General features: G+C 43.9%; 5 protein-coding genes, 5 long non-coding RNA genes, 2 other non-coding genes and 1 pseudogene across 28 annotated transcripts; 5 read left to right on the top strand and 8 right to left on the bottom strand.

Moving 5' to 3' along the window:
- Positions 1-93,702: 93,702 nt before the first annotated feature.
- LOC109492956 lies at positions 93,703-98,483 on the bottom strand. The gene is made up of 4 exons (XR_002146970.3): positions 97,961-98,483; positions 97,316-97,792; positions 97,097-97,189; positions 93,703-95,720 (listed from the first exon to the last, which is right to left on the bottom strand). It is a non-coding gene; the product is annotated as an uncharacterized LOC109492956 (long non-coding RNA).
- Positions 98,484-129,458: 30,975 nt separating this feature from the next.
- On the top strand, positions 129,459-129,565 carry LOC111557144. The gene has a single exon (XR_002737003.1). It is a non-coding gene; the product is annotated as a U6 spliceosomal RNA (small nuclear RNA).
- A 9,460-nt stretch (positions 129,566-139,025) lies between these two features.
- On the bottom strand, positions 139,026-232,758 carry PTEN (phosphatase and tensin homolog). 5 transcript variants are annotated; one of them, XM_019814225.3, is made up of 8 exons: positions 232,175-232,758; positions 206,301-206,385; positions 170,429-170,472; positions 168,121-168,359; positions 153,169-153,310; positions 148,176-148,342; positions 145,219-145,443; positions 139,026-142,536 (listed from the first exon to the last, which is right to left on the bottom strand). In XM_019814225.3, exons 1-8 carry the CDS (start codon positions 232,251-232,253, stop codon positions 142,351-142,353), a joined length of 1,167 nt encoding a protein of 388 aa, XP_019669784.1. In that variant the 5' UTR covers positions 232,254-232,758; the 3' UTR covers positions 139,026-142,350. The 5 variants fall into 5 exon arrangements, with proteins under 5 accessions (XP_019669784.1, XP_044895809.1, XP_019669785.1 ...); XM_045039874.1 differs by lacking the exon at positions 232,175-232,758 and adding an exon at positions 176,288-176,332 and having other exon boundaries at positions 206,301-206,403; XM_019814226.3 differs by lacking the exons at positions 206,301-206,385; positions 232,175-232,758 and adding exons at positions 176,288-176,332; positions 178,883-178,957.
- Positions 179,007-188,466, bottom strand: LOC123380735. The gene is made up of 3 exons (XR_006586840.1): positions 188,296-188,466; positions 181,517-181,599; positions 179,007-179,042 (listed from the first exon to the last, which is right to left on the bottom strand). It is a non-coding gene; the product is annotated as an uncharacterized LOC123380735 (long non-coding RNA).
- A 1,482-nt stretch (positions 232,759-234,240) lies between the features above and the next one.
- KLLN (killin, p53 regulated DNA replication inhibitor) lies at positions 234,241-238,110 on the top strand. Its single transcript, XM_045041014.1, is given in 3 exon segments — positions 234,241-234,297; positions 234,340-234,572; positions 234,574-238,110. Coding segments are annotated over 3 exon segments (459 nt in total). The 3' UTR covers positions 234,743-238,110.
- Positions 238,111-238,465: 355 nt separating this feature from the next.
- LOC109492954 lies at positions 238,466-248,052 on the bottom strand. Its single transcript, XR_002146968.3, has 2 exons — positions 247,399-248,052; positions 238,466-244,900 (listed from the first exon to the last, which is right to left on the bottom strand). It is a non-coding gene; the product is annotated as an uncharacterized LOC109492954 (long non-coding RNA).
- A 613-nt stretch (positions 248,053-248,665) lies between these two features.
- Positions 248,666-250,083, bottom strand: LOC109492955. The gene is made up of 2 exons (XR_002146969.3): positions 249,673-250,083; positions 248,666-249,129 (listed from the first exon to the last, which is right to left on the bottom strand). It is a non-coding gene; the product is annotated as an uncharacterized LOC109492955 (long non-coding RNA).
- Positions 250,084-250,121: 38 nt separating this feature from the next.
- On the top strand, positions 250,122-327,405 carry ATAD1 (ATPase family AAA domain containing 1). 6 transcript variants are annotated; one of them, XM_045039878.1, is made up of 10 exons: positions 250,122-250,256; positions 274,514-274,685; positions 288,053-288,151; positions 290,322-290,442; positions 295,530-295,730; positions 303,439-303,545; positions 311,943-312,032; positions 314,834-314,884; positions 324,029-324,162; positions 325,994-327,405. In XM_045039878.1, the coding sequence occupies exons 2-10, from the start codon at positions 274,524-274,526 to the stop codon at positions 326,112-326,114; spliced, it is 1,086 nt and encodes a 361-aa protein (XP_044895813.1). In that variant the 5' UTR covers positions 250,122-250,256; positions 274,514-274,523; the 3' UTR covers positions 326,115-327,405. The 6 variants fall into 6 exon arrangements, with proteins under 6 accessions (XP_044895813.1, XP_044895812.1, XP_044895814.1 ...); XM_045039877.1 differs by lacking the exon at positions 250,122-250,256 and adding an exon at positions 270,774-270,910; XM_003993862.6 differs by lacking the exon at positions 250,122-250,256 and adding an exon at positions 272,589-273,677.
- Positions 259,482-270,743, bottom strand: LOC109492818. Of its 6 annotated transcripts, XR_006586838.1 has the most exons (6): positions 270,604-270,743; positions 270,027-270,150; positions 266,042-266,137; positions 265,535-265,592; positions 265,154-265,194; positions 259,482-260,488 (listed from the first exon to the last, which is right to left on the bottom strand). It is a non-coding gene; the product is annotated as an uncharacterized LOC109492818 (long non-coding RNA). The 6 variants fall into 6 exon arrangements; XR_006586837.1 differs by lacking the exon at positions 259,482-260,488 and having other exon boundaries at positions 264,881-265,194; positions 269,911-270,150; XR_006586839.1 differs by lacking the exon at positions 259,482-260,488 and having other exon boundaries at positions 264,881-265,194; positions 266,042-266,134; positions 269,911-270,150.
- LOC111557215 lies at positions 312,636-312,798 on the top strand (annotated as a pseudogene).
- An 8,453-nt stretch (positions 327,406-335,858) lies between the features above and the next one.
- PAPSS2 (3'-phosphoadenosine 5'-phosphosulfate synthase 2) lies at positions 335,859-407,724 on the bottom strand. Of its 3 annotated transcripts, XM_023240330.2 has the most exons (14): positions 407,285-407,724; positions 384,691-384,849; positions 366,717-366,834; positions 364,691-364,926; positions 363,832-363,970; positions 362,888-363,006; positions 362,639-362,752; positions 360,665-360,776; positions 355,810-355,824; positions 351,458-351,663; positions 341,904-342,039; positions 339,822-340,090; positions 338,249-338,478; positions 335,859-337,760 (listed from the first exon to the last, which is right to left on the bottom strand). In XM_023240330.2, the coding sequence occupies exons 2-14, from the start codon at positions 384,712-384,714 to the stop codon at positions 337,619-337,621; spliced, it is 1,860 nt and encodes a 619-aa protein (XP_023096098.2). In that variant the 5' UTR covers positions 384,715-384,849; positions 407,285-407,724; the 3' UTR covers positions 335,859-337,618. The 3 variants fall into 3 exon arrangements, with proteins under 3 accessions (XP_023096098.2, XP_023096097.1, XP_023096099.1); XM_023240329.2 differs by lacking the exon at positions 384,691-384,849 and having other exon boundaries at positions 407,285-407,723; XM_023240331.2 differs by lacking the exons at positions 355,810-355,824; positions 384,691-384,849 and having other exon boundaries at positions 407,285-407,719.
- Positions 346,498-346,619, top strand: LOC123381054. The gene has a single exon (XR_006587551.1). It is a non-coding gene; the product is annotated as a U6atac minor spliceosomal RNA (small nuclear RNA).
- A 78,221-nt stretch (positions 407,725-485,945) lies between the features above and the next one.
- On the bottom strand, positions 485,946-535,249 carry MINPP1 (multiple inositol-polyphosphate phosphatase 1). Its single transcript, XM_023240327.2, has 5 exons — positions 534,477-535,249; positions 530,791-530,988; positions 525,146-525,243; positions 517,939-518,072; positions 485,946-488,967 (listed from the first exon to the last, which is right to left on the bottom strand). The coding sequence occupies exons 1-5, from the start codon at positions 535,111-535,113 to the stop codon at positions 488,571-488,573; spliced, it is 1,464 nt and encodes a 487-aa protein (XP_023096095.1). The 5' UTR covers positions 535,114-535,249; the 3' UTR covers positions 485,946-488,570.
- Between the last annotated feature and the right edge of the window lie 1,008 nt (positions 535,250-536,257).

The following is a 536,257-nucleotide window of genomic DNA, read 5'->3' as shown; positions in this document are numbered from 1 at the left end:
AGCTATGACAGAATGACCCCTCCTCACTCCCCACCCCTCTTCCACCATTACCCTCCCAAAACAAAGCTGGCTGAAGCTCTTCCCTCCAGATATTTCTTTTCCAAAACAACCCTGAGACTCGAATACGATCACCATATGGAGAAGGACATCATAATGGCGATGAAGAACCATAATGAAAGGAGAGTTTCAGTTGCATCGATCTAATCGTACCATCAGCAAGCGCTGTGCAACTACTTTTGTGACCAGCTCACACATCAGGAAGGGCTTGTTTCCTCCTGAAAAATGACAGTATTTATCAGATGAATATGTCCACCAAGACGGAGTGCAAGAGTCAAATGCTAAAGGTGATGTCTGAAAGGTGATAGATGTTCACATGAAAATAAACCTGCTGACCCTTGTCAACAGAAGACACTAACCGAAGTATCTTGTGAGTCTCTTTCGCTGAGCGAAGAATTGACCAAAGTTTATTTTCAACAAAACAGTGGACCTGGATCTCCTACCGGGACCACCTGAAACATTTCCTCAGTTTCAACTACTTGGTCTCTGAATGCCCTATTGTTACTGTTTTCGTCACAAAAGAGTCATGCATAATTCATCCCCCTCCCCGACCCATTCCCCAAGTCCGTGAGTCACTGGCCTGTCTGTAACCCCATACGGAAACCTGAACGTTGCCTTTTTCTTCCTCTGCTTCTAAAGGGCTTCCACTTGACCATGCATGATCACATATGCCATCACAACCACACTGCACACGTATGATCTAAGCAGCACAAGAGAGTCCCCTTAATTCCACAGTTGTTTGGGATGGAATTCTAGGAGTTGGTCCATTGAAAGCCATGAAAGCTCCATGTGGAAACAGGTGTGGAAACTGGAACTTCCTCAGAAAGAAATCACAGAATCACAAGATGCCCAAGCTGGAAGTAACTCCCAGAAACCACAAAACCAGCTACCTCACTCAATGATGGGGGACGATTCTCTAAAACCCAGGGAAGACGTTTGAAATGCCCAAGTCCCAGTGACAGGGAAGACGAGCCATCCTGGGACTCGCCTCCTGATGTTCACACTATTGCCCTTTCTACTCCTCTGTGCCACCTCCCCCTTCAGCATTCCTCTTTCCAAATCCCTCAGCCTTCTGAACATTCCAGCCTGGCATGGGTGGCCTCAGGCATTGCTGACACGTTAAGCCGACAGTTCAGACAACCTTCAGGAAGGGTTTACTAATGAAACCTCCTTTCCCATGCAAGGACTACACCATCTCTTGTTACTTTCCCACCAGTAAATCCATGTGGACTTTATCAGGACTCTCACAAAGCTGCTTACCCGGGGCCTTATAGATACTGAATGAAGTAATCAGGGGCAGAGTAGGGCCTAGATTCTGGCCTCCTGACTCCCTGTACAGCATACTTTGGACTTGAAAGTCCCCTATGCCCCAGTGTTCCTGCAGACAGATCTCAGAGAGGAAACGATGGTTTCCAGCATTCAAGTCTCAAACCATTTTTAAACCCACATGCTATAAAATACCCCATCCTCCATGACGAACACCAGCCGGGGCAATCTCTTTCAGCCGGAACCCTCCTGGAACCAACTTCTCTTGCTAAAGACAAACACGAATCCAACAGAAGTAACAGCTCTGCTGTTAGAATAATATGTTGTTACTTTAGGGCCCCACAAAATAAGAGGTAATTCTCTTTTTATGTGCTATAGTAGCAAGGATGTTTAAATGTCATCTTTATTTTGACAGTATTTCAGAGGAAGGCAGGAATGCCACATTCCATTTAGATAGTCTTTTAGTTTACCAAAGACCAGGGCCTTTCCCTGTTGGATTCTCTTGATGGACAAAAGCCTCCAAAATGGCAGGGTGGGACAAGGGTGAGGGGAAGAAAAATATGTACATTTTTTAAAAACCATGGGTCTCATGAGAAAAAACAAACAAACAATTAATTCTGACATAAAACTGGAGGGTCAGGAACTTGGCAAAGTTGCATCAACAGCACTAGTGATTTAAGCTTGGTTTTAGCTTATTTGACCCATAGTCCTGAGACTTCCCTTCTCCAAAGACTCCGCTCCCTGACTAATAGTCTCAAATGCTATGTGGTTTGCTCACTTTTTTGATAAGTCATGCCTAAGATATGATGACCATTTCAATTCTTAGGTAGTTTAGCAGGCAGATTTAGACAAATGGTATGCACAGAAAGAAGGCCCTTCACCAAAAAATCAGTAAATAAATAACGAAACGAGAAAATGAATAACTGAGCGTGCTCTATCTTGGGCTGGGGAAGAGTGTCAGCTGACACAACCCGTTTCGCAAGCACGGGTTGGTGGAGCCAACTCAGAGTTGGAAGGTGCTCAAGCCCTTTGCTAGTCATTCCTGGAAATAACTCAGGGAAGAAATAACATAAGTAAAATGTCCGCTGCACAGTTAACCAGAAGGGAGAGCAGGATGGGGGTTAATGCATGGGAAAATAGGTTGCCCCCTGCCTTGTTGACTAAAATAGGGGAAGGGTTGTGGGCAAAAGTTGGGAATGAAACCCTCCACATCCAACAACTGAGCTGAGCTGCTTTGAACAGTATCAGTCTGATGACGGATACAGCCGTTATCAACAATAAGCACGCAATGTACGTAAAAACGTAGAAATACTTTCAGTGAAATATTAGAAAATTTACAACAGGCTTGTCTTCCCCTGTTTAGGTTGTTAGAACAAAACAGCAAGGACTGGCGAGCTTATGTCCTCCCATGGTGGAAGGGGCTGGGATCTCTCTGGAGCCTCCTCTCTAAGGCTTTTCATGAAGGCTCTACCCTCACTGGTTTGAGCATGTCCCAAAGACCCCACCTCCTAATAGCACCCCATCAGGCACTAGGATTCCAACATATGAATTCGGGGGAGGACACAAATATTTGGACCATAGCAAGTATGGATATTTCAAGTATAATAATTGGAAAATATGCCACTGTCCAGCTTCAAAGACTTCACTGGCTTCCAAATGGGTTTCAGCACAGTCTCCTTGATATGATCATTGGGTTCTTCTTTGTCTGGTCTCTACCTACACCTCCAAGCTTAACTCACCCCATTCCCTAACTGCCCTGGCTCTGAGTATTTAGAGACCTTCAGAAATTGTCCAAACATGTCACCTTTCAGTAACCAACGGAGGCATCACCTCTTTGAGATCACTTCAAGACCTTCCTTGCAACCAGGCTCCCTGCCTCAGCATTTCAACCACCCCAAGAAGACCGAGAGCTCCTTTTGAGCTGAGATCTTGTCTACTTTACTCATGGCACCTGGCTCAGTGGATGTGCTTTGGATGGATGGATTGAAAACAGAAGGATCGGGGTGCCTGAGTGGCTCCGTCAATTAAGCGTCCAACTCTTGGTTTTGGCTCAGGTCATGATCTCACTAGTCAAGAGATTGAGCCCCACATCGAACTCTGTGCTGACAGCCCAGAGCCTGCTTGGGAATCTCTCTCCCTCTCTCTCTGCACCTCCCCCTTGTGCCATCTCTGTCTTTCTCAAAATAAATAAATAAGCTTTTTAAAAAATGTCTTTAATATTGTGGAGAGTTTGTGGTGGTAACAGGCTTCTGGAGATATAGTTATTTGAAGTGTAAAAAAAATTGATTTTTAGTATTTCACAGAGTTTTTAGTATTTCACCACAATCAATTCTAGAACTTTCTCATCAGCACAAAAACAGACCCGAAACCAGTTAGCTATCAGCCAGCCACAATACCCCCATATTTCCCCAGCCATAGGCAACCACTAATCTACTCTCTCTGTCTATAGATTTACCTGATCTGGCCCCTTCATGTAAATGAAATCATATCATATTTGTTCCTTTGTATTCACTTTCTTTCAATTAGCATGATGTTTTCAAGGTTCATCCATCTTGTAGCGGGTATCAGTGCCTTGTTCTTTTTTATGGCTGAATGAATGATACCCTGCTCTACGGATATACCGTAGTTTGTTCATCATTCGTCAGCTCGTGGACATTTGGGCTGTTTTGAATAACGCTGCTGTGAACATCCATGTACAAGCTCTTGTATGGACGTAATATTTTCATTTCTTTTGGGATACGCCTAAGAGTGGAATCTCTGGGTCACATGGTAACTCTATGTTTAACTTTCTGAGTTGTTGCAAGGTTGTTTTCCAAAGTGGCTACACTGCTTTCCATCCCACAAGCAGTGTATGAGTGTTCCAATTCCTTCACAACCTTGCCAACACTTACTATTTTCGGGCTTTGGGATTGTGGCCATCCTAGCGGGTAGTAAATGTACTGTGGTTTCGATTTGCATTTCCCTGATGACCAGCGACAGCGAGCATCTTTTTGTCTGCTTATTGGCCATTCGTCTATCGACATTGTTTTTAAATCGTTTTTTTTTTTTAATTCGGAAGAATGTTTAGAATGAGAAACAGAAATAGTCTCTTTCTCACGAATACGAAATGCAGAGGAGATCACACTGAGCCTGTGGTAATAACCACTAAAGGAGAAAATTACAGAAAAGTGCCTTAATGACCCACAGGAGAAAAAAGAGTTCACGAGCCTGCTTTTGGGGATGAGTGTGGGCTTCAGCCCCGGAGTCGGATGACAAGGCTCCAGTCCTGATTCTGAGTAGTTACGGGGCTTCTTTAACTCCTGGTTTCCACGTCTGTAATATGGGATACTAACAAGGCCTATATTGTAGGGTTGGTATGATCATTAAATAAATGGCACCCACATCAAGCACGCAGCACGGCCCCAGTAAGAACCCAATAAATGCTCAGTGTAGCTTAATTAAAATAATCAGGTATATTTTTAAACTCCAGGACTTCCAGAAGACTTGATTATGCAAATGTGCACTGAGACTCTCAAAGAAGAAAGAATTTGTTTCCCAGATAGACCACGGAACCCTTTTCTCAGAGGTCATGGGGCAGGGCCCATGGTCCAGGGCACGTTTTGGAAACCGCTAACCTACCCCCTCCCTCGCTCTTGTCAGACAGGGACCCGGGCCCCCAAAGAATGGGCCCAGGACATTCAGCGACGTAACAGGAACAAGTCAAGCTAACACACTGCTGAAGGAAATATGGTCTATTCTCCCACTTTGGCAAATAGACTTTCATAACGACCCGGAAGGTCAAGTTCAAAACTTGGGGAGAAGGGGGCCCCTGGGCCGAGGCCACACCACATCCCCTCCCAGCCTGGGCTCCATCCCACACTGTGGCGACCCTTGTTCACATGTACGGAGACCCCTGTGGCCGCACAGGTCCGGGCTTCATCCACAGCCCCCCACCGCGGTAGTCCCTCCCCAGGATCCCTCGGAGCTCAGAGCCCAGGAGTGTGATACCAACAGCAGGATGGTTTCTCAGCAAGTCAGCCCCAGAGGAGAAGCCTGTGTGTCTGGATAGGAATTAGAGTTCCAGGCGCCTGATGCGTGGAGGGGCGTGGGCTCCGCATGGTAGTCCCTGAGCCCTACAGAATCTTCGCCCTGCAGGGACAGGTGTGGGGAAGGGAGCTGTTAGCACAGACCTCTAAAGGTGGGGCCCAGGGTGCGGGCACTCAGCTGGCTCTACCCCTCTGAAGGCCAGCAGGATTGCCGCAGGGAAAAATGCCTGAAAAGCCACGCCTGACAAATGAGCCTGCGTCTGTCTGTCGCTCCTCGGACAACAAATAGGCTTTTTAACCAAAGCAGGCCTCCAGTCCTGCCCTGGGGATGATTATGCCAGAGATTCAAGAGCTCCAGGAAGACTCCGCGTGACCCATGCAGGCACACCAAGGTGACCTGGGGAGCCCTTTTCCAGCCCTCCCCTACCCCCACTTGGTGAATTAGAGAGGATCCGTAAAAGCTGGAAGGAGACTCAAGGCTCACATTATCTCTGGATGGTTTGCTACATGTAAATAATAAGAACTTTACGGTAGCAAGCAGATTGTACATTATCGTTAGTATCATTTCAGCCTGCTTTATGGCTCCTCAGCTAGTTGGAAACATATTTTTAGTTCTAATATCAAAACCTGTCAGAATTTGTTTTGCTAAAGCGAACAGAACGATACAGGTCAGATCAATTATTATGAAAAATTCAATTACGAAAGTGCCATATGTGGGGCCATAAAAAGGACAGCCGCGGCACATATGGCTGAAAAGCAGCGATGGCACCGTGTCCCTGCACGTGAATGACAACCTCCCGCCCTTCCGTCCTTGTCACAGTGGCCGTACTGGAAGGGGAAGTCCCCTCACCCACCTCTGGCCAGCCCGTGCTCCCCTGTGCCTCCCAGAACACCCATCCTCCTGTCATCCCAACCCAGGGGACCTGGAAACCAATTTAATTGTGTTTGTCTGCCGAGGACTTAGGTGACAGGACTTCCAGTACCCCCAAGGGCACTGAGACTTTTAAACAGGAGACAAAGAAACTGGTTAGACAATTAAATAGAAGCGCCCAAGTTTGATTGGATGTCCTACCCCTCACCTGGTGCGTGAGTCAGGGGTAAAGAACACCAGCTCGGGGACCAAACTGGCTGGAGTTAGGTCCCTACTCTACTGTTCTCTCTCTTCATGTGCCAGTGAGCAATTCATTCAGTCCCTCTAAGCCCCGGTTTTCTCATCTGTAAAATGGGGTAATAATGTCATCTCCTTTGCGTACCTGTTGGAAACACTAAATGAGACGATGCCTGTCTAAGTAGCTCGGGTAGTGCCTGGTCAACACTTAAAGACTCGATCCACACCCGTTGTTATGTTTACGTCCTTGAGAGGCGACGGGTTTGGTGGCGAAGTATACGATTTAAGTCAGGAAATCTGGATCTGCCTCTCGCTCTCCAACTTTGGGTTAGTCAGTTCACCTCTCTGGACCTCCATTGCCTCATCGATAAACTGGGGACAATCATATCTACCTGGCCGAGTTGTTCCGGGCTCTAGTGACCTACTGCATGGGGAACGTGTTTGCAAACTATTACGCACGACGCAATCATAACCGAACGTTGTGATCGTCTCCAAGCTAGCCCTGAGGCTCTGGGAACACTGGGCAAGTGCCATCTACGTGAGTTTGTCCGGAATACGGTCCAGGCGCTTGGGTGACACCTAAGAGCTGCCTAGGAGTCTCATGACGCAGAGCAGAAATGAGGCACAGAAATGTGGGAGCCTGAACTGCAAAGAGTCTGAGATGTATGGCACAGCCATGTTCAGAAAGGAATGGCTTGACTAATTGTACTTACCGGTGTAGTATCTTTCAAATAGACTGGGTACACATATACATATATATATATATATATTTTTTTTAATCCCCCAAATTGATATGTGATAACACAACTTCCTTTCAGGCCTACAGTCCACAATGGCTTTGTCCTTTGACACCATAACCCAAGAGATCTACATCAGTATGGGGTTGCCCAGACACGCCATAATGGCGGCCCATCTTGGGCTGGCCAGACCTTGCCTTGGTGTTTTGCTGATGGAGGCAGCCAGGGATCTGACCGCTTGGCTCCCATCATGGAATTTTTCAACCTTCTGGTCCGCAGCTCTTGGCTAGCAATTACGCTCTGCAAGCCCTTCTACCCTGGTCGTCGTCCAAGGCAAAGCGAGGCTTCCTTCTTGGACTCTCGGGCCCAGGGTGTGTTCCACGTTCTTATCCTGAATCTCCGGCTCCACGCAGGCCTCGGGGACACACAACCAGGAGAAGGGACAGCGAGAGGAGCTCTGGAGAAAAAACGAAAGGAAGGAGGAGGAAGCAAGCCTGCCCCTGCCCCTGCTTTGCCCCTTCAGGTGAAGGAAGGGAAGGGCCACGTCAAGGTTGCACCAGAATGAGCCCTCTGGGGAGGAAGCGGGTCGGGTGGGGGAGAAGCCGAGGCTTGCAGGCTCCGGGAGCCCCCAGCCCAGCGGGCAGGGACAGCCATGGAGAAGGGGACTCCTGGTAGTGACCCCGGCTGGCCTGGGGGCCCTGGACCCCCTCCTCGTCCCCTGCTCTGCTCTCTACCCCGGCTTCCTCTCAGCTGGGGTTAGAGAAAAAAACCACAATTAACACAAAAAAACCCCTCACGTGTGTCATTTCAACATTTCGTTCGCTTGGGGGTGAGGGGAAGTGGTGGCTACAGCTAAGCAGGCACATCCTCCCCTCCCAGCCTCCTGCTGCGCTCAGCTGCCCTCCCTCGGCCCTCCTTTCTTCCCCGCCTCCCCCCTGCAGCCTGCCTGCCTTTCTCCCCTCAGTCCTTGTCTTCCTGCTGCCTTTCCCCTTCCCCCTCTAGGAACCCTCACACCAGCCCCACCCCCACCCTCCTACCCCTGCTCCCCTCCCCTCCCCTCCTCTCTGCTTCCCCATTCCTCCTGATCTCCCCCCTCTCTCCCCCTTCCCTTGTTCCACCCTCCCGCTTACTCCCTTCCCCTCTACTCTCTCTCTCTCTCCCCTCCACCTCCCCTCTGACCCCCCTCTCCCCTCCTCCTTCCCTCGGCTCTCCCTCCCCCCTCCACCTCCTCCCCTCTGCCCTTCTTCCCCCCTCCAACCCCCTCTGTTCTCCCTCCTCCTCTTCCCCTCAGCTCCCCTCCCTCTCAGTTCCATCAGCGTCCCTCCTGCTCTTCCAGTCTACTTTCCCTGTCCCCAGCCCATCTCCTCAAGATGTCCTAACGGAGACTTTCTGATTTCTCTTTTTCTGGATTCTAGGACTTTAAAGGTAGTGTAAAATTGCACACACAGCTGTCAGAAGGCCTTGATGCTGGCGGGGAAAGAATAAGAAAGAAGGGACCATGGCTCAACTTTAAACAAGGAGAAGAAGTATAAGGATAGAACGATTTTTATTGGGAATTTGTCTAAGAATACAGACTACTTCTCACATTTCTTTGTAGCTTCCACAGAGCCTGGCTTTGTGCCTAACCCACAAAAAATACCAAATAAATATTTGCTGACTACGTGAATAAATGAATGGATGAAAACTGAAGCAAAATGCGGTTTCATTTCATTTGAGCGCGCGGCCACCGCGTCAGCTGGGTCAGAGAGCAGAGGGGCGCGTCTTCCCGGAATCTCGGGACCTCGGAAATCCTCCAGCGGAGGTACTGTGTTCATTCACAATTAGCATAAGCATCATTAGAATGTAAACCCCGCTGCTAGGGTTTGCCCTCTTCAAGGCGCCAATATTTTCCTTATTTACGTTACTAATTTTCTTGGCACACCCTCTTTTACGAACACAGGGAGAGTCCTAATCCACAGGTTCTGCCCACCACGCGGGCCATGTCTGCAGATGCCCGTGGCAACGCCGGATTATTTAACCCATCCCGTTTCGTCCAGCTGGTCCATCTGCTGGATTCATGGAACTCAACCTTCCGACAAATATTTGTCTCCTCCGTTTTTTGCCCGAGCCTCTGTGCTGAGTACTTTACACGGACTGTCTCGTGTAATCCGTACAACGCTCTGAAGAAGGCACTGGTGTTATCCCAACTTTGCGGACGAGGAATCTGAGGCCCGGGTTGATCGAGTAGATTCACCAGCCACCCCCGTTCACCTGTCTCGGGGGTAGCTCCCAGGACATGGAACTCCCAGCTCTCCTAACCAGGACAGTCCCAGGCCAGCTGCCCCAATTTTCTCGGGACTGGGAAATTTCCTGGGCGTGGAAAACTGGGGCGGTCCCACGCCACCTGACGAGTCGGTCTCCCTACCCCAGTCACGCAGCTGGTAAGCCCCAGAGTGAGTTTCGTGGCTCCCCACTTCTTCCCACCCTGCTTTGTCCGGCCAACCTCCAATCCCACATTTTGGCTCCTTCTCAGATGTCACAGTCACCTCGCGCTCCAAGCACCACCCCCCCCCCCAAGAATTCTCTCTTCCCCTAAAACCAACTATGGTACCTCCATGCCCATGGAGTGCATCCCCAAAGCACCCTGAGAGTCACTTCCAAATCTCCAGAGCCCTTCCCTTCCTGGTGCTCCCTTCGACCACCACTCTGGTTCCAGATCTTCAGCCTGAAACTCCCGGAGCCCAGAGGTTTCTCTGCCTCCAAGTGGTCACCCGGCACACCACCCTAAGGTGTATTCTCTAGAACACAGGCCTGAAAGAGAATACATGGCATGACCTTGCATCTGGCAAGCCACACAGCCGAGGCAAAGAGGATGAAAGGGCCGAGCTCAGTCTAGTGAGTTCTGGGCTCGGAATCCTGCAGCTGCAGAGAAGGGGCCACCGAGCTCGCACCTTCTATACCTCTCTGATTTCCTCCTCATTCCTAGGTTCTCTGCGTACTTGCCAAAGCACCATCCCTTGAGAAGGCCTGAGTGGACATTTCTCCAAGGAAGACATCCGGATGGCCAACAGACACATGAAAAGATGCTCGGCCTCACTCATCATCAGGGAAATGCAAGGCCATACCACGATGAGACACCACCTCACGTCTGTCAGCATGGCTAAAATCAACAGCACAGGAAACAACAGGTGTTGGCGAGGATGTGGAGAGAAAGGAATCCTGTGCACTGTTGGTGGGAGTGCAAACTGGTGCAGCCACTCTGGAAAACAGTATGGAGGTTCCTCAAAACATTACAAATAGGGTCACCCTATGATCCGGCATTTGCCCTACTGGGTATTTACCCAAAGAAAATAAAACACTAATTTGAAAAGATATACGCACCCCTGTGTTTATTTGGAGCATTACTTACAATAATCAAGGTATGGAAGCAACTCAAGGGTCCATCAATAGATAAATGAATAAAGAAGATGTGATATATACATATACGTATACGTATAATCATGAACCGTGAGATCATGACCTGAGCCCAAGTTGGATGCTTAACTGACTGAGCCAGCCAGGTGCCCCGAGATCTCATTCTTTTTAATGGTTCAGTAATATTCCATTGTATGTCTGTCTGCATATCTCTGTCTCTCTCTGTCTCTGTCTCTCTCTCTGTCTATATATATATATATATATATATATATATATATATATATAGTACTCAACCATTAAAAAGAATGAGATCTTGGAGCGCCTGGGTGGGTCAGTCGGTTGAGTGTCTGACTTCGGCTCAGGTCATGAATCTCACGGTTTGTGAGTTTGAGCCCCGTATCGGGCTCTTTGCTGTCAATTCAGAGCCTGGAGCCTGCTACAGATTCTGTGTCTTCCTCTCTCTGCCCTCCCCCGCTCGTGCTCTGTCTCTCTCTGTCTCAAAAAATGAATAAACGTTAAAAAAGAAGTTAAAAAAAAAAAAGAATGAGATCTTCGGGCGCCTGAGTGGCTTGGTCAGTTAAGCATCCAACTTCGGCTCAGGTCGTGATCTCACGGTTTGTGAGTTTGAGCCCCACATCAGGCTCTGTGCTGTCAGCACAGAGCCCATTTCGAATCCTCTGTCCCCTTCTCTCTATCTGCCCCTCGCCCCACCAAAAAATAAAAACAAACACACAGAAAAGAAGACTTTAAAAAGAATGGGCTCTTACCATTTGCAACACCATGGATAAATCTAGAGAGTATTGTGCTAATCGAAACAAGTCAGAGAAGGATCATTGTCATAGGATATCACTTACATGTGGTATCTAAAAAAAAAAAAATGAGTAAACAAACAAACACAAAAGCAAAACCAGACCCATAGATACAGAGATGGTTGCCAAAGGGGGCAGGGTGGAAGGTCAGGGAAAAATGGGTGAAGGGAAGTGGGGGGTCCGGGCTTCCTACTACAGCAGGAATAAGTCACAGAAAAGAAAGGTACAGCTCAGGGAATACAGCCAGCGGTGTCATAATCATTGTGTGGTGACAGACAGCGCTTACCCTTGTGCTGAGCATAGGCCAATGCAGGGCTGTCCCATCACTACGTTGTACACCTGCAACTGTGTACAATGTGACTTGTGACAACCGTAATTCAATTAAAAAAGAAATAAGCAGGTTCCTGGGTGGCTCAGTCGGTTAAGCGTCTGACTCTCTGATTTCTGCTCGGGTCCTATCTCGCGGTTTGTGACTTTGAGCCCCATGGCGGGCTCTGTGCTAACAGTTCAGAGCCTCAGAGCCTGTGCTGACAACTCAGATTTGCTTTGGATTCTGTGTCTCTCTCTCTCTGCCCCCACCCCGCTCATGCTCTGTCTCTCTCTCTCAAAAATAAACATTAAAACAAAAAAAAAAATTTTTTTTTTTAAGAAAAAAGCTCTGCCCCTCGCCTCTCTTGTGCTCCCCTGGGCCACAGAGCAAGTCCAAACTCTAAGACAGCCCAGCCTTCCCGCCCTGCCTGCGAACGCACCACAAACCCGCTGGGCTGGTCCTCGCAGATGTCCGATGGCCTCCACATTTGCCCCTCTGTTCTGTCTGCCCCCCTCCGGCCGCCTCCATCACTGGGGCTTCTGCCGAGCACCTGCTGTGGGCGGAGCCTCAGGCAAGGGCATCCATACAGGAGGAAGACACAGCCCCCAAAATGAGTGGCTTTCACCCCGGCTGATGCTCCACTACCCCTCGTCCCCTCCTCCAGACCGCTTTTCCTCATGACTTTCCAGAACCTAAACTGCTTGCACGATGACTTTCGGCACTTAACTTGTCGAGCTCGTTTTCTCTGGGTCTCGGTTTCCCAATAAGACTGTGGCAGGACCAGAAGGCCTCTCGTCCCGGCACCCACAGCACATCTGGCCTTGCTCGTGACGCCTCCCCGGGGCCCCCCGCCGAAGCACACACCACCTCAAATACTGAACCACAGCTCAGATTTTTAAAGTTCAATAGCTAAAGAGAACAAGCAATTGACTCACTTTTCCTCGGTTCAAAGAGCTACGGGTTCCCTAGCACAGGCCCGACATCCCTTACGGGGGCCCGTCCCGGAGTCAGGGAGGTCCAAGGGGACCCCTGCTTCCTCCCCAAACTGAACAGTGGACCATAAATCACCTATCCTTGATGTGTGACCTCGAGCAAGTTCATTGCTTCACCGCTCTGGGCTTGGAATCCCGCAGCGGCAGAGAAGGGGCCGCTTCTCACAGGTTCTCCAAAGGCCGCTGAGCTCGCCCCTTCTATGCCTCTCTGATTTCCTTCTCATTCCTGGATTCTCCGCACAGCACCGTCCGCTCAGGAGACAACGAAGGCCCTGCCAGTGTGAAAAGTGGAAAGATTGTCTCGTTCGTCTTTGTATTAAGTCCCCGGCTGAGAGAAGCTCGTGGAAACGGCTATTTCACCCGAGATGAAAAACCACACCCTGTAAAAAATAAAAGGGGGGGTGCGAACCGGGTCTCAGGGGCTCCCAGCTCTCCTATGGAGATAAAGCTACTCCAGAAACTTCAACAGTTTGATGTCAGCCGCTCTGAGGGATCCCTGAGCCAGTTACCATCTCAGAGTGAGACGAAGTCACGGGCGGGCCTCTGAGGAGCCAGCACCAGCTTTGCTCCTTTGTGGGGTCCTCCTCTGGGGGACACACGGGCCGTGAGGTTCCCACTGGCCTCCCCTTGGAGAGCTCCCTTGCAAAGACGAGGAAACCCCAACCGCCTTCCAAGGAGAAAGGCTCTTAATTCACAGGAAACCCTCTGGATCTGCTGAGCCCTTGCCGGGTGTGGATGGGCGAAGGGTAGGGCCACAGGCCGGGGCAGAGTCGAACTGCTTGTGAACCCATCTCAAGACTTGGAACGGGTGGACAGAAACCAAAAAGGGAAGGAGGAGAGAAAAGAGAGGTGGGCGGAGGAAGGGCCAGCAAACCGGGTGAGTCTAGGGCTCTACCTGGGTGGAGTGGCCAGGAAAACATGTGCATTTGGCCGCAAAGGGGTGCGGATGTGCCTCCAAGCGCTGGCCACGGCCAGGGAAACTGACCGCGAGGTTTGATCCGATGGGGTATGAAGTTCTCTTGATGGTTCGATGCTTTTACGTCGGCTATCTGGAAATGTCTAAACACCGTGACGCCTCCGAGGTGGAAGATGACTTTGCCCTATAAATACAGCCCCTGTTCAAGCCATTAAAGAGCGTGTGGACAAACCGAACCGAGAAAGGGAGAGAGCAGGGTCGGATGGCGGAAAGAACCAGATTCCTGGCAACTGAAACACAGTCCTGTAGGAACATGGAGGGTGGCCATGAAAACGGACCCTTCCCTAGATGGTCAGCAGGAAGGACACAGAAGGAATGACGAGGAGCCCAGTGCGACCTCCCACAGACCCTTCTGGGCAGTAAATCTTCTCTCTTTCTGGGGTTTATGCTTTCCATTCCATCCATGTCTTTCCACATACTGACCGCCAAAGACAAGCCAGGCACTGTGTTTGAGGCAGAGATGAAACGGACAGACAGGGCCCTGCTCTCTTAGACAGAACACAGACAACGAACAAGGGGAGAAGCACGTGAATGAGTGAGATGGTCTTAGATGCCATTAAATAGCCCATGAGCAAAAGAAAACAAAGGAATGGGATACAGAATGACCTGATTCAGGGACTGCCTGAGAGGGAGGGGTCCAGAAAGGCCTTTCTGAGAGAAGCTTATCTGAACCGAGACAGGGGCAGTGAGGAGGACTCAGCTGGAGAGGGTGCTGGAGAGAGACACCCTGAGCAGAGAGAGGACGTGCAAAGGCCCTGGGGAGGGCAGTAGGGCTGGTGGAGGGCTGGGGTTGGAGAAGCAGGTCGGGATGAGGGCAGGGGTGGACAGGAAGGGCCCGCAGGCTCCTGAAGGCCTCAGTGAGGAAGACCAAAGTGGGCAGCCGCCTGGTACATCGTGGTGGACTGGAGACTTTCCCCTGAGCTGGGGGGGGCCATTTCTCCCAGAACAGAACCCTTGGGGAGCTCGGCCCCCAGAGAGGCAGCTCCAGGAGCCGTGCTTCCAGAGAAGGGCCAGCAGGTGGCTCTCTGAGAAGATGGCCCTCGCTTTCTGCCACCATGGCTGACGCCTTTCCTGTTCTAAGGTAGGAGCACTTTTTCCCACTGAGCAAAAAGCTCCTTTCGCAAACATCCACTTTGCTGGGCTTTGTTTTTAACAAAAGGAGCCCACAGCACCCAGTACAACGGGGCTGTCCAGGTGACCCACTGTCTTGCATACTGATGGGCTCCCAGAGGCAGCGCCCCCACCCCCAGCCAGCTGGCCGCTCGGAGCTCCATTCCCAAGCTCCCACTTTTTCAAAGCCCTGTGCTCAACCCGACTGGCTTGGTCGCCCTCCTTCCCAGACGGACAATCCTGGGGAGAAAGTAACGCCAGGCCACAGGCTCAACTCCGGCTCTCCACAGAGCCGTCTTGCCCAGGAAATAATGGCTTCGAGGCGCTTACAGCCCCGGGCGGTGCATACAAGCAGGAGGAACAGAATGAGAGAGGCAGGCACCTGTTTGCTGCTTTGACCGAGATTTCCTCGCAATGGTACGTTTGCTTGTGTGTGTGTGTGTGTGTTTAAAGAAAGGCAAGGATTGCTCCAGACCTCTTAACAGCACTGGCCACAGTTGTTCGGTGTGAAAGGAGGGGCTTCAGGGACTGGCACGCATCAGGAAGCAGAAGGCTACAGGACTTGTCAGGGAGTCCGTGGAATCCATCCAGGCGCCACAGGTCATGATTCAGCAGTTCATTTTGACAGCTTCCACTGGGGCAAATACAAGGTAGACATGACGTTGTATCTGCCTGAGCCCCCCTCCAAAAAAACAAAAAACAAAAAAAGAAACCACATCCAGGAAGGGGGCTGGGTTGATTGCTTTCAGCACTGAGGGGGAAGAGAGGCTTGCCATGCTAAGTCCCTCTTTTCCCAAAGGGCCACGGATGTCCTTTCTCCAACGTCGGGGAGGATGAAGCAGGACAGGGAGCCCACAAACTGTCGTTGAAGACATGTTCCGCCTGCCCCTGCTTTGCTGGCAACGTGCGGTGTTTGGACAAGATTGTCACAGTGTTGAGTTGGAGAGCCACCACTGGCCGAGTCTTCCTCTGGCTTTGCTCTGGCCGCATCTCTCTCCAGACCCAACCTTTCAAATGGCTCCCAGCTGCCTCCACGTTCAGCCGAAAGCCACCGGCCTGGACGTTAGGCCCTTCTTAGCTTGAACTGGCCTGTTCCCCTGGAACGCCTCCCTGGATCTCTTCACACCCGACAGCATCCACCATCACTGGTTTCCAGAGCATCTGAACTCCCAGCCCCTCCCACCCTGATCACTGAGTGACTGAATTTGAATTAAATATTTGTTTAGTGTCACCACAGCTAGACTGTTGGGCTCTGCATGGGGAGGGACAGGGTCTTTTCATTGAAGCACTCAAAGGAGCGCTTTTAAATTTAAATTTATTTATACTGGGGCACCTGGGTGGCTCAGTGGGTTAAGCCCCACTCAACTTTGGCTCAGGTCCGACTTCAACTCAGGTCATGAATCTCACGATTCATGGGTTCGAGCCCCACGTCGGGTTCTGTGCTGACAGCTCAGAGCCTGGAGCCCGCTGAATTCTGTGTTTGTCTTTCTCTCTCTCTGCCCCTTCCCCACTCGTGCTCTGTCTCTCAGAAATGAATACACCTTGACAAGATTTTTTGATACATAAATAAATGTGTCTCGCTCAATGGCTGACTGACTTGAGGTTCTGCAGGGATGATCCATGCCCTGATTTCTCTGGACACACACCTGTGTTCTGCCCACATCTGCCACTCCCTGAGTGGCCTTTACTTTCCTATCTCTGTGACTTTGTTCATGTGATGCCTTCTTCTTGGAGTGTGGATATCCTTTCCATCCCGCTGCAGGACAATCGGAAGTACAGAAGGCAGGAGGGTAGTTCTTTTACTGAGATGCAGTTTCACACACTATAAAATTCACTTGTGATTTTTCCTATAGTCACAAGGTTGTGCGGCCGTCAGCACTAACTCCAGAACACCTCCATCACCCCCAAATAAACCCCCTACCCATCAGCCACCATTCCCTACTCCTCTTCTCCCCCCGCTCCGGGTGATCACCGATGCGCCCGTTTGTCTCCGTGCGTGCGCCCGTTCTAGATATTTCATTCACGCAGAATCATACATGTGGCCTTTCGTGTCTAGCTTCTTCGTTTAGCATAAGGTCGTCAAGGCCCATTCATACTGTAGCAGGTGTCACTCCGTTCTTCTTCACGGCTGAATCATATGTCATGAGACGGAGGTCCCCCTTTTTATTTCTTCCTTCATCAGTTCATTTGGATTCTTTCCATGTTTGGGCTCTTATGAATAATGCTGCCAGGAATATTTGTGTACAAGCTTTCGGGTGAACATCTGTTTTCAGTTCTCATGTGTATACACTTACAGGAGGAACTGTCGGGTCATGTGGTAACTCTACATTTAACCTTTTAAAGAATCACTGAACTGTTTTCCAAAATGGCTGTACGATTTAACATGCCCACCTACAATGGATGAGGATTCCAATTTCTTTACGTGCTTGCCAACACATGCATGTTATTGTCTGTTGTTGTTGTTGTTGTTGTAATCACCATTCTAGTGAATATGAAGTGATACCTCATTGTGCTTTGATTTGCAATCCCCTGACGACTAATGATGCCGAGAATTTTTCCAGGTTCATTCTATATTTTATTTACAGAAATGTTTATTCAAATCTTCTGCCATGTTTAATTGGGTTATTTGGGGCGCCTGGGTGGCTCAGTCAGTTGAGCGACCAACTTCGGCTCAGGTCATGATCTCGCGGTTTGTGAGTTTGGGCCCCGCGTCAGGCTCTGTGCGGACAGCTCGGAGCCCGGAGCCTTCTTTGGATTCTGTGTCCCCCTCTCTCTCTGCCCCTCCCCCACTCATGCTCTTTCTCTGTCTCAGAAATAAACATAAAAAAATTTTAATTGGGTTATTTGTCTTTCTGTCATCCAATTGTAAGAACTCTTTATATATGCTGGATAGTAGCCCTTCATTACATACTTGATTTGCAAATATTTTCTACCATTCCATGGGTTGTCTTTTTGCTGTCTTGATAATGTCCTTGAAACATAAAACTTAAAGTTTGACAAAATCCAGTTCACTCTTTGTTTTTTTATGCTTTATGTGCCACATCTAGGAGACCATTGCCTAATCCAAGGTCACAAAGATCTACATCTTAGAAAGTGTTTTTTAAGACTTTCATCGTTTTAGTTTTTATATGTACATATCTAACCAATTTTAGTTTTATTTTGTTTTTTTAAATTTTCTTTGTTTAATCAATTTTGAGTTAACTTTGTATATGGCGTGAGGTAGGGATCCAGATTCATTCTTTCACATGTGGTTATCCAGTTTCTCAGGACCATGTGCTAAAAAGATTATTCTTTCCCTATTGAACTGTCTTGGCAAGAAGAAATATTTCTGAGACAACCCTAATGGAAGAGTCTGACACAGAAAAGATGACCACCACACAATATGAGCTACATCTGTCAGGGGTGCAGAGATTGGCTGGGTGTTTTCACTCAGTACATATTATGTAAAACTTCCAGGAACACCATCTCGGGTCACCTCTTTCTATATATAGCAACGATTCTTAACCTTGTTTAAGGCAAATAAGCCAAGGAAATTGTGGGCTTTATTATTATTATGATTATTATTATTATTAGAGAGAGAGTGTGTGTGTGTGTGTGCAAGTGGGGGAGGGAGTCAGAGGGAGAGAGAGACAGAGAGAGAGACAGAGAGAGAATTTTTTTTTTCAACGTTTATTTATTTATTTATTTATTTATTTATTTTTTTGGGACAGAGAGAGACAGAGCATGAACGGGGGCAGAGAGAGGGAGACACAGAATCGGAAACAGGCTCCAGGCTCTGAGCCATCAGCCCAGAGCCTGACGCGGGGCTCGAACTCATGGACCACGAGATCGTGACCTGGCTGAAGTCGGACGCTTAACCGACTGCGCCACCCAGGCGCCCCAGAGAGAGAATTTTAAGCAGTCTCCGTGCTCAGCATGGAGCCCAACACAGGGCTTGATCCCACAACCCTGGGATCATGACCTGAGCTGAAATCAAGATTCAGACGCTCAAACTGAGCCTCTTAGGTGCCCCTAAAACTGTGGACTCTTTCACACACATAATGTTCTGCTCAAAATGCTCAGAGATTCACAGACATCTCCCCACCCAAGAAGCCCTTCCACAGACCCCAGGCTAAGAGTCCCTGATCTACTCTCTCTCCCATAGGGTTCATACACAACTGAGACTCCAAGCAACAGCCCCCACAGTGTTGTTTTTTATTTGTCTGTGTGTAGCTCTAGTCTCTCCTTTGAACTGCACATTTCCACTGAATCCCTAGATGTGTGTCCCTACTTCCTGGGCATCTCAAATTCAGCACATCAACTCGTCACGGTGCCTCCCCCAACCCAGCTCACACCCCAACTTCCTTTTCTCTGGTCACAGCACTGTTCTGCTCATCACCCAGGCTCAAATCTCAAAATTATCTTCACTTCTTCTTTCCCTCACCACCCCTCCCCCACCAAACAATCAATCTTCAGTTTACATAATTGTTCTTTCATCCTGACCAACCATCAATACCCTGCCTGGTCCAAGTTCTTATTCGGAGACCCAGCTGGATACAGTAGATGTCTGTGGCCTTGCGTGCTTCTTGCCATCAGATCCTACACTTTCTAATTTGTCACACACCAGATCTATCTGCTGAGAGAACAGTTCTGAACTTCTCACTCTGTGGTTTGAAAACGCTCGGTGGCTTGTCACGGTCCTCCAAACTCAGTACAAACCCACTTGGTCGGGAATTCAAGACTCTCCACTCTCTGGTTCCAACCAAACATCTGGCCTCATCTCCCAAACCCCTCCCCGCAAAGCAGACTCTCTGTTCCAGTCACAAGTGTCACCACCGACCTTCTCTGCCCCTCGTCTCCACTCACCACCCTGACACCATCGTTAGTGAGCTAACCCTGCTGAGCCTTCAAGCCGAGCCCAGTTGAGGCCATCCCGGGAGGCCTTGCTAATTGCCCCCACTTTCCATCTCTGTGTTACTGTACTTACTTGACGTGACATTTACTCTCACGGTGCCTCTTAGCACATAGCATGGTGTCATGGACAAAACAGTCCCTTAATGATACCGGCCATACTCGGCAGTGATTCTCATACAGGAATGGGAATTAGAATCGCTTGGGGACCTTTTTCAAAGTACGCCACCTGAAACCCAGACTTCTACGTTTTGAAAAGGAATCATCCACTGATGATTCTGAAGTATATCGCAGATTAAGAACTCCTTGTCAAAGTCACAAAACTGGCCGCTAATAACAGTGGCTAAAATATACTAAACATTTACTATGTGCCAGGCACTGTGTAGGCACTGATCTCTTTTAATCCTCACAAAAACCCTGTGAGGTGAGCAGCGTTATTTCCCCTTCCTTCAGATGAGGAAACCAAGAATTAAAGAAACCAAATCATTTGCCTACAGTGGGCCATTTATGAGTAAATGAATTAGATGAAATAAAGCTCCCTGAAGGATGTTTAACAATCCATTTAAGGGCACCTGGGGTGGGTGGGGGCTCAGCTGGTTAAGTGTCCACCTCTTGGTTTTGGCTCAGGTCATGATCTCACAGTTTTATGAGTTCAAGCCCCATGTCGGGCTCTGCACTCACAGTGAAGAGCCTGCTTGGGATTCCCTATCTCCCTCTCTCTCTGCCCTTCCCCGACTCACACTGTCTCTGTCTCTCTCAAAATAAATAAATAAACTAAAAAAAAAAAATCCATTTGAGGAATTTAACCGTGATATTTCAGGAAAATCTATCTATGTCCAGATTTAGTAACTTTGAGTCAATTTCTCTTTTTCCCTAGCTCTGTGACCTTGGGCAAATTACTTGCCCTCTCCAAGCTTGTGTTTCTTCTTCCTTAGAATGAACATAATATATACTTACTGTTGTTGGAAGGATTAAATGAGGTAAATCATGTCAAGTACTGAGTGCCCACACAGAGTAAGCGCTCGGGGGGGTATCTATAATTACCACTGTAATTACTTTTGTTCAAAAGTATGCCTCAAACTGAGACGGCCCTTAGCTCTCGTCAACAATGATGGGCTGAGTCACACAAGAGCTTACCTAAGACACCCTGGGAATGGCTCTCAGTCTCCAGGGTGCCAGAATTAATAAATGGATTTTTACTCAGGCCCTTCCAGGTGTGAGGTTCCGGAATGCAGAGCTACACAGGTAGGGTCTCTGCCCTCGACGTCGACGTGATTTACAACTTCGATGACTGAGATCTGGACCACCCCGCTCACAGCCGAGTGTGTCGCTGGCCTGGGGGCCCGTGAGTGTTTGACGAACTGCCTGTGTTAGGATTTTTCAGCCTGAGTTTAGCGGTAGCCCGTTTTTACAACATGAGGTTTTCCTCCCAGACGGCAAAGGTGTGGAGGATATGGAGGCCGCTTGGGGCTTGGTCATTTCTACCGCTGTCTGCAAGCTTACCGTTCCCAAACTTGCCTTTGACGTGAACCAAACGCAGTCTAGTTCTGCTTTCTTTCCTGCCCAGCAGCACCTCGGGACGGGGAAGGGGGCTGGTTCTCGATTACCGTGACGTGTTCTTCTGCAGCAAGGACATCGACGCATGAACTGTCTCTGCTATGGCAGCCTGCATCGGACAGCCGGTGCTCTCTTCATTGAGTGCCGGCGTCTACACGGCCTGTCTGGACCCGCAGCGTTCTCCCACCCGCACGCGGTGAGGCCGGACTACTGCCGTCAGTTCCCAGATGGAGAAATGGGCCTCAGAGAGTCTGTCCAACTCTCTGGGAACTTGCCCCAGATCCCACAGCTGAGGGGCCACGCTGACCGGGAACTTCTGGGGGAGGCTAGACAGCAGGGGTGGGGAAGGGACACCTTCTGCCTTTCTTTCTTCTCTCCACCTCTCGCCTGGGATTCAGACACTAGGGTTACAGGCTGGGTAGCTAGCTAGTCACTTTGAACTTGGAAGTTCTGCAAAAAAAGGATGGAAGAGCAGAAAAACGAAAGCAGCTGGGCCACTGACGTCTTCTTACAACAGCAGACCAGCTCCGGATAGCCTACCTTTGGCTTTGGCTTTTCTTTTCGTGCGTTTAAGATACTATACTTAGGTCTCTGCGTCCTGTAGCTATAAGCTATTCCTAGCCGTTAAACAGCATCATCTACAATTGCACAAAACTGGCTGCGATCACCAGTAGAGGCATGGGTTAGCGAATGATGTCACATCGCTGTAATTGTGCCCGGAGTCACTGTCTCTTCACTCCTGAGAGACACCTGCACTCCCCTCTCCCACATAAGCCATTCAAATGACAATTATAAAGAGCAGGGATGCAAATCCCAGGCCCGTGACATACCTAACGGCATATGTGCTATGATTAGAATCATACAGAATATCCGTACATGAAGGAATAGATCAAAATCCAATATACAAAAATAATAATAGAAATTGAAGGTTGGTTTTTTTTAATCCTATTTTCGGAACTGTTCTTAATACTGTTACTTCATCCTTTACGTTCAAGGATTAAAGAGTTTTTTTAATTTTTTTTTTTACGTTTATTTTTTTTATTACGTTTATTTTTTATTACGTTATTTTACGTTATTTTTATTATGTTTTTTACGTTTATTTATTTTTGGGACAGAGAGAGACAGAGCATGAACGGGGGAGGGGCAGAGAGAGAGGGAGACACAGAATCGGAAACAGGCTCCAGGCTCTGAGCAGTCAGCACAGAGCCCGACGCGGGGCTTGAACCCACGGACCGCAAGATCGTGACCTGGCTGAAGTCGGACGCTTAACCGACTGCGCCACCCAGGCGCCCCTAAAGAGTTTTTTAAATGCCAGGCTTTCCAAGTCATCACCTTTGTTATTCTGTTACTACCAAACATTCATTTTCGCACGGGGGACAGTAAGAACACATGGTATTGTGTGCACAAGGCCTTTCTCCCTATGACGGTGAGTAGTTTAGCAATAGGAGGAATTCGAATCCGAATTGAGTCACATCCGCAAAACAAAACCTGAGAAGCAAGGGCATGTCCTTGGATTTGGTGAACTCCTGCGGTTATCTGGCTGAGCAGGCAGCCGTAGGCCGTACCCTTTGAGCAGTGAGGTGACACCACAGGAGTGGACCCCCCAGCCTGCAGACCCCCTCCACCTTCAATCGGGGGTGTGCGAGAAACAGGGCTGGTTTCCCAGGCCTGTTCTTTCCTCTCAATTTCTCACTTCCCTTTGGGACAAAGGCCCACAGAGGACAATTCAAGGCTCTGTGGACCCACTCTCTCTCTTTTTTTGATGGCATTTCTTTTTTTTTTTAATTTTTTAATGTTTATTTGTTTGTGAGAGACAGAGAGAGAGCTAACAAAGTGAAGGAGGGGCAGAGAGAAAGGGAGAGGGGATCCCAAGCAGGCTCTGTGCTCAGCACAGAGCCTGACGTGGGGCTCAAACTCATGAACCACGAGATCATGACCTGAGCTGAAATCAAGAGTCGGATGCTCAGCCAGCAGAGCCCCCCAGGTGCCCCAGTCGGGGCTCTTAAAGCTAGCCAACTAGCCAAGGTCACACTGCAAAACCAGGCGAAGGCAGCTCTTTTCCTCCAGAGCCCGTGGTCCTTCCATTACGCCTGTACTAGTGTCCCCAGCAAAAGCCAGGGACACTGGAAAATTTCAGTGTATCTTCCAGTTTAGGTGACTAACTTCATTTAGGTAAGGAAATACACTGCGCTTCGGTGAAAGGAAGAAAGCCACTTAGCCAGAGGAAACAGCACAGCTCAGGGGTTTGTACACTTACCTCTGGGACCCAAATACCAGACTGGAGTTCAGGCCCTGCCACTGTGTGGCCTTGGGAAAGTCTCAACCTCTCTGTGCCTTAGGCTTTCCATCTGTAAAACGGGGTGAGATCATTACTCCCTGTAGAGCCATTTGGAGGCTTGCATGAGACGTTAGCGGGAACGCAGATTGAAAACCACCCTCTGCAGAAGACTAATTCTTCTCGAGAGATACTGAAGGCGGCAGGTGGAAACAGCACGAGGAACGAGGTGGATTCTGGGCAAAAAGTTTGGGGGGGGTGGCAGTTCTTCTAGTCCCAAGTATTTACAATGCCCTGTGATAAGTCCAAAGCCTACATTACAGGACTAGGATTTACTTCCTTTAGCCCTATTCCTGCTCCAAACATATTCGAGTCCAGTAAGCATTCACGCTTTGGGGACTGGCACTCAGCAACCCCTCCCTTCCCACAAACCCAGTAGAACAGCCGGGGTGGGGGGGGGGTGGTGTTTCTTGAGAAAGCTCGGATCCTGCTGTGTCTTTTTGCTCAGTGTTTCCAAAGCGTCGAGTGGATTTTTCCGTCGGTAACTTGCACGTCGTTCCCACGATTACATTTTCAAGTTGATGAGTAATATTTAGAAGTAGAAGGCTTTCCACTTCTAGTTCCTCTCCCTGTTCTGTGTGATGTGGGCAAGTTAATTAACCTGTCTGGGTTTCTACCAGATGGAGAATCATGCATAAGACGGGTAATTGCTACAGCCTTTCAAATGTAGCCAATTGCCCTTTGCTAGAAATGTCATAGCCAGCCCATCCCCCCGCCCAACCCCGAAAAATCACGATAATTAGCAAACTGAACAGTGAGACATATTTACTCACAATTAGAAACCAAAAGACTGAATAAGTCAGTCTGCCTGCAGGGTCATCCCACCAGCCTGTGACTCTCTGAACTACAGCAGCTTAAGAGGGTTTCGCTGAAAACCAGGAGCCCGGACACCAAAATTGCATGTGACATGGGCACATAGGAAAAACGCCCATACCTGGAGGAGGATAGATTCCCTCCTTTACCGAGGACGAGGTGCTTAGGAGCACACAGCCAGGGGACCAATCAAGGTCTGAATCAGCCCTGACCCAGCTCAGGTGGATTTCATGGAGAAACAGAGAGATTTTCCCGACACAAAAGTGGGGTACTTCATTTTAGAATAAAAGACAGTTCTTAAAATTGAATCCATTTAGTGATGTGAAAACCTCACTACCTTGCTGTCACTTGTCTCGTTTCCTCATGCACCAGTGGAAATGCCGTCCCGCGCTGGCACTGGTCCAAGGAGTAGCCCTGGGAAAGGGCTGCGTTAGTGGTTCTTCCGTGTGACCCGGGGCAAACGACTCCGCTTCCCTGAGGTTCGGTCACCATCCAGGAGATGGAAATAGCGTGTGCGCGCCTGGCCCATCTCACGGGACTGTGGTCAAAGGAGACAGAGTAACACACACACACAACCGTTCTGGAAAAGGTGAAGAATAACGTATGTGTTCAGGGGTGTCATTCTTTCTGAACTTCACTTTCCCGCTTATGCCCAAACTCCCGGGATTAGATGATTTCACCGCAAAATCGTTCGTTTCGCAGACACAGAAAATGCCAGATGCTCACACATTTTCTCCATTAAGAAAATAAAACATGAATTGATAGTTGGCCACGGAGACCAGGAAGCTGGATCTGTACAATGAAGGAACGTCGCCCGGAAGTCACCCGGTACTGAGGGATATTTGCTTCGGCCCGTCCTGTGGTTCTGGGCAGGTTTCGTCTAGGCCAAGTCACATGCCTGGCCATCTTTGAAAGACTGTTTTTACCGGTTCCAGCAGAAACCTCGCAGGCTCAAGACTCAACACCTCCCGGACAACGTACTTTATTCAGCTCCGTATTCACACTGGGAACAGTGCCGGGAACAGAATTGGGCTCAGTGAAAGCAGACTGCGTGACTGAACCCAAGACCTGGGCCCTGGGGAAGCATTCTTCCGTTTAGTGCCTTAACGTTCTCTTCCACAAGCTGGGAGCAAATCTGCTGACTCCTAGGATGGTTAAGGAACATAAAAAGGTGCGGCCACTTTGGAAAAGCGGGTGGGCAGTTCTTGAAGAAGTGAGACATAGAATTACCCCGGATCCCAACAGTGCCGCTCCTAGATGTGGACCCCGACAGAGTTGAAAACATACATTCACACAAAAAAGGTGTGCACAGGCATTCGTAGCAGCATTGTTGACGATGACCGAAAAGGATAAACAACCCGACGGCCCGTCAGATGATGACAGAAAGAGCAAAACGTGGGATGTCCCCATTGCCTCCAAAGTAAAGAAATGCAGCCCGATTCATACTCCAACCTGGATGGATGAATCTCGACAGCTTTATGTGACGTGAGTGAAGCCAGACTCAACAGGCCACATGTGGTGTGATTTCCTTCCACGAAATGTCCAGAATGGTCAAATCCACAGAGAAAAGAAGTAGATTCGTGGTTGACAGTGGGTCAGAGGACGGGGATCAGAATGAACGATTCACGGGTGTGGGTTTCCCGGGAGCCTGGATGGTTCAGTCGGTTAAGCGTCTGACTCATGATTTCGTCTCGGGTCACCATCCCGTGGTTCGTGGGTTTGAGCCCCACGTTGGGCTTTGTGTCGACAGTGTGGAGCCTACTTGGGATTCTCTCTCTCTCTTCCCTCACCTGTTCACTCTCTCTCTCAAAAATGAAATAAACTTTAAAAAAAATTGGATATGGGTTTCTTCCTAGGGTGGTGGAAATGTTCTGGAATTAGATAGTGGTGATGATTGTATAACAGAGTAAATATACACTAAAAGCCACTGACATGCACACTTAAAAACTGTGGATTTTGTGTTACATGAATTATCTCAATGAAAAAAAAAATAATTGAAGTATATGAGGCTGTAAGACACAGGAACGTTAGGACGGGTTGGTGGAACTCTATTTGATTGAATCAGCCTTAAAAAAAAAAAAAAGTTAGTTCCCTAGTATGCCTCCTCATCTTTAAAAAGAGCCTTTTATTTAAATTTGTGTCCGTAAATTCACTTCTTCCACCTGGTAGATAACACACACTCAACAAATGCCCAATGAATGAATATGTATGAGAACCTCACATTCAATTTCCTAATAGACAAGATTTTTAAAAATACTTATAGCAGGAAAGCCTGGCGGACTTTGTTCCCCAGATCGTAAAGGATCCGTATAGTGGTCCAACTAAAAACTAAATAAGCATCAGCATCCTTGACGAGGGCGTCCTTGAATCTTCATAGCACGGGAGTGTTACTCCATGAACCATTTGCATCAGGAATCTCTAAACGTTGAGATGCCTTCGGTCATGTCAAGTGAAATCTTGAAACCTAAACGTTCTCAGAATAGAATTAATGGGATTTCCTTAAGGGTAAAGCCAATCTGTCCCTACAGCACACTTAGTTAGAGGACACAGTGACAAGCGGGCTGACTCTAGCCAGGAAGAGAAACTCCCAAAAGATTTGGCGTAATGGTATTGAAGGACGGAGTCTTGAGAAGCAGTTCCGACCGCCCATGAATTGTGTTTCTAACGAATATCTGAGCTGGGGCTGCTCGGGCCCTCCAGCATTTAGTAATCCAAATAAACCACATCCTGAATTTACAGAGGAGGAAATCAAGAACCAGGGACCCCAAGGGACCAGGCTGAGACCACCCTGCTGATGAGGGTCCGAGTGGAGCCTAGAACCCAGACTTTTTCATTTCTGGTTTTGTCCTTTCCTGCTCCTAGAAATCTATGCCTCACGCTGCTCTCAAACCACCTGGGACGTGCTGAAAAAACTTTGGAATTTCAATGTGGCGAAGGTGAACCGTAATGGGTTTCCTCCAGATTCACAAATTTTATAAATACCATAAATGAAGGTCTGGCCCCATTTCAGCAGGAAAAATATTTTCTGCTTGCCTATAGGCTCCTCACCCTGTCACTGATGTTTGGAACCGTTTGCAAAGTTACAATTCCTCCCATAAACTGAGCTATCCCCTTCAGGTGGGCAAATTCATCCCTGGACACACAACTCCAGTGAATGCTACCCATTCTTCGAGTTGGTGAGGGGGGGAGGAAAAAAGCCAGCTTGGACTTCAGACTTCGCCAAGAACAAGTCATATAATTTATAGCAGAACTAAGGAAGGTATAATCTGCAAATTGGCTGTGTATTTATTTTTCTAAGACATAAGTGAAGTGTTCTTGGGAGGTAACACCACATGGCAAAGTGTTCGCTCTTTTGGAGGCAGTGGGGGAAGAAAACAACTCAATGAGGAGAGCAGGGCAGGGGCCAGTGTGGAGGACAAGTGATTGGCTTTGCCTGCCCAACGCCCACGTTGCCTTCTTTTGATAAAAGTGCAACTGTTATCGAATTTTCCTCTGGAGAACACCGACCCCTCTCAGTCTGGGAAACTGGGACAAAAACTGAAATTTACCACCCCCTCCCCCAACGAGACTGACCAGAAAATTCCACCCCTGCCTCCAACTGTGATTGGCTCAGGGACGGCCAGGCGGGAAAAACAAGCCAGTGAGACCCTACCGCCAAACTCCCACTGAACATTCTGGGAAACGAAGCTCCGTTGAAACTTAAGACTCCCGCCATGAGAGCCACTAGAAGCTGCCATCCAGAGAGCCTAACTCCAGGTGAAGGCACACAGAGCCAGAGCAAGGTAGGCAAGAGGAGACCTCCGTGGACACCTGGATCCTGCCCTACCTGAAGCGAGAAATGTCTGGGCCTTAGTCACATCAGCCCTGTTTGCATACACGAGCTGCACTTTGGTTTCTGTTCTTTGCCGTGCAGACGGACGATGCCACGCGGTCGTTACACAGGCTCACAAAACACACCAGGGAAACGTGGATCCTGGTGCGGCCACTCTAGATATGAGACCTTAAGCAAGTTACATAAGCTAAGTTTCAGTTTGCCCATCTGCGAGATGGGGGCAACAGTGTCCACGGCTGGTAGCGACGATCGAGAATCTATCCAAGGCACATGTTACGGTTGCTGCCACGGTCAGTGCCCCACACATTTGAGCTCCAATTTCTTTAATGACCAAACTATAATCCAAAGCAAGACCTAATGCCTGCTCCTGCAAGAGTCAAGTTCCTATGGTATTATGTCATTTCTGCTAAGCTTCACGGGTATGTGAGGGAAACTTGGCGTTTCAATAGCTCATAGGAAGGAGGCCCGGGAGTCGATCTGAGTGGCAGAGTTACCATATTTTCTCACGTGTCTACACAGTTTGAAATGATACAGAAGAAAATGCTCATGGTACTATACTAAGAGATAAAGAAGGCTATACTATAGCCCGTGCCTTATTTGACAACTAGGCTCAAAGGGGAAAAAAGCAAAACCAAATCTTTAAAGCGATGCATGAAAACTCCTGGAGAAACTGCAATAAAAAGAAAGAATAGTGACTCTTGCCCGATAGATCTTCTCTCTTTCTATTTTTCTCTCTTTTCCAACTGCATTTCCATGAGCATTGACTATGCTTGTGTTTCGAAGGCTTTATCATCGGTACGTGCTATGGCCACATCATAAGTCTTCTAGAACGTGGGTTTAAGAACTGGGGAATCATGGGGCGCCTGACGGGCTCAGTCGGTAGAACATGTGACCCTTTTCTTTTCTTAATTTTTTTAAATGTTTTTATTTATTTTTGAGCCAGAGAGAGACAGAGCATGAGCAGGGGAGGGGCAGAGAGAGAGGGAGACACAGAACCCGAGCAGTCAGCACAGAGCCCGACGCGGGGCTCGAACTCACGAAGTGCGAGATCATGACCTGAGCCGAAGTCGGACGCTTAACCGACCGAGCCCCCCAGGCGCCCCTAGAACATGTGACTCTTGATCTTGGGGTTGTAAGTTCAAGCCTCAGGTTGGGTGTAGAGATTACCTAAAAATAAATAAGCAAAAATCTTTTTTTTTTTTAATTGGAGGATCACATTAGAGGTAATTAGAGGCATTCAAGGTGAAAGAGACAAGAGACCATTTTATCCACCTCTTCCATCTTGCAGAGGCAAAACCTTGCTTACTTCCACTGGTACCATGGAAATTACAACACGACCTTCCTTGTGATTCGGAAAACTCCCTGAGGGAGACGCTAGCGATTGGACCGCATCACCCAGCTTGATTCCCCAGGTCTCTCAAGGACCGCTTGTAGGTCACCTTCTCCAAACCTCTTTCCTTGGGCAGCAACGTGAAGAAGTCCTCCCAGCCTTCAGTTTCCATTTTGCTGATCTTTGCTTCCATTTTTGCCGTTGTTGATGATTCTCCAGGTGCGCCTACATCTTCTTTATTAGTCACTAAGTTCCTTGAAAGGGGATTTGTGTCCTTTTCATGTCTGTACCTGGAGCATGTGCCACCACGCTTCGGTACATAGTAACCACGTGACAGACGCCCTCTGAGAAACGGGCCGTCACTTTGTTTTCCGGCCGGTGGAACCATATCGGCGTAGTTTGGGAATGGGACCGAATGGCACAGACACGGGTGCCATCACCGCAAGGAAAAGGGCACTTCCTGGCCCCGTTGCAAGCGGGAGGGACCGTGTGATGGGTCTGGGCCCGAAGACCATAAGCAGAAGTGATGCGTGTCACCTCCGTGCCAGGGCAGCGAGGAGCCCTTGTGAGAACCCCTGTTTCAGCCTCCCTTGCCTCAGCCTCCCAGAAGCCACATGTTGAAGAAAAGGGAGCTTAAGAGGAAGTCGTCATCACACGGAAAGGAGGTACACCAGAGCCATTGGACTCACATCGGGCTTTGCGTGAGCCAGAGAGAGACGTCTTTGTCACATGAAGTCACCAAGACCTGGGGGTTAATTTGTTGCTGCGACGTAATTTAGCCCAACTAGATAATCACCAGACTAAAACGCAAACCTTGTCATGGGGGCTACTCATGGTCATCTATTCCTTATTCCTTACTAACAAAATCTTGGGCAGTGTGCCTAGCCGGAAAATCACGTTGCATTACCTTACCTTACATTATACTACGTATCACCTACAGGTGGCCAACAGGATTAGAAGTTGTTAACAGTTTTTCACGAAATCCTCCCTCTTAGTGCCTGATAAGAACTCAAACTTAATGACTGGCGCTCCAGCAGCCACCTTGGACCACGAGGAGTCCTTAACCCCAGAAGTCACTGACTGAGGGTGGCGAGAAGAAAGACAGAAGGAACCTGGTTCCCCAAGGACACTGTGGAGCCCTTACTGAGCAAAGGCTGCCCCGTCTTTGTGCTTTTATTTAAGAGAATTAAACCTTCATGTGTTTAAGCATGGTAGCTACATGTCTGCTCACAAACAAACGTAATCCTTGATGGCTACAGATCTCATACTAGATATACTCCAAAATGGTATCCCCGTGCCGAACAGTGAACAAGAGTGGCAAAGGGGCACCATCCAGCACCCAAGCCGAGCTGGAGGGGAGCAGTGTTTTATTCCACTCTGCTTTGATTTTCTGAGGAACCAAAGGGGAGGGGGGGAGGGGAATGTGACCTCTCATTAAACCGTTTCTAAAAACGCTTGTCTCACACGAGCAAATTCTGAAAACAACGGAACCAAAATCACATTTTCCCAACATAATCGTACATACCGGAACTGGGAAAACATGAGAGGGGTGAGGCTTTGTCAATGTTAAAAGTTAAAAAGAGCAGCACATGAGTATTTCAAGTCACATTTTAATTTTGTTAAAAATAAAAAGAGTATTTCACATGATTAAGAAGAATTTTAAATGGGAGGCATCCTTCAGGGAGCAGCTGAATTTTGAGGGACTAGGGGAATTAACACATGGGAGACCTTAAAAGCAGGTTCAACGACGCATTTTTTTTTATTATTCTTCTTAGTGCTAGTGATTCTCTTGGGGGTTCGTCTGCCTTTAATCGAGTTTCAGTATGAAGGTGTCTGCTATTACTTTAATAAGAACTGAGACAAAAATTACAACAGACTCCAAAGAAAAGACCCAATAATATTCAGGACCATCAAGAGCGTCTTTCTTTTCTGCACTTCTTTCTGAACCAAAATGTTCACTTCATCTCAGCAACACGTCTCTCAAAATTGGGATTCTGGGGGGCACCTGGGTGGCCCAGTCGGTTAAGTGCCCAACTTTGGCTCAGGTCGTAATCACGTGGTCTGTGGGTTCAAGCCCCGCGTCGGGCTCTGTGCTGGCAGCTCAGAGCCTGGAGTCTGCTTCGGATTCTGTGTCTCCCTCTCTCTGCCCCTCCCCCCACTCGTACTCTGTCTTTCCCTCTTTCTGAAAAAGAGAGAAAGAAAGAAAAAGAAAGAAAGAAGAAAGGAGAAAGAAGAAAGAAAGAAAGAAAGAAAGAAAGAAAGAAAGAAAGAAAGAAAAAAGAAAGAAGAAAGGAAGAAGAAAGAAAGAAAGAAAGAAAGAAAGAAAGAAAGAAAGAAAGAAGGAAGAAAGAGAAAAAATCTGGGGCACCTAGATGGCTCAGTTGGTTAATCATCTGACTCGATTTTGGCTCAGGTCATGATCTCATAGTTCATGAGTTCGAGCCCCACTTTGGGCTCTGCAACTGACAGTTCAGAGCCTGCTTGGGATTGTCTCTCTCTCCCTCTCTCTCTTCCCCCCCCCCCCCCAGCTCTCTCTCTCTCAAAATAAACTTTAAAAAAATTAAAAATTAAAAAAAAATTATTTGAAACCATGAAATTCTGCTCCTCTGGTCATGGGTGCAAATTCCCCTTTCTAAGGGACACGACTCATTTCTTCATGAGACTGGATGCTCCTTCTCCGCGGCCAGTGGGGAACCCAAAAGGGCAAGTGTTTCCAACATCAAGCGTTCCAGGCCACCTGAGCTAGCGAAAACTATAAACACAGGGCAACAAGCACGCCCCCAAAAGAAAAGGCTTCATTATCGGCCTTGAAATGTAACCGCTGGGAGTGCACACGTCCAGGGTGAAATTTCCCTGGGAGCCTTTCATCTGCCCGTTTTCCTAGAAAACACTGTAACGCGTGAGCCCTTTTACACGCTACCCTCTTGGTCATCCAGAGCTGGGCTCACGACCAAGCGGCAGTTAGTTTCAATCTTCTTTTACCGAATATGACAAAACATCTTTTCAACTGGAGCCATGTCGTTTCTAAAATAATCCCCATTTCAATACCAAGCTTTTCAAATGACAAAGGCTATAAGTCCCAGGATTCGTTTAAAAAAATTGGAAGGACTTGGGCGTCCTTAATGTTTGTTATCCCCAAGCCCGGATTGCCTAGAAATATTACAAGCCGAGAATAAAAACAGACAGGCCTGAGCTCCCCCGACTGTAGCTGCTTCCAGCCGTGAAAACTGGGGTAACTCGCTCCCCCCCGCTCCGCCCCCGCCCTTAGCCTGGGTTTCTTCGCCTCTGAAAGGGACGTGATGGTCCCAAACTCATGTGACCGCTCGGAGCTTTGAACAAGCAAAGCCTATAAAGCACTTAACTCCGTGCTCAGCCCACAGTAAACACCCAATGAACCTGAGCCGTAGCTGACGCAGCCCTCGGTTTCCTTAGCTGACAGAGAACTCTGGGAAGAGTCACTGGAGAACCAATCCAGAAGTCTGTGGAAGTGTTGCCAGATACAGACAGCCCCCCGGGCCCCTGCGGGGTTTGGCCATTCTGAGCAGCAACGCTTGGTCCACGTGGGCAAGCCAGGCACACGGCCTGCAGATCTGGGCTCTTTAAGGTCCGTCCGCAGGAATTTAAAACTGGCAGACTGACGCTGATTCTGAATGCATCCACCCTGCCGCCCAGAGTGGCTAAATCCTTTACGATAAACTGTTCCAGATTGCAACCTTTTATCCCCTACCAGACACGCGTAAAAATGAACCCGTGTGTGTGTGTGTGTGTGTGTGTGTGTGTGTTAAGTAGCACTTCCCAAAAGAACGTTGACTCTGGATGTTGGAAGACTCCAGGACGAGAGAAATCGTCCTGGAGAAGACGGGCTAGGGAAGCATTCCCTACAGAAAGACCACGGGACCAGGGTTCTGAGGGATGAATAGAAGTTAGGTAAGTGGATGACAGAGAACACGCCTTGGGCCGAGGGAAAGGTGGTAAAGCCGCAGAGGCGGTAATGAGTGGGTGGGGACAGCGGGCGGTGAAGAGAGCTGTGTAGAGCGATGCAGGGATGAGGTGGGAGGGGAGGCTGTGGCGGGATAAAGGGCGGGACACCACCCGGGAAGAGCGGGAGCCGCCGGGTCATATTCAGCTTTGTCTCTACAGGACCGAACCCGGCGCCGTGTGGCGCTCGGGCACTAGCTGGGAGTGAGTCCGTAGATCCGCAAAGGAAAGAAAGTGGCATTTCCAGAGGATTCATCTGGCTGGGGGCGTCGGAGGACAAGGAGTTGAGGCTGGCAGACCACGTGAAAGGATTGGAGGTTGGCTGCGTTTGTGGAAGGAAGGAGAATCCCAGGCGCTTGACGTTCGGGGCCTGGGTAATGGCTGAGCCGGCAGTGAGGACAATATCATAAGGAGCAAGGGTGAGGGCAGGGAGGTGAAAGGACAAGTCCAGTGCTGTGCGTTTAAGGTGCTGGGAAGGCAATCGTCCTGCCCTCATCTGGAGACCGACTAGGACGGATTTCGTACAGATGGAGTCCTCCTTGAGGAGACAGTTGTCGTCCCCGGGCTCTAAAACTTTTGCATTACTCTTTTTTGTTTTTCTTTAGATAACATTGTAAACTTCTGCTGAGCTCTTCGCCCGGTATATCCCGAAAAGCTGAGATTCAGAAAACAACGCGAATGATTTCCAGTCTGGTATCGCACTGCTCTCCTACGTGAAAGCTCTTCCCGGGGCTGTTTGTAGAGCCTGGCGCTCCAAACGCAGCCACGTGGGGATGGCCCGGGTGCGGGGCCCCGGCATCTGCATCCTCAGTTTGCTCCTGACGTCGCTCTGAGGCTCGCTGGAGCCTAAAAATCACTGGCGCGGGGGGGAGGAAGCCTCCCGACATCCTAGCTACATGCCTTTCAACCCACCCCCACGGAAGGCAACCCAGGATGAGCTCCTCGGTGCCGATCCCTGAGCAAGCCGCTTAATTTCCAAAGCATTTGTCTCTCCAGGATGTCCTGATCTAAAACAGGGGAATGACAGAAGCACTGTTGGGCGGGCTTCCTTTGATGATGTGCATTAATACACAGACAGAATGAGCTTTCTTGACTCTGGCGCTGTGGACAGTGGGCCCGGGAAGGGACTGTCCTGTGCAGTGGGACTCTTCTCTGCACCCCGGGCCTCTACCCACTCCCCACGGTGACAGCCAAAATGGCTCCAATATTGACAGATGTCTTCTGCAGGAGAAATCACCCCTCTGGATGAACAGTGCTGTCCCTTGAACATTTGCCAGAAGTCGTGCTGAATGCGATGTTCATTGGCTCCGTGAGCTCCCGGCAACTCAACGGGAGACGTGAAGAAAGTGGGGTTCAGAGGGGTAGATACCTCGCCTGAAGTCACTTGGCCAGCAAATCACAGAAAGGACCTCCAGTCGGGTTCGGCCTGACCCTTGCCCCAAGCTTTTTGGAGCTGGCACGTTGCCAGATGGCCACCATCTTGAGCGGTGGCCGTTGGGGAAACCGCCCTGGTCACGCCTCTCCCCACGGGTGAGAGAGAATTTGCAGTCGCCGGCACCCCAGTGCCCTAGCATCATGGGAATATACCGCCTCCTGCCCCGAATCCTGAAAGCCCGCCATCTGTGGGTTTCGCCCTACGCCACGAGTGGCCTAAACCTCGGTTGAACAGAAGTAACACCTCCCACTCACCTCACTGTCTGGGTTAAGGCCCTCCTCTGTGTATCCGTCTGTCATGGGCAGATCACCCCAGTGGTCCCTTTGTCTCCTTGTGAGTGCCCTCTCCTGGGACCATAGATTCCCACACCTGCTTCCATAATATAAACACGGACATAGGGGCGTGCCCTGTGGGCACCGTTTCTCGAATGAATGAACGACGAATGGGCTCTGTCCACTGACCCTCTGAAATGTACGCATCAGGGCTGGCCTCTGCTTCGCTCTTCTGTTCTATGAGCTCATGGAAGGGGCCGCGGGCTTCCAGGGACGTATCCACCTGGCTTATCTAAATCGGAGCCCTTCAGGCTGGCATTTCGGCTGAGATTATCTGAAGAACGACTGTCCGAGAGTGTGCTGAGAAGTCAGAACAAAAAGACAAGCAGTTTCAACTCCCAAACATGCCTTCCCCCGCTTGTTGACTACATTTCAATCTACCTCATCATTTACTGCGTCAGAGCTCTGGCCTTCATATCAGATGGACCTGAGTTCGAATCCCTGCCCCACCGCTCACTATGTTTTGGGGCAGCGCGTCTTACTGCTTTGAGCCTTGATCCCCTCATCTTTAAAATGGGGACCAAAATAACCATATCGTGGGCACTTGGGTGGCTCAGGTGGTTAAGCATCCGACTCTTGGTTTCAGCTCCGGTCATGATCTCATGGTTTCATGAGTTCGAGCCCCGCGTCCGGCTCCGGGCTGACGGTGTGGAGCCTGCTTGGGATCCTCTGTCTCCCTCTCTCTTCGCCCCTCCTCCACCCATGCTACCTCTGTCTCTCTCGAAATAAATAAATAAACTTCAAAAACATATATAACTACATCATAGGGTTTTTGTGACCTTCAAGTGCATCGAGGTACTAAAAACTCGGAACCGTGTCCCGCGTGCATGAGCACTGTTAGTAATAATCTGTGTGTTGTCTTTTATAATAAGAAAGAACTACGTAACTGCAGTAGGATGTTAAAGTAGAAATTTGGCCCAGCGAGGCACGTTCCAAAGGGACGCGCTAGATAAAATGCACGTAGGAAGAGTTCGAAAGAGTACAGGGGTTGTTATTCACTCCGTGGGCCGCCGGGTTCATTGCTATCATACGAACGTGCTACATGCACTTCACAGGATGCAAAGATAACCCGCTAATGACAGTTGGGCTGTGCAGACACTGGGTACAAGGGAGAAAAGGTAGGAGAAAGAGATTACAGACCCGCATTTCACACAGAGGCCGGCCAGCCAGTGAGAAAAAAGCGCAAGGTGTGATCCGTGACCCAGGACTTCCTGCCACGATGCTGACGCCACAATGCACGCCGCTTACAGCACCCAGGGTGTCCCCTTCCTCCCTGAAGTCCGGGCTCTCGGGCCCCACCTGGGGCCGACACGGGTACTTGGGGCCTTTTCTGCTCTGAGCCCCAGTCTTCCGAAAACCCAGGTAGGAAACGTCATGCGGCCCATTTCAGCTGTGAAATAGAAACTTTCAAAAGATACAGCTCATGCTTAACCGCACAGCTTGTGTCGTTTCATAATTCTCAACTTTCATAACCGCGTTTCCCGGGTGTAGCCCGCATGACGAAAGAGCCGTGCAATTTGCTCAACACGGTCAGAGGAGTCAACAAGGTGTTGAGATGCACTGGGTCGATTTTTGAAAACTCCGCCGGGCGACTTTGAAATCAGTTGAAGAATACGGGGAGGGGCTGCCTTTCATTTACTTGAAGTTTCGCTTGAATGTCCGCCCCGCACCGCGTCCCCAGGCCACCTCCTCTCTACGTGGGCCTTGGAGACCCCTCTCCTGTTTCCCGAGTCCTCCCTGGAGTCGCCTGACCACCTCCTGGGTCCCACCTCCCTTGTGTCTTCAATGAGACTATTTCCCCCACGGCCTGGAGAAACAGCTCAGGCCTCGTCTGTTCTAAAAACAAAACTAGAGACAAAACAAACCACAAGAGAACTCCCTCAGCCCCACTCTCCCTCAAGGACATCCTATTTCTCACCTTGTACCGCCTCCCAGGGCCTGGCGGACGCGCATCTGGGGCTCCATCAGAGCCACGCGTGAAAAGTCTTTCCTAGGCCCACATGTAACGGCGACGAATTTGTATTTCCCAGGTTCCCTCCGGGTGACCAGCACTCCCAGCCGGGCTGAAAAGTCTCTGGTCCACCACCCCCCGCCCCCCACCCCCCCCCCCACCACCCCCCCCGCATCCACATCATCACCGAAAACACCTGTCACGCTGACTCGCTCACTGCTGTTCTCTCGGGGTGACCGATGACTTCCGTCCGATGGCCCCCTCCGGTGCCTATTCTCAAGACTCCTTCTTGGCCTCTCTGTGGCAGCCAGGAAGGGGACAGGCTCCACTTTCGTGGCATCCCCTGCGGCCTTTTCTGCGGTGAGCCTTCTGGCGTTGCCGTAGCAGTGGGTCCGCCCCCTCCCGCCACCTCGTCACCCGTGGCCGCGAGCGTGACGCGGAGGGTGCTTTGCGGCGGCTCCAGGCTCGGAGACCTCACGCGGTCGGTCGTATCATCTTAATGAGCCTTGAAAGTGACTTCCCAGCACAGTGGTCCAGCTCCGACCGCCCGGTTGAACGGGACAGGCCCCTTGTTCTGTATTCCCATCTTTCACTTCAGCCGGTCGAGAGTCGACATTCGCCCCAGAGTCAGGCCCCTTCCGGAAATTCCCTCTTGAGTGGACGGCATCCTTTCTCCAATGATCTCTCCTCACGACCTTGAAGCGTCTCCTGCCTTCCCTCCCCTTTGCCCCACGTGTTCACGCTTTGGGATTCTTGTTTTGTAACTTACCAGCATGACCTCTTGCGCGGCCCCCTGCGCACCAGTCACCTCCTCTGCCTGACGCCACCCCCCCCCCCGCCCCCACCGGCTCATCTCCCTTGACGTCCCAAACCTTCTCGCTCTCTCGCAAAGTTTCAGGCCACGTCCGCTGGCCACCGTTCACCTTGATCTTCTGTGCTGTCCACGTCGCACTCGCCACTTGCTGCCCCGCCGTGCTAGTTTTCTCACACAGTCCGTCCCAACCGTTGTAGGGTGAGCGGTTTCTGAGAGCGAAGGCCCTGTTTCGCATCTCTTTAAATCTCCACGTTGTGCTATTCCTACGTTCAATAAGTATAACCGATCACGATGATAGAAACCAAAGCTTTTGCCGTCGCGGGAGCACGAATTATTTGCACCAAAGGTGAGAGGGACTGGCTAGAACAGCTCAATGGCTAGAACAGCTTCGGCGTCCCTATTGGCATAACATGCGTGAGGGCTTCTCTTATTCCAGGCCAGGGTGCCCAGCCGTCATGTCACAGCTCAGGAGGGGGGGACCCCGGTGTCAAGGCAGACACCCAACCCAGCTGTGTTGGCAAGCGCTGACTCCCGACGTGGCTTGTGGCCCAGCTCTCTTACTCACCTGTCTCTTGCGCTGAGGTGCCCACCCAGCCGGGCAGACCCTTCTTCCCTCTTCCATTTCCTGCCACCCCCCATCGGTGCAGGCAATTGAGAGCCAAGGGACTAGGTCCCCGCCATCAATTTAAAACGGGCCACCAAAGGCGAGGGGAAGGCACGGTTGTGACCCAAGTTGCCCCTGTGGGGGCCAGAAGAGTGAATGAGGGGCAGCTGCCAAACTTTGAGCATTGTCCCAACCACCGGAGGCCAGGGTCAACCGGTCCGACCACATCCAGCATGACAACAGTGCCTCCTATATGAAGAGGTCCCAGCACTCGCGGGAAGACGCCTAGAGCTGGCTTTCCAACAGGATGTGCTTGTGACCCCTCCCACTGCCTCATAACAGGCCCCTGCATGCAGGCAGAGGACCAAGCAAAGTGACTAGTTCGTACTAAGGCGGCTGTCTCAACCAGTGTGTCACAGACGATGCAATTGCTAATCCTCTTGGAAGCAGCAAACCAGTGCCCTTGGGCAGGAGTTTTGTAGCCATTATTATTTACACTTTTTCTGTATTTTGACTAACCTTTCTACAATGCATGCATTACCTATACAATTGCAAAGAAGAAGAATATGCAACATTATAATAATTCGGGGGAAAGCCTCTACACGTAGAATTCTTTTCAGCCCTTAGCATCAACTATCCTTGTCAAGGTAGGTGTTTACCTTTCGGCTTCGGAGATCTGTTTATGCCGGGCAACCGGGCGCCCCGGGTCTTTAAACATTCTTTAGCCACGCATGCTGAGGAGTGAGGTGTTGGGAAGCCAGGGCCACAAACTGCCCCCAGAGTTTTCCACCGCAGAGGTAGAAATGACTCGGGGCAACGGTGACCCCCCCCCCCAAGAGCGGGAAAGACGTTTCAGACAGACGGACTGCGCATGCTGGGCTCAGCCTGTCAACCTTAACATGTCACCTTGTGGATGTCTTGTGGAAACAGAGACTCTGTTTACCGCCCGTGTGGGGGTGCCTGTCTTTGAGCCCCTAATTTAGACAGTGCTTAGGAGAGAGGAGTCAAATGAGTCAGACAGATTTCTGGAGAACTCCCTAAGCATTTTCAAAGAATGAAGGCGACCTCTCTGCACCAACGTGGAAAGGTCCCCAAGACTCACTGAGCACAGTCTCTGCTGTCCTCTATACTGTTTTCAAGCCCAGCGATTAATAACAGAAACCCATGGGGGAGGGGAAGGGAAAAAAAAAAAGGTTAGAGTGGGAGAGAGCCAAAGCATAAGAGACTCTCAAAAACTGAGAACAAACTGAGGGTTGATGGGGGGTGGGGGGGGGGGGAGGGGAGGGGGGGTGATGGGTATTGAGGAGGGCACCTTTTGGGATGAGCACTGGGGGTTGTATGGAAACCAATTTGACAATAAATTTCATATATTGGGAAAAAAAAGACTCACTGAGCACAAATCGTTGTAAACAGTATGATCGCGTTTTCATAAGAGAACGAAACAATAAATGTGCATGCGTGTAAATGCACAGAAAAAGTCCATCCCAATAGGGATGATCTCTTTCTTGGAAAAAGAGGACTGGGGAGGAATACACGGATGTTTTCACTTTACACTATATGATTTTTTTACGAGAAGAATAAAATGATGGTTTACTTGCATACTTTCAAAAATTAAAACATTACTTAAAAGAACGTACGAGGTATCTCACCAAAGGTAAGAAACAAACAAGCTTCCTCTCTAGACCTGAAAATGGAGAAAAGAACTTGTGGGTAGGGAGAAAAAAAGGACTTCAGATAATTCACTGTCTTTACCAAATCCGCCAGCAAGGCCGTTTGGCTCTTCCTCAGAACACACGCAGGAGTCAACCGCTTCTGGCCACGTCCCTGCTCCCGGCTTGTCTGAGCTTCTGTGTCAGTCACATGCATGATCGCCGTGGCCTCCTGGCTGGTTCGTCCTCCTCCTGCACCTTGCGTTTGCACAATCTGCTTTCCACCCTGCTGGTCCTGAAAAATGCTGCTCCTCTGCTAGGATATCCCCAGCGGCTTTGCACGTCACGCAGGGAAAAAACCAAAGGTCTTACAGTGACTATAAGGCCCTGTGAGCCTCCAGTTATCTCTCCAACCCCTTCTCCTACTGCACGTAGCTCCAGCCACACTGGTCTCCTCGCTACTTGTCGAACGCTCTAGGCACCCTCCTGCCTCAGGACCTTTGCACTTGCTGATTTCTCTGCCTGAAACGCTCTCTCCCTAGACTTCTGCGTCATCTGTCCCCTCACCTCCTTCAGGTCTCTGCTCCAGGGCCATCCTCTGGGTGAGGCATCCCTGACGCTTCCCTCCCCTTTCCTGCCTTATTTTTGGCCACATTCAAACATACCATGTATGTTACATCTTATTTTGTTTATCGCCTGTCCCCTCCCACCAGAATATAAAAGCTGCATTTCCGGAGAGTTCTTTGCTGCTGCTGGCGGCCGTCGCTTATTTGCTTGTTTGGTTTTTGACCAGCTTGGTTGAGAGGTAATTGATTTGTAGCATCATGGAAGTTTAAGATGCGCAACCCGTTGACTTGATCCACTTACGTCTTACAAAATGATGACCACCAGCGGTATGAGCGAACGCCTCCACCCTGTCACATAGTTACCACTTCTTTTTCACGGGGAGAGCGCTTAAGATCTGCTCTCTTAATGGCTTCTTTGCTTTTTTTTTTTTTTAATTTTTTTTCAACGTTTATTTATTTTTGGGACAGAGAGAGACAGAGCATGAACGGGGGAGGGGCAGAGAGAGAGGGAGACACAGAATCGGAAACAGGCTCCAGGCTCTGAGCCATCAGCCCAGAGCCCGACGTGGGGCTCGAACTCACGGACCGTGAGATCGTGACCTGGCTGAAGTCGGACGCTTAACCGACTGCGCCACCCAGGCGCCCCATGGCTTCTTTGTTTTTAATCGGTTTAGATTTTTTGCTGTATCCCAGGGCCATTGCCCCGATCCACACCCGGCCCACACCAGGCGCTTAATAAAGTTTTGTGGGACGAATGAAATTCGAACAAGCCTCTTGATTTATGCCCTTAACTGTCGGATCCAGTTCGTTTCCTTTTGTGGGGTATGAGAGACCCCTCCCTCCCTCCAGGAGCAACGTTAGAAGTTAATGGATGGAAGGGCCTAGCACTCTGTGAGCCTGACGGGGAGGTGTTTTACAAGTGCACGCGGCATTTTCTGTGCTTGGGCCTTTCCTTCAGGTCCACCTGCTGTGCCTTAGTGCCCAGAACACGTATCTACCCTGTGTCAGGAAACACTGCCCACAAACACACGCCGGCAGAGGAAGGAGGCCGTGCCCGGGTGCGGGGACTGCAGGGCCCCTGCAAAGAAAGCTCCAGGAAGGGAGCCCGGCTCAAGCCAACAGAAGCAGATGGGCCGCAAGGAACATTTTGAGGGCGAGTCTATCCAGAGTTTCAGTAACTCTCAAATATCCAAACCGGATACTGAGCCCTTGGCTTGTCACAGCAGTGAGCAATGTCGTGGCTGCAAATGCAGACCGGTGCAGCCGCTCTGAGGAAGAGTGTGGAGGTTCCTCGCAAAGTTAAAAATAGAACTACCCTATGACCCAGCAAAAGCACTGCTGAGTGTTTATCCAAAGAATGCAAAAATACCGACGTACCCTGATATTTAGAGCAGCACTATCAACAGCAGCCAAAATACAGAGGGACCCCAAATGTCCGTCGATGGATGAGTGGATAAAGATGTGGTAGAGAAAGAGAGAGAGAGAGAGAGAGAGAGAGAATGGAGTATTACTCAGTGATCAAAAAGAATGAAATGTTGCCGCTGGCAATGTGGATGGAACTAGGGGGTATTATGCTAAGCGAAATCAGCCAGTCAGAGAAAGACAAATATCATACGGTTTCACTCATACGTGGAATTTAAGAAACACATCAGATGAACACAGGGGAAGGGAAGGAAAAATTAGGTGAAACAGAGAGGGAGGCAAACCATAAGAGACTCTTACGTGCGGAGCACAAACTGAGGGTTGCTGCAGGGGAGGTGGGCAGGGGGATGGGCTAGATGGGTGACGGGCGTCGAGGAGGGCACATGTTCTAATGAGCACTGGGTGTTGCACGTAAGTGCTGAGTCACTAAATTCTACTCCCGAAACCAAGGCTGCACTGTATGCTGACTAGAACTTAAATGAAAAATTTTTCAAAAAAGAAAAGAAGCAAGCAGGGTGAATTCTGCGTAAGCCCATGCATACTGTGCCCCATACGCTCGCCCGGCCTCTACTTACCGGGGTCGGTGTGGTGATGGGGACACGCCAGGGCTTCGAATACAGACACGTGTTCCAAACCTGCCTCTACCCTTCCCGTCGACGTCGCTCTGGACGTTGTAAAACTCCCTTTCCTTGTACTTCAGATGAATTGGGAACAGTCATATCCGTCTTTCAGGCAGGTTTTTCTTGCACGGATTAGAACCAGGGTATACATCTATTTTGTACACGTGCATATATATATTTGTGTGTAGATATGTTTATAACACTTATGTATACACATTTATTTGTTTATATGTAACTGGCAGGCCATGAGCCCTTCGTCAACCGTAGCTGTGGTCATCGTAATTAGCAGCGGTACCACTAATGACAATGGGACAGTACTGAGAATTAGCCCTGGAGGAACCGATTTAAGTCTGACCTGGAACACCCAGGGTTTTTTGTTGCTGTTGTTGGGTTTCTTGGTTGCGTTTTGTGTTGCTGTTTCGTTCTTTGGAGCCATCAGACCAGACGGCCTTTGTCCTCAGCATGTCTGTGGGTTGCTCGTTCCTCGGAGAGCCCGCGGGTCCACTTCCAGTGAACAGGACAATGACATGGGGGCGCCATTTTTGCTTCCACAATCCTTTCCACCTGGGGCTGAATGTATGCAGAAAATCCCAAGGAGGATCCGCGGCCACACGTCATCTGGTAAAAGCCAAATAGGAGACCCGAGTCTGAGCACATCGTTCTTCTTAAAACCTTTCGCTGGTCTTCCAGTTGTTCTCAGGGCAAAGATGGAGTCCCTTCTCCAGGCCTTCCGGGCCCTTCCGATCGGGCTTTTACTCATCTCTCCGTCCTTCCTGACTCACCACACCCCAGCCACCCTGACCTTCCGGCGCTTTCTCCAGCACATGGTCTCCTCTGCCAAGAACAGGCCCCCTCTCCCAGCTCTCCGCTGCGTAACCCCTTCCGGTCCCAACGGAAATGTCATTTTTATGGAGGAAGATTTACTGAACCTCCAGACTGGACTAGGTTCCCTAAGGATCTCATGGAGACCTCTGCCCCTCTTCATAGATATCAAATTATTATTAACTCATTATTTGTAAGATTCCGTTTAAGGGTCTACCGCTAGGAGACATTAGGTTTCACGAGGGCAGTGACCTCCTTGTCCTTTCTCATGGCTAAAGCAGTCCCGGGGCTTAGCGAGGCTAGGCACAGAAACTCGCTTCATAAATATTTGTTGAATGGATAAGTGGAGCCGTGGGCGGATCCAATGCTGTTTTAGTCTAGTGGCGCCCAGTTTGGATCTCTGCAAGGTCCCTCTGGGGAATGCGGGTCATTCTGAAAGACAGATGAACCATAAACAGTGCTGTGAATGGTAGAGGACAAATAATGTGTATTGATGGAGGCAAGGCCTTCCTATCACGCTCATAGGACTCATCAGCTCTCAGGCTATTCCATCAACAGACCGCACACACGCACACACGCACACACGCACGCACACACTGCCAGCGGTGGGGGTGGAGGGAGGGCTTCCGGAATCCCAGCCTCAAGGCTGCCCTCACCTGAGTGCCTAGCCCTGCCCTGCCCAATGTGGACAGTCACTGGCTGGCCACAGGTGCCTATCGAGCCCTTGAGATGTGGCCAGGGTGACCAAGGAGCTGATTTTTCGATGAGATTTCATTCCGTAGTTGACATTTAAATTTAAAAACCTGAACTCAGTTACTAGAAACAAATTTAAGTAGGTTTGGAACAACTCGGACGGGCGAACCTCCTTTTCCCAACTGTGAACTTTAGAAGTCTAAACGCAGAGTAAGTCTTGCTCAATAAAAACGTAGCGTTCCATTTGAGGCGTAACCTATCCCAAATTTCAAAGACAGCGCCCCAAAAAGGAAAATTTTCTCATTAGTAACTTTTACATCAATTGTGTACTGAAAAGCTATCTTAGAAACATTAGATCCAGTAAAGAGCATTACTAAGATGAACTTTGATTCTTTACCTCCAGACTGCCGCTTTAGAGAGAGAGAGAAGTGAGAGAACGTGCTCCTTTCAAACCAGAGCCCGTAGGTTTGAGACGGACATCACCATCACTGTGGCCAGTACTTGGAAGGAGGAGACAACGGAAGGGAGACTCTTCTTTCTCTACGTGGAAAAATCATCATATTGACACCTGAAATGGTAGACACCCGAGTCACAGGCGGGGATGTGAAGAGGGAGCACAATTTACCTTCCTGCACAGACAGCTGTAATGTTCCTTATTGCGCTATTTCCATCCACGAGAGAGCAGTACATTGTGCAGAGGCTTCTGTCACACGGGGCTGCCTGCCGTACCTGAAACGGAATGACGATTAGAGACCATAAATTTGTTCTTCCGAAGTACCTTCCCTCCGTAGATCTTGCAAGCCTTCACTGATGCTAAGTGAGTCTTTCACGATGGGCTACAAGGTCAAAAATCTCACCTCCTTTTGGCTGCTGAGAAAGAGTGTTGTGCCTAAGGTCACAGAGCCAAGCCACCACGCCCGGGCTGGCCAGGTGCACCTGTTGGTCTGTTCACTGGACTGTTACCCCCGGCGGCTTCTCGGCAGGTGCCAGTCGGTTGTTCCCAGTCCTCCCTGCTTCCCAGACTGCCAGCCTCCGCTACCCACTACCTAGACCGCAAGAGGAGTGATATTCTTCAGTAAGTGACAAAAATTAAAAGAAAATGGTTTTACCAGGTCCTTTTTCAATGGAGAGCACACGGCTTAAAAGCAAACGTCAGGCAGGTGACCTTTTACTGTGTCTTTGTACGTATGATTTGGAGGTTTGCTGTTCACAATGCGGTCCGCTGATCAGCGGCACTGACGTCACCTGGGACCTTGTTACAAATGCAGAATCTCAGGCCCGACTCCAGACCTACTGAGTCAGAACGGGCACTTGCACAACCTCCCCCAGGATTCACGTGCATGTTAGAGCCTGACAAGTGTCGTCTGTAGGACGTGAGTTATGTCCCAGCCTCCTCACTGTGAGCGATTGGAGGGACTCTACTGGCACTCCCCTGTGGATGTCTGTCCTCTCCTCTCTGTCTCTCTGGCACACACACACACACACACACACACACACACTTGTAAAACTTCTGCAGACTTGCTTCCTTGTAAGGCTCTCTGTTTCCCTCCCTGGTGACCCTGGTTTGTACATGGACAGGGGACTTGCGATGCTCATTCGTCTTCAGTCTAACTTGCTTCATACACATTTGTTGAGCGGATAAGAGGAGCCGTGGGCAGATACGCCACAGTGCTCCGTTCTGCCGTCGGTGGACCGGCAGAGTGGAGCAGACCCGGGGGCCTCCAGAGGCCAGGCAGGCAACCCAGCTGAGCCCAGAGAGCCTCGCTGGCTTCAGAGGAATCTGAATCTGTGTTCTTCCAGCGCACATCCGTTTGGTTTGCTTATCACACGCCATTGGAATAAAGCTTGCTTTCGCGGAGTAATACGCCATTCTCGTTTCTCCCGGAACATGGATTTACCTTTTGCCTTCCCACGTTTGATGGAAGTGGAAGGTGCAAGAAATGTTTCGTATTTCCCTGAACGCTCGTACGTAGCCAGACTGACCGCATAAACACAGCCACTGCTGGCTTCTCCGGGGAGCCAGAGCGGCTGTGCGCACACAGACGGTGTGCTGGTGGGAAGGGGGTGAGGGTCTCTGTTCCAGCCATTGTCTCCAGGCGGGAACTTGAGCCCATTTTACCGGATCCTCCCATTTCTCAAAGAGAAGCCGGAAATCTGGATTTTTATGTGAAATCTCCCATTTTTTAATGTTGGCAATTAATTCGATTTCTTTAAACATTGTGCGGGCCAAACAAAACATATCTGCGAGCCAAAGCCTACACCCTCTGGACTGTGGTTTTCCACGTCTCTTACAGCAAAGTCTCAAAAGAGAGCATGTTACTGGTTTCGTTCAGGGTAGCTGTCCACCCATGGTCCCACCCTTTCTAGTGCCCGATTCTGGGAGTTTTGAGGCGGGCACACAGTCACGTCATCGCCATCACAACCCACGCGGCTCCATCACACCCCAAATTTCCCACATGTCGCCTTTGAAGACACCCCAACCCCTAAACCCTGGCGACCACTGATCGGTTCTCTGTCCCCATAGGTATGCCTTTTTTCAGAGTGTCATCAAAATGGGATCGTCTAGTTTATAGCCTTTTGCGTCTGGCTTCTTTCACGTAACCTAACGCATCTGAGATTGAATCATGCAGCTCATGACCAAACAGACCAGCAGCTCATGTCTTTTTACTGCCCACTAACTCTCTGTCCTGTGGGGGAACCACAACGTGTTCCCCCCGTTTATCAAGTCAAGGACACTTGACGATTGTGAATGACAAAAGCCCCTACCACCAGTCACGCAGAGGCTTTAGTGAGCAAATAGTTTTAGTTTCTCTCGGACAAAACTACCTAGCGGGGCGCCTGGGTGGCTCAGTCGGTTAAGCAGCCGACTTCGGCTCAGGTCACGATCTCGCGGTCCGTGAGTTCGAGCCCCGCGTCACGCTCTGTGCTGACTGCTCAGAGCCTGGAGCCTGTTTCCGATTCTGTGTCTCCCTCTCTCTCTGACCCTCCCCCGTTCATGCTCTGTCTCTCTCTGTCTCAAAAATAAATAAACGTTAAAAAAAAAAAACTACCTAGGAATGGGATTTTTAGGTCTTATGGTAAGCATATGCTGAACTTACCGTGAAATTGCAAAACCGTTTTCCTTTTTTTTTTTTAATGTTTATTTTTTGAGAGAGAGACACACATGCACACAGAGATGAGTGGGGGAGGGACTGAGAGAGATAGAGACACAGAATCGGAAGCAGGCTCCGGGCTCCGAGCTGTCAGCACAGAGCCCGACGCGGGGCTCGAACCTGTGAACCACGAGATCGTGACCTGGGCCGAAGTCGGACGTTTAACCGACTGAGCCACCCAGGCGCCCTCCTCCCCCACCTTTAAAAAAATATTTATCTATTTTTGAGAGCGCACAAGCGGGGGAGAGGTAGAGAGAGGGGGCGGACAGAGGATCCAAAGCAGGCTCGGAGTGGTCCCCACAGAGCCCGATGCGGGGCTCGAACTCACGAACCGCAAGATCATGACCTGAGCTGAAGTCGGACGCTTAACCGACAGAGCCACCCAGGCGCCCCGCAAACCGTTTTCCAAAGTGGCTGAACCATTCGTCATTCCCAAGAGCAGTATTTGAGAGTTGTCGTTGCTCTGTATCCTCTCCAGCCCTCCCCCCTGGGTCAGCATTTTGTTTTTGTTTTGGCCCCTTCTGATAGGTGTGTGGTTACACACCCGTTTTTGACGAATTGTGCCACACACGTAGCTCTTCCTCGTCATCTGTGGCCTCAGCACAAACAACCGAATATTCTCTCTGCTGTAACGTCTTCTCCCTGCACGAATTGACCCATCCATCATCAGCACCCTCCCATGTGTCATAAGCTAAGTGACTTTTAATTCCACCAGACGCGAATCCCCCTGATGTGACTTAGGGCCATCCTGCTCCTGAGCCCCTGAGAGATCGTGGACAACGGCCAAGAAAAAAAAAAAAAGGCGACTTTGAATCGGTCTTTCACGGGTTAAAAGTCATAGCGACACCAAAGGCAAACATAAATGAAGTGGTCGGATTCGGGTTACATATTAACGGGGTTTGGTCGGACGGGAGCTGAGGCAGTTGCAGAAAACACCGCGTCCCTTATCACTGTCGGCAGCCCTCTGTACCTGCCCTGGACTTGACTGGATTCACAAGAGATCTTTTGAAAAGATGCAGGGAAGGGAAGCAGCCCACGTTTCCTGGCAGTAAATTTAAAAGGTTGCTCGAGCATTCCAGAGATTTTCACTCGACATTCCTCTGGCTGACACCTCCACGATCTGCCAGCCCTTAAAAATTGGTGTTTTGTACGTCTTATTCTCACAAGCATCTTGCAAGATACCCTCCTCCCTGCGGCCACGTCGGGCAGAGCCAGCTTTTTCCATTTTCTAAAACCGCGACAGCACCACGCTGCTTGATTCGTGCAGTAATAAACGAAGAGGCAAAGGTGTCCGTTTCTGATGGGTCCCCTCACCCCAACCCCCCTCAAGGGCACCAGAACTGAAAAATGTGAAGTTACGACAGTCTGGGATAGGAGGCCATGGGGGGGGTGAAATTGCTGTATTAGGACAATATCCTTCAGTGTTTCGGTAACTAAACCCTCTTAATGACATCCTAGGGAGACCAGCTTCATATTGAATTCTAGCCTCGATGTTTTGGGTCTGGGCCCAGAAAAATAACCCGCTCCCCAGAATCACTGAGAATTGATGGGGGTCGTCGGGCTGGTGAGTCAACTGTGGTTGAAACATAGGTGTGGAATGGTATATATGTGGCTCTCTTCGGACGCGAGGCCGTGTTTGGCTCAGGACGTCTAAAATAATGGGGCTGGCAAAGCAAGGAGACCAGGAAGATTCGGAGAACGAAGGCTTCTGAGGCATCGACGTCTACGGTAGGTCCCGCGCACTTTTGAAGATACAAGGAACTCTCAAATAAGCTGGGAGTTCAACGAAAGAGGGCACCCAAGGTGGAATGCTCGAGATTTGTGAGGATGAAGAGAAAACAAGTGTGCGGGAACAGCATCTCAAATCCAGGACAGAGGATATGGTTACAGCAGAGGAGCCACGAAGCAAGAGTTAAGCTGAAGGGGACAGTCGAGGTCACAGGGCCTCTTATCGTGACCGGAGACCAGAGCACCCGTCTTGGCGTGGTCGTTCCTCAGTCATATCCTGTGACAGGACAGCAAAGCCAGTGGTCAAGATTTGAGTGGATTGAGGAATCAAGGCCACAAGAGGAGCCCTGTTGTAGAACTGAGCCTGAATCCTGCGGTCATATTTTTTCAGAGTTTGATTATTGCCAACCTAACTTCACTAGGGGGACAAGAGGATTTACTGTACGAAGTGCAAGCACGTGGGGGCGCCTGGGTGGCTCCGTTGGTTAGGAGTCCCACTTTGGCTCAGGTCATGATCTCGCGGTCCGTGAGTTCGAGCCCCACGTCGGGCTCTGTGCTGAACAGCTCCGAGCCTGGAGCCTGCTTTAGCTTCTGTGTCTCCCTCTCTCTTCTCCTCCCCCACTCATGCTCTGTCTCTCTCACTCTCGAAAATGAATTAATGTTAAAAAAAAATTTTCTTTAAGTGCGAGCACGAGAAATGGACGGCAGATGCTTTGTCGGTGGGTTCTAACCTCTGCCCCACCAAGCCGTGAGATTCAGTGGAGACCCACACGGAAGAAAAGAGAGAGAGGGGGGCCAAACGTGTGGGTTCCTGAGATCCTTACCCTCGCGTCTACCGGGAAAAGCTCCGCTTGATCTGTTTCCAACGTTGAAGCCTCTGTCTAACGTTGCATCCTAAAAAAAAGTAGGTTCTGCTGATGAAAAAAGGCTGAAAAGCAATGTGCCAAGAGGCAGCGGTGCCGGCCGGGGCGGGATGTTGCGGGAGAAATGACAGAAATCGGACCGGGAGTCCCAGGCAGGGAGTCTTTGAAACAGAAGCACTAGAGATTTTTCTGAGCAAAGCCACACACTGAAAAGAGAAAGTAGTCCTCTCCCCGAGTTCCTTCATGTTAGGGGCTCACGTAATTTATTATCCTCATTGGAACACTTTTGCGAAGGAAGTGGGGTTCCCTGAAAATGTATGGGTGGATACTGAGGCCCCGTCAGCTCCGGCTGCCCTGGGTGAACCAGAATGCCAGGTCATCCGAATTAGCTGCTGGCCATGTTGACTCAGGCCCCAGTGGGAAAGATAGACCTATTTCTAAGGAGGTCATCAGTGTGAGTTGTTGTCACATCGAGTAAAGGAGACAGTTCCAGTAGGGAAGTTACCCAATGTACACAATTGGATTGACCCTACATATCGAGGCTGGCTTGCTTGCTTTTCCACTATACTGGGAGAAGAGAGAGAAAACCTTCCATCATATTAATCTCATTCCTTTACCTTATAGGCCCTCTCCTCTTCTGACACTGAAGGCAGAGAGAGTGGGTTACTGGAGTCTGTCCCACTGAAGTCACCAAAATGACCAGAAAACTTGGCTTGTGTGCCACGGCTCATGGACAGTGCCCAGGAGGAGATTTGGTGACATCTCCAGAGGCCACGAATGCTGCTCTGAATGTGAACCTGCGCGTCCGTGCCCCTCCTCTTCACCACCGTTGGCCACCCCCGTACCCCCAAAGCCGTTCAGATTCTGTTTGGTGATAGTTAACACGTCTAACCACTTCTCTGAAAGACCAACAAGAGGAAACCACCAGCGAGAGAGAAAGTCAGCGTGTTACAAGTTCTGGCCAACTCACACCTTGTGTTTGTTCACAGAGTCTGCCAGAAAGTTCCCTCCTGACAGCCTAATTTACAACTTTCCTTGAGCTGCCAAATCATCACCCAGCAGACTTCTCCTGTAACTCCTGCTCTGCTACCCGACTATGGCCTCCTCGCAGAGCATTAAACAAAAGCACTCAGACCCAGCACAAGGGTGACCCACATCAGGCACAAATAATCTACCTGTCACTCACCCACCACACTTGGCAATTGGCAACAATAACGTGGGCGGCCAAGTAATTACAGCAGAGAAGTTGGAAGACGAAATTTATGAGTCTCAATCTAAATGCTTGGCATGCTGTCTCACTAGAAAACTGAGCTCCTCACGGTCAAGAACGGAGAACTGTGAAAAGTGGGTAGATTAAGGGCTCTGAGCTACATATCGAGGGTCTCATCATTGTCAAAACAAATATTTTATTTAGCGTACATGTTTACACCTCCTGGCTCTCCAGCGGTTCCTGGATCTCTCCCTGAGGGATATGCAAACAGGGGAGGAATAATAAAAACCAACAAGCTACCAGCATCAGGACCGAACCCCGACGCAGATCACATTGCCAGCAAGACTTATGTGGTGACCATCTCCACGTGGTAGAAGTGGGCTTGACCTCTATCTGCTCCCTGCTGGCTTTCTATATTTTCCAAATTTTCTACTATAAACACATATGCCCTTGATAATCAGAAAAACACAAACGTCGATGGAAAAACGTCATGGAATCAGGATCCAAATGCAAGTCTGTCTGACGATGAAGCCAGAGTCCTTCCTCCTACTCCTCACTACTGCCTCTCACCCGTGTCCACCTTGGACACCCTTACGTATTTTATTCTTATTTAATAGACAAGTGAATAGAGCTGGATGTGTGCCAGGTACCTTTCTAAGACTCTTAAGTGTATTAACCTGCTGAAACCTCACACCATGCTGTGATGTGGGTACTTTCATATTCTCATTCTCCAGCTGAGAAAACGAAGGCACAGAAAGCTTAGGCAACTTGCCCAAGGCGGCACAGCTGCGAGCAGCAAAACTGGGATTCTTCTCCGGGCAGCCTGGCTCCAGAGTCCGTGCTCTCCATTGCTCGGTTAAGCTGCCTCCACCTTCTCCTACTCAAGGTAGATCCTCTCTGGTCTGCATATCCTTTTCCAGCCTGGCCAGGCCCCCACCACCCACGTTAGTGTCCAAGTCGGACCGTCAGGCCAAAGGAGCATCTTTATGAAGAAAGTGGCCGGGCGCCTGGGTGTCTCAGGGGACTGAGTGTCTGACTCTTGATTTCGGCTCAGGTTGTGATCTCACGGTCATGAGATTGAGCCCGGCGTCGGGCTCTGAGCTGAGTGTAGAGCCTGCTTGGGATTCTCTCTCTCCCTGTCTCTCTCTCTCCATCTGCCTATCTCTCTCAAAATAAACAAACATTAAAAAAGATAGAGAGAGGGAGAATGGCTCCAGCCTAGAAGCCTCGGATGGTCAGTGTCCATGACGACAAGGAATAGAAGATGTGAGGATCCCACTCCCTTAAAAAATAACCACAGAATCATTTTTCTCATCTCATCAAGCACACATTTACATTAAGGTCCTTGAAAATGTTTTTGCCTCCTTGGCTTGTCCCTGGTCTTCTCCTCCTCTTAGACTTTACCTCCTCAGCCAACCGCTCCCCCATCACACACACGTCATCGACATCTCCGTAAAGGGAGTTGTCCGTGCTGGGCCAGCCTGTTGACCTCTCTGGGCCCCCCATCTGCAAATTCAGAGGTTTGCATTGAGGGTCTCCGGTTAGGGTGCCACCTGGCATTTGTAGTTTGTAAGTTATGTTCGCGTCCATCACATCGTTTTATCCTCAACGACCCCGGACAATGGATGCAAAGGTATGCTGTCCTCAGTTTCCCAGGGAGGGCACTGATGGTTCTCTGTAGCAGAGAGAGAAACCCAGAAGTCCCAGTGAGAAGCCTGCAACTTCTTCCTCTTCATCCCCAACAGATCTAAGGGTCCTTTCAAGCTCGCGGTCTGTGCTTGTATGCCTGCCTCACGGGGCCCTGTCCCCATCGGGGCGTGCTGTCTGTACGTTGGAGCCAGCTGCTGCAGAATGCTGGCCACCTGGGACATTCGAGAGGCTCGCGTGCTACCTGAAGAATGCAGTGATGAAGTGCTCCCTTTAATCCTCACCTTCGTGGGTCTGGCACATCAGAGCCAGTCACTGAGAGCACGGAATCTGGTCCGGGTTTTCTGCAAGCCGCATCTGGCTGGCCTTTCCCCAGCCTGTTCCTTCCCTCCACAGCTGGTCGCCTGCCTGCCCAGGCGGGCATGTGGGGGCGGGCGGTGGGGGTGCCGAAGAATTTTCTGGATTCTGCATCGGCTCACCCTCTGGCTTCCATTTGTCTCTTTAGACAGATCTGACACGTTATTTACATGCGCGTCGTGCCATGGGTCTCAAACTTCCTTCCAGAAGATCCTTGCCTACGTAGCAGTGTTGTTGGCTGGAGGGAGGGGTAGGGAAGCTGGTATGATTCAGGGTGCATAGAAACCAGGTAAGCACAAAGGTTTATAACTCACACAGAGCTTGGGGCCAAAATGTGTACCCCGAGTAGCGTAAAGATGTACCCCACCTGCCTGAAACAGTCCTGATTGACACCTGCTCCCAGTTGTCATTTTTAATAGCAGCCTCTTTCACCGATCAAATGTTTCCTAGTTTGCACAATAAATGATATGCATACCCTGTCTATGATGTGACATCAAGGGCTGCCAAGTTATAGAATCTCCAAGCCAAAAAGCACGCTGAAGAGCTGTAGACTCAGGGACCCGTCCAGGGCTCAGAATCCCCTTCTGAAATATCGTGACAGAATTAAAGCACTATTGAGCAGTCCGTTCAGACCCACAGCTTCATAAAGGTTTTCAAGTCACTTCATACATAGGTGTCTGTTGTGTCTCCAAAGTTCACAGCACGGGAAGACCTCATCAACGTGGTCGGAAAGAAAGGTGCCCGAATAACTCGGTCACGGATGATGCAGGGACATTAGTAGAGAGAAGGAAGGCACCAGAATTTCTGAGTGCTCGTTGTGTGTCTTCCACCGTGCCAAGAGGTTTGCCCTCCAGTATACGCATGCGGGAAGCGATGCTGAGAAAGACACGTGGGAAGGCTAAGTAAACCACCCCGGATCCCAAGAGCCAGCATCGGCCGGGCTGGGACTCGAACCCCAGCACGTTGCCCCTGTTAGAGCCTGTGGCCGCCCCGTTGTGTCCTCTCCCCATCTCCTTTCTGCTCTGGTGCTCAAAGTGGCAAGAAAAAAGCGTGTGGCTGGCCCTCACCTCTTATGCCAGGCGGCCTGGCAATTCCCAAAGAACACACTCTCCAAAGAGGGGCTGAAGGGGCCCCTGGGCGGCTCAGTCAGTTAAGCATCTGACTTAGGCTCGGGTCGTGATCTCGCAGTTCGTGAGTTCGAGCCCCGCGTCGGGCTCTGTGCTGACAGCTCAGAGCCAGATTCCGTGTCTCCCTCTCTCTCTGCCCCTCCTCTGCTCACGCTCTGTCTGTCTGTCTCTCTCTCTCAAAAGTAAACATTAAGAAACAAAAAACACACAAAAAAAGAGAGGGAGACTGAAGAAATTCTGTTACAATCTACCCCCAGCTTACGAGTAAGTGTCCCCTTTCATCGCAGTGACGAAACAGTACTTAAGGGACCTGGTCCCCAGTGGTGAATGAGGTTACCCCATGGTCTTAGCGTTCTCTTTCCTTCTGAGGAAAAGGCAGGGGCTGAGAGAAAGGAGGCCATTTCGAGCTGCTCCTTGGCCCTAGAGTGTCACTGCCGTGGCCCCATTTCCTGCCTGAGCTATCACTTCAGACCAGCTGTCTTCTTCTGGAAGATACTCGAGGGGCCCTCAGGAGCTCCCGGGACTGGCGGGAGCGAGCCCCAAAAGGCCCGGGTCAAATGACGAAGCATTTCTCACGCCCTGTGTCCCGGGAGGCGCTTGCAGCCGGGGCAGGTGCGAGGCCAAAGCACCCTCGGGCCGCCTGCAGAGTTCACGGCTGCAGCCACAGATGATGGGAGACAGACAGCCCCCCCGGAAATAATGTCTGAGGGAACAGGAGGGGATTCGAGAGCGAACCGGCGCTCTTGACTTAAACTCAGACGTGGGTGCACCACCCATTGTGTGCTCGGGCCCCACACCGAGTCCACAGACAACGCAGCGTGCCTCCCCCACGGTGTTGAGCAAGACACGTTGGCTTCCGGCCGTGACCGAGCAGACCCCCCGCGGACCCTGCGTGTCTTATCTCCCGGTCCTGTGCGCGGAGGCGGTGCGGCCTGGTGGGAAAGGGCGGAGCGCTCAGAGACCTTGGTCATGCCCTTTAGCCCCACCTGGGTATCAGGTGCCACGTCCCAAAGTCAGACCTTGTACCGGCATATGGCGAAGACGCCTCGCGTCGTGTCGTAATGATTCGATGTGTGGCCATCACCTGAAACCCAGTATTTTCACGGAGTTTTACGGCTTACGGCAGGCTAGGTAAAAATAGGGAGTCAGGTTTTTTTCAGAAGTAAGCAAATAACAGGAGAGGTGGAACTGTGGCAAAGGCTGCGACAGCTGATTTAGAGAAGTGACGTCTTCAAGCCTGAGATAATGCGAGTGAAAATGAAAATGCGTGTGGTCCGTAGAGAGAGAAGAGGTTCTAATCACCCCTCAGTGGTGTTTCCTCCCTCGTGCACCCAAACAATGACAAATTAGGCACCCGTCTCTTTTTTAATGTTTACTTATTTATTTTTGAGGGACAGACAGAGAGAGAGAGAGAGAAAAAAAAACACGCGGGGGAAGGGCAAGAGAGGAGACGTAGAATCCAAAGCAGGCTCCAGGCTCTGAGCTGCCAGCACAGAGCCCGACACGGGGCTTGAACCCACCAACTGTGAAATGATAACCTGAGCCTAAGTCAGACGCTTAACCGACTGAGCCTCCCAGGAGCCCCCAGGCACCTGTCTTCTAACTCACATTGCTCCGACGGCACATGCCCTTTGCGTGTGATGCCGTGGGGAGCCTGGCAAAGGGTGAGACCTAGTGCCTGATCTGAAGAGAGGATAACTGAGGGGGGGGAGAGAAAAGACGAGCACAGAAATAACTATAAAATGGGATAAGCCCCAAAGAAGAGGGACAAAGTCCCCATAGAAGGTGCTCAAAGGATGGATAAGTCAGGCCAGCTTGGGGATGGGGGGGGGGGGGTTGGAGGGGTCAAGAAAGACTTCATGGAGATTTGAGATGGCGTTTCAGAAAAGCCAGAGAGACACGGCAGAATTTCAATGACAGAGAGGAAGGGACGGGGGAGGGGGACACGGGAGAGACATTCCAGAGAAGGACAAACACTTGAGCAATGGCAGAGGGACCAGGAAGTGGTGTGAGGGTAGAAAGTCCCTTCCGTGTGGCCGAGAAGTCGAATGGAAGTCTGGCAGAGTATCAGACGAGGCTAGGGTACGAGCAGCCTTGAAGAGCAGACTAGGGGTATTCTGCTTCATGGGGCGGGAACAGGGGGTGGGGGGGTTGGGGGGGGGGCGCCGGGTCTGCGCTGGAGGAGACGGAGCCTGGAAATGGGCCACGGGCACAGGTTCCTGCCACCCCATCCCCAGTGACTGTGATGGCCTCGGAGAAGTGTAACCGAAGCGTGGGTCGGAGGGGTCAACATGATGGCTTTGCAGACACTCTCTGGGACCTGGGAAGTGATGAAGGGGAGACATGAATGGGAAGATCCAAAGACCCCTGGACCACCAGACCCCCTCCTGTTCCTCTGGTGCACATTAGTAACACATTAATTCCATTATATTGTATATTACAATACAATTCTGCTACATCGTATTTCATTTTACTGTCACAAATATTGCAATCTACAATTACATTGATACATTCTAGAACTACATTATCCATGTGCATATACGTGTATGTATAGTGGATAAAACAAGTCATATAATATACAGTATCCATTACATAGAATGGACCATGGCCGTTTGATACATTTCGTCTTGAGTTTTCGCTCGGCTTACACCTGCATGTATGCATCCACAGATACCGAGTCACCCGGTTTCTCTTCCAAAATAAGGATCATCCCCTTGGTCTTCTGTTCCGTTCACTTTCCCCGGGTCTTTTCTTCTCTCTTCTTCTCTTAACGCTTCTCGGGGCCCCTAAGGCATTTTTATTTGTATTATGTCACTTATAAATGACATATTTATATGTTTGGCTTGGCCGACAGCATCAGGGTATATGTATGACACACGCACACAGATACAGATACAGAGATACAGACAGAGAATCTAAAGATATATATATCTATATATCTATAGAAAATGTGTGTGGTAAAAATAAATTATATTTTATAAATTATATATTTATATTTTTAACATGTATGTTATTTTTTATTTGAGAGAGAGGGTGTGTGCACACGTGAGCAGGGTAGAGGGACAGAGAGAGAGAGAGAGAGAGAGAGAATGTTAAACAGGCTCCATGCCCAACATGGAGCCTGAGCAGGGCTTGATCCCACCCACCCCCACCCCCCACCGGGATCACGATCCAAGCCAATATCAAGCCTCGGATGCTCAACCGACTGAGCCACCCAGGCGCCCTATGTTTAACATACATAGTTGAAACAAACTTTGCAGATGTGACTAAAGTGCCAGACCTTGAGAAGGGAAGATGATCCTGGATCATTAGGGTGGGCCCAACCCAGCCGCACGAACCCTTAGAAGTGGAGAGCCACTCTTTTTTTCCAGCTGGGGTCAGAGAGAGAGAGAGAGAGACTGACAACAACAGAGGGTCGTGAAGATGTGACGCTTGGAGAGGCTTTGGGGATGGAGAGGCTTTGGGGCAGCCTCCACGTTAGAGAAGGCGAGGGAGCCAAATCTCCGCCAGGTCCCCCGGAAGGAACTCAGCTAGAAGACACTCAAAAACTACGTCGCCTACCTCACCTACCTCATCCACGCCCTAGCTGCGTGGCTCACGGCCTGAGAAAGTTACTGCGACTCTCTGAGTCTCGTTGGCCTCCACGGAAATGGGGGTGATGCCTTGTCATGGAAGGTCAGGGGGCTCACTCAAGTGTCAGATCGATCACCCCTTGCTTCTCACGCGCAGGCCAGTGGGTAGGAAGTGTCGGTGTTTCTGCCCGAGCAGAACGCGTAACTTTACCGCACCGTGTCCCTTTTCTGCTCAACACCTTCCAGAGGCTCCCCTTCTTACTCACAGGGAGCTACAGACTTCCCCTGTTCTCAAGGCCCTCGTGACACTATCTGGCCCCATTTCCTCTCTGACTGTGTCACCCTCTACTCTCCCCGCCGCTGACTTTGTTCCAGTCACTCCGGCCGCCTTGCTGTTGCCGGGGCACAGAAGGCAGCTTCCAGCCTTGGGCATTTGCACCTGCTGTTTGCCTAAAATCCTCGTCCTTAGTATCCACACGGATTTCTCCCATAACCCCTTCAGGTCTTCACTGCAAATACTACCTTCCTTTTGAACCTTCCCTGAGAACCCAACTTACAACTGCAGCACCCCCAACCCAGCGCCCCTCACACCCTCTTCTGGGCTCCTCCGTAGTAATCGGGCCTTCTAACACGACACAAATTTTATCTGTTCTGTTTGCTTGGTTTTCTCCGTTGGAACGTAAGCTCCCATGAGGGCTCCTTTTAGAGGAGGCAATAGGTGGTCCATCAATACGTCTGAATGAATAAACAGCTATCTAATCAGGAAATAACTATCAGCATCATCTCCCACGAAAGACCTCTCCTTTCGGTTACAAATGGAAAAGGAAGCCAGAAGGATGGTTAATCAACTTGCCCTCGAATGAGGAAGCCGCAGCTAAGAGCAAGTCCTTGACTGATCTCGCTGAGCCCAGCCCTCCCAAGGGAGGTGTGGAAATGTGGTCCAGGGTCTCCGGCCCCGGCCCTGGTGTCCCAGACAGAGAGAGCTGGCCTTCCCATTTCCCCGTCCTTCCTGGTTTCGGCCTCTAAAAACCGGAAGGACGTTTTGTCTCAGGTTTTCGGCACTGCCAGGCCCAGGACGAAGCAGGAAGTGTGGAGGCGTGCGGAAATGGAGAGAGAAGAAGAATTAAGCTCACTGCATGTAGAGGGCTAAAAGACTTCCTCTGCAGCCGGTCACAGCACACGGGGCTCCACGTATCTTCACTGCGCGCAGCGAACGCGATTGTTGGCCCGCATTCCACAGCACGTTCTGTGCCCGGCAGAAGACGGATGGGCTGCGACTCGCGCCCGAGTGAGCTCACACTCCACGGTGGTGTACCATTGGAAAGACGAACTCAGCTCATCTTCTCCCTCCGCAGTGTCCATGCTGAGCGGACGGGAGGTTCAAGAAGGTCCCCAGGCGTGCCCGATCTCCGAGGAACTGTGTGCAGGGTTCATGGCAAGCTTTCGAATCGGGCCAACAGAGACCTCTTGGGCCAATGGACACTTCCTTAAGGAAGGAGTGTGTTTACTTCATTCCCCAGCACTTAGCCAGTGCCCGCTCCCCTCAACAAATCCTTGTTCCCTAAAATAACCACAGCCTCAGAGCCTCCATAAAATGGGATCATAACCTGTCTCATGAAGCCGGGCGATGAGGATATGCTATCAAGCCTCTAAGGTCTTACCCAGTGCCTGGCGCGTGATAAGCATCCGTGTAAATGAACTGTCCCTTTGGTCACTGGAGGTGATGTGATGGTGGAGGAGGTCTAGTTAGCTCTGGATACATTCTAGCCCGTCCCTAAATCCCTAGTTGTCCAATCCAGAAATTTGGACTAAGCATGGGCTTGATGAGTTGGACATCAGGGCGATCCACTTCTCTTAAAAAAGCCTTGTTCTGGGGCGCCTGGGTGGCTCAGTCGGTTAAGCGGCTGACTTCAGCCAGGTCACAATCTCGCGGTCCGTGAGTTCGAGCCCTGCATCAGGCTCTGGGCTGATGGCTCAGAGCCTGGAGCCTACTTCCGATTCTGTGTCTCCCTCTCTCTCTGACCCTCCCCTGTTCATGCTCTGTCTCTCTCTGTCTCAAAAATAAATAAACGTTAAAAATTTTTTTTTCAAAGAAAAGCCTTGTTCAACTGGAGCCAAGGCTCTGGAAGGGGAAGGATGCGTTTCTGTATCCCAGGCCTCCAGGGTGCCTGGTGGCAGAGGTGACACAGCAGGAGTGCACACGGCCCAGCCTGGTTCAAGGTCCCTCCCTCCCTGCGGCCAGGCACGGCCCCCGGAAGGGCACCAGGTTCCACTGTACCTGACAAATGGACGTATCAGAGCAAAGGCAGGCAATTGGAACATTTTCCCAGCCTTCCCTCTGTTAGGTTTTCAAAGCTGAAAACGAATAAAAATTAAAAAAGAAATGCTAAATGTCCCTCCCCTTAACTACACATCCGCATACGAGACCCAGCTAAACTACCCTTGAAGCGCACGTGCCCATCTCCTCAGCAGGTCCAAGGACCACCTGCCGATGTGCGGGGCTTCAGTAAAGACCTAAGACCTTTCTAGAAGCGAGATACGCTAGGATCCCCCGAAAGCTTGGGAGGTTCAGCTCGGAATCTGCTTGGCTAAGAGGGGTGGGTCTCACACCCGCAAGCTGAACCGTCCCTTTTTGGAAAAGCGCGCTCTTTCTCACACTTCTCACTACGATAATAACACAAAGGAGACCTCTTCCAGAAATAAAAGCAAAGGGGCTTGCTCAGCACCAACGATGCTTGCAAAAGAGGTCTGTGAAAATAAGATCTGAATCAGATAGGCAGCCGTGGGTGCGATAATCATTTCAGAAGTGCTTACTGACAGAGGTGGGCTTTCTTCAGCAATCGCAGGGGGAACTGGGGGATGTCTCTCAAAGAAACAGAAAACGCCATGACTCAAATGATTTCAAGTTGTTGTCGCCACCACTGGGTTTAGTCAGGCGTGTCGCCTTTTTCTTAGTGTAGACACTCAGCTTTCAATTAACCACTCTGATAAACAGCAGCGACTTGGTTAGGAATAGTAGTGGGCCCTCTTGATTTTTTTTTTTTTTTTTTTTTTTGGAAATGTGTTGGAGCAGACTCCTGAGTTCCGCTCCTTTAAGTCACCAGCTGTGCCCCACTGTCCTTCTGTGAAGCCCCCAGCGCTGTGGGGGAAGAGAGACGTTCCGGGAATAGCTGGAAGCACCAGTGTAAAATCTTCCCACAAGGCAGGCAGCTGAGGACCTACTGTGTGTTGCTCCGGATATGGGGGCGTGGTGGGGTGAATGAGGAAGAGGGTCCGAGCTCACAGACTGGAAGACGCGTGTCACAGGGCTCTACCTAAGCAGATACAGGCAGTGACATAGGATAAGCGTGGTAAGCAAAGCGGGGGGAGTGTGCACCCACTTCCTGGACGTGACAGTCAGCCCACATCTTTAAAGACGACTAGGAATCTGCCAGAGAAATGACGGAACAGCAGGCCAGATCCACATCTGGGACTTCGCTTTATTAAGAAAAACCGCTTCGGGGCGGCGGGGGCGGGGGTGGGGGCCCCCCCGGGGGGCTCAGTCGGTTGAGCCTCCCACTGTCTACCTCAGCTCAGGTCAGGATCTCCCGGTTTGTGGGACGGAGACCCCCGTCAGGCTCCGCGTTGGGCGTGCAGCCTGCTTGGGAGTCTCTCTCCCCCTCTCTCTCTTCCCCTCCCCTGCTTGCCCTCTCTCTCTCTCTCAAAAAAAAATTAATAATAATAATTAATTAACTAGGTTTTTAAAACTTAAAAAAAAAGCTGCCTGAGCCACACAGGAGGACCCACAGTTGCCTTCGAAAGGGTACAGCGCACCCCTCGTTCAGAGGTCTTTAAGTGATCCTTCTAGAGCAAGAGATAATTTTTCTCGGTTGTGTCTTACGTAAGCCTTCTGGTCAGCTACATCTGAGGCCATCGGTGGTACAGTGGGAGTCACAGAAAGGACGTGTGAACACCGCAGGAACTGTGGTCTACGCAAGCTGGCTCCAACCCTGCCCCCTACCTTAGGTTTGAAATTGAGAAACCCAGAGACGGCCACAGCCCTAGGCCGCTGTGTGCAAAAAATGGGAACTGTCACTCACCGGGTCCCTCCCCCTGTGTGTAACCAGAATCACCGGCCTCTATAGATTTGGGAACCGAAGCGGCTTGACCATTGTGCACGTAAGCCGTCTGCATTGGTCCAGAGGAGACCCAGTGAGCAACAATTCAATTTAGAGTTCACTGAACCCTCTGGTTTGGGAAGGAAATTGCTGGTAATCAATTGCAGCAAGCACACAGGCTCAGGGCCAGGAAGAGAAAAATCACTTTAATGGGCAAAGCAGATGTTGCTAAATTCATTGCAAAAGTGAGATGGGCGTAGAGCCAGGCCTTGCATGAGAGATGCTGATCTGTTCTTCCGAATGAAGAAAACAGAGACACTTCAAAAGGGGGGTTCTACAAGGGAAGCCAGAGGTCTGTGTCCCCGTTAGATTGAATGAAAGAAAATGCACTGGGGTGCTCAGGTCTCCCGTACCATTACGGGACTTCGAGCTGTTAACATCTCGTAAGGACTTTAAGCAAATCCAGAATACCGGCTAAAAACTGCCTGGGCGGTCTTTATTCTGTTCCAGGGCGACCACGTGCGTGGCGTGGAAAACTAGCACTTTAGCATCACCCCCGTTTCTTCCATCAAAGAGTTGGTATATGGCATGGGGCAAAGCTCTTAATCTCCCTCGGTCTCAGTTTTATCCGCTGTGAAATGGGCCTAATCTCGCTTACCACGCGAGAGCAGCTGTGCGGATTCGAGATAACGTCTGTAAAGAACAGTGGGGAAGCAACGTAAGCAACGGCGTGTTTTCCCAACCACGACGAGAGCGGTGCCACGGGGACGTGGGACAGCGGGCTCCTGATGGCATGGCGAGGTAGGGGGAGGCCGAGTTTCAGGTGAGGAATCAACCGGCTTAGCCACCGCCTCTCAGCGATGGATTACATCGAGGGCCAAGTGTTTCACGTGTATGTTTAGGCGGCTAAAATATTTCTCAAGCATGTACGAGTTTAGAGAGAGCAACATCAGGGCCCAGGAAGGGCACCTAGTGCACTCGGGATGTTCCTATGAAGTAGCTCCCGATGCAAGCCCTCAAGAGAAACGGTGGGGTCCGATTCCCCAACTCTGAGACGTTCCTTCCTTATCTAATTCCTACCCGTCCTTCCAGGGTCTTCGAAGGCGAGCCAGAGCCCCTCTCCGGAGCATCATCACAGATTCCCGAGGACCGCAGCATTTCTGCCTATTCGGACACTCTCCCAGTTTTTATCACCTGCCCTAAATCCTTCGTGGAACAAGATAGGTTTCATGTTAAACGTGTTCGTGGAAACCTTGAAATGCAACCTGCTCGATTGTTTGGCCCTGTCCTAGCAAATTGCCCTCCGTTGCTCTTTGCCTCGATCGCGTGGGTCTCTCCCGAATAGTGTGTAACTTCCTGAGGTTCGGAGATGGACCCTGAACCGGTTAAAATCTCCAAACCGGAAGGCAGAGGACGCCACTGCTCACCTCGCTCTGTGACCTTGAGCCGTTTCTCAGCCTTTGCGAGCCTGGGTTTCCTTGTGTGCGAGTTACAGTGCCTTCCCCCTCAGTCCCGTGCGAGGACTCACAAGATCAGTCCTGCCAAGTGCTTAGCGCTACCGTGTCGGTGGACTGGGAGCCGTGACTGTCCTAAAACATCTTCAGCCGGAACGCCAACCCGCACGCACGTCCCCCGACATCTCCAAACCTCAGGTTGTCCCCATAAAGCGGCCACTCTTCGGAAAGCCGCGCCCCGCTAACAGCGTGTTTGCAAGTGGCCGTCGGCTTTCGAACGTTCCCGAGAAGTTAGCAAAGGCGCCGAGGGACTTTGGCGGCGAATTTCTGGGGGCTGGTGCGGGGAGGATGTTTACCAGAGCACAAAGGCCAGGTCCTGAGCAGAGAACATTTTGGCCCAGATAGATCCCGGAGAAGGCATTTTTTTGCCAAGCGCAGTCTCCATTCCCAGGTCCTGAAGTCAGCGTTAGAAGCTAAACAAACCTTCCCGGGTTCACATGTGTTTACTTTTGGCAAAATGCAACTTCCCGTTTGAGAGGAAAGGGGCAGCAAAGCTTCCTATAGCCTCCTCGGACATAAGGTCTCTCCTCAAAACAACTGATACGTTACGCGTAAATGAATCAACCGGACACACTGAGAATCTCCCGTCCCCTCAAAACGTTCACGTTTGAAACGGGGAACACGCTCGACAAAACCAAAACAAATATTTTTTCAACTGCTGGCCCATGAGGATTGTTTAGGCCATTTCTTCTTCTGAGAGCAAGAAAAACAGACCTCAGGAGGGAGCCAAGTTACATGTGCTGTGTCAGAGAAGTCACTCCAACACGCTTGGGGGTTGAGATTTCTCTTACACAGAAAGTCAGAAAGTTTAAGTTCCCACAGCCACTCAAACCACATTCCCCAGCCTGGATACAGAACAACTCGGTCTTTCATTATATGACTCTGTCCCCAGCCACAGCCCGTAGGGCCCCGAATTCCCTTGGACGGTCCCATGCCCTGCACTTGGGGTTCGAAAACAGACTGACTGCTCTTCACAAATCTACCATCACCTTTTACAAGGACCCTAGAGAACGTCTCCTGCGTATGTGAGCGGGGGAGGGGAGGGGGGTGGCTTTCTGCGATTTTTATAGCATCTAGTGAAGTTAGCATAGACTTTGAGTTTGTTTCTAAGCCCAGAGCTCTCTACGTGTCTTGGGTCTTTTTGTCATGAAATATTAAATTTGTGGGGGCGCCTGGGTGGCTCAGTCGGTTGAGCGTCCAACTTGGGCTCAGGTCACGATCTCAACGTTCGTGGGTTCGAGCCCTGAGTCCAGCTCTGTGCTGACAGCTCGGAGACGGAAGCCTGCTTCGGATTCTGCATCTCCTTCTCTCTCTGTCCCTCCCCCTCTTGCTCTCTCTCTCTCTCTCTCTCTCAAAAATAAACATTAAAAAAATATTTTTATTATTAAATGTGTAAAGGATCTTAAATCATCTGGTCAACCGCCCCCTGTCCACCCGTATGCAGACACATAATAATAGAGATGAAAAACAGAGGTCTGGAGAAGTCTCCTCCCTAGGTTCCAAACTTCTTGCTCCTCTGGGCAAGAACCATTGAACTTATCCTTGTGTTCTCCAACATGGAACCACGAACACGGTAAGGGCTCAGGAAGAAAGTGTCAAATGAGCAAGTCAGAGAGCTGTGCTAAGTCTACAGAATCAGGAAGAGAACACGGGCATCCTGACTCTGGTCCTCCGTGCTCCCCACACCCCTACCTCTTGTGTAAGCTCCTTGAGGGCTGCGGAGGAAGTGACTTACAGTTCTTTTTGACCGGCCTTTCCCAAGCGCCGAACTTTGCAAGCACTCGGTAAGAATATTTTGAATGAGCGAAGGAAGTACTGACTGGTTCATAGAGGAAAGCAATTATGTGGCTGGGGTAGCTACGGAGGGTCCCCCTGGCTTGCAATGGTTCGACTGAGGATTTTTGGACTTTATGGGTGGTGTGAACACAAGACACATCCACTAGACGTGGCACTTTCAATTTTGAACTTGAATCTTTTCCAGAGCTGGCCGGACAATATGCAGCGTGGTCCTCTCCCGCGGTGGGGCCGCAGCCTCCAGGCAGCCCGCCGTCACGAGGGTCCACGACCAACACGCTGACGACCATCCCGCACCCGCACGGCCGTCCCGGTTCTCACCGCAGCACAGCTCTCCGTCGTTACGACGGGAGATATCACCTCCCCCCCACAATGCTGCCAGTTCTCTTCCTACCAACCAAGGCTAACCAAACCCATCAGTGACTTAAACCTTGGATGACAATGACTGTAACCTACCTCCCCGTCTCATCCACACCCTGCCTACCGAAGGGGACCTCTCCTAGCTTTTGGACTCAGAGAGATCTTTCGTAACTTTCACTACTTCACGCTCAGGGGCATGCCGTGGTCTCTGTGTGGCATATGCTTCGCTATCTCTGTGATCACCGTGACCACCCCCACCACGACAGCCACCAACCCCCACCACCGTGTCCGTTCCAAACCAACATCGCCACCACGAACAGCACTGCCCCTCCGTCACCTTTACCACCCAGTGACCATCATCTCGCCACTGTTCTCTCAAACTGGGAAAAAAAGTCGTCCTCCCCCCCCCCTTGGAGCCAGCTCAAATGGAACCCCCCACAGGCCTCCGGAGTTTGGAGCAAAGCCCCTCTCTGAGCTCCTACAGTTGCTCGTTCTCAACCGTGGAGCTGGAGTAGGGTTTCCAGCAGCTCGTGTCCTCTGCCGGACCCTGAATCCCTGACTGAAAGGAAATATTTAGAGTCTGAACACAAGTCACAGAGCAATAAGGGTCAAGAGGAAGGAAATGTGTGAGGACCGGTGACCCAGAGAGCAGAGTGGGGGTGTATCTGCCCAAGCAAAGACCAGAGGGTTTCAAGAGTTACCGACTTCGCCCCTCAGCAGAGCCTTAGTGTGGCTGCTTTTATGGCCTGCCTCTCCCACCTGTCCGGGTTTCTCACTTTCGTTCAACTATTCATTTAACAAAATCATGTCACCTGTCCAGGGGCACCTGGCTGGTTCAGTTGGTGGCGTGTGTGACTCTCGATCTCCGGCTTGTGGGTTCGAGCCCCACTTTGGGTGCAGAGATTACTTACAAATTAAAAATCAAGGGGTGCCTGGGTGGCGCAGTCGGTTAAGCGTCCGACTTCAGCCAGGTCACAATCTCGCGGTCCGTGAGTTCGAGCCCCGCATCGGGCTCTGGGTTGATGGCTCAGAGCCTGGAGCCTGTTTCCGATTCTGTGTCTCCCTCTCTCTCTGCCCCTCCCCCGTTCATGCTCTGTCTCTCTCTGTCCCAAAAATAAATAAACGTTGAAAAAAAAATTTTTTTTTAAACAAATTAAAAATCAATACATAAAATATAGAAAAACGGAGCACCCGTGTGGTACCAAGATGGCAGGGATGCTGGGGAGATAAACAATGAGACCGCTCTCACCCAGGAGTAGTTTGGGGGCAGAGTTTGGGGGCGGGATTGCACGGGAAGGGTGGTGTAGGGTCAAGGAAGCCTCCCAAAGGAAGTGAGGTTTAGACTGGGGTCCGACAGCCGGCTAAGGGCTGGCCAGGTAAGGAGAGACGAGTTCGTGATGCGGAAACCGATCTCTCTAGTTTTTTGAACACACTGAGCTTATTAGCATCCAGTCCCTGGAAATTTCCATTCCCGCTCTCTGGAATGCTGTGCTTCCCCATCTTTACGTGGATGGCTTCTCTTCATCTTGGACGTCACCTTCACAGAGAAACCTGCCATAACTACCCCACCCGGGGGATCCCCCTTCCAAACACTCTCTAGCACGGTGCTCCTCAAACACGAACATGTGTAGGAATCATGGGGATGGTGAGGGGGATCTGGTTAAAGTGCAGGCTCTGATTCGGGCGTCTCCTGAGATTCTGCATCGTAACAAGCTCATTGCCAATGATACGCCAGCGATATGATGCTGCTGACCCAGGGGCCATGCTACGGGCAGCTCTAGCTGCAACGTATCGTCATGTCTGCTTGTACTTCGTAGCCCTTAACACTGCAAATTCTCCTCGTGCGTTAACTTCTTCTATTTATTTATTTTCTCCTATCCACTAGGCCTCTAGCCTAGCTAGACATCAGCCCTCCATGACAGACCAGCGTGGGAAATCTTGAGTGTCAGCCAGTGTCATGAGGGTGGGTCAGCGTGAGCCAGGGGTCCACGGTTCCTGCCTCATTATTTACTCCCCCCCCCCCCAGCAGCCACCCTGGGCTCCTCTCAGTGCTGGGAACGCTCTGTCCTTTCCTGCTCTGTTTCCAGGGTAAGCCCTCGGTGTTTCCGGTCCCAGCTGCCCTCTCACCTGAACCTTGCCCCCGTGGAATTCTTGTACTCTATACCATCTTGCCTTTAGTCTGTCTGGCTTCTACTAGGCCCCATGGGCAACAGCTCTTGAAATCGTTCTTGAACAAGCTTCTCTCTGGCGAGATCACGTGTCTCATTCTGCTGCTGCCCAACGAGCCTTTCAGTCGGGGGTGGGGCACACTTTCCAGTTTCTCATTTTCCTTTTTTCTGGCCACCGTCTTCTTCCTCCCTGACCCCCGCGGGCACAGATCATCCCTTCCAAGCAGAGGAGCATCACCTCAAGGTCAAGTGCAGTGCTTGGACCGTAGAACTCCAGGGCACAGACAGGATCCTGGTCCCTGGAGACCGAAGGCTGGACCACAGAGGGAAGTCGGCCCCCACACAGGAAGAGCGATAACCTCCCAACGCAGGACACAGAGAGTGCACGTGGGGCCACACATAAGCGAGACGGGCTCAAAAAGTCCACTTTCCTCACCCCACACGGCTCTCTGGCTTCTCCTCACCAACTACGCCTTCTTGGTCCCTTCTACGGCAGTTCTCCCCCTCGCCCTAACTGCTGACGTGATCTGCGTCTAGCCTTGTTTCCTTCCACCTTTATCCTGTCCTGCTCTTAGAAATTCCAGCCCTGGGGCGCCTGGGTGGTGCAGTCGGTTAAGCGTCCGACTTCAGCCAGGTCACGATCTCGCGGTCCGTGAGTTCGAGCCCTGCGTCGGGCTCTGGGCTGATGGTTCAGAGCCTGGAGCCTGTTTCCGATTCTGTGTCTCCCTCTCTCTCTGCCCCTCCCCCGTTCATGCTCTGTCTCTCTCTGTCCCAAAAAATAAATAAACGTTGAAAAAAAAAATTTTTCAAAAAAAAAAAAAAGAAATCCCAGCCCTTCCCAAGACCTTAAATAGTATCTCTACGCTGTCAGCTGCCTGATTTCGGTCTTTATTCCAGATAGGAAGGATCCGTCAACAACAGGATCGTGTAATCAACTATTGGGTTAATATCACCACCTAGATGTCTCACGCTTAACATATGCAAGCCGTCGCAAGCATAACATATTGCAAACCGAAAGTTTTGGATTTCACCTGTCTGTCTCTGTCTGTCTGTTTCTCACTCACTCACTCACACACATACAAACACATACATGTATTGACACACACCACCCCCGTTTAAATTTCGCTCCTCACCCAGTTTTCCAATTACCTACTTGCTCAGGGCCACAAAAAAACCTCAAACTATCTGATGCTCCTTCCTTGCTTCCCCTACGTCCAACCTGAATCCGTTAGAATAACGCTTGGGAGGAGATAAACAGAACGTAACTTGCAATGATTTAACCACATGAGAGTCTGATTACGCTTCTCACAAATGAAGGCCAAAGAGAGGTAGTCCAGGGTACGGCGGAGGCTCCAGAATGTTATCAGAGATCTGTCTCCTAACTTTCTGTTTCCCGACGGGCCACTGTCCTCACACTTGCTGCCCCTTGTCCGCAAGACGGCTGCTCTACCCACACCAGTGTCTGCAGCCAGGGCAGGAAGGAGGGGAGTAGCAAAGGGAAAAAGATTACTTGACGGCTGAATATCCAGTAAAACCTTGGATTGCCAGTGACTTGTTCTGCGAATGTTCCGCAAGACAAGCAAACATTTCTAATAAATTGTAACTTTATAAACAAGCCGTGCCTTGCAATACGAGTCGTACGGGATGCCCAACGTCTCATGATCGGAGCTGAGCCAATGGTTTCTTGAAATTCGCCTTGATAGACGGGTGCTTTAGATGATAAGCCTGTTTCTGGAACGAATTATGCTCTCAAACCAAGGTTTTACTGGACTTTCTCTTAAAGAGCTTTGCAAGACTCCCTGACCAGCAACTCCCTCTGATGTCTTGTTGACTAGAACCGTATCGCATGGCCTCCCTTAGTTGCAACGGAAGCTGGAAAATACGGATTATTCTTTTAATTAGGTACATTGTCACCCCCCAAAACATTTCTATTATAGCAGTTATATAATTTACATTATGTAGCATTAAATTAGTGAGGAGCAAGGGGAGAGTGGATACTGGGAAATCAGTCTGAGGTATCTGCCACAAAACCCCTCAACAAGTCATTATTCCTACCTCCCAAGATATCACAAATTCCTCCCTTTCTCTGTCTGCACTGCCACCAGCACATGTCCCTCCTTTCTACAAGTCACTGCGAGAGCCGCTTAAGTGACTTTGATTCTCTGATTGCACGTCTCCGATTGTTTTCACACCACAGGCCGGAGTCCTCCTTTCAAAGCGTGTCTCACATCATGTAATTCTTCTGTTGACATAATTCTTGTGTCGCCCTCTTACCTGCCACTGCACGTAGACTACAACCCGGGCACCCATCTTAACCCACAGCCCCTGTATGATTTCACCCCTACTCGCCGCCTCTCCGGTTTCTTTGCATTGCACTGTTTACTCATCCACCCGTGCATTCGTTCCCGGAAATGGATTCATCGAGCACCTACTAGGTCGTAAGCACTGCTTTAGGCACTGGGGATAAAGGAGCAAACCAATGAGACAAAAGCGCCCTCCTTCGCGGAGCTCACACTCCAATGGAGGGAGACAAAATACCCAAAATAGGTGAGTGAGAGACTTAGGGTGTTGGGTGGTCATAGCCATTCACCCTACTCCAGCCTCACTAAATTCCTCCATCATTCTGGCTCTTCTCACTGAGGGGCTCATCTGCCCCAAATATTCTTTCCTCAGCAGCCCCACCGCCCTTCACTTGCATCCTGTGGTATCGGCTTGAAGGTCGCTTCTCCAAAGAAGCTTTCTCGGAACATCTGTTCTAAAATGGGACCACCTCGGTGTTCTCCTTTGTAGCACTTACCGTGCTTCGAAATTGGATGGATGGACAGATAATACATGAGTTCATACGTTTACTTGTCTCTCACACCGAAAATTCACTTCTGCAATTGCAGAGACCATGTCAACTTGATTCCAGCCCCAGGGCTTAGAACAGCCAGTGCCTGACACACGGAAGGCTTAATAAATATTTGTTGATGGATGAGTAAATCAGTGAATGAGTGAAGCGGATGGGACAGGGTCCTTTGAAAAGTAATATGAGTAGATGATAAGCAGAGAGAGAGAGGGAAAAAGTCTTTCTTAGAGGGAATGAAGTGGGCAAAGACAGAGAGGCAGAAATCGGGTTGGTCTGCAGGGCAGTTGGCAATTTGGGACCAGAATCTCCAAGAGGAGGGGCGCCTGGGCGGCTCAGGTTGGTTGAGCATATGACTCTTCTGTTTTTGTTTTTGTTTTTATTTTTGTAATGTTTATTCATTTTTGAGAGACAGAGAGAGCGAGACAGAAAGACAAAGTGTGAGCAGGGGAGGTGCAGAGAGAGAGGGAGACACAGAATCCGAAGCAGGCTCCAGGCTCTGAGCTGTCCGCATGGAGCCTGACACGGGGCTCGAACTCACGGACCGCGAGATCATGACCTGAGCCGAAGTCGGATGCTCAACCGACTGAGCCACCCAGACGCCCCGGCATATGACTCTTGATTTCGGCTCAGGTCATGATCCCAGGGTCATGGGGTCGAGCCCCACGTTGGGCTCCACGCTGAGCAAGGAGCCTCCCTCTGCCTCTCTCCTGTACTCTCTCTCTAAAATAAAAAATAATCATAATAATAAATATAAAAAAAAATTTTTAACGGAAAACAAGCACCCCTTCACAGACCAGCACCACATGTCCTTGGAACAACGTGCACACCCAACCCAAAGTCACCACAACAAGCCACCTGGAAATCCAAAGGCAAGATAAGTCCATGTGGAATTATCCCATGCTTGGCTTACAAATAGCTTCTTTCTTGCTACCAGCTTAATATATGTTTTATTTTAATTAATTTTTTAATTTAGTTATAAAAGTAATACATATGTATTCTAGAAAATCTGGAAGTCACAGAAAATGGAGTATCCGTCCTGTGAGCATGAAGACAGGCTTTCACCAACCAGGGAGCCCCTTCCTCGGGGCTCCGCACAGCGCACGGGAGGGGTGGCCGTGGCCGTGACTAAATCCAGGACAACCGCTGGAAGAATGCCCCCCCCCAGTCCCGATGAGTTCCTGCCGTGGGTGACACTGCAAATTGTCCTCTCCCCTGCACTCTTGGTTCCTCGCCAGTCAGAGAAGGAATTTTCTGATCAGCGGTTTTCAAAGTGTGTTCCCTAGAGTCTTGTGGAGTTTTCAGAAAGGCTGGTGGGGGAACGGGGAACGTCTCCAGGCAGTGGAGTTCCATAACTACCTGTGTCTCGTTTTGGATTTTGGCCTAGGTTCTGTACATTGGATTTTTTGGTTGTTGTTTTAGTTTGCCTTGCTTTTCCCAACAGATGGGGGCGGGGGGGGGGGGAACTAACACAAGATTGTCATTAATTTTTCCAAGTCCTCAATAAAGTTACTTCCAACTCTGACTTTTAACGAGGATTTGAATTCCTTTCTGGTAGAAAGCAGTACAGTCATGAACTAGGCACGATGGAATGTGTCTTTTCCTAGGGGTCTAGAGGAACTTCGAGCAGATTCTAAAGGCATCAAGGTGTCCTAAATAGAGTAGCTGCTATTGGCTTAGCTACAGCTGTATATGACCTCAGACAAAGCGTTTAACCTCCCCACGCTTCAGTCTTTTCATCCCAAAGAGAAGGATTGTATCACCTCTTGTACTGGATGCAGGGAAAAGAAAATCATATCGCGCACATAAAAATGCCCCGCACTCAACAAGGAACGTAGCCGGAGCTTACGTTCCCTGACTTCCTACTGTGTGCCAGGATCTGGCATACATTCCAACGTTCCACCTGCTCACACGCCTACGAGGCAGGCGCTTTTTAAGAAGCGTCTATTACTGTCCCCATTTTGCAGATGGGAAAGTGAAGTTCGATGAGATCAGGCAGCTCCCTTTTTGTAACTTCGTTCGCACAGATCTTTGGTTCATGAGACTAACTACAGCGCGCCTGTCTTGAGCGGTCGCGTGATGGGAGATCCTGTTACAAGGCTTTGGCCCATTTAATCCTTAGGTCAATCCAATGGGGCAAGCACTACTTTTACAGGCTGGGAAACTGAGTCACAGGGAGGCTGAGTGCTATGGCGCCTCTACTCTTTTTTCAGTCAACTGCTTAGAACTGGCTGTACTTTCTCGACCGGACATTAGAAGCCTGTACAATTCGTCGTCTAAATGATCTTCGCAAAAACAAGGAAGAGGAATTATCCTCTCAAATGCGAATTCCCAGGGCAGGGAGGGCGTTAACTCAAAACTTACAGCAGGACAGGGCAACCATCCCCCAGCCCCTCCCCTGCCGCTGCCGACATCCATTCAGCTACGGGTCCTTCGGTCTCACCTCCTGAAGACCTGAATATTTCTCAGGTGTAACCCTTCCCCTCCGTCCAGCCCGACTTCTCGTTTGGCCCATTTGGACTCTCCCACCCCGTGGCCCTGCTGCAAGCCCGGCCGCTCGTAGCCCCCCCTAAACCCGCCCACCACACTGAAACGGCTCCCCCACGACCCTCAGGAGAAAGTCAAGTCCGTACCCCCACGTTTGTCTCCAGCCCCATTTCCTAGCCTCGATCCCGCACCTCAACGCCAACCAGTCGCTCGCAGGACCTCTCCCCCACGTGGCTGCTTCCCACCTTCGCGTCTTTTCACGTGTTCGCTCTGCACAGAAACCTTTCCTGTCCTTCTGCACGTTTGCTCTTCCTTCCCCGCAGAGCCAGGCTGGCCCGTGCGCCTCTCCGCCAGGCAGCGAACCAAGGCTGCATCCTTGACACATGAAGCCGAACCTGTCCGCTTTTATGTCTGTCTACACCACCCCCCGACCCGCACTCGTACATTTCCCCAGGGCGGGAACCGCCGAGTTTTATCCCTCCCCGCATCCGTGACCCTTGTACAGTGTGTGACATAGAGGAAGCACGCGATAAATATCTGCTGAGGAATCAAACCAGTCAGGAAACTAGAGAGTATAGCGGGCGCTGTGCAAACTCGTTAGCATGTCATCGGGTGCACTTATCACTCAAAGTCTCCTGAGCTTGAATCCTGGCCTCAAGCAGCTCACCCCAACCATCTGTCCCTCTAAGCACTTTTTTTCTCGTGTTATCTTCCCGGTGGTCCTATGGGGTGCCGTTACTGTCCCCAGTTCACAGATGCAAACACCAAGAGAGATGAAACAGCCTTCCCAGGGTCGCGGACCTCCGAAGTGGGAGGGCTGTGGCTCGACTCTGCCCGCGGGGTCCCGTTGTGACCCAAGAGGCACAGGGCCGTAATGAGCGCCAAAAAGCTGGTGTCATAAACTCAAGGCAAGGGCTGCCAGGGCGGCCTACGTGGGGGCAAAAGTACGGGGTCGTATCCGTCTTGAAAAGAGAACCAAGGGGCGCCTGGGTGGCGCAGTCGGTTAAGCGTCCGACTTCAGCCAGGTCACGATCTCGCGGTCCGTGAGTTCGAGCCCCGAGTCGGGCTCTGGGCTGATGGCTCGGAGCCTGGAGCCTGTTTCCGATTCTGTGTCTCCCTCTCTCTCTCTGCCCCTCCCCCGTTCATGCTCTGTCTCTCTCTGTCCCAAAAATAAATAAATGTTAAAAAAAAAAAAAAGAAAAAAAAAAAAAAGAAAAGAGAACCAAGAGAGACCCGTAACCTGCACGGGTCGTCAGGGCAGGGCTCGTGTCCAGAAGAGAGAGTCACCGGGCTTACAGCTCTCCAAGCAGCTCTGTTCCTCCAAAATGAGCATCTGGTGCTATGGCCGCATCCACGTAAGCCACCGTTGGGCCGTGGACAGTGAAGTCAAGTGGAGTCCCACAGACCCAGATGTAAAGCTCAATTCCAGGGATGCCTGGGTGGCTCGGTCGGTTCAGCGTCCGACTTCGGCTCAGCTCACGATCTCACCGCGCGTGGGTTCGAGCCCCACGTCGGGCTCTGCACTGACAGCTCAGAGCCTGCTTGGGATTCCTTCCTTCTCTCTCTCTCTCTCTGACCCTCCCCTGCTGGCTCTCTCTCTCTGTCTCTCTCTCTCTCTCAAGATAAATAAATAAATAAGCATTTTTTTTAAAGTTTCAATTCCATTCACTTGAGCAGCAAATCCAGGACTTTGTCTAAGCCTCAGTATCCTCATCTGCAAACTAGAGACAATGACACTGACCCCGTTTTGAGGACTAAAGGAAATAATGTAAGTATCTAGTGATGGGTGTGACTCATAGAAAACAGTGCGAGCAGCTACTGTCGTTGTTGTGGAGCTGATTATGGCCACGCAGACACCGAATCAGGGACCGTCCTGGGAAGAGGGAGGTCACACTGTGCGCATGGGTGCTGGGCATCCATCCTCCCCTCTGGCAGCGGGGTCCCTAGTGACCTGGGAAGATACCCCTAGAGGATCTGGTGGACGATACCACCAGAGACAGCCGAGCGCACGTGCTCCGGGAGAGGCATGAATAAGCCGGCAGGACTCACGACACAGCCTGAGGAAAAGGCCCCCACAAGCGTCCGGTTTCGCGCGTCTCTTTATTTCCTTTTAAAAGTTAGTGGGTCAGCGGGGCGCCTGGGTGGCGCAGTCGGTTAAGCGTCCGACTTCAGCCAGGTCACGATCTCGCGGTCCGGGAGTTCGAGCCCCGCGTCGGGCTCTGGGCTGACGGCTCAGAGCCTGGAGCCTGTTTCCGATTCTGTGTCTCCCTCTCTCTCTGCCCCTCCCCCGTTCATGCTCTGTCTCTCTCTGTCCCAAAAATAAATAAAAAAACATTGAAAAAAAAAATTAAAAAAAAAAAAAATAAAAGTTAGTGGGTCAGAAATGCAAGGATGGGTCAGAAAAATGACGTCTTCCAGGTCTCCCCACCTCTGCCGGTCGCGGGTCAGAACATCCCGGAAGAATCGTTTTCCATCCGGCCCCCCGGGAAAGGGGATGTTTGGATGCCCTGAATTCTCATCACTGGTATTGACGTGATCAGCTGCTGGTAAACCCTGGTCTTGGCAAAGACTTCTTCTGCTAGCAAGGCATCGTAGGTGGCGGACTGGGGCGCTATTTGAAAGCCCCATTTGTGAGGGGCTACTCAAGACTCTCCTTGTGAAAATCCTGTGACTTAACCAGAGCGGGATTGGAAGCCATGAAACAACCAACAGGAAAGGGCTGAAGGAGACTGTTCAGCCGTCAACCTTTGGCGATGCTGGGAAGGGGCCCCACCACCTACAGCGCCCTCCGCACGTCGAACATAAGGGGTCCTCCTTCTCCTCTGCAACATCTCCTCCCTGCTTCCTATCTCACCCGCTCTACCTCTCCTGCTGTCCAAGTCCAGGGGCACCGGGATAATAGAAAAGCACATCCTCACGGGTAACTGCGCTCCCTTCACTCCCCTCCCACTAGATTTTGTAGGAGAAAATTCCTTTTGGTCCATTTAAGAACGCAACATCTGAGCATGTCAAGGAGTGTTTATACACCTCCTTGACTCAACCGTAACAATAATTTTTTAAAAGCTAATATTCCTTGAGTGTTTACTGTGTTCCAAGATCTGTGTTGAGAGCTTTTTACATATGTCGTTTTATTTCATCCTCAAGATAACCTCTGAGGGAGGTACAGGTATTACCCCTGTTTTATAACCAAGGAAACAGAACTTGAGAGGTAATAAATGACTCATCCAAAGTCACACAGCTAGTAAAAAGAAGTGGTTTTTAAACTCAAATGTGCTAAAATCTACAATAATACTCTTAACCTAGAACCTTCTACTCTACTCCAATGCACATTGTTTACTGACTGTGCTATTACAAAGCTACTCAAGGGACTCTGACATCAGATGATGTGACCGGAGCTGAGAGTCCCTCTATCTTTCTGAGATAGATGCAGAAAAATAAACTCTTTCCGGGTGGCCATTTCTCTTACGAAACCTGCCCCACCACTTAAAAAGTACAAGACGAGCATGGGCAGAACACTCGTGCAGACTGGCCTGGGTGGGGGCGTCTACGCTGATCTGTGTTCATTCTCTTCAGCCTGTCCTCTGCCTATGCATTGGTTACTGGGTTTAAGCCCAAGGCTGCTCCTTGAAGTCCTGTCAAGATGAAGAGTCACCAAACACAGGCACTTTCCTGGTACCACTTTTTAGATTTAGTTTGAGGGCTTCAGTCTATGCCTGGCACCACCATTTTAGAAATTTATGGCACCAAAACTTTCTCCTCTAGAAGGAAAAACACATCAGCGGGTTCTCCTCGGTTCAGAGTTGGCATGGGTCGGGGCACTGTCGATACATTATTTCATTTAATCTTTATGTCCACTCTGTGAGGTCTGTGCAGACAAGAGAGCTGAGATCGAGAGAAGTCACGTGACTGGTTCAGGGCCTCACAACTCGTTAGTAGCAAGATTTTGACTCAGGTGGTCTGACGCTTCTACTCTTTACTACCTCTTTATTCTATACCCAATGAGAAAATGAAGTGACCAAGACCCACATCTTCAATGCGGCACAAGGCCGCCATCTTCATCAAAGACCCATAGGCTCCCAGATGGATGCTATGTTCCAACCCATTCGAGTTAAGAATTTCCCTTGACGGTTGTGGTTCAGCTTTTACATGTTTTAAAGCCGTCCTTTGCTGGAAGAAGACCCCACAAACACCACCAAATAAGCGACGGTGGATATCCAAGATTAGCTACCGTGTGTATTTTTAGTTGACAGCTCCTCAATCTCCATGGTGGTGTCCTGGATTGCTCCCAGAAAGAGGGATCCTTTCCAAGACTGGATATGTGAGAAAGAAGTGGACAGAATAGAGAAACTGACATTGGAATACTGCAGTGTTTCCATGAAGGAATTCCCCCTCCCTCCAGCGTATCCCTAGAAATTGTGTTATTTTTCTGAATCCCAAATCCCAAGAAGGGTTGGTCAAGAAACTGAGCCAATGGGGGAAAGTATTATAATCACACTGAGAGAACTAAAGTTTGGCCATCAACAGAGAGCCACTACTGATTTAACGGAATCCACTGACATCAAGTAGGAATCAAGAGTGGCATAGCTATCAACACGAGCAGCCGGGGGTTAAGGCCAACATTTCAGGGAATCAGGATCAGCACAACTAGGAGGGGAACTGCCCCAACCCAGTTGATCTTGCTTGTAGCGGTTTCCATGTTTTGAGTGTGTGTTCACGGCCCCCTTTGCAGTCAATGCGGGGTCGTGTGGGGGAATAAACAGCAGTATTAATAGGGGTGCCTGGGTGGCTCAGTCGGTTGAGCGTCTGACCCTTGATTTCAGCTCAGGTCATGATCTCACAGTTCGTGGGTTCGAGCCCCACCTTGGGCTCTGCACTGACAGTGCGGAGCCTGCTTGGGATTCTCTTTCTCTCCCTCTGTCTCTGCCCTTCCCCTGCTTGCACACGCGCTCTCTCTCTCTCTCTCTCTCTCTCTCAAAATAAATAAACTTTTTAACAAATTTATGTACACATAGACTTATAAAAGATCCCATGAAACCAAAATATGCACCAAAATATAAACCATCTCAGAAGGAAAATGACTTCTTAAATTGTCAGTTTCGACATGATATTCTGCGTTATGCTGTTAACATTTCCTGTAGATCCAATCTTACATTATTCAAATACTGACCATTAATGTTTGCTGGCGTTTTCAAGCATTTGAATATTTGCTATAAACTACAGTTCCTTGCAAATACTCTAAACTTGATGTTACTTACGTATTAAGTGCATTTTCTTAGATAAACATCCTAATAAGAATATGAAACGTTGGAATATTTCAAGAATAACTTAGGACTTGGGGACTTCCTAAGAATTTCTGGGAGGTCTGATTTCTCACCCTTGAATCCCAGAAATTAAGATCTGTTGGAAATTTGGAAACACTAGGATTCTTTTTTTATTTTTTTTTTCATTTTTTTTTCAACGTTTATTTATTTTTGGGACAGAGAGAGACAGAGCATGAACAGGGGAGGGGCAGAGAGAGAGGGAGACACAGAATCGGAAACAAGCTCCAGGCTCTGAGCCATCAGCCCAGAGCCCGACGCGGGGCTCGAACTCCCGGACCGCGAGATCGTGACCTGGCTGAAGTCGGACGCTTAACCGACTGCGCCACCCAAGCGCCCCAAGGAAACACTAGGATTCTTAAATGAAATGGTTAGAGCTGGAAAGGTGGAGTGCCCTTGTGCACGCTCTAGAGCCTACTCTTTTTAGCTTTCGGGAGCCACAGCAGCAGCCCCCAACCCAAGTCATCCCACCAGCTGATTGCTAACATGTCACTGCTGCTGTGAGCTCTGGGACAAGAGACTCGGGATGAGCTATGAAGTGGGGGTGCTCACTGCAGTGCCCAGAACTCAGCCTGCTTTGGTTGAGGCAACGCCGCACTGCCCATATCATCCCTCGTAGGTTCTTGGTTGGCCCTTTGAGGACCCATAAAACCAAGAGGAAGCCAATCCTAAATCCAAAGGAAAGAACGAGCTCGATTTTCCAGAGACAACACGTGAAACTTAGACGACAATTTCCCCCCCGATTTGTAGAGAGGGGACCGAGGAGTCGGAGCCTGCCACGAGCTGTAAAATTGGAGACACAGACCCCAGAGAATATCCCACAGACGGTGAGCGCTGAAGGCTCCCTGAGAACTAGGTTGGACGCCAGTGAGTTCAGGACAACAGAGAAGCTGACACACCTCTTCTCCCTTATTTTTGTCCCTGCCACCTGTTTGTGGCCAACACTGAGCTCTAGAACACCTTGTCTTGGCCTCGTCCTCTGTATGGCCAGTGCCTGTCCTTTGAGAGAAGACACGCCTTTGAGAGGTAATTCTATCTGAATTTTCCTTATGCATCTGTTCACCTTGCCCCCCACTCACCGAGCTTGGCAGCCTACCCACTCACCTGTGTACCTGTATATAGAAGTAAATATATACATGTATTATATATACATGCATATATAGTATATACATACACACACATACATATATATAGTTAACATATATGCAATATGCAATAGACGTGAATATATATAAAGATAGGTAGATATTGCCAAAAAATGTTAAGTTCGAGGGCAGTAATTCATCGAGAAAAGTCCACTGTTGGAGTAGACTTCTGTCTGTGCCTGGACGTTCTATCCAGTTTCCTCCCGTACGAATGCACTGCAGAAACAGAGCTCTATCTGCCTGAAAGTTCTTCATGTAGCTGCTACTCCCCGAAATGGAACTGTTAAGAAGTAGGTTATCCGCGTGCAAGGATCTATGCCAATCCATTCTCCATGCATTCGGTGTGAGTGCGTGTGCTGCCAGAATGTGGTCTTGAGTTCATTTTATTAATAAATCCAAGCGTTTCTCCAGAAAAAGAGGCAGTGGTGGCACTTTTTTTAAGGAGCAAACAGCAGCCTTCACAAGACAATCCCCACCTGACCAGCCGGCGAGGACTCGGGTAAGCCCCAAACCCAAGAGTGACACTCAGAGTGACCTGGCATGGGGTGTTCAGGCAGAGGGATTTGGTCTTTATTCTGGGGAGAACGGAAAGCCCTTGCGAGGTTTGCATAACATGCCCAAGGCAATATTTTCGGAAGATAAATTTGCCTCTTGAATGGGACGATAGAGTCATCTGTCGGCCAGCAGTTGGCCCGTTACCAAAAGTACCTCTCTACAAACTAGTTTTACGTTTTTTAGCCGATTGGAGGGTACGGGGAAAGAGGCTACAATACGCTATTACATAAATTGCTAGGAAGTAGGAGACCTGATGGAAGCCAGAGACTCAGTGGCCGGATGGAAGAAGGGGCAAGTCCTCGTCCGCAAAATGAGAGTCACATTCCTCCCGCGTGAGACTGGGAGTCAAATGCTCGGCAAGGTGCCTACCGCACAAGGGTCAGACGGAGGGCCTCCGGAATGGGTCTTCCCAGAATCTCTTGAAATCCTCTCCGCAGGCAGCTCTTTATTGACCTTCAGAGGATCCCTCACTGTGCCGTTCTCCAGCTTGGCCAAGTTCCAATCGGGGGTAGAATCTGAGGAAGTCATTACGAAGGCTGAGGGTGTCGACCGGGGAAACAAATTAAGTGCTCCTGCCAGCTCAATGGCGATCCCCAGAAAATGTAAATTGGCTGGACACCCCTCGGGTTATGCAGGCGGCCCTTACAGATGCGAATCCACCCCGTGGGGGCCCCTTTCCAAACGGCATCGACCAACAAATAGCCTTGCTTAAATCCACCTTAAGAGAATTCTCCAGAAACGGCCATGCCCTGTGCTCTTCCAAGAACCGAGTTGGTCAGGATCGATTTGTTTCCTACTCGGTTCATCTTTTACCCCCGAACACATTCTCTTGGAGCAGTCTTCCTCTTTAGAAGTTCCTCTCTTGGGTTTTAGAGAACATTTTGGCTGGGACTCTTTCTAAAACTGAAGCCAAGTGCTGCCCCTCTCAGATGCAGTGATATTTCGCTCTGACCAGAGCTGACTATCACAGACGCATCCCAAACCACATAAGTTCTTACTGTTGAAACTGTCCTAAGCAGCTGTTAAAACATACCCTGAGATATCAAAGCCACTCTAATTAACTTCCTGCTTCTCTGGGACTTCAAAGTCTTTCAAAAAGTTTTAAATAGGGTTTTTATAGGGAATTTGACCTAATATTTAAAGAAAATTTTGCAAGCTTGCCCAAGAGACTCCAACTTCTTCCCTTTTCCGCCACCCACCCTCCCCTCCCTACTCTTGGAATTCCGGAACTATCGGGGAGAAGTGAGGAGAAGAATCTAAACCTTCCATAACCAAAAGGATGCGTCTCTAGGCACATCCAGGTCAGGCTTTCCCTGACCCTCCCTTCTCAACCTGGCAATCCTTTCCCATCCTTCAAGGCACAGCTCAAAGGCACCTTCTCTGGGAAGTGCCCCTCCCAGAGCCCACGCAATCTCCACACCTCTGCCAGGGCGTGACCGACCGGATGAACTGGAATGCATTCATTTGAGTGCCTGTCTCCCTGTGTCGACTGGGAGATCCACAGGGCAGGAGCTGTTCTGTATGAAGCTTCGTGCTCCCGAGGGGTTCTGCACATCCACAGTCAGGGCTCAACAGGTGTCTGATAACTGACTGAATCCCAACTCATTCTGGGCAAGATAGGGTTGCTTTTCAATGGATCCATTTCTCACTCATTTTGATCTCCCTCCCTTGGCTTTCTTCATAACAAAGTCATTGGACTTAGCGATCAGAACTCTAAGAAACAGTGTCATAAAAATAGCCAAAACTTAAAAATAAAACCAAAAAAGGGCTGGGGGGGGGGGTGCTGCATATCTTTCCAAGGCCCCTTTATTGGAGCATGCAATCAGCTCATCTCCTTGTTCCTATCGACATAAAGGCCCCCGACTTAGTGAAGTTACCTGTTGTCTTACAGATTTCTGTCTGGAAGAGAAGCAAATAGTTTCTGCCCAGTGGAACAGATAACCCCTAGGATTTACGGCCCATTGGACACTAACCGGTTTATATATAACTCAAATCCTATCCCTACCTTTCTTTATTAAATTGCCTGTAAACAGGGGCACCCGGGTGGCTCAGTCAGGCAAGCATCCGACTCTTGGTTTCGGCTCAGGTCATGATCTCGCAGTCCGTGGGATCAAGCCCCGTGTCAGGCTCTGTGCTGACAGCAGGGAGCCTGTTTGGGGCTCTGTCTCCCCCTCTCTGTGTCTGCACCTCCCCTGCTCACTTTCTGTCTCTCAAAACACGTAAGTAAATAAACTTTAAATAAATAAATAAATAAATTGCCTGGAAATATCCTCATTTCTTTGGTAGTTTTTGGACAGGTCATAACATGTTACTGGTTCCTTCATCAAACAGCGAGTGAAATAAACTCGTTGCCTGTGTTCCTGTTACATTTCTCTGAAAGTCAAAATTTCACCTTTCTGAAAATTATTTGTTAACTCAGTGCGTGAGCCGGAGTGACAGTATAAGAGCAAAAGTTCAGTGGGGCAAGTGGTGTGGAGAAGGCGAGAGCCCTGGGCTGGGAATCCAAGAACCTGGCTCTCTGAGGAGCTTCCTGAAACTTCTGCACAACAACCAGATGCGCGGTTTCCTTAAAGCACTTTGCACAAGTCTAAAGCCATGTCCCCCATGAGGCGCTGGTAAAGGAAGGCCAGCTTTCCCCTCAGGAAGCAGTGGTGGGGCAAGACCCGGGAGGAGACCAGAATGAACACAGACAGGAGGAGCTGCCGCCATTCCCCAGGCGAGGCCACCGTCACCTCCTGCGCGGACATCAGCCAGAGCCTTCTAAAGCTTCCGTCTTTCCTGTTGTCTCCAGCCGTTCACCTCATGGCGGCTGGTGTTCTGTCAAAACCGTAAGGGAGATCATCTCACGCCCCTGCTTCAAGCTCTCCAGTGGCTTCCCAGCACTGGCGAGGATAACACTTAAGCCCCTTTCCGGCCCTACGAGGTGCTCTGCGACCCAGCCCAACGGCTAACTCCCCAAGTTCACCTCAAGCCTTTCACCCCCTCACTCACTTTGCCCCGGCTCATCTCAGGCGTCAAAGTGAGCCTCTTCAGACGTGCTTAGCATTCTGACCTCAGGGCCTTTGCACTTGCTGTTTCTTCCGCCAGAAAAGCTCACCCCCACCCCCCTTTCTTCACGTGACTAGCTTCTTCCTTTGATTTTAACTTCAATCTCTCCCTCCCATGATGGTCATCCTTACCCATCCCTTCTAAAGGATGCCTGCCGTTTTTCTATCTCTCAGGACCCCCTTCTTTGCCTGCCCGGAACCTCCAGAATGTGACCGTAGGCGTGTGTTGTTCTCTCCCCGGCCCACCGCGAGCACTACATCGGCAGAGACTTGGGTTCGCCTGCGTGCCTGGCACAGACTGGGCGCTTGGGACGTGCATGTTGAATTAGTGAGTGTGAAGGCAGGAAATATCCAGCTGGCTCCGAGTAAAGGTTCCCCGCACCGTCTGCATGGACGTCTGACCCAGCGCGATGCCAGCTCCTCAATCTCGAGCGCATCTCGAAAGCCCGCAGCCAAGACGAAAACTCTGAGAGCCCGCAGACGGCATCTCAGAGCCTCCCACCGAGGATTCAACGTTACCCAGACCCACGGCCGCCTCTGCACCCGAGGCCTGGGCGTGAAGTGGATGATGGAAACACCAGCGGGAGTTCAAGCCCATTTCAACGGCGGGGCGGGGAGGGAAGGGCCCGGGCCACCCCGCTCGCTTCAGGGCATCGGCTAACTTGGGTCCCCTCTACCGGCGGGTCGGAGCCGGAGGGCACAGCTCTGCTTCCAGGGGCTTTCGGCTCCACGAGTTCTGTGATGGCTCTTCCCAGGCACGCCCGCCACTTCTGCAAAACGCCCCGGCCCCTTCAAGATTCTCCCATGAGCGCCTGGGCCCAGCCGCGCCTCCCGCGCCGAGATGTGTCCAAGGCCGGGTCCTAGTCCCCCAGGCGTTACTGCTCGACTAATGCTGGTCTGCCCTTCGGGTCCCTCGAAGCGAGGATGTCACACGGCGGCCAGCGGGGGCGTGGCAGCAAGAGCTGTTTCCTGGAAAGGTGTCTGGTGGAGGGAAGAGCCAGGAAGGGTTCAGTCTCCCCCCACCCCCGGGCGGCTGGCCCCTGGCAGACGGGCCTTGACCAGCCTCCACTGGAAGTCTTCCCCTGAAGTCCTCCCCCTGCAAGGCTCGTGGCCACCCGGAACACTGAGTCAGGGGTGCTACAGGGGCTGCCTTGCTCTGGGGGAGAAGCTGACCTTAGGATCTGAGATAGGTTTGGGACCCGCAAAGGACACCTGTCTCCGGCTGTTTTCCCTTTACAGGTGCAAAAGGCATTTTTCTCCTCTCCGGCCTGTCTGCCTGCAGTGCAAATCCAAGCTGCAGCCTTTACCGCCGGCACCCGCCCGTCCACGCCACCCCTGCCCAGCCCTCGCCCGTCCACGCCGCCCTGCCCAGCGCCCTCGCGTCCCAACCCGGGAATCGTCACCAAACGGCCCCTCTTAGCACTCCCAGAGGCTCCGGCTTCTCCCCCCGCAAAGCACCTTGAACTCTTAAAACTTCTTCAAACTCCGAAAACGTACACCCATGCTGCCGTGCTTTGTTCGATTTTTTTTCTCCCCTCGGAAATATTCTGGTGGCCAAAAATAGAACATTTTCCATTCTGAGGACCAAGCGGCATCCTTGGGAATTAAAGTAGTGCTTCATGCCTCTCCAGAAGATTCCTGCCAAGCACGCACACGCTTGCACACATAAGCCGCCTGCAAGTTCTAAGAAGCCGCTGTCTGTAGGTACAGGGGTGGTCAGGAGCCAAAAGCCCTCTGTTTTCTATCCAAGAACGTTACCCAAAAAGAGCACAAGGGCACCTCAAGAACGCTTTACGGGGAAAGGCCAACTGCGCCTAGTGCAGTGACTTTGAAAACGGCCCCATTGTCCACCCCTCCCCCCGCCCACCATCATCCCAGAATCCCTCCCAAGACTTACTCCTCTAAGAGTCCAAAGCTCCTCTCGGCACAAAGTTCATGGCCTTTATGCCATCGAGCCGCCGAGGGGTGTTCGCCGAAAGCTCTCTCTAAACCCGTTCCCGTGGCGGAACCAGAAATCCCACATTCGGGAAGACGTGTTCAAGCTTCAGCAGCGAACCAGACGGACTGGTCAAGTCAGACAAGGCTACAGTGTCAGAATACTGGCAACGCAGAACACGATGCTGCTGGCACAAGGCAGGGGGATGTTTTGTACATGCCCTTCTAGAAGTTTGTCACTCTCAGCGCTTCTGGATTCCTCTTTAACGGCACTTACGCGGCTACGACGCCTTCCGTGGTTTTGTGCTTGAACACGCAACCCTCCGCACACCCTCCGGCCGTGCCCCCAAACAGAGAGTGTGGGGTTAGCTGTGAGATCAGCGGGGCTGCGTTGTATACGTGCTGAGAAAAACGAGGAGTCCTTTAGAACAATGACCTGCTGCTCACACCCGAAGTAGCAAAGACCGGGAAGCCAATGTAGGGAGAGTGAAGGAGGGTGCCAAAAAGTGGGTGTGCTGGGGGGGGGGGGGGGCAGAAGCATGAGAATAAAAGAGGAAAGAGGAAGCAGGAGATGGGGAAGAATCAGAAGGTCAGGCATTAGTTGGTGGCGAGTGGAGGCCAACAGAAGCGGGTGGAAAGGTCCAGGATGGGCCCAGGACACACAAGCGGGGACAGGCAGAGAGGAGGGGGAACGGAGCAGGGCTGGGGGCAGTACTTCCTGGCGGCTAGAGGTCAGCCATTCACCAGCTAGGTCGCACTGAGATAGTGCACCGCTCTGAGCTTCCCTCGCGTCGTGTATTGGCGGAGATAACAGCATCTCTCGGAGGTGCGTGCGGATTTGAGGCGTCAATGGCTGGTGCTGAGGAACCGTCAACAAAGGCCAGGCATCTTCCCGACTGAATGGCAAACACTCTGCCTGATTCCATCAGAGAACATTCGCTTCTCAGCCGGACCTCCCCTGACATCACCCCCGAGTTCTTCTGGGACGCACAGAGGCACGACGGTCAGCTGTGAACCCAGCAAACGTGGGTGGCAGGAGAAGCTTCAGGGTCACAGCCCAGACGCTACTGAGTATCTGGAGCCCTGCGCGAGCCCTCCGCCTGCAAGGGGAAGGGGTTCCTAGCTGCCAGAGAGCCGCAATCATTCCCCGAAGCTTCATTAGCTCCCGTACTCAGCGAATAAGGCCATGCAACACGTTAAGCCTGCACGCACACCGAGAACCCCTCTAGCTTCTCTTGCTGGCCCCAGCATGGGCTCCGTCCACCCACCTCACCACTGCACACCTGCACCAGGGTAAGTGTTCAATATGGGTTCCTTCTGATCCTGCCCTTGTTTGTCTGTTCAGGCTACCCAGCCTGGATTTCTCTTTCCTTTTCCTTCCATCTAGCAAAATACGAGTCAGCCGTCAGGCCAAAGGCGGTGGGTTTTTGTGTCCGGGAGAGTGACTCCCCCCCCGCCTCGCTGCCCCTGGCATACACACAGTAAATACACATACCTTGCTGTGGGTTGAAGATTCCCTTACGGCTCTCAGAAGGAGCCAACATGGCCAACAGCTCGATTTTGGACTTCTAGCCCCTAAAACTACGAGACACTAAAACTGCCCCGTTCATGGTTCTTTGTCATGTCCTCTCCATCACAACACGTGAGCTCCTTGAGGTCAGGGACTGAGTCTTACTTGCCTTTGGGTGCTCAGGCCTCTTTAGGGATCTGGCTGGTAAAAGGATCTCTAAACTTGAAATTCTCATGAAGTAACGCTTTAAGAATTCGAAATCTAGAACACAGGCAGCCAGCTGTGGCTCACGGGTCAAATCCCGCCCACTCTACCTGTTTTGGTAAATAAAGTTTTATTGGAACACAGCCACACTCCATTCGTTCATGTTTCGTCTACGGCCAATTTCACGCTATAACCGCAGAGTTGAGTAGTTAGTTGTAGCAGAGATCGTATGGCCCACAAAACCTAAAGTATTTACTCTCTGGCCCTCTACCAAAAAAGTTTACTGACTCCCGGTCCAGAAGAAAAGAAACATAAATGAAGCGTAGGGATAGCATAAAATAAATGTTATAACAAGGCCCAGATCGTGCAGCATAGAGAAGGACGGGTTGAAACGAAGCCTTCATAGGGAAGGTGACATTTGAGAAGGGAGAGAGCTTTTACTCAGAAAAGACAAAATACCTCATTTATTCACTCTGCTGTGCCACCTGGACCGATCGTGTCTGCACTAATCCTTGCCTGGGGGTTAAGGGTCGCAGTCGGCTGGTTTGGGGGGAAGTAATGACAGGCTCTGTTCTCTGCACACTGGGCTTGATTCGTGAGAGGCGCACCCACGAGAAGGGGCCCCACCATGGACGCTACTGAGCAGTCTGGGTCAGAGGCAGCGATGTGGGATTCAACAATGAAGGTGGCTCCGGAAAAAAGTGCGAAATGAGTAAAGAAGATGGTTGCACATGCAACTCGGGGAGCTTCAGAGCTCCGTGACAGGCGAAGGAAGAGAAGAAGCCCCGAGGGACTTGAGGAGAGGCGAAACAGGAAGAAAGGAAGTCGTGTCCCCAAGTCCCAGGAAAGCGAGGGTTCAGCGGTGTCAAAGGCTGCCAGAGGCCAGGACGACCAATTCATCAGACTTGGCGACGAAGGGACCTTGTGGCGCGGTGACAGTCATGTTACCCGCTCGTCACAAATTATCCCTGCAACTAAACCATGAGGAAAAGCATACTTCAGTTGCTTGAGTTATTATTAAGAGGAAAAAGAAAGAAGGAGACGAGGACACAGACGGGAAAGAAGAAACAAGGAGAGGAGAAAAAACAGAAATTGACGATACCTGGGCTGAAATTAATGATTAATCCCTAAAAATTGAAATATTTTACTCTTTCTATATAGATTCTGTACAGAGGCCATCCTTTGTCTAAATTCAGCAGGACTGAAAATTACTAAGGGGCACGGGCTCCGTCACTGTAGACAGCCCAGCCCCCTAAACAACCCACATCCCCGCGCCCAGATACTAACGGCAGAGTAACAGGCAAGGAGACAAGGACAACTACACAGTAGTGGCCACCTGCCCAGCCAGGCAGTGCGAGTCGCTTCGCACGGATTACTCATTTGATCTCCACTAAACCCCTGCGGACTGACTATATAGTAACGTATCATCTGTATTTTTTTTTTCAGATGAGGGCCCTGAGACTCAGATAGCTCACACAATCTATAGTGAGAAAAAATAATAATAAATAAAGTATTAAGTTTAAATTAGAAGAAGAAAGAAAGAAAGAAGAAAGAAAGAAAGAAAGAAAGAAAGAAAGAAAGAAAGAAAGAAAGAGATGGAGGGAGGGAAGGAGGGAGGAAGGAAGGAAGGAAGGAAGGAAGGAGGAAAGAAAGAAAGAAAGAAAAGAAAGAAAGAAAGAAAGAAAGAAAGAAAAGAAAGAAAGAAAGAAAAAGAAAGAAAGAAAGAAAGATGGAGGGAAGGAAGGAAGGGAAAGAAAGAAAGAAAGAAAGAAAGAAAGAAAGAAAGAAAGAAAGAAAGAGAAAGAGAGAGGGAGGGAGGGAGGGAGGGAGGGAGGAAGAAAGAAAGAAAGAAAGAAAGAAAGAAAGAAAGAAAGAAAGAGATGGAGGGAGGGAAGGAGGAAGAAAGAAAAGAAAGAAAGAAAGAAAGAAAGAAAGAAAGAAAGAAAGAAAGAAAGAGAGAGAGGGAGGGAGGGAGGGAGGGAGGGAGGGAGGGAGGGAGGAAGAAAGAAAGAAAGAAAGAAAGAAAGAGATGGAGGGAGGGAAGGAGGGAGGAAGGAAGGAAGGAAGGAAGGAAGGAGGGAAGGAAGAGAAAGAAAGAAAGAAAGAAAGAAAGAAAGAAAGAAAGAAAGAAAGAAAGAAAGAAAGATGGAGGGAGGGAAGGAGGAAGAAAGAAAAGAAAGAAAGAAAGAAAGAAAGAAAGAAAGAAAGAAAGAAAGAAAGAAAGAGAAAGAGAGAGGGAGGGAGGGAGGGAGGGAGGGAGGGAGGGAGGAAGAAAGAAAGAAAGAAAGAAAGAAAGAAAGAAAGAGAAAGAGAGAGGGAGGGAGGGAGGGAGGGAGGGAGGGAGGGAGGGAGGGAGGAAGAAAGAAAGAAAGAAAGAAAAAGAAAAAGAAAGAAAGAAGAAAGGAAACTCACACAATCATTCGCCATCCCAGGTGGAAGAAAGCTCAGGGAACGTGTGGACCCGGAGGAAATGGAAGCCAGTATCTACTGAGCGCTTACTCTGGGGACGTATGTTACATACGTGAGCTCACCGAAGCCTCCCAGGAACCTAGGTGGAAGAGGAGGAGGTCAGGAAATGAACTTGGAGAGGTTTGATCCAGTGCCAAAGGGCAAAATATTGAGGGAAAAAACGTCTTGGTTTTCCAAAGAAATCCTTCAGAATTCGGCGGCAAACTAGATATTGAGGTATTTGAAGGTAGCATCAGCCTAAGTCACTGCTAAAATAATGCAAAATAACTCTGGTGACATCTTAGAAGGGTTCCTCTGACCACGAATGAAAGATAACAGCAACCCAGCTCCTGCACGGCCACCCCCAGAACAGGGAAATGCCCCTCCCCCAGCAGGGGGCTGCCCTGACTTCGTGCTCCTCCAGCTTGAAATCAGGTGGGGGCTAGATGACCCCAAAGGTTTTTGTTCCCAGCATGAAACGTTGGTGTTTCCAAGCACATGATAGAGTCCTGCTCGTAAAGGGTGGACAGTGCTTATTAAATAAGCAGTTCAACGGAGACTCAGAAAAAGACCCTGGCAAAGAATTTTTGGGAAACCTTTCCATTGTCAAAAACTACTCCCGCTGTTTCTAGAGGACGGTCTTCTCCGGGGTTTCCATTCACCTGCTTCACTCCCAGCGAGGGGTTGCGGGTTCACGTTCTCTCCCCGCCCTCATTCACGCATTCATTCCGCAAACGAAAAATTCTTCTTGGAAATGTAGGCGGCACAACGGAGTCAACCCTTACAAGATGATCCTGAAAAAGTGCGTGCTAAAACAAAAAGAAAACCTTCTGCTTAAGGACCACCGACGTTCAGGGGCGCCTGGGTGGCTCAGTCGGTTAAGCATGTGACTTTGGCTCAGGTCAGGATCTTGTGGCTCGTGGGTTTGAGACCCGTCGGGCTCTGTGCTGGCAGCTCGGAGCCTGGACCCTGCTGCGGATTCTGTGTCTCCCTCTCTCTGCCCCTCCCCAGCTCATGCTCTGTCCCTCACTCTCTCTGTGAAAAATAAACATTTTTTAAAAATTAAAAAAAAATTTTTTTAAAGAGCCACCGATGTTCACAATGCCTGATGGAAGACAAGGAAATAGAGGACTAGTCGTGCGTGTATCATGGTTCTAAGGATTGAGGGTTTTCGGGGTTGACTGTGCTGAAATAAACCCACTTCCTCTGCTAGCACAGTACTCACTGCTTCTGGAAAACCGTCTGGCAATTCTTATCATGAATTCTAAAATAAATCAAGCCCTTTGACCTCGGAATTTTCCTTCTAAGGATATGAACTTCAGGAAAGCAGGCTAAGCAGTACAGTGCATTGTTTGACCTCTGGATTTAGAGTGTCTGTATTTCACCAGCTGTGCAACTTTGCAAGGAGGACTCAACCTCTCTGGACCTTGGGTTCCTCGCCTGCAAAATGGGGATAACTGGCTCTGCGTCACGGAGGTGTGAAGACGACTGAGTTATTAAATGTAACATCTTTATTTATATACACCTTCTCGTTTATTTTTCATGAAAACTCCACACGGAAGGCAAGAAAAATATTAGCCTGATCCGGTCAGCAATAGGCAGTCAATTAAGTGTGGACTCTTTTCATTGTTACCGTGTCCATCGCTGAAACACAAATGTGGCCGTGGCAACATTGTCTCTTACGGGGAAAATGTGTTGAAAATAAGCTGTCCCACAATGAGAGAATGGTTACATAGACGATATTTCCACACAATCAAATAGGCATCTACTTAAAATGTTTTCAAAGAAAGGTTCACGAGATGGGGAAAATTCACCAAAGAACGTTCAGCAAAAAAAAGTGGGCTTGAAGTTGTATGTGATGTGGGGGGTGGGGGGGAATCCCAATGTGGATGCAATGTGGTAGATCATGTGTCTTCACCCAAGTCCCTCTCTGGAGCCCTGATCCCTCCCCGGCTGCTGGGACGTCACTGCTGATAGCTCACAGCTGCACCCCTCACTGGGAATTGTTCTGGGCCCCAGGAAGTAGACGCATCCAAAATTAGCCCCTCCGGGCAGGGGAGGGGGGGAGGGGGGGAGCAGTGACTTGCTGAGGCAGGGCCACAAAGGCCTGCCCACTTACCTTCCTTTGGAAGCATTCTGGAAGGCCAGGCCCGCTCAGCCCCGGCCAGTGGGAGCCACATTTGGAGCCAGAGTCTCCCTCTGCGAGCTTCTCCCTCCCTTTCGTCCAGGGGAGTCTCCCCAAGATACACTCCGCATGCAACTTTTATCTCGGACTCTGTTTCCAGGGAACCCAATCAGATATTATGAGGCAACATCTCTGAGAGACAAAGTTCCTGGGTTTCCCCAATTCCCTGGGATGCGTCTGTATTATTTTAAACGGATAAGATGGCACTGTTTTAAAAGAGGCAAGGTCCTCCCTGGAGTGTTAAAATTAATCAAGCCCAGGAATTTGCAATACATATATTTTATTCTTCTTCCTGATCTCAGACTTTTTTTTTTTAATGTTTATTTATTTTTGAGAGAGAGAGCCAGAGTGCAAGCAGGGGAGGGGCAGAGAGAGAGAGAGGGAGACACAGAATCCGAAGCAGGCTCCAGGCTCCGAGCTGTCAGCACAGAGCCCCATGTGGACCTCGAACTCACGAACTGCGAGATCATGACCTGAGCTGACTCAGACGCTTAACTGACTGAGCCACCCAGGCGCCCCTGATCTCATACTTTAAAAAAAAAAAAAAGTGACTATTTTATTTTAAATGATATCACTAGTAAGTAATGAGCCGAGGCTAAATGCTTCAGAGCATATACTTCCCCAACCTGGTGTCCCATGGGTGATGCTTCCGTCCCAAAGATGCTGCTGTGGCTTACAGCATAATTCTTTTCTCTTGGAGAACTGTCTCCATACACTCGGCTACCGACTAGTCGCACCAGAAAGTCACCCCGTGGCCTTACGACAGTTTTATTAGTCTTGTCCACCTGCTCACCAACCCCACGGTCCACTCAGATTTTATCCTGAATACCACTGAAAGGCTCCCAAGATCCAACTCTTCCTCGAAGGATGAAGCTTGTTCTTTTTTTGTTTTTCTTCATGGAGGATATTCACAAGACTCTGACAGCCGTTTTCAAGAGCGGAGGCCTGAAACCATCTTGAGTGATGATACATCTTTGGAATAAGTGCTCGGCCATCCACAGTGGCTCCTTGGAGGGGACAGTGCTTTTTATGGATCAGCGTTGGACGTTTGTTTAAAACGAAATCGGCCACATCACGTTCAGAGTCATTTTCACGTTCAGCGTGACGCTCCAGGTCTAATGCCGCAGGCTGCCTGTCAACATCTTTGGCTAAAAAATGATGACACTTTCGAAGTAACCGAGTCAGACTTTGTACGTGGAGGGACCGGACGTGACCTCCTATAGATAAATGCCAAACTGTTGTAAGGACGCAGCTTGTAGAAAACTCCCAGCCAAACAGTACGCGCTCCCCGCAGATAAGCGTTACTGTAACAACTGATAAATGGGCAGAGAAGACGCCACAGAGAGGGTAGGGAAATGGCTTGTTTTTAAGACGGCAGTCTTACAAGCGATCCCGATCCTGGGAGTCTATCTCAAGACAATAGTCAGAAACGGCGGGGCAACTTTCATGCACAAGGATGTCATCACAATGCTATCGTTTATTTATGACGAAGGGAATACGCTAAGTGCTCAACGCAAGGGAGATGGTTGCATAAACGGCCGCGTTGAACTAAGGGTTCTGAAGACTTGAGGATAATCAGGACACATACTCAGCCACAGTGTTGAACAAACGAAGCAGGGTATTCGCTTTTATGGCTGATGCAATGTCAGCTATATAAAAATACACAAAAGCTATGTAAGCACGAAGAACCAACTTGAGGAAGAACAAAATGTCACCAACCAGTGGATGTCTTAGCACAGTGAGGTGATGCATGATTTCCTTTCCTTCCTTCTACTTGGTCTCATGTTATGGATTCTCTATGATGGAACAAAGATTATAAACTTTATATGATAACAATTGAAGGAGGAGGAGGTGAAGGAAGAACATGGTTTTCCCTTCACCCTGGTTTCCAAGGTAATGAGAAACCATCTGAGGCATCGTAGTTGGAACGGGGCCCCAGGCTACTACAAAATAGGGTGGAAACCCGACAATGTGACAAATGGACCCACACAAACACATTAAAATAAAGGGGAAAGGGGAACCACGGTGAGAACCTGCATTGGGGTGATATTTTGAAAGGTGAGCCAATGTGATTTTCTTGTGTTTCTTTGTGCCAGATCTTTCTTCCATTTAGTCAGCTTTGTGCTCTGAAGCACTCGTCCAGACGGTAGGGGAACCACGAGTCTGTCCTTGGCTTGAGTTTTAGAACCCAAAGCCTCTGAGGAGCTGCAAAACTTGGGGAGGGGAGTAAGAGACAGGCTCTCTGGCCCTCCAGGTTAGAAGGCATTGCCCAGACCAGGAGGACAGGGCAGGCTGGAGAGGAGGCCAGGAGGGACCTCAACAGGGGGTCCTGCAGCACAGCCCCCTCCCCTCATCGTGCAGAGATGGAAGAGGAACAACCAGAAACCCCACACAGGCCGGAGGACACGCGTACCCCTTCCCCAGGTGGAGCCAGGGAGGCCACGAGATGCCAGAGTGGAAACATGGCGGGGTCTAGGTCTCCCCGTTCCAAAGAGATGGCAAAGGGAAGCTGGATCCTACATGCCTAAGAGCAGTGGGAAGAGTGAATTCCACCCAGGGTCCAAGAGGATGCCAACTGCCCTTCCTGCTCCAGAGAGCCCACCGAGGGGCCCAGGGCCTCACCAGCTCAGCGTCTTCGCTGCCAGGGAGGTGGACCCCAAGCCCACCTGAACTAGCAGAAAGATCCCCCCCACTCTGAAAGAGGCCTGAGATGAGAACAGGAAAAGGACCCAGCAGCGATCTGTGTGGCATCAGACACGGCCATCTCGGCGGCTGCCAGCCCAGAGAGAAACTCATGCCCAACAAACACAGTGTCCTCAGTCTAAATGGGAGCTGTGGGTAAGCCCCCAGGAATGCAGTGTAATCATGGGGAGGGGTGCTGCTGAACTGGCAGAAATTTAATTTCTAATACCCGAAGGAATGGGAACTCAAATGAGAAAGTAGCTATTTCATTGATACTCAGAAGCCATCGATTGTAAAATGCATCATTAATTTACGTACCACTAAGAAAGACGCCGATTAATCTATGAAACAATGCTTGCTCATCACTTAAAATCTGTATTTTACGCTTGCTGAAAAGGCTTTTCTAGACTTATTGGGTCAGAGGCGTTTATTATACATCACACTCACGCGTATACAAAAAAGAAAATAAATTCGTTAAGAAATTCCCGAAGTTATCTTCGCATTCAGAGTTTACGCATTCGGAATCAATGTTCATATTTTTCTGCACGGCGCTGTCCTCTGTATTGATGATGAAACGTTTCTTACAAGTGTCCCCACTATTGGCTGTAGGTTTTCTTCCGAGATGCTGCCATCGATTCTAAAAGGTCTGACGTGGGTGCTTGCTTGCTTGACGTGTGCAAACAGGCATTGCCTTTGTACACAACTCAGCAACAAAATGATCACAGTTTCAAACGCTTGTAGTAATCTACATCTATTACCGTGTATGAGGTTGTTTCTTTTCAGCGACCCACCCAACACAAATACCTGCTTCACTAATATCATATTTGCACCCCACTGCTCTGTTTCCAAACCTTTCTGTTGACGATAACTTTTCATCTCAAACCTGAAACTGGGGATGATCTTTTTGAAAACATTTCAAACAGCAACTAAACTCAACTTGGGTCCTACCAACAAGGCACAGACTTCAACAGAAGGGACGGTCATAGGAATGCCTGTGAACAAGTTCAGACATGCACGGGCCATTCCGTCCACCCTGCCACCCGGGAAATAGCGATTCAAAGATGCCATCAGTGAGAAGATCCTGATTTCTGCGACGCTAACCCACGAAAAGGCATGTATTGGAATTAATGAAGTATGACAACTTGAGTTAAAGAAATACTTAAAGGTGCATATCTTGCACGGTGGACTGGGTAAAATGAAGTTATGCCCATTACACAGGTTTAGCAATGGGAGATCCAAGGGTCCGTGAGCAGCCCGGCCACAGAGAAGGGTCCGATGCCCTTGGTCTAACGTGGCCTCACGATATCTGGCGGGAATTAGTTCAGCAGGAACAGCACCCCCGAGCTGCTGACATGAAAACGGAGGCTATATGGTTTCACAGAGGAAGTATCACAGCCATCCATCTTCCTGCCCCTTCAAATAATCCACTTTCAGCCCAGCCCTTGATCAGGTGGTGAGTCCTCCTGACAAAGAGCAGACCAGAACCTTCCCTTCATGGCCCGGCTATGGTACACTATACATTCGACACAAAACAAGCAAACACTGACAATGAACTGACAGATGAAGGGAAGAAAGGGAGTGTGTGGTTAACAGCTTGCAACTGACGTGGGTTTGGGTCCCCGAGCTGTAATATTTATTATCTTATGAGTCACTTAGCCTTTGAGAGACAGAAACTAGCTGCTCACCGACACCATTTCCTCTTTTTCCTGGGCATTTGCCAAGACCATGCATCCCAGCCCCCTTGCCTTTCGATGGGGTCATGGAATCGACACCTGGCCGATGGAATCTGAGCACAGGGAGGAAATAGACCACTTCTCGACTTGGAATCTAAACCCTTCTGCCTGATCCTCACATTCCCTCCCCTTTCTCTTATCAACTACCACCAGATTCACAGGGGCCAAAAGGAGGATTCTGATGCCCTACTGGCTTTCTATATGAAAGGAGCCTGAAGCCCCAAATAACTGTGTTCAGTAGATAACCTTGACCACCAGACTACATGGACGCCACAGTGGCAAAATATAAGTTACCCCGCTCTAGGTAATACACCTCTCATGCTGCAGCGTCCTCATCTACGGGGAAGGATAGATTAGTTACCTAGACCAGTCAGCCCTGTGCCCGCCATACAGGAAGTGCTACCTAAACAGCAGCCATGTTACCATTGTTGTTGGTCCTGTCATTCATTGCCCTTGTGGAGGCAAAGAACACAGATAGAGAATTCGAACAGGCAGGAGGCTTTTTGCAGCATAGAGGGAAGTAAAACTTCTATAAATATCAACTCGTACCGACTATATTTAAAGTGAAATTTGAGCAATCACATTTTCAGAGTCTGAGAATTATCTGTAACTAGTAATAAAGACCCCGAAACGGGATACCCGGGGGGCTCAGTCGGTCAAGCATCTGACTTCGGCTCAGGTCATGATCTCGTGGTTCGTGGGTTCGAGCCCCGCATCGGGCTCTGTGCTGACAGCTCGGCGCCTGGAGCCTGCTTCAGATTCTGTGTCTCCCTCTCTCTCTACCCTTCCCCGCCTCGTGGTCCTTCTGTCTGTCTCTCTCTCAAAACTAAAATAAACATTAAAAAAAAAGTCGCTTTACCCAGCTTTCTTTCTAGCTGTGCCTGCAATGTGTTCTCCTGACACCTGAGAGTTTCCCAGCCAATCTCTCAGTCTTTGGTTCGTTCATTGATTCATTAAAGAAACATTTACTGAGCACCTTCTACGCACCAGGCACTGTGTTCGCTTCTGGAGATACAGCAATTCCAAACCACACGCAGCCCCTGCTCTTCTCGCTCTTACAGCTCGGTATGAGAAGACAGACTAGAAACAGATAAACAAATCACATATGTAGAAAAAGTGTTCTAAAAGTGGGGGGAAAAATAAAATCATAGTGTCCTCTGACTAGGGAAGAACAAGAGGGACTCCAGAGATCAACCAAACACCCACCTGAGATGATAATTAAATCATTTGGTCTACACGTGCCTTCTCTCCTCAATAGACTGTAAATACCCTCGGAAGGGATTCCTGCAGCATTTGGCAATGTCCCCACACATAATAGGTGCTCATTAAATTCGTCGATAAGGCAGCTGGCTTTTGGTCTTCCAGACAGCGTCAGCCCGACCTGGGTTTTGACCTTGTCTTCTGCCCATCTACTGCTTTTCTTCCATCGGCAGCCCCCACTTCAAGGAGATGGCCATATTTTTCCATCATCTTATTCTTTTGTGAGATGCACACCGGTGGCCTTTCAGGCAGGACTGATCTTTGTGGTCTCCAGCAAGCTAGAGGATGTTTGGGAATAATCTTGGTAACAGCCATCTCGCGCGCGTCAGCCTCGGCGGGTGGCACAGAGATCCTGGGAAGGTTTACGGGATTGTCTCCTCTTTGGAAGATTTGTTCGTAGCTTAGTCGTTCTTTATCCACTCTCTTAAAATAAAAAAAAAAATTAAAAAAACACAACAGTCGGAGTCATTATTAAAAGGGAAAAATCAAACGGTAATAACACTCCAGAGACACCAGAAGTATTATGAAAAGGAAGTGTTTAAGTGGAAAATACTGAGCTTTGGAAATAAAACTGCAGGCATCTGAACTTACGTATGAAACCCAGGAAGGGATGTGAGAAATGGTGAGAAGGTCTTTTGCCATTGAGTCAGGTCTCTGGCAAATGATCCCTGATGAATCCACATTTGCTCTGGGATTTGAAACTTTCCATTCTCTTATATTTCATCAGCTGCTTTGAGTTACTTTTAAAGAAACACATTTTTAATGAGAAATTTTTGACAGAGAATGCAGTGCAGATGTAATTCTTTGGAACAATTATTTCCTTTGTTGATAGCTCTTTTTTTTTTTTTCCACAGCACCCACTTGGAATTACAAATAAAACAGTAATTAAAACTCTAAATTCACTCAAAATTATCATCCCATCGGTCACCTCCAGATATCCTTGAAATGTCATTCTGGAAAGAATGTCTTATTAAAGATGCAATGTGCTAAGACAGAGGGTTTATATTTTTCTGATTTGTAGTCATAAATCGATAGTATGTGGGAAATTTTTAACTGACTTGAAAATTATCACAATGAATTAAAAATCTAAGTCAAGAGACCCTAGGATAGCCGAACTGTCTTGGCGGGGGGGGGGGGGGGGGGGGGGGGGAACGGAGGCTAAGTTGGGTTTTGTTGGGTTTTATTTTTTTTACATTTCTATACAAATTGCAAGCACATTCAAGGATTTAGTGACATATATGTTATAGACCAACACACTTCCTCCAGTGCAGACATGAAACGCTTAGTCTAATTTAGCCATGATCTACGTGTATTTTTTCGAGTCTCCCCCTGAGACAGGGTGTGTTGAAATCTGATGGTAACTCATCGACTGAGTCTTTGAAGATTTTTAAAGTGATCCAAGAAGTGCCTCTCTCCCCCCATTCCTCCTCCTCTTCTCCATCCCCTCCCCCTCTGGCATTTCCCACTTTCCTAAAAGTCACCGTCCCTCTTCCACAACGCCATAAACAAGCAACTTCCAAGAGTAGCTCCGACTGCCTCAGTCCTTGGCCCAGGTAGGTCACTCATCTACCCTGGTCTTGTATCCAATCTCCTCCCTCCGGTCCTCACAAAGCCCGGCCCTCCCCGAAGGCTCTGATGAATCGCTCTCTTGTTCCTAAAACCGATGCCCACTCTGCCCACACAAGGAGCACTGCAGGATGTAGCCTCGGTTTACCTTCCTGTCCTTGGCTCTCTGTATAGACGGCAAGCTTGACCACCCCATGCTGTCCGCTGTGAGTCGTGCTACCGTCTCCACAGGGAGCATCTTTCCTCTCGTGTGGGCACGTCCATCCACATCCTGCCGGCCCATCAGTCCCCACAGGAGAAAAGCTGCCCAATGGGCAGCGGGCTCCACGGGAATCCTGGGCGTTCGGAAAATTCCCGGTGCTGATGTCCATCACAGAAAAGCCTTCTTTCCTCCACTAAGCTGAGATCAGAAAGGTTCTCCTGATGCGCTCACTCCCGACAATCAATTCTCACCTTTTGTTCTTTTGCTCTTTTGTTTCCAAAGAATGGGACTGGGGCTGGGTGGCCCAGTTGGTGGCTCAGATCATGATCACGTGCTGACTTCAAGCCCCACATGGGCTCTGTGCTGACAGCTCGGAGCCTGGAGCTGCTTCGGGTTCTGTATCCCTCCTCAACTCACTCCCTCTGCCTCTCTCTCAAAATAAATAAATAAACATTAAAAAAAAAAATGGGACTGAGAGCGAGTGGCACTGTCACTGTGGCAGTTCCAGGGGTGTGAGGGGACACGTAGGAGACCGGCTCCCCAGCCCCGCTGATAAATAACCATTCATGACTTGAGAGCACCGGACGAGCCCTCCTGGAACTAAAGGATGGTCTCCAGGCCTCCCGGGTTTGAGTGTGAAGAGGTCCAAGCCCTGCTGGCGAACTTGAAAGCCTCAAGCCCTGGACAGTCCCAGACATGCTAGTGTCGGACAGGGTTCCCGCGAGGTGGGCAGATTCGGAACAGCGGGGTGAGAGTAAAGGTCCCACTGCCTGTCGAAGGGGGTTCTCAAACTGTCAGCGTCCGGGGCCGGGTCTTTTGACTGCGAGGACCCACAGACTAGCACCTGCAGGTGGGCAACGCGAGAATCCACAGGAGTCACAGGGAACACGGGGACACGAAGCAAAACACACATGCGGACGCCTCCAAGAACCACAACTGGGAGACATCAGAACCTCAGTCTGTATTTCTCCGGACTTACCCACTCTGCTCAGCACATCTGCTCCTTTCGTCTCCTTTCGCCGTCCACTCACTGCCCGTTTCCTCGTAGTCTTTCCTCTCTCGTAATGTTACTTGTCCTTGGCTTTTCAAGACCTCTCTTGCCCCTCGTTGACCTGGGATCTTCGTGTCCATTTCCTGACTGGCTTGGTCTTTCAGCCCCAAATCTGTCTTGTTGAGAGAGCAGTGTGATTGACCCAAAAACACTTTGAACAAGGCCACTGAAGAGCCTAAGTTAGGTTCCCACTCAGCCTGTGACGTGTTAGCGCAACGGGACAATAGTAACGGGGACGGGTGACGTGGTGGCTGTGACCACGCGCTCTGAGAAACTTCACCTCTTAGCAGGGCTGTGATTGGAGCAGGCTCTGAGACCCTTCGCGGCTCCCCTGCTAAAGACGCTGGAGGTTTTGAGTGTGGCAGCCTAGGGTTCTATCAGAGTCTCCAGATCTGCCTCCACTGAGCATGTTTTTGGGGAGCAAGCACGATCTGAATCTTCTCTCACAGTTCGATAACCTAGCCTACCAGGCTCATCATTAGGGCCTTAACGTGTTTAGCTGTTGTCTTACCCTGTAGTTAAATACAAGAAAGGCCTTTAGAATCACACACTCAGTGGAAAGATGGCTCACCTTCCATGACTGAATTCTTAAAAAAAAAAATATATATATATATATATATATATTATATATATATTTTATTATATATATATATTTTATTATATATATATTATATATATATATATGTATATATATATATATATATATCCCCTACACATAATTCATTAGCTTGTATTAAGTTAGAAAGGTCCAGGATGTACCTTGAGGAAATAATTGTGAACATAGGAGATAATTGGGTACATTAGCCAAACAGCATTCACAAGAAAAGCATTTCCCCATGGCTGGTGGAAATCCTGAGGCTTAGTCCTAAGCGTTTAGCATTAAGGAAAATGGCCAAATATGAAGTATTTCAGAATCAAAACCACTACTCAGAAAACAAAATGGGAGGAGGGTAAGAAGTTACAGTAGAGAGTCTTCATTAGCTCGGCCCCGGCACCCACTCTGGGCATGTTGACCTGGCAAAGAGCACACCTGGGCTGCCTGTGCCCAGTCGTTTAGCTGGTAAAGAGCCAGAGTGATGGTTTTCGTCCTGTTCCCCCGTTGGTCTGTTCTCATCCATTGGCTATAACATGTGCCCGGTTCTGCAGGACCTTGTTCTCTTTGCCGTTGGGTGACACTTTTGGAGAGTGACTTCTTCCCATGACTGACAACTAACCAACCAACCAACAACAACAACCAGAAAATCAGACTCCCGTCCATCCATCTCGCCATCTTCAATGGCAGGGGACACCCTATCACCTGTCGCCCAGGGGCTCGTTTTCAGCCTGCTCTGCAAAGATGACAGGAGACAATGAAAGAAAACCAAGGACAAAAGGTTGACACTGACCTCCCTCAATTAGGAAATGCGTTTATTTCATGAAGTCAAAGGGGAAAAATTGACTTTCTGAATAAAGGTCAAAAGGAATTTGATAAAAATTCAACATCAATACCTATTTTTTAAAAATGGCTTAGTAATCTAGAAATAGAGGGAACAAAGAGACAGAACCCTAACAAGATAAAGAAGGTTTAGGGGTGCTTAGTCGAGCATTTGCCTCTTGCTTTTGGCTCAGGTCACTGTTTGTGAGTTCAAGTCCCGCCTAGAGCTCTGCAAAGATAGGGTGGAGCCTGCTTGGGATCCTCTCTCCCTTTCTCTCTGCCCCTTCCCTGCTTGTTTGCTTGTTCTTTCTCTCTCTCAAAATAAATAAATAAAGATTTTTTAAATGTCTATATAAAGCCAACAGCTAATATGATATGCATGGTGAAAAAGTGAGTCCTGTTAACATCAAAAATAAGATAAAGATGTCCTCTCTCACCATGTTTAACATAGTCTAGAATTTCTAGTCTCTGAAATAAGACAATGAAAAGAAAAGTGAGGAAAGGAGGTAAAATTGTTGTTTGTATGTGCTATCACCACTGTTTATCCAAAAAAAACCAAAGCAATTAATGAAAAACTATCAGTCTGAAAAAGAGAATTTAATAGGGCAGAAAGATACAAGGTAGACATAAATTTTTTTCTTAGGTATAGCAGCAATGGCATTGGAACTGGATCAAGGTGATAGATCAAAGAACACATATGACTGTCAAATTTTTAGTACAACAGGGATAAACCCAACAAGCAGTGGAAAATACAAGAAAGTCTCATCAGTGATTAGTTTTTTGGAAATAGAAACATACACAAGAGAAAAATAGTGTGAAGAGGAGAACAGATACAAGAACCTCAATTCAGATTGAAGAAATATGGAGAGCCAGAGGGGGATGTGGTTCAATCAGTATATAATTAAGAGTTCATAAGCAAATTTCACTTATGAACTGATACTGGGAGAGTATTTAAAAACTGAATCCAGCAGAATATTAAGAGAATAACATTATGGCCAAGTAGAATTTATTCTGTAGAGTATGTAGAATATATTCATATAATCCGCTACAATATAACAGATCAAAGGGAAAAATATATGAGTTTTAATAGACTTGAAAAGGCATTTGGTAAATTTCAATACCTATTCTAATTTAAAAAGGAAGAAACCTTAGAAAAGGAATAAAAGGAAATTTCCTTAACAAAGGTGCCATAGTCCCATAAGAAGAGACACAATTGGACAGTGAACATAGGAGGCTTAGGAGTTGGGAAAATGCAACTTAGAACAATAAAAATATAATTTTCCCCGTAAGATAAAAGAAATTTAAAAGGTTAATCATATGCCATGCCGGCAAACCTGTAAAGAAACCTTATTACTGGAAGCAAAATTTTTAAAAGTATGACAAAACCCTTTTGCAGAGCATTTTGCAAACGTGGGACTAGCATTTCCACAATTTGTGAAAACACAGGCGTGAAAGAGATGTTAATTGAAGTACTTTTTTTAAATCGTAGTACATCCCTTCAGGGAACTCAACGCCCACGTGATTCTCAAGCACACTGCTCTCTCCCAGTTGTCACTGCGGAAAATGCACAGAGTACATCCTCGGCCACAGGGTCACTTTTTGGGCCTCCATCACAGAGAGTCTAGGATCTAAGAGGCACAGAAAACAGAAAGAGCAGGGACTCACCACCCACCCCGCTGGCTGCCCGGTCTCAACAGCTGTTTAAATACTCCAAGGTCAGATCAGAGAGCTTGAGCCAACCAGGTGGCCTCCACATAAACATGACTGTGACCCATGGTCTCGTCAATCCTGCCTCCAGTGGATGGAGAAAAACTGGAAAGTGAAATGAAGATGTGCCTCATTTATTGAAATTCCCGGCTGTGGCTGCAACTCGGTTTAACAAGCATTAACCCAGACACGACATGGGTTCGGTGCTAGGGACACATGGATGAGTAAGACATAATTCGTGACCCCTAATCATTTAAATCTCAGTTGTGTTTTTGATTCCAGATACTTAGATATAATTGGAATTCCCGGGGCCAAAGCTAGTTACTCTAAACCAGTGGTTCTCAAAGTGAGGCCCTGGGACCAACACGGTCAGCTTGTCTGAGAACCTTGTCAGAGATGCAAATTCTCAGTCCCCACTCCAAACCCATCGAATCAGAACTGCTGGGGGGTGGAGTCTGAAATACACTTCAATTTGAGGACCGTTACTTTATATTAAGCACTAAGCAATGCCTAGATTATTTTCCTTGTGAAAATTTTGCTAAAGATCACCTGTGGATACCAAAGACACTGCTGTGTAATGTGCATATATGCTATTTCATTTTATAAGATGCTTGCACACCTTTTGTGTGGATGACTTCTGAAAACATACCAGTATCACAGAGCTAGTCTCTGCAGAATGTTCCTAGAGCAGACCCCCTCATGTACTGCTAGATCAATGCATAATTATTTATTGAGCTCCTATTATTTATCTGATACGTACATCATGATGCCATGAACCATTTCACGCATATAGACTTTTTTTTTTTCTGAATTAATTCCATGGGATAAATTTCCAGGCATGGGATAACCGTGTGGGGAAAAAAGAATAAGAACATCTTTATAGTTGTTGGGGCATGTTGTCATGCTGTTTTGCAAGTGGGTTTGCCCTCAAATGATGCCAGCTGTCCTGTGAGGGGTAAACTTCATCACCAACTTCCCCACACAGGACAAAATCATTCTATCTTTATGTGTTTAAAATGTTGCCTCAAGGCTGCTCAATTCTACTTTCTTTGTTGTCTAATGAGGTCGTAGATTTTTCCCATGTGTTTCTTTAATACTTGCATTGACTCTTGTATGACTCATCTGCGGATGATTTCTTGGCTATCAGAGATATCACTAAAAAATACCCACTCAAGAATTTCTTACTAGACTCTGGAAACAGTCATGTTTCAGGTTTGCTCTAAGTAAATGAGAGCTTGGAATTATCTATCAAAAAATAAAGAATACTTCATCTGGCCACTGGTAGAGTGGCTACTGAGGTATCTTTTTGAGTTTTTCCAGGGCTGCTTCTAGCGGATAAGGAGTATGTCTGTATGAATTAGAAAGAAAAAAAAAAAGAAGAAAAGAAAAAAGAAAAAAAGATGTCTCTTGCTGGAGTTTCAAACCCATGGCCCAGGGACGAGGCCTGATAAGCAGAGAGCTCCAGTCTTCATTTGCTCCCGAGCCCACGTGCCCCTACACAGTGAACAATCTGCTTGATCTTATCCTACTGCCCTGGGTTGGTCACTCCTGTTTTCTATAAAGAACTCCTGGTTTTCTGAAAACCAGAACAAAGCAGGAGGAATTCTGCTACTTCCCCACTTTTATGGCCTAAGTTTCTTGCATGATGGTTTCAGATTGGCGGTCAGCACCACCACTTCTGGTTGTCTTCTCAACCAGGATCAGGAAGGAAGGAAGGAAGGAAGGAAGGAAGGAAGGAAGGAAGGAAGGAAGGAAGGAAGGAAGGAAGGAAGGTAGGTTTGGTTTAGAAGGAAGCCCTGTGCCTAATGAAGCAAGTTGGACACTAAGAAGGATCCAGGAGTTGGAAGGCATCTCCTGCCATGGATCACGGAAGTAAGGGCTGAGTGTGCCCCAGTTTCTTATTAGTGAGGAAGTGGGGAGAGTATGCTGCTAAGGTCTTGGTGGTGTCTAAGACAATTCCCTGCAGGACTCCCTCTCCGTCAGCTTAGGTTGTTCAAAGAACTTTCTAGGTCTACCTCACCTTGTCCCTGACCATTGAACTCTTAATATCTCTCCTTGCTCTTCCAGATGTTGACACTCATTTGCACCATCAGCTTAACGTGCTCAGCCTTTCTTAGCTTACAAGAAAAATCCTTTGCTCTATGCAGCCCTTCCTCCATCCCTTGACAGCTGAACTTCTGAACAAATCAACACACAAATCTATACTCCCTCACCTCCATTCACCACTTAGCCTGTGGAGACAGGGGCCTCCACTCCAGCAAGCCCTTTAGAGCTGTTCTCACAAGCCTACCAGCTTAGCGCTTTCCTTGTCAAGCTCAGTGGACATTTTCCAGTCCTTTTTGCCATTGGCCTTGAGAATGTGTATGCTCCATACAGACAGAGCCCTGTCTGGTTTTCACGAACGTGTCCCAAGTGTATCCTAAAACAACAGTACCTGGTCCACAATAGGCTCTAAACAAATATTTGCTGAATTAAGTACTCTCTCCCGCTTCTCCTGCTTATCTGGACATTCTCTTTGAATGTCCTTTCACCTGAGGATTCTGCTTCAGCTTCTGAAAGACCAAATAACTAAATACCAACTTCATTGTCATTTCTGGCATCCCTGAACTTGTGCCCACCAATAATCATGTGATGGCACAGGTTTCCTTCATAGCTGATCGCATCACCGTAATACAGAAAGAGCATGTCATTCAGATTTATTGTTAATATCAAAATATTCACTTTCAGGGGCATCTGGGTGGCTCAGTTGGTAAGCGTCTGACTTCGGCTCAGGTCATGATCACACGGTTGGTGGGTTCAAGCCCCGTGTCGGGCTCTGTGCTGACAGCTCAGAGCCTGGAGCCCGCTTCAGATTCTGTGTCTCCCTCTCTCTCTGCCCCTCCCCAACTCGTGCTCTGTCTCTCTCTCCTTCAAAAATAAACATTAAAAAAATTTTTTTAATGTTTATAATGTTTTAAATACAATTTCAATTAATAATACAAGTCAAAATAGTAAAGATAACGTGTCACCATTTCAGGCTTTGTGAGACTAATTGGTAGGCTAGCATTCGTGAAAATAAATAAAATCACTTTTAAGAGCTATACTTCACGTGCAGTTGCTTAATCACATTAGGCCGTAAGTCTTTCAAGAAAAAGTCTTACTTGGGAACCCTTGCATGCCTTGTAAGGACAAATTAAAAGGACAATGACACCTTGACCGCCTCCAAGTTTCACAAGTAAAGCTTTCCAAAATCTGGACACTGCCGCCATCAGTTATCTTGGTGCACACACAAGACAGAATAGAAAGAAAGCAAAGAAAAAAGCATCAGAGAACAGTAGGGCTCCCCAGAATATCTGGTTCCTCTACTGGCCTCAACTGAAAGCGAACAACAATTCAGTATCGCAAATGTGCACACACTTGGCCAGAGTCCAGGAAGAGACGGCACCGAGGGCTGATGGCTTCTACTCTAGCACTCGAAGTGCTCCAATCTGACTGCTTGGTTTTTAAACAACAAAAGAGCAATAATTATTATAGTTAAAAATAATAATTCAAATGTATTCTTATATACCAGAATTTCATTCTGTTGTAGTGTACTGGTTTGGGCCAAGTACCGATCTTAACACTAGCAAAAGTATCTATTTGTAAGCTCTCTTTCTCTGATGACACTTTAAATATTGATGTCTCTGTGAGAAATACAGAGAGGATGAGACACGTTAAATAATACTGCAATCATCAAAAACTAGACTGTGGAACAAAACAAACTACCTCAACAAATAAATATAAAACCTTTAAAAAAAAAAAAAAAAGGATGAACCCACAGGTGGAGACCTAATGGTTATATTAACTAATTGCAATATATACACCTTAGTAGGAACATGACTCAAATAAACAAATAATATAATAAATAAATATATGTATATGTATGTACATTTATGGAGAAATATACAAAATAGGGAAATTTTAATACTGACCAGATATTGGATTCTATAAAAAAAAAATACTGTTAACTTTTCAGATACCTATTGAAATGCTTAATAATAAAATGGTACAATATTGAGAATTTCTTTCAGAACAATGTAGGCAAGGGGCCGTGAGGTGAGGGTATAGAGGAAATAAGACTGGTTGGGAGTGACAGGGTCACCAGCTTCCAAGATGACCCCAATGACCTCCACCTCTTAGTATTCATGCTCTTGTGTGATCATCTCCCACAGTGAACGGAGTTGACCTCTGTAGCCACAAGACACTGTGGAAGTGAAGGCGTCTGACTGCCGAGGATAGGTCACATACATCTTCTGCCTTGCTATCTCTAAAGGTGACTCACTTGGGGAGAAGCCAGCAGGCACATCATAAAGACCCTTGAATAAGACGTCCTGCCAATGGCTGGCACTAACTTGCCAAGCATGTGAGCGAATCACCTTGGAAGCAGATCTTCAAGCCCCAGTCAAGCTTCCTGATGACCACAGTTCCAGATCCACACAGCTGAGGCGTTCCTGGATTTATGACCCACCAAAATGGTATGCAATAGTAAATATTTACTGTGTTCAGTTGCTAAGTTTTGGAGTGATTTGTTCTATGCAATAGAAAGTTAATGAACATGAAATCGCTGAAGCATGATGATGGTTGTGCAGAGTTCATGACACCATTCTCTCAGTTTTATATGTTTGAAATTTCATGATCAAAATATTTGAAGACCAACAGTAGATAGATAGATAGATAGATAGATAGATAGATAGATAGATAGATGCTTCATCGAAGTCCATTATCTATCCTGTTCTCTACGCTCTACTTCTATGCTTAAATGAATCATTTCATACCTTCATAAGTTTATCGTCTCCCGAATGTCTAAATCCCAGACCTTCACTAAGTCAGATCCATACCCCTAACACCAAACATCCTGCTCCTCTTCTGGTTCCATCATGGAATGTTACCATCATCTGACCAGTCACCCAAGGCAGGAATCAGGAGCCATGCTGGACCGCTCTCCCCCAAGAAGCCAACCACTTTCCAGCACCTGTTTTTTCTGTCTTCTAAACAGCCATTTACTCCCTCTCCTCCTGCTTCTCGATCCTCACTTCTATGACCCCAGCTGAAACTTTCATTTACTTACACCAACATCTTATGTCACTAAGATTATGATTAGGGTAGCTGAGCTATGCTGATAGATTCATATACACAAGGGCTCACATTAAGAAATGTTTATTTCTGGCTTACATATGGTCCAGGGTATGTTTCCAGAGAGTAGGGAGGCCTGTGCTGATGGCAGCTCCAGCATCTTCCTGACTTGGTTTCCAAGGTCTCAACCCAGTCGGCCAGGAAGAGGAAAAGCATAAAGCCCGGCACAGGGTAGGTCCCAAAGGCCCCATCTCACCAAAATGAAGCACGATTCGCTTCTGCACACATTGCTTAGATTGGAATAAGGACACGCAGCCACACCTAATGGCAAGAGAGACAGAAATGTGGTCTAGTTGCGACTGGAGGCAGAAGCAGCACGTTTTGGAAAACAGCTGGTTCCCTGTGAAACATCTCTTATGTATTCATCCTTCACTCTGCCACCAGAGTGGTCCAACATGGAACTCAGATGATATTTGTTGAGTGAGCAAGAGAGTGATATCTAAAAAAGGATCTCCTCAAAATTTACCGAGGTCTCCCCATCAATTATAGGGTAAACATTGTCACTGCTCTACTTCTCGTTTCCTTCTTGGCATCATTTCACATCATTCTGTCCTTCTCACACTTATGTTCAACAAGATGGGACCATGTGCTCTCATAGGTCATGTCTCTACACACTTTATCTTCTCACTCTTCCACCTACAGAACTCCCACGCACCCTTCAAGAGTCAGGTCAAGAGTCGCTTCCTCTTGGAAGCCCTCGTGAATACCCCACCTCCACTTGCACCCAGGCAGAGTTGGAAGCTGACTCCCCCTTCAGCTCCTTAGCAGCTGGCACTGACCTCTTCCATGACTATCACTTTGTCTTGCTATTCTGTGCTGGCATACTTGTCTCTCCCACAGGAAATGAGGCGGCTAATGGGGAGAGCGGTGGGTGTGTCCTATCTACTCTCTTCCTATCAGTAATGGCGCATCAACCAGATAGACAGCTTTAGCTTTCTCCATTTCAAACTCCACTAGCAGCCAAAAATAAAACTCTACATGGAAAATATCAGAGAGGTCAATAAAAAGCTCCCTCCTCCTGTTGGGTAAATGGCACCATGACCATCCAATGGGGATTTCTGCATCTCCCCTCATGATGTACATTAAAATCGCCAAATCCTAGGGGCGCCTGGCTGGGCTCAGTCAGTTAAGCACCGTCTGACTTGGGCTTGGGCCATGATGTCACAGTTCGTGAGTTTGAGCCACAGTTCGGGCTCTGTGCTGACAGCTCGGAGCCTGGATGGAGCCTGCTTCGGATCCTGTGTCTCCCTCTCTCTCTGCCCCTCCCCTGCTCTCTCTCTCTCTCTCTCTCTCTCTCTCTCTCTCAAAAATAAACATTTAAAAAATCTCCAAATCCTATCCATTCAACGTTCTTGATGTCACTAGGTTCCCCTCCTCACTGCGTGCTCCTCCCTGGGGAGTCCTGCCTTCTCCCCACTCTCTCCTCCTTCTAATCGACCTCCGTGTCCTCAGTCTCCCCCTTACACCACATTTTCACACTGGTGCAGACCCCCGAGGGAACTCTCAATGACACTGTCCCCATCCTAGTGTCCTAGCCGCGGCCAGCTCCTCATCCTAAGTGTTAGGAGGTCCCCAACTCTTTCCAGCTTCATCCCCTGCACACCTGCCATCCACTGATGCTCTATCCCCAAAGAGCTGTTTGTGATTCCTCAACTCCAACATAAGCTTTGAGCCCTCCAAGTCTTTTCCCCTCTCTTTCAAAGCACCCTTCCTCCCCTACCCCCACCCTGACTTTTCCTACCATAGAACTATTCATTATGAAGCAGCTCAAACAATAGCTTCTTCTGATGGCATCTCAGCGCACAGAGGTCCGTGCAACCTGCTCTCGTAGGACTTAGCACAGACAGACTACATCACAGTACAGTCCTGGCTTACCCATCTCTCTCCTAGTGCTGTACTCTGTATTACAAGGAGCTTCTTCCTCCCTTTCCTCCAGTTCTGGATGGGTTTGGCCTGTGAAGACACCAGTGAAAGATTAGAAAGCTAGAAACCCAAAGGAGTCAGGATATCTCTCCCCTCCTCTCAGCTTTCTGTGATGCTCCTGGACACCCCACAACAACACCCCCCCCCCACTAGTTCCCCCCGGCCCTCTGCAGCCCTGGGGCCGAAGCAGTTGCCTGCTCTTACTATAACCCCTGGGTGGCCTTACCACCCACTTTGGCATCTCGGTTTCCCCCTCATCAGGTAACCAATTCCCTGTAGTAAATGCCCTCTGGTTTAAAACGTAGAGTGATTCTGTTTGGCTAAGGGGATCCTGTCTCAGATACACCATCTCTAAATCAAGATCGTCAAATACAGGAGGCATGGAGGCAACCAGTGCTTAATAAATGTTCATTTAAAGAATGAGTAGAGCCCTATTAAGCTCTATCTCAAGTTAGGCAACATAGGGAAAAAGGAGGAAGCGTATCTCTGGAGATGTGAGTGGCTCCCACGGGTAGGTGATCACATGAAACATTTCAATCAGGCCGAGAAAGAAGTGTTTCATGTAGGGGCCTCTACAGAAACAGGCAGAAAATTCTCCCAAACTGACCCTGACCCCTGGCCTTCTTCGCTAAGATCAACCAGTATTCCATTAAAAAGTTTCAGCCACAAAACGGGGCATTCTTTCCTTGTGATTCACATTACCCAGAAGCCTCTGGTTTCCCGGAATTTGTGTTAAGTAGTAGCTTTCAAAGATGATAATATTTGCCAACAATCCCTGGGGCACCACTTTACGTTTTCCTAAAACAAAAAGGGGATTATTTTGTCCGTCCTTCTCATTTCCACAGGCTTTTGCATATGGTAGCTCTTCCCCTCTGGCATTAAATAGCAATTTCTCCCATTAAATTACGAGAATGATGCTTCGCCTTTTAAACATCAGTTGTCAATTAAGGTTGACAAACAAGCTTCCTGACCTTCTCGTGAACATCTTACCCAGCATGTGGTTACTAATTTCTCACTCCTTTTGTGAAACACTGGTCACAGACAAGAAGGCAGAAATAAATAGGGGAGCGTTTTCACCAGCTTCCTAACATCACTGTCTCAGTTCTCTGTGCCTGCATGGTCATCCAAATGATGATCTTTGAAGATCTGTAGGCAAAAAAAATGATTAGATCATTGCGGATCTAATCAAATCGAACAACGCTCTGTTGACAACTTGTTATTTTTCTCCTCCTGCCTTTCTCCATCCTTCTTCGTAACGCAGGGGGTGTTTAATCACTCCCCCTGCTGCCCGTGGATTAGTACGTCCAGATTCTGGCCTTCCGGTAAGGTCCTGTTCAAACACCAACATCTCCTCCCTGAGATGCCCAGCATGCTATCCTCAGGGGAACTCCTCCTCCGCTATCTTAGGCTGCATTTGTGGACATGACGTTCGTGAGCTTCATGAGGGCAGACATGAGGTCTCTATGCCCCTGTGGCTCTTACGTAGTAAGTGCTCCACACATAGATACCGAATTAATTCTTCAAGATCCACACCCCTTTCTGTATATATGTTTATCCATATGTGTTCACATACTTCCTTTTTTTAATATTTTAATGTTTATTTTATTTATTTATTTATTTTTGAGAGAGAGAGAGAGAGAGAGAGAGATTGAGAGACAGAGTGCAAGCAGGGTGGGGGCAGAGAGAGAGAATGGAAGCAGGTTCCAGGCTCTGAACTGCCAGTACAGAGCCCAGCTCAGGGCTCAAACTCGTGAGCTGCGAGATCATGACCTGAGCCGAAGTCGGCCGCTTAACCAACCGAGCCGCCCAGGCACCCCTCACAAACTTTCTTTGGATAATTCAATATAGCAATCATCCAAAGCAAGCATCGTTATCCCCATTTTATAGAGGTGCAAACTGAGGGTCAGAGACAGTTCAGTAATCAGGTTACAGGCTGGTTGAGTTGCACTGAAATTCAAATGTGCCTGATTACTCAGGGCTTTTTTTGACTACAGCACAGTGTCTCTTATGACTTCAAGAGGCTTGGAGTTTTCTGCACTTTCCAAAATCAACAGCACAGCACTATAATCCTTCTAGGGTTAGCATTAATTTTAATATCCATATTCCTTTGGGATTGTTTCTCTTCCTGCTCTTTACCTCGTGGTATGTGATGCTTGGGAAAGCCTTCTGCCTGTGAAGACAGCCTGTGATCTAGTTTTGTCCTCCCTTGGTTTCCTTTTCCATAGAGAACGTATTCTTGGACTTCTCTCAATTCTTATGGTTTAATAAAGCTTTCCCCAAACACACTGAAGGTTTTGTTGTCTGTATGCACGTCTCGTCCTTCCTACTGGTCACCCTCCCTTACGATGGGCTGTGTCTTTACTAATAACATTTCACTTGAGTGTGAATTGACCGGCTTCCCCTTCACTTTTTTAATTATACAAGCAATACGAGTCCATTGTAGAAATGACAGAAAATTCATATAAATGAAAGGAAAATAGTAATAATTAGAAATCCCACCACTAGGGGCGCCTGGGTGGCTCAGTCGGTTGAGCATCGGACTTCGGCTCAGGTCATGATCTCACAGTTCATGGGTTCGAGCCCCGTGTCGGGCTCTGTGCTGTCAGCTCAGAGCCTGGAGCCTGTTTCCGATTCTGTGTCTCCCTCTCTCTCTGCCCCTCCCCCGTTCATGCTCTGTGTCTCTCTGTCTCAAAAATAAATAAACGTTAAAAAAAATAAAAAATAAATAAATATATTTGTATATATCTATACATATTTTTAAAATAAAATTATATTATGTGCATAAGTTATTTTTAATTTAAAACTTGTTATTTAGTGTTCCATGGACCTTAAAAAGAAGAACAAAATGTTTTATGTATTTAAAGAAATCTTATTGATTTATATTAAATTTATCTGTATAAATTTATCTATAATCATAAATCTTATTGATTTATATTAAATTTATCTATAATCATAGATATAATCATAGATCTCTTTGGTCAGGTAAAAATTCAAAGGAATGATGCTAGTGTTTCCTTCCTCTGTTGTTTTGATTCTTTTCTTCACACATTATAAATAGATTTCGTATTATGTATTTTGTTGTTCAGTACACATTACAGTAATTTTTTTTTAAATTTTTTTTTCAGCGTTTTTATTTATTTTTGGGACAGAGAGAGACAGAGCATGAACGGGGGAGGGGCAGAGAGAGAGGGAGACACAGAATCGGAAACAGGCTCCAGGCTCCGAGCCATCAGCCCAGAGCCTGACGCGGGGCTCAAACTCACGGACCGCAAGATCGTGACCTGTCTGAAGTCGGACGCTTAACCGACTGCGCCACCCAGGCGCCCACATTACAGTAATTTTATTGAAGTTTGTATGTCAACAATAAAACTGCAACCCTCCATCTTAGTTGTTTTTATAAGAACCTAAAAATTTTTTTATGTTAAAATTGGCCTAGGTGGATTGAGTCCCTACTGTGTACAAGACACAGAGGACACAGAAAGTCACCAACATACGTCCAGGTTGCTAGTCTTGTCGTTAATTCGTGCACGGGCGTATTTGGATCCATTGGCTCCATTTCCTCTCTCCCTCTCAGGACCGTCCGCCATCTGTCAACACCGCACTCTTTCTTGTCTCTCTATCACATGTCCGGCGTGCTCCTTCCAGTTCCCTTTCCCTCTGTGTTCTCAGAGCATCCTTTACCTGCCTTTCGCTGAACTGACTTTATTCTTGGCAGCGTTGACTCTGTTCCTCATGGCTTCCAATGCCGTCGGAATTTCTGTCCTGGTCTTACTGTCCCCCTGCATTTGAGTCTCCATTTCCCTTTGGTCCGCATTTTGCTGTCTCTCCGTAACATCTTTCTTCTCTTCTTCAGAGACTTCACAATTTGTTTAAGGGCCCCGAGAGAGAGCAAATGCTCCCTAAAATGTCATCGTCTTTCCTGAAATACACTCATCCTCTGTATCTGAATCGATGGCAATCCTGTTTGCAGCAGAATGTTTTGATAGGTCTTGTTTTTGTTTTGTTTTATTGCTGCTTGCTTATTTTTAAAATCATTCCTTTAATTGAAAAATATATTGAGGATCTCCACAGGGCAGGCACCGGAAGGATAATGTTGAAAGGGAAAAAAAAAAATCCTAGAACTAACTTCTAGTCTCATTCTCTGGTGTGAAAGACAGACTTTAAGCAAGTAAGAAAACAAATATGTATTAGGGCCAGGTATTAAAAAGAAGGGAGTCCTATGAGAGACCATACCCGGGGAAACTGCCTTAGATCAGGTGACCCTCTAAACCTCTTGGGAAGTGATATTTGAGATGAGATTTCATGGATGAAAATGAGCAATCCATATGAAGAGAGAGTGTAGGCGTGAACCAGGGAAAAAGAACAGCACGTGCAAATGCCCTGAGGCCAGAAACCCTCTTGCTTTTCTCTGCCCTGATCACTCTGCAGGAGTTGCAGTGAAAGAGGCGGGCAAAACCAGGCCACACCCAGGCTGGTACAAGCTTGGGTGTTCTTGGAGATGCTACGAGAATTCACTAGGATCTCCAAGGAAAGGAGTGCGTGATCTGACTGACGCTTTAAATCCGTTGTGGCTGCTGCTGGGAGGCATGGGGTGGAAAGCCAAGTAGCCGAAGCAGGAAGTCTGTTAGGCTGCAAAGTCAGTGATCCGAATAAGAAATTATAGTAGTTTAGAGTATGGCAAAAGGATTCAAGATATATTTTGGAATTGGAATTTTGGATTAAGTGAACTGGGGTTAAATGGGGGTGCAGAGAGGTTTGTTAAACAAAAGGAAGAGGGGGTGCCAGGGTGGTTCACTCGGTTGAGCGTCCAACTCTTGATTTTGGCTCAGGTCATGATCCCAGGGTCATGGGATTAAGCCTCAAGTCGGGCTATGCACTAAGCATGGAGCCTCCTTAAGATTCTCTGACTCTCTCTCTCCCCCTCCCCCTCTGCCCCTCTCCCCCACTCACACACATGCTTTCTCTCTAAAATAAAAACAAACAAACAAGAGGAAGAAATTGCCAGGCTTCAGGCTCAAGCAACCGGGTGGATGGCACCACTGTAATTGAGATGTGGAAGTCCTGCAGAAAAACAGCTTTAGCGCTGAGAATCAGGAGTTCAGTTTGAGACATGGTTAGTTTGTGATGCATTCGAAAAATAGACAAGATCAGGTCTTCACAGGGAAATCTTGGGTGAAATTAAAAGTCGGGGAGTCCTCAGGACACAGAAGGTATTTAACATCACATGGATGGATTAGAGAATCGTGGGTGGAGAGATAGAGAGAGATGAGTAGGTAGCCACACACGACAGCCTGAGGGACTCCCAAATTCAGACGTGTTGTAGGACAGAAAGAGGGAAGAGAAGAACCCACACACTAGAGTCACAGGGGCAAGGGAAGAAGGTGTTTGAAGAAGACAGAGTGGTTGACCTCTGTGTAAAATGGCAACGTAAAGATCCTTCTGCACACCTTTCCTCTTAGAAATCTGCACTGAACAAGAAAAATGAGAACAGAAACACAGATTCACAGATTCCAACCATAATGAATCCTGGAAATGTCTGTAGACCACAAAAATTCGAAGAACAGAAAAGATAGGGCGGGACGGTTAGCACCTGTCAGAGCAGTGAAATGTGCCACTTCAGTGTGTGCCACGAGAGGTACTGACGAGAACGAGGTCAAACCCTGAAAAGATGCCAGAAGCAGAGGCGTCTGGTGTTGTGCAGGTGCACGGGGAGCTTTGGGATTTGGGGTGTCTTGCTTGTCCATATGGATGGACACCTGATATGCGGAAAGACATCTCCACTAGAGGACAACCCATGAAGATCAATGGAATGTCTCGGGGAAAATCAATGAAATGGATAGGTTACAGGTGAATTTGACTCTGTGGAACATTATATTGAAAGGAAGGAGAAATATTAGCAAAAGTACAAGGTACAAGGAAATGGGCAAGTGAAATAAATCAGGCAATTACTAACTACAGGAAAAACAAAAGTCGTGTAAGAAGCAATCAGTATGCTGCTTGGCAAAGCAGAGGGCAGTGTTTATTTAGTCCAGTGATATGAATACTTCATAGTGATTTAACTAAAACCTGTGGTATAACCAGGAGGACTGGAAAAGCATCAGAATTGGTGTTTGGAGGACATGTGTGCTAAACAGCATCTACCAAAATAGGAGGTCAATATAAGCTCTAAAATGAAAAAATAAAGAGATTGTGTACTGACATACTTACAAACATGGAGGTAAATACCAGATCCAATATTTGCCCCCAAATAATGTACATGGACTCTCCTTGAGTCTCCTCACTGTTCCTGGGCACCCTTTAAACCTCCCCTTAAACATCAGCTGGAGGGCCGATGATATATGTTCTCATAACCATTTTAAAAGAAGTCTACAGAAGGCCGGAAAGAACTGAGGCCAAAGTCTGCCCCGGGTCACACTGGGGTGGGGTCATTTGTCTTTGTTGGTTGACTTCCATATTTCATTCCCTGTCATAGGAAGGCCATTTTCCACGTCAGTTTACTGTTTGGCTTGGTAGCTACTCTTGGTACATCCACTCATTTGGAATAGTGTCCCATCCTCTTGACGAGAAAGTAGGCATTCATGGCCCTCCTGCTTGGGAAAGTCCTTATCTGTCTCTATGTGAAACCCGACGTCACTGAGGCAATGGATCAGAGAAAATCCCCAACCTGCTTTTCATTGTTGTAAGCCGTGTGTCATATTCTTAATTTAGCCTTGTCTCCCACCCTACATCAGCCTCGATCAGTGACTTAAAGGGATGCTGATAGAACCTGAAGAATTTCCTTCCTCCTCTGTGACTTCCATCAGGTCCCACTGCACTGGACCTAATAGATATACCTTGAATTTCATGCAGTGTGGTTGGCATCATTCCCTGGTTTCCACACAAATTAGCCGGGGGCATTTTGTTTTTGTTCCTTTAATGTCTTTTGGTCATTTCCAATTCTGAGAAAAGTTTCAGAAACCTACACATAAGTTACCATCTTTGCCAAAAGTCTGTGGCAACAGGCACAGCTTCCTGATTCTCTGAAATGTGCTTCATTCATATCTGAATATTCTTGTAAAATGTGTTAAAAATAGACCTTTTCAAATCCACAACCTAAAAAGGACTTATGTTTTAATGTGTACGAGACCACACCACCTCATCCTGTACCGATTCAATTACACATTGTTAGCAAGGATGTTTAAAATCTAATGCAAATGAAAAGTGGTGTATTATTCAACCGCAAAAAGGAGTGAAGTATAACATGGATGAAACTGGAAAACAGTACGCTACGGGAAAGAAGCCAGACACAAAAGACCACATATTATATGAGTTCATTTCTATAAAATGTCCACTGCACATATCTATAGAGTCAGCAGATGTGTTAGGGGAAACGGGGTGACTCCTAATGGATACAGGTAATGGAAATGCTTTGGAATTAGGAAGTGGTGATGTTCGCACAACTTTAATAAATACATTAAAAACCACTTAAAGTGCATATTTTGAAAGTGTGTGGGGCACCTGGGTGCCTCAGTCGGTTAAGCGACTGCCTCTTGATTTCAGCTCAGGTCATGGTCTCACAGTCATGAGTTCGAGCCCCACATCAGGCTCTGCACTGGGCTTGGAGCCTGTTTGGGATTCTGTCTCTCTTTCTTCTGCTCCTCCCTCACTTGCACACATGTGCGCGCTCTCTCTCAAAAAAAAAAAGTGAATAAATAAATAAATAAAAATTAAAAATTGAAAAAATAAAAACAAAAAAGAAAGGGTAAATTTTATGGTATGTGAATTACATCCCAATAATTAAAAAAAAAAATTCTCATGCAATCTCAATGGGGCTTGAAACTTTCTGAAGAATTTCAAGCCATGGCATGCACAATTGAATACAAAAAAGAATCCATAGAACTACGGACAAAGTGCCATGCCCTAAAGCTTACCTAATCTGGGGTTTTGTGTACCAATAATGGAATCAAAAATATTATTAAATGGTACCCCCCAAAATTCTGAAATGGGTACCGTGTGCTACTATTTGTATAGAAAAGGGGAAAAGTGGGTACATAAGCCTTTTATATATGGATAAGATATCTTTAGGCAATACAGAAGAATTGGTAACAGTGTTACCTCCAAGGAAAACTGGCTAAGGAGCGAGTAACAAGGTGGCGAGATTTTTCACCATATCTTTATGCTGTATATACCATATACACTATGTGCTTTTCACCTCTGATTTTCAGCCATGTGAACGGAATAACCACTCAAAATAAATCAAAATTAAATTATTTTTGCCTGCTTACAGTTTAGGTCATATTTCCAGATTCAATTGCCCCTATAAGTGTGGATTTCTCTATTTCTCCTTTCAATGCCACTGGCTTTTGTTTCATATATTTGAAGCTCTGTTATTACATTTATACACATTTAAAGCAATTATGGCTTCTTGATGAATTGGCCTCTCTTACATTAAGAAATGCTCCTCTTTCCCTCTTTATCCTTCATAATAGTCCTTGTGTTTAAGTTTACATTGTGTTGTTTGCTTTGTATTTAAAAATCAGTTATCCAATTTGACAATCGTATTCTCTTTTACATTATTTAACACATGATAACAGTTATAGAAACTATTTTAAAATTATTTTCTTTCTTCCATTTTTTAATGTTTATTTATTTATTTTGAGAGAGAGAGAGAGAGAGAGAGAGAGAGAGACAGAGCATGAGCGAGGGAGAGGCAAAGACAGAGAGAGATAAGAGAATCCCAAGCAGGCTCTATGCTGTCAGTGCAGAGCCCGACTCAGGCTCAAACCCACGAAGTGTGAGATCATGACCTGTGCCAAAATCAAGAGTTGGATGCTTAACCAACCAAGCCACCCAGGCACCCCTTAGGATTATTTTCTATTAACTTTATTAACTATTATTGCTGGGCCTGGTTCTCTTGGTTGATTTTTTTTAATAGCCTTAAAAAATCTTTTTTTTCAGTTTTATTTTTCTGAGACAGACAGACAGAGCATGAGTGGGAGAGGGGCAGAGAGAGAGGGAGACAGAACCCAAAGCAGGCTATAGGCTCTGAGCTGTCAGCACAGAGCCCTTGCAGAGCTCGAGCCCACGAACTGTGACATCATAACCTGAGCCGAAGTCAGACGCTTAACCTACTGAGCCACCCAGGTGCCCCATAGTCTTTTTTTTTTTTTTAAGTAGTTCTAGGTTCACAGCAAAATTTAATGGAATGTGTTCCTACACCCGCTGCCTCAACAAATGCATAGTCTCCTCCACTCCTCCTAGGCCAGGGTGGAAATTTTGTTATACCCAATGAACCTACACTGATATGTCATTGTCATCCAAAGTCCACAGCTTAAATTAGAGATCACTCAGTGTGTTCACATTCTATGGGTTTTGACAAATGTGTAATGACATACAACTGTCGTTACAGCATCATACAAAATAGTTTCACTGCCCTAAAATTTTCTTTGCTTCACCCATCCATTCCTCCTTCCCCCTTAACTCCTGGCAACCACTGATCCTGTAACTGCCTCCATATTGTTCCTTTCCCAGAATGTCATATAATTGGAATATATAGCCTTTTCAGATTGGCTTCTTTCACTTAGTAATATATGTTTAAAGTTCTTCCAGGTCTTTTCAGGGTTGTATATTTCATTTCTTTTTAGCGTTGAATAATATTCTATCGTCTGATGGACCACAGTTTATTTACCCATTCACCTACTGAAGGACATCTTGGTTGCCTCCAAGTTTGGGCAATTATAAATAAAACTGCTATACACATTTGCGTGCAGGTTTCTGTGCGGATATAAGTCGTCAACTCCTTTGGGTAAATCCCAAGGAGCCCGATCACTAGATCATACGGTAAGACTATATTTAGCTTTGTAAAACACCACCCAACTGTCTTCCAAAGTGGCGGCACCATTTTGCATTCCCACCAGCAGTGCATGAGAGCTCCCACTGGTCTCCATCCTCACCAGCATTCCGTGCTCTCAGTGTTTTGGATTTTCCCCTCTGTAATAAGCGTGTGGGGGTATCTCACTGTGGTTTTAATTTGCAGTTCCTTGGAGACACAGAATGCGGAACAGCTTGTCCCCTGCCATCTGAGTATCTTGTTTGGTGAGGTGCCTACTTGGATCTCTTGCCACTTGTTTATTTATTTTTGTTCTTGTTCTCTAATTTTTTGTATGTTTCTGTATATTTTGAATAATAGTTCTTGATCCAATGTGACTTTTGCAAATATTTTCTCTCAGTGTGTGGCTCGATTTCCCATTCTCTTGACAGTGTTTTTCGCAGAGCAGAGGCTTTAGTTTGAATGACGTCCAGCTTATCAAATGTTTTTTTTTCGTGGATTGCGCTTTTGGTGTTGTATCTAAGAAGTTATCACCGCACCCAAGATCATCTAGATTTCTTCTTATGTTATTGTCCAAGAGTTTTACACTTTTACATTTTACATGTAGGTCTCTGAACTACTTTCAGTTAATTTTTGTGATGGGTGTGAGGTATGTATTTAGATTCAGTTTTTACACGTGGATGTCCAGTGTTTCAGCACCAGTTGTTGGAAAGACTATCTTGTGGTGCCTGGGTGGCTCAGTCGGTTAAGCATCCAACTCTTGGTTTTGGCTTAGGTCATGATCTCACGGTTCTTGAGTTTGAGCCCCACATCAGACTCTGTGCTGACAGTGTGGAGACTGCTTGGGATTCTGTCTGTCTGTCTCTCTCTCTCTCTCTCTCTCTCTCTCTCTCTCTCTCTCTGCCCCTCCCCTGTTTGCTGTCTATCTCTCTCTCTCAAATAAATAAAAATAAACCTAGGAAAAAAAAAGGATTTTTTCCATCATATTGCCTTTCTATCCTTGTCAAAGATCAGTTGATTATATTCACAGGGGTCTATTTCTGGGTTCTCTAATCCTGTTTTACTGATATATTTGTTTATTCTTCCGCCAAGAGTATACTGTCTTCATTGTTGCAAATTTATAGTGAGTCTTGAAGTGGGAGAGTGTCAGTCCTCTGATTTTGTTCTTTTCCTTCAATTTTGTGTTGGTTATTCTGGGTGTTTTGCTTCTCCACATATATTTTAGAATCATTTTGTCCATATCCACAAATTGAGATATTGATTAGGATTGCATTGACTAGGTAGACATGTTAACAAGATTGAGTCTCCTTATCTTTAAAAATGGAAAATTTCCCCAATAATGTAGTTCTTCTTTGATTTCCTTAGTCAAGTTTATAATGTTCCTTATACTGATCTTGTGACTATGTTTTTAAGATTTATATGTAAGTATTTCACTTTGGGGGTGGGTGTTGTTAATGTAAATTGTATTGTGTATTTACTTTAATTCCACTGGCTCATTGCTGGCATACAGGAAAGCGATTGGCTTTTTATATTAAACTTGTATCCTGCAAACTTGCTATAATCAGGTATTAGTTCCAGGAGGTTTTTGTTGATTCTTTTGGATTTTCTACATAGACAATCACGTCATCTGCAAACAAAGGCAGTTCTATTTCTTCCTTCCCAAACTCTATACCATTTATTTGTTTGTTTGTTTGTTTTTACCTTATTGTATTAGCTAGGACTTCCAGTATGATGTTGAAAACGAGGAGTGAGAGGGCTCATTCTTACCTTATCCCTGATCTTAGCAGGAAAGCTCCTAGTTTCTCACCAGTAGGGATGATGTCAGCTTTGTTTTTTTGTAGATGTTCTTTATCAAGTTGAAAATGTTCCCCTCTACTCCTAGTTTGCTGAGGCTTTTTATCATGAGTGGGTTATTGGTTGATTTTTCTCCTGGTTCTGGGTCATATCTCCCTGAGTTTTGTACACTGAATGTAATCAGACACCTGGACGTATACAGCAGAAGGGCTACTTGGCAAATAGCAAGTTGTCTAGGGTGATTGGAAAGTAGGATGTGGGAAGATGAAAATGGAAAGATAGAGCAGCCAGACCATGGACGTTTTTGTAGGCTACTCTAAGGATTGAAGAGTTTACCTGGAAGAAATACCCAAGCTTGTTTGTGTGCTAATGGGAACAATCCATCAAGTACAGTGGAAAAACTGCTGAACAAAGAGATGAGATGATTGAAAAAAAAAGTTTGTGACCACTAGAAGAGATAGCATTTGGGCCAATATGAAGAACTTGGTCTTTGAAATGAACTAAGTTTTCCCTTTCGTTGTAACCAAGAAAAGAATCCGAGAGCATGGGTACTGATTCTAGGAGGTTATTCGATTCTGTGGTAGCAATATGAGCACTAGCATGAAATTACTTAAATGCCGTCCATAAAATAGAAGTTTAGGTCATCAATCAAGGTTATGGAGGTCTGAAGAGTGAGAAGGTATGAAGTAGTCACCTTGGAGAATGAGAAAGTAAATTTGCCAGGAAAAAATAGGACTGCCGACTGGTGGGAATGTTTCGGTGGTGGCAGTCAATACACAGTGAAACCAGAAAGCACAGTTGTGTTCTACCCTTTGATGTTCAGCTGCCGACACATAGACAGATAGATTGGAATTTGCCAGGCACATGACTGAGAAAGAAAGTGTCAAAGAAATCAAGAATGTGCTACAAAAGAATGATTATAATGAAGAACCATGAAATGGGTATGAACATATGTAAGGATATAAGGGGAGAAATTAATAATAAAAAAAAGTGGGAGGGTCAATAGTGGTGGTCCAAGAAACAGTGAGTGCAAATATCGGAGTCATACAGGGTAGGAGGCTCAAAACCAGAGATTCGGGTGACTGACAATTAGAACTAACAGGATGATAATGGGAGCTGCTGGTCGAGGCAGAGGGCAGAAAACAACGGATAGAAGTGATTGGGTCCGGGAACTGTTGCATAGAAAACCTACCAGAAATCACGGCAGGATTAAGGGATGGGGGGAAACAGTAAGCAAGATACTGTAGTCCTCAGGGAGGAAGAGTAGATGACCAGGAAATTGCACCATGAAGGGGTTCGGATTGGAAAATCTAACGGTATAAACTTCAGAGGAGATGGACACGTGTGTGTGTGTGTGTGTGTGTGTGTGTGCATGCGTGCACACGTTCTTGTTTTTTGGTTTTCCGGACGAGAGAGGTAACAATGAGGAGCAAGATCCATCCCTATCCCATCATCCCACCCCTACAAAATCTTACAAAAGTAACGGAAAGGTAAAATCAGTTTCCACCTTACATACACACACAATAGAATATTACTCAGCAATGGAAAAGAATGAAATCTTGCCGTTTGCAACAACGTGGATGGAACTAGAGTGTATTATACTAAGTGAAATAAGTCAGAGAAAGACAAATATTATATGATTTCACTCATACGTGGGATTTAAGAAACAAAACAGATGAGGGGCGCCCGAGCAGCTCAGTCGGATAGGCATCCGACTCTTGATTTCAGCTCAGGTCATGATCTTGCACTTTGTGGGTTTGAGCCCCGTGTCAGGCTTCTCTGCTCCAAGCGGGGGAGCCTGCTTGAGATTCTCTCTCGGCCCCTCCCCCCATCTCAAGATAAATAAACATTAAAAAAAAGAAATGCAACAGATGAACATAGGGGAAGGGAAGGAATAAACAAGATAAAAACAGAGAGGGAGGCAAACCATAAGAGACTCTTAAATACAGAGAACAAACTGACGGGTGCTGGAGGGGAGGTGGGGGGGGATGGGCTAAATGGGTGATGGTCATTGAGGACAGCACTTGTTGGGATGAGCACTGGGTGTTGTATGTAAATAATGAATCACTGGGTTCTACTCCCGAAACCAATACTACACTGTATGTTAACTAACTTAAATTTAAAGAAGTGAGGTTTTTTTTAATAAAAAACATCACCTCCCATTAGAGAAGACTACAGGGGAAGCTGTGCCTTTGGGGTACAGCCAGCTATAAGCTGTGGAGTACTAATACCAGTGAGTATCATGAAATAGAAGAAATCATCAAGGAAGGCTGTTGGTATAGAAGAAAGGAAGAGGGAGAGGTTTTGAATCCTGGAGAACAGTGACATCAAAATCTTACCCCTAAGTTTTAAATATTATGTATGAAAATAACACGTGCATAATTTTAAATCTCAAACAATGCTCGAAAGTTTATCATAAACCAGATTCCTACCTTTGCCCCTCTCCATGACTACAGTCTCCAGAGACAATGTCTCAATTGGACCCTCACCTTTTCTTGTTAATCTGTCTCTACATATTGAACTCCACATCATAGTTCTACCTCTTTATTCATCGATATCAGGTGTTGGGTATTAGCTGGTGACTTCCTAATGATGGCGGAGAAAGACTTAGCTCTTGCACAACTCACCTCTCTACCCCACCACACCACCCAACCAACATCTCAGCGATTTTTGGTGAAATCATTAATCGGTGTTTACACTTTAATAATGTATAGTAATGCTTCTGAGGAAACTGATAGTCATTTGTAAGCATAGATCCTATCTTATTCAACATTTCATTTTTCCTGGAGTTGATAATTACCCCATGTTTTCATTTGCTTGACACTCTAACGTGCCTCTGACACTATGACATATTTTTTTTACAAAATTCTCCAGCATCTCTGTCACCTACCTACTGATAACTTTTTGCATGCACTCAAACACACTGGTTCCATTTTTTCCCTCCTGGAGACCTGAGTCCTCCCTGAGGACTCCACATTTCTGGTTCAATCTGGACTGGTTTTTCTCTAGGCCTGCTATGTAGCTTTTATTTTTAGGACTTCCCTTTGCTGCCCTCCCTCCCCTTTCCCAGATCCTGTGTCTTCCTGTTTCTTGGTTTACTTCTGCATTTTCATAGAACATATTCTCCCATACCTTGCCAGGAAAGTTGCATAGGAGATAAAGATTCTGAATCCCTAAATATCTGAAAATGTGTGTATTCCACTACTATACTTGATTGATAACTTGATGAGGTCTAAAATATTTCTAAATAGACATATTATTCTACATGTGATTCTTGAATGCATTTGTAACTAAATTAATATGGTAAATGTTATAAATAGGAAAATGAGTGAATGAGATGTGAGGAAGTTGAGACAAAGGGTAAATTTTTTTTTAACTTGATTTTAAAAAGACAGAGGAGAAGGGGATGGACAAAAAGGATGAAGGGAAGTGGGAGATACAGGCTTTCAGTTATGGAATGAATAAGTCATGAGAATAAAAGGCACAGCACAGGGACTCTAGCTAATGGTACTGTAATAGCGTTGTGTGGTGACAGATGGTAACCACACTTGTGGTGAACATAGCGTGATGTATAGAGATATCGAATCACCGGGTGCCTGGGTGACCCCATTGGTTAAGCCTCAGACTCTTGATTTTGGCTCAGGTCATGATCTCATGGTTTGTGGGATCGAGCCCCACCTCAGGGATGCCTGCTTGGGATTCTCTCCCTCTCTCACTGCTCCTCCCCTGCTCACGTGCTCCCCCTCTCTCTCTTTCTGTCTCTCAAAATAAATAAATAAATAAATAAATAAATAAATAAATAAATAAATAAATAAATAAAACAAGCTTTTTAAAAAAGAGATGTCAAATCACTATGTTATACACCTGAAGCTAATGTAACATTGTGTATCAACTATACTTCAATAAAAAATTAAAAATTGATAAAAAAAAAAAATAGAGAGAGGAGAGTGATACCTAAACAGAATGCAAGGTAGGGAAGGTTTTTTTCTTCCTTTGCAAAAAAAAAAAAAAAAAAAAAAAAAAAAAAAAAAAAAAGATTTAAGAATATTTAAAAGAATATTTAATAAACTCTTTAAGAAATGACCAAAGGAGATCGAAATGTCAAAAATAAGATGAAAAAGAGGTAATTCAATAAAAAATGGTCTAGGTCCTGGGGAAGAGAGGACTAAGGACACGGTAGAGAAGTCTGCCTTCAGCAAGAAGAAGAGTATTTTTCGTTTTGCATCTCAGGGAGGCAGATCGAAGGAGGGAGAGGGCTGGGTGATGATAGAAGGACAGAAGTTGGGAGTCTTTGGTTCTCCAGTAGAAGATCAGGCCAAGGTAGGTCTGAGGGAGAGAAGGGGGGAAGGTGGGAGGGACAGAATGGGCAGATGGAGAAGGTTTGGGGAAGGGGAGAGAGCTGGGTGGAGGGGAGGGAAGGAGCAGCGATTGCGGGTAGTCCTGGATTACAAAAATAATTGCTACTCATCACCCAGGCCTCCGCTGCAGAATCCTAAGGGTCAGATGGCAGGCACATGAGATCAACACTTGACAGGCAGGGGCGGGTCTGCATGGGAGGTGCAGGACTGGAGAGAGCGCGCCTCTGCTCTCTTTGCACCTAAGGGGTCCACTTCCCCCCAAGTGGACCTCCCACCAGGAGATGGGGAGATGGGGTGGTTAAGGGCCTCCCGGCAGGTCTGCTTCAGTGACGAGCCCTGTGGAGCCGTTTCAGAATCATGCTGCACAGGTGGTTAGGGGACACAAGGAAGTGAGAACACGCTTACCAACTTCACAGGCAAGGTGTTTTACAAAGGGTTTGTCGTTGTGTGTAGTTTTCTCTCGCAAGACGTGACTCACACAAGAGCACTGCAGAGTAAGTTTCGTAGCTCGCTGCATGTCCAGGGAAATCTAGTGCATGCTCTGAAAAGTTGCACCTGCGGACCCTGCATTTTACAGACCAAGACCTTGGGGCACCGAATGGATAGGTAAGGAAGGCCACAGAGCTAGAAAATGGTGGCAGTGAGCTGCTGCAAAGCCTGAGTCTTAAACCATCATCCATTTTACCTGAAATACCCACACACATTTTGTACGCTCTCACTCACTCAATTAGTACACACTGAACATTCTCTGCTTGAATCCGGGAATGGAGGAAAGTCCCCCATGTCCTATGTCAGGCATTCCTTTGGGCCGTTTCCCTCACCTACTACCACTGACAAATCCTGGGAGCAGAGCTGAAAGAACCTTAGCACTCACCCAAGTGCAGATGGAGAACCCAGTATAGCCCAGCTGCATAGCACACGCAGTCTTCTGTGAGGCTGTCTTCTCAAAACTGTGACCCGGGTTCTGCTTGCAAACCTCAAAAAGTAAAATTAAAAGTAAATTTATGTTCTTCTTCAAGTTACTGTTCTTTTGTTGGAAACTCTGTTAGCTAGAACAGCACTGTCTAAAAGAAATATAACGTGAGCCATCTATGTAATTTTAAGCTCTCTAGTAGCCAGGTATTTTTTAAAAATACCGATGAAATTAATTTAATAATACTTAACATAGCCCAATGCATCCAAAACTTATCTTTTGTAACATGAAATTAATATGAAAATTACTGATGGGATATTTTACATTCTATTTTTCATATGAAGTCTTCAAAATCTGGTGTGTAACTTACACTGAGAGCAAATCGCAATTTAGACTAGTCCTAGCTTGAGTGCTCAATAGCCATGTGAGGCTAGTGGCTTCAGTAATGGACCTCACGGAGATAGGAAGTTATCCACCGTGAGGCAAACTGGCATCTCCAAAATCCCATTTGTCAACTCTGGTTACGCTCCATGGCATAAGAGAGCACAACTCCATCCCTTTCAGAGGCCTTAACTTCTTTAATATGACAGATATCAAGCGTAGGTCTAGAATCGAAGTCACTTGCCCAAGGGCAGCCACTGAGTTGGTGGAAAACCAGGATGAACACATTTTCAAGTGTCCCGACTCCTAATGCTATGATCTTCCCATAATGCCATGCTACTTCCTCATATGTGCCCCTCAGAGCTGCCATTTTCCCAACACCACATTTTGCATATGGTAGGTATTCTATAAATTTTCTTTTATGAGAAATTATATTATGTATAATTTATGTTTGATCTTCTGATCAAAAGCAACATGTGCCATTTTGCACAAGCAGTACCCACACAAATTACTCTTCAACTGTCTTTATGTAGTTATTCAAATAGCTCAGTGTATATACCATGTGACACATTGTGTCACATGATCAGAAAGAAAAAACAATATTTGAGATGACCTCCTAGCCTTCACCGCATCTGGCAATCACAGAATTATTTTGTAATGTTAAGCTACCTGCTACGGAATATCCCATAGTCTTTTTCTGGGAATCAGAGTTACCCAGAATACATCCCTCTGGAGAGGCAAGGCAGTCTTTTCTCATTCTTACATGTCTGAACTCTCTCCCATTCCCCCACTGCTAGTGATTCTGAGACCTCGTCTTCAAGTTCCTTCAGCACCCTGAAAATTAATTTGTTTGGACCTTTAGACAAATGTTTTCTAACTTGCTTCTCCCCAATCTACGCTGTTATGCCAGTGACCCTCAAAGTGTGGCCTATGGCCCCAGTGGGATACCAAGACCCTTTTGGAAAAACAATTAACAGTACGTGTTTTCGGTGATAAAATTCAAGCTTTCAAGTACAAATAAATATTTTAAATAACTTGTTTCTGCTACTATGAACTTGATAGCTTCCCAGTATTTAAAGACTTTTCTGCTGAGCTCAAGATGATATTAGCATATGTGCTTTTCCCTTTTCACATTTACAATGAAATGTGTCCACATTTGGAAGATCTATACAAATCAGTGAGCCAATATGTTCCAAATAATCCATGCATGATGTTACAAAATTATACATGGGTAAAAGACCATTCAAAGAACAAGATAAAAGCAACAGGTTTGAATTAAACAGAGCACAAAAAGTTCGATGAGGTTTCCCAATCCCACACTGCAACAACCTTTTTAAAAATGACAACTTGAGTTTGATGATATCAGGTAAGAATACCTACAACTATCTGAAAAGGCTCTTAAAATACTTCTCCCTTTCTAACTACATATCTGTGTACAGAAGCTCTATTTTCTTTATATACTACAACCAAAACAACATATCACAACTGATTAAACGCAGAAGCATATGTGAAAATCCAGCTGTTTTCTATTAAGCCAAGTATTAATAGATACTTGGGGAAGAAATGTATTTTCTTTTTAAAGAAGCCATCCTCATCACCAAAGTTTTGTTTGGGAAAGCATAATTATCTTCATTAAAAAATGTTATTTATGTTAATACATACTGAGCTTATTGTTATTTTTAATTAATAAATATTTCTCAGGTAATAATGTCTCGGATTTAATTTCGAATAGAGTAAAATATCAGTAAGTATAAACCCACATAAACAAAAGCTCTTTGAGGTCCTCAAGAAATTTCAGGAGTTTAAAAGAATCCTGAGACTGTGCTCGCTTTGGCAACACATATACTAAAATTGGAAACGATACAGAAAGATTAGCATGGCCCCTGCACAAGGATGACACGCAAATTCGTGAAGCGTTCCATATTTTTAATAAACCCTCTTTGCGGCCAAAAAAGAAGAATCCTGAGACCAAAAAACGCGAGAACCACTGCTTTGACTACTATTCTACACTTTGCGGCTTGAAGGCTATGCCCTTTTAAAATAACCTGAGCGGCGCCTGGGTGGCTCAGTTGGTCAAGCATTCGACTCTTGGTTTCTGCTCAGGTCGTGATCTCGTGGTTCGTGGGATCAAGCCCTGCATCAGGCTCTGCGCTGACAGTGTGGAGCCTGCTTGGGATTCTCTCCCTCTCTCTTTGCCCCTCCCCTGCTCATGCTCGTTCTCTCTCACACACAAAATAAACTTAAAAAAACGAAACATGAAATTTCTCCTTTAGTTGCTATAGGAAGTAACATATGTAACACGTGGTTAGTGGCTTAGGCTTGGCGATCAGGCTGACCTGAACTTCAGTCCTGGCTCTGCCACTTACTAGTTTTTCTAGGCTAGTTTTTCTAGGTTACTGAACGTTTCTATACCTCGATTCCTCATGCATAAGTTGGATATAACTGTGCTTCCTATCTTATAAGAATTAAATGGCAACACTTGTTAAACTCTTAAATCCAGAATTATCACCAGCATTACAAGAATTTACGCTACCTCTTAAGAGCAATATGGTGCTAATGTAACAATGGGAGGTATTCTAAAGCCTTGAAATTCTCTTCCTTCAGCAGGAAGTCATTTTTCCAAACATAATATACCAGTTCAATCTTACTCCAAATTCACCTTAATGATTTCTCATAACAGATTCCTAAGTACTAACAGCATTTTTTTGTTGTTGTTCTAAAATTGAAAAGCATGTATTGTGCCTACAAGATAGGTCAATTTTCATACAGCATCACTATAATATCATCTATATTTAGGGAGAGGTCCTATTACAAAAGCTGAATCAAAGAGTTAACATGAGCAGGCGGGCCAATCAATTTCCCAGGCGCTGACTCTGATGAAGAGCTTGGCAATTACCTAGCGATGACACTCCTATGTTTCAAAACTGCTTTGACTGCAGGTACACAACTTAATGGAGCCGGTTAGGAAACTTTTCTTTGTCAATGCATGCATCACCTTGGACATTGTAAGTCGCAGAACATATGTGACATGTTTTCTACATAGTAAGCCTGTGTAAGACGCTGTAGTAGAAAATTTGCATAATCATTACAGTTGGGCCTATGATAATGCTAATTCCTTACTCAACGTAATTGACAAACAGCAGGAATTTCTTCGTATGTATCTCAGGAAGCCACAAGAATGTACTTGGATTAATATCGTATTGGGGCTCCCTGCTTTTACAGTCAGATACATTTTGCTTTTCAAAGCCTCATCCACCTTTAAGACTTTAAAGGCATCATTAAAGTTGGACACTTACTAATTTACTTTCAAGTTTGCTGACTCTTTCATTTCCATTTTTCTATTGCCCATCTAGTCGTTTTTAAGTTCAGATATTGTATCTTTTGCTATAGAATTTCCATGTGATTCTTTTTTACAATTTCTCTGCTGAGAACTTCTATCTTTCCGTTCAAGTGTGTTTATCTTCCATCTCATGGGCCATAATTATAACAGTTGCTTTTATGTCTGATAATTCTAACATCTGGTTTATCTCAAGGCTGGTATCTCTTGATTGACTTTTTCCTTGGAAATTGGTCACATTATCCTGGTCTTCCTACTTAAGCAATTTTGGATACTGGGCTGTGTCAACTCTGGGTCTTCCTAAAATTGTCTGAGAAATATTTTGTTTGTTTAAGCAGGCAATCAACCCACTTAGGCTCAGATTGCAAATCCTGTGTCACTTTCTACGAACAGTAGTTTTGATCTCATTTTCATTTCTTGTCGACTTTGCCAGAGTTCCTTGGGTCTGTCTTGTGCACACCAGCTCAGGAGTGAGCCCAGGACACGTGGAAAGTCATACACACAGTGAGAGAGGGTCCGCCTTTCCAGCTCTCCCCTCTTTAGGATTTTCCCATTCCCCCCACTCCATGCTCTTTGGCCAACAGGAGAGGCTTCTCCTGGCTCTTTGGACTGGCAGCTGGATTTCTTGCATAGAAAATCCACAGTAAACCTCCACTGCTGTGCATCTCCATAAGTGGGGCTGACCCCTGGCGCAAACCTGTAAGAGAAAAGAGAAAGAAAAAGAAAAAGGGAAGGGAAGCATCCTCACAGAGGCTGCTTTTCCAAGTTCTGAGTCTCCTTCACAATCCGTCTGAGTTCTTAGGTATTTGCTTTTTTGTGTGTGGTCCAGAAATGTTTAGTTGCTGTTCACAGAAGAAATGGGCTTGAGAGGAATCAGAAGCTTCCCCACCTACTTCTCCAAGTTTTGTCTTCCACGCCTCTCCATGTCCCTCTCCCTGTTCTAGCTTTTCTCTTCTTACAGCTTCCTCAACGGCCAGGTTTGTTCCCACAACAAGCCACTCTGCTTGCTTTGCCCTCTGCGTAAACTGTTTCCCAGTCTGAAATCTAAATGACCTGCTCTGACTCCACACCACCATAATTCCAACTAGATACCAGGCATGCGGCATATACAGATGCACCTGATAGATGGCTAGATGGCCTGCTTAACGGGAACCAATTGCTTTAAACAACAGTGTATTTGAAGTTCAGTTGAAAATAAGGTACAAGTTCATTCAACAGATTTAAGACCAAAACAGCAAACTTTGCTCTCATTCTGAGTCTTGATACAAACATATGGGCCAACACCTTACCATCTTACCTCCCAAGAACTTTGCAAGATTGAGTTGTTTCTCTGTCATGGCGCGAACAGCGGTTAAGTATTTCTCTTCTTTGTTCATCTTGCAGGACTTAAAACCTTGTACTCAAATTTGCTTTTCTTCTGTCAGTAACAAAGGATACAGGCATGACTCCATTACGATCGGTTGTTCACGCTTTTGTTTTTGGTTTGCTTTGTGAATTTGATTTTAGTTAAGAGGTGGTATCATAGTATGGTAAAAATTTGAACCTGGGTTCAAAGTCAGTTCCCTACTTACTAGCTGTGAGGCCTGGGCAGCTTGAACACTTTCAGTTTTTGTGCACAAGTTGGGATGAAACCACACACCTTGAAGGGTGGGTAAGGCATAGGAAACGTCTACTACAGTGTTGGGCACAAGAGACGGGCACCAAGTATTTTCCTACAAGTCCTCCAGTACTAAGAGTTAGCATGAGCTCCCCCCCAGGGCTCTTTTCTTCCCTTTTCCTCCCTTTCTTACCTCAGCTTCCTTTCTCTCTGCTCTGCTATTTTGGTCTCTAGGTAGGTGACTTATCACAGAACTCCTATGAATTTTAGACATGCATCTCCAGGTTATCTGAGAGAGCTGTGTTGAACTTTCTTGAGGAAGATTCAAGTGGCTTGAGATTTTCAAGTACCTCCTCGCAGGGATTTTACCTCAGTTGATCATGTTTATAGTGGTATTTTTGTTTTAACATTATTGGATTTTTTTGTTGTTGTTAATGGAAACAATGGCCTCAGTCTTCTCCAAGGACAACTCAACACATGAAATGGTGCCTGCTGAGTCTGGCAAACGGGAAATTTAATTTATGCCTACTCTTTTACCAAAGACTAAGAGTTATTTCCCCTTTCAAACATTCATTTGATGTACAGTACTAATAATTCTGAGAAGCCCATGCATTATTCATATGAATTGTGATGGCTATACGCAGTAAATAAGGATTAGCTAATTAATGACTTAAAGAACACTTACAGTTCCCTTGTTGAAGATAACCATGTAAAATGTTGAGCTGCCCTGCCAATGATATCTTCATGAAAATATTGAATAAAATGAAATAGTTTGCTAATTTTCACATCCACCCGTAAAACTTATATACATTGGTCTTCCTTACAGATAAGGATTGGAAAATTAGGAGATCTGTAATTTCAAAAACATGATTATAATTGAAAAGGGAAGCATAAACATGACTCTCATCTGTTATTTTTCCTAACTTACAGGTCACGATGTATCTCAGTATCAGTTGCTTGGACTACTTGAGCTCAGTTTCAATACATAAAAAGCATCGTCATACTTAGGGTATTTTTATAGACTATATTTTTGATAAGCTTCGTAATCTCTACAGGTCACATTTAATGGAGTATTATTAAATAGAAAAGCATAACTAAATCTTGCCCCAAGTCTCCGGTATTTCAAGTGGAGTAAAAATATGGCTAATTCGTTGCAAATTAAGTTTGAGGCTTATTTATCATTACTATTGGAATATTCTTCCAAATTCCAATGAGGTAGGTTTAAGAGACATGCCCAGTAAATAATGTTTAATCTTTAGGCCAAGACCAAAGGATGTACACAAATATTTCTTCTAAACTTACATGACCATTTTTCTCATGTTGGGGAAACCTATTCAGCTACCTTAAGTTTTTTCTAAAGCAAAATAAAATGTAAAACAAAAACAAAAACAAAAACAAAACAACTCATCAGAGTCAGAATAGAAACGAAATGCAAAATTTCCAAAGGAAAGTGTCTTTAAAATCACTTAGAATTGTATTTTAAATTAAGAAAAGAGGAAAAGCTAATAGATTACATTTTCTTTCAAAATTTCATGCCCCAGGTGCCTACCCGGACGGAAAGAAACCGATCAACAGCAAATACCGTAAGATGATGCTCCAATAAATAAAAAGTTGCAAGTCTCTATCTTATCAAATTAACTCAATTATACTATTTGCCCGTCATCATAAATTTAAATTTTGTGGATCTTGAAATGAGGTAGGGGAAGGAAGGGTTTCCTCCTTTGTGAAAAAAGTTTCTTTTACTATTTAGATATTGGTGTTTTTCAAAAAACTTTTGCTCGTGAGTTAAGAATTAAAGCATATAGCACTAGGCCATAAATTTCACCCCTTTTGTTTCTGAAGTAACTCAAAATTTATAGCTTGTTTCCCATTGATAAATCATAAATGGCATTTCCTTTCAGCTTTACAGAAATGTTTAAGGCCGTAAATTCTACTGAAAAGCGGTCATCAAGTATTTTTGAGACATATACAGATTTCACAAGAAAAAATTTAAAATGAACTAAACTCTGAGAATGAAGAGGAACCTATATTGTTTATATGGATTTTGCCAAACCAGTTTAGAAAACAGAATGATTTAGATTATTTTGGGTGTCATTCTCAAAAGTTACCCCTAGATAGATATACCAATAATGATCTTATAAAAACCCAGGAACTAATATAGAGTTGTAGGTGAGAATAAAATTTTATAAAGGATAATGGGGTGCATCTTGCTGTTTGATAGGATGGGAAAAAATTCTAATGCCACGGTTTCAGGGCTCTGTTGAGTCCTCACCTTCCCAGTGAGGGCTTTTCCAGACTGTCCTGTCACCACTGCAATCTCATCACTTCTGCAAACCCGAACCCACCCGCCGCTCCACAATCCCCCGGCCAGCCACCCGCATTGCCTTATAACTGGCCGAGTGCTCGCTGTTTATCACCTAGTATCCCTCGCTGGGATGTAAACCTCATGGGAACGGGGATCTGCCGTTTGCCCATTGGTCTCAGGTATCTAAAACAGTGCCTGGCAGGTGATCCATAACGACTGACCTGCAATTTAGTTTCTTTATTGCACCATGTTGTTGGTTTTAAGACATTGCCCTTTGTCTGGCTTAATTTTAAATCCCCCTTCCCCGCTTCCTTCTCTGACCCTTCCAAAGCATGTCAGAATATAATTAATTACGCTATGGCAACAAGTCGTCCCAGAATCTCGGTCTAACTTAGTATCGGTTTCTTGCTCATGCTAATGTCTAACACGTTTGATTTGAACAAGTTCTGCTCCGTAAAGTCACTCAAGACCCAGGCTGACAGAGCTGCACCATCTGAAATGTGTCCAGTCCCTGGTCACTGCCAGAGGGGAAGAAAGGAACCCAAGGAGTGTGCGAGGAACTTAATTTGTGATGCCTTTCCTCAGAAGTGTCACCTCACTTTCACCGTCTGTTCATTGGAACTGACTAGTTACCATGGCCCCAGCCAAGCTCAAGGGGGTCGAAGTCGAGGGGAGCATATGAGAGGCTTGGTGGTCATTACTGTATCACATGTAACTCCTATTTCACAGCACGGATCACATTTTATTTTAATAAAACATTATTTCCTCTCCTGGCGTGGAAACTCCTGAGGGCAAAAGAGGGTATGTCTGTTTTGATCACTAATATTTTCCAAACATCTTATAAAAGGAAGGGACTTGATAAATACTTGTTGAATAAAAAATTTAAAACCAAATATTCAAAATAATTAACTTTTTTAATTTTTTAAAGAAAAAAATACTCTCCATAGGAAAGCATTTGTTTTTATGTCCATCAGTAGCCAAATGGAACTTGATATAAACATTTCCAATACACCAACTTTGGTTCAACGCACAAGTTTGAAAATAACTCAATGCACACATCAGATGCTACTAACAAGTTCATTAATATCCAAGATTCATTCCTGTATGTCAAAGGTCATCCAAGGTAAACATTATTTTCATTACAATGAACTGTGAGATTCCAGTGAGAACGGTTTGCCTCAATCAAAGGATTTAGTCTCTGAACTTGGGAGTCTAGCATTCAAAAATTTAATTCACCCACCCACCCATCCACACTCGCATTTATAAACTTCCCATTAGGGCAATTTAATGACAGGAGAAAGTAAAAACTGAAAGGGCATTTGTAACCACTGGGTATCATTTGGACGACTGGATAGGGTGGGCAGAAAATACTAAAGGTGCACATAAATTAACGCCAATAAATGACAGGCTTCAGAAAGCCACACCTAAACATTTCCAGAATTTCACTAAACAGTTGACAACCTGAAACAGTAGAGCCGTGACTACAAGCCTTGCTCCATTCCAAACAAAACCTCTAACCATTTCAAGAACAGAGGAGAATCCACAGGCAACAAGACAGACATTATCTTTAATTAAAAATATATATATATAAATCCTTAACACTTCATTTAAAAATATGTGGCTGTATTTTAAAATCTGGTAACGCTCAAAGCTGGCAGCTGACCTCACTCATATATGTAAAAATGTTCTTGAAATATCAATATGTTGGTTTATACGTTACGTACTGCCCTGCAGCTAAATCTTTCTCACCAAAATTCTCAAATGACTATCAAAAAAAGAGCCGCATGTTCTAAGCCCCCAGGACACTAAAGACGGTAAGTTCCAGAACTAAAGGTGAACCATTCATGAAATACTATTTCTGAGATGCTGGGAACCACACTAGCACAGAGACTTAAAGACAATTGACAGACAAGCGGTAGCTTTTTCTTTTTTTTTTTTTTTTTTGCAGGTGTTAAACTAACTCACTGTACATTGAACTGTTTGGGAACTATAAAAACTGAAAAGCTCATCCTCTTTTCCAACCTAGGAGGGAAATTGAAAGGTAACAGCGAAGTGAACTACTCATATAGTGTCTCACATATTCCGCTTAACTATTTAACACATAATTCCAAAATGCAAATATTTAAAATGGCTTTTGAGGAGATGTATCTGCAATGTTAAGCTTGTCTATGCTAAATAAGTGTAACTATTTTATTTACCTAGACATGTATCATCCTGATGCCAACAGTATCTAAACATTCATAATTAAGCAACCGACTTGGAAAGGGCTCTCAGTAACTGCATATAATCTGCATCTGTAGCATTAGAAAGAATCAATTCACTGCTCATTTTCCGATGTAACTGAATACTGTAAGTCTACGTCAGAAATACTAACCTTATGGGCTTTGAGAGTATGCACAGTACAAATTTTATTATTGAAGAAAATATATATATGAATATGCAGGAAAAAATGTATAGTCACTGAAGAATCAATAATGGCCATGTCTCCACACGGGGGAACTAGGAGTGATTATTTTATTGTTGTTGCTATGGAAAAGTATTCTCAAAATAGCGAACTTAAGAACCAAAGGGTATTTATTACCACCAATGAAATTATCTGCCCTTTCCTGTCTTCTTCACATTACAAGCTTTTAAAGCCTGGGCCAACCAACGTGACTTTACCAAGTCTAGCTACCTACATTCTAATACATTTGTAAGGAGGAAGCCCTCTTGAAGGATGGAAAAATAGCAAGATCATGGTCATAAAGGAACAGACTTGCTCCAAAATTAACAACAACAACAACAACAACAACAACAACAAAGTGGAGAAGCAACTTAATCATTAGGCTTCCTACAGCAATCTACTTCTATAGAAAAACCAGCCCCTAACATTTCATCTTTCAAAGTTTAAAATACTGTCCTTACACCAGTTTAGACTGATTATACTGTTCCATTCACAAACCTCTCTCTCTGTGCTAGTCAACGGCACTCCGAATCAAAACTTCTACTTGCGTCGTTTAAGACTAAGTCTTAGATGTCTGGCTAGTTTGTCTGGCAGGAATAAAAGAACAAAAAGAGTTGGGACGTTAGCAGCAAATTCATCAGATTTAAGGGTTTGATTTTTTGTCTGCCTTTAGAAGCCTGCATGTTAAACACTGGTGATTTTTTAATTCTCAATGGAAATGGTGATGGCATTCACTTAACCAAACTAGCTCAAACTACACTGTAGTGAAAACATGCAATAAAAACAAAATTGCCATTAAATTCCTATTTTTCAGACATCACCAAGATCTTCTTATAAAACGCAGTCATTTAAAACCCCAGTATAGTTTTCGTCCATGCTTAATAGACCTAAAAGTAAAAAATAAACCTGTGTGCACACCCACACTTTTCATAGTTTAGATGATACATTATTCACGTTCATTTTTTTAAAAAGTCACGTGAGAAAATGTAAACTTGAAATCACATTAAATTCCGCTGTTACCTAAGTGGTCTGCTTTATTTTCAAAACATTGGTGCAAGCTACACTTTCACTTATTGTCTTGCTATGCTTTGTTGAAAGGATATGCCTTTGTCTTTAAACTCCGAAGAACATTAGAAATAACCAGATTAATTCAAGTACACAAAGTCTTCCAGGCTACTCTGGAATATCAACTTGTAAATGGCACAAGTCACAATGAGTAGATGAAGCTTCCCATATGTTGCCGGCAGTCTCTACAGAATCACAAAGAATGGAAAAGTCACAAAGCTGAAATCTGAAATCCATTTGGGGAAACTATCTTCAGACATCTGGCTTAGTAGAAAAAAAAAAAAAAGAAGGGAAGAGAAGAGAGAGAAAAGAAAAGAAAAGAAAAAGAAAAAGGGGGGGAAAAAGGCAGAACTTTTCAAGAATCCTGAACTTTTTCAGGATTAGAATGCTACTTAATGTGCTTGAAAGAATTTATGAAGTGCTAAGGCCCTAAAAAAAGTGCCTCTCTTAAACATGAGTAGACGGATACTCTACTCCCAAGCTGACAAAGTCCCATGTTTTTATAACTGCAGGCTTTGCAGGACAGCAAGGAAAAAGAAAACTTACAGAAAACTTAATCACATTTGGCTGCCCATCATTTAAAATTTCAATAAATTTGAGCGATTTAAGTTACACTCTCATTTAATAAAACACCCACACAATGACAAGAATGAGACTTTAATCAGTTTTAAGTGGAGTTTATAACACTAAGAGATAAAGGGTTGTTAACAAACACAATAACAAATGGACATCTGATTGGTATGAGGCATTATCCTGTACACATCGTATTTTTTTGTGTATCCTCAGTGCATAGCATTTACACACAGAGCCACTGCTGCACAGCACAAGAGTATCTGAAGAGGCTGAATCAGAGTGAGGCTGTTTAACAGACTGAAATTTTTTAGTATATATAATCGATATGAAAACAGATTGAACTTCTGAACTGGCAGGGTAGAAGGCAGCTGGGCCAGACACTGCAGTTCGAGCCCTCCGGTGCACAGTTCCACCCCTCCGTCCGCATGCACGACACATTGACAGTATTTAAAGGTAAACGAGGCACTTTGTGGCAACCACAGCCATCGTTATGAACATATTGCACAAATTTTCTAGAACTAAACATGTAACTTGTACCCTACTTTTACTTTTTAAAGCTGAAACATCTGATGCTGCCGGTAAACTCCACTTAAGTTTATAACCTGTGCCACAGCAAAGAATGGTGATGCTATTTCTTCAACTACGCCTTAATAATTATGGCAAAAAAAAAATGTTCAAGAGGAGCTACAGAGGACTTGTGATGGTACAGGGCCCAATTGTAAGCTTTCTTAAAAGTGATGCCTTCAAGTAACTTCAGACATGTAAGCGGCTGCACATCCAAAGAGTCTAAGTAAGAAAACATTCCAGAAACTCAAAGAGATTACCTACAGAATGCATTTCAGGCTAATTATGAATACTGTCATAAATAAAGTTTTAATTAGGACTCAAAAACCTTTCAGTCATAGCAATTCTTGTCAAATTCTATGGGGATGGTAACTGAAATAAAGGGGAGTAGTATGTATAATATATATTTATATATATAATATATATATATATAATGCCATTTTTCCATTTCCAATGACTACACCATAAAATGTAAGCAAGGCTTCTCAAAAACATTGAAACATTCAAAATCAAAACCCTCATTCAGACCTTCACATTCCAAAGGAAAGATAATAACAGTGCAAAAGCCCATTATAACGTCATTATTTATGACCTGGCCCTCCGTGTTACATATTGGAACAACACAAGTTATGTTTTAATATATACTGTGCCCAAAAGTGTAACAAATAACAGTATTAATAACTATCATCAAAACATGAATAGTTGATTTTCATTTTAGTCAACAATTTTCAGCTTTTACGAAAGAAAAGGTGGCATATAAATTTCAATGCTGAGATCTTAGCAACAGTTGTCTCTAACTTTACCAATTTAACTGGTGAGCAATCAGTTCTCTGTATATCAATGTTTCAATACAAATGTGTAAATCCTAAGAGCTTTGTTAAAAATTTAAAAATTTTTTATTTGTTGAATGAAACTGATGAGGTATGGAAAACATGTCAACATTATATATACCAAGAATATTTTTGATGAAGTTCTGCCTAATCTGTTCACCATCAAACTCTAAAAATGCTGCTCTAATAGGTCCTAATGCAATCTGTATTTGTAAATTAACTAGGGTCAGACCACAGCTAGTGAACAATTTCAGCACCAAGAAGTTATTGAAAATGAGATTTTACACCATTAAGAAATCAATTGGCTGGATATTTCAATGTTTCAAGGTCAGGGTAGAATTTGAAAGACACCAAATTTCGGGGGCGGGGGGACTTCTTTTTAATAACATCTTCACATTAGCTTTACAATAGTAGTTGTATTCTGCTTAAAATCATATGCAGTCTGGGCATATCAAATATATGATATTTAAGAAGTGAAATTGAAGCCCTAGTCCTAACTCTAGCACTATGAAGAAACGATTCAACACTGCACATTAAAAAAAAAAAAAAAAATCTATTCTTTCAATAAAAATCGATAAAAGCATTATGTGGGACAATTTCTACTGAAGAAGTAAATGCCTTATTATTTGTGCAGTGTTGAAAATTTACTGCAACTCTAATTTCCTTTTTAACACAAATAATGTCCTTTTAAATATAAACATTATATGTATTCAGTATTCAAGTAAAATTCCCTAACAGTTAATGACATTTAAAAAATGTGCAAAACTGCAAAACTCATTGTAATAGAATGTGTAAGGTCAAAAGGGTGGGACGGCTGACAGCTATCGGATTGAATAAGTGCATCATAAATCTTTAAAGAAAAAAAACGCTTACTGTAGAATCTCAAATTGAAATTTCCTGTGCAGCATTACAAAATATTTTATATTCAATGAGAAAAAAAGCAGCTTGCAGGCAGCACATGAAGCATCCACAGCAGGTATATGATTGAAAACTAATAACGTAAGTGTATGCAGTCGACTGATGTAGGTACTAATAGCATCTGACTTTTCGCACTGGCCTTGATTACACAGGAGATGGAGCGGTCACTACAAGTGAGAAAACATATTTAATAAGTCATTGTCAATTTTTAAAATGTTTCAAGCCCATTCTGTGTTGATAGCCTCCACATTTATATGGTTAAGTCATTGTTGCTGTGTTTCTTATCTATGACCACATTATTTTTATATCCCTTCATTTGTGGATTCTTAACAAGTTGTGGAAGGTTCATTCCTGTACCCCAATACAGATTCACTCCCTCTAGCTGCCTTTTCTAGCACCAATATGCTTAAAAAAAAAAAAAAATGCACAAAACAACAAGCAGTGACAGCGGCCAATTCCTCAAACGTCCAGATTAATAACTGTAGCATGCTAAAGAAAGGTGCGTGGAAATAGCTGGAGACGGCATACGGTCCAGAGTCCAGCGTGAAACCCATCCCTTTCTGAGCACTCCCTCCATCCCCGACCCGAACACATGCATGAGAATGTAGCGGAACCCTCGAGAAACTCCTCTTAGCCAACTGCAAACTTCTCTGTTGCCACAAGTGCAGAGGGGTAGGATGTGAACCTGTATGTCACAAAACTCTTTAGCCACTTCAGTTGGTGACAGAACACAAAATGAGAAATTCCTACGTATACACATCAGTCTGTCTCCACTTTTTATAAAACTGGAATAAAATGGGAAAGTGCCATCTTTATTTATCCTAATTGAATTTTAAATGTCCTTTTGACACAAAAAGGTATATACATGACACAGCTACACAACCTTTTTTCAACTGGACAACAAGTGTCAAAACCCTGTGGATGTATAGGGTAAAACAAGATTGGTCAGGAAAAGAGAATTGTTCCTATTAACTGGTAATCTGACACAATGTCCTATTGCCATTAAAAAAAAAAGGTCCAATTTCAGTTTATTCAAGTTTGTTTTCATGGTGTTTTATCCCTCTTGATAAAAAAAAAAAATTCAGACTTTTGTAATTTGTGTATGCTGATCTTCATCAAAAGGTTCATTCTCTGGATCAGAGTCAGTGGTGTCAGAATATCTATAATGATCAGGTTCATTGTCACTAACATCTGGTGTTACAGAAGTTGAACTGCTAGCCTCTGGATTTGATGGCTCCTCTACTGTTTTTGTGAAGTACAGCTTCACCTGGAGAAAAAAGAGAAGGTTTAAATGGAAAAATCCATAAATCTGACTAATCTTAAAAAATAGAGATCTTTACTAAGTAATTTAACAGATTTGTTTTTAAAAGCGCTACGACAAATATGATCTTTAAAAGGCAGCTGCCTTTTAAATGACCCTCTTCTTCAGATTCCCTCTATGTTCTTTCTTACAATACACTAAAAAGTTATACTGGAATGTTAAAACACTAGTCTTTAATAAGCATAAGCTGCAAGCACGGACTAAATAATTCTACAAAAGAAACGCACTGAGCCCGAAGTTCATCAAGTTCACAAAATGTATTTTCAATCTCGAAATTCAACGTACAAAGAGCTGAGTTCCGAAAGAACATTTCACTTACTACCTGTCTGAACCTCAATATGTTTTCTGATACAAATGATACTGAACAAATACAAATGCCATATCATAAAAATACTGATCAACAATGATGTATAGGATCCCATCAGCCCTAAAAACCTCCCATGAGGAGAGAACATCACACAGTGATCAGAACAGTGGACCAAGGGCCTTTTTACAGGCACAGCCGAGTTAACTGTCAAACAAGTCAACAAAGGCAGGTATTTCTGTTTTAAAGGCGAGGAAGCTAAGGCCCAGAAAGTTCAGGCAACTTGCTGAAGGCCACATATCTAGTAGGTGGTGGATGCGAGGCTTCGGGGAGATCTGGCAGGAAGCCCCTCGCTCATTCTCTTAAATCGGCAGCCCCTCCCCCATGGTGCAACAGTCTTCATCAATTCTTCTCTTCCACCCAAAATCCGTTCCATCAGTAACTCCTTTCAGTTCCACCTCCAAAATACCATCCGTCCCCACCCTGACAGCTTTTCATTGTGTCCCACAGCCACCACACTAGTCCAAGCAAGCACCGTCTCCACTGGATTAAGCCACAGCAACAGCTTCTCAACTCACCTCACAGCTCCGTTCTTGCCTCCTCTCCCTACTCTCCTCTCCAGTCTACATTTTGAAGGAGGGGACAGAATGAACTTTTAAAGACAAAATTCAGATGACATCCATCCTGTGCTGAAAACACACCAACGTCTTCACACGCAGACTCATGTGCTTTAGTCAAAATGACTCCTCCACTGCTCCTCAAAACTACCCAAATTATTCCTGTCTCAGGACTTTTGTAACTGTCTCTGTCCTTCTCTCTTTCCCTAGATATTTATATAGCTCACTCGTTTCATTTAAGGCCCTGATTAAATGTCACCTGCTTGTAGAGGACTTCTCTTAACTATCCACCTAAAAACACACACCAAATGATCTCCGCTTTATTTGTTCACAAGCACTTACCGTATTATGGTACTTGTTTACTGATAACTGAAATACTTTCTATACGTAATCGCAAATACATATTCTTGTGATATTAAAACAGAAAACAATAAAACTAGAGGACGTCACACTGTAAAAGCTAGTAATTAAGGAAAATACAGTGCTAGGTAAAAGACCATCATCAATGGAAACCCATGAATTCTAAAAGACACTTATAGACACTTAAATATAAGATCTAAAGCCACTTAAAAATGGATTTATTTTCACTTAAACATGTAGCCCCTTTATTTTTATTATTACTAGCAATATTCTTATACTTACAAGCTATAGTTAGGCTTGTTGTATACTACAAAAATGGAATGAGGCAAAACAAGGAAGAGAGAATTTTTTAAAAGAGAAAGGAGAAGGGTACGATGAAATAAAGGGGGGGGGGAGGATCAAGTAGAATAAGAAATAAGAAAGGAGAAAAAAAAGGGCAAACTAACCACTTGGAAATATTTATAGATCAGCTTTTCATAGAAAATTCTTATCTATAGACAGGAGCAGAAATACACACACACATCACATATAGATAAAAGTAAATGAAGCAAATACTTCCAAAATATGAGGAAGTGGACAGAGTTTTAGAATGGGATTAACACCAGAGCATGATGAGCAAAGGCCTTCCAGGGCACGAGAGACCGAAGCTAAGGCTACAACAGGAAGGCCGAGTGCGGGAAGGGCAGGGGAAAGGCGGAGGGTCGAGAGGTACAGGGAGAAAAAAAGAACCAAAAGGACTGGAGGCAGGAGAGCTTAGCCTGTGGAAGAACTGAAGACAGCCCAGAATGGGGGACTCTCGGGGAGCAGGGGGCATATGGCTAGTGCCGATGTAGGGAGGGAGGCCTGTGCTGAATTAGGTAGGTCCTTGTAGGTCCTATCAAAAAACCACAAGGTCTTTAAAAAGGAGGAACAGGAGTGACACAATCACATCTATTTTAAGATCACTCTGTGGAGTTGAGAATATATAGGAAGGGGACAAAGGTAGGAATTGTAAGAACATTCCCTAGAAGTCATTCCCAAATGACTGAGCTCCCTTCTACTTCTTTCTTCCCCCAGTCCTACTTCACATCCTGCTTAAACTTAACTCCCTTTCCCAACCCCTGCCTCAGATTTCACCAAACAACCACACAGAAAGGGTTAAGAAAAGAAAAAAAAACATACTTTTTTTTTCTTTACTCTGTGTGCATCCTTGTTAGAAACTCAAGTTACTGATATGTAAATATTGCTTCTAAATAGTACTTAATTTAAAACTTAGTCATGCCAAGTCCTTCACCAGCTATACACCTAAAATTAGACACACACATACATAGAGCCACCCAACAATTCCTCAAAATGTTTTTGACTGACCTTAAAATTTGGAGAAAAGTATCGGTTGGCCTTGTCTTTATTTGCTTTGTCGAGATCATTTTTTGTTAAAGTGAGTACTAGATATTCCTTGTCATTATCTGCACGCTCTATACTGCAAATACTATCAATTTCTTGATCACATAGACTTCCATTTTCTACTTTTTCTGAGGTTTCCTCTGGTCCTGGTATGAAGAATGTATTTACCCAAAAGTGAAACATTTTGTCCTTAAAAAAAAAAAAAAAAAAAAGACAGATTGTAAATTTTTTTAAAGAAGAAAATATATCCCCTATATTCAACATCTGCCCCAAGAAGTCAGTAACATAAGCCATGTGTCATTTGATATTTTGAATAAAGACAAACACACAAAACTTGGCAGTCTGGGTTATCTGCCACATCTAACTCACATAAGATTATTCTTTTGTTCAAATTTTAGACCAAAAATGGAACTCCACAAGTTCCAAAATAACTTACTTCTGTTTTAAAGCCTTAAGTAAAATATCACCTTTCTTGTCTAATGTTAGCTTTAAGAAATGTTTTGAGTTCATATGTATGTATGTATTTAAAAAAAAAATTGTAAGTGGATTTAATTTCCTCTGTCTCAACAAGTTATCTACTACGAACTTAATAAACGTTCCTGAAAGGTCAGCACAACTTCTCAAGATAGCAAGGCGGGTACATTTCTACTTCTGAAGCGATACAAACAAACATTAGGTGGCTCGTGCTCCTCACACGACAGTACGAGTGTACGTTTGGAGACTTTCACAATGTGGGGGAAGGAAGACCAGCAATTCTGACTTTTTTTATGTTATAAAATGCCTATTTTTTAAAAATCGCTTCTTACTTATAATATGAGGTCTTGTTAATCAAAAAACACACCAGAAGTTCATGACTTGAAGCCTTTCCTGACCAACACACAAAATGCTCTCTCTCTCCCCCCTCCTAATTACTGGAAGTTGGCCTGTACGGATCACCTGACAGTTAATGATGCGCAGCCTCCTTGTGGCATCTCATCTCATTTAAATTGCCGGTTAAATCCTTTATTCTAATTTATCTTCAAGTTCTGTTTATTTTCCCAGAAAGATGGTAAGACCTTTAAGTATCTTACATTTAAGTGTCTTTTTATCTTTTAACAGTACCTAGCAATGTCATATATAAGTCTTTTAAAAAATATTAATTGCAATTATCTTAGCAAAGTCATTGAATTAGTAACTATATACATATTTTACTTAGAGTCAGAAGAACATAAGCTAGTAATATTTAAATCTCCACAAGTGTGGATTCTGTATAGATAACTGATTACACTACAATGGTTTTTGTTTAAATCACAGCAACATTTCTAAAAGGTAGGGGAAATCACATAAAATGGAAATAAACATAAAGTAATCCCAGATACAGATGTATTACAAATAATGATCTAATCTTAAATTCTGCATGTATTAAAGTAATGTACAGACGATAACTGAAATAAGAACTTATACACTCCTAAAGGTATAGGGAACCAGTGATGCAGGTGCCTGTTTTCAAAAGAAAATATAAAACTTTATGTGTACCAGTCTTATAACAAACAGAAGGAAAAGAAATACTTACCTTAATTTTAAAACACTTGCTAATGCTTCCTGGATTATTGAAAAATAATTTTCCAAAGTTACTGAGATATATTTAACTTTCATTTATACAGAATAGGTAGGAAATGGGTTTCTGGCAGAAAAAAACCAGCTCAACGTTTTGTAGAGCTCTGTGGATTCCCAGCTATGTGGATTCTGGATATAGGAGACTGTATTTCTTTGGATAAGTCAAAGTAGAATTTAAAATTTTTGTAATAAATGAAACTTCCTCTTATTTTTTTTTTAAAGCTAAATATCAGGAAAACCAAATCAGTCCTATTACTGAGAATGTCTAAAGACTGGCAATACATTATCTAGCATGTTCCATGAGCAGTACCAACATGCAAAGGTAGTATTTTTGTCCACTACTACCCCAAAAGTTTGCACCTTAGGCACACTCACCTTAAATGTTCACTCAGTATTGTAAGCCAAGATAGTTTAAGAATGAGCTCTCGCATTCCCTAACTTAGCTCAGTAAGACGCAAACCTCACTAACTTCCTAAACCTGCATATTTAATAACACACTGTTTTCATTCTTTATTACTTCCTTTGCATATTAACAGATCTTCTATCTAAAATTCAAAATATTCGATAAACTTGAGGAAGTTAAATATAAAATGATCTGGTCTCAGGAAACATGAACCCTAATGGGGGGGAAATGGTTTGTGTCATTACACAAGACCATGAAACACATCTTTATTTATACACAAACACTAAATCTTCTACAAACTGATGGCCCCTTGCTAATTTCTTAGTGCCTGCTCATCCTTTCCAGAAGGATTATAACTGATTTAATGGGGTATACAATCTTTAATACTTTTACAAAATTTATCTGCATAACCCAACTTAAAGAATGTTCATCTCGGGGCGCCTGGGTGGCGCAGTCGGTTAAGCGTCCGACTTCAGCCAGGTCACGATCTCGCGGTAAATTCGAACCCCGCGTCGGGCTCTGGGCTGATGGCTCAGAGCCTGGAGCCTGTTTCCGATTCTGTGTCTCCCTCTCTCTCTGCCCCTCCCCCGTTCATGCTCTTGTCTCTCTGTGTCCCAAAAATAAATAAACGTTGAAAAAAAAAAATTAAAAAAAAAAAAAAAAGAGTATGTCATAAGGACTTTCCCTTCTAATAAGACTTTTTAACATCAGAATGGCTCATCGATGCTGTAGTACGCAAAGCGTGTGCAGATTCAACAGAAAACCAATTATAATTCATGAATGTCTGTCATAAAATATATCTTATAATCTGTCCTTACAAAATGATTTCTGCTTAACCAAATATTTTAAGCGAAAGATCTAAGGTCGCCGTCCGAGGTATGGTGAGTCCGGGTATTTTTCCCACTACGAGTAAAGTGCAAACCTTTTTTAGCATCTTGTTCTGTTTGTGGAAGAACTCTACTTTGATGTCACCACACACAGGCAGCGGCTGAGGGAACTCGAAGTACATGAACTTGTCTTCCCGTCGTGTGGGTCCCGAATTGGAGGAATAGATCTTCACCTTGAGCTGGCAGACCACAAACTGAGGATCTGCGTGGTGAGATACACATTAGCATCATTTCACAGGAAATGCCTTCAAGTGCCAGACTGCCAAAAACTGTTTCAATGATTACTATTAGCAATATACACAAAACAGTAATTCTGCATCTGTAACCCTGATCTAAGACAAATCAACGGGAAAAACTAAAGTCAAAAAACATAATCAGTCCAAAAGTTTCTCTAACTTGCACCTTCAACATAAGGTTCTACTCACTGTATGAAAACCAATCTGTTTTACAAACAGTAAGTCCCAACATTAGACTTCTGGCACTGCAGTTAACATCAAATTTTAACATTAAGTTCTAAAATACCTAACATAAACTAGATTGATAATTAAAATGCTACAATAATTTCCTGGCACATTCATATTTGCTGCAGTATTTTAAAGTCTCTACCATGTAACAAAACCCACCAAGTACAAACCGCTACATGTTCACAACAGGCATGAGACGTAATCTGTAACAAAGTTATACGAAATTCCACAAACGCAAGACTGAATATTTATAAACAAAACAAAACAAAACAAAACATTAATCATGATTTATTTTACCGATAGCTCACATTTTATTTCTTAAAGGTATATAAAGCCATCATCATGAGAAACAGGAAGAAAAGGATGTGAAATGTTCGCAAAGAAATACAACAGACTCAAGCACCAATTGAAGCACAAGCCCCCTCCCTCCAAACACACTGCATTTTCATCAGCACATATTTTGGCTTTGGCCCCTGTCTGTTTCAAAATAAAGGGAAGGACTACATGGTTTAGTGAGTAACCTTAGGAAGAAGAAGTGTGTGTTGAAGGAAATATGTCCAGACAATCAAGAAGTAAAATCCTAAGCCTGCAAAGAGTACTAGAAATTTTCGTGTATGTTCCATTCACACACACACACACACACACACACACACACACACACACACAGGCATAAAATACTCAGCACCAAAAGGCATCATCCTTAAAGATGAAAAAAGAAATATCACATTGTTTATGAATGTGGCCAACAACTGAGAACAAAGCAAAAAGCTTATCCAAGCTAGATGAATTTTCTGGTTTAATAAACATGTGCTGGCCCATCTATGCAATATCAAAAGCAGTATCAGCACTCACATAATAAATAGGTTTGATAACAGCATACTGGGCTTTTCTAATATGAATTTGTGAGGCACTTATCATGAGAAAAAGGGCACTCCAAAAAAGGGAAACATTCTACCAACAATCTGTCAATAATTTTCACTCCCTTGACTAAAGGTTCAAAGTACAATGAATGAGCCATTTTACAGGATTTTACCCGATTCCGAAATTTTCTAGCTTGAAGAAGCAAACAAAAAGGTACGATTTCAAAACTGTGATAAAAATCGGCCAGGATGAAAATGCCTTGTAATCTTATTAATTCAAACTCCTAATTCAGAACCTGATAATCCTGATTTTAGGACTTCAAACTGCATATTAACTGTATAAGCCAGATTTCAAGTGAACTACAACTAAAATGTGTATCTTCAGGAACCCCAGAAGAGTCAAATCAATTCATAAGCTAATTACAATTCAGTGTTACTTAGACTTTACCCCCAAAACTAAGATAAAGAGTTTTAACAAAATTAAGTGGAAAAGATTTTCTGAAATCACTAAAGAAAATAATTTTCCCTACATTGTGAATTTCCCATTTTAGGTATCTCACACCTAATCTATCAGAAGTCCAACAAGAGTATGGTTCTGCTGACTTCTAGACACAGTTCAGATATTTTTCCTTTGATGTGACTTGTGCTCTAAAGAAATGACAAGTCAGTGCCTGGTAAACAAAAATCAGAATTAAATTTTTTTGACATGTGCATACTGATAGAGTATTGACAGAAAAATCACAGTGATCATCTTGTTAACATTTTAACCCTTTTTGATGTTAAAAGTAGAATAGCTTTTCCTTTATTTAGAAAATATTAAGACAATTCTCAAATATGAAAAAGGCCGCTAACCCCTGACAGCTTTGCAGAAAATGTTCTATTTTCACAAGTTTTCTTTTCTTCACTGACTCCTTATCTCCTCTTGAGCCCAAACCTGCAACTCCACATCTCCATCCTCACCATCCCAGCCCCTCTGGGCCTCGCCATCCCAGCCCCGTGTGACCCTTTCGTAGAAGGCTGGTTAACTTCTAGCTCTGTTTCCTGATGCTCCCCAAAGTATCAGATAGACCCATACTTTCAAGCACTCACTATCTTCATGTAAACAGCTCACCTTCACCTGATTAAGACGGGGTTAAAACCCAAAACATTCATGTCTCCAAGTCTCCGTGATACTCCTTTTTTCTTTCATACCTTCTCTGTGTATTAATCACATGGCCAGAATCAAAACTGACAAAATATCCAGATATAAGTGGCAAAGCAAAAAGTACTCAAATCCTACTGGTCGCCTTAGCAAAGCACATCTGGCTTACGGCAAGTCACACAACTGGTTTCCCTTCCCCCATTTCCCCCCATCTCGCAGTCTCCACTTCCTACAAAGCCACACTTAAAACACAGCATACGCCTCCAGAATTGTCACTGATGCCACAGTATTTATCACCTCTAGTCTGATAACCCCATTCAAGGTCCTCTTATGGTCAGCCAGCCACGCATTCCAGTCCTCTTCTATTCTCTGTGTCTGCACTCCTGCCCAGCTCACTTCCTACTGGTATGCTTCAATGCAAGCTATTTCCTATTGCCTGTAATACTCCCTTCGGTTTTAATGCCAACCTAAACTGTATGCCTTCTCCAATGTTCAATGAGAATCCGGCTTCCTCCATGAAACTATTTGACAAGCCCCAAAACTTTTATTTTTCTGAGTATACCATTTATAACTTATACATATCATCTCCCATTCAATTATGTATTGCTTTTGTTTTAATACAGCTTCATTACATAGTATTAAATCACAGTGCATAAATGGAGAACTAGAAAACTGATACAGATTAAAAAGATGTCAGTAGTCAGTAATTTTAAAAGTTTAACTGTAATACTGAGAAGAGACCAAAAAAGAAAAGGCCACCACAATGTTTAAGTGGAAGCAGGCAGAGCACAACTGACAGATTTTTGCTAGAAGAGGTGAATGTGAAAAAATTACACTAGATAATAAGACTACTGAGCTGAATGTTCTCCTCCCCTTAGCAAATGTCCCTAATCTGTAATACCTTTCTTTGGGCTCTTAAACCTGATATCTACCCTACAGGAAGAGCAGGAGTTTTTCCTTCCTTCTTCCTGCTCCTCTATGAATTTAAGTCCCTATGTCAATTACCTCTGACAGTTCAGTGCCTTGCATTTAGAAGTTTTTATCAAAACATTATTATTGTTTTGATATAGCTGACTAATATAACAATGTTATATTAGTTTCAGGTGTACAACACAGTAACGCCACAACTCTACACGTTACGCTGTGCTCACTACAGGTGTGGGTACAATCTGTCACCATGTAACACTATTTCAGTGCCACTGACTATATTCCCTATGCTGTGCCTTTTATCAGCACTTTTAAAAATTGTACTGAGATGACAAAAGCATCAGTGAGGTCTCTCAGAAGGCTATAACATGTTATATTAATAAATCTGTGGTCGTGATGAAATTATCTAGTTCTAAGAATGTAGGAAAGATAAGATGAAGGTGATTACACCTAATTGAAAAGGATAAACACAACCAAGAAATTAATTTCCTAGGTACACATTAATTTAGGGATAGAATTTTTTAATTACGTAAATATTTTCAGAAGCGAAACTTAAAGCTAAAAACTAAAATCACTAACAAATTACAGAACCTCACTGAAATATTATTAGAGGTATTCGAAGAAATAATGTAGTGGGATCTTATCTACAAACTACAAAACTGCACTCTAAATAATAAATAAATAAAACGTATTTCTTAAACGTGACAACATGGCTAATCACTGCCAAGGCAGAGCTAATATGTTTCTGATAAAATTCTGATACAGGAAAAAGCAGCAGCAGTCTGATCTTTCACAGGGTTGGATGATACTTCCTTCTATGCGTTCTCTCTTGACTCACTGCTCTGGGTCTGAGTATGAAGGCTCCTACCAGGCTGGCTGAGAACTCCAGCCAAGAATAGCAGAGAAGCAGAACAGGACTGGGGTGACTGAGGAAGGCTTACAGAGGTTAGGGTAAGCCAGAGGTCAATGTGAGGCAGACATCACCGACATTATTCTAGTTAGTATGTATCTAGGAAGTTTTCAGATCTCAAAATATCTTCATTTTATTGATAAGCAAACACAAAGAAGGTAGATGGTGTGCCCGGGGTTACACAGTACAGCAATGACAGAGCTAGAATGGGAACTTGGGTCTAAATCCAGGTTTTCTCTTAATACTCCACATACTTTGACCCAACCCTATTCTCTCAATATACTTCAGCTTTTCACCATGTCTTACCATTTTTTTTTCTTTTTATTGTCCCAGTCACTATTACTATCACCATCTAGTCTTCCTAAGTATCAAGGAATCAGCCCCTGCCCCAACACCAATAAACCAACGAATCCCACTGCCACTCTGATGGTAGATCTCTAATGGGATAGGTTTTCCAGTTATCTGATCACAATTTAGGCTGCATTTGGTAGATGCAGCAAAGAATGTTTCTTTCATAAATACAATTTTGCTTCCAAGACATTACATTTATTGGCTTTCTTAGTCCAATGTGCTAAATTGAGCTACTTCATTAGTCTGGATAGTTCAGACATATATGCCCCTGCATAAATGTTAAGTGTTGTTTCTGTCTAGATTTTTATGTAAACTTCTACATATGTTCAGAAAAGTGTTCCAATACACGGAAGGATGAGAATTTAGAGCACTTACTGCAAGTTCCGCCACTGAACATTGGAATAGTTTCAAACATCATCTTGTGAAACAACAGTGCCACTGGTCTATAATCCAGATGATTCTTTAACAGGTAGCTATAATAATAAACATAGCGCCTCTGACTGGGAATAGTTACTCCCTGGTGGACAGGAAAAAAAAGAAAGAAAAGCCACATTCAAAAGAAAAATTCCATTATAGTTATTTCACTAAATTGTTATGGTTACATGGGTTGTGCCCACTGAAGAACATACACACATTAAAAATTTGACCTTAAATGATTAATATTTAAATCCACCCCAACAACACAGTAAATCAGAGCAACATCGGTACAAAGGAAAATACGAGAAGAACTTTTCTCCCTTAAAATCTAGTTATCACAATACCCTCATTTATTCAACGGTCACAGCAATTCCCCGGCCCAGGAACCCGATAAGCAAAGGCCACTGCAGCTGTGTCTTTACACACAGGGCCTCCCGTAAAAATGTATGGACTTTCATTAAACCCACAATTCCTCAAAAGCTTGGTTATTTTTCAGGCAAAAGTATATCAGAATCAGCAGCGTCCATGAAGGTACAGAGCCTTTAAGAGACAGAAACAGTAGCAGCAAAAAGTGATGGCCACAGACCCCAACGAATCCAGGAACATGGGGCTGGCATAAACGGAGACAAGAGTTCCACAAGAGAGGTTCCTCAAGATGTCCCCAAGCTGCACGTATCTCTTTGCGGAAGAAACCAGGGATAGACATAGTGTTTGAGAAAACTTAAGTATTACAAATGCTAAAAAGATATTTAATTCATGTGCTATTAAAAAAAAAACCACGTATCTAAAGAAAAAATCTAATGTGCGCAGCCATGCATTTATTAGTGATGCAGAATAAATGAGGTATTAGGGTACTTTTTTAAGGTTTCTTTTCCTATTACATGTGTGACTTCAGAAAAATCTTAAGCATTTTAACTTAGAAATAAAAGGCAAACAGTAACATTAAGCTGTCTGACAGTTAAAAGTGACTTGCAAAAAACTTAAAAGTATATTCAAGAGAAAAAAGAATGAGCAGTATTTTTAAGTTGTTATCTAAATTTCCTAATGTGTTAAGAACTCTGGACACAAATGCTTTCGATAAAGTACGTTTATGAGTTTAAAGACAGATACACAGACTAGCAGGTAAACAGGTATTCACTGTAGTATTCTCAGTAATTTTTAAAAGTTAGCATAAGTTCATTACAATTAAAAAATACATAAAATGTCAAAAATGGATAAAAGCCATTTCAAATCAGGACAAACGATTTAAGATTTTGGCTCCAGTGCAAAGACCATACAATCAGAAGACTTGGATTGAAAGCTGACAGTCAAAATACAAACTCTGATTTGTTTCCTTGGAAAAATGAAGACAGTTAATAAACGGCCTATCTTCTTCACAGGATTCTCACGAGGATTAAACACTACATGCAGTTACACAAAAGCATGCTAAACTGACAAAACGTTATGCAAATCCTAATTAGTGGTTTTAGAAATTCTATCTATATTTAAAGTACAATTTTAGAAGAAATGGAATTTTAGTCCTGTGTACAGTATTTTCTTAAAGAAATAGCGGTGAAATAGTATTACTGTGAAAAGCTGCTATAAAAATTAATGTTAAAATCATTGTTAAAGTTTACGAAGTGTTTAAACTTAAAATGGTTTATCACATTATTTAATGCTACTTTGGCAAACAACACACTTTACCAAGATAAAACACAGAATTGCAAAGCAGGTTGGGGGAAAATAGCAGACGGAAGACGGCTGGGCAGGAAGGAACCTTTTTTGAACCATGTGAATTTATGATCTAGTCTATAAATTAGATTTAAATCTACAAAATTCAATCAATGGAAGTCCATAAGAAGACCAAGTTGTCAAATTATTTGTTGGGGTTTAGTGGAATGACAGATGACCTCTTCCTCTTTATCTTCTTGGTATAAGTTTGTATGAATAATTTAAAGGCTTTCAAAGCTTTAATTTTTCTCAAGTAGCAAGTGATCGGTAGCATATCTATAATGCAGCTGTTTACATACAGAGTCAATCCTTACCCAAAGGGCTAGGCACATGTATAGAGAAAGAATGTATGAATGTGTTAGATGTCAACACTGCATTAATCCTTGTGTCTAAATATAAGCTGAACCAAATTACTGACACAATTCAAAGAAAAACACTGAAAAGCACAATTTAAATTTAATTAATGACTTTACCATCAAATTATGCATAACTAAGCTTCCGCAGCTTAACTTTGTAATTCCTACCTACCAGCACCTCCAATTCACTATATTCGGATTAGCAGACATAACAAAGTTGCAAGGCTCAAATATGTATGGACCCCAGGCCTCAATGTGTCCTCTCTCTTCTCATCTCTCATGGCCACGATGCACACTTACTAAAATTTAATTAATGGTACAATGAATCAAACTGTTATCTAGATTTTGAAATGAGTGAATGCAGCTTCTGTACTAAATTGACAATGCAAATTTATAACACTTGAAATATTGTATTTCCTGAATTCATATACTGAAAATAATGGCTTATGTGCATGTTTTACCTATAGCATTTTGAATATAAAGACTTCATATAAAATATCTCTTTTAAACTCTAAGAAATGAACATTTTTAGGCTCTTCAAAATTTGTTTTACACATATGAAAAGTGGGCTAACCTTTAAAGCTCCTGGAGATTAAAAAATACTACATGTTTTCAAAATGTCCACTTTTCGTTTAAATGAACCAAGAACATTTAAGCTTAAACTGGTCTATAACTATACCCTGAAAGTTATTTCCACCCTCTACCACTAATGACCCACTCTAAACGGGAAGAAAATTACTTATATTCTTAACCTTTTTATCCTCAAATATAACTTCTAAAACATTCTAATTTTAGCTATACTTAGCTTTCTTCAGATCTACTTAACACCACATTCCTGGCCGTCATCTCAAAAGGCAGCCCTCGATTCTCCGAACCCCTGACGCTCACAGACCAGGAGCAAGGGTTCAGGAGGAGGCCTGGTGTTCCTCCCACCGTTGTTCAGCCCACTTTCTACAGTCTTTCCTCGGTCTCCCTGACTCCCGATTTCCGTCATTCGATACCTCGTTCTTCTGCCATGCACGTATTAAACGCTCGACCACAGGGATTTCAGCACTCTGTCGAACCACCTCTCTTTCCATGCTGTCCCATACATCAGCCTCAATGAATTCAGCTCCTATTTCACTGGGGACCCTTAGGTCATCCAGTGTGGGCACTCACCAAATTCCCTTCTCCCATCTTAAAATTTCTTCACTCCTGATATTTTATACAAGTGTCTCTTCATGTTCACCTAGGTTCCATATTGGCAATCGCTCTATTAATTAACCCCTCTCTGGCATTTGCCTTTGCTCTGTTTCCTCCAAATAATCAGCTCAGGTAACCCTCATTCTTTATGCAAAACAAACAATTTAAAGACTGAAAATTCACACTTTCCCCAAATCCTGTATCTCTCTCAAATTGACATCCTCTTTCTCTATATAAACTCTGAAAAGAGGATGCCTGGGTGGCTCAGTCAGTCGAGCATCCGACTCTTGATTTCAGCTCAGGTCATGATCCCAGAGTCGTGAGATTGATCCCTGTGTCAGGCTCCACGCTGAGTGTCAAGCCTGCTTGAGATGCTTGCTCTCTCTCCCTATGCCCCTCTCCCCTGTTCATGTGCACGCTCTCCTGCTCTCTCTCTTAAAAAAACAAAAACAAAAAAAACAAAAAACAACTCCCAAAGGTAAGCCTCCACTCCTTACCTCATAGGAATCTGTTATTATGAGGCTGATTTCTTCATGGTCATTTCCTACTATTTTCTTTTCTTTTTTTTTTTTTTTTAATTTTTTTTTTCAACGTTTATTTATTTTTGGGACAGAGAGAGACAGAGCATGAACGGGGGAGGGGCAGAGAGAGAGGGAGACACAGAATCGGAAACAGGCTCCAGGCTCCGAGCCATCAGCCCAGAGCCCGACGCGGGGCTCGAACTCACGGACCGCGAGATCGTGACCTGGCTGAAGTCAGACGCTTAACCGACTGTGCCACCCAGGCGCCCCTCCTACTATTTTCTTAGTCCCATCTTGGATCACTTTTTGTCGCCATTTTGAAAATTCTCTGCCTGTCACAGGACCCAATCTCTAAAGGTTTTCTCCTATCCTTACTGGCTATCTTGTTTCTTCTTGTCCTTAAAGGTAGGCATACCTCAAAAATCTGATCTTAGAGAGCCCCTCTTTGTCAATCCTCTGTTATTTACAGTAGTTTAATGATGAATCTTAAACATTAACTCCAAAACCTGTGTCTCTCAATATGACTTCATTCCCAACTCCCAATCCAGAATCTCCACTACTTGGCTGGACATTTCTAGCCAAAAACTTTAGAAGCATTTAAAACACACCATACCCAAAAACCGAAGCTTTCATATTCTTCCAACCTCTTGTTATTTCTATTAACGATATTCACTATTTTCTCCAGCATCTGAACCCAAAACCTCTTCTAATACCACCACCACTATTGTTTATTGAACTCTTACCATGTTCTTTGCTTTGTTCTAAGTATTTTCATAAATATAATTTAGTACTCAGGAAGTGGGTATTATTGGTAACGCCATTCTATAGATGAGGTCAGGTCACACATCTTACAAGTAATGGCACTAAATTTCATCCTGGTGCTCCAACTCCAGAGTTTACACTCAACCACTGATACAATCCTGCCATCTTCTTCCTGCTAGACTAAAGCCAAGAATCTGAGAGACAGTAGTGATATACACAGGGTTATAGAAAAAAAAAAGTAAGGAAACCCCAGCAGTACAGGAAAGGTCCAGGCAGCAGAGTAAAGGCAGAGATTGGTAGGTGTATCAACCACCTGGCATATGCACACAATACACAAACACAAACACCCCCCCCCCACGCACACACACAGAGTACACACAAAATGAAAGGCAAACCGGAGGTTAAGTTCATTTAGAATATACATTTTAGATTCTTACGCATCTATTCAGATGCCAGAGTCCAGATTTTGACTGTGAAATACCTGTCCAAATGCCAGTTCCAATTTTCTGTGGCTATTCTGGTTCAGCCACCTTCTAAATTTTGCAATAGCCAACTGATTAGCAGCCTCTGATTTATCTATTCTCCAATCTATTTTTACACCACTCTGTGATTAATTTTACAAACTGTAAGATTAATCACACTGACAATTCAAAATGCTAAATGGTTTCCCAGCGCCTACCTAAATAAGAAAATTTATCACACATTGTAATTCCGTAACAACATAAAAAAATCTGGGAAGTTTTACATATTTTCTAACATCTAGACCAACTTAGATGGTATGATTATTTGATACTTCCAGGTTTGATAGCAGCCACCTGAAATGCAACTCAGATCAGGTACACCTTGAGGTCTCCTATACATTTAGATTCGTGGATGGCCTGTTTAAATTTTGTATTTCATCTTCAAGCAGTGACGTTCATTGAAAACTGCCGGCTTCCAATTGAAAATTGCAAATTCATTAGCACACACCTAGATATAATTTAGTTACCTGCACCTTGTGGTTTCATCACCTTTATCAAACTTAATTATAAGTTTTGTTTCCCCTCCCTCTCCTTTTTCCTTGAAAAGAGCTTTAAAAGAGATGTATTGATTTTACTGGCATTTTCATACAGTCAAGTGTTTGAGATCGTCAGCGCAAATGGTTTACTGTTTACTACCTCACAAATTTAGATTTCCATCTTTACTAATCCCTCTTTCCTACTTGTTATTATCTTAATAATCTTTAGTTGTATTTCTCCACTGACCCAAAGTTATTTAAAGTAACTGGTTTTAAATTTCCAAATGGTTGATTCAGTTAAACTTTGTAAAAACATCTCTAGCTCTGTTGAAGTATAATCAAGGAATGGGGTTTATATAATTCTACTTGGAGAGGAGATTTTCTTTGTAGTTGGCCTAATGAATTATTAATCTTTTGTAACTGTTGTGTGGATGACAAAAAAAGAAAAAAAGATACATTTTATGGGCTAATTCTTAATATATTACTCAAGTCATCTATAGCTCTTATTTTGTACCTTCTTGATCCTCAAGTAGATTAAAGATTCCTATTATCACTCCTTTACTGTCAATTTTTTCTTCATTTCTGCCAGCGTATGCTTACTACATTTGATGTTATGCTTAGCACGTAAGAGTTCATACCGCTCTGTCTTCACTGTGGAGCACTCCCTGTGTTAATACAAAATGACATACTTGATCTAGTTTTATACATCTTGTTGTAAATGCACTGATAATGATATTCTGTCATCTGCTTTTGAAATTTACATTTGCCTGCTGTATGTTTAATAGACCACTTATTTTTCTAACCTGAATTGTTTGACGTAAGCCCCTTGTATGTGATTAATCTCTTAAAAAACAGAAACTTAAAAGTATAGGTTATACACACCTTTCAAACCTAGAATACTGTCATAGTGCTTCCAGGTCAGAACACCACCTGGATACCAGAACACAAGATATGCAATGTTTTGCTCATATTCTGTGCATTGGGACCTTCAGATCATTTTCTCTAAGATGAATTCATAATACAGATTCCTCAGTTAAAAAAGTAATTTTAGGGGCGCCTGGGTGGCTCAGTCAGTTAAGCAGCTGACTTTGGCTCAGGTCATGATCTCGCGGTCCGTGAGTTTGAGCCCCGCGTCGGGCTCTGTGCTGACAGCTCAGAGCCTGGATCCTGTTTCAGATTCTGTGTCTCCCTCTCTCTGACCCTCCCCCATTCATGCTCTGTCTCTGTCTCAAAAATAAATAAACATTAAAAAAAAATTTTTTTAAGTAATTTTATACCCCAGTAAACGTTTCACTAGCACTTCTAAACTAAGAAATAATGTTGATGCTTTAAAATAATAGTGCTTGCTTGAAGCTTGAAAATCTGTTTCACAATGTTTCAACAAAGGAAGAAATCTAGCTCCTAGGAATGGCTATTATTACAATGATAACATATAACAGTAGTTACTGTACATTAAACCAAGTGCCAGACATTTTACATAGCTCCCTAACACTACCACAACTGTATAAGACAGACACTACCACCTCTGTTTCAAGGATAAGGAAACAATCCCAGTACACATAATTATCCTGCCCAAAACTAGGACCTGAACCTAAATGTGACTTTGATTCTAGAGCTTTACACTCCAGTGTCCTGGGTTTCATTAACAGTACACAAACTAACAAGGTAACGTGAAAGAGGTCACCACCTCTTAGAACACAGTTTTTCCCATCTATGAAGAATCGCCAAAGTTTAGAGTAGAACAGTGCTTCGTTCTGGGAAACTTGATTGTAAGTAATGTATTAAAAGTAGTGATGCATGAACCACAGAATCCTTGAAAATAATACGAAGCAGACAACTGATACTGTTCTCTCTGCACGGCATCCTTTCCCCTTTGGGAAGCTATCATTACCCCTACGGTTTCGGGGAAGTCAGGTGGACTGTCTTCTTCAGCTTTAGATAAATGTCCCAAGCGTCCGGCCAGAATGTTTGGTTCGGGGATGCATACCTGCCCTAATCCAGGTAAATCAGCAGCCAATCTAGGAATTTCTGCTCATATTATAGCTCTCTTCCCATTGTAGTTATTAAAGTAAACCTTGTTATTATTGCAGAGAGCCTGCCTAAAAATAAAGCATATACAGAGTAAAGGAGAGAGTTGAGAGAAAGAGAGATTCTGGACACCTGTTAAGCGTCTATGTCCAGGCCAGAGCTTTCATGGTAATATAATCCCATATAAATGTCTCCTTGGTTTAAGCTTTGTTAAGTTGGGCTTATGACAGGAAACTGAAAGCATGCTAATATAGCTTTTTTTTTTTTTAAGTTTCTATTTCTACTTTGGGGTTCAAAACAATAAAGAAGAATACTTTGCACAGAAGACAGTAATGTAGAAAGAATACTGTATTTGGGGTACCTGGGTGGCTCAGTTGGTTAAGCATCTTACTGTTGATTTTGGCTAGGTCACGATCTCACAGTTCATGAGATCGTGCCCCACATCAGGCTCTGTGCTGACAGCGCGAAGCGTGCTTGGGATTCTCGCTCTCCCTTGCTCTCTCACTCTCTGCCCCTCCCCCACCCGCATGTTTGTGTGCACTCTCTCTAAATAAACATTTTTTTAAGAAGAAAGAAAAAAAAGAATACTGGATTTGAGATTAGGAGGTATAGTTTTGAATCATTACACAGGCAGATGAAATGACCTAGGACAGACTGATTTCTACAGATCTACTTGATCATTTATATTACAATAGGTCTTAACTAAGTCATTGCTAGAGTTCTTCAGTGTATAAAGAGTTCATAATTTTATGAATATATAGACTGTATAACAGGCTTAAATATCATGCATAAAAGGAACACAGTTTAGCCCAGAAGAATTAATGTGTTAGAAAAAATAAGAATGTTACATTAGGAGTTTGTTTTGTTTTGTTTTACTGAAAATGAGGAGAATTGCAGTTTATTTTAAATGAGGAGAAAATGAGAAAATTTTATTAGGTTATCATATGGGGAAAGTTAGTAACTAATTAGAAAAAAAACTAACCTGATTATATGATGAGGACATAAAAAATTCAGTCCTCAGAGAAACTAGAAAACTTCCTCTTCTTGGGATCACTTAGAATAAAGTTAATATTTATTTATTATTTCTTGAGAGTTTAAGTCTTCATTACATAAGCTAATGAAGTCACATACAAAGATCATTAAAGGAACTTTATCTCTAATAACAGCTTTGAAAGCAACACAAAAAAGAACTCTGAAGCTCAACACAAAAAAGAACTCAACACAAAAAAGAACCTTTCCTAAGGTTTAATCCAAGCAAACAATGATCAATGCTTACTTTACCTGCCACCATTCTAGAAGCGGGGAAGGCAAGGGAGAGAGGAGTGGCAGAAATTCTGGGTACATCTGTCATATAACAAAAGTTTGCTTCTTTGATTTCCGAAATTTAGGGAATCTTTCCCAAATACATCCTTACCAGCATTAGCAGGACGCTTTAGCTCTTTACTCACAGTTTATAATACACACTGTGAGCTGACTCGGATTCAGATTCATAAGGGTAAGTGCGGGCTGGGAGGCACAGGACCAGATGGGGGCCAAGCCTGCAGATGCTCAGGTGAGCCGGGGGCGGGGGGGGGGGGGGGGGGGTTGGGGGAGGATCACTGGCAGCTTGTTTGAGCATAATCTGCCACATACTCCTAAAGCGACAGGGTCAAATATGCAGAGGAATGACCTTTAGGGAAGTGTAACCCAGTTGCCTTCTTACAAATTAGCCCATAAAAGAAGGACCCTTCTTTTCCCTCCAGCGGTTATCCTGTTCTCAGAAAACATTTTTCTTCAGAGGACGTTATCAGTTGTACTTTGACTTCTCTGCAACAGCCAAAGCCCGGAGTGTTATTTGGGCAGTACTAACACAGCGGCACATTTTATGGTCGCCTGGCACCCACCCACCGCTGTGCCATCGAATCTGCCCCAAGTCTGCTGAGAAAATGGCAAGATGGCCCCCGATTATTTTGGGAGTGTCTCTGCCAAGTCCACAAGTTCTTCACTAAAACATGACACCTGGCTCTTCTTTCTCCAAAACAAGGGAGAGTAGGAGTAGGGGGATGGAGGGAAGGGAGGGGGAAAAAGAGGAGGCGAAGGAGGGGGAAGGGGGGGAGAAAGAGGAGGAGGAGGAGAAACAATACGCTCGCCTGTACACGTCACCAGAACACAATTTTCTTCAGCTTCTTAATGCTTCTCTACAAGTGAAATTAAGGATATAAACAAAGTAACACTAAAGATAATGTTTTAATAAAAGTAATCCTATATAAACTGAAAAGCTGGTAACAAATATATGTACCTCTTGTAATAATGGATCACAATTTTAAAACTGCGCATCTACGGAGAGTTTGTCAAATCTCTCTTCACCTCTACAGAGAAAGAGAACTGACGCTATTAATCAGATCATGAGGACTAAAAGGAAATACTGCAAGAGGGCAAATTTTTAGCAGATGTTTCAAGAATAAAACCACTTTGGATAATCAAGTCTGTTTATTATAAGACACTTCCCCAGAAGAACCCCACGGCTGTATAACAATAGCTTTACCGTGTTCAGCTCAGCTCAGCTCATTTCTTACGATGAAATCATATTCATTAAAGGTTAAAAATATATTATTTCGCTAGGACTGCAACCAATAGGTAAGCATGTGATATATTATTGGAAAGTTTTTAGACAAATTTCAAAGATTTAAAGGCAGCTGGCAGCATTATATCTATAAGACCAACAACTTCAAGCTGCCTTTTTTCTACTTGAGCCAGGGGCCACTCAATGCCCAAACATCAGCAAAAATGGGTATGAACTGATGAGCCTTGTCAAAATAGGCCTATTTCAACAGCATTACATGACCTTTCAGGAGAGCTGGTTGCTGTACAAAGATTAATTCTGAACAGTCTCAAAATTCTTTTGCAGTTCTGGGACAGTAGAGAAAAAAAGTTCAACAATGGTTCAGGAGACTCAACTTTTACTCTGAATGCTATTATTGGTTTGTTTGTTTTTTTAATGTTTATTTATTTTTGAGAGAGAGAGAGAGAGAGAGTCAGAGCATGAGCAGGGGAAGGGCAGAGGGAGGGGGGGTGGGACACAGAATCCGAAGCAGGCTCCAGGATCCGAGGTGTCAGCACAGAGCCCGACGCGGGGCCCAAACTCACAAACCACGAGATCATGACCTGAGCCGAGGTCGGACGCTAACCAACTGAGCCACTCAGGCACCTCTATCATTAACTGTTTGAATCACCTTTAATCAAAGCACTTCATCGTTCTGGGAAATCAGTTTTATCATTTTTGAAATAGGAAAAAATCCTACCAAAAAAAATTCATAATCTTATGCCCACAATCTTTATCCCTTTAATCTAGCTTTCTAATGCTATTTCAACATAAGATGCAAATGGAACCATTCGTAAAATACAACTTCATCAACAGCATCTGCTCGTAAATTTTTTTTGCCTTTTTAAATATACACAGAAATAAAGGTAAGAGCACATTAGCATACTTCTTTAGACCCTGTGACTAATTCACCCAAAAAAGGTCTGTAAACATTAATTAATCATGAATAAGCACAACAGATCTTGATGATTTGACTCCAAGATGCTAAAAGTGATCAATTTTGGCTAAATTACTTAACTCTGAGTCTTGATATAATGTGACAGCCAAACATAACAATTTTACGGAGTACACAGAACTCCATCCTCTATTAGCCCGCTTCCTCCTCCTGGGGGAGATCCTAACCTCGAAGAGGATGAAGAAAGCAGTGTGCCCGTAGCGGTTCTGCTGATGATGTGGGGACTATCACATTCGAGGACATACCGCTTTTTATTTTCATAAGCACTTCTCTCGCGACCTCTTCACCCTGGCCCCTATTTCACAATAATATCCCACGGGCCTTGCCATTTTACCAAATCTCTACAGAGAAACAGAATTGAGAATATTTATCAGATTGTGAGGACTAAAATATCTTTCCAAAGACAAATTAAAACCTGTCCTTTTTGCTCATGAAGACTTCTCTTGGATCTAAGTTAAACTGTTTGAGTGTCCTTGGGTTATACTTTTATCCCAGAATATGATGGGACAGACTATCCCAAGTACTTCTTACGTGGCTGGTTCTCACCATCGGAAGCAGTTAGCCAAGTCTCCTGAAGAAGCCCTACATCAGACCAGGTACGTATGTGTATGTGTATGGGTGAGTGTGGAGAGGAGGGAGAGAAGCGGGAGGGAAAGAGACACTGGGTGAGAGCACCGCTTGATTAGGAAAGGCTAGACAGACTATTAGCGAAAAACCTGAAGTACTCCCACCTCAAAATCCCGATGGTTATGAATGTCAAACAAACAAGAAAGTCGCAGATGAACGTGGCAAAGGCAAATACTTTGGAAATGGTCAAACACGTTTGGAGCTCGCAACAGAAAATAATACCGTTGCAGTATCTCTAGTGACCAATTTTACCCACTCCAAAAAAACTGACCTCTTTTTCTAAAACTACGAAGCAGGGCATGAAAAGACTGGAAATACCACTTCCATTCAGTATAGGATGATGACACCTCCCTTTAGCCAGCTACTAGTTTTCATCAAATACACGCATGCTAACACAACCAAAGAATAATTTATTTTGGAATCCTCTTTGGAAACTTCAGGGGACATTAACATTTTCAAAATGAAGTTTCCTTGCCCCAAAAACACTGCTGAAGAAATCGCAGTGTTCCACAGACAGACAGTACCCCTTAATGCCTGGCAAGACATCTGGTTTCGTTGCTCTGGTAAAGACAGAGCTCTGCATGTCACCGTGACTCACCGCCCTGTTCACGGCTGTGCACTGGGGTGCAAGACTCTACCGTCAATCCTGAGAGAAATCTTATCTATTGTTGTGAAAGTGCTCTACTGGTCCATGAATGCCAAGCCTTGAATCACAGCCTGAGCAAGAGGATCTGTCATGAAAAATCTACTGTTGTGAAAATTGCCAAATTCAGGAGAGCCAAGACTTTCAATCAAGGGCTTCTCGAGAGGTTTTGTCAAGAAGTGGGAGCAATTATGAAATGCTTTGCTACATATAAACTCACTGGTTTCAGAAGACAGTCAAAAATTTTAACTGCTGTTAACTAGATAAAATACAAACTCATTTACACAGTCTAACTCTCCAACCTTAAAACTAAAATGTGAAGTCATAATCCTTTCCTTCCCTAACATAGCGTTATGCCAAGATCTTGCCAAAAATGATCTCATTAACTAAAGGCAAAGAAAATGAGGTAACACGAATTTATCTGGAGAGAATTCTTATTTTTTGACCCAAGCCTACTTTCATCTGAGAAAAGAATCTAACGGATTCCATCTACTCTCTCACTCTTTAGTGAGACAGGGTTTTAAGTAATTGTTTTCAACAAAAACAAAGTCAAAATTGATCGGATATCAGAGATCACATAAAAGTTGTCAGGCAGGGGCACCTGGGTGGCTCAGTCAGTTGGGCGTCCGACCTCAGCTCAGGTCATGATCTCACTCCTGGTGAGTTCAAGCCCCCCGTCGGGCTCTGTGCTGACAGCTCGGAGCTCAGAGCCTGGAGCCTGCTTCAGATTCTGCCTCTGTCTTTCTGCCCCTCCCCTGCTTGCTCTCTATACCACCCCCCCCCCCGACTTCAAAATATAAACATTAGGAAAAAAAATTGTTTTAAGTTGTCAAGTAAAAGATGATGACATAGTTTTAATGCATTATTTAAAATCTAAATAACAGCAGCCCTTTCATTAAAACTTACTATTGAACAGAATTAAGCCTTAGTTTTGTTTCATTTGTTACCACTTGATCTACTCATCATTCTCAAGTAGTGAGTGGTCACTGCTTTTTGCATTTAAAAAAGGGACATAATTCTTATGAAGACTCCTTTTCTTTTCCACGTTAAGAAAAATTTCAGTGCAATTAAAAACTATAAGCAAAATTTTATGTTCATGTATATCATGAACATTTTTAGGGAGAGACCATTTATAGCTTTCATCATATTTCTGGAAGGTATGTAACATAAACACTTACAGAGCCACTAGCTTAAATCTAGTGCTCTGGCTCCGTATTATACAGCTTTTCTATTTTCGTTTTAAATTCTTTTTACTGGACTTCTTTCCCACAACCAAAATGCCTACTGCTCATCAACCCTGTTCTCAACTCCTACCACTACTTCTGCAACTGTACTTTGACTTGACCTGTTTCTCTATGGTCTTCTTCCCATGCATTCTCTTTTTCCTGTGCTGCCCTGCACTTATTTGCTTCAGTGTAGAACAGTTTATTTCTACACTTTTCATCAGTAAAAGCAACAATTTCCCTCCAGATGAAAGAGTGAGCCGAAGTAAAGAGCGGCAGGCCCTCCGCCCTCCACTCCAAGACTCGGGCCACTGCTCTCATCCCAGGTATGTGCAACTTACAGAAGTGTAAGGCACTGCCGTAATCACATTCACCAAAACCAAGCACTAATATAAGATTCAAATTTGTAAACGAGGAGAGAAAACAGTACTCGGACATCCTCAGATGTAAATAAAAAGTCACAAAGACAAATAAAACAAGAAATGAGGAAGGAGAAAATAAACCAGCAATCAATGCAACTACCTGGCTAAAATGATGGAAATGATCACTTATGTCTCTGTTTGGAAGCTGAATTAAAAAGAAAGCAGCTTAAACTGGAAGAGAGCCTTCCTGATTGTAAACATTACTAAAACTAGAAAAAAATCTTCACATAAAGTTTGATGGAACGGGTTTTTCTCTCTCTCACTGGAGCATCTTGGATTTTTCCTTCTCAGAGACGCAGAACTGTACAAAATCTCTTTGTAAGAAATATAAACATATTTTATCACACTTGCCACCCAAAGAAATGAATCCCTTGAAAATCACTGTGAAAGCTCTCCCAAGAGTTTGTGTTTTCCTCTCAAACATACTACACAGATTAAGTGTGCCACTGATTTTCAACAGTCTTTAATCTTCTGAATAAGAGAAGAACCTTTGACTAATCTTAATCATAACTGTATTTATGAACATTCATATTAAAGAATGGTTTTCATGTACTGTAAAACTAGGTAATGGCATCCAAGTTATTATCCAAAGACACTTTCTTCTGAGGCAACGTTCAGAAGTATCAACTTACTTTTGATCAATGTACTGCTTTGTAAGGATTTTATCACACCAAATACCCAATACACTTACTAGCATGATATGATAATGCTTAGCATCAACAGAAAAACTGCAAGAATCCGTCATTTGCTCATACGACAGCTAAGGCAGTAACTGATTTCAGTGTTCAGAATAAAGAAACGAGGGCTACCAACCAACTTTTTAAAAACCTGTTTTCCAATAAATTCTCAGATCCAGGAAGAAGAAAGAAAGAACATCAAATATAACTTAATATAATGTATTACCTTTTTGTCTCTGGTCCTTACTTCCCCATAGAAATCTAGGGCCTCTTGTGCCTTTAAAAATTTGCCCCGATGCAATAAATATGCACAAATCATTACACCAGTTCGTCCCTTTCCAGCTTTACAGTGAATTGCTGCAACATGATTGTCATCTTCACTGAGCCATTGGTCAAGATCTTCACAAAAGGGTTTGATAAGTTCCAGCTGCGGTGGGTTATGGTCTTCAAAAGGATACTGTGCAACTGTGTAAAAAGATCACCTCAGAATGAGAAAAGAGGCCTTCCTGAATTGCTTCTTAAAAGTAGGTTAACTTCAGAAACGTTGCATATAAGCTTAACAGATGTTTAGAAGGAAAACTAAACTCCAGAGAAAAATACTCGTCTGATGGTTTTCCATTTTTGAACAGAATACAGTCTCTCATTAATTTTTAAACCTATGCACTAGACAGAGAGGCCGATTATTTCCCCCCATGACGAAGAGGAGACTGCTCTGGAGAGCAAGCACAAGTCACAACGTGTCAGAGGGAGAGGAGGACCCGGAATGTCACACAGGTTTCCTGTCAGGGCTCTCAATGCATTTTCTGACAAAACGAGTAATAACGCTTATACTATTACATCATCACAAATATACATTCCAAAGAAAGTATCAATTACCAATAAATCAACACTGGAAAGGACTGCAATTTGCAATGCATACAATAAAAATGCAAAGTGTGCTATTTAAAGATGGCCTTGCAGGGGCACCTGGGTGGCTCAGTCGGTTAGGCGACCGACTTCGGCTCAGGTCATGATCTCACGGTTCGTGGGTTCGAGCCCCACGTTGTACTCTGTTCTGTTCTGACAGCTCGGAGCCTGGAGGCTGTTTCAGATTCTGTGTCTCCCTCTCTCTCTGACCCTCCCCCACTCATGCTCTGTCTCTCTCTCTGTCTCAAAAATAAATAAACATTAAAAAAAATAATAAAATAAAGATGGCCTTGCGAATGTTAGTGTTGTACATACTACATGGGATTTTAAAAAAGGCATTTACAAAAGAAACTGAAAAAAAGCCGCTTATAAAAAGGTGTACAATTGTAGTAAAGTTTATCAAATGAAATTTCAGGTCTTTTCGTATGGGTTATAAAAACCCAAAATTTCTCTGTTCCCTATAGTCAGTCAGAGTTAAGAGTTCTTTTTTAACTTGCCTAGAAATAGGATTTTAAACACATCCCTATTAAATTCTGTCTTACTGGTCTCTGCCTCAGGTCCACTCGACTAAGATCCTTAAAAATCCTGATTGAATCCAGAGGATATAATGATCTCTGTGTCATCTAAATATGTGAAAAGTATGCCTTCTAATTTCAGTCAAGTCATTAATAATGTGGAACAGGATTTGATCAATTAAGTCCTCCCGTATGTCAGGTGAGCTCTTCTGGAAGACACGACTTCCATTACAAGGAGTCATCAGGACAGCTTTCACCTGGCCATCGGTCTGGCTGTACTATCATTCCATCTTCATCTTCCCAGTGGCACCCAAAAACATCTAGGAGAATCTGTTAAACATCTATTTAAAGCTAGATGAACCTTGACCAAAACACGCTTTGCCTAGTAAGCAGCAGCCTAAGTCATGAAAAAGGAAAAATTCTTCGTGAATATGTCCTGGCTTCACAGCCATTAGTGCTTCTGAATTCTCCAACCAGCTGTCTGAAAGTCCATTCTAGATTTTCAGAAGGGATCCCGGCGTCTACCTTCTCCTGACTATCACAGCAGGACCTGCCAAGCCTCTCCACTCTCCAGGTCTCTCGTGGCCCAAGGGGTTCCACAAACACAGAGGAAGCTCTATGTAGACTTGGAGACAGGATTCACTACACCTGGAGAAGAACTCACTTAAAGCAGCTCCCTGCTCTCATCTGTCAGGTTCCTCTTGTCCGTATTTGTCATATCTTTTCCCCCCTTTTAGGTTATGTTCAACAGAATTATTAAGTTGATCTGCTTTCTTCCTATAATCTATAATCTCTCACTATTACACCAAATGTCTCCAGCGGTAGGTCTACCCCTCTCTTTACTGTATTGTTAGTCTAGGGATTTCTCCAAATTCTTAGTCTACTCTGGGATTAGTCTTCCTACTAGTTAGTACCGGCAGGTTTATAGGATACTTGCTTCCCAAAACACAACAGCAAAATTAAATTTGTTTTGCAAATTTTTTAAGACCATCTTTAAGATAAATATTTATCTCACTTAATAATGAGATTATTCATCACTGCTATGACAGTAAGATTTAGTCTACTGGTTTTAAGTTATATAACATAATACATTACTCTGCAGTTAATACCTACCTCTGCAGTTAAATTTGGCGGTATCATAATGTCTTTCAGCACACCTAAAAGAAAAGTTTAAATGTGATCTAAAGTTATCTTTTACACTTGTGAAAAAAAATACAGTAGCAAACATTTTTCTGAACTTTTATAATGGACCACACATCATGCTGTTTTGTATTAACTATTTCTTTCAATCCTAGAAATTCTATGAAGTAGGTACTGATATTATCCCAATATTTTACAATTAAGGAAACCAAAGCTTAGAAATGTTAAGTGTATGCAATTATAGCTTATACACTTGCTTACAAAACATGTGATGCCACTAATATGCAACATTGCCAATTCAGCCGCATCTCTACCTTCAAATTTCCTGGATGGACATGCTAATGGAATCTATTTTTGATTTCACAAGTATATAGAAACAACTAACTAGTTTCAATATTATCCTTACCTCAGAGTTGCACATACATACTGTTCTCAAACTATTAGTTAAAAAGATAAATTTTTTAAATAGTAAAATTATAAGGGCAAAGAAAACGTAACGGAAGAAAGTGAATGATGCTAATCTACTAAAAAACAACAGTTAACTAAAAATTTTTTTAAGCCAGACCTTTCTCTCTTTAGAAAAGCCAAAGGTCATCTTTTTCAATAATCTCTCAGGTTACAAGTTTTAATTACAGTCTCAGAGTCATGAAGGAATAATAAGTAAAATAAATATAGAATAGTAAAATGTTGACCTAGCACTACTTAGAGCATGCTAAAGCTGTCTTTTTAACAGTAGTGACATGTTTATCATCAAGCACTGACTTACTTATGATTAACAGACTGTATTTATAAACCTTTAAGAGGCTCCAAAAGGGACCCTATACTTTAGTTTGTGGTCAGCAGCATCGTGGTAACTACAACAGCAGTTATAACCAAACCAAATTTTTTTTAAAAATCATATAAAACAAAAACTTAGCATTTTAAAACAAATAAGGGCCTATAATCCCTTAATCTCCAATTCCAAAACCCCCAAATTTGGAAACATCTAACACTTTCTGTTAAATATACAGCAAACTCAATTGTAGCAGAACCTGACCTGAGTTAATGATACTGTATGCCCTCTTTAATTAATGCCCTTGGAGTGAAGAGTCAAACACTTCATGTTATGTACTGCTCCAGGCATCATGTAATACAAAGTATCTGCTTTCATGGTACCCTTCTGCAAAACGAAAAATTCTGAATCCCAAAACACACTGGCCCCAAGAGTTTCAAATACGTGACTGCAGACATGTATCTTACATTTAAGAAATCCTATAAGTATCTGTATAGTTCCTCTAAACAGTTTTAAATCCAAATCCACATTAAAGTGAACTAATTATCAACAAATTAGAACCCAGTAGATTCTAATTCATCAGACCTGAAATAAATCAGCTTTCATACTACTGCTTAAAATAAAACTTTTCCCCTTTTTTGTATAATTTAGTATATTGAGTTTCGCTCAAAAAAATTATTTAGCTATGACATATGCACATATATGTATCCTTACTAAATAATTTCATACTCACTCATAAAAAACGTGACAGGTACGAGGAAGACTGACCAAGAAAAAAGTCACATTTTATACTTTCTTTAGTACAGGTTAAAGAAGAGGTCTGGTAAATAGTGAAGAATCCATAATGGAATATTTTATAAGGAATCATGCAAAGACAGGATTTAGGTGCAGGGACAAGAACAACCTAGGAAACAATTCTAAGAAGCTGGTCTCATGGCAGCACAACCTTAGTTCGCTAAAATTCCCGTGCTTTTTCAGGAGCTCAAATGTTTGGTTCAACAAACACTGCTGAAGAACTACCTTCATAAACTGATTCTCCAACGTTACCGTTAAGGGGAAGAAGTGGAAATAATGAGCTACTACATGTCTACCAGATGCGCACACCTTCCAAAGGAGTTTCCGAGTTTTTTAATTCATAGTCACAGCCATATAATCTCCAATTTATATATGAGAAAGCAAAGATTTAGAAGAGCATCGAAAAACTTGCCCCAAACCACAACGTGCAAATCAAAGATCCAGGACTTAAGCACAATACTTGTGATTACAAGTCAAACTCCTTCCAGCACTGTGCCATAGGAATCTTTATATTCTTATACATAAGAAAAAATAGAGAACGGTTTTAAAAACAAAAGCAGTAACACATTTTACTCAAAGTCAGCCTTCCTATAAAAGTGATATTTGGCACAAAAGATAGAACCAACAAAGAGTGATCATGAAAAAATGAAAAAGTCATGAAAATCTCTGCAGGTATGGACGAGGCGTATGTGAGAACATATACTGGGACTCGTAGTGATGAAAGTGATCTGCAGGAGGGTTGCTAGGGTAAGAATGAGGACTCTCTTCTTAATCACAACCTTCTCTAATAACTGCATGCACATCACACACGCACGCACACACACACATGAGGCTCCTCATAGCTTTTGTGTGTTATGTTAGTTGATAAGACAAGTTTCTCAACAAACCAAAATTGAAGATACATAAATGGAAAATGGGATTTGACTAAGACAAGTATTAGGTAAATCTGACCATTTATACTTTCTTATAATTAAAATTAAATTAAAAGATACCATTTTTTAAAAATCTTCACTTTATGTAGGCTTATATGAGACAAGAGAGATGAAGAACCTTAGTTTTTAATGAAGCAGTAGACAGAATGTGAAGAAAGAGATAAGATTACTAGGAAAAACTTCCAGAGAAGTGAGATTTGAAGAATCAGCTAGGCATGTAGATCTCTTCCGTAACTCTCTTCAACAAAGCTATCCCTGTTTTACAAAAGAAAACTTGAGATAATTAACAACAGCTAAAGATTTACCACAAAATGATGGAGAGCTGTATGTCAAACAGTGTACACAGTGAAATACAGCAACCTTTTTAAAAATTAGTATCCAGTGAACATTTAAGCTCCTCAAAGGCAAGAACTATATTATGCCTTCATTCCCTACCTGCCCCCTTCACCTCCTACACCCACCCACATACCTGCTATAATAGAGGAACATACAAGAATGAAATACACACACCTGCACAAAACAAACTAGTTTACTAAGTATCATTCTACCCAAATTTGATTAATGATACGAGGCAAAATTTTGTTCCTTCTTAAAATAACTTACTGAATGCTTGATAATATAGAGATATAAACAGGTACGATCATTTAAAAAGTCCACATTACAAACCGTTCTTCACCCACATGCCTTAATTGCCATAAAAAGTTGAATATGCCATTAATATACATATGTCTAGAGTAAATATTTTAAGATCTTTCCATTTATATATGTTCGCAAAAACATACATCACAAGTAATTAACATCCCCAAAATAAAAGAAATAAAAGAGAAACATCTGCTGCTAGCCAGACTCACTTACCCAGAGCCAGAAATACAAACAGGTAGAAAGAAGGTGTAGAATGAAAAGTGACATCAGAAATCACAACATGCTACAAGTTGGTAGTTCTAGAAACTTCTGAAGTAAGTGAAATTTGGGGAGATTAAAACAAACAAATGACGACAACAACAACAACAAACCAGAAAGGAAAATACTGGCATAAATAGTGGATGGTCTGCTACCATATGTACCTGTGTGACCTTGTTCAACTCACTTAACTTCTCTAGGCCTCAGATTCCCCATCTGTAAAATGAGAAGGTTGGACGAAATGATCTCTTTCAGGTACTTTCCAGTTCTGAAAAGTCTATGATTCCATTACACGGAGTGGGGAAGGGGAATTGAAATACATACACCAAAAGCTACTCTCCACTGATAACGAGAGTTCATTAACTGTGGGATCCAATGTTTAGAAATACAAAAACAAACAGGCAGCCAAGTCCCCAGACGAGCTCCTGAAAGCCACCTTTAACCAAAATAATGCCAAGTGATCCACAGTACTGACAGTGCAAGCCTAGGTCCTAAACTCTGGAAGCAGGAAGCCACTGAATACAGGAATGAAAAGAATTTCCTTCCCTTTCTTTGGATATAATGTTGAACTCAAATAAATTTTTGAAAAAGGCAGAATATGTCTTCGGTATCTTTCTCCCTTCCATCTGGAATTCTAAATGCCTTATCTTGAGAGTCTAAACCCGAAGTAACTCAGTGGACTGAAGCTTTTGACAGTTCTTGTCCTGTGTGTGTGTGTGTGTGTGTGTGTGTGTGTGTGTGTGTGTGTGTGTGTGTGTCTGTGTGCGCGCGCGCGCGCTTTTTTTTAAACTTAGCTTCTGAGTCTACTTATTCAAAAAATATAAAAAGCTTTGTGGTTTTTATTTTCCTACATGGAAACACTATGGCATCTGCAACAAGGCTTGTTACAGGAGGTTAATCAGTACAAGAGGAAAATATATGCACAGATCATTTGTAAGCTGGGGCCCACCAAAACTTAAGTCTCTACAGCACATTTACTTTCTTTCACCTTGTTATCTATTACTGCCACACCCGCCCCCCCCAACACCTGCCATAATCTGACCGTAATGGATTATCTGCCATATTCTAAACACTATTATGCCAACAAGGTCCTTATGTGCCCCTCTCTCTGCCTGCAATGCCATTTCCCTAACCTGAGGCCTGCAGGACAGGCCCCATGGATTCTTTCACCCCAGCCCAAACATGCCTTTCTTTATGAAAACTTTCCTATGGAGTACAATTACTATTTCCACTGTTGCCCACACAGCTCTCTTCTACACAACAGTCACCTCTTTTGTAATAGTTTGTCCACCTATCACATTAGACTATCAACTACCAGAGACTGAAACTCTATCTTATTCACCTCTGAACCACCACCCAGTTTTACAATGCCTAATGTGGCAAGCACTGCATAAACGTTTGCTTCTTTGTGAATCTGAGGAAATTAGTAAAAAGTTACAAAGAGAAACAATAATGGTGTCTACTTCACTCTCAGGTCTTCTGAGGTCTTATCAGAACAGAAAGATCACTAAACTAAAGATAGAAAAGCAAATCTCACAAGCTGACAAGGCAGACATCCTTTTTGGTGAAGATTTAAATGCCTATGGAAGGTAGAAAAGAATCTTGCTCTCACACTTGATTAACAAATTTTACAAAAATTGTGACAGTGAATTAGTAAACGTAACTTCAGATTAAAAATTTTTGTTGCAGAATTTACAGACATCACATAGGAAAAATAAAAACCAGGTAGGAAAATAACACATTTTATATGCCATTTTTAAAACGGTAGGAAATGGTCAATATTTTGGGAAGGAATAATAGTCTTCAAGGGCAAAAGTGATAAAATATTTTCTTCCCATTTTTTTGTTTTTTCCCTTTTTACATCCTTACTCACAAAGTCAAAAAGAAAAACAAAAGGTTAAAGAGAAGACGAGCTAGCTGTACAAAGTGGGCAATCCTTACATCCTGCCCGAGACAAGAGAAACCACCCAACTCAACAGTTGTAGGTAACTTATTTATGGTACCTACGAGCTAGAGATTACCCTAATAGCTGTTTCAATCAAATGACCTTAAAGACACAGAATAAACAAAATTACACCCACTCTGAAGCATCCCTCCATGGAAGATGTTATTAATGCTTTAACAGAAAAGCTCTGCTGTAAATTACGCTTCAGGTTACCGCATGGTTATTGGCTCAAAGATGGGCTGGATTCCAAGTCACTTTAAGCAGATCAAGTAATGTGAATGTGTGCCAACATTGTTTTGACCTCATCACTACACTTTCTGAGTGACCTAACAATGCTCTTAATCAGACATCTTGGACTAATTGTTTTAGGAACACAATTCTGTTAAAATATATCTTTAACTCTACCTGATTCTAACCAGGAAATAACTTTCACTTAATAGTTAATTTTAGATGATATTTGCAAGCATACAAATAAAAAACATACTTACAGATTGTATATCTTGTAATGGTTTTTATGCTTTGAATCCAAAAACCTTAAAACAAAACAAACAAACAAAAAGCCACCATTAACAAAAATAAGCTAACATTTGAAATTACATTTATACTATTGAGAATACCTAAAGGAGAGATTCCATTTTTCCTAATCTCAAATACCATTTAAGAAAAATAAATAAATAAATTCCAGTAAATATTCTCTTCATGGATTTCAACTGGTAATCAGGTTACTCGTAAATAATTATTACATTACACAGGTTTATACAATCTGAAGTAACGATAGAGCTTGTCACAGAATAAATACTGTCATAACCTGTCTCCAGTCTAGGATTAGGAGGTCAAAGCATTAAGAAATACGTCATTTAAAAGGCAGCATTAGCATTTAGCTCAAGTTCACCTAGCTCATGCAGATGTGCAAGAAATAGTCACATGCAATCAAGCAACCTGAAAAACAACCCTGAAAATTCAGCCATCACATTTTCTTTCAAACTAAAAACTTTTGATATTTGAAAGATACAAGTACTAACCAATAAGTCCATGCAAAGTTTTTAAAGTATGTTCACATATATATTCTCAGTTGACACTCACAAACATCTGAGAGAGAGAGAGCTCATTCACATTTCACAAATGAAGAAAGTAGATATCAAAGAAATTACACAACTTGCCCAAGGTTATACTGCTAGTAAGTCAAAGACTCCAGACCAAAGCCCTCTCCCTCCAGTTAAGAAACTGAACAACAATTACAGCCAACAAAAGCACTTACCACATTCATTTATCACATTGAAATACTTTATGCATATAAATTTGTTTACTCTTATAAGGTAGGTAACAGACGAGTTAGAAAAGTATAATGCTGAGGATGTTTCGGGATAAATAGAAAAGACAAATGGAAAACAAAAGAGGAGATTTAAAAAAATTTTAAAGCCCAAAAGTTTCAACATATGAATAGAAGTTCCAGAGAAAAGAAAACAAAAGGAGAAGAAATGCAAGATATAATTCAAGAAAAATACCCCAAACTGAAGGAGTCTCCAAAATGAAAGGATACAATGAGTATTCAGCAAAAATGATGAAAACAGACCCAAATAAAGGCATACATAGCTTAGTGAAATTTCTGAATACTGACAAGAAGAACCTAAGACCCTAGAAGCTGCCCAAGAGGAAACAGGTTTCATAAAAATAATCTGGAATCAGAATTACATCACCGTTTTTAATGGCAACACTAGCAGCTACAAAACAATTGCAGAAAACCTTCTGACTTTGAGGGAAAATTATTCCCAGCCTAGAATTCCATACCAAAAGAGACTATAAATCAAGCGTGAATATAGAATAAAGATATTTTTAAATAAGAGAAGTCTCAAGTAATTTTTCTGCCCACATAGTCTGTCTGTCTCAGGAAGTTACTAGAAGATACGTTCCACCAAAAGAAGGGTGGGAAACCATGAAAGATGACAATTCCAGGAACTGAAGAATCCAACTCATGAGAAGGGAAAAGAGAATTTCCAGAATGTTGGTGAAGAAAGTCTAGTTAACAACTAACCCAGATTAGGGTACATCAGAAGGCTCCTGAAGAAGGTAAAATTGACATAATGCCAAATATGCTTGAACATGTTGAGAGATTTACACAGTTCAGGGATAAGAACATAGAAACTAAAGTTGAAAGAGGGAGAGAGAGAGAATTAGAACTCCAGGGAAAACAAAATGTTCCAGAAAAAAAGTTATACTACTTAACTGTAAATGGTGTTTATCTAGTCATAATCACATAAAAACCAAAATTGATATAACCAAAATTACAATTTAACGAGCAAAAGAAGGGCTGAAAGTATGTGTGTGGTTGGGATGGAGGGGGAAAGAGTTCATAAACTTGGATGTGAAAAATCGTGTCACTCAGTAATACAAGCAGTACACAAGTAACTTTGTCACTAATTAAAATGATATATTTTTATGTCACACTACAGTTGTTGCAAATGTCAAAATATTATTATTTATAACCAACACTTAAAAATTAAGTCATTAGACTATAAGTAGATTTTACTTAGTGTGTTAACTATAATACATCAAGTATTAGGTTTTGAATATTTTCTGATTACAATCAAAACTAACATAATAATGGCTCTCTATTGACATTCCTATACCAACAAAACATTTTCTCATGGATTTAGTATGACAAGATGGGTTCCTCTTATTTCTGCAGAGTCAGGCCCTCATTCTCTAAACCACTCAACAGTTTCTAGACAAGGCTCTTTCCTTGCATGGCCAGTGCTTCATCGAGGGCTCAGGTCACTAGTATTTATTTTGAATGGTATGCTTTCCTGTGTTCATTCCTTGATACCCCTTCCTATCAATGTTACCTTTTATTTATTTAAGAGTATGGAGAGAACACGTATTATATACTTGAAACTGTGCTTATTTCCCTGGGATAAAATTATTTATGAACTATGGCTCCTGCCATCAAACTAATAATGGAGTAACTGAATCAATTAGAGTAAGGGTTACCTGTGAGAAACAGAAAAAAGGCGGGGGGGGGGGTGCGGAGGTGGAGTTCATAAACAAATATGCTACTGAATATATTAAATACACTATTTTCTCACATAAACTCCAGGATTAGCAGTCTACAGCTGGTAAGGTAGATGTTTCATAAAGGACTGGATAAAAGGATTTCATAAAAGGAATGTTCCATCATTTGTTTGGCCAATATGAGAGGCAGCTGCAAGATCCAAGATGGTGTGCCATATTTGTAGCAGTAACAGACTGGAGAAGAGAAAGAAGAACAGGTCCCTCCTTTAAGAAATCATCACTCAACTTAAAACAACAGATCTTAAGTTGTCACATTATCATATCTAGCCAAAGGGGGAGCTGGAATTACTACGGGCACTCTGGGAAAACATGTACACAGCAAACAAGCAAGTGTTCTACTAATGAAGGAGAAGAAAAAGATGATCACTGATTTTCTCTATGGCTGTTCTCTAATTTATCTCTAATCTTTATTTTCTACTGCAAACCAAAAACAAATGACCAACATAGCAGGCATATTCGTAATCCTAACTTAAAATCACTCTAAGAAGGGGTCCACAAGCAGAAGGAAACAAAAATAACTACTTTTTGGTTCTGGTGGTGGTTGTTAATAAACCTGTAGAACAATATTTGATTCTAATATTGCACATGTTCTTTTCTTTAAATATTTAAGGTGTGTGTCACTCTTTATGATACATCACTTTAACCTACTTCTTCAACTAATCAAGGAAGCACCGATTCTATGACGACTTCTACTGAACTTGAATACACTACAGAAAAAAGTGTTACGTCTCTTGTCTCTTGTTCCATCTTTATCTTCTCCATGCCTGTACCTTTCTCAGTTTGTACTTTTCCTTTAAACTGAGGCAACATTTACATACAGTGAAACAAACAGATCTTAGATGTACAATTCTACGAGTTTTGTAACAACCATCTCAATCAAGATATAGAATGCTTCCACCACCCCAGAAAATTCCCTCATGCCCATTTACAGTCAAACCCCAGCAAGCTCCCAGGCAGCTACTAGTACCACCGATTAATTTGTCCTTGTTCTTGAACATCATATAAATGTAATCACATGATACATAGTCTTTTGCAACTGGCTTCTTTCATCTAATCTAATGTTTTACAGATTGATTTATGTTACCTATATCGACAGTTCATTCCTTTCATTCTCAGTATGATTCCATTGTGTGACTACACCACCATTTATTTATTCATTCTCCTTTGATGGATATTTAGGACGTTTACAGTTTGGGGTTATTATGAGTAAGTACATAAACATTCTTGTGCAAGAACTTTGGGGACACATGCTTTTCGTTCCTCGCATAAATAAATAATAATTAGAAGTAGAGCTGCTGGGTCATAAGGTAGACAGGGTAGACAGGTGTATGTTTAACTTATAAACTACTAAACGGTTTTCCAAAACAGTTATACCATTTTACAATCCCATCTGCATTTTAAAAGAGTTCCAAAAAAAAAAAAAAAAAAAAAAAGGGGGCGCCTGGGTGGCGCAGTCGGTTAAGCGTCCGACTTCAGCCAGGTCACGATCTCGCGGTCCGTGAGTTCGAGCCCCGCGTCGGGCTCTGGGCTGATGGCTCAGAGCCTGGAGCCTGTTTCCGATTCTGTGTCTCCCTCTCTCTCTGCCCCTCACCTGTTCATGCTCTGTCTCTCTCTGTCCCAAAAATAAATAAACGTTGAAAAAATAAATAAATAAATAAATAAATAAAAAATAAAATAAAAGAGTTCCAGTTGCTCCAAAGTCTCATCAACATCTGGTGCTGTTTTAATCATGGTCTTTCTAATGTACATAAAATGGTATCTTACTGCGGTTTTAAATTTCCTTCTCCTCATGACTAGTGACTTTAAGCATGTTTTCATTCATTTATTAGCCTTTTTTATACCTTCTTCTTTAAAATGTCTCTTCAAATCATGGGCTCATTCTTCTCCCCCACCCCAATTGTATTAACTGGCTTTTTTATTTATTACTGGCTTTTATATATTCCGGGTAAAAAGTCTTTCGTCAGACACATGTACTGACATAAATATTTGCTCCTTGTCTATGACTTGCCTTTTCATTCCCTTAATAACGTGTTTTGACAATCAATGATTTTAAATTCTGATAAAATCCAATATATCAAAGTTTTCTTTTGTTCTTTTGTTTAGAACTTTGTGTCCTCTCTCTGAGAAATCGTTCCCTACCCCTAGAGTTCACAAAGATATTTCTCTATGCTTTCTTCCAGAAGCTTTTAACTTTTTCTCAGTTTGTATTTTAATTTGGTTGAAAATTTAGAAATTTAGATAAATGCTATGGACAACTGGGATAACCAAGACAAAAACAAATTATGTGAAGGACAGCGATTATAAAATTCAGAAAACAACAATTCATCACTATCTGCCTTATCTTTTCCTCCAAGGGTTTCTTCTGAGAGAAAATGAATAAGCAGGAAATGATCTGCAAATTACAGTTTTCTCACAGAAAGCCTGTAATGTAAATGTGAGCAGAGAAAAAGGTGTTCCGGAGGATTAACAATTTATTTTTAGTTCATCCTGGGTCTGGTCATTTTAACTTCTGAATCCAAGTACAGAAAGCAACACTATGTTAACAAGGACATGCACGTCCTATTGCCCAAATCCAGGGGGCAGGGTTCCCACGTGGCGGCTCCGCAGGCACATTCAAGAGGTGCCTAAAGGAAGGAAAGGGCACCTACCAAAACGGCCATAATGCTTAGCCAAAGTTCTCGGGGACAGACGTAGGTTTTCACTATTCGCGTCCAACACTTCTGCAACTATGCTGTTAAAACAGAAGCGTACACTACTTTCAAAAGAAGAGAAAAGTTGCCGGTCCTACTGTATTTTCCCAAAAAGTACAGAACGGACAAAGTTGCATCAAACTATTTTACTTCCAAAAAATGGGTCTGATGAGCTTAGAAATCCAACTGCTTTTGAACAATATCTTAGTTTACATAAAATTAATATTTTCATATACTATTTTTGAATTAGAAAAAAATAGAAGTTAGGCTTTTTTTTTTAATGTGATAACAGTCCTCCTTGAGAAATAGTTTTAATGAGATTCATGCAATTCCTGTTTATGAAGACTCATGAGGTTTCATTCATACCGAGCCTGTCTTGAGGATATTTAAAAGAAATTATTGGCGTACACAATCACAAAACCACAAATCAGATCCCAGTGAGAAACAACGAGTAACCAAACACAAACAATTCGTTAAAATGCTAGTAAATGCTCTTTAAATCCCTCCTAGAGGCATAGCCATGGAAAGCCCAATCTTTAATTTCATCAAGACACTTCTCGGGTTACTTTGGCTAGGTGTCTATAAGGTATATTCAAACTCAGTTTTTGATTCTCTTTTAAATCTCAAGTATTATTAGAGGCACAAGGGCTGAGAATTTCTGCTTCCCAATCTTGCATTTTTCTACATTCTATACAGAAAGTGCTGAGGACTTACTAAATAGCCTGAATGATTCCTTTGAGCATGTTTTTTGTTGTTGTTGTTGTTGTTGTTGTTTTGAAATCACCTTAGTTCTAGAAAATTATCCACTGGGGTAACCTTTCATAAAATTAAATATCCCACAAAATAATACTGATTGGGTTAGTAAAATGGAAATACGCTAGAACTGGCAAACAGGCATCAAACTGGTGGCAGCCTGTTGGGGTGCAATATTAAGACTATAAAAAAACATCCAGGTTGAAAACTGGAAAAGAATATCATTACTGATTAGCAATGTCTAACCAGTAGTTGGGAAGAGAGAATAATATAAACATTTTCACTGTATCTGCCATTTCTAGAGAAAGTCAATACAAATTTATGGGTAAAATGCAATAAAAAGCAAAATTTGAACATTATAAATTATTTTATAATAGCAAGGTTATTGTAACCAAATTACAGGCTTTAAATAATTTTGTTCTAAGAATCTTCTTTTCATATTGGCATTCAATATAAAGGGGTCATCTAATAAAAATTTTCTTACAGTAGCATGTATACGTTTTTGACCATTACAGAATATCTGGTACACAAATCATCCTCTTGCTATATGCAAATGTGAAACTGGGCAAAATGGATGAGGTGACTATTTGAGGCACTAAACAGAAGGCAGCACAGGCTTCTGAGGCTTCCAGAAAAACAGGAAAGCACTCCCACAACCACCGTGCTTTCAGCTGGGAGGCTCTCTTCTGATGAAGCAGAAACAACAAATGTAACAAAGATCTCACCGAGGTAAAAGGCAGAGATCTGATTAAGCTCAGGGGTGCTAAGGCAGCTAAAGTTTGTGGAACAGAATAGCACAGAAAAGGGGATGAATGGGAGAGCCTCAGAAGTCCATACAGAAATGCACCTCTGGTCCTTGGCCAAAGGTTGGCTGCAGGTGCGCAGGGTCTAAAAGCATACTAGAGAGGACACCGGAGACAGCACGGAACCAGGAGGAGTTCTGGCCCAGCCAGAATGGAGAGACTTCATGTAAGCACCTCAGGTATTCAGCCGAGACCCCAGAAAGGCCACACCTTCGAAGTGAGGACCATGCCCTAAGATGAAAGAGAAAACTGAAATAGGCCTGCCTTAACAAAGAAAACCAAGGCTGACAATACCAGATTAACCGTTAATTTAAATGCCTGCCAAAGTGAAACTCAACACCCATAAAGAAAGTAACAATCCAGACTCCCTACAACATATCATTCGCAACATTCAGCATACAATTAAAATTTATTAGACATGCAAAGCAGAAAAACATGACCCACGACCAAGAGAAAAAAGCAGTCAATAGAAACCAACCCCAAGATGAACCAGACGTTGGAATTAGCAGAGATGGACTACAAAGCAGCTATTGTAAATACACACATGAATGTAAAGGAAGGTTATTACAGTAAGTAAAAGGATGAAAAGTCTCAGCAAAGATACAGAAACTATAAACGACAGAAATTCTAGGCCTCAAAAGTACAGTATCTGGAAGGAACAATCTACTCTGTGCTCGTAACAGAAGACTAGAGACTGCAGAAGAAAGACGTGGCGGACTGCATTTCCAAGAGTGACTGTAGCACCATCCCACACACTCTTCATTAACGTACCTTTAATACTTCTCCCATCAACTGGTAAAGTCTGCGGTTCCTCCCTAGAACTTGGGCACAGCTTTGTGATTGCTGGAACTCAGAGAGTGTAGCAAAAGTGGCAGTGAGTGATTTCTAAGACCAGATCATAAACATGTCACATACGTTCACCTTGGACTCTGGATCCTCACTTTGGACACCAAGCTAACGAACATACTACGATGAAGCACAAACTAACCTACACGGAGAGACCACTTGGAAAGGTCAAGTAGAGGGGTGTTGGCCAACAGCTCAGCTGAAGACCCGATAACAGCCAGCATTTACCAGACATGCCAGTGAAAACACCTGCAGATAATTCGGGCCCCCAATGTGTCAACTCATTTCTAGTCACCAAGTCTTCACGGCTAAAGCTCCAGATACCATGAGGCAGAAACAAGCCATCTCCACCATGCCTCATCTGAATTCCTGACTCCCTGAATGCATGAGTAGAAGATAAATAAATGTTCTATGTCGTATTTATGTTTAGAGGTGGTTTGTTATGTATAAATGCTAACTGGAATACAAAGATAATGAACCTGACAACAGATTAGTAGTAATTATCTAATCTGAAGAACGAAAAAAAGAAATTGAAAAAATGAACAGTTCAGTGACCTGTGGAACAATACAAAGTAATTTATCATATATGTTACTGGAGTCTCAGGACAGGTAAAAGAGAATGGAGCAGAAAAACATTTTTTACAGACATCCCAGCTGGAAATTCCCCAACAATGGTGTAAAACATCAAGTTACAGATTATAGAAGCTCACTAACCCTCTGGTAGGAGAAATAGAAAAAGAACCACTATGCATATTAGTCAAAACCAGTGAAAACCAATGATAAAGGGAAAGAAACAAAAACAGAGGACTATCGATAATGGTTGACTTCTTATCAAAGCTCATGAAATACATCTTTAAAGTGCTGAAAGGGGAAAACAACAACAACAAAAAAAACCTCAGCTCCAAATTCTATATCCGGCAAAATGCGCCTCAAAAATGATCAACAAAAGATGAGTGAAAATCTGTTGCCCTCAGGCTGAAGGGAACTAATGGGAGTACATATAAAAGATATTTATATTTATAAAAGAACATCTTTTTCTTCCCTTGCTCTGAAAGACAACTGCTTAAAGCAATCAAGTAACACTGTATTCTGGGGTTTATTACATACATAGATATAAAATATATGACAATAACCACATAAAAGAAATGGAAGGATAAGGAATTTTACTTTTGTAAGGTTCTTACATTTTAATGCTGACAATACTAACTCTAAGAGGACTATAGTAAGCTAAGAATGTGTTTTGTAATTCTTGGTGTGCAATCTCTAAAATATGTATGAGTATATAAATTTAGTACAGCTAAAGTCAACAGAATTAAAATTACATACCTAAAGCTATTCTATTAACTTCAGAAAGGACAGGAAAAGGCGAATGAGAGAGAAGGAATGAAGAAATAAATGAATGCATAAATGAATACTGGACAACTCAACACAAATAGAAAAATGACAGACGTAAACAAAACATTTCCATAATTATACTACATATAAATGGGCTAAATACTCCAATTAAGAAAGTCAGTGATCATAAAATAACTTCAAATTTGACCTTACAATATTTCTTTATGAAATATAGTGCATACACATTTACATATACTTGCTCTACCAACTGGAGAGCACTCTACAGGCAAATGAATACAAAATGTTCAACTGCAAAGATCACATAAATCAAATGCCAAATTCTATCTAGCTGCTCCAAACACTTGACCATGCCACTAAACTCATTCCAATAGAGGGGGGAAAAGAATCTGGGTTGCAAGATAAGCTTTCTTTATAGGCCTCAAAAATTCTGTTATTACTCTGGTGAAGTACTATTAGTGTGATGGTCCAGGGTCTGATCTTCTACTTTTCTGGGTAAGCCCTGATCCTGTCAGTATATTGAGTGGTGCTTTTGTTTTTTTCAGGGACAAATTCAAACTCATATCATACGACTGATATATAAATATCATAATGACCATAATGGCAATATATTAATTTCCTTGAAAAATCCAACTGCCACAGGAACAAAATTATTCACATCTTTATGGCCAGTTCAAGATCTTGCCATAAGCAGACCCACTGAAAAGTGAAATTATACTGCTGCTGAATAAACATGGAATCAAACAAAAGAAGCTAGTTAAATCAATTTCTAACAAAGACATTCTGATGTTTCCATCTCCACAACAGGAATGGTCTTGCTCAAAATATCTGAAGTTCATTGGCTAAAGTTTCCTTTCCCTTAGCCATGTTTTTTTCCATGTTTCAACAGCTAACCAACCCACTGATGGGCTTTATGTAGACTATATTCTAGAGAATTAAATTCAAGTCTTATTGTAAAACCTGAGAGTTAATCTGTTTCTTAAAGATGAATTGGTATATCTCTGCTTGGTGCCAATACATATTGATACTAAATTTTATATTATTAGAGCATTATTTCATTTTCAAATGCTTGGGGAACTGATAAAAATTCATCTTAGAAATATTTATTGAGTACCTCCTATGTGACAAGCTCTACTACAGATAGACTGTAGTACAGACGACCACAATCATACCAAATGCTCCTAGCACTTGGAGAGAAACCCAGAAGCAAACCCTCTTTTAAGGTATCCCATTCAGAAAAGAGCCTAAGAACATTGGACAGTCCCTACTAATCCAAAAACAGATTTAAAAAACAGAAAAGTGCATATCTAAAAACAGCAAAATAATTACTTATCTGCTATATTTTTCTGTAGCTATTTGGCATCATATTTACTTCTGTTGTATTCATGTTAAATTAAAACTTGCTCTTAGAACTCTACTCATCTACAGCTGCCACTGCTACTACGAAAACAAAAACTGAGTTGTTGTTTTTCCTTTTCAACATATAAGTCATCTCTGCCTTAATCCCATTAACACAGGCGCGCTCCAAACATTCTAGTCCTTAACTATTTTCTCCTACTTACCTTCATGTTGTCAAACCTAAAATCAATTATACATCCAATACAAGTAAAGTATCTTGTTGAAAATCCACTCTTAACACTTGCCTGGACAGTACTGCCTTTTCCTATATTAATTACCTCAAGTTAAACAGAGAAGCAAAACTAAGAGCTTACGTCAAGGTCTATGCTCAAAGACAATAATCCCCAGTACTAAAGAAAATAAAACTAGAGGGAAAAGAAACAGTAGGGGAAGTGAACTATAACCCATTGAGAAAATTCAGAAGGCTATTAAAAATAATATATATAGTTAGTATCCAAAATCTATAACGAACTTACCAAACACCCAAAAAAACGAATAATCCAGTGAAGAAATGGGCAAAAGACATGAATAGACACTTCTCCAAAGAAGTCATCCAGATGGTCAATTGACACATGAAAAAATGCTCAACATCACTCATCATCAGGGAAATACAAATCAAAACCACAATGAGATACCACCTCACACCTGTCACAATGGCTAAAATTAACAACACAAGAATCAACAGGTGTTGGTGAGGCTGTGGAGAAAGGGGAACCCTTTTGCACTGCTTGCTGGGAATGCAAACTGGTGCAGCCACTCTGGAGAACAGTATGGCAATTCCTGGAAAAACTAAAAATAGAACTACCTTACAATCCAGCAATTGCACTATTAGGTATTTACCCAAAGGATACAAAAATACAGATTTGAAGGGAAGCATGCACCCCAATGTTTATAGCAGAATGAAATAGCCCAACTACGGAGAGAGCCCAAATGTCCATCAACTGATGAATGGAAAAAAAAAAAAGATGTCAGAGAGACAGATAGGGAGAGAAGACTATTACTCAACTACCAAAAGAATGAAATTTTGCCATTTGCAACAACGCGGATGGAGCAAGAATGAATTACGCTAAGCAAAATAAGTCAACCAGAGAAAGGCAAGTATCATGATTTCACTCCTATGTGGAGTTTAAAAAACAAAACAGATGAACATATGGGGGGCGGGGTGGAGAAGAAAGGCAAACTATAACAGACTCTTAACTGAGGGTTGATGGAGGTAGGGAGGTGGGAGATGGACTAGATGAGTGATGGGTACTAAGGAGGATACTTGTGATGAGCACCGCGTGTTGTATGTAAGTGATGAATCACTGAATTCTACTCCTGAAATCAATATCGCACTGTATATTAACTAAAATTTAAACTTAAAAAAAAAAAAAAGAAAAAAAAAACCTGCCACATATTTCTTCAAAGAAGTTGTTATCACTCTGCACTTTTACCAACATGGTTGAGTTTCAGTTGATCTATATCCTTGCGAACCAATTAGCCCTTTAAGTTTTAGCCATCCCAGTAAATATGAAACCACACCTCACTATCTTTTAATTCTCATTTCCCTAATGACTGATTTTGAATATATTTTAATATACTTACTTATCATTTACATATCTTCTGTGTAAAGTTTATGTTCAAATCTTATGCCCTTTTCTTTATGGAGTTGTCCTCTTACAAATTTGTAAAAGCATCTTTATATTGTATTGAATTCAAGTCCTTTGTCAGGTATATGCACTGCGAGTATTTCTCCCAGACTCATTCTTTTTTGTTAACGGTGCCTTTCAAAGAACAGAAATTTTTAATGTTGATAAAGTCCAATTTGTGAATTTTTTTTCATGCTTAACTTCCTGTGCACTAAGAAATCTTTGACTAAACCAAAGGTCACAAAGATTTTTTTCTCTGTTTTTACCTATTTTATAGCTTTAAATTTTACTTTTATGTTTCTATCTACAATCCATTTGTATGTAGTATGAGATTTTTGTGTATATGACAAATAGTCAAGGTTCATTTTATTTTTTATACCAACATTCAGTTGTTCCAAAGCGTTGGTTAATAGGAGTATCCACTCCCCATTGAATTGTCTTGGCATCTTTCTCTAACAATGTATGTGTCAGTTTTCCTACGATTTCTATTCTGCTACATTAACCTCACAATTATTTTTTTTCTTTTACTAACTTATTAACCTATATTATATGACCCAGCAATTCTACTCATGGATATCTTATCAAAAGAAATGAAAATAAATGTCCACAAAAGTCTTAGACATGGATGCTCATAGCAGCTTTGTTCATAATAGACCCAAATTTAAAACAACCCAAATGTCCATCGAAGGTGAATGGGTAAGTAATCCTGTCCTATCCATACAATGGAATACTACTCAGCAATAAAAAGAAACAAATTACTGATGCAAGCAGCAACTGAGATAATTATGCTTAGAGAAAAAAGCCAGATACAAAAAAAATACATACTATGTAACTGCATTTATATAAAATATCAATACAGGCAAAACTTAACTACAATTAAGATTTAGAAACTGCCTAGAACCAGGTTTGGGGACCTGATGGCAGAAGGGCATGTTCTAAATCTTGGCTATGGTGCTGTTTACGTGGATGTGTATACATGTCAAAACTCACTGAACTGTAAACTTAAAAGTGACTACATTTCATTGCACATAAATTATACTTCAATAAAGTTGATTTTTAAAAGTAATCTGATTATAACTATGAATATGTAAAATGCAACCCACCTCAAAATATCTCAAATTTATTTTGCTTAATACCAGAGATAGCCATAGAAGGAATAACTATATCATCTCCAGGAACGAGACCTTTTTAGAATGAAAAGCAAAACGGCGCTGTCTAGAATGGCACTGTACAATAGAACTTTCCACAATGATGAAAATGTTCTGTATCTATGTCGTCCAACATGGTAGCCACTAACCACATGTAGCTATTGAGCACGGGAAAGGCGACTAGTGCAAATGAAAATCAATGTTTATTTTAATTAATTTAAATTTAAACAAATAGGGCGTCTGGGTGGCTCAGTCACTTAAGCGTCTGACTTCAGCTCAGATCATGATCTCACAGTTCATGAGTTCAAGCTCTGCTCTTAGCACAAAGCCTGCTTCAGATCCTCTGTCTCCCGTCTCTCCACCCCTCCCCCGCTCTCTCTCAAAAATAAACAAACATTAAAAAAAAATTTTTTTTAACATAAATAGCTACATGTGGCTCATGGTTACTATACTGGATAGCACAAGTCTAAAATACATGTATCTATGAAAAAATCCAGTGGAACACAATACACGTGCCTTAGTAAGGTAGAAATGGGTACATTCTTGGAATAGTGCATAAAACTGAAACAGGAAAGATACAGTACTTTACAACTGTCAAAATACTTACAGAAAAAGTATTCAGCCATATGTAGTTTTCTAACAAATTCCTGACATGCTTGATTAATAAAGAAGAAAACTACAACTCTGGACACATTTTCAACCAAGAATGAGGAACAAGTTTGAGTGGAAATGCCAGGAAACAGGGAGAAAGTGTTCATGTAATTTTAGAGTTCACGTCAGACAAGGAAGGAAATACTGGCATAGTTAGATATGATACAGATCAGTAAAACGGATTTCAAAAGCTTCATTTAAATAACAGGCTATGAATTCATAACTCAAAATCTAAGAGGAAAGACTACAGAGAGACTTTAAAAACTAAAATTCTGTATAAACAATTACAAATGATACTAGGTTAAAAAAGACAAATGAGAAAATAACAGAAATTATCTCAGAAAACCAATCAATAAAGCTGCAGTGAAATTTACCCATAACATTCAGATTTAAAAGGTTTAACAAGCAGGGGGAAAAAAAAGGGAATAATCATAGATGAACACAAATAGCACATATAAAAGAACATAAAAATGGTAACGACAAAAGAAAAGGCTTGGAGTGAGGAAAATGTTTGGATCCAAAAGAATATTAAGTAAGGCAGCATGCCACAGGTTAGACAGCTATATGACACTAGAACCAGAGAAAAAGCAGAACTCCTTAAAAAAAAAAAAAAGGTTTAAAAACCACTAAGTTCCCTTTTATTTCTACCATCTCTGTCCAAGAGAATGTAGCTGATTCAGTAACTCAAACAGTGGTGGATACATGACATTCTTCTGGATTAAAAGCATTGTCAATTTGCTGTTTAACCAAGGTGATTTCTCAAAGAATACTCTTTAACAAACAACTATCAACAAAAAAATCTTCGATATTTCATGATCGTACATATTAGTAAAGCAGTCAGCAATCAATAATTCAAAATAGAGTAATCCATCAAGCTCTATAATAACTTCATCTGAATCTTGCAGTTATCAAATTCAAGACAAGCAGAGGCAGGGCATCATAAAACTGAACAAAGAGAACTAACTTCCTTGTTTTCTGAAGAGTTCATCAAAATCATTTAGGAAAAAATGTTTTAAAAAAAGTTGAAGATGGGGGCGCCTGGGTGGCGCAGTCGGTTAAGCGTCCGACTTCAGCCAGGTCACGATCTCGCGGTCCGTGAGTTCGAGCCCCGCGTCAGGCTCTGGGCTGATGGCTCAGAGCCTGGAGCCTGTTTCCGATTCTGTGTCTCCCTCTCTCTCTGCCCCTCCCCCGTTCATGCTCTGTCTCTCTCTGTCCCAAAAATAAAATAAAAAACGTTGAAAAAAAAAATTTAAAAGAAAAAAAAAAGTTGAAGATGGAGTCAGCACTCATGTACAGATCAAAGGAAAACATTACGTATGACCAATAAACACAAAGTGGCTTTATGTCACAATTAAAGAAATGCAATCAAAAATCAAATTACAACAAACTGCAAAAAGTTGATAAGTTTAAAGTCTGCCAAGGCTGTGGGAGGGAGGAAACACTCTCATGCATGTGGGTGGGAATATAAAATGATACTGTTTTTGAGGGTGAAAGTTTAATCCATGGACCCACTGGTCGCAGCAACTCCACTGCTAGGAATTTACCTTAAATACTTGGAAAAGGACACCAAGATACATGTGTGAAAATGTTTCCTAGAGTACTGTTTTCAATCGTGATAAACCAGAAATAACCTAAATGTCCATCAGAGGGGACTATTTATGATGGAATGATCATAAAATGGAAAAAAGGACAACCAATAAAAAGATGTTTCACCTCCGTGCCAGTATGGAAAATTCCTAAGTACGTTCAATGAAAAAAAGCAAAATGCAGAAGAGTATGCAGTATGTTCCCATCTGTTTTTTTATAAAAAGTAGGCCTGAGATGAAAACAATTCTTTAAAGAGTGACTGCAAGTTCTAGTTGCAAACAGAGTCTGAAGACAGGAGGTGTAAAGTAGGAGAAATCGGTGGGAGATATTAGTCTTCTTGAGGCTGCTCTGCACCCAAACCCATTTCGGTTTGGAGACAATTTCAAAAGGTGAGAAGCAAATACTCCCCTTCCCCATCTTTCTCCTCATGGGAGCAAGGCCGAGACCAGTTAGGTCCTCCTGCTCTGGACACTGACTCCCAGGGGTAAAAGCAGGGTGCGGAGGAGTCAGGTCATGGAGAGAGATCTCCAGCAGAGTGGAAAGGTAATGAGCACAGTCACCAATATCCAGTCAAGGCAGCAGTGTGGGACACTGGGACAGCACTGGGACAGCACTGGGACAGCAAGTGTCCAATAGCAGTCAGCGTCCTAAGCAGAGACTGCCCTTATCATAAGCTGGTGACATGCCTTATTTCCCTTGGCTTCTGCCAATCTTCCCAGCTCAGGGCTCTGAGCCGTGAGCTATGAGCTATCTAACATTTTGCAAGTAATTATTTTCTGATTAAGTTATTTAGAGCTATTTTCCATCCTGTGCAACCAAGAACCCTGACCCTGTTCATCTACAGGATTTTTTTTTTTTTTGATTGAGGGTTGGTAAAATACTTTTTGTGCTCCCTTTAATATGTGAACTTTACAATTTCTTATCTAGCATTTGAGCAACAGGGAGACTGGCAGGAGAATAAACAATCTATTTAAAAGAAAATATCACAGCATTTTTAAAAAGGGGGGAGGGTAAGTTCTCTCAAAGAACTTGAATATTACTTAGGAAAACATTCACCATGGCTGCCCCTCCCACTTCCTCCTCTCTCCTCCCAAGGATTTCATGCCCACAATTGGCTCATTGCCTTATAAATTTGATACAATGGAAAAGCGGAAAAAAAGCAAGAAAACAGCACTTTCCAAAGGGAAATGGGAAAATTTAACTGGAGATACTTGGAAAGTAGGTTAAAAACTCAGACAAGAGCAAAGAGGTAATATCCTCAAGACGTGGAAAATCTAGAATATAAATTTAAGACAACTATACCTTACTTCAAATAATTTCAATATATAAAAATCTGAATTCACTAAAGACAGCTGTGAGAATAAACAGTCTTTGTCTTTTTTAGAAGTCTTTTCTTTCCTCAAAGAATTCCTATGAAATAGTCCTAAGTAAGCTGCCAAAGTGCATTTTAAAACTATTTTTGTCAAGATAATATATAAACATGTATTTCAAAAGACAGACAAAAACATGTAATAAAAAACTAGTTGACGGAAGATGGCAGAATAGGAACCCCAGGAAACCCATCTCCCCACCTAGACAAATACTCTACTGGCATAATCGGACTGATGTAACTATTTTGGAACCCTGGAGTCTAGTCAAAAGCTTGCATCGTCCAGATGAAGGCTTAGACCGTAAATCATAGTTAATTTCAGCCCGTTTCAACTCAGTATGGCAGCAGCTATTCACCCCCAGTGCCCCTCACCTCCCAGGAGGCAGCCATGTACATACTCCTAGCACAGCCTGCACCAGCTCATGGGACCTTGTCCTCCAAATATCAGAGATCTGTGTTCTTATCATTGACTTCTGCTTATGATAACAGACATGCAGACACAGAAGCAGGCCACCCCGGCTGAAATCCCCACTGATGGAAAAGGCTTCCAGGGGATTTAAAGATCCAGAGGCTTTTTTTTTTTTTTCCTCCTTTTATCCCCCTTTTTCCTCTTTTGGGAGTCAGGCATTTAAGACATGACACCCATGTCTGTGTGAATGCAAGTTTTCAACTCTTTTGAGTAACTACTCATAGGGATGCATTTGCTTGATTTTATGGAGTATGTTTAGTTTTGTAAGAAACTACCATCTTCCAAAGTGGCCATACCATTTTGCATGTTGTGGGTTTTTCATATACTGCCATATTGCATAGTAGTAGAGTTTCTATATGCACATACTGGATGATTTCACCTATATGACATTCTAGAAAAGTCAAAAGTATGAAGACAGTAAAAATATCAGCATTTGCCAGAGGCCAGGGGGCAGGGAGGATGGAGAGGGATGAATTGGCAGAATACAGACTACTTTTAGAGCAATAAAAGTACTCTGTATATTACTATAATGATGGACACATGTCATTAAAATGTGTCCAAACCCAGGGGCGCTTGGGCAGCCCAGTCGGTTGAGAGTCTGACTCTTGACTTCATCTCAGGTAATGATCTCAGGTAATGATCCTACAGTTCATGGGACTGAGCCCCATGTTGGGCTCTCCTTCATTATTAATGCCCTCTACCAGAGTGGTATATGGTAAAACCTTGGTTTGCGAGCATAACTCATTCCGCAAACACACTTCTAATCCAAAGTACTTGTATATCAAAGCAAATTTCCCCATAAGAAATAAAGGAAACTCAGATGATTGTTCCACAACCCAAAAACATTCATATAAAAATGATTACAATATTGTAATATAATACAAAATAATAAAGAAAATACAAAGCATAAAGAAAAATAAATTAACCTGTACTTCCCTTTGATAACCTTCATGGCTGGTTTGAGGGAGACAGGAGAGAGGAGGGTTATCGTGTAGGACAACTTTCACTATCACCAACGGAATCACTGCTATCTATCGACTCAAAGGAATCTTTTTCTGCACGGGGTCATTGTATACGCTCACGTGGATGCTGACCACAGTGCAGAATTAATAAACTCTTGTCATAGACTGTATTTCATGTAACTGGCATAAGGCAGCAGAGGAAAGGGTCTCTATCTGCAGGCAGCCTGACCTAGAATGAAGCAAAGCATTCCTAAGCTCACTCTTGTCTGGAAAAGCAAAGGACCGTCCACAGGTGCTTTGAAGGGACAAAAATACACCAGTGCCAGTTGTGGGCACCTTCCAACGTCCTGAAAAATCACTGATTTCTGCCAAACACCACGGCTTGAGACTGAGCATCTGAGCATGGGAAATCATCACCTACAATCCCAGAGAGAAAGATATATATATATATATATATATATATATATATATATATAGAGAGAGAGAGAGAGAGAGAGAGAGAGAGAGAGAGAGAGAGAGAAGAACCATTGGCTCAGTTGTGATCATGTGACATTTGGCTTCACATACTATTCGTATTGCATGACATTGCTCGTTTATCAAGTTAAACTTTATTAGAAATGTTTGCTCATCTTGTGAAACACTCGCAGAACAAGTTACTCACAACCCAAGGTTTTACTGTATTTGTTATAATTAGTTTATCTATACTGACACATCATTATCATACAGAAAGTCCATGATTTACATTAGGGTTCACTCTTGGTATGCATCCTGTGGTTTTGGACAAAAAAAAAATTTTTTTTTAATTTTTTTAATGTTTGTTTATTTTTGAGAGAGAGAGACAGAGCGCAAGTGGGAGGGGCATAGAGAGAGGGGGACACAGAATCCAAAGCAGACTCCAGGCTCTGAGCTGTCAGCACAGAGCCCGATGTGGGACTCGAACCCACAAACCGTGAGATCATGACCTGAGCTGAAGTCAGACGCTCAACCAACTGAGCCACTCAGGTGCCCATGGACAAAAAATTTTTTAATGTTGAGAGAGAGAGAGAGAGAGAGAGAGAGAGAGAGAAAGGGAGGGGCAGACAGAGAGGGAGGGAGAGAATTCCCAAGTAGGCTCCATGTGTGCTCCCTCTCTCTCTGCCCCTCCTTCACTCAGGCTGTCTCTCTTTCTCTCTCAAAGTAAATACACTTAAAAAAACTGGTGAAGGAGACTATACATGTGTGAGGGCAGGCGGGATATGGGAATCTTCTCTACCTTCTGCTGAATGTAGCTATGAATGAAAAGTGGCTCTAAAAAATAAAATCTATTAAAAAAAATCCACACCCAACTAGTATGATATGCGATGGTAAAAGACAAAAATTTTCCTCTAAGGTCAGAAACAAGACAGATAGGAAGTCTGCTTTTGCCACTTCTATCCAAAAAGGCATCCGTATTGGAAAGGAAGAAATGAAGTTACCTGTTTGTAGAGGACATGTTCTTATATGTAGGAAACCTTAAAGATTCCACAAAAAATTGTTAGAATTAACAAATTAAGTAAAGTAACAGCATACAAAATTCAAATTCAAATATCTGTTGCATTTCTGTACACTAACAATGAACAGTCCAAAATGGAAAATTCCATTTACAATAGCATTGAAAAAGAGTATCTATAAATGAACTTAATCAAGGTGATACACAGAGAAAACTACAAAACACTGTTGAAAAAAATTAAAGACCTAAATAAATGGACAGACATCCCACATTCGTAGATCAGGACTTGATATTGTTAAGATTTCAACACAATCTACAGATTAATGTGATTCCTATCAAAATCCCAAAAACTTTTTTGGGGGGGGGGGGGGGCAGAAGTAGAAAATTCCATCCCCAAATTCATATAGAGTCTCAAAGAACCCTCCAAGGCCAAAACAATCCTGAAATAGAAGAACAAAATTGTAGGACTCACAATTCCTGATTTCAAATTTACTACAAAGCTACAAAGTGTGGTACTGACACGAAAACAGACATATGCCAGTGAACTAGAACAGAGACCAGAAATAAATTCTTGTAGATATGGTCAAATAATTTTTTGACAAGTGTGCCAAGACCATTCAGTAGAAAAAGGACAGTCTTTTCCACAAATGGTGCTGGGAAAAGTGGATTTCCTCATGTAAAAACATTAAGTCGGACCCTTATTTTACACCATACACAAAAATTACTCAAAATGGATTAATGACCTAAAAAAAGGCCTAACACTCTAAACTCTTAAAAAGGAAACATGAGAGAAAAGCTTTAGGATACCAGTTTAGCAATGATTTCTTGGATGTGTCACCAAAGACACAGTCAACAAAAAGATAGCTAAATTGGACTGTATCAAACTTTTGAACATTTTATGCATCAAAGGACACTATCAACAAAGCAAAAAAGCAACCCATAGAATGGGAAAAAATATTTGCAAATCACCTGATTAATACCCAGGATACATAAAGAACTACTAGAACTCAACAACAAAAAAATAAAGCATTCAGTTTACAAATAGGCAAAAAACTTGGACATTTCTCCAAAGAAGATATTCAGTCAATAAGCACATGAAAAGATGTTCAATGCAAATCAAAACCACACTAAGATATCACCTTACAACCATCAACATGTCTAGAATCCAAAAGAAACAAGGGCTAGCAAGGATGTGGAGAAAAAGGAACCCTTATGCATTGTTGGTAGGAATAGGAGTATGTGGAATATGAATTCCACAGTGCAACCACTGTGGAAAACAGTATGGAGGTTCTTCAAAAAATTCAAAAGAGGGGACACTTAGGTGGCTCAGTCGGTTAAGCATCTGACCAAGCCCCACACTGGGCTCCGCACTGAGCATGGAGCCTGCTTCGGATTCTCTCTCTCCCTCTCTCTGCCCCTCCCCTGTGCACACGTACATGCTCTCTCTGTCTCTCTCTCAAAATAAACATCTTTAAAAAGTTAAAAATAGAAATACCATAAGACCCAGTAATTCCACTCCTGGATACCTAGCCCAAGAAAACTAAAACATTAATTCAAAATGACACATGCACCCCTATGTTTACTGCAGCATAATTTATAATATCCAAGTGTCCGCTGAGAAATGAATAAAGACATCATACACACAAACATAATGGAATATTACTCAGCCATTAAAAAAAGTAGATCTTGCCATTTGTGACAACATGGATGGACCTAGACGGTATTATGTTAAGTTACAGACGTCAGTCAGAGAAAGACAAACACCATATGATTTCACTCATATATATAGAATCTGGAAAACAAAACAAATGAATACACAAACAAAAAGCGGAAACAGACCTGTAAATACAGAGAACAAAATGATAGTTGCTAGAGGGAAGCGGGTAGGGGTATGGACAAAACGGGTGAAGGCAAGTGGGAGATATGGGCTTCCGGTTATGGAATGAGCCAGGGGTGAAAAGGTACAGCGTGGGGAACAGAGTCAATGGCAGTGTAACAGTGCCGTGTGGTGACAGACAGTAGTTCCACTTGTGGTGAGCATCACATAAGGCACAGAATTGTCCAGTCTCTATGTTGTACACCTGAAACTAATATAACATGTATGTTAACTATATGCCTCCTTTAAAAAAATACATCATTGGGCGCCTGGGTGGCACAGTCGGTTAAGCGTCCGACTTCAGCCAGGTCACGATCTCGCAGTCCGTGAGTTCGAGCCCCGCGTCGGGCTCTGGGCTGATGGCTCGGAACCTGGAGCCTGTTTCCGATTCTGTGTCTCCCTCTCTCTCTGCGCCTCCCCCGTTCATGCTCTGTCTTTCTCTGTCCCAAAAATAAATAAACCTTGAAAAAAAAAATTTTAAATAAAAAAATGTATCACTTAGCAAATATACACAAAATTGCATGCCCCAAAGATCAAAAACCACTGGACATTTTCTGGAACCTGTGCTATACTTGTCTAGGCTCAAATTGAAAAAGAAAAATTTTTTTAATGTTTATCTTTATTTTTGAGACAGAGAGAGACAGAGCATGAGAGGGGAAGAGGCAGAGAGAGAGGGGGACACAGAATCGGAAGCAGGCTCCAGGCTCTGAGCCATCAGCACAGAGCCTGATGCGGGGCTGGAACTCGTCAACTGCGAGATCGTGACCTGAGGCGAGGTCGGACACTCAACCGACTGAGTCACCGAGACGCCCCTAGACTCAAATTTAAAAGAGGAACAGAGGGAGGAGGAGATGGAAGGCCTCCCATTAGGTGGCAAAAATGTAATACTCAATCTACTAGATGCTTAAATAGTCCTTCCAAGAAGGGAGATCATAAGCCTCAAATTTAGACTTTGGAAGTTGTCTCAAGATAATTATATAGTCATTGTACGCATGCATGCTGAAAGTATTGATGCATTCAATGTGCACATTTTAAGTACCTCTGTTTCTAAGATCCTTTTAGCATTTCTTCATTTTTTAAAACACCAGGCCTCCTGGTTAACAAGATTTCCTAGAGCTCTGGTTCCTAGCAAATGAAGAAATTACCAGCTGTCATACCCCAAAACTAAGAAGAATGGGAAAATCTTGGTAAGATTCTAGCTAAAATAAGGGTTCTTTTATGTTTCATCTCCTCCCTCTGACTTTGAAAGAAGGGGTTTGCAGGAGAGGTCAGTTACCAAGGGGAAGGGAAGTTTCTCAGGTCTCTGCTTCTGTAGCTGAGATGTGTGATTTCTCCAAGTTACAGTGGTTTAAAATAACGACAGGGGGCGGGGGAGGGGGGGGGGCACCTGGGTGGCTCAGTCGGTTGAGTGTCTGACTTCAGCTCAGGTCATGATCTCACATTTGGTAGGTTAGCACCCCGCGTCGGGCTCTGTGCTGACAGCTCGGAGCCTGGAACCTGCTTCGGATTCTGTCTCCCTTTCTCTGCCCCTCCTCCACTCACACTCTGTCTCTCTCTCTCTTAAAAATAACTAAACATTAAAAAAAACTTAAAAAATAAACAAAAGATAAAGATAGGGAAGAAAAAAAATCCACAATGAGATACTACTTCACACCCATTAAGGTGGCTTTTAAAAAAAAAATTTTTTTTTAAAGCCCAGAAAATAGTAAATGTTGAGGATGTAGAGAAATTGGAACACTTACACTTGCTGGTAGGAATGAAAAATGATACAGCCACTGTAGAAAACAATACAGCAGTTTCTCAAAAAATTAAACACAGAATTACCATTTGGCCCAGCCATTCCATTTCTGGGTGTACAACCAAACAAACTGAAAGCAGGGACTTGAACAGATACTGGTACACCTATGTTCACACCAGCATTATTTACAATAGTCAAAAGGCAGAAGCAACCCAAATGTCCATCAGTGGATGAACAGATAAACAGAATGTGGTATATACATATAATGGAAGAGAATCCTGACACAGGCCAGAACAGGAATGAACCTTGAAGACGTTATGCTAAGTGAAGTCACATGCTATGTCACACTAAGTCAGTCACAAAAAGACAAATACTGCCTGACTCCACTTAACATAAGGTACCCAGAATAAATACCAAAGACAGAAAGTAGAACAGTGGTTGCCAGGCTGAGAGTAGGGGCACTGGGGAGTTCCTATTTAATGGGTACAAGGTTTCAGTGTGGTGATAAAAAAAAGTCTGAGATGGATACTGGTGATGGCTGCCCGATGTGAATGTTCCTAATGCCACTAGCATACTTAGAAATGGTCAAAATGGTAAATTGCATTGTACATATTTTATAGATATATATATATGTGTATATAAAATTTTACCACAATAAAAAAAAAAATTCATCTCCAGCTCTATTCATTCATCTGTTCCTGGGTCTTCTCCAAAAGTAACCATCCTCAACTATCATATCCTTTTTCCTGGTATTGAATTCGGCATTTCTCTATTATACATACCACTGCTTCCTACAGGCTTATCAATTACCTGCCTATCTTCTGCCATGGTAGATGAAGCTTACAAAACCAGAAACACCTTCACATTTCACTTCTCTGAATCCCTACCTTCAATGGCAATATGACAATTTGCGGTTAAGAAGCCAATCGGCAGATGTTAACATTTGCTTCCTAACCTAATTCACTGTATTTCTAAGAATCTATCACGTTTTCCCAAAACATTTCAGTATCCATCTATCAGTTCTACTTCTTATTTTCTTCTTTGATGCCCTCTGTCATACTGCTCACCCAGAACTAGCTGCTCTTCAGCCGGTGGCACAGATGTCATCCCTGGGCTTTCCTCTGCTGCTTCGGAGCTGGAGCCTCAATTTACCAAAGCCCCTTTCTCTTCTTTCATGGCTTATTCTCTTCTTTTGTTAGAACACACCGTCTAATAATTTTCTAAGAAATGTTGCATGGATACAAGTTTTTGCTGTTGTTCTCGAATGGCTTTCTTTCTTCCTCTTGCACTTTGGCTGGTGGCTTGGCTGGATACAGAACTCTATGCTGAACGCAAACGTGACACACTGTACCTCCATCTCCCATCATTAATTCTTCCTGCTGAGAAGCTGGACGTCATGTATATTCCTAATCCCTCCTACATGACCCTGAAAGCTTTTGAGACATTCTCATTATTTCTGGCATCATTAAAGAAATTTCAGGGGTGCCTACATGGCTCAGCCAGTTGAGCGTCCGACACTTGATTTTGGCTCGGGTCATGATCCCCAGGGTCGTTGAGAGGGAGCCCTGTGTCAGGCTCTGTGCTTATGGGAAAGAGCCTGCTTGAGATTCTCTGTCTCTCCTTCTCTCTGCCCCTCCCCCCAGGCACATGCTCTCTCAAAATAAATAAATAAACATTAAAAAAAAAAAGAAATTTCATAATAATTGCCTGGTATAGGCCTGTTTTCATTCATTGGGCTTGGCACGATATAGCTTTTTTCAATCTGGAAACTCAAATCCTAAATAAATTTTCTGGTGTTTACCTATACATGGTATATAACCTCTGGTGTACACATGTATAGGATAAAATATTTTGTTCTCTGACATACAGGATCATATGGCTATCAGCTTTGGAATCTGACAGACTGGACTCAACCTTAGCCTCACTACTTAACTAGCTCTGGTACTTGGGGAAGCTAACTTCTTTAACACCATATATGAAATGGGGACTTATTAAAACCTGTAGTTTTTTAATAAGATGACCCATGTCACATGGATGACTCAGTTGGTTAAGCGCTGACTCTTGATTTCAGCTTGATTTTGGTTTGTGAGATCAAGCCCCGCATGGGGCTCTGTGCTGACAACGCAGAACCTGCTTGGGATTCTCTCTCTCTCTCTCTCTCTCTCTCTCTCTCTCTCTGCACCTCCCCTGCCCTCTCTCTCCATCAAAATAAATAAGTAAAATAAAATAAAATAAAATAAAATATGACACATGTAAACTGTAGAAAAGCAACATACGTATGTAAATAAATGTAAAATACATGTTACCTATTATTAAAATATCAAAAACTGAATTGGTGCAGATACTATAAACACTGTCAAATCTGTCAAGACTGCCATTTTAAGAAAATAAGACCAACAAAAGAAGTGGGAGGCAGCCAATGGGTAGAGCTTTCTCTTTTGGGGTGATAAAAATGTTTTGGAACTTCAAAGAGGTGGTGGTTACATAACATTGTGAAAGTACCAAATGTCACTGAAGTGTACACTTTAAAATGATTAATTTTATGTTACGTAATTTTCACCTCAATAAAGAAAAAAAAAGGAAGCAGGGAAAAGAAAGGCAATACAAGGAAGAAGTCAAAAGTTGTCGAAAAGGGAGAATGGAATTGATATTCTCTCTAAATTATTTAGAAGCTTTCCTCTATATAATCTCTTTTTAATTTTTTAACTGAATAACCAATAATGATAATGTTGGGATGACAAACATTTCCTTTTCAAAGGAACATCAACACATAATTAAGGTTGATTGAGAGATCAACATATAATTATAAGAATATGTGACGTTTCTTCAGGGAGAAAATGTATAGAGGAAAGCTGGAAGCTGCACCTGAATCTGTAATACAGCCGCATATATATATATGGATAAAAAGGCTGAGAGTATAGAACACAATGAATAAAGTCTTTTTTTTTTAAAGAAAACCACTACATAGCAGAAGACTAAGCTCAAAGCATTTCCTTACAATAAATATGGGAACCCACCCACATCTAACATCGTTCCAATAAAACGGGAAGCAAATTACTTCCTACTGATTTCAGACTAAGGGGAAATATTGTTCTATGCATCTTTTTTCATTTTCAACACCTCCCAAATTATGCTCCAAGGAACACTGTTTAGAAGACATTATTTAACATATGAAAAGAAAAGAAAGAGAGAAGGGGGAAGGAAGGGAAGGGAAGAGAAAGAAAAAACAGGAAAAGAAAAGCAGCATATTCAAATTTCACTCTTGGGAGAGTTACAACGCACAGTCGTACATTAAAGGTTCGGCAGTAAGAAAGCCAGTTCACGACTCTATTAAACCTACATTTGTCTGATTTATTAAGTACAGAACAGTTCTTAAGCTATGTCTGTTAAACACATAATTCATCACTTTGTTAAAGACTGCTCAGATTTATACCAGATAACATATAAATTAGGGTAACTTCAATATTAGCCCCAGGGATGAGATTACCACACAATAATCAATTATCTGAATAAAACATTGTTTCAAATTACCAGCAGTTCAGAGCAAGATCTTAGGGGCAATAAAGGAGGAGGAGAGAAGGTGGTTAATAAGAGGAAAAGAAGAAAAAACAATCTGGGAAGAGTTCAGCTCTTCAACTTTCTTTTTGAGAGGTCGTTGTCCTACCCTGTCAATTCTGATTGCTTATTAAACAAAACATTTGCAGTTAAGATAGTTAAAAATTTCCGCTTTGTTCACTTCTCCCCGACTTTTTATTTTTTTGCATCCATTCCTGATCCTAGGAGGTAACCTCAAAAGAAGTTAAATATTTGTCACTTGAGTACCTCAAATATAAAATTTCACGTTGCCATTAACAAACCATATCCCCAACAGTTAAATACTGCATAATTTAAGTAAAGGCGTTTGCAATGTGAGTTTCTTTTACTCAAAGCAAAGATGTTCAACACCAACAAAGTATGAACCTGGCATAGTGTTTCTCCTTTGGGGAGAAATCATAGAAAACACATGGAATGAGAGGGCAAAGGAAATCCAACTGGAAATGCTTGTTGAGAGAAAATTTACAAGAATAAAGACACATTTTTCACTGAGACATTATCATCTTTGAGCCAAAAAGGAATCACTACTGATTATTACTACTGTGTCCAATACCGTGGGAACCAAACAAGAAATTCAATCATTTAGGTACTAGAGACAGCCATTCCCCCTTGGAGAAGTTAATCCTAACAGGCCAATTACTTGGAAGTTACTTATTTTTACTTTATTTCACAGGAAAAACCACAACTATCTTCCTGGTCACTGTTCATCCTCTCTCTCGCAGAAGGGGAGTGGAGTGAGCAACGGAAGCCAGCAAAGCCTCACTAGCCATTTATCCCCCAATCACAACATGTGGGAGGGCAAGACAAACCAGGCACAGCATAGCTATTATATTCCACAGGTAATTCCTCATCATTTAGGTGCTATTACCACTGCCATTACCATAAAGGTGACAGGATCAGTTGGCTAAAGCAACTACTGGCTAAATAAAAAACCATGTACATAAAACCTTTTTAAGGAATAACATTTGAAAAAGCCAAGAACTGGACACAATAAGCTAGATACATTAAAGCAGGCAGAATAAACTTCAATCTTGGTTACAGATTACAAATTAAATTTGGGAATCCTTTTTTTTTTTTTTAATAACTTTTTAACGTTTTATTTTATTTTTGAGAGAGAGAGAGAGAGAGCGTGCACGAGCGAGCATGAGCAGGAGAGGAGCAGAGAGAGAGGGAGACACACAATCTGAAGCAGACTCCAGGCTCTGAGCTGTCAGCACAGAGTCCGACATGGGGCTCGAACTCGCGAACCGCGAGATCATAATCTGAGCCAAAGTCAGACGCTTAACTGACTGAGCAACCCAGGAGCCCCAAATTTGGGAATCTTAATTCAGTGTCATTAATTCAGGCGAGGGCTATGAAGTCAGAAGATGACATATCAAAATGCTTCCCAGCAAAATATTTTCTTGGTGAAATTATTACAATCTAAGGTCTGAAAATGAAGTGTACAGATCCAAAAACTGAACTTTATCAGTAACCTGAAAGATGAAAAATCAGCCTCGTGACTAACAAGTCAGAAGAAACTAATTCAGTCAGAAGAGAACAAAGAGAACCAACCAAAACTAACATGCCAGGTTAATTTACCACGAGGATGATACCCTTACAGTGGTCAGAAAACTTGTCCTCTACCCAGACTATTCATACTCCTTTTCCAGGTGAGTACTAACCTGATTTGATTGAATCAGTACTTGGTTGGACACAGAATGACAAAGCAGTAACGTAAGATAGCCACCCTGGAGGATATCTTGCCTAGGTCATAAGGAGGCCTGATGAACACTCCTGCACCACCGCAGAGAACACAAGTCTGGTGACTGCACGACTCCTTTTCCAGATCCTCCTCTCCCGATTCAAAATTTACGTCCCTCATTCTTTTCTCTACCACCCACATTTTCTGTACATGTGTACTGTCACTGACTAAACCGTATCACAGTGTTGCTCTCATGGATCTGTGATGGTAAGCATCCTTCCAACTGTGTCCCACCTAACTAGGAGAAAACAAATTTATTTCCCTATTTTCAAGTTCTTAAACAGCACTTCTAACAGTCTCATGTAGCTATAACTGTAATACAAACTACGAAGAAGTACTTTGGGGTTTTTCTGTAGTTTTTGTAGACACTGACATTTACTAATTCTGCACAGAACAGAAACACTACAAAAGTCCAACTGGACACAACTCAATATGGCAAAATTTAAATACACATTGGTTCAAAGCAAATTGGTAAAAACTTACCACTTAGAAAAACAACTTGTGGCTCACTCATATAAGGACACAGGTCGGCTCATGTGCTTAAACAACTAATACAAAAGGACTCTACATCTGCATAATGCTTTACAAAGTGCTCTCCCACTCACTGTAACATTTAATTCCCAGCAAATATTTAAATTCAAAGTCTCCAAGAAAGAGATTTCTGAAAGAGCATAAAGGGAATAATCCAAAATTTTAAACTTTAAAAACCATTAAAGTTTCTACGGACATTTACAGTTAGTTTTTCATACATATATATTTTTTATTTGGAATGAGAAAATATATTCAGACTACACAGCAGACACAAATTTCTTCTCTCATGAAACACATGATGTACTCTTAGGTTTTAAATGTATTAAAATCATTTAAATGGGCCTTGAGAAACATTGTTCGGAACTGAATGATAATTACACTTAGAAAATTATTCACGTTTATAAAAGAGACAAAGTCAGACTTGGTTTGCCCACCAACTCCTGTCCAGACCCTCTACCAAACACTTGAATAAATTTAAGTGAATGAATCCGCTTGATGTTAAACCTAATCCCCTACTGTGAAATAAAAGACAAAACCATAGTGTAATGGAATCCAGACATTAACTTGGTTAAGAAGTATTGTATGGAGTCCACGAAATTATATCACATACACCTGATCATGTCAAAGGTCAGTTCTTATCAACGGAGTTGTATCCCACTGAAGTCCATTAAATAAACAAACAAAAAAGCAGTTCAGAGCACCAACATAATAAAAATAAAGTTTACCTCACAAGGACATCGTTTTCTATGGTTTAGAAATCTTCTCTAAATGAAAATACAGCATGAATACATCAATAGTTGAAACAGAAAATTAAGAGTTCTTACCTTACTACATCATCAATATTGTTCCTGTATACGCCTTCAAGTCTTTCTGCAGGAAACCCCATAGCAATAATGTTTGGATAAATATCTGAGTACTTAGGTTAAGGAAATATCTGAAATATGCAAAAATGCAAACTACGTGTAAATGTTTTAAAGCATTAGCTGATTATAAAAGTTACTATACCTATGTTAGCAAAAGACTGTCAAATTTATTTATTTATAAACCATCATGCATAATTAAGAAACACAAGTGAATACATTAATTCCGAAAGAATTATATCAAAATAATTATATGGCAAAATAATTTTCAAATCCCTCTACCTACTACATTAAAAATGCCCTCAAGGAGGGGCGCCTGGGTGGCGCAGTCGGTTAAGCGTCCGACTTCAGCCAGGTCACGATCTCGCGGTCCGTGAGTTCGAGCCCCGCGTCGGGCTCTGGGCTGATGGCTCGGAGCCTGGAGCCTGTTTCCGATTCTGTGTCTCCCTCTCTCTCTGCCCCTCCCCCGTTCATGCTCTGTCTCTCTCTGTCCCAAAAATAAATAAACGTTGAAAAAAAAAATTAAAAAAAAAAATGCCCTCAAGGAAAAAACTTAACTTCCACATTTACGGTATTTAGGCATATGTACGTGAAAAACAAAAACCTCAGACTTTATAAATCACAGAACTCAAGTTATCTTGGGACAAAAACCAAGTATCAAAATAAAAACAAAAATAGCTACACAACTTCTAATTTTTTCATGGATATAAAAGGCACCATGGCATAGAGAAAGGGAGCTACAATTAAGAATTAGGAAGCCAGATTTAAGACCTGGCTGTTCATCTAACCAGTTGTATAATTTTGACATGTGACTTAAACATTTGCAGGCTTCAATTTCCTATTCCACATGATAAGGCTGAAACAACCACAGTGATCTCTTCCAGTCCTTGGTATTTGCGACTTGGTAATATCAAACTAAGGTACAAGCTTATTCTCCCTTTCCATCAAGGTAATCAACATTTAGCATGCCATTCTATTCACTTATGTCACACACTATATTTGGCAATAAAAACTTCTGCACTCCAGAAGCATTAAAACACACACACACACTCTCTCCATTTCTACGTACTTTGGATCATACCAGCACTAATTTCTTCTTGAGATCCACTGTCCATCTGTTTAATCTCTTAATTTTCTGACATGGACCTTCCAAAACAGCCAAGCTCATCTGCCTCAAGCCTCTCTTCAAAACCATCCCTAAAGTGTTCTGTCTACTTCTGGACCCATTCATTTTTCAAATACAATTCAAAATTCATCAAAGCCAGTGCCCTTTTCTAGATCTTTTTTCCTTCACTTTCCGCCACATTCACATTATTGAGTTGATCTCAGTATTATTTTCAATCCAAAAATAATTATCGAATTACTAAAAGCTTTTATTTTAGTATCAGAATTTTTAAAAGGTTTTATCCATAGTTTTGCCACACACTGATTGAACAGACCTAACAAATATTTTAAGAAAAAAGAAGCACAACATATACAGTATACTACCTTTTATATGAAAAAATATTTACTGTTTGGATGAAATAACATTTACACATGTATTTGCTTGAATTTGAACTTTCCAATGCACATGTGCACACCACACACACACACACACACACACACACACACACACACACACACACACACATAACCGAGAAACTAATACAAATGTTTGCTTCATAGAGAAGGAAGGGGGAAGGGAAAGGGGAGAAGCATACACTAAAAACAGCAACAACAAACCTGACTAAAGATCAAATTGATGACCAGGAGAAATGATTTCATCTGGACAGTGCAACAATTTTACCGTACTTCTTGTTAGGAAGCACACTATAAGAACAAAAACAACTAGAAAAAAAATTTTAAACTTCTTCTGAGAGTTCGTTTTTACTAATACCAGTATGGATATCCTCAAGCTTTTTTTCTTTATATTGTAGGGAAAAAAATAAAATTTTGCTAATGATTTTCAGATTCATGATGACAGACATAAAAGAGATACCATTATAAAATCAAGAAGTCAACGGGGTACCTGGGTGGCTCAGTCAGCTAGGTGTCTGACTCTGGACTTCAGCTCAGGTCATGATTTCATGGTTCCTGAATTCGAGCACCTTGTTTCCCTTGCTCGCTCGCGCTCTCTCTCTCTCTCTCTCTCTCTCTCTCTCTGCCCCTCCCCCACATTCTCTCTCTCTCTCTCTCTCTCTCTCTCTCTTGTTTGCTCTCAAAAATAAACATTAAAATTTTTTTTAAATAAAAAAATCAAAAATCAAAGTAAAAACATTAATTAAATACGAACTCACATTAAAATCTATGTTCTCTAGGTCTTTTCACTGAAGTGGCCTAAAAGCATGTTACCTTAGCAAAAGTAAACAATCCTAAAACCCAGATTTCATCTCTAATATCATAATACATTAAAAGGTACTAAACTCCTTGCAACAACAGCTGATGCCAGGGGTGGGACAAGAAGGTTCAAGGTGAGCCTGGGATTCCTTTCTGTGCCAGAGAACATGGAAGGTGTACAGAGACTAATGGTCTACAGCAGACATAAAGGCTCACATGAAGGACATCCCAACAACTAAAACTGTAACAATCTGAGCATCAAAGAAAAAATTTAAACGCTAGTAAATTAAAACACCCTAAATAAAATTAAAACCTTGAGCCTATAAAGATGTTCAAAAGAAAAAAAGAAAATCTCTTTTTCATTTATTTGAAGCGGCTATCAGAATGGTTCTTTCTTTACTTTGAAAATAGCTAATGAGGGGGGCGGATTAAGTATTTATGCAACTTTTCCTGGAGGTACTATATTTCAGGGCAATCAAATAGCCCCAATTCATATGACAAAGATACACTTTACAGAAAAACACAAGAGAACAGAACTTTGAAAATCATATTTTGCAAACCCTAATAAAATTATTGATTAGGCAAGGATCAACAACCGGTTCTAAAGCAGTAAGTGAGTTGATGATGAAGAACTGGACTTTCTGGAACACCTGGGTGGCTCAGTCGGTTAAGCATCTGACTGCAGCTCAAGTCATGATCTCACGGATCACGAGTTCGAGCCCCATGTGGGCTCTGTGCTGACAGCTCAGAGCCTGGAGCCTGCTTCTGATTCTGTGTCTCCCTGTCTCTGCCCCTCCCCCACTCAACTCTACCTCTCAAAAATAAACATTAAAAAAAATTTTAAGTAATAAGAAAAGAACTGAACTTTCTTACAGTCAAAGTAATGCCACACAAAATACTTTCTAATGTAAGGAAACAAACATAATTGAACAATGGGCAGAAGAGACTGCCACCACCCAATTTCACTGGTCAATCTCAGCATCATCAAGTGGAGATCGTATAACTTTTGATGTGATACAATATGAAGGACATAGCATCATCTATGATAGTCAAGCTATATTCAACCTGAGAACCCACCAAGCATTTAGATATAACTATTCATTTACAAAGAGACAGAAAAACCAAGCTAACTGACATTATCAGAGAATAAACTGGATAAATTAAAAAGGTCTACAGCACCTGACCCAGTCTCTGCTCAAATGCCTTTTTATTTTTTGAACGTTTATTTATTTTTGACAGACAGAGACCGAACATAAGCAGGGGAGGGGAAGAGACAGCGGGAGACACAGAATCCAAAGCAGGCTCCAGGCTCTGAGCTGTCAGCACAGAACCGATGTGGGGCTCAAACTCACGAACTGTGAGATCATGACCTGAGCCGAAGTCGGACGCTTAACCAACTGAGCCACCCAGGCGCCCCTCAAATGCCTTGTTTTTAAAGGTAAGGAGGGGGGGCGCCTGGGTGGCGCAGTCGGTTAAGCGTCCGACTTCAGCCAGGTCACGATCTCGCGGTCGGTGAGTTCGAGCCCCGCGTCAGGCTCTGGGCTGATGGCTCGGAGCCTGGAGCCTGTTTTCGATTCTGTGTCTCCCTCTCTCTCTGCCCCTCCCCCGTTCATGCTCTGTCTCTCTCTGTCCCAAAAATAAAATAAAAAACGTTGAAAAAAAAAATTAAAGGTGAGGAGGGGAGGGACAGGTAGCTCTCCTTGATTTAAAAAGACTTAAGGGTTCTAAGAGCCAAGTTCACACGTACAATGCTGTTCTGGATATTGTTCTAGGCAAACCAGCCATAAAGAACATTTTTGAGCTAACTAGAGAAATATGAATATCATCTGGGCATTAGATAAGATGAAAGTTTACTGAAATGGAAAAGTAGACAGTATTATTATTATTGACTGAAATAAAGGTTTCAAAAGAGAACATATAGCATTACGTCATGTTGGCATAATAATGCATATATATCCATATAGACACATGTAGACAAAAAGATTTACAAACTAAGGTACTAAAAGTAATCATCTCTGGGTGGTAGAAATATATATTTTTCTCATTTTTGTTTTATATTTTCTACTTTTGGTACAATGCACCTATACTATTTCTATAAAAGATTATAATTATCTCTAAGTCTATTTACTAAGCGTCATGACAAAATATTGTCTTGTCCTGCGTGACTCAGTTTCAGCTGTGTAGCTAAAAAAAAAAAAAAAAAAATGCTGAGTTTCTGCCCAAAAACATATATGTATACACACATATATATGCACACACACACACATATATATATAATGATAAAAGTATCTAACACTTAAATAGCATTTACTATGTGGCAATTTTTGTTACTTTAAGAATTCATAAATTCACCCCAACCTCAAAGGGTTCTTTACTGGAAAGGTTCCAAAACTACTAGGATTATCATTTTTAACATTACACATATCAGCTGTCATCTGTTATTCTCACATAAGAAAGTAGTCCCACCTAAAAATGTAGCTCAATTCAAAGAGCTATGTTTGGGAAGCCTGGGTGGCTCAGTCAGTTAAGCTGAGCAGCGCAGAGCCTGCTTCGGATTCTCTCTTTCCCTCTCTCTCTCTGCCCCTCCCCTACTCGTGCTCTCTCTCTCAAAATAAATAAAAATGTTTAAAAAAAGCAGCTACGTTCAATTATCGAAATGGTTGAGGCTGTTATACCCATTCATGAGAAAAATAAGAGAATGGAGGCTCAAATCAAGTCTACAGCAGTGTAATTCCTTAAAGTAAATAATCTTTACTTTGTAACTCTGTCTTGGGAGCACCAACACGTAGAAAATGAGAAATAACACTTGGAAAACAACATGAGGGAGCAGTAAGGCCCCAGAGCAGTGGCAGCTGCCGCCAGCCCAGAATTCCTACCTTAAAAATTATAAATATATGTCAGTCAAAAATATAAATTGAAATCACCCAAGGATCGCCTGGGTGGCTCCGTCAGTTGAGGGTTCGACTTCGGCTCAGGTCACGATCTCACCGTTTGTGAGTTCGAGCCCCGCGTCAGGCCCTGTGCGGAGCCTGGAGCCTGCTTCTGATTCTGTGTCTCCCTCTCTCTCTGCTCCTCCCCTGCTCACGATCTGTCTCTGTCTCTCAAAAATAAATAAACATTAAAAAAAAAAAAAAAAGAGAGAGAGAGAAATCACCCAAGTTTTTCTGAGCAATACAACAGAGAAATATGTTTTATTCAAAGAAATAATAATGACTGCTACTAACAAACTTCCTAACTGAATTCTTAATTTCAGTGAAAACGCTAGGAAGATTTTTAGCCTTACAGAAGAGCACAGTAATACAAAGGCCCTTGAAATGCAGTCATTTTTACCAGGACTAAACTCAAATTTATCCGTACACTATGAATACTAACTAATAAAGAAAATAAGGTTGCAAAGGATTTAACTTACTTTAAAAAACTATTTATCTATGACAATACATAAATGGGGATATTACATACTCATTAAAGTAAACTCAATTGGCCCCCTCTTTCAATCACTTATCCGAACACAAATTGAACATTCTACGGAAGGGGCACTGAAAATGAAACGCTAAGTAAGCAAAGCCTACTGCATTGAGAGAGTTCCTGTTCTATCAGGGAAGACAGACACACAGACGTGCAACCGTGCCTCAGGCTCTACTGAATACAAGATCAAGATATTTTAAGAGAAAAAGAGAGCAGGATAAATTCTGTAAGGGCACGGATAAAGCTTCACAAAGTAGGCGATATGTTAGATAATCCTTAAGCAGTCAGGCATCAGCAGACAGAAGAACAAACAACAGTGATTATAACATTCCAAGCAGAGTACAGGACAGGGTTATGGGAATACATAAAACATTTGGAAAAAGCCAGCAGTCCCATGTGGCTCGCACACAAAGCTCTATGGAGAAAGCACCAGGACAGAAGATTAGGTCTAGTTTTAAGGATGCTGTCAGCAGGGAGTTCAATTTAACCACACATAAGGAGTCAGAGGCCAGAAATAACGTGGGGGTCTTTTGCAGAGCAACAATCCAATACTTTCTTTACACAGAATCTAGGAACTCGGTCTTTTCAAGGTTTCCTTTTCCTCAAATGCTCACCTTCCTTTTTCACAGTTTGAGATTTTACCCAAGACTTTGGCATCCATCAGAAGTTAGAACGAGGCAGAGAACATGTGCCACGGTATGGGAAATACATTCCCATGTAATCCTAACTATCCTACTGAGTAATATTACCATTTCATAAATGATAAAATCGAAGGTCAAAAAGACTGAGTAATTTGTGCAAGGTTCCACAGCCAATATGTACTAAGTTATGATTCAAACCTGTTAAGTGCATAACCCAAAGCCCAGGCTTTTTATACCACGCTGCCTCACAAAAGAGGATTAAAATGTTTTTTTATATATTTCCAAATCAATAACAAAAAATTTACAAACGAAGCAGGTTCAAATGAAAGTGAATTTTACTAACCAAATGTTAAAACTTCTAAAAGATAATACAAAAAATCACTGGCATTTCCAATACTGAATGTCAGCAATAAGGAGTGCTGAATTTTGAAGCAAGTATTTCTTATGCCAAGACTTATACCAATAAACCTCTAATATGACTTTTATGCTTACCAGTATGTCTAAATTTCTGACATACCTTTTTAGACAATTTAAACCAAATAAATATAAGTGAGAAAAAATAATGTATGATTTTTAATACAGAATAGCCTTAACCTAAACTTACTGGATATACTCTTAAACAAGTAGTAGAGGGTTTAATATGAAATTCTGATCTAATGACTTACAAATGCCGAACATAAAGAATTATACTAACTAGGTCACTAAAGACAGCCAAATATTTTTGCCATCTAGTGATCCACTCGCAGGCGGTATGGCGCCATGGCTGCGAACGTTTGCTCTAGAGCCAAACTGTCTGGACTTGAACTCTAGCTTCAGGTACATCCTTTGCAAGTTCCATATCCTCAGTTTCCTATGAAAAATGGGACTGGTGAAAATACTCATCATACAGGGTTGTTCTAAGGAATAAATGCGTGAATATATTTAAAAAATGACCAGAACGTGGGGCGCCTGGGTGACTCAGTCGGTTAAGCGGCCGACTTCAGCTCAGGTCATGATCTCGCGGTCCGTGAGTTCGAGCCCCACGTCGGGCTCTGTGCTGACAGCTCGGAGCCTGGAGCCTGTTTCAGATTCCGTGTCTCCCTCTCTCTGACCCTCCCCTGTTCATGCTCTGTCTCTCTCTGTCTCAAAAATAAATAAAGTTCTTTAAAAAAAAAAAAAAATGACCAGAACACAGTGGCAGTTGTCTAACAACTAAATGGCACCCACCTAGACCACAGGAGGTCACCGTAACTATTTGGGTGTTTTTTTTTTTTTCCAATGACACTGACTTACTGAATAGCCTAATCCTTCTCAAGAGCACCAAAGCCTAACAGAAACCTTAACTCTTTGAAATCTTGACAATATCACTTGACAGTATCATGAGCACCTGGGTGGCTCAGTCAGTTAAGCATCTGACTTCGGTTCAGGTCATGATCTCACGGTTCTTGAGCTCAAGCCCCACAACGGGTTCTGGGATGATGACGCAGAGCCCGCTTCAGATCCTCTGTGTCTCTCTCCTCTCTCTCCTTTCTCTCTCTTCCTCCCTCCCTCTCTCTGTCTGAAATAAACTTTAAAAAAAAAAGAAACAGAACAAATGTAAAATATTCCCAAATTCCCCAAAGGAAAAACAAAAGCCTTCTTTCCCCATTATCAGTGGCCACGTGCAGGAAGCAAGGAGGCAGAAGAAATGCACACGTACACGCCTGGTACTTGGTGTTTCGCTCGCCTAAGCTGGAGAGCCACGAGAGCCACCACTGCTACAGGAGATCTGTAGATGACATGCATGACATACAGCAGACAGTCTCCTTTGGCCCAACCTTTGAGCAAATGTGTTCCATTTGTTTTAATTAAGGTATAATTTACATACAATAAAATACAAGATCTTAAGGGACTCATTGCTGTTTTGATAATTACATAGACCATATTTGGACAGTCTTGATTCAAGTGCTACAACAATCCCATCTCACACCACAGAAAACTGAATGAAAGAAAAAAATTAAATGTTAATTAAGGGGCGCCTGGGTGGCTCAGTCGGTTAAGCACTGACTTCGGCTCAGGTCATGATCTCAAGGTTCCTGAGTTTGAGCCCCGCATCGGGCTCGGTGCTGACAGCTCAGAGCCTGGAACCTGCTTCGGATTCTGTGTCTCCCTCTGTCTCTGCTCCTTCCCCACTCGTGCTCTGTCTCTTTCTGTCTCTCAAAAAAAATAAATAAACATTTTAAAAAATTAAAAAAAAAAGTAGCACATATAAACATTAAAAAAAAAAGGTAATTAAGTCCTAACACCTGTCCACAGAAGTCCGTTTCACCAATAACATTCACTGACATGCTATAAAATAACATGGCTACTATATGAGCTAAATAAATTTTTACTGGTTGTTCTAAGTATCCAATCATGACTTAAAACACTAAAAGTATATGCTAAGTTACACCTAGTTAACAAAACACCTTTTAGAAAACAACTTGTGAGTTGAGATTTCATACCTACCTTCTCAAAATTTTACTTGAACCTAAATTAATGGGGTTTATTTTACAAATTTAAGAATTTTCAAATAGAGGATAATAACCAAAAATAGCTCCTTAAACCTTATTTTATGAGTGTGTTCCTGAAGGTAGACTGAATCTTAACTTAAGTATAATTATTGAAAATAAAGTTCTGGGGGCGCCTGGGTGGTGCAGTTGGTTAAGCGTCCGACTCCAGCCGGGTCACGATCCCGCGGTCCGTGAGTTCGAGCCCCGCGTCGGGCTCTGGGCTGATGGCTCAGAGCCTGGAGCCTGTTTCCGATTCTGTGTCTCCCTCTCTCTCTGCCCCTCGCCCGTTCATGCTCTGTCTCTCTCTGTCCCAAAAATAAATAAACGTTGAAAAAAAAAATTAAAAAAAAAAAAAAAAGAAAAGAAAGTTCTGAAGTTTCTTTGTAGTATTCAACATAATATATAAATCTACTTATCCCTAAACAACTTATAAACTAAAAAACTAGTAGAGTAGTAGTATTCAAACCAGTAACACTTTTTTCCTGCCATAATTATTTTAGGGAAATATTTTATTTCCACCGATCACATATAAGCTACTTTAAAATTCTAACTGGCTGAAAGTTGACAAAATGAAGCCATAACATACACGGAACATGACTGGCTGGCACATGGAAAATGACATACAGATTCACAGAGGTAGTGATCAAAAAGTGTCGAAAGCAAATCTGAAGGGGCCTGGCTCACAAGAGAACACTGAGCTAAGCCGGCAACAGGAGTGAAGGAATAAATAGTCAGACTAAAAAGGAGAATTGAAAGCAAGTTAGCAGATACCAGGACTTCACCATTTAAGTTTCCTTTCCAGGAATTTCTGGAGTTTTTTCCCTGCTTTTTGTCAGGGCTTTCAACTAACGGATGCTTAAGGATCAGGTGAGAGGAAAAAAAATTCAGCCACTGATTCATAAGCTACATCAGGTCTACATGTTTGTTTCAACAAATTTTAACAAGTTTAAATGTAACAAATAGTTTCCACGCGTATCCCAGTTATATCTGTCTTATCAACTTTACTAATCAAATTATGCTTTAAATAACTGCCACTCTCATAGACTTGTAAGAGTTTTTCATTTAATGAAACATTTCATATTTCTTACTACATTTTGTTTTTTTCCTATTAAATGTGTAAAATGTTTGTATCTGGTTTCTAAATTGAAGGCTCATATGGGTAGGAAAGCAGAAATAGGACTTCCTTGAATTTTCCAGTTGATAAAGTGCTAATTGTTCATTATTTGAGAACAATTTGTCCCAACATACAAAGCATATAATCATTCCTGGTATACAGTTTGGTACAGACCAAACTAACACAGCCTAAAATCTTATTTTCTAAAGTACCAAAGCTTGAACTACAGCAATATAATGGAAAGAATGCTCCCAATGATGGGTATTTTATGAATAAAGAAGTATTGGTCAGAACCACACAGGACACAGGAACATTTAAATATTTACTAGGTGCCAGGCCCTGCACGAGAGCACTTAATCCATATTGTCATTTAATACAGAAGACCAGAGTTCCGTTCTCAGCTTTGCAATTTAAAAACCTATGACTTGAGGTAAATTACTAAATCTCTGGGCCTCAAATATTTTTTGTGTCTTTTTTTCTGCAAAATAATGATAATACCTGCTGTAACTTCTTCACTGGTTGTTTCAAGATCAAATGAGGTATCTAGACACATCTTTAAATCTATAAACTGAAAAGGGCTCTACAATTGTAGCAAGAAGTTATTATTTGAGGTTTGCATGGGTTAGAAAAGTCCTGTTAATTTTAGTTTTAATGTCTCATTAGCAGGCAACTCAATATGGTGTTTTTATAAACAAATTATAAAAGAAAGAATTCCAATACATTCACTTCAATTCACTTTAGCATAAATTTTAGGTTCCTTTTAACACTTCTAAATTAACTGCCCACAGTGCCAAACCAGAAAGGAAGACTGACTGCCAAGTAATTTATGAACTCTACTGGAGTTTTCTACTCCTCCAAACAATTAGAACCTCACAACTTTCTCTCGTGTTGTTATATTATACCAACTTGTCTTGACTGAAAAGTTTACACGTATTTTTGCTTTGAAATGAAGTGTAGACCTCCCTTTCTAAATTTTTTTAAAATCTTTTTTTAAGTAGGCTCCATGCCCAACGTGGGGCTCGAACTCACAACCCTGTGATGAAGAGTTGCATGCTCTTCAGACTGAGCCAGCCAGGTGCCCCTAGATCTCACTTTCTAAATAAAAACATCACATTCTTCAAAGGTAACATCAAGAATGTTAGTAAGTCTTCTACTTAGTAGCAACACTATACATTGGTTCATTTGACAAGAAATCTACAATCTGTAACAAAGAGCTATGAAACACTCTTCCCTTTTATAGTGGACACCCGAAAACAAACAAAAAAGTAGACTATACTTTTCACAATATTCACAATAATGCTGTTTATAAAAGAAAAAAATGGAAATAACCTTAACATAGTACAGTAAGCAAAATGTGGTATTTAACCTGATGAAATATTACCTATATATATAGCTTTAAAAATGACAAATAAAAATTACTTTGTGAATACATATGTATGTAATTATGAGCATATGTACATTAACAAAGAGGGAAAGACAATTTCCAGGGACATACACCTGACACAGAATTAACTATTTTTCCTACTGTTTAAATTTAAGATTAAGATTACACACAGTTTTTAAAAACTTTTTAAAGGAACAATCAAGGAACTCTGAACTTTATTTAAATTTAAGCAAATCAGAACCACGGAAAGTATCTTATCAAGTCACTGATAATGCGAGCAATACTCTAAAATCCAAAGTACAATTTTTTAGTGTATTAGCTGGATTAGTCCCCTCAACGAATTTAATCAATTTTTCTTCAGAGTTGTTATGAAATAATGTATCTACAACTGTTCAAGCCTACATCTGTGAACCTCTAAAAATTTAAGTTGCCCAACTAACTGGTTTTAACGAGTATGAGAAACAATTACCTTCTTCCTAGGTCTCTGGATGAATACGATAAGACTGATTTCCTGTTTCAGAACTCTGCTGCTGTTAAAATACACACACGCACACCCTACCCCCGCTCTATGGTTTTGCTTCCACTAACAAACATCCAAGACTGACTACCAATGACAAATCAAATAAAATACGGTTATAACTTACATAACAACTTTCAAAAAGATCATTAGGTCAACAAAATGCACTAGACATACTTGTCAGCATTATATACCCAAACTAAGCCAAAGCTAACTCTAATTTTCTACAGCAAAATCATAATAAATAACATGAAAAATTAGAAAAGTTAAAATTGTAACACTGATCCACCATTACTATGCTGAAAAGAGTATCTATAATGCTATAAATTTTGTATTCACTACTAGACTTAATGTTACTTCTGTAATTCACTCTATTATAAAAGCCATGCTTTTATCACTTATTGTACCACAGATAAAACCACTAGGTTTGGGCTACTCTATACAGTTATGCAAAACGACAAAAGGCTATTAACTTTTACAGAAAAAAAGACAAACAGGTAAGATATGGAAGATGACCAGGGATGTAGTAATATTTAGTGCAAATTACTCAAGAGTAGTAAACTGCATTAAAAAAAAAAAAAAGATTCCAACATTTCCAACTGTATTGATCTTTTAGATACAACCACGCACTAATTTCCTAATATTCAGAAACTACTACACACACCAGCTCCAAGCAAGTGTGTAGCTAGACTGCTTCATCTTATATTTGGCTTTAATATAATAAAATCATGTCTTTTTATTTTATGTCTAAGCCAGGAAATCATTTGGAAAGGACTTGCTTTCTTTTTTCTTTTTTTTCTTCCAATTGGCAAAAATAGTTTTGCCTAACTGCAGTATTTTAATCCTGGATAAAAACAATATAAGCCAGAAATACATGTAGATTTTAAAACACGAAGGCACACATACTGGCATTCATTACTACGTTAGGAAGACTCCTATCACTGACTTTATGATAACCGTCTTGTTGTAATATTGAAAAATATTCACTTCCCACTGAGGGTATTTTTATCATTATATGAACTTTATAATCACTTGAATATGTGGATTACCAAAAAAAACCCTGAAATTACATATACTGAAATTACAAGTGAAAATTCGTATTTTAAATTTTAATAATATGCAATTTTTAAATATACTAAAAAATATGAGAGCAAGCCTACATTGAACAGGTAATACTTTTAATTTTCATCAGCTACCCTTAAATGCTTGTTCCTGAAGCATTATCATTTTAGTATAAATCTAATTATTACGATTGGGGGAAAAATGCCCAATTACTGATCATAATTAGTTGTGGAATCTTCATATTCAAAGGAGAACATACTAATAATCTTGGAAAATAAGCTGAAACATGAAAGCAAAAACTAAGGAATCAACTCTGTCAACCAATAAACTTTTTAAAAACATGAAGTTCAATACACAGAAAGACAAAAATAAAAGAAAGGATGGAGCGCCTGGGTGGCTCAGTTGGTTAAGCGTCCGACTTCGGCTCAGGTCATGATTGCACGGTTCGCGGGTTCGAGCCCCGCACTGGGCTCTGTGCTGACAGCTCAGAGCCTGGAGCCTATTTCAGATTCTCTCTCTCTCCCTCTCTCTCTCTCTCTCTCTCTCTCTCTGCCTCTCCCCCCACTCATGCTCTGTGTCCCTCTGTCTCAAAAATAAAAAAAAACATTTAAAAAAAAAAAAAAAGAGAAAGGAACTCTTAACACCTTACACACACCCTTTAAATACTATTCAGTAAACAAAACAGGTAACAACTTAGTACCTGGACAAAAATCTCACCTAATGTGTGCCGCCTCACAATGTTAGAGAGGAAATTTATGCACACATTATCTGTCTGTCCAAAAAGGCACCATTCTTTCCATGGCCTACAGTGCAGACCTGAACAAATTCTATAAACTGATGCTGGTAAAACTATCTACTTTCATCAGACATGAATTTGAAATTGGCAAGATGTTTCTTACACACAAAAAAAGAGGCCCTAATCACAAAGTTGGATGTGGGAACATAAATCCAAAATCCTACCTAAACTGATATATTATACCAGGTCACATTAATCATTTGTCATGACGACAAACTTCTCAATAAAAAAGCAAAGTCAATATAATAAATAAAACAAAGTAGATTAAAACTAATCAGATCTTATTATGCCCAACATGCAGTTTTAAAGACTTCTTTGCAACTTGGCAAGACCAAGTTCTTAGGGGTGAAAAGGAATTAAGTTATAGAAACACCTTATGTAATGGCTCAAAGGCAACAGCAAAATTTTAAAGGCAGAAAACTCATTTACTAGCAGAAAGATAAGACGTGAGTTGTACAAGAAAGCAGAGAACCTGAAAAATATTTTAAAGCAAATATTTAAGGAATACATATTAAATCAGTTTCCTGATTAAGTTCTGTAATAATGAATTCCTATGTATCAACTGCTAGGAAAACTAAGAGTTTAAAAATACCGAAATCTTGTATAACTTAATACCTCAAGTTAAAACATGATGTTTCCACTTAAATATCCAAATAACCTTGTAAAACTAAATGACTAAAAGCCAGACTTCCATTACATAAGCTTTAGTTCTCAACCAGTATCTCTGCATTTTGGTAGAAAAATATAAACACTGGCATAACCACTAGGTTTTGTTTTTGCAAAAGCTTAAAATTTGATATTAGTCTTTAAAGACTGTAATTAATAGATGATTCCAAAACCAGAAATGTCAAGACCACTTATATCAGTAGATTATCTTAACTTTTCCCTATGTTTGAGTAACAGATGGTAAGCCTTAGTTCTTGGACACAACACAATAATCACAATCTGTGTGACCTTTTCAGTATTAAAAAAAAAAAATCCAAATAGCCTTAATAACCAGCACCTTGGTGTATTTTACAGTAATACATATAATTTTGATCACAGTGGACAGAAACTAGATATGCAAAACTGCATCATACTTTCAGTGTGCTGCTATTTATTTTACATAAGGTTCCTACAACTAGTCCATGAACTCTTCAGACGTCAAAGTGCTTCTTCAGTTTTCAAAAAACATACGTGCATACATTCACAAAGTATTTTTACTATTACTTTGTTTACATTAGCACCAAGAAGGCATATACCACACCTAGATCAAATTTTTTTTTAGTTTAATAACTGAAACAATTTTACCTCATTTAGAAAAATGTTACTCTAACAAGTAATTTTGTTTAAAAAAGAGAAGTCTGTTTCTTCCTCAATATTTTTGTTCTAAGTACACGAATTAATACATTCACTGAGACTTATCATTCAGCTAATGTCAACATTATCTCCCTATTTTAATACCTGACACTTGAAAATCTGACACTAACAAATGCAACTTTTGATTATAAGTGCAAATGCACAGCAAACCTTCATCAATAAATATCACCAATTACTGAGGCAACTATGCAAATAGAAACTGTATCACTCAAAATATGCTCCAGGGAACAGTAACACCATGACAAGCCATACCCTTTCTGATTAAAGATAGGAATGCAACAGAGTTATAACTACTTTTAGTATAAAATGTGATAGCTTATTCAAATTACTTCTGTATCCACTTTAATTTCAATACAATTTTCCTACAAAAGGAAAAGGAAATTTGACAGATTCAAAGTGTTTAGATATTTTGTCTTACTTAAATGAGGAAAATATGCTTAAAACTTTAAATATGCGATAGCTTTCCTATAAATAACCAAGGGGAAAAAAACTTCAATAGTCCAACACTTCAGCTTTTTTGTGTGCAGAACAGATTATGATTTTGTGAATCAAAATCATGAAAATCTTTCCTAATATTAGGTCATCTTAAATCTGCTCTAAAGAAAAACCAGAAAAATATAGCAGGAAAAAATATTAGCCAAATACTGAAAACAAATTTAATGTATAACTATAGGGAAATAAATATATCTAATAGCCTCAACATTTAAAATAGTTAAGCCAATTATGAGGGACTCTGGAAATTGTTTAAAAATGCACACACACCTTTTAAGTTCACTATGATGAATGACACTTTTTCTGATGAATTACATCTTAAAATAAATGCACATAAACTAGAAGCTAAATGGAAACGTGAAGTTTCAAAGAAGGACAATGAGCACTTTAAAAAATTCTCTTTAGTTGTATATTTATAAAACGAATTTTTTTAAAGAAATTTTCTTAGGTATGGTAAGCAAATGAAGTTTATTATTCATGTAATGAAATAAATACCATAAGCCTTACTCAATTAAATTACAGCAATAAATGCCATCTGTTTTCCTTAACAAATCTGAAGCTATCATATAATTAGCAGTCCCGGTTTTAAAATATTTGGATATTTTAAAATATTTGGATAAAATATCCAGTATCTCTGGATATCTCCTGTAATTTCAAAAAGAATCGCAACACTCAGTCAAAACTTAAATTTCATAAGAAGGTTTAAGACAGGCCTGACATTTTACTTTGCTTGTGTAAAATGAGAGGCAAAGTAAATTGTAAAATCAAGCAAACAGAAAAAGAAAAAAAAACAAAAAATCATCATAGCAAACAATCTATTCCTAGAACACTTTCGTAATTACATTTGTCTGCCCTAAAAACAAAACAAAATTCAGAATCCACCAAGATACTCCCCTGACATCTCATCTCTGAACTAATCTAAAGCTCTGTCCTAATTTCTTCTAAAAATTTCACATTAATGCAAGTTTTTAAATTAGATAAATAAAGCACTTTAATTCAACAGGCTGACACAGCAAAGTTAGGGTCCGGAAAAGAATGCAACACATCCATCAGGGAACCTCAGAGTCAGCCCTACTATCATTATCTGGAAAGATATGAGAAGTTTTTAATAACTTGTCAGAAATTTGCCATTTTGTATCCACACATTTAACTCCACCATATCTGACTATAATAAAAACAGCTTTAGAATAAAGTCTAAGACTAAAGAATGCGTTAAACAACAAAAACAAATACACTGGGGGCAAAGTATCTCTCAGTTGCTCCACAAGTATATAATTAAAGGAAACAAGCTAAAGATTACTTTAAAATTAAAAACTATTGCCAATATAAAGATGAAAAAAAGTTGGGGTTTTTTTGTTTTTTAATAAAGCATATCCATCCTGTTAGAGCAGTTCTATGTAACGTCCTTCTGAATACCTCCCTTTAAGGTACATTTAGACATTTACTGAAAACATCTTCTGTCTTTCAGCAAAACTTTCACAATCAGCCAAATAACACATGAGCCTTTTTCAAATAAACCTTTTTAGTCACCAGTGATATCTTTTGTGGGCAAAGTTCTCCTTATAAAGAGTACCGGGCTAACAGCAGTCCAAAGACCTAGATGTTTTGTAAAAGCCTAGCTCCATCAGTCATTAGCAAATTGACAAGCCGTACCACAGCCTAATGGCAAAGGTACTGACTTCCATCAAATATTACACTTATTATGTACCAGACACTTGGTACATTTAAAGTAGAGCTTTTCAACCTCACATTATTGGCCATTTGGGCCAGATAATTCTTTGTCGTGGGAGGGACTGTCCTGTAACCTGTAGGATGCACAGCAGCATCTCTGGGCTGCTACAAGATGCCTACCAGATGCCAAGAGCATCCATCCCCACAGGGATCTCGCAGCTATGACCACCAAAATGTCTCCACGCATTGCCAAACGCCCAGACAAGGTGGAAGGGGTCACTCCCAATGGGCAACCAATATTCTGAAAAACACCCAACCTATAGTTCCAACATACCTAAAAACCACCCTACAAGGATTTTTACCACGATGTTAGAGATGTGGAAAATAGGGTTCACTAATGTTAAGCAGTGTCTCTTGTATCACACAATTGACAAGTGGCTGAGCAAGGGTTTAAGCTGGACTTTAGGTCTCGCTGACTCCGAAGTCCATGCTCTCTCTATTCCACCATGCTGCTTTTCTAAACTTATTGCCTCATCTACATAATCAGAATAACATTTGCCATGTTGAGCTATTTAGGGTTTACAGAACAAATACACGTTAAGGATTTGTTTGACTGAAGATAATACAGTATGGTGGCTCACCAAGTGTGACCCTCGGACCACCAGGATTAGCACCACTTGGGAACCTGCTACAAATACAAATTCTCAGACCCCAACCTCGACCTAATATTCAGAAATTCTTGGTGTAGGGCAAGTAATCTATAGTTTACCAAGCCCTCCTGGTTTTTCGGATGCCCTCTAAAGTTTGAGAACCACTGACATAACGTAACGGGAAAAATACTGCACCAAGTGCCTGAACATGCTGCATCCTTCCTTGGACTCAATCTCAACTACCTCTTAACAAGTTACTGATTCTTACTGGAGCCATGATTCCTATACTACAAAAAATAAGGACAGTAATACTTTGTTCAGGCTCTTTTCTTCTTTGCAAAACCAAATGAGCTAAAGATTAAGAAAAGGCTTTGTTAATAAAAAACGCTAAACAAATCTAAGACATTGGTGGGATGCACGCCAGCTAATTCTACTTACTACATTAAAAAGAAAAACACCCTTCTGACTCAAGTTCTCATTTTTCTCATTTCATATCTCATAAATGATTCCGTAAGAATGTTAAATAAATTTTACATTATGGCTAGATACAGCCCGGCAAAACACAGTTTTCACACTAAGAAATAAAAAAAACAGGAAAAGCCCAAGCATTCCATCTGATCCCTAACAGACTCAGAGTAATTCATAAATACGCATTTAAAAAATAAACACCTAAAAATCAAGCTTAGTAACATCACCCAAACTTCATTTTAAAAGTAGAAAAAAGTTTTCAGTTCTACTTATTTAACCTCCAATCTGTTCAAAATGACTAAAATACTCAAAAAGAAGTCTCACTAATTCATGAGAGCAAAGAAATGTTAAACAGAAAAAGAAAAATTGCATTGATTTTAAAGCAAAGAGTTGTTTGCAATTTGAGCATGTATTCTGTATTTATAAATCACTTCAAGAATCCATCTGACTTAAAGAATACATGTTCAAGGGGCGCCTGGGTGGCTCAGTTGGGTAAACGTCCCACTGCAGCTCAGGCCATGATCTCATGGTCTGTGAGTTCGAGCCCTGCGTTGGGCTCTGTGCTGACAGCTTAGAGCCTGGAGCCTGCTTCGGATTCTGTGTCCCACCCCTCCCCCAACTCGCGCTCTGTCTCTGTCTCTCAAAAATAAATAAATGTTAAAAAAAATTTTTTTAAAAAGATGTGATTCACATCACAATGCATTTCATAACACCTTAAATAATTAGATACTCCTTCTAAAAGGTCAAAAGTATTAAACATATAAAATTGGCAGAATGCAATCCTTGCAGTTACTAGTAATGAAGAAATCCTGGTATTTTGGCCTGAAAATCTACAAAAATCAAAGGAAATAAAATTCACAACTATTCTGAAGGGACTTAACAGTATTAAATCAACTGTAAGTTTTGGGTAGGGATATAAAGCAAAACACAGATGGCATGTGGCGTGAGAGAAAAGAGGGTTTTAGACAACTCTACGGTCCTAGAAGATGTCAAACGTTCAACTCTCCAACCTAGCCCTGGACCAGACCAAAACTACAGCCAGTTAGTACAACACACAACAAAATACGTAGAAGTCACATATATAATGAGACAGGGCACCATTCATTCTGCAATGCAAAACAAACCAACAAGCCCAGAAATTCACTGGAAATCAAGCGCTCCAGTACTGAGAGTACTGGGAGACAGCTGAGGGACCAGCAGGGACAAAGGGAAAAAAGAAGCATCCCTATACACACACGATGGCCTTTACTAGGCAGATCTCAAGCTTAGTCCATCCTTCGCCACGCCTGGTAAGAATGAATGAAGAAAAAAATCCTTTAGTTTTCTTCCCATTTCCAGGGACTAAAGTTATATTGAGCCTCTTGATCAAATGTGAACATGGGATGCACCATAACACAAAATTTCAACACCAAATTAAAATTCTTACGTTATATGAATGCACCATGAGATTAACTATAAATTGTACTGTAGTAGCTGAAACCTGGCAAAGTCACATGCCTCTCCCCAAACTATGAACTTAAAAAGAAATGCTAAGATACATACCTTTATTGATCAAGTTTATATAACTTGTTATATCATACATTCAAAGTTTTCTTTGAGAAGATTACTCTTTGTAAATAAAATACAGGATATTTAAACTGACCTATCTTTAACACTAACGAAAACTTACTATAACAATTTTTTTACTTGAAAACATCTGCTTCATGATGCAGTGACACCAGGAAGCTGTCCTATCTTACAGCAAATCCTCTGTGATTAGCATAATTGATTTTCTGTGGTAGACTGTGGGAGGGAGCGGACCTTTGCCTTCTGTGTGTGACGACACAAAGCAGTCACAGACTGCTTACACTCAGAGCACCTAAAGGGACACCCTGAGTTCAAACTCTACTCATAGTCTGAACCAATTAAAATTCTAACATATCCCAAACTGAGGAAATTCAGTTACAGTCACTGCTCCTCCCATAATAAATGAAAATACAAATTTCTCACATGTGGGTAATCTGAAATTGTAAGTTTTACCAGCAGCAGTTGCCATGTATTTACAATGTGGCAGGCAGTATGCTAAGTGAGTCACTTACATCATCTCATTTATTCTTTAAGATAAATTTTACAGATGAAAACAGATGGAGAAAGATGAAGTAACCTACTCAAAGTCACCCAGCTGCTCAGTGGGAGAACCAGGATCCCGACACAGGCCGAAAGTCTGGCTCCAGAGCCTACATTGCTACCCTATCATCTAAAACGAAACAACGTACACACAATGTGTACATAAAACTAATCATATTTTAACGCAATGTGAAATAAATTTAATCTTATTTGAAAACTATAAAACAACATCCACCAAGGTAATCTGTTTGGAGAGTTCCTTACTTAGAAATATTAGGATAGTCTGCTGACTTTATACTTATTTACACACACTAACCCAATATTCAAACACTTCCGTAGTCGACACGACGACCACTGATGACAATTAAAGTGTATAACCACCTAAAATGCAGCTGTAAGGAGTCTTCCACTGTATCCACCTCTCAGTGGATGCTACCAGGTAAATGCCTAACACCCTGAAGAGGTCCCCCTGCCTCCTAATGCAAACTGCTGCAAATGAAGAGAATACGCCTGAGCTATACTGAACTACAACTGCCCACCTAAAATTACTTCACCTCTAAACAATGTGTGTTCTTCTTATATTAATATGTTTCCGATAGACTTTACTCCAGTGCAAATTACTTTAAAAGAACCCCACTGCTAATACCTTTTCTGTAACCAATGAAAAACATTTAAAAAAATAGGGAACAGGCGAAGAGTCAAATCCACTATACTAACTTCACCTTTCCTCACAAATGACAAGTGTTTTACATTACTAGCTGCATGTATCCAATACTTAGAAAGACAATCATTATTGACAGACCAAAACACTTTTGAATCACCTAGCAAAGAATGCATGTGGCAGTACGTGGCCTTTAGGAGACAATTAAGGATACCAATTTGCTCAGAGAATCCTTACCAACTTAAGGTCATGCAGCTGAACCTCACCATTACTGACAGTTCTGACAGCAACGACATTAATTTCAAAGCCACCAGACCGAAAGCAACTGTGAAACAGAACTGAATATTTACTGAAATCATTACTGACCCCTCTCAGAAGATGACACAAATGTCTCAAGTCACCACCCTTACAACAATCCTAACACCTTTTCTTAAAGAATTCAGGTCACCAAAGAATTCTCCAAAACTGACTTGACTTAAAGTTTATCTAACAAAAAAGGAGAAAGGAAAGAAAAGGCAAGTAAAGAGTAAGGGTTCTATGGAATAGAAATAAATCTTCAGAACTAATGGTTTCTACAGGAAAAAAAAATACGGTATCAAATAAATCTTTTATACCACCATTAATAACATATCCTCTGGAAGCTACATCCTTGTATCACCACCAAGAAAGTGACAAACTATCACATGCACGCACTTCTAAATTTCTCTTTAAAAACTCCATTTCACGTACAATATTAATATAAAAACATTTCCTACACGTCTGTCCTACTGAAAAGGCTGAGGTCAAATTTTTAAAATAAAAGGTTCACTGAGAGTGAATTAATGGTGAAACTTTGTGCACTGATTTTCCCATAAGAAATACTCCTCCATTAAAAGTCACTGAAGGAATTACTTCAGTGACTTAAAAATCATTAAAATACTGAGCTATCACCAAATGAACAAATAGCAAGAGGGGCAAATCTCAAAATGAGAACACGTGAAAATAAGAACTGAAGACTTCACTTCTAAAAAGTACAGAAGTCTGTAACATCAAGAGGTTTGTGGATTTTATGTGGTTATTAGGAAAAAGCAGATACACCGTTCCACACAAAAGCGAATATATTGACAGATACGTTTCTGACGTTGTTAAAATAAAATTCTAAAAGGTAAGGAATACCAATGCATCTTTTCTACGCTTCCTAAAATATATTTGAAAGTAAGGAGGTTATATACAACTCACCACATTTTTGTTCACCATGATGTTTATTCATCTAATATTCATTTAGTATAAGCAATGTAGATCTGCCCTGAGGACTGTACTACTGCGCAAACTTTTACAATGGACAGCGATAAAATTCCTTTTTCCTTATGTTAAATCATAAAAACTTCAAGTTACTCTTCTTTCAGATCCCCTTTATTCCTGAATACTTTTCATGAAAATGAAGTCTGTACATTGTCATACAGCACTTAGGTGGCCCCAATTAGGTGGTCATGTTGTTCAGAAAATACAACTTAGCAGATATAAAACAGTGTAAAGTAAAAATCGGGAATAGAATCTTTCAAAAAAAAAAAAAAACTAAACACACACACACACACACACACACACACACACACAACCTGACAATACAATACGGTCATTTCAGTAAGCACTAATCCTAGAATACAGCTAACTTCAATAGTCACTGTACCCTCTGCAAGTTAAAAAAAATATTCCCTATGGTTAATATTTGAAAAGACCCAAACTCATCGAACAATAAAAATACATGCAACCAAAGCCTAAAGTTTCCATGAAATCGAAAGACACTAAATTTTTTTACAGTCTCATGTTCAGCACTACTTTCCAGACTAACTGTAAGATACCAACAAATTATTTTTAGAATAACTCAATTTTGCAAATAATATTTTAAAACTGAACAATGGTTCTCGTTGCTCCTCTGAGAAATCATCTTACAGATAGAAATACTCCAATCGCTACTTTCATAAAGGAATTTACCTTCTCACAGGCTAGCTGCTGAAAGACACCACAACCTGCCAGAGAGTCTTCAATGGCCATTTTAATTCCCCCCCCCCCCCCCAATAAACACAGAACACTAAAGTGAAACCAAGCAAAGCAAAGTGCTTTGGTGCATCAAAATTTTTGGAAGTGCGACTATCAAAAAAGCGAGCCCTTCACTGATCTTTTTCCTAAGTGATTTTTTTTTTCCGTATCAATATTTGGCTCAATAAAACCACAACTCTAGAAATTAAGTGTTATTAGTCATTTGATGCAATATTTGACACTGCTTTCTATGCATCCCATAACGAAAAGCAGTTTTAGAGAAAGTTCTAAGTCACGTAAGTGTCACGTACAGAGGCAAACATGTGAAGTCAAAGAACTGGCCAATCATCTCACTACTCACATGTAAGAACCTGGCAGAGTAATTTTAATCTTCAAACCCTGACAACCTGAAAGCAAATGGGTAAAGTAAAAATAGTATAAACGTACCCTAAATAATAAAAGCAATCTACCAAAAAGCATTCTAGACATTTTCTTACATGAGGACTTTTCCTAAAAAGTTAAATAAGCATTTAATTAATTTGTTCCTATACATCCAGATGACTGTCAATTCCTGCCAACAGTAGGCTGCTTCTGAAATAAATTACAAATCAGAGAAGGGTTTCCATAACTAATTATCTTCTAGGCAAGCGGGTCAAGTTCAGCCTTCCTAGTTTTGCAATTAATGCAGGCTCCAAAACTTCTAAATATTCCCTTAAAATATTATTTTTTAACTTAACAGAAAACTTACGTTTTGTGTGCTACAAAGCTCCTTCTTCAGTAACTTTTCTCTTCATCTCAAAACAAACACTCGGGCAAAATTAGCTGTGCACACTTATGTGCACAGCTACATAATCCAAAGGAATAAAACCTCTTCAGATAGAAAACACGTTCTCGTCTTCAAAAGACACATCTTCCCCACAATTTTTAGCAGGACGTACAGACACTCCAGCACCACTCTACCTTTAAGCAAAAGGTTTACTGGTATTTGCCAAGAAATGGTTTTTTGTTTTTTTTTTTAAATCAAGAATGCTCTGTTAGAGCTCATGCAATTACATAACCTTCACTAAGTAATGCCCACACTTATAACTCACATCACCAAAATTCTGGTCTTAAGGGAGGCCTTCCCCAGATGCTTCAGTCACCTCGGGCCAGTAACTGAATTGTTTTTCGTGCCTCTCACCTACCAGGAACTCGCAATGTCTGCGATCCTTTCCATTCTGAAAAAAAAAAAAAAAAAAAAAAAAGAAAAGAAAAGAAAAGAAAAAAAAAAAAGGAGGGTTCCATCCCCACCCTTGATCAAAACCAGCTTATTACACCTGAAACTGCCAAGATTAATGCCTTTCGATAACCACTATCTTTTGAGGTACAAAGGCCTAGACAACCAAAACGATACTCTGTTAAAATTCTCGGGTTTCTGTCTTGAATACTCAACAACCTGAGTCAGTAAATTTAATACAGTGTGTGAGAAACCGCTAACAGACCTACACAGTCTGAAGCCGGAGTGATCCACCCTTGCTTGCCAGCATTTCTGGTGATTAGCTGGTAAGTTACACTTGACAGGTTACACAAGTCAGAGTCACATTCACGGATACCCAGACGTGTCAGAGGACCCGACCCTGAAATTCTGGCCTCACAGGAACCCTTCAATTCCAAGTAAGAGCTGAAGTTGAACCCCTGCAACAGCCTAGACGCTGCACATCATCATCCGGGATCAAAAAGCACTCCCTCTCCATTCCATTTCGTGCGACAAGACCGCTGGATATAAAGTGCTACAGAACTGCAAATTTCGTGCCCCATCCTACACGACCCCACCAGCAGAGGCAAAAAAAAAAAAAAAAAAAAAAAAAAAAAGGCAAATTTAACAAAGATCCAGCAAGAACGCCTTAAGGAGGCAGATTACGTATGCCACGACTGATGGGAAGCTACAAAACTTCGAAATGCCGTTTCAAAGTTGTAATTGACTCAGTTTAAATATGCAAGCCCACTTTGGCCCTCAAATGAACACCATATATGCCGAAAAGGATTCTGCTTCCAAAGTTATGCAAATCAGTTCACAACTCACATCAAAAAAAAAAAAAAAAGAAAAAGAAAAAAAAAAAGTCTATCAATGCAACCCAGGAAACTAGAAACAATCAGTGCAACATTCTGATGCAATATGCATACGTGAAACACTAATTTTCATTTTAATCTAATCTATACCCTTGATCTAGGGCCTAAAGCCAAGATTTAATCGAAATATGCTCAACCTCAAAGCGTCTACTTTTCTGTTCATTTAGCAGACCGGATTACCGAGCTCACTAATCCACTAACCGTGCACTGGAGTCCGTATTAACGGACAATAGCCCTTAAGAAGAGACCCCGTGGACAGACCGAGAAAACCAATCTGGTGCCCTGACACTTGCAACCAGGCAGAGAGTTCCACGGCGCCGAACACACCCTAGGCTGAACGCCTTCAAAGGAGGCACCAGACACACGCACGATCGAGAAACGCGAGCCGGGTTAGCGGCCACGGTCCCCCAACCCACGGGAATTTTTCGCCTCCGTCTGCTCCCACGTTCTAAGAGACAGTGACAGAAAGGCAGAGAGGGGGGCGGCCGCAGAAATGGATACAGGTCAAGTCTAAGTCGAATCCATCCTCCTGATATCTCCTTTTGTTTCTGCTAACGATCTCTTTGATGATGGCTGTCATGTCTGGGAGCCTGTGGCTGAAGAAAAAGGAGGAGAGAGATGGCAGAAGCGGCTGGTGGCGGGGCTTCTTCTGCAGGATGGAAATGGCTCTGGACTTGGCGGTGGCGGATGCCCCTCGCTCTGCCGCCGCCTGGCTCTGGACCGCAGCCGGGTAATGGCTGCTGCGGCGGCTGCTGGATGGTTGCAGCGACGGGGCCTGCTTCTCCTCAGCAGCCAGAGGCCTGGCCGCGGCGGCCGCGGGACGGGGAGACGACGGGTGATCCTCGGGACGGCTGCCTCCGCCGGCGGCCTCCGGAGCCCGGGCCGGGGGGGGTGCGGCGGCGGCGGAGGGGAGGTTTAGAGCCGGCCCGGGTCCCTGGACGTGCCGCCGCCGCCGCCGCCGTGTTGGAGGCAGTAGGAGGGGAGAGACCAACTCTCCGGCGGCCCCAGCCCTGGAAATGGTGACAGGCGACTCCGGCCCCCTCCCCGGGGCTGCAGCCGCCGCGGCCGCCGCCGCCGCCGCTTCTCCCCCCCGCTCCAGGAGCGGGAGGTGCCGCCGCCGCCGCCGCCGCCGCCGCCGCCGCGCCTCAGCCGGCTCCCGCCCGGGCCCGCGGCTTCCACCGTCCCTTGCACGAGAAGCCGAGCGAGAGGCTGCACGGTTAGAAGAGAGGACGAGGAGGAGGCGAGAGACGCCGCCGCTGCCGCCGCCGCCGGCCGGCCGGCTCCCCGAGGGCGCTGCCCCCGCGGCTGCTCACGGGCGCTGAGAGGGGCTCTGGGCCGCGGCCGCCGCCGTCTCTCATCTCCCTCGCCTGAGCGCGGCCTCGCCTCACAGCGGCTCAACTCTCAAACTTCCATCATGGCTGCAGCTTCCGAGAGGAGAGAGCGGAGCGCAGCCGCGGCTCGGCGCCCCGGCGCGTATCCTGCCGCAGTGCACAAAGAGTCCCGCCACATCACCGCCCGCCGGCCCGCCCGCCCCCTCCGCCGCCGCGCCGGGAGCCCGGCGCCTGGGAGCCCGAGGGGAGGCGGGAGGCGGGCGCGACCGCGCCGGGGGAGGGAGGGACGCGGCGGGGCAGGGGCGGCAGCTCCGGGGGCGAGCGCCGGGCCCCCGGCCTGCGGGCGCCACTGAGCATGCCCAGTGCGAGCGCCCAGGGCTCGCTCGGGCTTGTGCGAGACGCCCGTCAGGAGCTGCACTTGCCGCGGCTGCTTCTGCAGCAGCGCGGGGCTGGGGGGGGGGGGGGGTTGGAGAGGGAGCGGGCAGGCGGTGGATGTAGAGGAGGGGGGAGATGAGCGGAGCCTCGGCCTGAGCCCACAAACCCGGCGGGGACAGGGACGGCCGAAGGTGGAAGCTCCGGGGTGCGTGGAGGGGTGTCACTGACTGGGGCCTGAGGTTACCTGTGCACAGGTGGGGAGGACCAGGTGACCCGCGCTGGTGGGGATACAGGGAAACGAAGGCACGGCCCCTGCCGCGAGGGCACCCCTCCCCCCTGCCACCGCCCGCAGACCTCCCCGGCTCGGCCTTGCAGCCTCATCCTCCTTTTGCACCGCTGCCGGATCACGGTCGCTCGGGGCGACCCGCCTGCAGCAGCCTTTGCCGAGAAACCCTCCCTCCTTGTCCGCCCCCCACCCGTGTTCTCCAGGTGTCAGTCTCAGCACAAAGAACAACCCCCTATTGTGTCTCCGTGTGTATCACCTCATCCGGCTCCCTCTCACCGCCCCACCTCCCGCTTCCCCGGCAGCTCGGCTCCTTCGCCCTAAAAACGAGAGCTGGCAATCGAGCGCGCTGTGTGGGAGCACATCGCCCCCGAATTTCTAGGTCCCCAAGGACCACTGCCCGCGTGGACCAAAAGAGGACCCGGGAGGAGGGGACCCAACCCGCAGCCCCCCGCATTGCCCCCTGGAGGGCTGAGCATCCCTCCCCTCGGGGCTCCAGCTAGGTTCTCCACGACGGGCTCGGGGCTCGGGGACTGCCTCGCCCCGCCCCTTTCGGGCCGCTGTGAAAACCCGGCCGGATGGATCGCCGAGGGCCGGCTTCCGCGCTCGCCCCAGCCGGGCTGCGCAGCCTGGCGGCCGGGGCTGCCCGGGCCCGAGTGTGAAATACGGGACGGTAGGAAGCGACAGCCCCTGCGAGTGGGCGGGGCCGAGGAGACCTAGGAGGGTTCAAAAGGAGGTGGAGGGATACGCGGGCCGCAGTCGGAACTACTTTCAGGAGGAGGTCACGTGTGTTCCTAGTTGGGGAACTTTCCAAATTCCCACTCCCCTATGATGGCTTGGGAGGCAAGTGCTTCGCCTCCTTCGCCCGGGGTGCTCCTGCCTGGTCCCGGTAGCGGGACCCCGAGCCTCCGCGTCGCCGCGGAAGAGCAGGCTCAGACGGACCCCCGGCCCAAGCACGGTCGGTGCTGGCGCCTGGGAAGCTGGTTACACAAGCACCCACATTCAAGCACGTGCCCCCGCCTCCCCGCACCGCTGGCCGCGGTCGCCGATTCTCGCAGACCACCGAGGGAGAGCTCCTGAGCCGGTCCCACCCTTCGCGTGCTACCTGCCGAGCGAGCTAAAGGGCCAAGACCCGAGATCGGAGCTCCGGGTCGGCCAACACTGCGCGTTCCCAACCGTGGGAGAACGGGCTGGGCCCCGGGGGTCTGGCATCTCCCTCGCTAGCGCCCTGCCCCTTAGGGCGAACCCTTCCGCGCTGTGCTCACAGGGCAAAAGGGTATCTGCTGCCAGCAGCCCGCTGCTTGAATTCACCAGTGTTGCAACAAACTTCCAGTCACTACCCCAGAGCTGGTGAGCGCGCCCCACCTACTGTAGACTCAGCCGAGTGACTTATCTGGTCCGAGAACCTAGTCAATGGCCGTCAGCCCAGAACAAACCTGTCAAGTCTGCCTACAGCCCCGATTGGTTGACCTGTCCCCGTGAGAGAGCTGGTTCAGAAATTCTGAGAACTGGAGCGCATTGCCCTGACACTGATCAGCTGCAAAGTGAGTTGTCCGGTTTCTGCTTGAAGAGAATGAGCACCCCATCAACACGAATCTAGGAATTTCTTCCTTTTCCTTCCCCTGGGAAGTAGAACTCAAGCAGACAGTTGAGTCCAAAGTATCGGAGTTGAAACCTAGGCTGAGGCGCTGGATCGGTTTTTGTTTGTTTGTTTTTTCCTTTCTTTTTCTTTCTTTTTCAAAATCTGGGAGAATGGAACCAATTTGCATGTGTATTGCAGTAATTGTGAGTAGGTGCCTAGGAAGGTCTAAAAGGATTTATTCGGTGTCGGAGAAAGAAGATTGCACATCACGGTTGCAGGCAGCCCCTTTAAGACTAGAAACCCCAAGAGAGCTTGCTTAGAAGCCACAGGCCATTACCTAATTCCAGGACTACTAATTAAACCAGGGATATTTACAGTGTTCTTACAGATCTCTGAGGCTCCATAACACTTTGCATTTATATACAACATCCTTTTAAGATAGCTCTGCAGGAGTTAGCCACCTGCTGAAGCTTCAGTGTGGATATTCATTGGAGGCTGTTTTCATGCATGGTCCTGGTCAGCTTGCAGGAGGTGGAGGCCACAAGTGGAAAAGGAAAGGGGGGTGGGGTGGTAATCTGGAAAGAGTAGGAGAGAGGCCTCCGTTTGGTTTCCAAAAATGAAAATCCTGTCCACACCACCTAGGTTGAGCCAGAGATTTATTTTACAAATAACCAATGATAAGGAGTCCCTGGTTTCTAGGTGTTTCACAAGATTGCAGGGTAAGAAACTGAGCTGTCTGTGCCCCCCTTGAGTAGCAAATACCAGTTGGTGCGGAAAGGGAAAATGAGGAGGACGGTAAATGAAGGGAGATAGATTGGGAAGGGCTAAACTGCCCCACCTTTGTTTCTCTGGTTGCTGGTCTTGTCTCCAGAGTCCCTGCTGTTAGCGTGCCCTACTTCGCCCCTCCCCTGGAGCCTACCCTGTGTAAGGATTAGTCGCACAGCCTCTGCGAAGTTCTGAAATCCACTTCCTGGGAAGGAAATGGGTTCATTCCTGCCCCTTAGGCCTGAGGAGAGAGGATGCTTTTCCATTCCCATGGCACAGAGTTATTCCAGAGCAGAGAGTGTGTGCACCACCAGCACCAAAGTGCTGGAATGTAAGACTGGCCCACGGCACTCCCACTAGCAGAGGGAAGAAAATGGGACCTGAGTTTGCTGCCTCTCTGCACATGCGGTCCCTCTACTTCTCTCTAGTGGTGAACGAAAGGATCACCGCTGTTGGCCGACATCTGGCCAGCCTGAGGCAAGATCAGGTAGTTACTAGGAGTCACCGCATAAAAACCTCCACCCCTTACCAGTGTTCATTAAATAGGCTCCTGAAGGAAATTTTGTTTTCGATTTTTATTTTCCGTCACGTCTTCCTTCTACCCAAGAGATCTCCTTACCCAAGTGGTAGAGCTGAAACCTCTAAATAGCTGACCCTGTCTAATATACAGAAAGCTTAAAATCTATATGTTGTTCTTCAACTTCAATTGCAAAGAGCTGCTTGGCTGTACAGATGTTACAATACATTGGTTTCCAGGCACTTCAGTTCTTTACCTGTCTGGATTCAGAATGCCTTAGGGAGAAACAGAAGCTTGTAACAAAGGGAGAATTATATAAAGCTTCAGGGAGACTGACTACGTAGAATAATTAGTAAACATGATAAACCAGCTTTAATTATAGTTGCTAACAGCTGATTCCAAAAACTATATTGTTATTGCACCCAAAGAATGTCCAAAGAAAATAGCTTTCTTATTTTCTTTGATAAATGAAATGACCAGCAACTTGATGTGGCTGATATAAATAGTTGATATGCTCTTTGTAGATTCCACTGCTAAAATGTCTTTTGTTGAACACTGATCGCCATAACGCCTTTAACATCTCCCACACAGTGACCTTTCAAGTAGAGATCTAAATCAATGGCTTTAATTTTTTAAGCAATCTTTTCTATTTTTATTTGTTTTACCACGGTTTTCTGAATAGTACAGAATAGAAAATATAATAATTATAGGTTTGAATTTAAGCCACCCTATTTTTGCAAGGGTCCAAGTCTTCTCCCCTTATTTCATTTATCCTAATTACAAATATTGCCGTTCTTTTAAATAAAGGCATTTTACCCAAGACAGTTCTCCAGAAGGCACTACAAGTAACCGTATCCTAAAAAAGAATTTTCCATTCTTGTCCATAGGCTCTCCTGGAGCTCTTGCACATGGGTCTCCTTTCACATCGCAGTAGAGAGGTGTGCTAGATGAAATTCTCACTCTCAGAGAAATGAGGGTGGGGCTGAGAATTCCTGAGAGAACCACAGAGCAGAAACAGGCACTCACTGTGTCCAAGTGGCATTCAGAAATTGTGACTCGGACCAGAGAGAAGGGAAAGAAAAGCCCTAACATGATCAATCCGTTTTGACTGTTTTACTCTCCAACCTGGCACTGGCTATTGGCTATTCTGCCTTTAGTACTAACTCTAGCTGGAGTCCTATGGAACACATATTCTGCTTTTCAGCTCTGCCAATAATAGAAAAAGGTAATAATTTGTACGTACCGGCAGGTATCGGGGCATTTGCCAGGTGCTTTCCAGAGGGACCTTCTCTCATCTAGGCACAGGAGGGACATGGAGAAGGGCTCAGGGGTGCCCCGTGCCTCACTCCTACCAGTCCTTCCCTTAAGAGCATCCTTGTGGCTTCTGAGGCATCACATTTTTTGAAAAATTAGGAGCACCTTTTTGAAAGATAAAGTAAGTGGAGGCCTCTGAGTGATTCAGTCTGTTAAGCATCTGGCTTCAGCCTGGGTCTTGATCTCACGGTTCGTGAGTTCGAGCCCTGCATTGGGCTGTATGCTGGCATCTCAGGGGCTGGAGCCTGCTTCGGGTTCTGTGTCTCCCTCTCTCTCTGCCCCTCCCCTGTTTGTCTCTCTCTCTTAAAAATAAATAAATGGTAAAGAAATTTTTCTGAAAGATAAAATGAGACAAACTCTGTTTAAAGTATCTTTTTTTGTCTTTTTTATGGTATGGCATCTTTTATCTCCATTCATCCACTTAATTATCCAGTCAACCAATATTTGGGAGTCTGTTATGTGCTAGTTCTGTGCTAAGCTCTGTGGACAGAGCAATGACTGTGGGTGGCATGTGAGCACCAGCTTTTATGGAATTTAGTCTCCTTGAAAACCTGGCTTCTTTATCTGACACTGTTACAACCTCTTCACAGCCTGTGGAGTGAAGTGAAAGCAGGAGAAAAAAACCTGATATTTGATAACGGCTTTATTTACCTATTGCTGCATTGCAAACCACCGTGAGCTTAGTGGCTTCAAAGAACCACCACCCCTTACTTTCTCACAATTCTACAATTTGGAAAGGCCAGCTGGGCCGTTCTTCTGCCTTCCCATGCAGACAGTGCGGGGCAGGGGGCAGACGTGGGGGCCTTTAGCTGTGCATCTGGCGGGGGCTGGAATGGCCAAGACGGCTTCACCACCCCAGCTCCTTTATGCTTCTTTACAGGTTGGGTCCCAAAAGAGAAAGCAGAAGCTACAAGGCTTCCGAAAGCGGGGGTTCGGAAGTCCCGGAACATCACTTTCATGGCTCGCGGCCAGAGCAGGCCACAGGGCCAGCCCAGATGCCAGGGGACAGCAAAGAGACCACCTGGAATAGGACGGATTATGGGCGGTCATATTGGGACACACTCCCAACATAACAGTTCACACCCGCACACACCCACACGCTGACCTGCAAAATCCGCCCCGTCCCTCCCGGGAAATTGTCATTCTGCGTAGCGCCGGCTCTGAGGACACGCGCTAGGCCCAGGTGTGGATGAGGCATTTTAGAGGCTGCTCCGCTTCTCTGGAGACCTGTGAGCTAAAAGGACCAGCTCCATTCACAGCGGACAGTGCTGAGATGGGGTAGGGTAACCATGACACGAACTCGTGTCCGAGGCTGGCAACAGGGCAGGCACGAAGCAACCGCCATCCATAGCAGTCCCCAGAGCCAGCCTAGCACTGGCAGCCTCACTCTGGGGACCCACACCTCCAGCAGGGTCTGGTTCTTCTCCCCGGGAGCCTCCCGGACCACCGTTCTGGGCTCCCTGCGCTCCGGGGCAGGCTGTGACCTCTGAGGCTTCCTTTTCCATAAGACACGGCCTGTCCTTTACAGGGGGACGGCTTCTCTCAGCCTGTGTCCTATCCATAGAAACTTGGGGAGCCCAGTGGCTCTTTTTTACATTTAAACCGTCTCTTCTTTAGTTTAGGCCGGTGGTGGTTTTATCAATATAATTGTCATTAAAATGTTGTGGGTTTTCTAGGACTCTTATTGGAGTTTACTCCTTGCCCACAACAACTGTGCCCACAAAGCCACATCTATAATTCTTCCAAAAACAAACTTCTGCCTGCTTTGGGTCAAGGAAGCTGCTGTTGGACTCCTCTGAAGATTGCTTCTTAGAAGCCCTTCTGACTAGCTGAGAGGGTCTATGAGACAACATCTTAAAATGTTGACAGGCCTTAACATAAGAGTCTTGACTGGATCATTACCTGGAGGCCACATTTAACAGGCCCCCTGAGGCCATTTCTTACTTTGAGGCTATTGCTGACTCAAGAGAATCTCCTAGGCCCTGTCTATTTCCTCTACATTCTGCTTGAAAACTGAATAGTTCCTTTTTCAACACATCTCTCTCTTGTAACACCATCGCACATCACTAAAAGCCAAATGATACTTTGAACACTCAGTTTGAAAATCCCTGTTGCCAGATTTACAAGTTCATTAGGTCCATTTTTCATCTTCTGTTTTACTGCACACAAGGACCACCAAATATTTTGCCACCATCTAGCACCGTTTCTCCAGCCTCTAATACAATTTACTCACCACTCTCAGAGCCTCCACTAAGATCCTCCTTCCCAGACTAAGGAGATGATATCAACTAAATGCAAATGCAGGATCCTAGGTTGGATTCTGAAATGGAAAAAGAACATCACCAGAAAAGCTGGTGAAGTTCACTTAAGGTCTGTAGTTTATGTTAATTTCCTGCTTTGGGTAATTTATTATTATTAGGGCAGCTGGGTGAACTCTGGTACACGAACTCTATCGTTTCTGCAACTTTTCTGTAAGTCTAAAATTGTTTCAAAATAAAAATGTTAAAGACGAAGTTAATTTAAAAAAAAAAAAAGAGAGAGAGAGACAGAGAGAGAGTTCCTTCATCCTTCATCACCTCCGCAATCTCTGCCCAATGCCTTGTCCCAAAGCTGATGCCTCGTGTTTTCGATTTTCTGTTTTTAGATTTTTGTTTAGATTTCTGTTGTGCCAGCACCCAACTTTCAGGCATCAATTTCTGTTATTTATTGTGCATAACACACTACCCCAAAACGTTGCAGCTTAAAAGAGCATCAACCATTTTCTTGCTCACCATTCTGCCATCTGGACAGAACATGACAGTGACAGCTTGTCTTTCCTTCATGGAGTGTCGGCTGGGGCAGCTTGACTTGGGCTAGAGGACCCAAGATGACTTGCGCCACACGGCTGGCGGTTCAGCTGGAGTGCTGCAATGGCGAGGGCCTGGACCGATCTCCCTCCTGAGGGTCTCATCCTCTAGAGGCATCTGTCAGGCCTTTCTCTTCCGCAAGGCGGTCAGCCTTCTTTACATGAGGATCGTCTTCCAAGAAAGCAAAAACTGAAATTGCCAGGCAGACACCAGAACTGTAACAGCATCACCATTAGCCTGTAAGAGACTGTCACCATTACAGGAAGAAGAGACTCTACCTCTGAGTTGTAAGCAGGTACAGAAGTGGAGAAATCACTGGTGGTCACCTCCCACCATGACCCCAGCACAGTCCCCTAGAAAGGACTCCTCCAAACACACGATCCTCCGTGCTCAATTCTTTCTAGAAGCTCTACCTGTTAGGAATCGCTATGAGCTGACTATTTGATCAGCAATGGAGTGCTGTTTGTTATCGATCTTGCTCCTTAACCCTACAGTGTCTTCATTTGCTCTCTCATGTAGTTTACGTGCATAATTCTCCAGTAGGATTAACATGTGCCGCAAAAATATTCATCAATATTTAGTGATTAAACAGAAGTGATAATACATATACAGGTATTTGTGCACATCCATAGAAAATATCTGAAGGAATAAACAAGAGAGAAAATGATACGGGTTATCTCTAATGACAGGATGGGGAGGGAGGAGAATTCCTCTTTCCATTTCTTTCTGTATGGGTTGACGGTTCTTTACAATGATCATTTAGTGTTTTCATAAGGTAAAAAAGTGATCTCATCCAACAGAATGAAGTCTGACAATACAACAAATGCCTATTGTCAGAAGAATACCAAATAAACCAGGGAGACAGCTCAATTCCGATTTCCATTTTTAAATAAATAAGCACACTAAGAAAGTTCTAGAATTTATGCCTAAATGCCTATTTGGTATCTGCTGCACCACAGAAATACATGAGAATATCTGTCATGAGTGATGTCTCGTGTGGAAGACGTGTTACATCTTACCCCAAATACCCTCTCTCCCTAGATCAACTGCCTCCACTGACTCTTTGTGCTACTTAACAACTTTTCCTGCTCAAAGAAAATATCAGAAACAATCATCTGGTATCACAGTACAACTATTATTTAAGGCAGTGGCAAACCGCTTTATAATCCCAGAGTATGAGAGCTGGAAGACGCCTCAAAGTCTCTTGGTCCACCAATCCCATTTTACAAGGGGTTTTTATGCCCAGATTACATAGCTACTCAATGAGGGACGCGGGATGGCAGCCTGGGAAAATTCCTGCTACTCCATCCGTGATTAAGGATGGAAGAAAACTTCACTTTTATAAACACCTAAAGAAGTTAATTAGAGAGAAATTTGGTTTAGAGATACTTTTAATAGTATTTTGAAGCCTTGGGCAGGGGTGAATGAAGAGAAGGGAAGGCTGCCTAAGGAGGGACAATAAGTAGGGTGGAGGATAGGGGAAGACAGGGATGAGTGAACAATACGATTTCTGAGGCTCACTCGCTTGCCCTTATGTGGGGCAATTAATTAGATCAGGAGATGAGGGCTTTAAAGATCAAACATGAAAACGTGAGTTGTTCCATGTTGCTAATTTGCTTCTCCTCCTCAGTGCTAAGATCACTGGGAGAGTACCTCCCAAGCAACGATGTAAAAGAGGCAGCCGTTACATATGGACTGAAAAAAAAGGAAGGGGACCGTGCTCTAGAAAGGAAGGGAACGCCAAGCGGCGGGAATAGAGCAAACAGCGCCACCTGCTGAAGGGCCGGAGTCGGTGTAAATGGCGCACCGCGCAGTCGTGGGCGGGGTGGGGGGGTGGGGGGCTGAGGGGGTGGGGGGTGGGGGGGGGGGTGTCTTCCGCAGGGCCCAGAACCAGATGATGGATCTATTTGCCGTCTGAACAGGTCATTGTAGAGAGAAAGTTTAATTCTGGATCTCACCAGGCCACTCTGCGCCAGAGAAAGGTCAGCTGGTTCCTGGCAGGAAAGTAAGAGTGTACTGCGTCTCTGCTTGCCTCTCTTCCACGAATATTTATGCCTGTTAGTTCTGAACTTTCCCCCAAGACCGAAACCTCAAAATAATAAAATATACTCTGCTGAGACCAGATAAAAGGGACATGAGAAGAAGGAGCAATACGAAGACGTTTATTCAAGTAACACGTTCACGTGGTTAGGAATTCCTAGTGGCCCACTAAATACCCTTCCCCAGATAAATGCCTTTTTTTCTTTTACACTTCCCATTTTTTCCTCTTCAAAAAAAATTTTTTATAAGTGATCTCTGCACCCAATACTGTAATCCACAACCAAGAGATCAAGAGTGGCACCCCTTCCTCTTGTACAAACACACGTACATGGAGAAAGCTGGGAAAGGTGCTGATCCTTTGTGGACAGCCTGTTTTCCCACACTACAATGCACTGAATGTCTGCGTCCTCCCCAAAACCTTGGGTTAGTTTCAACCCAGGTATTAGCAGGTAGGCCTTTGGGAGGTGAGTGGGTCCGAAGGAGGGGAGCCCTCACCAATGGGATCAGTGCCCTTAGGAAAGAGGCCTGCCAGAGCGCCCTCCCCTTCCGCCACCCAGGTGAGGTTCCCGGTGGAAGACAGCCCCCATGAATCAGGAAGCACGCCCACACCAGACTGAACCTGACCCTGCAGGCAGCCTCATCGCAGACGTTCAGCTTCCCAGTCTGTGAGAAGTAAACTTCCACTGCTGAGAAGCCACCCAGGACGCGGTATTCAGTTACCGCAGCCCAAATGGACCGAGTCACCCTCTTCCTCCCATCCTTCCCCCCTCCTTGCCCTGCCCTCTTCCTTGCCATTCTCCTCCCTCCTATTCCCATTTTCCTCGTACATTTCAAGGTACCAGTACATTTCAACGTTCCCCTGATTAATACACTGGCACGGCCAGGAGACAGGTGGGAAGGTGACGTCTGCCGTGCTGCCAGGGCCCATGGCTCCAAGGGCCGTAACTCCCACCGCACATGATACTACTGCCTCATGCCTTTGGATTTTCAGCCACAGAAATACAGACAGTACCCTTAATTTCATTTTTTCCACCTAACCTAGCAGCCCAATGGCAGGGGGCACTAATTTCCCTGGTTCCACTTCGTGACAAAATATAGCAGTTCTAGATCCTATGCTTCACAGCCTTCTTGTTAACATGTTTTAGGATTAAGAAGTTTGAAAGGTACTCTCATTGTGATTTAGATTTTTCTATCTTGTAGCAGCTTCAGAAATACCATAGAAACACCTAATGTTGTCAGACCTATCCTAGAAGGGAAATTTTATCTTTTCTAAAAACAACAGATAAACAGTTTTCTTTGGTAGATTTTTGCTAATTAATTGTACTTAAATATGTTGCATTTTTTAGAAGATGTACAGGTTTTACACTTCAGGAAACTCTAGAGGAAAAGGGAGTTCATAAGAAAAAGGTCTAAGAAGAAAACAAACAAAACAGATCCTTATTTACTTAGCTCTGAGACTGAAGTCTTATGTGAAAGTTCTTTCCTGGATGTAGTACCTTTGCCCTGGCTGTCTCCCAGAGTGAGGTCCCGGGCCCCTGGCTGCTAGAGCTCATGGGACCACCCCCTTCCTAGGCCACCTGTTGAAGTAAGTAGAAGAGAGGCCTTAATTAATATGTACCTTATGACTAATGCGTTCTTGTGGAGTTGTTGTTAAACATTTTATTCTTTTATTATTAGGTCTTTATAAAGATTTTTAAATAACTTGTAACTGCAAAATAAGACTGTCTGCATTTCAAATCCTGTTTATTTTACAATGTGGAGGCATTTGTCCTATTAACTGGGCAGCCTTTCCTTATGATTTGAATCTGACACATTACATCTTCTGTTTTTAAAGTAGAATTCGCCTGCCTGAGGATGGCCATCATTCTATTTTCAAAATGTACTGTCCCTTTTAATAATATCCAGAAATTAGCCAACCAGAAAATTTTGCCCTAAGAATAGGCTATGTTACCTTGGTGGCTTACTTGACTTGGGTTTGCTGTGAGATGCTAGGTCAAGCCATCCTGACCTCCAGTTCTCCCAAAATGCACAACATATTTTTAATAACCTTCTCCACTAGACATCTGTTTATTTTGCAATGAACAATTAAAGGCATTTCTGCTTCAGGGCACAGAGCGCAAACCAAGTACAGTGCTGTTTTTGTCCCACCTCAGTTGATGTAGATTAAGGACGCCCTTTAAAAGAAAGAAAGTTATGAATAAAAATAGGGTGTCACAAAGCAAATCATAGAAACAGATGAAGAGTCTCATCGAACTCTGGTGCGTACCACTCGTCGGCCACCAGCTGTTTGAATCCAATGACCGTGGGATTTTCCTAAAGTTAGAAAACTCCTTTGACTCACACATATGGGGACCTTCAGAGGGGACTTCTCCTGAATCCTTGGGAGGCAGAGCCACGTCCTCAGCGACGTGGGTTCGATGAACCGGCCACACGGCTTAAGAGATAGCCATTCCGGTGCTGGGTATCAACCTCACAGTAGGAGCTTCAAACTAGAGGACGGAGGCCCGCAGCCAGTTTTCAGCGGGTAATTCCAGACCTTTATCTTCCATGCACGCTCCGCCTACAGCTGAACTACCTGAGAACCAGTGTAGTTAGGTGGCCCCCGTGGTTCCTAGTCCCTACCTCCCCTACATAGAGGCCCTTTCTCCACTTTGAAACAGAAAGGGATACCTGTCTCCATGTGAATGCTAAACGATATATTGCCCCAAAGGCAAAAACCTGAAAGGAGCTAGAGATAACCTGAAACAATGATATTAATGTTGAGAAGCTGAATGAGTTTACCGACTAACAGACACAAACACTTTTGAATGTTAGCCTAACATTACCTGTTTCCTAGTGAACTGACAGAAGACCCGTGCAAAGTGTTCACTGAGAAATCGTTAAAAATAAGACCACTAAGCGATGTGTGGCATAGAATTTGGAAAGCTTTCAAATAAATGAGCAACGTCACCTACACAATTTATTCCAATGGCCATCTACTTATTTATGTGAACAATATTCCTCAGTGTTTACAATATGAAAAGCAAAACCTGGGGATAAACTGATGCTGACCCTGTCTCCTTCTAGAAATAAGTAAAATTCATTCATGATCTACAAATGAATTTCTTAGTGGGGGATGGGCCAGATGGGTGAGTGGCATTAAGGAGGGCACTTGTGATGAGCAGTGGGTGTCATATGTAAGTGATGAATCACTGGGCTCTACTCCTGAAACCAATATTGCATAATATTCTACTCCGGAAACCAATATAACTAACTAGAAGTTAACTAAACAGTTGAAACTAACTAACTAACTAACTAAATAAATAAATACATACATAAATAAACAAATGTAAATAAGAGCATTGCACAAATAGGCATATTTAGAATCTTCTCAGGAGATGAAATGGCAAACTTTGGCCTCAGAAAAATAAATACATCAATTAATTAATTAGTTAGTTGGTTAATTAATTATCAGAAGAAGGAAAAAATCAATTTTTAAAGCTCTGTTAACTTATGTTTAATAATTATTAACCTTGAAAAGCACTTTATTGTAGGGAGGGGGACAAAACATAAGAGACTCTTAAATATGGAGAACAAACAGGGTTACTAGAGGGATTGTGGGAGGGAGGATGGGCTAAATGGGTAAGAGGCGTTAAGGAATCTATTCCTGAAATCATCGTTGCACTCTATGATAACTAATTTGGATGTAAATTTTAAAAAAATTAAATAAAATAAAATCAAAGCACTTCATTGGTCAATTATGAACTAAAAATAATGATGATTCAGAAAAAACCTTAATCATTAGGAGTATTATGGTCAAGGAAAGTTAATGCAATTTAATTTAAAATTTATATATACATTGTGTCGTAGGGAAATATGGTAAGTGACCAATAAAAAACATTCACATATAATGTGTAATACATTCAGATAAAAATCTGTAGATTTTTAGCAGTAGAAAGAAAATTCAAGCGCAGAAAGAAAAAGAAGTGATGTAAAATTTCCCACTGTAAGAGACCTTGTTCATACTGTTAACATTTGATGGATAATAGTGAGTATCAAATCACTCAACTGGAGTATTTACACTCAATTGGATACACTGAAGAATTCTACTTTTAAATGCTAATGTTTACATTACAAGGAAATTAATTCCTTCGCAACTAGTGAAAGTTATGTCGTCTCCTTCTGTTTAGAAAAATCTATTTAAACATATGAATAGTTTCAAAATTAAATCCGATTTTCCAAATGACCACAATATAAAGTTAGTGACGACAAAAAACAGGAATAAGAGCAATAATGATATTATCTACCACCAGTTTTTATTACTAACATTTGTTGACAACATTCAGAAATGTCTAATGTTGAAGTCCCGGTAAAAAGTTTAATTCCAATTCTAAATGTATAAGGAGGCAAAGTTTTTCCAAGTTGCGGGGTAAGCTAGCAAGTAAGTTTAAAGACCCCCATCCTACAGGAACGTTCGTATATGTCATACAAACACATACATAGGGATGTGCGCGCAAGTATCTGAAAGAGCAAAATGTCAGAACCTAAACATCCATCGATATGTTCAAGTAAAATGTGATATTTTCATGCAACAGAGTGTTACATACCAGGTTAGAAGGACTAGATTAATTTATCAACATGGGAATATCTCAAAATTTACCAGACTGTAGTTAAATGTCATCCTCAGACTTACAGTGGGTTCATCTTTCTCTCGTTTCCTATCCTTCTCACAACAGAGAAACCAGTCCAGGAGGCAGGAGATCCACAGGCTGTGTGACATCATCCAAACCTTGACCCTGGAGCAGAGAACTTTGAATGGGTGTGTCACATGATCATATCGCAGTTACCGTCCTGAAGGCTCCACAGTCGTCTGAGGCATTTTAATGACCACCCCCTGCAGGGAGTGGGGGAGGGGTATGAAAAGGGCCAAAGAACCAATCAGAAGGAAAAGAATTTCCCCATCGTCTTTCTGAAATCTCTACTTGCCTGGAAAGAAGTAAGCTATTTAGGGTGGATACAGGAAATAATGATCTTGCATATATCAAATGCTGAGAAAAGCAGAAAGTGACTCCTGGCAAGAAATTAATTTCTGTGATAATAAAATCACAGTTCACGAGTTTGCTTCTGTAAGAATGCAAAATCCATAATGCCCACCAATGACAATTAAGTTCCTTGCCTATTTGTGTGAATGTCGTTCCTCTTTCTGCTTAGAAAAATCTACTTAATGCAACTACGTGGATGGAACTGGAGGGTAATATGCTAAGCGAAATTAGTCAGTCAGAGAAAGACAAAAACCACATGACTTCACTGCTATGAGGACTTTAAGAGACAAAACAGATGAACATAAGGGAAGGGAAACAAAAATAATATAAAAACAGGGAGGGGGACAAAACAGAAGAGACTCATAAATATGGAGAACAAACTGAGGGTTGCTGGAGGGGTTGTGGGGAGGGGGGATGGGCTAAATGGGTAAAGGGCACTAAGGAATCTACTCCTGAAATCACTGTTGCACGATATGCTAATTTGGATGTAAATTTTATTTTTTTTATTTTTTTTTTTAATTTTTTTTTTCAACGTTTATTTATTTTTGGGACAGAGAGAGACAGAGCATGAACAGGGGAGGGGCAGAGAGAGAGGGAGACACAGAATCGGAAACAGGCTCCAGGCTCTGAGCCATCAGTCCAGAGCCCGACACGGGGCTCGAACTCATGGACCGCGAGATCGTGACCTGGCTGAAGTCGGAGGCTTAACCGACTGCACCACCCAGGCGCCCCTGGATGTAAATTTTAAAAAATAAAAAATAAAATTTAAAATAAAATAAAAACTGATAAAAAAAGAAAAATCTACTTAAATATTTGAATATTTTCAAAATTAAATCCTGTTTTCCAACTGACCACAATATAAAATTAATGACAACAAAAAATGGAGGTAAGAGCAATAATGATATTATCTACCACCACTTATCATTATTAACATTTATTGGTAACATTTAGCAATCTATAAGGTCATTAAAGGACATCTATATGGTCTGATGAAGACCTCCGCATCTTCACACTTTGTCTCTTAGGTCTCTGCATATGTGTTTTTATAGGGACAGCCTGGGGTGAGTACTATAATACAAATAATAATGAGTATTTACTGATTACATACTACTGTTAAGTGATCTACACAAATATATCTCCTGTATTTCTTACCAATTGACCCTACCTATCCTGCCTCTTTACCACAAGTACTGAAGTCACCCCTCTCTTATAACAGCTGAGGCCTTATTACCATTTCTATAGTCTTCCACCTTCAGGAATTTTCTCGCTAAGGTCCCCAGTATTCTACAAGTCCTCTCCCAGCAGATCCATCCTATCATTTTACCAGACATGCCCACACAGGTCCAAACCTCCAGAGTGAAGCAGCCTTCATACAGGTACCCCTACCAAAGCAGAGAGAGGGGAGAAAACAACGTTATTGGATTGACTATATACATTAACCCTGATCATGTATATTGAAAGGAAGATGTAGGGCTGTGGTCCTGGACATAAAATTAAAACGGATTGCCACTGCTGGTAAATATTTCCAGCATTTTGCTGTGCTTAATTATTTCCTATCATTCCATAATTCTCTTCGGATCACAGACTGAAGAATTTCTTGAGTCAGATACTCTGGGTGTCAGTTTACAGCAAACACTCAACTGAGTCACCTTTTGCTTCCCTATACCCCATTCATCGCTGCCTTACCCTAAAAAGGGAGGTACTCAACTATGTATACTCAGACCATAAATTCCTTGCAAGGCTATTACCTGGCAAGTTACTCAATCTCTCTCTATGCCAGTGTCATCCACCGTATAGTGGGGACAATAATAGTACTGATTCATACGGCTGATATAAGGATTAACGGAAGAGAAATATATCTCTCCGAACAAGTCTGACACGTGGTAAACACTAAATGAGCATTCACTGTTAGCTGTTGTTATTACCGAGTGAGGAGATACAGCCTGTTCCTCTGTATTTTCCTTCTGCCATCTCAGACACCTTGCACGCTGTCCGCCATCTGGAAGCTTCCAGTAAATGCCGAATGAATGTCGAACAATTATCAACAAGTGCAAGATGGGAGATGATACGGGAACAAGGATTCCCCCAGTCCTTCAGGATGTCCCAATAAATAGTACGTTTAAAAGGATTTTAGGTCTTTTATTCATAGATCTTCCGTCATACCAATGTTTCAGTTAACAGTTTAAAAAAGCAGCATTGGCCACTGAGCCACTCTAGAGTCTGGACTTGGTAATCAAATGGTCCAATCACACTGACCTGTCACATGCTTCTCTTAAGTCACATGTCCAACATTGTGACATAGCAAGAATGCTCACAAACTCCTTTTTCCACCCATTCAAAGTTCTCTGTGGCAGCAAGACTCAGGAGATGCCACCTCCCCCACGGACTAGATGGCTTCCTGGATAACGTCTCCTACAAACTAGAAGGATGCTGATCGCAGCCCAACTGGGCAAGCAACAAACCCCCCAGGGGCTTCCCGAGAACCTGCCCGAGGCACAGCCCTCAGAAGGTACAGTAACATTCAGAGTCAAAACCTCATCCACACTCTCTAGTTTAAATCCTGACAACTCCTAACCACGTCGCGGTCGTCACTTCAGTGATGCTACTCCCACTCTGCACTGAACTTTCTTGAAGGCTAGAAAACAAACAAAACAAAAACCCATCTTGGGTAAACCTCTGTACTTCTCACAATGCCCTGCACAGTTTTTTACATACAGACAGACACTCGGTTAAGTATTTATAAAGTCAACGACTGAAAGGCTACGCACTTTTACAAATATACACATAACCATACGAATATAACTCATCGGCTGGGTATAATATAACCCTTGGGTAATAATATTCATACATCACATTACGTTATCATGTCATGTTATACAAACCTTTTCTGTCAATACTTTGGTGTGGGATATTATCTGGAAAGACCTTAATCACCATTTCTATCTTTTGTTTCCCAAAGGGAACATCAACAGAGGAAGTGCCAGTCTTAGTGAATATCCTGTGCCCTGAGGGTGGGGAGGTGGGGGGTAGGCCCACGAGACCGCTTTAATTACAAACCAAACACAGTAATATACCTTTTCTCAGCTGCGGCACAAATAATCGGAATTCCCGGAACGTGGACACCTAATTCTATCCAAGAGGCTAACTTTTCTCTTTCAAACAAGCTCTGGCGGAATTATTTTTCTCTAATGCTGCTCTTTTGATGTTGTCTAAGATGGAAGTGGCCAAGTCACAACTGCGGTTTAGCTTCGCAAATCCTACGTATTAACTCTGGAATAATGTAACGCTTTGACAAAACTCTAGTGTGGGAGGGGGAAACAACAGTGTTCTTATCCTAGAATAAGTCCTGGGCTTTTATTTTCAAGGGCGCCCCAGGCGAGTCAAGCCAGGCCTTCTGGCCAGTGGGGCCAGAGTCAAAGCTGCCCGGGGCAAGCCCCCCCCCCCCCCCCCAGGAAGAGACGCAAGCTCGATGAGGGAAAGGCTTTACCCTCAACGATCAGCAGCTCTTCAAAGCCAGCGCTACCGATTAGCACAAGTTCACGGAGGTAGAAGACTGCGGCAAAGGGAAAAGGAAAAGGGAACACCTGAGATGGCTTCTGTTAAGTGAGCAGAGAAGGGTCCCGTGGTTCCTTTCTGCTCCCCACTCAAGTACGGTTTATCCGGCACCTACTCTCGTGTTCTGTGTTTTACCGTGCTGTGTGGGGGAGAAGCGGGGACTGTGGCCTTCTAACCACATGCTCTTTGAAATAAGCTTCCCCAAGGCATGAAATAAATAATAAAAAGAATTGGTCCATGCAGGACGTAGGTCACTTAGCCTTGAGATTATTTACAGTGAAATCTGAAGCAAACTTAGTCAAGGGGACTAGGACCCAAACAATCAAGCAGTAAATTAATTCAAAACACTGACATACCAGAAAATATATTTGAGGTATTATAACTAAACAATAAAAAGCACTAAAGCTACCAGTCTAGTTTTGGGGAATCGTTTCCTCTTTCTGGAAATTCAGCTAAATATAAATTGTTAGCAAACCTTGCGGAAAACATGTTCGGTGGAACTATGCAGAACTACACGGAAAGGCTATGAGTTGGGGAGAGTGACACAATCAAGGTGGAGCGCCATGAATTTTTTTCATGAGTATTTTGGCCAATGTCTTCAATTAGCTTGGATGGCCACAACAAAGTACCTTAGGCCGGATGGCTTACACAACAGAAATTTATTTTCTTATAGCTCTGAAGGCTGTGAAATCCAGTATCAAGGTGGTGGCCAATTGAATTCCTGGAGAGGGTGCCCTTCCTGGCCCGGAGATGGCCACCTTCTCTCTGTGACCTCACAGGGCACGGAGGGTGGGAGGGAGAGAGAGCATGACAACAAGTACACGCTGGTGGCCCTTTCTATAAGGACACTAATCCCATCAGAAGGGCTCAATCTCCATGGCCTCATCTAACCCCAATTACCTCCGAAAGGCCCTCTCTCCAACTACCATCATATTGGGGGTTAGGGCTTCAACATGTGAATTCTAGAGAGACATGAACATTCAGTCCACGACAGCAAATGAAATATATTATTCCAGCTCTAGGTAAAATGGAGTAAGTGCATTCCACCCTTTCTCACTGAATGCTGCTATAAAACCTGATGGAACACATGGAACAGCCATTTGAGGAGCCCATAAATAGAAGCAGGTGCACTGGGAAAGAAGACCAGAATTCAAAGCACCACTGAATCAGCAGTGAGTGTTTTCTGTTTTGTTTCTCCCCTGCTAGAATCCCCTGGTCTAGATGTAAAGCAGCCTAAAACTCAGAATGGGCACCAGGGCCCTGAAGAAGCCCTTCAGCTCTGTTCTGGCTCAAGGACCAGGAAAGCATTTCCTAAGGCTCAGAGAGTCTCAGGGAAGTCTGCCATCTTTTGTTCTTTCCTCTGTTCTCTAGTGCCCCGGCCCCAGGAAATCCTGCCACCCTAGCAGTAGCAATGCCTCCAATGGCAGTGGGGGCCCGCAGGCACCAACACCTCTGAGGGAGGGAAACCTTCTTCTACAGAGAAGCTGTGGTCCCAGGAGGAGGTACAAATCATAGTCGGTGCTTCCTCTCTGTCCCTCCATTGCTTGGCCCCAGACACGGGCCCATCCCAGGAAGTAGCCTGTGCAACAGAGAAGCTGAAGCACTAGCTTTCTGGACATAGGACTCAAAGAGGAAGTCCAGGGAGCCGGCAAGTACCAGAGATTATGGAGAAGGAGAAACTCAGGAAAGTTAACAGGTAAAGCTGATTAGAGACTCTTAGGCTCCCCTTCAGGCTACACAAGGACACAACAGACCTAGACAGCACAGCGAAGACTCTGAGACTGAACTGAAGGACAGACCACCACACGTGTCCCAGATTGTGGCACACACAGAAGACAGATCCAAACAGCACTGCAAATGCTTTGAAAACAGAATTGACATGGAAACTACAAAATAGTGGTTAGAATTTGTAGCCTGAACCCAACCACCTCTATTGCCTGCTAGAACAAAAATATTAATATCCTGCACAGGATTTAAACAAAACCTAGAGACATGATATTCTAATGTTTTTTTCAATTTTTTTTAATGTTTATTTATTTTTGAGAGAGAGAGAGAGAGAGAGAGAGACCGAGTGTGCGCAGGGTAGGGACAGGGGGAGAAGGAGACACAGAATCCAAAGTAGGCTCCAGGCTCCCAGCTGTCAGCACAGAGCCCAACACAGGGATCGAAGCCATGAACTGTGAGATCATGACCTGAGCCAAAGTCAGATGCTTAACCAACTGAGCCATCCAGGCACCCCCAAGAGTCTTATAATATTCTTGGGGCGCCTGGGTGGTTCAGTCAGTTAAGTGTCCAGCTTCAGCTCAGGTCATGATCTTGCAGTTCATGGGTTTAAGCCCCATGTCAGGCCCTGTGCTGACAGCTCAGCGCCTGGATCCTGCTTCAGATTCTGTGTCTCCCTCTCTCTGTCCATTCCCTGCTCATGCTCTCTCTCTCTCAAAAAAAAAAAAAAAAAAATTAAAAGAAAAATTTTTAAATAAAAAAAAATCTTCTAAATGTCTGCAATACAATTCAAAATTATTCAGCATACACAGAACCAGGAAAATCTCAACTCACATGTGAAAAGACAGTAACAGGGGACAATGCAGACATAATGTAGATGTTGGGATTAGATAACCAAGGCTGTAAAGCAGTTATTATAAAAGTGTACCAAGGAGTAAGGGGAGGGGCACTAGGTGGTTCAGTTGGTGGAGTCTCTGACTCTTTATTTCAGCTCAGGTCATGACCTCACAGTTTGTGAGATCGAGCCCCATATTGGGCTCTGCACAGATAGCACACAACCTACTTGGGATTCTCTTACCCTCTCTCTCTGCTCCTCCCCCCCCCCAAAAAAATAAATAAATAAACATTTTTTAAAAAGGAGAGGAAATACCCTTGAATATAAACACTGAAGATATAAACAACAAAATTGAATTTTATAACTGAAAAATACAATAACCAAAATAAACTCCGTAGATGGACTCAATCACAGAACAGAGATGACACAGGAAAGCATCAGAGAATTTGAAGATAACTCAACAGAAATTATTCAATTTGAACGATGAAGAGAAAAATAATGGGAAAAAAATGAACAGTGCATCAGGGACCAATGTGACAAAACTGAAAGATCTAATATTCACATTACTGGAGATCTAGAAGAAGAATAGAAAGAATACAATGCAGTTAAGACATATTGGAAAAGATAGTTAAAAATTTTCTGAATTTTGTAAAAAACAGAAACACACAAAGAAGCTCAGTGAACTCTAAACATGATAAACCCAAAGAAATGCATGCCCAAACACAGTACAATCAAACTGCTGATAATTGAAGACAAACAAAAAGAATCATGGAAGCAGGCAGAAAAAAAAAAGAGGCATTATTTGCAAGGCAACAACTCAATGATTGTACATTTCTCATCAGAAACTATGGAGGGTAGCATAAAATGGAACAGCTTAAAGTGCTGGAAAAATAAAAACCAACCCTTCAACCCAGAGTTCAAAATCCAGGAAAAATATTCTTCATAAATGAAGTTGAAACATTCTCAGGCAAGGAAAACAAAGAGAATTCATTGCCACCAGACCTGTTCTAAAGAATGGCTAACAGAAGTTCTTAGAAGGGAAATTATACCATGAGGAAACCTGGAACATTGGGAATAGACGAGGAACAACAGAAATCGTAAATATCTAGGTAAATATAATAGGCTATTCTTCTCTTGAGTTCCTTAAAATACAGTTCATGTTTGAAAGCAAAAGTGTCTTATTGAACTTTCAACCTATGTAAATGCAATACATAAGACAATTGTAAAATAGAGCGTAAAGAGATCTAAGTGAAATAATGATAAGACTTCCACATTCCACTGGAAATGAATGGTAACATATATTGATTCCACATAGATTGTGGAAAATCAAACATTTATATTTTAATCCCAAGAGCAACCAGTAGGGCTTTTTTTTTTTTTACAAAGATATATAGTGAAAAACACAATAGATAAAACAGAATACTAACAAAAATTCTATGTCCCAAAATAAGGCAGGAAAGAGAAAACAGAGAAATGAGGGGGGAAACTCAAAAAAGGAAACCAACAAAAAACAAATATATCAAAGAGCCAAATATATCAAGAATTACATTAACTGGAAATGGTCTTAAATATGACAATTAAAACACACAAAGTGGCAGAATGGATACAAAGAACATCTGAATTCAAATAAAATAAAAGGTTAAAAATAAAAGGATGGAAGAATATATGCTATATGAGCACGAATCAAAACAAAGTGGAGCAGCTATATTAACATCAAAGTAGACTAAAGAGCAAAAACAAACAAAAATTATCAAAAGTTGGAGCATTACCAAATGCATGAATCAAAAACTAAAAGAACCGAAAGGAGAAACAGACACAACTACAATTACATTTGGAGATTTCAACGCTCCTCTCTCAGCAATGGACAGAACTAGTAAACAAAGTTGGCAAGGATACAGAAGAACCGAACACCACCACCAACCCAACTAGATTCAACAGATATTTACAGATTACTCCACCCAACAATAGCATATCATTTCAAATGTATGTGGAATGTTCGCCAAGACTGACAATATCCTGGATCATAACACCAGCCCAAAAAATATGTGAAAGAATTGTAATCATACCAATTATGCTCTCCAATCATAATGGATTTAAATTAGGATTAAATAACAGGAAAAATGAAAAGATAATCTAACATGTATAAACGACACCCTTGTAAATAACTTATGGTCAAAGAGAAGTCAAAAGAGAAAGGTAAAATTATTTTGAACTGAATAAAAATGAAAACACAACATGTCAGAATTTGTAGGATTCAGCTAAAGCAGTGCAAGAGGGAAATTTACAGCATTAAATGCTTAGATTTAAAAAAGAAGGAAGGTGTCAAATTACTGATCTTAAAAACACAAACAAACAAAAACAAAAGCAAAAAAAGAGCAAAATAAACCTAAGGCGAGCAGAAGGAAGGAAATAAAAAAGCTAGGGGCAGAAATAAATGAAATTGAAAAAAAAATTAATAGAGAAAAGTAATGAAAAACTGATCCCTTAAGATAAGTGAAATTTATAAATGTGAACAAAGAACAAATACAAATGATCAGTATCAGGAATCAAAAAGAGGGTATCACTACAGAACCTGATATAACAAGGGAATGCAAAAAGCAACTCTAAACACATAAATATGACCTAGGTAGAATTAACAAGTTCTTGAGAGCAAACTACTAAAATTCATCAGAGAGAAAATAGACAACCTAAAGAATCCTGTAACTATAAATTTTTTAAAAACCTTCCGAAATAACTTTCCAGACCTAGACAGTTACACTGTAGAATTCTACTAAACATATAAAGATGAACTACCACTTTAACACAAACTATTCCAAAAACAGAAGAGGAGGGAATGCTTCCCAAGTCATGTTTATAAAATTGACATTACCCAGATATGAAAGCCAAACAAAGGTGATAAAAAAAGACCAAACAACAAACAAAACAAAAGCAAACAAAAACTATAGGTTAATATCTCTTATAAACGTTGATATAAAAAATCAGGGAAAACCTTAGCAAATTGAACACCTAAGTATTTTTTTAATTATACACTACCACAACCAAGCAGAGCTTATCCTGAAAAGTCAAGGCTGCTTCAGTATTTTAAAAAAATCAATCAATGTAATCTACTTTATTAGTAGACTAAAGAAGAAAAGCTACATAATCGTGTCAGCTGATAAAGAAATAGCACTTGAAAAAATTCAATATCCATTCAAGATAAAAAAAAAAAAGTCAGCTAACTAAGAAAGAAGGGGGCTCCCTTAACCTCATTAAAGTTCATGTACAAAAAGCTAACAACTAATATCATACTTAGCGATGAAAAACTGACCGCTTTCCCCTTCAGATCAGGAACAAGACAAAGATGTCCCCTCTCACCATCGCTATTTAATGCTCTACTAGAACTCCCAGCCAGTATAATAAGGCCAGAATAAGAGATAAAAGGCATAAACATTGAAAAGGGAGAAACAAAAATGTCCCTATTTGCAGATGACATAATTGAAACCAAAAGAAGTGACCAAAGAAACCTCCCCCTTGAACTGAGTAAAGTTCAGGTCACAGGACATAAGGTAAAACACAAAAATAATCTTATCTGCATACCAGCGGAAGAACAACCAAAATTGATTTTTTTTTTAAATCATTAGCATGGCTCTTAAATTATTTAAATACTTAAGAATAAATTTAACAAAATATAAACAGGATCTGTAGGCTAAAAACTACAAAACACTAATAAAAGAAATTTTTTAAAAAGACCTAAATAAACAGGAAGACATATCATGTTCAGGGACGAAAAAACTCAGCTCCCTAAGCCCATGTACAGATTTAACTCAATTCTATTAAATATCCCAGGAGGATTTTAGTAGATACAGGCAAGCTGATTCTAAAATTAACAAGGAAATTCAAAGAACTAGGAAAGGCAAAATAAGTTTGAAAAAGAAGAATAATGTTGGAGAAATCACACTACCTGATTTTTTAAGTTATGCCATAAAGCTAGATTACCCAAGACAGGGTGGTGACAGTGGAGGGGCAGCCACATAGATCAGGGGACAAAACAGACAACCCAGAAAGAGATCCTCACAAATATGGCCAAGTGATTTTTGACAAAGGTCCAAAGGATAGTCTTTCCAACAAAAGGTGTTAGACATTCATACACTTAAAAATGAACCTCAACCCCAAATTCACACTTTATACAATAATGAACTCAAAATGTATCATAGATTAAAATGTAAAATATAAAGCTTTCTGAAGAAATCTTTAGAGAAAGTCTTTATGACCCAGGTATGGCAAAGAGTTCTTACACATGATACCAAACACATGATCCATAAATGAAAAAAACTGACAACCTGGACTCGATCCAAATTTAAAACCTTACAAAAGACACTAACAAGAACATAAAAAGATAAGACTAGAAGAAAACATTTGCAAATCACATACTGACAAAGGCCTTGGATCCAGAATACGTAAAGAATCTTCCAAGCTCAACAGTAAGAACACAACCAACCCAATTGTAAAATAAACCAAAGACCTGAACAGGTGTTTTGCCAAAGTAGATTAATGCATGGCAAATAAGCTCATGAAAAGATGTTAATATCATTAGCCATTAGAGGAGATGCCTATTAAAACCACAATTCGATACCTATTAGAATACTTAAAAAAATACCGTTACTGTCAAGTTCTGGTGAGAATGCAGAAGAAACGGAATGCTCGCACATTCTCAAGGAAATGTAAAAGGGTACAGCCATTGTGGAAAAGAGTTGGGCAGCTCCTCATAAAGTTAAAAATTCTTTTACCATGTGACCTAGCAATTCCACTCCTCAGTATCTATTCTAAGGGAACAAAAACTTCTGCTCACACAAACACCTACACACAAATGTTTATAAAAGCTCCGGTCATAATTACCAAAAACTAGAAACAACCTAAGTGTCCTTCAATGACTGAATGAACAAACTGTACGACCACGGAATACTACTCAGCGATAAAAACAAATGAATTACCGACATATGCAACATCTTGGGTGTATCTCAAAGGAATGCCGAATAAAAGAAGCCAGTCTCAGAAGGTTACACACTGCGTGACTTAATTGACGTCTCATTCTCACAAAGACAAAACTCCGGGGATGGAGAACAGATCTGTGGGTGCCAGGGGTTGAGGAAGTAATGAAAAACAGTCACACAAAGTAGTTTTGTAAGATAATGGAATTGTACGTGTCTTGATTGCGGTGGTGGTTCTATGAATTTATTGTATCAAAATTCTAAGACCTATACACACATGCACATACACACAATTTTACCATATGCTAATTTAAAATAACACTCAAATATGATACAATGCTGTTACAATATTTGAAAACAATTTTTATCAGAATAAGACCAAGATTCAGAGGCAGCCATTAATTTCTTCTAATTTCTTCTTAGTTCTTCTTATGTTGTGGAAATATAAAATAGAACATTATTGGAACCCTAGTCTTGGAGTGCCTGGGTGGCTCCGTTGGTTGAGCGGCTGACTCTTGATTTTGGCTCAGGTCATGATCCCGGGTTCGTGGGATCGAGCCCCATGTCGGGCTCTGTGCTAGGCATGGAGCCTGCCTAAGATTCTGTCTTTCTCCCTCTTCCCCTCTCCCCCGTTTGCTTGTGCTCTCTCTCCAAAATGTGTGTGTGTGTATATATATATATATATATATATATATATATATATATATATATATAAGCAAGCCAGCCTAGTCTTGCTTAGAATGGAGTTAGATATTGCTTCCAATCAACATTTTGGACTCTCATAAATGTTCATAGTAATTCAAAAGATATTCTCTAATAATGTTTTTATAAAGCTTGGAGGTTGTGAGTCCAGCAGCACTAATTCACTATACTTTGTTTTTTGCTTTTAAGAAGTTCTAACAATCTAAGTAACAGATTTTTTTTTTTTTTTAATTTCAACAAATTTGGGGAAGGGCATCAGTATGAACACAGGCTCTGGAACCAGACAGACTGGTTCAAATCCTAATTCTGCCATCTACTAGCTATTTGACCTCGGAAAGTTAGTGTTACTCTGTTACTTTACCTCTCGGTGCCTTGGTTTCCTTGTCTGTAGATAATAATGGTACTTACCACATAGGGTAAATATGAGTGAGAATTGAGTGAGTTAATATATGCAAGGCACTTAGAATAGTGCCTGGCACATATTAAATACTATATTGAGTGTCGGTTAAAGAAAATGCCCGTTTGTCAGTTACATTACCTTATACGTATGCCACAGAACAGCAGAATTGATGAAATATCCAAATATACTAGCATGACTCAAGTGAAATTTTACCAACTTATTAATTAATATAATAAAGATTTCATTGTAAGTTTCTGCGCTTGAGTCTCTCCCTCAAAACCGTGACAAACTTTGGCTCGGCTCTTGTGAGGATGATGAACGGGCTTCGTTAACAGCAAATTCAGTAGGTATCTGACTGATGGCTGCCAGGACAAGGGAGCTAGTCTGACTCTGAGTTGTGCTGATACGTCTGTAGTGTCCTCACCAGTCATACCACTCTGAAGGCATATTTGTTCCATTCTCGGTGGCGCATTCAATCGGGTGACAGACATAGCCTATGCAGCCCCGCCGGCAAGAATGGGAACGGCAGATCGAAGTTCTAGGGGGGAAGGAATTCGGCTCTGTAAAAGGGCGAACACAGAAGAGCTCTTCAAACATGACCTGGGCTTCCCAACAGTTGGGAATCACATCACTGGGAACGTTCCAGTAAGTTTTATGACCAGGTGGTGGCACAATTTTGATAACAACCACCACAGTCATTTGCTAAATGCCTATTGTGTCTGTCCTAGGTCCTTTACATACAGTATCTTCAATCCTCCCCAAACTTATAATGTAGTCACTATTCACAAGTTATAGGCGAGAAACTAAGGCTCAGAGAGATTAAATTTCCTAAAACACATAGCTACGATGTGGCAAGGCTATGATCTGACCCAGGTCCCCTCAATTCCATAGCAGACATCCTTTCGACAATTCTACACTGCCTTGAGTTGAAGAGTCAATGACATTTAATATTCCTTTCAATCCTGAGAGAATGTGATTCCGGGAAATTCTATCCTTCTAAATCTGTATCTAGATCTTCCCTAACCGTTTCTATGACACTGGAACAGCAGGTGTCTTTATCAAGGGGAAAAATGCACGTCTTATCTTGCTTAATGTTGTTTCTTACTTGAGTAAAGAGATGGGTTACAAGCTTAACCCACCACTCAGCATGTCAATAGTCAATGAAATTAACAATAAACTGTACTATGTAGAACAGGTGTGGCATTTCTTACTCCTGAATTTACTTCCTAGAGAATGAGATTTTAAAATCTTCTTTAAAAAAAAAAAAAGAGGAAATATTTTTTCTGTCAATAAAAGTTCCAAATGAACAAATAAGTGGCGATAAATCTGTGTCCTCACCCCTCCACTCTTCCTCTTTAGCTCTCTATTAAAACATGATAAATCTGCCAGTCATCTCTCACCAACTGGAGGTAGTAAAAGATACATTCCTGAAAAGTGTCCTGTTAGCTAAAACCTTCATTGGCAAGTTCCGGGTTTCACAGAAAATAGGGAACTTACAAGAGAATCCAACAATAATATTGATAATAAATTAAAAAAAAACAACTCTTTTCCCTCTGTTGTTCATGAGCTCTTATCCTGAAAGCCATGATCTGCTGTGGGAGATGGGGTTTATTTTATATTAACCACACTTCCCTTTTTAAAAAGTTCTTGGGGCGCCTGGGTGGCTCAGTCAGTGAAGCGTCCGGCTTCGGCTCAGGTCATATCTCAAGGTTCATGACTTTGAACCCGGTGTCGGGCTCTGTACTGACAGCTCAGAGCCGGAGCCTACTTCTGATTCTGTGTCTCCCTCTGTCTCTGCCCCTCGTCGGCTTGCACTCTGTTTTTCTCTCTCAAATATAAAGATTAAAAGAAAAAAAAAATTTAAGTTCTTGTTGTAGCCCTTAATGTATTGATATTTAATGCTTTCTTGCATTTGCTTTCTGTGTAGTATCATTTTTGCCAGCCTCGACAACATTCTTAGTAGCCAGCTGGTCTCTCCACAAAAGGAGGGCATGGTGTTTCTAGACCCGGCTTCCTACTGTTGTTCTCTACTGTCATCTAGGGACAGGGTGGAGAACAGGAGACCTCCTCCATCTTCACCCTGTGACCTTCACATGGGGTAGGAGTGGGGATGAGGGGAGGGATCACTGCAGCTAAGTTCTTTGGCGTAAAGCAAGGAGACCCTTCCGGACATACCAAGATTTCAGACCTTAAAATTCGAGCACACAAACGTGAAACCACACTGTGGAAAATTTAGGACTGGCAAAATGGTGGGTGGCTCACCAAATATTATTACACGAATCTTGGAAATCTTCAGTACTTAATATTTTAACTATACCCCCAAAGCTAGAATTCAAATTTAGCATTCAGTTATGGGGTCCAAAGGGGGAAACATTCAAACAGAAGTCCCTCCACACTCAGGTCAGAAAGAATCATGGAGTCGTGGAATTAGGAAGCTGGTCCCACTTCCAGAGGAGAGAACCCAGAAAGCCTACCTAACACAGGACAGGCCACAGAACCGGCCCTTTCATTTAGTATTCTCAGAGTTTCTCACACACCGTACCCAATAATCCGTGTCTTGCGTGCTTGAAACTATCCTGACGAGGCTGTATTGTACCTGACACCTCGGTACTGATTGGGTACAGAGATGGAACTTGGGAATGATCATGAAAACAGAGCCTCATAGACCCTGCATTCCTAAAGAATGAGGAAGAATGTCCCCTGGAGAAGTTTTTAGTTGCCTTCTGCTTTTGCCTACATGTGTAAGTTCGAGTGCTGGAAATGTTTGATTCACTCAGCTGAAGAAATATCATTATTTACTCTTCTCCTTCTCCCCACAAAAAACAGTCATTGTATTTCATGACTTTAGACACCATTCACTTAACTGTTCCTCGTTTACATCCAAGAGTTCCAAGGGAGGAGTGGGGGGAGGCTCCTTAAATACTAGCCTATGAGGACAACATGATAATAGACAATATAAAGCCAGTTTATCTAGCACAAGTAGAACTGAATGATGGATGGATCAGAATGTGGAAGGTGGAATACTGTCCAGCCTGAGAATCAAGATTATCTAGACAGAATTCTAATGTTGCTTTCAGCTGGTTAAGAATCATTAGAATCTTGGGGCGGCTGGGTGGCTCAGTCAGTTAAGCGACTAACTCCAGTTCTGAGCAAGATCTCACAGTTCGTGAGTTTCAGCCCCGCATAGGGCTCCCTGTCAGCACACAGCCTGCTTCAGATCCTCTGTCTCCCTCTCTGTGCCCCTCCTCTGTGCTCTCTCTCTCTCTCTTCTCTCAAAAATAAACATTTTAAAAAAATTTTTAAAAAGAATCATTAGCATCTTGGGGCACCCGGATGGCTCAGTCTGTTGAGCATCCAATTCTTAATTTTGGTTCAGGCCATGATCCCAGGGTTGTGGGACTGAGCCACGAATTGGGCTCTGCACTGGGCATGGAGCCTGCTTAAGCTTCTCTCTCTCTCTCTTTCTCTCTCTCTCTCTCAAATAAAAAACAAACAACTAAACAAATAAATACAAAGAATCATTAGCATCTCAACACCATAGGGGGAAAAAAAAACCACTGCTGGGGAGTCAACCTCTTTGTCTCCTTTCCTTAATGACCCCTTTTGTGATCCCCTGTTTACCTGAGAACACAGAAGACATAAAGAAATGGGTGTGGGCCATGACTCTGGCACTGGGCCTCATTCAGCATTGACAGCTCCATAATGAGCCTGGAGTTCAAACTTAATAAGCAGACTGGAAAGGAGAAAGCTGTGTGAAACTCTATCAGGTATAGTGTTTTGAAGCTGAATGGGACTTGATTTGTTTCCTGTACTTCTGTAACTCAAGTTACAGGCTTTTCTTTCTTCCTTTTTTTACTTACACCTTTGTTTTGTTTTTCCAGTTCCAGAAACATTGACACTAAAGAGACGAGAAAGCGATTTTAATGTTAGCTTGCCAGTCCTCTATTGCTGGCCCTTTCTAAGGTGAAAGAAGAAGGTCTAGTATATATCTCAGTCTTAAACATCTAAAATCAGCAAGGTGTGACCTTGGCTTTGCCTTTGAAAGCCATGTACTCAAGCTCTAAACAGGACATCGCGTTTCTTTTGCTCAGCAAAACTCCTTCAATTTTAGGAGCGTTGGCCCGAGTTGCACATAGTAAATGGTTTTTTTTAACTGTGTTGTGCTCAAATGAATTAAATTCTATACGAAGAATAGCAGCTCTGATGTTATGACAGTCCCAAGTGTAATAAGAAAGTGGAGTTTGCAAAGGAAAGATCAGACATGCAAAGTATCGACGTCTAAAATCTCCAGTCTGGTTCAGCATCTCACTTTCACCCACTGAACTAAGTTCTTTTTCTTGTGTAAAACCCACTCAGCAATCTAAGGCAGAAAGTTTTCCCTAAACAAATAAGAAATGGGGATGAAATATGGGATAAACCTTGAGCTTAAAAAAAAAAAATCAATAGCTCTGTGAGGACTTGCATTTTTATAAGACGTTTTAGTCTTTAGAACTCCATGAAAGCAAGAAGTATAAGCTCAATAAATGGCTGTTATTAGACAGATGGGAACAACAGCCAGTATCAATTATGGTCTTTGGTGAACTGAGAAATATCCAGGTAGCTATTTTCATGGATTGATCAGTATTTTAAATGTAATTGTCTGGTGGTCATAAGGATGGAATCTTACGGGTTTTATAGAACTATCATAAATGGTTTCTTGACTACTAATCAGTAAGACTCAGCCAGATGAGTGTACTAAGATCGAGAATGAGAGAATCAAGAGGTCAGGGAGACAGGGGCACGGCCTTTTCACTAGTCAGAGGAAATATTCCCAGACAAGATGCCATGGTTAAAAACTTGGGAGGTGAAGTCCTCGTGCAAACAAACAATAAGCAGATAGGAAGAAATCTTTGTCCTCACAGACTTCGGGAAATGAGAGAACATCATTTCATAGTACAATAAAAAACATCATCTGGGATGTTACAACAGCATGTTTATTGAGCACTTGCTAAGCGTCAGGCATAGAGCTCAGCACTTCCCTGAAACCGTCTCATTTAATTTTCAGTGCCACTCTGTGGCACGTGTACTGCTACTGTCCCCGTATGAAAGATGGGGAAGTTGAGGCTTTATAACTTTATAGCTTGCCCCAAATCATAGAGCTAGTAAACAGCAGATTGTCCATACAAACCCAGGTCTGTTGTACCTCAGCGTCTATGTTTCCAAATCCCATGAGTACCAAGACTCACCCTGATGGGACTGGTCTCCGATGGACACGTTAGGAACGGACCTACCAAAGACAGAGTGATGATATACATACGGTCAATAAAATGGTTTGATTCCACATCTCCTATCTTTGGACTGTATATTCTTCCTGCCCTTTTTTTCTCCCCCTCTCGGTCAGATTAAATCTGCAGTAATAGAGCCTCCAAAGCCCCATGAGATATGTCAGACTGCAGGGGGAAAAAGTCAATTAATTAAAACCCTAGTTGAGAGTGGAGAGATGGGTGAAATAGGTGAAGGGGATTCAGCTCCTGGTTATAAAATACACAAGACACGGGGCTGAAAAGGGAATATAGTCAATAATATGGTAATAACCTTGCATGGTGACAGATGGTGACCGCACTTACCACGGAGAGCGCTGAGTAAGGTAGAGAGTTGTTGAATCACTGTGTTGTACATCTGAAACTAACGTAACATTGTATGTCAACTATACCTCAATAAATACATTTTAAGAAAGCATTTAAGCCCTGCCTATGTCCTAGGCATCCTCTTTTCTCAAGCAGCTGGCATGTGATAAGAGAATACAAAAAACTTAAACCCCAATTAGAATCTGTGAGGTGAACACTGTGCCAGTGCTACGTAGAGTGAAATCATGGGGGGTAACAGGATGGGCACAGATTTTAGTGTCTTTGTGCTTAGAAAATAAGAGATCTCAAATTCTTCTTTTCCATTTCAGTTTCACATGTGTTTCAAGGTTACAACATATTCTAATAGAGAAATGGGGGCAGGGGAAGGGTTTACACAATCTTAATATTTTTTTGAATGTTAAGCACCAGCACACATTCTTTTCCAAATACTTTCAAGGGCATTTTCTTAGAATCAGGTAAATGAGAGCAAGCAAGTGACCTACTTACAGCAAAAAAATGCTCCAGGTTATAAAGGATGGGGAGCCAAGTGCATCCTGGAAACCACAGCATCTGGTCTTGTTTTATGCTTCATCTGTCAATCTGCTGTTACAGAAATTGAGAATTAATGTTTCAACTACTGTTTCTTCAGTTTTGGCTGATGAATTCATATCTTTGTTCCTCTCACCCAATCCTTCGCATCTCCTCTCCCATGTAAAACACCATATGGAAGACCATTTATGAAGGTCCCAAACGAATCCTAGGGAAGAGGACTCATTCGCCTGTGCTTTAAATCCTCTGCTAATGAATCTATAGTAAGGTTAGACTTCTTCCCAAGCAATTCTGTTTTGATGGATCGTGACTTTCCACAGACCGTATCACTTGAACAGTGTTATTTTCAGTACTGTATGAAGCTGAATGATAAAATATTGCAGATTTAAAATAAATACCCAAGTTCTAGATGATGTTTATTGCTCGCCTAAACTGTAAAAAGGTCCACTGGCAGTAGTGTTTAAGAAAAAGGATCAGGTAGCGATGTAAGGTTGTGGCTTAGTGCCATCCTGATAACATTAGAAAATCACATACACGCATATTTTAAATTATGTGTAAAAAATTTTTTAAAGTTTATTTATTTTGAGAGGGGGGGGAGAGGGGGAGGGGCAGAGGGAATCCCAAGCAAGCTCCACACAGCCAGCATGGAGCCTGACGTGGGACTCAATCCCATGAGCCATGAGATCATGACCTGAGCCGAAATCAAGAGTTGGATACTTGAGCCACCCAGGCGCTCCTAAATTATGTGTGAAATTGAAAGCACAGAACCGTGAAAAGTAGATTTACGACATGTTCTTTAAACTTTGCTATTGCATCTTTTAGCTCTCTGTGCTTTTTATAGAATGGGGCTACCAATTCATCTTTCCATTCCTTCCAAACTGCTGAAATTTTAATTTTTCGTTGCTTTTGCCTCAACTCCATCTTATTCTTTCTATTGGAGCTTCAAGCACTTAATCTTGGTCTTTCACAGTGTTTTTATGGCTTCAGGTACAGCTTCATATTCTTGCTTTACTTTTCTTCTCCAACCATTCTATTTGTCAAAGTAATAATGAAGATTATCCTATACTGATGAAATGTTTTTAAAAGAACCAAGGCTACCAAGTGACTATTATACTGGCATAATTACTGCTATATAACTTTATCTATCTGTTGAAGTTCTGCTCTTTTCTATTTTTTTAAAGTTTATTTTTTTATCTTGAGAGAGAGAGAGAGAGAAAATGCAAGTGGGGGAGGGGCAGAAAGGGAATCCCAAGCAGGCTCCATGCCATCAGTGCAGAGCCTGACACAGGTTTGAACCCATGAACTGCGAGATCATGATCTCAGCCAAAATCAAGAGTCAGATGTTTAATGGACTGAGCCACCCAGGAGCCCCAAAGTTCTGCTCTTTCTAAATCACTGTCAAGGGAATCATTTCTAACGAACAACAAACACGGTCAGGTTTACTGTGCTTACTTATCCACAAATTTCAGATTTGTTTCTCCTTCCAAAGAGATTTTATTTTGAATCTGATCATGAGGGTTCCTTGTCTTGATATCTTGATATATCCCAGCTGACTTAATGGTTCAGCTGATCAGATAGGCTTTGGGGACTGGGGCAATAGAGATTTTTGCAAAAATACATCTAAAATCATCACTCACTAGAGCAGAGTTTCTCAAAGTGTGATCCAAAACTACCTATGTGCAAACCATCTCAGGTGCTTATTCAACATTCAAACCCCTGGGCTAAAACTTAGAGCAGTTAAATGGGAGCTTCTAAGGCTAGGACCTGGGAATCTGCATTTTGCCATGTTGTCCAAGTGTACAGGCCCACAATGAAATCTGAGAACCCCAATCTAAGGAATCCCTTCCCCTTCAGGATGCAGTACAAAGATTTACCTTGGCTGTAGAGCAAATTAATCACACTCCCATCCTAACAAAAGTAAGGGATAATTCAATTCCATGTGGTTCGAAGAACTGCCATAAACTGTTTTAGGAGGCATTGATTAAAAGGAAAGAAAATAAGACAAAAACCCAAAACCTAACTTTCAATAATAAATGCAATAGTTATTTTTAATATCTTGATTCCAACGATCACAGGGGGAAGGCCCAGAAAGTCCACAAAAAAATCTGTTGTTATAATTTCCTGATTAATATTATACATAATGAATTATTTATTGAGCCCCTACTGTGGGCCAAATATGGTGTTTTATGCTGCCAGGGATTATATAAAGCTATCCTGGGATGAAAAGCATATGTTCACTCAGCTCTATTCTGGAAGAACCTCACTGATTTAGTGATTGCTGGAAATGAACATGCATGGTATGTGGGAAGGCAGTAATTTGACGTCTTAGGACCCAGACATAAGAGGCTTCCTAAGAATTTGCTAAATGTAAATTACGTCCAAGAAGTATGTGTGTAGATACTTGGTGTCCAGCCAAAGCACTGGAAAAGGAATGAGCAGCAGCATTGATTTGGGGGCATGTAGACTCTTTAGCACCCGTCTTGGCTACTTTATCCAACAACTTCCTGTACAATCATACATCCTCCAGGTGAATTGAGACTAGATACAATCACGTTGGGAGCTCCCCTTCATTCTAGAATTCATTTAAGGTGTCCCTAAGAGGGGACCAACGCTTCATGGTTTGCCTGAGACTTCCTCTGTTTCAGCAATCAAAGTCCTAAGTTCCAAAAACCCTCTTGGTGTCAGACAAGCTGAGTAGACTGGTCACCCTGATCCTTAGCATAAGGCAGGTGAGGTCTTTAGTTGGTGCATTTTCATTCAGTGAAGGATGGAAATCCATGACCGTCTTGAACTTTGCAGCTCCTTTCCTTTACTGGAGAGCGTGACTACTCTAGGGAGACACCTAAAGTTCTTTCCTTCAGTATTCTCTGCCTTTTAGCTCTGACAATGCATGTTCCAGGAGCATCCAAGCTCAGATCGACTCAGACTGAGGATAATCCTAGGGAACCAGTAGAGAGCCTCTGCCAAGACTGCTGAGCAACCATGGTTTTTGGGTTTGGGTTTGTGAGTTTTTGTGTTGTTGTTGTTTGTTTTTTGGTTTTTTGTAAACATCGTCCAGGTCTCATCATCATCCTGTTCTTCCCAAAGTTCTATCTCCTCTCTAATGAGTCTAGCTCTCCCAAACCTATCTTCATATCATTGAGTATTAAATTCCAGGGGCGTCTGGGTGGCTCAGTCGGTTGGGCGGCCGACTTCGGCTCAGGTCACGATCTCGCAGTCCGTGAGTTCGAGCCCCGCGTCGGGCTCTGGGCTGATGGCTCGGAGCCTGGAGCCTGCTTCCGAATCTGTGTCTCCCTCTCTCTCTGCCCCTCCCCCGTTCATGCTCTGTCTCTCTCTGTCTCAAAAATAAATAAACGTTAAAAAAAATTTTTTTTAAATTCCATCCTAATTGTCATTGAACCCAATCACAGTTTTAAAATATTTACATATCCCTGCCACCTCATCCTCACCCTTTAAAGCCTTATGATTTTGTCATTTCATAGTCTTCTTTCAGCGAAACTTTAAAACATAACTGGGATGAAACTACTATCTCAAAGAGAAAGTGTAAAGTGTAGGGTGTGAATTAGACAGACTTGGTTCCAGCGAAATTTGCCAATTAGGTCCATGAACTTAGGAAAGTTTCTTTCCCCAAGCCTCAAAATCTGCTCATCTATACAAACAGAGAAAGCAATGGCTACTTCAGAGGACTGGGTTTTTTGAGGAATTTAGATTATGGATTTGAAGCACCCTGAAGCATACAGCCTGATACTTAGTAGGCTTTCAATATCCTGCAGCGACTTTCCTCACCCCAGCATCACACGCTTGTAACAAGGGTGGCATACACTAACCTTTCCTATCAGGCTGCAGAATTTCAGATATCAAAGATGATGGCCAAAGCAGAAAGACACAAACTGCCTTCCTGAGGAGGGTAGAGAGCAACCGTCTCACTGCTTCGTAGTCTCACCTCCTCTATCTGAAGGAAGTATCTGGAAACAGTGGCTAAAGTCATCTTGCCCCCTGGTAGCCTGTGTGTTTTCAGGAGGCGCGGGCCTTGCTCCCTGGGGACCTCTTGTGTCACGTCTCTCATTCTGGAAAGGGGAAGGTGTAGAAGAAAAAGGGAAGTCACCGAAATGCAAAACCTGGTACCATATAACCTATTCTGCTCCGAACGCCGGTCCTGCCTGGGTGGGCTGCAAAGTTGTTTTGCAGGATTTTCAGGCGCCACCCCCAGGTGTTTGTCAGCGCGCGGAGACGGGGGAGGAGGGTGAGCTCACCCTAGAAACTGAAAGGCAGATGGTGAGGGGCGGGGGGTGGCCATGCGCGTCAGCGCTTTGGCTAAAGGACAGACCGAACAGCGGCCTCACGTGGGGTGAGGGGCTAGGGGCGGGAGTTAGGATCGAGGAGGAGTCAGGGAAGAACACTGCGGAGACACCGGGCATTTCTTGGCACTATGAGGAAGGCTCCCCGATGTGTCGGTGTCGCACCCGGAGCCCGCGAGCTGGGCAGGGTCCTTCTGCGATCAGCGCCTTCCCCTATCGTACCTCTGAGACTCCGCAGCTAAACCCGGAGCCTGAGCGAGGGCTGCAAGCGGACACACCCGCTTCGCGGGAAGCCTGAGTCCCGCAGAGGGCAAGAGAGACCTTGCGGGGCGAGCCCTCTCCCGTCCGCGGCCCCCGCCGCTCCTGAGACCCGGAAACGCGCTCCCTTCTCGCCGTCGGCCCGGGGAGGCGCATGCTCCGTGCGAGGGGGCGGGTCACGGTTCCCGCCGGAAGCATTCTCTCCCAGGCGGCGTTTCCTTCCTGTGTGAGGCTGGCTGAGGGCTTCTGCTGCCTCAGTGTCCGCCCTGGGGTGAGTAGCGGGGTCCTCGTGGGACGGGCGCGGGCTCCCGCGGAGCCCCCTTGGGGACCGGCTGGCCTCCGGGAAACCGAGCAGGAGAGGTCACCGCGCCCTCCTCCCACGCCCCACTTCGGTGCCGCCCCCCCGGCGTCCCGCAGCCCTTGGTATCCCGCGGATTAACCTCCAAGGGCGTCCCGGGCCTCGCCTTGGCTTCCGGCCCGGCCTAGGCCCTTAGGTCTCCCGTTAGCGCTACCCCTCTGACTGATGCCACTTGCGAGGGGACCTGTGTAGGCAGCTGGGGCGCTGCGGGGGCTTGGGGGCGTCCCGGGCGACCTCGGCACCGGGGGGTCGTGGGCGGAGGCGGCCGGAGGGAGCCGGGTCTGACTGTCGCCCCGGCGCTGCCACCACCTAGTGCAGAGGCGGAGGCGGTTCTTCGGGCCAGGGCACGCTTTCGCAGAGGATGGTGCTGAGCGTACTAACGCGTCCTTTATGTGAAGGTTGGCAGGCATTGTCACAGGCTGTGTTCCTGGGGCCTTGTTGCCTGCGAAACTGGGACTCCGGGGTTGAGAAAAACTTTCTGCAACCCCGCGGTGAAATAGGACCGAAACACTCCACCCTCGGCCCCTCAGCTGTCAGTCGATTGCTTAGTGACGAGGTGGTCCGATTTCCAAAAGTTTTCTGCCCTGAAACGGAGAACTCTCTAAGTGAAACTCCCTGGGATCACGTTTGCCTAACAGATAGCTGCGAATTGGCAGCGTTTGGGTTTATTTCTTAGTTGTACGTCCTACTGTCTGTTTATGCACATATTTGTGTGTGCATTTGGTTCGTCGTTAACGTCTATACACGACTGAAACCCATGCCCTACTGTTGTACGCAAATGGAGCTTTGGTTGTGTTTTCCGCTGTCGTGGCACGGCTCCTGCAACGGCCTTAACACTGCAGGTGTATCAATGTCGTATGAATGATAGATGAGTGTACAATAAAGTATATACAGTTTCAACCTACAAGTAGAAGTTTCTGTTTCATTTCAGGATTTCAAAGTCATTGTAGAAGACGGACTACTGTTTTAGAGGTGGCCATAGGTCTAGGGTACTCTACGACAGGCACTAACTTAAATACAGGAATATGTGTAGCTAACAGGGTTTATGTCGTGATACTCCCGGTAGGATTCGAAAGTGGCATTGTCTCGATGTCTGGGATGTACTGAAAATCGCCCTGGTTGTTCGTGCAGTTCGGCGAACATCCAGCAGATGGCGGTTTCATCACTGCCAACCCAAACTTTTAAATCAATGGAATCCTTTTATTCAGATGTCACTAGTTTTCATCGATTAGGCTAACAAGACCTTGATTTTTGCCTACTGGCTTATTTTCCTGTATGAATAATATCCCCACACAATGATTCCACAGGTTCTAACTGCATTTTCAAATGTACCCTGTTGGAATGAAGGTTAGCTAGGTCAATTTTCCTCTTATCAGAAGCGGAGTGCTGTTAGCTCCTCTTTAGGAGTCCGTGCTGACGGATGAAAGCACACTTCAGTTTGTTACATGAGGAGAGAGTTTAATTAGGTGGCTCCTCCCTAGCTCCGTTTATAAAAATATAATTAATAACTGGACTGTGTGTTCCTTGAGCAAAGTCATTGTCTCTTAGCCATTATTGTATGCCAGTATATAGTAGGCATTATATATATATTCATGTTCAGGAGGCGCTTTATGGTTTGACTCAAATCACTTAATGTCCCTAGGTCAAAGTTTCTTCATCTGAAACGAAGGCTTTCAATTATTTTGTTAAGTAAGTTGAAGTTAATGATGTACTGCTGTGAAGGAAATGGCCCCTAGTGATGGAGACACGTGGAACCCTTGACTTTTTGTTTTGGAAATCATTCGAAAGTCTGGCAGCGGTTTTGTTGGAATGATAGAGTGGGAAGTTTTTCTGCAGTCGGAGTTCATCTTTTGAACAGATAATTACTGAGTAGCCTCTCTCTTATGTGGAGAAGATATCAATCCCTTTTTATAAGGAGTTGAATTCTGGTGGAGTAGGCTAGGCATTATATAAGCTCAGTAATGGGGCCACATGAATAATACAGGATATCAATGTGATCTGAAGGCTTTGAGGTGTGGATAGAATTGGACTGATCCTGGATAAAGGGGGAGAACTGGCCTATCTGGGGCACCAGGCAGATATGGTAGAGGGAAAATACACGTGGCGTTTTCTGGTACCAGTGCCTCCAGCTACAGGAGGGGTGAGAAGTTCCTCTTTGGGGCTAGGTTAGGATGCCTTGAATGCTTGGAAATCCTGTTAGTGAAGGAAAAGCTTTGGGGAATTGTCGGAGCTATCCCAGGGGAGGGCGGTGAAGGTCTTTAACTGGGTAGTAGGAGTGAGAAGGCAAACCTGATGTTAGAGGAGAAAAGACCGTGGATGGTAATCTTTGCGGTTCCTGATTTTCACCTGTTGCTGAGCTGTCTGTGCAAAGTCTCACTTACTCCTTTTCACCCGAGTGCAGAATATATTCTCTCTCTCCCTCTGCCTCCCCCTCTCTTACTCGTATAGCATAGCACTCAGCACGGTCCTGTGCTATGAGAGACTAATGGCATTGTTCGAAGCCGAGATCCTATTTTGCAAAATGTGATAGTCAAATCATCCCCTAACAGCCTTAGTTTTCTGGGTAGTTACTGCCTTTGCTAGGCATGTGCATGCCTTCTGCAAGCCTGTACGGGACTGATGTAGCTGCTCAGAGATGCATGTCAAAGCAGGCATGTTGCCTCCTTTTTTCCTCTCTTGGGTGAGTACTGTAATCTTGTGGCCCAAAAATGTTTGAATGTATTGCTTCATATTTAGCTGGGTTGTTGGAAACGATAGGATGGCTCAAAAAATTTAACGTCACTTATTAATAGAGAAAATGTCATGTTTAAATTTAAGCAGGCCTTGAAAACCTGTAGAAGTAAGTCTGACCCTTAAATATGGAGAACAAACTGAGGGTTGCTGGAGGGGTCGTGCGTGGGAGGGGGAATGGGCTAAATGGGTAAGGGGCTCTAAGGAATCTACTCCTGAAACCATTGTTCACTATATGCTAACTAACTTGGATGTAAATTAAAAAAATTAAATTAAATTTAAAAAAAGTAAGTCTGAGGGAGAAGCAAGTCTGTTCACGGTTTTAATTTCGCTCAGAAATTACCTGCTGTCCATTGCACTTAGAAGAAATTCTTTTCACACTAGCAATGGGCTGCCTTCTTCAGTTGGGTTAGTGTTATAGTCAGTGTATCTCTACATTTTCTGAAGTAGTTATTTAAAAGCTGTTTAAAAGAGTAAATACATTAAGATATCGAATGCATTTTTCATCTAGAGTTATTGTCTGCTTAAATTCTGTGAGCTTTTAGGAAAATTCATTAAAAAGTATAATAAATCTTCAGTGTTTTAATATGTGCCTTCATTTTCCAAAGAGAGCTTAAAATGTGTTTATTTAACATTTGAAAATTCATTTTCCCTCAAAATAAACCCTTTAAGGTAGATATTGTTGAATTTGACTAGGTTTTTCCTGCTGAGGGTGAACTACATCTCAGTCTCCCGGTTTTAATCAATGTAGTTATTACCTAGTGACATTTCTGTTTGCTTTTTAAGGTTGATCAAGATGGTACATGCCGAAGCCTTTTCTCGTCCCTTGAGTCGGAATGAAGTTGTTGGCTTAATTTTCCGTTTGACGATATTTGGTGCAGTGACATACTTCACAATCAAATGGATGGTAGATGCAATCGATCCCACCAGAAAGCAGAAAGTGGAAGCTCAGAAACAGGTACGAGTGAGATGTCTGAGGGTCACTTTCCTTGTAGCTAGCTGCGGTTTGGCCGTAAAACAAGGGGATAGTAGAATTACACACTGAGAGGTTCGCCGTGTGAAAATGTGTTTGAACATCGCATTTAATTTCATTGTTTCTTAAAAAAGTGCTCGTTTCTCAACTTTCCAACTCTATTAGTAACTTACCAGAATAAAACAATGATGAAGAATAAAGACATTCCAGCGTCTTGTTGTGAACATGTTCATCAGAAGGTTTTTGGCAGCTAATGAATGAGGGAGTCTAGGTAAAATTTGTCAACAGACTGAAGAAAAACAATTTATCTTTAGTAATGGTATACGATTTGTTTTGCATGACATTTGAAATGTGGATAATACTGATAAGCTGCGATCTTACACTTGCAAACTACTCTGATTTCTAATTTAAAAATTGTTAAATGTTATTAGAAGAAGTAGTAGTTTTTAATTTTTTATCTGTTATTGCCTCTTGTGGTCATTTCCTTATTAGGATGATATATTTGCTTTGGTGTCTATTCTTACTCAAAAAAGTAGAACCTTCAAGGAGCCTCTCAAATTTTTCTTGCTGTTTGAGGGCAAGATGTTCCTCCTGTTCGTCAATTTTTAGATTCCTTCTGTGAGTTGTGACTGGTGAACTCAGTAAACATTTACTGAGCTCCTAGCAGATTCTTGGTGCCAAGGGTAAAAGATGAATAAATCTTGTTCTTTTAAAATGCTCGGGGCTAGTGTGGCAACCCGGGATGTGGATAGATGACTGCCTCACGGCACTGCGCATAGTTTGTAAATTGGCAAGAATCAGTGTCATGAACACTGCTTAGTGTTTGTGATTGGAAAGCAGTTCGAACAGGTATGAGTTTGTTCCCTAAATTTGATTACAAAGTAGTTGACTCAAGGTCTAAATCATGTCATGATATCAGTCATTTTGTCACTCTCTGAGATGTCTGACCATTGCCAGGTATGTGTGTGTGTGTGCACACGCGCCCGTGTGTCTGTGTAACTCAGTGTATCCTCGTGTCAGTTGAAGTGCAGCTTTTCCCGCCACCTACGCTATGAAAGCCCACTTCAGTCTGAGGTCACAGTGTTAACCGGTCATATCATTTTCAGAATTTTTAAAATCAGAGATGTGACTATCTTTTAAAGTTTATTTTATTTTGAGAGGGGGAGGGAGAGGGGCAGAGAGAGAGGAGAGAGAGAAGAAACCCAAGCAGGCTCAGTGTTTTCAGTACAGAGCCTGACATAGGGCCTGATCCCATGAACCTCAAGATCATGACCTGAGCTGAAACCAGAGTCGGATGCTCAACCACCACCACCACCACCACCACCCCCCTCGCTTAAAAAAAAAAAAAAAAAAAGAATGCTGGAAGGACTTCGTGATTATATGGAAAACAAAAGGACATTTTACAAATGAATCCAAGATTTGTCTGGAGGCCTCGGAGGTTTAGAAACTAGTAGCTAGGGCACGTTTGTGGGAAGATGATACTTGATTTGGACATATTGAGTTTGTATTGGTGGTAGGAATCCTGGGGAAAATGTTCATCCAGCAGTTAAAATTGTAGGTGTACATCTTGGAGGAAAGATCAGTCCTCAGAGCATCCATGAGATGCTCGTAAGCAGTCGGACTCCTTAGAGAAGTGAGTCTCACTGGATGCAGTGGGCCCCAGGGTAATTCTTGTAAAAACGTATCATTTGTGAGGTTTCCCCAAACCATTCCTCCATCTTCCTCCTACCACCATCAGCATTTATATGTTCAAACTTTGTTGAGAGTTTTTCACGTAATTGTCACTGTGATAGATGGGGATGACTATTGGGAGCAATGAGATCCCTAAAGGAGATGCTATCAAACACCATGAATAGTAGGCCAAAGAGTCAGCCTTCATCTAGGAAATGGGGAGACGAAGTGAAGCCAGTGGAGAATGAATAGGTCAGTTAGGGTAACTAGATACCTGGACTCACCTTTCTGCTGAGAACAACTAAACGATCTAGATAAAACATTTTCTAAAATCATCTTAAAGGTATTCATGAGCTAGCAAAAAAGTAAGAAATTCAGCTAAAAAACTGAAGGCAAAGATCGAAAAAGATACGATGAGCTTTGATGGCCAGCTTTCACGTTGGAGGAGAATTTGCTGAACCCACTGAATTTGAACTTCTCTTTTTATGGCCTAGAGGAGCTCAGGACACAAAGCACAGGCCTATTCCAAGGTAGGGTATCCAAGAGACAACAGTCCCATAAATCTTTGACTCCAAAAGACTATACCCTCTGGTAATTCACCTAAAGATAAAGATGTGAGATGGTTTAAAAAGAGAAATTTAAGACATATACTGGTTGAAGTGCCACGTAGAAATTGTAGATACAGAAAGTTGTTGAGAATAAAGTGATGGAAAATGCATATACCATACAAATACAAAGAGAAAGCTGGGTGAACAAAAATAAACTTTAAGGCAAAAATATTAGAGAAAACAAGGTTCATTATGGAATGATTAAATGTTCTGTTCAACAAGAAGTAGAACATTTCTGTATTCGTGTGCATCTATTAATGCAGCCTCAAAATATATAAAGCAAAAAACTGATCGAACTATAAGGAGAAATAACATATCCATCATCATGGTGAGAGGTTTTTAACATTGCTTTCAGTCATTGGTAGATGAAAAGTTTTTTTGCTTTGTTTTGTTTTAATTCCAAACAGTCAACACACAGTGTTACATTAGCTTCAGGTGCAAAATACAGTGGTTGGTCAATTCTATACATTTCTCAGTGCTCATCATGATCAGTATACTCTTAATTCCCCTTCTCCTGTCTTACCTATTCCCTGCCCCCACCTCCTTTCTGGTAACTGTCAGTTTCTCCTCTATAGTTAAGAGTCTGTTTTTTAGTTTGCCTCCTTTTTCTCTGTTCGTTTGTTTTGTTTCTTAAATTCCACATATGGTGTTTGTCTTTCTCTGATTGACTTATTCACTTAACATTATACCCTATACATCCATCCATGTTGTCACAAATGGCAAGATTTCATTCGTTTTGACAGCTGAGTAATCTATTATGTATCTAGACCACATCTTCTTTATCCATTCATCTATCGATGGACGCTTGGGCTGCTTCCATAATTTGGCCCTTGTAAACAATGCTGCAGTACACATAGGGGTGCATATATCTTTTTGCATTAGTGTTTTTATTCTGTGGGTAAATACCCAGTAGTGGAATTACTGGATCGTATGGTAATTCTAGTCTTAATTTTTTGGGGGTACCTCCATACTGTCTTCCACAGTGGCTACACCAGTTTGCACTCCCACCAACAGTGTGAGTGTTCCGTTTGCTCTGCATTCTTGCCAACACTTGTTGTTTCTTGTGTTTTTTATTTTAGCCGTTGTGACAGATGTGAGGTGATATTGTGGTTTTGATTTGCATTTCCCTGATGGTGAGTGACATTGAGCATCTTTTCATGTGTCTGTTGGCCATCTGGATGTCTTTGGAGAAATGTCTGTGATGATTATTTGGGTTTTTTGATGTTGAATTGTGTAATATCTTTTTTTTTTTTTTAATGTTTATTTTTGAGAGAGAGAGAGAGAGCGAGCAAATGGGAGAGGGGCAGAGAGAGAGGGAGACAAAGAATTCAAAGCAGGCTCCAGGCTCCTAACCATAAGCACAGAGCCTAATGCGGGGCTCAAACTCCCGAACCGCAAGATCATGACCTGAGCTGAGGTCAGATGCTTGACTGACTGAGCCACCCAGACGCCCCAAATTATATAAGTTCTTTATATAATTTGGATACTAACCCTTTATCGGATATGTCATTTGCAAATACCTCTCTCATTCAGTAGATTGTCTTTTAGTTTTGTTGATTGCTTCCCTTTATGATGTGCAGAAGCTTTTCTATTTTGATGTGGTCAGATGAAACATTTTTTAAAAATCGGTAAGGATATAGCAGATTTAAGTAAGTAGCAGCTTATCTAGTGACCATGTATAGTATATTGTGCATCAGACAAATGCAGGGTACATATCCAAAGCACTCATGTAGGATTTACAAAATTGGACCCATTGCTACATTGTACAGCAGACATCGGGCTTCATGGTACTGGGAGCATGCTTGTTACATCCCCCGGCTCCAGTGCAGAACAATAAGATCAGTAAATACCCAGTACGCTTGGACTTTTTTTTTTTTTTTTTTTTTTTTTTGAAGGAGAGAGAGACAGAGCATGAAGGGGGGGTGGAGGGGCAGAGAGAGGGAGACACAGAGTCTGAAATGGGCTCCAAGCTCCGAGCTGTCAGCACAGAGCCCGACGTGGAGCTCAAACTCACAAACTGCAAGATCATGACCTGAGCAGAAGTCGGACGCTTAGCTGACTGAGCCACCCAGGTGCCCCCCAGTACGCTTGGAAAGTAAGAAACATCTCTGAAGATCTCCTCAGTGAAAGAAAATATAATAGAAATTAGAAAATATTTATAATTGAATTAAACGTCATGTCTTAAATGGTACTCAGAGATTTATAGTCTTAAGTGTTTGTTACAAAAGAAGGTAGAAGATTAATTAAATCTCCAACTTAAGCTCAAGAAAAGATTTCCAACATAAACCCACAAATAATGAAAAAATGGGAATAGTCAAGGTAAGACAAATAAGAAATGAATATACAATAGAAGAGTGAATAAAAATACAGAAAATGAATACAGAGTAAAGAAAGTCAGTGAAGCCAATATGTTAGTTATTTGAAAATACAAAAATATTTGACAGTTTTGTAAAACCGATCATGAAAAAAGAATGAAGCCACCAGTAAATATTACCAGGAATGATAAAGGAAACATAATGACGATGCTGCAGACGTTAAAAATAAGGAAAGTAAATAATCGCCAAGAAGTGTAAAAACCTAGACAGACTCTTAGAAAAATATTTATTTCTGTGACTGACTCAAGAATTAGAAGACGACAGGCACGTGGGCGGCTCAGTTGTTTTAGCCTCTGACTCTTGATTCCGGCTCGGGTCAGGATCCCCTGGTTTGTGGGATAGGGCCCAGTGTCAGGGTCTGCGTGGGACACGGAGCCTGCTTCAGATTCTCTGTCCCTCCCTTTGCACGTGCACTCTCACTCTCTCTTTCTCAAAATAGATAAACTTTTTTTAAAAATTAGGTGATGAGGGCCACCTGGGTGGCTCAGTTAAGCGTCAGGCCTCTTGATTCCAGCTCAGGTCCTGATCTCATGGTGGTGGCATCGAGCCCTGCATTGGGTTCCACACCGGCTGTGGATCCTGCTTAGGATCCTCTCTCACCCCTGCCCTTCCCCCCCCCCCCCCCCCCACTTGCATGCGCTCTCTCTCAAAGGAAGGTAGGATTAGAAAACATGGATACTTAGTCTCATACCTATGAAGTAATATTGGACACATATTTTGATAAAGAATACTCCAGACCCATCAAGTTTTACTGGTAAATTCTAGAAACATATAAAGAAGAAATTTATAATAACAACCTGATGCAAACTCTGAGGGCAGCATAATAACAATTCTAAAACTTGTCACGGGCTTGATCTCGATTGTAAATGAATGGAAAAACCTTAAAATATTAGCAAGTTGAATTTAGCAGTGTATAAAAAAAAAAAAAGGTAACATATTATGACCAGTAGGATTTATTCCAGGAATTTAAGGCTGGCTTCATTTGAGGAATAAATATATTTATTCTATAATAACAGATTAAAGGATAAAACTATGATTATCTCAAATGCAGAAAAAGCCTTTGTTAAAATTAAATATTCATTCTTTTTAGAAAAGCTCTTAGTAAAAAGCTCTTAGTATCTTAGGATAGAAGATAATGTCTTTAGCCTGATACAATGAATTTACTGTAGGAAACATACTTCATGGTAAATAGTTGAAAGCATTTCCTTTATGATTAGGAGCAAGTCAAGGGAGCCTGTTGTCATCACTTCTGTGTAACATTTTACTGTTAATGATGCATAAATCAAGAAAAAACGAGATGGAAGGATTGGAAGAGAAAAAATTAAACAGCCATTAGACACAGATAATACAATAATCTACATAGAAAGTAAACAACATCTGTAGCAAAGCTGTCAGGATTAATAAGAATTTAAGGGTGCTGGATATAAAATTAGTATACAAAAATCAACTATTTCTGTGTACCCACCACGGTTTGAAAATGCAGCTTTATAAAGACACTGTTTACAGTAGTATCAAAAATACACAATAACTGGGCGCCTGGGTGGCTCAGTCAATGAAGTGTCTGACTTCAGCTCAGGTCATAATTTCACAGTTTGGGGGTTTGAGCCCCGCACTGGGCTGTCTTCTGCCAACACAGATCCTGTCTCCTTTTCTCTGCCCCTCCCCCACCCACCCATCCTCCCTCCCTCCCTCTCTCTCCCTTTCTCTCTCTCTCTCTCCCTCTCTCTGTCTCTGTCTCTCAAAAATAAACATTAAAAAAATACATAATAACTGACAAGCACAAGTTGTACAGCACATTATTTTTTAATGTTTATCTTTGAGAGAAAGAGACAGAGTACGAGCCAGGGAGAGGGCAGAGAGAGAAGGAGACACAGAACCTGAAGATCCAAAACACGTTCCAGGTGCTGAGCCATCAGCACAGAGCCTGACATGGGGCTTGAACTCACAAACTGCAAGACCATGACCTGAGCCGAAGCCGACTGAGCCACCCAGGCTCCTGTACAACACATTTTTAATGAAAATTACAAAATGATTGAAAGCCACACTTAAATGCAGTGCCAATGAAAAAATACTGACAGGCTTTTTTTGTTGTATTTTTTTCTAAAATTTGTATGGAGGAATAAAAGTTGAGATACAGGCAAAACACTCTTGAAAACAAGACATGTATATTGGGGGAGGGAGAATTTGCCCTAATTTATATCAAAACTTTTCACAAAGCTACAGTTATTAAGACAGTATGTTATTGGTACAGGGGTGATTGGCAAATTCAGCAGAGTGGAGTCGAGAAACAGACCTAGGCGTGCTGTGGGAAATTGATGTATGAAAGGACTGGCTCTGCTTTGTATGTAGATTATTGGAGAAAGGATGAACCAATAACTGATACTTGGACAGTTGGTTCTATATGAAAGGGAGTAAAATTTGATTTTTACTCGGTACCATTTACAATAATCTCTTCCGTAGATTAACGACTTGAATTTATTCGTGTAACAAATATTTATAGAGCACATGTTCTATGGTTCTTTTGCCTCACCTGTAAATTCTAAAGACTTTTTTTTTTTAACATCTACCCAATTATTAATAACACCCAAAAAATGGCCAGAGGAGTAGTAATAAAACCAGGATAATGTAAGGTACTGGTATTAGTCTTTCCCATCCCAACACACCTGAAATAGACAAAACACCGCACACTGTAGAAGTCGTTCATTGTGGCAGTCAATTGGAACTGGAAGGCCTACATTCTGAAATCACAGAACTAATTGGGGGAAGTCAATGGGTGTTGAATGTAACTTTAAAAAGCCCTTCCTCACATTTGTCTCCCACTGTCTGAAAAATCCTTTGGTCAAGTCCTCAAAACCAAAGGAAGAGAAGGTTGCAAAAGAGAATTGGTTGTGAATGTTGTGTCATAGAGTGATCCAGGAGGAAAGGAGGATATGGAGAATGTGATCAGAAAAAGTGGTCCGTAAATGTAGAGTGCTTTCCGTTCACTGGGGACAGCAAGCAGAATTTAAAGTAAAAGAATGTGGTCGTTCCAGAGTTTGCTGGCGGACAGGTGAAGAAGGAAAGGGAAAAGACTAGCGCAGAAGGAGGAGGTGGAGAGTTGCTGCTGAAGAGGATGGAGGTGGGTCCCAGAGGGGTCGGGATCAGTGGTCACAAGAACCTTTTAAGGTCGAGTTCATTTGCTCTCAGTGAAATGGGGCGATGTTACAACTAAATGGGAATGGAGGTTTCGGACCTGCTCAGGTAAATACGTGATCCGTGTTTAATGAGAGAAATTGTGGGTTATGAACATTAGGGCGTAGTTGAAGGAAGCATGAGTTTATCGGGAATTCAGTTGTTTGGTTTTTCTTAACTTCTTGTGCGTTTCTCAGCATCTCGGTAGCAGATAAACTGAGTGGTGGTGCGGAGCCAGCACCGAGAATAGGACTGACCGGTGCAAGTGTAAGGGGTGCTAAGGTTCAACAGAAAGCATTGTTGAAATAATGACCTGTGGTCCAGGCCATTTAGGAAGTGCAGTGCTGCCAGGTGGGGGGTAATTAAGTGGGAGTACAGAAAGAAATTAGAGAATTAGGAGCACACCTTGCGGGCAGAGATCAGGTGTGACTGAGGGGAAGGAGGAAGGTGTGACTTCCGCAGTCACAAAGGAGAAGCACTGAATTTAACAGCCTAGGCAGCATTTGGGGGCTATCTGATAATTAGCGGGCCTCGTGTGAGTTTAAAGGTAGTACGGTTATGAGTTGAAAGAAAGGTAACGTGATGTAGGTGCATTCGCATCAGGAACAGTAACCCAGAAGTAGTCTTAATGTTTGAATTAAACAGAATATTTGTAAATAATTTCTAGCCTGAAGCCAGGAAAACGTCCCAGCTTGGTGAAATGTGGGATATTTAATTGGTAATGAGAGAGGAGACCATTTCTACGGAATGGACAGGGATTTCCTGGGCACACGGCTGCTGCTTGGATTGTATTTAGATGTAGTAGAAGAGTTTTGATAGGTATGTGTGACGAAAGGGTGGGTCGGGATAATTGGGACGTAGAAAAAGGAACCCTCTGGGTATGCTGTCCAAGTACAGGAAGAATAACAATGCTTGACCTGTTCGGAGACTATGTCATACTTCTGAAGAATTACACTGTATAATATTTCTGAGATTGTAGTTTGTCAAAGCCCAGGGAAGATTCACTACTGAGAATTCTTCATACACCTGAAGTTTTGGACTGTGACCTTAGATAAGTTAATGTCTTCTTATTTTTAGTCCTGTCATTGTACTTTAGTCTTCAAAACTTTTAGTTATTTTGAAAGAAATAATAGCTGAAATATTTTGTGAAGGAATGATACACTGAAACCTTAAAAAAAAAAAACTGGAACTCTCAACTGCCAGGTATTTTTTTTTTTAAGTTTATTTATTTATTTTGAGAGAGAAAGAGAGCACGGGGCGGGGGGGGGGGGGGCAGAGAGAAAGGGAGAGACAGAGAATCCCAAGCAGGTTCCCCGTTTGTCCGCGCGCAGAACTGGACTTGACGCTCAAACCCATGAACTGCAAGATCATGACCTGAGCAGAAACGAAGAGTTGGATCCTTAATCCACTGAGCCACCCAAGTGCCCCTCAACTGCCAGGTATTTGTAAGAGCAGCCAGTAAATTGAGATAGGAAGTCAGGAGTAAGCAGTTGGTGTTGCCTGACTGGCCAAGGTGGAAATGCTGAGGAAAGAGCTCCCAAGAGAGGGATACTCGGGGCGGGGGTCCGCAGTGTTGTTCACACGCAGGTGCGGTGGAGGGTAGGAAGCCCGCTCTTCTTACGACGTCCAGAGACTGACCGTGAGAGGGGAGACTTGTCTCCATGTTAGTCTAGAAAAGGGTGCTTTCAAGAATTTTAATACAAATGTATAAGAGATTACATCTAAAATATAATTATTCAGACTCTTTGCCATTTCCTGTGGAAATGTAGTGTTGTGAGCTTTCTGTCAGTGACTTCCTCTGTCCACACTTAAATCAGAGTACTTTAGCTGTGATTTTAATAAATCTTTTTTTTTTTTTAACGTTTATTTATTTTTGAGACAGAGAGAGACAGAGCATGAACGGGGGAGGGTCAGAGAGAGGGAGACACAGAATCTGAAACAGGCTCCAGGCTCTGAGCTGTCAGCACAGAGCCCGACGCGGGGCTCGAACTCACGGACCGTGAGAGCATGACCTGAGCCGAAGTCGGCCGCTTAACGGACTGAGCCACCCAGGCGCCCCGAGCTGTGACTTTAATAAACAGACCTAAGTTTAATCAGTTAACCTACCTCTGGTTTTTCACCCTTGTTAATGCTATCTCTAATTTTCTTTTTTTTTTTTTAATTTTTTAATATTTTATTTATTTTTGAGACAGAGAGACAGAGCATGAGCAGGGGAGGGGCAGAGAGAGAGACACACAGAATCGGAAGCAGGCTCCAGGCTCTGAGGTGTCAGCACAGAGCCCGATGCAGGGCTCGAACTCACGAGCTGTGAGATCATGACCTGAGCCGAAGTCGGATGCTCAACCGACTGAGCCACCCAGGCGCCCGTCTCTAATTTTCTAAAATTAATCTCCCAAAAGAACAACCAATTTTACAAATCGTTCAGAAACTGAATGAAAAGTTTCTTTTCTGCTACTCCTTTTCTCCATTTCCTCCTTTCCCATTCTAGGCAAAAATAGTAGTTTACTATTTCCTACTCCACTTCTTAATCTTGTTAATCTTAATCTTCTTAATAGTTTACAGGGAGGAAAAAAATGAAATAGCATGAAAGGATAAAAATACTATGAAACAGTTAAAAAGATGACTATACAGTAAAAAGTAAGTTTCCCTCCTACCTCTGACTCCCTTCAACCCCTCACCTACCATTTTTCCTCCACAGAGTGACAACTACTTGGAGAGATTCACTTAAAAACCAAGCAAAAGTTGGTAACTAGAAAATACGATTGTCATTGAGCTGTAAGTGATAAAGCAGTTCATGAACATAAGCCATTTTTAGAGTACAATCATTTTGTTTTTCTTGGTAAAACATTTTAGAAACGGGCTCACTTAAAGTTGTCAAAGCTAGAAACAGTTGGATAACTTCTTCTGGAAGACAGTTTGATGTGTTTAGGGGTACTTTATTTTATTTATTTGTTAACCACGTTCTGGTCTCGCAGATGAGGAATATTAGTGTTTCAGTAGAACAGCTTTGGAATTAGATCAGGATTTGAACTCTGGTAATGCCAACTCCTAGCTCATAATCTTGGCAATTCTTCTAATTTCTCTGACTCTTGAGTTCCTCATCTGAAAAACGATAGCTACTACGAGAGCCTGGTAGTAATAGCTACTTCTCAGGATGGTTGTACGGGCTGATGGTAAGGAAATGAAAATAAGTTTTGCCCAATAAACATTAATTTTGTTTTCTGTCAGTGTTGTTAATGCAACCTGAAGACATTGTTAAATGGGACTGCTTATATGGGGGGAAAGATTTTAGGTAAATTTGACCACGGCATTTTCTATTTCTATAACATAAACAACACAGTTGATCGTTTTTACTTAGGAAATCCCAAATGTAGATAAAGTTTGTTTAAAGCAAGAAGCATTTGTGACCTAGAGTAAAGTTTTAAGAGCAGCTAGCTAATGGGGAAAGAGCAGGATTCCTCAACTCGGCACTGTTGACATTTGGGGCCAGATAATTGGGGAGGGGCAGGCTGTACTGTGTCTTTCAGAATGTTAAGCAGCATTCCTGTCTCTGCTGACTACATGCCAAGAGCACCCTCCCCGCAAGGTCGTGACAGCCAGAAGTATTCCCAGACCTTGCCAGATGTCCCCTGGGGGGCAGAGTCACCCCTGGTGGAAACTTTTGTTTTACAGCATAGCCTAAAAAGAACACATGTGGGATGGCTGCACATTTATAGAAGCATAATGGAAAAGAATAATTGATGTTATTACAGAGGCTAAAATAGGATACCTTTCATACCTGACACAAAAGATTGAAAATCAGCGAAAGAGAAGATATTTACAAGAAAGAGATTAAAAAACCTGGAAAAGGCTGTTTTCTCCATTGATTCGGTAATTTTACCCGGGGGGGAGGGGGGGCTAAATAGGAAAAACTATGTGGTTATTTATTTTAAAAATGCTACATTACTAGGATATGATTTATCCTACTTTATCCACATTTATCCTATGCTCTGAGCAGTCTGTAACTATAGTGCTGTGTGAGATGAATTTCCTTCTAGAGCAGCCATACCCCCTGACCAAAGCAAGATCTTACAAAATCAAAAGTATTTTAGGGGCGTCTGTCTGGTTCACTTGGTGGAGCATGTGACTCTTGATCTCAGGGTGGTGAATTCAGGACCCAAGTTGGACTGCAGCCTACTTTAAACAAAGTATACAATATATTCTTAAAGCATTTTAGGAAAATGTAACAAAAACAGGTATTTATCAGAGCACTTTTAAATATGTTCATTTAATTGAAATTTGAATGTGTTTTCTGTAGTCTTTTTAAGACTCCTCAGTGGTCACAAACCCCCCTGTTATAATTGGGGAACGTAGGGTCATTGGGAGGTGGTTAGAGGGTGGGCTCTGGAGTGGGGCTGCCTGCATGTGTATGTCGTCTCTTCCATTTTCTGACTTGAACCTGAGGCAGATTATTTCATCTGAGCTAAACTTTAATTTCCTTTTCTGTGGTGGGGAGAAATTGTACCTACCCCATAGGCTCGCTCGGGGGATTCAGTGAGCTAATCCATTTACGGTATTTTGGCATATGGTTTGGCCCATTCAGTAAATGTTTGTGATTATTATTGTTTTTAATTTTAATTGAAATCTTTGTTGTATTGCTAGAGCTCGTAGGTTTCAGGTTAGTCTTGTCCAGCTCTAAAAATATATATGCAAATATACTTACAATTTATTTATTTTTTTAAGTGTTTATTCTTGAGAGAGAGAGAATGCGAGTGCTCACAGGGGAGGAGCTGAGAGAGAGAGAGAGAGAGAGAGAGAGAGAGAGAGAGAGAGAGAGAGAATCCCAAGCAGGCTCCTAGCTGAGCACAGAGCCTAACTTAGGGCTCAATCCCACAACCACAGCATCACTACCTGAGCTGATACCACAAGTCGGACACTTAACCCACTGAGCCACCCAGGCGCCCCATCATTTAGAATTTAGGATTTATTATCTCTGGTTGCCTAGTCCCAGGAATTGGCTTTAACCAAAAAGGACAGCATCTTCGAACAATTTGGAGTTTGATTGCCGTGGGCACCTGGTGTCGATAACTGGGTAATTTGAAGGAAGTTAAGCATCTGTTTTCAGAAACTCGATTTAAGAAAAGAAACTCCAGTTGTCCATTTTTTAAATGTTTAACTGCTCTGCTCTCATCTGGAGGTTTCACCTGCACCTGTCATGATGGTCTTACTTGAAAGGACATCAAGTTGGACCCTAGAATCTCATTGGAGCAGTGCAAGGCCCTATGTGTATCTCCTCAATCATGTGCCCTAATTTTCTCATTTCCTAGGAGCTGGTTTAAATTGCCCTGGTTTCTGTGCAGTTAGACACTCACCTTTTGTCTTTACCTACAAGCTTACATTGGGGAAAGAGGAGGTCAAGGGGCCTAGAATTTCCCTGGAAAATTCTTGCATGTCTGTTCATGGCTCTTTAGACTTCACAGATAATCTCTTTTGAAGTGCCAAGACCCAAATACCAGACTAAAGGAAGTTGCTTGTTTTTTTGTTCTAGGCAGAAAAGTTAATGAAACAGATTGGTGTGAAAAATGTGAAGCTTTCAGAATATGAAATGAGTATTGCAGCTCATCTCGTAGACCCTCTTAACATGCACGTACGTATCTTTAATCTTATTTAAGATCGTTTGGGTCTGGCATTTTGTGTCAGGTCCTGAAGACGGCCATATTTGATGATCCTCTAAGAGGAGTCACAGGATCTGGCATAGTTTTGTGCTCACGGATGTGACTGAGTACAGCAAAAGGATACGAGGCAAAATGAGCAAGAAAAGGGGCCTGGAGTGAAGTCTGGAAGAAACCAAGCACAGGCTTCCAGGAGCTTTCTTCCAGTGAAGTCATACGGGCTTCACTTAATTCCTTCAGCAGCAGGTTGTGAGGACAAGTGTGAAGTGCCATGTCCACCAGGGAAGCTCAGTAGAGACTCCCAGGATTTTAATTGGGACTGGTCATGTAGACCCCACATCCCAACATCTACCAAAATTCTAGATGTTCAGAGGGGAAACACGTCCCCCGTAAACCATTTTGTTTGCACAGCGAGGTGTTCTTCTTAGGGAATGAAGGAATTCTCCCGAAATTTAAGCCCCCATACTGCAGCCAAAGGCCAGCCTTGCAGGTAGGCCTTTCTAAGGACAACAGTCTGAGGCCTGCCATGTTAACCTTTTTTGGCACACACTTGTTTAGATAAACTTGTTCTTTTATATATTCACCTTTGTGGCATATAAAACGTACTGCTTTAAGTTATGTGGATATTTGATTTGGAGTTTAAATGTAGATTTTCATATTAAGATACAGTAGGCAACACAAGATTCTGAATTCTAATTTTTTCCATTCATGGCCTTGGCAAATTGTTTCCTCTTTGAGTGTCAGTCCCCTCATGTGTAATCCAGGGAAGGTGTGATACCTGCTGTACCTACTTCAAAAGGATTATTGGAGGATCAGATTAATGTAATATATAAACTCTAAACTCCTATGTGAGTATTTGATAACAGCAGGTATAAATAGGTTTTGTATGACAGATATAAATAAATAGAATAGAATAAGTATGGTATTCCTATCTCCAAATCTAGGAAATAAAAGTCTTCAATGTCTGTTAGTATCTGTGTGCACAGAGATAGATACATGTCCCCAGAGTTAATCCTCCATTTCAATTTGATTTATAATTTTACAGTGGGACTTGGCTCTGTGTTCACTTCTGAGTAAGGCTGTACTAACAGACTCTCTTTTTTGTTATAGTGGAAGTAGGTGCTATTTTTTTTTTTTTTTTTTTTTTCAGATTTGGCTGTGGTTTTTCACCCTTTTTTTTTTTTTTTAAGTTGTAGTGAAAGTAAATTTCTTGTAAATATGGCTTCTGACTCACCCCACCTTCAGCCTCTTTACTCTGCCAGGTTAGAGCAAGATTGATTTTTTCCCCCCTAGGTTTTTTCCGTTTGTTTTTTTATCCCCTCCCCCCCTTCACTCCGTCCCCATTTAAAAAATTTTTTTTTTTTTTTTTTTACATTTATTTATTTTTGAGAAACAGAGCACAAGCAGGGGAGGGGCAGGGAGAGAGGGAGACATAGGATCCAAAGCAGACCCCAGACTCTGAGCTGTCAGCATAGCGCCCGATATGGGGCTCGAACCCATGAACCATGAGATCATGACTGAGCCAAAGTCAGATGCTTAACCGACTGAGCCACCCAGGCACCCCCCCATCCCCATTTTTAAGTTGAGTCAGAAGGTTTTAAAATACACAAGCTGTGCTTATTTTGACAGTATATATCCCCTATTTACAAAGATGAAAGTTTTGTTTTGAAAATTTTATTTTTGATTAATAAAATTCAGAAGTCCAGTGTTGTGTGAACCTATTTCCAAAATGTCTACCTGTTGTGTTTGACGGCACCCTATATGAATTAGGGACACTGCTGGTAAGCTTTTCCCCATCAGCTAGCACTGAGTTCTCTGTCTGAGCTGGTTCTCCATCTTCTTGGCAGAGTATTCCTTCCTCTTACACGGAGTGAATTCAGCTTATTAGATCCCTGTAGAGTTTTGAGTCCTGGGCCTAGTGCTTTTAATAGTAGATAGTTGATTATTAATTCCTTTTTGTAATTTCATGGTAATTAAATAATTTCAGTATTGCTGTAAAAAGTCTTTACTAGTATTATATATTAATCTTTTATTATTTACATATAATTATCAGATTAAGGTTTGCCATTTTGGTTTTTTTTTTCCTTTTAACTTCATTGCATATATGTAAGTTGTAAAATTCATGTTGACCTTACCTTTTATCAGGTTACTTGGAGTGATATAGCAGGTCTGGATGATGTCATTACGGATCTGAAAGACACAGTCATCTTACCCATCAAAAAGAAGCATTTGTTTGAAAATTCCAGGCTTCTGCAGCCTCCAAAGGGTATGGTAAAAGTTTACATTTGCTAAAGTATTAAAAATGTAGGAAACATTGAAACTTTCTGCCATTATAGAACTGATATCGCTGAGGTCGGATGTTGAAGAGAATACTGATATCCGGTGAGCTGTTTTATAAATGGTAGTTTTAAAATAATTGCTCATTCTTCAGCTTCCCAAATTTAGGTAAAACTTTTTCCCTGTGATTACATGTCAAAATAATCCCTTTATTGCAAACTCATTTTTATTACTTCCAAGTAAATAAAAATTGGGAAAATTGAAATTAAAAAATCTAAAGTCATGGTATGGGTTCTTTTGTTTTCAAAGTAAGAACTCTTTTTGTTGTCTCATAATTTAGCGATGTTGTTTTTTCCTCCTAGTAATCTTCATTATTTTTGGATTGCAGTGTTTTTTTAGAAGAAGTACTGGAGTACAGGTGAACTAGAAATTAAATGCTACTTATTTTTTAAGGGAAACTTCCTTATTCCTAGTTAGCGATGATTTTAAAAACCTCAGAACTCAAGAATTGGAAATGCTTATAACTCCTTCCTTACGTGTAATGCTTTTATTGTTGTCCACTCAAATATGAATCACGTTTAAACGTATTATGAAAGGTGATTCAGATGGAGCTTTGGTGACAGTTGGCAGTGAGATAAATACACGTGTGTTACCGTGGCTTTCCCATACAAACTCTACAGCAGTGGAAAGAGCGGAAACTGCTCTTTCTTGTATTCCTCATACTAGACAGGTTTACTTTTCCGCTGCTCTTCAAGGCTGAAACCAAATTATTAGACACATTACAAAAAAAAGATCTTTAGAAATATCAACATAGTGCTGTGTGTAAGTTATGGTTGCTTGTAATCTTATTAATTTTGCAGTTATATCAAAATGCATCAATTTACATTTCAAAAGTAATTGAAGCCGATACCTGTACACTTTCACAAAGTAGGTAATTTTTACTCCTGGTAAATAGAGGGTGATGATGACGTGTTCTTTTCATTAACTAAAACAGCAAAACTGTTCATTAGGTATTTTGTTTTATTTTCTGAAACAACAATACTTCCTTTTTTCCCCCCTAGCAAAAAGCATTTGGTTTATTGTGTTTTTAAAAATTTTTTCCCCAGAAGAAAATTGCAGATGATGTATCTGAGCCAAGATCAAAGAGTAAAGTACAAGTTGGCTTATTTAGTTCTTTACCCTCTTCCGGCTGGTTGGTAGTTTGAACAAGAAAGACCTTGTGTGAGTTGTCATCTCCTAGTTTCTTAATTCGTGAATCTAGAAAAGTCAGATGCAGGATGGGGCCCAGTTAGTACTTGGATGGGAGAAAAGTAAGATGCGTTTTCTGTGCTGTTCGGGAAAGCTCCAGCCCTCGTCAGCGACACCTAGCCCAGGTAATTGGGTCACTGTACCAGTCGCACTTGGTTTAAAGCCCCAGTCAATTAACACAGCACACACCAAATTACAATGGGATACTTCAAAGTTACATGTATATCTGGTGCTTCTTTGAAAGCGCTGTCCAAAACTAGAAGTGGTTTCTGTGTGTATTTTAAAATTTTTAAGTTACCTGAGTAGCTCTTGATTATGTAATCTAAAGTTATACTGTTTGAGCCTTTTCAGCCTTGCATTTTTGGAAAGTTTTTTATCAGGAACAAAATTTGAAAAGCCATTGATTTACTTTTTGACCCTCAACATAAATTGGATGTTAGCAGACAGAAGCAGAGCGTAAAATCGGTTGTATACCGTAGTTTGTTCCATTTTTGAACTGGAAATAGGTTACGTAGGTTAGAGTCGTTGTTTTATTGCCAATCTTATGTTATCCCTGGACAATTCATTGCTGTCGGGGCTAAAAGTCCGCACTGCCTTACAGACTACGCGAGGATGGTTTGAGAATGTCTTCCATAGTAGCACACGAGATCAGCCAATCATGTGAAGGTAGAAAATTGGCAGCTGTCATGCCACCAAGTGGTCACAAGAACATGCCATAAAATGTTCATGGTTGCATTAAAAAAATAACCGTGTTTTCTTCCAAATGTTTAAAAATTTACGTTGAAAATTCCATATGAATGCAAACAGTTCTCGCTAAACTCTAACTTCGGTAATCATTATTTTAGCACATAAATTTTATGTTTGTGAATTTTATCATGTTCCATGTTGTGATGTTTCTTGAAAATGTAGGTAACTTAGGAAAAATATATTTTGAGAAGTGATTTTTCTGGGGCCATAAAGGCCTCCATCCCTCCCTCCACCTCCTTGAGTACTTTGTATTTAAATAGACTCAGTTTTTACAGATACTTACTTTTCCACCATTTGGACAATTTTTTTTATTAAAGCTTGAAAGTCAATAAACTAGTTCAAAAAAGAAAAAGTTGGTTACTAATAAGGTAATATACTTGTCACTAATAAGGATTATTTCAAATTTAGATCTTTTGTCCCAATTCTTCTTTTCTTCCTCACCCTAAAGTTTTTATTTACATGTAGTACTTACGAAGTAAAGCCCTTACTAAAACATCCACATTAAAGAGGGGTTTGAATTTTTAGCCTCTGCAAAGCATGAAGGTAATAATCGTAGTTTTTCGTTTTGTTGAAAATGGTTGTGAAAGTACCAGACTGAGCTCAAAAAAAACTAGTTAAAAGACTGCAAAACTAATAACTGAAGCCAGATGCCTCGCATTCATTGTGGGACCATTCATGTATCACTCTTCCTAAGGATGAACCGGGTGGTGTTCATCCCACAAAGGAGATAGAGAAGATGGCCCTTCAAACAGTGTTACTGCTGGACTCGTTGATAACATGCCAGGTGAGACAACGTGAGTCTTAGTGAAGCGACGTGCACAAGTGGGGATGAAACAGCCAAGTGGGTGACTGGAAAGCTGACACTTCCATAGCTACCACCCGAGTCAGGAAGTGAACACTCCCTGCTCATACGTGCACCTCCCCTATCATGTCTGTCCTCCAGAAGATTATGAAATCCCAAAGCTTTCAACGCATGTTGAGTTTCATACTCTGTAAACAAAACAAAACTGTAAAAAAGCTGCCTAATTAATAACACTAATTGTAATTCCAGAAGAAAAATATAGGAAAAACTTAATCCTGCTAAGGAGTGCCAAAACTAAACTGTCAGGAATAGAGGACTCAAAGTGATGAATGAATACTTGGAATCAAAGAGGACATTCTAAGAACACTTGCCTCGGTTTGTGAGGCGTGCTGTAGCAGCACAGTCAACAAGATACGAGGACTTTTGCATCAAAAGTTTGCTCAGAAAACCCTAAGATTCAAATAACATGCATATAAAAGTTTGTGGATCTGCATTCCATATTAAATTGTATGATCAAAATAATAAATGTCGTAATAATTCCAGGCATCTGCAGTCACCCCGTATGTTTTCAGTTTGATGTGAATTAAATGGCATTAGACCACTGCTCTGTGGTGTTCACATGTGCCATCCAAAGGAAAAAGTATCGATAGGGGGTTCAAATTATAAATGACTTAACTACATTTTTTACACCTGAATGGACTTAGTTAAAAATTGCAAAGGGATGTACTGGCAAAGCTTCTTGACTTAAATTTTAAAATGGCTTCAGAAAAGTAAGATGACTAAACTTCATTAATTCTTAAAGAATTATGAAGACTCCTAGAAAAATCTGTGCGTGCCCGAGGAAAATTTTGTGTGCCTGAACATTACTTTGAAGAGCTTGATGTGAAAAATATTTGTTTTATGGAATCAAGCTTCTCATTAAAAAAAAAAATGAAAATTTAGGCAGGGTGAGATTTTAATACACAATATTTACTTTTCTTATATTTTGTATTTTTTTAATGTTTATTATTCTTGAGAGAGAGACCGCGCGCACACGTGAGCGGGGGAGGGGCAGAGAGAGAGGAAGACACGGAACTCCCAGCAGGCTCCAGAACTGAGCTGTCAGCACAGAGCCCGATGCCGGGTTCAGACCCATGAGCTGTGAGATCATGACCTGAGCCGAAGTCGGATGCATAACCGACTGAGCCACCCAGGCGCCCCTATATTTTATTTTTATTGCATAATATTTTGGAAATCTCCAAAGTCTCTTCATATTACCCTAATATGCCACCTGTAAATACTGTCTTTTTAAGTGCTATGACATGGGAAAAGTAGAGGAGCTGTGAATTAAGCAAATATTTTAAGTCTGCAGGTTATAATATTCGTCAGGCCCGTCTACAGATAATCTATAGCCAGGAACATAATTTTACTATTAACATAGAAAAATGTTACTTAATTTTAGTTGTGAAACAGTTGGTGATGATTCCCAAAATGCCCAAGGCCTCGACCAGTTTAGATCTCTCCTGTTAAAAGAATTAGCTTAAGTTCTATTAAGCGGCAGAGTACTGTCTGTGGAGACGATAGGTGAAGGAATCAGTTTTATTCCTTGGAGAGTAAAACAAAAGTGACTGGCAGCTTTTGTCCTTTGGAAGAAGAGATCATTATCTGTTTGGAAAAAGGCATGTGCCCTTTTGGATAAAACTTAAGTCTCAGTAACATCAAAACGGTGTTTGCTGCAGCCTGTTTTTGTTGTTGTTGTTTAATGTTTATTTTTGAGAAAGAGAAACAGCACAAGCGGGGGAGGGGCAGAGAGAGAGACGGAGACACGGAATCCAAAGCAAGCTCCAGGCTCTGAGCTGTCAGCACAGAGCCTGATGTGAGGCTTGAACTTATAAACCGTGAGATCGTGACCTGAGCTGAAGTTGGACACCCAACCGACTGAACCACCCAGGTGCCCCTCCTGCAGCCTGTTTTGAAGAAGTTCTCAGTTTTCTCTGGGCTGTTCTAATGTGCTGTAGTGCTCTGTTAGCTTGTGAAGGTGGAGGGCATTGGACCATTTTGTCAACCATGGATCGAGTGGCGTGAGTTTGGATGTCAAGGGGATCCTGAGCTAGACCTTTGCGTGAAGGGAGAAGGCACAAGCATGCTGTAATTTTATAGCCGTCACTGACACTGAACTTAGGAAGTGGCGCCTTCCTTTCCTACTATTAACATGTTGGGGAAAATTTTAGTGTGGGCCGAATTAGTGTGTTGATTATCACATAAAAACGTAAATAATAAAATGACATGTTAATTTCCAGGAGTTCTTCTGTATGGGCCTCCAGGCTGTGGTAAAACATTGATTGCCAAGGCCACAGCCAAAGAAGCAGGCTGTCGATTTATTAACCTTCAGCCTTCAACGCTGACGGATAAGTGGTACGGAGAGTCTCAGAAACTGGCTGCTGCGGTCTTCTCCCTTGCCATAAAGCTACAGCCTTCCATCATTTTTATAGATGAAATAGGTATGCGACTTTTCTGTGTGAGCATTTTATAACGCCATTTTTAAGGGTGGTATTTAGATGACCAGATTTAGTTTTCAACATTTATTAGGGCAAATTAGTAATACAAAAGAGATCACCAGCATCCTTATATGCTGTGTATAATTTATTCCAGAATGAACCATAATCTGTTCATTCCGCTGCTCGGTAGTAGTTTCCTGTCTTCTCCGTATTAGAAACATCACGCGGTGGACATCTGTGTACGTGTTTCGTCATGTACATGTGCTTGTCCAGGCTACATGCCCAGAAGTTGAACTGTTAGGTTGTGTGACATGTCTGTCTTCAGCCTCACTAGGATTACCAGTTGTTAAAAGTGGTTTTACCTGTTTTCACTCTCTCCGTTATATAGTTTCCCTGCATACCCCTAAAATTTATTTTTTCAGATATCATCATTGATTGATATATATTTTTTTTCTTGGTCAAACTAAAGAACACGAATTATCATTGTTTCGTGTTTCCCTGCATTGCTAGTAAATTTGGGCATCTCTTACCATGCTGACTAATCATTGAGTTTCCTTGCTTATAAATTGTCAGTTTTTCTTTGGGGTTATTTGCATTTTCTTGGTAATTCTTTGTTGATATTTATTATGATTGCAAATATTTTCTAGACTGGCTTTTCACTTTATGATAATTTCTTTTACAGAAATTTAAATTTAAATTTAGTTGTATATATCTTTTTATTATGATTTATACTTTTTGTGTCTGGCTTACAAATTTCTTCCCTACCCCCATAAATATCCCTCTTTTCAAAATATATATTGTGAAGTAGGAATCTAATTTCATTCTTTTCCATATAGACAGCCAATTTATAAAATAGATTATCTTTCCCTATTTGTTCATGACTTTTATGTTAGTATACTTTTTCTGTATTTTATGGATCATCAGTATTTTTGGTTCTGCTCCTGGTATGGTAAGTCATAATAAAATTATGGTGATTGAAACTATAGCTTTGAATTAGTTATACTATTATATGTAATGTGATAGACTATACAGAAATATATAGAGAAAAACGGTATAGATATATAATACTTTGGTTACTTGTCTGTCTTGTGTGTCTCATCAGTTTATTACAGCTATTTTGGAGTTTTGGTGTGAATTTTGCATAAAAGCGCTTATAGCTAGATTTAAAAAAATTTTAATCTAAGACACTTTAACCAGGAGGTGTGGTCAGTCTCCCTTTATTTTGATAGCTCATGTATTTACATTTATTTCTGCCACATTACGTGTGCTTTTTTATTTACCAATCTAGTGGGCTTTTCTCACTTTATCCCCTTTTCCCTGCTACAGGTTTAGAAGTAACATATTCTTTTTCTTTAGTGAAACATTTAGAATACCTACTTGCCTTGAAAGTCTAGGCTAATCATTTCTGCCCTCCTCCCAAATAATTCCAGGGACCTTAGAACTCTTGAACACTGATCGTTCCACTCATTCCTTACATGTTGACATTTTCTCTTATTTTACAGTCTCCATAGTGGTTGTTATCTCTGTACTGGCAGTACTTGTTTAGAGACCACGTCTGCCAGTTTCTTTGCTCACTGTTGCTTCTTTACAAAGCTGCCTTTTCTGGATTTAATTCCCTTCACTGAAGTCTATCAAAGTTCTTTCAGCAAAGATCATGAATACAGTAAATTCTGTCTTTGGGTGAAAATGTGTTAATTCTACCTTCACTCTTAAATGATAACAGAATTATTTTTCTTCAGCATTTTGAAGCTACAAGTCCATTGTCTTCCAGTCTTTCTTGTTGCTTTCAAGAATTCTGCTTATAGTCAAATATTGCTTTGTAAGTAATTTTATCTTTTCTCTCTAGTGTTATTAGATTTTTATCTTGTTCTCCTGTTTGATTTTGGTTTTTCCAGGTCTGTATTTATTTTTATTATCCCACTGAGGCTTACTGTGGTTCTTAATCTGATGATTCGTGGTTTTCATTCCAGAAAATTTCTCAGCCACTGCGTATCTTTGATTGTGGCGAGACTTCCATTTTATGTATATATGTATTTATATTTATATATGTATCTACCCTCTCTACTTAATTTTGAGTCATTGCCACATCGAGTTCTCCCATATTTCATCAGTTCTAAAATATACCATTTTGTTATTTACATTTTAACCTTTCTGAAGTTGGGGTAACATGTTATAATTTAATTGGCAGAGTTTTTTGAGTATTATAACTTACTTGGCAACATTTAAAACTTTGTTGATACATAAAATAACGATACAACTAAAACATCAATCTTTAAGTTTTAAAAAGCAGTTCTTTGCTTGGCTATGTTAACCTCACAGCCATTGGGTTTGTATTCTGTTGATTGCATTTGAACTGTAGAAGTTCTATTTGGTTCTTTTTTAAATTTCCCTTTTTTCACTATAGTTGCTTTTCTGTTTGAATTTCAGTCCCTTTTATGACTTGTTTTTTTTTTTGTTTTTGTTTTTTAAGTTATTTATCTTGGGAGAGACAGAGACACCATGAGTGGGGGAGGGTCAGAGAGAGAGGAAAGAGAGAATCCCAAGCAGGCTGTGCTGTCAGTAGGGCTCAAACCCACAAACCGTGAGTTCACGACCTGAGCCAAAACCAAGAGTTGGACGCTTAACCCAACTGAGCCACCCAGGCACCACCCCCTCTTATGTCTCAGTTTTAAGCATACTGTTTTTATATATAGTTTTTTTGGATTGTTCTGTTGTCTGAAATTCTCCTTCTCCTTTGTATTAAGTGTTTCATACTAACTTGTTTCCTTGGCTCATTTCTAACGTTAGATAGCCTACAGCTTGTTTTTATAGGAGAATTCTGTGTTGCCTAAGAACAGTCAGAGTGCTTTTCTTACCTTCCACTTAGAGCCTGTGTGTGGAGTCTGATCATTCAGGGCTAATTTTTATGATAATTTCTCAGTGTGGATGTTCCTAGACTGAATGACAGCACAAATCCAGTCTTCGTGCCTGAGGGAGAGCCCCTGTGACCTTAGTTTTTTATTTTTCAGGGGAGACCTGTTTACCCCCAGAGCACAGACAAGACAGACTTGGTCTTTAACTCCCTGCAGTAGTGAGCAGGATTTTTTTTCTTGTCTACACTTTCTGTGAGTGTACATCCTTTTGAGCAGCTTGGTTTCAGCGTGGACATGAACGCCGAGGCGGTACACGCGTCCCTGCCTCCCTGCCGTGTCCACAAGTGCACGTGTCCACAGTTGGCACAGACACCTCATGCTCCCACCACATACTTCTTGAATTCTGACGGTTGTATTTCTCTCTTTCTTACAATCTCAGATATTCGTTAAGCTGTTTTTTTTTTTTTTTAAACTGGGCTCTGTTATTTAGAACCGTTTTAAGTTTACAGAAAGCAGAACGTAGAAAGTTCCCATACACACATCCCCTACACACACAGTTTTCCTATTATCAGTACTTTGCATTCGTGTGATACATTTGTTATAATTGATGAGCCTGTGTTGCTACATTATTAATCACTAAAGTCCGTAGTTTATATTAAGGGTCATTCTTTGTGTTTATAGGCTTTGACTAATGCATAATGTCATGTATCTACCATTACTGTATCAGACAGAATAGTTTCACCGCCCTGAAAACCCCCTGTGCCCCACCTGTTCATCCTAAACTCCCAAAGTCCCAGCAGCCACTAATCTTTTTACCATCTTGCCTTTTACAGAATATTGTAATTGGAATCATACAGTATGTAGCCTTTTCAGACTGGCTTCTTTCACTTAGCAATATGCATTTAAGGCTCCTCTGTGTCTTTGTGGCTTAGTAGCTCATTTCTTTTTATGGCTGAGTAATATTCCATTGTGTGGTTGTACCACGGTTTGTTTATACATTCTTCTGTTGAGGGACATCTTGGTTGCTTCCAATTTGGGGTGATTGTAAATAAAGCTGCTAACAACAGTGATGTTCAAGATTTTGCGTGGACATACATTTTCAGCTCAATTGGGTAAATGCCTGGGAGCACGTTTGCTGGATCCTACAGTGAAACTCTAGCTTTGTAAGAAACCACCAAACTGACTTCCAAGATGGCTCTGTGATTTTGCAGTTCCACTGGCAATGAGTGAGCGGTCCTCTTGCTCAGCATCCTGTCCATCACTTGATATTATCAGTGTTTTGGAATTTAGCTATCCTAGCAAGCATGTAGCGAGCGGTATCTCATTGTCATTTAAAGTTACAGTTCCCTAACGACATATGACGTTGAGCATCTTTTCATGTGTTTATTTGCCATCTGTGTATCTTTGAAGTGTGTGTTCAGCTCTTTGGCCCATTTTTTTAATTGTGTTGTTTTCTTATTATTTAATTTTATGTTCTTTGTATATTTTGGATACACTTTATCAGGGAAGTATTTTGAAAATCTTTTGTCCTAGTCTGTGGCTTATATCTACTCTCTCTCTTCTCTCTCTCTCTCTCTCTGTCTCTCTCTCTCGCTGTCTCTTTTTTTAAATGTTTATTTTTGAGACAGCATGAGTCGGGGAGGGGCATAGAGAGAGCGCCACAGAATTCAAGGTAGGCTCCAGGCTCTGAGCTGTCAGCACAGGGCCTGACCCACAGCTGGAACCCACAAACCATGAGATCATGACCTGAGCAGAAGTCAGATGCTCAACCAACTGAGCCTCCCAGGCGCCCTGGCTTATCTCTTCTCTTACCAGTGTCTTCCACAGGGAAGAATTTTTAATTTTGTTTTTCTTTATTGAGCATTTAAAACATTTTTTTTTAGCTTGTTTTATTTTTTATTTTTTTAAATTTACATCAAAATTAGTTAGCATCTAGTGCAACAATGATTTCAGGAGGAGATTCCTTAGTTCCCCTTACCTATTTAGCCCCATCCCCCCTCCCACAACCCCTCCAGTAACCCTCAGTTTGTTCTCCATATTTATGAGTCTCTTCTGTTTTGTCCCCCTCCCTGTTTTTATAGTATTTTTGTTTCCTTTTCCTTATGTTCATCTGTTTTGTCTCTTAAAGTCCTCATAGGAGTGAAGTTATATGATTTTTGTCTTTCTCTGACTAATTTAGCGTAATACCCTCCAGTTCCATCCACGTAGTTGCAAATGGCAAGATTTCATTCTTTTTGATTGCTGAGTAACACTCCTTTGTGTGTGTGTGTGTGTGTGTGTGTGTGTGTGTGTGTGTGTATACCACATCTTCTTTATCCATTCATCCATCGATGGACGTTTGGGCTCTTTTCCATACTTTGGCTATTGCTGATAGTGCTGCTATAAACATGGGGGTGCATGTGTCCCTTCGAAACAGCACACCTGTATCCCTTGGATAAATACCTAGTAGTGCAATTGCTGGGTCGTAGGGTAGTTAGATTTTTAGTTTTTTGAGGAACCTCCATACTGTTTTCCAGAGGGGCTGCACCAGCTTGCATTCCCACCAGCAATGCAAAAGAGATCCTCTTTCTCCACATCCTTGCCAACATCATTTGTTGCCTGAGTTGTTAATGTGAGCCATTCTGACAGGTGGGAGGTGGTATCTCAGTGTGGTTTTGATTTGTATTTCCCTGATGATGAGTGACGTGGAGCATTTTTTCATGTGTCGGTTGGCCATCTGGATATCTTCTTTGGAGAAGTGTCTATTCATGTCTTGTGCCCATGTCTTCACTGGATTATTTGTTTTTTGGCTGTTGAGTTTGATAAATTCTTTATAGATTTTGCATACTAACCCTTTATCTGATCTGTCATTTGCAAATATCTTCTCCCATTCTGTCAGTTGCCTTTTAGTTTTGCTGATTGTTTCCTTCGCTGTGCAGAAACTTCTATTTTGATGAGGTCCCAGTAGTTCATTTTTGAGCATTTTTAAATTTTAATAATGCCCAACTTAACTATTTTTTTTTTTTTGGATCGATTATGCTTTTGGTGTTGTATGTAAAAACTCATCACCAAACCCAAGGTCATGTAGATTTTCTCCTATGTTATCTTTGGACGTTTTGCAGTTTTGTGTTTTACATTTAGATCTAGAATCAATTTTCAGTTAATTGTTGTGCACAGTATAAGGTCTTTGTCTAGATAGATTTTTAGCACATGGATGTTCAGTTGTTCTAGCACCATTTGTCAGGTATGCATTAACTTTAAAAATATTTTTTCCCAACTTTTTTGTTAGTATTTACATATATGTCTTTTTCCATCCTTTGCAACATTCTGAGCTCTTAAAGTGTCTCTTGTAAGCAGCACACATTTGGGTCTCCTAAGTGTCCAGTCTGATTTCCTAACCACCTATGTAGGTACTCTAAGACCATTTACATTTAACATTTTTTCTTTAATTTTTCTTCTATGTTTATTTACTTTTGAGAGAGAGAGAGAGAGAGAGAGAGAGAGAGAGAGAGAGAGAGAGAGAGAGAGACAGAGCGCAAGTAGGGACGGGGCAGAGAGAGAGGAAGACACAGGTTCCCAAGCAGGATCCAGGCTCACAGAGCCTGACGCAGGGCTTGAACCCATGAACTGTGAGATCATGACCTGAGCTGAAGTTGGACGCTTAACCGACTGGGCCACCCAGGCGCCCCTACATTTAACATTTGATGTAATTACTAATATAGTTAGGTTATTTATACTTCTCCAGCATTTTAAGCTTTTTATATTATTTCAAGCAGCTGTCTTGCCAGAACCAACTTCTTAGTAATGAAGATGATTTAGGAATAATTGATAGCAGAATTATGGTGGTTAGCTGGCAGCTGTACTGACACATATTATCTTTAAAAAGAAGCAATTTAAAAATGACTACATTTTCTACCTCCAGAATAGATGGGTTAGTTTTGTACCTAGTCCAACAGTGGGACGGATTGTATGAAACTGAAACTACAAAAGAAAATCCAGAATGTGTCTTTGTCATCCAAAGACCCTGTAAAAAAAAATTTTTTTTTAAGTTTGGACCAAAGCATTTCTCTGTAACTCACACATATGATTGTAGTTTCAGTGCTAAAATGCTAGTTATTTGAAGGGATAGAAGACAAAGCACTTGAAATAGGATTATACTAGAAAATCTAGGACTTATGACTGTCTTTTTTTCATAATTAGGAGGTACTGTTCCTCCTACCCCTCTTTAAAAGCATTTCATGTTCTTTGTAGATAATTGGGAAGACAGCAAATAGTTCAAGAGAACATTTAAATTGTCCTCAAGTCTGTCACTGAGAGATAACTAAAGCGATTAGCGTTCTGGTGTATTTTCTTGCTGGCTTCTTTACCTTGTGTCACGTATATGCACATGCCTACGAGCATGTGTGTTCGAAACCATTTTCTGTCCTGCATTTCCCACAGAATGGTGTTTTGACATTTTTCCAATGCCATTTTTCTTTATTTCCAGGAAAAGCATGTGAAGAAAAAGAGTGTGACCCACAATTAAGAATACATAGGATGCACATAACCTGGGATGTTAGGGCCAAAGCATACAGACCTTCCTCCAAGACACCACTTGATCCGTATCTTCTAATTACCCGATCCTGTACTTCTTTACATATGTTGGCATTAATGTATTGATAGGAAAGAATTGAAGATTGGGAGTTGATTGCGTTTTAATTTCTTAATTATTTGCCAAAATTGTTGTATCAGACCAATGTATGAAAAGGCATAGTTGAACTCTTTGTCTTGTACTCTTTCACAAATTTGTTAGCTTTTGATTTTTTGGTTAATGATTTGAAGTTTTACGATGAGTAAATAATTCAAATTAGTTTCTAAGGTTGAGGACTTCTTCCTTCTAGACTCCTTTCTGCGAAACCGTTCAAGTTCTGACCATGAAGCTACCGCCATGATGAAAGCTCAGTTTATGAGTCTGTGGGACGGATTGGATACTGACCACAGCTGTCAGGTGTGTGAAAGAAATCTGCCTTGAGCCGGTGGTGGTGGTGGGTGCTGATGGGGGATGGGGGGCAGCAGTGGGTGCTGGTGGCAGTGGTGACGGGTGTGGGGGTGGCGGTGGTAGTAGGAGAAAATTTAGTGGGCTACTTCTTAGGCTTTTTTAGAGAAGTTTTTTGTTGTTGTTGGTTCAGTCATTTGTTAGTAAAACTTTATCAATTCATTTAATAATTTATTTCATATTTCACTGATACAAAATGTTTAATAGTTTTATGGGCCTAGAAAAAAAATTTTTTTAACTTTTTAGTTGGTTTTATTTTTATTTATCTATTTTTTATTAATTTTATTATTTTTTTAATTTACATCCAAAGGAGCATATAGTGCACCAGTGATTTTAGGAGGAAATTCCTTAGTGCCCCTTACCCATTTAACCCATCCCCCCTCCCACGACCCCTCCAGTAACCCTTAGTTTGTTCTCCGTATTTAAGAGTCTCTTCTGTTTTGTCCCCCTCCCTGTTTTTATTATTATTTTTGTTTCCCTTCCCTTATGTTCATCTGTTTTGTCTCTTAAAGTCCTCATAGGAGTGAAGTCCTATGATACTTTTCTTTCTCTAATTTCACTAGGTATAATACCCTCCAGTTCCATCCATGTACCTGCAAATGGCAAGATTTCATTTTGATTGCCGAGTAATACTCCATTGTATATATATATATATATACACCACATTTTCTTTATCCAGTTATCCATCGATGGCTCTTTTCATACTTTGGCTATTGTTGATAGTGCTGCTATAAACATGGGGGTGCATGTGTCCCTTCGAAACAGCACACCTGTATCCGTGGAGAAATGCCTAGTTGTGCAATTGCTGGGTCGTAGGGTAGTTAGATTTTTAGTTTTTTGAGGAACCTCCATACTGTTTTCCAGAGGGGCTGCACCAGCTTGCATTCCCACCAGCAGTGCAAAAGAGATCCTCTCTCTCCGCATCCTCGCCAACATCCGTTGTTGCCTGAGTTGTTAATGTGAGCCATTCTGACAGGTGGGAGGTGGTATCTCAGTGTGGTTTTGATTTGTATTTCCCTGATGATGAGTGACGTGGAGCATTTTTTCATGTGTCGGTTGGCCATCTGGATATCTTCTTTGGAGAAGTGTCTATTCATGTCTTTTGCCCATGTCTTCACTGGATTATTTGTTTTTTGGCTGTTGAGTTTGATAAATTCTTTATAGATTTTGGATACTAACCCTTTATCTGATCTGTCATTTGCAAATATCTTCTATTCTGTCAGTTGCCTTTTAGTTTTGCTGATTGTTTCCTTCGCTGTGCAGAAGCTTTTTATTTTGATGAGGTCCCAGTAGTTCATTTTTGCTTTTGTTTCCCTTGCCTCCGGAGACGTGTTGAGTAAGAAGTTGCTGTGGCTGAGGTCAAAGAGGTTTTTGCCTGTTTCCTCTTTGAGGATTTTAATGGCTTCCTGTCTTAGATTTAGGTCTTTCATCCATTTTGACTTTGTTTTTGTGTATGGTGTAAGAAAGTGTCCGGATTCATTCTTCTGCATGTCGCTGTCCAGTTTTCTCAGCACCACTTGCTGAAGAGACTGTCTTTATTCCATTGGGTATTCTTTCTTGCTTTGTCAAAGATTAGTTGGCCATACGTTTGTGCGTCCATTTCTGGGTTCTCTATTCTGTCCCATTGATCTGAGTGTCTGTTCTTGTGCCAGTACCATACTGTCTTGATGATGACAGCTTTGTAGTATAGCTTGAAGTCTGGGATTGTGATGCCTCCTGCTTCGGTTTTCTTTTTCAAGATTGCTTTGGCTATTCGGGGTCTTTTCTGGTTCCATACAAATTTTAGGATTATTTGTTCTAGCTCTCTGAAGAATGCTGGTGTTACTTTGATAGGGATTGCATTGAATATGTAGATTGCTTTGGGTAGTATTGACATTTTAATAACATTTGTTCTTCCTATCCAGGAGCATGGAATCTTTTTCCATTTTTTGTGTGTCTTCAATTTCTTTCATAAGCTTTTTATGGTTTTCAGTGTATAGATTTTTCACGTCGTTGGTTAGATTTATTCCTAGGTATTTTATGGTTTTTGGTGTAATTGTAAATGGGATCGATTCCTTGATTTCTCTTTCTGTTGCTTCATTGTTGGTTTATAGGAATGCAACCAATTTCTGTGCATTGATTTTATATCCTGCAACTTTGCTGAGTTCATGAATCGGTTCTAGTAGTTTTTTGGTGGAATCTTTTGAGTTTTCCATATAGAGTATCATGTCATCTGTGAAGAGTGAAAGTTTGACCTCCTCCTGGCCGATTCGGATGCCTTTTATTTCTTTGTGTTGTCTGATTGCAGAGGCGAAGACTTCCAATACTATGTTGAATAACAGTGGCGAGAGTGGGCATCCCTGTCTTGTTCCTGACCTTAGGGGGAAAGCTCTCAGTTTTTCCCCATTGAGGATGATATTAGCGTTGGGTCTTTCTTATATGGCTTTTATGATCTCAAGGTTGATCTTTCTATCCCTACTTTCTTGAAGGTTTTTATCAAGAAAGGATGCTGTATTTTGTCAAATGCTTTCTCTGCATCTATTGAGAGGATCATATGGTTCTTGTCCTTTCTTTTTTTAAAACATTTTTTTTAATGTTTATTTTATTTTTGACAGAGAGAGACAGAGCATGAGTGGGGGAGGGGCAGAGAGAGAGGGAGACACAGAATCTGAAGTAGGCTCCAGGCTCTGAGCTGTCAGCACAGAGCCCGACGCGGGGCTCAAACTCACAGACTGTGAGATCATGACCTGAGCCAAAGTCGGACACTCAACTGACTGAGCCACCCAGGTGCCCCGGTTCTTGTCCTTTCTTTTATTGATGTGATGAATCATGTTAATTGTTTTGTGGATATTGAACTAGCCCTGCATCCCAGGTATAAATCCCACTTGGTCATGGTGAATAATTTTTTTGATGTATTGTTGGAGCCGGTTGGCTAATAATCTTGTTGAGGATTTTTGCCTCCATGTTCATCAGGGAAGTCGGTCCATAGTTCTCCTTTTTTAGCAGGGTCTCTGGTTTTGGAGTCAAGGTAATGCTGGCTTCATGTTTGGTAGAATTCCCCTGGAAAGCCGTCTGGGCCTGGACTCTTGTTTTTTGGGAGATTTTTGATTACTAATTCTATTTCCTTACTGGTTATGGGTCTGTTCAAATTTTCTATTTCTTCCTGTTTCACTGTTGGTGCTTATATGATTCTAGGAATTTGTCCATTTCTTCCAGATTACCCATTTTATTGGCATATAATTCCTCATAATATTCTCTTACTACTGTTTTTATTTCTGCTGTGTTGATTGTGATCTCTCCTCTTTAATTTTTGATTTTATTTATTTAGGTCCTTTCCTTTTCCTTTTTGATCCAACTGGCTAGTGGTTTATCAATTTTGTTAACTCTTTCAAAGAACCACCTTCTGGTTTTGTTGAGAAGTTCTTTGTTTTTGTTTTTGTTTTTAATTATCATTTATACTTACCATTAAGTGATGGGGATCTGAAAGAATGGTTTGTGTATACTTTTGGTCATTTTGAGGGTTTATGTTAAACACAATGTTAAAAGATTGCCTAAGTGCCTGAAACAAATACTACAGAAAAGAGAAAACCAGGGTGAAGTCTCTCCTCTGAGGGAAAGGAAACAACTAGTGGCTGTGGGTACTCTGTGCATGTTTCGACCCTTTACCGTGAATCTTACACTCCCTCCTCTCAGTTCCTGTCCCCTTAGTTTCACTTTACTACTTTCATTAGCTGCTGGAACTCACACACTTTCCCACTTCCTGCCCCATGTGCTTTCCTTAGGATCCCACTTTTATGAAAGTCTTTTATCCTACGCTTTGTCTCTGTGCCCTGTGGGCTCTGAAAACCAGAACCAAGGTCCCCTGGTATGGCCCCAAAGGGAAAGCCACCTGTCTTGTTCAATGTACCTCTTGCGGTTTCCATTTTCTCTTAGTTCTTTGCCTCTGAGTAATCCATACTTTCCTGCCAGAACAGTAATGCATTTTCATTAAAAGAAAAAAACAAAAAACAAAAAAACCTCACCCCGCATGTTTGTTTTTCTGCCACATTACTGGAAATGGCAGTTCGAGAACCAGAACTGAAAAATGCAGCCATTCTTCACCTATCATTTCCCTCCGTTCCCCATGTGATCTTCCTATGGGATGCCCGTTGGATGCTCCCGTTCATACTGCGCGCGTTTTATCTCTCTTTCGTATTTTCTCTCTTTGTGCTACATTCTGAGAAACGTTTGTATTTTTTTTAGTTTAATTTGCCAATTAAACTAAACTAAAGTTTAACTAAAACTTAGTTAAACTAAACTAAGTTTAGTTGCATCTCTTCTGCTAGAGTTAACCTTTTTATTGAGCTTACTTACATTTTTTAGTCCTAGACATTCTTTTAGATCCTTCTTGAAGTCTGACGGGTCAGTTTTGATGGGCTCTGACCCATCAACTCATGTTTCCAGTTGGATTAGAGAACCAGAGTCCTGGCATCAACTAGCTGTGTGACCTTGATCAGATAATACAGTCACTTTGTATCTGAATGGAGGGAGTACTGTCTATAAAAAAGGGAAGGATAGCATCCACTGCAAACTGTTGAATGGTTTTAAGGAAGTGAAGTGCTTATAACTTGCCTGGTATAACTTAGTACCAGTTAACGAGTATTTGCTATGTGATTGTTTTTTTATTCCTTTAAATATGTTAACATACTAATTTTATAGTCTATTCAGCAGTTCTAACATATGACTATACATCTGGTTCTGTCCTTTTTTGACTTTATGTGGTTTTTGCTTGTGTGTTTATGTGGTTTTTGCTTGTGTGTTTTGTGTTTCTGGTTCTGTCCTTTTTTGACTTTATGTGGTTTTTGCTTGTGTCATATTTGGTAAAACTGTGCATAGATTTTTGGAACCTATGTTGAAGGTTTGTTGCTCCTAAGAGGATTTTTTTTTTTTGTCTTCTGCCAGATTTTTTTCAACATTAGGTAAATTCAGGTCTGAGATCCAGGTTAGCTGGTGAAGAACCATGAAATCGTAGGGATTTTGTGTGTGTGTGTTTATACGTCTGACCAAGAACCAAATCTTGACTCTACTGAATGCGTTTTCTAATATTTCTCACTGTTTCAGGCCCTCCTACTTCATGAGTCCCAGCTTTATGTAGGGTGGCCTCTTATCGTTAAGCCTATAAGGTGTCCAGTGCGAGCCCCACTGCCTAAGATCTGTACATTTCTTTGTGGCACGTGGGCAGCTTCTACCCTCCCTTGCCTCCCTTATGTGTAGGCTTCACTGTTGGCCTTATCTTAATTCCTTCCTTTACGTTTTTGCAGATTTGTAGATTGATTGAGATTTTTTTATACTTTATTATTTTTGGTTTATAGCTGGAGGGCGTAAGGATCTCCTACATCCACCACATTACCATAAATCAAAAATTAAAACACCATCCTTAAAGAGAATATTAAGCCACATATCCTCCTTCTACATCACCTTTATGAAAATATAATTTCATGATGAGGGAAAGTTGCCGTTAGTGTTTGGGTGATAGAAAACAAAGTACAACATCTGTAAATTTAGGTGACGGTAATAGAAACAATGTTGTTAGTAATTGGTGCTAATAAATCTGTTCAAAATGGGAATAGTTTACAGGTTTCCAAAAACTGATTATCCTCCTAAGCAACAGCATTGAAAACACTTAGACTATTGAATAGTTAGCCCATGTAAGAGAAAATCGTTTAATATTATTTCGTATCAGAGTGTAGTTTTAGAAGTCAAGAAAATAGCATTTGGATGAAGTATTCTCCAGAGCCACACAGCATGGTTCTGATATGAAACAACACTGAGTTTTCAGAACCGTCATTCTTTATTACACTGATGGTAATAATTTACTGTTTTCACTGTGATAAACCTTCATAGCAAATGAAGATGTCATTTTTTTATAAAGCTGACAAATTTTTTTAACCTTTTTTGTGCGTTGAGGGGATTAAAATTGATGTTAACTTGAATATTAGTTTTAGACATATTCTTTCATATGAACGAGCCAGTCAGGCTTTCTCTAAAATTATCTATTCTGTGGTTACGGATCAAGCCCAGTACCCCAGCTTTTTCTTGTATGTGTGATATCCTACAGTGGAAACAGAGGTAGCCGAGTGGCCCAATCAGACCTGCCACCCGCACTGGGGGTCCGAAGGTACCCGCCACCGGCACTGGGGGTCTGAGGTAGCCGCCACCCACGCTGGGGGTCAGAGATACCTGATGACATGTTCTTCATCTGCTAAGACATGAGACATACAAGTTAACTGTGTATGTAGGGTAGTTGCTGACGTAGGTAAAGGTTTCAGGCATATTTTTAGATCTGATTATTTTAAATGTTAAATGATAAAGCATCACATGTTTTAAAGATTCTAAAAAGTCAACCAAAGCACTAATTTTTCTGCTTAAATACTAAAACAGTACTGTTTCTTCCCATTTTGGATTTTTGCTCATTTGCACTAGAGTTAAGATGTGTGTGTACAGTTGATCCGTTTTTGCCCCTTAAAATCACTGCTTGAAAGAGTTTCTTTAAGGGAAACAGGTAGTTTGAATCACTTGCTTTTTCTTCATCCTGAGTACCTGTTATCATCCTGTATGTATCCATTAGACTGTGTTGTGCTGGATTTGTTTAGATTCCTTGATCCTAATTTTTAGCATCCCATCTGCCAATACTGGGTTTTGCTTTGTTTTTATTTTAGGTTGATGTGGTCAGTCTTCCGCAAGCTTCCATATCACTTTGAATCTCTTCTAACACATAATGTATACCGTATCTCAAAATGTTCTTCTACGCATACATTATCTTATGCAATTAGTTCCTTTGATCACTTTTTTTTTTTTTTTTTTTTTTTTTATTTATTTTTGGGACAGAGAGAGACAGAGCATGAACGGGGGAGGGGCAGAGAGAGAGGGAGACACAGAATCGGAAACAGGCTCCAGGCTCCGAGCCATCAGCCCGGAGCCTGACGCGGGGCTCGAACCCACGGACCGCGAGATCGTGACCTGGCTGAAGTCGGACGCTTAACCGACTGCGCCACCCAGGCGCCCCCCTTTGATCACTTTTAGGACTTCTTTGGTTTACATTTGATGGAAATTTTACTTTACTAATTTTATAAGGTTGTGGAAAGTCAATAGGTAAGAGCCTTAATATTTTGATTTTAGGACCACTTAATTTAAATACAAAATTGCATTATATTGTGGAACTAACATTTCTCAAATTTACCCTTGTATTTACATTTTTTCCCTCTAGGTGGCAACCTGTCAACAGTTAAATTGAAAATAATTTGTCTCTTGAATGTCATTAAATGTAGAGTAGAAGTAGAATATAAGGTTTAATGGATCTTTCAGCATGTTCTGGAAGTTAGATTTCAGATTATTTCAGAAATTGAGAACCTCTTAGGCTGAAATAAAATTATATTAAAGAAAAGTTTCCATTAGAATACTGATAAATTTCATTTTGGGTAGCAGATGTGGGCTGTTATTGGGTTCTATAAAAAATACCAACAATAATGTTAATATTGAGGGCTTCCAGAAATTAACTTATTTTGGATATCTGTCTTTATTTGCGTTGATTTTTCATGTCTATATCCTTTATGAGTAAAGTGACATAGGCCCAGAGATTGGCAGGTCACCAGCATTTTCTTTTCTTTTTTTAAAAATTAATTATTTTTCCAGTAATCTCTACCCCCAACATGGGGCTCAAACTCACAACCCCAAGGTCAAGAGTCACACACACTACCGACTGAGCCAGCCAAGCACCTAATTCTTTTTTCTTTTTTAAATTCTGCCCAGCATTTATCTGATTAATTTTTGCCCTTGTTGAAAGTTTGATCACTTGAGGTTTTATTGTAGCATTGAGAAGACATCACTGGCAGGGCTGACAGTGCCGTGAGATAGTGGTGTGAAATCTAGAGGAAAAAGTACACGATACCTGTTACCGCCACCAGAATCCTTAGACTCAGGGGAAATGATTTAATTTTAGTATCGAAGGACGTGAAGTGTCCCCTGTATAGACTCCCAAGCTGTAACCTAAATGGCTTTTAGTTATTCAGTGTGTAGCCACTGAGCAACCATATATTGCAAAATACTTTTTATTTTAAATCTTCATAATTCTTCAGTAACTAAACAGTATATTAGTTACTAAAATTCTGATGAAATGCATCAGTCTTACACTTTTGCCATCATTGGATCCATTTAGGATTAACTTTGACTTGTATGTATAAATTTTTGAGTAATACTAGATTAAAGTCATTTTTTAAAGAAGATGTAAACACTCCTTATTTTTCCATAGCTTCTAAGCCCTAATAGTAATATCCTAAAAGGTGCATTATCAGTGGATTTAATGCCTTGTGTTTTCTTTCTATGCCCACCCAGGTCATAGTTATGGGGGCCACCAACCGTCCTCAGGACCTTGACTCGGCCATAATGAGAAGAATGCCTACAAGGTTTCATATCAACCAGCCTGTAAGTGCTTGTGATTGATGTTGTGCATTGTTAGAGACTCCGCTTTTTACAGGAAAGGAATGATTTGGCTTTTAATTTTTTTGATGTTTATTTTTTATTTTGGAGAGAGACAGAGTGCGAGTGGGAGAGAGGCAGAGAGAGAGGGAGACACAGAATCTTTAGTAGGCTCCAGGCTCCAGGCTCTGAGCTGTCAGCACTGAGCCTAAGGCGGGGCTCGAACCCATGAACTGTGAGATCATGACCTGAGCTGAAGTGAGGCATTTGACGGATCCACCCAGGCACCCCAGGAATGATCTTTTTTTAATAGGATTGACTTACTATTTATGGCAGGCAGGAAAGGAATGGGGTAGGAGTCCCTATAATTATTTGTCCTTTCCACTCTGTCTTGCTTTTTTTCTTCTTTCTTTCCTAAGATGAGTGTCATTTGCTTCCCTTCAGAGTCTATACTTACCTCGTGTGCTTAGCCACCTGTTTGATTTTCTTTAGAATGTAGCAAGTTGTCTGAGAAAGTACATAGAAAATTGAAATTATAATTTTGGTTTGGCATAGGATAAAATTAGGAGGGATGGGGTTAAAGAATTGTTCTGTTCAGAAGGCTGACAAATCGCTTCTCGGCCTTTTGGCTCAGATCAAGTGCAGAAGGCTGACAAGAACTGGATTTATCTGATTGATTATTGTCAATTGTAATCTGTGCTTCCCTTTGATAGGATTAATGATTAACCAGTGGCTAAGATATTACACTTTAACTTAATGTAGATGTAAGTGTGTACTGGACCAGGACTGCCTTCTTTCTAGCATCCTTTTCTGTCAGTTAAGAAGTACCCTCGAGTAGGTGATTATAACTTGCTGGTACTCTACATAATTTTTGCACAGAATCCTCAAATCGTGAATTTTGGGTGCCTTTCGATGGAAGAGGGAAAAAGCAGGGTTGATCATTGAAAATGCGCACCATACAGTCCGCGTGTTACATGTATGGCTGTGTAGAGGGATTTTTAGTGTCAATCCTTTCAAATTTTGAAATAAAAGATTATAATACCCCTGAGAGTCTCTGGCTAAAAAACATCTGTCCCACTGTGTATTCCGCAACTTACCAGTTTGTGGCAATAAACATGGTTTCCTAAAATTGAGGGTTGTGGCCTCTTACTCTGATCAGTTATTTGCTGTAGCTAAGACCTCGGCCTCTCTGAGAGAGAGAGCATGCTCAGAGTGAGCCGCTCTTAGAAGATTTACCTGCTACAGCAATGGAGAAATTCACCTTGCTGAAATTCACACTAAATTTATTTAGCGTGACTAGCGTTGAGCACTGGTTTGTGTCAGGCACCCGCCAGACTCCGGGGAATGGAGCACGGCCCCTGTCCTCAGCTCTGGGTGGCACGGGAGGCAGACACGTAAATGAATGACATAAAAGATACTTACCAAAAGAATGTTTGAAGAACTGAGACCCTGAAATGATGCTGAAAGCCAATAATTCTGTCTGAGTAGTAGTAAGCTTTACAGAATCCAGGATGGCAGGAGTTTGATACGCAGGGGAGGCGAGGAAAGGCAAGAATGTGTGGAAGGTAATGTGTATTTGCTGAGACTCTGGGGGTAGTTTGGGCAGGGCGTCCGGGAAGCAGAGGGACCCGAGGCTGGAGAAGTAGGCTGCCGCCAGGTTTACGTGGCTTTTGTCTGCCTTGCCTATGAATCGGGCTTTTGCGTTGGCAAGACAGCAGGACGTTTTTAAAGAAAATTAATTTCCTTCCCTCGGCGGATCTGAAGACAAAGATTACGTTGATGGAATCTCTGTCTGGAGTCCGACAGGAAACAGGTTTTTGATACACAGTAGAATAGAACAAGGATACAACAACTCACAAGGTAGCCTTTACTACCGTTCTCATTTTAACATATTAATTGTGTTAGTTACCAAAATGGGTTGTCAGACTTGTTACAAATTTGTATGCTGTTAATGTACAAACTGGGATTTTGTAACCCCCTTTTCATTCCATTTTTAGTGGATACATATACTCTATAGGGTAATTTTCTTCTTATTGCAGAACTCTGATGTCGAAGTATCTGATTAACCTTACCTTAAAACTCTTCCCCAAATTAAGTGGTTATTCACAAAAAGTAGTCATTGGTCATCACATAACATACCAAATTTACCTTCATACTTAACCATCTTGAATTACGGGAACAGCAGGGTTCGGTTGTGTTTTTTCCGGTCACTTGATTTGATACTGGTGGTAACTAGCTGTGTCTTCAGTGGTTGTGAGAACAAGAATGAGTTCAGCCATAAGACATTTTTAAAGCCTTTGTATTGACTTTCTATGTAAGGTATCCTATCAAAATGCCTGTTCTGTGATATAATGTGAGCCATCGCTCGGGTGGAAAGTGTATAAACACGTGTACCGCCAATGCCAAACAAAAACTGACTGATACAAATTAGCGAGCGAGGGAGCGGTGTGCAGACGTGGAGGAACTGAGCCTACATCGCTGCCATCCTGTCCAATTATGTAAATGAAGAAAAGAACATTTGCCAGAGCCGTAGAGGAAAGACATTGAAGGGCATGTTATTTCCCAGACATTGTGCTAATCGCTGGGGATTCAGAAGAAGAAGACAGGAATTCAGTAGGTTGACCACAATTACTCTAGAGTCTAGAATCTAGACCTTGCTTAGCCAACATATTTTATGATTTTTGTTAGAGTTTCTGGCGTTTCCTGCAAGTATTGTCAGATAGTTTACAGAGGAAAGAAGAAATATCACGAAAACTAGTTGATCCTTATTTTTGTTAAATGCTAACTGGAAATGATTCTGGTTTTAGGCTCTAAAACAAAGAGAAGCAATCCTGAGACTCATCTTGAAAAATGAAAACGTAAGTAGAAAATGACATTTTCCCCCAACCTGTAAATATGTTTATGTTCATAAAACCGTTTCAGAAATGAAAAAGTAATTGGAGAATAAACAGCTTTGTACTTGACATAAATCACAGTAAAACTGTTGGCCGTTCATGTAACGCATTAGCCATGGTCCGTTTGAACTAATTAACGATGGTCTGCTTTTTTTAAAAGTGCTGTGTTTCATATCTTTGATATTTTTAGGCTGCTCTTCAGTTATATAAGATACATTTATTTTTGTACAGCAGTATGGGTTTTATTTCTTCGATTACGATATTTTTTGAAGTTGCAGTTGAGATTTAAAAGGGTACGATAATCAAAATTTAAATGGGTTCTGTATTTAAGGTCACATCCTTCAGAATTAAAACATGTACGTTGAATGGCATTCAGAGAAGAATCCCGCTTCTCCTCCTACCTTTCTTCTGTGTCCCTTCAGATGACCCAGTCTATAACAGCATGTAGGATACACTGTTACTCCTTTTCCTTTTCCTACGTAAGCCATATTGATAAACTGCATACCCTGTCCTATGCATGGCTTTTGTCACTCATCTTGGAGACCTTTCCATATTAGCAGATAGTGTCTTTATTCTGTGCGCTCAGTCGCTCTCTCTCGTTCTCTCTCTCATTTTTGCATTGCATAGGACTCCACTGTCTGGATATACCACGATTCATTAAATCAGTGCCATATTGAAGAACATTCAGGTTGATTCCAGTCTTCTACTACTACAAAAATGCCGCATTGAATAACAACCTTGAACATATGTCACTTCACACTTGTCCAGGGATGTTAGTAGGGGTGATTTTCCAGAAAAGGAATTGCTGGATCAAAGGATCTGATTTAGAATTTTGGTAGCTCTTGCCAAATTCCACGCTGATATACTCTCATACCAGCAGCGTTAGCGCCTCCCCGGCTGCCTTGCCGACGAATGCGGTGGGGCTTTGTGCCCACGTGATCTAGGTGGAAAACGGTATCTCATTGTATTTTTAAGGATGAAATGAGCATTTCGTGTTTAAGAGCCTCTTGAGGTTTTTTTCTGTGAAATACCCATTCATATTCTTGGCCGATTTTTCTATTGCAGTGTTCTTGTTCTTAGGGATTTATAGGAACTCTAATATATTAGGGAGAATTCTCTTAGTTTATACGATTTGAAGTATTTTTTCCTGGTTTGTTTTTCTTAACTTACTGGGTTCTTTTCCCCCGTTTTTGGCTTCTGAGTTTTGAATAACATGGCATTCTTCACCATCCTAAACTTTGTATCTAAGCTCCATTTGAGGGGCGCCTGGCTGGCTGAGTCGGTGGGACACACGACTCTTGATTGCGGGGTCATGGATTCAAGCACCACATCAGGCATAGGGCTTACTTAAAAAAAATAAGTAAATACAATAAACTCACTCCTTGAACTTGCTGTCCAAACTAAAAAACCTGGTAGATTCCCGTAGGGAGGGTTGCTTGTATTTGTGGTTTTCCTCCATGAATCACTGTCAGGGTGATTGTGCCCCTCGCTGCCCTACTTCCCCACTCCCCAGGTTTCCCATCGTACTGCATCTGTGAGTATTTTAGTTTCACTTCTAAAAGAAATAATTCTTTTCTTTTTTGACTTAATCTCATAACCATTATTACACTTAACAAAAAAAGGACAATAATTCATTATTATCGTTGAATATCTAGTCTGTTCAAATTTCCTACTGTCTCCTAAATGGCTTGTTATTTATTTATTTATTTTTACCATGTATTTGACTCAGGATCCATACAGTGTTCATAATTCGCAATTATTTGATAGTTTCTTTTTAAGTTTTATTTATTTTTAGAGAGAGAGAGAGAGAGAGCACATGTATGTATGCACGTGAGCCGGGGGAGGGGTAGAGAGAGAGGGAGGGAGAGAATCCCAAGCAGGTTCTGCACTGTCAGCACAGAGTGTGACACGGGACTCAAACCCACGAACTGTGCGATCATGACCTGAGTGGAAATCAAGAGTTGGACACTTAACCGACTGAGCCACCCAGGTGCCCCAATAGCTTTCAGATCTCTTTTAATCGTAGGCTATAGATTATTCCTTCATCTCCCCCCTTTTTTCCCCCCACTTTCTTTTCCGTGTATTTGTTGAAAAAGCCAGGTTGGGTTCATCCACATTTTTCTATGGTCTGGACTTTGCTGATTGCACAGGAGCAGTTGTTTCACAGCAAGTAGGGTGAGGCGCCCCTGGTCCCTCAGCCCAGCTCCCTGGATATTTTTGCTTATTTTTCCGTATTAATTTTAGAATTAATTTGTCTTATTCAGGAAGAAACAAACGCTAGGTTTTTAGTGGATCATAATTCAAGAGAATTAAGATCTTTTTGATGTTGAGTCTCCTATCCAAAAACAAGTATGGCTTTTTGGTTGTTTTGAGTCTTTCAGTAGTGTCCTGTTCGTTTATTTCTTTAAAACATATAAAAAAAGACATACGCTAAATTGCGAAAGCGTAAGGAACCTAGCAGATTACACAGTTACTAACTATTTGGGGGAGCATAGAGCTATTTAATAAAGAGATAAATGCTATGCAGCCTTTTCTTAAAAACTTCATGTGCATGAAATGTTTTTTGCAATTTCGGGGAAATTCTTAAAACTCTCCAAGTGTTCTAGGGAAAGAACTCCTATAGGAGCATGAAATCAACAACTTCCATTTGCCCTTTAACTGATTATTTGATAACTGCTTTCAAGACGCCGTGTCGTTGTCGTGCTGTGTAGGTGAAAGACACTTAATTGGTAAACCTTTAACAAAGACAGGCATCAAGGAGCAGTTCAGAAAGAAAACAAAGGAGATAAAATGCCACAAGTTCTTTAAGTTAGGATGGCTATGATGTGGCTTGACATTTATCAAATAGTAGAAGGTAATTGCTGACAGTTTTGTAGAGACTTCGAGTTAATACAATTATTTGATTTAAAATTAATGAAAGATGGTATTGCTGGAAGTTTAACATTTTTGAACCATGTGTATGTGGTTTAAGAAAGATATAGATGATGTAGATGATTCACGTATAATGAATATAAATCATAGCATTTAAGCTCTGTCTCGTAAGATAGCCATACTTCACGTAGGCTGTAATGTTTTCACATTTAACTTAAGAAACTCCTCATTATTGGGGCGCCTGGGTGGCGCAGTCGGTTAAGCGTCCGACTTCAGCCAGGTCACGATCTCGCGGTCCGTGAGTTCGAGCCCCGCGTCAGGCTCTGGGCTGATGGCTCGGAGCCTGGAGCCTGTTTCCGATTCTGTGTCTCCCTCTCTCTCTGCCCCTCCCCCGTTCATGCTCTGTCTCTCTCTGTCCCAAAAATAAATAAACGTTGAAAAAAAAATTTTTTTTAATAAACATTAAAAGAAAAAAACTCCTCGTTTCTTTTTTTTTTTTTTAATAAAGTTTATTTATTTTGAGAGCACACAAGCAAATGCAGGCAAACAGGGTAGAGGGGTGGAGAGAGAGCCGGAGAGAGAATCCCAAGCAGGCTCCACACTGTCAGCAGAAAGCCCGATGCAGGGCTCAATCCCACAAACTGTGAGATCATGACCTGAGCCGAAACCAAGAGTTGGATGCTCAACCAACTGAGTCACTCAGGCACCCCAGAAACTCATTGTTTCTGAACTTTGATTTCAGGTGCGCCTGGGTGGCTCAGTTGGTTAAACATCCAACTTCAGCTCAGGTCATGATCTTCACGGCTCGTGAGTTTGAGCCCTACGTCAGGCTCTGTGCTGACAGCTCAGAGACCGGAGCCTGCTTGGGATCTTCTCTCTCTCCCTATCTTCCCTTCTCTCTCTCTCTCTCTCTCTCTCTCTCTCTCTCTCAAAAATACCTAAACATCAAAAAAATTTTTTTTAATAAATAAACTTTGATTTCAGTATTATGCTTTTTTTTTTTTTTTTTTAAGAGTAACATCTTTGGAAATCCTTTTAGACTGACATTTGTCATGGGTATAAGGAATTTTTAGCACTCTGTTTCTTAAAGCACAAAGAATTAGTGTCCATTTTTGTGATGCAGAGTATGAATGCTCTGGATAATTGTTGACACAAGACCATCTTATTCCCCACTAGCTGCTACTTGTATGCTGAAGGCATATTGTTACTTCAGTAGAGTCTGAAAGAAATTAATGTAATTTTGCTAAAAAGATGCCTCAAATGATAGTGTTTTCCAGTCTTCTCATGTTTCTTTACTAATAGGTCCTTAACAAAACTTAGTCATTGAAAACAGATGGTGTGGGGCACCTGGGTGGCTCAGGTAAGCATCTGACTTGGTGTCAGGTCACGTTCTCAGAGTTTGTGGGTCCGAGCCCCACGTTGGGCTCTCTGCTGTCAGCGGGGAGCCTGCTTTAGACCCTCCGTGTCTCTCTCTCTCTCTCTCTCTCTCTCTCTGTCTCTCTGTCTCTCCCCCACTCGTGCTCATCCTCTCTCAAAAATAAATAAACATTAAAAAAAATTAAAACAGACAGTGTAGTGGTTTTGGCTTAAAGTTTTAAGTATGAAAGGATTAGAACTAATAAAATGTATACATTATACAGGTTTCCTGTCTCTGTACTGAGGAGACTTGAGTTTTTTCCCTACAAACAAATCTGAGTTTATACCTTTTCCATAATGTAGCAGGAGTGGTTATTAACAAGCGTGGGCTTTGGAGACCAGCCTGAGGGTCCCATGTTCTGGCTTCAACCCTACCTTCTGGGGGACCTTGGGCAAATAGCGTTCAGTGTCCCTATGCCTCATTTTTCTTACTGGGAAGGTAGACGTAATGCCAACAATCTCATAGAATCGTTTTGAGAATTTAAATGCTACATGTAAAATGCTGAGAGTACATGCTTGTGTGCCATCCATGGTAGACAGAGGAAATAAGTGCTGTTCCTTCGGGCCGTGTTAGAAAGTTGTTCATTTATTTCAGTATCGTTCCCAGTACGAACCGTGAGCTCATGACCTGAGCTGAAACCAAGAGTTGCATGATCAACCGAGTCACTCAGCCACCCCAGAAACTCCTCGTTATTTCTGAACTTTGATTTCAGTGTTCTGCTTTTTTTTTTTTTTTTTTTTTTTTTTTTTTTTTTTTTTTTAAGAGTAGCACCTTTGGAAATCCTTTTAGGATGACATTCGGCACGGGTATAAGGAATGCCTAATGAAAACAGTTCCCATGACTTTATGGTTTATGTACTAGCTGTTATAAAAAGGGTTACTTTCCGATTATTTGCTGTGTACCTAGCATAGTGGTGAGATATACATTGTTTTACTTAATCCTCAGTTCATCTGAGGAGCACATGTTGATACTATTTTACGTTGAGGAAACTGGAACTCCGAGAAGTTCTATATTAAATAGCCCAGGCCGATGTAGCAAAGTAGTGATGGAGCCTTTCTCTCAACCATTATGGCATGCTGCCTCTGTTCATCTTGCTCCCCCCGCTGCCTGGAATCTTCTCCTCTTTGATATTTTCTCATACTTGCTTTGTTCATCTTTATCGCTTTGTAACTTTATCGCTGTGTCGTGCACAAGATTTGTGAGTGGTTAGAACATAGTGTGGCCCAACAAAGTATGGCCAAAAGATGGGGTGAAGGTGTTGATTGTTTAAGTGAGGAAGACAAATTGTTAATATTTCAGAGTACAATTTGGAAGGTGTTAAGTAGGTTTTTTTTAATGTTTTATTTTTTTATGTTTATTTTTGAGAAAGAGGGAGAGACAGAGCATGAGCAGGGGAGGGACAGGGGGTGGGGGAGATGCAGAATCCGAAGCAGGCTCCAGGCTCTGGGCTGTCAGCACAGAGCCCGACGTGGGGCTCGAACTCACAAACTGTGAGATCATGACCTGAGCTGAAGTCAGTCAATCAACCGAGACACCCAGGCGCCCCTTATTTTTTTTACTGTTTGTTTATTTTTGAGAGAGAGAGAGTGTGTGTGAGCAGGGGAGGGACAGAGAGAGAGGGAGACCTAGAATCCGAAGCAGGCTCCAGGCTCTGAGCTGTCAGCACAGAGCCTGACGCGGGGCTGGAACCCGCAAACCGTGAGATCACGACCTGAGCTGAAGTCAGACACTTAAACGACTGAGCCACCCAGGCGCCCCTCTTAAGTAGTTTTTTTAATGTATGGAATATTTTATACACAGACACAACCTTATATCCACCACCCGGATTTAACGGGTGATCTTAACATGTTTGCTTCCCATGTCCTGCAGTCACTGTCACTGGTAGCCCGTTGTCCTGGTGGGTAGTGGAAATTTGTTTCGTGGTTGTGTGTGGATGGACACGTGATGCGTGTGCAGGTGTAGGTTATTTTTACTCTTCCATGAGTTTTACAAACTGTAGAGAAATTAGATTCTTGCATGTCTGGTGCCGTGTGTTTGTGCACATGTAAGAAGGGTTGTCAGATACAAGGGAGCGTATGCTTCCCAGGAAGAGAATAGACAGGTCTGATGATAATCAGAAGCATGACGAGGTAACATGCACAGAATGAAAGAAAAGCCCCCGGGAACAGATGTACAACCCTGTGACCAACAGGGGACCAATATCCAAATTATACAGAAGCCCCGTAGTGAGTTCGTCATGTTTTCTGTTGTGTACATCAGATCACAGGTGCTCACTGTAACTAGAAGTGCTTACTGTCTGATCCATGAGTACGTGATACGGGAGTTCACTCGAGATTGGGACTGTCAATCTCAGGGGCTGTGAGTTCGAGCACCATGCTGCGTGTAGAGATTACTTAAGATCTTTTTTTTTTTTTTAATGTATTCTTTTTTTTCAACGTTTTTTATTTATTTTTGGGACAGAGACAGAGCATGAACGGGGGAGGGGCAGAGAGAGAGGGAGACACAGAATCCGAAACAGGCTCCAGGCTCTAGGCTCTGAGCCATCAGCCCAGAGCCCGACGCGGGGCTCGAACTCACGGACTGCGAGATCGTGACCTGGCTGAAGTCGGACGCTTAACTGACTGCGCCACCCAGGCGCCCCAAGATTACTTAAGATCTTAAAGAAAACATCTCCCAGTATTACTGTGGATTTGTCCATCTCACTCTGTCCTTATGTTCATTTCTGCTGTGTGTATTTCAGGGCCATATTTTATTAAATGTATATCAGTGCAGAATTGTTGTATTTTTCTGATGTATTATTTTTTTATTATTTAATGATTTCTATTCCAAATTATGTGTGTTGAGTAAAAATCTATTGATCTGATGAGAATAGAACTAAATTAGGTTTCTTTTGGTTAATATTTGCCTTGTCTGTCCTTTCTCAATCTTTTGTTTTGAACTTTTTTTTTCTTTTAAAACTGAACACCAAATCTGTTTTATTTTCCCCTTGGACAGGGTGTGACCATTCTAAACCTCAAATTAACTGCATTTTGGTTTTTTATACAGTCTAATGGACTTTCACCAGCCTAGCCTGTTTGCATTTGTGGGGATCACTGATAAGCTTTGATTCATTCTTTCTTATTCTAGTACTTTCTATGTATTATGCTTTTTGTTTTTTGCCCACCCACCCCCACTCTTGTGTTTTCTTCCCTTTTTTCCTCTTCTTCTACTGTTTCGGAAGTTACACATTCTCTTTTTATCTTTTACTGGTACCCTTAAAATTTTTTTACATATACCTATAGTCCAGGTTAACACTATTTCCTCCCTCTTCCTCCCTCTTCCTGATACTATAATTTTACTTCAAATGTTTCTGCATGGATGTTCCCTGTCTCACATGTTCTGTGTCTCACATTTTAGTTCCACGTTGTTTCCCCACCCCAAATTTTAAATGACTGTTACTGTGTATGTATTAAAGCTTGCTTGCTTGCTTGCTTGATTTATTTATTAAAAAATTTTTTTGATGTTTATTTTTGAGAGACAGAGTACGAGTGGGGGAGGGGCAGAGAGAGAGAGAGAGGAAGACACAGAATCTGAAGCAGGCTCCAGGCTCCGAACTGTCAGCTCAGAGCCCGATGTGGGGCTCGAACTCACAAACCGATGTGGGGCTTGAACCCACGAACCGTGAGGTCATGACCTGAGCCAAAGTCTGATGCCCAACCAACTGAGCCCCCCAAGGCGCCCCTATTCAAACTTATTTAGTTCCGTGTTTACCATTTTTTTCGTTTAGCTCTACTGCCAGCCCCACACCTACCTCCTGCGTTCACTTCTGTTCACAAAGAATGTGGGGTATCTCCTCATTCAACCCCCAGTTTTAGAGATGAGGAGACCAGCATCGCGTGAGGTCACAGTTGCAGAGCCAACTGTAGACCCCACACCGTCTGGCGTCCCAGTCTCGTGCACAGTTGCCAGTGTTACTCAAACACTGGGGCTTACCCAGTGGGCATTTAATAACTCATAGAGGTGGCATTTCAGGTCGGTGAAAGAAAGTAAGTGTTGTTAAGGCAGATGGTTAGCTATGCAGGGGAAGAGTTCGGCTGGACCTTAACCACAGCGTGTCCACGGCCTGGCTCTGGTGTGACCTCGGGCAGTGTATTTAAGCTCCCTCAGAACAAGAACACTGCCTGGCAGGATCCCCTGAGACTAATTAACATGCAGAGTGCTTAGCGTGGCGAGTGACACGTATGCATCATCTAATAATAGAGGGACGTCATTCTTGCTCATTTTCTCTTCTCAACCTACACAGAAGCCTAGTGTGTACTCTCCTAGGCCTGCCGTGCTCCCAGGACAGTGACCGAAGCTTACACGACCGGCTCGGCCGTGTAAGCTCACGTTGAGGAACGAGACTATTACGCTGAGTGTTGGGCTGGTAAACACAGAGCATTGCGGCCAAAGGGCAAGCGAGCGCCCGTTGATAGGTTTGCTGTCATGGACCCGGGACTTGATGCAGGCTGTTTGCCAAGAATGGTGAATGCAGTCCTGCAACTCAGGACCTTCCTTAAGAGGTGCCAAGGAGAGTCCGACAGTGTTTGAGTATCTGTTCTTCCCTCTCGCTTCATGATCTATCGAGTAAGGCTTTATTTAATACTCCAGTCATAATGGCAGTTCATGACAATTAGATTTCAAAACTCCAGGTTTTACGGCTAAAGGAAAAGTAGAAACAAAGTATTTCTGGATGATTCTCCTTCCATACTATTCCAACATGCTTAACATTCTTTACGTGGAAGGACAGTGGCTAGATCATGCTCTGCAGCACTTTTCACATTTGTTTTTCCTCGTGAAAGGTGGACAGGCACGTGGACCTGCTGGAAGTCGCCCAGGAGACGGATGGTTTCTCAGGCAGTGACCTGAAGGAGATGTGCAGGGACGCCGCCCTCCTGTGTGTCCGGGAGTATGTTAACTCTACATCGGAAGAAAGGTATCATCTCCTATTTCTCAGACCCTTTTAGACCTTTCAGGGTGGTTTCCGTTATTTTTCTTTACAATACCAACTCTGCTTATGGTATAAAAGGTGAACTTGAATTAACAATCTCCCCAACTTTATGAACTGCCCTTTTTTCTTCCTAAAGGGAAGTTCTGAAAGCGAGTTGGGGACGGGGGTTGTGGGGAGGCTCTGGAAGGAAGAAGAAGAAACAGAAGCTGCACGTTTGCCAAAAATCCCCGCACTGGGTCACAGGAGGCCGACGGCAGCTTAGGCTTACTTACTCCTAGGAAAGAGGGTTCTCTAGGATTCCCGGACTGCTTTGCACTTGAAAGTCCTAGTTCCATTTCCTGTGCTCTTCCAGGGATTTCCCACGTGAGTGGGCCTGGGGGCCATTGCTGGGGATTAGACTTCAGTGTGTTAACAGTAATGCGTGTGCTAAACAGACTGTTGCCACTGGGGCCAACTTCACTCGAAAGCAGTGTCAGAGCACGAGTTTGAGAAACCAGCTCTGTGCCCGGCTGTTTCAGCAGAGACGCTAGTGAGCCGGCTCAAGTCCGCCCCCATGAACTGTGTCCTGCAAGGACCTTTCCCAGAAGGCCGCTTGCCCTGGGCCAGCCTAACACTGCGTTTCTAAGCGTCTTTTCAGAGTATTGACCTTCTGATGAAGAGTTTCTGTAACTCTTAGCACACTGTTGTACTTTGGGGCCTCATGTTGAATGAGTTCTCCGCCTCTGGCCCCTTTTTCTAAGGCCTCCTCCCTCATCCGCCGCCAAGGCTCTCTCTCCAGGAGACATGGATGTGCTGGTGGTGCCATGTTCTTAATGACCATGTTTTTAATGACGGTGCGTCGCCATGGCAAGCTTCACCAAAAACTCTTCCGCTTGGTGTAGGAAGAAAGGTTAGCTATGTTTGCCCTAGTTCCGCACCTGCCTTCAGTGCTCCCTGGGGCCCCATTATGGAGACACTCACTTCATTTATTTGTTGCTGGGTTACTCCAGCTCCCCTAATGCTGATGCTGGGAATACTTTTGACCTCTGACCGGAGCCAAGAGTCTACTTGCCAAAGGTTTTTATTCTTGTGTATAAGAAAATGAGAGGAGGAGAAACAACTTATGAATACGTTTTGTGTGAATAAGTTACATTAATAAAGAAAGTCCTATTTTTCTGCTGTCCTCAAAGCCTTTGAAAATTTTATATGTCAGGATGAAAAATCTGGGTCTTAGACTTGGCTTATCGTAACTTTTTCCCTAAATGTTTTTTCCTAAATGTTTGTAAATTACAAGGAGACATTATATATTGGATTTTGTTTTTCTCATTATTGAATAGGGGAGGTTTAGGCTAGTTGGTTTTTATTAATAGCAAAGAATTTTATTTTTAGTTTGTCACATGCTAAATATGTACATGAACATATACCCAAGAATGCTACTTTTAATTTCAGTTTTCATGGGAATAATTTTTGATTCCTTGATGGGAATTCTACGCCCACATAAACTGCACACCTTTATCTAATATTTCCACGTTGTGCCAACATTCTGCATTTGGTTCTTAGTGTGAGGTATTTGGTTTTCATGACCACATCTGCAACGCTGAGTTACAGCCGGCCATTTTGGCCCCCTCCCTCCCAGCAGCCCGTGCTTCTAAAAACATCCTCCCCAGCTTCTGTCTGCACAGAAAATTCTGGAAGCATTCACATGAAGCTCATAATTGTGGCTGTCCTTGGGGGTCTTAGGTGGGACAAAGGTTTCATTTCTTAATCTCAGGAGGATGTTTTAGGGAGGTGTATTTGAAAGTTATTTGACCATCTGGCGGTTTTGTCTGTGTCTTAGCCGCGATGAAGATGAAATCCGGCCTGTGCAACAGCAGGACCTGCATCGAGCGATTGAGAAGATGAAGAAATCCAAGGACGCCGCATTTCAGAATGTTTTGACACATGTTTGTTTAGATTAAGAGTAAAGATCATTTGTACAGTTCAGTGTGATCTAGTTTGGTGCACTCTTATCATCAGTGGAAATAGAATGAAAACAGGAATGTCCTTCACGCCGTGAGAGAGTTAAATGTTCACGACACTGGTTTTATACTCTGACTCCTAAGTTATTGAGATGTAGTTGTTCTGTAAGCGGTGTTACTACTCGTCAGAAATCATGAGGAGGAACAGTCTAATCCAGCCTGAGTGCGGGCTCGCGTCTGACCTCTGTCTCCGGACGCTGCGGCCTCAGAGCATCTAAGCTGGTCTTAAAGTAACGATTTGTCGAGTCATTCGTGGAAACAGGGATGTGGGTAAGTGCTGGTTTCTCGATACGTGAGTGAGTGAGTGAGTGAGTGAGTGTGTGCGTGTGTATTAAATGTATATATTCACACATTTTATATTGATATTCTGTAGATATGTTTGAATACGGAAACTTTTTTTTACCCCAACTACTGAATCAAAAAGTACCAAATAGTGTACAGCAGAACTAAGATTTCTGGTCGTGTGTAAAGGTACAGTGATTCAGCCATTTCCAGCTGTCACCTGTGTCCGCTTTCGTTTTAAGTTGAGCATTTCTCCGCAGTGGAATAGTCGGAGTCCGCCACGTCTCTGCTTCAGGAGGGGCTCCACTATTACGCTGGTCGGAAAATCCAATAAAAATACTTGATCAGTGATCAGCATTGAGTGGTTGTCAGGCATTTGGGTGATCGACACGGATTTCAAGTCCTTCTATAAGCACACTGAGCAGAGGCCTGTTTTCAATTGATACACGTGAACGTGGTTGGAGGAGCCTTTCCAAATGGCTTTGAGAAACTACAGTGCCATGCAGTACACATCTGTGACTTTTCCTTCATTTGATGGAACGTAGTTCTGTTGTAACCATGGTTTTGTAATGTTATTTTAAAGTTATGTTTTTTAATTATGGTCAAATATAATTTGGTCATCAGAAATGAAATGATAGTTTAAAACAAGTAGCTGTTGCTAGCTGTGCTAAAAATACTCATTTTGTGACTTTAATTTTTAAAGTTTTCTTAGCATATTATAAATTGTGCCCTAGTTAGTACAGATACACACGTCAGAGTCCCCATATTGTATCCATAGTCATTCGATGCTGTGTGCCCTCCATAGGATAACATTTTTTTTTTTGTCCAGAATTTCACTAACCAGAATTCTGTTATAGGCCCTTAAACACACCGCATGAGGAAAATGGCACAATATGGTCTTGAGGTGCCTTCTGTGAACCATCTGAAAGATTAAATTATGCTCCATATATTTTTGTTTTTATTGTATTTCTTTGAAACTCTTCAGTCTTCATTCGTGAGTCATTAGAGTAATTTATTTGATAGTAGGTCTCTCACTTGAACCTGTTGGGGAGTTTATTTGGTTGTGCGAGTAGCGGGCGGGTAGAGATTGCGGAAAGCACTCTGGACGACAAAAAGCAAGTTTCGAAAACTGTGAAGATGATTAAAAATTGACTGCAAAACACAAGATATCAAAAATAAAAAGTTTCGTCTCCCGTTTTTAATAACTATATTATACGATTATTTTATAAACATACAATAAAGAGGTCCCTCTTAATTAATTTTTCTCCACTTGGTCTTCTTCCAAAGTTACAAATCTTCTGGGGGTTTTTTAGTTTAGCAACTTGCATTTGGAGTGTTTTATCTTACTGAGTAGCTTTCACACTTCGGTAGCATGCAATCTCATGTCTTATCGTTATTTTGCCTTAGGATGGATTTCAGTCATCATTTACTCTGATGCCAGACTGGTGTAAAAAAGAGGTGATCTGTCTCTCATGTCCTTTCTTTTTATCTTAAATTCAGAGCATCCAGTAGTACAGTTACTAAGTTTATCATGGTTTTAATCACCACGGGAAGTTAGGTCCCGTCAATCGTGACTCATCCGGGCATCTTAGGGCCTTACAGTAGTCGAGGAACCTTCTTTATGTCATTTTGGAGAACTTTTAGTGTCACAGAATCTGTGCTCGTTGTAGACGTGCATTTGACACAGGTCGCTGGGCTCCAGGTTCCCGGGTATTCCCTCGTGGGCGGCAGTTACGCACGCCGGACGTGGAGTTGGACGGCTCCCTGTGGATGTCCAGGTGGCTAATCCAGACTCCCTGTGAGTTAACCCTCTGCGTGCACGCTAGTCCCCTAACGTCTCTGAGCCTCCGCTTCTACGAAATGGAGCTGCAGTGGCGCCCACCTACGGGGTGGTGTGAGAAGACGGTGCGTGTAAGGCGCTCAGCACCGGCCCCAGAGCAGTCCTCACTCAAATGCGGGCCGTCACCGTATTCGTTTCTTACTTTTACACACTGACGTGCGTATCTGTTGGCAGGCTGAAGTTTGGAGCATTCTCTCTGCTTACTCCTGCAGAATCCCCAGTCCCGTACTCTAGGGACTGAGATAGAAATGATCACCTGTGTGATGCTTCTGACACCCTCGTCGTTGGAAGACGGCTGGTGAGTCTGGTGTGTCTCACACTCTTTCCAGGCCTTTCTGTGGAGAGTTCGGGAACTCCATATTGGAAGCAGCCCAGTATCTTCTTTATGATTTCCTTTGCTTCTACCTCTCAGCTCCCAAATGCAGGACAACCATGCTGTCAGGAGCTGGGTGGGTTCATGGAAATATGCCACGTGGACCAGAATGACCTAACATTACTTAGCAGCTGTACCTTAAACGTTTGGTGTTCCAGGAGGATGGCTCAAGCCTTGAGTAAGCCTTGAGTGCCTCCCTTGTTGACGGGGATTTTTTTTTTTTTTTTTTTTTTTTTTTTACCGGCATTGTGTTGTTTGTAGACAAACGTTAACAACTTTCTTCTGGATAAAGAAACTAAAGCAGATGATGTTTATCTTTTAGCTTTTCTCAAGGTCAGAATATTGAATAGAATTCTGATATCCTGAGCATATATCCTGCCCTTGAAGCCATAGAATCGTTCCATGTAGAGCTGACAAATCTTCAGAGGGCCTTCATTATTAAATATGTTGTAGACTGAGCCGTGAAACAGTTCGCTAATCTTGTCAAAAGTTAAAGCTCTGTTCACACGTATCGGTGGAAGTTACGCCCTACTCACCACTCCATGAAACTACCGAGAAGATGGACAGCACGGGTGCCAGATGTAAATGAGATCGGCCCTAAACACGATCACTTACTCATGTGAATAAGAATAAAACATCCTTAGTAACACTGGTGTAACTTCTAACACTGTCAGTACTAACAGCACATAAGGTCTCATTACTAAAACACTCTACTGGGGGCGCTTGGGTGGCTCCATCAGTTAAGTGTCCAGCTCTTGATTTTGCCTCAGGTCATGATCTCATGGATTGTGGGCTCGAGCCCCGCGTCGGGCTCTGCAATGATAGCGCTTGGGATGCTCTCTCCCTCCCTCTGCACATGTTCTGTCTCTCAAAAAAGCATTTTATTCTAAATAGAACACTAGACTGGGAGTACATTTTTGTGATTGTCTAATATTTATAGTTCTCTGCTTGAGAATGCTTTTAGGTGTAAGTTGTTGGACTTTGAAATATAGTTGCAGTGAATAATGTTCATGCTGGTGTGGAGTGTGTCATGATAGTTTGTGAGTTTGTGAGTCATGATAGTTCAAAACCAGAGCCAAAGCTCTAGTTAAGTAATTACTGACATGCAAAACTTAGAACTGAGAATAGAACACTGTGTTGTGTTTGGAAGACGGATAGCTTCCAGAAATTCTAGGAATGACCAAGATACTCAAATGGGGGGTGGTGATACATCATCCAGTAAAACAAATTCCTGGGGCGCCTGGGTGGCTCAGTCGGTTGAGTGTCCGACTCTTGACTTCAGCTCATGTCATGATCCCAGGGTTGTGAGATTGAGCCCCTCGGCATGCTCCGTGCTGAGCTCCGTGAGGAGCCTGCTTGGGGTTCTTGCTCTCTCTCTCTCTCTCTCTCTTTCTCTCAAAACATATCTTTGCAGACATATCTGAGGGAGACAGGCATTGTCTACTGGGCCATAGTCCTGGTCTTGTAAAGAGTACTGGTTAGGTAACCAGACAGCTGACCTATGCAGTGAAGAATTCACTTGAAAGGGTATGGGGGAGCTCAGGAGCTCAAAAGGAAGTAAAAAACTGGACTTAGGGAGCATTCAGCTCTTGATCTTGGCTCAGGTCACGATCTCATGGTTTGTGGGTTTGAGCAGGTCTAATCAAGAATCCTGCTTGGGATCCTCTCTCTGTCCCTTCCCCACACTTGCTCTCTCTCAAACTTAAAAAAAAAAAAAAAAAAAAAAAAGTGGACTTAGAGGACAGAAAGCTCCAGAGTGGTTTTTTAACTGGAATTGTTCAAGAATCTTGCTTTTATTCCTCTGCTGGGTTAAATGAATCCTGTTTATCTTTAAATTGCCCCATTCTTGAATCCCGGAAGTGATTCAAAGTCCTGGAAGTAGGTGTGCAAACCCAAGTCAAAGTCCCTGTTGGCAGCCATGGTGCTTTGAGAGAATGAGCCTCCAGTACCCCTGGCTTAAATGGCTTGAGGGCAAGGATCTGGATGTACCACCTCCTCACGACTAAATGCAACAGAAGGCAGGATTTCAACCAAAGAAAAGTGAGTACTGTGGACCAGGTGGCTGGACAAACACATGACAAGGACCAGCTATCGCGCGATGCCATAGGTACGAGCCAAACGGAGGTGATCCTGTAACCGGAGGGGGCCTGTTGAAGTGGGAGCCGCCAACACTGTGGTTGGAGTGCACTGTGCGCTGTGTGGGCACAGCCTTGTGGGGACCACGCGCTCTACTCGCCCCTGCTGCCAGAGTGCCGCCTGGCTTGTCTGGCGTGTTAGCTGGGTGATCTTTAACTTATTCCTGATTTTGTTCCAGATAACAGGTCTAAAAAAAAGAACACTGGAGACAGAAGGGTAATGTTGGGTTTTGTTTTATTTCCAAGGAACGCAGACCTCTTCCTCTGTGGGCAGTGAGGGTGAAGGCCTGGTCATCCCGATCCCAGGGCCCGGGTACGCTGCGTCTGGGCTGTCGCTTTCATAAGATGGGGTGGCCGGGCTTCGTCCGCCCCTGCCCTCTCCTGCAGCAGCCTCTTGATCTTAGCGGTATTGGAGATGGGTTGGGTGGGAGGTGTGAGGTTCAGATGTTCGTGGCCCTGTGGACTTGGTTCTGACAGGGTCCTGGCGTCCAGCCACCATGAGGACGCGCAAGACTTGAGCTCCTCTTTCACCATTTGCTCTGCCAGATGCCGGGAAGGGGGATCATGTCGCCAGGCAGTTTATTTTTGAAGGTGATGTGTTTGTAGATTGCAGTCAGTGATGTGAGTCTTGGTTGAATTCTCATCCCTGCAAAGTCTCTCCATTTAGGGCAGGCCTGCTTTTCCATACACTGCATCCAGACTGTGGAGTCTCCTCCCCAGTGTATGCACAAGCATCGAGGCGCCCTGCTCACCCCTGAGCGGCTTAGCTCTCTCCGGAAGGCAGTTGGCGAATAATCCTTGTAGCTACTGTTCTTTGTGAGCCTTGTAGAAAAACCTTATTTTTATTTTGCCCGGCTTTTTTCTTGTTGCCCTGGGAATGAAGGTCTTTCACGCCCTCCTACATTCTGGCAGAACTCTAACTTATGTGAAGTTCATTTCCAACTTTATAGGTTTCAGTCCCAACCGTGAAACTTTTATATGTGTGATATAATTATATATATATATATGTGTGTGTGTATGTGTGTGTGTGTGTATATATATATATATATGTGTGCCATATATATGTGTATGTATGTATATATATACATATATATATGTATACATACATATGTGTATGTATATGCATATGTATACGTATATATATGTGTATACATACATATATATATATATATATATATATATATACACACATACACACACACACATATATATGGCAGTGTAGCCTTGGGCAAAATCTGTTTCCTTGAGCATCTGTCTCCTTATCTCTAAATAGGAATCCTAATGTATACCTCCTGGGATCGTTTTAAGAATCCTATGGAAATGCTTTGGAAGTTAGGAAATGAATATGTCCGCCGGTCATCGTGTGCTTAGGAAAGTCGTCTCCCATCTCCCACTTCCAGGCCTCTGTTTCCTTGTCTGCACGGTGATGGACGTGCTGAAATGGATGTCTTTACATCCGCATCCCAGCTCTCTAAGCCACACACTGTGGCAACGGTGGCCATGTTGGCAGACAGATGCAGGGCCCTCGGCAAGGCTGACCTGCCCATCAGGGCTCCGAAACAGGGCGGCCTCGTCAGCTACTGAAGGCTGTCAGCCTTGGCGAACACGCTTGCTCTAACAGGCACAGATTACAAAATACGCCATTATGTAGGCGGGTTGGAGACACTTCTGTGTGCCTGGTGTTTGTGTGTACTAGACTTGTTTCCTTCCGGGACTCTGTTGGAGCTGTAGCTCTCTCTGATTGTTTTATCGAATTCCTTTTCCCTTCTGAGGATAGGATGGGGGTTACAGCCTCTTTAGTGGTTCATGGAATCAGTATCTTCCATAAATGCAGATTTTCCTTGGTGAAGACACATGAAAAATCCAGTCTCTTAACAAGTTTAAAATTCCAGGTTGATACTGGAGTTGTTTTCATGCAAGTAGCCCATCATTATTTCAGCCTGGGCTGAGCTGAATTTTGCCTTTGAACTATTTATGGAAAGCGGGCTTGTGAAATAAATATAAATCAAGATTTTTCTTTCCACGTAAGCATGTACAATGCAGTACAGTTTGTAAGAACTGTCACATTGTTTTGTGAACGAAGTGCACAGCAGGTTTAAACCTCTGGGAAAAAACCCAAAACCAACCATATTTAAGAACTTTACCAAGTAAAGCATGTATTATGGATGCCAGCAATCATTAATACATACGACATTAAAAGAGCTGTGTCCATCTGTTTGTGACTTACGTGTTTGAAAATGATAAAACTGCATTACTTTAAAAAACATTCCATAATTTAAGTATCTTACTCATGGAGACTGGCCTTCCCTGCAATTAATCCAAATTAAGAGGTCTACAGGAAGGGTAATAGGCTGGGGTGGGGTGGGGGGTACCTTGTTACAAGAGAGAAACCGTTGGTAAACTCACCGCCTCCCCTGAGGGGCCCCATAAGAAAGTAGGATTTGTATATTGTGGCTAATAAATCTCCAAACTCTAGCCAATGACCCATGTATGTTTGGTAATATCAATATAAGTTCCGTAATAATTTAATTTATTTTCATTAAAATAGTTCCCAACATAAGCAGAAAAGCCAGGCAGTCCTCTGGCATGTGTATTAGCCACCTGCTTGTATATCATTCTCAGCATTCGGTGAGCCGGCACTTGAGTGGCCCGATAATGGTTAATATTCATCAAAGAACTAAGTGCATCCGAGGGAGGAGAAAAATCCGTGGCTGTCAATACCTGTGTATGGCTCATTCTTGACAGTTGATGCATTTTGGTAGTGAGGAAACGCTTAGATAATGGAACCTGTAGCAAAACCTCAGGCAAAAGCTGCATTGTTACTGTTGCATCCAAACTTCAGACGTAAGAGCAGTTGGTGGTCTGGTGCCCATCTAATTTCTGATCACCTACTGTCCTACTGTCAGGGAATTCTGAAGATCAGTACCAGACCTGAAAGCCGTGTGACAGAAAGGAGGAGAACAAAGAAAAAACGAAATCCAACTTGGTGTTCTCAAGTAACCGAGAGCTGTTTCTTTGTGCCAGGGAGGATGGGTTGGAAGGAAATCCTATCGCCTGAGTGTTGACGTACAGTAAAACCTTGGTTCACGAGCATAATTTGTTCCGGAAACATGCTTCTAATCCAAAGCACTTGTATATTGAAGCGAATTTCCCCATAAGAAATAATGAAAACTCAGAGGATTTGTTGCACAACCCAAAAACATTCATATAAAAATGATTACAATACTGTAATATAATGCAAAATAGTAAAGAAAATACAAAGAAAAATAACCTGTACTTACCTAGTTCTACCTTTGAAAACCTTCGTGGCTGGCATGAGGGAGACAGAAGAGAGGAGGGTTATTGTGTAGGACAACTTCCACTATCACCAACGGAATCACTGCTATCTGTCGACTCAAAGGAACCTTCTTCTGCACGGGGCCATTGTATACGCTCACGTGGATGCTGACCACAGTGCAGAATCAATAAACTCTTGTCATAGACTGTATTTCATGTAACTGGCATAAGGCAGCAGAGGAAAGGGTCTCTATCTGCAGGCAGCCTGACCGAGAATGAAGCAAAGCATTCCTAAGCTCACTCTTGTCTGGAAAAGCAAAGGACCGTCCACAGGTGCTTTGAAGGGACAAAAATACACCAGTGCCAGTTGTGGGCACCTTCCAACGTCCTGAAAAATCACTGATTTCTGCCAAACACCACGGCCTGAGACCGAGCATCTGAACATAAATACACCAGTGCCAGTTGTGGGCACCTTCCAACGTCCTGAAAAATCACTGATTTCTGCCAAACACCACAGCCTGAGACCGAGCATCTGAACATGGGAGATGATCACCTTCAATCCCAGAGAGACAGAGAGAGAACTGGCTCAGTTGTGATCACGTGATGTTCGGTGTCACAAACGCCTCATATCACAAGACATCGCTCATTTGTAAAGGTAAAATTTATTGGAAATGTTTGCTCGTTGGGGCACCTGCGTGGCTCAGTTGGTTAAGCATAGGACTTCAGCTCAGGTCGTGAACTCCCAGTTCTTGGGTTTGAGCCTCCCATCGGGCTCTGTGCTGAGAGCTCAGAGCCCGGAGCCGGCTTCAGATTCTGTGTCTCCCTCTCTCTCTCTGCCCCTCCACCACTCATGCTCTGCCTGCCTCTCTCTCCCTCTCTCAAAAATAAACAGAAAAGGAAGGGAAAGAAAAGAAAAGGAAGGAAAGAGAGAAAAAGAAAGATGAAAAAAAAGGAAGAAAGAAAAATGCTCGTCTTGCGGAACACTCAGAACAAGTTACTCGCAATCCAAGGTTTTACTGTATTTGGAATTTCTGCCATTATCTGACCGAATGACTTACATACACCTTTCCAGGATGTTTTTCCCCTGCCCTGTACATTCTGGCGTCCTCCCTGGGCACCTCTTGTATCTCCGTGTCCTTAACACATTTCCTGCCCTACTATGTGCTGCTAATTGCCACTAGGAACGAATGAGCAGGCTCTGGACGGGAAGAGGGAGGGACAAAGAGTGGCAGCCTCCAGCGGCTCTTCCACCAGTGTTTACACCGGCGTTCTACAAAGGGAGGATCCGCAGCCAAATTTGCCCCCAGCCTTTGGGACAGAAGGGAGGCAGCCAGGGAGGGGAAAGCCCAAAGTACCAGGTGCTTGGAGGCCACTGAAAACAGGGGTGGAAACAGGTGCCCTTTCTCGAGTGGCTCCCATTGGAAAAGGTGCTGGAGTGGATGATGTGAATACGAAACAGCAAAAAGACGGCTCCCCACCCTGCTGGTGGACTGCCTGCGGGCACTTGGAGAAAAGGAAGCAAGTTAGGAAGAAAAGGGTCAGATCCTCCTGCAGTGACATCCTGAGGGGAGTCCCTAAGCTACCAAGTCACCCCTAAACACATGAGGAGCCATTCACACGTATAGCACGGTTTATAAAGCGACTCGAACAAGGGCAGACAGCCTCCTAATTGCGGTGTAAGGGTTGCTGCTGTCCATCTCCAATTATGCAAAGTCACACAGCTCTCAGCACTCATGGGGCCAACCCCCACTCAGCGTCACAGGCAGAAAAGACTCCGCTTCCATTCTGAGAAATTTATTAAAAACAAGCATTGCTTGTCCGTGGAAACAGTCATTTGCACTATGGTGGTACTAAGAGCAGAAAAGCAATTTTAAATACATTTTTTAAAATCACAAAATGTATCAGTTAAGGCACTACATCCCTCCCGTCTCATGTTTTCAATAAATACGCTGTTGTTTTAAAAAGGCAGCAATGAGTACCTCTGATTATTAAGTCAATACAGGCACTATTCTTGTAAAGGCAGTTACGTTTTGCTGTGGCCACTGTATGTGATTTATTCTCAAAAGAGCTTTCATTAGCGAAGATTAGCATTTAAACAACTGAGAATATGAAAAAAAAAATCACAGTTTTCTCTTTCCAGTTTTAAGTCTCTCCCAGAGAGACCCAAGTACACAAGGTACCGTTTCTTCATATATTCTTTGGCAACAAGGAATCATGCGTAAAGTACAAAAGATCACCTCCCGAGAAGTAAAGCCACTGGAGGTTAGGTGTCGGCACAGCGTAAGTCTTTGGAAAAGTATGTGGGGTTTTTGGGGCTTTCTGGCGTTTTGATTTTTTTTTTGCAGCCGTAAACTACAAAACTGCAGAAACTCCAAAACTCCAGAGAAAACTCTGGACCTTCTGGCATTCAAGAAGTCTGCTTCGCGGGTGCCCTGGTGCAAGGAGCTTGGCCAAACCGACGGGCGTATGTGCAGTGCGCACAGAGCACCAGACAGGGAGTCAAGTGGCAGCGTGCCCATTCGGGCCCCCCGTCCTCCCAGTCCTTCCTAAATAATACCAGTGGTGATTTTTTCCTGGCAGCCTCAGCAGCTCGCGGAGCCTGTGCTGTGCATCGCCTAGTGTGGTCCTCTGTGAGACCACGGGGTTGGAGGCCACGTTCTCTGTGGTCTCTTCCCATCCCAGCAGCTCGCTAGTCTAATGGCGTGAGCTGTTTCCGTTGCAGCTGCAGCCGACGAGTGCCGCCTCACCCAGGACACAGTGACCACAGCAAAGAGGAGGGAAATTAACCTGCCACAACAAAGCCAGATGGTGGGAGCCCCGGGCGCAAATCTTTTGGTCAAAGCACGCTCCACTCTCCAACTGAAAAATCACCCTTTAACTGGACTTCGGTTACTCACACAAGGGCGCTAAGACTTCTTTATGAGACAACGTAACTTTCTCGGCAGAACGAGGTTGCATAGATCCGAGATTAAATTCGCATTTTCACACATTTGGTGTCTCCAGGCAGGTGAGCACCTAAAAGATTGGGCAGCGAGGTTGTACGAGGGGTGACATAGGGGCAAGGATCTTACGCGAGCCACACCTCACTTAGGGTGAGGATCGTTTCCCCCGCCTTCGGTCAGTCGTACAGAAGAGGTTGCTCACCTGGTTTATTTTACTACCGTGACATTGGGCGAGTGCAGGTTGGCAAGACTTAGGCCGGAAAACACGCTTTTACCTTCTGGTGAGGAAACTAGGCACACGGTCAAAGCATCAAGAAATCCGGGACCTGCCTAATCAGATGCAGAAGAGAATACAACTAATTTCATTCTGAAATCATAACAGCATTGCTGTCCCTGCTAAGATGTGGTCTTCAGTGTGACTTTCTTTTATATATTATTGAAGTTGACTTTAAATTATAGACACAATTTTTAACCTTGTCCTAAAACACGAAAAATCAGTCACTGAGAAGCAATCCTATGCCAAGCATCTAATCACAAAAATAGAAAAGGGAATCCAAGAGCACTTCAAGAAGAAACTTCTGGAACCGGAGGGCAATTTAGTTGTTCTTCTCCAGGGACCGGTAATAATCCGTCAGGACTTTCCATGCTTTGGGGGCCATGAAGCCATCCGGGGGATTCTCTCCTTCCCGGGCCAGCTTCCTCATCCGGGTCCCTGAGATGAAGTCGAATTCGTTGTGCCTGTCACAGGACAGCAACACAGAACTCAGCGTGGGTGAGGCACATCGACCCTAAAGGTGCCCGCGGTAGGTGAGGGGGTGTTTAGACCCTGTTTTTTTCTGTAAAACGCTGCACTTTCTGGAATGGGTGATTCACTAGGTCTTCAGTAAAGGAATGTGCACAAGAAAGGGCGACTGCTAGCAGGTATGCATTCGACATTTCCCGTGTACCTGCTCTGTCTTCTGCCCCGCCTGCGTCCGTGAGCTCTGAGCTCAGGAGAGACATGCTGAAAGCGAGCTATGGACGGACCCTCTACTGACATACCAGGCGGCCATGCTACGACTTTACAGGGACACACAATGTGTAAGACCGGTCTTGGCCTTCAAGGGACTCTCATTCCTGCTAGGAGAAGGTGGAGAACCACTGGAGAGCTTGCACGGGGCCCAAGCTTTGCCGCCTCTTTCTGGTTGAGCAGATGGTGACGAACGCCTCCTCCTCTGGAAACCTACCTTGCTGGATCGTAGAAGTCCATGGCTTTTTTGGCTTTGTTGTAGGCAGCCACTCGGAATGGAATGATTTCCACAGAGGTCAGGCCGGGGGCCATGCTCAAGACCTTGCCCCCATGAGTGGGTTCATACAGGTCTTTCTTGGTCTCGGGGTGAGGCATTCCGGCGGGGTCCCGGCCCACGATGTAGAAGTTGGCCCCTGCGATCATCCGGGACCTACAGTGCCACTGGACCTAGGAGACATCACGGGAGGGAGATGCTGGTCACCACTGGCCAACTCTTGGGTCCCTGTTTACAGAGATGCCTTTATTCTGCTGTAAAAATAATTCAGTGACAGGATCACCCAATAGGTGCAGAAGTCCGTGGGGTATCTAAGACCCCAAGCTCTTCTTCATGCTTGTTTACATGAGGTAGGAGCTTTAGACCCGAATCCCCCCCCCCACCTGACCCCCCAGCTTCCTGGAACCTGAGGTTATATTTCCTAATCGCTCTCTCCAAACAGGCAGGTGAGCCAGGAGCATGGGGACCTTACTGTTCTACAGAACCATGTGAATCTTACTTTCCAGGCCCTCCCTATTCAGAATAAATCACAGTTTAAAGGAAATTACAAACTCCAACATCTTTGATTATCTGATTGCCAATAATGAGCTGATTATACACGGACATCAATTCTAGTTTGACACAAATATTGGGATTTCAAAATGAACTGCCCTCTCTAAAGCTCAGATAGAAATATGGAGGGTGGAGAAGAGAGCCAGACACCAGGTACTTTGATCTGGTTGAAGAGAATTAACTTACTAAACTCGCTTTGGGGCATTCCAAACAGTTGAGACCCTCGCAGTTCATCATACTTCCTACAAACGTGTTCAAACCCGCTACAGTGGTGGTCCAGGAGGACAAAGAAAGTCTGTTTCACAGGCTCTCTGTGTTATGATCAAAGGGGACACTGAGCTTTTAGCGGGGCTTTCTAATGGAGCTCACCGGGCCTGTGTGGTGACTCAGTGACTAGACTTTGGAAATTGAATATTAGGTTCAATACAGTTTGCCCAATACCACCCCAGCTAAGCTGCATTATTCTCCTTATCTGCACACCAACCTCCGTGTTCTCAGAGGCAGTGCGTAACAGACTCGACTTGGTGTTTCTAGCATTTTTACAGAAATGAAATGGAAACCTAATGAAGTTGGATAAAGAAGAGAGACCAGGGGGCACCTGAGTGGCTCAGTTGGTTAAGCATCCAACTTCGGCTCAGGTCAGGATCTCATGGTTTGGCGAGTTCGGGCCCCGTGTGGGACTCTGTACTGACAGCTCAGAGCCTGGAGCCTGCTTTGGATTCTGTCTCCCTCTCTCTCTGCCCCTCCCCCGCTCATTTTCTCTCTCTCTCTCTCTCTCTTTCTCTCTCTCTCTCTCTCTCAAAAATAAAACATTTTTTAAAAATTAAAAAAAAAAAAAAGAGACAGCAGAAGACTCCATAATCTGCTCATGAGGGAAAAGGATCCCAGAGACTCATTCACTCCTCTTAAGTCAAGTCTGAGCCCACATTTCTGAGGCCCACAGCCCAGCCTGGGGACAGCTCACCTCTGTGGGGCCGGCATACAACATCGGGGATGGGAAGATGGCCACGATGGTTGACTTGGGGTCCAGGACGCCTTCCTCGAGCACAGCTGCATGCTGCTTCATCCGCCAGTCCAAGGGCACATCGTCGTCCTTGGTCCAGCCACCCAGAGGGTGCAGCAGGAGCACGGGGTGCTTGTAACCCCTCTCCAGGAGTCGGCGGCGGGTGTCCTGCATCAGCAGAGCGTGGCCGTTGTGGACGGGGTTGCGCAGCTGGAAGGCAAACACCGCATCTGGGAAAGGAGAGGAGGAAGGCGAGGTGAAGGAAGTGCATGCTGTCGCTCGTCCGCAAGAACAAGAGGAAATGCAGGGGAGCTCCTCTCTGCTTGCAAGAATCGTTTAGTAAGGCCAGTTAGAACTTTGATTTTAAAAGAAAGGAAACACAGCTACGTCTAAGGCACAGAGCATTTGCTATGCCCATTGGCTTTCGAAAATCAACAGGAGGGGCGCCTGGGTGGCTCAGTCGGTTGAGCGTCAGACTTTGGCTCAAGTCATGATCTCACAGTCCATGAGTCTGAGCTCCGCGTCGGGCTCTGCACTGACAGCTCAGAGCCTGGAGCCTGCTTCAGATTCTGTGTCTCCCTCTCTCTCTGCCCCTCCCCAACTTATGCTCTGTCTCTCTCTCAAAACTAAATACAACATTAAAAAAAAAAAAAAAACAGCATCCAGAGACTCCACCTGGGGCTTCAGGACTCTTACTCCAAAGGTGCCCACAGTGCCAGACCGCATCCACAGGGCGGGGACACACAGGCAGGAAGCCCTAGAGGGAGAGCCTGACTCGGAAATGAAGACATCTGTGGCCAGGGCCTTTCCAGCCAAGCACGGCTCAGACCAGAGCTGGTGCTGGTCGGTCCTCAGTTTACCCTTTGCTCCTGTCTCTCACGTCCCCAGCACAAGAACCATGACCAGCAACTTCTGGGGCCTGGGAAAAGTTTCAACAATCTAAAGACGTAAAAAAAAATATTTCACCTTCAACTGTCAAAAAAAAATCTCCAAAACTACTCCACTTAATAATGGGCTCCTGGGGCATCTGGGTGGCTCAGTTGGTTGAACATCTGACTCTTGATTTCAGCTCAGGTCACCATCTCACGGTTTGTGGGTTCGAGCCCTGTGTCAGAGCTCTGTGCTGACAGCTTGGAGCCTCCTTGGGACTCTCTCTCTCTCTCTCTCTCTCTGTCCCTCCCTGGCTCACTCTTTGTCTCAAAGTAAATAAATGAAACTTAAAAACAAAATAATGGACTCCCGAGAGGCTTAATTTTTCCTTCTAGTTATGAAAGAAATATCCATTATGGAAAATTTGGGAAATACAGAAAAGCCCAAAATAGGATATAGAAGCTACCTAAAATCCTATCATGATTTTTTTCTCTCTCTTTTTCAAAATACATAAAATGAAAATCTTCCTTCCCATTGGTCCCTGTCCCCAAGAAGCAGCCGCTGTCACCTGCGATTTGGCACATACTCTACACAGACCTTGGGTTATATACAGTTATTTAACTTAAGAACAGTTATTTTATTTTGTTTTCCAGAACTCTGCTCTGCATGTTATTCTGCAGTTTGCGGTTTTGCTTAATAAATACAGCCGGGGTGTTTTTCTGTGTCCGTGCATATCGTTAACGGGCTGCAACTATTCCATTATATGGATATACGTCAACCTTATACGCTCATTCCAGTCTGTGTCAATACAAATGCTGATAGAGGCTTCCAGCTTTTTAAAACTATAAAACATGCCGGGGCATCTGGGTGACTCCGTCGGTTAATTAAGCGTCAGACTCTTGGTGTTGGCTCCGCTCCTGATCTCACAGTTTGTGAGTTCGAGCCCTGCATCAGGCTCTGCACCGAGCTTGGAACCTGCTTGGGATTTTGTCCCGCCCTCCCTCTCTCTGCCCCTCCCCTGCTCGCTCGCTCTCTCTCTCTCAAAATAAACTTAAAACCATTAAAAAAAATTTTTTTAGCTATAAACCTGCCACTTCCTGGTATCTTTAATTCTGTAACGGGAGGGTGGCGACGAGTGTTGACAGGCGCACCCACTCGAGCCAGCCTACTCACCAGCATTCATTTCTTTACATTTCTGCTTGAGCTCCAGAGGCGTCAGGCGGTACTGGTCCAGCCCATCGTTCCACCTGATTCTCTCCAGCACCTGCAGGTCTCCACCAACCAGCCAATCCCCGCTCTCCATCACCATCTAGAACAGACCGTTAGCAAAGTTGTTGGAGATTAGATCAGCTTCTGTTTTACCTGGAAAAAAAAAAATGTTCTCCTTCCGAACCGATCTCGGGTTCCTGTTGAAGAACCACCTTCAGTTCTTAAAGCGTTTCTAGCGCAGCCTTGCTCCAACTATGTGGTCTCTCAACCCCTTTATGCTTTTCAGAATTACTGAGGACCCCCCAAAGAGCTTTGTTTTTGTGGCTCTTACCTATCGTATTTTCCGTATTAGAAATTAAAAGTGGGAAATTTCAAAAATATTTATTAATTTGCTTAAGATTAATATAAACCTACTGTATAGTAATATACATAACTTTATTTTTAGTTAAAAATAAATGTTTTCCAAGAAAGAAGAGAGAGAAATGCATTGCTTTACATGTTTGCAAATCTCTTTAATGTCTGAGTTGATAGAAGGCGGTGAAGGGGGCGTGAGGGGCTCAGTTAAGCGTCTGGGTCTTGATTTTGGCTCAGTTCATGATCTCAACAGTTGTGAGTTCAAGCCTCTCATTGAACTCCAAGCTGACAGTGTGGAGCCTGCTTGAGATTGTCTCTGCCTCTCTCTCTGCCTTTCCCTCCCTCCCTCACTCTCAAAATAAAGTTTAAAAAAAAAGAAATAAACTCTTGGTTCACTGAGTTTGTCAGTTTCTCAAATGTCGACATATTTCAGTTTAGGATGTAAAAAAATTAATATTTGATATCAATATCAATATCTATATACTTGATATTAATGCCAATATTTGATATTTATTAACATCATCAGACAATTTTGTAAGTATTGGGAAGATGCCAGACCCACTGTGGCAAATAAAAGCTTTCCAGCATTTTTTCGTTTGAAAGCTCAGTTTGAGATCATTGGCAACCAACACCCTCCATTGTTTTCCTTGAAGTGACAGGTTCACTGTTTTGTTTTTGTTTTTAAATATCTGCCAAATAACCAAGTCTGAGTAGCCATAGTTTGTCAGTCCTCTAAGCAAAAACCGCATTTCCTGAAAAAGTGGCTGGTTTTGCTCATGGCTCAGGTGCCCGACTGAGTCTCCAACTGAGACAACCGTTGTGTATCCGTGCGTGTGGCAAAAGCGCTTTTGTGTGCACTGCCCGTCTCGTGACACAAACTTTTTTTTTTAACGTGTTTTATTTTTGAGAGAGACAGAACGCAAGCAGGGGAGGGAGAGAGAGAGGGAGACACAGAATCCAAAGCAGGCTCCAGGCTCCGAGCTGTCAGCACAGAGCCCGACCCGGGGCTTGAACCATGAACCGTGAGATCATGACCTGAGCCTAAGTTGGATGCCTAGTGATAGACTATTAAAAGGAGATGATCAAGTGTCCAGATTCAGTAATTGTTTTTACAGCTTCATCAAGAACATTCTTGGGATGCATGGGTGGCTCAGTCGGTTAAGCGTCGACTTCGGCTCAGGTCATGATGTCACAGTTCATGGGTTCGAGCCCCGCATCGGGCTCTGTGCTGATAGCTCGGAGCCTGAGCCTGCTTCTGATTCTGTGTCTCCCTCTCTCTCTGCCCTGCCCTGTCTTGTGCTCCATCTCTCTCTCTCAAAAATAAACATTAAAAAAAGATAAAAGAACTTTCTCAACTGAGGCTGGCACTGCCTTTCCTGCAAGTGTGTGTGCTGAGGGGCACAACCACCTGAGTGCGGCCGGCTGTCCCTGTCCCGAGTCTGAGGAGCAGGCGGTTTTATTCGCCACTGCTGTTGTACCCTCAGTGCTGACGTCAGCACGGTGAAGATAGCGAATAATGTCTCAGGAGTATGAACAGTTTTGAGACTGGGGTTCTGGGGAAAGGTCTCGGGGACCCCCAGTGTTCTGTGAGCCACTCTCCGAGGACCACTGCTGGTGCATTCCTAATACAACCTCACGTATCTTTAGACTGTTTTCAATAAGGACCCAGAATAGAGAAGCTGGAAAAAAAAAAAAAATCAGGCAAGTTGTTTTCTACCAATTAATTAATCATTGCTAAGCACACTTTCTAAGTGTCCTTCTTTCCAAAGGAGCATCTTTCTTAGTTATCTCTAATTTGAAAACAAAAGACCATGTCCAAAGAGCAGCAGTATGTAGCCAAACCCACACCCAAGGCTAAGCACAGACTAATTAGCTAAAATCTTGTTTTTCTCAAATAATCTTTGAGAAGGGTGCCAAGGCCACTGGATGGTAAGAGAGCAGTCTCTGGCAAATGGTGTTGAGAAAACTGGATATCCACAGAAAAAAGAATAGAGTTAGAGCTTTATTTTATACCCTGCGAAAACAATTAATTCAAAATGGATTAAAGGCCTAAATGTAAGATCTGAAACTCAAACTCCTAGAAGAGAACAGAGGAGAAGCTTCATGACCTTGGACATGGCAACGGTTTCTTGGATAGGACACCAAAAAGCACAGGCAACAAAACAAAAATAGACATGGGACTACTTGAAGCTTTAAAACTTGTGTGCCTCGAAAAACACAATCAACGGAGTGGAAAAGGCAACCTAAGAATGGGAGAGAATATTTGCAAGTCATCTAATGGGGGCTAATGTTCCAAATATATTTTTTTTTAATTTTTTTTTTTTAACGTTTATTTATTTTTGGGACAGAGAGAGACAGAGCATGAACGGGGGAGGGGCAGAGAGAGGGGGAGACACAGAATCGGAAACAGGCTCCAGGCTCCGAGCCATCAGCCCAGAGCCTGACGCGGGGCTCGAACTCACGGACCGCGAGATCGTGACCTGGCTGAAGTCGGACGCTTAACCGACTGCGCCACCCAAGCGCCCCCCAAATATATTTTTAAAAAGTCCTACAACCCAACAACAAAAGATTCAATAACCTGCTTTTTTAAATGGGTGAAAGACTTGAATGGACATTTCTCCAGAGATGATCTACAGATGGCCAACGGGATAGGAAAAGGCGCTCAGCATCACTCCTCATCAGAAAAACGCAAGCCTGACCCCTGTTAGGATGACTACTGTCGAGAGCAGAAAATGTCAAGTGTTGGCAAGGATGTGGAGAAAGCAGAATGTTTGTGCCCTGTGGGCGCGACTGTAAAATGGTGCAGCCGCTGTGGAAAACACTGTGGGATTTCTTCAAAAACTTAGAACATAGAACTACCATACGATCCACCGATCCGACTTCTGGGCATATAGCCAAAAGAATGGAAAGCAAGATCTTGAAGAGATTTGCACGCCCGTGTTCATAAAAACACTATTCACAAAAGCCAAGAGGTAGAACCTGTCCAAGGACCCAACAACAGATGAATGGGTAAACTGTGACTGTTGCACATACGGACAACAGTATTATTTAGCCTTAAAAACGAGGAACAGCCTGTCCCAGGCTACAGCGTGGCTGAAGATATTAGGCTAAATGAAATAAAAGCACTCACAGAAAAGATTAATACTGTATCATCCCTCCTAGGAGAGGCATCTAAAACGAGTCAAATTCATAGAAACAGCAAATAGGAGGGCTTCTACCTGGGAGGGGGAGGGGAGTCGTTGTTTGATGGGTATAGATTTTCAGATTTGCCAAACAAACGTTCTGGCCCTTCCTTTCACAACAAAGTAAATAGACGTAACACTCCTGAATGGTACACTCAAAAATGCTACAGATGGTAAATGTTAGGTTATATGCTTTGGGCGTAGATAAATGGATAGATTATGGCCTGTTTTTTTACTCACTGAGGATTTCACTGCGGTTACTAGTAATAGCCTCACTTGGCAAAGTCTCAGTTGAAAAGGTGACTTTGGGAAAGGGTGAGTGAGGGACAGGAAATGGAGACCTTTAGGAAACACCCTGTGCACTGTGTCTCACACTATCAATGACCCCACTCTTCCCCTCTGTGGTTGTGCCCCTTTCTGTCAGGGCATAGAAGCCTCGGGGGGCAGGCGCACTTGGTCTACATCTCCAAGGTCTAGGTCATGACCTGTGCACCTGGGACTCCAGAATTCCCTGCGCAAGGAGCCTCGAGCTGGCTCCCAGGAGTCAGAGTGGTTCACCCCTCTGCCCCCCGCCTGTCTTTCCAGGGTGGACCCTGCCAGGGCAGCACTTTCCAGGGTGGACCCTGCCAGGGCAGCACTGGTTCTGGAGACTGGCCAAGTGAAGGGAGTTTGCCAGGGGTGTGGGTGCAGCTTGGACACCCAGCCCAGGGCGCCCTCATGGTGCGGGACAAGGCCAAGCATAGAAGAGGAAGGAGGGTTCCTTGCAGGCCAGGAGTCAACTCTTCACACGGCACCATGTTCTGGTGCAGAACCAAGAAGCATACCTTGGAATCTGACCTTCCGGGTTATTCTCAAGGCATAGCTGTCAGAGAAGAAGGATGGGACACATTGTTTCTGACGGTTCGTGAGTTAGATATGTGACCTTCAGATGCAGTATGTTGGCCTTGCCCCGGGCCCCACAAATGTTAGGGGTGAGCCTGGCGTGAGGAGCGGCCATAGGAACAAAAAGGAAGAACAAGCCAGTGTGGGATGGAGGGAGGAAAGGCCAGCACTCCCCTCATGGGAGGGAAGACACCCTCGGGCCTGACAGGACACATAGGTGTCACCCATGTCACCCACTTGGTGACATCCAACTGGGTCATAAGGTGCACCTTAGACTCACACAGTGCTATGTGTCAGTTATATCTCAATAAGGCTGGGGAGAGAAGAAAAACACGACCTTTGTTTTGTCATAAACCTAAATACGCCCCATATAATGCTGTGATGTGATCAGTTACAACCTACAACCTTGTTAAAGCAAGGGTCTCAGTTGCTGAGATGGACGTTACAGAAAGTCCAACTTCTCCATCAGTTAATGATCTCATAACCCTTCCAATGATCAAATTCCATAACTGCTCTCGTGCTGTCCAAGGACAATATGGCCACCTGTGATGACAGCTGAGGAGAGGGCGCAGGAGTAGCGAGATAAAGCTGATGGAAGATAAAGCGCTGAGCTGGAAGACGCCAAGGCACCCAGGGTGTGCATACCCCTGGTTCACATCCCCTGTTGTGGCTGGACGTTGGAGCTTATAATGATTTGCATTCCATCAGGGCTCAGCATCTGGGGAACTGGGATACAGCCGTGGCTCTCAAAAGAGGGCGATTTTGCCCCTCCTGGTGACATTTGACAATATCTGAAGACAATTTTGATTGTCATGATGGGGGCAGGGAAGGGTGTGCTATTGGCATCTAATGCGCTGAGGCCAGAAATGCTACTACATACCCAGCACGGCACGAGACAGTCCCCACAGCAAAGAATTATCCAGTCCCAACGTCAACAGTGCTGGCGTTGAGAAACTCTGGGTACAGAGGGTGATTTTCAAGGGTTTGGGCCCGTGGCCCCCTTTCTAAACTCGGTGCCGAGAAAAGTCACCTAATAAGATATTGTCAAATACCCTTACCTGTTCATTTACTTTCTCTTCATTGCCCCAGTCAGGCTACAGATAAAACTTTGAAAGACGTGAACACCCCAAATCCCTAGGAGTGCAGTAACTCATTCTGGACGCTAGGGGTCCACCCTATATCATTCTGCTGGTGAAGGCAGCATGGAACCAACCTGGTTTACAAACCAGGCCTGTGTCATTCTGAAAAGCAGTGTTGACACTATGCTTTGGGCATTTTTGAGACGGGGAGGGCGCAAAGGGCATCTCTCTCCCCAGGATGGTCCAACGCGCCCCAGAACTGAGACTCCGCTACCAGGCTGGGAGGTTCAGTGGCTCTGCCCAATCGCCCAGCCCCCACCTGCTTCAAGCCTCCTGCCAAAGGCGGGCAAAGGAACGCAGCTGGAGTTTGCAGACCTGCGCACACGGAGAGCAGGGAGGAACGGGCTCGGGGGGAATCGAACAGGGTAGCGAAAGGGGAGCTGGGCCAGGCAACAGAAATGCAGAGAAGGAGAACAGGGTCCGGAGATCTGGGGCAAGAGGCAGAGACAACCCAGGCGGTGCACGTGGAGAGCATCTATCCATTTCTGTGCTCTTCCGTCCGCATCAGGGAGGCCTGGGGCCGCAAGAAAGTCGGAGGGGATGGAGGGAACAGGGCCTTCATGCCTCATTTGCAGACGGGAGAAGAGGCAGAGCTCAAGTGCACACAGCCATCTCCCAGATGGCAGGACAGGGCACCCAGGACCCCCAGGACCCCTCCAAACCTGCTGTTCCTGCCACTGCACCTGCTGTCCCGCATCGGCACTGCCTTCGGAGGGACCCACGCTCAGGCTCCGCGCAGTCAGCCCTTCCAGCGGCCCAGCCCTGGCACTGCTGGGGGCTGACCAAGAGGTGGCGGAAGACTAAAGTGAAAAAACAGTGGGGCCGGTGGGGCCGGACAAGGGCAGGGTGAACGGCCCCGCACGCGGTAGAACAGCAGAGAAGTGAGCAAGTTCAAGCGATACATGGAAGGAGCATCGCCAGGACCCGACGGCGGAACGAAGCGGGGAGGAGAAAGAAGCAAGGCGAACATCCAGGATTTGGATGTGGACCGCCGTTGGGGAGCAGGGCTGGGGAGGCGTTGGGCGTGTGGGTGTCGAGTGCTTGCGGGAAACCGCTCCGAAGAATTCTCTTAACGCCATGGTTCCCGACCTTCCCAGACTCACCCTGGCATCCAGAAGTGACCCGGCCAAGTACACCAGGGTCTGTGAGGGTGGGAGCTTGTGAGGCTCCCCAGGGGATGCCATGGACCTAACGGACCACATGCTGTATGTTGCAGACCTCGGGATGCAGACCCTCTCTCACTGCTACGCCTCATCGGGAAGCCGCGCTCCAAGCGGTTGGTTTCTACGTCCGTAAATGGGATTCATGATTCCTCGGGGCTTCACGAGAATAATCACTGCGCAAAATAATCAGGGCATGGAAGCATGCTGGGAGCAGGCTGGGAGGCAGCAACACGGCTCCTCTGGGGTTTAGTTCGAACTTTCACCTGCTCTCGTGACCTCACCTGATGTCGTGTCACACGGTTCAGTGAGCAACTCCATGAGGGGGGACTAGGGTGGAGGGTCAGGGCGGTGTCCGTGGGGAACAGGGGAAGCAGACCGTTTCCGTGGTGGCCGACCATTCACACAAATATCACTCCCAGGGCCAAGGGCAAATACAAGGCCCACGGTTACTTTTGGAAGGGGTGACTTTTGCAAGTTTGGGGTTAAAAAGAAAAATAACACCTTTTAGCGTTACTGTAAATTTTGAGGTGCTAAAAACAAAGGTGCAACGAGAAAAGCCCCTTCCCCCCACAAATCCCATGTGTTGTGTGTCTGGTGAACACCGAGTGTAGAATCTACCGTTGAGTGGCTTCCTCGGTCTCGTTCTCCATGGCCCATTTCTCGCCATTAGCTCACTGGGAATGTTTACAGAGTCCCCCCTGATGCTCTAACAGAAGGGCCACCGACTGTATTACCAAGAACACAGGTCAGGCCTACTTCTAAGAAATTCTGAGCTCCGGGGCACCTGGGTGGCTCAGCTGATGAAGCATCTGGCTTCGGCTCAGGTCATAATCTCACAGTTCATGAGTTCGAGCCCTGCACATCGATTCTCCCCCTCTCTCGCCGTGCCCCTCCCCTGTGCTCACTTGCTCTCTGTCTCTCTCAAAATAAATAAACTTAAAAAAAAGAAAAGAGGGGCGCCTGGGTGGCGCAGTCGGCTAAGCGTCCGACTTCAGCCAGGTCACGATCTCGCGGTCCGTGGGTTCGAGCCCCGCGTCGGGCTCTGGGCTGATGGCTCAGAGCCTGGAGCCTGTTTCCGATTCTGTGTCTCCCTCTCTCTCTGCCCCTCCCCCGTTCATGCTCTGTCTCTCTCTGTCCCAAAAATAAATAAAAAACATTGAAAAAAAAAATTAAAAAAAAAAAAAAAAAAAAAAGAAAGAAATTCTGAACTCCAAGTGCCAACACATGTTGTGAGACAAAATGAAAAGAAATAATTGCTTAAGGGCTTCCTTAGGTTTGGGGGGGGGGGGTTGTTTGTTTTCTTTTAGCGCTTATCATGTAGATGTGGATGATAGGCCCAGAGATTTCTGAATCTGGAAATTTCTGAAGTAGGAGGATAAAAGGTCACTATTATTCATCCTTTAGGTCACTGACCGAAGATAACATCCCAACTCTGTGCAATTACGATCAGGAAATAAATGCACCACAGGCATGATCAAGGCCCAGGACACAATTCCTGAAATCACTCTCAGTCAGCACCCAGCCATTTCAAGGACTGTCTGCCAGCCTCTTGGACCCTGTTCAGATGACTTTGAACTGGATGTGCGTTAAAATTAAAGATGCTTAATTTGCAGGACGGATCGTGTCCAATAAATGAAAAGCCGCCCATTAACCTCTTGTGTTCAGAGGCCGTCACGTCACCGGGGGCCTTGAAAGAGCCCTTCTCCTACCTTGCAACCTTTCACAACTAAAGGAAACAAAACAAAACAAACATTTGCCCGACCAGTACCGATAGGTTTGTTCAAACAGCCATTTTCTAGGGTCATGGGGTTGAGAGAGATTCTGGAGTTATTTTAAGTCTGGCCCCTCCTTTTATCAAGGAAGAAACTGAGGCCCAGACCTTGTCTGATCACAAGGCTTCTTAGTGTATCCTGGGCTTCAAACTGTTCTCTGTCCCCATGAATTTTCTGGAAGTCTATTACTCCAGCCCCCTGGGGAAGCTGGTAAGTCGAATTACTAGTTTAAGGCTTTTTAAAATTTCAACCCTAATGCTCTGATCTTGGGTGAGGGTTGGCTTTTGCATTCAGTTTCACATACTTGTCTTTATGGGAAATGAACCACACCCAGTGATTCCATGGTATTTTCCATTCCTGCCCCTCCCCGGCCCCCACCAAGTAGAGGTTGTGAAGGAATCTGAGGAAGATTAGCCTATTTTGCCTGTAGGCAGGATGGACTCAAGATGATCATAATCAGATGACCACATTTTTCAATCTTAAAATAGCCACCGACAAAAATGCGCCATTTCCCTCTGGAAACTCTGCCGCTATATGCGCTGAGCTCTGTTTACTGAAAGGATGTCACTGACCTCCCTTCAGCTGGCCACAGAGCATGAACTTGGAGTCTCTTACCAAGGTTTGCTTGGACCCGTTCTGCATGAAGGAACGCGCTTCCCCGGTGAATGTTCAAAATGGAGAAGGCCACAAGCCCTAGTTTGGGGCACCGCTGCGGCTCTGACTTTTGCCCTGTGTTCGAGGTGCCAGGCTAAATGATACCCGGTCCGGTCGTTTCCCATTTAGCTGAGGGAGTCACCATCATGCGGGGATTCGGGGGATCGTCCAGAGCAGCCCTCAAACTGGAAGACATTTTCTGCCCCTTTCTAACAAGATCTCCCAAGGCAAAGCCTGCAAGTCCCACCTTAGGAATGCCTTCCTCCATCTACCCCGGTGTTGCTAAGTCCTTTGTGAAGGAATAAAAAGGAACACTTTTCGTCCAAAATCGAACGAGAACAAGAGAGCCCTTCCAATGGTCTTGCAACTTACTTTGATGTGGGGGTGCTTTGCACACGCCGTCCCCCACACACGGGAACAACGCTCCTCCTTTCTGTGTTCGTAGAATTCGGGGTCTCGTAAGATGGCCACTCTCCGTCCATCGTAGGTCAGGACAAACTCACTGCGCCCCTCCAGCCGCGTCTTGTCATCCGCAGAGACAGGCAGCACGATGGGGATGCTCATGCTGATCACTCCGTCTGTAGAAAGAGCCACAGGACGCGTGAATACGGGATCCAAGGTGTAGCATCCTTGAAGGGCAATTCGAATGCACACAACGTGCATTCAAACACTGCCCGAAGTGCACGGGGCACGAAGACCTAAATCCCCCGTGGCTGTGTTGGCCGCAGCAATTTCTCCAGGGGGTCTGACAAGAAGTCCTTGAGAGGCTTCTCAAAGCAAGAGACAGACGCATCTGTGAAAAGTGGGCTGCGTTTCAAACCACGGAGGTGGCTTCAGTAAGTGACCTAATTTGGGGACTGAGGAGGGGACATCTCTCTTCTGAGTTCCCTTTTGAAAGCGTGGTGCTGACCTCAACATACCAGCGTTTTAAGGTCTTTAGAAATCCGATTACACAAAATAAAGGTTGGCCAAGCAAACCCAAACGCAAACCTCTAGTCTCTCTTGGAAATGAGTCCTGTGACAACATTGGCCAATCTCTTGTTCTCTGTTTAGGCTCTCAATGTGCTACCAACACACTGTTTTGAAAAGAGAGAGAAAAAAAAGAGTCAGACCATTAACACTAGCGGGTAGGAAGGACCAAGCCATCCACCTGCTCTGTTTACTATGGTCCAGGCTCAGCGTCACCTTGAAATGCTATCGAAAAGATTGACCCGAGGACCAACATCCTCACCAGCCCAACTGCTACTGAGAACTACCAGTCGAAAAACAGAAAGAAGGGAAAACCATGCAAAGTTGGTTTCCTAAAACTCATGCATTTCCCATGGACAGCGAGCACCTCTCCCCCTGAGGCTAAGTATCCTACTTTACAAAGAATTTAAGTCAACTGGCATTCTGGTCTCTCCGTATACAACACAACAAACCGGAAGGTGTGGGAGGTGGGGTTCAGAGAATTTACATCTTCAGCTGCAACCATGCCTCGCGACAGCTTGGCCTCAAAGGAAGAGGCAGGAAAATGACTTAAAAACTGACGTAGAAACTCTATGTGTCCATTCGACTAGCCTGCAGTTCCCAGGTAGTCAGTTGAACATTATTCTAGATGTCTCTCTGAAGGTATTTTTAAGATGGGATGAACATGTAAGTCAGGGGACTTTGGGTAGAGCAGATTACCCTCCGTAAGGTGGTGGGCCTCAGAGAATCACTTGAAGGACCCAACAGAAACAGACGGACTTTCTAGGAAGAATAGGGAATTCTGCCCACAGACTGTGGGGCTGAATTACGTCTCCCCCAGGGTCTCTCGCCTGCCAGTCTACCCTGCAGATCTCGGACTTGCCAGGCTCTGCAACTTCGAGAGCCAGTTCCTTAAAATCAATCTCTCCCTCTCTCTCTGTGACCCCCACCCCCCACCCGTCTCCTGTTTCTCTGGAGAACCCTGACTAATAAAGAAACCAAAAGGAGAGTCACAGGGGTTCCTTCTGTGTGGGGCCAGTAACCCCTCAGGGCACCATTATGTTACCACTCAGGTCAATAGTGGCAGTGAAGTCACTTTTTTTTTTATTAAAAAAAAATTTTTTTTTTTTTAACATTTATTCATTTTTTGAGAGACAGAGAGACAGAGTGTGAGCAGGGTTGGGGCAGAGAGAGAGGGAGACACAGAATCCAAAGCGGGCTCCAGGCTCCCAGCTGTCGGCACAGAGCCAGATGCGGGGCTTGAACTCACGAATCGTGAGATCATGACCTGAGCCACCCAGGAGCCCCTGATGAAGTCACTTTTAAAGTTGCCTTGCGTTTAACACATATTTTAAAGTGAATATGAAATCATTTGGGGTTTTTTAGCAGTACATTTTTAAATATTTCTAGACAAAATGGTTAAAAGATGTAGTCGTTTTTTAGTTTGGGGCTTCAAAGATTACAATCCGGCTTCCCGGAAACATCTCATTTCTTAATGAGGCCAGGTAATATAAAAGAAACGACCCAGGGGAACCTGGGTGGCTCAGCCGGTTAAGCATCTGACTTCGGCTCAGGTCATGATCTCACAGTTTGTGGGTTCGAGCCCCACGTCGGGCTCTGTGCTGACAGCTTGGAGCCTGGAACCTGCCTTAGATTCTGTGTCTCCCCCTCTCTCTGTCCCTACCCCGCTTGTGCTCTCTGTCTCTCTCTCCCTCTGTCTCTCAAAAATTAATAAACATTAAAAAAAAAAAGAAACAACCAGCTGTCTCCCCACTTCTATGGTGACGCCAAACATCCACCAACTACGTCTGCTGTACTTACAGGCAAGAAAAGGGGGCACGCCGTTGAGTGTACAACAGTGAAGAATTTTAGGAAGCTTTAGGAGGGCTTCCCAAGTTCAAGACTCAGAAGGGAACAAGAGCATGTGAATAAGGAAAACATTCAACTCCATAGGAAACAAATGCAGTTATTTATGGGCCTGAGGAAATACCCCCTCGATTCATGAAGTCTTTTAAACCTAACCTTCAAAACCCTGTGACCCGCCCTGGGAGCCCTGGTAAACCACAAATTGGACGCCTGCACAGAAAGTCAGGGGTTTTGTCGTTCAAATAACTCCTTTGTTTCGAAGTTCAGGCGTTCTCCCACTGACTGCCTGTGCCACTCATCTTCCCTGTGCTGGTTCCCCACTTGAGAGATGGGCCGACAAATACTACGTACATCGCTGGGTTGCCGAGAGTGGCCCTGCCGTCTAGCACTTCGCCAGTGGAGGGTGATGATGGAAGATGATTAATCCTACCGCTCGGTCGAGCTGAGGAAAGGGGAGAGAGGCTAACAGGAACCCCCTTCAAGGCTGTCGATGATCTAACTAGATAGCATGTGTTCTGTGGATTACTGACCACACTGCTTACGGCGACTTGACCAAAATGAAGGAAAACCAAATGCAAAGCCAAAAGCGGGCGGGAAGCCCGAGAGAGCCTAGGTCTGCCCACCACACCCTTGCAGTGCTGGCTTCGGGCAGTTATTCTGGGTTGAAATCCAAGGGCTCCAGCACTTTCCTGTGGCAGTCACCTCCTTCGGTCCACTAGGTTCCTGCCCAAGGTAGTCTCTCAGCCACGTTCACGTTGGCCTTGACCTGGGGAAACGGCCCTTCCTGGCAGGTGGTCAAGATAAGAGAGCTAATCTTCAGGGAGTTAGGGAAAGAGGTCTGCTGAGAACTGAGGCCGCCCAAACTCATCCGCCTGCAGCAACAATCAGTATAAGCAGATTTACTGTGCTTTCTCTACGAGCGTTACCAACTGTTCTACCGCAGGAACTTATCCCACAAGGGCACTCTGTGCTGAAGCACCCTCCACGGTTTCACACGTTGACTCGGGCTGTCCGCCTTTTCCATCGTGTGCCGCTCGTCTGCCGAGACTGATCTTACAGTGATCTGATTTTAGCGTACGTGCGGCCGAAGCGAGCACTGATCTTACGGGGATCCATCTCGCTTTGGAAACGACTGCTGGGTTCGGAGTCCATGGCTAGTCCAACACGTAACTCCGTGTTTCGTGAAACAAGGGCTGTTTCTACGCAAAAACGAAATCGCTTTTTATTGCTTAGCTGGGCTTTTTAAATAACAATGAGGAAAACAACGGTGATGAAAACAATGCCCAAGGTAAATGGTATCTTCAGAATTTTACCTTTTCATTCTGGTAGAGTGCAGAACTTTACAGTCGCAACAAAGCTGTGTGTTCATTCCCAGTTCTACAACTATCAATCATCAAAGCTTGAAATTAAATTCATGCATAATCACACATCACAAACAAATGAAGTACAATTATCCACAATCCAACCAGGTGCGTCCATTTAAATTGCATCTAAAATTGATTTATCTTTCATCGATGAAAAATGTTTTACAAATGCAGTAGAGAAAGCATTCTGGATTTGCAAAACTAACTGAGGAACAGCACTCAGAAGTAATTAGCAGGAAGGATTATAAATTCTTTAAATCCCAGGGACAAAATGTGCAACAATAATTTAGAAACAAGTTTACTTTTGTCAGCCAAATACGACATTGTAGACAACAGCTGCATCTGATCCAGAAATTTCCTGTTATTTGGACTCCAATCAACAGAAGAATGCAGCATTACTCTCTTATAACTGGCTGGATCATGAACTGTTAGCAATTCCAACTGGTTCATTTGGATTTTTTTTTTAAATTATGTTCTTAACCATTTATAATTAATATAAATATCTAATTATAATAATTGAACTACTTGGAAAGTTAAAGTACATACCAGGAAGGACCATGCCTAGAGAAATACAAACACAATTAAGAAACATGTTTTCAGCTCTCCACCAAGATAATCTTAAAGCAACAATGTCAAAGAACAAATTCCTAATACACAACGTCACACATACAACAGATAAACGTACTGAGCCTTTTGCTTCTGCTCTAAAGAGTATATGACCGCAAAAAGCTGGTGACAGAATTTGTACTGAAATGTCGTTCAGTGCATAACCCACTTAGATGATTATCTGTTTTACAATAATTACAGCATATGTCAGAGGCACCTCCTACTTCACCAAAAAGTTGTCTCTTACAAATATGTGATGTTGTATAACTACTACCAAATGGCTCCAAACCAGGTATTGGTAGGCGTAGTAGCAAACTGTTCTAGAATGTCCTGGAATCCCAGATATTTAAAGCACACACAAGTATGCCTAGTAGAACAAGTACAAAAACTAGAACCAAGAGAACTTGGATTTGAATCCGGGCTTTGCGTTATTTAATCTTTCCAATACTTATTTCCTCATAGGAGCAAAATACCTTCACAGTGGTGTTACCCGGATTGAATGTGATATCCTGTGTTAAACACCAGGGTCAGAACACATTAGGTGCTAAATAAATGCTGGGGGGATATATGGAAAGCCCTCAAGCCCTGTCTTGGCAAGTCAGGGCTACATAAGACGTCATCAAACGGTCAAGACTCACAAGGCCGCCATGTTGTGACCCTCCTCGAATGCCACCAGTCAAAAGAACTTGACAAGCTTGAGGTGCCATTTAAAAAAATTCAGATGAGACATTTATGCCCTGAGGATCTGTAACAACCTCAAAACTCTGTATCTAGTGAAAAATAAAGTGGTGTAATCAATGGACATGAAAGTATATCCTTGAGTCATATAAGGAGTAACTCATGTTATGCAATCATCACAAACACTTAAAAAAAATTTTTTTTTTTTTTTTTGCTTTTGGACTGAGTAGGCTGAGGTTTCTGTTTGTTTTGTTTTGCTTTTTAATTTAAGGAGAAATGTGAACCTTCGAGAAAATTAAAATGAACAAAATAGGGGCACCTGGATGGCTGAGTCAGTTGAACGTTCGACTTCGGCTCAGGTCACGATCTCATGGTTCATGAGTTCAAGCCCCATGTTGGGCTCTGTGCTATCAGCACAGAGCCTGGAGCCTAATTCAGATTCTGTGTTTCCCTCTCTCTGCCCCTCCCCTGCTCACACTCTGTCTCTCTCTCAAAAATAAAATAAACATTAAAAAAATTTTTTTAAAATACTTTTGGGAGACATGGTCCGAATAAAAAGAAAATACTGCCTGCAGATTGTAAGTGATCAAGAAATGTACAGTTGTTTGATGGCCGAAGTTGGAGACTACGTGTCTGTGGCCACAGAAATTTCAAATGGTCAGTGGTGGTCACTCAGACTTTCGTGGACTGATTAAAACGATGTCCCTATGAATGATATCGTGTTCGACCTTCTGATATACACATCCATCACTGTTTGGAATTTAACTGTGTCTACACAGTCCAAAAGCCGTCAGAGGCCAACCCCTCCCATGAGACCGTCACGGATGTGGCACAGAACAGGGTTGCAAGCCGTTTCCTCCCGACCCCCTCCGGGCTGCCGTCCAACGGGGAGGGAGGCCAAGCCCACCCATTCTGTTGCATAGACTGCCTCAGATTTCACTGAAATTAACACATTATTTGGCTTAAAGAAGAACAGGCTTGGCAACCACTGATATGGGGCGGGGGGGGGGGTGGGGAGGGAAGAACCCACTGTTCTAGGGTTCGGAAACTGGGCTGTATATCTGTCCTCGCAAGCTCACATCTGTCTTCACTACCACTCTACCTCCAGCAGCTAGAACAAACCTAAACTTGGCACAGGAGGACACTCCGTAAATATTTACCGGCTAACCGATGAACTCCTTATCTGTGCTGCTTCCAAACTGATGTAACTATGGCCGCAGAGTCTCTTCAAGATTTCAGGGTCTTTTCATTGTATGCAGTGGGGGTCTGTTCATATATGGAACATTTACTCGTGGACCGGTCGTTCCTTAAACTTTCAGCATTCCAACGTGGTAGGTACGGTTATTAGCATCCACACTTGAGGGAGCTGGGGCCAAAGAGGTAACTAATTTGCCCCAGGTTCCTAGCAAATCACTAGCCTATGAACGCAGTGTGGATCCAAAGCTCGCACTCCTCCCACTGTGATGTCCCGCCTCTATTTCCCTGGCGTCTGTTTTTATTAATCAGTTTACATAGGAGTCGAGGAGGCTTCTCGGGTGGGGGGCACTTTTGAATCGTAACTACAATTGGGGTTGCAGACCCGTGTCCAGTGGGACTGTGGTTGACTCTGGGGTAGACGGTAGAGCCAGCAGAAAATCCCCACGGGGTGGGGGGGGGGGCGGAAGGAGTCTTGCAAAGAGTCCCAGAAACAGGCCCTACAGGTGGGAAGGGGTAAGGGTCAAGAAGCAGCATAGCATGTGATCCGGACTCCTGCTGACTGGCGACCAGAGGACCGTAAAGGCATGTGTACTCATCCCAAGAGGTTTCACCCAACTTTTTAACACCCTGGGAGTCAAGCAGTGCACTGGAGAGTCCTTGACTGAGGTCAGCCCGGAGGAAGGGAACATTTTCCTTCCCACTCGAGAGAGTCTGGGCCCTGTGGGCACAGAGGCTTTAGTGGCTGGAGTGAGCTGGTGGGACCCGTGCCTCTGTGGGTGCGACAACCACACGGATCCACGTGGCTGTGGCCTGACTCGGGAGCACACGAAACACACCCTGGAGAACTCCCACAGATGCTTGCTTGTGGGTTTGGGGGAAGAACTGGGGTTTCTGTGGCAGCAGGTAGGAATCGGGAACTCCAGTATCGATGGCAAAGTGACCTCACTCATGTCTCCACACTGGTGGGCTTTGGGGGGAGACACGTGACGGCATGAGCAGGGAGGGCCGCAATAAGGGCTTCATCTACCTCATGGTGGTGAGGACCAAACAAGGAGAAAATCAAGGTGTTTCACCAATTGAAGAACACCATAAACTGACATGGAAATGGTGTGTGAAGGGGGGAGCGAGATTTGCCTAAATTCTCCAGATGGATTATTACAGCATTAAGCTGTTCATCTTGTTGGACCATGGACTCCTTTAAGAATCTACCAAAAGCTAGGAACTCTCAACCCAGGAAAATGCCCCTTCCGCCCCCCTTAAACCACAAATGGTTGGCGCCTATCCTAGGATGGTTTCTGTGCCCCCCACGACGAAGTCCTAGACCCCGGGGTGAAGGACCCCGAATTTCCACCAACGCTGACTTCTGCACCTGCGCCCACTGCCCTTGTATTTTTCTTTCCGGAACAAGTACCTGTCAAAAGGTGACAGCACTGTGTCTGGAATTAAGCCCTCACTTAGACTGCGGTTTGCCAGTCTCTGAGCCACAACTGTGGTCGGGGTGCTTGTGGTCAACCTCTTCTTGTCCGCTGGGCCCCATGACGTTTACTTGACAACGCCTGTGTTCGGCACGTGTCGCAATTAAGACATCGAGGTAAACGTCAGACGTCCTGGCCTTCTAACTTCTATCGGAAAGGACGCCAGGAGGACAGCCCGGTATGAAATCGCTCTGGGCCAGAAGTCGGGAGGTTCTGGTCTCTGGTCCTGGACGAGGGGCATGAACTCGAGCAAAGCACTTTGCCCGAGATCTGCTTCCTCGTCTGCCAAGGGGGTGAGCATCGTTGCCCGTCTTCTAAGACTTTGATGAAGATCAAGTTAAATAAGGCCCGAGAGTATGCCCTGGAGATGGGGAAAGCCTACAGACGCACGTGGTTACTATTGTTGTTGTAAAGGCAGGCTACAAGGAGCGCAATCGTATTTGGGAATGTTATCGTATCTGAGGAATGAAGGTCTCGGGCGATGGGACTTTCTCAGGCCCAACAGGGGAATAAGAGGGGAGGGTCTACTTTGACCAGAGCCTTCTCGGAGTTCTGATTCTGCCTTCCTGCCCCCTTCCCTAAGCAGAGTCACACGCTCAGAACGTCAGCATCGTTTGTCAAGAAAGAACGTCTGATTTGATGTTTCTTCCGAAAAGGTCTGGGAGCCCTGCTTAGTGTTACAAATCCCGGGGGGGCTTTCCCAGCCCCTCCCACTTAGCAGCCATTCCTGGTGGGGGGTGGGGGGGGCGGAGAGTCTTGAAACAGACAAGTTCCATTTGACAAGTACAGGCAGTTCTGGGAAGGAAATGATCACGGAAGGGGCAGGAAGTTTTCTGAATAACACGTGCTTCCGACCTGGACCAGTCAGTTCTCTAAAGTCATTCAGCCTGTGCCCAGAAGGCGGACTTAATGCTCCCTGTGAGGGTTAGGAGGAAGCCACCGCGTTGATCTCGTGGAAGCGCACGAGCAGCGACACTTTCATCCACTGAGGAATGCAACTGCGGCGATAACATGTGACCCAGCAGTCCGGGGGCTGAGGGGCACCCTGCACATCAGGACCCCGTGCTAGCTTCTCCCTGGCTGCCCCAGGGGGGTCCCAGCGGCGGGCAACGGTGCTCCCGACTCGATTCTAAACACCAGCACAAGTGCGGTGAAACACTTCACCTTCTCTCGGCTTTGCGTGCAAGTAAAACCTTCCTTTTTCAGTCCCTTAGATTCAAATAATCACTAATCCCCCAAGGATCATGAAAAAAGTCATAAAAATGGAATTTACGCATGATAGAATCAGACCCACCATACATGATCTAAATGTTTCTCCACGGTTAAGATGTGCGACCCAAGAATTAACACTAAGAATGAACGTTCCTTGGTCCTGTGAAGACTTCCGAGAAAGATTTTTTTTCTATAATAACGAAGAGTGAGAAATAAACAGGGAGAGCCCGTACCATCCAGCAGGGTGTCAAAGTGAATAGCCTGTAGGTATTCCTTCTCTCGCATGAACCCTTTGAGGGGAGTGGCCCAGCCTTCGCTCAGAACTTGGACCCACTGCAGATCCAGCTGCAAAACACAAGAAACAGGTGAACATTTCCAGAAGCTCGTTTCTCAGCCATCTGGCCCCGGGGCAAGCCCTTTCTTACTCAGCTGTCAGTCTTCCCACTTTTATGCTGACCCACGATCCAGGGGTCAGATTCAGTTTGCGTCTAAAACTTTCCTACCGGAGTGTAGGGAAAAGATTTGAAATGGAGGCGACCTCTTTGACCGCCTCAGGCTGCAGATTCCCCGAGGGTGTGCAACCGTGTGAACATTCGCTGTTCATTCTCTTTTCCTTTTTTCCTACAGAAAATTCTGGTATGGCCACACGCTTTCACCACATGTCCTAGTTAGTCGACTGAAACTGCCAAATCATCGACTCTACAAGTCCAAAATTCTTAGCGTGATACCGAGAGCCCTGCAAGCCCCGGCCCCTTGGGCTCATGGAGAAATCTTACTCATCCTTTAAAGCCCTAATCATGTGTCATTGCTCTGATGCGCTTTCCTGCCGACCCTAGGGCCAAAAAAATTAATTATTAGGTTATTTGAAGCTCTGCTGTACCCTGCGGCCCATGTTGTTACTGAAACTATCATCCCACACCGCAATTATAATTACGTACAGCAATACATAACAACATTTTTCTGGAGCGCTGGAGGACTCAGAATTTATTTTGTGGGGTCAGGGGGTTCTGCTTATAAATTTTTAACGACTTCATAGAGAACAAGTGAGCTGAAACAGGTTCCCAACTTATGTGCCTCTTTCAAAACTGTCCGGGGTTTTCAAGGATAACAAAAAGGTACCAATGAAGATGTGATCGCCTGCTATGGACCGACTGGTACCGACCCATAGGAAGGCAGACGCGTGTAGTGCAGTTTGCCGAGGTTGTATTTCCCTGTGCCGGGCAGTAAATTCGTTGTGACCAAAGCAGTCTACACCCTCCACTGAGGCTGGACTCTGCCTCGGTAGGAAAAAGTAGGATTTGCAGAGTAGAAAAAGATTCCCGTCACTTTAGATCACGGGGTGACTGGTTTTCTCCAAATTCCTTCTCGACTGCCCCAAAAAACACTGGCATTCTGAAAAAACTATTTTCTCAGCAGTTGCCAACCCATCAATACTGCCCGATGCCTGCACTTTTGCAGAACTGTAGATACAACAACACTCATGTCACGCTGCCCTGTGCATAACAGAAGCTACGTTCCCTGTCTGTGGCATCGACCAGGGCCCTGGGGAAGCTCTTCATGGGAATTTTTTTTTTTTTAATCTCTTGAAGAAGAGGTTTAAAAAAAAAAAATGAAGTGTTTTTCTTTATGGACATTGTACCTCCCTCACCCATACCTTCCTTATTATTTAAAACATTTTTTAATGTTTATTTTTGAGAGAGAGAGAGAAGAGAGAGAAACAGAGCATGAGTGGGGAAGGGGGAGAAAGCGAGGGAGACACAGAATCCGAAGCGGGCTCCAGGCTCCCAGCTGTCAGCACTGAGCCCGATGTGGGGCTTGAACCCACAAACCATGAGATCATGACCTGAGTCAAAGTTGGACGCTTAACCGACTGAGCCACCTGGGTGCCCCTATTTTTTTTTTAAATATTTACTTTCTGAGAGAGAGATAGACAGAGACAGAGCATCAACCAGGGAAGAGCAGAGAGAGAGAGGGAGACACAGAATCCAAAGCGGGCTCCAGGCTCCCAGCTGTCAGCACAGAGACGGACGCGGGGCTCGAACTCACGAACCACGAGATCATGACCTGGGCCAAAGTCGGGTGCTTAACCGACTGAGCCACCCAGGCGCCCCCATTCCGTCCTCATTATTAAGAGTGATTGTAAATGGACTCTAACGACCGCCATTACGCCTGGTTCTGCTGCGGTCAGTCTGCACTGTCTGTCTTACCTTGGTAATTGCTAACGAAGGGAGAGCTTCAGCCTCAGCTCGGACTTGGTCGAGTTTGTTCTCTGGCACAAAGAGTTCGTGGATGCCTTTCATTATAGTGTGGGGTACGATGTTCTGCAACGAAGCGGAATTGGTAACAATTTGAAATGAAAACATTAAGAAGGAGGCCTTGGGAAGTAAGTGATCTTCTGTGATTTGGTTCAACTTCAGAAAAAAAGAGGAAGAAGAAAGGACGGCCGGGCCACCCACCTGCTCCTGCAGGAGCTCCACCACCTGCTGGACACAGTCACTCACTGGAGACAAGTTGGTTTTGAGCACAAGCTCGGGAGTTTCGGGTTTCTCGTAATCAGAATCGATACCTGTGAACCCTGCCGGCCACAAGGGTGAAGATCACATCAGCACCAACAGAACAGTCTTTTTAAACAACAAGACAGAACACGGGTCGGAGTCATGCGTTAAGCTGAGGATTTAGATTATGACAGAAAAGGTCATCGGCCACCCTTGACCTCTAGCCAGAGATAAAATATGTATACACACACACACACACACACACACACACACACACACACAGCTGTATTTTCCACATAGAAAGCCCCAAATTATCAACAAAATTTGGGGAGGTCCAAGCCCTCTGGAGCTGAGTAGAATCTAAAAGGAAGACGAGCAGAAGAGAAAAGTCTAAAACCATCCCCTCTAGACACACACTCATGTGCACAAACCCATTTCAGTTCCGTGAACTTTACTACTCACGACCGAGGTGATAGTTCTTGGAAAATACAAGCCCACCTTTTAATTAGCCCGGGGACATCGTGAATATATTGTGCTTTGGGGGCGCCTGGGTGGCTGAGTCGGTTAAGTGTCCGACTTCGGCTCAGGTCACGATCTCACGGGTCACGGGTTCAAGCCCCGCATCGGGCTCTGTGCCGACAGCTCGGGGCCTGGAGCCCGCTTCGGATTCTGTGTCTCCCTCGCTTTCTGCCCCTCCCCCGCTCACGCTCTGTCTCTCCCTCTCTCTCAAAAATAACATTAAAAAAACAATTTTTTAACATACTGTGGTTTGACAAAAAGTTGGGTGCGCTACATGCGATTTTGGAAAACGGGTTTTGAAACCTCAGACGAGTTTGTGGGGACAGACTGCCAAGGCTCAGCGGCAGAAGTAACTTACGCACGGGCCACAGCGCTGGCTCCCCTACCTTTGATCTCCCCGGCTCGGGCCCGCTTGTAGAGACCTTTGACATCTCTACTTTCGCAGATGTTTAGAGGCGCATCAACAAATATTTCAAAGAACGGCAGTCCTGCCGATTCGTGGATCTTGCGGGCATTCTCACGGTCCTGGAGAAAACACATTGGAGAGGGTAAGCAGAGCTTTGGCCACAGAAAGCTCCCTCCCAAAACGGTGTGGGCTCTGGGACTTGATAGTTGTTGGGGTTTTTTTTTAGTTTTTTTTCTTTTTAAAGTTTGTTTATTTATTTTGAGAGAGACAGAGGTAGCACAAGGGGAGGAGGGGCAGAGAGAGAGAGGGAGACAGAGGATCCCAAGCAGGCTCCGAGCTGTCAGCACAGAGCCCGATGCAGGGCCCCGACCCACAGACCGCATGATCGTGACCTGAACCGAAGTCGGGCGCTTAACGGACTGAGCCACCCAGGCCCCCACTGAACTGCCCGTTTTCTTCAGCAAACCATAAGCATTCGGACTTTTTGGAGAAATGAGATTAGAGAGGCTTTGACTTTTTTTGTTTAACTTTTTCTTCCTTTCAACTGCGGCCAGATGTCCCTCACGGTGCTGAGTGCGGAAGGGTTTTATGTCAGCCGGTGGCCCGGCATCTGGAAATGAAGGAACTCTCTTTACATAACCAATATGAAACAGGAAATGGGGGAGCAAGAGAAGAAAGAGTGGGGGAAATTGAAAAGACAACATTCGCTGGCGCCCTCCCCTCCACCTGACTCCTCTCTCTGGAGGTTCAGAAGCACTGGCATTGGGGGGGGGGGGAAGTGGGGGAGCTGGGGAGATGGGACGGGGCGGCGGGGTGGGGGAAGGGCCACATCATCTTACCTTCGTGAACGGAGAAATGAAGCTGGTAATACAGACCAGACCAGCGTCAGCAAACAGCTTGGCCACCTCGGCGATTCGGCGGATGTTCTCCTCTCTGTCCCCGGGAGAGAATCCGAGGTTTTTGTTCAGGCCGTGACGGACATTGTCCCCATCGAGGGAGTAGCACGGGATGCCGTGGGACACAAGGTACTCTTCCAGAGCAAAACTTATTGTCGTTTTTCCAGCCCCGGAGAGACCTGTTCATTTCAACCAGTTGATCTCAAATCAATACCACAAAAATCGAGGAAAAAAGCACAATGTACTAGGAGTCAAGTATTTGCACTTCTGTGTTGAAATAGCCGGCTGTTCCGTGTTAGAATTATAGCATTTCACAGCAAGTGGGGTTCCTAAATCGGGGGGCCCGGGGTAGGGGGGGTTACACATGGTTCTTGGTGTTTCCTATTTTGCCTGAAGGGTATTTGCAAGATCAGAACACTGTGCGTGCAAATCCAGATCCTGGCTTCTCTTGAGAAAAAAAAAAAAAAAAAAAAAGAATCAGAATATCTCGCGGCCCCTCCTGACAGGAATCACCTGGGGTGGAGGGGACAGCCAGCCACGGAGACCGGGAGGCCCACCTCTCCCGCGGAGGCTGATAACCATTTTGGACAACAGACCCCTCTGGCTTCAAGATGTTTTCCAAAACGACTCTCGACACAGGAAGACAGTCCTGAGCCAGGAGACCGATGCACGGTCAGGTGCCTGGAGTCTTCCCGCGAGAACTGAGTTGCCATGTGCCTCTTCCCCCGGTTTCGAGGCACAATGACAGAGACACCACACTTTATAGTTTCTCTATGAGGGAAGTCGTGAGGAGAAAGACAAAGTTGACTGCCCCAAATTACTTAAGAGCTCACAACCTCAACTGCCCTGGAAATGTAGCACTCCAAAAATCCGGTTGTCCTAAAGGTCTCTAAATCCGAAAATGCAGCATAGCACCAAGCCACCGTCGGGCAGCCAGCCGGGTGTGGGAGAGGAAAAGGTTACAGGGGCAGAAAAGAAGGACAAGGGCTTAACACAGAGAGGATGGCAGGGGGAAGGAGAGAAGGGACAAAAAAAAAAGTAAGAGAAAAGCAGGGGTGAAAGAGAGGAATAAAGACTTGGAAAGAGGGGTGCCTGGCTGGCTCAGGCAGAGGGACATGTGACTCTTGATCTCAGGGTCGTGAGTTCAAGCCCCACGTTGGGTATAGAGATTACTAAAAAAAAATAAGCTTAAAAAAAAAAAAAAGAGGGGCGCCTGGGTGGCGCAGTCGGTTAAGCGTCCGACTTCGGCTCAGGTCATGATCTCGCGGTCCGTGAGTTCGAGCCCCGCGTCGGGCTCTGTGCTGACAGCTCAGAGCCTGCAGCCTGCTTCGGATTCTGTGTCTCTGCCTCTCCCCAATTCATGCTCTGTGTCTCTCTGTCTCTCAATAATAAATAAAAGTTAAAAAAATGTTTTTCAAAAAACACAGGAAAAGGGAGATTCGTTTGGTCACCTCCGCGGGACGGAATTATTTCTATTTGCAAGGGGCAATCGTCAGCCTAATGAAGGTTCCCTGGTTTTCCTTCTTATGCAGAACGTTACTTTTTTTTTGAAGCGAAATATTCCCCACAATGTTAAAACATCAGAAAACAATAAAGAACATCTGTAAACATCCAAAACTTCAGACAGCCAAATGCTTGCTGTCAAATAAGGAATCTGCCAGTAAATGTGTTTGGGCACAAAGATCCTTTAGAGCTAGCTGAAAGCAATGCCATCATCGACCTGTCCCTTTCTTTCCTGCCAGAGAGGACATGAACCAAGAAGCAGCTCAGTGCCTTAATGGAGACCTTCTTCCCCCTGATGGCAGAGGGAGGGCTAAGGCCCAGGCTTTTCACACTGTTCCCGGCCGCATTCCCGTGTTAAAACAGACAGGTGATATGTGTAATATATTACACTAAGTTCCTTAAAATTGTGTGTCACGCACCAGTGTTCAACGAACAAAATGCATACGTATCTATCAACACAACATACCCGTCAGCCACACGGTGCATCCTCGGAATCCGCCCCGTGTCCCAACCACCTGGCCTCTCTTGTTCCGGCTCACGTGGTGGGCCTGATAGACGACGTTGGTGGACTTCTGCTGGCTCTCCTACAACGTAAGACCAAGCCCAGTAGTGTGTTAGTAAAATAATACACTACATATACATAAACTAAAAAATAAAATAACCGATGACGTGAACGGTCATCCCTAACCGAAACTTAGACACTTATTAATTCCACTAATTTAGAGAAAGACGCTGCCTTTAGGATACACCCCATGACCCGCTGAAAGCGTCATTTGAATAAAACAGTTACTGACACACTGTAAAAGTTCTGGTTCCATGACATTTAAAAGTGCGCACCTTGGGGCGCCTGGGTGGCTCAGTCGGTTGAGCGGCCGACTTCGGCTCAGGTCATGATCTCGCAGTCCGTGAGTTCGAGCCCCGCATCGGGCTCTGTGCTGACAGCTCAGAGCCTGGAGCCCGTTTCAGATTCTGTGTCTCCCTCTCTCTGACCCTCCCCCGTTCATGCTCTGTCTCTCTCTGTCTCAAAAATAAATAAACGTTAAAAAATATTTTTTTAAATAAATAAAAAAAATAAATAAATAAAAGTGTGCACCTTTAGGGGCGCCTGGGTGGCTCAGTCAGTTAAGCGCCCGACTGATTTTGGCTCAGATCGTGATCTCACGGTTCGTGAGTTCCAGCCCCTCACTGGGCTCAGTGCTGACACGGCAGAGCCTGCTTGGGATTCTCTCTCTCTCTCTCTCTTTCTCTCTCTCTGCCCCCTCCCCCCTCTCAAATGCTCTCTTTCTCTCTCTCTCTCTCTCTCAAATAAATGTCAAAAAATTTTTTTCATGTGCACCTTTAGATAATGGTTAGGGGAACGCCTTTGTCTCTGTAAGTGCCTATTCTCACCAAATGCTATGGATGTCCGTGGAAAACAACCCAGATAACCCAGCCCCCGGGGAAGTGCTAGGAAGGGGCTCACTGAGCCCCTCTCTCTACGGAGCCAGGAAGAAGCCCGATCACGAGATCACGATCCCAGAGTCAAGCGCTGAGACAGCAACACCCAGCTCGCTCCCTGCAGACTCAGACTATAGTCCCAGCGCCCGAGGCTGCTTTTCACAAGCACTACCCTCTGCTTCTACTTCCCCAAGGGTCAGCGTGTGAACTTTCTAATCTTTCAAAAAGCCCCGCAGAAGCAGAAGTGTGCCAGCTAGGAGTCTTGGAGGCAAATTCAAATCCCGAGTGTCTTTATTTGGGCCGCAATAAATTCAGCCAGTACGGGCACGGATTATCTGATCCTGATCCTACACTCTGATGAATAAAAATGGTAACATGAGCCAGTAAGTACAGTCTGGGGTGGACATTTCCTAAATAACAAGTGATCCTAGGGCAGTGGGTAGGGGGGATCCCATATGGTGGTTACTGATATTCTTCGAGCAAGTCCCAGAGAAAACTCGGGGCCACGTGTGGGCAATTGTATACTCTGGAGCAAATTAAATTACTTCTTTATGGCACCTCATTTGAGGGGAAGAAAAAAAACCAAAGAGGAATACAGCTAGACTGTTCGGGACCTTGTATGAGATCATGGGTGTGAACATATTGTATACATGGTCAAGTTCTCCGTGACAACGGACGCTGCTGATGATTACCGGGTGTCTACCCCCAGCAGGAGAGGCTGGAGCCAGCTGGGTTAGGACCAGGGAAACGGCTTGGAGACCAAGGGGCAAGAGCCAGCCCCCTGCTGGCCCTTGGGGGCTCAGAAACACAGCATACATCGGTGGGCGGGGCCCCGCCAGGGAGGCATGGAACCCAGCAAAGGGGCAGTCGGGTAGGAGACAGGCATTTTCAGTGCCAGAGGGAGCCCACAGCTAGGTGCCGAAGGCACAGTGGAATCTGGTTTAAGTCCCATAAACCCTCTGGGGCTAGAGGCTCTGATCATCTTTCAAGCAACCCCAGTCAGAACCCAAGAAGCACGAGACGGTTCATAAATGAGATTCATTCGTGAGATATTCTAGCATCTGTTCCCCTCGGGTGAGCAAATCCCCTGAAGGTATCCTGAGACCTTCGTGCCAAGAGTACTTTATAGCTCAAGGAGAACATTAAAATTTCCTTTTCTCTCTGTTTCCTGGTTAATCACTGCCATTCAGTCAAGGAAACTGTGTCTGGATATCAGATCCAAAAGTCAGTTCATCTGTTCACTCATTGATTCTTTCAGCAAATGTTTATTTAAATGAGCTCCTATTCTGTGCCAGGGGCCATCCTAGGCACCGGGGATAGGATACTAAACAAAGCAGGATGGCATCATTTTGGGGAGAAATATAGATGAAGAGATGAAGTGGGGCCCCACACCCCGGACAGCTGGAGGGTCTCATACATACATGTGTATCCTCTTTGAAGATCTGAACACTCAGTTCACAAAGACACACAAACGGCCAGAGAGTACTGAAGTGCTCGATGTCACGGGTCACAAGAGAATGCCAACTGCGACCCAAATGAGACGCCATTGCTAACATCGAATGGCACCAAGGACATCGCTCTCATGTTAATAGTGGAGGGTGTCAGGTGGGACGGCCATCCCAGAAACACGCCTGGCAGGTGCCTTGTAAAACTAAACATTAACCTGCAGTACCACTCAGCAATTGCGTTCGTACGCAATGACTCCAGAAAAAACGTTTCACAGGCACGGACTCGAGAGAAAACGTATCCACAAAAAGACACGTACAACTTCATTTGGACAAAAACCGCAAAGAGCCGAGTATCCATCAACGGGAAAACAGGACACACACACACACACACACACACACACACACACACACACACACACACCCCAAGTCAGAACGGCAGCTTTCCCCAGGGGAGAGCAGTGTCGGAAGTCTTGGCAAGGGTTTGAAGTACACAGGTGCATCGGCTGGCCCTCCCGGAATATTTACTTAAGATGGACATTTCATTACGTGTAAATTTTACCACACACACAAAAAGAGCCATAAAAAAAAAAAGGAAGCAAAGAAGAAAATATGTAAGACTCAGATGTCAAGACTCAGATGACGAAATTCTATTGTTCCACACTGTTGCCTTTATTAAAAAAGGGCTCTGATCCTAATCACAACACCCTTGACTTACGGGATGGCCACCCACCTGTACGCATGAACACCCACCAGAGCTGAATTTGTCCACAAAGATGTTCTTTTGCTCTCTTTGGGCTGTTTTTTTTTTTTTTTTTCTCGCCACAGGTGGAGATCCAGAATAAACTCTAAACTTTCTTCATGTGTGGAAACTTTGTTACCATCTTGTAAATTGCGTTCCCACCAAGTGCTTGGTTTTCAAAAACAGTTCAGAATCCACTGGGGGAAGAAAGCTCCCACTGTAGTGTTTAATAGTTCACCTCTGACTTTTCGGGGTTTTTTATTAGCTGAATCTTAATCATTGATGTTTGTACAAGTGTTCTATCATTCCAGCAATGTCTCAACAAACAAAATCTTTTCAGATGGCCAGGTACTGGGCTTTTTGGTTCAGGAAAGCATTTTTGCTTCTTATTTATATCTTCCCTTGATTTTCTCCAAAAGGCAAACAGAATAGAAACAGATGTTTCGAATGATATTTGAACTGCAAAGGGGCGGGGCAGCCAAAAACTTTGCTTTGCTGAAACCTTTACTCTCTTCTAGCGAGCATATGCTGCTGTTCTAAACTTTGGAAAGAAAGGGGCTGTCAGAAAAAGAATGCTCTCTATGGAAAACAAAACACACGGTAAAGAAAAAAAAATGTTTGCTTCCCTGCGCGTATCAACAGAGAGCCTCAGCACCTCACCGAGCACCGCTTCCTAGCAGAAACCATAACGTTGGTGGCATATTTCTGTTCTGGGTCTCTAAGAAAAATTTGGCAAAAAGCCCTCCCTTTTTCCAGTCACTGGCCCAGAAAGGCTCCCTGAAGCATTAACAGGGGTAGGGTGAGTATGGGGTTTGGAGTCCAGCAAACCTGGGTTTGAAACCTGCTTCGTAGCCTTCCTTGCTCTGGGACTCTGGGTACGTTAATAACATCACGGAACCTCCATTGGCTGCTCTGTAAAATGGGGCCAAGAAGTTTCCTCACAGGGTTGCTGAAAGGATTACATAAAATGATTCTCTATATAAAGTATCAAAGAAAATACAGGACACACAGGAAGACAGTGAATCTTACGTGGCCCGGGCGGCATTTAATCTAGTCTGGAGAAAATCATGGTTGTTTGTCTAAATCAGCCAGACTCAGAAGCGACCTAGGGACTTGGGTCCACGCTGAGGCTGGTCTGGGGAGGTGAGGCAGGACAGGACTTCGAATGGGGCAAAGAGTTAAACACATACACCCGTTGTTGTTGTTGTTGCTGTTGTGATTATTATTATCTTGGACCCAAGGTCCAGCCAGTAAACACTCCACACCTCGGTGCACGACCCTATGTTGTTGTTGTTGTTGCTGTTGTGATTATTATTACCTTTGACCCAAGGTCCAGCCAGTAAACACTCCACACCTCGGTCCACTCATCAGTGACCAGGGTGTCGGCTGCCCGCTCAGTCCTCAGTTACCCTCACAGGATGGCCTTTGCCCCAGGGCAGCCTCACCCCTGCTAGTGCAAGGACCTTGTCCCACAGCCCAGGGTCGCAGCCCCAGGTCAGTCGCTCTGACTCTGGCGCCGGGCGGTGCAGAGAGGGGAGGGCCCAGCCTCAGCCTTGACTTTGCGTGACTAGAAGAAAGGGGAAAGGGCCGGGCAGGGCATCCGAATCCAAGCTGGGTGCCGTGAAAGGTTCAGAGCCAGAGGAACCAGGACGCGGGAGCCGGTGGGTCAGACAGGGGTTTCCCTGCGCTCCCAGGCCGTTTGGACTTTTGCGAAACGTCTTCACTAGTAGATGGTCAAGTGGATTTGAATTTCTCCTGCACCCTCCCGCCTCCCACACCGCGCACACACAGCCACCTCCCGTCCTAAGGACAACTCCGCGCCGGTCCTGCCTGCCGCTGGGCGTCCCTGTTGCAGAAAGTGCTCCAGGCGCGCCCGCCCTTCCCCACCACGGCCAGGTTCCCCTTCTGCCTACACAGAACCCCACGTTCCCTGTTCCAGCCGGGTGACTTCTGTGTCACAGCTTCATCACTGGGGACTACATGAGATAACGCACATTCGGGCTTTTGACGCCACACAAGAGTGTAAATAATAGAAAACTCTTTCCCTGGGCGCCTGCGTGGCTCGGCCGGTTGAGCATCCGACTCTTGATTTCAGCTCAGATCATGATCCCGGGGTCGTGGGACTCAGCCGGTCAGCACGGAGCCTGCTTAGGATTCTCTCCCTCTTCCTCTGCCCCTCCCCTGCTCGCTCTCGCTCTCTCTCTCTCTCTCAAAATAAGTAACAAAATAAATAAACATCTCGCTTTGTTGGCATGCTCAATATGAAGACCTTCAAATGTTTTATAATTATCAATGTGCATTTATATTTCTTCCCTTTCAGGTTATATTTCCTTGGGACGTATAACTCAGAATGAAATGGTTGAGTATTAAAGGTCATGAACTATTTCCTAGGTCTCACTATGGACTGCCAATTCATTCCAGAAAGACAAAACCACCAGCCTGCCATATACTTGTTTCTACATAACCCAACTCATGTGCTGTGTTTGTGGTTTTATTTTATTTTTTTCCTCCTAGATTAGTTACTAGTAAGAATATGCATTTCTACGTAAGTTGCAAATGACATTTGCATAGTCATCTCTCTCCGTCATAATTTACTATACTCTAGACAATGACCTCACTCACTGTTAAAATACGTATCTTGTTCTTTTTTCTGTACTTTGTAGAGTAAAATATTTTAAAATGTTTTTTTTTTTACATTTATTTATTTTTGAGAGACAGGGAGAGACAGAGCATGAGCAGGGGAGGGAGGGGCAGAGAAAGAGGGAGACACAGAATCTGACGACTCAGGCTCCAGGTTCTGAGCTGTCAGCACAGAGCCCGACACGGGGCTCGAACTCACGAACTGCAAGATCATGACCTGAGCCGAAGTCGGACACTTAACTGACTGAGCCACCCAGGCGCCCTTGGATGTTCTGCACGCAGACCTAACGCTTTACACGCTTAGAGACTTAAGTCTTCTGTTTTAGACTTCACTGTCAACCCTAAGTGTGGGAAGCTATGGCTTATGTATCTTATATTCCTGACAAGGACCAGCTAGGAGGAAATGATACGGATTTTAAGGCTGGCCAGTTCAGACTCGGGTCAAATTCTGGCTCCCCTCGCACCTTGAACAAGCTAAGCCTGACCTCTCTAAATCTTGCAAAATTGTGGGGTTACAATTCTTGCTAACTGCTGCAAGGATAAAAAGGAAATAGCAACTGTGCAGTACCTAGGCTTCACTAAGTGCTCAGTAAATATTTGTTGGATGAATAATAGAAGTTTGACAAATATTCCGTTGGCTGATGGACTGAAGCGGATATCCTTAAACAATCTCTCGTCCATTCTTTGAAATCTGCGTCAAATCTGCCCCAAATGTGAAACAGTTTGCACTTGGGGTTTCTAGTGAGTCTCCCATATCTCCGGAGACTCACTGCAGCTGATGGGACTCAGTGCATTCCAGTTAGTGCTGAAATCCACACCATCACCTGAATCCGGTAAGATATTAAACTGGACATCAATTGAAGGCATTTCTTGAATAAGTTAAACGGGCCACATACTTCCTAAGCACTACCTCTCACGGATTATGCCACTGTTTTTCCATCACAACTGCAAAACAAGTAACGCAACGATTGCCAAACTAAAATGTGTATCATCGTCAACTAAAAGAGTTCCTCAGCCTGAAATAGCCTGAAATCACCATTCTGAAGAGTTCGTATCAAGATGCTCGCGCGTGCGAAACTCGCTCACTCTGTGCTCGAACACAAGTAAATTACAACTTCCCCTGCCACACTGACTGTCCTATGTGCAGGGTGAGGCTGATACCTAAGGATAAGAAAGGTCACTAAACTCATCATGTTCTGAGATAAACACAATCATCCTGCCCAGCTCAAGTCTTTTCTTTTAAATGTATAGTACTGTGATAATTTTTTGATGATTCGATGACGAGAACTCGGGGACCGAAACTGGGATCGGAAGGCACAGTGTCTCCATCAACCATCACGAGTGCACCCAGAGAGGCACCTACTTCAGTGAGGAGGAGCAAAGCCAAGGGCGTTTGTGAAAGAGCCAGATGAACGCCTTTCTTGTAGCTCACTGGCATTATTATTATTATTAGGATTCTAGGACTCTAACCCATTGCCATAGGACTTTGATGCCCACCAGGAGATTCAGACAGATTAAAGAAATTGCTGCGTGGGGGTGCCTGGGTGGCTCAGTCGGTCGAGCGTCCGACTTCGGCTCAGGTCATGATCTCGCGGTCCGTAAGTTCGAGCCCCGCATGGGGCTCTGTGCTGACAGCTCGGGGCCTGGAGCCTGCTTCGGATTCTGTGGCTCCCTCTCTCTCTGTCCCGCCCCCACTTGTGCTCTCTCTCTCTCTTTCAGAAATAAACATCAAAAACTTTTTAAATAAATAAATAAATAAACAGCTGCATGTAAAGTGTTTGTAACAGTGGCTTCCAGTGCCAAAGCTGTCCTCATCCCCCCTAGCCAGCCTTCTGCCTTCCCCCGTGCACCCTGAGTGGCTCTCTGCAAGGTAGGGCATTGTCTACCGTCGTTCCGCTGTGGGCTCCAAATCTCCATCTTCAGACACCCAAATGCCCAGGACATGCGGTCCCCCAGGGCCTCTGAAACGCAGCAGGATCAAGGCAGAATTCATCTCCTGTCATCACCCCCCCGCTCCTTTGCCACATGCAATGACCTCACTTCTCCCCGTTAGCTAAGCTCGGCCACCCTACTGTGCCTTCCCTCTTAAAACAAAAAAACCCACAATTTATCAGTAAGTGCGGTCCATCTTAGCTAAGAAATACCCTTCAAGCCACCCCGCTATTGTCAGTTAGCTAATTGCTCACGAGAACGTCCCGGACGCCCTTCAGACGGAACCCCCTGCCTCTCCCCCTACATCGGGTCACTCCCCTCCTTTACCAAGAGTAAAATTCTCTTGCTTAAAATCGTTTGGCTTTGGGGTGTCCGGGTGGCTCTGTTAGTTAATCGTCTGATCTTGATTTCGGCTCGGGTCATGCTCCCGCAGTTGGAGAGTTCAAGCCCCTCATCAGGCTCTGTGCGGACAGTGTGGAGCCTGCTTGGGATTTTCTCTCTCCCTCTCTCTCCGCCCCTCCCCTGCTCACACTTTCTCTCTCTCTCTCAAAAATAAACAAACATTAAAATAAAGTCTATTGGCTTCTTTGAAGTCCACAGACCTCACATGGGGGTCATGACCACCTTTTTCAGCATTACCTACTGCCTTTCTTGGCCTTTACTCCCAGGCACCCATCCAAAACAAACCTTCCTTTTTTTTTTTTGCTTTGTGCTTTCACCCACATTCTCCCTCCTTGTAACGTCCTGTTCTCTACATACCCGATGCTCCCTCACTCCTGCCGGTATGGCTTCAACGTTGCTGTGAGCCTCTGGCTCATCTTCCCACCCACAGACGGGTTTAGCTTCTCCTTCAGATCCCACAGTATCCTGCTTCTGCCCATATCTCACTTCCCAAACTTAACTGCAGAACTCTGAGGGGTATATGTTAAAAATACAGATTCCCAAGACCAACCCCAAGAGACTGCGATTCGGCCGCTGTGGGGTAAGGCCCGAGAAACTGCCTTCTTTGTCTGTTTGTTTGGGAAGTACAAACGTGATGATTTTAACGCACAGGCAAATGTCAGAACGCTAGCTGATGTAAGAGAATTGATGTTAATTATGGTTATTAACCGACAGCTCTGTCTGCTTCCCCAGATTAGGAGTTCGGTCGAGTCTGCACCCACATTTGTCCTGGAATCCATGTGTCTGGCCTATTGAAGGAGTTTAAGATTTACTGAATGAGGGGCGCCTGGGTGGCTCAGTCGGTTAAACATCCGACTTCGGCTCAGGTCATGATCTCCTGGTTCTAGTCCCGCGTCGGGCTCTGTGCTGACAGCTCGGAGCCTGGACCTGCTTTGGATTCTGTGTCTCCCTCTCTCTCTGCCCCTCCCCCGCACGTGCTCTGTCTCTATGTCTTTCAAAAATAAATAAACGTTAAAAGAAATTAAAATTTACTGAAATGAATATTAAGTATTTTCAGTGAAACTAATTTGTCATGCCCGTGACAGTCCATAAGATAAGGTTTGTTATTCTATTTTTTTTTAAAGATGATCCATTTTTTTTAACTGTTTTTATTATTTTTATTTTTGAGAGAGAGAGACAGAGAGAGACAGAGTGTGAGTGGGGGAGGGATAGAGGAAGACACAGAATTCCAAGCAGGCTCCAGGCTCCGAGCTGTCAGCACAGAGCCTGATGTGGGGCTCCAACTCCCAAACCTCGAGACCATGACCTGAGCCGAAGTCGGACGCATAACCGACTGAGCCGCCCAGGCGCCCCTAATTCTAATGCGTATTATGGGCACAGGTAGAGGGCCTGATGCTGAACTACTCTTGGAAGAATATGGCAGCCAATGCAGGGGCACTGGTGACAGGAGGGGTAAAAATCTTTTCAAAATCTTGGCAGAGTTACAGATCTGGGGCTAAGCCATACTTATCAGCCCTGGCAGATGAACTCAACAATATCAATTAAAACCCGACCTACATATGAACAGAAGCGCCGGCCCCCACCTCTCCTCCCCAGACTGGACGCATGTTCCCTTCAAACAGCAGAACGGTCTAAAGCTTAAAACATGGGTGGCACGGGCAGCGACTGGGGTGCCCCCCCCCCCCCCCGGCTCTCTGACCTGCCAGCCGCACGCCTCTTGCAAATTCCTTAACCTCTCCATTCCTATCCCTGGAAAATCGCCTGTGTAACAGTCTGCCTAACTGAGCTGTCACAAGGATTAGATGAGAAAATGGACATAAAACAGTAGGGCCTGACCAATAGCTAAGCCCTCCCTGAATGTTAGCTACGCTTGTTGTTAATGATAATTAAAATAGTTATTATTACTAATAATTATAATACAACAATAATTAAGTGACCGATCATAGCTAAAATTATCCAGACAGCCCAAGGGATTCTCTCTACTCAGTCCTCCTCTGCCATGAAACATGTAGTACAGAAAGAAACATAACCATATCCCTCAAAATTCAGGGGCATTCTCCCTGATTCTCCAGCTGTAAAAGCCCTTCGTGCCCTGCATTTCTAACTCCGCGCAGAGCACACAGCACGGGGCCCTCCTGACTCAAGCATATACAAAAATATCTCAGGGGGCGCCTGGGTGGCTCAGTCGGTTAAGCGTCTGACTTCCGCGCAGGTCATGATCTCAACCGCTTGGGAGTTCGAGCCCCACGTGGGGCTCTGTGCTGACGGCTCAGAGCCTGGAGCCCGCTTCGGATTCTGTGTCTCCCTCTCGCTCTCTGCCCCTCCCCTACTCGCACTCTGTGTGTCTCTCTCTCTCAAATATAAACATTTAAAAAATTTTTAATAAAAATTAAAAAAATATCTCAGTGGTCAGTCCCTTACCGAAACTTAGAGTTTCTAAAGCCTCACAAAACAGCATGCCCCATCAGGTCCATTTCACAGACAGCAAAGCTAAGGTGCCAAGAGGTCAAGTGTTTGACCCACGGTCACACAGAATCTCAAGTCCGAGTCTTCTTATTCCAAACTGAACAATCTTTGAGGGTCTTACACACTCAGTTTAGTCATTAGACACGGGGTGCAAACGAGTCGTTACCACGGCTTCCTTACAAAGACGTGCCTGGGGCTGGTTGACAAAACCCAAGAGTGGAGACAGGCTGCCTACAAGAAGCCATTTTTTCCCCTCCAGAGGATAAGTCCGGGATCTAGAAAACCCGTGTCTTGCGTATTTCATACCTTTATTCCCGACCTCTACTCCTATTGACTTAGATCTGGTTCCTAGAAACGACCGGGGCATTTCTACCCCAGATCCACTCCTGGGCACATGGCCCATTCTCCTGGAGCCTCTGGCCCCAGCTGTTGATTCTAAGACTTCTTAGAAACCACCTTTGCTCACCTGGGTTGACTCTTACCCAGCAGCTCTGACACGGCTCGGTGGGTGGCCCTCTGCTGTGACAGTTCCATCTTTTCACACCTCACCTCGCACACCCTCTACCTCCAGCTTCTACACACCCGTCAGTCTGAACCTGGGTCCATGCACCACGCCATTCTTCATCTTTAGTACTGAACTGTGAATAAGTAATATCCACATGACTCACAAACTTTCTGTTACACAAGAAGGTCTACCCGCCTTCCTTCCCACCTCCGAAGATACGTAACCCCTTCTATTAGTTCCTCGTATGTCCTGTCAGTTCCTTTTTTTTTTAAATATGTATTTATTTTTGAGAGAGAGACAGAGTGTGAGCGGGGGAGGGGCAGAGAGACAGGGAGACCCAGAATCGGAAGCAGGCTCCAGGCTCCGAGCCGTCAGCACAGAGCCTGATGCGGGGCTGGAACTCACAGACCGTGAGATCATGACCTGAGCCGAAGTCGGATGCTTAACCAACGGAGCCATCCAGGTGCCCCATATCCTGTCAGTTTCTTGATGCGAACAGAAACAAAACTTAAAATCTGTATTTAATGTTTAATTGCTTCATCCTCCTTTCCACACTATTACACATCTTTATCAGCTCTATCTTGGTGAATCTTTCCACCTCCATACAGAGAGTTTTCTTATTCGTTTTACCCACATAGTGTTCCACGGTATGGATATACCATAACGTGGCTAGCTTTTGATAGACATTTCCAATGTTTTACTACTGTAAACAATGCAGCAATGGATTACCATGTGCTTAATTTCTCCCATGTGAAACTATGCCTATGGGATGAATTCTTAGAAGTAGGATCACTAGGTGGTCAATCAATATGGGCATATTGATACATATAACTAAGTTGCCTTCCAGAGAAGATTCTGGAAAGTACACCAAGCTACACATTCACCATCGATACACAAGTTCCAGGTTCCCGACAGCACTGACACCAGGGTATGTTATCAAGACTTTCGGATTTCTTCTAATCTAATGGGTAAAAAATGGTATTTCAAACTGATTTTACTTTGAATTTCTATTCTAGAATAGAATGATGCTGCACACCTTGTGTTACGTTAGGCTTGTTTGCATTTCCTTTACTCATTTACTTTTTAAGCTTTCCTTCGTACCCCTCCCCGATCTTCTTACTGCATTCTTGGTCTTGTGCTAGTTGATTTATAGGAGCTCTTTCTATTGACAGTAATCTTCCCGTCGGTTCTTTGCTCCCTGACTTTGCGATTGGTATGACTTATGACCTGCTTACAATGTTGCTCGCCACAGAGTTAGTTTTTGCAGTGTAGTGGAATCGATCAATCTTTTCTTTCAGTCGGGACTCCAATTTTTTCTGGTTATACTACAGCTTGGACACAACTGGTGTGACGGAACGTGAGTACCACGCCAAGCGAGAAAAGAAAAGTAAGGAAAGAACGTAAATACAGAGTTGTTTTGGTCAGTCTTTAAAAAAAAATGAGAGTCTGAATAAAAAAGAGTGGTTGGGCTTTTGTTTCTTAGACGTTTCTATCATTCTTGAGGATTTTGCTCTGAAGAAGAGAGAATATATAAAAGAGAGAATATATAACCTCAATGGTAAATAGTATAAAGTCTTTGCAATCCTGAGGCGTGATGAATTTATGAGAAGTCCCACATGCCTAATTCTTGCACTGGAAAAATATATGTGAATTAGCTTTTTATCTAGCGTCATTGTAAACGAAAGTGCTTATAATGAGTTATAAATTCCTTAGAACAATGTCGATTAAACCATAATAATTTTTACTTTATACGAAGGCTCCGGGTTATACCTGACTACGTAGTACACATTCATCTTCCCCTTGATCAAATTCAACCCTGCTAGAAATAAGGGCTTTAAGGATACACAATTCATTTGATTAGAACCTTAGAACAAACCAGTATATGAAGGAAAGTAGGTGACATTATGCCTACTAGGGCAGTTTTAAATCCGGTCATTTAAAAGATTACATCAAATTCAGAAAAGACTATGTGCAATTTCCTATTCAATCATCACTTCCTTTTGAAGTGGGTGTAAACTTTCGCATATTTACATTCTAGTTCCTTTACCTGAGTGCGCTAGTCTAGTAAGTAAATTAACCAGCGAAAATCTAACATAAGACGGTCTTAGGGGGCACCTGGGTGGCCCAGTAGGTTAAGTGTCTGACTCCTGATCTCAGTTCAGGTCATGATCTCACAGTTCGTGGGACTGAGCCCTGAATCAGGCTCTGCACTGACGGTATGGAGCCTGCTTGGGATTCTCTCTCCCTCTCTCTCTCTCTGCCCCTCCCCGGCTCACACGCTCTCTCAAAAATTAAAAAAAGAAAAGTCCTGCTTCCAAATTGTTAGCTGCTAGAAACAACTGGGTTGCAGGAACACAGTACGTGTCATCACAAGAGACTAAAGTTTTACCGGTTCTGAAATTTCAGACATCACTGGTTTTCAAAGGCTAGATCATTTTTTCCAGCAAGACTTATAGCCTATATTAAGAACATGTAGCTTTCACACATTACCTGGAAACTGGTGGTGAGCAGAGTCGTGGGCTAGGGGAGCGGGGAGGCTGTGTAGCAGGGCGTGGGGAGACTGTATGGAGACATTGTGGGGAAGAGAATTCAACCTCCGGATCCACGACTGAGCAACTCAGACATTCCTAGGTGGCCACACTCTCCCCCTCTGTCAACCAGTGAGTAAAATGGCCTTTTTTCTTCTCTCTTTTTTTTTTTTTTTTTTCTGGAGAACTGCCACTCTCCTGGCTGACAAGGCTCACAGATTTCCACAGCGGAAAGAAGTGTCTGGAAGAAAAGGATGAAGTTCTACGGAGACAGCCTGCATATATCGTTCGAATGAAAGGCCTTTAGAACAAACTTGGTTTTAACCTGTCCCTATACACATCCACAGCCAACTAACAAACAGAAACTTCCGTCCAGACTTGAAGGCGGCCAATGTTCCTTCTTATTCTCCAGAGCAGGAAACAAAGTGAGTGATGAGCCTTCCTGGGTGCGGAGTCTCTGGCCATCATCTCACCAAAGATCCAGCAACCTCCTTCCCTGTTCTAAAACGGTCAGGGACGAAGGAGTGGAATATGTCATGTCCTACGGATGAGGGAACTTGGGAACGGGTGGCCCTGTGTGTGCTCCGCCATTTCGCCCCAGGGAGATGCCAAGAACGGACTTCCCATCAGCTTCCTGGTTCTGGACCCAAGGCTGGGAAATTGATCTTTCTTTTCAATGTTAAACCACCTCTACCTGAACGTCCTGTCACTTGAGAGGCAGGAGGAAGGAAAATACATCCGTGGAAATTCTCTAAAAAACATAAATGTGAGCTCTTTCCTACAAAGAGCCAGAGGAGGCTCCACACAGGAAAAAGAATTCCTCAATACAGGAAAAACGAGAGGGGGAAAAAAACCCCAAAAAAACCCAACCCAAACAGGTCTCTTCACATTCTACCTGTGAAAAGTAGAGCCTTAACAGTTATAAAGCCAAAGGTGTGCTAACAAAACAGACCCGCTCCCCCCTCCTCGGAAGGGTCAATCCTGCTTTTCAACAGGTCTTTGCAAAGAGGAGCCCAGCGCCAGCCTACACGGGATCTCCGGGGGACTCAGAAATGTCAGGTGAACCAGTGGGAGAGCTTTTCATCTAAGTGCAGCAAACTTCTCCTCGGAACAAAGCTTGGTCCCGGAGGCAGAGACGGGTCCACATGGCCCGGTGACAGAGATTTTGTCTCCCGGCCCGCTACCACAGCGTCACAGCTGAACCCTTTCAAGGGGACAGGAGACGATCAGACCCAGGAACTGCTTCCCCACCGGGCTCAGTCGGGCACTGAGGCAGAAAAGCGACCGGGACGGTGAACAGCACAGGCTCTTGGGCTCAAGTGACCTGCACAACTTGTTTTAATAATAACGACGATAAATATAATAATAACATCATCATAATAATAATAAATATGAAAGCCGCTCCAAGCCTCAGTTTCCCAACAGCTGCCAAATGGACCCAGCAACGGCACCTACCTCCCAGGACTGTTATCAATATTCAAAGACACCCAGCTGCCACTCAGCAGTCATCTGGCGAGTAAGCCAATGTCTTCACACTTGGACGAACACCCCACAGCAAGGAGGACGGACACACGCGCGACGACACGCGATAGGGTGGGTCTGGCGAACGCAACGCCGAGAGAGGCCAGACACGAAAGGAGTGCGCATGCTGTATGATGGCGTTTACCCAAAGCTCAAACACAGGCAAAGCAACAGGGTCGGTAGTGTTCAAACACAGGGCGGCCACCCTGAGCTGGCGGACCACGCATCCGCCCGGTCCCAGGCGGGCCGGACCGGTCACCGGCACAGGTGGGCCGCTCCCCGAGGACGCCTACAGGGAGCGGCAGGCAGGGAGCCCGAGAGACGTGGCCCTGCTTCTGGAACTGAGACTCCATCCGTGGAGGATCCACGCTGAAGCACACGCCCCGTGGCCGCGTTCACGCAGCAGGTGGAAGGGGCCTCCGGCAGCAATCACCTAGCTTAGGCACGTCAAAACCTGAGGTCCGGTGGGGGTGGGGGGGTACACTAGGGTTTTTTTTTTAATGTTTATTTATGTATTTTGAGAGAGAGATAGGGAGCGAGCAGGGGAGAGGCAGAGAGAGAAAGAGGGTGAGAGAGTATCCCCAGCAAGCTCCACGCCGTCAGCACAGAGCCCAACTACAGTCTTGAACCCACAAACCGGAAGATCACGACCTGAGCCAAAATCAAGAGGCAGACACTTAATCATGGAGCCACCCAGGCATTCCAGGATTTTTGTTGGTTCATTTGTTTGTTTCTTTAAAACAGGGTTAACCTCTGCAATCAGACAACACAAAGAAATAAAAGGCATCCAAATCATCCAGGAGGAGGTCAAACTTTCCCTCTTCACAGATGACATGATACTCTATATGGAAAACCCAAAAGATTCCACCCAAAAACTGGTAGAATTGACTCATGAATTCAGCAAAGTCGCAGGATATAAGATCAACGCACAGAAATCGGTTGCAATCCTATACACCAACAATGAAGTGACAGAAAGAGAAATCAAGGAATCAATCCCATTTACAGTTGCACAAAAAAACCATAAAATACCTAGGAATAAATCTAACCATAGAGGTGAAAAATCTATACACTGAAAACTAGAGAAAGCTTATGAAAGAAACTGAAGAAGACCCACAAAAAATGGAAAAAGATTCCACGCTCCTGGATAGGAAGAATAAACATTGTTAAAACGTTGATGCTACCCAAAGCAATCTACATATTCAATGCAATCCCTATCAAAATAACACCAGCATTCTTCACAGAGCTAGAACAAATAATCCTAAAATTTGTATGGAACCAGAAAAGACCCCAAGTAGCCAAAGGGATCTTGAAAAAGAAAACCGAAGCAGGAGGCATCACAATCCCAGACTTCAAGCTATACTGCAAAGCTGTCATCATCAAGACAGTATGGTACTGGCACAAGAACAGACACTCAGATCAATGGAACAGAATAGAGAACCCAGAAATGGACCCACAAACATATGGCCGACTCATCTTTGACAAAGCAGGAAAGAATATCCAATGCAATAAACACAGTCTCGTCAGCAAGTGGTGCTGGGAAAACTGGACAGCGACATGCAGAAGAATGAACCTGGACCACTTTCTTACAGCAGACACAAAAATAAACTCTAAGTGGATGAAAGACCTCAATGTAAGACAGGAAGGCATCAAATCCTCGAGGAGAAAGCAGGCAAAAACCTCTCTGATCTTGGCCGCAGCAACTTCTTACCCAACACGTCTCCAGAGGCAAGGGAAACAAAAGCAAAAGTGAACTATGGGGACCTCATCAAAATAAAAGCTTCTTCACAGCAAAGGGCACAATCAGCAAAACTAAAAGGCAACTGACAGAATGGGAGAAGATATTTGCAAATGACAGATCAGATAAAGGGTTAGTATCCAAAATCTATAAAGAACGTATCAAACTCAACACCCAAAAAACAATCCAGTGAAGACATGGGCAAAAGACATGAATAGACACTTCTCCAAAGAAGACATCCAGATGGCCAACCGACACACGAAAAAATGCTCAACACCACTCATCATCAGGGAAATGGAAATCAAAACCACAATGAGATTCCACCTCACACTTGTCAGAATGGCTCACATTAACAACTCAGGCAACAAGAGATGTTGGCGAGGATGCGGAGAGAGAGGATCTCTTTTGCATTGTTGGTGGGAATGCAAGCTGGTGCAGCCACTCTGGAAACCAGTAGGGAGGGTCCTCAGAAAACTAAAAATATAACTACCCTATGCCCCAGAAATTGCGCTACTAGGCATTTATCCAAGGGACACAGGTGTGCTGTTTCAAAGGGACACATGCACCCCCATGTTTAAAGAAGCACTATCAACAATAGCCAAAGTATGGAAAGAGCCCAAATATCCATCGATGGATGAATGGATAAGGAAGATGTGGTATATATATACAGTAGAGTATTACTCGGCAATCAAAAAGAATGAAATCTTGCCATTTGCAACTATGGGGATGGAACTGGAGGGTATTATGTGAAGTGAAGTTAGTCAGAGAAAGACAAAAATCATATGACTTCACTCCTATAAGGACTTTAAGAGACAAAACAGACGAACATAAGGGAAGGGAAACAAAACTAATATAAAAACAGGGAGGGGGACAAAACAGAAGAGACTCATAAACATGGAGAACAGGGTTACTGGAGGGGGTGTGGGAGGGGGATGGGCTAAATGGGTCAGGGGCACTAAGGAATCTCCTCCTGAAATCATTGTTGCACTAGATGCTAACTAATTTGGATGTAAATTAAAAAAAAAATTAAAAATAAAATTAAAGAAAGAAGAAAAAGTAAAACAAAACAAAACAAAACAGGATTAACCTGACGGGCTGGCTTCGTCTCCATGGATCATGCATTCAAATCACCGTGCACCTCCGTTTTGCTGCAGTTCGTGGACAACGTGCATGGAGTGGGACGACGTGACTATCAACGGATCAAATGGCTGTGCAGGCTGCGTGTCCCTTCCCTCCTCGCCTGCTTCTATGGGTTACATGAAGGAGATACTTCAGCTGAGTACGCGGAAGAAGCCTAAAAGAGCTGCTAGTGAGCCTGACCCCCCGGCCACGTGTTCAAACCCTCATGGATGGACGCGAGGACACAACGGTGCCACCGCAGTCCTGCAGGATCACCGCGGAGCCACTCCGCCCTCTCGTGTTCTGCGATGGGAACACGGCGAGCGTGAGGCGCGTCCCCTCAGACACACACAAGGCCCCCGTTGTCACACCGTCGTGCTTCTGGGCAGGCGAGAAGCTACACGATTTGGGATACTCGGCCGTAGCCTCAGAATTACGGGGAAGGCCGATGGCATCTCTGGGCTTTGCAGCCTCCCTGCTCCCCGGGCGAAGAAGAGAGACTTCCAGATGCCTCCCCTCCCTGTCAGCACAGCATCAATCTGCCCACGCTTGTCCTCCGTGTCCCTCCTCCTTGTGAGGACAGGCACACCCCCTCCTGTTCCCGGCGCCGAGGAGGTGAGAGGGGGCACGAGGGCCACCCCCACCTTCTGAGCTCGGCACGACCTCTGCCATCAACCCCGTCAGCGCTGCCTCACTTGATAAGATGGCCTGACATGGGGGCGCCTGGGTGGCTCAGTCAGTTAGCATCAGACTCTTGATCTTGGCTCAGGTCACGATCTCAGGGTCGTGAGATCGAGCCCCACACTGGACTCCACGCGGAGCGTGGAGACTGCTTCCGATTCTCTCTCCTCCTCTCCCTGCCTCCCCCTTCTCAAAGTAAATATATAAACATTAAAAAAAAAAACAGGGGCGCCTGGGTGGCGCAGTCAGTTAAGCATCCGACTTCAGCCAGGTCACGATCTCGCGGTCCGTGAGTTCGAGCCCTGCGTCGGGCTCTGGGCTGATGGCTCGGAGCCTGGAGCCTGTTTCCGATTCTGTGTCTCCCTCTCTCTCTCTGCCCCTCCCCCGTTCATGCTCTGTCTCTCTCTGTCCCAAAAATAAATAAACGTTGAAAAAAAAATTGAAAAAAAAAACAAAAAAGATGGCCTGATATGGATGATGGAATGAGTCACTCTGCACCATTTCATGCCCGCTTCCAGTGACTGCCGTCTTTCTTCTGCAAACGTCTCTTCAGCTGCGTGCTTCCTAACTTTTCTCGAACACAAACATTCTGAACGGTTATCAAACACACGCTTTCCATCTCAAGGACCTAATCTTAAAGCTCCAACTCAAGTATGGACAGCTCCCATTGAGGTAGGTGGTTTCACAGCCCTGGGAAATCCCCTCACGGTACATTATAAAGACGCCTTGTTTGAATGTTGGTTATTAACTCTGCTCCCCGCCCCCCCCCGCCCCCAACAAGGGTCTTCTTGGTTCAACTGGAAAAATTAGCCCCAAGGCTGAGCTGACTGGATTCTGTGTGCCTACCTCACAAGCCGTCCCTCTGTTGATTTGTGCGGGCGAGGCTGGGGCACAGGGCAGAGCGTTCCGCTTTGCTCTTCTGCAGACGCACAAACGAGCTAACTTAGCAAACCTTAAGCAAACAGATCTTTTATGGAAGATCTTTTACCAAAATGGAAACCTGGATCAGCTGAGCAAAAGTTTTAGTTGTTGTTTCTTTTTTCCTCTCCTCTCCACATCTATCTGCCTTCCTTCCTCTTTCTTTCTCTCTCTCTTATATTAGGCATTTGTTGAACCTGGATAAAGATGTAAACTTGGATTTCTTTGAATTGACATGACAAAAATGTGATTTAAAAAGCGTGGCATGTTTAATGACTTCTCTTAGTGGAACCAGGGATACGTTTTCCTTCCCTTTAAGGCAGAGTTTTGCTGCCTTGCAATTTGGTTATAAAATGCCTTCAAAGATGCCAGGGCCTATACAGGTAAATGTCAGAGGCCCCTTTTCCCTGTTAGCCTAATGCTCCTTGTATCGTTCTCCGGTCTTTTCCCTCCCCTATTCTATTTTTTTTTTTTTAATTGTGCAAATTACCTTTAAAAAGGATACATAGCATCTGGCCCAGAATCATGTCCCTATTTCAAAGGCCTCCTCGTGTCGGCCGTTCGCCTAGCTCTGCTTCACGTCTGCTTTCCACAATAGCCCACAACTGGAAACTACCCACGTGTCCCTCATTTGGCGATCATCAACCCCTGATATATCCCTGCAGTGGAATGCTACTCAGCCATGAAAAAGAACGAACGATACGTGCTACGACGTGGATGGACCTTGAGAACATTTCACCAAGCGAGAGAAGCCAGACGGAAAAGACCGCGCATTGTATGATCCCATTTACAGAAACATCCAGAGCCGGAAAGTCTTTGGAGACAGAAAATAGACAGTTGGCTTCTTGGGACTCAGGGTGGGAACAGGAGTGATGCAAATGGGCACATGGAATGTTTTGGGTGTGGTGGACATGTTCTAAAATCAGGCTGTGGGGCGCCCGGGGGCCTCAGATGGTTAGGCGTCCGACTCTCGGTTTTGGCTCGGGTCACGATCTCACAGTTTCTGAGTTCGGGCCCCGTGACAGACTCTGTGCTGACAGCATGGAGCCTGCTTGGGATTTGGGATTCTCTGTCCCACTGCCCACCCCCCCTCCGGCCCCTCCCCTGCTTGCATCCTCCTTTCCTCTCAAAATAAATAAAATTTTAAAAATAAAATAAGATTGAAATGATGATTGCCCAGCTGTAAGCACCCTCAGGTTCTTTGCGTATTACGTGACTGCATCATTGAATTGGGCCAGTTTACAGTATGTGAATTCATAATAGTTTATAGTGTGTAGATTAGACTTCCAGAGAGCCGTGTTTAAGAACATTCTTACACATATTCATTGTTTGATGGAAACCCTGAGTTAGCCCGTTTCATTCCCTCACTCAGAACCTCTTTGGATTCTTGTACTGGTTCCAAAACATGCAACTCTGGTCTACAACTAAGACTGCACGTAATAATTCACTTTGACGCTAACCTTCACCTGAGATGAAGAGTGTCTCCTGTTTGGGAGTTTCTTTATTTCGAGGAGACTGTGGTAAGCGTGACTTCAAGAATTGCCAAGCTAGGGCTGAGCTGTATGATGCTCCTGGACGCCGAAGCCGAGGCCCTAAGACACGCGTGGCTGAATACATTGTGGTGGGGGGCGGTCCTGTGCATTTCAGGACGGTTAGCACCAACCTTCTCCCTGCTCCCAGTTGTGACAACCAGAAACTGTCTCCGGACATTGCCAATGTCCCCGGAGGGACCCGGTCGGCCCTGGTTGGAGAGTCAGGGCCACACGGCAGTGAGAATGAACAAGTTCCGGCCACACACACACACACACACACACACACACAACACGGATGACCTCCTCAATACAACTTGGGCATGAGGAGCCAGACACAGGAGAGTCTGTAACACACAACTCCTTTTACGTAAAGTTCAAAATCTGGCAGGACTAATCAGATGGTGACCTTGGGGGAGGGAAGGAGGGAGGGAGGGAGGGAGGGAGGGAGGGAGGGAGGGAGAGAGAGAGAGAGAGAGGGAGACTAGAAGGAGCTTCTGAGACTCCGCTGGCAGCTGTTTCTCAGTCTAGGTGTTGGGTACACGGGTGTGCTTATGAAAATTCACTGGGCACTACAGGTAAGATTTATAGATGTTTCTGTACCCATATTATATTTAAAGAAAGTTTAAAAATAAGGGCCACTGCTGCTACAGCAGCAGAGGGGGCGTTCAAGGTAACTCGGGAGGGCGCGGTGCTTCGTTAACAGGGGTGCTAACTCATTCCTCCACCGTGACTCCTTCTGGCCCACCCTTACTGCAGGACAGAAATCCAGTGTGCTCCGCTGATGAATGACAGCTTGTTCCCCGGGCACTTTGTCACCCAGGTGCCAAAACCAAGAAAGCCACAACCACCCACCCGGCCCTGCCCATTTTCAACTCATGCTTGCAGAGCACAGGGCTGTTTCAGTGCGAAACAGAGTTAAAGGAGACAAATCAAGGAAGGCTCGCTCCAGTGCTAAAGAAAATAGTCGGGGCGCCCCGGGTGGCTCAGTCAGTTGAGCATCCGACTCCTGATTTTAGCTCAGGTCATGAGCTTGCGGTTCGTGAGTTCGAGCCCCACGTCAGGCTCTGTGCTGGCCCGTGTGGAGCCTGCTTGGGATTCTCTCTCTCCGCCCTTCCCAACTTGCTCTTTCTCTCAAAATAAAGAAAGAAACTTAAATAAAATAAAATCTTTAAAAAGAAAAAAAAAAGAAAGAAAAGCAAAGAAGAAAATAGTGGGTCTAATTCCCAGATCTGAGAGTACCACACGTGCCCAAGATGGCTGCTCGCCACGGTCGTGGAGAATGACTTTTGCAGACTCCATGCTCTCACTGTCCGCTGGGACCCCTCCAGACCAATGACCTGCCTTGCAGAGTGTGGACCAGGGCCAAGGGTGGAGTGGCCATAATGACCTTTGATCTAAGCAGACTTGGGTGACATCAGACCCAGGCTTACTCATACGACCAGCAAGTTCACTATACCATTTCGCTGAAAGCCTCAAAGTATCGGGAGTTCCTCACAGCCTTCCAGTCTCCTACTTGCAAACGCACGTCCAGATTAGCAAACAAACTCTCCATGGGTCTCCCGTGTCTCTGCACATCGTGTGGGTCGGGTGCCAACTGCTTCCAAGACGCCACGCCATTTGGTCTCGGCCATTTTTTTAAGTAGGCTCTATGTCCAACGTGGGGCTCGAACTCATGACCCCAAGATCAAGAGTCCCACACTCTATCGACTAAGCCGGCCAGGTACCCCTGTTCATGTTTGATCCCAAGGTATATTGACCCGCTCCAGGTGAAATTTGTTTTTCCTCCTGATAGTTATATAGGAGATTTATAGTAAAAGGATCATTTTGAATTGCTTCTGAGTTTCGTATAAATGGGCACATGGTGTTCAAAACAGTTGTAACCAAATGCACTTCAAAATAAGGCAGAAGGAAAAGTTGCCATCCTAAAGAAACCAAGCGTAAATCAGAAAGCCTGCCATTAACGTAAGAACTGCCATGAGCTTGATTCATCTAATCTTTTTAAGTCTATGTATCCGTATTAAATGAAAGTCTACTTTTTCTTTTATTTGCTACATTAAGAATGAATAATCTCAGGTTGCCTGGGTGGCTCAGGTGGTTAAGCGTCCAACTCTCGATTTCCGCTCAGGTCACGATCTCACCGTCTTGAGGTCGAGCCCCGCGTCGGGCTCAGCGCTGAGCGTGGCTCCTGCTTGGATTCTGTCGCCCTCTTTCTCTGCCCCTCTTGTGCCCCACTTGTGCTCTCTCTCCCTCAAAAAATCAAAATTAAAAAGCAAACAAGAATGAATAATCTCTATGAAGGTTACTGCTATACATAGCAACTTATTAATTTTTAAACCTAATGAGATCAATAAAGTTGATTAAAACCCATATATCAAAACCCTCAGATAAACCGAGACAAGGAGTCTATTAACTTGGGTGGAAAAGGTACAGTGGTTATAAATTAATTTGATTCATTCTAAGCAATTTTAGAAGATAGGAACGAAATGGGGTGCCTGGGTGGCTCAGCTGGTTAAGCGTCCACTCTTTTCAGTTCAGGTCACGATCGCGGTTCACGGTTGGAAGCCCGCGTCGGGCTCTGCACTGACAGTGCGGAGCCTGCTTGGGATTCTCTCTCTCCCTCTCTCTCTGCCCCTCCCGTGCTCGCACCCTCTCTCTCAAAATAAATAAACATTAAAAAAAAATAAATCATCTACAGAAAGAAGATAGGCACGAAATACATAAATGGACAGCGTATCTGCCCATGAGGTCCTTACGTATTTTTCCCAGAAACGCTCAATTTACGCTCACGACTCACGAAGCAAAGGCATTTTTGGAGACTTCTCCCCACGTGGCTTCTTACGACGCAACTCCATCAAACATGACAAAGGGGTTCTTTTAGATTTACTCCCATCAGAACCCACTAGGTTCAACAGGGAGGTCTGGAAACTTCACGCTCAACAATCACAAGCTGCCCGCGAGAATGGGCCAGTCTCTTGAATGCGATGTGAGAATAGGCAACAGGGCAACTTTCCAAGGAATAGACAGTCACCACAAGCCAACAACAGCTGACTAAGACAACGCTCTCCAGGTTTTTCCAGAAAGCTGTCTGCTCATTAGGTAATGGTGAAACAAGACAGGCCTGGCAAGCTTTTAAACATTCCAGCTGCAGTAGTTAATTTTAAATATTCCGCGAGCAATGCAGCGATCACAGAAGCCTGCCATTGCGGGGAAATGGCCTAACATATCTGGAAAAAAAAAAAAAGTCTGAAAAGTAAGTATCATCCTGAAGTGGAGAAACCCGTCTGTTACTAGCTAGTCGGGCGGCCTCAGGCCTGTCACAATGCTCCCCATCTGTACGGCGAAGGAAATAGGCCAGGCCACGTTTCTCCAGTTGGGGGGGATCCACAGAATCTTCTAGCTGGCTTTTAAAGAAACCAACACAGACCCCAATCCAATCGGATTCTCTGGGAGTGGGGTCCAGGCATCAATATTCTGGGAAGCTTAGCAGGGTTGAAAAACACTGGACAAGACAGACGGTCTCTAAGGTTGCAGCCAGGTCTCGTTAATTAAGGAAAGCAAGCAGCATGAGCATACTGGATGGAACACAAGACCACACAAGACACAGGCAAGCGTAAAGAGAATTCTAACCAGGGACTCACAGCACATAGGTATCAGCAGAGAACGATCTTCTCAAGTGAGACTTGGCTTCCCTGTACGTGAACAATAAATATTCTTGATCAATAAAAACAGTAACAGAACCATTTGCAGCCCAGAACCACATGAAAGGTATTATGTCATTAGCCTCTGGTGGTGTTCGAACTTGTTATCCAATTCCAAACTTATGGCATACATACGTATCGAGCTCTGAAAAGTCAGAGACTCAAATCTCTTTAAAAACATTTTTTTAGGTGGGGCGCCTGGGTGGCGCAGTCGGTTAAGCGTCCGACTTCAGCCAGGTCGCGATCTCGCGGTCCGTGAGTTCGAGCCCCGCGTCGGGCTCTGGGCTGATGGCTCAGAGCCTGGAGCCTGTTTCCGATTCTGTGTCTCCCTCTCTCTCTGCCCCTCCCCTGTTCATGCTCTGTCTCTCTCTGTCCCAAAAATAAATAAATGTTGAAAAAAAAAAATTTTACAAAAAAAAAACATTTTTTTAGGGGTGCCTGGGTGGCTCAGTCGGTTGAGCGTCCGACTTCGGCTCAGGTCACGATCTCATGGTCCGTGGTTTGAGCCCCGCGTCGGGCTCTGTGCTGACAGCTCAGAGTCTGGAACCTGCTTCGGATTCTGTGTCTCCCTCTCTCTGTGCTCCTCCCCTGTTCACACTCTCTGTCTCTCAAAAAAATAAATAAATAAACATTAAAAAAATTTTGTTTAATTTTTTAAATGTTTATTTCTGTGACAGAGACAGACAGACAGAGTGAGAGCTGGGGGAGGGCAGAGAGACAGAGAGGAAGACACAGAACCCGAAGCAGGCTCCAGGCTCTGAGCCGTCAGCACAGAGCCCGACGCGGGGTTCAAACTCACAAACTGAGAAATCATGACCTGAGCCCAAGTCGGACGCTCAACCGACTGAGCCACCCAGGCGCCCCTCAACTCTCTTTTTAATACAAACTATAAATCAACGAACATGAAAGTAGGTCGTTAATCTCTCACTGGAAAATTCCAAGAGTTGATAGGGCAAAAGCCAAGAGGACTGTTTTATAGGGACAGATACCCTCGTATAACCATTACAGCCAGAACCAATAACATGACTGGGACGGCATTTGTAGGTCCATGCCTTTGAGTGATCCACTTGAACGGAGCCTTAAAAAATAAAACAAGATAAAAACCCTCCTTCACCTGGCCTGCCACTGCCTTGAATTCTAGTCAGTAGGGCATGCATTCTCAAACCGCGGACGTTAGACATAGGCCCTGTAGGAGGTCCGTGGACACTATGAAACAGTGCGAGGCGGTGTGCGTGCATGAATGTACCCGTGCACAGAGGTTTCTTACTCTTTTCTGGGCCAAGAAACCCCTCGGTAGCCAGCCGCGACGGAAGCCAGACCGATCCCTTCTCAGAAAAAAAAGAAAAGTTTTCAAGTGCACTCAATAAATTCCAAAGGGTTGCAAAGACAAACAATGAACCGTAGCTATGAAAAGTGGGTTTTTTGAATTACAATACAGGAATAACTATCCCTCCTTATCAACTTATTACGTAACAAGCTCTAATTCTTCAGGCCGCCACAACAGGTGTCTTCATTTTGTAGTAGTAAAAGACACAGATATCTTGGGTGACATCAGCAACGACCTAATGTGACATGAAAACGTCTGTGGTTTCTCTCAGTGACATAGTCAGAACTATTGCTAATGCTACCGTGGTTCGTTGGGTGGGTTCCTCATGCAAAGAAGCGATACTTTCTGTTGGAGGTCACAGAAAATATCGTCCTCATCTCTGTTCACAATTGTCCTGAGTTCTCTGGATTCTAGAGGAAGGACCTTTGACCTATGCCTTTACCCATCCTGAAGTGATTTGTTTATAGGCGTCCAGGAAAGGTGGAACATTAGACCCCAGAGCACCCAGTGAACATTTCAGGGACTGGTGTCGAAGGCCCTGCAGACACAGAGCCCTGAACAGTCGCAAAGTAACGGGGAGAGAGAGAGGGTGCGGTGCTCTCTGAGATGGGACCGTAAGGACAGCTCCATGACTTTCTGGAACCGAAATTCAAATGCATCTGATTTTTAATTTAATGCGTTCTGCAGAGTTCCTTAAAAAACGTACAGTGACTTGTAAGATACAGGGAGCGGAGCAAAAGCTCGCGCATCAGAAACGTAGGAGACAGAGAGATGGGGAAACAACACAGGACGTACGGCGAAAGGGCAGCAAACATAACTCTACTACAAAAAAAAAGGAAAGTGAGCCTCGAATTCACTTCTGAGCTTGCTGGCAGGCATCTTGAGGCTGAAAACCCAGACAGTTGCACAAGTTAGTTTCCAAAGGATGATGCCAAAAACAAAACACAGCAAACAAACACGTCAGCAAAATAGAACCTTTCTGGTACTTTGACCAGATAGAAATTTCTCCCGTGAGTCTCTGTAAAGAGAATAGCACGTGTCACAATAAATGAACAATAACCTCAAGAGTATCATTACGGGAGAAACGACAATGAGTTTCTAGGAACCTTTTTAAAAGTAATTTTTTTTAAAAAAACAAGGCAATGGTAGGGGCGCCTGGGTGGCTCGGTCGGTTAAGCGTCTGACTTCGGCTCAGGTCGTGACCTCACAGCTTGTGAGTTTGAGCCCCGTGTCAGACTCTAAGGTGTCAGCACAGAGCCTGGAGTCTGCTTTGGATTCTGTGTCTGCCTCTCCCCCCTCTCTCTGCCCCTCCCTCACTTGCTCTCGGTCTCAAAAATAACCAAACACAGTTCAGTGGGGGGGGGGGGGGGGGTGCTCAAGAAGGAAGGCTAGGCACTCAGGCCTCTGAAAGCAGATATGAGGGCTAGGCTGACAGGCCAGGGGCCTGAGTAAGTCAGAACTCAGCACACTGACCCCCCACTGTCAACAGCAGGAAATGGCAAACTTTTCACAAAGGGTCAGACAGTAAATATTTTCAGTTTCACAGGCCACGTGGTCTATTGCACAGACACATCTCTACCACGAAAGCAGCCGCAACGTGTAAATGAACGGGCATTGCTGAGTTACAATAAGCTTGGCTTATAGACACTGGAATTTAAATCCCATATACTTTTTTAATTTTTTTTTAACGTTTATTCATTTTTGAGACAGAGAGAGACAGCATGAACGGGGGAGGAGCAGAGAGAGAGGGAGACACAGAATCGGAAGCAGGCTCCAGGCTCTGAGCAGTCAGCCCAGAGCCCAACGCGGGGCTCGAACTCACAGACAGCGAGATCGTCACCTGAGCCAAAGTCGGCTGCTTAACCGACTGAGCCACCCAGGCGCCCCAAATCTCATATACTTTTCACACGTAACAAAATAGAATTCCTCCTTTGATTTTGTTTCTGTTTTTTTGTTTTTTTGTTTTCTTACCAAACCATACAAAGAAATAGAAAAACTGTTCTTAGCTTACAGGCTATAGCAAAACAGGGGAGGGGCTGGGTTGGGGGCCAAGGACGTAATTTCCTAACTCCTAGCACACAGGGTCACCCACCCCGACCCAGAGATCTCCTGGACACCCATCCATGTCTTTCGCCGAGTTTCTATCTACAGTCACTTTTTGAGATAATTACAATTTCCACATTTCGTAGGCACCTGTTCACAAAGCCAACCAGGATGACACCATAAAAAGGGCAGAATTTTTATGCTCCGTGGAAATAAGAGCATAATCCAGGAAGAATTAGCAGCAAAGAAATGGTTGAGCTCCCAGCCTCCTCGTTAAAATAAACACACAGACAGACACACACACACACACACACACACACACACACACACACACACAGTAGTAAACCTGAATATACAACTTTCCCTGTGTCCAGGATCACGTGTTAGTCCTGGAGAGATATATAAACACATGGATAATTATCACAAGCACTTAATCCACCTGTTATGGCTGTTACAGCCCGAGCTCTCCCGATGGAAACGAGACCACGTAATGTCTCATGACACACAGTGAGTTGGTGCAATCCCGGGAAGAATTCAAATATTCAAATTCATTCAAATAATCACTCCGATGTCCCTGAGCCTCTGTCGGCGGAGACAAAATGAGGCGCGAGGGGCCCTGGGAACCTGGGGTTGCCGCTGGTTCCCAAGAAGGCCCTGTCTCTTAAAGTTTATTTATTTATCTTTGAGAGAGAGACAGAGCATGAGCAGGGGAGGGGCAGAGAGAGAGAGAGAGAGAGAGAGAGAGAGAGACAGACAGACAGAACCCGAAGCAGGCTCCAGGCTCTGAGCTGGCAGCACAGAGCCCCGATGCGGGGCTCAAATCCACAAACCGTGAGATCGTGACCTAAGCCGAAGTCGGACGCTGAACAGACTGAGCCACCCGGGCGCCCTGCCCCCGTCCCCATCTCTTTATTTTAGGGTCCTCACCTGTGATCTACCCATTCTGGAGAGCTGCTCGGATCAGTGAGAAGAGTGTGATGCAAGAAAGGGAGCGTGCACGGCCCAGAGGAGGCCCCCTACAGATCAGGGATGCGACACTCGCCCCTGTGCCAACACAGCACACATCAAACTGCGTCTCCCCGAGACACGTGACTGCATTCAGCACGTGCCCCAAACTGCGCGGTTCGGGGGCTTGACACAGGTCTCAGTCGCCCTTCCAAACACCGGCCCTGTACACGGTGGGCCTCAGGCTGTGTTGATACCCCTCTGTATCTTTTTTTCACTTTTGCGACTGGTCCCGGTTAGGAGCTGTGCCTAGGATACGGGCCCCTCGCATGGTGAAGGATTAAAATTCTGTGCTGGTCTAGCACGCACAGAGGCCAGGCACGCAGCCTGGGGGCTCTGGGGACGCGTAGCCCATGAGGGCTTGCCTGTGCGGCGCTCACATAACGAACAAGGCAAAGGCTACGCTTACATGTGAGTCACTGCAATTACTTCTACGGACACTTACTCCTGAGTGTACGCATTCACCCCCTGGAACACTGGAGCTTTGTGTTACTGGAGCGAGATGCTGGGTTGGATTCCAAACATCACTGTTCCCAACGCTGGCCGCAGAGCCTCATCCAAACTAGAATTTACTGCCTTTTAACGGCGTTTGCTAAAGTCCACGTCTTCTGAGGAGCACACCACATTCCAGAAAGCCCCTGAGGGACCTTCCTTTCGAGGGAAGCGCAGCATCTTGCTGGTTTCGTCGCGGCATTCATCCGCATCCACGGAGACGGGATCTAAAAGTGATGTCGAAAGGATCGGAATAATCCTCACTCGGAGAGTCTTAGTATCCGTCACATCCGTTACGGTAAGGCACGAAAGAAAGAGAATGATTGAAGACACGTCTGGCCCAGCTTGGCCACTTACAGCCGCGTGTCCCGAGGCAACTTACGTAACCCCAACGAGCCTGAGCGTCCTGGACTATAAACTGGACGCAAACAGCAAGTGCTTCGTAGGTCACTGTGAGATAAGACTCTGGAAAGTCCCTGAGTTAATGTCTGTCCCTCCCTCTGCTTAGGGAACCCAGATGGATCAGTGAGATACCTTTCTGAACCCTGAGGGAGATGTATAATGTAATCAAGAATTCGTATCACTGCGTGGCGTTTAAAAGGCTTATTAAACGGTGGACTCACACACACACACACACACACACACACACACACACACACACGAAGAAATCAGGTACTCGTGATGACTCCGGTTTTTCCACTCATTAAAGTAGCTACCTGTGCAGGTACGACACATCCTTTTGATGGAACTTTCTATCCAGGGTGTCTGGCACGGGGACGACGTGGATTCTCGTGATTTCTAGACTGTCTCCACACTACTCTCCTCATTGAAATAGCGTGAGCCTGCTCCAGAAAGGGGTTCAGTCTCGCCCCGCCTATTAGTACACACGGCCAGTGCCGCTCTCCTTCACACCATGAGGGTAGGCTCCAGCCTCCCACATATGGGCCTCCTTGAAATTGGAATCTAGGCCTTCCTGTTGTTTGTCACTGAGGAGGTGGCCCGGGACTTTACTGACCTCCTGATGACAGGATGGGGCAACTCCCAAAATGTTTCTTCCAACCACGGTGGAAGGTGCCTCTTACAATCTCACAGCTTCTAGGTGCCCCTCATCGGTCCCCAGCGAAGTGCAATCAGTCGCTGTCTGGTCGCCAACATCCTTAAGCCTCAACCTCCATTTGGGTCAAATCCTTATTGTATGAAAAACGCACTGGTGGCCCAGTCTGCTTTTACCATCTAGAAATCACAGTTACGACTTGGCTCAAGTATTAGCAGTTCTAGTGGGAACAAAGCATTCTGTTCGTGTTTGCTAAATACCGACACAGTGGGAACAAGGGCACACAGTCCCTTAAGAGTCTGACTTCGGCTCAGGACGTGATCTCACGGTTTGTGGGTTCGAGCCCCGCGTTGGGCTCTGTGCTGACAGCTCAGAGCCTGGAGCCTGCTACGGATTCTGTGTGTGTCTCTCTCTCTGCCCCTCTCCTGCTCGCACTCTGTCTCTAAAAAATAAATAAAAGTTAAAAAAATTTTTTTAATTGTCTCTCTTTTAAAAAAAAATAAAAAAGAAGTGAAAAAAATAAAAACATAAGCAAAAAACTATTGCCCACACTTGTGGCGTCTGAAAACAAAGAAAATTCATTGTCCCATTATTCACCTCATGTCACCAAAAGGGAAAAAAGCGTGGGATGGTAAAGGTCACAACATTCGCTAACACCTGCCATTCACTCTTTTCTAAAAAGTGCTGGGGAATATCTCTAAGCAGAATCCATTATTATCTTCGTGAGGTATTAGCACGAGGCCGCTGCCAAAATATTTTACAAATGAAGCACACTAGTGACCCAACCCAGCTGCGCTTTTGCTACTGGGTGTTGAAGCTCATTCCCTCTGTGAAATAAACACCTTATTCACCACGGAGGAGCTAATACGATTTTTAGCATCTCCTGTGGGGAACTCTCCAAAGACTTCTTTCAGTGAAATGAGTTCCCTTCTGACTATTTGTCCACAAACTTGCTTCATGAGCTGTTAAGGCCTAAATGAGTTAAAGCACAGGAACCCTCTGAATCGGCTGCCAAACGCATAAGGGCTCAGCGCTGGAGATAAACAAGTCACAACAGAGAAGGGGTTTTCTAAGACAACGTGCTCTCCACATCACAACTCCTGGTGCGTTTGCAAATCCCTCAGGTGGTATTCTAATGTCTCGGTTTTATCAGCTCTCTCCTTACTCACCATTAAACACAGTGGGATGAATATACAATTTTTTCTTTTACTTTTTAGTAACTACTCACAACGTCGTTGTACTACTGACCCAATGGCCCAAGATCTGTAACTTGTATACTTTAGGAACAGACTCCCTGCTGGGACTCGCCATCTAGGTAGATTTGCCTGGCAGGACCACACGATCATCGTAATTGACTGCATGGTAGGGTCATGAACTTAGGAGAAGTACACATGGATGGATTCTGAGGTTAGACTGGAAATTCCGAGAACTATAAGAACTGAGGCTTTCACGTGCAACTGACAAGGTCCAGCTTCGACCGAATACGGTTTTATCTGCATCGCACAGCATATAATCATTGACATCTCTTTTTCTCTTTTCTTGATAAAACGATTAAACCGTATGAGAAGGCTTAAGGAAGAGTGAGTGAGGTTGGGGGAGCGGGTTGAATTTTCTAACGAGAAGCAGGCCGGCTAATGAGAAAATATTTCAGAATGGTACCCTCACATTTTTCGAATGTTGCTCTTTGGTCTGTGTTTTCGGTCTCCAGAATGTCAAAACAAAACGTGAAAGCTAAATCAGGGTGTACTCATGACTCACCGATAATCAGCTTTGGGAGTGGTTTTTTCTTCATCTATGGAGAATACTTCCTAGTCAATAAAAGAAACCAAGCTGCAGAAAAATGGGCTGGGCTTCCTCCAAAGAGCATATGATTGAGCCAAAAGTGCTGGGTATGCAGTGAGTGATCAGAGTTCTACCTTTATGGTGGTGTCACCAACCAGCTGGCCAGGAAGGTGGCCACAAGCCTTGGCAAAGGTTTTAAAAGCTGTGTATCAATCGCAATTATAAAGGGCTTATTAAGATGAGCTCTGAATTTTTCTTCCAGAAGTAAAAAGCTAGGGTTCCTTTAAAAATATATTTTTTAGGGGCACTTGCGGGGGCTCAGTCGGTTGAGCTTCCAACTTCAGCTCAGGTCATGATCTCACGGTTCGTGAGTTCAAGCCCCATGTCATGCTCTGTGCTAACAGTTCAGAGCCTGGAGCCTGCTTTGGTTCTGTGTGTCTCTCTCTCTTTCTGCCCCTCCCCAACTTGTGTTTTCGCTCTCTCAAAAATTAAAACAAAAAAGATAAAATAAAAATAAAAAAATAAAATAAAATAAAATAAAATAAAATAAAATAAAATAAAATAAAATAAAATAAATATATTTTTAAGGGGCACTTGGGCAGCCCTGTCAGTTAAGCATCCCATCCAACTCTTGATTTTAGCTCAGGTCATGATCTCACAGTTTGTGAAGTCGAGCCCTGAGTAGGGTTCTGCACAGGCAGCCCAGACCTGGTTGGGATTCTCTCTCTCTCCCTCTCTCTCTCTGTTCCTCCCTGAGCTCTCCCTCAATCTCTAAATAAATAAGTAAACTTAAATATATATATGCAGCCCAAATAAAAAGTAAATAATTTAAAATTTTAGCTTAGTAGAGAAAAGAGTTTTAAAATTATATGAGAAAAAAAAAGAAGAAAAACAATTGTATAAGAAGTTACTTGGGAATTTTGTGGATTTTGGCCTAGAGCGCTTGAGTACTGACTGGGCAGAAGGTTGAAAGAATAGAAAGGCTGTGGGTGGGGTGTTACAATTAGAAAAAGTAAATGCTGTGTTTACAAAAGACTTAATGACAGAGTTTGAATGGAGTAAAAAAACTATAATTGGAAAATACAAGGCTTTAGTAGCTATAGTTAATTACGGCAAGACCAGATCCTGGTTAAGTTATTCAGCAAATGATTGGTGAGTAAACCAATGCACAGATACATACGTGAAGACTTGACAGGAAACAAAAAGGGGAAAGATTTTAAGAGACCTTCAGGAAAACAAAATAGTGTGCAATGGGACCACATATGGACGACCAAAAAGTGAATTCAGGTTTTTAACAGTAGGAAATACAAGAAAATAAAAATCATCGCCAACATCTTGAGTTGCTGATTTTGCTAGAAATTGGGAAGACATGAATTATCCACAAATAAATGATGATTGGGGAGAGTACGGATGAATGAAGTTATGGGGATAACATCTCAGACTGCACCCTAGGTGATTTATTTAAGTCTCAAAGTAAAGTCTGCAAATGATTTTCAAGGCACAAACCCAGCATACATTAAAAAGGAGAAAGGCACACCTGGGGGCTCAGTCCTACTTCAGCTCAGGTCATTATCTTGCGGTACGCAAGTTCGAGCCCCATGTCGGGCTCTGTGCTGATAGCTCAGAGCCTGGAGCCTGCTTCAGATTCCGTGTCTCCCTCTCTTTCTCTCTCTGCCCCTCCCCCACTCTCTCTCTCTCAAAAATACACATTAAAAAAATTTTTTTAGTAAGTAAAAAGAAAAAGGAAAAAAGTAATTATTATTAGACTGGCCACAGACACTTGGCGGATAAATATCAATATTTTTCATAACAAAACACATAAAGTAGATGTTCACCAGATATTTAAAGCAAATGATCACCTTTAATGATGTAGCATCTGACGTAACCGATTTATGCAATGTTTAGAAAAGTTATACAGTTTTATTGCCAGAAGTTAATATTTGGTGCTGAATAGATGAAACCTGCCATGTTTATGTTGCACTCATGTTAGAGCAAAATGGACTTCCGGAGTAAATCTGAAATGCAGAGAGAGTTGCTGATAAGGCTTCAAAGGAAGTCACACGAGCCAACTGGTGGAAGTCATTGGATACACCATGTGTTATCACAAGAAAGTCTTGGTTCAGGTTTTTAGACGGTGGCCCTCTTGCAGAGAGAAGAAATATTTCCATCTCGTGCACTAATTTGTTCTAAAGTGCAAAAATGTTTTGATGATCGAAGAGGCGGAAAAGAGGAACAAGACCAAATCTGCCCAAATAGAATGTTATTGTGAACTGACCTTCCTGAAAAGCTTTATTTCCTATTTATGGAAAGCAAAGGGTGCTTAGATGCCGGTGCGAGTCTGAGAAGGGGCTTGGTGTCCTGTGCCTGGTACTGGGCTTGAGGAGGGAGGGGCCGAGTAGCTCTGGGGGCTCTGAAAACAGAGGGCATCATGCCTGCTTCTGATCCCGGACAGACCCCAGGGGGGAGGAGGCACAGACAGACCCCAGCAGCCCCCAGAGCTCCTCACAGTGCCAGCTCAGTCACACAAGGGCAGAAATCCAGTTCCCACGCTCCTGGGAATGGCGGAGAGTGTCAAGGATCTTAGCCGGCCTCGCCACACCTCCCCCAGAACGGTGCTGGGGGCAGCACTGACCTCGGGGTACCCAAGGAGGGCATGGGGAAGCAAGGAGAAGGGGCCTTTCAGACCGGAATGCACTTAAACTGGATCCACACTAAGGATGAGACAGGAGTGTATACATCTCAAAAGACGCCCACACATGCAGAGCCATCAAGACAAGGTAAGCACCCCCCACCCCGACATTAGTACTTTGTAGGGAAAAAGGATTAAATTAAATCTTTCTGACTAGCAAACTGATTTAAGTTTTTAAGGCACTTGTTTTTATTTTTTTTAATTCTTTTTTATTTTTTAAATGTTTCTTTATTCAGAGAGAGAGACAAAGGGGGGGGGGGGGAGAGAGAGAGAGAACAATCCTAAGCAGGTTCCGAGCTGTCAGCCCAGAGCCCGATGGGGCTCGATCCCAGGGACTGTGAAATCATGACCTGAGCCAAAATCAAAAGTCAGACACTTAACTGACTGAGCCACCCAGGTGCCCCTTGTTTTTAAAGTTCTCCCTTTATAAGAACGATACAAATACAGAAGGTAAAGAAATGATATGAAACGTTACTGACACACAGAGAATCCAGAAGAGGCAGAGATTTCCGTTTGCAGCAATGATGGTCAAGGTCATATACATTTCCTTCCATGGAAACAAGTAGAAAAAAAAAAATGCAAGTTACAACATAAAATAATCTCACTGGAAACATCGAAAGCTGACAAGATAATAAGAAACCACCAGGTTAAAATCTGCCGGGAAGAGGCAAGCAAGCAGGGAGCTACGTTTGTCCTGATAGGGGCAGGTGTGAACTGATTCTCACAACTGATTCTGACGGCCTCGCAGGGAGAGAAATCAATCAGAAACTGAAGCCCAGAACATGTCCAAGGGAGAAGAATGAAAAGAGCCCTTGTCAAGGTGAGCGGCAGGGGGGGGGGGGGCTCAGAATCCCCCCCAGCAAGTAAGAGTGCATGAGAATACACCCGCCTCCCACCCCACGCGGAGATCCTGACGGGGGGAGGACACTCCACCTCGGCACTAGAAGAATCCGGAAAAAGGGGCGGGGTGGGCGTCAGCACTTGTAGTCTACAGCTGGCCCTTGTGCGCCAAACTGCACCTCCAAGTCACCTCACCTGGGTGGTCTGAGACTCGTCAAGTGGTAAATTTAGGTTAAAGTGGCCCCAGGCACGGGCAGAAACAAAAGCAAACTCTCCCCGAAGAAAAAAAAAAAAAAAAAAGGCCATTCATCCTAAGCCTCCAAGAATCCCTACAAGTCATTTTTCAGTGGTAATGACAAATACCCAGGCAAAAATAAGCAACCGCGCGCAAGGACATGTAGATAAGACAGGGGGAAGGGGAAATCTCAGAAGAATACAGATCGCCCAAGGCGAATTCATCCTGGGATGAATTCTGTAGGCATTTGTGCAACAGCTACGTGTTGAGCATCTAGTCGGTTCCAGGTTGTACGCCAGGCTGCTGGGCATGCGTGCCCTTTCCGCTGTCACATGAACAAGTCACCCAGGGGACGCAAGGGGAGTTGAAACACCATTATATTTATATATCCATTTGCTTTTGGTGTCTGTGTTTTCCTAAGACTTGCAAGCACAGAGACCAAGGAGTGCCCTTGACTCTTTACTGATAGATTTTGAAATAAGCAGTGATCTCCCAGAGAACGGAGATCGACCTCATCCATTCCGGCCCCCATTCCCCATTCAAGTTACACCGAATTCACCCCTCAGCAAACCACAGAGCCACCTGCATTAACGGAAAAGGCACAGAAGACACAGATAACTATGTCAGGGTGGAGTGCATTTACCTTTAACTGTAAAAGTCCACAAAAGAGGATTTTGGAATCATGGCACGAATTGGACAACATTCATCGTGAGGCAGGTCTGGAAACAGCCGGAGGCACAGGAAGGGTGGAGAGAAGTTAGTCCAATACTGACCGAAGGCCTTTCTCGGTTGGCCAAGGTGGTTGGCAAAACCTTGTTGATAATCTGGACACACTGCTTACCCCCCCTTGGTCTCCTGTCCAGCTTTTCACAGTCAGGGTGTGTATTATCACTTCTATACGCCCGCAGCTGTGTGCTCTTATGAAACATTCTGGTGGTTCTTCCGTACTCGGCGTTCGGAACAGTAGGACCTGTGCTTTCTGCTCCCCGTTTGCCCCGCCAGGACGGTGTAGTGTAGGAACAACAGTTACCGCATCCGGGGTGCTCGCTCTGGGCCTTGAGCTGTGCGAGATACTTTTTTTAGGGATCATTCACTCCTCACCAGAATTGTAAGGGGTAAGTGGTCATTACCTCCATTTTACAGACGGGGTACTATGTGCCAAGGATACGGAGGGAACAAGAGCCTGAATGCGAATCCTGACTTGCTCCTGGCGTTCTCCTCCCCTGGAGATGAGGCTCCGTTTGCTGGGGGGGGGGGGGGGGGGGGGGTGCAGGCTGCGGTGCGGGTGAAATGAGATACAGGGTGGCCTCTGGGGGAGCGCTGGTTCCTCCTTCCTTCCAGCTGGTTCCCCCTTCCTTCCAACGTTTACTCATCTAAAATTCATGTCTTGCCTTGGACAGCATCTCCAAATAGGTCTAAAAGTAGCTACTGTTGGGAAAATAATGTCCTATTGTATAGAATCTTGAAAATAATAAAAGGTAGGGGAGCCTGGGTGGCTCCGTCAGTTAAGCGTCTGACTTGATTTCGGCTCAGGTCATGAGCTCACGCTTTGTGGGATCGAGCCTCAAGTCAGGGTCTGTGCTGACAGTGTGCAGCCTGCTTGGGATTCTCTCTCCCCCTCTTGCTCTGCACCTCTCCTGCTCATGCTTGCTCTCCCTCCCTCTCATCAAAATAAAATCAACAATCTTGAAAACACTAAATAAAATAATAAAAGGTAGATCATCTCTTACATTTATGAATAACTCTAAGGTTCCAATGCCCCTTCACCCCCTCCCCAACCATTGGTTGGTTGGGGCCTTTGGAAAATATTTTCCTATCTCAGTTGTCTTTTTTAGGTCCATTGTCTGTCTCCTGTCTCCAGGACACAATATTATTGTCTGAACATAATAACATTGCCTTGAAAAATGCTAATCCAGGAAATGATGCAAGAAGAAAGAATCAGGCCTTTGCCTTTCTTTCCAGTCCTCTGGAGCGCTCTGACTCCTTCCTTCTCCTGGGTATGTGTGTGTGTGTAGGGGGGATGTTGGTGGCCAGGCTAGAGTTAAGTCAAGGGACGGAGGGGAGTATTGTGACACACAGCCATCTTTGGTTTTCATGGTAAGGATGTGGAGCCCAGCAGGAATGTGCTACCTTCCCTTTTAAAAGAACACTACATTTTTTGGTCAAGCTTGTGAGAAAATCATCCTCGAGTGTCTCATCCGGAAAATGTAGCAAAAAAAAAAAAAAAATTGGTGGGGGGAGATGTATTCATCCCAGGATACTGCCTGACACACAGTAGGGGCTCAACAAGTGTCTGAAGTTACTGCAGGCGACTGTATATCGAACATCCTCTTTAACAACGCAGAAAAGAATATAATGGCTCCCGTGAGTCTCTGAAAAAGCCCAGCCTCCCCTCTAGGAGAGCTTCCTAGAGCAGCAAGGCTCACTTCTCCAATAATGATTATTTCAGAGGCCACACACGTGGATATCTTTTGCTTTGGACCGCAAGGTTTCAGAATACATCTTGAGTTAGCATTTAAAGCTTGAGAGATTTCCCATGCATTTAAAGCTGGTTTGGCTGACCCAATCGCGTCTATCTGGCCCTTTGGACACGAGCGCTGGTACCTGGATTATAATCGTGTTGGCTAAATAAAAGTTCAGGAACCCTGCAGCTTTTTCAGGTGTTAACTGAATCCTATACAGAACACACACACACACACACACACCCCAAAGAAAAAAGAGGAGGTTCAAAAGGTGTAACCAGAGAAAGCGAAGCCTCTGGCGGTCACGTTTCTACACTCTCTCTGACCACACGGTTCCCAGGATCAGTGTGGAAAGCTCCTGGTCTCCAAACCCACTCGGTCCATCAGCTCTTGCGGAGTGGGGGCATGAAGGGAAAGCCCACCCACCCCTTCCTTACTAACGCTTGAGGAGGCTCCCTATCAGAACAGGGAAGGAAAGAACTAACCCCCACCCCCATGTGCAAAGCTACCAAGTGCCACCGCAGCTCATCACTTAAAAGATACCATTCAGAATTTTACAGAAATTAACCGGACTAAATGGGACTAAAACACAAGTGATTTTCACTTAACAATATTTTTAAAGCTGCCACAATACTGAGAGTCTCCCCACTTTAAAATAGCTCCTATAAAAGGCAGCCGGATCCCATCCCTCCTCCTGGGCCTTCCTGCCGGGATGGGCCGTGTGGTCTGAAACGAGGGGGCCCCCACCCCCTTTTCCTGCAGCCCCTGAATCGCCCCACCAGGCTCCTTCCCCAATTCTTGGCTTTCCACGTCTCCTCCCAGCCCGCCAGGAACAGACCTCAAAGATAGCTCAGTAATAGGCAGTCTATAATCACAGTAATAAGCACGTATCAAGCGCCTACTATGTGCCAAGTTCTAGTCTAACTACGGGAGCGGGGTCAACCCGTGCGGTAACCGCAATCATCAACCTGAGGCGTGCAGCGTGGTGAGGACGGATGCTCAGCAGTCAGACTGCGGGCTGGGACCTACCGAAGGCTTGCAGACCACCTGGTGTGGCCCAAACGCCTTCCGCTAAGGCTCCTCCCAGGTCCGGTCAAGGATCACAGCTGCCATTTTTAGGATGCAAAATTAACAGGAGCCCCTACTGCTGAGTGAGAAGGGAACTTTTCTCTTTGACAAGCCCTCTATCTCCTATAACGGGGCGGGCGGGGGGGGGGGCGCAGATTAGTTCCGGACAAAACCGAGCCTCTAAAAGCAGCTCACCCGCCGAGCCCAGGAACCCCCGGGCCCGGAACCGATGCCACCAGGGAGCTGACTCCAGCTAGAGGGCTAAGCGCTGCGGGTGTAGACAGCGGCAGCTTTCTCCGTGAGGTCTGTCATTAAAGCGCACTCCGAGGAGGCTGCGTGGACCAAGCCCCGGTGGCTGTCGCCGACGGGCGCCCAGCGACCAGACCTGGCGGCACCGGGCTGGGCTCAGCCCACCGCCCACCCCAGCGGCGCGGAGCTCACACGGAAGAAAAGGCGGGTCCCGGGAGGCCCTTGGGGAAGGGAGGAAGCGTCCTGCCTCGGCCCCTCTCCCGCGCCCCGGACCCGCCGCGCAAGCTCCCGAGGTCGCTCCCGGGCGCGGCGACCCCGAGGGGCGCAGGTTCCCGGAGGCGCTGGCGGAGAGGGCCGCCCGGGGTCCCCCCGCTTCCCCTCCCCTCCCCCTCCCCCGCGCCCCGCGGCTCGTGCGCTCGGCGGAGTGGGACGCGGGCCCCCCCCCCCCCCGGCAGGCGCGGCGGGGGGCGGACGGCCCGCAGCCTACCGTCTTCTGCTTCTTGACCCCCGACATGCTGGCGGGCTGGGCGCTGCGCGGCTCCGGGAGCGGAGGCGCGGGGACGCTCCGAGCGCGGCGGCGGCGGCTGGGGCCCGGCTCCCGGGAAGGAGGTATAAAAGGGCTCCGCAGACACGTCGCACTTCCCTTGACCGGCCCCCTCCTCCCACTCCTCCCCCCGCCGCGCTCCTCTCCGCCCCGTCGGCTCCGCCGGCAGCGCCCAGCCCAGGGGACCCGGCGGCCGTCTGGGCGGGGTCCCGGGCCCGGCCCCCCGACTCGCCCAGCCGCTGCGCCCGCGCCAGGCCGGGGTCAAGTTCGCCCTGCCCGGGCCACTCCCGGCGGCGGCCAGGGCGCGCCCCCGCCCCCGCCGGGAAGGATTCCCGCCTCCGGGACCGGCTGCGGGGCGCCCGCGCGTGGGCAGGGTCCTCGGTGGGCACCGACGGCCGGCCCCGCTTCGCCTCCGCTCGCAGCCGCAGCCAGGGGGCGGGGGGAGGGCACGCGCCCTCTGCTTCGCGCGCCCCCGCGAGGGCATCAAGGCCTCCTTTCTCCCCGTTTTACAAAAGAAGCAATCGAAGCTTTCAGACTTTCCCGAAGGTACACTCTGAGGCCGGGGGATTCAGACCCGGGCTGGCGGCCTCCGCAGCCCAGGCTTTCTACCCCAGCGTCCTCGAGCGTGCTGCTAAAATCCAGAGGCCAAGGTTCGCCTGCGCCTTTGCGCCCGGCACGGTGCTAAGGGCTTTGCATGCACTCACTCCTTTGAGCTCGCGGTGTTTCTCCCCGAGTTACAGATGGGCCCCAGCGGGCCCTCCTCCCCACAAAGTCTAGGAAGCAAGGGCAGCCCCAGACAGTGGCCAGTGGTGGCCCTGCACTGTTTTCCGTCCCCCGCCCCTCCCCAAGCATTCGTCTAGTACTTCGGTGTGGATGGGCCCTGTGGGGAAAGAGCCAAAGAAAGGAGGCCCCACTCCAAAAGCTTTATGACCTAGACCCTCGGGCATCCGAGATTTTATCAGATTTTATGGGAAGACAGCCTGAGGCCAGCCACCCCTCTTAACCCAACCGTCTGCGTCTTCGAGGAGCAAAGAAGTGAGGAGGGAAGCTGTAATTCGTGACAAGCAGTTGGCAGGCAATCACTGGGTATCTCACCCTTGGCAAATGCCACCGACAGATCAATAAGACCAAGAAAGAACCAAAAAGGAACCCCGAACACGCACAAGGGCCACATGGCTCATTTCCATTACGTGCCTTCTGTAAAACGGCTGGAGAAGTTCTATCTCCTAGAGAGGTGAAGGGTGGAACTTTATTTCGCACCGAACTGTTCTTCTGGAGGGCTACCAGCTTTCCAGACAGACACCTGAAGACCTGGGCATTGACTCCTTCCCTATGGGAAGGCGGGAAGGAAAAACGTCAGGATCCAAAAACTCCAGTCAGCCTACGTGCCTGTGCAGTCTTGAAATGTCAGTGTATTTATTTTCTTACCCACCGTGAATAAGCACCCACCACCCACTTCAACTGTGAGCAGCCAGAGGGCAAATGCTGGACTCGAGTTTTTGTTCTAGGCGCCAACACTCTGAATTTACGTGGTTTAAATGGTAACATCCATGCTAATGTCATCGGAAAGAGCCTCTTGTATCTGGTTCCGACCGTATCTTGAACCCTGCCAGATCCTGCCCTCTGCAAAAAAGGTAGACTGTGGATGGAGAAATGGCAATTTGTATGACGGTTGTATGATGGTGTTTCATGTTGCCTCTCAAATAGCGGTGTTTTTGAAACAGAAGGAAGTTAAGCGTGAGTCCCTAAGGGTTACCTCCTGGAGAAGGAATACAGGATTGTTTAGACCTGGGGGAGGTCTTGACATCCTTTGTGCAATCGCCCTGTATTTCACAGAGGCAGTGTGAACCACAGAGGCAGTGTGAAGACGGAGAGTCTGACCCTTGTCACCGGGTGGGGGGAGGGGGGGCAAAAGAGAATTAAAACCCAGGTCAGTGACTCCCTCAATGCCCTGGGAGCTGAATCACCCCATCACTCGGTCAGCAATTTCAAGATGCTATGAAACCGTAAACTGGACTATTTATCTTGTTTTAGATATAATTAATTTTCTAGAACTTTGGAATAGATAGGCTTTACAACTTCTCTGGAAGCAGTTATTGTGAAATAGAAGGACCCAAGCTGCTTTAGGACCCTTGAACATCACAGCATCCGTCTCACTGGAATTCAACATGGTAACTCACTCAAAAGCAAAGTAATCATTCTTTTTTACTTTCATGGTTGTTGTTGTTGCTTTTTCTTTTAAAGGCAATGTCTTGAATTCTTTTTCATTTCACTACCATCTTGGTTCTAAAAAAGGACATGCCTTCTTATGGGCAGCTGGTAGCTTAATTTTTGGCGTCTATGATTCCAGCCCATTCGAGCTTGAAAGAAGACTCATTCAGGAGAAGGGTTGAAGTCTGTCATTCATATGGACACCAGTCCCATCACTTTCTCAGTAGTGTTCCCTCCAAGACTCCAATGGGAATCACTGTGGGCTGCATTGTGCCAATTTGTAATCCTTACACGAATGTGCACAAAGGTTTTTTTTTTTCTTCTTCTTCTTCCTATTTACTTTTCTTCCCTCCAGAACTGGCTGGGCTTAATGATTAACGTAATGAGCTGGTGGTTACTACTTGGTCCTTTTCTTGTTTAGAAAAGATGGAATCAGTCAGCTCCCACAAATAAGGGAAACACATTTGCAAAGAACAACAGTGATGGTGAGATCTTTATGCCATAGGTTCTCCAACACATTTTGGGGGGGTTGCGGGGCTCATCACATTTTAGGGGATCTAGCCTGGAGGCATGCTCCCCAGGATGGCCATTCCAAAAGAATGCAGCTACACTGCCCCTAGTGGCTGCAATGAATGGGAAAAAAAAAGACCCAATTGTTGAAACCCCCTTAACAAAAACTTAGTGGAACAGCTGCCTTGAGTCAAGAGGCCCTTAGAGAAAGTCCTCTAAAGGACCCAAACACTCTTCCCAAGCACATGTAGTCCCAAGTCAAGCAAGATGTGGTCCCTGTCTTCAAGAAACTCACACGCAAATGCAGGTGACAAGTGCCTCCCACATCTGTCCCAATCATTTCAATACAGTCCCTAACTGGACAGGTCAAAATGGTACATGCCTTAGCCAGGCACATCCCTTGTCTGTGAAGCACAGCTAAAGGGTTCTACTGCGGCATGGTTCTGCTGATAGGAATTCCAGAAACCGCTCTCAGCAGGCGTCTCCAACAAAGTCCAGTTCGGGATTTTATAAACCGCGTTAAGTGCCCTGGGACACCTGGGTGGCTCAGTCGGATGAACATCCACCTGACTCTTGATTTCGGCTCAGGTCATGGTCCCAGGGTCGTGGAACCGAGCCCCACGTCGGGCTCCGTGCTGAGCATGGAGCCTGCTTAAGATTCTCAGTCTCTCTCCCTCTGCCCCTCTCTCCTGCTCATGCTCTCTCTCTCTCTTAAAAAAAAAAGGGGGGAGCAAGAGAAGGCTGTAAGACAGGACGTGTGCCAAGTGCAATCCGGCAGCTCATTAGTCATTACCGGATACTTCCTGTGTCCGGGGACGAAAAGTCACTGTCCTGGGAGTCCACGGTCTGGCGAGGGAGATGGATATGTACACAAACAATTCCAAGGGAACGCGGTAAGTGCTGGCATAAAGGCATATTCAGAGTAACAGGGAAAGAAACCTCCGACATGCCATGACCGCTATGAAGAGACTATGAAGAGAATCTCATGGGTGGTGATAATTTAACTTGAGTTTCAAGGATACGAGAAAGCCAGGTAGACGGGTGATCTGTCACCAGGCTGATGTCCCCACCGCACGGAACACCCCGCCATTCCCTGGCCTCCTTCCAGACGTGCCCCAGCCTTTGCTAAAGACCCAAGCAGAGCAGAGCAAAGCTGCAGCCAGCCAGAGCACACGGCAGCACGGACTCACCCACCAAGAACCTGCCCACAGAGGAAAAGCCCCCACCCCCAGGCAAAAGGGACAGTCTTCCTCCATGTCTCAGGTGGAATCTGGTCCAAAGCGTCTACTCTTTGTATTGGTGGTAAAAGAAATACACTTTATAAGCACACACACACACACACACACACACACACACACACACACACACACATTATGCAAAATAGAAACACTTAGGGTAGTTAGGGAAATTCACTCCAAAATTCAGCGGAAACAAGTTACACTTGGTAACTGGCCGAGTTTTCAGTCTCCAACCATTTATTTTAAAACGTGTTTAGCAAGGTAGAAGATAATGTAAGCCATGTCACTTAGAGGCTTTAGATTACCAGAAAAATTTTCAACTGAACTTACATTATGTAACTATTGACTATCTCATTAACAAATTACGTACCTTAAACTTCAACTGATTAGAAACACGTCCAACGAAACTTAGCTAAACTTTAAGACATAAAGGAATGAAGGAGAGAAGGAAGAAAGAAAAAAGAAACGACAAAAAGAAGAAAGAAGTGGAGATTGTGATATCTGGCCAAAAATTAAGAAAATATCACACCAGGTGCCTGGGTGGCTCAATCGGTTAAACGTCTGACTTCAGCTCAGGTCACGATCTCAGTTCGGAAGTTCGAGCCCCTTGTCGGGCTCTGTGCGGACAGCTCAGAGCCTGCAGCCTGCTTCAGATTCTGTGTCTCCCTCTCTCTCTGCCCCTCCCCTGCTCGCTCGCTCTCTCTCTCACAAATGAACATTTTAAAAAGTTTTTAAAAAATCACAAAAGATGACATATTCAGAGAAATTAGTTACACTGTTAGAAATCTGTCTCCTGGGGCACCTGGGTGGCGCAGTCGGTTAAGCGTCCGACTTCAGCCAGGTCACGATCTCGCGGTCCGTGAGTTCGAGCCCCGCGTCGGGCTCTGGGCTGATGGCTCGGAGCCTGGAGCCTGTTTCCGATTCTGTGTCTCCCTCTCTCTCTGCCCCTCCCCCGTTCATGCTCTGTCTCTCTCTGTCCCAAAAATGAATAAACGTTGAAAAAAAAATTAAAAAAAAAAAAGAAATCTGTCTCTAATTATGAAAGGATGGAAGTATTCCATTTAGAAATCACTTCTACGGAGACACGGTAAGTGCTCTATTTTTCAACACAACTAAGAAATGTGGTGATATAATAAATATTATAGTCATTAGCAAATAAATGCACAGTAAATCTGCAGATAACTGGAATATAATATGTTGAGCATAATTTAATTTACTAGTGTGTCCTAAACCTTCTGTAAGGACTCTAAATTTGGACAGCCACATCATGTAAAGCTAAGCAGTAAAAAAAAAAAAAAAAAAAAAAAAAAAAAAAAAATCAACATATTCTCTCACTCTCTCTATATCTTTTATTTTTTTAATTTATTTTTAAGTTTACTTATTTATTTTTTTAGTAATCTCTACACCTAACATGGGGCTCCAACTCAAAAACCAAAGATCAAGAGTCACACGTCTTTCTGTCTGAGCCAGCCAGGTGCTCCCATCTCTCTTAGATAAAGATACAAAAATCCTAACTTATAGGCATCAGGCTTCCTTACAGTATTATAAGAGAGTTTTTATGGATACTAAGCATTTTCTGAAAAAGGACTAGTTCTACACATACATTGCTATTTTTCAAATGTCTTTAGATGCTGCAGTAAAGAAGAAAATTCAAGGGGTACCTGGCTGGCTCAGTCGGTTAAGCATCTGACTCTTGATTTCTGCCCAGGTCACGATCTCACAGTTCATTGATAGTGCGGAGCCTGCTTAAGAGTCTCTCTCTCTCCGTCTCTCTCTGCCCCTCCCCTGCTTGCACTCTCTCTCTCTCAAATAAGTAAACTTTAAAAAAAGAATAAAATTCAAATTCATTTAAAATGTTATCAAATTCATTTCCTGATCTTTATATAATATTTTCAATCATCATGTTTTCAATACTAAAAATGCAGCTACAATCATAGGAGAAATCAATCTCCAAAAAAACGTGGGGCAACGGTCCCTTTATAACAAAAATCATAAATACTGGGGGCACCTGGGTGGTTAAGAGCCCGACTCTTGATTTCCACTCAGGTCATGATTTCACGGTTTGGGAGTTTGAGCCCCTCATTGGGCTCCACGCCGACAGCTGGGAGCCCGCTTGGGATTTTCCTTCTCTCCCTCTCTTTGCCCCTCCCGTGCTCACCTCTCTCCCTAAAAATGAATAATAAAAAATATTAAAAAATCATAAATATTGGCCAAAATTGTTATATGTACCGCTAAAACAAACTTACGCTCGAACCTTGAAATCCCTCTATTTTCTTAATTACACCCCCTCCCCCACCACACACACACATACTTGTTTTTCTTTTCTTCACCTTTTTTTTTAACGTTTGTTTATTTTTGGGACAGAGAGAGACAGAGCATGAACGGGGGAGGGGCAGAGAGAGAGGGAGACACAGAATCGGAAGCAGGCTCCGAGCTCCGAGCTGTCGGCACAGAGCCCGACGCGGGGCTCGAACTCACGGACCGCGAGTTCATGACCTGAGCTGAAGTCGGACGCTTAACCCACTGAGTCACCCAGGTGCCCCTCTTCACTTTTGATTAAGGAAGAAAAATCTGCTCTGGACAGGGGGATGTACTTTTGAAGCCCTCAAGGTTCTCAGAGCACCTGGATGTCTCACTCGGTTGGGCATCTGGCTCCTGATTTCGGCTCAGGTCATGATCCCAGGGTCGGGAGTATGGTATTGGGCCCTGCACTGAGCTCTGCACTGAGAGCATAGATCCTGCCTGAGATTCTCTCTCTCTTCCTCTCTCTCTCTGCCCCTCTCCCCACACACGCACTCTCGCTCTCCCTCACTCTCTCTCTAAAATAAAAAGAACATATATATCTGAAGCCCTGAAGGTTCTCACACTTCACTGTAGATTATAACCATCTGAGGAACCACACACTTGACTAATCAAATCAAACTCGGGGGGGGGGGGTGGGTCCCCAGCCTCCATAGTTTTTAAAGGTTTCTCTTTAAGAGAATCATTGGTTCTCAAAGGGGCGGGTGCATCAATATCACCTGCGTTAAATTGCAGACTGCTGCCTCCCCCCCAACGCCCCCCCCCCAGAGTTTCTCACTTCGGATGTCAAGGGTAGGACACAGAATTCGCACTTCTGGCGAGTTCGCGCATGACGTTGCTGCTACTGGTCCAGGAACCACAGTTGTGCAGATCCCTGCCTTGGATACAGGCCTTCCACCTCACCCACACATTTTACTTTGTTGCAGGAAATTTAGAAAATAAGTCGAAAGAGAAGAAAGAGGTGTGCTGGGGAGACAACCTTGGGTAACACTCTTAAAAACCATCCCACCACTGGGAATAAAATGTCTTACAATGTTAACCGGGAAGGAAACCGATTTTACGAGCTCTATTAAAATCACACTGAAAGCCTTAAAATTATACATTCAGCTGCCTGGGCTTCCCTCCCTCCTCAATCTACAGATCTCCAGGCTGGGGCTTGCTCCAGAACATGTCACACCCTGGGGCCCATTCTGCTTTGCAGCTGGGGGCGGGAGCCGGGAATCTAGCCCACTGGTCACCACGACAAAAATCCCCTGGGGTGCTTGTAGAAACACGCATTCCTGAATCCCACCCTTAGAATTCCCCTGGGAGATCACTTAGCAGGTTCTAATTCTCGGTTGAGGGTTTTTAATTAGGCCTTGGTCCTTTTTCCCTCCAGATGCTTTGTTTATTCAGAGTTCTTGTTCTTTCTCTAAGGGTTTTAGGCTTTAAAACAAGGAAAAGAACCTAGTTCTGTTTTCTGCTTTCCATCCTGAGCCCAGAATTGGTTTGGATTGAATGGTAGAGGGCCCGAATGGGGAAATATTAGGTGTGAAAACTATACTTAAAATATTGTCCTGCTGTATCATTTGTTTTTCTAACATTATTAATGAATGATTTATCCATTTGTCCGTTGGTGTGTGGCCCTTTCTCCAGGACGCGGTGTGAGCTGGCTGAGGCCTCCCCTGGCAATTACTGAGCGATACATCCTGTGACGCCCCCCCCAGCGATATCCTGAGAGAAGCAGTTCAATTACAAATGATAACTCGGAACGTTTTTGCTCATTTGCTCTTCCAGACTAATTAATGAATTATTTTATCAAGCCCCCTTTCCTGCCCCGCCCCCCAAATTGTATAGGGTTGCTATTAAATTGTTAATAACAGGGGCGCCCGGGTGGCTCAGTCGGTTGAGCGTCCGACTTCGGCTCAGGTCACGATCTCGCGGTCTGTGAGTTCGAGCCCCCAGTCGGGCTCTGTGCTGACAGCTCGGAGCCTGGAGCCTGCTTTGGATTCTGTGTCTCCCTCGTTCTCTGCCCCTCCCCCGCTCATGCTCTGTCTCTGTCTCTCTCTCTCTCTCTCTTTCTCTCTCTCCCCCCCGTCAAAAATAAACATTAAAAAATGTAAATTGTTAATAACAAGTTATACCTTCAGTGTGGGAAGAATTGATGGGGTAGTCAAGCTTATTCTCTAGCACATGGTATCTCTGGTCTTTTTTTTTTTTTTTTTTTTTTAACATTTATTCATTTTGACAGACAGAGCACGACTGGGGGAGGGGCAGAGAGAGAGGGAGACACAGAATTCCAAGCAGACTTCAGGCTCTGAGCTGACAGCCCAGAGCCCGACGAGGGGCTCGAACTCATGAGCTGTGAGATCATGACCTGAGCCGAAGTCGGACGCTCAACCGACTGAGAAGCCCAGGCGCCCCTCTGTTCTGGTTTCTTGACTCTCGTGCATAGGTACATACATCCCCATGGATTATGAAAGGGATTTCCCATCCTATCCCCTCCTATCACTGTTGTTTTAGAGGAATGCTATGGATTACTGCATTCAGTAACTTTTAAAAACTTATGTACTTAATAAAACTACATTCCTTCCGCCCGCCCCTTACAAATGTAATTCAGACACACTTTGAGAGCCAGTGGCCCAGAGAATGGAATCAAAGGCCAGTTGAGGAGTCCTTCTGGGAGGGGGCTCAGTTGCGTCCAAGAGTGGTCAGCCTGGACAGGGCTCTTAGCTGCAAAAAAGGATTGGTATTGTGTATAAGTACATACTGCATATAGAAACCCTAGTGGCCATTCTACTTCCCCATGGAGGAGTCTTACCTAGAGAAGGACGAAAAGTTGGGGAGAAGACCTCATGGTGTCAAGTTCTCTCTTAGTTTCTGCCTCAAGTCTCCCAGAACTCCCCGGCTTGCCGAGGCTCTTCCTGTGATCCTGTGAGTTACCTGAGTAGCCTTCCAACAAATACACTTGCTTACTTCGAGGTAATCTGAGTCGGGTGGCCTCTCTTGGGACCAAAATAGGCCTCCCTTATTTAAGACCACCTTTTTTGGACCACTGTGAAAACTGCATGAAGGGACAAGAGATGCCCAGCATGGCACCAACCAAGGCTCAATAAATCTACCAACTGAATGGAATTGAGCAGGATGATTTAGAATTGGCTTTACATTTGGGGTGCCTGGGTGGCTCAGTTGATGAAGCATCCAACTTCAGCTCGGGTCATGATCTCACGGTTCAAGGGTTTGAGCCCTGCATTGGGGCTCCATGCTGACAGTGTAGAGCCTGCTTGGGATTCTCTCTCCCTCTCTGTCTCGGCCCCTTCCCCACTTGTTTGCACATGCACGCACTCTCTCTCTCTCAAAGTAGATAAATACACCTAAAAAAAAAAGAGAGTTGGGGCACCTGGGTGGCTCAGTCGGTTAAGCGTCCGGCCTCAGCTCAGGTCGTGATCTCGCAGTCCGTGGGTTTGGGCCCCGCGTCAGGCTCTGTGCTGACAGCTCGGAGCCTGAAGCCTGTTTCAGATTCTGTCTCTCTCTTTCTCTATGACCCTCCCCCATTCATGCTCTGTCTCTCTCTGTCTCGAAAATAAATAAACGTTAAAAAAAAAAAAGAGAGAGAGAATTGCCTCTACATTTGTGACAATTCGGGGTTTCAAGCTTGATAGAAAATTCTATTATAATCTCCAAGCTTATTTCACAATTTTAAAGGTGTAAAATAGAAATGACTTGAATCCCACCCCAAATCTGAAGATCTTCCGAAACATGAAAAATTGGTGGCATTTTCAGGTCATCGTACAGGTAGCCACAGCCAACGGTAGCCTAAGTTACTGAACGCAGTTTATAGTCAACAATAGTTTATTACAGAACATATTACACCTATGCTTCCTTTGAGGTGTGGTTTTAAAGACAATTCTGTGCGAAATGTGTCTGCCCCTTCTCACTTGGCTTTAATTCTGCTCATTTTATTTTATTACAATATGTTATTACAAATGACACCTGTTTCTTCTGCTCATGCTCCCTCTGACGTCCCAATAATTTGCATCCAGCGATTTAATTAGGTTCCCAACTAGATCATTAGTGATGACGTCTATAGAGTCATGCTATTCTGCAAAAATACTGAGACGTTGTAATCTCTGACGTATGTGAGAGATTTTGCTGCCTAGCTATCGAAAAGGAGCATCTTTCCTTTGCCAGCCAGGAACGCTGGACACGGGGGTCTTGGTTCTGCGTAATATCCCAAATGTGTTCCTTTAGCACAAGAGTCCACGTGAAGGGCTAACGTGATTCTGATCCCTAGTCGTCATGTCCAGAAAGGAAACTGATCTGGCAGACAGGGAAATGGTGTCCCTTTAATCTGTAGCCATGATCTCTAAAGTTAACTTAGGAAGGATTCTGGATCAGTTCTGCTTTGAGGAATACAGGTTGTGTCCCCTTTCAGCTTAGAGCTCTGACTCTGTCCCTTGGAACAGTCGAGGAGCTGGGCTAGTGGAAAGTCACAGCTTGGCTCTCCCACCCTGCCACCAGAACGGGACCCATGGTGGAGAAAGGGGCTGAAACTATGACTTCAGCCAATTCTTGGTTTCCATAGGCGAAAGCATGGGGGCTGCTTTGGCACTTTCAAGATAACATCTGGTTTGTACCCTCACCCAAAGACTAACCCCAGAGAGTTCCTGGTTTACTAAGGATTCTATGCCACATTTTACTTATTACTCAGTGGTTTGGAACTTTGAATGGTTTTGAACAGACACAACGTTACATATTGTGTCCAGGTTCCCAGGCCAGGCCTCTGGTCCCTGGCACCCAAGAGAAAATCTAGTCAGTCAATAATGCACCTGAAATTTGGTACATATGGAATTTTAAAGCAGAAGATAATATTTGTATACAATGCATAAACCCCCAAATCACTTTTCTTCACTTGAAGGCTGGGGCTTGAGGAGGGTCAGGTTAGTTCGAGAAGGTGAAAAAACTGTGAACTGCAACGAGGCGAAGAGACTTTTTGTGCATTTTGAAGGATTTCAAAGTTGGTGGCTCTTTATTTTAATCCCACGCCTTTCCTTTTTTTTTTTTTTTTTTTTTTAAACCAAAAGTCTATTGTGTGGCAAACAGAGACACAAAGAGATGCTCCACATCACCCGTCATCAGGGAAAGGCAAATCAAAACCACAATGAGACGCCACCTCCCACCTGTCAGAATGGCCACAATCGAAACACAGGAAATAGTAAGTGTCAGTGAGGATGTGGAGAGAAAGGAGCCCTCCTGCACTGTTGTTAGGAATGTAAACTGGCCGCTGCCGAATACAGGATGGAAGTGCTTCGAAAAATTAAAAGCAGAAAAACAGAACTACCATATGAGCCAGCAATTCCACTACTGGGTATTTACCCAAAGAAAACGAAAACGCTAATTCAAAGAGATACACGTACCCCCGCGTTTACTGCATTATGTACAATAGCCAAGACAGGGTAGTAACTCAAGCACCCATCCATTGATGAATGGATATAGATGTGGGACACACACACACACACACACACACACACACACACTAGAATGAGAAAGACGAACACCATGTGCTTTCACTTAGACGTGGAATCTAAAAAACAAAACAAACAGAAAGCAGAAACAGGCCCGTGGATACACAGATCGAACTAATGACCGCCAGAGGGAAGGGGGGTGGAGGTGGTCGGGCAAAACGAGTGAAGGGGTGGGGGAGACACAGGCTTCCAGTTACGGGATGAACCAGTCATGGGAATAAAAGGCACAGCACAGGGAATAGAGTCAAGGCCAGTGTGGTGACAGATGGTAGCTATGCTTACCAGCAGAGCAGAAAGTATAAACTTGGTGAATTGCTATGCTGTACCCCTGAAACTAATGTAACATTGTTTGTGAACTATGCTTCAATTTTGTGAAACAGTGTATCATGGGGGTGGGGTGGTGGATGAAATAGGTGAAGGGAATTAGGAGGTACACACTTCTGGTTATAAAATAAATAAGTCAAGGATGAGAAGTAGAGCATAGGGAATGTAGCCAATAATGTTGTAATAACTTTGCACAGTGACAGATGGGAACTACACTTACTGCGGTTAGCATTGTGTAATGTACATAATTGTCAAATCACCCGAAACCAATGTAATACTATACGACAACTACACTTCAATTAAAATTTTTTAAACCGAGAAAAAAAAAAAAACTGTGTCACCAAACACAGTAAGATACCACTCCATATTAAGATGACTATAATAAGGGGCGCCCGGGTGGCTCAGTCCGTGGAGCATCCGACTTCGGCTTAGGTCACGATCTCACAGTTCGTGAATTCGAGCCTCTGTCGGGCTCTGGGCTGACGGCTCAGAGCCTGGAGCCTGCTTCGGCTTCTGTGTCTCCCCCTCTCTCTGTCGCTCCCCTGCTCATGCTCTGTCTCTCTCTGTCTTAAAAATAAATAAAACATTTAAGGGGCGCCTGGGTGGCGCAGTCGGTTAAGCATCCGACTTCAGCCAGGTCACCATCTCGTGGTCCGTGAGTTCGAGCCCCGCGTCAGGCTCTGGGCTGATGGCTCAGAGCCTGGAGCCTGTTTATGATTCTGTGTCTCCCTCTCTCTCTGCCCCTCCCCCGTTCATGCTCTGTCTCTTTCTGTCCCAAAAATAAATAAACGTTGAAAAAAATTTTTTTTTAAATAAATAAAACATTTAAAAAAATTTTTTTAAGATGACTATAATAAAAAAGACAATAACAAGTGTTGGCAAGGCAATGGGGTAACTGGAACCCTCACCCATTGGTAGTGTGACCGTAGAGTGTTGTAGTCGCTTTGGAAAACAGTCTGGCATTTCCTCAAATGGCTAGTACGTGACTCAGCAATTCCTCTGCGAGTTATATTCCCAAGAGAAGTGAAAACAAATATCCACCCAAAAACTTGTACATAAATATTCACAGCAACATTACTCATAACAGCCAAAAAAATGGAAATAATCCAAATGTCCATCGGCAGATGATGAGTGGGTAAACAAAGCGTGGTCCATCCATATAATGGCATGCCATTTGGCCATTCAAAAAAAGAAGTGCTGATATCTGTTATGACATAGATGAAATTTGAAAACATAATGCTGAGTGAAAGAAACAAATTATAAGAGGTGACACACTGTATGATTCCATGTGTATGAAACGTCCAGAACGGACAACCCATAGACACAGAAGGTACATTACTGCTGGCCAAGAGCTGGGGGGCGTGGGGACTGGAAGTAACTGTGGATGGGAACGTGGGTTCTTTGGGGCCCATGAAAATGTCCTAAAATTGCATAGTGGTGACGGTTGCCTGACTCTGTGATGGTACTAATAACATTTTTTTTTTTTTTTGGAGGGGGAGGAGACCACGTGAGGGGATGGGGCAGAGAGAGAGGAGAACAGAAGATCTGAAGTGGGCTCTGCGCTGACAGCAGGGAGCCCTGTGTAGGGCTTGCACCCATGAACTGTGAGATCATGACCTTGGCCAAAGTCAGACACCTAGCCAACTTAGCCACCCAGGTGCCCCATAATGACATTTTTTAAAAATTTTTTTTTTAACATTTATTTATTTTTGAGACAGGGAGAGACAGAGCATGAACAGGGGAGGGTCAGAGAGAGGGAGACACAGAATCTGAAACAGGCTCCAGGCTCTGAGCTGTCGGCACAGAGCCCGACGCGGGGCTCGAACTCACGGACCGCGAGATCATGACCTGAGCCGAAGTCGGACGCTCAACCGACTGAGCCACCCAGGCGCCCCCATAATGACATTTTTAAAGCGTTTAACTCAATGAGGTGTTGTTAGCTTGTTTTGTTGTTTCATTGAGACATAACTGACATATAACATTGTATAAGCGTTAGGCGGTCAATGAGATTTAATACACGCATATATTACAAATAGACGTGCTAGTAACTTTTAATCATACATTTGACACTATGTAAATTATACCTCAAGATTGTTATTAAAAATAAAGCTGGATCTTCACATACTAACCATAGATCCAACAATCTCATTCCTAAAACTTTACCTAAGAAAACATTCAAACTTACATTCACACAACAAGTTGTACGTGCGTGTTTATAGTAACTTTATTCATAATGACCCCAAACTAAAAACAATGTAGACGCCTTTCTAATGGTGAAAGGATAAATGGGCGGGTGGAGACAGACCAAGTCTTACTGGTACACCCATACAATGGGGTAGTACTCAGCAGTAACAAGGGAAGAAACTGTTGACTCACACAACATGTGAGAATCTCAAAAGCGTTTTGCTACCTGAAAAAAGCCAGCTCCAAAAGGCTATATCCTACTTATGAGGCATTTTCTAAGGGTGCCTGGTGGTTGAGTAGGTTGAACGTCTGACTCTTGATTTCGGCTCAGGTCATGATCCTAGGGTCATGGGATCAAGCCCCATGTTGGACTCTGCACTGAGTGTGGGGCCTGCTTGAGATTCTCTCTCTCTCTCCCTCTGCCCCTCCCCCTACTCTCTCTCTCTCTCTCTCTCAAATAAAAAAAAAAAAACAATGAAAAAGACATTTTGTAAAAGAGAAAACTACATGGCTAGAACACAGATCAGTGGTTGCCAGAGACTGAGGTTGGGGGAAGGGTTTGATTTCTGAAGAGAAGCAATGGGGATTTGGAAGGTGACGGAACTGTTCTGACTATTCCATACCATGACCGTGGAGGTAGACACCTGATTATGCGCTTGTCAAACCTGCAGATCTGTCTACTACAAAGAGTAAATTTTACTGAACGTGAACTTAAAAAAAAAAAAAAAAGTGTGTGGGGAATCCAAAGTGGAATACAAATGGTAAAAAAAAAACAAAAACAAGCATAAATACGAATAACATGACTATACTGAGGAAAGTGGTAAAGAAAAGAGCTACCCTAAGTTACATTAGAACACAGTATTTTGACTGGCTCCTGTACGCTAAGACTGAAGGAACTGAATACAGATAACGGTGCTCTACTTAGTAAGTTTGTTTACCACGGGAACATGGGGGAGCAATTCTGAAGCTATTTGATATGTGTATTAGGCTTCGACAAAAAATAAATACATTGCAGGTTACGAGAACCGGCGTTGTCAGCCAGTGAGAAAAAGACGACCGATGGAGGAGAGGGCAAAGCTAGAATGAACCTGGTAGTGTTGGGTGGGACACAGAGACACCAGTGTGAGTTCATGGGGTTTTCGCGTATATACACATCAGTAGATATGGAAATGCAGATGTGTGCGTACGAATGTGTTAGTATGTATGCTTCTATTTCCTCGCTCTGGCCACTGAGAGAGTCTCAAGGCACGGACATGTACAGTAGCAATCAGCCCTCCTAGTGCCCCGACCTTGGTTTCTAAATGTCATTCTCCCATGAAAGGAGCCAGCCTTCCGTGGAGAAGAGGTCGGGTCTAGGGCAGGAAGAATACAAAATGAGGCTAGGCACCAGAAAGCAAGGAAGTGCTACCAGACTAAAACAAAAAGAAAGCCACAAAAAGAAAAAGGAAGGAGGACGTGTCAAAGGCCCAGGAGCCCACCTGAGAGAACACTCCCAAAGCTGTGACACCTGCAACCCCCTCCCCTCCTGAGGTGTTACCGCATCATGAGGTGCGAAGACGGCCTTGACAAAGCGAGATCATTTTAAGATCATTTAAATGAATTCTTAAATGTGCTTTCTGTCCATACTCACTACTCACTTTTTTTTTTTAATGTTTATTTATTTGTCTGTGAGAGAGAAAGAGAGAGCACAAGCAGGGCAGGGGCAGAGAGAGAGGGGGAGACACAGAATCCGAAGCAGGCTCCAGGCTCTGACTTGTCAGCACAGAGCCCGATGCAGGGCTCAAACTCATGAACCGTGAGATCGTGACCTGAGCCAAAGTCGGACGCTTAACCCACTGAGCCACCCAGGCGTCCCCTAAAATGCTATTTTAATAGGAAGCAATTATTTTAACTCATGTGTCGCATTACATGCCTGTTGACTTGGGAAGTAGATTCACATAAGACACAAACATTCCAAAAAATGATGGCCATAAGGGCTCTCAAAATAATTCTGAATGTTCTTATAGGTAACTTCAGAAAAAAAGTCATCTACAGGATTCTGTAGACTTTTCCCTGCCTAAAAAACATATTTTCCCACTTAGTCCTCATTATTCACTCTATTCCTTAATCCGTGTGGCCACAGACCCTTTCCTTCAAATTAGAATTCTGCTGAAAAGCATTAGCTTAACCCACCCGTGGTCTAACGACTGGGTTCTCTCGACAAATACAGATTCCCAGGGTGATGCAGCAAAGTGAGGTTGAGCTGTTAAGATTAATTTGTTGTTTTAGGCCCAGTGCCTGGTTGGCTAAGTCATGACAATGGAGCCAGTGCACAGAGCACTCGACACGGTTCTAAGTGCTTTAAATATATTAACTTACTTACCTAACCTGCACAACAAGAAGCATGTAATATTGCTTCGCATGTTTTATAGAAGAGGAAATGAGACATAAAGAGGTTAAGTAACTAAGTCAACGGCTGAGCCAGGATTCAAACCCGGAGTGTGGCCCACAGGCCATTCAACAACGATGCATGCAACCCCACCCATGACTGTGCATGAAATCTGTCTTTATTTTTATTTAAAAAACATTTTTTTTAACGTTTATTTATTTTTGAGACAGAGAGAGACAGAGCATGAACGGGGGAGGGTCAGAGAGAGGGAGACACAGAATCTGAAACAGGCTCCAGGCTCTGAGCTGTCAGCACAGAGCCCGACGCGGTGCTCGAACTCACGGACCGCGAGATCATGACCTGAGCCGAAGTCAGCCGCTCCACCGACTGAGCCACCCAGGCGCCCCTGAAATCTGTCTTTAAAAACTGATTACACAGAATAGTGCTCATTAACCCTGGAGTTAGCAGGAGAAAAGTCATTCTGCATAAGTGAAAAGAGGAACTTTAATGGTTTTAGAGACTCTAGCTATTTTCTTGTTTGTTGCTTTGAAAGAAATGGTTTTATAATTCTTTTCAAATACCTCCAACAGAGAGCACTAATGCCCAGCTCCTGAGTTATGCTTCCCGGCAGAGACGTGGCTAGGGAAGGGGCCCTCGTACGTACTAGCTTCGTTCACACGCGTTCAGCTGGTGGACTTCAGGAACAACGGTTTCTCTTACGTAGGGTTAATGAATCCTTGAAGGTGTGCTCCTAATGTCAATTTGCTTTGCAAATTGGACACAGTGTTTTTGCAGTTCTGTCTCACGTTATTGTCCAGGCTGAATAATCAGAAATTTCTTATCGGTTGAGTCCAAAGGAAGAATTTTGACTTTTTTTTTTTTTTTTTTTTTTTTTTTTTTTTTTTTACAAAAACTGGCATCAGAGCATTTTAGGGAGGGATCTTCTGTCCATGCTAGCTAGCTTCCAGGGCACAGGGAATAGACTATTATTTTAAAATCATAAATGAACTCTCCCTCCTATTGGCCAGGATAATTATAGCTCTTTAAGTTGATTCCTATAGATTCAACCTCAATTCTGGAAAATGGTCAAAGCCCAACAAACAGGAGTCCTTTCTAGCCCTTTTATTGTCTGTGGTAGGAGGGTGGTGATCTGATCACTTACTTTTACTTATAGTAAAAGAGGCTTAAAATCCCTAGATCTTTCCAGCCGAACCTGGAGGGAGGGGCTGATGACAGAGGAATTTGCTGAGTCTGAGTTAGACTTAACCTCCTTGAAGGTCAGAAGGTTGGCAACGTGGGCTGTGCCTTGAGATAGAAGCAAAGCTTTGAACAACCTCTCATCTTTTCCCTGCTTTTTTTCTTTCCTTCCTTCCTTAGTTTTTTTTTTCTTTCTTATAGCCTCGTTGAAGTATAATTCACATACCATGAAATTCATTGGTTTTAAATATACAATTCAGTGGGTTTTAGTACACTCACAAACTTGTGCTGTATACCCATCACCAGAACCAAACGTAGACCATTTTTACTACCCCTAAAAGAAACTCCACGCTCTTTGGCCATCACCCCACAATTCCCCGATCTTCTGGAAGTCATGAATCTTTCTAGAGTTGCCTATTCTGGGCATTTCCTGCACAATATGTGAACTTTTGTGTCTGACTTCTATTTTTTAACATCATATTTCAAGGTTCGTCCATGTTGTAGCATTCATCAGTATTCCACTTCCTTCTATGGCTGATAATATTCTATCGTATGGAAAAACCACATTTTCTTTATCCATTACTGATGGGCACTTGGGTTGTTTCCACCTTTTGGCTAGGCTATTGTGAATGCTGCTGCTATGAACGTTTTGTGTAGACATATTTCCACTTCTCTTGGGTATGCATCTGGGAGTAGAATCGCTGGGTCACGTGCTAGCTCTATGTCCAAGGACTTGAGGAACCGCCAGACTATTTTCTGAAGGTGGCTGCGCTGTTTTACATTCCCACTGGTGGTGCGAGAGTTCTAATTTCTCCACATCCTCGCTAACCCTTGTTCTCGACCGTCTTTATTACAGCTGTCCCAATGGGTGTGAGGTGGGATCTCATAGTGGTTGGCTTTGCATTTCCCCGAAGGCTAACGATGTTGAACATCTCATCATGAGCTTATTGGCCATTTGTATATCTTCTCTGGAGAGCTTCCTACCCACCACTTGGCTTCTGTTTTCCCTCTCATGGCAAAAGGTATTGCAACATGACGCTACTGGGTTCGTTCATCTTATTGCAATCCGCAACTTCTAGAGTATCACAAACACAGATTTATAAAGCACCTGAATCACTCAGTGATTACCTGAACTATCAAAGGATTGATTTTAATACCGTTCAAGACCCAAAGAGTCTCGCAGACCTGCTTTATCCACAGGCTCTGTTTTAACCTTCAAGGCATTATTCCTGGACCTGTGGCTCAGAATCAGGTCCAGCCGCAGAGTATCAGAGGAAGCATTCAGGATAGAAAGATCAATGAAAGGGTGATCACATCACGGGACTCTGAGCCTTCCGAAATCCAAACAGGGCGGCTGACCACCACAATTTGCCTGGGACTGTCTTCATTTGAAAAGTGAAAATCCCAGGAAGTCCTTTATTATCAGGGAAGCCCAGTTGGTTAGTCAGCCGAGAGTCAACCTCACTCTCTTTGTCATGTGACAGAATTATACATGAGGATTCGGGAAAGGGCAGAGACCACGCACATCTTTAGGCTTTGCTGGCAGCATCGGCTTGAATTCTTGTCACTTATTTGTTGGCTTGCGAATTTTGGCTGCTTCGTTACCTCTGTGAGCCTCCCAGAAGCTCAGATGAGATATGGCGGGGTCACAGTTAGGGTGGTGGAAGTTCAACCATGTTAGGAGGTGCGGTTCACATACAGTCAACAGTAACCTTGAAAATCCTTCAGATACAAAACCACGTACAGTTCCGATGCATGGTTTGGTGTGGTCGATGGTGAAAATTCTTTTACCAGATTCTCCAACTCTTCATGAATTACGCTTATCGAATTCCTCACTTTCTTCTATTACCACCCTCCTGCCTGCCACCAGGAGAAACGGTTTCCCTTTTTGGATCAAAGCCTTGCAGTCATTCACAGGGTCTTTCCCAAGTTCTCAGCCCACAGGTGGTGCTGGCTTCAGACACTGAATAGTACTGTTCCCCCCGGGGGCACACTCCTGGGTAGACTAGCAGGGCCGGCCCCACATTATTTGAATTCCTTCTCTTTTTGATAAGGACACACGATAGAATTCTTGTAAGTTAAAGATGTGTGTGATGGGACCCCACTGCTAAATATATACAGGCAGTCCTCGACTTATAATGGCTCAACGTATGAATTCTCAACTCTTCGATGGTGCGAAAGTGACACGCTTCGGTAGAAATCACGGTTTGAATTCTGAGTTTGGATCTGTTCCCTGGGCCTGGCGAGATTCAGCACGATCCTCTCCCTCGATGGGGCTGCAGCCTCCAGGCAGCCCGCCGTCAACAGGGTCCACGACTGACTCGCTGACAACCATTCCGCACCCCCACGGCCGTCCTGGTTCTCCCCGCAGCACAGCTCTCCGTCGATCACACGAGGCCGTCAGCACTGTGTTATCAGACAGGCTCTGTGTGGGATGGTTTGCCCAAGTGTGTAGACTAATGTAAGTGTCTGAGCACATTCAAGTCAGCTGGGCTAAGCTATAGGGTCCTCTGGGTTAGGTATAGTCAATGCATTTTTGACTTCCCATATTTTCAATTTACAATGGGCTTACTAACCCTATAGAAAGTAGAGGAAAATCTATAAATTGGTTAGCAAAGGGCTAAATAAGCCCTCAGGAGAGAGACCCTCAGATGTATCCAAGAAGAGGTCAAAGTCCCCCAAATCTTTATGTGACGGAGGCGGCAGCTCCTAGGCTTCCCCTCCTGAGACAGGAATGTGGCGAGAGATGCCTTGACTTCAGTCCGGTTGAATCTGAGATTTCAGGGTCTACTCTGGGGAGCAGCACGGCTCCAGAACTTGAGGTGGGGAATGACCAAAGGCAGGAATATAATACCCCTCCCTTCATCATCCAACAGGAGTCAGTAGGAATAGAGTGTGAGGACAGAGGTACCATTTCCCAGGAAAACTAAGGCATTCTGCGCTTTACCGGCAGTAGAAAATGCTACTATGCCAATAAGCAATTCTAAAATGCTTTAGAATTTTTAAAGTTTTAATTTTTATTTATTCTTTGGGGTGTTCTCCAGTGATACCTTTTAATTTGCCTTTTAATAAAAGGCAAAAACATTGTGTCCGCTGAAGTGGAAAGTCTTTATTGGAAAGTCTTTATCAAAAGACTGTAACAACTTATATGGCCGTCAACAGATAAGTGTTTAAAAAGTCATGTTATATAGTCCTGGCGGTTTTTTCTGCCCATGGGTCCTATCCGTGTACTTTAATAAAAACACTTTTTTGGGGAGCCTGGGTGGCTGAGCTGGTTGAGCATCTGACTCTCCATTTCAGCTCAGGTCATGATCTCACGGTTCATGAGATCGAGCCCCGAGTTGGGTTTGAATCCCTGCTTGGGATTCTCTCTCTGTCTCTCTCTCTCTGTCCCTCCCTCACTTGCATGCGTGCAAACATGCTTGCATGCTCTCTCTCTTAAAATAAAAATAAATAACCTAACTAACTCAATGTTTAGAAACATCTTTTTGCACTGAAAAACAAACAAAAGCTATGGTACAGTGTTAGTATAGAAATCGAGGCGGTCATTAAAAAGAACGAGGTGGAGCCATGTGTTGTAATATAGAACGTTCTCTGAGACATACTGATAAGTTAAAAAAAAAACAACACAAGGAGCACAACAGGTGCATTTGCCAACTTTGTAACAAGGAAAAGGGGAGCTATGGAGATGATAAATACATGTAGATATCGCATATCTCTGGACTAACAGAAAGCTATTGCCAGGGGTGGTCTCCGTGAAGGTGAATCAGGGGTAGAAGGAAGAGTTAATTTTCAGGGGACGTCCTTTTGTAGTGTTTGAATTTTCTTTATACGTGCTTGTATTAGATTTTCTAAAGAACATGGAAGCCCACGGGGTGCCTGGGTGGCTCTGGTGTTTGAGCGTCCGACTCTTGATTTCTGCTCAGGTGGTGACCTCACGGTTGTGGGATCAGGCTCCACGTTGGGCTCCACGCTGGGCGTGGAACTTGCTTAGGATTCTCTCATTTCCTCTACCTCTGCCCCTCCCCTGCTCGCTTGTTCTCACTTTCTCTCCCTCTCAAAAAACAAAACAAAAAAACAAAACAAGAAACAAAACAAAACAAAAGGAAGACCAAACACTAGGAACTACAAAAGTGTGCATCTCACCTGTATTAAAGCAGAGTAGTGAGTGATAGAATTCCTAGTGCTCTTTTTCTTTGCTTGGCCAGCAAAAGAGCTTTGCAATCATTGAGTAAAGTAGTGCATATTTGAAATGAACAATTTCCCACACCGTCTTTCAAAGATCAAGTGTGAATCAGTTCATTGTAGTGCCTGGAGTGGATGTCAGAGCCACAACAGCCATGCTCATTTGATATCAATCCAAGGGAAGCTCTCACTTGACCCTGAGAAGATGAAAGTGTAATAAAAGCTGAAGAGGAAAATGTCTTCATAAAAACATCTTCAAATTTCTATTAGTAGCGAAGACGAAGCCAAGTATTCAAAAACCTATTGGAGCCAGAATGTACAATCATGGAAAACGTGAGTCAGGAGACCACCGGGACGATCGGAATCAGGTGAGATTTGTGTTTCTCTGTGGGGAAGCAAAGCAGCAGCTTACGCTGGTCCTTCATTCATCCCACGAGCTGTACTGAGTCCTTACGCACTTGACGTCAGGCACACGGCAAGGGGCTGGAGGTACAAAAGGGGGCACAGCTGCTATTATCCTGGCCTAGAATTCGTCTCCTCCTTAACCGGTCTTAGCAGCTTGATTTTCCTTTGGGAGACGACTCTGTTCATGCAGTTCCTTCCACAGAGGTCTAGGCTTGGCACCCCGTCCCACGGCAACCACCACCGACCACAGGGACTGGCTATGTTCTCAGCCCGTGGCCACAGTGATGTGCATGGTCCTCAACAAAAAGCGACCTGGAACGTCTGCGGAAGGACTGAGAAGGTGAAGGTCTCCCCTCAGTGGAGGCTGAAGCCGTCAGAACGCGAGCTCGAGGCTGCTGGTAGTGGACAAAGAGGCCGACGGAAGCAAAAGTAGGGCTGAAAGAACAGGGTTTGGGGGGGGCGCCTGGGTGGCTCAGTCGGTTGAGCGTCTGACTTCAGCTCAGGTCACGATCTCGTGGTCTGTGAGTTCGAGCCCCGCATCAGGCTCTGTGCTGACGGCTCAGAGCCTGGAGCCTGTTTCGGATTCTGTGTCTCCCTCTCTCTGACCCTCCCCCGTTCATGCTCTGTCTCTCTCTGTCTCAAAAATAAATAAATGTTAAAAAAAAATTTTTTTTTTTAAAGAACAGGGTCTGGGTACCGTCACCTGGATTTTTTTTTAATTTTAAAGTTTTCCTTTTTTAATGTTTTATTTATTTATTTTCAGGGAGAGACAGAGAGTATAAATTGAGGAGGGAACAGAGAGAGAGATAGAGAGACACAGAATCCGAAGCAGGCTCCAGGCTCCGAGCCGTCAGCACAGAGCCCGACGCGGGGCTCGAACCCACGAACCGTGAGATCGTGACCGGAGCCGAAGTTGGATGCTTAACCAACGGAGCTAACCCAGGCACCCCTAATCTTATTTTAGAGAAAGAGAGAGAGAAAGAGAGAGAGAGATCGCGTTCACACAAGTGGGGGAGGGGCAGAAGGAGGGAGGGAGAGAGAGAGAGAAAGAGAGAGAGAGAGAGAGAGAGAGAGAGAGAGAGAGAGAATCTTAAGCTGGCTCTATGCTCAGTGCAGAGCCTGACACAGGGTTCCATCTCATGACCCTGGGATCATGACCTAAGACCGAGAGTCAGACGCCCAACCGACTGAACCACCCAGGCACCCCAGAGTTTACATATTTTAAAATAAAGCTCACATTTCAATTTTAAGCCAAACAGGTAAATATTATACAGCACACACTTTCCCTTTAGAAGGGGTGAAAAACTCAAGTCAGTTGCATACAAGACGCTACTTGTATTGTAATTGTAGAGACTGTCTTCCTAATGAGAGGGTGAGGGAATAAGTCGGTCAAGAGAAGCAGACCACCTTCTAAGAAAGAAGGACACACACAGCTGCTGCTACCTGTTAATGTATAATGTGCTATAAAGTCTAAACAGTCAGGTATTAAGAAGACAAGTATAAACCCGAGGAGACCTCTTCGATCGTCTCTTCTTTAAACCCATCCATTGAGCCATCTGCGTCCAGAGTCACTGACCCCGAGCACAAATCAACTCATACCAAGTCCTCGCTTGAGTTCTTCACGGCTCCCTATTGTCTCTTGATTACATCCTCTAGGGAGCATTCGGGTCCCTGAAGATATCACTCCCAAGCCATATTTCGAGCCTTTTCTCCCCCTGGTCACTTGTCCCAGGGCACCTAATGCTGTGTTATGGCCACCGCTCACTGAAGGGACTACACACGTAACTGCTGTGTGCCGTGACCCACACTGTTCCCGTATCCTAGGGTGACATTCTCCCCCAGCTCAACCTGTCGAAACCCTACCATCTTCCAAGGCTCCCATGCCCGCTCCCTCTGCCACGCTCTCTGGCCTTGTCCCAGCAAATCTCCCCTCCTCTTGGCTTAGGTTACAGTTGACTGTGAGGCACCAGATGCCCCCACGTACCGTGGGCTCCTTGAAGGCAGGACCCCATCTCAGTAAGCGTCCTTTCATCAACAGCTGTGTGCCTCGCACATGTATGTCACCAATTAAGCGTTTACAGAATAGTATTTTTCGGGCATTAAATTTACATAAAATGGCCCGATCCAGTAGATGGCATTCAACTGAATTATTCTCCTTCAGGATGTTATTATATTAGCCATTCCGTTCTGCACTCCAGCCTTTCTAAGCAATCAAAAAAGGGGCTCATTCGTGGTGGGTGGGGTGGTGTCTGAATGAACTTCAGCTTGAAATACAGCCTTTCAGGGGCGCCTGGGTGGCTCGGTCGGTTAAGCGTCCGACTTCGGCTCAGGTCACGATCTCACGGTCCGTGAGTTCGAGCCCTGCATCAGGCTCTGTGCTGACAGCTCAGAGCCTGGAGCCTGTTTCCGATTCTGTGTCTCCTTCTCTCTCTGCCCCTCCCCCGTTCATGCTCTGTCTCTCTCTGTCTCAAAAATAAATAAACGTTAAAAAAAAAAAAAAAAAAAAAAAGAAAGAAATACAGCCTTTCAGCATTCACTGGCAGTGAGGGATTCCATGCTACGCTTCGAGAGATTCTGGACACGGATTTGAAATTGAACATGGTCGCTGACTTCCAGGAAACATGAATAAGGGTTTCACTAAAAAAAGTGCACTGAATACACACGTTTAGGTTTTCCCCTCGTGCTCCCCCAGCAAACACAGAACTGCCTGTGCAAGTGACGAGCCATTTTGCAAAGGGCTTTAGAACAGCTTGCTTTGGGGCTGAGACCTCGGGACAAGATGAACCAAGAGAGCCTTGTCCCACTGCTGAATTGCTTTTTATGCCCCTCGCTCTGCCAGAAGCCGCCAAAGAATGTAGCCCAGTGTGTTTCATTACACACCGTGGGTAGCTGGTAGGAGTGAGGTTGACATCAGATACTCGCCAAGACCTCCATCTCCAGTACGTGTCCCAGCCTGCCTCCAAGTGTGTAAAGTGTGGACACGCAGGTACACTCAGAATGCACGCATCTAAAAAGCCACGGTTGTCATCTGAGGCTGTCCCCAAAAGTCGGTGCATCCGCAAGTCAGTGGGAAGCCAGAGGCGCTCCCTCACTTAGGCTGCGCTCTGGGTGTCCGTCGGGAGAGGGGGCACATCCCGTCCCCATCCTCATGCTGCTGACGAGGCAGGAGGAAGGCAGACCTCTAGATAAATAACTGACTTCTGTGTGTCACGCGGAGGTAACAGAGAGGATGCCGGGGCCGCTCTGGGGCCCCGCAAACAGAACAGGCTTCACAGACTGCACGAGGCGTGTGACACATGAGCCGGATTTGGCGGGATAAGCGAGAATTTGCAAGTGCACGGGGGCAAAGGGCAGCCCGGGCAGACGGAGCAGTGTGTACAGAGGGGCAGAGCATGTGAAAAAGCCCGCTTGCCGTAGGGAAGCAGAAGCGCTTCACGGAACTGCCATGGGAACCGAGTGGAGGGTGGGAGAGGGGCGGGGGGAGCCGGTGGGCAGGTGCATCCCGACAGCGCCGTGGGTGCGCCTGGCTGTGCACGGCTGGCGATGGGCGCCGGCGGAAGGCCTTAGGCATCAGTAGACTGGCCAGATCGGTACTCGGGGCAAGAGGCTGGCCCTGCCTGGTAGTCCCAATTGCCCCTCCAGATCTGTCCCCCCGACTCTAACCTCCGCAGACATCGTCCACCAGCTTGGCTGTGTTTCTCGGGCGTGGGCAGGAAAGCGGCGATTCAAATGTTAAGCATATCTTCACAGCAGCATGGAGACTGCTGTTTGACCGAAACCTGGGGACCACGGCCTAGCCGAGCTGACACAGAAGATGAACCCCCACCGGTACTAAGGGCTGCCCAGGGGTATTGGCTCCCACTGTCCCTGCAGGTGGCCCTGACCTTCCACCACACTTCTTTCTTTGCCCGTCAGACGCAGGCGGCGGTGACCGTGTCCTTTCGTGGTGAGCCCTTGGCTCCTCTTAACCCTGCCCACAGCTTCGTAAATAGTTCCTTCATTAGGGGCGCCCGGGTGGCTCAGTGGGCGAAGCGTCTGACTCTCGGTTTCGGCTCAACCCACTGAGTCACCCGGGCGCCCCAATAAAACTTTTTTTGTAAGTTCATAGAGAAGACAGACAGGAGTCTATGGCTAGAAACCCCCAAAGAGATGCATGTGTTCAACAGGGATGGAAGGGTCTAAAAATGAAAACACTAAAAATAAAACTGCCGCTGAGTACAGTGAGAATAAAAGCAATTTTCTCGATAGCCCTAGAGAGAAGAAGAGTGGCCCTAGAAGCAGCTTTCTGATGAGGGGACATTTTTCAAAGAACAGGCACCACAGAAACCCAGAAGAGACAAGATGGGTTGCCGAATTAAGGACAAATCCCAGAAATGGACACGGCCTTATCGGAACATTACCAGGGAGGCGGTAAGTCAGGCTGAGCGGGAACAGTGGAGCGGACAGAAGGGTTGCGTCAGCACGACGCAGACACCAGAGAGAGAGCGAGGAAGGCTAAACGGGGGACCGCAGGATCGCTCAAGTACCGTTTTGCAGTCTTCTTTCCCAAAGGAGTCTTCAGATGGGGTGTGAACAGCACTCACGTAAAGAGGGGACCCGACGCTCCAGGTGCTGAAGAAAAACTGAGGCCACGTGGCCATTTGAAAGGCGCTCATTCAGCCATCTTCAGACAACCCACAGACCAAAGGCTGACAAGATGGCAGCTGGGAGTTCAGAGGTGTTACTGGCCACCTCTTTCCCCTAAGTGGCCTTCGACCACTGCCCCTCCGCCTAGAACAGCAGAAGCAGCCTTGTTTCCTACCCGACTGTCCAGTCCCAGAGATCACATCTCCCTCGGGAAGTCTTTCTGCTCTCCCGGTGTGGTCCTGCTCTTGGAAGAGGCCCACCGATGGGTACGAAGCCATTCATCACTACCCTCCAGAGACTGAGTCTTGTTCACCACAGTGCCAGCGTCGGGTAGTAATAACAGTAATTGTATCTAAGACATTATAGTTGTTCCCTAGGGCGGTCCTAACAAAGTACCACAAATTAGGTGGCTTCAAGTAACAAATGGATTGTCTTACAACTCTGGAAGCTACAGTCTGAAGCCAAGGTGTTGGCCGGCCATGTTTCTTGTGAACACTGTAGGGGAGTCCTTCCTTGCCTCTTCGTAGCCTCCCGCGGTGGCTGTCAGGCTCTGGTGTTTCTTGTCTCGCAGCCACACTACTCCAATCCCTGCCTCGTCACCGGGTATCTTCAAAGATACCCAGGGTCAGGACTTCAATATATTTGGGGGGCACGCAATTCGCCCCAGAGCAGACACACCAAGAGCTCCCTGTGCTCAGTGACTCCCAGGCATCAGCTCATCTAACCCTTACAAAGCCCTTGTGAGGTAGGCAGGCGAACCATGCCCATTGGATAAACAAAGAGACGGAGGTGAAAGAGACGTGAGATACTTTGGCCAGCTCCAAACTTCTAATAAATGGAGGGGGCAGAACTTCTCTCTTTTCCCCATTCCTTTCCCTCTTCCTCCTCATCCTTCTTCTTCTTGAGTAATCAGAGAGCTAACTTATGGGAACGGCTTAGACAGAGTTCCGCATTAGACAGTAATGCTCCCAGTGGGTCACCTGGTGATCTTTCGATGCTGACCCAGCAGGGCCAAGGTCGGAGAGGAGCCGCTGCCTTCCCAACCAGCTCCTCCCAGGTGCTGCCTCTGACCCAGCGGCCACACTTGGCTTAGCAAGAGCACTTGGTCCCCCGGTGCCGGCCATACAAAATGATTTTGGGGTGCTTTTAAAAATGACTCATTGGGGTACCTGGTGGCTCAGTCAGTTGAGTGTCCCACTCTTGATTTCAACTCAGGCTATGATCGCACCGTTTGTGAGCTCAAGCCCTGCGTCAGGCTCCACGCTGACAATGCGGAACCTGCTTGGGATTCTGTCTCCTCCTCTCTCTCTGCTGTTTCCCCACTCGCTCCCTCTCCCTCTCTCTCTCTATCAAAATAAATAAATCAAACTTAAAAAAATAAAAATGACCAATTCTCAGAACTTAGAACCTAGTGACTTAGAGTCTCTGGGCTGGGGCCAGGAATCTGTATTTCAAAGGACGTGATTCTGAAGGGCATCTTGGTTTGCAAACCACCTCGCTAGACAAACTAAATGCTGATTTGAATTAGCCTCTGACAAAGTCTTTTCTGCTCACATTTGAGCTAAATGATGGCAAGTAGGACATTCAAAACTGGTTGGGTGACTATATCCAAAAAGTATGTCAACCCAGAGGCAATCTCTTAGATGAGTGGTCTGACCTTGCTCTAGGTGAGATGTGTGTGAATGACTTAGATAAAGCCAGACAAGTTAGGCTCGCCAAGTTTTTAGGTGGTAAAGGTTGGGAAAACCAATGTGATTGCCAAAAGAAAATCAAGATTTAACAGGCTAAGACACTGAGCGGAAAGCAGTAAGGGAAGTCCTACGTTCAGGTTTATAAAATGAATTGTACCAGTGAATGACGAAGAAAGCCTGGCCTGATAAATTCTTATACCAAAAGGACTTCGAGAACTTAACTGATCACTAATTTCGTATAAACCAACCACAGCATAACGAAACCGACACAACATCTCGAGCAATCTCAACCTATATTTCTGTTAATATAGTAAGGTACCCAGACCAAAGGCAATGACGTGCCAGGGCTCCCTGCCTGGTCTGGGCACAGCACGCTGGGGGGCCAAGTAGTCCGGGTGGTATTAGACTGTGCCCCGTGGAGCAAGATCAGGTTGGCGTTGAGTCTGAGTCACGGGCTCTTGAGCATCGATGAAAAGTGTGGATACAACCTTGGAACATGGAAGACAAAAGAATACTTGACCTCCATCTAAAAATGCTTGGAAGCTTGTCTGAAAACAACCTTCTTCTAAGTAGCTTCCAGGAGGCAGAAGCCGGTTCAATGGATCGAAGTTGCAGGAAGGCAATGGTTTAGTGGGCATAGATGGAAGAACATTCTCAGACTTGACCTGATTAATGGTGGAAAGAGACCCCTGATGGATGATTCAACTCCCCCATGTTCTTGAGAGTGTTGAAGATGCTGTGTTATAGAAAGGATTCTTTTCAGGGGCACTTGGGTGGCTCAGTCAGTTGAGCGTCTGACTTCGACTCAGGTCATGATCTCTCGGTCTGTGGGTTCGAGCCCCACGTTGGGCTCTGTGCTGACAGCTCAGAGCCTGGAGCCTGTTTCCGATTCTGTGTCTCCCTCTCTCTCTGCCCCTCCCCCACTCATGCTCTGTCTCTCTCTCTCTCTCTCTCTCTCGGTCAAAAATAAATAAACATTAAAAAAAATGTTAAATCCTTCTTTTAAGGTGGTTTGATGTTGCTGAAAAATAATATCTTGGCATAAGGAGAATATTCATTTTTTTATTCTATATATATTGATTAAATACCTAATATTAGCAATAAGTAATAAGGATAGTCACTGCCACACACAGTGCTGTGTGTCAGTCTTTGGTCTTAGCACGTATTAGCCCATTTAACCTTAGCCACAATCCAATAAACTATTTTACAGATGAGGAGACTGAGTCACAAATATATTAAAACAACTCCCTTGAGGTCACGTGGCTAGGAAGGTCAGAGACAGGACTTCTGGGTTGACTCTCCATTAGGAGTAATTCCTGGAATTACAATACCTTTAGAGGTTAAAAATATATATATTATATGATATATGATATAATATATATTATTATATGATATATGATATTATGTGATATATGATATATGTCATATATGATATATATAATATATATATTTTTGAGAGAGAGCGAGTGAGTGGGGAAGAGGCAGAGAGAGAGAGAGAGAGAGAGAGAAAGAGAGAGAGAGAATATCTTAAGCAGGCTCCATGCTGGGCTTGGGCTTGACATGGGACTCCAGCTCATGATGGTGAGATCATGACCTGAGCCAAAATCGAGTCAGACGCTTAACTGGCTGAGCCACCCGGGTGCCCCCAAACTACTGTAACTACTTTTAAAAGCACAAGAAAAAGATGAATGTAAGATTAAAGAAAATATTCATTGTTTTCCTCATACAGCGCCCGCCCCCCCCAAAAAGAAAGGAAAATTGTGGGGCCACGAAAAGTCGTTAGGATGGTAGGAGGCCCGTGGACCCAAAATACACAGGCTCTGAGAGCTCTACCTGCAGGAATTTTCCAAACACATTTCTTGGAAAAGGCAGTACTTTACTTCTTTTTCCTCTTTCCCCCACATCCTTCCGCATAGAAGTTGTGCCTTTTTAACAAAATTACTATTATTTTTAATAGCCGACTACTAAGATCAGCAGCTGGCTGGGTACAAAGCTGTGTTCCTTTTGACTTCAACCTGCCAGCCTGAGGCACTGGCTGAAGCTGGAAATCTTTACTCACACGCGGCTAACTTTGTGCTTCTAGACTCTTCTGAGAGGCAAATGGCCACAATATGCTTCAGATACGTGGTACTTTACCTCGGCTGGGTTAAATGGGGAGGGGGGTGGGAGCGGAATGCTAGGCGCAGGCAGGAACATGACCAAAGGGAGGGAGGCAGGGAGAGAGGGGAATTGCCCAGTCTGGCGGGGCCAGAAATGGTTTATTCAACAACACCCTTGCTAGAAGAACTGCAGAATTGCAGCTCTAGAGAGCAGTGAGGGGAGGTGATTTGAATTAGGGCAAAAGAGTGCAAAATCCATTTTGCACTGGAGGAGACAAGCTTGTCTGGAAAGGAAAACGGTTTCCATAGAGACTGATGCACAGAGCCGTGGGGGTTGGAAGGCATCCAGACTGCTTGTCAGGAAAATAACATTTACCCCGGGCTGGTGAGGGAGAAGGCCGCATGGCTGCTGTTTTGCAATGCAGATGTACCTCACTTCCTGGAAATGGAAATAATACACGCGAGGAAGGGTATCTTCCAGGAGACTTTGATCTGTTGAGGGTACCAAAGATTCTAGGAAGAGGGTTTACGAATGTGCAAGACCCCAGAGCATCAAAGTGTGAAAACTCTCTAGAGGTTAACAACCCAAGGGATGGGAGAAGATAAGGACTTTACAGTACAGACTTAAACAATGTCTTTCTACTTTTGCTGTCCTCAGCTTTGTAACTTAATTAGAATATATTCACAGAACTCAACACTAAAGGCAAGCATTTTTGAAAGAGACATCACGTTGGTGGTGTTACCTTAGAAAAAGGGGCCTGTATTGGAGCCCCTCCACCCGTACAGCCCCCACACTTTGAAGTGCCTTCCTTGAAATTCTCTAAGTCCCTTTTGGTCTGGGACATGGACTGGGACCCAACTTGGCCATGCATCTATTTTCTCCCCTGTGGAGTCCTTCTGCCCCACTGCCGGCTGCCTCATCTGGTCAACGAGATACCCCTAGAGCTCTGGGCTCCATACTTATGGATTCCCTCCAGGGGCCTATGGCTTCCTTAGCTCCAGCTCCAGAAGGGTGGCCAGAATTGCTCCCACCTGGATTCTTTCATGGAATGATGCTAAATAGTGCTGGGGGACTAAAAAAAAAAAAAAAAAAAAAAAAAAAAAAAAAAATTTTAATGGCTTGATTGAGATAAAATTCACACACCACACAATTTAACCACTTAAAGCATACAACAAAGTGCTCTTGCTTAGAGATCAGCCATACCAAACTGAACGCGTAAATGGAGGCTGAGCCCACAAGGGATGGAGTAGGAAGTCAACCAAACCGCGAAAAGACAGGACAGAATTTGTGTATCTACAGACAAGAATTATGTCGCATTGTGATCAGTTACCTACAAATTACAGAGTCGTTCAAGCTGTTCCCACAGGTTCCTGATCGGACGAGCCCTTAGCACACTTTGATTCTTCGTCTGCCTTCCCTGACAACGTTGACCGTGACGAGGATGGTTGCAGCTGAATGTCTACGCTGTGCAGGCGCTACGCCAAAATGCTTTCAAACATATTTCATTTGACTCTTACAACAGCTCTGTGAGGTGGTTTATTCTCGTTTTACAAATGATCAAACAGAGTCGAAGAGAGAAAACGACATGAACAAGATTGTAGATCCAGCAAGGAGCGTAGGACACAAAGGTCTGATACCAAAGTCCTTGCTTTTGGTGCCATATGTGAAAAAACCACTGCCTAATCCAAGCTTGGGAAGCTTTACGTCTATGCTCTACAGTTTTAGCTCTTTTGTGTAGGTCTTTGATCCATTTTGAATTAATTTTTGCACATGGCACGTGGTAGGAGTTCAATTTCATTTTTTGAATGCAAATAGCCAGTGGTCCCAGCACATTGGTCGAAAATATTCTTAGCAGGGGGCGCGTGGGTGGCTCAGTTGGTTGGGCGTCTGACTTTGGCTCAAGTCATGACCTCACAGTTCACAAGTTTGAGCCCTGCATCGGGCTCTGTGCTGACAGCTCAGAGCCTGGAGCCTGCTTCAGATTCTCTCTCTCCCTCTCTCTCTGCCCCTCCACCGCTCACATTCTGTCTCTCTCAAAAATAAAAGCATTAAAATTTTTTTAAAAAATAAAAATTAAAAAATTAAAAAAGAAAAGAAAACACTATTCTTGGCCCTATTGAATTGTTATGGTAACAAAAATCAATTGACCATAAATGTATGGGTTTATTTTTGGACTCTCAATTCTATTCCATTGATCTGCATGTCCCAGTACTTGTTTGTTTGTTTTTTTAATATGAATATAATTTATTGTCAAGTTGGTTTACATACAATATCTAGTGCTCACCCCAATAAGTGCCCTCCTCAATGCCCATCGCCCATTTTCCCTCAAGTACTTGGTTTTTAATGTATGTCACAGCCGAAAAGACAACTCACAAAGGTTCTGACATCAAATGGGGAAAAATGCATCATCGGTTCCTTTTACTAAGCGTTTCCTATCACATCCACCAATCATGCAAATGTTTGGTTAAAGATCTAGCTAGTGAGCTTCCTTCCATCTTCTCTGATGTCTGTGAATTGACCTTGCAAACCCAGAGTACGGTATTGCATTTATTTTTCCTTTTTAACACGTAGATACAAAACTAACTAAAACTCTTCATTTAGAAGATCTATGTTGGTCCATAAGCAATTTACTAGTGTGATTTTAAAATTCCCCACATATGAGAGGGGAAGGGTCTTTATTTTTTGTTTTCATGCAAAACTTCCAGTTGTCTTCTTTGGAAGGGTCAGGGTCCCTGGCATTGATTTGTGACAGTGCGCACAGAGTGTTGTCAAACAGAGGAGGCTCATCTAAGCCTCAGTGTTAAGTTTTCGTTAGGGCCTCAACTGTGCATATGACTGATTGGTTGATTGATTGCCCACATGGTTGAATCCAGTCTCCTATGTTGTGTGACCCAAAGCCCCCCACTCTATACCCCATGATTGGTCTTTCTGGCATGACTAGTCCCTAATCTAAGACCACCTGGTGTGGCCAACCACATCTACCCTAAACAAGGACACTCCCATGAGGTATGACTTAGATTATCTTCCAGAAGTCAAGGGAAAAAGCCAGACCTGTCTTTGGCAAGGTCAAATTCCTAATGCACAGTGTTGCTGCGCTCAGGAAAAGCATGTATTTCCTCTAGTTGTTGAGTAATGGGTTAATATGTTTAGTACTTCGAGCTTGCTGACTATGTTGGACAATTCTTCCATATCCTTAGGAATTTTCATGTGTTCAATGGGGCACCTGGGTGGCTCAGTCGGTTGAGCGTCCGACTTCGGCTTAGGTCACAATCTCGCGGTCCGTGAGTTCGAGCCCCGTGTAGGGCTCTGTGCTGACGGCTTGGAGCCTGGAGCCTGCTTCGGATTCTGTGGCTCCCTCTCTCTCTGCCCCTCCCCCCTCACACTGTCTCTCTCTCTCTTTCAAAAATAAATAAACATCAAGAAATTAAAAAAGAAATTTTCATCTGTTGTAGCAATTATTGAGAAAAGTATGCATGAAGGTTTCTCACAATAATGGTCGGTATAGCTATTCTTCCTTTACCTAATATATTTTGAAGCTCTATTTATGCTATTAGGTACAATACATTTAGAATTTTTATGTTCTGGTGAGTAAACCTTTCATCATTCAGTGATGACTTACTGGTAACATTTCAAAATTCTATCCTGGTTTGACTGTGGCCTGTGATTTACACAGCTACACCAGCTTCCTCCTGGTTAGTATTTACCTGGTCGTCTTTGTTTTTGTTTTAAGTTTTTATTTAAACTTCAGTTAGTTAACACGCAGTGCAATATTAGTTTCAGGTGTACGATGTAGCGATTCCACCCTCCCCAACATCATCCCGTGCTCATCACAAGTGCCCTCCCTCAATTACCCACCCCCCACCCACCTCCCTTCATTACTTGCTTATTTTTATCCAGTCTTTTAGTTTCTACCTTTCTCTGTTCTGCTGTTTTTGTTAAGTCTTTTGAAAGCAGCCCATATCTGAGTCTAATTTTTTATGCAGCCTAAGAGTCCATGACATTTAACTGAAAAGTTCATGCCGTTGACCTTTTTTATGATTACTCATTTATTTGGATTTGTTTTTGCTCTCTTCTTATTTGCATATATTATATGCTACCTATTTGCCTTGTTTCTTTTTTTTTTTTTCATATTTTCCTTTTCTTTTCTTGTCTTCTTTTGGACCGATTAAAGTGTTTTTTCTCGTTCCATTTTTCTGCCCTTCATCTGTTTGGAGCACATACATTCAATTTCTATTATTTGGGTGATTACTCTTAGAATTTTAACACATAAAGTAAATTTAATCAATATATTTCTTTTGAAAAGATCTTAGGGGGCGTGACTGGGTGGCTCAGTTGGTTGGGGGTCTGACTTCGGCTCAGGGCATGATCTCGTAGTCTGAGAGTTTGTTGAGCCCCGTGTCGGGCTCTGTGCTGACAGTTCAGAGACTGGATCCTGGTTCAGATTCCAGGTCTCCCTCTTTCTCTGCCCTTCCTTTGCTCATGCTCTCTCTCTCTCTCTCTCTCAAAAATAAATAAACATGAAAAACTAAAAGATCTTAAGATGCCTGACTCAAAACAGTCACCTTCAGCCATCTGAGGTTTTTATGGACTTGCTTTCATCATTTGTCGTTTCTGCTGCCTCTCATTCATGGTGGCTTATTTTCTTGAATGTTCTTTGATTTTTTTTTTTTTTTTTTTTTTTAATATTATGAGCCCAAATTTGTTGTGCTCTCTGTGAGGACTGCCTGATGCCTGACCCTGACACATTCTCTAGGAAATCATTTGCATTTGCGTTTCTGGGCACCAGGGAACATTCCATCCAAAGTTACTCAAAATAAAATGTTGTGTCTTCTCATCCTATTGATAGTGACGTCCTTGCCTAGAAATACCTGAGCCCCTCGCTAGGGCCATATTTACTCACAGCGAGCCCCACGGGTGTTTCCCCCTTCCCTACTAGGGCCAACGTTGTGGCTATAGCAGGGGCCCCGTGGTTCTTAACTGTTGCTTCAGGGCACACCTCAGCAAAACCATCAAAGAATCTGGAAGAACAAGATTTATTACTCCCAAGTCTTGGAAGGTACTTGGCATATATACCCAGAGGCCACACAGCAAGGTCACAGGTGCTTATCTGGGGCTCTTTCTATTAAGATTCAAGGGTGGGGTGTTCAAAATTTTGGGAACTTCATGGGTGGGGCGACAGGGTTCCTTACTCATCTAGCTGTTTTACTGGTAGCTGTGTCCCAGGCTTGCAATGGATTTATTTGAAACGGATGCCTTTCCACTCAAAAGCCTTTCCACTAACAATACAGAAGTCCTTGGGAGCTTTTCTATCCACAGTGTGGCACATGTCCCTAACTTGAGAGGACACTGCCTGCTAGCAAAATTCTAGGTCATGGTCTTTGTGCAAATTTAAGAGTCGAATATATTAGTAATAATGATACATTCAAATTGAGTATGCAGTCAGACACTATTTAATCAGTACTTTCTAAATTCCTAAACAAGAACTAAAAAAACCACTACCCTTTAATGTATATAAGAAGAGATTATAACGTAAGGAAAGGATGTTTTAATAAACATAATAGAACTTAGTGTCCCCTTCTGTAAAACCGAAAGTAAGCATAAGTGAGTCTTTAAATGAGTCTATCCTTTTTTCTAGCTGTAAATGTATGTGTTTAAAAAAAGAGGCGCCTGGGTGGTTTTGTCAGATGAGCATCTGACTTCGGCTCAAGTCATGATCTCGCAGTTTGTGAGTTCAAGCCCCGCATCAGGCTCTGTCCAGACAGCTCAGAGCCTGGAGCCTGCTTTGGATCCTGTGCCTCCCTCTCTCTCTGTCCCTCCCCTGCTCATGCTCTGTCTCTCTCTGCCTCAAAAATAAATATAAACATTGAAAAAAAGAGGCATAGATTGTAGAAATTACGAGTTGAGTCTCAAGAATTTGCACAATATATTTCTGTAAATTGTGACACATTTAAAAATAATCTCCCTTTAAAAACTAAAAAATAAAATGAAATATGCTCCCTGTGTTATCTTTAAGCCTAACTTTTTAAAAATTATTTTTTAAGTTCTTTTTTTTTAAGTTTATTTATTTATTTTGAGAAAGAGAGGGGTGGGGGGGAGAGAGAGAGAAACCCAAGCAGGCTCTGCACTGGCAACACAGAGCCCAATGTAGGGCTCGATCTCACGAACTGAACTCACAAACCGTGAGATCATGACCTGAGATGACATAAAGAGTCAGACAGTTAACCGACTGAGCCACCCTGGAGCCCCAAATTTCTTTTTTTTTTTTTTCAAAAATTATTTTAGTGTTTGTTTATTTTTAAGAGAGAGACAGAGCATGAGCAGGGGAGAGGCAGAGAGAGGGAGACACAGAATCCGAAGCAGGCTCCAGGCTCCAAGCTGTCAGCACAGAGCCTGTCGTGGGGCTCGAACCCACAAACTGTGAGATCATGGCCTGAGTTACAGCCAGACGTTTAACTGACCCAGCTGCCCAGGTGCCCCCTTTTTGATTTTTTATTTTATTTTTTTATTTTATTTTTAAGTACATCTAATGTGGGGCTTGAACTCACAGCCCCAAGATCAAGAGTCACATCCTCTATGGACTAAATTCTTATAGAAACACCAGTGACTGTGTCTTTTTCTTACTCCTGCCAGTCTTCTGTGCTTCAAAGCTCCAGTCCCTGTAATACAGTAATTATGACTCTGCACTGGGCTGTACGAGAGATACATAGATGAATAAGGCAGAAGCTCACAGTCAAGCAAAGAGTAAATAAACAATCAAGAAGAAAAAGAGACTCTGATAAGTTCTCTAACCCAGCAGCAAAGTTTTATGACGCAGACAGGGAGGAGGGAGTCATTCAAAGTGAGGGTCAAGGAAAGGGCCGCAGGGGACAGCAAACAGAAGAATTTGACAAGGACTGGCTTTCCTGACAAAGATCCAGTTTCCTTATTGATCAGGCCTACCAAAGAGAGTTCTGCCCTCAACGTGAGAGTAGTTAAGAATTCAAGAGACTTTTCACCCACTGGGGAAAATGGGACTTGAGCCAGGAAAGCTTTGGCTGGATTCGGATGGCTAAACAGAGGTTTTGAAAAATGAGAAAATGGTGAGACTTAACTCTTCAGCTTTACTTGTATTGTTTCACAGAACCGGAAGAATCAGGGTTTCGGGGTCACACGGTCCGGGTCCACCTGAATACTGGCTTCGACAATGTGGGCAGTCATCAGCCAATCAATCATGGTCACATAAAGGGGCCCCCATGAGTCCACCTAGTATCAAGCTGTAGAATCTGTCTCAGTGAAGTTCAAGAATCAGTAGCATGCCGATCACTTTTTCTGACAATGATGCAACTGACTTAAAAATCGCTAAAAAACGAGGTGCCTGGGTGACTCAGTCTGTTGAGCGTCCAACTCTTGATTTCGGCTCGGGTCGTGATCTCTGAAAGTATCAGCATAATTCGACAGGGACAAGAATAATATTTCTGATAAATATGCTGGAATAACTGACTATCCATATTCAAAGAATGAAGCTTGAACTCCTACAACAGGCCATGTATCAAAACTAATGCCAAATGGATCAAAGACCTAAATGTAACAACTAAAACTATGAAATCTTTGAAGAAAACACAGGTGTAAAGCTTCATGACCTTGGATTAGGCAATGGTTTTTAGATATGACCTGGAAAGTACAAGCAACCTCCAAATAATAATAATAATAATAATAATAATAATAATAATAAGTACAAGCAACCTTCAAAAAATAACAGATAAATTGACTTCCTCAAAATAATACCTTTTGTGCTTCAAAGGCCACTATTGGAAAGTGAAAAAGATAACCCACAGGATGAAAAAGGAATTTTGTAAATCATACATGTGATAAGGGTCTAGTGTTCAGAATATATAAAGAACTCTTATTATTATTCAACAATAAAAAGATAAATAACTCACTGTAAAAATGGAAAAATGATTTGAATAGATATTTCTCCAAAGAAGATATACAGAATGCCAACAGGAACATGAAGAGGTGCTCAACAACATTAGTAATTAGGGAAACCAAGGCAACCTACAATGAAATACCATTCACACCCTACTAAGATGACTCCAATAAAAGATGGACAGAAACAACTGTTGGTGGGGCTGTGGAGAAACTGGAACCCCCATCACACTGCTGGCAGGATGGTAAAGTGGTGCAGCCACTTTGGGAAGTAATCTTCAAATGATTAAACATAGAGTTAGCATATGACCCAGCAATTCCAAGCTTAGGTATATACATAAGAGGAATGAAAACAAATGTCCACACCAAAGATCATGCACAAACGTTCGAAGCAACATTATTCGCAATAGCCAAAAAGTGGAAATGACTCAAATGGCCACCAACTGATGAAGAGATAACAAGAAGGTGGGATGTGGGGAAATAATCTCAAGAAGTCCTTATACTCACATGCGTTAAAAAAGCTTAGGGCATGGGGCACCTGGGTGGCTCAGTCGGTTGAGCGTCTGACTTCGGCTCAGGTCATGATCTTGCAGTTCGTGAGTTCAAGCCCTGCGTCGGGCTCTGTGCTGATGGCTCAGAGCCTGGAGCCTGCTTCGGATTCTGTGTCTCCCTCTCTCTGCCCCTTCCCCGCTCATGCTCTGCCTCTCTCTGTCTCTCAAAGATGAGTAAATGTTAAAAAGATAATAATAAAAAAATAAATAAAATTAAAAAAAAAAAAAGAGCTTAGGGCAGAAAGCCATTGCCACAGGGCAAAAGCACCCAAGGTCAGTTAGTGAGATATTATAATAGGATCATGAATAATTTGTTATATCACCTGCAGGAAATCACTTTCCATCTGGGGCCAATATACTTTGATCACAAAGTCCACTTGCCTCCCAGACCCTTTGCTTCTTACACACACAAGTTAATGATCACTATCTGATTGTTTTCTTAACATTCACCACGTGTGTAAGATCTTGAGTGCTCAGTAAACACGGAGACAAAACCCCTGTTCAGGGCTCTTGTCTCTTCCTGGACATTAGCCTCTCTCGTATTCAATTCTGCATCTGCTCTCTTGCTGGACAAGAGAGAACTCCAGACTCATAGTCTGCGACAGCGGGATACACAGACAATAGAATAGGAATGTAATACTGGTATATGATTCAACATGGAGGAACCTTGAAAACATTATGCCAAGAGAAAGAAGCAAGGCACAAAAAGCCATATAGAGCATGATTTCATTCGCATGAAAGGTCCAGAATAGGCAAACCCATTGGGATGGAAAATAGATTAGGGGTTGCCAGGCACTGGGAAGTGAGAGTGTGGATAGTGACTGCTAATAAGTGTGAGGTTTTCTTGGAGGTGATGAAAATCTCCTTAAATTAGATGGTGGTAATGCTCACATCACTTTGTGAACATCTTAAAAATAACTAAATTTTATATTTTAAATGGGGTGGATTTTACAGTATGTGAATTATATCTCAATGAAAAGAAAGATTAAAAGGAGACAAGTATTGTAATAAAGTGAACTAGCCCCAAATTTTGTACTGCAGTATATAATCACAAATGTTTTCTTAAAAAGAAAGAAGTATATTTAAACAATCATACTGGTCTCCTTAGCAAAAGCAGTGGGTTTTGTACTGTTACTAAATAAAACACAATTTGAAAGTACTTTTAAAATATTTTCTTTTTAAAAATGTTTATATATTTATTTTGAGAGACAGAGAGTGAGCAGGGGAGGAGTAGAGAGAGGAGAGAGAGAATCCCAAGCAGGCTCTGTGCTGTCAGCACAGAACCTGATACAGGCTCGATCTCACAAACCAAGAGATCACGACCTGAGCCAAAACCAAGAGTCTGAGGCTTAACCAATGGCGCCCCTAAAATAATTTAATCTGGAAGCTCCTTTCTACTTGCTAGATGATGTGCTGTCTGATTCATGAGTCACTGAATAAAGCCAATTAGAACGTCAAATTTACTTGGTTGAATTTTGTTTTTTAACAGATTTGGTGGCAGTGGTGGGAACCAAAGTGAAGTTCTGATGGCATTTAGGGGACAATGAAAAACACAGGCCTGGTACCTGTGAGCCCTTTTGTGGGTTCTCTGTTTTTCTAGACGTTTCTGAGGCCCATGGGTAAGTTCCTCTTGGTTCTGAGCTCTGTTCTCTTTGCACTGAGCTCCCGATAGGGTTGGCTTTCCAATGAAGGGCCAGTCAGGTAAAGCTGGCAGCCAGATCTGTCCGGAGCCCAGATGAGCTGGCAGATGGCTTAGCCCAGAGCCATGCCCCTAACCTTTCAGACCACAGTCTCTAGGTTCTTGAGCAGGGAAACCCCCAGCCCTTAATTCTGTGTGAAGATCCACTGAGAACTGTTTATGGCAGTGCACAGCGCCCCATCGGTGTGGAGCCTTCAGTCTGCATTCCCAATTATTGATGTCTGCTGTGTCAATCCTTTCCCTAGTCCAAGGCGAACTTTGCGTCGAGGATCTATTAAAAAGGGGGGGTGGGGGTGGGGCGGGACACAAGGCAAGGATAACCAGAATAAAACTTCCTGTGTGGTCTACAGACTCCTAAAATTTTACTGGCCTCCATGGCTATCACTCTTCCAGTCTTGAGCCACAGATTCAAATGGGAATTACCAAAAGGCATTCATGATTTATGATTCACTTCCTTTGGCAGGGCCCTACTTCCCTGGTTGAGACTAAGTGTAAAATAATCAGGGACTTCTCCTTGACCTCTGTTAAAATTATTACAGAATTAGGGGTTCCTGGGTGGCTCAGTCGGCTGGATGTCTGATTTTGGCTCAGGTCATGATCGCGTGGTCTGTGAGTTCAAGCCCTGCATCGGGCTCCGTGCTGACAGCTCGGAACCTGGAGCCTGCTTTGGATTCTGTGTCTCCCTCTCTCTCTCTGCCCCTCCCCTGCTCACGCTCTCGCTCTCTCTCAAAAAAATTAAATAAAACATTTAAAAAATATTACAGAACTGGGGAGCCTGTTTGGCTCAGTCGGTTGAGTGTCTGACTCTTGATTTTGGCTCAAGTCATGATCCCAGGGTCATGGGATAGAGCCCCAAGTTGGGCTCTGCGCTGAGCCTGTAGCCTGCTTTGGATTCTCTTCCTCCTTCTGCCCCTCGCCCACTCACACACATGCTCTCTCTCTCTCTCTCTCAAAAAAGTATTGCCGAATCTGTTGCTAAAGCAATCGTTGCTGAACAAAAATCCTTAGCCTCTCTGGCCAAAGTTGTTCTTGATAATAGGATAGCTGTTGAGCAAGGTGTCAGTGCTATGGTCAGTACCACCTGCTATGCCTGGATCAATACTTCTGGGGAAATTGGCTTAATAGGGTGATTCCTTCAATGGGGTCTTCAACTTATTTGATTTTGACTGGTTTAGGTCTCAGGGGTGATGGCTCCAAAGTACATTGTAGATGTTGGGAATTATCCTATTTAAAACAGTTATAAGTAAACTCCCTGGTGTGTTTTCTTCTCAAAAACTTTAAATACATGTTTGTAGCCACTAACCACGAAGAAAATGATCTTCCTAAGACCAGTATTTCAGAAAAGGAATGAAGAGAATGACTGGCTTAAAAACTATGAATGCGGGACGCCTGGGTGGCTCAGTCGGTTCAGTGTCCAGCTCTTGGTTTCGGCTCAGGTCATGATCTCACAGTCGGTGGATTCCAGCCCCGCGTTGGGCTCCATGCTGACAGCGCAGAGCCTGCTTGGGATTCTCTCTTGGGATTCTCTCTCTCTCTCCCTCTGTCTCTGCCCCTCCCCTGCTTGTGCTTGGGTGCTCTCTCTCTCTCTCAAAATAAATAAATAAATTAAAAAAAAAATTGTGAATCTGAAGTCATGACCCGCAAATATCCTAGGGACCGAGCAAAAAATGTCCTAACCTGTAAATACTACACAAAGGATCACCAGAAGCTGAGAGGATAAGAACAGCAGCGGAGAGTGGTGTTGATGACAACAGGCCCAAAATGGAGTCAGTTGTGCTCAGCCCCACATCAGCAAACCAAGACTTACTCTTTGACGGAATTATGGTTTCACCAAGATCCCAGGAATGTGACTTTTAACCAGTCAGTCTGGAATCCTCTGATCCATATTAGTGATGGAGTCTGCATGGATAGACCCCACCTTCCCCCAAAGGAAGATCTTGCCTGAAATAATCCCTCCTTTGTTAAGAAACTTCCTTTTCCCACCCCACGTGCCTACACGTGCCTACAAAACTCTCCGTACAGCTCCCCGGAGCTCTTTCTACTTGCTAGATGGGGTGCTTGCTGCCTGATTCACAAATTCTGAATAAGGCCAATTAGATCTTCAAAAAAAAAAAAAGTTTAATCTTTATTTTATCCTTTAAAATTTAATTCTGGCCTGTTTTATATTGTGCAGAAAATATTAGCGCAGCAGTCGGCGGACATAATTCCTAAATATGTAAATACACATGTATTGGAGATTAGTGCACAAGGATTTGTCACTGATGCGAGACACAATCAATAAAGGTCAGAGATCGCTGCCTTGATGTCTCGTTAGAGGACAGTCAGGAGAAAAAAACTCAGGAAAGTTGATGTAAGCAAATCAGCAAGGAGCACTGACCTATCAAATTGTAGCTTATTTTCAGTACTCCCTGGTAATTCGTGTATATGATTAAAATAAAACAAGTCTGAGGGGCTCTACTGGAAAATTCTCTGGACTCATATACACGATTTATGGATTCTAACTCACTTCAGTTTATCATGTGGCGGCAACTTGGCACGAAGCAAATTTCCATTCTGTGTTTCTCCACAGAAGAGGGTCACACCTTATATGCTGTGTACTAAAAATACATCCTTCGAGAATAATAATGTTACAGTTCCTTCTTCAGCTGCGTCCCTGCTAGCCAGGCGTTGGCGCACTTCAGCGATTCAGAGGGAACCGCAGACGTTGTCTGGTCCAGCATCCAATTTCTTTTCCCAGCCTGTCCTGGAAAAAGACAGTGGTGTCCCTGTAGTCTGTGAGCTGTCTCTTCAAATGTTTGCCTGACCTCATTATCCAGAACACTCTATAAATGTAGTCCCCCCGCACAGCACCGAGTCTGTGAAAGGGCAGGATACTCCCTTGAAAGTAACAAAGCAAAATTGAAGGATCTGTCTGGCCAGGCTTGGAAAACTCAGTTGCCAGGTCGCTGTTGGCTTAAAGAAGACGCACGAGCAATGTGCCGGCTGCAGCCCTCTGTCCCTGAAGCCCCGGCATGTGAGCACTTTATACAAGAACCAAACCCTGGGAGGAAAGCCTGCTCCAGAGCTGGCATACCTGCCCGCTAGCCATCTTCAGGAAGTGCTTTCCACCCTGTGCTCTGAGCAAGCCTGCACCCACCCGCCTCCAGTGCCAGCCGGGGGGGGCCGAACCATCAGTGTCCTTCCTTTCGGCAGGCCGGTGCCGCGGGAGGAACACCAGCTAACGTGGGTTTAAATTCCAGTCTCCCACTGACTGGCCTTGGGAACGTCACGCAATCTCTCTGATCCTTGGTGTTCTCGTCTGTAAAATGACGGCTGTGGCATATGGCTGTCGTGCGGCTGAAATAAGCTGAAACGTACCTAAAGACAGCACAGTGTCCAGCACACAGCGGGTGCTCGACAAATGTTGGATTTCCTTCCCGCAAGTGAGCCAAACCACAAAATGCCCCTCGTCCAATGTACTCATTAGAAAGCTTGAGTCAGTTCTAGGATCACTTCTGGAAAGTCCTAAAATTGACTAGTCATTTAGAGCCCGTGGATCACAAGGGGATCTGTTAGAAACAACTAGGTTTAAAAATTTTTTTTCCAGAGTTTGTTATTATTTTTTTAATGTTTATTTATTTTTGACAGAGAGAGAGCGAGGATGAGCAGGGGAGGGGCAGAGAGAGAGGGAGACACAGAATCGGAAGCAGGTTCCAGGCTCTGAGCCATCAGCACAGAGCCTGATGCGGGGCTTAAACTCACAGACCGTGAGATCATGACCTGAGCCGAAGTCAGATAGATGCTTAACCAACTGAGCCACCCATGTGCCCCAGAAATAACTAGGTTTTAATGAAGCAATTCATTTCAGAGTTGAAGCAGCGATGCGGGAAATGAGCATATTTGATTTTCGCAGGTTTCAAAATAAATTTTTGAAAAGCTGTGCTCTAACCTGGTACATAGGTTGGTAGAGCCCTACAGTTCACTTAAATAGATGAAAACTATAAATACATTTAACGCATATCTGTCATTTTTACCGTACAAGGAATTTTCTAACAAAATGTAATTTTGAAATATCATGACTAACTTTAATTTGTGGTTTTAATCTAGAAGACGTTTTTGCTGATTCATTTGGCGCAAAAGGTTTCACCAAACACCATGAAAATCTACTTGTAAAACAGGTTTTCCAGTGCACAGGTTTTGAAAGCGACTCCAGGTATGACACACAGCAAGCTCTGGGCTTCTTGGTAAATTTCTTTTTCCTGCCATGGCATCTTGGTAGAACAATTCCTCCAAAGGACACGTAAGAGAACAAAAACCACTTAAGACTGTCACTTAACGCTGCCAACTGATCGTCAGCAACACGCACTACTCTTCTTGTGCTGCGGGAGGTAAGTTACTCAAACGGTATGTGATCTAAGAAAGTCCAAGCAGATCAAAGAGTTCGGGGGTTTTCCATTAACAAACTACGTAAAAATCAACAACAAAACAGTTTCTCGGAAGGGCTTTCATTCGCCAGGAGCCCTGATGATGAGTAGAAGGTCACCACGTAGTCAAATGTGGAAACAGCAGCCGCCAGATGGACGCAGGGACCACGTGGTCGTCCGGGGGCCTCCAAGCACTTGGCAGAGGCTGAGCTGTGAAGGGTTGGGAGGGTGGCCAGCAAAGGCCTTGGAGTCTACCACCGGGGTGCTTTTATCTACAACAGCGGAATCCTTCTGACGACAAACGTGTGTGTGAGTGGCAAGCAACTCTTCCGTTCTGTGCAGACACCGACTGGGTGCTCTGTCATTCGCTCCATTCTAACAGTAACTACCAGAAGTAGTGCCAGACCCCACAGGTTACTGGCTGAGTCCCACGAGACTGCTCCCTACTTCGGAATCCTGTCCTAAGTGGTGGGTCCCCTATTATCGAGTTGTCAAACAAAGTTCTAACTTACCAGGGATTACTTCAACATGTCCTATCTCTGAAAGAAGAAACGAATCAAACCCTCAGCAAAACAAACTTTACAGGATAAAATATCACTTGGGGCATAAGGGGAAATGGAAAACAAAATTAGCGATGATGACATTATCAAAGCGAAGTTCGTCCTATTTTTGTAACTTGGTCTATCCTAGGACGCTTCTACATTAGCAGTCCTAAATGTCCACTCCACCTAATCAGAACCCAGTGTTTCGAGTTTTCTTTTGTTCCATATTGAACAACAATCAAGCAAAACTCAAGGCTTCTCAATGTCACCTTAAGAATCTCAGATTTACTCATACTCAGCCCGCCCTGCAAAGCTCAGATTTCAAACTAGAATTCTTAAGAGGGGAAAAGCTAAATCCCGTCTAAATCCAAATTACAACTTTAACCTGATTACTGATCTCAGATTTCAAACGTTAAAGACAGAGTTTATTCTCATTTCATGCCACTGTTTAAGCTTCAGAATGTTGACCGGTGGACGCCGAGAGTCCTGGCCATTGTGATTTTCAAGGTTTGTCATCTTGGTCCACCTTGCGATAATTCATCACGAACTTGATCATGACCTGAGCCAAAGTTGGATGCTTAACTGACTGAGCCACCCGGTGCCCCTTGAGCTTTCTAGAGTAAGACTTGAAGAGGAGGAAAAAGGAAAGTAACTTCCTGGCCCCTCTCCAGCAGAATGTAATTTCTTAGAACTATTTCTGAGTGTGCACAGTGCATTTTAGAAACCTCTCCATTTCATCCCCATGGGCTGTCCTGTGAGAAGACAGACAGTAGAAAGAGAGAAGAGTGTTCTTGGTTCTCCCTCCCTGAGAAGCTTCCAGCTCTTGGGACATTTATCTCAATTTGATCCAACTCATAAACAAAATTTTACTGTTTGGTTCCTATGAGTGTTGGGGTAGAGGGTGAGCTCTCCAAGGACGGTATTCTCAAAATCCTTGAAGAAATAAATCTAGGTGGGAAAAAAAAATCCATAAAACCAGAGAAAGTTTGAAATAAGAACGTGTTAGAATTAGAATCTTCACTGATGAAGATGGGATGAGTGAACCAACATGTCAAACAAAGTTCATCTACTAGAATGTCGCTCAAGGAGATAAAAGGAGTGAAAATATTAAGGAAAAGTTCAAAGAGAAGAGGACACACGCAGACCCTTCAAAATATATTTAATAAGAGTGCCAGGAGCAAAGTGGAAGGAATAGCGAAGAGGTAATATTGAAGAGATACAAGCAAAAACATCCCCAAACTGAAAGGGGGTCAGAAAGAGTCCTCAAATGGAATTATTTCCACTTAGGGTACGGCAGAATAAATAAAGAACACACTTAAATATGTCATGTAACATTCCAGAGTATGAGGGATAAGGTGAATATTCTAAAAGCTATCGGAGGGAAAAGATAGAATATCTAGAAGAAAGGAGAATGGGATTATTAGAAACATTGAAGGCCACGACTCAATGTGCTAAAGGAAAGTAATCTGGGACCCAGAACTCTATTTCTAGCCAAATTATCACCCAAATATAAAGGCAAGATGAAGACATTTTCAGACCTACAAATACTTAGAAAGTTTACTATCCAAAGATGGTGTCTGAAAGAACTACCCCAGGGGGTACTCCAGGGAGAAAAAAAAAGTGCATCTAAAGAAAGGATGCAAAAAATCACCATGAGCAAATAAAACACTAAAAATATAGAGGCCCATCAAAAATAGAGAGTGGTAAATCAAAATAATAAGTTTTAAAATTATGTGTTTAAAAACAAGCCGGGACCCAAATTTCAGAAAGTAGTAACATGAGAGTTGGGAGAAGCAGTGTGTTATCTTTTTGGTTTGGAGAATAAGGAGACTAATTACATTTAGACTTTCACCAAAGTCTGCATAACGTGCTGTATATAACACATGACTCCAAACCTTAGCAACTTAAAATTAAAGAAAAAAAAACCCAAAACAACCTTTTATTTTCTCAGAACTTTCTGTACATCATGATGCCTTTGGCTCAGGCTCCAGTCACTGTGTCCACTGGACCTGCTCACCCGGGGCAAGTTCCATGTCTCAGCTCCCTCGTGTGCTTGAGGGCGACCCCCGGGCTCTGATTGGCTGGTGGCCAGAGATATTGGCGGGAGGGGCTCTCCACAAGGCTGTGTACCACAAGGCAGCCGGCTTTCCCCAGAGTGAGAAACCCAAGAAGGTGAGGGAGAGAGAGGGACAGCGTCCAAGATTGAAGTCACAGTCTTTCTATAACCTAATCTCAGGTCTCAGGTGCAACATCCCGTTATGTCCACCATATTCTTTTTAGAGGTAGGTTACTAGGTCTAGTGCACACTCAAAGGAAAACGTGAAAAGCAGCACACTGGGTGGGGCATATTCCAAACAAGCCTATTTATTCCTGAAGAGTGATGGCATAAACTGGAGCCATCTTGGGGCCACCTAAAAGGCCAGGCAAACCTGAACGCGTCTCAGTGAGGGGCACAGCTCAGAGATCCCTGCTACAGGCTGGCCGGTAGATTAAATAAGAAAACGTGTGTCGGGGCGCCTGGGTGTCTCGGTCTATTAGGCATCTCATTCGATTTTGGCTCAGGTCACGATCTCACTGCCGTGAGACTGAGCCCACATCGGGCTCCATGCTGGGCACTCTCTCTCCCCACTTCCCTTGCAGTCTCTCTCTCTCTCAACAAAACAAAACAAAACAAAACAAAACAAAACAAAACAAAACAAAAACATGTGTGCAACACTCTACCTTTATGTCTTTGCTATACCCTTCCCTGTACATGGAGGTATATTCTTATATTCTCTCATCATCAAAAACCAATCCATCTGACCCTTTCAATTTCTTCCATTTCCATGAAGCCTTTTATGAATCCTTTAACTGTATGTAAATATTTCCTCGTATAAACCTGTAACATTCGGCTCGTGTCGTTTTCATAATACTAACCATTTTCTGCCTTGTACTTTGATTTCCGCATAGTTGTTTCTCGTTCATAACGCGAATTCCATATAGAACGCTGCCTAGCCCATTGACGCACAATGCCTCCGCTCTCATTAGGAGCCAAATCCCAAGGGGAACGGAGCAAAGTAGGCAGGATTCCACCTTTCTCTGTTCCTCAGGAAATCCGGGAAAATGTAACAGAAAGAAAGCCACCAAACAGACTCCTCCCTAGCCCTCACCCCCCCCTTTTTTTTCTTAATTTGTCTTTTTATTTGAGAGAGAGAGAGAGACAGAGAGAGAGAGATGAGGGAGAGGGGCAGAGGTAGAGAGAGAGGGAGAGAGAGAATCTCAAGAAGCTCCATGCTTCCCAAGCTCCCAGCACAGAGCCCAATGCCAGGCTTGATCTCACGACCCTGGGATCATGACCTGAACCGAAATCAAGAGTTGAACACTCCACCGACTGAGCCACCCAGGCGCCCCTTTATTGAGTTCCACTGTATGCCAGGTACGCTAAATGTTTTCTTTATATCACCTTACTGAATCGTTACAAGGTGAAGAAATTGAAGTTCAGATAGACAGGTACCTCCCCCCAGGTCTGTCGCTGGCAAGTGGTTGACCTGGGATTCCACTGCAGGCTTGTAGGATGCTCAGAATATGTGCTCTAAGCTCCCATCATTCATGTTCAGCCAACTAGATAAGATGAAGTGGATAGTGCTTCAAATCCTCTTGGAAGCCTGTGACTCTGGGGAGAGCGATACTTGTTTCATATGTGCATGCATTTATTTGACCTCCCACTGTTTCCACCTTACTCCCATGATCTTTTGCATTTTGCTCTGTTCCCAATTATGACTTCCTCCTTCCTCCTTCCTCCTTCCTCCTTCCATGGAGGTATTGCTCAAAAAACAGACTGCATTATCAAGACAGTGAAAAGACAAAGCATGGAATGGGAGAAAATATTTCGCAAGTCATACGCCCGATAAGGATTTAACATCTAGAATATATGAAGAGCTCCTATCACTGAACCAAGACAAACAATCCGATTAATAAATGGACAAAGGACTCAAATAGACATTTTTCTAAAGAAGATAGACAAATGATTCATAAGCGCATGGAAGGTGTTCACCACCATTCATCATTAGGGAAATGCACATTGAAACCACAATGAGACAACAATTCATAACAACTGGGATGTAATCCAAACATGGAAAAATAACAAGTGTTGGCAAAGATACGGAGAAACGAAAGCCCTGCACAGTGCTGGTGGGAATATCAAATTCGTGCAGCCATTGTGGGAAACAGGTTGGTGGTTCTTCAAAGAGTTAAACACAGACTTGCCATGTGACGCATCAACTCCACTTCCAGAATCCTCCACTCAGAGAATTGAAAACAGGGCCGCAAACACTTGTATGCCAATACTCATAGCAGCCTTATTCATGATAGTCAAGAGTTGGAAGCAACTCAAATGTCCGTCAACAGATAAAGGGATAAAGAAAATGCAGCGTGTACATACAAGGAGATGTTATTAAGCCCTGAAAAGGAAGGAAGCCCTCCTACCTGCTACAACACGATGGGACTTTGACAACAGTGTGCTAAGTGAAACAAACACAAAAGGAAAAACATTGTATGATACCACTTACACGAAGTATCTAGAACAGACACTTTCATAGAGGCAGAAAGTTGATTAGAGGTGACCAGGTGCTACGGGGAGGAGGGAATGAGGAATTATCACTTAATGGTACCGAGTTTCTGTTTGAGTGGATTAAAAAGTTTTGGAAGAGATAGTGGAGACGGGTGCACAATGTCATGAATGTAATTGATGACACTGAATTGCGCACTTAAAGATGGTTATAAAAGGGGCGCCTGAGAGGCTCAGTCGGTTGAGCATCTGACTTCGGCTCAGATCATGTTCTCGCGGTCTGTGAGTTCGAGCCCCACTTTGGGCTCTGTGCTGACAGCTTGGAGCCTGGAGCCTGATTCAGATTCTGTGTCTTCCTCTATCTCTCAAAAATAAGTAAACATTTAAAAAAAATTTTTTTAAAAAGGAAATGAAACCTGACATATGCCATTTACACAGTGTGTTCACATCCAGTTTGATCTGAGCCGACAGCGTGAGGGCGATTAAGTAGCCGTAAACTAAATTAGCCTCAGAGAGCTTATGTTCCAGGTCTAACATGCATAAGATTTCCAAGCAGAGGATTTCCAAATCTGTTTTATTCACATAGGAAAAGACGTCGGTGGCATTTTTTTTTCCTGCGGCAGGCACTCGGCAGCCGGGAGGTTTTTCCCGGTCACGTGGAGAATTAGAAACATTCCCTCCGGGAACCGCTCTTTCTCTGGTTACAGAGAACCTACAGGCTTTGAAAAGTCCCACCATGGGTTTCGCTCTCCCTGGGGTGGGACTGGCGGTCTCCCGGCCCATTAGATTTCCGGCCTTTTTGCCCAGAGGCTGGGTCTCGGGATGGTTTTATCTCGGTGCTTAGAGAAGGGCCTGGCCCCTAGTGGTGGCTCAGTGTGACGAGTGCATGAACGGGGCCACATGCTTTCCCCCAACATGCCTGAACACTTACTCCGTCATTTAGCGCCTCTCTCAGCCCCTCGCTGTCCTCCTCGCTCCTATCTGCTTTCTTCAAGGCCCAATTCCAGCCTTGTTTTCTCAGGAAGACTTCCCTAACTGACCCACCCCTCGGGGACCATCCTCTGCTTTTGTGTGTGTCATCGCTTTTGTTTTACTATTTTCTTGATGGAGGGAGGACTGTCCCCAGGCTGCATGGCCCCTTTGTGTCGATTACAAAAAGGTGCCCTTCGGGACCTGGGTGGCTCAGTCGGTTAAGCATCTGACTCTTGATCTCGGCTCAGGTCATGATCTCACAGTTCATGGGATTGAGCCCTGCTGGATCCCTGCTTGGGATTCTCTCTCTCTCCCTCTCTGCCCCTCCCATGTCTCTCTCTCTCTCTCTCTCTCTCTCTCTCTCTCTCTCTTTCTCAAAACAAATAATTAAATAAACGTAAAAAAAAGAGAGCGGAAAAAGAGAGAGAGAGAGAGAGAGAGAGAGAGAGAGAAAGGTGCTCTTTTGGACGGACACACCAGGGCACATGGCTTCGGGGGCCGAGAACAGAGTAATCTCAGCCCTATTCAGCCCGTTAGCCTCACGCCCTTGTTCAGTGCACTGTGCGCCCAATGGCATGGGGCGGCTCTGCTCCAGAGGCTCCTTCCTGAACCAAACCACAGCTGGAAGAGGACTTGGTTGAACCCCCACCTCTTAAGTCTTTTTTGTTGTGTTTTAAACCCCTTTTGTACATTCCCACCTTCTCCATTCTCTGCGGTAAACTCTACAGCAGCCGCTGGTGGTTAGTATATTAATTTGTTGAGTCTTACGAGGTTTCCGACTAAACAGGATAGTGAAATGAAATGCTGACACTATCTGAAAAACAGAGACAAAATTAGTGTAAACGAATATACCTAATCGCTTTTCATAACAGCTTTATAGTGACATAATTTGCTTAACATAAAATTCACCCTTTTTAAGTGTATAATTCAGTGGGGTTGTTTTTTTTTTTTTCCAGCATATTCATAGTTATGGAACTGTTACCACCATAAAACTTCAGAATAAAAGTTGTATTTAAAAGAAGAAACCACCCCAAAGAAACCACATATCCATTAACAGCCACTCTCCTTTCTCCTCTCCTTCCAGCCTCTGGAAACCACTCATCTTCTTTCTGGATCTTTCTCAACGTTTATTTATTTTTGGGACAGAGAGAGACAGAGCATGAACGGGGGAGGGGCAGAGAGAGAGGGAGACACAGAATCGGAAACAGGCTCCAGGCTCCGAGCCGTCAGTCCAGAGCCCGACGCGGGGCTCGAACTCACGGACCGCGAGATCGTGACCTGGCTGAAGTCGGACGCTTAACCGACTGCGCCACCCAGGCGCCCCTCTGGGTCTTTCTCTATGTCTATTTTGGACACTTCATACACAGGCAATCACACGACATGTGATCTTTTGTGACTGGATCCTTCCACTTCGCATAATGATTTTGAGGTTAATAATGTACCACGTTTATTTAAGTATTCCATTTCTTTTAAGGCTGAACAACAGTCCATTGTATGAATCTACCACATTTTATTTGTCCATTCACCAGTTGATAGTTATTTGGGTTGTTTCCATTTTTTGGCTATCATGAAGAACGCTGCTATGAATAGTCAAGTCCAAGTGTTGCGTGGACACGTGTTCCTAATTTTCCTGGGTAGATACCGAGGAGTGGAATTGCTGGGTCATACGGGAGGTAGGTAACTCCGCGTGTAACTCCTTGAGCAACTTCCAAACTTTTTTTCCAAAGCGGCTGTGCCATTTCCTAACCCCACCAGCCGTGAGGGTTCCGATGTCTGCTCACCCTCACCTGTACTTGCTACTGTCTGTCTTTTTAATGATGGCCATGCGAGTGTTTGTGAAGGGCTATTTCCCCAGTGACGAATGCTGTTGGTTGTCGTAAAGAATCAGAAGGAAGGTGGGCCAGGGATGCAACGAGGCCTCAGAAACAACGAGAATCAGGATCGCCACTGCAGGCGGGACTCCCTCTCTCTTCCTACCGCTCGCTCCGCTTCCCTCTGCAGGTGAGCTGGGCTTCCTTCCCTCTCGCCCCTGACCAGCTTCTTGCACGTGGCTGCTTCTAGCTCCTTCCACCAGAGAAGGCCTGACTCCCTTTCCTCATCGGCCTTGGGTCAAGACATTCAGGAGCAGACCAGTCAAGCGTCAACAGGAAATCCAGGTGAGAGGAAAACACAGCAGCTCCCAGGGGAGACACATGGCTGGAACAGGGAAGGGGGAGACGATTCCCAAGAACGGGGAGGTGTTATTCCCCGTAGACAGAGGAGGTACTACGAATAAAAAGTAGCGTGAGTCCGTGTCACTATTGACTTTGAAGAGCAAACGGCAAGAGATCATTGGTCTAAAGTTTTAGAATAGCCTTAAAGTATTTTACCGACTTGGACTATTACCAAATATAAAGAAATGGACAGTTACGAGAGCAATAATAGGGGCGCCTGGGTGCCTCGGTGGGCGAAGCATGCAGCTCTTGATTTCGGCTCAGGTCATGATCTCATGGTTTGTGAGTTCGAGCCCCACCTTGGGCTCTGCACTGGGATGCTCTCTCTCTCTCTTTCTCTCTCTGCCCCTACCCCACTGTGCTCAATCTCTCTCTCAAAATAAATAAACTTAAAAAAAAATAATGCATCATTAGGGATATTCCTGGTGTTGGCTATTTCGACAACAATATCCTGGGGCCGATTTAAGGTTATAACAACGTTTTTGAAGGAAATGCTCTTACAATAAAATGTAGCATCATTCTGCTTGTACCCTAATTCTCACTGACTTTACCAAAAAGGATTGTGAGGAAAGACTTAACTCACAAGTCACAATCTGGCAGCTCACAGACCTGATTTCACCTGATAACATTGTTTGGCTTACACAATTTTTTTTTTTTTAAGTTTGGATTAACTTCCCATACTAGAAAATCTGGAAATTTCACATAGAAATCTGGATTTCCGGCTTCTCTTGCAAAATCACACTGCTTGGCGGCCCTGGGCCGAATCCCGAATGGAGGAAGTGAGGTGTTAATAGTAGGAGAGATTACCACCCTCATCAGAGCATTCACATCCCAGCTCCCAGGCCTGCCCTTCTGTACCTGCTCTTCTGTGGGCACAGGAGATTGTAACCCCCTGGAAGTTTTGCCACCACCAGTCACTAACTGTCCCTGAGGAAGACAGGGTACAAAGGAGGGATTCACTTCACAGCTGAATGAAACAAAAATCTCTCCTACAGGCACTTAAACTTTGTGATGATTCTAAGTTCAAGCACTTTATGTGTATTTTATTTTAATTTTTGAGGGAGTGAGAGAGGCAGAGAGATACAGAATGAGAGAGAGAGAGAGAGAGCACTGAAGGGGTAGACAGAGAGAGGGACACAGAATCCCAAGCAAGCTCCACGCTGTCAGCACAGAGCCCGACACGGGGCTCGATCTCATGAACTGCGAGATCATGATCTGAGCCAAAATCGAGAGTCAGCTGCTCAACCTACTGAGCCACCCAGGCACCCCTCTATGTTCAATCTCTTGTATAACATGTAGAGAGACAACAGAGACAATGTCAATTCTCTGAGAATCCAAGGGTCTCTGCATTAATTCTCCTTGTCACCACTCAAAGCAGGCAACACTTACCAGTTTGGTTAAAACTTACTACTAGGGGATTGTATTTATCTAGAGCTATTCTCTTTCCTCAACAGTTGTTGCCAACAAGGTTTTTAGTTAATAATATAAGTATACATAGCTATAAAAATATAAGTAAATAAATAGGGTTAATAATACTGCACTGCATATTTGAAAGTTGTTAAGGGAGTAAATCTTTAATGTTCTCATCACCCGAAAAACAAATTTTTTTTGTAGCTGTGTAAACTGATGGATGTTGACTGGACTTATTGTGGTCATCAGTTCACAGTGTCTACAAATATTGAATCATCATGTGGTACTCCTGAAACTAACATGTTATGTGTCAGTGTCAGTTACATCTCAATAGGAAATACACTTAAAAAAAAAATGCTTTTGGGGACGCCTGGGTGGCTCAGTTGGTTGAGCATCTGACTCTTGGTTTCAGCTCAGGTCATGATCTCACCATTCATGAGTTCAAGCCCCATGTCTGCAGAGCCTGTTTGGGATTCTCTCTCTCTCCCTCTCTCTGCCCCTTCCCCACTTGTGCTGTCTCTTGCTTGCTCTCAAAATAAGTAAATAAACTTTAAAAAAATTAAAAAAAAATGTTTTTAGCTTAAAGTACCCTAAACAATGTAAGGCCATCTGGTTATTATCTTTTTTTAAAGTTATTTATTTTTTTAATGTTTATTTATTTTGGGGACAGAGAGAGACAGAGCATGAACGGGGGAGGGGCAGAGAGAGAGGGAGACACAGAATCGGAAACAGGCTCCAGGCTCTGAGCCATCAGCCCAGAGCCCAACGCGGGGCTCGAACTCACGGACCGCGAGATCGTGACCTGGCTGAAGTCAGACGCTTAACCGACTGCGCCACCCAGGCGCCCCCATCCGGTTATTATCTTAACTCTAATCAACTGCAGGAAGTTTATAATCTTGTCCTTCTACCTTCGTCAACCCAGTGAAGATGGCACTCCGTGTCTTTCAAGCTAGGTCCTTCCTTAAGACTTGAGAGGTCAAAGTAGGGGGCTGTCATACCCAGCGATTGCCCAGGGTAGACACGGCTACCCCAGCCAGCTTCCCCTTCGGGAATGAAAAATTTATTCCCACAGCTCCTGGTGGAGTTGTCCACATCTGAACTCAGCTTCTGCCTAACCTTGCTTCCTTGTGTCCTTTCCGCAAGCTCTCCCTAGCGACTTCCTACACCCGTATCACCATCTCGGAGTCAGGTGGGCAGCAGCACAATTGTGCGACTACTATGGAGACGGTGGCCTGGGAACGCAGGTGGTATTTCAGGGAGGAGGGTAAGAAACCAGGAGAACCGTAGCCCAGGATATGTATCTGGGAGCAGACAAATGAGAAAGTGCGAGAAGTTTCTGAAAGCCCAGCAGAAAAGTCTCCGTTGATTTTTTTCTTTTTTTTAGGTCTCCATTGGTTCTTAACCAAAACTTCCAGACGGCAGGAACCAGGCAACACTGATCACTTTTCTCCTACATCCTATTAAGATACCCATGAACCAAAGAGAGCAGATAAAGTGACAATGGCATTCGAAACTAGAAATGCTGTGCTCATCTGCCAGATGTCTCTGTACCAAAGCCTGGAGTGAGACGCCCAGAGACACAACAGAGGGGCTCTAAGAGGAGTAAATACGGGCAGAATGGCAGAGATTATTCTCCTCCGGGTTGAGGGGTGAATCAATGTTGAAGACCAGAAGCTCTATCTGGGAAGGGTCAGGGATCTATCCCTTAAAGTGAATAAGGGATAAATGAATCACAGGCTAACAGAAAGCTGGGCCAGGGGGCGTGGGTATCCATTCTCCAGTCTAAGATGCAAATAAAGGATTCGGACACTGACCATCTCCCCATGATTACAGGCGTTCACTGGGGCTGAATACAGCTCTCCTTTTGCAAGGATAATATTTAAAAAGTAGCGAGGGAAGCCTGTGAAACATTAACCTACACAATAGAGAATCTGGCACTTGAGGTTTTCAGCAAAACAAGTCTTTGAAAAATATTTCTACAGAAAACCTAATCAACTTTACAAAACATCAGGGTTGAACTCTCAAGATTTAGGAAGACGTGGATCTTATGAAATAAAAGGCAAAATACAGATGGGACAACAAACACACGAAAAAGGAGCTCGCTGAGAGGGAATCAGAAATCAAAAGCTGTATGAGCTAATGGGACCACTGTAAAAAAAAAAAAAAAAAGTTGGAAATACAGTCACATAGGGGCACCTGGTAAGTGGGTTAAGCATCCAACTTTGTCACCTCAGGCCACGATCTCACCTCATGGGTTCGAGCCTCACTTCGTGGGGCTCTGTGCTGACAGCTCAGAGCCCGGAGCCAACTTCAGATTCTGTGTCTCCCTCTTTCTCTGCCTCTCCCCTGCTCCCCTGCTCACATTCTGTCTCTCTCAAAATAAATAAACATTAAAAAAAAAAAAATTCAGGGGCGCCTGGGTGGCTCAGTCGGTTAAGCGGCCGACTTCGGCTCGGGTCATGATCTCGCAGTCCGTGAGTTTGAGCCCCGCGTCGGGCTCTGTGCTGACAGCTCAGAGCCTGGAGCATGTTTCGGATTCTGTGTCTCCCTCTCTCTCTGACCCTCCCCTGTTCATGCTCTGTCTCTCCCTGTCTCAAAAATAAATAAAACGCCGGGGCGCCTGGGTGGCGCAGTCGGTTAAGCGTCCGACTTCAGCCAGGTCATGATCTCGCGGTCCGGGAGTTCGAGCCCCGCGTCGGGCTCTGGGCTGATGGCTCAGAGCCTGGAGCCTGTTTCCGATTCTGTGTCTCCCTCTCTCTCTGCCCCTCCCCCGTTCATGCTCTGTCTCTCTCTGTCCCAAAAATAAATAAACGTTGAAAAAAAAATTAAAAAATAAATAAATAAATAAATAAATAAATAAAACGTTAAAAAAAAATTAAAAAAAAAAATTCAGTCACACAATTAGTCACACATCGATGGGAAAGGAAACCAAGGCAGTGATTTGGAGAATAAGCTTGAGAAGAGGAAAGCATAACAAAAAACAGATACCCTATTTTCTTCTGAATAGTTTGTTTTTAAATATTTTTTTTATTAAAAAAAATTTTTTTTTAATGTTTATTTATTTTTGCCAGAGAGAGACAGAGCATGAGCGGGGAAGGAGCAGAGACAGAGAGAGGGAGACACAGAATCCGAAGCAGGCTCCAGGCTCTGAGCTGTCAGCACAGAGCCTGACGCGGGGCTCCAACTCGCAGACCGCGAGATGGTGACCTGAGCCGAAGTCGGACGCTCAACCGACTGAGCCACCCAGGTGCCCCTTAGATATTTTTTTTAGTGTTTAGTTTTGAAAAAGAGAAACACGGCCCAAGCAGGGAGGGGCAGAGAGAGGGGGAGACACAGAATCCGAAGCAGGCTCCAGGCTGCCCGATGAGGGGCTCGAACCCACCAGCCACGAGATCATGACCTGAGCTAAAGTTGGACGCCTAACCAACTGAGCCACCCAGGCGCCCCGAATACTTCGTTTTTCATCTGCTTACTCGTTCATTGTCTCCAGCCTAAAGTACCTCTTAGAGGCTGAAAATTCAGAATCCATGCTCCGTGTGCTTTCATTGACCCAGCTTCCCGCTAAGGCACTGGTTTTCCTCAGCAAGCACGGGCGTGAACAGAATGACCCACGTGGAACTGTTCCCGGAATATCTGTTACCTTCAGCCTGTGGCTCTGGGGACCCTGGGGTCAGTGCTTCGGTGGAGGGTCTGTATGTGAGTGGGAGCGGAGGCTACCCAAGGGGGAACAGAGAAAGGAAAAACGGAGAGGTGAAATGCAATAAATACATGGGGCAAGAGACTGGAGATCCAACAACAGGATAACAGCTATCCCACAGGCCGGAATTAAACGTAAGCAGGGAATTAACAATAGGAGAAAATTTTACTGGTAAGAAAACGTACCACGTGGAATCCAAGAGCCCATCCTATCCCTGCAACTGAAAACAATAAGAAAAACATTAACACCTAGACCTACCCTATTGATTTTCTTTCTTTTTTTTAGTTTCAATTTTTTTTTTTTAGAGGTGTTCTACATACAGGAGAAACAGATAATCTACAAAGGAAAAAATGTAGCCGCGAAACGAAATGTGCTCCTTACCTCTCCCATAGAGATTGAGGTCACAGATAGGAAGGAGGGCTAGAGAAAGAACCAAGGATCAAAGCTGCGGTCACTCCCTGTCCAAGCGTGTCATGACACGAGGACTCGAAGGACACCCGATCTCCTGCGTAACTTCTTAGGCTCTGACCTGTCGGCCCCTTTCCCTTGTGCCCCCCACCGGTGCGGCTGTCCCCTAACGCACCATCACATCTACACCTGTGAGCTTCGGTTTAAGGCCGTACACAGGTGGATTCGTTTGCTATTGCTGCTACAACGAAGGAGCACAAACTTGGTGGCTTAAAACAACTCGGATTTATTAGCTTACAGTTCTGGAGACCAGAAGCCTGAAATGGGTCTCACCGGGCCACAGTGAGTTGCCCCCAAGGTGTCCTCACTGCCTTCCGGGGCTCCAGGAGAGGATCTGTTTTCCTTCTCTTTCCAGCTCCCAGGGGCCACCCACATCCCTTGGGACTCGGCCCCTCCCACCTTCTACACTAGCCACAGCTGCTGAGTCCTCACACACCACATCACTCTGACCCCTTCTGTCTCCCTTTTCCGGATTGAAGGGCTCCTGTGATAATACGGAGCCCACCTCGATAACCCAGGCTAATTGGCCTCTCTTAAAGTCAACTGATTAGCAACCTTAATTCTACCTGCTACCTTAATTCTTCTTTGCCAGACAGCCCAGCAGGCTTTCATGATTAGAGAATACAGACGTTCTAGGGCGCGTGGGGGGCTCAGTTGGTTGAGCATCCGACTTTGGCTTTCGGTCATGATCCCAGGGCCATGGGATCAAGCCCCAAGTTGGGCTCCGTGCTGAGTGAAGAGTCTGCTTAAGATTTTCTCTCTCTCTCTCTCTCTCTCCACCACCTCTTCCCCCTTTAAAAATGAAGAAGAAAGAATTTCCCAAACGGGCAGTTCCTGGCATGTGCAGCAACTCTGTAAATAAGACTACAGTTTGTACAAGGCCAGGTAAATTTTAATTCTTTCCTTTTAATGGCCAATTTTCAAAGTTAGGTATTAGTATGCTAGCCACCTTCAATGGTGAATGGTTTGTTACACGTTTTTGGATTTCCTTTTTTAAGGATCATTATAAACTCAGAGGTTTCTTTTTTAATTTTTTTTTAATGTTTATTCATTTTTGAGAGACAGAGTGTGAGTGGGGGAGGGGCAGAGAGAGGGAGACACAGAATCCGAAGCAGGATCCAGGCTCTGAGCCATTAGCACAGAGCCCGATGTGGGGCTCGAACTCATGAACCATGAGATCATGACCTGAGCTGAAGTCAGACGCTCAACTGGATGAGTCACCCAGGTGCCCCGAACCCAGAGTTTTCTATATTCAATGTGTTTTAATCAACTGCAGTTATTATTTTTGACGTTCAGATTGTCTCCTCTCTGGCCAGTTAGGAGCTGCTCCAGGTTGGCATGAGTCCTGTTGACTCCCATCGGTCTGACATGTCTGAGACTTGCCTTGGGCACAAAAGATGTCTCAGGCTCATCTTATGGTTCCTGCCCCAGACCGGGAATCAGCCATTTCTCCAAAGTGCCCTGGTTCCTTCTAGTGGGAAATGGCATTTGGGGAACACGAACTGGTTTTCACTACTGGGATGTCATTGTTCTCAGGCTTCAGTGGACACAGCTATTAATTATGCGTTTTTTTGGAAAAGTGAATCACAAGTTCATACTAATAATTTCAATTCAATTTTAAGATTGCAAAGATTGTACTTAATAACTTCTATTTCATATTCTCTATTTGCAGCTCTCTTAGGCCAAAAAAATTTGATTCCTAACAACATGATAAGCAATATACGTAAATAATAATATCAAATATTTAAAAACGAATATAACCACAAAGACTCCTGACTATACATTACGTTTCTGTGAAGTTATTTTTTTTACCCTTAGAATATTTCCTAAAATATTGTGCATTTCTTTTTTTTTTTTCTTTCCTTTTTTTTTTTTAAATGTAAGCTCTACACCCAATGTGGGGCTTGAACTCACAACCCTGGGGTTGAGTGTTGTACACTCTACCGACTGAGCCAGCCAGGCACCCCAAAATATTATGTTTTGTTACTTTTTAAGTTTATATATTTTGCGAGGGGGGAGGGCAGAGAGAGATGGGGAGATAGAAAATCCCAGATGGGCTCCACAATATCAGCCTAGAGCCCAATATGGGGCTCAAACTCATGAGCCACAAGACCATGACCTGAATCGAAACCAAGAGTCTGATGCTTAACCAACACCCAGGTGCCCCAAAATATTGTGTTTTAAATTACTGTGAAACAAGTCTTCTCAGTGTAACTACATTACCACCTTAATACCTAGGTAGGTTTTCTTTTGTGTTTGGTTTTGAATTTGAATTTTTTTTTTTAGGTTTATTTATTTTTGAGACAGACAGAGCATGAGCAGGGAAGGATCAGAGAGAAAGGGAGACACAGAATCTGAAGCAGGCTCTAGGCTCTGAGCTCTCAGCACAGAGCCTGCTGTGGGGCTCGAACTCAGTAACCATGAGATCATGACCAGAGCTAAACTTGGACACTTAGCTGACTGAGCCACCCAGGTGCCCCTGGTTTTGAATTTTAGAGATTGTGTATTTTTCTTTTTAACTTAATTTTGTTTTTAAATTATAACATTTACCTCATCACAAATAAAAACTTTAAATGAGGTATATTTAGAAAAGCCTAGTTTCCCTTCCTCATAGCTAATTCTTTTTATTAGTTTTAGGTTTATCTTTCCATTATTTAAATTTTTTTTAACGTTTATTTATTTTTGAGACAGAGAGAGACAGAGCATGAATGGGGGGGGACAGAGAGAGAGAGGAAGGCACAGAATCTGAAACAGGCTCCAGGCTCTGAGCTGTCAGCACAGAGCCTGACTTGGGGCTCGAACTCACAGACCGCGAGATCATGACCTGAGCTGAAGTCAGATGCTTAACCGACCGAGCCACCCAGGCACCCCTTTTTAAATTTTTTAAAAAAATCTTTCCATTATTTAAAAAAATTTTTAATGTTTATTTATTTTTGAGACAGAGAGAGAGAGAAACAGAGAGTGAGTGGGAGAGGGGCAAAGAGAGAGAGGGAGACGCAGAATCTGAAGCAGGCTCCAGGCTCCGAGCTGTCAGCACAGAGCCTGATGTGGGGCTCGAACCCACGAACCACAAGATCACGACCTGAGCTGAAGTCGGACGCTTAACTGACTGAGCCTCTCAGGCGCCCCATGGAAAATACATTTTAATTCAAATATGTTTGTTGATTATGGTGGTATTTCTCACTTTTAAAGTTGGAGAACAAGAGGGGCACCTGGGTGGCTCAGTTGGTTGGGTGACTGACTTTGGCTCAGGTCATGATCTCAGTTTGTGAGTTCGAGCCCTGCGTCGGGCTCTGTGCTGACAGCTCAGAGCCTGGAGCCTGCTTCGGATTCTGTGCCTCCTCCTCTCTCTACCCCTCCCCTGCTCATGCTCTGTGTCTCTCTGTCTCTCAATAATAAATAAATGTTTAAAAAATTTTTTTTTACAGTTGGAGAACAAGAGCAAAGGGAAAAAGAGAGAGAGAGAGAGAGAGAGAGAGAGAGAGAGAGAGAGAGAGAGAGAGAGAAGCAAACCAAGAAACAGATTTAACTACAGAGAACACACTGATGGTCACCAGAGGGGAGGTGGGTGCAGGATGGGGATTGAGGAGGGCACTTGTCGTGATGAGTACCGGGAAGTGCTGAATCACTATATTATCCCTCTGACATTAACCTCTGACATTAACCTCTGACATTAACACTGTATGTTAATTATACTGGAATTAAAATAAAGTTGGAGAGAACATGATGGGTGTGATTAGAAATAAAACACCCAGCAGAAACAAGCTTATACTGAGCAAAGGTCATGGTCATCGTGTTTTTTTTTTTAGAGTAGAGAAGGTTCTATAAAGCTTTATGTCAAAGACTGCACAGAGGAAATTTCATCCGTGAGACTATAGCAGGGTCCATACACTTCCCTCACAGTGGTATGCCTTCCAGGAGATTCCCCAGCTTCAGCTATGCATTACAGTCACAGAATTTGTTTTGCAATTTTTTTAAGGTTATTTATTTATTTATTTATTTATTTATTTAGAGAGCATGTGTGGGGGAGGGGCAGAAAGAGAGGCAGAAAAAGAGAATCCCAAGCAGGCTCTACACTGTCAGCACAGAGCCTGATATGGGGCTCGACCCCACGAACCGTGAGATCGTGGCCCAAGCCGAAATCAGGAGTCAGATGTTTAACTGACTGAGCCACCCAGGTGTCCCCATAATTTTTTTTTTTTTTTAAAGAAAAGGAAGAGATGCCTGGGCTCACCACTGGATGTTTGGATCTGGAAACTCTTGGGCAAGTTCTTGACGGCTGTTTTTTTGTCTTTAGGTGTGGGTTTTTTTGTTTTTTTTGTTTTGTGTTTTTTTAAATATTTTTTTAACGTTTATTTATTTTTGAGACAGAGAGAGACAGAGCATGAACAGGGGAGGGGCAGAGAAAGAGGGAGACACAGAATCGGAAGCAGGCTCCAGGCTCTGAGCTGTCAGCCCAGAGCTCGACGCACGGCTCGAACTCACGGACCGCGAGATCATGACCTCAGCCGAAGTTAACAGTTAACTGACTGAGCCACCCAGGTGCCCCTGTTTTTGTGTTTTTTGGCTGAGGAGATGATTCTGTGCAGACAAATGTACTTGTTCAATGAATACTTACTGGGTGTCCACTCAGTCCCAGGGAATGAGTTGGCTGGTGGGTGCTGGGAACACAGCAGTGATAACACGGATATGACCACTGCCCTCGTGAACCTAGCCCTCACCGACTGATTTACCATCAGGTGTTTGTCAGGGGGCTGGCTGGGCTCTGGAGTGCCCTTGCTAAGGCTGACCTGGCCTTCACAGGACAGAAGTTCCAGAAGTGACTCGATTTAACAACGAATCTATCTTTCCTTTTGCAGACTCGGCAGCATCGCCATAAACTTTTAGAGGGCAAGGGACTTGACTTATCCCTTTCTGCACCCCCTCCCCAGAGTTCCTGGCGTAAGCTCAGTGTTCTGTAAAGTACCAGACTCCGGGCTCTTAGCTGGTCTGATGTACGCCGTCCTCTCCTCAGCCAAGGAGACCAAGGCCTGGCAGTGCCATTAGGAGAGAGAAGGGAATATATGTGGAGTCTGACACGTTAAGGGCCCGAAAGCTATCTTTATGCCTTGAAAAAGGGCCAACAACTCTGCGGTTCCAGTTTGCTAAGACGTTTGAAGCTGTAAAGTGCCAAATCTCAGATCCTGTTGGCATGGCTTTTAAACGAATGGTTCTCACAGACTTCTTGGTTCTGTTGTTGTTAACGGACTTGAAAAATAATTCGCAAGAGAATATGTTCAAAATCCTGGAGAAGCTTCTGAATGCCCTACATTAACTAATAGTTCTCCCATCCCCACGTATGAACACTCACATCCATATACCACGTAGGGTCCATACTTGTGTTTCAAAACTCCTGTTTACTCCAAGTCAGTACGTCCCAGTCTCAGAAAACATCCATTATGCCAATGACTTATTGAGTTACAGTTCACGTATTATTAGGTAAAATAATATAGGATGCCCAGTTAAGTTTGCATTTCAGATAGACAACAAGTAATTGTTTCGTGTACGTATGTCCCATGCAATTTGGGACATACTTATACTTAATTATTTGTTGTTTTATGAGATTCTAATTTCACCGGGTATCCTGTATTTTTATTTCCCAAATCGGGCAATCCTACCTGGCTTGCCATGTGCTATCCCTCGTAACCCCTAAAACACACACGCGCGCACACACACACACACACACACACACACACACAGGGAGTACCATGCTAATTTGACAAATAAGGAAGCTGTGGCTTAGAGAGAGACAATAAGATCCTCTGGGTTACAGCTGGTACGGGGTAGAGTCAGAATCCGAAACTAGGTCCGTCCAAACACAAAGGCCCTGTTTTCGGGCTTCTTGGGAAAAGCAGCGATTGCTATGGCTGTTTTGTTCAGATCTACAGCAAGAGTGTTAGAGTGTTACCGCGGTGAGATTAATAGACACAGCTCTTTGCCATGCTGAACCCTGGTGCTGTCCGCCCCTTCTCATCTGGTGGGTGTTATTCGGCCCTCAAGGCTCAGCCCAGAGGTCACCTTCCTGAGGAAGCTTCCCTGGCCATCCTGGGGAGAGCTGACCGCTCTGTGCCTTCATTGCGACACTTGCCCGGTGTCCGAGGACCTTCTCAAGGGCCGTCTCCCTCAGAAGACCGGCAGGGGCCTGTGTCATTTTCTGAGTGCCCAGCATGGGGGTGGAGCCGCAGGACACGCTCAGGGAGTGCCTGAGGGATGAAGTACAGCTTCTGGGCATCAGATTTCGACACAGTCCACTCGATCATGTGTGCGGTTGCCGACTGGGAACCAATGGTTCTCCTGGGTCTCTGTGAAAAATGCCATCAGAGGACGGACACCAGAAGCTATGGCAAGAAAGCCATCACCTCGGGGCGCCTGGGTGGCTCAGTCGATTAAGCGTCCGACTTCAGCTCGCGTCATGATCTCTCGGTTTGTGAGTTCGACTCCTGTGCTGGGCTCTGTGCTGACAGCTCAGAGCCTGGAGCCTGCTTGGGATTCTGTGTCTCCCCCTCTCTGTCCCTCCCCTGCTCACGCTCTGTCTCTCTCTCTCTCTCTCTCAAAAATAATAAGCATTTAAAAAATTAAAGAAAAAAGCCATCATCTCTTACTGTTTAACTTGGGAATAATCCTACCAGTCACATTTCTTTTCACAGTCCCTTTTCCCTGTGCCCTTTGACATTCGTGTAACTCGTGTTATTGCACAACCAACCTGGATTACCTGAGAATGAATCAGTCTTAGTTAACATTCAAAAATATACGGAAGGGAAGGAGGGAGAGGAAGAAAATTCGAGCCTCACCTTTCCAGCTCAGCAAAGTTCAAGCCAGTCGTTTTTAAAAGTCAATTTTATGTGAAAAATGAGGTCATTTTATGTGCTAAAGATACATGTGCTTGGCATGGAAAGATGTTATTCCTTGAAGTATTTCCTTGAATATATTCCAGAGACTTTTTCTTTTTTTTTTTTTCCAGTCATCTAAAAGTGGATGAAAGTTCTAGTGAACACAGGGTTTCTCTATGTGTTTCCTCCTCTGTGCACAGAGCTCGTGATTTCCAAGGGCACCCAATACGATTACTGAAAAGAAATACGGTACCCTTGTCCCTTGGCTGACCTGGTCAGCATCCTGAACTGAGACTCACTTCTGTGCCAGTAAAGCACCATGTCGCTGAGAACAGAAATACACCCGTTCCCTCTGGCTTTGGTTGTCCTCGCACATCCATGCACACATCCATGCTCTTTTGTTGAAATAGTCCAGATAAGAATAATTATGGGCCAAGGCCCTTTCCAAAATGACATGTAAACGCTACAAAAAGGTAGCTGTTTAAGCTAGTCAGTGTTTTAGGAATGATTGACAAACTCGTATTTTGCTAATTTTTTTAAATGTTTATTTCTAAGAAACAGAAGAGACAGAGTGTGAGTGGGGGAGGGGCAGAGAGAGAGGGAGACACCGAATCGGAAGCGGCTCCAGGCTCTGAGCTGTCAACACAGAGCCCCGTGTGGGACCCGAACTCACGAACCGTGAGATCATGACCTGAGCCAAAGTCAGACGCTTAACCGACTGAGCCACCCAGGCGCCCCAGATTTTGATTTCTATTGAGACAAATAGACCTAAGGGGCGAATGTTCTTTGGCGGGAATGATCCTCTCAGAAGAACAGCCGAGTTGTTCTTTCACGATGAGGAACTGACGGATGCAGCCTGGTGGGCCACTCAGTGCACTGAACAAAACTCTAAGTCAGAAGGGAGTCTACCTAATGGTGGAGTCCCAAACACCACAACCACGCAGTGTGGACGGTGTCTTGGGAGACAGACACAAGTGCGTATCCGCGAGGCTGGGCCAAGGCAGGCCCGCTGCTGGCTGTTCCTCAGCATGCGGGGGACACACACAGCGGACAGAACAGCAGCTCTGGAGTCAGACTGCCGGACTCTGCCTGCGGCCCTACTGCTCCCCGACCTTGGACAAGGTGCTTCTGTCTGAGCCTCACCTTCCTGGTCTGTGAAATGGGAATGGGAAACGTGTCTACCCCATGGGTTCTCAGGGGGGTTAGTGAGACTGTGGGCGAGTGGCCGAGTCCAGGGCTAGCACCTTGCGGCCACAGGACATCCGTTCCTCTGGCCCGTCCTCCTTGCCCGTCGGCATGGCTGAAATCAGCGGGACAGGAAGGTGGCGCTTCAGACCTCAGCTTCCTCCAGACAGATTTTCATGAACGATGCACGTCGTACGAAAGAGGAGCGGGATTTACATAGGGAGAGATGGCAGGGACTTGGGGTTTCAATGCCTCTCTCCTTCCCCTTCCCTGCTCTTGGCCCCCTTCCCACCTTACACCCTTGAGGGAAGCAAAAACGAACGCACAAAAAACGAGGCCAGGCAAATGCACCTCATAAGACTTTGGCCCCCAACCGCCCGCAGACCGCAGCGGGCTGGGCCGGCCCTTGTGGAAGGTCCCCTCCATGTGGCCAGAGGCAGGCCAACGGTCTCCGAGCAAAGGAGCCCTCACGTCCCCTCCCTCCCAAAGCCCAAACCCAGGGTCCTCTGGATCAGAACACTGCAAGAACACAGAAAAGGGAGGGCGGGGAGAACTGGCAAGTCAGCAAAGAAGCCACACGTTCTAAAGAGCATGTGGCCCTACCTAGCACTCGGCTGCTCCGGGCTCTTTCAGGAGGTGAGCGCGAGCCCCGGGACTCTCAGGCTAGGTGAGCCCCATCATCCGAGGGACAGAGAGTCAGAAGACTCGAGAGAACCCACCACACCTGGCTCAGAAGGTTCTCTCGCTCAACACATTCAACATTTAGTTTACTGAGTCCCTAGCGTGTGGCAAGCATGCGTTCCAAATGCATAAACCCCACACACCCCAGTGTAGAAGCCAGTTTCAAAGTCAAAGAGGACACAAGCCCTTGACCCCACGCCTTTCAAACCTGCCCTCTACTCTCTCTGAGCTTAACTCCTTCCCTTGTCAAAGGCTTTTTGCCCTTTGTCCCCGACCTGTGCTGAGGCCAGGGTGTGAAGGAGGGAGGAGAAGGGGCACAAGGGAGGTTCGAGCTTTCGAAGCTAGCAAGCATCAGGCATCGAGATGGACCTTTTTGGCTGGTTGCCCTGGTTTCTTTCTTTTTTCTTTTCTAATATTTTTTTTTTTTTTTGAGAGAAAGAAAGAGCACAAGCAGGGCAGGGGCAGAGAGAGAGGGAGACACAGAATCCGAAGCAGGCTCCAGGCTCTGAGCCGTCAGCACAGAGCCCGACGCGGGGCTCGAACTCACAGACCGCGAGATCATGACCTGAGCCAAAGTTGGACGGAGCCACCCAGGCACCCCGGTTTCACTTTCTTTACCACAGAGCTCAGAGCAGGGTGTCCCAGCAGGGGTGGGGGTGGGGTGGGGAACGGGACTGGGTCTCACAAAGCCTCTTTAGATTTATAACTTCAGGCACAAAAGCCTCAGTTCTTCTCCCTGGGTCCCCAGTCCTCATGGACTTCTCACTGCGGTCACTGGCCTGAAGGACAAAATCGGCACTTGCTGTGGACTGGGGAGAAAGTGGACAGCCTTGCAGATGAACAGCCTGCACTTGTTTGCCTTGGGAAATGATTTGCCTGCTTCACGTCACAAGCAGGAAGATGTTAGCACAGGACTGGCGGAGAGCAACAGTAATCCGCTCAAGTGTGGTGAGCGGAGGTGAGGCCAAGTGCTGGAGACAATGCAAAGAGGCCCGACCAGATGTTTCCTTTCCAGGCCAATCCAGATCATCGGTTATGCCAGTGCGGGTCCCAAAATGCAGCCGGAGGCACAGTGGAGAGAAAGCTGGGCCCAGGCCCGTCTGAATCGCAGCAGGACTTGGTTTGTCCAGCTGTTCCTTTAAATTGCCATTTTCTTATCCTCACCATTTCAAATTAAATCAGCTTACATTAACACGCTTATATTTTTTGCCTTTGAGGTTTTGAAACTGAACGAACTCAGTTGACCAGGACCCCTTTGTGCTTAAAAAAAACACCAGAGGATGGAATTCACAGGGGAAGAAAGACCCTCCGGATCTCATGATACAAGGGCTGTCTCCCTTGTTCTATCATGAAGATACTCGCTCAGGAGCTCTCTTTGTTTTCCAGAGGAGAAAGAGGTGAGAATCACACTGCTAGGCAGATTCAGAGATCGCACCAGACCCTGATGAAGTGTTGGGGGGGTGGGGGGGCTCGTGGGGTCTGGAGCCGATGGCCAAGAAAGAATTCTTCAATGTTTGTTTATTCTTGAGAGAGAGAGAGAGAGAGAGAGAGAGAGAGAGAGAGAGAGAGAGAGAGTTAGAGTATGAGCAGGGGAGGGGCAGAGAGCGAGGGAGACACAAAATCCCAAGCAGGCTCCAGGCTCAGAGTGGTCGACACAGAGCCCGACGCGGGGCTCGAACTCACCAACCGAAAGATTGTGACCCAAGCTGAAGTCGGACGCTTATGTGACTGAGCCACCCACAGGCACCCCAAGAAAGAATTCTTGAAGACGTCTTTGGTACAAAAGGGTGATTTTATTAAAGCTTGGGGTCAGGGCCTGTGGGCAGAAAGAGCTGCACTTCCAGTATTGGGGGTGACTGTTTTAGGGAGTCAGGGGAGATAGTCAGGAGGGAGTTTCCAAATAAACTTTCACAGGCTAAAGACTTACTGGCGGTCTAGCTGTGGCCAAGCTAAGGTTGTTTTCTCCTCTAGCAAAGCACTAACATTAAGACAGTAGGGAGTTCCTGGACTTTAGGCCATTGATGGGATTGCCTTTTCCTTGTAAACGGACAGACTCTTTTTTGTTTCTTGTCCTTTCCTGTTTTGGGGTAGGTGGGAGTGTCCAAGGAATATCACACAGGTCCCATCTGATCTGCGGGGCAGGAAGGGGGGTGCTAGCTTGTGCTTCGCCCCTCAGCCTGTCTCACGCTCCCTCATCAGACCCCAGGACTGAACTTCAGTCTAGCACTCTTGTTCTGTCCCCCAACACAACAAAGCCTTCTCATTGTCCACGGCTGGTGCCTGAAGCTACTCTAGGAGTCAGGACCTGAGCTTGGGCTTTAACTGGCTGGAAAAAAAAAAAAAAAAAGTTAGCAGTTTTCTGAAAGTTTCAGGTTTCGTTTCTTTTAAAAGACTATCTCTTGGGGCGCCTGGGTGGCGCAGTTGGTTAAGCGTCCGACTTCAGCCAGGTCACGATCTCGCGGTCCGTGAGTTCGAGCCCCGCGTCGGGCTCTGGGTTGATGGCTCGGAGCCTGGAGCCTGTTTCCGATTCTGTGTCTCCCTCTCTCTCTGCCCCTCCCCCGTTCATGCTCTGTCTCTCTCTGTCCCAAAAATAAATAAACGTTGAAAAAAAAAAAATTTAAAAGACTATCTCTTTAGTTTGTCTCGTTGGTAAATGCAAAGGCAACGGGTAGTTTTTGCCAGGCCCCGCTTCCTTGATGGGTAGTTTTTGCCAGGCCCCACTTCCTTGATGGTGTGGTAACTGTGACCGTTTTTTACGACCTAAGAGCCGTCTGTCGCCCTAACTGATGAGGGACCATAAGACAAGTTGACAGACTGCAACCCCCCCCCCCCCCAACCAGGCGGGATACATGTGATACACCCTCCAGGCTGCCCAAGAAGGAAAGGGGAAAAACAAAGGGTTAACTGATAGATCACAGTCCTGCAGGACCTGAGTCTCCATCTGTTGACAAGCATCTTAGTAAATCACCAGAAACAGGCAATCTTATCAATAGCCAAACCTCCAGAAACCTATAGACGCCATTTCCTGCAGCCCCAACATCACCTGTCCACGGTGATGTGGGGACAGAGGCAGGAGGGAAAGGCAGATAGAACTAAATCTCCTTATACCCTGCAGCCCATGGACAAACAATTGAGGCTGGCAGAGCAAACGTTTCTCGGGGAAGGCCCTGCTGTCTCAATGCTAATGCTTTGCTGGAGGGAAAACCACCCTAGTTTCTGGCCTCCACCTTCCTGGGAATCTTCTTTAGCATATGAAAATCTCACTGGAAACTTCCCCTGGATTTTACCTCCCCCAGTCTCTCCTCCTGGTCCCCGGGCAGCTCTTCCTGCCCACGGGGTCCTGTCCCCGAGCTTTCATAAAATCACCTTTTGGCACCAAAGACGTCTTCAAGAATTCTTTTTTGGCCGTGCGCTCTGGACCCCGCGAACCCCACTATCGCCCCCAAAACCTCGTCACTAACTACCTACCGCCTCTTCCGTCTGTTTCAGGCCTGTTGCTTGCCCTGACTATTGCTCCCAGTTTTCTGAGATTGTAAGAACCACGCTAAAAAAGCTTCTTTCTCAACTGCTGCCCTTTGCTCTTTCCATAAAAGTCCACTTTTGCGTCAGAGAGGTTCTACTTTTGAAACCTTATCCAACCTGCTGTTTGTAACCATGGCAGCAACAGCTCTGGAGTCAGAAAGCAGAAACCGTGGTTCCAAGCCCGCCCCGCGGCAGATGGTCCCAGTGAATGTGGACGCGATCAGAGGCTGCCTGTCGGTAACATCAACCACAGAACTCAGAAGCAGGAGGGACTTTAAAGACCTCGGCCCGAAGACCTCGTTTTACAGAGAAATAAGCTGAGGTTCAGAGCAGCTCAATAATTTTCCCCGGATTTGGGAGTACCCACTGGTATTAAAACTACGCACAGTACTTGGGTTTCTGGTCAAGATGGTTCAGTAAGCCCATACTTTGACATACTTCTTCTGCTTAAGTAATAATATGGTATAACATTAAAAAAAAAGGGGGGGCACCTAGGTGGCTCAGTTGGTTAAGCATCCAACTTCGGCTCAGGTCATGATCTCACAGTTTGTGGGTTCAAGCCCCGTGTCAGGCTCTGTGCTAATGGCTCAGAGCCTGGAGCCTGCTTCAGACTCTGTGTTTCCCTCCCTCTCTGACCCTCCCTGCGCGCGCTCTCTCTCTCTCTCTCTGTCTCTCAAAAATAAATATTTTAAAAAATTTTTTGTTTTTTACATTTATTTTTGAGACACAGAGAGAGATAGAGCGTGGGGGGGGGGAGGGGCAGAGAGAGAGAGAGAGGGAGACACAGAATCCAAAGCAGGCTCCAGGCCCTGAGCTGCCAGCACAGTGCCTGATGCGGGGCTCCAACCCACGAGCCGAAGTCAGATGCTCCACTGACTGAGCCACCCAGGTGCCCCAAAAATAAATCAACATTTTTTAAAAATTAAAAAAAAAAAAAAAAAAAAAAAAAAAAAGACAAGACAGAAGGTCTGAAACACAGACTACATATTCCATGAGCCGGAACAGAAGAGTAACACGGAGTAGCGAGATGGGCTGGCGCTCCCCAGGAAGCAGCAGAGGGGGCTCGGCTTGTAAGCTCTGAAATTTAATGGGGACCAAAAATGTTTCAAATGAGGTGAGAGATCAATGATTTGCTGCTTGAAAGCAGGGTCCTGGGCTTCAAAGGATGAACAAAAGTGCCGTACAACCACTCCTGGGAGACACAGCCCAAGAGGAAGGGGTGTGCCCTGGCCCACGGAGGGACGGTGGGCCACACTGAGGGCTAGGAGTGGCTTGGTGACACAGCCACCCCCCAATATCGCGATAAGTGTGGCTTGGGATCAGGAATCTAGGTTGTGGCAACTGCAAAAACACTAGGCATGTCGAAGTGAGGACAGAAAGACTGGGAAGAGGAAAAGGCAGGCAGAAATAAACACAAGTTCCATGCTAAACAAGTGTGCCCACGACATTTCCAAAAAGAAATCTAACTAGGAAGAGAAAAATAAATACATACATAAAATAAAATCAACAGGGGGAACATGAACTCATTCAGGAGGAAATGAAAATTAACTTTAGGCCACAGGCCGACAAAGACTTAAAATAAATGTTCAGAATGGCCAAAGAGACAAACTGAAGATTAACCTTCAGTGTAAGAGAACAAAAAGAAGACAAAACAAAAATATGGAAATTAAAACAGGCAGATCTGAAAAAGAACCAATTAGAAGTACTGGAAAGTATTTTTAGTCATTGAAGCTTTTTTTTTTTCAACGTTTATTTATTTTTGGGACAGAGAGAGACAGAGCATGAACGGGGGGAGGGGCAGAGAGAGAGGGAGACACAGAATCGGAAACAGGCTCCAGGCTCTGAGCCATCAGCCCAGAGCCCGACGTGGGGTTCGAACTCACGGACCGCGAGATCGTGACCTGGCTGAAGTCGGACGCTCAACCGACTGCGCCACCCAGGCGCCCCAGTCATTGAAGCTTTTAAAAAGTAGTAATGAATTAAAAAAAAAAAAACAAACCCAAAACACCTCACCAGATGGATGTGGTCAGAACATCAGTTGGAAAGCAGTATCCACAGACAAAGGGTTAAAAAGCAAGCAGCAGCGAAGAGGCTTGGGGGATCAACTTACAGGTGAAGAGATTGAAAGGATCCAACAGAACATCTAACAGAAGTTCCAGTAGACGGGACGGAGAAAATGGCAGAGAAATAATATTTAAAGAAAGAAAAATCAAGATGGTTCTGGAACCGGAGAAAGACATGAGCTTTGAGGTCTACCCTCTCATACTGAACAAAGACAATTCCACATTTACAATTACACTTCATCAAGGGTAAAGAGAAAAATCTAAAAGCTACCAGAGCCTACAGATTAAAACAAACAAACAAAAAACAAAAAAAGGGCGGATAATCCAACAGAAAAAGGGGGAAAGACTTAAACAGGCACTTCACCAAAGAAGCTGTGTAATGGCCTTTGAAAAGCAGCCCAATCTCATCAGTTACCTGAGAAATGCGAATTGAAACCAGAATGAGATAACAACCCCCGCCCCCCAAATAGTTAAAGTGAAAAGATGGGCAATACCAAGCAGTATTGTCAGCCCAATGGCACTGTCACATGCTGTTGTTGGGGGTGTGGATTAGTACAACTGCTGTGGAAAAATGTTTAGCAGTCACTACCAAAAGTGGACCCAGACATACCCTATGACCTAGCAATTCCGCTCCTAATGGAATCTATACAGATTTAGAAATGCATGTAGATGTTCACCAAAGGCACAAGAATTTTAATGACAGCACTACGCTCCTAGCCACAAACTTGAAACAACCCTAATGTCCGTCAAGAGATAAATGGGTGACTTATGGTATATTCATATAATACAATACAATGAGAGTGAATGAACCACCATTCGTGATACATGAATGAGCCTCATAACATCGTGTCGATTGAAAGAAGCCACATACTAGAACAAAATGTTTACAAAACATTTATTTGATAAAGAATCTGTATTCAGAATCTGTAAAGAATCTTTCCACATTTCAATAACTAGAAGACAGACAACCCACTGTTGGGCAAAATATTTGAACAGGCACTTTATCAAAGAAGAGACAGGAATGGTGGTGACCCTCTAAAAGACTTGGGGGGCACCTGGGTGACTCAGATAAGCATCCGACTCTCGGTTTTGGCTCAGGTCACCATCTTGTGGTTTGAGACCCGTGTTTGGCTCTGTGCCGAGTGTGGACCCTGTTTGGGATTCTCTCTCTCCCTTTCTCTCTGCCCCTGCCCCACTTGCACCGTCTCTGTCTCTCTCAAAATAAATACATAAAAAGTTAAAAAAATAAAAGGCTTGGGAAAGAGAATCTGAGAAGATGGCAAATGGTGGCATAATGTTTTAGCTTTCTCCGACCCGTTGACTCCCATAAAAACAGAGCAACAGATTATAAAACCAACAGCCCACAGACAACATCCACAGTACAAGTTGATGAAGTAGCCCCAAGAGTTCCCCAAACTGAGAAGGGACACAGAGCCACAGGGCCCATAACCATATAAGCGTCGTCTCCATGGGAACAGTGGGGTAGCTGATGGCATGGGGACTCACCCACAGGTACTCACTGAAAGTAGAGCGCCAGTACCCAAATGCAGCTGGGTTACCTTCAGCTCTGAAAGGACTTGAGCAGAGGCCCCGTGAACCCCTAAACGTCAGCTGCTGGTGCTCCCTTCTAGATGGCCCCACTTTGAGGAGACTCTCCTGGGAATAAAAATCCATAGAAGGTAGAACGGGAGATAAAAGAGAAGGTCCAGATGAAAATGGGGGCTGGGACTGAATCAGGAGAGCTCACGAAGTGCAAAGGACAGCCCTTCTGACCAACCCCCCACCCTGTATACCCTGCCACCGCAGCCTAGGTGCAGGAAAATGAATTAGCAGATTATAGGAAGATCCCACATATAAGTGCACAAGCTTCCATGTGAGGTCCGTGCTGCTGGTCTGAAGGCTACACTTTAAAGTGATAACATGATCACTGAGAGATCAACTTTTGTGTTCAGGTCCTCAGATTGGGAAGTATTTTCTAGCAATGCCTGTATGGAACAGGATTCTGACATACAACCACCCAGTAGTCACGTGGTGTTTGCTCTAACCCACATTGTTCTTGCAATGGGAATGAATCTAAGAGGCACGTTTATATGATGGAGTGGGGCAGAGATCATTGACGGGGCGTAACCTATGCAACTTGCAGTAAATTCTCACCTTTTGCACCTCCCACCCCCTTAGAATACTGCATCACAGATAGCTGGTAAAGCATCTGCCCGCTGCCGCCGCTGAGGTGTGCTCAAAGAACCTGGCTTTATGGACTCAGAGGGTAAGTCATGAGAGTGAGGCTACAAGAGTCCATGTGAATGGCTGCTTTCCTGAACGAAGCAATGGAAGGGAAAATAGTACGCAGTGAATGATCATTCCCATTATTTTGGGACTGAAATTGACCTAGAATCTCCAACAGGGTCTGACTTGCTTGAAATACTACAGATACATGGAGCGCCCGGTGGCTCGGTCGGTTAGGCGTCCGACTTTGGCTCAGGTTGTGATCGCACCGTTCGTGAGTTTGAGCCCCGCACTGGGCTCTGTGCTGACAGCTCAGAGCCTGGAGCCTGCTTGCGATTCTGTGTCTCCCTCTCCCTCTGCCCCTCCCCTGCTCACACTGTGTCTCTCTCAAAAATAAACAAATTGAAATACCACAAATACAATTTTAAGGGATGGTCTGTGATGCAACAACTAACCCGCCCTTCGGAAAGCCTTCTCCACTAGGTGCGTGGTGCAGTCAGCTGAGCCTGGGGAGACGGAAGGAACCCATCTGTCTTGGGAAAGGTCATCTGAAAGGCTCTGATGACATTTTGTCTCCCCTGGGCCCAGCAGTTAGAGCCAACGGCTTCAGAGAAGGATAGAGGAAGGCAGCATTTTCATTGCACTGGTGAGCAGAATTAAGAGATTTATGTGGTGTACAGAGTGCATGACTCAAACAATCTGCGCACCGAAGTGCCTCAGATGAACTTGGCCGAAATTCCATTCTTACCACTGATAGAACGAACACATCTGAATAGAGCTTCAAGTATTAAAACAAAAAACACGACGAAACAAAAAACCAGGCACTTTCATGCTCGACCTCATTTCTGCATCCGCAAAATGGATTTCACGCCGACTTCACAGTCCGTAACAGAGATTAAGCGGAATAACAGTAAAATACTTTCTCAAGTACGCGGTAGGGGTAGGTGTTTCCCTTACCCGATGGTGACTATTAGTTTACACACTATTTTGTAGGAACCTTGTTAACACCAGGTACGTTGGGAATTATCTAATCTCTCATTACATTATGGCTCTGTACCACGAGACGACTTTTCTCTGAAGGCGAGACTTGGCGGATCCGTTTGGGCAAATACTAACAAATACGTGCACCCCGATCTACAACAGTGCTCGTAAAACACTGAGGAACCAGAGCTTTTAGACCTGTCAAAGTCAACAGTTCTTTGAAGCTCTTGGAGGCAAGTCTCCCAGCTAGGCTTCTGTTTTTTCAAGAACGAGGTTGCGGACAGCCGGACTTGAAAAGCAAGTACAACTTCATCTCCTCCCTCCAGCAGGTGATGAGGCAAAAATCAGCACTACCTGTCTGGAAAAGCTGCACGGGGCCGGCTGTGCCAGCCCGTTTCCCCCTCAGACAGCCCTGAAGACTTGGCAACCAGGCTAACACAGAATCCCAGCGGCTTCCGGCTCCTTACAGGGACCTGGGAGTCTCAGGCACTGGTCTCCGCGAGGATAAGGCCCCAGGGCATTGCTTCTATCTGTCCCAAGCCTCTCAATCTGTCCTCAGACTCTTTTCCAGGCATCTTAGTAGTGAAACGGCCAAAAAACCTCTGAAAGCCAATTGTTTTTTTCCCCACCAGGGTGAGAACTCAGGTAGGGGAAGGAGACTACGAAACCTTTAACTGTCTAAAAATAGTCAAGTCGGGAAACCGGGCTCTCCTCGCGATCCCCCCAAGGCAAAGAGTGACAGAATGTCAGGGAGCCGACACTGCAGACAGAGGAAAGACCAGTCTCCTGTCCGCGCCATCTCGGGAAGGCAAGGGAAAGGGCAGACATCAGGAAGAGAACTAATGGTCTGCCAGGGGAAGAGGGACTATGGCTAGGGCACTGCCAGTGTTCTTGCCATCTCCACGAAGACTGTGTCTCACCAATGAAGAAGAGCTTTCTCCTCTGGAGGTATACAAAGACATACACCACCATCTGTAGAGTCTGTATCAAAACTGGATTTTTTTCTTTAAAACAGAGTATCTGTTGAAAAAGTCTCCAAAAGCACCCATACTGTCAACGTTTGGTCAAAAGACAATCAGAACCAAGGTCGGCAGCATGAACCCTAAAGAAAAAAGCAGGTAGTATCCATAGATTTCCACCCCAGCTTGATTTTCCATGTTAGCTATTTCAGAAATCCTGTACAATAGTCTCATGGAATTTTGTCATGATACAAGGAGTATTATTGAATTTGGAAGGCTGTCATTTTAGTGAACAAACATTTGTTCTCCCAGTACATCAAACAAAAGCGTGAACACGAACTGCTGGAGTCTAAATAATGGTTCAAAATCCGGGAAGAGATGGAAGGTGTTGAGTTGAGACTAGTTTTAGAATAAGATGAAGAATCCCTCTATCTTACAATGTATTACTTCAGTAATGACCAAACAGTTTGGTTTTTTTAGGTAAACTCTACAACTTGGAGATCAAGAGTCACATACTCTACCTCATACTGAGCCACAAGTTCCCCATATGGCTACAGCTCTAAAAATTAACGTCCTCCCAGGTTGCTAGATAGGATGCTCAAACTACAAATCTTTTCATTGGAACAACATGACTTTTTTTTTTTTTTTTTGCTGTGGCATTTTCTCAAAAATACTATCACACACACACACACACACACACACACACACACACACACACACAGATAGCTTAACAGGATGTGAACGCGCTTAAGAGTGGCCAGAGCGGCTGGGTGAGTGGAGGGAAATGCTAAGGGAGCGGGAAGAATGGTTAGGAGGGAACGCAGTAATCTGGGAAGTAAGTTCCAGACAGCTACATATAGGCAAATTGTATGGTAATGCAAATATTTATTTTCAGCTTCCATTTGGCAGAAGACAGTCTGAATTCCAAGGATCATTAATGAACCACATGAAATACCCATCTTAGAGAAATATATTCTGAAAACTTACACTTACATCTTCTGGTTTGGTCGTATGTGCGGCTCCCAGATATTTAAGGGCATGCATCAGTTCTGCAGGTGACAAGAGGAAAGCAACCAAGGGAAGATACAAAAGTTGGTTGTGCCTGGAAAAACCAGCTCTTATTTCTTTACAAGTTCAGTGCTGCCTTCAGTGTTCAGATGACGAGCAGGATTATATGCAAAAATAGTATCAAGTGAACGATGACGGGCTGGAGAGCAGAAACCTCAAAATGATAACATGACTATAAAAAACAGTAAGTACAACGCACACATACATCAAGTTGTAGATTAGACAGAAAAATGGCTCATGGCCACAGCCTGTTATGAATCGACCAAAATGTCAGAACCAGCAGTCAGTAAATTTTGGCTTAACTCAGTGATTTGGTCACCTATTATGAACGAACTTGTTAGCCAAAGATCATTTTTCGATGTTCAACTTTTTACATATCCCATCCTGGAGAAGACCGCTGGATTTTACCATAAGATTCTTCAGTTTCAGGCATATCCTAAATGGGAATAATAGCACCAGAATAAACACGATCTCTGTAGCATTAGCTAAACTGGACCACACTTACCTTCCAGCCTGAAGAATTCACTGTTAAGATGACTATATGGTCCTTTTAGCAATAAAATTAAACGATTCTTAAACATGAGACCTTTAAACTTTCAGGAGAAAGTCTGTAAATCAAAAATTCTTTAGTCGATGTGTCAGACACCAAGTAAATGTTAAGGGCTTGTAGGATAAGCCCCTTGGAAGAACTATGTCCATTCTATTTTATATACTTATATTCTGAGTCTAGTGTATGTACATATAATGCGTACTCAAGTACTGATGTACTGACAATACTAATTTGTGACAAATAATCAGGATCGAGGAAAATCTTCAAGAGAAGACACGGCAGTTAAAGTAAATCCCTCATTCAAGAATGAGACGTACCATACGTCCTTTCACAGAAAATTGAGTCCCCGCAACAATACTGCAAGTTTCCATGAGTCAAGCGGCAAGGGAATGGTGAGAATACTAAGTTTTATGCTGGTTACCCCGAGGCACAGAACACAAAAAAGACCTTAACTGTCCTTATTTGGATCTACAAACAGGATGACGGACATGAACGCTGGTTATAGTATTCTCTTCTTTGCCCATTTACCAAAAAAAAAAAAAAAGAGAGAGAGAACACCAGACCTTTGCAGGGACAATCAGAGGCATATTGGTGCACCAGCAGTATTTACCAGCTAATCATCTATTTTATGAACGTAATTCATTTGAGGATCAATCATCAACAGATGGTCTATGCAACTTCTTTTATAATTTCAGTATATAGTTGTGATACTTCTTATCTAGATTTTTAAGAAAATGCATTTCCATTTCTCTTAAAGAAGTGGAAATTTACTTGAGGAAATTTCTATCAGAATAAAACTGCCTTATATTGCCTGATTTAGTCAAAGCTGCTTGAAACTCCAACTTTTTACCATCATTTACTGCCTGTATCAACACAGCAGAAAAGACCTGATAATAAAGTCACAAGAATTCCGTTTATTATTATAGCAAACACTTTCACAGCATCTGACAAAACTCAGAAGTATCTGAGAAACGGGCTCAGATCTATGAAACTAAGCCAGCCAGGATGAAATCTTTATGGGGGGTGGGGAGGGAAAGGGGGAGAATGGAAAAGCAATAAATAACCAAAAGATACATTTCACATAGAGGCAAAATATAAAAAGAGGCAAAGTGATAGAATGAAAAAACAAACAAACCAAACTGCGAAGGAACGGACTAAGAAACTTTGATTCTTTCCGTCTTACTCGCTGCTAATGGTCCCCTTTGTCCCTCCACCGTTACAAATGCAGAGCAGCTAAGGTAGTAATTAAAGAATGGCCTCGCAAGACTCACCAGGAGGTCAAAAGGAATTACTGAAAAAGTGTTCAGATACTTTATAAAATATCTATTTTATTATACTGTCTTCCTTCGGTGAAGGTGTCCTTTGAAAATCACACTCTATTTCTTAATATCATTTCAAATCCTTAACTAGAGAGGCTAGCTTCTTCCAGAGTGACGCTCCCGGGGCTCCGCCTGTTTTCCGCGGCACACGGATGACAGCAGAGCCGTGCCACCTGCGGGAAAGCGAAGGGCAGCACAACCGTGAAGTTACGATCATCCCTGGGGCAGATGCTGTGACTCCAGCACCCTCAAGGATCACTGTGAAATCATATTCTGTGTCAGTGTGGGAGTTCTTCTACAAAGAGGAAGAATCTAACTTCTGTCAACACGTGCAGTGCCGGCTATTTTTCCCAACAGACTTTTCCCCCGTAAGACAGCTGCCCCAGGAGAACCGCTGCTTACACATCCCTGTCCAGATTCAAAAAGAAAACCCGACGTCTTTCTGTGAAAAGACAGCAATACACAAGTACTGGGAAGGCTTCCTGCAACCGCGGCTTGCCCAGCCACTCCAAGCGCGGGGTCACTCCCTGACGGACGGAAGATCCTGTCCGGTGACTCATAGCTCATCAGACGTGTTGTTCACCTTTGGTAATTCACACTCGTCACTGGCGCGACAGCTCTGGAGGAGGTCCCTGTAGTGCTCCTTGAGATCCTCATATAGGGAAGCAGTTTCCTGGGAGTGAGCCAATGGCAACACCTTTTCATTCAATAGCATCTGCACCCGGAACTCTTCTTTGGGAGTCTTCGCATTCTTACAATGGTAAAGCACAAACATGAGGTTCGAGGCATAGGGCACAATGTGGCCACTTCGGAACTTCCGATGCATCTGTTCCTTATAGTTGTAAGCCGTCAGGGGCTCCTTGTCTTTGAAGTAGCCCATGAGGGAGAGCAGTGGAAGAAGGGTCTCCGCGTGACCAAACTGCAGGACGACTGGAGAGGAAACCGGCTGAGACCTTGAAAGACAAATGGAGAAAAAATATGTGTATGTATTCATGCCGTGGAGGTAATATCTACAGTAGTGAGAAGGGGCACACAACGTTCTCACCTTTTCAAATCTTTATGTACAGACGCCAACAATACGGCTAAGGTTCTGTGTGGCTGAGAACTGAATGTTTTACACTCAGGGTTAAGTTCCCAGTTCAGAATCGCTGTGGTATTGCAAATCCATCTAAAACACTGCACACACGCTATTCTTTATATAGAGAAAAAAGAGTCTTTACTAGGAGATTAACGACCTCGAAGCAGATGTGGATTTCAAAAGTGTATGGCCCTTCCGTGAAGGAAACTGAGCACACTGGCCCTTAGTAAACCACTGATTACTCCACGGAGGGCCTCTGAACGAACCTCAGGCGCTACCGTATCTATATCTGGGAAATGGGGACAAGCAACACTCAGTCAAGGTCTTGGCTAAAACCTGTCTGAACAGTGAATGGTAACTCATGTACTCCTTCAATGTTTTATAAGACCTGCCTTGGGCACTACATTGGGAGAGAACCGCAAAGGGTAGAGAGACAACCTGTTCAGCCGCCCTGCTGTGTTTGTGGCTGGAGTGGAGTCTGCACAGGGCCAGCAATACAACAGCTTTCCACACCATGAGCTAGGTCACCTTTTTTTACTGCAAGTTTTCTATGCCTTCTATGCCTTTTTTTGGTAAAGGCTTTTTTTTTTTTTTTAAATATATATACAGCAGCAAATGACTTAGTTTTCCCCCAACTTTAATAGAAAGAATGTAACTTTGCTCTTAAACAAAATCTGTAAATCTACTCAAACACACTGAGCCGTCTAATCGATTAGCCTGCCAGCCCCATACCAGATTACACACTTGGGGCACCTGGGTTTCCCAGTGGACAGCAGCATTTGAGCAGGTTTGGACCTTCATGATTCCCCACAAATTCAGACGGAACTAGACAGCAAGCAGATCCCAAACCCAACGAAAACATTTACAAGTAACAGTAGGGAAAGGTTTTCTCAGTGAATCACCAACAGCCTCAGACCTGAACATGATCAGTGTCCATGTGGAAAAGCGTGTTGAAAGAGCTCACACCTGGTGGGTGCAGAGAGAGCTCACTCCTGGAGGGTGCAGAAAGAACTCACACCTGGTAGGTACTGAGAGAGCTCACACCTACAGGGTGCAGAGAGAGCTCACACCTGGTAGGCACTGACAGAGTTCACACCTGCAGGGTGCAGAGAGAGCTCACACCTGGAGGGTGCAGAAAGAACTCACACCTGGCAGGTACTGAGAGAGCTCACACTTGGCGGGTGCAGAGAGGACCACGACAGACCTCTCCCAGGGCTGGAGAAATCTAGCCACCGGGAACTCTCGAAACAGCCACTCCAAGGCCCCATTCTAGCCCAGAGGCTGCACACACTAGAAGCTGCTGGGAGGGAGTCAAGACTGAGTCGGACAGGGACAGCAAAGACCAAAAAAAGCGCCAGTCGGATCAAGGTCAGGGCAGCAAACCAGGACCAGGAGATCTCAGAAAGCAACCTGCCATTTTCTGAACAGCACACACATATAGTACCAAAGAAGGGAGACGCAGGAGGTTAAAGAAGCAACCTGACGTGAGCCGCCTTCTAAATATTCAGAGAAACTAAATGCATATTAAAATGAGCAATAGAAAAGTAAATAGAAGAATAAGGAGCAGAAAAACATCCCTACAAAAAATAAAAGTATACGGTACTAGAAATACTCAAAAAATACATAGAAACTGTAACATACTATTTCTCAATTATCCACTATTCTGAGATTAATATTCTCTAAAAGGGAATAAGCACTTTAAGAAGAGGGAGTTGGGGGGGGGGGGTTACTCCCTCTTCTTAATTGGTGTATTTTTTAATTCAGTCATCTAAAGTATTTAAAATCTGTATTTATTTCCAAGAAGCATCCCCTTAGGCCCAAAGTTACAAAGCACTATCATTTAGACCATAGTTATATTTGGTTTCATCTGCATAACTAGTTTTGAATTTTGCATTATTTGTCAGTCTTTAAAGATTGGGTGGATCTCAGATTCTTAAAAATCCACAGATTTTTGGCTCCTCTTGAAAACCTAAAAGACCTGACAACATATGCTCCCATAAGGCAATAATTAGCTGAACAGGAATAAGGGTTACTCCGGACAGGACATATATACCCACTGCCCAGGACATCTATCACTGCACACTGTCTAACCAAGATGGATTCATTCATTACTTACCTGGTGCCTTTATACATTTGAATAAATGCAAGCCAAAGCTAATACCACTGTCATAATGTAAATATAATGGAACTTAATAGTAATACATAATAAGTAAGTTATGTAAAAATATAGTTGACCCTTGAACAATGCAGGACTTAGGGGCACCAAACCTCTGTGCTGTTGAAAATCTGTGTACCGGAGCACCTGGGTGGCTCAGTCGGTTAAGCATCCGACTTCTGCTCAGGTCATGATCTCGCGGTTTGTGAGTTCGAGCCCCGCGTCAGGCTCTGTGCTGACAGCTCAGAGCCTGCAGCCTGCTTTGGATTCTGTGTCACCTTCTCTCTCTGCCCCTCCCCCACTTGTGCTCTGTCTCTATAAAAATAAATAAATGTATTAAAAAAAATTAAAAAAAATCTGTGTACCACTTTTTGACTTCCAAAAACTTATCTACTAGCTTCCTGTTGATTGGAAGCCTTTTCGATGATAACATAAACAGTTAACTGACTGTTTATCATAGACTACTGATTGACTGTATATAATACATTGACTGGAAGCTTTTTTGATAACATAAACAGTTGATTGCTGTTTTTTATAATATACTATTGACTGTATATAATACATGTAACACATTTTGCATGTTACAGTGTATACATACATAAAGCAATATATTACATATTTTGTATGTTATATGCATTACACGCTGTATTCTCACAGTAGAGAAAAGAAAATGTTAAGAAAGTCCTAAGAAAGAGAAATTACATTCACAGTACTACACTGCATTTATTGGAAAAAAAAAAAACCAAACAAAAAACAATGCCCATGTAAGTGAACCCACCCAGTTTAAATCTGTTGTTGTTTGAGGGTCACCTGCTCTGGTTTACGTTTTAAGTCATCTAGTACAAGGAAGCAACTGCAAAGCCAGGACAGGCTCTCATCCTGATGCTCCATTGCCGTTATCTACAGGATCCATCAGGATGGGAAGAGGTCAGGAAGGATCGCAGCAATACCTCCAGAGTCCTGCAGAAAGACCAGTCAGCAACTCTCCTCTCTTCCCCACTGAGGAACTCCAACAAATGTAAGACAACATGCGATACAAAATTTTCTAGTTTCAACAAATTACAGCAATATTATCAATGAACTATTTTACACTCTTTTTCTCTATCAAGTCTTCGAAATGCAGTGTGTACTTCACGCTCACAGCACCTCTCCATACAGACCAGCCCCATTTTCAAGTGCCGAATGAATGAGCACGTGTGGCTCGTGACTACTGCGTAGAACTGTATACAGCATACACACATAGGAGTATATGACAGACAGTGGTGACGACAGCCCCATATACTTGGACTCAAAAGTCAATCAGATAAAGAGAAAATGGGAAGAAAGATATGAGACAAATAACAAGCACATGTACAAAAAAAATGCGTGCTAGGGAAAGGGAAGAAACCAACACAGCTATGTACAAATCATGAGTCCAAAGTCGCAGTAATGACATCCAAGCTACAGAAAAAATTAAATTTAGGTTGTGACCCACATGTAAGTTTTAAAACTGAAGGCTCTTTATGTAGAAAGAGCAATCAAACTTCGTTTTCTGTTTTGACTTGCTTTACTGTCAGTTATATGTTAAAATCAGCTATTTTTTAGAAGAAAGTTGAGGAAAACCATGCTTTGAAAATACTCAAGAATTTTATGGGAAATCAAGTTAGTTTATATATTAGATTTACGTAGGGAGCTCTGTTAACAAAAATTAATGTCTTCTGCCATTTGATACATCTAAATTAAAAAAAAATGTTTTACATTTATCACAGCATTATTTATAGTGGCCAAGATAAGGAAGCAGCCCAAGCATCCATTCACAGATGAATGGATAAAGAAGTGTTCTATACATGTGGTATATACACACAATGGAATATTACTCAGCCATAAAAAAGGACCTATTTGCAACAATGTGGATGGACCTAGAGGGTATTATGTTAAATGAAATTTAAGAAACAAATGAACAAACAGGAAATAAAAGAGACAAAAAACCCCAGACTCTCAAATACAGACAACAAACTGGTGGTTGCCAGGGGGGAGGTATGCGTGTGATAGATAAAGCAGATTAAGAGGTACAAACTTCCAGTTACAAAATAAATAGGTCACAGAGATGAAAAGTACAGCATAGAGAACATAATCGGTAAGGTAACGCTGTTGGGTGACAGATGGTGGCTATACTTATGGTGACCAATGAATAAGGTACAGAACTGTTGAATTATTACATTGTACCTGGAACGAATATAACACGGTATATTAATCATACTTCAATAAAAAAGTATTCCAGGCAAATAGTTAACTCACCAATAGTTAAATTCACCAATACAATAATAATAACTTGAGACAAGGATAACTACTAATTATGGGGTGAAAACTAACATAGCCTTCCCCAAAATAGTCTTAAACACGGAAAACACTAATTTGCTTAGAAATCCAAATGTGTATGTAGGAGATAAGGAACTTACAATTATTTGCAGGTTGTATTTTCTACAATAACCAGATAAAAATATTTTAAGCTTATAGGGGTGACAGGTGTGATCACTCCCTGCCAAGTGCCAGGTACCATGCTAGGTGTTTTTTGCTGTTTGTGCTTATCTGTTTTTAGAAGGGGAGGAAAAAATAAGAAAGGTTATAAACATGAAAGAACAAAAAATCCGAATAAAACATGTTCCTGGCTCTTGCAGATTAGCACTCGTGTAAGTGTTAAGGGAACTGAACAAAGGGAAGCAAACCCTCCTGGCTGGGGAAGAGCTGGGTGAACTTAGAGGAGACGGTGTCTCAGCAGGGTCACAAATACATTCCTAGTAAGTCTTACAACAGAAATGCTGCCCACTGTGGCTCAGTAAAAGGTCACGGCTGGTTTACCCTACGACGTGGATATTATCATTGCCCGTTAACAGACGAAAAAACTGGGGTTAACTTACTTATCTAAGTGATCTCTTAACTCACTAGAAAAACACTAGCTATTAATTTGTTTCATTCATTAATTTGTTTCATCCACACCTGAAAAGAAGGATCATTTCATGGGCTATATGTAAATCAGTCATAAATGTGTGTGCACAAATCTTTATTGAGCATACAAGACACTTAATTGGTTTGGTTTATGGCTTTTCAAAAATGTCAAGAAAGCAGACTATCAAAAATCTGGCTTAGAGAAATTTTATCCCATAGAGAAAAAGCTTATTAAATAGAAAAGAATGCCTTAGGATATTTTATAAAATATATTATCAACATGAACATAAAATTGAAACCCTGAAGTGGCCTAAAAATTCTTTAAGCACTTCCAAGTTTTACACAATTTTAAAAATCTCTTTCTTGATTTTGGCATTAAAAAATTTCAGGGGCACCAGCGTGGCTCAGTCGGTTAAGTGGCCAACTTCGGCTCAGGTCATGACGTTGCAGTTTGTGAGTTCAAATCCCATGTCGGGCTCTGGGTCAACAACTCAGAGCCTGGAGCCTTCTTCGGATTCCGTGTCTCCTTCTCTCTGACCCCTTCCTGACTTGTGTTCTCTCTCTCACTCAAAAATAAATAACATTAAAAAAAAAAGAAAAGAATTCAGAGCTCACTAAATGTCTAGGTTGGGTTAAGGTAAAAAGAATTTAACACACTCTTAAATAAGGTAAGAAATCTAAAAGAATGTTAAGTATTTTTTGTACTAACTCAAAAGTAGTTCCATTAAATTATAGCTCACAATATAAATCACTTCAGTTTCCAACATAATTGTTTTTCTTCACAATTTTATGTTTTCCTAGCCAAGTTCATCTTAGTAATCCTTAATGGTTCCAGTGTTAAAATTAAATGTAATAATGTAATCTTCTTCAAGACTCCCCAAGAAAGTAGAAGTAAAACATCTAACTTATAATTACGAGGTATAAAATTCCAAAGAATAAAGCCAATAATTTTTCAGCCATTTTATACTCTCTAGTACAAATCAGGGATCTCCTTATAGTTAAGAACGTCAGAATGCTTTTTTTCTTTTCTTACAATGATTAAGCAACACGTAAATTGATTTTTACTTTATTGTTTGAAACTCAACTGCCAAAATATCAAACTCTAGGTATATATTTTTTTAATGTTTATATATTATTTTGAGAGAGAGAGAGGGCGCGACAGAGCCCGATGCAGGGCTTAAACCCACGAACCGTGAGATCATGACCTGAGCCAAAGTTCACAAGGCAAAGTGATACCCCCCAAATTGGAGACACAGATGGTGGGCACCGGGGCATGGTGGGAAAACCTCAACTGTTAGTGACGAATGGCTAGGGGCTCAATATGGGCGAGTCAGAGTTAAAAACATCGAGGGACCCTGGGGAGAACCCACACTTAGTGAGTGTTACCTCCAGGAACCCAGCCAGGTCCTCACAGTGAATCCCTTCTTGTTTCTGGCAGGGGGAGGGGAAAGGAACCATTCTGAAAGACACGGAGCTTTCTATTCCTCTTAACAAGGCCTACCCTCAGAAGAAACTGCTCTACCAGAGTCTAACTTACCTAGGGGCAGGGAAATGCCCAGTTCTAGCCACCTCCATCCGTCCTGTGCCACCTAAGGATGGGGAAGTGAGAAGCACTGGTGCCGTTCACAGCCTGAGCCACAGACTCATCAAAAGGCTGAGACCCCATCCCAGGTCTACAGGAGTCTACACCTCACCACCACATTACTAAGGGCTTATCTACCACAGGTCTTTGTATCCAGTACGTCATGCCCACTTTAAACAAAAAAATTACAAGGTATACTAAAAGGCAGAAACATAGTTTAAGGAGACTGAAAAAACATCAGAGCCAGAATCAGGTATGGCAGATAAGGGTGGAATTACCAGGAATTTTTAACTATGATTAATATGTAAGGGCTTCACAGGCGCCTGGGTGGCTCAGTTGGTTGAGCATCTGACTCTTGATTTCAGCTCAGGTCATGATCTCATGGATCATGGGATCGAGTACCACGTCACATGAGCATGGGGCCTAAGATTCTCTCTCTCTCTCTCTCTCTCTCTCTCTCTCTCTCTCTCTCTCTCTCTCTCCTTCTGCCCCTCTCCCCAGCTTGTGCATCTGCCCCTCTCCCCAGCTTGTGCATCTGCCCCTCTCCCCAGCTTGTGCATCCACCCCTCCCAGGATAAAAAAGAAAAACAACAACTAATATTAACATGCAAAAATGGATGGATAATGTAAGTAGGGAGATGGAAATTCTAAGAAAGAATCAAAAAAGTACTAGACATTAAAAACATGGTACAGAAGTGAGGAATGTGTCTGTAACCTGGACACAGAGAGAATCTCCAAGTTGGGGCATAACAACAGAAACTTCCCAAACTGAACAGTACAGAGAATAAAGACTGGGAAAAGCAGAACAGAATATGCAAGAACTGTGGGGCCATCACAAAAGGTTTAATTAACATGTGTAATGCGAATACCAGAAGGAGATGAGAAAGACAGAAAATGATGCAATATTTAAAGCAATACTGACTGAGAATTTCCCCAAACCACAGATCCAGGAAGCTCAAACGCCAAGCAAATAAAAACAAAAAACCACAAAAAAACCACCCACTGTACCTAGGCATACCATATTCAAACTTCATAATATCAAAGATAAAGAAAAAAATCTTCAAAGAAGTCATGCAAGCAAGACAACGAAGTATTTCTGTATTGAGAGAAAAAGCCCACCGACATAGAATTTTGTACCATGCAAAATCATCCTTCTAAAGTGACAGAGAAATAACGGCTCTCTCAGACAAAAATTGAGGAAATTTGTTGCCAGTGGACACGTCTCACGAGACATGTTAAAAGAAGTTCTTCAGAGAAAGGGAAATAGTTGTAGGTCAGAAACTCAGATCTACATAAAGAAAAACAGTGAAGATGAATAAGTGAAGGTAAAATAAAAATGTTTATGATTTTTTTTTTTAATTTTTTTTAACGCTTCTTTATTTTTTGAGAGACAGAGTGTGAGAGAGAGAGAGGCAGAGAAAGAGGGGAGACACAGATTCCAAAGCAGGCTCGGGGCTCCGAGGTGTCAGCACAGACCCCGACGTGGGGTTGGAACTCACGAACCGACAGATCATGACCTAAGCTGAAGTCGGACACTTAACCCACTGAGCTACTGTATTTTTTTATTCTTAACTGACCTAAAGATAATAATTTGCTCAAAATAATAATAGCAATAACACACTTGATTATATATGTGTGTTCACGCGTGCGCACACACACACACACACACACACACGTATGTGTATGTGCAAGTAAAATGAATGGCAGCAATGACGCAAGGGACAGGAAAGAAGCCTGGGAACGGTTTGTTACAAGGTGCGTGCACTACCCCTGAAGTGCTAACAGTGTTATCTGAAAGCAGACTGAAGTTAGTTGTGCAGGCATATGGCAAATTCTAGGGCAACCACCAAGAAAAGAAATACAGCTGATATGCTACGAAAGAAGAGGAAATGGAACGATACAAAATCCTCAACTGAAACCACAGAAGTTAGAAAAAGTGTGGAAGATAAAATGAGAACAAAGAACAAGGGCAAGAAACAGCTAATAGTAACAAATATGGTAGATATTAATCCAACTGTATTAATAATCACTGAAAAAGTCAACGGACAAAATATACCAACTAAAAGACAGAGATTGTCAGAGTGGACCAAGCACAAAACCCAACTACATGTTACCTACACGAAACCCACTTTCAATGCAGATTAAAAGTAAACTAACGGAGACAGATATAGCATGCTAATGAACACTGATCAAAAGAAAGCAGAAGTAGCTATGTAAATTCGGACAGAGCCAACTGCAGAGCAAGGAAAGTTATTAAGGATAAACGGGGCATTACATATTGATGAAGGGGTTACTACTCCAAGCAGATAGAATATTCCTTAATGTGTATGTAGGTATGTGCCTAACAGAACAAAATGCATGAGGCAAAAACTGACAGAACTACAAGAATAAACAGATAAACTCTCTCTTATAGTTGGAGACTTTAACAATCCTCTACCAGAAATGGACCAATCCAGCAGGCTAAAAAGTCAGTAAAGAGAAATTAAGCTCAACAAGACCATGAATCACCTGGATTTAACTGACATCTGTAGAGCACTTCATCCAACAATAGCAGATTATACATTCTCCTCAACTTCACATGGAAGATTCACTAAGAGACCACATTTTGTGACACAAATCACATCTTAAAAAATTTAAAAGAACAGAAATTGTGTGACATTCGCTCAACGGAATGAAACTGGAAATCACTGACAGGACAACTGGAAAACCCCCAAATACTTGGAGGTTACACACCACACTTCTAAATAACACATGGGTCAAAGAAGAACTCTCAAAAGAAATTTAACTCCAAAGAAATTCGAAAACATTTTGAATGAAATGAAAATGAAAACACAACTTATCAAAAATTTGTGGGATGCAGTGAATACAGTACCTATAGGGAATTTTATAGCACTTAATGCCTATATTAGAAAAGAAGAAAGATCTAAAACCAACTATCTAAGCTTCCATTTCAGGAATGTAGAAAAAGAAAAGCAAATCCAATCCAAAGTAAGCAGAAGAAAATAAAATTAAAATTACGAGCAAAAGTCAGTGAAATTTAAAACAGAGAAATCTTTAGAAAAAAATGAACAATATCAAAAGCTAGTTCTTTGAAAAGATCAATAAAATCAGTAAGTCTCTAGCCAGGCTAAAGAGAAGGCACAAATTATTAATATCAGAAAAGAAAGAAAAGAGATCACCAAAGATCCCATGAACATTAAACAGATAATAAAGGAATATTATGAACCCCATACCTGCTAAGTCTGATAACCTAGATAAAATGGACCAATTCCATGAGACACAATCTGCCAAAACACAAGAACAGATGATCCAAGTAAACCTATATCTACTAAAAACTTGAATCAGTAATTAATAACCTCCCAAAAGGATTCCTTCCAGAAGGATTCACTGGTGAACTCTACCAAACCTTCAAGGAAGAAATTCTACCAATTTTCTACAAGCACTTCCAGAAAACAGAAGCAAAGAGAAAGAACTCCTAACTCATTCTGAGACCAGTATTACCCTAATACCAAAGTTAGGCAAAGATAACCCTAGAAAACACAACCAATCAATATACATGAAGACAGAAGCACACAAAAATCCTAAGCAAAATAGTAACAAGTTGAATCCAACCAACAATGTATAAAAAGAATTATACACCCCAACCAAGTAGGATTTATCTCAGGTGTCAAGGCTGGCTCAATATTCAAAAGTCATGCGAACAATCACATCAACAGGCTAAAAAAGAAAAATCGTGTTATCAAGAGCTTCAGAAAAACCATGTGACAAAATTTAGCACTCAGTCATGATCAAAATTCTCAGCAAACTAGGAACAGAGGAACTTCCTCCACTGCATAAAGAACATATGCAAAAAGCTACACTTAACATCATACTTAATGCAAAGCTTTCTTGCTAAGATCAGGTACAAGGAAGGCAAAGATGTCTCTTCTCACCACTAGTTTTCAACATCATACTGGAAGTCTTAGCTAACACTCCAAGACAAGAAAAAAGGGTATACCTATTAGGAAGGAAGAAATAAAACTGGCTTTGTTTGCAGATGACATGATTGTGTATGTAGAAAATCCAAAAAATCAACAAAAAACTCCTGGAACTAATAAGTATGTATAGCAAGTTTGCAGGCTACAAGGTTAATACATAAAAGCCAACCGCTTGTCTATATGCCAACAATAAACAAGTGGAAATTTAAAATTAAAAACACATTGTTGTTATATTAGTACCATCACAATGAAATACTTAGGTATAAAATAAAATATGTCTATGATCTATATAAGAAAAAGTACCAAACTCTTACGAAAGAATCAAAGAGGACTCGATACCGTCAAAATGTCAGTTCTTCCCAATTTGATCTATGGATTCAATACAATCCTAATAAAAATCCCAGCAAGTGATTTTGTAGATAACAACAACTGATTCTAAAGTTTACACGGAGAAGCAAAACAATATGGATGAGCCAAAACAACACTGAAGGAGAAAAAGAAAGTTGCAGGATCGACACTACTTGATTTCAAGTCTTACAGTAATTTTACAGTAATCAACATAGTGTGGTCCTGGCGAAAGACAAACAGACCAATAGAAAGGAACAGAGAGCCCAGAAATAGACCCCTATTAATAGAGTCAACCGGTCTTTGACAAAGTAAAGATCAGAAAGCAAAGGTAATACAATAGAGCAAAGACAATCTTTTCAACAAATGGTGCTGGAAGACCGGACGGGAAATAAACCGCACCTAGACACAGACCTTGTACCCTTCACAAAAATTAACTCAGAAGGATCACATACCTAAATGTAAAACTCAATACTATAAAACCCCTGGAAGATAACGTAGGAGAAAAACCTAGATGACCTTGGTACTGCAAGGACTTTTTAAATGTAACATCAAAGGCGTGACCCATTTAAGATAAAAGTAATAATCTGGGCTTCATTAAAAGTAAGAATTTCTGCTCTACTAAAGACAATGTCAAGAGAATAAAAAGACAAGTCACAGACTGTGAGAAAATATTTACAAGAGACATATCTGATAAAGGAGTTATCTAAAATATACAAAAAACTCGTAAGACACAACAATAAAAAAAACCAACCCTCTAAATTTAAAAATGGGCCAAAGGCCTGAACAGAAAACCTGAGCAAAGAAGATAAACGGATGGCAACTAAGCATATGAAAAGGGGCTCAACATTATACATCATTAGGGAATTGCAAATTAAAACAATGAGACACCACTCCACTATCAGCAGAAGTCCAGAACACCGACAATGCCAAAGGCTGACAACAGAAACTCTCATTCATTGCTGGTGGGAAAGCAAACTGACAGAGCCACTGTGCAAGTCAGTTTGGAGGTTTTCTCACAAAACTAAACATATTCTCATCGTACAATCCAGCAATTGTGCTGCCTGGTATTTATGCAAATGAACTAAAGAGTTATGTCCACACAAAAACCTGAACGTGGATGTTTATAGCGGCTTTATTCATAACTGTGAAAACCTGAAGCAACCAAGAAGGCCTGTTGGTAGGTAAAGGGGTAACTAAACTGTGGTGCATCCAGATAATGAAATACTACTCGGTTCTAAGAAGAAATGCGGTATCAAGCCATCAAAAGACACAGAGGAAACTTCGATGCGTATTACTAAGTAAAAGAAACTATTCTGAAAAGGCTAACTATTGTACAATTCCAAATATGTGACATTCTGGAAAAGGCAAAACTATGAAGACAGTATAAAGATCAGTAGTTGCCAGGGTTTGGGGGAAGGGAGGGATGAACAGGCAAAGCACAGAGGGTTTTGAAGGCGGTAAAACTATTGTGTAGGATATTACAACGGTGGGTAGATGTTGGTGTGTATCTGTCCAAACCCAGAGAACGCAGAACGCCAAGAGTGAGCGCTAATGTAAGCGTGGACTTTGGTGACCACGAGGTGTGTCAGTGTAGGGTAATCAAGTGTAGCGAAGGTCCCGCTGTGGTGTGGTGTGTGTTGGGGTGGGGGAGGGAATTTATGGGAACTCTGTACTTTCTGCAAGGTTTTGCTGTGAACCTAACACTGCTCTAAAAAATTAAGTTCGTTAATCAAAAAAACAAAGGAACAAACTACTACCACGAGAATACGGGTGACCAAAAAAAGAGTATATTCTCCCTCCAGAGAGCTAATACAATTCCCCTTTAAACAGCTGCTCATGCGTATACGTGTTTGCCCCCCCTTTTAAGACTTACTCACATCTCAGTTTTCTTTGACAAAGTTAAGCAGCATTAATGTTAAATGGAAAACATATTGTATTTCTATCCTAAATTACATCCACGCACTAAAAGTAGGGACTTGGATAATCTTCAATTAGTGGAGACTAAAGAGCTGTGGAGTTTGTGTGGACATACGCACAAAGGGTTTTTTGTTTGTTTTTCTAGCTCTAAAGATGACAGAGCAAATACCTAAGAGTATTTATTTATGGCCCTATTTTTATCAGAAGCCGTTAAAGATATGTACCAGGTTCTCTAAAGTAAATCAATAATTTCTCTGAAGTTAAGTGGTTCTATTTCAAGAACACCGCTCTTTGCTCTGTCTCCTAACAGAAAATAAATCTCAGAAATGCTCTGGGCCGTCCGCTAGGAAAGTGAGGCCCGCCTGCTACTGAAAGAACCAAATCCCCAGCTTCTCCTTGAATACACCAGAGTCCTGAGGCGGCGTAAGAACTTTGGTGGGTTTCATTCCCAAGGTTCTTCAAAGCAAAGCTGGCCTATGATTAAGCCCGAAATATTGGCAACGGGAAACGGGTAGGACGTGTGTGTGTCTGAATGAGGAAGTAAGGGAGTGTGCGTGTGTGTTGGCGTGGGGGGTCAGAACACGAGGAATGAGAGACTATAATGTGCGGGAGGATAAAAGGGGAAAGAATGTGGGGGGAAACACCACTTCTCAGTTTATTCGATTCCTAATTTAAGACCACGGCACATAATGTTTTTCATTGGACTGTTGAAGGCAATCCAAAGACACTACATCCCACTCTCTCTCTGGTTCCGTGTGGCCTTCTCTGTCGTGACCATCCCAAGAACAAGGTTGGGAGGTTCAGGGTGTCCCCACGGGAGGTACCAAGTTCTCATCTGTGACAAAAGAACGCAGTCTTCTGGCGGAAAGACGTCAGTGTTGTTAGAGCAGGAGCCGCCGGGCCCTCGGTACCGAGGCACAGATTCGATACCTACTGAAGCCGTAAGCTTCTGGGGACACACGACCACTGAGAATCTGACCCACGGACTGGGACTTCATCCCTGAGAAACACACGAACCCACGGAACCGGGAGTACAGCCTTGGGAGCCGAGACTCCCGCGCTGTGTGTCACGGTCTGACATCCTGAGGGACAGCGCGGCACGTCCGGCCCGCACCTGTTTGTGCCTCCTGCACCACGTGGGCTCTGGGGAAACCTAGTAATCTTACCCTAATGAGGCCTGTATTTCAAATGTCTGAGCCGATGAAATCTTTCTGTATTTTCCGTACTCTGATCCATCAACCAACACAGACTTCTTTTCTTTTTAATGTTTGTTTGTTTATTTTGCGAGAAAGACAGCACACGAGTGGGGGAGGGGCAGAGCGAGAGGACGACAGAGAATCCCAAGCAGGGTCCACACTGTCTGCGCAGAGACCGAACTCACGATGGTGAGATCACGACCTGAGCCGAAATCGAGAGTCAGGCGCCTGACTGATCGCCTGGTGCTCAGAGTCCCCAACACAGGTGTCCCCAACACAGAGTTCTATGATCCATTGGTCACGTTTGTCAAGTTCACGTCTATCCCTGACTTGTAACAACTATCCTTTAGAATTCTTAGAACAGTCTCCCAAACAACAAGGAATACAAAGACGTGAAATAGGATACCAGTAACCCTGTTCTCTTCTTTTGATAAAAATGCATTTTTATCAAATGCATTTTGGAATGTCACATTTTCCAAAACGTGACAAAACCACTTTTTAAAAAGAGGCACATTTTAGCTTTAAGAAGGAAAAAACAGCATAGAAAATGTAAACTATTAATACAAATATAAGGAAACAAATCAATATTCTGTATTAACAAATATAGAGAACCACAGAAAAAGGCAAGCAGATTACCTAACGCTATCTAGCGAGGTAAGAATGTAGTTCTCCAAATTAACAGCCCCCTTTTACTTACACAAGTTGGTAAGGAGATTTTACTAAATCTTCAATAAAAAACAAAATTGAATTTGAAGTCTCAAATTATGCTGTTACACGAGGGATGATGACTATGTATGTTCAATGTACACAAAACACCTCAAGAAAGTACTTAAAAATCACACAAAGAAGCTCAATCATAAAAATAACTGATAACTACAGGTTTTTCCTCTACACGTACTCAGCTTAGATCTTCCTAAACTCTTAATTCATGTTTCACTCTCAACCAATATGACACAGAGTACATTTTTAATTGCGATCCAGGAATTCAAACCCAGCTTTAGACAACTCAGACAATTCCCATACTTACGTAAGGACACAAACGTTAAGTGCCAGACACAGGAGATGCTCTGGGAAGAAAATTACCAGGGAAAAAAGATATTTTTTAAGTCTGTTTATACATCTGACTGAAACATCAGCCCCGTGAGACATCTGGGGAAGCATCAGTTTGACTGAGAGCTTAGTACAAATGTACGGCCTGAGCATAAAGTTTTTTCTCAGGCAAAAATACAACCGAAATAACCCGCTTTCAGCCAAGACAGGGCGACAGGGACCAGATTTACCCGAAGCCTGAAAACCTACATGGGGCGGTGGTTCTGAGGCGCTCAGCACGAGGCAGAGGAGGAGCGAGAAAAGCTAAGTGGCTCCCCCAGTTCACCGCCCAGGGTTTCCAGGCAGCAGCACGGGGAAGGGGAGCCCGGGCGGAGCGTGACCGCCTTCCCGTGTGGATGAGACAGGACCCAGAGCTCAGGGAGGCCACACTGGCTGGAATTCACAGGACCGAGTTCCAGAGAAGAGAGACCGGCAGGGGACCACACCTCGAGGTTGCAGCTGGCACCGATCCGCACACACTTGAGAAAACCATCCAAATCCAGGGAAAAACACTGGGAAGGAACAGGTGAAACCATTCCCAAAGCTAACCCAGGGCCAGGAGTAGTCTGTTTCTCATAATGCAGACTAGGAAAACCTCCCAACGTACAGGGACCAAACACACGCTCGGGGGCACCTGCCTCCATAGCGGGGCACCATCAGCCCAAAAAGGACATTTTTACAAAAACAAAAAGGCAAACCCCAGACTAGGAGAATATATCTGTAGGGCATAAATCTGAGAAAGGACCTGTACCCAGAATATGTACAAAGAACTCTGACAACGATAAAAGATGAGAAACAACCCGCTTACAAAACGGCAAAAGATGGGAAGACACTTCGGCAGATTACACTAGGGTGGTAAATGAGCACCTGGAAGGGCGGTGCACGTCAACGGTCTTTAGGGAAATGCAAACTAACACTACAGTGAGGAGCTATGTGCCCATCAGAACTGCTCAAATTACAAAGACCTACCACACCAAGCGTCAGCCAGAATGTAGAGTAAGTCAGCTCTCACCCGCGGACGGGAAGAGTTTGGCCGATTCTCAAGAAGGGGAAACATTCACCGACAGGGGACTCAGCTATTCTCTGACTAGGTGTCACCCGGCAGGAAAGAAGGCACAGGTCCACAGCAGGACAACCGAAAGTTCACAGCAGCTTCACGTGGAATAGCCTTGAATGGGAAACCACCTAACATCCACCGCAGGGGGAATGGATCAGCGAACTGGCGTGTGTCCGTATGATGGAATACCATTCAGCTTTAAAAAGGACTGACTGCCCAACAACCCCTAACAACATGGGTGAATCTCCTAACCATTATGCTAGAAGAAGTCAAATCAAAAAATGTATATAGTAGATGGTTCCATTATCTAAAATCTAGAAAAAATAGGTTAATCTAGAGTGACAGAAAACAGATCAGCGGCTGGCCTGGGGATGGGGCAGGTGGAAAGAGTCACAAAGAAATCTTTGCACAGGATGGATATTCCGTTATCTTGCTTTCGCTGACGGTTTCATGTATATGTACGTATGTAAAAACTCAGCAAATTGTACACTTTAAATATGTACCACTTAACTTTACATCAATGATAGGTCAATAAAACCTTTTAAAGAAATTAAAACGAGTATTAAGGGTGGATACACTGAGGTTACTGAAAGAAGTCTTCAGTGACCAACCTCAAGGACTCATCCCATAAAGCCTTTACCAAATTCCAAAGTTCAAATTCATTCTCCTTGAGCACTTTTTTAAAAACCGGTTTCAGTGCTGTTATATAAATATCCTCCAAACTAGGACATGAGCTCCCTGAGACAGTAACTTAGATGTACACCCTCTACCGCCTGCATAATACACGGGAGTCAGGCGGGCGGACGCTGAGGCCAGAGCGGTGGGGTAAAAAACGTGGAAGGAACAGATCTAAATCTGGAAGCAAAACCAAAAAACCCCACAAAACGACAAATACAGAACGCAACACGGTGAGTAGAGGTAGAAGGTGAGGGAGGCAGAGTCCGGAATGAGGCAGTTTGCGGCTGGGACGCCTGCATGACGGAACCACGGACTAAAAGAGGGACAACGGACGGGAGAGAAAGAGAGGACTGCAGACACTCCTGTGACGCGTACCGACCATCAACTGTATGTGCCCCGTGCTCGTTCTAGGCACCGAGGAGCGGACACCGAGATAAAGTTCCAGACACCACACACCTATGCTCTACGGAGAGTCCAAAAGTTTTTCCCAAAACCAGATGGACATTGGCACAGCCAGACTAGTTACATTTTAATCTTTATTTAGCCAGTTTCTTTCGACAGGCAGCACTCCCAGGGTTTGCTGGAACATCCACCTGGACTCCATGGAACCCTGACTGTAGAAAGGGAGCAAAAAGACCGGCACACACGTCCTGAGGACTTGGAATCTGCACACATTTCCAAGAACTTTAAAAGACAAGCCCCCCCCTCCCTAATTCCCACGGGCCAGATGACCCAAACAGCTATTTAAAATCACCCGTTGGGACACCGGGGTGGGCCAGTCGGTTAAGTGTCCGACTTCAGCTCAGGTCATGATCTCACGGTTGTTGAGTTCAAGCCCCAAGTTGGGCTCTGTGCTGACAGCTCAGAGCCTGGAGCCTGCGTTGGATTCTGTGTGTGTGTGTGTGTGTGTGTGTGTGTGTGTGTGTGTGTCTACCCCTCCCCCACTTGTGTGGGCTCTCCCTCTCTCGGAAATAATAAATGAATAAACTTTAAAAAATTATAAAAACTAAATAAAAAATAAAATCACTTGTTGCCACGTGAATTTCAATGCTGCCATCTTATGTTAAAATATGGAACTACACAACGTTAAAAAGCCATACCCTTGTTCACCGGCAAAATCTGAAAATATCAAGATTTGAGAGTCAGTGAAAAAGTAGACAAAGTTAGTAAGTTTAATGATAGTAACAAATATTGACAGCAGTCAATTTCAGCGTCTGAGATGATCCATGATGAAATGAAAGCTCTCATGAGGCTAAGCAATTACAGTCCAGAATATAAACCTTATTTTAAAAAAGAAGTGACTTATTGAATTACCCCGATCTAAAAAGATAAAAATATATCAACAGAGATAATGGGGAATGGGTACAGTAGAATAAAATCCATATAGTCTCATCCCTTTAGTAAATCCGTCTTTTTTTTTTTTTTTAATTTTTTTAATGTTTGAGAGAGAGAGAGCTCTAGAGAGAGACAGAGAGAGAGAGAGACAGAGCAAAAGAGAGCAGGGGAAGGACAGAGAGAAAGAGAGACACAGAATCTGAAGCAGGCTCCAGGCGCTGAGCTGTCAGCACAGAGCCTGATATGGGGCTCGAACTCACCAACCATGAGATCATGACCTGAGCCAACAGAGGACACCTAACTGAGTCACCCAGGCACCCCTCCGCAATCTGCTTTTCTAATCACAGCTGCTTAAAAGGCAAAAGCTGCTTAAATTTGCTTAAACAGTGAATGTACTGGTTTTAACTTTAATCCCATCACTGTGGTGATGGTTCAAGGAGGAAAATAAAAATCAAGATCCTAATAAGAGTAAAGGACCCTGAGCTTGAAGGGCAGCTATACGCAGCCAAAATGCGGACCCTCGCCAATTAACATTGTTTGTAATCTCCAGTTTTTCTGTGAAGTAAAACCAGGCTCCTAAAATTACGTTGAAGAAGTATTCATAAACTCAGAAGCCGATCTCTGATTGACCATGAGCATAAAGAGGGAACAGCCTGCCTACGGAACGCAAACGTAGCCTGGGGGCTCCACCATGAAGTGAGAGACATCTCCCTCAGACAACAGGATGACAAAATACTGCTCATAAACCCACACACAGACTCTAAACACAAATACACAAAAGATTTTAAGAGTCGCAAAGAAAAAAGGTTAATGTTCTGATAGAATGGGTCAGAAAAATCTACTGAAGTCTTATCCTACCACTGTGTGTGTGATATTAATGTTGAGGGAGGCTGTGTATGTGGAGGGGAAGGTAGTTGGGAACTCTAGAATTCCCACTCCAAACTGGTGTGAACTTAAAATTGCTCTAAGACACAAAATCTATTAATTTTTTAAAACGCTATTATTCTCTTTGCTGAGCATATGTTGGTTTTCTTTGGAAGTATTCTTAAATGTAGCACTGCTCCTAAAATCCTATCAATTTGCTTTTTTGGACAGAAATATGATAGAAGTCTCTAAATATACCTTCTTCCCTCTATTTAAGAAGATTTAATTTTTTTAGCTGTTTTTTAAAATTTTTATTTAAAAAAATTTTTTTTAAATTTACATCCAAGTTAGTGAGCATATAGTCGAATCAGGATTCGATTCCAGTGATTTATCCCCTACATGTAACACCTAGCGCTCATCTCAGCAAGCTCCTCCTTAATGTCCCTTGCCCACTTAGCCCATCCCTTAATGTCTCAGCTCCTCCTTAATGTCCCTTGCCCACTTAGCCCATCCCCCCCACCCACAACCCCTCCAGCAACCCTCAGCTGGTTCTTTATATTTAAGAGTCTCTTATGTTTTGTCTCCCTCCCTGTTTTTATAGTTTCCCTTCCCTTATGTTTATCTGTTTTGTATCTTAAATTCCATATGTGAGTGAAGTCATATATTTGTTTTTCTCTAATTTCACTTAGCATAATACACTCCACATTGTTGCAAACAGCAGAATTTCATTCTTTTTGATTGTCAAGTAATACTCCATCACACACACACACACACACACACACACACACACACACTACATCTTCTTCATTCATTCATCCGTCGATGGACTTTTGGGCTCTTTTCATACTTTGGCTATTGTCGATAGTGCTGCTATAAATATGGGGGTGCATGTGCCCCTTCGAAACAGCACTCCTGTACCCTTTGCATAAATACCCAGTAGTGCAATTGCTGGGTCATAGGGTAGTTCTATTTTTAATTTTTTGAGGAAACTTCATACTGTTTTCCAGAGTGGCTGCCCCAGTTGGTATTCCCACAAACAGTACAAAAGAGATCCTCTTTCTCCGAATCCTTGCCAACATCTGTTGTTGCCTGAGTTGTTAACGTTAGCCATTCTGTCAGGTGTGAGGTGGTATCTTATTGTGGTTTGAATTTGTATTTCCCTGATGATGAGTGACGTTGAGCATTTTTCATGGGTCTGCATACCATCTGGATGTCTTCTTTAGAAAAGTGTCTCTTCATGTCTTTTGCCTATTTCTTCACTGGATTATTTGGTTTTTGGGTGCTGAGTTTGATAAGTTCTTTATAGATTTTGGATACTAACCCTTTATCTGGTATGTCATTTGCAAATATCTCCTCCTATTCCATCGGTTGCCTTCTAGTTTTGCTGATTGTTTCCTTTGCTGTGCTGAAGCTTTTTATTTTGATGAGGTCTCAATAGTTCATTTTTTGCTTTTGTTTCCCTTGCCTCTGGAGGCATGTTGAGTAAGAAATTGCTGCGGCTGAGGTCAAAGAGGTTGTTGCCTGCTTTCTCCTCTAGGGTTTTGATGGTTTCCTGTCTTACATTTAGGTCTTTCATCCATTTTGAGTTTATTTTTGTGGTGTAAGAAAAGTGGTCTAGTTTCATTCTTCTACATATTGCTGTCCATTTCTCCCAGCACCATTTGTTAAAGAGACTTTTTTCCATTGGATACTCTTTCCTGCTTTGTCAAAGATGAGTTGGCCATACATTTGTGGGTCCAATTCTGGGTTCTCTATTCTATTCCATTGGTCTATGTGTCTGTTTTATGCCAGTACCATATTGTTTTGATGATTACAGTGTTGTAGTAGAGGCTAAAGTCTGGGATTGTGATGCCTCCTGCTTTGGTTTTCTTTTTCTTTTTTTCAATGTTTATTTTTTTGGGGGGGACAGAGAGAGACAGAGCATGAACGGGGGAGGGGCAGAGAGAGAGGGAGACACAGAATCGGAAACAGGCTCCAGGCTCTGAGCCATCAGCCCAGAGCCCGACGCGGGGCTCGAACTCACGGACCGCGAGATCGTGACCTGGCTGAAGTCGGACGCTTAACTGACTGCGCCACCCAGGCGCCCCTGGTTTTCTTTTTCAATATTACTTTGGCTATTTGGGGTCTTTTGTGGTTCCATACAAATTTTAGGACTGTTTGTCTGGCTTTAAGAATGCTGGTGCAATTTTGATTGGGATTGCATTGAATGTGTAGATTGTTTTGGGTAGTATTGACATTTTAACAATATTTATTCTTCCAATCCATGAGCATGGAATTGTTTTCCATTTCTTTGTGTCTTCTTCAATTCCTTCATAAGTTTTCTATAGTTTTCAACATATAGATCTTTTACATCTATGATTAGGGTTAGTCCTAGCTAGGTATTTAATGATTTTTGGTGCAATTGTAAACAAGATCAATTCCTTGATTTCACTTTCTGCTGCTTCGCTATTGATGTATAGAAATGCAACTGATTTCTGTGCATTGATTTTATATCCTGTGACTTTGCTGAATTCATGGATTAGTTCTAGCAGTTTTTTGGTGGAATCTTTTGGGTTTTCCAAATAGAGAATCATGTCATCTGTGAAGGGTGAAAGTTTGACTTCCTCCTTGCTGATTTGGATGCCTTTTATTTCTTTGTGTTGTCTGATTGCTGAGGCTAGGACTTCCAACAGTCTGTTGAGTTAACAGTGGTTAGAGAGGACATCCCTGTCCTGACCTTAGAGGGAAGGCTCTCAGTTTTTCCCCATTGAGGATATATCAGCAGTGGGTCTTTCGTTGAGGTATGATCCTTCTATCCCTACTTTCTTGAGGGTTTTTATGAAGAAAGGATGCTGTATTTTTTCAAGTGCTTTCTCTGCATCTATTGAGAGGATCATGTGGTTCTTGTCCTTTCTTTTATTGATGTGATGAATCGCATTGGTTGTTTTGCGGATATTGAACCAGCCCTGCATCCCAGGTATAAATCCCACTTGATCGTGGTGAATAATTCTTTTAAGGCATCATTGGATCCGATTGGCTAGTATCTTGCTGAGGACTTTTGCATCCATGTTCATCAGACAAACTGGTCTATAATTCTCCTTTTTGGTGGGGTCTTTGTCTGGTTTTGGAATCAAGGTAATTTTGGCAAGACAATTTAATCTTGATTCAGCTACGTAAATACTTTTTAAAACTCTGATCAGTCTTTTAGTATAGAGATAACCGGTCCCTGAGAAGCACCTGCCAGTTTCTTCACAATTACTGCTGTCTCTCCTTCCTCAGATAGAAAAGGAGGCAGTGGCCAACATGATCAGCTGTCATACAAGCTCAAACTCTCCTTCCTTTGACTGTTTATACTGTTTCACAATCTCACATGAACAGTTACACCATTAACCTGTGAATTTGATACACATTTCTATTTTTTCTAGATTGTAAGTCACAAGTGCAATGAGTCTGTCTTACTCATCATTGTTTGCTGGTCCTGAAACACTGCCTGGCATGTGTCATAGGTGTTTTAATTCACAAATAATTCACAACTCCACAAATAAAGGAGTAATCATCCAAAAGAGGGTAAGGATTCCTTCATCTTGCTGATGGAAACATCATATTATACTAAGTGCTTTGAAGACATTATCTCATTTCATTATCACAACAACCCTGTCAGTTAGCAGACGCAGCCCCCTTTCAGAAGTGAGGAATCTGCAACATCAATAAAGCAGAATCAGGACTCACACGAAATCCAAGTACCTGCCTACAGCATCACACTGCCTCTGTATTACCGCACCTGATCCCAGGAGCCATGCACGACAATTAGCCTCATTAGCTTCTGAGGACAGAGTTGGCTACTACCTAACGTAATGATTCCTCAATTAGTTCCATTTTTCCGTCTGTATTTCATCTGTGGGTAAGATAAACAAATTGTAAGAAAATAAGCTAAAAACTGGAATTTCACTTTAAGATAAAAACAAAACAAGGAAAACCTCCCAGCAGGTCATCTGGATCACTGTAAACAGGGCAACCTCAACTTGGAACGCTTTGTCTATAGATCACATCCAGGAACCAGCACATGTCAGAGATTGCCTACATCGCTACAGTTTCAATACTCTTTAACAACTCCCGAGAGTCAAACTTCATGACTCCCTAGAAATTCCATTCTGGGCATATACCCGAGCCAAATGAAAACGGGACCACACAAAAGTCTGTATGCAAATGCTCACGGAAGCATGATGCACGAGAGCAAAAATGTGGATAGGACCCAGATATCAATTAATGAACAAAATATGGTATATTCATACGACAGAATACTATTCAGCCATAAAAAGAATGAAATACTGACACATGCTACAACACGGATGAACCTGAGAACGTTACGCTAAGCCAAAGAAGCCAGTCACAAAGAACCACATACTACATGATTCCACTTATATGAAATGTCCAGAAAACCCGAATCCATAGAGAAAGAAAGTAGATTAGGGGCTGCCTGCTGCTCAGAGCGTTTGGGTAAATGGGGAGAGACTGCTAATGGGCATATGGTTTCTCTCTCAGGTAGTGAAAATGATCTAAAATTAAACAGTGGTGATGGCTGCACAACTCTTGAATATACTAAAAGCCACAGAACTGGATGTAAATGTAAATGGATGAACTACACGATATAGAAACTATTTCTCAAACCTGTTTTTAAAAAGTAACTCTGGCAGGCGATTGTGATAGTAGGGACGGCTATGGGGAAGGGAATGTTGGGAAGTCTCTTTAGCTTCCGCTCAATCTTGCTGTGAACCAAAATGGGCTCTAAAAAACAAAACTATTTAAAACAAAAACCGGCTTGTCCTGTCTATAGTAATCCAGATGATCTCATGGAACTGCAAGAGCCCTGATTTTTTGTTTTGACTCCTCAATTATTTTAGTGTATTTTATCAAGGCAGGGAGGCGAACTGATAATTAAAACACATTTCAAGCAATTACATGTCATAAGCATTTTGGAGTCATCTTGTCAAAACTTCTAAGGAAAGATTCCATTTTTCTGAGTTGCTAAATTCATTAAAAATTATTTCCACTTTTACCAAAAGACTATTTCATTCTTTCCCCCTCCTTTTTCCAACAGGCTTCTTTCAGTTAGCATCATATCTTAGAAGCCATTCATTTTGCTGCATCTGTCAGTAATTCATTCCTTTTCATTGCTGAGTAGTATTCCATCACACGGGCATAAGACCTGCATTTACTCATTTATCAGCTGGTAGACAAAGGAATTGTTTACAGTTTTTACCTACTATGAAAAATACTTCAATAAACAGTCACATAAAAGTCTGTGCAGACATGTATTTTCATTTCTATTGGGTACTTTTGGACTAAATTTGCTAAATCATGGTAGATTTATGTTTAACTTTTTAAGAAGCCGCCAAACTTTTCCCAAGTGGCTGTGTTAAATTTTACATTCCCACTGGCAATGTGTAAAGCTTCTAGTTCCTACACATCTTGCCAACATTTAGGACAGTCTTTTTTCTTTTTAACTTAAATTTTAGCCAGTGAGTATGAAAAACACCCGGGCTTCCCCTCCTGTGTTTCTCCTCTACTCTCACACTACATACTCCTACCACTTCTGATACCAAACATGTGGGGCTTTTTCCCCACACCCAGCGATTCTGTGATAACAGCCGGGTATCCTACAATTTAACTCAACTCTGACACCGTGTACCTGGAGCCAGTGTCAGATTCCACTCAGGACTCGGTCCCACGAGACTGCTCCTCCCCTCCTTCCAGGCACCAACTGCAAGTATGAGTGTTAGTCCCAGGTTACACACAACTTCTATCCAACTGGGCTACAAATCAAAGGATTTGTAGGTTTATTAACTTGCCAGAGCTCACAAAACTCAGGAAAACACATTACCAGTTTATTACAAAAGGATACGATAAAGGATACAGGTGAGTGTCCACATGGAAGCAATGGGTAGGGCCAGGTTTGTGGGATGGGGCATGGAGCTTCCACGCCCTCTTGAGGCATGGACTACATAATAGTTCACTCTCTCGGCACATCTACTTGTTCATCAACCCAGGAGCTCCCGAAACCACAAACGTTTTTTTGGATTTTTATGACATCTTCATCGCACAAGCATGATTCATCATTAACTCCATTTCCAATCCTCCTTCCTTCTCAAGAGAATGGGGCTCAGGGCTGAAAATTGCAAGCTTCTTCTTACTCAAGGCTTGGTCTTTCAAGGCTCATCCTGGAGCTGTCCAGGGTGCCACCCAAAGTTGCCTCATTAGAACAAAAGATACGCCTATCACCCAGGAAATTCCACGGGTTTCAGGAGCCCTATGTCAAGGACTTGGGGAAGAGACATATATATATATATATATATATATATATATATATATATATTTTTTTTTTTTTTTTTTTTTTTTTTCCAAATCATTTCAAAACCATTTTGGGAATATACTGGTGGTATTTCACTGTGGTTTTAACATCCAATGATTTTTTTTTTTTTTTCAACGTTTATTTATTTTTGGGACAGAGAGAGACAGAGCATGAACGGGGGAGGGGCAGACAGAGAGAGGGAGACACAGAATCGAAAACAGGCTCCAGGTTCTGAGCCATCAGCCCAGAGCCTGACGCGGGGCTCGAACTCCCGGTCCGCGAGATCGTGACCTGGCTGAAGCCGGACGCTTAACCGACTGCGCCACCCAGGCGCCCCAAACATCTAATGATGTTAAAAGCATCTTTTCTTGTACTTATTTGCCATCCACATATCTTCTTAACTGTCCATTCAAATCTTATGCTCTTTTTAAAAATTAGTTTGTCTCCTTATTGGGAGGTAACATCTCTATGTATTCTGGATTCAAATCCTTAAACATATATGTATATTTTGCAAATATTTTCTCCAAGTCTATAGCTTATCTTCTCATTTTGCAAATAGTATTTTTAGAAGCATAAACATTTAAAAAAAAATTTTTAATGTTTATTTTTGAGACAGAGAGAGATGGAACATGAGCTGGGGAGGGGCAGAGAGAGGGAGACACAGAGTCCGAAGCAGGCTCCAGGCTCTGAGCTATTAGCACACAGCCCGACGCAGGGCTTGAACTCGTCAACCGTGAGATCATGACCTGAGCCGAAGTCGGATGCTCAACCAACTGAGCCACCCAGGCACCCCAAGAAGCACAAAAATTTTTAATTTTGAGGAGGTCCATTTTATCAATTTTGCTGTAGACTGAGCTTTCGGGCTTTTTAGCTATGAAATACTGACCTAATCCAAGATCACAAAGATTCACTTCCATGTTTTCTTCTAGGAGTTTCACAGTTTTATCTCTTGTATAGTGTGAAGTAAGGGCCTAAGTGTCATTTTAAACACATGGTTATCCAACTGTTCCAGCACCAACTGCTGAAGACTATCCTTTTTTCCAATGCATGACCTTGGCATCTTTGTTGCAAATTGACCATATAAGGGTTTATTTATGAGTTTATTTATTGACTTGATTCTATTCCATTGGTCTTTTTGTCTATGGCTATAGATTTATAGTCAGTTTTGAAGTGAAATATTTTTAAGTTTTTATTGTTTTTTTTCTCTCAAAATTGTTTTAGCTCCTTAAGCTTCTTTGCATTTCTGTATAAATTTTAGAATAAGCCTCTCAATTTCTACAAAGAGACCTACGGAGTGTGATAGGGATTGCATTCAGTCTACAAATGATCAATCTATCTTCCAATCCATAAAGATAGTATATATCTTCATTTATCTGGGTCATCTTTAATTCACTCTGTAATGTAATATTCATTTTGAAACATGAAGATAGGGGCGCCTGGGTGGCGCAGTCGGTTAAGCGTCTGACTTCGGCTCAGGTCACGATCTCGCGGTCCGTGAGTTCGAGCCCCGCATCAGGCTCTGGGCTGATGGCTAGGAGCCTGGAGCCTGTTTCCGATTCTGTGTCTCCCTCTCTCTCTGCCCCTCCCCCGTTCATGCTCTGTCTCTCTCTGTCCCAAAAATAAATAAAAACATTGAAAAAAAAATTTAAAAAACAAAATAAAAAAAAAAGAAACATGAAGATAAACTTAACCTTAAAATCTGGCATCAAATTATAATAGCAAATCTTACAAAAAGTTATTCAAGAATCTTTCTGACACAATTTCAAGTTTCCCAAAACACGTTCAACAATGAGACAGAAACAATGAACAAATAGAAAAGATCCGTTATCTTATGAAGTCTATGGGTTATAAACCACTCATAAAACTAAGTAGGAAAAAGTTCATGCTTACCTCAAAGATAGAACTTGCCTTGACTATTTTGCCCCACAAAAATCATTTGGTAGCAGAAACTAAATACTCAATTGAGTTTTCTCCCTAACTCCCATCAAACCCAAGAAAACTTCATGAACTGGAGCTACACACACACACACACACACACACAAATTCTCTCTCTACATGTATATATGAAAAACTTAATATTGCAAACACAATCAAACACACAATCTTCCATCTTTCTGTCTCCATCTTTATAGCATTTTTGTCTCTAATTATGAATGTATAAGCTTTCATGGAAGCATATTTGTCAAATAAAATGGGGTTTAGACTCTATCAGGTTTAAATTATGAGAAGTTTTAAAAAAAAAACTTGAAAAGTATGATTAACAAAAGATTTTCCATGAGAGAGTCTTACGCAAAAACATTTTGCAATTCCTACCACAAGCCATGTACAATTAATTACACTATTTCATAACAGCAAAAAATAGAAACTACCAATGTCCACTGACAAAAAAGAGCATAAACTGTGGTATTTAGTTACTGAATATCACATATCACTGAATCTTGTACTATAGTAAAAATGTTTATTTTTTTAAGTTTATTTATTTTGAGAGAGAGAGAGAGAGAGAGAGAGAGAGAGAGAGAGAGAGAGAACGCATACACACACGCAAGGGAGAAAGAGGATCCCAAGCAGGCTTTGTGCTGTCACTGCAGAGCCTGATGTGGGGCTCGAACCCACAAACCATGAGATCATGACCTGAGCAGAAATCAAAAGTCAGATGCTTAACCGACTGAGTCACCTAGGCGCCACATAAAATTGTTTATTTTCTGACTTTATAGTATAGGTAACAATATGATGAACACTATAAATGTAATGCTGGGGGTGGGGAGCGGCGGGGAAGTCCCAGAAGACAACAGGCATATGACTCTAAGCAAAACCAAACATATTGTTTGCACACATACATTTACAATAAAAACTACTTTTAAAGAGACAAAGCATTGATATACAGTAAATTCAGAACAGTGGTTATAGGGGACATGGAGTAGAGGGAACACAAGGAGGCAGGAAAAGGGAAGCACTGCAAATGCGAATTATTAGTAACGTTCTAGATCTCGGGTTGAACAAAGGGTGTATATATCTCATAACTCACATATGTCATCTCATTCTTTTGTATGTCTAGTTATTATTTTTTAAAAACACAAGCAAAACCTATTAAAAAAATTTTTTTAATCTTTATTTTTGAGAGACAGAGAGACAGAGCACAGGTGGGGGACGGAACATAGAGAGGGGGAGACACAGAAACCGAAGCAGGCTCCAGGTTCTGAGCTGTGATCACAGAGGCCAGCACGGGGCTCAAACCCACGAATCGTGAGATCATGATGTGAGCCGAAGTCGGATGCTCTACCGACAGAGACAGCTACGGGGCCCAAAACTATTTTTGAAATCACCCATTATAAAACATTTTCCAGACGTTCAGTTGAGCATTTAAGAAGACGCATTAAAAAAAATTAAGTTTTTACCTTTGTTTCTGTTCAATTGCTTTGTCCAAGTGTTGGAAGATATCCTGAAACAGGGTGCAGCTGGACCGACTATTAATAGTGTACCCATATCCTCTTTTCCAATATTGCTTCAGATCATTTAAATATTCTAATACCTAAAAATGAAAATTTCAAAAATCGTTATTACATTTTTTTAACGTTAACAGATTCCCCGATTTAACAGTGATTCTCAGAAAAGATTACGTTGTTTAACTGCCATTCTACACAAAGTATGTCGAGTTTATATTTGCCATTTTAAGTCCATGACACATACAGATTTACGATGACACAAAAACTCAAACCGTGGGAGTGTAGAGGAGGGCATGCGAGAGCAAGTGAGGAGCACTCATGCCATAACCCAGCACCCAGGACACCGCGGGACAGAGGGTTAAAGACATGCTCACTTCCCCTTTCTGCGAAAATTAAAGTGATAGCAAATATATATACAGAAAAAAGAAGAAAGGATACACATAGAAGGTTATTTATTATAGCACAGAAAGACGCCAACAGCAGATTAGGAACTTTTAAGAACTTTATGAAGATAGAAACCAGACAGAAGACAAGTTAACTTTGGTTCATGTGTCAGTACGGCAAAATTAGTAATGAAATTTGACCAAGAATACAGAAAAGGAATGTATACTGGCATAGTTGTTCTAAAGGGCATGTCGGCAAACTCCATAAAAGCATACATCTCTATGACCCATTTAATTCCATTTCTTAGGAAGTTTTAGTCACAGAGGAACACAAGAGAGAATGCGTAAGAATGTCTTAACACCAGCACTGCTTATCGAATGGAAAAAAGATTCCTGGAAATACTGACATTTCATTAATAGGCAGATGGTTGACTAAACTAGGGTATACACATACTATGGAACACTATGCGGTTATAAAACTTCTGTATTGTAGATCTTTATGCACTGATGTGGAAGGATCTCCAGGATGTACTGAATGAGAAGGGCAGGTTGAGGATGATAATACAGTATAATACCTTGTATTACCAAGACATACATACCTACATGTATACATTATGCTGTTTATGGTTCTAAGAATGACATAGATTATCAACAGCAACACAGAAAAGGGTTAAAAGATCCATATCAAACTGACAGCAATGACTGATCGCTATGGAGAGAGGTCTTGGATTAGAATTGGTGATTAAGGCAGGCTTTCTCTGAATGTTAGACTCTGCACTCACATATCATTTGATCAGATAAACACCAAAACTAGAGAACTAAAACGTGCAATTAAAAGAGACACAAGAGAAGCCTCTGTAGTAATTATAAGTTATTCTTCTCTGAAAAAGCCCCCAGAGAAAACTAGTAGTAGTTTTATTGTAACTTTAAGAGCAAGAGCCAGGGTAAGTCATTGCCATAATCCAAAAACAAAACTAAAGAGATATTAAAAAGGCAATTAAATCAAGAAGTTAGCAAAAGGGACAAAGTAAACATTTTTTTAAAAGGAAGGAATTAACATTAAAAGAATTAAAGTTCTGTCAAATCCATTCAAGAAAATAAAACAAAAACTGTCAAATAAAAAAGGAGATATAACTAAAGATTAAAAAAAAATTTTTTTTTTTAACATTTATTTATTTTTGAGACAGAGAGAGACAGAGCATGAGCAGGGGAGGGGCAGAGAGAGAGGGAGACACAGAATCCGAAGCAGGCTCCAGGCTCTGAGCTGTCAGCACAGAGCCCGACGCGGGGCTCGAACTCACGGACCGCGAGATCGTGACCTGAGCCGAAGTCGGCCGCTTAACCGACTGAGCCACCCAGGCGCCCCAAGATTTTTAAAAAATCATACATGCACACTATTGAAACTTTATCTCAAAAAGATTTGAAAATGTAAATGAAATAAGTGGTTTTTCTAGGAAAATACAAATTACCCAAACTGACTCAGAAAAATCTGATCATACAAAATAGAGACAAAGGTCTACCTAAAACATACCAGGTATATTTGTTTTCTTTTCTTTTTAAATAATTTTTGTTAAGTTTACTTATTAATCTTCAAAGAGAGAGACAGAATCCCAAGCAGGCTCTGCACGGTCAGCGCAGAGCGGGATACAGGGCCTGAACTCACGAACTACGAGATCCTGACCTGAGGTGAAGTCCAGAGTTGGATGCTTAACCAACTGACTGGGCCACCCTGGTGCCCCCAGGTATATATGGTTTTAAATAGGAGCTCTACGAAACCTTCAAGAAGGGTTAGTTCCTAATATTTAAATTACTCCAAGGTACAGGGAAAGATGGAAAGCTTCCGAACTCATTTTAGGAAGCTACTAGAAGCCTGTACCCAAACCTGAACAAATAAAGCCCTAAGGAAAGGGGCGAGGAAAGAAAATCCGGACCACTGCACTGCAATTCCTGTGCCCTCCACTGTGTCTCCTAGTCACTGCTACAGACACAAATTCCCCCTCACGTTCTAAACCCATCGAAGGAAAAAGAATGGGCCCAGGCCAGTAGTACCACCCACAAGGGAGAGGCCACTGCCATAAACCAGCCTCACTACAAACAGGCTTTAATGAATCTGAAATAAAACATCACCAAACAAAATACAACAGCATACGGAAAGAAATGCCATATGCCAGGATGGACTACCTGATACCAAGCATGTCCTCCGGACCAAAAAACAAAATATGTAAAATAAATATTTTCAGTCATTAAGTAATCAGCACTGAACTGTGATCACTGAGAGAAGAGAAACCAACCCAGCAAACCCTACAATTTGTCCCAGGTTTGTGCCCGGAGGCACAGGGAAAGGAATGTCAGACAGAATCCTGCTGAGCAGAGGAGGGAGAACAGACTCTTAGGGGCTGGAAGTAGCAGGGCGGAGTATCAGAAAGGAGGAAGCTGCCCAGAAGAGAGCTCTAGGAATCTGGGGGTCCCCTTGAGTCTGTTGCTGAATATTGTGGGCGTTACAAGCTGAATTCCAGAGCTATCACAAAGGTGGGAGATCATCAGGTTCCAAGCAGCCTAAGTAAGAGACTTTCAGGGCACACTCAGACATCCACAGCTTCAACGCAGACCCCAGAAACGTCACACTTTAACAGCAGAAGCATGTTTACAAGATTTGGTTTTGAGTTTTGTTAAGTTCAGATCTAGGGCATGAAACTCAGAAATAAACGTCAAAAGGATCAAGCTGATCCACAAGTAACTAAACTGTAAACTAAAACAAAATTCAAAACTCTTTAAAGTTATATGACAAGGGGCTCCTGGGTGGCTCAGTCTGTTGAGCATTCGACTTCACCTCGGGTCATGATCTCCCAGTCCAGTCCGTGGGTCATGGTCCTGCTTGGGGCTCTGTGCTGATAGCTCAGAGCCTGGAGCCTGCTTCGGATTCTGTGTCTCTGCCTCTCTCTGCCCCTCCCCTGTTCATGCTCTGTGTCCCCAAAATAAATAAATGTTTAAAAAAACCCTGCTACAGATGAAACAGCCAGATGAAAACTGTGAGTAAATAAAGTATCATGAATTCCAAAGGCTTAAGAAAATAAAAAAGTCAAAAGCAAAAAGAAAAAAAAAAAAGATATGAAAAGAAGCATAATCACAGAAACAAGCTAGAACAACATCAAAAATAGTTTGGCATCACTATCTAGTAAATTTCAAGTTCTCTACGCCCTGTAATCCAGCAATTCTACCACACACACAGACAGAACTTCACAAACGTGTGTGTGTATGCCCCAATTCACGTACAGAAGAATGTTCGTAATAGCCCCAAACTGAGAACAACCCAAATGTCTACCAACAAAATAATGGATTAAAAAAAACCTGTGGTAATTCATATAGTGGAATACAATACAACAATGAAAATAAGTGAACTATAGCTACATGCAGCATCATAGGTGAAACTTAAAAACATGTTAAATAATAACTAGATAGACAAAAAAAGGTGGGTGATTTCATTATATAAACCGTTACTTGTGAAAAAAATGACATCAGTAAATACTAAATTAGTGTAATGATGAAAATCCAAGCACACAAGTAATAATAGTGGGGAAATAATCTCAGACACAGAGGGGAAACATTTTGTTTAAAAAACTGCGAGAGGGGCACCTGGGTAGCTCAGTCGGTTAAGCGTCCAACTTCAGCTCAGGTCATGATCTCGTGGTTTGTGGGTTCAAGACCCACGTTGGGCTGTGCTGACTGCTCAGAGCCTAGAGCCTGCTTCAGATTCTGTGTCTCTCCCTCTCTCTGCCCCTCTCCTGCTTGCACTGTCCTCTCTCAAAAATAAACATTAAAAAAATTTTTTTTAATTGCAAGAAAGGTTTGCCAACCTCTGCAAATAAATCTGAAAACCTGAATGATTTTTATAAGAAAATATTAAATACCAAAACTGACTCCAGAAGAGACAGAAAATCAAGATATGCTCATTACAGTATAAAGTATATACAAAGTTGCAAAAAGCTATCCCACAGAAAAATACCTATTTCATATGTCATCTATTTTTTTGAAAACTGCCATTAAATCAATTTTCTCCTTTATGAATCACTATCACATATATATATATATATATATATACACACACACATATATATAACTATTACAGCCATGTTCTTGCTTCTTAGATGCATACCCAAGTATTTAAGGGTGAAGTGCTTTGATGTCTGCCAAGATTATATGTGGTAGACAGAATAAATGGCTGCCCAAAGATGTTTCCATCCTAATCCCTAGACTCTATGAATATGTTATTATCTTGCATGATGAGAAGGAATTTGCAAGTGTGATTCAGGTAAGGATGTTAAAATGAGAAAGCTACCCTGGGCTATTTAGGTTGGCCAATGTCATCGCAAACATCCTTAGGATAAATATTTAGCGAGGACAGTCAGAGCAGAAGATTAGCCACAGAAGCAGAGGTCAGAGTGATGGGGGAAAATGTAGGTAGCCTCTAGAGACTGGAAAAGGCAAGGGACAGATCGTCCTCTTGAGCCTCCAGAAAGAACACGGTGCTGATATCCTGATTTTAGGCCTGTTAAGATTCATTTTGAACTTCTGACTTCTAGAACTGTAGGACAATAAATGTGTATTGTTTTAAAACCACTAAGTCTGCAGTAATTCATTATGGCAGCAACAGGAAACTCCCATATATGGAGAAAAGGAAATGTGGCAAAAAAAAAAGGTTAACAACCAGTGAAAATAGGTGAAGAATGTGAATGTTTATTGTATTATTCTCACAACTTCTGTCAGCTTCAAATTTATCAAAGTTGCAGAAAAAAAAAAAAAACTCTTCACAAGCAATAAACAGATATAAGGATAACCCTAAAAAAACAAAACAAAACAGGAAAAGCCAAGTAGTACAGAATCTTAGAATTACAGGGGTGTTCCTGAGTAATCCAACAGTTGCATCCTTTAACAGATAGGGAAATCAAGGCATAGGAAGAGGAAGTGTAACTTTACCCAGATCATGACCTCCAGGGTTTCTGGAGCATGTGACACTACATCTCCCAGAAGAGACGGAGGCACAAAAAGCAAGAGCAAATATTTAAGAGGAGAGGGACTCGGGAAGGGACAGGGAAGGAGGTAAGCAGGTGGAGAGAAGATGAGTCAGTGGAGGCCAGGCCGGTTAGGCTCTGAGACACATCGGCACCACTGGGGGGGGGGGGGGGGGGGGGGGCGGGGTTTGGAGCTGCACTTCAACCGGAAGCCGCCAGGCCTGGGAAGGGAGCAGGGGGACACAGCACCTCCTAACGGGAGAAGGATGGCCAGCAGAGGCATGTGGGCACCTGCCTAATAGTCCACCAGCTGTAGTAACTAGTAGCTGTAGTTGTTCTGCTAAAAGGTAAATTTCCCTTTGACAACACTCATCAATCGACTTTTTGCCCTAGAGCAGTCTGGGTAGGGAGAAAAAGGAGGTATCTTGACACACGTGAATGGGGACCAGAAGTTTCAGTTTATACCTATACTGGGCATAATTAATTAATTAATTAATTAATTTTATGGTCAAGAAATTTCTTTTAAAATTTCTTGTTTTTAAGTTTATCCATTTCCAGAGAGACAGAGAGAGCAAGTGGGGAAGGGGGAGGAGGTGGGGGAGGGAGAGAGAGGTGGGGGGGCGGGGAGAGAGAGAATGAATGAATGAATCCCAAGCAGGCTCTGCACTGTCAGCACAGAATCTGACACGGGCTCAAACTCACGAAATGCAAGACCATGACCTGAGCCAAAACCAAGAGCCGGATGCTTAACCGACTGAGCCACCCAAGCACCCCAGTGGTCAAGAAGTTTCTAAGTGATGAGTTTTTGAACAGTTACAGGAGAGGAGCAGACAGGGAGGAAATGGAACGCACCCGTCAGCCCTGTGTCCTAGAACAGCCACCCACCCAGGGCCCTCTCTCTGTTTCCCATTTACCTGCTCTTTCCCGCGTGAGCACACTAACACATCACATCACCCTTCATCTGGCTGCTGGTCACTTTGGTCTTTGAGTTACAGAACAAAGCATTTGTTTACCCTCAAATGTACATTAGCTCTCAGCTTAAGAGCCTGCTTCTATCTGGCAAGTAGTACCCTTCTTTTCAAAATTTGAGGTTAATAATGGATTTCTGCGGGGAGTACTGGATGCTTTGTGTGTATGCAGGAGACGATGAAAGTTTCAGACGTCCACGTTCCTGAATGATCCACACAGACACCAGCACTCTACCGGCTGGTGCTATTCTCAGTGCTGTGAAAACAATGAACTCTCCTACCCACCTCTCTGGCTCCCAACATCCCAGAACTGACCAGAATTCACCAGAGGCCTGTCTGCCCTTCTCTTTCTAGAGTCTGAAAGTCCACAAAAAGGCAACATGAATGAGGAGAAAAAGAAGGAGATAGGAAGCAGACAGACAGAAACCATAGAGGAATTACTGCCATGGAACTCAATTTGTCACAAAAACTGTTACAAAAGAAAACTTGGATTTTAACAGCTCTGTCGTCCTTTCCAGCAGTAAAATCTGATGACAGGCAAAATAGATTTTTAACCGGGTGGACCCAGAAATCACATCACCATGGAAGAATGTTTTCCAAAGTTTTCTGAACCTGAACTATTTATAAGTGTGTGGGCCGTATCTGAACAATTCATCTCTTTATGCAAGGAACATTACAAGTAATCAAAGGCAGTTCATGTTCCCTACTCTGCTTATTTTTTGAAAAGCTGCTTCAAGTAACAACAACAACGATAAAAATCATGCAAAAAAAGCAAATAAACTACAAAAGTAATACTTACCTTTGCATCATCTATGTCAAAAACATCACACCAAGGAGATTTAACACCTTTAATTGCCAGGTCAAATGAACAGGTAAAAAAAGCTACCTGAATTAAATCTGGGGGGGGAAAAAGAAAGGTAAAATTTGTGAGTTACTGTTTTCTGTAATCTTCCAAAGGCTGAATGTCTACAGAATGTCACGTGCAGCCAGTCAGAGGACCTGGGCACGTCTAGCATGGAGAAAACACGACTCAGCTTCTTCCTGGCCATCACAGATGACTCACTGTGTACTATCCCTAACATAAGGAACTGTCAGGAAGAAACCACGAGGAGGTACAAATTTCAGTCCAATGAAAATAAGATGCTTTCTCTCTACAAAATAGTAACTTTTTCAGGTTTTAAAAGTAAGGTGTTTGTTAAGAGCATATTTGCTTAACGAACCCAACAAGAAGTTTAATCCAAGAACTTGTTAAACAGAACTTGCTTTTGTTCGTTTTACAGGGCTGGAGGAGGGGACATAAAGTTATAAGCTTTCAGTCCTCATCTTGAAAATCAGCAATAAGTTCTGAACAGTTCTCTTCAATACACAATTCACACTGTAACTGTTACGAAGGAGTAGAGAGAGGATATCAAAAGGGAGAAAAGAATGCAGAAGGAGGTGAGGAAAGAATGGGCAAAGTGGATCAGGTCAGGAGGAAGGTGAGACAAAGGTCAAGAAGGAGAGAAACAAGCAGGGAACTCACACACTGGAGAGAGGGGGGGCTAACAGCATCCGTTTTTCAAACTTGGCTGCTCAGTCAGGCAGATTTCCGAGCAAGGTACCTGGATTTTTACGCTGCTAACTAGCCGATTACATTTAGATGCACCTGGAATTTGACAAGAAGGAAGAAGGCAACAAGTCCCCAGGCCATGAAAGGTGGCTATGCCAGTACCAGATGAGAGCAGTGCTCTCCGGTCACGGCAAAATGGGTGACACTCGGTGTCAGAGAGAAAGAAAGTCCGCTGCGAGGCTGCCTCCTACGCTTTACTTTTATTCTTTAATTTCAGAGTCTTTCCACATTCCCAAGAAACCAGTTTTGATTTTAAAGAACTTCCCTAAAGCAGCACATAGTACAAAAAGAATATTTAATTGAGAATACACGTAGAACTCACTTAAAACCTTTCTTATGTAAACAAAAGGGTTTATAGTCCTAATACCTAACATACCATAGTGACTCCTAAGTGCCAAGGACCTTTGATGAAAGAGCCGGACTCATTCACACCCAAAGTTCCAGTTCTGAAACTGTGAAAGTCAATCCTAATGATCTAGTCTTCCACTAGAAGGGAGTCAGAAAAATCTCACCAAAAAACACTTACGACGATAACAGGCTATGGAACCTAACTCTGCCACTAATCATCCTGAGCAAGTGACTCTAACCTCTCAGGTCTCAATCTCCCTACCTGCAAAACAGAAATGTGAGGAAGTCTCTCAGGAGTTACAGCTTTGACCCATCTACTATGACCACGCTGATCTCTTGGTCAGTCTTGTGGAGCCACAAAAATATTTCAGATGGATCAGAGACTTAAATGTTAAAAAGCTAGGGGCGCCTGGCTGGCTCAATCAGGTAAGTGTCCGACTCTTGATTTCGGGTCAGGCCACAATCTCATTGTTCGTGGGATTGAGCCCCACATCGGGCTCTACACTGACAGCGTGGAACCTGCTAGGGGTTCTGTCTCTGTCTCTCTCTCTCTCTCTGTCTCTTTCTCTCTTTGCCCCTCCCTGGCTTGTGCTCACACACGCTCACTCTCTCTCTTTCTCTCTCAAAAATAAATAAAAATTAAAAAAATAAAACATTAAAAAACTAAAATAAAATAAAGGAAAACATAGGAAAATATAATAATCTTGGGTTAAGGGAGGATTCCTAGGCAAAATACAACACTGAACAGCCATAACAAAAAGACATACATGGCTAAGTAAAAGATGTAAAGTGTATAATCAAAGGCACCATAAACACAATTAAAAAGTGTGCAACAAATTAAGAGAAAATGTTAGCAACATACGATACGGAAAAGACTTATCCTTTGTAAAGCAAAATTAAAGGACATATAATTGACATATCCATAACACATAAAGGGTACCTATGACCAATAAGAAAAACAAAAAACAATCCAATAGAAAATGGACAAGGTAATGAAGAGGCAATTCCCAGAAGGAATGCAAACAGCCAACACACATATGAAGAGAGGCTCATCCTCACAAGTAACCAAAGACATGCAAATTAAAGCTACATACCATTTTTCATTAATCAAATTGGCAAAAATCAAAATGACTAAAGGGGCGCCTAGGTGGCTCAGTTGGTTGTGTCTGACTCTTCGGTTTTGGCCCAGGTCATAATCTCATGGTTCCTGATTTCGAGCCCCACATCTGGCTTTGCGCTGACAGCGTGGAGCCTACATGGGATATATTCTCTCCCTCTCTCTCTGCTTCCACTCCCCTACTCCCTCTCTCAAAATAAATAAAAAATTTAAAAAATGACTAATAGTAACCACTGTTGGATAAAATAGGAAAAGTGAGCATCTCATATATTGATATAAATTTTTCTACACTTTCACAGAACAATTTGGAAATATACGTCGAGGTAAAATATGCACTGTCCTTAACCCAACAACTCCAACCTACAGTATTTATCTTACAGATAAATTCTCCAGGGCAAAACCCAGACTGTAAGAATGTTCACTATAGCATCATTCAAAAGAGTGACAAACTACAAAAAACCTCAGTAGGAAAGTGATTTCCTATAAAAAGAATTTGCACTTGTATTAGCTCCAGCTCCCTCCACCAGTAAAATCTGAAGGGTTAAATAAGTTTTTAATTATCACTGACCTAGAAATTCAATTATATAGCCTGTGAAATAACATAAAATTCAGAACAAGACAGATCTGCATAAGACAGATATTCTATTAGGTAAAAAAGATTATATACATCATCATCCCTCTACGTTTAAAAAAAAAAAAAAAAGAAAAAGCATTTAAATAGCTACAATATTTTTGAGAAGTTACTCTGCCAGGCAGTGTGCTAACGCTTTATGTGAATTAAAGAATCCTTGCGGGGGCGCCTGGGTGGTGCAGTCGGTTAAGCGTCCGACTTCAGCCAGGTCACGATCTCGCGGTCTGTGAGTTCGAGCCCCGCGTCGGGCTCTGGGCTGATGGCTCAGAGCCTGGAGCCTGTTTCCGATTCTGTGTCTCCCTCTCTCTCTGCCCCTCGCCCGTTCATGCTCTGTCTCTCTCTGTCCCAAAAATAAATAAACGTTGAAAAAAAAAAAATTAAAAAAAAAAAAAAAAAAAAAAGAATCCTTGCGATAATCCTAAAAGAAAGGTACAATTCCTATACCCATTTTACAGAGGAAAAACTATGGCCTAGAGATATTAAGGAACTTGCCAAAGACCAGAGAGTTAGTCGATAGTATAACAGGGTCAAGATTCAAATGGAAACAGTCCAACTCCAGAACCCATGATTTCAACAACCACGCTTAGAGCCTCCAGAGAGAAGTTGCTCTCAGCTACTCCATGAGTAAAACACAACATCTGTTTCCAGAGACCATTGTTTTTACAAAATTTATTTTTTTTAATGTTTATTTATTTTTGAAGGAGAGAGAGACAGAGCATGAGCGGGGGAAGAGCAGAGAGAGAGAGGGAGACACAGAATCCGAAGCAGGCTCCAGGCTCTGAGCTGTCAGCACAGAGCCTGACGTGGGGCTCGAACTCACAAACGATGAGCTCGTGACCTGAGTCGAGGTAGGCTGCTTAACCGACTGAGCCACCCAGGCGCCCCTAAATATCGTTTTTTGAAAAATCTTCGGTCTTACCACCCACTAACAGCATAATGGCTAGACACTACTATAGTTATATAATGGAATTCCATACAGAAGTTTAAAATGGAAGACTAAAATCACACACATTAAATGAAAAATAAAAAGGTGAATTAAAATTGAATTTCAGACTGCTATCATAGTTTGATACCATTCACGAAAGTTTTAAAACCTGCAAAACGATATCCCATTTATGTACAGGAACCTAAATATAATAACTGGCATGGGATGATTTAAACGCTCAGTTCGTGACAATGGTTACCACTGGGAAAAAAAGAAGAGGAATGAAATCCTGAGAGGGACCAAAGGACCTCAAAGGATTTAAAGCGACTCACTGTGGCATGTTAAAATTTGATAAAACTGAGTTATGGGTATACTGACGTTCATCAGATTCGACTTTATGACTATTTATATGTTTAAATGGCTTCTCATTAAATAATTGATTTTTTTTAAGATTTTATTTGCAGGGCGCCTGGGTGGCTCAGTCGTTTAGGTGTCTGACTTCAGCTCAGGTCATGATCTCACACCTTGTGAGTTCCTGCCCTGCGTTGGCTCAGAGCGTGAAGCCTGCTTTGGATTCTGAGTCTCTGCCTCTCTCTGTTCCTCCTCTGCTAGTACCCTGTCTTGGTCTCTCTCTCAAAAATCAACATTAAAAAAAAAAATGTGTATATATATATATATATATATATATATATATATATATAAATATACAATATATATATATTTTTATATATCTTGTGTGTGTGTGTATATATATATATATATATATATATATACTTTTTTTTTCTAAAAAACAAGATTTTATTTTCAAGCAATCTCCACATTCAACGTGGGGTCTGACCTTACCACCCTGTGATCCAGTCACATGCCCTACTGACTGAGCCAGCCAGGTGCCCCTAAAATAATTTTTAAAGCTCTATAGGTGATCTCAATGTTTAGCACCTTTAAGGAAAGAGAAAAAATTCAATTTTAAACGCTAGTCTCGCATCTTTGCTATTTTGATGCTTACAAAGCATTCAGGCTCCATGATTCTAATCTTTTTCTCCCTCATCTGCTACTTCTAGTCTTTTGGAAACTTATTTACAACATATGAAATCCACAATCTTTGTATGCACATTTGTCAACTTCTGTAGTGTGATTTATAAATTCTTAGAAATCAGGGGAAAATCTTATTACTTTTTCTTAAGTTCCTATAGGTAGGTGACCACGTGCCCTGGCTTTCCACCTGCGTTCCCAGCATAAGTATTAATAGTGTCTTTCAAGAGTCCCAGGTTGCATAACAAATTGCCAGTCAGCCCATCCACTGCAATACCTACTGAGAGACACAACTGTTCATTTTTTTTTTTTTAGCATCTCTAGGCTTAAAAGCCTCAAACAAAATACCCACAGCACTTTGCTTTTCACTTTCTAATACCCTCTTGAAACATTAACCTGGACATACTTCTCAACGGCTTCAAAAGCTGAAAAATTAATATAATATTTCACTTGGGGAGATAATTCAAAAATACACTTTTTGTTTTATAAAGTATGCTTACAGTTAAAGCTTTATATATGTCTGCCCTCAATAAAAAAGTTCCAGGATATTGCAAGACTCTTGTATATTAATTTACATACAGTTCAAGGAAGAATATGACTCTAAAAACACTAAGCACAGGACACACAACTTTCTTGACCTAGAACACATTATCTTCTTAGTGTAAAATCAATTGTGGGCCTTTAAAAGGAATAACTTTATGCTTCCATATTTTTTCATTTTCAGACTTCAAGAAACATTTAAATTATTTCAGAGTTCAAATGAAAGATAAGGGGCACATTACCTGCATTTAAATTGTTGACTGGCACTTGCAAAGTAGCTGCGACCTTTTTTAAAATGTTCTGCATTTCTGGTCCCGTTTTGAAGGCTTCTACATGATAAAGTGCCGTGGCATTCTTTTCCACTTCAGTTAAAAACTTCTCACAGTGATCGAAGAACCTCATTAGTTTATCATTAATTCTTGGAGGTCCACACTCCATATCTGAGAGAAAAAAAATTATTTATTTATTATATATACCCTTGACCTAAGTGACGATCTCAAATTATTGAAAATTTCGTTTCAAGTGTGAAAAAGAACACTAAAAACCTGCTTATTTATTGGCGTGTCTGAAATAAGTGCACACTGACCAAGCAAGGGCCAAACTGTGGAATGACCGTAATTCATGAGAGTCTGTGGTAGAGAAGACTAAAGAAACAGAGGATCAAATACAAAATAAAACGTTACCGCATGCAGTACTACACAATGAAAAAAGGTAGCTGAAATAAGTATTTTCTTAAAGAAAACAAAAATAGAGATGAAAATCATCAAAAGTGCAAAAATGTGTTCTATTAAGTATTACTTCTGCCAGGCACAGAAAACTTGGGGAAGCAAATTGAAAATGAGCAAAATTCTTAGTTACAAAGTGAGAGACGAATTCAACCGATCAAATCTGTTTTTCTACCCTAAGCCAAAATCTAAATAGGGTGTTTTATTTTCTCGATTAACGTGCCCAACGCTGTTACTTTCCAAAACATTCTGCTTTGGACAAAAACTACTGACGACAGCACAAAATACAGGAACTGAGTTTCAGGTCTTCCATTTCACGGTGCTTCTAATTTTGGCTTATTTTATAATGAAAGTTCCCAAAGACCTTCCATTTAGGTCTTGGGAATTACATATTTCGCTGATTTGGCAGTGAATATGTATTGTAAAAGCATCTGCAATCATGCGTTAACTACCAGGTACCCTTTAAGTTTTTTCGGTCATATTCAAAACACATCCATTTCAGTCCTCATTTCTCCAATAATTTACCATGAAAAGAACACCAAGAATACTACTTCTGTCTACAAAATGAGAAAATGAATGAAGTTATTATTTTGCTTTGGATGTGGGTGTGAAAAAAATATATGGATGGATGTGTGTCTATCCATTTTCAGAAGATCCTGAAATGGATAATTTTGCCCACTTTAACTGCCAATTGGATTACAGTTCCAAAAACATCTTGACTTGGAAGTAAGTGACCTTTGTCATCTTTCTCTGTGGACTCAAAATATGGTTTCCCAAGTGGACCTGGATATTTCATCCTTGCTATTATCTCATTACGGCTGCTCTTTAAACAGAAAACAAACAAAAAAAGCTATTGTCCCGTTTCTGTAAGAATACAAAACCTAACTCAGTGGCCTCTCTCAAAAGCCTGGATGTACACAACAGGCAAAACAACGGTCTATGGATTATAATGATGTAGCTAGACAAAGAGTTCAATCTCTAAGAACTCATCTCAGGAGGTCCAGGAGCCCCTTTTTGGTATACACTGTATATATTGTGCTACACTGAAGTATGTTCTGCTTTTAACGCTCAGCTCACAGATTTGTGGGGCATCTTCACTCATGTTAATCATTAAAAAGCACAATTCAACAAGTGACTAAACACAAGTCAGCCGACGGTTACCCGCACAGCAGTAACAGGACGCAGGAATGACCTCCTGGAAATGGTTGAGCTTCGTTGAGAGGATGCTACTGGAGGAACGGCAAACCAGTCTACTCCTAATTTACTTTTCACTGGGGTTTAAAGCTAAACAACGTCTCACCTCATCTCTGACCTTAAAAGTGGCCAAGAAAACATGAACACGTGCCCATCTCTTTGGCACAAGCACGTTGTATTTTTCATCTTCATTCTTAAGTCACGGGACAAATGGAAGGTAGAATGCAGGGCATAATGGTTAGGAGCCCACGTGCTGAATCACATCTCCCGGGCCCATACCCAGCCATATGAAAGTAGGCTAATTATTTAGTGTTTCTGTGTCTCAATTTCCTCTTCTGTTACGTGGGGAGAAAATACTGCCAACCTCAGAGAGCTTTTGTAAGGATTTAGTGAAATAAATGTTAGGCATGCCTGGCACATAGCCTACACCTTAGCTGGCCTTAAGAGTATGTGATTAGTATCTGTGACTATTAAAAATTTTCTGAAGGGGGAAAAAAAGGCACCGGTTGGAGGGAGAAAAAGAAGACACTGATTCCTGGCCTGACTCTAGTCCTCAAACTCACCAAGGACAATCAACAAGGCATATTCTGGGGCCCAGCTTCTTTACCTGCAGAATAGACGGTCTCTCTTATTTTGCAAAAGAGTAAGTGATGGAATAAATTAAGAGAGAACTGAGCGCGACCGTGAATCACAGCTAAGAGATGGTACTCTACAGTACATACAAGAACAAAACAGAGAAAAAAGTGATGAGGGAGCCTGGGGCGGGCTGAGGACAAAATGCAAGCTAGCACACCTCCCCCCCCACACATTCTGCCCCCTGCAGGTGGGATCTGTGTGATAGTCCTCAGGCTCTCCTGGTGACCAAGGACAAAGGACAGGAAAGAAAACAAATGGCTAACTGATAGAGATCACAGTCATATGGGACAGGAGTCTCCATCAGTTTACAAATATCTTAGTAAATACAAGAAAAAATCTTATCGACAGCATAATCTCCAGAAACCTGTAGACTCAGTTTCCTGGAGCCCCAACATCCCCCTCCATAGTGATGTGGGGAACAAAGGCAAAAGGAAATGGTAGGTAACATCAAATTTCTCTATAAACCTGCAGCCCATGGGCAAATACTGGAGACAAATACAGAGTAGAACATTTCTCCAGAACCCCCTACTGCTAATGCCTTGCTAGAAGGAAACAACGTTAGCTAGACTGGAGTCCTCGGTAGCATCCAAGTCCCTCTGGAGTCCTCCCTTTTGACTTTATCTCCCCATCTCCGGAGTATAAAACCAGCCATTCTTCACAACCCCAGTGCAGTTCTTCCTGACCACAGGTCCTGTCCCCTGCTTTAATAAAATCATCTTTTTGCACCAAAGACGTCTTCAAGAATTTTCTTGGCCGTAGGCTCTGGACCACCCCACCATCGCCCAAAACCTCATCAAAAGCACAGCAGTAAAGACAGTTTGAGAGTAGTTTCCTTATAGCAGGATGTGGGTCAAAAACCAGCACGTAAAAAGGAAAACAAAACAAAACAACCCAGTAGTAGCAGAAGCAAAGCCCGAGGAAGAAAAGTCCTAGGTTGTATTTACCAACTGCGAGCGACTACACAACTATGGAACTAGCTGCCAGGGAGGGAGGAAAGGCGAAGGTGGGTGCTCAGAGGGTGCGCACTTCTATTAGGGAATGGTGGATCAAGGAGTGCCCCCCTCCGTCTCCTTTCTGGTCGAACGCCCCAACACCTACGGCTGTGTCCCGCCCACACCTGATCAAAGGACTAATGAATGTGTGCTGGAAGCCGGAGGTCGCTAAGTCTTGAAGGGGTGCTGGGTGGGGGGCGGGCGAGGTGAGCGGAGTCCGGGGAGGGGCGGAGGCTCCGGGGCACAGAGGGAGGTGAGGGGAGCCCGGAGAGGAGCCGGGGCTCCGGAGACGGGGGGAGGTGAGGTGAGCCGGCGGCTGGGGAAGACACGGAGCGCGGGGGAACCCAGGCAGGGGGCCCCGCCCCGGGCCCGGGCTGTCACCTGCGACGTCGGGCGGCGGCAAGCCGGGGTGGTAGTGCTCCCACAGCCCCTGCAGGAAGGCGGCGCCGCTGTCCACGCAGCGGTGTTTGGAGCTGGTGACCAGCTGCAGGCGGCCGTAGTTCTCGAGGCTGAACAGGGCCGGGAAGAGGGAGGCCAGGCGCAGCGCCAGCTGTCGCATGTCCTGCCGCCCCTTCTCCACCAGCTGCCCGTCCATCCAGTCCGCGTACCACAGCGGCCAGTCGGCCAGCGCGGCGCCCAGGTCGCGGCCGCCGGCGGGGCCAGCGCGGCCGTCGCCGGACGGGCGGGCCTGCAGCAGGCCGTGCAGCTGCCGCAGTTTGCGGATCTGCTTGGCCGTGGGGTAGCGGGTGCCGTGGCGGATGAGGGCGACCAGCTGCACCGGCGTGCAGGCGTCCTCCAGCAGCTCGGGGTCCCTCCGCGGCGCCTCGGGGTCCGGCAGCAGCCCGGGGTTGGCATCCTCGTAGCGGGTCTTGGTGCCGAAGTAGGGGCTGAGCGCGGAGGCCGCGGGGTCGTCCGGCTCCAGGAGGGAGCAGCGCGAGAGCGACGAGAGCAGCGCCACAGCCAGGGCCGCGACCGGTGCCACGGAGACCTTGAGGAGGCGCGGGGGGCCACGGAGCATGGTGCGGCGCGGCCCTCGAGGGGCGACGTGCGGGCCGGGGTCGCAACTTCCGGCTCCGGCGGGCAGGGGGCGGGTCCGGACGGCGCTTCCGGCCTGCGCCCCCAGGATTCGCCGCGCGGCGCGGGCGCGCGGGCGGGGAGCGCCGAGGGGCTCGGGACGCCTGTGGCTCCGGTGGCGCCGGGACGGCCGCTCGCGGAGCTTCGGAGACCTGTGGCTGAGGGGCAGCCGGCGTCGGCTTGGCCTCCGGCGTGGGCGAGCTTCCGCGTAGCAGGCGCCTCCCAGGATGACTCGAGGGCGCCCCCGCTCTTTGAATTTCTACGGCGGGAATGCGTCGGGACTGAGCCCGAGTCTCCCGAGGCTGACTCGTGCCCCCGCCCCGCCCATCTGCGTGTCTGAAAACGTCGTGTTTGAACCACCCACGGCCAGGGCACCTGAGGCGGTTGTTCAAAAATGTAGCTCCCCGGGCCCCGCCCCGGCGTGCCTCCCGAAGTCCCAGGCTCTTCTCCGGTTGCAGTCTGAAAATAGCACACGGCGAGGCGCAAGGGGACCCGAAAGGGGCTCTGTCCTGCAGGAAGTCTAATTCCCGAGCCTTTGGTGGTATCGGGACCTGGGCCAGAGGAGGTGACCTCAGCCAGCCAGCACCCCGGGATTGTGCTCGTTGATACCAGAGGCTTACAGAGCAGAGACACAGCGACCGTCATCTCCTGGGCGCACTGAGTCACAGCCCAGCAGGTTGACTGCGTTACTAAGTGTGAGCTAACCTGCTATATGGAGCAAACTCTGCGCCCATGTAGTCAGCGGCTGGGTTTGTTCATACGTTCTTGCTCAGAATCTTTGCTCCAAGAAAAAGGGAGAAATGATAAATCGGAACCACACTTTGGTTTCTCCACTTGAACACCATTTCGTGCGCTAGTTGGGAAAAGAGTAAAGATTGAAGAAGTCCTACGGTGATGAAAATGGAAGGAAATTTGGATCCTGTTTTTGTAAGGTCGCGTTTCTTTCAAAGACGCTACCACGCTGCCCCTGGTAAGCCCGCGACCGTCTTTGCCTCTTTTCTCCTTGCGTAAGTGGCTCTCTGGTTCAGAGAGGTGTGCCTCTGAATGTTCGCCACTGAAGAAAATGGTGGAAAATCACCAATAGATTC

Source organism: Felis catus, chromosome D2, assembly GCF_018350175.1.
Source record: "Felis catus isolate Fca126 chromosome D2, F.catus_Fca126_mat1.0, whole genome shotgun sequence".
NCBI classification, from domain to species: Eukaryota; Metazoa; Chordata; class Mammalia; order Carnivora; family Felidae; genus Felis; species Felis catus.
This window is presented reverse-complemented; position numbering and strand designations above follow the sequence as displayed.

Bases quoted from the DNA above. Each gene is read 5' to 3' on its own strand.
- MINPP1 (XM_023240327.2), bottom strand. From the start codon at position 535,113: ATGCTCCGTGGCCCCCCGCGCCTCCTCAAGGTCTCCGTGGCACCGGTC. The intron at 530,989-534,476 runs GTGACAGCCCGG...TTTTTCTCTCAG, and splicing joins GCCGCCGCCCGACGTCGCAG to ATATGGAGTGTGGACCTCCA. The intron at 525,244-530,790 runs GTAATGTGCCCC...TTCCCCCCCCAG, and splicing joins AGTCAACAATTTAAATGCAG to ATTTAATTCAGGTAGCTTTT.
- PTEN (XM_019814225.3), bottom strand. From the start codon at position 232,253: ATGACAGCCATCATCAAAGAGATCGTTAGCAGAAACAAAAGGAGATAT. The intron at 206,386-232,174 runs GTATCCATTTCT...CTAAGTACTCAG, and splicing joins ATTCGACTTAGACTTGACCT to ATATTTATCCAAACATTATT. The intron at 142,537-145,218 runs GTCAGTCAAAAA...TTTTTTCTCCAG, and splicing joins ACTTTTCTCCAAATTTTAAG to GTGAAGCTGTACTTCACAAA.
- ATAD1 (XM_003993862.6), top strand. From the start codon at position 273,583: ATGTGCATGCCTTCTGCAAGCCTGTACGGGACTGATGTAGCTGCTCAG. The intron at 290,443-295,529 runs GTATGGTAAAAG...GTTAATTTCCAG, and splicing joins GCTTCTGCAGCCTCCAAAGG to GAGTTCTTCTGTATGGGCCT. The intron at 295,731-303,438 runs GTATGCGACTTT...TCTTCCTTCTAG, and splicing joins CATTTTTATAGATGAAATAG to ACTCCTTTCTGCGAAACCGT.
- PAPSS2 (XM_023240329.2), bottom strand. From the start codon at position 407,311: ATGTCGGGGGTCAAGAAGCAGAAGACG. The intron at 340,091-341,903 runs GTGAGTAGGCTG...CTCCTTTCCCAG, and splicing joins ATGTAAAGAAATGAATGCTG to ATGCGGTGTTTGCCTTCCAG. The intron at 338,479-339,821 runs GTGAGCTGTCCC...GATGTCTCCTAG, and splicing joins TGTATGCCGGCCCCACAGAG to GTCCAGTGGCACTGTAGGTC.